This window comes from Schistocerca americana, chromosome 8, assembly GCF_021461395.2.
Source record: "Schistocerca americana isolate TAMUIC-IGC-003095 chromosome 8, iqSchAmer2.1, whole genome shotgun sequence".
Classification (NCBI taxonomy): Eukaryota; Metazoa; Arthropoda; class Insecta; order Orthoptera; family Acrididae; genus Schistocerca; species Schistocerca americana.
Genome location: NC_060126.1, coordinates 470,269,521 through 470,846,236, shown reverse-complemented (window position 1 = coordinate 470,846,236; position 576,716 = coordinate 470,269,521). Strand labels below are relative to the sequence as shown.

At 43.0% G+C, this 576,716-nt stretch overlaps 1 protein-coding gene and 1 non-coding gene across 4 annotated transcripts; one reads left to right on the top strand and one right to left on the bottom strand.

Moving 5' to 3' along the window:
• Positions 1-307,530: 307,530 nt before the first annotated feature.
• On the bottom strand, positions 307,531-307,605 carry Trnat-ugu. Its single transcript has one exon. It is a non-coding gene; the product is annotated as a tRNA-Thr (tRNA).
• A 1,101-nt stretch (positions 307,606-308,706) lies between these two features.
• On the top strand, positions 308,707-548,751 carry LOC124544836 (fatty acyl-CoA reductase wat-like). 3 transcript variants are annotated; one of them, XM_047123539.1, is made up of 10 exons: positions 308,707-308,784; positions 398,437-398,484; positions 468,062-468,411; positions 471,852-472,091; positions 476,492-476,643; positions 490,096-490,205; positions 508,037-508,229; positions 514,669-514,917; positions 539,123-539,380; positions 546,985-548,751. In XM_047123539.1, the coding sequence occupies exons 3-10, from the start codon at positions 468,085-468,087 to the stop codon at positions 547,082-547,084; spliced, it is 1,629 nt and encodes a 542-aa protein (XP_046979495.1). In that variant the 5' UTR covers positions 308,707-308,784; positions 398,437-398,484; positions 468,062-468,084; the 3' UTR covers positions 547,085-548,751. The 3 variants fall into 3 exon arrangements, with proteins under 3 accessions (XP_046979495.1, XP_046979493.1, XP_046979494.1); XM_047123537.1 differs by having other exon boundaries at positions 514,666-514,917; XM_047123538.1 differs by lacking the exon at positions 398,437-398,484 and having other exon boundaries at positions 308,710-308,784; positions 514,666-514,917.
• Positions 548,752-576,716: the final 27,965 nt, after the last annotated feature.

The following is a 576,716-nucleotide window of genomic DNA, read 5'->3' as shown; positions in this document are numbered from 1 at the left end:
ATGTGTCACTCACATAGGGGTCATGACGGCAAGGTCAGATTAATTACAGCAGGTGGAGGCATTTAAGCAGTCATTCTTTCCACACTCCATACAGGGTGAAAAGTATTTAAACCGACAAACTCTGGAGGTTATAGGGGACATCAAAACAAATATTTTTCCCTAATGTCATTTTTTCCTATTAGGTGTATTTAAACCAGTAGAGGAAGATTTCTATGGCGGCAAATAAATTAAACCAACAAACACTTTTCCATTTTTTATGACCAAGAGACAACACATTAACACAACCCAATTTCAATTACAGTAGATTTTCAAAAATGCTTCCACTGACACGTAAACAAAGTTTACACTGTCGGATCATGTTCTGCCTGACACAAGCAAAAACCCTAGGAGTATCCCGAATTGTCCCTGCTCCTGCTACTATCTGGGCAACCAGATCCTCTTCTGATGCAACAGGAGTTACGTAAACAAGGTTGCACATCTCTTCCCACACAAAAAAGTCCAGACGGGACATATCTGGGGATCGAGCAGGACTTGGTACAGCACCACCTCTGCCATACATGTTTCTAGGAACCGTTTGTCCAGGAATTGATGCACACAACGATTGAAATTGGCCGGCGCCCTGTCATGTTGGAACCACATGCGTTGTCTTGTAGGGAGTGGGGCATCTTCCAGCAATTCTGGCAATGCTCTGCCGAGGAAATTGTAATAGTGCCTGCCATTTAATGGCCCAGGTAGCAGATACGGCCCAATTAAACAGTTCCCAACAATACCGACCCACGCATTAACGAAGAACCACACTTGATGAGTGCTAGTAACTGTGGCATGTGAGTTATCCTCACTCCAAACATGCGAATTGTGCATGTTGAAGACTCCATCACGCCTGAACGTTGCTTCATCGGTAAACAACACAGAGAATGGAAATGCAGGATGCATTTCACACTGTTCCAGGTACCACTGCGAAAACTGTGCTCTGGGTGGATAATCAACTGGTTCCAGGTTGTGGACACACTGTAAGTGAAATGGACGTAACAATTTCTCTTGAAGGACTGTTCTTACATTCGTCTGATTCATCCCCATGTTACGTGCAATTGCACGAGTGCTGATTGAAGGATTCCACTCCACATGCTGCTAGAAAGCTTCCTCAAATTGCAGCGTTCTTACCACGTGAAGGCCTCCCTGTCCAGGTTTTCTGGTAAATGACCCGGTCTCACGCAGGTGCTGGTACACAGCAGCAAAGGTCGTACAATGTGGGAAAAGGTGATTAGGATATTGTTGTTGAAAAACGCACTGTGCAGCTCATCCATTGTGGTGCGTTACGTAGTACGCACCAACCACATCAGTGTACTCATTCCAGGTGTATTGCTCCATTAGTAAACAGAGACAATGCACTACTACACTGGTGGACAGCAGTTGCCTACAACTGAAGAGCGTAATACGGTCTCCACTGGTTTAAATAATCCTCATAGGAAAAAATGACATTAGGGAAGAATATTTGTTTTGATGTCCCCTACAACCTCCCAGTGTTTGTCGGTTTAAATACTTTTCACCCTGTATATGAATGGAATTCACTGAGTTTAGAATGGATTAAGAGTGCATTGCACCAGTTCACAGACAAGGAGAAGAATAATGTCACCAATGAGATACCAATGAGATTTGTCACAGCAAGCAATTTTCACTACATTTTGCAGCTTTCAGCAATCCCATATGAAGAAAAAAAGGACAGATTGCTACTCACTACACAGTGAAGACATAAGCACAGAAGTGGAAATGTCTAGCCATGTGTGCTGGGCGATGAAATGTGCACGTGAAGCAGGAGTGGGAGCAGGGAAGGAGATAGAGGCAGGTGGAGGATTGGAACTAGGGAAGGTCAAGGCCAGGGAGGCTACAGGGACAAAGGATACATTGCAGAGAACGTTCCCACTAGTGCAGTTTCGAAAAGTCGGTGTCAGTGGGAGGAGTCCATGACCTGCTGTGAAATAGCAGTTTAAGTCAGGAACATCATACTGGCCTGCATGCTCATCACCTGGGTGGTCCAGCTGATGTGCCCTCCCTGCCTGTCTCATGCCTACTCTGTAGGACCACCACTACCCACCCCAGCTGAGATCACTACTAACTTCCAAGGCAGTCGGGCCTTTGTGCCTAGAGATGGCAGTGTTTGTGTGGGGTGTGTTTTGTCTGTGTATGATGAAGCAATGAAGTACTTACTCTGACAGCTTATAGCATCTAACAGTCTTTTTTTTTTCTTTTTTTCAAAGTGCCTATCTGCTGCTCAGTGACTCATCTATTCTGTGAATAACAATCTATCCTTTCCATATTCTTGTTATTCCATACCCACACACCTAACATACACAGACAACACTGCAGATCTACCCATCTGTAGTCTAGGACAGACTTAATTAAAGTCTCTGAAAACAAATCTAAAAAGAAAAAAAGAAAAAGAAAAATAAATGCTGTGAGCTGCCCAGGTGGTGCCACTGAGAATCCAGGGTGTTAGGTCAGACAACACAATAATGTATGTGGCACAGACATTTGAATTTGTCATTAAGAGTCTCACAAAGTGTATTTATTACTTAACAGCTCCTGCAATTCCTTACCTAAGCAAAAATTGGGATGAGGATGCTCTGTCATATGTCTACAGAAACACATGAAACAGGCTTCTGAAGAGGACAATTTAAAACCGTTGTTCAGTGTCCAGTCTCATGCATACCTGACGCTTCTTGTAGATGGCATTTGGCAACACCCATCACCTTAGCACTGTAAATATTGCGGACAGAAGTTATTTACATACAGTGACAGTTGAATTGAATTGAATTGAATTTTATTTGATCCTGTAAGATTACATCATGTACAGTAAATGTACGTGTAATATAGGACATGTCAAAGTATTAAAATTCTTTATCAATTATTTTTCTACACCTTTAGCTTACATTTTTACGTCACTGATAATGAGTAACAATATATACAAATTTAATGGCATAAGTATTCTGCAACACTGTAAAACTCTTTTTCAATGAGATAGTCTTTAAGTTTCTTTGTAAATTCATTGTGAAGTACACTATCTTGCAAGGTTTTGGGCAGACTTCTTAGTAGTCTGATACCAGAGTACTGGGGTCCTTTTTCTAGCATTGCCAGTCGGTGGGGTATGCTCCGTACTTCATTCTTCTTTCTTGTATTGTGGGTGTGTACACTAGCATTTGTAATCCAGTCCTCACTACCTTTTGTGATGTACATTATTGTTTTGTATATATATAATGATGAAAAAGTTAAGATACCTAAATTCTTGAAACAGTTTCTGCATGTTTCAGAGGTCTTTCTTCTTAAAATGGTCCTAATTGCTTTTTTTTGTAATGTGAACACTCGTTTTGTCTCTTGTTTGTTTGAGTTTCCCCACACCGTCACTCCATACTGTAAGTATGGTTCGAAAAGTCCATGATACACTGTACACAGAAGGTTCTTGTCTGAATACTGTGATAGCTGCATCATTAAGAATATGACAGAGCTCAGTTTCTTACAGACATTATTAATATGTTTTTTCCATTTCAGTTCATTATCCACAAGAATACCTAAGAATCTAGCAGATTCTACTTCTTCCAGCCTTGTTCCGTCAACCTCTAAATCCATGTCTACAGCCTTTTCCTTGTTTTTAAACACTGCATACATAGTCTTTTTTAGATTTATAACCAGTTCATTTTCCAACAGCCATTGAGCTGTGACATTTGCAGATATGTATGCTCTTCTCTCAAGCTGTTCCATATTTTGGTCACTATTTAGTATTGTCATGTCATCAGCATACAATATTTTCTTTTCTTCCTCCTCAACACCTATATCATTAACAAATACATTAAATAACAATGGCCCCATTACCGAACCCTGCGGCACTCCATATTTGATGGATTGGGTTTCTGATTGGTATGAGTTTCCTAATGATACATACTGCTTGCGGTTGCACAAGTATGATTTTATCCATTCACCTGGTTGCCCCCGAATGCCATAGTTGCTTAATTTTTGTATCAGCATTTCATGGTCAATGGTGTCAAATGCCTTTGAAAGATCCAGAAACATTGCAGAGACAACCTTTTTCTCATCTAAGGACTGTAAAATGTATTCTGTTAGACTGACAATTGCTGATTCTGTAGATTTACCCTTTCTGAAACCATGTTGTGAGGTCATGAGAATGTTATGTTTGTCCAAATAGTTAACTAATCTGGTATACATAAGCATTTCTAGGATTTTTGAGAAACCTGATATCAGTGAAACTGGTCTGTAGTTGTTGGGATCATCCTTACACCCTTTCTTGTACACTGGCACTACCTTCGTTATCTTCAGTTTTTCTGGAAAAATTGCATCTCTGAAAGAACAGTTTGCTATGTTCAGCAGTGGTGTTATTATCTCCTCACATACCAGCTTTATTACATGATTTGATATTTCATCATCACCAGCTGATTTCTTGGACTTCAGTTTCTGTATAGTTTTCCGCAATTCATCTTCCGTGACTGGTCTTAAGAACATAGTACTGCATGATCTTCTTGGTACCTTAATACCCTTCTGTTTTTGACTATTTCTTTCCAATTTTAGGTTTTCTACTACACTGATATAGTTATTATTCAGTATGTTTGCTATTTCCATACCATCTGTGACCACTGTGTTGTCTACTTTAATTGACCTAATACCTTCTTCTTTGTTTGACCCATCTTTTTCCTTTCTTTCAGCATTGATTGCCTTCCAAGCTGCCTTTGCCTTGTTTTTTGAGTTCGCTATAGTGGTGTCAATTGCTCTTGCTTTCGCTTCTCTTATTGTTTTTCTATACTTCTTTTTTAACACTTTATAGTTTTCAGCTTCGCCCATCCGTCTCACATCCTGAAGCTTCCTTCGCTGTTCTAGTATTTCACTCGTAATCCACTGTGTTTGATCTTGATGCCTTTCTTGTCTCTTTACTTTGGGAAATGCTACGTTAAAATGGTACTTAATTGTTGAAATAAATGCATCATATTTTTCATTTACACTCTGGGCCTGTAGGATTTCATTCCAGGTTTCCTTACTTAACATTGTTCTAAAGATGTTGATATTTTGTTCACTGATGATCCTAATTTCTTTGGTTGTTTGTTTTGGTTCTGATACTGTGTCATTACTTCTGCAAAAGCTGATTAGTTGTCCATGATGATCAGATATTTCTGTCTGAACTACATGTGACTCATAGTTACACATATTAGTAATTATGTTGTCAATAATTGTCTCACTTTGTGAAGTCACTCTTGTTGGTGCAGTTATTGTCACTTTCATGTTATGCTGTATTAACAATTCTTCAAAATCCTGTCTTATTTTTGTGTCTTTTCCCATGTCAATGTTGAAGTCTCCACATATAATAAGATTTCTCTTCATATTCATTCTCAATAAGCTAGCAACTTTTTTTAGAAAGATGCTAATATTGCCACATGGTGACCTGTACACACAAAACACTCTAAAATCTTCTGCCACTATACCAGTAACTTCAAAGTCTTTTTCTCTAGCTATGGGAAATGTAGCAGCTTCACTGTTTACATTCTTTGAAAGAGTACCTGTTTTAATATATATACAAACGCCACCACCCTTATATTTAGATCTGCAGAAGTAACTAGCTAGTTTGTAGTCCTTTACTGCCACATTATGTATTTTACTTTCAGTTAGTCCATGTTCACTTATGCATAATATGTCTGGTCTTACTTCACTCAGGAGTACTTCTGCTTCTAATTTTTTGTTACCAAAGTATTGAATATTTTGATGAAGTACTTTTATGTAATTTTTATTTTGTTGGTTTACATGTTGTGAGCTGTATTCTGGGGCAAATTCTTTAGTATCGTCTTTTTTTGTATGGTGCTTATATTTTTCTTTTCCAGCTGGAGTGTATGATTTTTCATCCCCTTCAGGCCATATTAGTTTCCCTTGCATCTAATGATTTTGCAGACATCTGCAAACATTCTGCTGAACGTTACAGACCCCAGTCTATTTAAATGCAAGCCATCCTTCGCTAGTGAGTTTTTACATAGGAATTTGTTTGGGTCTATAAAAATTGCCCCAAGACGATCACATTGTTCTGTAAGAGCACAGTTTATTTTGGCGATATATTTTTCACTCACCGACCTTCTGTTTATGATTCCGCTAAGTATCAGACGAGATCCTGCATACATATTTCTTGCAGTACGGATCATGTTTCTTGTTTCGCTTGCCATTTCTTCCTCACTGCTGCTCCTTAACGAATTCGTCCCAACATGTATAAACACAGTGAAACCCTAGTGCACACAGGAGGATACCATTGCTCCCAACAATAAAATGTAATACACAGACCAAACACCTGGGGTATTCCAGTCTCTTATGGGTATTGGTTACAAAGGACCACATACTCTGAACACAAAACTGGCAAAGGGGCAAAATTTTCAACATCCTTCTATAGCACCACTTCTCAGATGCTTTGACACCCTTCCTTCCAGCTTTCCCACAGTCCATGACACACTCCCATACAATGCTGTGCTCAAAAGCACATTCTCAAAAATTTCTTCCACAAATTAAGGTTAATGTTTAATGCTAGTATCATTCTTTTTGCCAGGAATGCCCTCTTTACTTGTGATAGTCTCATTTTATATCCCCCATTCTTCATGTGCTGTGTGTTATTTTGCTAACATGGCAGCAGAATTCTTATACAACGAGTAAAATAAAGTAAGCTATGGGAAGGGGCCATACAGTTTTAATCTGCCCGGAGGTTTCAGAATTCTTTCACTCCCGCTACTTTATGATCACCAATTTTGATGTTAAGTGTACCACTAATCTTATTTGTGCTACTCCTCATTACTTTTATCGTACTTTAGTTTACTCTCAACTCATTTCTATACTCGTCAGACTGTTAACAGATTCTTTTTGACTTTCACTGAGGACAGAAATGTCATCAGTGGATCACATTATTTGACATATTTTCACCATAAATTTTAATAACACCCTTGGATCTTTATTCCATTTTCACCATTGTTACTCATACAGATTAATAAGAGACTGCATCTTTATCTCTCATCATTTTTAAAGAGGCTCCTCTTCTCAGTCCTCCATTCCTGTTGCTCCCTCTTTGTTCTTGTTCATATTGCATATTCATATCATACATTACTTGTCTTTCCTTGTAGCTGACATGTATTGTTCTCAAAATTTAAAATATCCTGTACTATTTTACATTGATGGTCACTTTCCAGGTCAAGAAATCCTATGAATGTATCTCGATTTTCTCAAGTCTTGTTTCCATTAACAAATGTAATGTCAGAACTCCCTCTTCCATGCCTTTACCTTTCTTAAGCCCAAACTGATTCTCACCTAACACATTCTAACTTTTCTTTCCCATTCTTCTGTGTATTATTCTTGTTAGTAACTGGGTTGCACAAGATAGTAAACTGATTGTGAGTTTTTCTCACACTTATCTTCTATCTTCAGAATTCTGTACATAATTTTCCAAAAAGTCTCATGGCATACCTCAGTTCTCATCGATTCTCTACACCAACCTGAATAGTCATTTGGATGCCAGTTTCTCCGATGCTTTTAGATATTCCAGAGGAAATTTCTTCTATCCCTCCACCTTTTTTGATAAGTCTTCCAATGCTCTGTTGAATTCTTACTGCAATACCAGACCCCCTATGCCTTCCATATCAACTCCCATTTTTTCTTCTATCACATCAGCCAAATCTTTCCCTTGTATATGTCTGCAAGTGTACACTTCCCACCTCTCCTCTGCATTTAGCAGAGGAATTTCCACTGTAGTTTCATTGTTGCCTGCCTTTTTATTTTACTTTTAAGTTTTTTACTTTCTGTATGCTCAGTCAGTCATTCTGACAACCATTTCTTTTCAGATTTCTTCAAAGTTTTCTTGAAATCATTTTGCCTTGGCTTCCCTGCACTTGCTACTTGTTTCGTTCCTAAGTGACACTTCTACACTACTGTCTTTCCCTAAATATTGTTGTACTTCCTCCTGTTGAAAATCAGTTCATGAATTTCTTCTGTTACCCAATTTTCCTAGCAGTTACTTTCCTTATTCAAGTTCTGTGATTGCATCTTTTAGAGAAGTGTACTCCTCTTCAGCAGAACTGTCTATTGTGATTTTTTTGTCATAGCATCTACAGCCTTATAGAACCTCAAACACACCTCACCAATCCTCAGCACTTCAGCATCTGATTTCTTTCCATATTGATTCTTGCTGACAATTATTGTGCACTTTGGTCTACACTTCATAGTTACTAAATTGTGAGCTTAATCTCTCTGCTGCTGGGTATTGTTGACAATCCAATATCTGGTTTTGGAATCTCTGTCATACCATGATATAATGGAATCTTCCCATGTCTTTGGGATTTTTCCAAGTATATCTCCTTACCTTATGGATGGTTAATCTGGCATACAGGCAGTTATGACATGATCCCCGCTCACTGAGATGTGCACCATTGTGTTGTCACACTGAAGTGAAACCAGGTCTTGTGGCAATCTGTCAGATTGCAGGATTCTTGGATTTACTAAATCTGAACCATGTGACTGATGGCTTACTGTAGTGCAATCACAGGAGCAACATAGATTATGTAACTGACAGAAGTCATGACTAAAGAACATTGTACAACAGGGACCAACCAAACAAGGAAATATATATTTTAAGATATTGACTTCATGTTCGAGATGATGGAGTTTGCTTTGCCTGGTCATCCAAATTTTGGCTTTCTGAACTTTTCTTAAATCATCAAGATAGTTGCCAGAATGCTTCCTCCAGCAAGACCACAGCCAACCACGTACCTTAATCCTCGTAAAACATACTTATACATTCTGTGTGTATGTGTACTGGAGCTGTTTATTTTCATTGTGTTATTATAAGTAATCCTGCATCACTGTGAAATGATCCCTGAAAAATGAAGCAACTAAATAAATAAATAAAAAAGAATGAGGCAGATCTGCACAGCTGCAGTGGTCTCAAGTAATGCAGAAGAAAATCACTGGTGTCTGTCAACAATGACAATGCAAACAGAGCGGATCAGGAGATCTGTTGCGTAGACAGAAGTTCTATTGAAATGTAGCAGCAAGTAATCGCCACAGATAGAACTTTTCCTTTACATGCAAACTTACATTTGTTTTTTTTTTTTTTTTTCCAAAATCTGATTTATTTTTCATCTTACTCATAGCTAAATGTTTCTGTCATCTGCACTTCTTCTACTGGACAAATGTGCTTCATTGTCTTTCCTACGATTGGGTCATATTTGTGAGTTGTGTAAGTGAAACCATACATGTTATTAGATTTGGTATGCCATGTTAGCAATAAAAGCAAGAAGTCAGAGAAATGATATGAACCCAAAAAAGTTGTAAGACATCAGAAAATATGAAGGTTATCCTGAGTCTTTATAAACACTTCGCAAATTATGAACCTGAGTGGGAGCACTTACTGAGAAGCATAATCACCACTGTTTTAAAATTTGTAATTGTTATTGTTGGAACAGTAGCATCTCAGAAACTGAAGAGAAACTGAAATTATTACTGTTGAACTGACATTTGGCTGAAATTCTTGGATAACAATTGCACCGAACATAAACATTAGGCTAAATTACAGATAATTCTGTTCACACAACCTTTATTTGGCATTTATAATTGTTGTCTTTGTCAACTCTTGACCATACTATCATCTTTCAGTTTGACATATGCCTTGGGATATTGCTACAGATCAGTGTCACAACAACCAAATGGACCCAATTGCAGCACACCAGTTGAACCATAATCTTTCTACTAGCTTGCCAGAAACTGGCTGAGAAACTTTTTTACCAGTATGCATTTAAGAAAACAGTGTAGTGAAAAATGGAAATTTCATGACCCTTTTTGTTGGGTGATGGTTTAAAATTTTTGTATTGACCTTAACCAACAACAGTGCTTCATACCGCATCATTTGACTTCTGATAATTAACCACCAACAGAAAAGACTATTTACAATTGGTTTGCAGATTTTCTTCACAGGCATTCTTCTGTCAACAGTTACGTGAAGATGGACCAAAGACTACTTGTTGTTCCAAAAAAAGTCAACAAACTGTGCAATGTGAAGGAAGCATGTGTCTTACTGTGAGATATCCCTAGACACAATGAGACTGCAATACACTTGATTTTAGATTACCACTTACCTCTGAAAAAGATCAGTTTCTGACAAATTTCTCAAAACTTAACTGAAGTTACAGGAAAACATCAACTCATTTAAGGAAATGCTTAAAAAATTCTACCAATAAAAATCAAAATGCAGATATAAAATCTTAACAAGAGACAAAAGTCCAGTATATTCCAGAAACCAAGCAGCAATAAACTGTTCAGTTTGTCTGAATCAAATCAATATTGACAGAGGTTTGTTCTTGATGTGCTTACAAGAAAATGATCACCTGTTTCTCTGATCACTCTGGGCTTGTCATGACCATTGCTTTACAGGACCATAGAACTGTTAATGTTGCATGGCAAACAACAATTTGGAACTTCCTGGCTGATTAAAACTATGTGCCACACCAAGACTTGAACTTGGGACCTTTGCCTTTCACAGGCAATTGCTCTACTATCTGAGCTACCCAAGCATGACTCATGACCCATCCTCACAGCTTCAATTCTCCCAGTACCTCATCTCCTCCCCTCCAAACTTCACAGAAGGTCTTCTGTGAAACTTGTAGAACTAGCACTCCTGGAAGAAAGGATAGCCTGGGGGATGATTCCAGAATGAGGTTTTCACTCTGCAGTGGAGTGTGCGCTGATTTTTAACTTCCTGGCAGATTAAAACTGTGTGCCAGACTGAGACTCGAACTCAGGGCCTTTGCCCTTGATGGGTAAGTACTCTACTAGAGAAAAGCTTCTGTCAAGTTTGGAAAGTCAGAGACAAGGTACTGGGAGAATTGAAGCTGTGAGGACAAGTCATGTGTCATGTGTCATTGGGTAGCTCAGTTGGTAGAGCACTTGCCCGCGAAAGGCAAAGGTCCCAAGTTCGAGTCTCTGTCCTGCACACAGTTTTAATCTGCCAGGAAGTTTCATATCAGTGCACACTCTGCTGCAGACTGATAAATCCCATTCTGGTTACAACCATATGTTTGGTGTAATTGCTTGAGGAAATCAGATAAAACATCTGACATCAACACAGCATTCTTCATGATAATGATGTCACCTGTCATACAGCATATTGAATATTTATTTGAAGAAACAAAACATCAAAATCAAATACATGTCTCAGTGTCTGTAGTTACCTAGTATCTTTCCATTTTTTTGTGTTGAAAAATAAAAAATAAATAAAAAAAACAGTGTTCATAACCTCAAAAGGTATTGAATCCTTAGAAAACAGTTTTGAGGTAACAAAATTGCAGCATAAAATGTGTCCCTATTTGGTTACACTGCACACAAAATGATATACAATTTAAAGGAAATTGTTTCGAGAAACAATGAGGTGATTTGTATCAAACCAATGTTTTGGCAATAACTCTGAAGACAGCTGGAACATAATCTAACCGAAAACCTTTATTCCACTCTCAGTGTCTCATCAAAGAAAGTTTGAAGATTTGCTTTGAAACGTAATATGAAAACTATTCCAGTAATGTCACCATAGAATTTATAATTACTGTGATATTTCCAACATTTATTGTCACTATAGGTAGGATGATAACCAGCTCCAGTTCTCACAATCCTATGAAACAGCAGAATATTGGTAAACTCATTACAGTGCACTATTACATACAAACTGTGAAAAAATAACATCACCTCAATAGTTTCTACTGCAGCAGAATAGGGTAACATTTAATGAACTATGATTCTTGTAAGTAAGTATCTTATACTAGGTTGTGAAGTTTAAGCAGAGTTATGTAGTGTAAGAGCTTGTATTGTATGACTACTTCATTACTGTGTTGGTGACATTAAGTCAGCCTGACACGTATCAAGACCAGTTGAGATGAACTGTAATTAATTTATAAAGATATCAAATCACAAACTGAAAATATGTCGCAATCAATATAAACAGAATTCCAATTTATAATTCACAAAATCTGTATGTAGAAAAGTGATAGTAGCTATGATACACCTAAATTTTAAAGCCATAGGGTTTATGGTAGGAACAAAAACCGATCTGTATTCATAAAAATATCAACAAAAATAATTAAAACATTGCAATAAATACATAGTTCATGTAATTTTGTCTTGAAGATTGTAAAATTTTGACATGCCAATTTAAAAACATCGGAATAACTTGTAAATCCAAATCCCATAACCAGTTTTGTAAAACTACTGAATTTTTAATTGCAAACTGAAGTAAGTGTGACTGAAACTATTTACAGTATAAATTTGTAATTGTTGGATGCTATATATGGAGCAACAGAAACAGCCCTGGTGTGGTCAGCTGTACATCATCTTCTAGGCACTAAACCCGTGTTGATTTGTGATATAATAAAACAATAAAACAAGTTTTAAAAGTATTTTGATTGTTTTGGCTTCATCATTTTTTTTATTTATTTATTTTTTTTTATTTTTTTTTTTTTTTATTATCAGGACCCAGATATTATTTCAGATGGAGAAGAAAACAAAGCTGAATCACACATCTCACTCAAGATCAGTGATTATCAGCAAATTAAGTATTTGAAATGTAGCCATGAAAGCTGGTTGCATTTTAAGTTCTACTTTACACATTTCTTCAACTTTTCAAGTATCTACATATTTAACAAAAATGAACGGACATTCCTGATGTTGACCAAATTATGCAAATGGAATAAATCTCAACCACCTACAGACTCAAAGGAGTTCAAGATAGTACACGTTATTACGATGATTTTAATCATAGGAATATGAGCAGCAGATTCTCATGGAAATGTTAGACATCTGCTGATCTGTGCAGACGGAAGATTTTGGGATGGGGTTGATCTTATATGGACTGGTGTATGACCATTTTGACAGTTCAGAAAATACATAAAGATTTAAAAACTGCTTGATAGATTTTTCTAATTGAAACACGGACAGACAACACATTACCATGGCTAATATGGCGAAGGAAACTCACTGGTATTCAATACAGTTTCATGATTTGGAATTAATAAATAGAGGCCCTGTGTCATTTTCAAGGGAATCGTGTACCATTCTTCTTCCAAAATAGTGACAAGTTCTGGTGTTGTTGTTGGTGATGGTGGTGTACACCAAGGGTGGTCTTTGTGGAAAAGTATGATTGCACTCCACATAGTGGAATGCTGCACAGTACATAGAATCCACAACAAGGCTGGTTGGGCAGCTAGGCATTGGGGTAGTTGGATTGGCACCTCTAGTGGGAGGGCCAGTGCCCCTAATCTCTTGTTGGCTGCCCCCAACTGAAATAGGAAGTAATGTGAGTGGGCTGGTAACCCCCCTCCCCTCACTTCCACGTGGCGAAATCAGTGGGCCTACAGTAAGGGGGGAAGACTGCAGGAGGGGAAGAAGCTAAGAGGGCTATGCCTGTGTATGATGCACCACTCTCCCAGTAACTACAACCCAATGAAGGAGCCCCACAGATAGCACAGCAATATTGGGGGGGGGGGGGGGGGGGGGGCTAGCTTAAGAAAGACAAAGTCTACACAATACTGAGGCATCACCTGCATAATACTGACATTTAAATCATTTTCTTGAAGGAAAATCACCTGACTAGACCATATTTTTTCCTTACCATTAGAGCTCCCTTCGCCGCCCCCTTGCCGCTGGGTATGGCTGCCCTTGCTGCTGGCGCACAGAATGTGTCTGCGAGAGCGACTGAGAAAAAGTGTCGCTAGTGTGCAGAGTGCATGTGATTCATTTACTTGACACTACTGCGTCGCATGTGAGACAGGACCGACTGCGTCTTTCAAATCTTCGCTACTGCTTGATTGCGGGTGCGCGCGCTCATATTCTAGTCATCGTGTTTCATTCTTGCATCAAAGAAATCGCGCGACGGAAAATCTCCAGTGCGTGGCTACCTTGACTATCTTCTCTGTCGCCCACTGTTGTATAGCGTCCAGCCGACGTTGCATCCTAATAACAGCTGCAATAAGCCTTCTGTTGCTGATTAGAACAGCTGTGTCGTCTGCAAACTGCGCCCGTAATATCTGGCGTTCTGTTGGAATATCATTTACGTGTAAAATGGACTGTCAGCTAGAGTACCGAGCTCTGGGGGATGTCTCACTCTAACGTTTTTTGTTGTGATTTTTGTACGATAATTTATATGGAGAATTTTCCGTCTTGTGGGATGTTGTCCATTAGCTTGATGCGACGGTCAGGTATGACTTTTAATTAGGTACTTATTTTGGTGGCATGTGGGTCATTTAGGTCTTGTCATAAGCTTGCTCTGTGTCTAGAGACACGCTACAGTATAGTACTCACGATTCGTGTTGTACGCGTTATTTTCCACTATCCTTAAAAAGGTTGCATTTCATTTTAGACAGAGTTGTTTGAAATGCTAACTATCGGTTCGTATTACCTCTTGTTCAATGAGCAGTTGGCATATTCTTTGAAGAATTCTTAGGAAAACTTTTGATGGGGTAGGCAACAGGCTTGTTGGACTGTGGGTATGCGGGATTTTTCAATCTTTCCCTGGTTTTGGGATTTGTACTATTCGAAAAAATTTCTATTTTGAGAAAGAGGTGTTGATTAAATATCCTTGTCAGTAGAACAGTTGGGTTCCTTGGTATGTTTATCAGAGGTTCATTTGTTATTCCATGGGGACCAGGTGCCGATTTTATGCAGAGATTTCAGATAATTTTCCGTATTTCTGCGGGTGTTGTAAAGTAGCCGTTTGTGTACACATTGCGCTCTACAGATGTTTTCCGTCTTCTGTCTTCTCCTGTTTCCTCTCGCCTGTTCACTGTCGATATTCCGGATTTCGATTGTATTGTGGGCTTCGTACGTCTCGGCAAAGATTTCAGCCTTGAATAACGCGTCGTACGTGAGCCCAACTGCTCCTTCGATCGCAGTTTCCGGTGGTTTCGGTTCCTGTAGTGCTTTAGCTGCGTTCCAATATTTGTTTGACTGCAACAGAAACTGATCAATACCAGAAGGAGATTTTCATTCTGCAGTGGAGTGTGCGCTGATATGAAACTTCCTGGGAGATTGAAACTGTGTGCCGGACCGAGACTCGAACTCGGGACCTTTGCCTTTCGCAGGCAAGTGCTCTATCATCTGGTCCATACCATTTTATAATCCTTCGTTCCTCCAGTACAGGGCCTAGGTGGAGTCGTCGAGTTAGCCTGCACAGTTCTCTTTCGTCCTGTGGCTTATGAAATTTGTTACATTTTTTTCGTTCTTTGATTTTGAAGTGTTTTAAATCTCGTAGGAGTGACGAGAACGTGTCTTGATAGGGATGTTCTATTTTGCTGTGACACAGACTTATTTAAACGCAATTTCTATCTTGTCGTTTAGGGTTTTTATCGCTTCGTCTACGTCTACATTTGAGTCTAGTGACATACACTCATGCTCGTAAATTAAGGATAATGATGATACATGGTGAAACGACGCTCTGGTGGGCGGTTTGCGGGTTTAAATCACCTCGGAGTATGACCATCCGGTGCATTTGACCTCCGGTCGTTGCACGGTGGCGCTGGCAGCAGTCCACATATGCAGAGGTGTGTTGGTGCATGTCAGATTACGTTGCACCAAGTAAGTGTGCGGACGTTTTCAGACGTGTTAATGGTGATTGTGTGTTGAAAATGGTTCAAAGGACACGTATTGATGACGTTATGAGGGGTAGAATACTAGGACAACTGGAGGCTGGTCAGACACAGCAGGTCGTAGCACGGGCCCTCCGTGATCTCAAGATCATGGCAACGGTTCCAGCAGATAGGAAACGTGTCCAGGCGCTACATTACGGGACGTCCACGGTGTACTACACCACAAGAAGACCGATATCTCACCATCAGTGCCCACAGACGGCCACTGAGTACTGCAGGTAGCCTTGCTCAGGACATTACCGCAGCCACTGGAACAGTTGTCTCCAGACACACAGTCTACAGACAACTGATCAGACATGGTTTATTCGCCCGGAGACCTGCACGGTGCATTCCACTGACCCCTGGTCACAGGAGAGCCAGTAAAGCCTAGTGTCAAGAACACAGTACATGATCACTGGAACAGTGGTTCCAGGTTATGTTCACGGACGAGTCCAGGTGTAGTCTGAACAGTGATTCTCGCCGGGTTTTCATCTGGCGTGAACCAGGAACCAGATACCAACCCCTTAATGTCCTTGAAATGGACCTGTATGGTTTGATGGTGTGGGGTGGGATTGTGATTGATGCACGTACACCCCTGTATGTCTTTGACAGGAACTGTAAGAGGTCAGGTGTATCGGGACTTCATTTTGCACCAGTGTGTCCGCCTTTTCAGGGATGCAGTGGGTCCCACCTTCCTCCCGATGGATGATAACGCACGGCCCCACCCAGCTGCCATCGCGGAGGAGTACCTTGAAACAGAAGATATCAGGCGAATGGAGTGGCCTGCCTGTTCTCCAGACCTAAACCCCATTGAGCACGTCTGGGATGCTCTCAGTCGACGTATCGCTGTACGTCTTCAAACTCCTAGGGTACTTCAGGAGCTCCGACAGGCACTGGTGCAAGATTGGGAGGCTATACCCCAGCAGCTACTCGACCAGCCGATCTAAAGTATGCCAACCCGTTGTGCGGCCTGTGTACATGTGCATGGTGATCATATCCCATATTGATGTCGGGATACATGCGCAGGAAACAGTGGCGTTTTGTAGCACATGTGTTTCGGGACCGTTTTCTCAACTTATGACCAATACCGTGGACTTACAGATCTGTGTCGTGTGTGTTCCCTATGTGCCTATGCTATTAGCGCCAGTTTTGTGTAGTGCCACGTTGTGTGGCACCACGTTCTGAAATTATCCTTAATTTATGAGCGTGAGTGTAGTCGGCCTTACATTGTTACTTAAATTGGATGCATTTGTACCCAGTTCGTCTCATTTTTAAAGAGATCGCCCTTGTTATTGTTGCCATGACTGGATCGTGGGCAGATATTAAGTTTGTAGATCCGTGTTCCATTCTTGTACCTTCTAGCACAACAGGTCTGGTCTGTGGTTACTGCTTATAATCTTTCCTCCAATGCATAGATTCGCGTTCCTTAGGACTGGTTTTGCGCGAATTCTATGCATAGTTTTTCGCGCTTAAGTCTTCCTCCATCAAGATCGTGTCACATACGTTCAGGATCCGGAAAAAGTCCTCTTGAATCAGTGGTGAGGTTGGGCTTAAGTATGCTGCTATTATTCTGACTTTACTATATGCTGAATGTACTGTCACAGCAGTAGCTTCTGAGTTTGTGAGTGTCAGCAGTGTCGCTTATGATGTACAATATTATTTCTCAAAAAATCTGATGTCCCTCCTCTTCTTCGCCCTACTCTCTCGTTCCTGTACCCTATCATATTTCTCAGTTGGAACCTTTGCGATTGTCTTAGGTGGGTTTCTGTTAGTAATAGTACACTGCTCAATAAAAGCTAGGAATAGTATCGTAAAATGTAGTCTACGATACTAGAGGTTTCATTGACCTAGCCACTTCATGCATTATTCAGTTTGGGCTCATATACTGGGCGGTGTTTACAACTGGCATACTTTGTGACCGTTTCCCAGTCACGTAAACGTACCGCTACCGCAGCGGCATACCGCAAGCAATCCAGTGTTAATAACTGTTTCATTCAATTTGTGTTCAGATCTGCAGTAACATTCTACGTGGACGCATACAACACTTTGATAGAGACAGCTTTACATTCAGCATGTCATACACAGCAAGATGTTGCCCAACGGTTACATGTCACTCAACATGGCGTCTCGTAAGATGTGGAGAAAGTACAGGCAGACGGGAAATGTGAACGATAGACCTCGCAGTGGCCAGTCTCGAATGACAACACCAAGGCAGGATTGTTTCCTCCAACTGTCGGCTCGCAAGCGACGAACATCAACTGCCAAAAACATTAGAAATGACTTCTCCTGGACAACAGGGATTCATGTCTCAGACCAGACAGTGCGTAGAAGATTGCATCAGTGTGGTCTTCATTACAGAAGACGAATGAGAACTTTTGCACTGAACCAACGGAATCGACGCAATCGAAGGATCTAGGGTCTTGCACATACAACCAGACATTAGACATGTTAGGATTTGGAGAAGCGCCATAGGACACCAGGAACGGCGATACGTTTAGGAAGTCCATCCACTTGCTGGTTGAAGCATAATGTTCTGGGTGGCAGTGATGATGGGACGGGGGACCTCTCTAATTCTCATCTATGGCAATTTAAATTGTCTCTCATACCTTCAAGAGATCCCACACACTATTGTAAGGCACTGCTGATGTGAAGTCAATGACAACTTCATCCTATTCAATGACAATGCAAGACAACACCATACTCTAGCAGTGTCTTGGTATCTTCAAAGATGCAACATCAACCAGCACAGTCCCCTGGCATGAATGCAATGAGAGTGCCTAGGACTTGTTGAAGGTGGCCATTGCACTGTGTCCAAATCCACCTGACAATCTTCAGGATCTCACTGGAGCCACCGATGGGGAATAGGTCCTTAGAACCCAAGATAAACTTGGTGGTCTAATCCAGAGCATGGTGCCCTCAGGGGCTCGGCATCTATTGTTTGAGTATGGGCTTGGCGACCCTGGGGTTCCTTAGCTGGGGACTGTAAGAGCCACCAGTTCTCTGTCACTGTAAGCTCAGGGCATGTTTCAGCGACCACTGTGAGGTGTGGTAGTGGAGCGTTGTGTGCCTTAGGGAATGGGGATCTTGGCTTGAGAGCCCAGATTGCGAGACTGGAATAAACCTCTATAAAAAAAATATTTAAAAAAACCCTTAATCTCAAATTGTGCTGTGTGCTGATGGGGTACGTGGCTGCTACATCTACATCTACATTTATACTCCGCAAGCCACCCAACGGTGTGTGGCGGAGGGCACTTTACGTGCCACTGTCATTACCTCCCTTTTCTGTTCCAGTCGCGTACGGTTCGCGGGAAGAACGGCTGTCTGAAAGCCTCCGTGCGCGCTCGAATCTCTCTAATTTTACATTCGTGATCTGCTCGGTAGGTATAAGTAGGGGGAAGCAATATATTCGATACCTCATCCAGAAACGCACCCTCTCGAAACCTGGACAGCAAGCTACATCGCGATGCAGAGCGCCACACTCCCCTGTGGCACGCCAGAGGTTACTTTAACGTCTGTAGACGTCTCTCCATTGATAACAACATACTGTGTTCTGTTTGCTAAAAACTCTTCAATCCAGCCACACAGCTGGTCTGATATTCCGTAGGCTCCTACTTTGATTATCAGGCGACAGTGCGGAACTGTATCGAACGCCTTCCGGAAGTCAAGGAAAATAGCATCTACCTGGGAGCCTGTATCTAATATTTTCTGGGTCTCATCAACAAATAAAGCGAGTTGGGTCTCACACGATCGCTGTTTCCGAAATCCATGTTGATTCCTACATGGTAGATTCTGGGTTTCCAAAAACGACATGATACGCGAGCAAAACACATGTCCTAAAATTCTACAAGAGATCGACGTCAGAGATATAGGTCTATAGTTTTGCGCATCTGCTCGACGACCCTTGTTGAAGACTGGGACTACCTGTGCTCTTTTCCAATCATTTGGAACCTTCCGTTCCTCTAGATACTTGCGGTACACGGCTGTTAGAAGGGGGGCAAGTTCTTTCGCGTACTCTGTGTAGAATCGAATTGGTATCCTGTCAGGTCCAGTGGACTTTCCTCTGTTGAGTGATTCTAGTTGCTTTTCTATTCCTTGGACACTTATTTCGATGTCAGCCATTTTTTCGTTTGTGCGAGGATTTAGAGAAGGAACTGCAGTGCGGTCTTCCTCTATGAAACAGCTTTGGAAAACGGTGTTTAGTATTTCAGATTTACGCGTGTCATCCTCTGTTTCAATGCCATCATCATCCCGGAGTGTCTGGATATGCTGTTTCGATCCACTTACTGATTTAACGTAAGACCAGAACTTCCTAGGATTTTCTGTCAAGTCGGTACATAGAATTTTACTTTCGAATTCACTGAACGCTTCACGCATAGCCCTCCTTACGCTAACTTTGACATCGTTTAGCTTCTGTTTGTATGAGAGGTTTTTGCTGCGTTTAAACTTGGAGTGAAGCTCTCTTTGCTTTCACAGTAGTTTCCTAACTTTGTTGTTGTACCACGGTGGGTTTTTCGCGTCCCTCACAGTTTTACTCGGCACGTACCTGTCTAAAACGCATTTTACGATTGCCTTGAACTTTTTCCATAAACACTCAACATTGTGTGTCGGAACAGAAATTTTCGTTTTGATCTGTTAGGTAGTCTGAAATCTGCCTTCTATTACTCTTGCTAAACAGATAAACTTTGCTCCCTTTTTTATATTCCTATTAACTTCCATATTCAGGGATGCTGCAACGGCCTTATGATCATTGATTCCCTGTTCTGCACTTACAGAGTCGAAAAGTTCGGGTCTGTTTGTTATCAGTAGGTCCAAAATGTTATCTCCACGAGTCGGTTCTCTGTTTAATTGCTCGAGGTAATTTTCGGATAGTGCACTCAGTATAATGTCACTCGATGCTCCGTCCCTACCACCCGTCCTAAACATCTGAGTGTCCCAGTCTATATCTGGTAAATTGAAATCTCCACCTAAGAATATAACATGCTGAGAAAATTTATGTGAAATGTATTCCAAATTTTCTCTCAGTTGTTCTGCCGCTAATGCTGCTGAGTCGGGAGGTCGGTAAAAGGAGCCAACTATTAACCTAGCTCGGTTGTTGAGTGTAACCTCCACCCATAATAATTCACAGGAACTATACACTTCTACTTCACTACAGGATAAACTACTGCTAAGAGCGACGAACACGCCACCACCGGTTACATGTAATCTATCCTTCCTAAACACCGTCTGTGCTCTTGTAGAAATTTCGGCAGAGGTGGAACAGTCGTTAATGGGCAACGTCTGGGCAACATTCCACACCTCAGTTGTGTAAGGCTTACTCAGATATGTAGAGCTCTGTCTGAGTGCATCGTTATTTCTCTAGCTGCTAGTGAGACCGAAATGGATCCTCCAAGATTCTATTTTCTTCCTCCCAGCGGAAATGGTGGGCCGCTGGAAGGTACAAACACCCAGTCTAACAAGAGGGCTCCTGTAGCCAGTCCTCCTGATTCAGTCAGTAGTAACAGAATGCATGGTGTTTCTAGAAGGTGTCTCCATTTTACATGCAGAATGGCTTAGAAGGCTTTGCTGGAACCTTAAAATCTGCTAAGCGCTTGCACAAAGGTTGAAACATCTAGTTCCCAACAGGAAAAGAACTTTGAGAAAGGTCAGTTCTTCGGGGAGTATAGAAACTGAATTGTACAACACTTTGAACTACACTTGCAGGGATCTAATTGACATTCCCTGAGAAGAAATGAAAGCTGAATGGTCCGAGGAAGGCATTGTTGATGTGCAAACCATTACGAAACTGGTGGATGGCGATCTTGTCAAATCAGACTCTTCAATCCTTACTTTTAACAGCACCAAGCTACCAGAGCATGTCACGCCAGGTTTCCTAAGCCAAAGTGTACGGCTGTATTTCCCAAACCCTAAGCGAATGCCAACACTTTGGACACACTACTCATGGTTGTGAAGGAGAAGCCACTTGTGGCAAATGTGGTACAGCTGCCCACTACAGAGTCGGTTGTTTCTCTCTTCCAATGTGTGTTACCTGATCTGGGTGTCATCCTGTCTGAAGTAGGGACTGCAGAGTTTTCCTTGAAGAATGGAAGATCCAGGAAACCAAAACGATAAAGCGCATCCTGTATGCTGAAGCCAAGAAGTAATACAAGTCCATGCAGCCTTCCATGTTCGCTGCCACCTTTTCTTCCATCTCAAACAGCCAGTCGGTAAAACCAATGCCAGTACACAAACGGAGGTTGCTAGTGTGAGCACTAGAACCTGCATTTGTTAATGCACTTCTGCTGCTGTAGTTTATTTGAAGCCTGCCTCTCCACCAGAACTTCAGAATAGACCGTGGTTGCTGTCATTGTGGAACTTCCTGCCCCTCCAAGAGCAAAGTCTTATACATCACCTACAGCTGCTACTTCCACTTCCACTTCGGAAGTTGTGGCTCCAAAGCCGCTATAGACAAAAAAATCGAAATCGAAGGCAGAGAGTCGCTCTCAGCGGAGACAGGAAGTACACAGTCCTATGAAGTCGACGTCATCCTACCTGATGTCTCTCTCGAATCTTCTTTGGAAGGTGTGGGCCTTGATGTCGGACTGGCGCAATCATCTCGCTCCAAGACTGAGCCTCCACCCATTGTGGGCTACCCTCCCTGGCAGAAAGTCAGGGTGAAAGTACTACCCCCATGATAGATGGCCCCCATTCTCCATCGAAGCATTAGTGGGTTTAGGACACATATGGAAAAACTGAAACTGCTAGCCCAGAGACGACCCTGTGCCTGTGTTTACGAGAAACACGTTTTAAAGATACTGATTCTTCTGTGTTACAGGGCTGTACACTATACCGAAAGGATGACCTGATTGGGGACAAAGCCAAGGCAGGTGTTGTTGTGTCTGTCAATAACGTATATCATTCCTCTGCTCTCCACCTGACTACTGAAATGCAAGCAGCTGCTGTCGAAATTCATGGGTGTCGTAGGATCACTGTATGCTCGCTGTATCTGCAGGGTGTTTCAAAAATGACCGGTATATTTGAAACGGCAATAAAAACTAAACGAGCAGCGATAGAAATACACCGTTTATTGCAATATGCTTGGGACAACAGTACATTTTCAGGCGGACAAACTTTCGAAATTACAGTAGTTACAATTTTCAACAACAGATGGCGCTGCAAGTGATGTGAAAGATATAGAAGACAACGCAGTCTGTGGGTGCGCCATTCTGTACGTCGTCTTTTTGCTGTAAGCGTGTGCTGTTCACAACGTGCAAGTGTGCTGTAGACAACATGGTTTATTCCTTAGAACAGAGGATTTTTCTGGTGTTGGAATTCCACCGCCTAGAACACAGTGTTGTTGCAACAAGACGAAGTTTTCAACGGAGGTTTAATGTAACCAAAGGACCGAAAAGCGATACAATAAAGGATCTGTTTGAAAAATTTCAACGGACTGGGAACGTGACAGATGAACGTGCTGGAAAGGTAGGGCGACCGCGTACGGCAACCACAGAGGGCAACGCGCAGCTAGTGCAGCAGGTGATCCAACAGCGGCCTCGAGTTTCCGTTCGCCATGTTGCAGCTGCGGTCCAAATGACGCCAACGTCCACGTATCGTCTCATGCGCCAGAGTTTACACCTCTATCCATACAAAATTCAAACGCGGCAACCCCTCAGCGCCGCTACCATTGCTGCACGAGAGACATTCGCTAACGATATAGTGCACAGGATTGATGACGGCGATATGCATGTGGGCAGCATTTGGTTTACTGACGAAGCTTATTTTTACCTGGACGGCTTCGTCAATAAACAGAACTGGCGCATATGGGGAACCGAAAAGCCCCATGTTGCAGTCCCATCGTCCCTGCATCCTCAAAAAGTACTGGTCTGGGCCGCCATTTCTTCCAAAGGAATCATTGGCCCATTTTTCAGATCCGAAACGATTACTGCATCACGCTATCTGGACATTCTTCGTGAATTTTTGGCGGTACAAACTGCCTTAGACGACACTGCGAACGCCTCGTGGTTTATGCAAGATGGTGCCCGGCCACATCGCACGGCCGACGTCTTTAATTTCCTGAATGAATATTTCGATGATCGTGTGATTCCTTTGGGCTATCCGAAACATACAGGAGGCGGCGTGGATTGGCCTCCCTATTCGCCAGACATGAACCCCTGTGACTTCTTTCTGTGGGGACACTTGAAAGACCAGGTGTACCGCCAGAATCCAGAAACAATTGAACAGCTGAAGCAGTACATCTCATCTGCATGTGAAGCCATTCCACCAGACACGTTGTCAAAGGTTTCGGGTAATTTCATTCAGAGACTACGCCATATTATTGCTATGCCTGGTGGATATGTGGAAAATATCGTACTATAGAGTTTCCCAGACCTCAGCGCCATCTGTTGTTGAAAATTGCAACTACTGTAATTTCGAAAGTTTGTCTGCCTGAAAATGTACTGTTGTCCCAAGCATATTGCAACAAACGGTGTATTTCTATCGCTACTCGTTTAGTTTTTATTGCCGTTTCAAATATACCGGTCATTTTTGAAACACCCTGGAAATGCAAGCAGTTGCTGTCGAAATTCATGGGTGTCGTAGGATCACTGTTTGCTCGCTGTATCTATCTCCACAAGGAGCAATAGAACATAAGGCTGTCGAAGATCTTGTAGAACAACTCCCGTGACTATTTTTCCTACAGGAGACTTCAGTGCCCGTCATATCTAGGGGGCTCGGCCTCTACTTGCCCTCGGGGTCATATTTTGGATAGCCTCATGATATCTCACGAGCTGTGCATTCTCAGTACAGGTACACTCATTTCTGTACCACTACTGGGTCTTTCTCAGCCATTGACCTCTTTTTCTACTCTCCAGCCGTTACAGACTCTGTTCAACAGGAGGTCATTGATGACCTTAATTCCAGTGACAGTTTCCCACTCCGCATTCACCTACTCGATAGAACACTACCTGAAGAGAAGCGACCAAAATGGATTATGAGCAGGGCTAACTGGACGCTGTTCAGCCAGTTGGTCATACCTGAACATCGTGACAGCGTCCAAGTATGGGTGGAATACATTACATGAGTGGTCCATCATGCCACTGACATATCCATCCAAAAAGTCCTCAGGTCATCTTAGGACGCGAACCATACCTTGGTGGACAGACCTGATGACTGGGTGTTGTGTGATGTCCTTAGGTTAGTTAGGTTTAAGTAGTTCTAAGTTCTAGGGGACTGATGACCATAGATGTTAAGTCCCATAGTGCTCAGAGCCATTTGAATCATTTTTTTGGTGGACAGATGAGCGCCATTCAGCAATCTGGGACAAGAGTGTGGTTCTTCGACGATTTAAATGCCACCCTAAGGCAGACAACCTCATTGTCTTTCAAGTCGTGAAAGACAGGACTTGACGTGTAGTTAAGGAGAGCAATAAAAGATCATGGCTAGCATTCCTGGACTCTATAAACCGTTCCATTTGATCTATGGAAGTATGGAAATCCATCTGGAGGATTTACAGTAATCAAAGTCGTCTACCAATAGCAGCAGTGCTGAAACAGGAGCGCCTCCACACAACATCTGGAGATAGCGCTCAGAAGCTGGCAGAACATTTTGCAAAAACTACAGTCAATGCAAGCCAGGATCCAGCGTTTCGCCACTACCAAGCGACTGTAACGAGAGGCAAGCTGGACTTCAGATCCAACAGTTCTGAGTCCTACAACTCCCCTTTCTCTGCGTGTGAGCTAGAATCGGCACTGTCAGAGACTCGTGACACTGCACCCAGTCACGACCAAATACGGTACTGCGTGCTTCGACATTTGCCAGTGGTGTCAAAAGAAATCCTTCTCGAATGTTTTAATCTTATGTGGTAGACAGGACAGTTCCCCAACTGGTGGTGGGAGGCAATTCTGATTGGCTGATATGTTCTGAACTGCAGTGCATGTGTCTTATGTCACTTGTCAACATGATTTTTTTTGTTGTGAAGATGCTAAAGAGTTTTTCAGTGTGCGCGCTTATGTCATATGTTCTGTACTCATTGTAATTGTCTGAAATGTTTTGTACTTGGTGCATGTGCACCACATTTAATTCATGTTCTACATCTGAATATTCTGTGAATTGTAAAAGTTAATTAGTTACAAAAAATTTTTTGCTCATGGCGAGTCCAAATAACTCACCATCGCTGCCAAATTTTTGCCCCCCCAGTGGAGGGTTATGAAACGCGTATGTACTCGGTAGCAGCGATGGCGAGGCATGACAGAATCTCTGACCAGAGAGTTGTTTATCGTTGCTAGTCTGCGCTTGACCGCGCGAGAGTTCAGTTGCATGTAGGGAGTCGTTAGTTGCAGTTGCGAGAGAGTAGTTGTACGTAGCGAGTCGCGAGAGCATGTAGTGGCGCACGAGAGACAGTCGCAGTTGTGTGTGAGGAGTCGGCGGGCGTCGACATGGGCCTCTGGTCACGGTTCAGGACGAGGTATATTTTTAAATAAGGTAATGAAGCAGCATTGCGCTCATCTGATAATGTAATGTATCTTAACTGTAATTAATTTGTTCAAGAATCGCCCCAATAATAATTTTGTTATGAAAGCAATTTTTTAAGAAAATAATCATTACAATCGAAACAATATTCCCTTTGCTTTTCCTCCCAGAATCAATTTATCAGATTTGCACAGGGCCTAAGGTCATCGCAGATGACCTTATAAAATTTATCAGGTTGATCATATCGTTAATTTTGTAGGGACTTAACATTTTTGCACATTTTTATTATCATTGAGTTTTATTACTGTGAGAAGCTAACGTTTGGCACTATTTGCATTTTTATCCAATTCATATCATTTAATAATAATTACGGGGAGGCTACACTTAGCAGAATGAATATTCACATTAAAATATTTTCTTTTACATTTTTGCGGGGAGGTTACACTTGGCGACATCCGGTCTAGGATCGTATTTCGTTGAGAATCTTCTGAGAAGTAGTCAGATATTTGCTCTTATTTACTTAATATAATTAGCATTTGGCGCAACGCTTTTACTAATTTTATGACTTTCTTTCCTCAGATCATCGGCAATTCGTTGCTCTATTGTATTTGTGTTTGTTGCTTTTTGCATTGTGCTTATTTCATTTGTGAATAATTGTGTCTATTGTAAAAATGCCGCGAAAGACTGTGAATAGTGTATCGCGAGGTATTATGAACGAAATAACCGAATTAAACAACTTCACCGATAGTACTTGTGACACCCAGTGTAATGATGACAATCGTCCGTTCACTGACAATCAGTGCGTTCCAACCATTAATAATGATGTAGATCGTAATGATGAATAAGCGAACTTAATTGTGTCCTCTGTTAATTTGTCGACAATTGATGACGCGGGGCGCTCTATTGTAATGAGCGCTGCCCAACTTAACACACCCGGTTTGGAAAATTCAAGTAACGTTCAGACAAATTTTTCTAATGAAAATGGACAGTGTACTGAAAGTACGAAGGATTCATTTAATTCCGAAATAGTGACCGACAGTGTACATTCGACTGGCAATCCTTTTTGTAAATTACAGAATGACCAAATGGTCACACAAAACGCGACAATTGCAGGTACGCAATTAAACAGGACAGAGAATAGAGTAGGTAATGTTACCTTGGAACAAATTATGGCAATATTGCTACAACAGGGTAAACAACAGAGTGAAAAATTAGACAACAATTCCAAACTTAAAGAAGATCTCAAACAACAGCTTAATGAAAATAACGAAAATCTCAAACAACAGTTAAATGAAAAATTAGACAACAATTCCAGGCAGCTTAGTGAACAAATTAGAGCCGTTGCCGCGCAGTGCCATGACACTAAGGAACAGTTACGCGAGGAAATTGAGGCTTGTTCAAGAAAAAGTAGCGAAGAAATTAGGGCTGTTGCTCAGGAATTAAGGGAAATGCAAACAGCTACAACAGAAACACTTAGAAACGAAATTAGCGGAGTCGCTAAACAATGCTCTGAAAAAGCTATACAATTACGCGACGAGTTTAAAGCAATGACAGCAGAACTTTCGCGCACAATGGACGCAAAGATAGACGCGAAATTCGAACAACAGAACACTCAAATTAACGAGCGCTTTAATCAACACATACAAAACAGTGATACGCGTTTCCGTACATTTATTCAGGATCAAAATAAAGCAAAACGTCAAGTCATGGAAACAATCACTGCACAGAGACAGGAAGACAAACGTAAATTGTTCGCGAAAGCGAAGACATACGTAGACAACAATATTGCTACAGTGTCCGACGAAATTAATTCCATCAAACAGTCGAACACAGAATTACGTGACGAAATTTCCGATCTTAAATCGAAAACAGAGACATACACAACAGATTTTCAAACAGTGACCGACAGACTCGAACAATTAGAACTAACACAGGATTCCGATGTCATCAAAGCTGACGTTAAAAAACTGAACGAAACTACACGTAAATTTCAAAAACAGATTAATGCCTCTGACACTAAAACCGATGATCAGGTAAAAATACTGACTGAAAAATATGATGAATTGGCCAGTCATATTGACGTTATTGAAAGTAGTAATGACAGCAAATCAGACGATACTTCACCGGTTTCATTTAATCAAACACCTGAATTTCAAAATCTACAACAGACAATTAATGAGATCGATTCATCTAATAACACATTACGCAGAAAATTGTCAAGTTTACAGCAAGAGGTAACAGAGATAAAAAATGTTTCACACATGTTTAACACATCACAGCAGACGCCACTTTGTGAGCATGTGTCAGACTCACGCAGTGCGTATAATTTAGGTAATCAACAGGGAGTATACGACTTAGATTCCGAACTGACACAGACAAACAGATTCACACACAAACCTGAACGTGTTCACAAATTCAGAGACAAGAACGTAAATTACGAGCAATTTTTATCTGTAAGAAAATCTAAAGAATTTAATAATGACAGAGCACAGATACACGCATTGCACTGTATACGACAACTTATTTTTGAACTTTCACCGCTATTACCTGTAAGGGAGAAAATAGCTTTGAACTGGATACGACAATTTGCTATTATATTTTCATCAGCAGTGCCTATAATGCAGAAAGTGGAATTAACATGGATACAACAATTTGCCTTTGGATTTTTACCGCTATTGCCTGCAACGCAAAAGCTAAAATTTATTTGCAGCGCGTAAACGACCTCAGGGGATTCATTACGCTTTAATGAATATGTGCCGTAGCGTGCATAGGGCCCCCAGCTGTAGTAGTGCTGTTTCATCTTTAGTTTTCTGCGCTGCTGCCTTCTCTTCTACTATCCTTTATATCTATCAAAACAGCTCTTTAACTATTGCTCTATCTAGGATTAAGAATAAGTAATGAAAACCCGATAAGACAAATTTTTACCGAATGTGACAATTTTCATTAGGCACTCCAGAAATGACAATCACGAGAATTTTAATAACAGATAAAATAGTAATCATCAGTATGTGTAAAATTATTAGTAACAGGAACCACATTTTTGTAACAATAGATGTTTTCCACCACAACAGCATGAAAGTCAGCCGCTTAGCATATGTAACCAACAATGCAGTCCACAAGGTCAACCTAACTTTAATGTTTCGCCGCGTGCACGTATAGTCTCAGCTCCAACAAATAGTAACGCACGGCAGCAAAGAAATAACTACGTATAGAAAACACAGTATTTCAATTCTTATCGCAAATGTGCCGTATAGAAGTGACTATCATGACAGACGTAAAATTAATGAGCATAATTTTCAGCGTACATTTAATAACAGTCGATCTTTTCAGCAGCAAGAACTTCAGCAACAACATATTATCATGAATGAACCAGACAATAGGTGTCATCTATAGCGTAACACGTCAGGAAGAAATAATAGAACAGTTCAAATAGTTGAAATGCCACAGCATCCTCCCGAAAATAATAACACGTACGATAGAATTTAACCAGATACAGCACAGATTGCATATTCCAGTAACGTAAGCAATAATTTTGACACGTAGAATCTTATTCACGAGAATGTTGTTGAAACATGCTTTGTTGAATACACCACTTTTATCGCACACAGATCTTAGCAGAAATTTTTCCATTGCCACCGACAGTTCTAACACCGCTTTAGGCGTACATATTTTTCAGGAAATTGAAGAAGATGGCTCTACAGTAATCAAAAACATCGCATTTGCAAGCCGCATCTTGTCGCTTGCTGAACGAAATTATTCCGTTACAGAACTGGAAACATTATGGGTTGTATGGGCTTTTACGAGATTTCGGCACTTTCTTTATGGCAGACATACCACCGTTTACACAGATCACAGAGCTATACAATTTTTACTTTCGGCTAAATTCACTCACGACAGATTAAGCAGATGGAAACTTTATTTACAGGAATTTAATTTTACAATAGTTCACATTCCCGGCACACAAAATGTTATAGCGGACGCACTATCTCGTTCTCTCAGCAATAATCAGCAAGTCGTCGCAACCAACTTCTGCAAAGCAAATTTCAGCACTATGTAAATTCAGCAAGTTGCATTTGAAAATTTTATTTCATCGTCATTACAGGACATAGCACAAGAGCAAAGTAAAGACAAAGTGTGGAAAGAAATTAAACACCTTTGGCAAGATAGGAATAATGTTACGATTAGAAACCACTACACTGTACGCAATGACATTCTATTTCGCCGCTCTCATCCTGACAGCAACAATTGGTTACTATGCATTCCTGACGAACTGGTTAACAAATTAATCTGGTACACTCATTTAAGTTATGCACATTACGGAGCCAGAAAATGTTTTCTTATACTGAGACAGAACTGTTATTTTGCCAACATGGAGAAACGTATACGACGAGTTTTAGCGTCATGTAAAATTTGCCAGAAAGCTAAGTCAGACACAACTTCACATATTCCTCCATTATATCCCATTATACCTGTTAAATTAAGGCATATGGCCGCAGCAGACATTTTTGGTCCAATTCCGAGAACTAACAGAGGTTTTTGCTACATCTTTGTCGCTGTTGATCGCACTTCAAAATTCGTTACTTTCACTCCGTTACGCAAAGCTACTGCTAAAACTGTTTCGAAAGCATTTGTAAAACATTTTCTATTTCATGTAGGGCATGTGATGAGAGTAATTTCCGATAATGGATCACAATTTCGTTCTGCTATATGGACACGTATGTTACGAACTAGAAACATTTCTCCGATCTATATATCGAAGTACCATGCTTCTTCGAGCCCTTGTGAACGATTAATGAAAGAAATTGGTAAACTGTGTAGAATATACTGCCACAAAAGACATATTGATTGGGACACACACATATTCTCATTCCAAGATGTAATTAATTCCATTCCAAATGAATCCACTATGCTATCTCTGTCTGTTATACTGAAAAACGTTGAACCACCAAACAAAATTACAGAATTCGTAAATTTTCCTACATCTCGTCGATTACGACATCACGAAATAATTGACATTGCGCTGAACAACATCAAACGCAGAGCGCCGGAGAAGACAGCAAAAACAGGTTTGTACACGCCGAGACTTTCACATTGGACAGAAGATACTAGTACGTACACACTATTTATCCAGCAGAATAAAAGGTAAGTGCAGTAAATTTGAACTTCTATACGCAGGTCCATATCGGATTCGCAGCATTCCTCACCCCAATGTTGTACACGTCGAAACTCTAAGAACCAAGAAAAGTAAAGGCAACCACCATGTCTCTAACATTAAACCCTTTATTGAGTGAAGACACTTTATGATTTAACATGCTATGATGCCGTTTACACATTTTATGACTATTTCTGCAATTATATTCACATGACTACCTATTGATGATTATCGTATTTTTTCTTGGCAAGTGCTCGGCAAGATAAGGTTAGCAGGTCGTTTTACTCGTCGTTACATATCAGACTGTGCACATTTTTCCAGATAAACTTACGTATCGTATGAATAATTATGTAATTTTATCTAATGACATATTAATTTTATTAAATTCTCTCTCCATTAAGGTCTTTAATTCTCGGCTCTATTAACTACACAACATACAAGTTGAACACAAAGAAGGTCACATTTCTTGTATGTACGATTGTTTTCCTGTTTGTTTGTATGCACTACGAAATAGTTAAGATATAGCAAACACCAGTTGACTTTGACATCTTTGCCCCATGATATCTCAACATCGTGACTGTTTTACATTTTTTTTTTTTTTTTTTTTTTTTTTTTGCTGCTGCATTGTGATATTCTGTGTACATTTTTGCCTTTGAACACTGTCTATGCTTTTGACATATTACGTTTTCAGTCATGTTATGCTGTATGCTTAATTATGTTACCATAAACCAGTCATTATCTAGTGAGTATATGATGTAAATGCACGACATTAATCTTTGTTCATCATTTTCAGAAAGAAATAACGTGTAAAGGAAATAAATTAAACAGAAATGGGAATGTCACCTACGGAATAGACGAAAGAAGATACAAAAACCTTATGAGGAAGAGTAAATGGATCAGAATTAACAAGAATATACTATACACATCGTAGAATAGCAGTCTGAACTAATTTTTTCTTTCAGAATACGAAGCGATTGATGCAGGCTGTCAGACAGAACGGCACATCTTAGTTTTAGTGATGAAATATGCTAGAGATAAGGAATAGTTATGTAATGAGTAATGAAGTGATTTTTTTGCAGATGATAATGAATGCTAATGAATAATGATGAAGAATATGCTACTATGAATAATGAAGTTTTTCTTTACAGGTGATGATAATAATGGAGTTATGATAATATGGATAATGAAGTGATGGATAATGAAGTTTTTTTTTCTTTACAGATGAGGGTATTGTTGAATTTATGTATTTATGCTATGTAGTTATTTAAGTATTTGTTGCAGTTCGCTTTGACAGCAGGTGTTATATTGCATAGTATGATGACTGAAGGTTTTGGAAAGGACAGCTAGAGAACAAATATTTTTATACACATTTCACTACCTGTTAATTCGAAGTTCACTACTTTTCAGCATAAAATGCGTTTCTTCTTTCAGCCTAATAATCCATTTTTCTTATATATTTTTGCAGGAGAAATTATTTATGAAATTAATGTGCTATAAGCAGTTGTTCATTAAATCTATGTCATTTATGAATGTGATTACATATACTCTACTTGTTTCATAATCTTGCCACAGCTGACTTATGACGAATGACGTTACACATTTTCATTTACACCAACAACCCAGAAGCAAATTTTTCTCTCTTGCTTTCCTCTATAATTACCCAACGCAATGCACTGCTAACAAAAAAAAATTATTACCAGTCCCAAATAATGATACCAGTTTAAGAGAGTTCTGAGTAATGCTGATCAGCTATGAATAATATGTCACCTAAAAAAAAAGGGCTATTCATTATGATTTGTAACTGGGAAAAGAATGCAATTATTTAATAATGCTTTGTAACTAGGAAAAGAAGGCTACTGATTATTACTATATTGAAATGACAAATGATTAATTATGCTTTGTAACTAGAAAATTCATTATGCTTTGTAACTGGGAAAAGAATGCGATTATTTAATAATGCTTTGTAATTAGGAAAAGAAGGCTACTGATTATTACTATACTGAAATGACAAATGATTAATAATGCTTTGTAATTGGGAAAAGAAGGCTACTGATTATTACTATATTGAAATGACAAATGATTAATAATGCTTTGTAATTAGGAAAAAGAAGGCTACTGATTATTACTACACTCCTGGAAATGGAAAAAAGAACACATTGACACCGGTGTGTCAGACCCACCATACTTGCTCCGGACACTGCGAGAGGGCTGTACAAGCAATGATCACACGCACGGCACAGCGGACACACCAGGAACCGCGGTGTTGGCCGTCGAATGGCGCTAGCTGCGCAGCATTTGTGCACCGCCGCCGTCAGTGTCAGCCAGTTTGCCGTGGCATACGGAGCTCCATCGCTGTCTTTAACACTGGTAGCATGCCGCGACAGCGTGGACGTGAACCATATGTGCAGTTGACGGACTTTGAGCGAGGGCGTATAGTGGGCATGCGGGAGGCCGGGTGGACGTACCGCCGAATTGCTCAACACGTGGGGCGTGAGGTCTCCACAGTACATCGATGTTGTCGCCAGTGGTCGGCGGAAGGTGCACGTGCCCGTCGACCTGGGACCGGACCGCAGCGACGCACGGATGCACGCCAAGACCGTAGGATCCTACGCAGTGCCGTAGGGGACCGCACCGCCACTTCCCAGCAAATTAGGGACACTGTTGCTCCTGGGGTATCGGCGAGGACCATTCGCAACCGTCTCCATGAAGCTGGCCTACGGTCCCGCACACCGTTAGGCCGTCTTCCGCTCACGCCCCAACATCGTGCAGCCCGCCTCCAGTGGTGTCGCGACAGGCGTGAATGGAGGGACGAATGGAGACGTGTCGTCTTCAGCGATGAGAGTCGCTTCTGGCTTGGTGCCAATGATGGTCCTATGCGTGTTTGGCGCCGTGCAGGTGAGCGCCACAATCAGGACTGCATACGACCGAGGCACACAGGGCCAACACCCGGCATCATGGTGTGGGGAGCGATCTCCTACACTGGCCGTACACCACTGGTGATCGTCGAGGGGACAGTGAATAGTGCACGGTACATCTAAACCGTCATCGAACCCATCGTTCTACCATTCCTAGACCGGCAAGGGAACTTGCTGTTCCAACAGGACAATGCACGTCCGCATGTATCCCGTGCCACCCAACGTGCTCTAGAAGGTGTAAGTCAACTACCCTGGCCAGCAAGATCTCCGGATCTGTCCCCCATTGAGCATGTTTGGGACTGGATGAAGCGTCGTCTCACGAGGTCTGCACGTCCAGCACGAACGCTGGTCCAACTGAGGCGCCAGGTGGAAATGGCATGGCAAGCCGTTCCACAGGACTACATCCAGCATCTCTACGATCGTCTCCATGGGAGAATAGCAGCCTGCATTGCTGCGAAAGGTGGATATACTCTGTACTAGTGCCGACATTGTGCGTGCTCTGTTGCCTGTGTCTATGTGCCTGTGGTTCTGTCAGTGTGATCATGTGATGTATCTGACCCCAGGAATGTGTCAATAAAGTTTCCCCTTCCTGGGACAATGAATTCACGGTGTTCTTATTTCAATTTCCAGGAGTGTATATTGAAATGACAAATGATTAATTAATAATGCTTTGTAACTGAGAAATGATGACTGTATTGGGATGACCAATGATTATCAACATTATTATTGACTACCTCCTGTTTTAAGTAATGACTTCTGATGATTTGTAATTAGAGAATGGGTGCAAATATTCTATGTAAAATAATTAATGAACATTTTTCTGTAATACTACATACATGGTACAGAAATGTTCAATAACTGGGCTATGAATGCCGCAAACTACTAATGTAATTTTCAGTGAAGACTAGTATGTGACTTAATGTCCTTCACCTTCTGGCCTAACTACCCTGAATTACTGCAATATCCATTTGTCCTGTATATCCTCATGATCATGGAGCACTATATTTGGTTTTTGCACTAATTCCACGTTGGTGTGCCTTGTAAGAGCGTGGTGTTGACACGACATGCTGTCCACCACCGTGAGCGATGGAGACGTTATTATGGTCCCACTGTTTGGTGTACCTGATGTACTGCCAAAATGATAACATGGAATATTACTACGAAATTTCAGTGTCTTGGCTACGCTGATAAACACTTCTGGGAAAAGAACTTCAGATTGTGTCACTTGGTGTTGTACGTCTGTGGAAAAATATGGATTTTCAGTGCAGCTGCGTGCAACCTAAGTGCTACAACCATGACGCAATCCTTCCTATTCCTTTCCTAATTCTTGTAGAATGAAAAAGTCATATACAGTGCGTGTGCATTTCCTTTCATTTGTTAATAACATCAGTTGTCCTGAAATTACTAAAGACTTCTATAGTGCATGTGGACTTTATTACACTCCTTGATTTGTCTGTTTGTTGTAGAAAAATACTAGAGAGTATTACAGTGTGTGTGCACTTTTGCCATTTGTTAATATGTTCTGTACTTAACTTCAGTGAGTGTACACTTTATGCCATTTGTACTCATTACATATACATTTGTGATTTCCTGATATGTTCACTACTTCAGTGCGTGTGCACTATTGTCATTTGTCAATATGATTTGTACTCATTAGGTTTATTTGTCGTAAAAATATTAGAGAGTTTTACAGTGCGTGTGCACTTTATGCCATTTGTATCCATTACGTATACATTTTGATTGGCTGATATGTTCTGAACTGCAGTGCATGTGTCTTATGTCACTTGTCAACATGATTTTTTTTGTTGTGAAGATGCTAAAGAGTTTTTCAGTGTGCGCACTTATGTCATATGTTCTGTACTCATTGTAATTGTCTGAAATGTTTTGTACTTGGTGCATGTGCACCACATTTAATTCATGTTCTACATCTGAATATTCTGTGAATTGTAAAAGTTAATTAGTTACAAAAAATTTTTTGCTCATGGCGAGTCCAAATAACTCACCATCGCTGCCAAATTTTTGCCCCCCCAGTGGAGGGTTATGAAACGCGTATGTACTCGGTAGCAGCGATGGCGAGGCATGACAGAATCTCTGACCAGAGAGTTGTTTATCGTTGCTAGTCTGCGCTTGACCGCGCGAGAGTTCAGTTGCATGTAGGGAGTCGTTAGTTGCAGTTGCGAGAGAGTAGTTGTACGTAGCGAGTCGCGAGAGCATGTAGTGGCGCACGAGAGACAGTCGCAGTTGTGTGTGAGGAGTCGGCGGGCGTCGACATGGGCCTCTGGTCACGGTTCAGGACGAGGTATATTTTTAAATAAGGTAATGAAGCAGCATTGCGCTCATCTGATAATGTAATGTATCTTAACTGTAATTAATTTGTTCAAGAATCGCCCCAATAATAATTTTGTTATGAAAGCAATTTTTTAAGAAAATAATCATTACAATCGAAACAATATTCCCTTTGCTTTTCCTCCCAGAATCAATTTATCAGATTTGCACAGGGCCTAAGGTCATCGCAGATGACCTTATAAAATTTATCAGGTTGATCATATCGTTAATTTTGTAGGGACTTAACATTTTTGCACATTTTTATTATCATTGAGTTTTATTACTGTGAGAAGCTAACGTTTGGCACTATTTGCATTTTTATCCAATTCATATCATTTAATAATAATTACGGGGAGGCTACACTTAGCAGAATGAATATTCACATTAAAATATTTTCTTTTGCATTTTTGCAGGGAGGTTAGAACTGATCACTTCTTCCTCTTTGTCTTCTATTTTCAGAAGGTTTCTCCTTGTCCCGAATTCATGTGACTATCTTGTGCCTTTGTGTCTTCGTTGGTTAACGTGTGTGTCTTCTTGTCTAGGTTTGTGTCTGAGATGGTTATGGTCGGTGTTGTATCGTCTGTTCTTCGGTTCTTCTCGCGGTTTCTAGTGAGTCTGTGAGTCTGGGATTTGCCTAGAAGGACGCGGTCTCGCCGACAGCAGTCGGGGCCCTAGCCCTTCAGCGACCACTTTACTAACTATCTACGACTGACTAAATCAGTCACGTGTGACCCTTTCACTAAGCCCTCTTGCCCTCTTCAGGGGTCGGTTTCTGTTTGTTCCTACATCATGTGATCAAAAGTATCCGGACACTTGTCTGAGAATGGCGACCTCCAAGGATGATGCTGTAATTCAGTATGGTGTTAGCCCACATTTGTCCTTGACGACAGCTTCTACTCTCGCAGGCATACGTTCAATCAGGTGCTGGAAGGTTTCTTGGGGAATGGCAGCCCATTCTTCGCGGAGTGCTGCACTGAGGAGAGGTATCGATGCCGGTCGGTGAGGCCTGGCACGAAGTCGACGTTCCAAAAAGCATCCCAAAGATGTTTTATAGGGTTCGAGTCAGGACTCTGTGCAGGCCAGTCCCTTACCGTCGTGTAACCACTCCGCCGTGCATTATGAACATATGCTCGATCGTGTTGAAAGATGCAATCACCATTCCCGAATTGCTCTTCAACGGTGGGAAGCAAGAAGGTGCTTAATACATCAATGTAGGCCTGTGCTGTGATAGTGGCACGCAAAACGACAAGGGGTGCAAGCCCCCTCCATGAAAAACACGACCACGTCATAACACCACCGCTTCCGAATATTAGTGTTGGCACTATACACGCTGGCAGATGACGTTCACCGGGTATCCGCCACACCCACACCCTGTCATCGGATCGCCACATTGTGCACCGTGATTCGTCACTCCACACAACGTTTTTCTACTGTTCGATCGCCCAATGTTTACGCTCCTTACATCAAGCGACGCGTCGTTTGGTGTTTCCGCGCGGGATTAGCCGAGCGGTCTAGGGCGCTGCAGTCATGGACTGTGCGGCTGGTCCTGGCGGAGGTTCGAGTCCTCCCTCGGGCATGGGTGTGTGTGTTTGTTCTTAGGATAATTTAGATTAAGTAGTGTGTAAGTCCCATAAGATTTCACGTACATTTTTTTGTTTGGCGTTTACCGGCGTGATGTGTGGCTTAATGAGCAGCTGCTCGACCATGAAATCCGTTTCCTCACCTTCTGTCTGTCATAGTACCTGCAGTGCATCCTGATGCAGTTTGGAATTTCTGTGTAATGGTTTGGATAGCTGTCTGCCTATTACACATTACGACCCTCTTCTCTGTCGGCGGTCTCTGTCAGTCAACAGACGAGATCAGCCTGTACGCTCTCGTGCTGTACGTGCCCCTTCACGTTTCCACCTCACTATCACATCGGAAACGGCGGACCTAGGGATGTTTAGGAGTGTGGAAATCTTGCATACAGACATGTGGCACAAGTGTCATCCAATCACCCGACGTCCTTCGAAATCCGTGATTAGATTAGATTAGATTAGATTAGAGTAATACTAGTTCCATGGATCATGAATACGATATTTTGTAATGATGTGGAACGAGTCGAATTTTCCAATACATGACATAATTAGGTTAATTTAACAACATACTTAAGTTAATATAACAACTTTATTTTTTTTTAGTTTTTTTATCTTTATTTTTTATTTTTTTTATTTTTTAATATTTTTTTTTCTTAATTTATATATAAAAATTCCTCTATGGAGTAGAAGGAGTTGTCATTCAGAAGTTCTTTTAATTTCTTCTTAAATACTTGTTGGTTATCTGTCAGACTTTTGATACTATTTGGTAAGTGACCAAAGACTTTAGTGCCAGTATAATTCACCCCTTTCTGTGCCAAAGTTAGATTTAATCTTGAATAGTGAAGATCGTCCTTTCTCCTAGTACTGTAGTTATGCACACTGCTATTACTTTTGAATTGGGTTTGGTTGTTAATAACAAATTTCATAAGAGACTATATATACTGAGAAGCTACTGTGAATATCCCTAGATCCTTAAATAAATGTCTGCAGGATGATCTTGGGTGGACTCCAGCTATTATTCTGATTACACGCTTCTGTGCAATGAATATTTTATTCTTCAGTGATGAATTACCCCAAAATATGATGCCATATGAAAGCAATGAGTGAAAATAGGCGTAGTAAGCTAATTTACTAAGATGTTTATCACCAAAATTTGCAATGACCCTTATTGCATAAGTAGCTGAACTCAAACGTTTCAGCAGATCATCAATGTGTTCCTTCCAATTTAATCTCTCATCAATGGACATACCTAAAAATTTGGAATATTCTACCTTAGCTATATGCTTCTGATTAAGGTCTATATTTATTAATGGCGTCATACCATTCACTGTACGGATCTGTATGTACTGTGTCTTATCAAAATTCAGTGAGAGTCCGTTTACAAGGAACCACTTAGTAATTTTCTGAAAGACAGTATTGACAATTTCATCAGTTAATTCTTGTTTCTCAGGTGTGATTACTATACTTGTATCATCAGCAAAGAGAACCAACTTTGCCTCTTCATGAATATAGAATGGCAAGTCATTAATATATAATAAGAACAACAAAGGACCCAAGACTGACCCTTGTGGAACCCCATTCTTGATAATTCCCCAGTTTGAGGAATGTGCTGATCTTTGCATGTTACGAGAACTACTTATTTCAACATTCTGCACTCTTCCAGTTAGGTACGAATTAAACCATTTGTGCACTGTCTCACTCATGCCACAATACTTGAGCTTGTCTAGCAGAATTTCATGATTTACACAATCAAAAGCCTTTGAGAGATCACAAAAAATCCCAATGGGAGGTGTTCGGTTATTCAGATCATTCAAAATTTGACTGGTGAAAGCATATATGGCATTTGCTGTTGAAAAACCTTTCTGGAAACCAAACTGACATTTTGTTAGTACTTCATTTTTACAGATACGTGAAGCTACTCTTGAATACATTACTTTCTCAAAAATTTTGGATAAAGCTGTTAGAAGGGAGATTGGATGGTAATTGTTGACATCAGATCTATCCCCCTTTTTATGCAAAGGTATAACAATAGCATATTTCAGTCTATCAGGGAAAATGCCCTGTTCCAGAGAGCTATTACACAGGTGGCTGAGAATCTTACTTATCTGTTGACAACAAGCTTTTAGTATTTTGCTGGAAATGCCATCAAGTCCATGTGAGTTTTTGCTTTTAAGCAAGTTTATTATTTTCCTAATTTCAGAGGGAGAAGTGGGTGAGATTTCAATTGTATCAAATTGCATAGGTATGGCCTCTTCCATTAACAGCCTAGCATCTTCTAATGAACACCTGGATCCTACTATATCCACAACATTTAGAAAATGATTATTAAAAATATTTTCAACTTCTGACTTTTTGTTCGTAAAGTTTTCATTCAATTTGATGGTAATACTGTCTTTCTCTGCTCTTGGTTGACCTGTTTCTCTTTTAATAATATTCCAAATTGTTTTAATTTTATTATCAGAGTTGCTGATTTCAGACATGATACACATACTCCTGGATTTTTTAATAACTTTTCTTAATATGACACAGTAGTTTTTATAATTTTTGATAGTTTCTCGGTCACTACTCTTTCTTGCTGTCAGATACATTTCCCTTTTCTGGTTACAAGATATTTTTATACCCTTAGTAAGCCATTGTTTGTTACAAGGTTTCTTACGAGTATATTTAACTATTTTCTTGGGGAAGCAGTTTTCAAATGCATTTACAAAAATGTCATGAAATAAATTATATTTTAAATTGGCATCAGGTTCACAGTACACCTCATCCCAGTCTAACTGCTGTAGGCTTTCCCTGAAATTTGCAATTGTTAAATCGTTGACTGAACGTACTACTTTGGAGGACTGTTTAGTATTGCTGAATGGAGCTACGTCATATATTGTAACTAGCTGTGCGCCATGATCAGAAAGACCATTCTCAACAGGCTGAGCATTTATCTGGTTAAACTTATCTTGGTCTATAAAGAAGTTATCTATCAGTGAGCTGCTATCCTTTACCACCCGAGTAGGAAAATCAATAACGGGTGTCAAATTGAAAGAACCGAGTAATACTTCAAGGTCATTTTTCCTATTACCCTCTTTCAGAGAATCTACATTGAAGTCCCCACAAATAATAATTTGCTTCCCCCTGTCTGACAGATAGCACAACAAGGAGTCCAAATTTTTCAGAAATAGATGAAAATTTCCTGATGGGGACCTATATACAGTTACAATTATAAATGTGCCTTTATTTAATTTATGCTCACAGGCATATGCTTCTATATGTTTCTCTACACAAAACTTTTTTGTTCCTATACTTTTTGCACAATGATAACTTTTGACATATATGGCAACTCCTCCTTTCTCCATATTTTCTCTCATTACATGTGCAGAGAGCTTATAACCACTTACATTTACCTTACCCATATCAGTAACAATGTGATGCTCAGACAGGCATAGTATATCTATTTCATTCTCAGCTTCTAAATCTTCTAAACAAACCAGAAGCTCATCTACTTTATTCTTTAAACTCCCAATATTTTGATGAAATATACTTACATTATTTTTAATTATACTTTTATGAGAACCTTTCCTTATTCTAACATTTGCAGTACTCTCCTGTCTGAGTTTCTCATTGTGCTTAGGCCTAGCTCCTATACCAGTGGTCACATGGTGTTCAGAGAGGCAGATTATGTCAACTGGGTTGGGTGACTTTAATTCATCAATGGAATTACCTAGGACTGAGATACAACTTGGTGGAGATAAAATTTCTGGTGATTGGTGAAAATTTATAATTGATAGCTGTGATTGGTGATCCAATGTGCTAGAATTGTGCTGTTTAATTTCTTTCCTAAACTGAAGATTTGTTTCAATCCTGACCTCTCGTAGAACTTGACATCTTTCTGTCTTACCTATCCTAAAAAAGGTGCTGCTCCAACACCTGTAACCACTGGTACAGTATTTTGCCATTCATGGCAGTGCCTCCCCCCCTTAAATTTCCTGCTATTACCCCAGCCAGTTTCCCCTTCCCTTTCCTGTTGAGATGTAGGCCGTGCCTGGTATAGTCCCACCTACTGAGATAATCAACAGGAACCACACCAATATGAGCCCCCGCACCCGATCCAAGCAGCCGTTCCAACTCCAAATTAACTCTCCCAACAGAAGAGTTCAAATGAGGCCGGTCATGGCGTCTCAGGACAGATACAAATTCAACATTGGTGTGTCTCGATGCTGACGCAATCTTTACCAGGTCACACTCTATACTGTACCCAGGATCTCTGTCGATGCTGTTCCCTGGCCCTCCCACAATAACCACGGTGTCTTCCCTGGTAAATCCTTTACAGAGTGAACCTAAATCCTCTGTCACCTGATCCAGACTAGCACTTGGTTTGAAAAAATTTGTGACCTGGTATTCTGGTCCTAATTCCTCCTGCAGAAGTTGGCCTACACCTCTGGCATGAGAACTGCCTAACAACAAAACTTTCTTCCTTTTCGATGACTTTCCTACATTCTTTTTCAATTTCCTATTGAAAGTTTGTTGTGTCCTGTCTACACCTACCTCTGCTTGAGGCTCATCAGTTTCTAACTGAAGCAACAGGTCAAACTTATTTTTGACATTCACCACAAAACTGTCAGACTTAGTTCTAGGCCTATTCCATCTGCTACCTGTTGCCACTTCCCACCTCTCTTTGCCCTTCTCCCTCCTTAACCTGTCCAGATCTTCCCTAGCCTGATCTAGCTCAGCCTGAAGGGCAGCAATTTTCCCCTCCTGTTCCACTATCTTCCTATCTCTGCTGCAAATCCTACATAACCACTGATGAGCCTGATCCACTTTCCCAACACCCACGCCACTGCAGTCCCCCCAGTGAAAAAAACTACTGCATCCATCACACCAAACCCCGGAACTAACAATTCTACGGCAAGTCAGGCACTTCTCACTCATGGCAAAAATAATACTTTAGCTAGAATAAATCAATTAAATTACCGAAAATCAAAAAAGACGTTACAAGAATTAAGCATATTCACAAATGTATATAAGCAAGTTTCTGATTTAAAATTCCGCTGTTTTTCTGAGATCTGTATTAAAACAACGAAGGTATACGTTAGTTATTATATATTTCACTCGATGGAATGAAAAAAAGGACAATTAAACGAGATACTTTAACTTTGATTCTCCAAAAACGTTACGAGAATTAGGCCTATAAACAAATGTATATAGGCAAGTTTCTGATATAAAGTTACGTTGTTTTTCTGAAATCTGTATTAAAACAATGAAGTTATACGCTATTTACGGTAGTTTACTTATTTGTTACGGAGAAACTAGTTAAATTATCGTGAAACAAGAAACAAACACGTTTACAAACTTTAAGCCTAAGCGCGACTTCGCGAAGTTACGATCTTTTCGTGTTTTCTGAAAAAATACGCAAAGAAAAGTCAAACCTTTAACGGCAAGACTAAACGATACACTAATGCACGTATTTAATTTGTTGTCGGCGTTAAACTAAATTGTATTGCTGTCTAAATCACTTAACTTTCTGGAAATGGTTTCTGGCGTCACTTACTCGGCGGCCATCTTGGAACAAATAGTGAGTTCCGCGGAGCGCCCCATTCTGCTCTCTCACGATGTCTAATGACTACTGACGTCACTGATGTGGAGTACCTGGCAGTATGTGGCAGCATAATGCACCTAATATGAGAAACGTATGTATTTGGGGGTGTTCGGATACTTTTGATCACATAGTGTACGTGGCATCCTCCATGACTGAGCATAGAACTCTCTTTGTTCCGGGTTGCCATAGTTCCCGATTGACTATTCCCGTGTACTCTTATGTTTTGTTGTATGTTGCTTGATCACGTCGCTGATGATGACTATCTTCAGTTCTTCATATAAGTCTCTGGTTCTTTTCCATCGGGGCGCTATCGTGATTACTCTGAAGCGTATGTTATGATTTAGTTAGAGTATTTTGGTGTTTGACAGACGATGCTCCAGGAGGGACTTCCGTATATAGTTGGCAGCCAGTCCGTTTTGTATTAATGCTCATGTTATACTTGGCAGTAAGGGAAACGGGGCATAAATTAGTCGGGTCACCATGTCGTTCTACGTTTGAGTATGTGTCTTGAATATGAACTTGTTATCGAGTATCACTCCTAGGTATCTAACCTGGTTGATCCACTGGATTTCTGTTACTAATTAATAGCCTGTCTCTCAGGCCTTGTCTTCTGCAGGTAAACATGGCTGCACGTCCTTTTTCTGCTTTTGACCTCAAAACGTTGTCCCATTGTCCATGACCGCCAACTGTCTCTGGAGGCGGGTTATCGCCGCTTTTACTCAATAATTGCTGATGAACAAAGCAGTGTCGTCCGGGAATTGTGCTGCTACTATTTGTGGCAAGCTAGGCAGGTCATTAACATATAAGATAAATAATGTGGGAAATAATACAGAGCCTTGGAAAATCTCATGGTCAAGAATACACCCCTGCTTGACCGTTGACTTTCAATCTTCACGAAGAAGCTTCTATCAGGAAAAAGACTGTCAGTTTGGTCATGTAGTCTTGGACTACTCCTGTGGCATTCAATTTTTGACATTAGTTTGGCTTTCCGCTCTTTGTCTTGTGCCTTATTCACACCGAGGAAAGAACCTTGCAGTGTAGTACACACGGTTCTTATTCTACGCGATAAATTCTATCATTCTCAGCTGTTGAAGTTCTGAAGACAAGTGGGTCTAAAAGACGAACTGTTGGAGCCGTATGATATCACTTTCCGGCCTTTGGATTATTAGTTGTCGCGGGTCTTTTTCCGGCTTTGGGATTGTTGCTAGGCCGGCCGGTGTGGACGAGCGGTTCTAGGCGCTTCAGTCTGGAACCGCGCGACCGCTACGGTCGCAGGTTCGAATCCTGCCTCGGGCATGGATGTGTGTGATGTCCTTAGGTTAGTTAGGTTTAGGTAGTTCTAAGTTCTAGGGGACTGATGACCTCAGATGTTAAGTCCCATAGTGCTCAGAGACGTTTGAACCATTTGATTGTTCCTACCCTGGATATTTTCGAAGTATTGTGGAAGTATTCATTGAGAAGGTAGCTGATATAGATCCTCGTTAACAATGCGAGGGGCTTCCGTGATAAATATTGCAACTCCTCAATAGAGAGCCTGTTAGGGCCAGGTGCCGGGTTTATGGCCAGATTCCTGATCACTTTCCGTATCCCTTCAGATGTTGAGAGTACGGGGTTTGTGGTTCGAGGTGTTTAAATGATAAACTGTTCTTCTCCGGATTTTCTACATATTTCTTCGTCTCCAAATCCGAAATCTTAGGAGTTTAATGTGTTTTGTGCTTCAAGTAACTCCGCTTTGTTCAGGGATTCTAATGTTAAGCATATAGGGCCTAACAAGGCCGTATTGGGTCCATTAATTACCTTATTAATTTCCAGTCGTTTCGTGTTTGCAGGAGAAAGGTTTGCGTCCGGTCGTCCCATATTTCATTCCTTCACTCTGTTACTTGTCTACAGAGTTTTTTAGTGAGGCGTTTCAGTTCGCTTTTGTCCTGTGTGTCTCTGAAATGAAATCACCGCTTACAGGCTCTATTTTTTAAAGTTTTTAGATCCTGCAGCAGAGGTGAATATTATTCGAGATATCGATTCAAAATCTGTGCCGTAGTTATCGTTGCCTGTCGATACGCCTTCTTGATTCCTGCCGCTAACTGGTTTAATGTCAGGGCAATGTCTGATTTGCTTCTGACATTTTTGGTAGGCCTGACGTTATTGTTTAAATACGCCTCGAACTGGTCCCAGTTGTTGCGTTTCTTGCTCGGTGGGAAACGATGGTCCTATAGCGTTTACTATCCGCCCAATAACTGGACAGTGGTCAGATGTTAAGTCGTTTGTTATCCTAAGGTGTGGATGAAACTTCAGATTTTTCAGAATTGTTATATCTAGAGCACTGGGTCAATGATCACTTGCGAGGTATATGTGTGTGTTCCTGCAGACTATATGTAATTAAATGGAGCCTCTTTTCCAGTTCGTATAATTTCTCTCCTTTCGGATTCTTCTGTTTCGAATTCCACGCGAAGTATTTTGCGTCCAGGTTCCCGCATAGTGTTACTTTATCAAATCTGTCGAAGACCGTAGTAAAGTCTTTCTCGTCCATAGAGTCGTTTGGGCGTGAATATCTGCGGTCAGCGTTGTTACCATATGTCTTGAGTGCTTAATTGTGTTCCTTAGAAACATGGCTGTGCCGCCTCCTCTTCGGTTTAATGTATCCGTTCTGTGTCCCGTAATGGTTTCGGATACGAAAAGATAGCAGCTTTCTGAGGTATGTCTCCGTTAAGAAACTTTCATGTTTGCTGCTCCTTCCCCATTATTGCTGCAAAATGTTAAGTTGGTTTACCATGGAATTCTAAAGGCCTTTATGGTTCAAATGCGTTCATTTCTACCTCAACGCGGACCGTTATTTTTGATATGTCAGGTGCTTGGTTCAAGTTTTACATTGTGTCCGCAATTATTGTAACGATGTTTTTTGCTGCCATACACTTGAGCTAAAAGTACTGGCGCCAGAGATCACCTTGAAAATTTCCGTTAGATCAGAATTTGATTGATTCTGTGTTGTTGCCACCGTGGTTTTGCGTGTTGTGATTGGAATTTCCCCAAGCTTGCCTTGGTCCTAATCTGGGTAATTATTTTGTGTTATTACCATTTATTTTCCGTCTGGTGATTGTTACCGTTGTTTTATTTGCTGTTAGGTGCTTTTGGTGCCCGCATCTCGTGGTCGTGCGGTAGCGTTCTCGCTTCCCACGCCCGGGTTCCCGGGTTCGATTCCCGGCGGGGTCAGGGATTTTCTCTGCCTCGTAATGGCTGGGTGTTGTGTGATGTCCTTAGGTTAGTTAGGATTAAGTAGTTCTAAGTTGTAGGGGACTGATGAGCATAGATGTTAAGTCCCATAGTGCTCAGAGCCATTTGAACCATTTTTTTGCTTTTGGTGGCGCATTGTACATGGAGGAGACAAAAATTGTGGGATACCAGCGAATACGTTGTCGGACCTCCTTTTGCCCAGCTTGGTGTAGCAGCTCAACGTGGCATAGACTCAACAAGTCGTTGGAAGTCCTCGGCAGAAATACTCAGCCATGCTGCCCCTGTAGTTCAAAATGGTTCAAATGGCTCTGAGCACTATGGGACTTTACTTCTGATGTTATCAGTCCCCTAGAACTTAGAACTACTTAAACCTAACTTACCTAAGGACATCACACACGTCCATGCCCGAGGCAGGATTCAAACCTGCGACCGTAGCGGTCGGGCGGTTCCAGACTGAAGGGCCTAGAACCGCTCGGCCACCGCGGTCGGCACCCCTGTTGTCATCCATAATTGCGAAAATGTTGCCGGTGCAGGCTTTTGTGCGCCAACTAATCTCTCGATTATCTCCCATAAAAGTTCGATGGGATTCATGTCGCGCTATCTGTGTGGCCAAATCACTCGCTATAATTGTCCAGAATGTTCTTTAAACTGATCGTGAACAATTGTGACCCTGTGACATGGTGTACAGTCATCCATGAAAAAGAAGTCCATCAGTGGCTGAAAATGGTTTCCAATTAGTCGAACATATCCATTTGCAGTCAATAATCGATTCGGTTGGACCAGAGAACCCAGTCTATTCCGCGCAAACACAGCTGAACCATTATGGACCACCACCAGCTTGTACAGTGGCTTGTAGACAACTGGATCCATGGCCTCGAGGGGTCTGTGCCACACTCGAACCCTACCATCAGTTCTTACCAAACGAAATCGGGACTCTTCTGACCAGGCCACGGTTGTCCAATATTACAGGGTCCAAACGATACAGTCACTTCTTGCCCAGGAGAGGCGCTGCAGGCGACGTCGTGGTAGAGAGCCTGTAACCTCCCCCTCACTTATTGACCTTAATGACAGTGAAAAAATTAAACCGCGTGTACCTAATGGAAATTTGGGAAAAGCAATCGTCGCCGAAGTTAATCTGTCGGTAAAGAGGGAGGAAAGGGTTACATCTAAATGAAAGGAAAAATACAAATGAAATTGGTGGAAATTAATTTTGAGAAAAGGGTAAAATTAATAAAGAAAGTAAATGTGCGGTCGTCACGTTAACAATTAATTGGCGTTAATTAGATATTTGAGATTTGAGGAAAATTACGGTCGCCAGTCCTATGGACAACTACTACAGTAACTGAAAAAGAAAGGTTATCGCACATATAATTAGCACTAAAAGCGTGGCAACTGAAGGTTGACACGTGTTGTGTGAAAACTGAAAGTTTGTCAGAAGTAATAAATTTCGCTACACTCTGACTTAATTTAGCAAAAGAATTAATAAAATCGGAAAACTGAAAGTAAATTTAGTGACTGAAATTAATAGTGACCTTTGTTTCTGAAGCACATCGAAATTGAGTAAAATACGGTTAGTCTTGGGCTACCTCAACAATACAAAATTGTTAAGGCTTTCGTGGCCACTTGTTGACAAACTGCCTATTGGCTTCTGTCTCGGGTTCTTCGACCGACGTTCATCTAATGATTTTACTGACGTTTCGCCAGCACGAGTGGCTGGCATTGTCAAAGCTTCACCCTCCATTGCCGGTGGTGAACTGGAGCCGAGCTCGCGGGCGCAGACTATATGTACCTGGCGCGCCAACGTCCGAGGGCTTCTCCGCGGTCATTTCCGGTGCGGTTCTCCTCTTGCTACCTGCGACGGTCGTTCGCTGCAGTACGGGAAGCCAGGATCCGTTGACCTTAAGGCTTTCCTCTTTCTTGTTCAAACTGTTAGCGTGTTTTTGTATTTCTACAGCTTCTCTGAACAAGCGCGTGTGATAGTGGTTCTCTACAGCCAGAACTTCCGTGTCGGCGAATTTTATTACGTGGTCGGTCTCATTCAGTGCGTGCTCTGACACGGCCGATTTCTCCGCCTGCCCCAACCTGCAATGTCACTTATGCTCTTTGATCCTGGTGTTAACAATCATTTCAAAAGCTACTTGAATCTACGCAATTTAGAAATAAGAGATTTATCTTTGAACCTGAATTAAATGATTCTGAACAATTAACAATAGTAAAATTTAGTACGTACTAAGCTGAGCTGCAGTCACAGGTAAGCTAAAATACGGTAACAAAACTCGCACTCTTAATTTGTGCTTGAGTAATCTAAATATTGTAGCCAGCTATGAATACCTTAACTGAACTTTGAAATTAAAGCAGTGAAATCGAATGATATTACTTTAATGCGGGTGTTTGAATTTCAACGACACTCGGGTTCATTCCGGAAAAGGAAGGGACCGAGCTTGGTAATGCAATTGGGACAATGAGCAACAAAGGTTCATGCTACGTTGCTGTAATTTAGTGAGAAAATTTTAACAGTTTGAAAAGCTGAGGTCTGCCATACAGTTCTAAAACTTTACGTGCTACCAGTCTTCCTTGTTGGTTGATTGAAGGTTTGAAGTCGTCGATCGAGGAGGTGGCGACAGTCACTCATTGTCGGCCGTCGCTGTTGCAGAAGCTGGATGTTGGCGCGCCTTCTTCTCGACCCGGTCTCCAGCCGAAACGGGCTCTTGATGTGTGCCAGCTAACGCACCCGTCCGCAACACCATGTCAGAAACTAACATAGCAAGTCGAGCGCAATTGCATGCTGCCAAACACCGAAAGCGCGGCAACTCGCGGGAGCGTCACACAACACACCTGCTCCACTGCACTACTCCCGCCAGACTCTCTCTGCTCTGCCCGCGCTCCACGCGGCAGCGTTAACACTACCAAAGATCCTAAACACTTTGGTTCTCCACACGACCTATCGATGTATTCGTTCGATAGCATAGTTTTCCCTAGGCAAGACCCAGCGTAAAAATACAAATAATATTTACAAAACAAACCAATTATACATCGACATAAATGCATATATTTATACAAATAGTAAAACAATTACAATATACAAAGACACAGAAATGTTATATCTTCACGTAACAAAACAAGGAAAAAAATTTATAGTACAATAGATGGAAATAGGAGGATATGCATTTCCGGCGTTACAAGCCTGTATAGGGAGAGAGTGGCCAACCAGACGATACGACGGCCATTTTTCTGCCAAACTGCGGGCGGGACTTTTGAATGGCCAGTTGTGGAGTAGTGGAGTACACACTCACTGAATCAAAAGCACAAGACAATATGGCGAAATCATTCGTTAAATGCCTTTGTTTATAAGAATAATGTGTTATAATAATTTTCACACAGCCAATTTACAGGTCTGTTTTCAAATTTAACTATGTGTATTGCAAGTTGTTTTATATGTAGTAGAAAGCAAAAACGACTTACTTCGCGTAGATAAGAGTACTTGGTTAGTTTCCACAAGGCTCCTGTTTGATTTATGTCAGCCCTGTTGACTGCGACTGCCTACTGCTTTCGTCTTTCTTCATTGCGTGGAAATGCTAACAGGCGAAATACACCGTCGCCTCTATTGGAACAACCAAATGCAGCACAACCTGGCGTCGTTTACGAATGTCTGCAGAACGAATTACAGATGTCAAAAACAATACTGTACAATTACTAACGTGTTTACTTCAAACATGTAGGCCTACGTACTTCATCACAAAACGCTTCATTAATTCAACTCGTATTTAAGATCGCAAACGCTAATTACGTACTAAAAACGATATACAACTAAATCGAACATGCATGCACAACGCATAACAAGTCTCTCAATAATTCAAATACCTTTTAATCGTTTCCAAAAGTCTTCTGAACTTCAACTCAAAAGCACGGCGAACATAGGAAGCGCGAAAGACGTTTGGCGCCATTTTTCTGCCAAAGCTAATCAGCCAATCACGGACAACTTCACCTATGGCCACTCTCGCCCTATACAGGCTCTCTACGTCGTGGTATTAGCAAAGACACTTTCATCGGTTGTCTGCTGCCATAGCCCATTAACGCCGAATTTCGCCGCACTATCCTAACGGGCACTTTCGTCGTATGTCCCGTATTGATTTCTGCAGCTATTTCACCTAGTGTTGCCAGTCTGTTAGCACTGACAACTCTACACAAGCACTGCTGGTCTCGGTCGTGGCTGTCCGCCATTGCGTTGTTGAGAGGTAATGCCTGAAATGTGGTACTCTCGGCGCCCCCGTGACACTGTGGATCTCGGAATACTGGATTACGTAATGGTTTCTGAAATAGAACGTCCCATGCATCTAGCTACAACTATCATTCCGCGTTCAAAGTCTGTTAATTTTTATCATGCGGCCATAATCACGTTGACACCTTTTCACATGAATCACCCTTTTGTAGCTTGTGTAAAGATGCTACCTCCATCTGTATATGCGCACATAGTTATTCCCTGACTTTTGTCACTTCAGTGTATCTGCGTAAGTCTTTTAGAACATGGGCGACTCTTCGTCGATGTTACGAGATCCGCGACACAATTGGCACATACAGGTTTCTCCCCCATGGCATCCCTCAGTCCTTTATAAGGTCGTGGCCAACACACCTGACGCTTCTTGCTGGAAATGCACAATAGTTTAGCATACGAAAAAACGGTGGCAACGTCGGCATTGCGGTGGACCATCTTTCTGTTGGTAGGTTTCCACCGTGAGCCTTTTGTCTAATATGTGTTTGATGTCATACACGGAGTCGCTTGTCGGCCCTGACGGTAAGCAGATACAGTAAACCGTTTGAGAGATTTGGTTCAAATGGCTCTGAGCACTATGGGACTTAACTTCTGAGGTCATCAGTCCCCTAGAACTTAGAACTACTTAAACCTAACTAACCTACGGACATCACACACATCCATGGCCGAGGCAGGATTCGAACCTGCGACCGTAGCGGTCGCGCGGTTCTGAGAGATTTGCTTTTGTGTTTTTTCATACATGCTTTTAAACTGATACACCATGGCTTGTGTGAATCACAGGTTATGCATCTCCTGCTCCACTAATCCTTCCAGCATCCCGGCAGGCAAATACTTTAGCACGACCTTCAATGTTTTGTCAGATGGATCTTGGTGAGTGTAACAGGGTGTTCTGTTCGGGAGCCGGCTGGTGTGACCGAGCGGTTCTAGGCGCTTCAGTGTGGATCCGCGTGACCGCAGGTTCAAATCCTGCCTCGGGCATGGATGTGTGTGATGTCCTTAGGTTAGTTAGGTTTAAGTAGTTCTAAGTTCTAGGGGACTGATGACCTCAGATGTTAAGTCCCATAGTGCTCAGAGCCATTCTGTTCGGAGAACGTCAACGCGAGTCTCCCATTGGTTATTGACTCAGAATGGTATTTGATTGGGTCAATGTAAAAAATCGCCTTGATGGGGCAGTCTACACGTCGTTTCGATTCCGTGTTAATCGTTAGATAACGTCCGGAATATTGTACATTTATAGCCGGAACTTAGGATAAACGTTCTCTTGTTCGCTTGACCAGATGTTGGCTGCTGGCTGCTGACTGGCTAGCGGTGACTGGGTGGCCGTGGCATCACGTGTATCGGTCTCGTCGCTCAGTGGAGCGTATTTGTTGGACGTTAGGATTGCAGACTGCTTCTTATTAATTTCTTGCAGTGGTTGCGTGCTTTTTCGCCTCAAACCGGATTTAACTGTTCGAAATTCCTGTTCGTTTGAGTCATGGTCTGGTGGCTCTTGTTCAAAATCTATGGAATCTCACCTATACGTCACAGTTGGTGTATCATCGTCAGAAGAGTGGTCAATTCTGGTAGTCCTAGCCCTGCTACATGTTGTAGTGCGCGCGTTGGCCTTGCTCGTCTCTGTCCTGTTGCGTGTTAGGGTATTCTGTTCCTCTTTATCTTTAGTGACATCTCATACCCCGGGTTCTGCCCTTTGAGATGATCCTGGCCTTTGCTTAAGACACGGGCTTGCCAGCTCTGGGCCTTCAGTCCTCTGGCCTCAATTCTACCTGCGGCTGCCCCGAAGACGTGTCCTCGTCACTAGTATGGTGGGGAAAAATACGACAGTTAGCTTTCTTGTGACTAGCCCTGGAGCTCACTCTGTGTGGAGTCAGGACTGAGTATATATTGAAAAACGAAAGCTGCAAGAGCTTAAGACTACGAAGTTCATCCCATACAATGAGGACAAAAACAAGTATAAAGCCATGCTGCACCCATCGTTCACTACCTTCTTTGCCTTGGTTCTCAAACGGCCAGTGCACAAAGCCGACGACGCTACACAATCGGAGGTTGCTAGCGTCAGCACTGGTAGCTACTTTTGTCCGTGCACATGTACTGCTGCAATCATTTCGAAGCCTGTCTCTCACCCTCCACAGCTTCAGAAAAATCCGTGGTTGCTGACATTTTGGAGTTCCCTGCCCATCTACAGATTCAGTCTGGGACACTATCCAGTGCTGCCACCATCACAAACGAAGATGTTGCTCTGAAGGCTACACAGGGCAAAAAGTCAAAGGCAAAACGTCTACCACCGCTCGAATTGGGAAAACAGACAGACGAGGTCTACGTCATCCTCTCTGAGATCTCTCTCCTCTTTAGAGGCGATGGACCTTGTCGTCGGTCTGGAGCAGTCATCTCGCCCAAAGACTGAGCTACGCATTGTGGGCTCCCCTCCATGACAGAAAGTGAGGTCTAAAGTGCTACTACCATGATAGATTGCTCCCATCCTATAGCGGGACATTAATGGGTTCAGAACACATAGATGAACTGAAACTGCTAGCACAGGAATGCCTCTATGCTTGCGTGTGAAGGAATCGCATCATAAGAATGAACTAACTGCGGAAAAGACCAAGTGAGGGGTCACTTTGTCAACAATGTGCACCACTCTTCTGCCCTCCCCCTAGCTACTGACCTGCAAGTGGTTGCAGTTGCAGGTCATGCCTGTCAGAGGACCACAGGCTGTTCTCTACATCTATCTTCACACGATTAGACTGACTCTGAGGTTCTAATAGGTCTTATCGAACAACTCCCCTGATCATTTTTTCCTACTGGGAGACTTCATAGCTCATCATGTATTGTGGGGTTCGACCAGTGTTTGCCCTCGGGGTCGGGTTTTGGAGAACCTCAAGAGCTGTGTATTCTCAATACAGGCACTCCATTTCTGTAGTGCTACTGGATCATTCTCAGCCATCAACCTCTCTTTGTGCTCTCCATCCCTCGCAGACTCTGTTCATTTGGAAACTGCTTACGAATTTCGTTCTAGTGATCACTTCCCACTCCACATTCATCTCCTGGTTGGAGTGTTACCTACACAGAAGCCACCGAAATGGATGGTCAGCAGGGCTAACTCGACGCTGTTCAGACACCTCGCTGTGTGTGAACACCGCAACAGCGCCCATGAATGGGTGCACCACATCACACAAGTGATCCATTGTGCCACTGACTTATTGATCCCAAAGTCCTCAGGTCATCATAGGAGGCAACCTGTTTGCTGTTGGACGACTGAGTGCTGCTCAGCAATTCAGGACAGGCGTGTGGCTCTTCGACTGTTTAAGTACCGCCCAGCAGCAGCCAACTTCAGTGTTCCAGGTCGCAAGAGCGAAGGCTCAACGTGTGATTAAGGAGAGCTACTAAAGGCCATGGCAGTGTTCCTGGACTCCATCAACCGTTTCAGTTGTTTCACAAAAGTATGGGAAGTCATCAGGAAGATTCCATGTAAATATATCCGTTTAAAAATATCAGCAATGCTGAAAGAGGAGTGTCTCCAAACAACGCCCAAAGACTTCATTCCGACGATGGCAGAGCATTGTGCAAAAGCTACTGCCGATGCGAGGTAGGATCTGGCGTTTCGGTTCTACTGTGTGACTGCAGACAGGAGGACGTCAGGGGTCAGATCACACAATTCTGAGTCTTCCAATGCCCTTTCACCATGTGGTATCTGGAACTGGCAAAGTCTAAGACTTGTGATCCTGCATCTGGTCATCACGAAATACGGTACTGCATGCTTCGACATTTGCCAGCAGAGTCAAAGGAAATCCTCCTCAAATGTTTTAATTTTATGTGGCAGACAGACCGGTTTCTCAACTCGTGAAGAGAGGCTATTCTAATGTCTAGATTCTACACCAAGAAAGGACCACACATGTGTCAGTAGTTACTAGAGCATCAATTTAACGAGCTGTGTATGAAAGACACTGGAGCGAATGGTTAACCGTCGTCTTGCCTAGTTATTAGAAACCAGGCAACTCCTTAGCCGCTCTCAGTATGGTCTCTCGAGATTTTGGTCACTGCTGACAACCTGACCATACTAGAGTCGGTATTCAGAGGCTTTTCTTCACAATCTGGCAATGTTCTTTGACATCAGCAAGCCGTACGACACTATTTAGAGACACAGTATTCTTTATCAACTCCATCAATGGAGATTTCGCGGCCAGCTCCCCATTTTCATATTGTTCTTCCTGTCGAAGCGCTTTTTTTAGGTCCCGAGCTGGTGACACGTTGTCAGATCGTTTTGGGCAAAAGAATGGTGTCTGTTAGGGTAGTGTTTTAAGTGTTACCATCTTTGCCATAGCCACAAACAATATCATATCTATGGTATAAAGAGACCTGTAAAGTGTTCCTCATTTGTGGACGAATTCGCTGTTTTCTGTCCCTCTTCCAGTGTTGCAACAGCGAACCGTCAGTTCGAGTTTACTGTAAAGAGGTTAGAGGAATGGATTGCAAAGGTGGGTTTCCAGATTTCTACAGATAAGTGTATGTGTATATATTCATTTGAATCGTTCTCGTCGTATTTTTAATTTACCTGTCTTGCATATGAGGGACACTGTCCTACATTTTAGATACTCAGTGAGGTTTCTGGGCCTTATTTTCCACTGCACATCGTTGTGGTTGCCGCACCTGAGAGAACTGAAAGCCAGAACCCTCAAGGCACTAAACATCATCAGGTGCCTGAGCCAGTGGTCTTGTGGAAGAGACAGGGCGCATCTACTCCAATTTTACAAGTCTTTTGAACGTCCATGACTGTAATTTGGGTGCACACTGTATGTGTAAGTAGGCTGTTCAGGTTTTTTTTATTGGTAACGCCACGTAGCGCTCTGTATGAAAATCACTGGCTGTGCTGTGTGCAGTCTGTGGCTAGTTTGCATTGTTGTCTGCCATTGTAGCGTTGGGCAGTTGGCTGTTAACAGCGCGTAGCGTTGCGCAGTTGGAGGTTAGCCGCCAGCAGTGGTGGATGTGGGGAGAGAGATGGCGGAGTTTTGAAATTTGTAAGACTGGATGTCATGAACTGCTATATATATTATGACTTTTGAACACTATTAAGGTAAATACATTGTTTTTTCTCTATCAAAATCTTTCATTTGCTAACTATGCCTATCGGTAGTTAGTACCTTCCGTAGTTTGAATATTTTATTTAGCTGGCAGTAGTGGCGCTCGCTGTATTGCAGTAGTTCGAGTACCGAAGATTTTTGTGAGGTAAGTGATTTGTGAAAGGTATAGGTTAATGTTAGTCAGGGCCATTCTTTTGTAGGGATTATTGAAAGTCAGATTGCGTTGCGCTAAAAAATATTGTGTGTCAGTTTAAGCACAGTCATGTATAATTTTTGTAAGGGGACGTTTCATATGTCGACCCTTAGCCGAGGATACCTCACTGGAATCTTTTGATTTTTTCTTGTAGTTTGTGTAATTAGTGTAGCTATTGTTTATTGCTAGAGCGTAATTATAGAGAGAATTTCCTTTGTAGTTGTAGTTTTTCATTGCCGTACACAGTTGTGGCATGCATGTAGATTTGCACCAAGTATTTCGCAGCTGCACTTACAATTAACTAGATATTATTTTCAATGTTATGTTAACGTGTTTTTTTATTTTGCTCTTCAAATTGTGCTTTTCTGTGTGGTCGTGTGAAATATTGTGACAATAATGGCGTGTGAAAAACGTAATACTAGGCTTCAAAGTAAACTTAGAAATGACAGTGAAGACGAAAGCAGTGTGTTAGCGCCGCCGAGTAATGAATTAACTAATGTTCAAAGTAGTAATTTGGTAATTGTGCATAGGGAAATGGAGCGGTCTGCAAAAAATGGTGCAGACAGTGAAACAATTAGTGAACAGGGAAGCATTATCGATCGATCGGTCGGCAACAGCCTGCCTCAGGAATTGGGAATGACAGGACACAATCTTGCAAATACTACAGATTCAGGTTTTGGGTCCTCACCGTTTTCTCAAATAAGTCAAGACACATTTTCTGCTTGTCAAAATGTGAATGTTGCCGGTGCAAATTCACTGCCGAACAGCACTGAGGAAAATGTTTCAGACACCAATGCATTGTTATTACAGTTAATGCAACAAATGGGACAAAGGCTACAAAAGTTAGACACAACGCTTGAACAAAATCAGAAACAAATGGGACAAAATCTTCAAAAGTTAGACACAATGGAACAACACCAGAGACAAACACAGCAACAGTTAGACATAATGGAACAAAATCTGAGACAAACACAGCAAAAGTTTCAAAAGTTACACCACACTTGAACAAACACGTGAAGATTTAACTACTGAGTTACATAACATGGAATCGAAATGTCTAAAAGTCTGTAATGACGTAAAAACACAAATTTGTGAGCATTTCCAACCTATTTTTTCGCGTCGTGAAAATGCATTACAGAATCACGAAGCAGCCATAAAAGAACTGCAAACTATTGTTCATGAAAATCATGACACCTTGCAAGCTAAAATTGACTCAGTTGCATCTACCGATTCGGTTACGCAACTTGCAAAAGCTCAGGAAAACTTAAAGAACACAGTAGATACTATTTCAACACAAATGGACACTCTGAAACTTGGTTCAGAAAAACACACAGAGGAAATAATTTCACTATCGGATAAAGTAGCCGAACTTTCAGATCAGTTCAATAACTTATCTACAAAGGTGGATGATGATTTGAATGACACACGACCTGTAGCCTTCACGGACACTGAAGAGTATGAACAAATTAGAAAATTCAAACAAAATCAAAATCAAATCAATACTATCATTATTCCTGAAACAGACAGGCCGCAAACGTTGGAAGAACTTCTTCAAAATTTTAATGGTGTAAAAGTGTTGTCTTCCATTGATCTCAGATCCAGCTTTTATCAGATCGAACTTCATCCAGAATGTAGAATATACACAGCTTTCCTTTGTTTCGGCGTTTGTTATCAGTTTCGGAAACTTCCTTTTGGTTTGAACGTTTCTTCGGCAGCATTCATTCGCGGGCTAAATTCCATATTACCTGAGTTCTTAAAACGTCACATCACCCTATATGTCGTCGATATTCTAATAGCAGAAGCTTCATGGGAACAACATAATCGCATCCTCAACAGTTTGTTACGTATTTTTGCAGAATCTGGAATTACAGTTAACTTGGAAAAGTCTGAATTCGGTAGGTCAAAGGTGAGGTTTTTGGGACATATTATTTCTTCTGAAGGCATTCAGCCGGATCCTGAAAAGTTAGAAGCAATCGGAGCCATTCCAGTTCCATCCACAAAAAAACAAGTCCGCAGTTTTCTAGGTCTCGTAAATTTTTACCGTCGTTTTCTGAATATGCAAATTCTTGTTACACCAAAACTTTGTTCTCTCACTGGAAAAAATACTATTTGGAACTGGGACGAACAAGCACAGTTGGAATTCAATTCTTTGAAATAATCACTACTTAACGCGCCAATACTAGCTCACCCAGATCTGTAAGAAGATTTCTGCCTTAGCACGGATTCTTCTTAAGTGGTCTTGGTGCCCATTTATTTCAAGAAGCCATAGAAAATGACACTACCATTCAGAAAACAATTGCTTTTGCTAGCCGAGCGCTAACAAAATCTGAAAAAAATTATTCCGTTACTGAATTAGAAGCTTTAGCTATCGTTTGGGCATTTAACAAATTCCGTTTCTATCTTTCTGGTAAGCATGTAAATGTATACAGTGATCCTCGTGCATTACAATTTCTTATGTCTTCAAAATTAAATCATGACAAGTTAAAACGTTGGGCATTGTTTCTGCAAGAATTCCACTTCACAATAGTCTACATTCCCGGCAAGGAGAACATTGTTGCGGACGCACTGTCACGCGCACTGGCTGGGCTTGAGAAAAGTAACACAGAAGGCAACCTCGAAAAAAATTTCAGTATTCTTTACATTCAGAAAGTCGCCTTTGAAAACTTCATCACCACATCTTTAAAGGACATTGCTCATGAACAAGATGAAGATCCGATTTGGAAAGACATCAAAAGCAAATGGCATGAAAAGACACACACACAGATTCGGCATTATTATCTGGTTAGAAACAACATATTGTTCAAACGCTGCACTGTTGATGACAAGCTATGGGTACTTTGCATTCCTGACGACTTTGTTAATAAGCTCATTTGGTACATTCATTTCAGCTATGCACATTTTGGTCCATGAAAATGTTATCATATTCTTCGAACGACTTGTTATTTTAACAATATGGAAAAGAGAATTCGAAGAATCTTGTCTATTTGTAAACTTTGTCAAAAGACGAAACCATCTACTATCTCCCTTCGTGCTCCGCTGTTTCCTATCATTCCTTCTAAATTAAAAGAATTTGCTGCTGTTGATTTCTCGGGACCGCTTGTCAGAACATCTAATGGATTCTCGTATGTTCTAGTCGCTGTTGAACTTGCTTCAAAATTTGTTTCTTTCACACCGTTACGTAAAGTCACTGGACGGTCTTTCTCCAACGCCTTTGTTAAAAATTTTTTACGTGAAGTTGGACACGTTAGTAAAGTCATTTCAGAAAACGGACCGCAATTCAGATCAGCTGTTTGGTCACGCATGCTTCGGAATCATAAAATCAAACCTGTTTTCATTTCATGGTACTCACCACATTGTAACCCGTACGAACGGATTATGAAAGAAATCAATAAGCTTTGCAGACTTTATTGTCACAGAAAGCATCAGCATTGGGACAGATATTTACAATTATTTCAAAATGTGCTGAATGAAATGCCTCATGACTCCACTGCTTTACCACCTACTCTTCTACTGAAGAATGAAGAACCACCAAACAGAATCAGAGAGCTTGTACCTTTCCCGAATACACGTAAACTTCGACACAAAGACATAATTGATTTGGCTATAATAAATATAAAATCTGCAGCAGACAAAAGGAGAAAACTGCACGGTAATGCAAATGCAAAGAAATTATATATTGGTCAGAAAGTTCTCATTAAAGCTCATTCATTGTCACATAAGAAGAAACACTTGAGTCACAAATTCTTTCTAGTTTACAATGGACCTTACAGAATCCGACGTATACCACATGATAATTGCATTGAAGTTGAAACTCTGCGTACTAGGAAGAGTAAAGGTTTACACCACATTTCACATGTAAAACCGTTTATTGAAAGATAATCTGCTTTTTAACTTTGTCTTTGCCATATAACTTTTCACTTTACATTACTAGTATGCTTTGTCAGACATAGAATCTGTTAATATGCAACAACGTTTGAAGTTAAATATCCAATCAATAACCAAGAGAACATATTTAAATAGAAATTACGAATGCATTGTTATTGTGAACAGACGACGCAGTGTTATTGTGTGTGTACATTCTTGCTCGTTAGTTGCACGATTACGTAATGACTATAAAGCTCACATACTTAGAACATTTACCAGTACTGCTAATGAGATTTTAATGCAACATTTTGGTTTACTTGAAAATACATTCTGGATTTAAAGTACTTTCTGTGAGATACCAGAAGACACAGTGGTTAGTTTATGTGACAGCTACAAGATTTTATCATGACGCTACTAATGAGTGACAATTTACAATGTTGCTTTTTCAGTGTTTCTGTTTTATATCTGCACAGTTTTTCTGTATTATTCTGGAAAGTAAAACATGTTTTAGTAGTAACTTTTGTGGTATAGCTACAATGAGACAGCCTTTTCCGTAGCACAACAATACGTTACATTATAGTACTTTCTTGATCATGGTAAGGTACGTAATAATTACGATATCTATACGTAAAGAATTTCACTTTCGTTTATGATGAGGTAAGTACATTGACTTCTGCAGAACTTAGCTTTCGGAGGACGATAACTACAACACTTCCACAGAGATTATCTTACAACAAGACGCACAGTTTAGCGCTACAGTACACGTATTTGAGATATTAATTTTGTACTTGAAACATTTATTTTTAAAGATATTTGAAGTACAATGATACAAAGTTTTTCCGTGATACATTTCATTCCATTGCAATAATCTGTAACACCTGAGGGTATAATTACATTAATACTCAGGGGGTACATGCTTACTTTGTGTACCATATGTGTGGCAAGCACAAGGAGTCCTAGCTAATATGGTATTTGCTTATACAACTTTACACATCAGTACCATATTTCTCCAACACAAAATACACAGCTACCTGATTATTTAACAGAGAAACAAACTTTTTTTTTCTACCTCAGTGACAGATGTTTACGCAATTACACAGGTGGATAACTTCACACTTATGAAATTGTATTTTGTCTGTACTGTGCGAACCCTTCATATTTTTCAGAACCATTGTGATACTATGAGGACTTTGAATGATGTATTTGGCATGAGATCATGATTTTTAAAGTACTTTTCAGGTAGATGAAACTTTTGACATGAGCAGGTAATTTTTTTAGGTTTTGAAATTATTGAAAGAAGCTGTGACGATTCTGAGATGTGATTGATCTGTTATGATATTATTGCGATGACGATGTGTATTATGCTGTTGAGGTACGTTTATGATCAATAAGCTGAGAATCGTACTTTAAAGAGTTATGAAATGCGTGTACATGCGTGAATGTATCACAATTCCGCCGAAACTTTTTTGGACACTGTTATATTTACAGGATTTTGTTTCTACACATTTGTAGCGTAAATTTTCGACCTGTGAAATTTGCATATGAGACTGTCACTGTAGCAGAAACTGGTGTCGTAAAAATTTCGGTAAGAAAGTTAAGTGACCACCTGCAAATAATGCGTCGTGGGCACCCAGCTGCGTGACAGTCGCCTGGAAAAAAGCCATTAGTGTGTGCCTTTCAGAGGCACAGGTGGAAAAAAAAGGGAGGCCATTATCCTCGCTATTGACATTCCTTTGTAGAAAGCATCACAAACACGACACGCTCAAACTTGAAAACATATGATTATACTGTGGAGCTCTTAATTTATGATATTTACTAAAATGCCTAATGAAACAATGAGAAACATTTCACGGCTATTGTCTTGCTAGTTGAGAGAAATGCCATATGGCTTGCTTTATGTATTTATTTACTCAATTTGTTTAATATCTAGTTTCTAGCTGCACTGCAGCATTGGTTACAATAAAATTTAATAGATGTACTAATATAGTTATTTTATGCCTACAGATCCAGTCAATAAGAAATTTATGATCTACTTCCAAGAAAACGAGGGCGCATAAATAGACATTTCCCTTCACAGGAATTGCATAAATAATTTTTTTACGATTTGGTAACTTATCTGCTAGTGGAAGTTCTCGTGATGCATCACTCTAGTGTTCAGATGTGACATAGGTATTAAAAATGGCCATTTTTACTGTAATATCTTTTCTCCTTGAGCTATGTCATGTTTAGGTATAAGTTATTGCATTTGCTGCTGCTGTTTGCCAGGCATAGTCCTACTGAATTTCACATTGTATTAAGCTAGTTTTACTACTGATTTATTTTTCTTGTTTGCTGCACGTTGCCTTATATTAGTTGTAATATTGCATTTGCTTTGCTAATTTATGCTGCTTGCTTTGCCAATTTGAATCGTTGTCATTGCTGTTTCTGTTAATTTGTTATGTTCTGCTGCATTGCCTCGTCCCTTGGTATATATATCTGAACTCAGTAGATTTAAGTTAGCTTAAGAGGGGGTAGACTGTATAAGAAACTAACTATGATGAATTGGAAGAAATGCATTGAGAAGCTATAAGAAAATGTTTTGGCCAAAAATAAAAAAGTAGTGTACAGTGGAGAAAAACTATTTTTGAACGAGGATGTGAACAGAATACAGGAATCAGGCTTAGATAGGACTTTTGGGAATAATGATGAACGAAGGGAGATCTCCATGCAAAATACTGCAGTAGAACAAACCCTGTCCTTTCCTTTTGTGTCATCCCTCTATGTGTTTGTGCACCCTTGTGTATTTGTGTTTTTCCTGTCTTTATGTGTTTAGTTGATGAGAGCTATGTTGTAGAATTTTTCTAATATTATGTTATTTACTTTGTAAAGATGTTTAGACATTATTTATTCTGTTTTGTTGCTCATACGTGAAGGTGATGTTTCAAAAGTTATTCTGATCTTTATGTAGGTACTTATGTCATTATTTTTGTAACACTGATGTATATGTTTATTTCTATTCTTTTGTAAAGCCTGTGTTACTACAAATGTTATCTGTATTGTTATGTTCTTTAATGATGTATTTTGTACCTTTGTTATTGTATTTTTATGTTATCAAATTGTAATTGTTACCAGTTCTTCAAATTAAGTATCATTTCACTGCACACATTTCTGTTGGTCGTAATATATGCACAGTATGTGAGAAGTTGGGACTGTTAGTGCTTGCACGTGTGTTGATAATTCAGCAAGGGACTGGATAACAGCATTGCTGGTTCTAAAGACATTTCAAAAAAAATTTTTTTGTGAGTGCACAAGTGGTGGTTTATGGACTTGCTATATTGTCCGCAAGACTCTTCGATGGTGATTGTGCACCTGAACAGTCGCAACAGATGGTTGCTGGCCGTCTCTACAAGGACTACAGTGGGTCTACACCTTTGATGACTCACCAACACCATTCTTTCTACAAGGACTGCAGTGGGTCTGCACCTCTGGTGGCCCACCAATACCGTAATCTCTACCAGGTCTACTCTGTGATGACCTACCTACCAATATTCTTCAAAACTTCGACTGACTCTGCGGTGGGTTTGCTCTGTTGTGGCCCATTACCTGTCTGCATGTCGAGAGCCAGCACTGTCTTTCCATTGGAAGGACAACACTACTTCTTCAAGACTGCATGGAAATCCACTACTTTCTTGTGCATTGTCTTTTACTGCTCAGACTTTGAGAAAAGAAGTGGCAGTTTTACTGTGATGAATTATCAGGACTGTCTTTATGGACTGTGAGAAAATTTTAGCTTATGACCAACATTGTATTAATAAGTGTGTGCATTTGATATCTTTCTTACTGTAATTATGAAAAATTTTTTCAAATCTGTATTGGCCAGTGCCCAAAACAATTTGTAAAATTTTTTGTGGGTAGCCTGGGGGCTATGTAAGTAGGCTGTTTAGGTTTTTTTTATTGGTAACGCCACGTAGCGCTCTGCATGAAAATCACTGGCTGTGCTGTGTGCAGTCTGTGGCTAGTTTGCATTGTTGCCGCCCATTGTAGCGTTGGGCAGTTGGCTGTTAACAGCGCGTAGCGTTGCGCAGTTGGAGGTGAGCCGCCAGCAGTGGTGGATGTGGGGAGAGAGATGGCGGAGTTTTGAAATTTGTAAGACCGGATGTCATGAACTGCTATATATATTATGACTTTTGAACACTATTAAGGTAAATACATTGTTTATTCTCTATCAAAATATTTCATTTGCTAACTATGCCTATCAGTAGTTAGTACCTTCCGTAGTTTGAATATTTTATTTAGCTGGCAGTAGTGGCGCTCGCTGTATTGCAGTAGTTCGAGTACCGAAGATTTTTGTGAGGTAAGTGATTTGTGAAAGGTATAGGTTAATGTTAGTCAGGGCCATTCTTTTGTAGGGATTATTGAAAGTCAGATTGCGTTGTGCTAAAAAATATTGTGTGTCAGTTTAAGCACAGTTATGTATAATTGTTCAAAGGGGACGTTTCATATGGAATGGCTAGGCCTTCTTATCTGAAGATCATTGACCCTGTCCACCATGAGGAGATTCGGCTGGTCGCATGTGCTTATAGGACCAGTCTCATACTCAAGTTCCTGTCCTGAGAGTGGGGAACCGCTGCTCACCATCCTGTGGTGCCTCTTCATTCTGTGTCAGACATGTAAGTTCCTTGCAATTCCACCTTCACCCATATACCATACCGCTGCTTGTCTGCTTCTGGAGCTCCTTTTCTCCAATTGTCTGAGCCACAATGCTATTTGGGATCTGTGTGTAGTGTGTGCTGGAGTCATTTCATGTTTCTCAAGTACAACCGCAAACCAGGGTTGTAACTATTTGCCTCCCTGGCTACTGCAGAGCCCCAGTGTTATTTTAGATTTAGTGCAGTACAGGTGAGATTTCACTCCTGATTCTGTTCTTAATTTGAGCTTTCTAACATTTATTTGAGCACAGCAGCTATATAACTGACTTTACAGATGGGTCTAATCAGGGGGACTCCTCTGGCTATCCTGTCGTTATCTCAGACTGTATTCAAGGTCCGACGGTCGCAAGAATTTACTAACATCCGCGCAGAATTATATCCGAACTGGAGAAGATGAGACATTCTTCCAGTGCTGACTTTCTTGCCTGTTCAGATTCTCTGAGTGCCCTTCACTGTCCTCACCATTTGTACCCAGCAGATAAAGCCATTCTGGCTGCCCTCCTCTAACTACAACTTCTGGAGAAGGAGGTGTCTTTTGTACCAGGGCGAATGGGTATCGTGGGAAATGAAAGGGCGAATCTAACAGCCAAGGAGGCCTGTCGTGATCCTCAGTTATTTCAGTGTATCATCCCACTGCATGCTATGACCGTACTGTTGAGGTACAAAGTCTTCATTGATTGGGAGGCGAGTGACTGGAAATGTCTGACAATAAACTCGATGTAGTGAAACCAATATTTCGGCTGTGGCATACTTACTTCCAGTCATGTAGAAGGGACGAGGTCCCCCATACTCGTCTCCGCACAGGCCGCAGCCCTATGACTCCAGGCTTCTTGCTCTGGCGCAAGTATCCTCCAATATATGGTGACTGTGACATACAGATAAATGTGCACCACATTTTATAGGACTGTGTCTTATTTTCCAACCATTGGAACACAGCAGATTTTCTGAAGGATCTGCCCTCTATTTTAAGTAATGTTCAAACGAATGTCATTCGAGTTTTAAAGTTTTGTGAACTGTCCATAATTTGTAACGATATTTGAGGGAGTTGTTTTCAATGTGTTAACAGGATAACTGGCTCACACAAGTTTTTTGTAAGTGGTCTGCCAGTCACATTTCCCTGTGCTTCTCCTTTAGTTTCTCTGTATTTTGTTTTCTCTGCGTTTTAATTCCATATATAGCTGCTTTCCCTCTTTCTAATTTGTTTTAGCTCATCTGAGATATAGTGACTGTGTGATCATTTTGCATGCATGAGTGTGCAACAATTTTGTCCCTACATTTGTTTGTTTCGATAAGTGTAGGGGCTCTGATAACCCCCCCCCCCCCCCCCACACACACACACATATACACTTCATTTGGTAATGTATCTTCAATTTCGACTCCATCATTTTTATCAGACCATCTAAGAACTGGATCATCAGCACTACAATTTAAAGTAAAACTAACAGTAAAATGTCCTCTTCAAAAAAAGTGACAAAACTTTCTAATGCATAAAGCACTTCATTTCCTTTATTTTTTGTTTTATCATTATTAAGTATATGCACTTTCATATAAATTTTATTAGAAAGACATGTATTTATATTTAATAAGTCTGATTAAGAGATAAAAGGATATTTTTTCCTTGACAAAATATTTTCTTTTTTATGGTTATATTTGCAACATCATTATCAACTAACTTTTATTAGATTTTCTGTCATATATAGGATGATCTAAACCATCAACTTTAAGAATTTTCAACCTCATATATAACTGAGCATGATTTGGATGAACCCAACCATCTCTAACATTTATATCAATTTCTATATTTCTAATAGGAATATTTAAATTATTTTTACTTTTTTTGTTAACAGGAATAGAATAAAACTGATAGCTTCCAATTTTGTTCATTTCTAAGGGTTATTATACAAATTTAATGGAAACATCTTATAGGAATATAACTAAAAAGTTTAATAAAGATTAAAATTTTGTAAAAATATAGTAAAAATCGTGCATTTAGTATAATTAAAAAATTTGTAATCCCCAACCATTATCCTTGAGGCCCATTCCTAATTTTCATTTTCCATATATCATTCCTCTAACTGTCATTGTTGCTAATTTTTCACCAAATGCAGCATCTTCAGCAAACATTCTTTCTTTTGCCATGAATGACGTTCCATACCAGTTCGATGTTTATTTCTAAATTTTTATTATATCATTCTTTTACAAGATTCAACTAATGGATTTATTCTTTTATCACCTCTATCTATTTTTTTTTTTAATTTTGTTCCTGGACCACAATAATTACGGCTAGCAATATGCATTTCAGATGGTAATTCATCAATTAAACTATTAACTAACGCTTTTCCATATTTTCTGATTTCCAATATGTGTAAGGCAAATTATTCAAAAATTAATTAAATTGGTGCTTCTTTTTGATTGTTAACAATACAGTCATTAAGTTTATTTGTTGCTAATGGCCTTTTTATTGGTAACACTGATTCGATTTAGGTCACCAAAGATAAGTGCTGTCTGGCTTGGCTAGCATTTGTATGGGTGGCCATTCAGGTCTGCCAAGTACTGTTGTCAAGAGGGGTGCAATCAACTCTTGTGAGGCCAGTTGAGGAGCTACTTAAGAGAGAAGTAGAGGCACTGGTCATGAAAACTGACAACAGCCAGGAGAGTGGTGTGCTGACCACATACCTCACACATCCATATCCACATCCACAACCAGTGACGCCATTTGGCTGAGGATGACACAGCTTTCAGTTGGTACCATCGGTCCTTCCAAGGACTGTTAAGATGGAATTTAGCTTAGAAGTTAACATTCTTGTTAGTCCAACATTTTTATTATAATATTTATTACTTCCAGCTAATTCTTCTCCACAAATAATTGCTAATCTATCAATTAAATGATTAACATAATTCATCCAAATACATTCAGTTCGTTCTCATAAGTTTTTCAAATGAAGCCTTCAACAAGTTATTCATCTTCACTTGAATCTAAATCTACTGGTAACTTTTTTGCAAAATAAAAATTGGCAAAATCTTTTGTGAAATATTTATGTTATAACCTTTACTTGATTTTATTTATATTTGAATTATTACAAGAATACAATACTCCTGACTGATATATCTGCATATCTTGATGACTCATTAGCATAAAATTCTTTACTCATATCATTCTTAGTAATCTGTTCTTTTGTTAAGAGATTCATTAATCCGCCTGTGGCTTCATATGTCCTGTCACTGACTGTTAATTTATTTCTATCTAATTTTACTAGCAGTATTCCAGTACATTTAAATGAGCAGATAGGTCTTAATCTAAAACCTTTATCTACACTGCCATTGATATATTTTAGTATTCTTCCATCTAAATCTACTTTTTTAATATTTATGCTTGTTATTCATCTTTCAGTTTTTTTCCTTCCTTTAACCCTATCTCCATATTTGTTCAATAAATCTTGTATTCCTGATTCGTTTGAAGAACACTTTCTGTACCATTATTTGAGTGTTGGTGGGTCATTAAATTTTTGTAAATAATGACAATGACAAACAATTTATATTCAACAGTTTGATTTTCTTCGTTTGCTTTTAAAAGACCATCTCCTATATCTCCTATGTCTTTGATTGTATCAATAACAGGCTGATCTTCTTATTTATATTTTACATTTTACAAGTCTAGATTGTTTTCCCATTTCTTATTGTTTTGTAACTGTTCCTTTATTTTTCTATTTTGTTCAGATTTTTTAACAAGTTTATGTAGAATAATCTTATAACTTTTTAAAAATATTAATTTCACAAAATGTATATAATTTTTTGATCTATATAAATGTTCAGTTTTATGATTGATTATACCCTGTAACCAAGTGTTAGAACTGAAGCTAAAGCAATAAAAATTGAACTAAATAACAAACAGCTAATTAGTATAGTTTTGATGTACAAAAGAAAAAAATGAGATAGAAATCTGGAGGAAATTTGCTTATAACAATAGGTATTCCAATTGTGAAAAAATTATTGAAAATCTTATAAAAAGAAAAGAAGGGTTGTGGATTAACAAAACATGGAGAAGGATTTTTACTGTTACCTTTGGTTCAATTACGATATTTAATTAGTATTGGTAGAATGACTGATAGAGTACCTGGTGCAGCAAAAACAATAATAGATGAAAAGCAAAATGATAAAGAATTAGAAGCCCAAAAATATAATTTAGCAATGGGGAAAGAAAGGAACTGGAGGGAAAAACTCAGAAAATAATAAAAATAAGAAATCTTTAACAAACTTTGATTTAAAAAGTCTTGATAAAAATTAAACATTTTATAAGTGTTTGTATGATTTATGAATTACATAGCAAATCAAAATAATTTGAATATGGTATAGTTAATTTAGGTATTTCTGACAGTGATGGAACTCATTGAATTTGTTATTGAAGAACTAATACTAAATTTATTTATTCATCTGGTGCTAATATACCAAGAGAATTAATTAATCGTTTGCAGAAAAGGTCTATATTACAATACTTAAAGAAGACAAAATTTTGATAAATTTATTTGTGTTTATTCATATTAAAACTGTTATGTGTTAAATTTAATGGTATTTTAAATTTAACAATTGAACATTTTTGGAAATGAAATAAAAGTAATATATGATAACTAGATAAATCTTAGAATCAAAAATTAATAAAAAATAGATGCAGGAGGATTAGAATAAAAAATTAATACAACAGTTGTTAAAAATGAATTAGAAAAAATAAGAATGAAACAGTACATTTAACTAAATATGAGTTACAAATATGGTTACAAATTAATAAAAAATTAATAAACATGAATTAGGAGAAATAAAAAATGAAATAGATCTAAAAATAGAAAATTTAATTTAACTATTACAGGTTGAATTAAGTTAAATTTTTCATCATAATGAGACTTACATTACTTTAAAAATAGATTAGTAAATATGGGTGATCCAATTAGTGGTTATGATGCTGTTGCCAAACGATGTTTACAAAAACATTGAGCTATCCAACTTTTTGGTTGTAATATATTTTTATTCTCTTTACACTTGCAAAATTTTGAATGGATTAGAAATGTTTGTGGTTGAATGGTTGGCTATTTCTCGCAAACGAATTTTTCCCCCTTTCTGCAGCATGCGTCTCCGTAAATGGTTGTCCGAATGATCCTTGTACACTGTTAACGCCACCTCTTGTGTCGCCAGATTCACGGAGTAATGTTTCCTCTCGCCAAAGATGAACACAATTGTGTTCTGGTTCGGTTTCTGCCATACTTTGTGTCTCCAGTGGCACACACTCTGTCTTGTTCTCCTGCAGGATCCGCCTTAGTGCCAGTGAAGTAGCTTCATTTTGCGCATAGAAATATGGTAGTGCATGCTCTCCTCTCCTTCCATGATCATTGGGAGTGCTGACTTTCCTGATTGTGATTCTAACTGCACAACCCGCTGAGGTGCTTGGTGGACGTCTTTTGCTAACTCGTTTTGTTGTGTGATGATCCGAGTCTGCTCTGCCTTAACATCTGATATTTGTGCCTGTTTGCTCTCGATCTGCTCGGTGAGCGTCGCGTTCTCGCTAATTTCTTTTTTGTGTTTCCTGGATTATCCTTCTTCTGAGTCTTTAGCTAACAAAGCATCCCTGGGTGCACCTTGGACGACTAACCTTGCCGCCCTGGCATCGCCTTTTGCCTCGTTCGCGACCTCTCGCGTCTCAGTTAATGTTTACTTGACATTTTCCGCCTCTTCTTTAACACCCGCGACTTCCTTTTAACGTGCTCTATACTTTCAACAAACTTTTCGGCTACGAGCCGTAACTCTTCCGCTTCCTTAGTGATTAATTCCCTCATCTCCTTGGTGGCTATCCCTTGGTGGCTATCTTCTCTCTCTCTCCTGCCTCTTTCTCTCTGCCTCTTACATCTTAACCTCGGCTTCCTGTATCTTCTTTGCTTAGTGCATAAATCGCATGAGGGCCCCAAACTGAGATCCTCTGCTAATACCTCCAGGACTAGACGGAAGCGATTCCATCGCTCTGCGACGTTTTTCGTGAGTATGCTCCCCTATTCTCACTAACGGTAAGTTAGTATGATTCTGCATGGCTCTGTGCTGCGGTTTCATCTTCGTGCTAGTTGTTTGACTGAACCACCTCGTCGTAATCAGAAAATTCTGCATTCGACGTACCCACAATTTCAGCTACTACATGCGACTCAGAATTCTTCTCAACTTTCTCCTGATTAATGCTACCGGTCTGACACTGATCCATTTGTGACAAGTGTCTTATATTCTCACTACTTTGGAAGCAAACACGCCTTGCTTCTAGTGAGCGTGCATTCAGGTTTTCTACCCCAGACAGATTTAAATTGCTCGTCGTTGCAGCACCACACCATTCTAACCTGCAATCAAATTAAAAAAACCTTAATCTACGATAAATGTAATAGCCACAGATAATCTACCATCCCACACGTTAACACAACGCGTTCTCCGTCAGGAACAATCAAGTGACACAAAAATGAAAACACCAAATGTATGAAAAATAAAAACCAATAACACACACAGGATTCTGCAGATTATCAAGATATCTAGCGGCAACAATTCTTATGGTTACGTGAAACTGATTTACCTCAGTGCACCAACTGAATTTCAACATGTGAAAACAGAAGTCAAGTAACGGAAATGGCGTCTGACGGTCACAGAAGGTGCCATCAATTCAGGATCCTGGCAGCTTCGCCAAACTGCGAGGTTACACTGGACTTGTGGTATATTTTGGAAGGCAAAGGCGACTCTGAGTTACCATCTTGACAGCACACACTGCAACTAGGAAATCTTCCCCTTGACTCCCTGTCCCATGTTGTCTCTTAAATTGAATTTGACCTTTAACTGGGTTTGTTGCTGATTGCTTGCATTAGAAGTTATCACAGTTATCAGAATCTAACTGAATTTGAATGCTGAAATAGTATTAATGAAACAGTGGCCCTGACATTATTTTTGTCAATTGTTGGTGGGTGATTAGTATATCAATAAGGGATTGATCTATTATAAAAATAATGGCACAAGTTTATTGATTAAAAATTGGATAAAGGTACGTGTTAAGCGTGATGACAAAAATAAAACAGTATTTGATGACAGCACAAATATGCAACGAGCATTTAACAGCCCTGCGTGGCGGCTAGCTGGCAAATACTAATGCTTGTCTGATTCCTTAATTTACTCTGGCTCAAAATATGAATAACGCAATCTGAAATTATCTAACGCTAGATAGACCTTGATGGAATTATTATACACAGAAGTTACACTACATTGGTGCAGCTGGGAACAAGTGGCGAGATTATGGTCTTGATTTGCCCTAACAAACCACAGCAGCAATTCAGTACTCCTTTTCTCGACGTGTGGCATTGTCTCAGGTTACAGCCGCGATTCGGACGTCTGCAGAGCAGCAATGTGAGGCGCCCGTAACTCCCTATCGTGAGTACGAAACACGCAAAGTCGCGGTTAGCGATCTGTTAGACGGATTGCGGCTACTCTCTAACGGACCACAGAAAGTTCGGCAGATTGCAGAGTGTGACTCTCAAGGGGATCAAACATCCAAACAGCAGACCTGTCGCCGGCCGGAGTGGCCGAGCAGTTCTAGGCGCTACAGTCTGGAACCGAGCGACCGCTACGGTCGGAGGTTCGAATCCTGCCTCGGGCATCGATGTGTGTGATGTCCTTAGGTTAATTAGGTTTTAGTTCTAAGTTCTAGGCGACTGATGACCTCAGAAGTTAGATCGCATAGTGCTCAGAGCCATTTGAACCAGACCTGTCACGAATAAGACTGCCCTCTGCACAACGAGTTGTCAGAGATGACTGAGGTCTGAACTATTTGGTACAGCTAAGCCCTCAACACAGGCTCCCCAGTCAAGACCAGTGCTAGTGCAGAGTCGCACTCAGGGCAAGTGACGCAAGCGCACCCCACTCGTAACAAAAGTCAAGACCAATACCCTCTCCAGACTGTAGCCTGAATCAGAACACCCACTCCAGACAGGAGTCTGAATTAGAATAATAAGTGTCTTTTCTCCCCACTTTCGATCAAACCTCAGTAAACTCCACAAAAGCTATCCCGCAACTGCACCCACAAGCATTTCGTGTCAGTCACAAGACTCCATGAGCTCCATGTCTTCCCTCTAACTGAACTACCAGTCCTAAGAAAAGTTAACAATTTCCTTTCTTTTTAGGAGAAGCAGCCAATCGCTGACTTGCAAATGACACACAAAGAGGAGGAGAGTTTGTGATCCCAACTTGTCCTTTTCCCACAGCCAGTTTAGGCAGCAGGTTGTTTTCAGTTTACATGAAGCTCTAAAGTGAGCAACACATTTATCATGCAGATCATTATCTGGACGGCCTGAATGTTACTGCATGTCTGACCAGGGGCCCTGGCTAAACCATTTAAGTGCTTCTCTGTCCAACCGTAGATCATTTCAGAGGCGCCATAAATGTTGTGGTCCTTCTGAAACTGTTTTGAAGTCCTGGCACTTCACAAAACGCTTGACGCCACCACCTGGCAGCTCCATCGATAGCGTCCTGTCCACGGTGAACATGGACGCTGGCGAATTTGTATGGCCGCCATCCCTGTTCACAACGGGCTTTTACCTAAGTACAGGTTCCATTTAAAAAAAAAAAAAAAAAAAAAAAAAAAAAAAAAAAAAAAAAAAAAAAAGGCACCTGCTTACTTTGTGTCTCAGCTGATACCAGCGCTGAAAACATTAATCCAAAAACACATGTGCCCCTCGGCGCTCTCACATTTGCCGAAAACAGCGTTTCCATAAGCGTAGCCATTCACGAAATAAAAGGGGTGCTAGCTCTTATGTGACTCATCCTGTGTTATTGTTACCGGCAAATGAAAAGGCCAAACATCGGTTGTCTGCCCCAGTAGGTGGGAAACCTGTCATCTCAAGACTTTGAATACACACCTGGCCATTAAAATTGCTACACCACGAAGATGACGAGCTACAGACGCCAAATTTAAACCACAGAAAGAAGATGCTGTGATATGCAAATGATTAGCTTTTCAGAGCATTCACACGAGTTTGGCGCCGGTGGGGACACCTAAACGTGCTGACATCAGGAAAGTTTCCTACCGATTTCTCATACACAAACAGCAGTTGACCGGCGTTGCCTGGTGAAACATTGTTGGGATGCCTTGTGTAAGGAGGAGAAATGCGTACCATCATGTTTCCGACTTTGATAAATGTCGGATTGTATCCTATCGCGATTGCGGTTTATCGTATCGCGACATTGCTGCTTGCGTTGGTCGAGATCCAATGACGGTTAGCACAATATGGAATCGGTGGGTTCAGGAGCGTAATACGGAACGTCGTGCTGGATCCCAACAGCCTCGTATCACTAGCAGTCGAAATGACAGGCATCTTATCCGCATGGCTGTAACGGATCGTGCAGCCACGTCTCGATTCCTGAGTCAACAGATGGGGACGTTTGCAAGACAACGACCAGCTGCACGAACAGTTCGACGACGTTTGCAGCAGCATGGACTATCAGCTCGGAGACCGTGGCTGCGGTTACCCTTGACGCTGCATCATAGACAGGAGCGCCTGCGATGGTGTACTCAACGACGAACCTGGGTGCACGATGGCAAAACGTGATTTTTTCGGATGAATCCAGGTTCTGTTTACGGCATCATGATGGTCGCGTAAGTGTTTGGCGACATTCCGGTGAACGCACATTGGAAGCGTGTATTCGTCAACGCCATACTGTCGTTTCACCCGGCGTGATGGTATGGGGTGCCATTGGTTACACGTATCGGTCACCTCTTGTTCGCATTGACGGCACTTTGAACAGCAGACGTTACATTTGAGGTGTGTTACGACCCGTGGCTCTACCCTTCTTTCTATCCCTGCGAAACCCTACATTTCAGCTGGATAATGGACGACCGCATGTTGCAGGTTCTGTACGGGCTTTTCTGGATACAGAAAATGTTCGACTGCTACCCTGGCCACCACATTCTCCAGATCTCTCACCAATTGAAAACGTCTGGTCAGTGGTGGCCGAGCAACTGGCTCGTCACAATACGCCAGTCACTACTCTTAATGAACTGTGGTATCGTGTTGAAGCTGCATGGGCAGCTGTACCTGTACACGCTATCCAAGCTCTGTTTGACTCAATGCCCAGGCGTATCAAGGCCATTATTAGGGCCAGAGGTGGTTGTTCTGGGTACTGATTTCTCAGGATCTATGCACCCAGATTGCGTGAAAATGTAATCACATGTCAGTTCTAGTATAATATATTTGTCCAATGAATACCCGTTTATCATCTGCATTTCTTCTTGGTGTAGCAATTTTAATGGCGAGTAGTGCATATTCAACAAGACTTTTCTCATTTTTCTATTCCTAGACATACTGTGAATAATGGTAAAGAATATTGTAAAATGGAGGTCATTTAAGCCAAACAAACAATTATTCAAGAATAAACATCACTAATCTGAAGGTCCATTGATCTTTTAACAAAATTTGATGTCTCAAGACGCCGCTTCGGTGTTTTTGCTGCATCTCAATTTCATTGAGCCACTGTTCCCTGCTTCACAAGCCTTTTCCAGATCTTCTCCTGACCAAGCTGCCCATTGAGTTTTACACTCACGCGTTCTCCCCATGATCTGTTTGAGGCATGATGAATAACTAACTAAAGATATGAATAAACATTGTGTTTCTAATATGGTTATTAATCATGTTATGTTTAGTTTAAGGCATTATTTACACTAAAATAGCGACTTCTACAGATCACTAACGTTCATCGTATAAATTAACATATTCAGTATGTTGACGTGAATTGTTTTACGTTAATTCTGTGACATATATAATAATAATGTTATAATGTATGAGGCAACATTCATGAAACTCCATCTCCAAGCGCTGGAGGAGGATGCCACTACAATATCTTCGTGCAGTGGGCTTCCACATGGTTCTCCCATGTTAGCACGTGCTCTCCAAGATGCACATGGCACACACATCAGAGCATTATCACGTTTAATCCAATGAATCTGTCGCCAAACCTTAAGAATCGACAGCGCAAAATTGTAATATGTGTATCTACCTCTGTTAAACAATTTAGTTTTCAGTGTCAGGACGATCAAATCCCATTAACCCACAGACATTCACAAGCACAGCATTTACAGATGGTGGTTACAGGCTCTGGTATTGGAGACGCTGCCATTTAGTCGTTCGTTCACCGAATCAATCGATTCTTGCGTCTTCCACCAACTCACGTCTTTCCCAGAATTACCTTACATAAAATTACGAATGAAATCTCACTCATAAAATGTCAAATAAATTCCATGTTGTTATTCTGCAATAAAGAATCATAAATCAGAAATTCTAAATCGCTTAGTATGTTAACTACGTACCTTAAGCCGCTCCTAAAAGTTTATCAGTTCTTATTGTTAGTGTTAAGCGTAATACTCGTCTTCTTCCAGTGTGACACAGTCAACTTGAAACATTGAATACTCCTGCTCTAGATAAAAGAAAGTAGAGATCGAAGGCAATTGGAACTAACAGAAACTGTATGCGGCATAACACAGTGCCACATTAAGTCGTATAGTTTCGGAATATTTCCAGTTGCCCTTGTTGCGCAATAACGTGTCAAATTGAATAGAGAAGACTGACTTGGTTCATCCTTGGGTCATAAAAGTCGCTTCTAACGACGAGTTTGATGTCTGTTTTGGAAACTTTCCTGCATTCATATCGTTGAATGCTCTTCCTGAGTCACACTTTAACAAAAAAAAAAGCACCTTTCAAATGACAAGTTTCTCAAATTTTATTGGATTTTCCACAGAATCAACTTCTGTTATGCTTAACGATATAAAATATCGGAAGACATGAAAAATCCGTCCACATGATCGGTTGTGAATTTCTGGAGGAAAAAAAGATAGTGCAGACGACATCTAATTGAATAAGCATTTTTCATTTAGTTTCTATCTCTGCAATTTGAAGAGTATTACTGATATTTTTGCTATTTCTTTTTGTTGATATTCAACGACATTTAGTTAATCGACCTAATAATGCTCCATTTCCAGGTTTTAAATTTTTAGTTTTAACCTAATACTTTTGGTACATGAATGAAAATCTTTTTGTATACATTTTCTAGTTTCGTTTTCTGTCTTGTTGAGTACGCCAATGTTAATGATGTGAGAATGGAATTTGAGATCGTTAAATCAAAAAGGCGGCTTCCATGTTCTAGATTATTAATAATAAATATACTTACCTTTCATGTATAACACTAATCTACTTCTAAAATACAGAGTGGAAGGCTATTAAACATATACGAAACTTATTGTCTCCCATGTTTCTCGTCAAATTTGTGAAAATGGCAATTTTAGAATGTTTCCTCCTGTCAGAAAACTTTTTTGCAGAAGTCTATTGTCTCTGAGATAGTACTCTCTGATGTAAGACAGTAAAATTCACGTATTTGCTCTCAGAAGTTTTCCAGGTTAATTTCGATGAATGCAGGGCTAACTCACGGTAGTAGGGACAGTGTTACAAGTAACAGTTTTTTATCTCTAAGGCAGATTACGTAGCTAAAATGATAGTGTATGTATGTAAGTATGTATGTATTGAACTGGGACCTAGAAACGACGGAGAGGCTTCGTCCCCTCCATAGAACTAGTAGATCACAACCCCACAACAGGCCACAGCAGTCCACTCACCCCATCGCCGCCCCACGCCGAACCCAGGGTTATTGGGCGGTTCGGCCCCCAGTGGACTCCCCTGGGAACGTCTAATTCCAGACGAGTGTAATCCCAATGTTTGTTTGGTAGAGTAGTTATGGTGTACGCGTACGTGGAATCAGTGGTTGAGCAGCAATCGCCGACTTAGTATAACTGAGGCGGAATAAGGGTAACCAACCCGCATTCGCCGAGGGTACCAGATAGGGTTGATAGAAGAGATAGAGAAGATCCAACGGAGAAGAGATAGAGAAGATCCAACGGAGAGCAGCGCGCTTCGTTACAGGATCATTTAGTAATCGCGAAAGCGTTACGGAGATGATAGATAAACTCCAGTGGAAGACTCTAGAGGAGAGACGCTCAGTAGCTCGGTACGGGCTTTTGTTAAAGTTTCGAGAACATACCTTCACCGAAGAGTCCAGCAGTATATTGCTCCCTCCTACGTACATCTCGCGAAGAGACCATGAGGATAAAATCAGTGAGATTAGAGGCCACACAGAAGCATACAGACAATCCTTCTTTCCACGAACAATACGGGACTGGAATAGAAAGGAGAACCGATAGAGGTACTCAGGGTACCCTCCGCCACACACCGTCAGGTGGCTTGCGGAGTATGGATGTAGATGTAGATGTAGATGTAGGTCGATGGAAAATCGCCTTAAAAACCATCCACAGGCTGGCCGGCACACCGGACCTCAGCTAGCCGGACGGACTCAAGATAGTGTAACAATTCTTAGAAAACGTTGCAAATAATTGCATTGTGATTTACTATTTACATATCTGACCAAACGCGTAATAAACGCGCACTACCTCATAACTGCGCTTTCGTGGGTTAGTACTTCCTTGCGCTGACGCCTTCAGTTAGAACATAGCCGAAGTCTTGACTACACAGTTCCTGTATTTGTGTTAGAAAGTACTTGTTTTCGTGGTAACTGTGTTGCGGAAAAATACTCTGTTGTGGCCCAGTCGGTACAGGAGCTTTCTGAATGCCACGTGACCACGGCTCTATTGTTTGGTAATTCCGCCGTGACCCGGTCAATAGCGTCTGCTGATCACTCCAGCTGCACACGCAATAGGGAGGGAGGGGGGGAGTTAAACCGTAGGGGCTGAGGCTCACACATGCAAGACAGGCAGCTGGCACAGCACGTGACACTGCAGGTCTAGAGAGCGCCAGCAGACGTCTCCGGCGGGCAGCGGGCAACTCTTTGGGACTAGTTCATTAATTTTTAACTACGCGTTTAAACGTATGCAAGCTCTCGGTAACACATTACAAAGTTAAGACCTTTAGCAGGTACCTTTTCAAATGGTTCGGAGCACTATGGGACTTAACTTCTGAGGTCATGAGTCCTCTAGAACTTAGAACTACTTAAACCTAACTAACCTAAGAACATCACACACATCCATGCCTGAGGCAGGATTCGAACCTGCGACCGTAGCGGTCGCGCGGATCCAGAATGAAGCGCCTATAACCGCTCGGCCACACCGACCGGCGTGCCTTTTCAGTTAGATACACTGGGGTGACAAAAGTTACGGGATAGCGATGTGCAGGTATGTAGATGGCGTAGTATCGCGTAAACAACATATAGAAGGGCCATGCATTGGTGGTGCTATCATTTGTACTCAGGCGACTCATGTGAAATGGTTCCCCACGTGATTATGGGAATTAACAAATTTTGAACGCGAAAGGTAGTTGGTGCTCTAGACACAAGGGACATTCCATTTCAGAAAACGTTAGGGAAATCAGTATTCCGAGATCCACAGTGTCAAAAGTGTGCCGAGAATACCAAATTTCGGGCGTTACCTCACCACAGACAACCGAGAGCAGTGGCGTTTCGTAGAGTTGCCAGTGTTAACAGACAAGCAACACTGTATGAAATAGCTGCAGAAATCAGTGTGGGACGTACGTCGAGCCGGCCTTTGTGGCCGAGCCGTTCCAGGCTCTTCAGTCTGGAACCGCGCTACTGTTACGGCTGCAGGTTTGAATCCTGCCTCGGGCATGTCCTGAGGTTAGTTAGGTTTAAGTAGTTCTAAGTCTACGGGACTGAGGACCTAAAATGTTAAGTCCCATAGTGCTTAGTCATTTGAACCATTTTGAACGTACGACGAACGTATCCGTTAGGACAGCACGACGACATTTGGCGTTAATGGGCTACGGCAGCTGACGACTGGCTCGAATGCCTTTGCTAACAGCACGACGTCGGCTGTAGAGCCTCTCCTATAGGTTCGACTCCAGACGAGTCGTAAACCATGGCTTGATAGACGAGTCCCGATTTCATTTGGTAAGAGCTCACGGTAGGGTTCGAGTGTGCCGCACATATCACGAAGCCATGGACTCAAGTTGTCAAAAAGGCACTGTGCAAGCTGGCGATGGCTCAGTAATGATGTCCGCTGTGTTTATATGGAACAGACTGGGTTCGGCTTTTGGTCAGCTACTTGGAGACCATCTGCAGCCATTCATGCACTTCCTATTACCAAACAAAATTCAAGTGGCTCTGAGCACTAAGGGACTTAACATCTGAGGTCATCAGTCCCCTAGACTTAGAACTACGTACCCCTAACTTAACGTCAGGACATCACACACACCCATACCCGAGGCAGGATTCGAACCTGCGACCGTAGCAGCAGCGCTGTTCCGAACTGAAGCGCCTAGAACCGCTCGGTCACAACGGCCGTCCGTCCGACATGAACCCCATCGAACATTTATGGGACATAATCGGGAGGTCAGTTCGTGCACAAAAGATTGCACAGGAAACATTTTCGGAATTATGATCAGCTACAGTAGCAGCGTGGCTCAATATATCTGCAGCAGACTTCCAACGACTTGTTGAGTACATGTCACATCGAGTTGCTGCGCTACGCCGCGCAAAAGTACGTATCCCACGACTTTTGTCACTCCACTATATAGACGTCTCGATGGCCCTCCACGGAACCGAGAGTTCGCGAAGTGTGGCGGAAAAGTTAGCTAGTGTGACGTCACAGGTTCGTTGCGGGTCCCGTCTTTGTCGTGGGCTCCATAGGGGTCGACTTGTCAAAACTGGGTCAAATAGCTCTGAATCTGGTGGTCCGTTATTTAGGACAAAAATGGCTCTGAGCACTATGGGACTTAACATCTGACGTCATCAGTCCCCTAGAACTTGGAACTACTTAAACCTAACTAACCTACGGACATCACACACATCCATACCCGAGGCAGGATTCGAACCTGCGACCGTAGCAGCAGTGCGGTTCCCGACTGAAGCGCCTAGAACCGCTCGGCCACAGCGGCCGGAGGCGACTTGTCATTGATAGGACGACAAACATTGGCGCCATGCTAGTGAGTGAAGGTCGTACGCTCCCTACCTAGCTGCCTCTTCGCCTTTCACGACTAGCGGTCACGTTGCTGTACGTAAATGTGGTTATTCGTGATCAGAGGCTGATTTTTATTTATTAAGTTTTTCAGAAAAAAAACGGATTCTCTTTCTATACAAGTGCTCCTTCTAGCCTGCCTTGCCCTTATCTCCGCGGCAACCATTAAAGCAGCTGAACGTTCTGCAGTGGACACACAGGAGTACAAGTGTACTGAAGCGGGCGAACTTGGGTTTCTGCTAGCCTGACAAGCATCACGGGACCCGTTCAGCTTGCTGAACCTGACAACAGGTTGCTCTATCAACACAAGGTGACCAGCCAGGTATATGTTTGCGAATGCAATTTCACTGCAGCTGATTTATCACAACGGTGGTACCAGCAAAATGAACAAAAGCCTGCCTGTTCTGCTGACAACGTGCTGCAGCTTGTCTAACAGGCCAGTATGGGGAGGTTAAAAGCTGAATGTGTACACCTCTGATATGTACACCTCAAGCCGCCGTACAATTTGTGGCAGAAGATACTCAGTGGACCAGTACAAGTTTCTCCTCTTCCTGTTCCATTCCCTGATTACATGTTGCAAGAAAAATGGCAGTGCCCCATCTGTATGGCTGAATTTCGCTAATTTTGGGCGTGATGTATATGAGAAGAATTAGTACGTTTTGTTTAGTTTTACGCACTTGACGTCGATCATATTTGTGACAGCTGGATATGGTGTGGAACGTGTCAGAACGTTAAAAAAAAAAAGTCAGTCAAAACACCAGTACATGCTTATACTACAAACAAACATTTAACAAAAATAACCAAGCCACCTAAAGATCCTGTCTCTTCTGTAACTAACCTACAAACTAGTAGTTTTCAAGCAGAAATCATTTCAATTTGTTTTTAAAGGTATCATTACCTGCCAGGAAGGTAGTCAAATATTTTTATCGTTATACTTTTCGCTGTTACTGGTGCAACAGTAACATTCAGTTGTGGATAATGCAGGCTACTTTTGTACGTCAGTGCTACATTCATGAGTGTCACTTGCAAATCGTGATTGATTTTTCACAACTAAGTACAAAAGCGAGGAGATGCGTGCAATATCAGTGCGTTGATTACTTCGTGTGTATGAGTGGACATTCCTGGAAAAGCTATCCCATGCGACATCAGCGACTGGAAGTATGGAAAGTTTTCTAATATTCTTCAGCTGCTACTTCAGATATGTTTATACTGTAGATAAGCATACATTTTATCCATCATTTTCAAGTTCTTATTAGAGTTTCAACTAAAACAATAACAGTCATTATATGGGAAACGATGTATAATATTTTTCTTACCCACACGATAATCCGGTTTTCTAAATCAGCACCTAAATAAGCAGCTAAACGTAGAGCAAATATTTCTGAATGCAAGCGTATGAGGAAATCTGTTGCATGTGATTTACCGTTCAAGGTCTGATCTAAATGCAGACCCAGTAATTTTGAATAATCCGTTTTACGCATATGTCCTGCGTACTTTGAATGATTCATTTATCTCTCCTTCTGCTACGCAGCTCTTTTGGGCTTGATGATTTTTATCATATGGGGAGGGCACTATTTCAGTTTCATCAGTATAAGATGCGAAGATATTTGTATGTATAGCAAGAATAGGAATGTCCCAAAATGGAACCCTGTGGAACATCGGTATTAATTTCTCCTCAGTGTTAATTTCTTCCCACTCAGATAAAGATTCATCATCAGAGCTGCATGAAGTATCTAACATGACTCTTCACTTCTCTTTAAAACGAGAAAAAAAGTTACTGATAAATTCATATTGACATTTGCTTCTGGTCAGCAACAGCGATGCTCACCTTCTATAAAGTACGTATGTCGTAGATATTGCTTCATGTCATTTCTATGTTTTTGCCTTTCTGTCACCTAATACACATTTCATCGTGAAATTTGCATAGTTCGACTTTCTGTCTGTTTGCTTCTATGTTTGATATTATGGGACACATATCACCTCAGTTATCTTCTACGAGGGCATGCTGTAAAGTAATGCCTCCGAATTTTTTATGTGAAAACTCTTAAGGCTTATTGAATAAAACAAACTTTATTAACATTCTAGATCTTTATTCTTCATGTCACAACATAGTCACCCAGGCGAAAAACACATTTCTCCCAGTTTTTTTGATATCTTCACTGTAGAATGTTTGACTTTGCTGACGGAGCCACAACCTCACGTCTGCTTGCTCTCTAAGTTTTTGAAACAGATGAAAATCTAAAGGGGCCATGTCGGGACTGTATGAAGGATAATCATTGGGAGGTCTGAGGGTCTGAATCAGAGGCTGAGACGGTTCTGCGACCGTGTGGGCTGCAGATTCCTCGACTTGCGCCATAGGGTGGTGGGGTTTCGGGTTCCGCTGGATAGGTCAGGAGTCCGCTACACGCAGCAAGCGGCTACACGGGTAGCAGGGGTTGTGTGGCGTGGACTGGGCGATTTTTTAGGTTAGATGGCCTCGGGCAAGTACAGAAAGGGCAACAGCCTCAAAGGGTGCGAGGGTGCGGGGCAAAGTCAGGACATGCGGGGACCAAGCAGCCATCAGTATTGTAATTGTAAACTGTCGAAGCTGCATTGGTAAAGTACGGGAACTTCAAGCGCTGATAGAAAGCACCGACGCTGAAATCGTTATAGGTACAGAAAGCTGGCTGAAGCTAGAGATAAATTCTGCCGAAAGTTTTCCAAGGCACAGACGGTGTTTAGAAAGAATAGATTGCATGCAACCGGTGGTGCGGTGTTTTTCGCTGTTAGTAGTAGTTTATCCTGTAGTGAAGTAGAAGTGGACAGTTCCTGTGAATTATTATGGGTGAAGGCTACACTCAACAACCGAGCTAGGTTAATAATTGGCTCCTTTTACCGACCTCCCGACTCAGCAGCATTAGTGGCAGAACAACTGAGAGAAAATTTGGAATACTTTTCAAATAAATTTTCTCAGCATGTTATATTCTTAGGTGGAGATTTCAATTTACCAGATATAGACTGGGACACTCAGATGTTTAGGACGGGTGGTAGGGACAGAGCATCGAGTGACATTATACTGAGTGCACTATCTGAAAATTACCTCGAGCAATTAAACAGAGAACCGACTCGTGGAGCTAACATTTTGGACCTACTGATAACAAACAGACCCGAACTTTTCGACTCTGTAAGTGCAGAACAGGGAATCAGTGATCATAAGGCCGTTGCAGCATCCCTGAATATGGAAGTTAATAGGAATATAAAAAAGGGAGCAAGGTTTCTCTGTTTAGCAAGAGTAATAGAAGGCAGATTTCAGACTACCTAACAGATCAAAACGAAAATTTCTGTTCCGACACACAATGTTGAGTGTTTATGGAAAAAGTTCAAGGCAATCGTAAAATAGGTTTTAGAAAAGTACGTTCCGAATAAAACTGTGAGGGACGGGAAAAACCCACCGTGGTTCAACAACAAAGTTAGGAAACTACTGCGAAAGCAAAGAGAGCTTCACTCCAAGTTTAAACGCAGCAAAAACCTCTCACGTCAGACAAACAGAAGCTGAACTATGTCAAAGTTAGCGTAAGGAGGGCTATGCGTGAAATGTTCAGTGTATTTGAAAGTAAAATTCCATGTACCGACTTCACAGAAAATCCTAGGAAGTTCTGGTCTTACGTTAAATCAGTAAGTGGATCGAAACAGCATATCCAGACACTCCGGGATGATGATGGCATTGAAACAGAGGATGACACGCGTAGAGCTGAAATACTAAACACCTTTTTCCAAAGCTGTTTCACAGAGGAAGACCGCACTGCAGTTCCTTCTCTAAATCCTCGCACAAACGAAAAAATGGCTGACATCGAAATAAGTGTCCAAGGAAAAAAAAAAGCAACTGGAATCACTCAACAGAGGAAAGTCCACTCGACCTGACGGGATACCAATTCGATTCTACACAGAGTACGCGAAAGAACTTGTCCCCCTTTTAACAGCCGTGTACCGCAAGTCTCTAGAGGAACGGAAGGTTCCAAATGATTGGAAAAGAGCACAGGTAGTCCCAGTCTTGAAGAAGGGTCGTCGAACAGATGCGCAAAACTATAGACCTATATCTCTGACGTCGATCTGTTGTAGAATTTTAGAACATGTTTTTTGCTCGCGTATCATGTCGTTTTTGGAAACCCAGAATCTACTCTATAGGAATCAACATGGATTCCGGAAACAGCGATCGTGAGACCCAACTCGCTTTATTTGTTCATGAGACCCAGAAAATATTAGATACAGGCTCCCAGGTAGATGCTATTTTCCTTGACTTCCGGAAGGCGTTCGATACAGTTCCGCACTGTCGCCTGATAAACAAAGTAAGAGCCTACGGAATATCAGACCAGCTGTGTGGCTGAATTAAAGAGTTTTTAGCAAACAGAACACAGCATGTTGTTATCAATGGAGAGACGTCTAGAGACGTTAAAGTAACCTCTGGCGTGCCACAGGGGAGTGTTATGGGACCATTGCTTTTCACAATATATATAAATGACCTAGTAGATAGTGTCGGAAGTCCCATGCGGCTTTTCGCGGATGATGCTGTAGTATACAGAGAAGTTGCAGCATTAGAAAATTGTAGCGAAATGTAGGAAGATCTGCAGCGGATAGGCACTTGGTGCAGGGAGTGGCAACTGTCCCTTAACATAGACAAATGTAATGTATTGCGAATACATAGAAAGAAGGATCCTTTATTGTATGATTATATGATAGCGGAACAAACGCTGGTAGCAGTTACTTCTGTAAAATATCTGGGAGTATGCGTACAGAACGATTTGAAGTGGAATGATCACATAAAATTAATTGTGGGTAAGGCGGGTACCAGGTTGAGATTCATTGGGAGAGTCCTTAGAAAATGTAGTCCATCAACAAAGGAGGTCGCTTAAAAAACACTCGTTCGACCTATGCTTGAGTATTGCTCATCAGCGTGGGATCCGTACCAGACCTGGTTGACGGAGGAGGTAGAGAAGATCCAAAGAAGAGCGGCGCGTTTCGTCACAGGGTTATTTGGTAACCGTGATAGCGTTACGGAGATGTTTAGCGAACTCAAGTGGCAGACACTGCAAGAGAGGCGCTCTGCATCGCGGTGTAGCTTGCTCGCCAGGTTTCGAGAGGGTGCGTTTCTGGATGAGGTATCGAATATATTATTTCCCCCTACTTATACCTCCCGAGGAGATCACGAATGTAAAATTAGAGGGATTCGAGCGCGCACGGAGGCTTTCCGACAGTCTTCCCGCGAATCATACGCGACTGTAACAGAAAAGGGAGGTAATGACAGTGGCACGTAAAGTGCCCTCCGCCACACACCGTTGGGTGGCTTGCGGAGTATAGATGTAGATGTAGAATGAACCTAGAGCAGATGTCGCAGTCATGCTAAAGAATAGGATGCTCCAAGTGTGCACGAACTTTTCAAATTTTCTACAGTTAGAAAATCGATTGGAGCACGCTTTTTCTCACGCACCGACATTTCTTACGTTACACACTACAATTCGGAGCCCTCTAGCCTGCAATTCAGAGCCTACTAGAGGCAGAAGATTGAAGCGTGCGTCAGCGAAACGGAAAAGTCGACCGAGTATATGAATGACTTGTAAAACCTCAACCGATGCTGAGAACGGAAGAATTCAGAAGCATTACTTTTCAGCGCTCTTTCGTTGTACGACAACGTTTGTTTGCGGCAACGCATCCTTAAATGTAGAAAATAAAATTTATCGTAAAATTTCAGCACCTTATAATGGAAGTCTGTTGCTGGTAAACTGACCGATCAAAAAACTGTATGTTTCACTATTTCCATTGGAATGCTACGGACATACCACGTGTGCCACAAAGAGATGTGTTGGAACCCGTGTTGTTCATGTTGTTAATTAAGATAACGAGATGTTAGTGTGCAAAGTGGTACATAGATTGGTGACTTGCTCTAAACGATCGTAAAAGTAAAATCCCGCGCTTCAAACAATGCGGAAATGTAGTATCATCGAATAACTACAATACCACTGAGACGCAGTTGGAAGCAATCAGTTCATTGACTGAACTGGGTGTAAGAATTTGCGTGGATACGAAATGAAATGATCATGTAAATTCAGTCGCAAGTCAAGCGTGTGGCGCACTATGGTTCATTGGTTCGATACTGGGAAAAATCGGTTTAGAAAAGAAGACTGTTTACAAAACTCTCAGTCAGGACATCATAGAATACTGCTCAAGTGTGCGGGACCCATACCAAGCAGAGTATCCACGGTAAAACTTGGGGCCCACTCCATTTATTTACAGACGAGGTGTTTCAGATAAAGTATTTTTTCTGTAGCTTTCAAAATAAAACGTGAAAGAAATGTTTATATAGACAGGTAAACATGTGAAACGTTACTCTTTCTGAAGACTTATCAACATAGGTTACTTTGTTATGTTCCAGAGAGTTACAGTAATGAGTTACAGTGTTCCCAGTAGAAAATTTAGCAGTGGCTGCAATATTCTGTACATAATTAGCTGTGTTCAGGCAGCAGTTCTGATTGTGGAATGTTCATTCAAGCAAGGTGTTCAAACGAGTGAGCATTTTCCTGAATACGCAACCCAACGCGTCTTCCAAAAGACTTGCGGACGGGACGTAAAGTTGAACTACGAGCTGTTTGAAGTCTTTGGGAAGTTTTACTTCCTACTGATCCCAAATTTAATTTTGCGTCCAGGGAAAGTTTTGAAGAGGCTAAGGCAACGGCAGAAGCGTATTTTGCAGACGATCAGTAACAGAGTTTCAATGGCGGAACTTGTTCGCTTAAGAAAAATATAAAAAAAAGGACTCTCTCTCTGTCTCCTTGTTTCTTTACAAAAAAAATCTTCACTGACATGTGGAGAAACAGTCATCTTCCCCACATACAAACACATTCACATAATGAACAGCTGCGACTTATCGTGCAGTTGTTTGAGATTTAGAGCATTTACGACTTCTTAACATTTTTGCGTTTCCATGAAAGTAAACGGTTTTCTACCGTGTCAGACAGCAGAATGCGTCATGCTGACCTGTGGTAAAATTATTACACCATATAATCAATCACCTTCATAGCAACGTAACCAGTTTATATTAACTGTGATTAGCTGTGACCCACAGACAACGGATTATCATATGGAGTATATGGCTACAATATATTCGTGAAATACGTTTTCGGCGAGTAGCTGAGCAGTAATTGGAATTACTGGGCTTCGATCGATTTAATTCTAATTTCAAAATATTGTAAGAAGTTGTTAAACTGCCTTAGTGAACACCGCAAATCAATCGACAGTCTCTATACTACAGCCAACACTGCTGCAATCTCTAAAGGCACGAAGTGTAACTCCCAATACGTTCTTTCAATCCTATCACTTTTAGCCAGAAATGTGCTATGTGTAGAAGACATATAAATGACAACTATCTAAGTCTTTACAATCCGAATGAATCCCGGATTCTAGCTAAAAAGTGCGGCTCTACTGCCTCTCTTCATTACACCCACAATCGTCGTCTGTTTTGTCAATCTTCACAAGTATCAACCCCGATAACGCATCTGGGCACTCAATCCTTCCGTAATACTAATAAGAAATGTTACTGCAAAATTTTAAATTTGTAAGTTACTCTAAACTTACCAAAACAAGTATGTTGAAACGCCGATCAAACAGATAGCAGCTGAATTCTTCTCAAATCAAGTATTTTAATAATCTTTTAATTAGTAGTTCTCAGTTGATGTTACTTTTGTACCATAAAAGAAATTAGTTTACAATTAGCACTAGACAGGTAAAAAATTGTAACATTCTCAGAAGGTTTTTCGTCAAATCTCCTGTGGCATGTTCGGAATTTGTCTACCCCGCATTTTCTTTGCTCATAACTGACAAAATTCACGTTATATTTGTTATTGAGTCAGTAATTATATCAAAGAAACATAAATCTATAATAAATATTTAGCCACAGATCGCACACAAACCGGAAGCATAGACCGCCAGAGACAGAGCACCTGGTATTCCTGCTGCTAATAAGGCGAGTACACAGTTCCTTTCATATATATTTTTACGAGCTTGTAACAGGAGCAACTTATTTACAGATACCTGTGTAGTTACTAGATTATTTTTGTGATTTCTTGGGTGTTCGAGTGCTTACTAGGCACAAGCTTTTATTTTAATAACGGCGTAGCGTACAGTACCACCGTTGTTATCGACCCTCGTATCGTATAGGCTTTTGTTTGTTTTGGTTAGTGTAGCTCCGTGTCGTTTAGACCGTTAGTGAGAGAGCACTTCGAATTCCTGCTGGTAATAAGCCGAGTACACCGTTCCTTTGTTACACATTTTTAGGAGCTTCAAACAGGAACGACTGCAGTGTTGGATTGGAACTGTGATTGCTATGTACAGATGCGAGCTGAGGTGGCTTCCGTCACACAGCTTGAGGCTGCTGCCAAGGGGCATCACTGTGAGGGGTCGGATGCGGGGATGCGAGGGACGTCGAGCACGTCCCACGCGTCCCCATACCGGTCCACTGCTGTGACCTCCCCGGGTACTGCCTGCACTCAGGTTGACCCCTCACCCGTGGTCGAGTGGGAGATCATTCCAGAGTTTGGCAGGCAGCGAAAAACGTTCCGAGGGGCGATCGTAGGGCTTCCGCAGTTCATTTTACGAACAGGTCTCGGGCGTTTCTGTGGCTGACGATGTCTCTGAGCCGTATGCAGTCGTCCACCCTGTTCCAGAGGAAGCTTCTCGGCCTGCAAGATCTGGGCATACACAGAGGGTGGGTTTGCTGGTAGTTGGGAGCTCCGACGTTAGGCGCGTAATGGTGCCGCTTAGTAACATGGCTGCCAAGGTGGGGAAGGAAGCCAATGTGCACCCCCTGTGCATACCGCGGGGAGTCATTTCGGATGTGGAAAGGGTGCTCCCGGATACCGTGAAGAGTACAGGGTGCAGCCAACTGCAGGTGGTGGCTCATGTCGGTACTTGAATCGCTTTGGATCGGAGGAGATTCTCTCTGGTTTCGGGCGGCTAGCGGAAATAGTAAAGACTGCCAATGTTGCTTGCGAGATTAAGGCAGAGCTCACCATCTGCAGCATCGTCGATAGAACCGACTGTGGTCCTTTGGTGCAGAGCCGAGTGAAGGGTCTGAATCAGAGGCTCAGGTGGTTCTGTGACCGTGTAGGCAGCAGATTCCTTGACTTGCACCATCGGGTGGTGGGTTTCCGCGTTCCGCTTAATAGGTCAGGAGTCCACTATACACAGGAAGCGGCTACACGGGTAGCGGGGACTGTGTGGAAGGGACTGGGCGGTTTTTTACGTTAGAGGGTCCCAGGGAACCACAGAAAGGGTGTCCGTCTAAAAGGGGACAGATAAAACACAGTAACTTAGTTGTAGAAACGATCGGTATTGTAGTTGTAAATTGTCGTAGTTGTGTTGGGAAAGAACCAGAGCTCCAAGCCCTGATAGAAAGCACTGAAGCTCAAATAGTTATAGGTACAGAAAGCTGGCTAAAGCCGGAAATGAGTTCAGCCTAAATTGCTCTCAGAAGTAGTTTGCCTTGTAGTGAAATTGAAGTAGATAGTTCCTGCGAAATATATGGGTAGATGCTATATTTGACAATCGGGCTAAACTATTAACTGGATCGTTTTACCGACCCTCCGACTCAGAAGATATAGTTGCTGAACACTTCAAAGAAAACTTGAGTCTCATTTCAAATATGTAACCTAATCCTAGAGTTATAGTACAGTGGTGACATCAATCTGCAGTCGATATGCTGGAAAAATTATACATTTAAAGCTAATTGCACGCATAAAACGTCAGCCGAAATTGTACTGAATGCTTTCTCAGAAAATTATTTTGAACAATTAGTTCATGAGCCCATTCGAAGCGTAAAGTTGCGGAAGCATACTTGACGTCTTAACAACAAATAATCATGGACAAATAGTAGGTATCGTGACGAATACAGGGATTAGTGACCACAAGGCAGTTGCTGCTAAGCTAGATGTTGTAACACCTACAACTATCAAAAATAAACGCAAAGTATATCTATTTAAAAAAGCTGATAACAGTGCTATTAACGCCGTTTTAAGAGACAGTTTTCACTACTTCCGATCTGACCATGTAAGAACTTGTGGAATGATTTCAAAGATATAGCACCGACAGCAATTGAGAGATATACACCACATAAATCAATAAGCAATGGTACTGATCCCCCATGGTACACAAAACGGTTCAGATCGCTGTTGCAGAAGCAGCGAAAAAAGCATGCCAAATTTAAAATAACGCAAAATCCCCAAGACTGGCGAAGTTTTACAGAAGTTAGAAATATAGCGCGTACCTCAGTGCGAGATGCTTTTAATAATTTCCATAACGAAACTCTGTCTCGAAGAAATTCTTGTCATGCATAAAGCACACCAGTGGTAAGATGCAATCCATACCTTCACTGCGCGGTAACGACTGTGAAGTCACTGATGACAGTGCCACTAAAGCACAGTTATTAAACACGGTTTTCCGAAACTCCTCCCTGAATTCCAATCAAGAACAATTGCCAAGATGGGAAACATAGAAGTAGATATCCTCCGTATCGCAAAGCAGCTTAACCCTTTGTTGCCTGATGGTACTTAAAAGTACCAGTAGGTTTTGACTATAATTATTTTCTCGTGGCGCAGTTTCGTGATCTGAGAGCCTGTCGGTACGTAACAGTAACTCTGCTCTACTGTTTCATAGATGTTATTATGCAATACATAGACCTCTCTGGCTATCAGAGCTTGAAATTGTTTTTCGCGCGCTGCTGTGATAACAGAAGATTGTATGTGCTTGTTTCCATGGTGTTGCCTGAATTTGTGCGCAATTTATTGAAACTTCCGTTGAGTTTTCCATTGTAAGTACTTACCTTCTTTGTTTTTTATAATAGTTTGAAGCATTACGTTACAAGTGAATGAGATAAAGTGGAAAATATAAAGCGGACTTATTAGTACCCTCAGGTTGTGCGAACACTTTATTGTAGCAACAATGCGTTACCTCTCTCTAGTTGTTCTGTCCACTTTTTCTCACACATATGGACGAAAATCGTAAAACTGGTGGCTACTTTCGTCCTTTGAGTGATGCAGAGATTGAAACAATTTTGTATGAGGGCACTCCCTCTGATATTACAGAGGATACTGACATCGAAGATGATGACGAAAATGTTAATAATTTTGACAAAGCTTTTTCGTGCAATTTGCAAGAGGCAGCTTGTGAAACAAACTCCTCTTGTTCGGATAATGATGCCTCAGAGAGTTCTTTGCCGTTTACACCATCACCGCAATGTGAATACCGGACACACAGAATGTGGAGAGACAAACACATAGTAAGGTGAATTTATGCGAATCTTAAAAAAAAAATCAGAAATATCATATTTTTGTTAATTAATTTTCTAATGTAGAAATATTTAATATTTACGTGGAATAAAGTACAAGTTATAAAAATTGGAGCATTTTTCTGCGCATGTTGTGATTCTGTCCATGGACTCTGACGGTACTTCTGAGTACCAGGAGTGAAAAAAGTTGTAAAAAAATAAAATAAAATTTTACAAAAAATCCTACCGTCATTTGAGGCGACAACAGCATAAATTCTGCAAAGAAAATGTTAAAAAGTAAATTTTTTCTTATGTCAGGAAACAAAGGGTTAAATCACTTAATGACGGCAAGGCTTTTGGTAAAGATTGTATACCAGTCAGGTTCCTCTCACAGTGTGCTGATAAAATAGCTCCATATTTAGCAATTATATATAACAGCTCGCTCACAGAAAGATCCGTACCTAAAGACTGGAATATTGCTCAAGTCACACCAGTACCCAAAAAGGGAAGTAGGAGTAATCCATTGAATTGCAAGTCCATATCAATAACGTCGATTTGCAGTAGGGTTTTGGAACATATTCTGTATTCGAACATTATGAAGTACCTCGAAGGGATGGATTTATTGACATATAATCAGTAAGGATCCAGAAAATAACGTTCTTACGAAACACAACTAGCTCTTTATACTCTGGAAGTAATGTGTGCTGCCGACAGGGGATGCCAAATTGATTCCATATTTTTAGATTTCCAGAAGGCTTTCGACACGTTGCTCACGAGCGTATTCTAACCAAACTGCGTGCCTACAGAATACCACCTCAGTTGTGCGACTGGATTCGTGATTTCCTGTCAGAAAGGTCACAGTTCGTAGTAATAGACGGAAAGTCGTTGAGTAAAACAGAAGTAATATTCGGCGTTCACCAAGGAATTGTTATAGGTCCTCTATTGTTCCTGATCTATATTAAAGATATAGGAGACAATCTTAGTAGCCGTCTTAGATTGTTTGCAGATGATGCTGTCATTTACCGTTTTGTAAAGTCATCAGATGACCAAAACGAATTGCAAAATGGTTTAGATAAGATATCTGTATGCTGCGAAAAGTGGCAGTTGATCCGGAATAAAGAAAGCTATTCACATCAGTACTAAAAGAAATCTGCTAAATTTCAATTACGCGATAAGTCACACAAATATCTGAAGGCTGTAAATTCAACTAAATACTTAGGGATTACAGTTAAAAATACCATAAATTTGAACGAACACATAGATAATGTTGTGGGTAGAGCAAACCAAGGACGGCGATTCATCGGCAGAACACTGAGAAGGTGCAACAGATCTACTAAAGAGACTGCTTACGCCACGCTTGTCCGCCCTATTCTGGTGTATTACTGTGCGGTGTGGGATCCGCATCAGGCAGGACTGACAGATGACGTCGGAAAAGTACAGAGAACGGCGGCTCGTATTATCGCGAAATAGGGGAGATAGTGCCACAGACATGATACGTGAATTGGAGTGGTAATCATTAAAACAAAGGCGTTTTTCGTTACGACGGGATCTTCTCATGAAATTTCAATCACCAGTTTTCTCCTCCGATTGCGAAAATATTCTGTTGGCACCTACCTACATAGGGAGAAGTGATCATCACGATAAAATAAGAGAAATCAGGGCTCAGACAGAAAAATTTAAGTGTTCGTTTTTCCCGCGCGGCTTTCGAGAATGGAACGGTAGAGAGACAGCTTGAAGGTAGTTCATTGAACCCTCGAGGCACTTTATTGTGAATAGCAGAGTAATCATGTAGATGTAGATGTAGATATCGACCGCGCAGGGAGGCTTTTGCGTGTATGCTGTGTAGAAAATAGTAAGCCAGATTCTAACAGTGAGACATTATGTGAAAATTTTAACGTGACATACATACATTAGGAGAAATTTAGAACAGGATGAGCGTAATCCACACAGCGGATAAATGCTCGTTGTTAAATATGCTGAGGGAACGGGAGATATTTACGGAAAAGAAAAGAAACCATCAGAATTTATTAATGAGCTGAGTGAAATCCAATTTGAACGTATTTTACCGCTTGTTCGACGAGGTGTTATAGAAGATTATTCTAGTACTTGGTCGGTACATATCTACATCACTTACGTCCCAATCAGATGTGGTAACTTTCACAGCTGTACTTTGATCAAACACTCAACCAATAAGCCTATAGTATGCATTACAGCTGAAAGATTACCGTCCAACCTCCTTGCCTAGGGACGCCAGATGAAAGTTGATGTCGTCAAGCCCTGAATGAAAATTGCGCAACGAATAACTGGGGAGCTTGAGAGCGCTACCTAGAGAGCGTGCCCTTTCTGTACGATACTAGGCAAGGGGCTGGAGGGCTCACACGCTGATGTGTGGGTCCCTGCATTCTATATCTTTTATCTTAAATGAATTCCTTGAACTTGACGTCTTTGTGATTTTGAAGGTATGTTAAAGATTCATGACAATTGATTACCTATTTATTTTAAACATTATCACTAAACTTTACAGCGATTGCAGCAATTGTTCCAGTTTACAGATATTACAATTTTACAACTTATAGCTCGGTTATATGATATACTAATCCGCACGCACATTTCTACGGGCAAGACGGAATTGCGTTGGCCAAAGGTACACCACCAAAGTCTCCAAATAATTTACATAGGACATCCACTATGTGAGGAGGATAACGGGCAAATGGGGGACCAGATACATTAACACAGGGGGTCAAATTTCCGAAATTAAACGAGAACATTCATTTCCTTACACAATCCGAAGCTGGAAATAAAAGAATTAGTACAAATATTCAAATACCTCTTTTCCATGCGTGAACATTGAGACAGACGCACTGAGGGCACGTCTGCTCACTTAGAACCACTTGGCCGTGACCAACCTTTCCGCCCCAAATCTTGTGACACTGGAAAGTCTTTGACTTTTACCTGCCTGTGGTGTCTCTCTGATCCCCTACCCAGGAGTAAGGTTGGCACTACTATACTACAGAACTACTTCCCAATGGTACTTTTAAACCATTAAAGTGTTGCCGGTTGAAAGGTGGCTACACTGAGCCACTGCGCCAGAGATTGCGCCAAAGAGTATTATTAAGCCGCCTCCGCAGTGCTTGGGGAGAGCTCGTAGTAGTCAGTGCCTGTCGAGAGCTCGTGGTAGTCACTTCTTGGGGAGAGCTCGTAGTAGAGTGTTTGTTGAGATGTGCTAGTAGGCAGTGCTTGCTGAGATGTGATATTGGAGAATTCTGGTTGAGATGAGATAGTAACGACTCGGTGTGGAGAGATTGTAATGTCTAGAGTGCTTTTCGTCAATATAAATTAAGGTAACAAACTATTTTTCTTTTTTTTCTCATTATTTCAGTGTCCTAAATAATGCGTCATTACAGGTTCAGTCAACAAAGCATCTGGCGTGTGTTCTTGTATTAGAGTGTAATTCTGGTTTTCTTGCGCAATTACAGTATTTCTAATTTTCTTTTATCACGTCAGTAAAATTGGTATTTAAAAATTCTTGTCTTGTTGAAGAAGAACCGTGCCAGATGTGCGTTGAGTCATACTTCCACATACAGAACAGTTATACTTGTGCTTTGGTTTCGTAGGTTTCATGTTTGCTGGGGACTTAATTAATTAATTGTGTTAACGAAAATTTTCATTTCATTCTTTGTTGTTGTTCTTTGCAGTCAGATAGCGTAATAATACTAGTCAAGGCCAACCGTTTACGAAACAGCGTAATCGGACATACAGCTACTAAAAATTTAAAAAATTATTTTCAAACTATTTAATTAAGCCCCCATGCACGTGGCGACCGCTGCTTCGGATCGTCCCTTGGAATCTTCTGACTGTAAAAATAGTAGACAGTAGTATTGTTGTAGTAATTTGTAGTTTAGTAATTGTAGTCTATTTTGCATGTGTAGATTTGGTAATTGTCATTCTTCTAATGGTATTTTTTCTCAGAATTTGATTTGTTGTCTTGTATACGCGTTTGACAATCTAGTGCAATTGTTTCAATTGTTCGTTAATCGTGTTTGAAGGAAACATTTCGTGTAAATGGTATTGTTGGGGATAAAGAGTCATTGTGTGTAATTTTCGTACAGTGACGAGTTTTGTATATTTTGTAAATGATTACGCGATCAATGAAAAAGGCAAAAATGATGAATAGTGAGAATAACTAAATTGTTAACATGGCGAACTCGCCAACAGAGGAAAACAGTATGATGGATAATGAAGTGGAAAACAATGTAATAAGTCGGGAAAATAGTCCGGAACCATTTCAAAATTTTTCTCAATCAGAAAATTCACAGAATACGAGATTAACGATAGAAGATTCTGAAATAGTATCGAACACAGATAGCCTTACAGCTATGACGAAGGAAGCTGGTTTTGTGGGAAATGTTAGGGGTGAAAAGAATTTTGAAACAGTTACTATGGAGCAGTTGATGAGTGCTATATTAAATATGGGAACAATGGAAACACGGTTTAGATCTGAATTAAAAACACAGATGGGAACAATGGAAACACGGTTAGACTCACTGGGATCACAAATGGGAACAATGGAAAAACGGTTAGACTCACTGGGATCACAAATGGGAACAATGGAAACACGGTTTGGATCTGAATTAAAAACAGAGATGGGAACTTTGGAAACACGGTTAGATTCACGAATAGGGACATGTTTCAAAAATATGAAAGATGAATTAAAGAAAGAAATCAGAGAAGAAGTACAACCGATTTTGGATGCTCACAATAATAGATTAGTTGCAGTAGAGATTAGACAAAGGGAACAGGATAGAGAACAGGAAGAAAGAGATCGCGTGATAGTACAGAAATTTTCAGAGTTAAATTTACAACGTGCAAAAGATAAGGAAGAAATATTTGAGAGAATCTAGGAATCCGTACCAAATGACAGATTAAATAACCTAACACAACAACATGAACAGTTAACTACTAAATGTGTTAATACTGAAACCCGAGTCGCGACACTTACGGAAGACGTAAATAAACAGAAAGAACAAATAGGTGATTTATCGGAAAGAGTTGAGGAGATTTCAGATAAATTGACAAGTCTTAGTTTAAATGGGGACAGAGATTCAGATGATACAGCACTATTGCCATTTGCAGAAACCGAAGAGTACCAGAACATAAATAAGCATGTTGAAAATCAGGGAAAATTTAATGAACGCGTTAAAAGGGAAGTTGAGGCATTACGAAAGCAAGTCAAACAGATCGAAGGCGAAATTGTAGGAAAAGACAGCAAAAGAAATTTGGAATCACAGATAGCAGAGGGGTTTGAAGAAAATAATTTGTTTCATTTACGGGATGCGACAAGAGAGCGCCAGGCGCGCGAACTTGACAATAATCGTCATTGGGACAGGGACAGACGGGGTAGGTCTTTGTCGCCACGAGGCGAAAACTTTGACTATAAACACTTTTTGACTGTTCGGAAATTTAAGATTTTCCGCAATTCTAAGAATGACATACATCCATGTTCATGGTTAGATCAATTTATGTACGCACTCCCACCAAATTGGCCACTAAGTCACAAACTGGAATTTATGTGTGGATATTTAGAAAACGAACCGGCGACGAGGATGCGCGCACTCATTAGAGATTGTAATAATCTGAATGATTTTTATCATGCATTTCTATCGGCATATTGGTCCGAAAACACGCAAGACAGAGTCAAGCATAGTCTGATTATGCAGCGTAATTTTAAACAGTCTGAGTTCCGCACGCCAGCAGAATATTTTGAAGACATGATTCGAAAGAATCAGTTCCTTTCCAACCCTTACAGCCCGACTGAATTAATTCGCATTTGTTTAACTAAGCTGCCACAATCCATAAGACAAATTGCTTTAGCTGGAAGATGTAAAGACGACATCGAGACTTTTAAGACTTTGTTGCAAGAACTTGAGTATGACAACGACGACGGGACTTCTTGTAACTTTTTCAGTAACAGTAATTACAATAGATTTTCAGAGAAAAGGGATTAGTGATCGGAACGGGCGTTATATGGGTAATTTTGAGAATGACAGACGTAACAGGCAGGACAATAGATACCAGCCTTATGACAATAACAGACGTTCTAACAGAAATTACACAGACAATTATAATTACGGTAATTCGTACCGGAATGATCATTCATACGGAAACAGTAATCGGTATCATCAAGACAGAAATTATTCATCCAGTAATAGAAATTCTTACTACAGAAATAACCAGGGTAGTAGATACAACAATAATTTCAGAAGTGACAGTCGAAATTATACAAGAAGTAGTCATGCAGACAGACAGGAAAATAGAAATTTTAATAACAGACACAACCAAGAATTTGCATCTAACAGACAGGAGGGACCTAATTGGCATCCTCCACGTGACAGAACTTCAGAGAGACAAGTGCAAATCGTAGAAATTGATCCGCGAAATGACGCGAATAATCAAAGACGTGACGCAAACAATCGACAATGACTTGCAGCTTCGGCTTCTGGCAGCAATATAGACGGTTCAGAAAGTAATGACACTACGACTTTACACTACGTACGCCTGGAAGACATGAGAGACATTTTGCTAGACGAAAAGGAAAATAATGTAGACGCATTTTTACATCCTGTTATTGAAGTATGTGTGGATAAGAATAAGTTCACTGCAGTTTTAGATTCTGGGAGCCCATTGAATGTCATTAGTGAATCAGTTTTTCGTATATGTGAAAGAACTATTGCCTGTCCTGTGTTACCTATTTCTAAAACCACAATTCGAGGTGCTATTTCTGGAAAAGTGTGGAAGTCAAACAACAGACCAACTTAAATTTCATTTGTCAAGGATACGAATTTTCTGCTAATTTTATTATTGTTCCATTACTCAGTACTCAAATTATATTAGGTATGGAGTTTCTTAACGCACATAAGGCAATTTTGAACTTTAAAGAAGGAAGTGTGAATTTGACTGTTGCCGGAATGCCGAAATGTTTGAAATTTTTCGAGTGTTTAAGAAGATCTGAATCAGATACAAAATGTTTAAGGTTTCTTACTTCTGATGTTTTCGTTGAGCATTATGACGACAGTGTGTTTATTCATGACAATGCTAATAGATACAGAGACGCGATGGATGATATAATTAATAGCGAAGAATTAATTAATGAAAAGGTTAAGAAAGCTGAAGTGCCAGATGACGTTGCAAGAGAAGAGCTGCACCAAATTTTGACTTCACATGCTACAGTGTTTAGTCATCACACAGGAGCTATACAAGGCTTACAATATTTATTTAAAGTAAAAGAACACACACCATTTCGCGGGAAAACGTACGCTATTCCTCTGGCTTACAGAGACAAGGTTAAGAATGAACTTCAATACATGTTAGATCAGGGCATTATTGAGCCTGCAGTCAGTCCTTATACCAGTCCATTACACGTTGTTCTTAAAAAGGATGGGTCAATTCGGTTGGTTCTGGATTCCAGACAGATAAATAATATCATCATTCCTGAAACTGACCGTCCACAAAATTTAGATGAACTTCTTCAACATTTCCATGGAATTAAAGTTTTATCCACGATTGATATGCGCGCAAGTTTTTGGCAAATAGAACTCCACCCTGATTGTAGAAAATACGCTGCCTTTTTAGCCTTTGGTAACTGTTACCAGTTTCGGAAATTACCGTTTGGACTTACTGTATCTTCAGCAGCATTCATTCGTAGCTTAAATGAAATTTTACCTGTTTATCTTCGTGACAATATTACTTCATACGTTGACGACATTCTTATTGCTAAACATTCTTGGAGTGAGCACAACAAAATTTTGGATTCATTATTACGTATTTTTGCAAGAGTTGGCATTACAGTGAACTTGGAAAAATCTGAATTTGGTCGTTCTCAGGCGAAATTTCTCGGTCACATTATTTCTACAGAAGGTATTCTTCCTGATCCAGAGAAACTAGACGCTATTCGTAACTATGCTGTTCCTACCACAAGACGTGATGTTCGTAGTTTCCTTGGTGTCTGTAATTTTCTTCGACGCTTTGTTAGGTTGGACGATTTGGCCACACCTCGTTTATGTGAACTATCTGGAAAGAAATCTAATTGGTGTTGGGATGAGGAAGCTCAGTTAGAATTTGAACAACTCCGTGATGCTTTAGTTGCTGCTCCACTTCTTTCACATCCGGATTTATCTAAAGATTTTTGTTTGGCGACGGACTCATCATACAAGGGCCTAGGGGCACATTTATTTCAAGAGATAGAAGAAGACGGCGTTGTAGTACAGAAAACTATTGCATTTGGAAGTCGTGATCTTTCTAAATCAGAAAAGAATTATTCGATTACGGAACTTGAAGCTTTGGCTGTTGTTTGGGCTTTTACAAAATTTCGGACATTTTTGTTTGGCAGACATACTAAGGTTTACACCGATCATCGAGCTCTGGAATTTCTTATGTCGACAAAATTAACTCATGGCAGATTGTCACGATGGACGTTGTACCTACAGGAATTTGATTTTAGTATTGTTTACATACAGGGTTCTTCAAATATTGTTGCTGATGCTTTATCACGTGCACCTATGTGTTTGAAACAAAGTGCTGAAGAGGACTGCAAGGAAAACAATTATTGTTTGATGTATATTCAAGGTGTTGCGTTTGAGAACTTTATTTCGTCTTCGCTCCAGGGCATCGCTAAGGAGCAAAATAAGGATCCAATCTGGAAGGATATTAAGGAGAAGTGGAGGAGAAAGGAAAGCGTAACGATTAGACAGCATTATTTAGTTCGCAATGACATTCTTTTTAAACGAAAATCGGTCGACAACTCTGTTTGGTTAGTTTGTATTCCTGATGAGTGGGTCAATAAATTAATTTGGTACACTCATTTCAGTTATGCGCACTTTGGTCCCAGAAAATGCTTTCATAAATTACGGGAAAATTGCTACTTCAGTAATATGGAAAAACGTATTCGATCTGTTCTGGCCAAATGCAAATTATGTCAAAAGGCTAAGCCGCCAACAGTTTCTCACAGAGCACCATTGTTTCCTATCATTCCAGCGAAATTAAAGGAGATGGCTGCAGTCGATTTGTTCGGTCCAGTGGTTCGTTCTACTAATGGTTTTGCGTACATTTTCGTAGCAGTGGAGTTGACGTCAAAATATGTGTGTTTTACACCGTTACGCAAAGCAACAGCTCGTTCAGTATCTAATGCTTTCATTAACCATTTTCTTAAAGACGTTGGTCATATTGATAAGGTTATATCAGATAATGGATCACAGTTTCGTTCTAAAATTTGGCTTCGTACTCTACGGCGTCGTAAGATTAAATCGATTTTCATTTCACTTTTTCACCCTCAATCTAACGCTTCAGAGAGATGGATGAAGGAAATCAATAAATTGTGTCGTCTTTATTGTCATCAGAATCACAGAACTTGGGATCAGTATCTTCATATTTTTCAAAACATTCTGAATGAACTTCCTAATGACTCAACTTCAGTATAAAGCTATAGTGACTTGATGAATTATGTTATTAACATTCAGTATTTTTCAGGATACGGTTGTATAAAATATTTAAGAACTCCAGGTAAATCCTGCACGTGTCCGACGTTAAGACGACTTGCTATCGAGAAATTTTCAGGAAGAATGTAATTTCGAAGAAGAAACTAATAAACTAAAAAAAAAGGTAACTGTTAATTGAGTTCATTTTTCAGGTAACATATTTCTACTTAGGTACGTACTTTAGACGTAATTTTTGCTGCTCGCGATTACGTGATTCATACTTTGTGCTAATTTCATGTTCTATGAAATTACTTGTGAAGCGACGTGCTTGCGTACATTTGCTGATTTTTGTCAATGTTTTATTAATGGACAGGGTTGTTATTTGTATATATTATGCATCGCTTGGCTGCACTGCTTTTTCACTGACGTCATATTTTTTTATTATGTGCCTGCTGTGCTTATTTATTTAAATTATACTTGTAACCTGATTAATTATGCTGACTGTGCTTATGTATATAAGTTATACTTTGTGATTTATCTGCTTGCGCCTTCATGTTTACTTATTAAGATTACATATGAACATTTATTTGCTTATGCTGGTATGATGCTAATGACCTGTTTGCTGCTATGCGTATGGATTGCATATTTATACATTTCTGTTTGTTGTCATAACTACTCTTTAATTCGGTATATAGAAATGCTGATATACTGTGTACAAACAGAGAGTTTAGGTCACACTATTGGATTAGTTATAGATTGTTCGCTTAGCAGAGCCTCGTTGTAAGAATTGTGCTGCATCCACTTGTTGACATTCTGTTCACTACTGGTATATTTACTCGCTATTGCATGTTTTGCTCACGCTCAGTGCCTTATATTTTAAGATAAGAAAATGAACTGCTATAATTCGACGAACGACATTAGTACAAGAAACTTCATAGAAGTCACATGAGCTGAGGTTTTATGAAAGATGTATAAATTTATGCTAATAGGAAGAAAGCTAACGACATGACATACCAAAACTAGGTTTAGACCATTGACAGTTATTACACTGCATTTTTCGTGAGCAATTGAAATAGGAAGTGACACTTGACACAAGAAATACTCCACATGTTTGCTTCTGTTTTCCATAATTCTTGAAGTGGTGTACACACTGTGAAATATTATGATCATTCACACTCCGTAATCGTACTTAATTACTGAGAGTTATTCGAACTAAGTCTGTTAGAGGTCTTGTATGCATTTCTTTTGTTTATAATTCATAATGAGTAGAAGATTTGGGTTAGATGGATTACACAGAGGTTGTGTGTTGACAGTGTGTCTTCGGATTGTATAGGATGATGAGGTTTGCATTAGGATTTTATCTGTATTTGTTCGAGGAGACTGACTAGAGGAAAGAGTTGTTATGGAAGTGAAATGATATTGGTAATAAGGTTTATATGTATCGACGTATTGAAGAGGTATTATTGAGGTATTATTGAGATTATGTGAAGTTGATGATTATTGGAGTTTTTGTGGACAAGAGGTAAGGTAAATGATATTGATGATAAGATTTGTATGTATCGACGTAAGAGGTATTATTGAAGTATTGAGATTATGTGATGCTGACGATTATTGGAGTTTTGGTGTATAAGAGGTAAAGTAAGTGAGGTGCATATTTTTTTTTTTTTTTTTGTTGGTCTTATGGAACAAGGAGGATGAAGATAGCAGACTAGAACACTAAAGTGGAAGGAAGATTGTCTATACACACGCTTCGTTAAATTACTAAGCAGTATATACTTTTTTTTGAAGAGAGGAAGCATTTGCATATCTTGGCTCACTGACAGTTGTTCAACAACAGTACATTTGATCTGGCTTGGCAAACATTGGTCTTGACATGATGACTATGACGTTGATTTAACTATTATTGACTGTTATACATTGCTGCCACTACTACTTGATACACAAGATGAACATCAAATTTTGACAGAATTGCATTTACACAGTTAACACTATTCAATTACACAGTAGTACTTAATGTGGATGAAAGATGAGTGAGTGTGTTTTGTGTGTTTTCCTTTCCTAATCCTACCCACCTATCTCCTAAATATTATTTTATTTGTTTGTAGTGGCTTGCACTGACACCCATAAATATTATAGGTTTACTGATATTTGTGTATTTGTAATAGTTAATATGACAATTATCTGATATCATTTGTGTGTTTGTTATGATTTGTATGTTTAGTGTAAAAGCATTGGTATGTGTATTCAAACTATTGTTCATGCCTGAACTGTCTGATTAGTGATGGTGAATATTATGAACTGTTACCTGCACTTTTCAACATAATGGGTGCCACTTAGGAATGATTAATTTCTGCTGATGAACTGTGTGATCAGTGATAGTAAATATTATGGACTGTTACTTGTACTTTTTCTACATGATTGATGCCACTAGGACATGTTTAATTTCTGCTAATAAACTCTGATGAACAGTGTGATCAGTGATAGTGAATATTATGGACTGCTCTCTGGACCTGCTCAACATTGCTAGGTGCAACTGATGTACTGCTTCTGCTGAAATGATGTCACTTGTTGGTGTCTGCACCTGCTCAACATTACTGGGTGCACAGATGGAGCTACTTCTATGGAAATGATGTCACTTGTCGGTGTCTGCACCTACTCAACATTGCTGGGTGCCACTGTTAGAACTGTTTCTACTGAAATGATGTTACTTCTTGCTGTCTGCACCTACTCAACATTGCTGGGTGCCACTGATGGATTGCTTCTACTGAAATGATGTCACTTGTTGGTGTCTGCACCTGCTCAACATTACTGGGTGCCACTGATGGACTGCTTCTACTGAAATGATGTCACTTGTTGGTGTCTGCACCTCCTCAACATTGCTGGGTGCCACAGATGGAACTGTTTCTACTGAGATAATGTCAGTTGTTGGTGTCTGCACCTATTCAACATTGCTGGGTGCCACTAATGGAACTGCTTCTGCTGAGAAATGTGACTTGTTGCTGTGTGTACCTGCTCAACTTTACTGGGTGCCACTGATGAACTGCTTCTACTGAAATAATGTCACTTGTTGCTGTGTGTACCTGCTCAACACTACTGGGTGTCACTGATGAACTGCTTCTACTGAAATAATGTCACTTGTTGGTGTCTGCACCTGCTCAACATTGCTGGGTGCCACAGATGGAACTGTTTCTACTGAGATAATGTCATTTGTTGGTGTCTGCACCTATTCCACATTGCTGGGTGCCACTAATGGAACTGCTTCTACTGAAATAATGTCACTTGTTGCTGTGTGTACCTGCTCAACTTTACTGGGTGCCACAGATGGAATTGCTTCTACTAAAATGATGTCACTTGTTGGTGTTTGCACCTGTTGACCATCGCTGGGTGCTACTACTGGAACTAATCATTGAAAGCATTTTATGTGAACATTTGTATAAACTGATTTTTTGTGTATTGTGTAAACTATTATGTAAAGCCACATGTATGAAAGAATTTGTATTGCCTACTGTATTTTATATATTAGGTTATTGAAAGGTCAGTGCAAAGCCAAAATTTTAACTAATTATGTGATATTTAGGTATTAATATTATCTTTTATTTTTGTCTGTATTTTTGTGGACGAATTTGGTGGTATTTTCACCACCAATGCTGGCAAAAATACCATCAAATTCTGGCCTGTGGAGGAGGGGCATATGAAAGGTGGCTACACTGAGCCACTGCGCCAGAGATTGCGCCAAAGAGTATTATTAAGCCGCCTCCACAGTGCTTGGGGAGAGCTCGTAGTAGTCAGTGCCTGTCGAGAGCTCGTGGTAGTCACTTCTTGGGGAGAGCTCGTAGTAGAGTGTTTGTTGAGATGTGCTAGTAGGCAGTGCTTGCTGAGATGTGATATTGGAGAGTTCTGGTTGAGATGAGATAGTAACGAGTCGGTGTGGAGAGACTGTAATGTCTAGAGTGCTTTTCGTCAATATAAATTAAGGTAACAAACTACTTTTCTTTTTTTCTCATTATTTCAGTGTCCTAAATAATGCGTCATTACAGGATCAGTCAACAAAGCATCTGGCGTGTGTTCTTGTATTAGAGTGTAATTCTGGTTTTCTTGCGCAATTATAGTATTTCTAATTTTCTTTTATCACGTCAGTAAAATTGGTATTTAAAAATTCTTGTCTTGTTGAAGAAGAACCGTGCCAGATGTGCGTTGAGTCATACTTCCACATACAGAACGGTTATACTTGTGCTTTGGTTTCGTAGGTTTCATAGTTGCTGGGGACTTAATTAATTAATTGTGTTAACGAAAATTTTCATTTCATTCTTTGTTGTTGTTCTTTGCAGTCAGATAGCGTAATAATACTAGTCAGGGCCAACCGTTTACGAAACAGCGTAATCGGACAGACAGCTACTAAAAATCTTAAAAATTATTTTCATTTTATTTAATTAAGCCCCCATGCACAGTAGAGCGGTCATTGTAAGTTGGTACGTTGTAAACTATCTTCTAGTGATAAACCGCATCTGTTGTAGCTAAAAACTGTGATTTCCGCAGATCTGAAGACGCGCTTATCCGACGGGTGAAACAGACTTTGTGCGACCCGCGACTCTTTTATCTGTATATTATGTACAACAGTCGTTGTGTCCCTGTCAGAGCACGCCTGTGACTGGTAAACCTATAAATTTAAACTGTAGAAGTTTTTCTTGATGCTGAGCAATAGTCATACAATAATTTTTAAATGAACACACCACCATTTGACTGTATTGTTGTTTATTTAATTACGACCCAGGTTTCGGCCTTTTGTGTCATTTTCAAGTGATTTAGTTTATGTCATTAACATATATGTTGTAATTAAATAAACAACAATACAGTCAAATGGTGGTGTGTTCATTTAAAAATTGAAACTGTGTTCCTGTTATTATTATTATTATTATTATTATTATTATTATTATTATCATCACTACGTATTTACAAATCATCTTGTAAGATGTTGTGTCTGCTTGCGTCTATTTTAGTTATCTTTTAATTTATGATGAAAGTCCATTAGTCGTATACTCAGACTATTCAGTTCCTCTTGAGAAGCGCAATCAATTGACATCATGTTCGTCACTATCCGTGTTGTTTAGCAGATTTTAACTTTATAGAGAGTACCTAATTACCTTTCTTTAAGCAAGACTAGTTCTCAAGTTTTCGTCTGATCAGTTGACCCTTTTCGCTAGATACAGCTGCTTTGAAATTGACTTTTGAGTGGTTTATTTGATTTTATCACGGCTGAACTGCTAGTAGTCACTTCTGTAAGTCTCAGTATTGCTGATTTTCCGTCAGTCTCACTGTACAATACGGCAAGCCGTTGCTAAGATCCCAACTGGCTTCGGGACTGTGGAGCTCCAAGCATAATATAAGTCTCCATCTACATCCATCTCCTGCGAACTACTGAAGTGTTCACAGGTTCACAGGTATACGGGTTCACAGGTAGAAATACACCGGTGGTTGTAGTGTATTCCTGAAGGAATAATTTAAAACCGTTTCTTGAAATGTGTAAGGAGGCTTTCTCGAGATAGTTTGCGTCTGCCTTGAAGTATCTGTCAGTTCAGTCTCGTAACAATTTGTGGCACTTTCCAGCGGGGCAAACAACCCTCTGATTATCTGCACCGACGTTCTCCGTATACGTTCAGCATCTCCTGTTAGTCCTGTTTGGTACGAGTGGTACTCTAGAATGCGTCGCACGAGTCGCTTTTAAGGAACCTCCTTTGCAGAATGATAGGTTTCCTGATAGAATACTACGTACGGAAATGCAATGTCTGCCACCTGCTTAACCTTCGACCGAGCCTACTCGAATGTTCCATTTCATATCCCTACAAAGTGCTACAACCAAGTATTGGTGTGAGCTGACCGATTTCAGCTGTGACTTGTTGACACTATAGTCATAGGATATTCCATTCTTTCGTTCTGTGAAGTGCACAATTTTCCATTTTTGAACATTTAAATCAAGTCACCAATCTTTGCGCTAGTTTCAAATATTATCATAATCTCATAGGTTGTATTTTTTTTCGAGAAATTTCCAGCAGTCGATATACGTTTCAAAAAGCTCATAACACTGACCTGCATTAGCTGGATTTTATTAGTGCTACGGGTTTCGACGTCATGCGCCATCTGATACAAAAATCATTTCAAACATTTCATTTGTCGTGCATATTGAAACTTAAAGCACTGAATATTTGAATCCACATGAAACACGTAATAAAAAACTCATTCTTACCAATTACAACATCTCATCTCATACGAATAGGACCGTAGTTGAAACTGTAAATGCTAAGAATGAGTTTTTCATTACGTGGTCCATGTGGATAAAAACATTCAATGCTTTGTGTTTCAATATTAATGACAAATGAAATGTTTGAAATGATTTTCGTATCAGATGACGGCTTACGTCGAAACCGGTAGCACTAATAAAATATAGTTAATGTGGTTCAGTATCATTAGTTTTTTTGCCACATTATCAGTATCTGTTAGAATATACGTGGCGATTTTTTCAGACAGTACGTTATTTTAGGTTACAAAATTCTTCGCCAAAAATCTGAGGTTATTATTAATATTGTCTGCCAAGTCATTAATACACAGCACGAACAGCGATGGTTCCAACACACTTCCCTGAGGCACACCCGAAGTTACTTCTACATCCAACTTAAAATACTGCGTCCGCTACATTGAGAAATTCTTAATCCAGCGAAAAATTTAGCTTGATACCCCAAAAGAACGTACTATCTATCATTAACCGTAAATGTGGTAATTAGAAAATGATTTTCGAAAATCGAGAAATACTGTGTCTACTTGACTGTCATAAGCCATGGCTTTCAGGATCTCATGTGAAAAAATGCGAGATGGGCTTCACGCGATTGATTTTTTCGGCATTCTTGTTGGTTTTCATGGAGGAGGCCCAGCTCTGTCAGCACCGATCTGCTTGTCTCCTGGTCTTCTAAGACTTCTGCTCAACCTGTCGCAGTGACGTCAGAGACACCAACCTTGGCCACCAGCTTACAGCTGGTTTCGCCCAGTCTGCAGCAGTCGGCATAGCGTGTCTCACATGCTTAACAATCTTTAGCAGAAAGTGAAATACGTAACACGTGACGGACAAGGACTCGAAATCCTATTGTGGGTCACGTCCATAGAGACTCAGCTATTCACGCACGACTTAAAACCCGCCATCAGAGTCCCAGTTGTCCCAGCAATTTTCTCCCGTTTGTGATCTGACAGAATCTTTCCTACATGCCTTGCTAGACTAGTTCTCCTGGAAGAGGAGATATTCCGAGCAAACGGTTTAGCCGCAGCCTACGGGTCCTTTCGAGATTTACTGATTCTGGACAGGTGGATATAGTTTGTAAACTTACAGGTAGCCTTGACACTATCCACTGGAATACACTTTCTGAAATTTTGAAGGTAGAAGGAGTAAAATACAGAAAGCAATATATAACATGTACAATACAGGAAACTATATATAACATGTACAATAATCAGGCGGCAGTTATATGGGCCGAGGGACATGAAAGGGAAAGAGTGATTGAGAAGGGAGTGAGACAGAGTTGTAGTCTGTCCCGGACATTATCAAACATATTCATGTAAACAAATGCACAAATGCACTTGAAAATGAGAATAAATGCGTTGTGTTAAGCATAAAATACAAGTAACTGGGGTAGTTACCATTATTTACATCATGAACTACATAGTGCGGGCATTCCTGAATCATTTGATATGATGAATGAAACCGATCGCTGTCGTTCCTAAAAGACCCAGGCGATCTTGAGTGAAGATTATCAGGGCTGTAAATAAAGCCGATGCTCTCAATTACCCAGCTATTTATGGCTGAACAAATTTCATTCTGAACACAGTTTAGGATTAACAACTTGAAACTACAATCCCACTTCATCTCAGCGCAATGAAAAATGTTGCTTTCAGTTTTACATTCGGTCACACATATTTACGTTTTTCTTCATTTTTTAAGTCTATTAGGATCTTTTGATGACGATTACTTCCAAGTTAACAGTCAGTTTTCTTCTCTGTCATGATCTCAAATGAACTTCTGCTCCTACTCGTAGTGAATTCGTTGCCAACGGGATCTTAAACCCTAACCTGTCTTCCCCCTTCTACTTACTGTAATTTAATTTGCAAGTCAGCACAACTCACTGAAGCCTCCACCGAAGTAGACTGAGCAGTAGATTTTTTTGTGCCTATGGTGATGTCACATTTACTCAGTGAAAGGAATGTTTTCCGAGACTCAAGTATCATGACGAATTTGAAATGCTGACACTGGCTATGTACTCGTAATTATTCATTACGTTTGAAGTGTTTGTGACGCGCTCAACGTCCGCCTTAGCCTTCAACCAGCCAGCGCATTGTCACTGTTTGCCGTGGAGACTTCATACCAGCCATGTTTCTCTCTCTAAGCCTTTACGCACAATTTGTTTAAAACATCACAACAGCTGTATGAAGTAATTTATATATATTATTAACTTCTGACTCGAGCAAATAACATTACGTAGCGACTGAGACGCTTACCAGCAACTTCTTCCTTGATGCTTCATACTGACAACGGTGGAAGTGCATTAAAATATGGAGAACGGGGTACTACAACTATGGAGTATGCTGCGAAATCCACCGACAACGGAATATAGTTCAGGCGAACAGCACGTTTTCGAGTTGCGTTGTGGTAAATAACTGCTAGCGTATATAATGCTAGCAGCTCTCAACTTACACAATAACTAATGGAACTCCAGTCAAGTTCAGACGCCGATAGCATTCGCGAGCATTTGCAGATATACCGCACTGTAAGATTAGTCGACCCAGAGAAAGCTTTTAGCAATGTAAAGCGATCTTAGTTGTTTGAAATACCCAGAAATACTGGTAATATAAAGGTTGATTTTTTCCACCGTGTACAAATTCTAGGGAATAATCGATTAGAGGATGCGGAACAAAAAATGTCTAATGAACTTATGCCCGGAAATGAATGGTTTCCATACTAAGGACCATTCATTCAATCATACATTGTTAGACTGCGATGTACCACCCGGCCACAGTTTCAATATGTGTTGAAAACGGTGCCTGCAGCTCGTGGTCTTGTGACTAGCGTTGCTGCCTCTGGATCATGGGGTTCCGGCTTTGTTTCCCGGCCGGGCTGGGGATTTTTCTGCCCGGGGACTGGGTGTTTGTGTTGTCCTCATCATTTCATCGTCATCATTCGTGACAGTGGCTATATTGGGCTGTGTAAAAAATTAGAATGTGAAAAAATTGGGACTTCGTACTGGCGCTGATGACCGCGCAGTTGAGGGCCACACAAACAAAACATCATCATCATCATCATTATTGAAAATGGTTTCCATGTGCTTCAACGCATGCGTGTATGCGTCTTAGAGTGTTCTGTCCCACACGTTCAGATCAGCCAGGCTGCATCCGAACAGTGTCAAAGGCAGCATAAATACGCTACTCCAGTGTCTCCACATCTGGAATTGCATATACGATACTTTTGAGATGGACCCATAAGTAGAAATTGCCTGGGCTGAGAGCTGGCGAACGAGCATGTCGTGCAACTGAACTCCCTCATCCGATCCATCGAACAGGGAGGACTCGGTTGAGATGCGTCCTCACGTTAACGGCGGAATGGAGTGGAGCACCATCATGTGGCAGCCACACGACCCTCCGCATCGCCGACCGGAGTGGCCGAGCGGTTCTAGGCGCTTCAGTCTGGAACCGTGCGACCGCTACGGTCCCAGGTTCGAATCCTGTTTCGGGCATGGATGTGTGTGATGTCCTTAGGTTAGATAGGTTTAAGTAGTTCTAAGTTCTAGGGGACTGATGACCTCAGAAGTTAAGTCCCATAGTGCTCAGAGCCATTTGAGCCCTCCGCATCAACGATGGCACTTCTTCCAGCGGGGGAAGCAAAGTCACCTGCAAGAAACGCCGATAGCTCCGGTATTTTAGGCTACGTGTAAGGAAGACTGGTCCCAAAATACTGTCGCCAATTATCCCTACCCATACATACCGCATGCACCGGTGCTGATGATTCACTGCTGTCACCATACTATGGGGGTTCTGCATATTACAGATGACTGTTGTGACAGTTGAAGACACCACTCCACGTAAAGATGACTTCACTGTGAATAAGATGAATGACACAATCCCAGAATCGTGGTTACCTATTGATGAAACCCGTGACAAAATAGCTCCCGATATGGAAAGTCTGTCGCTAGAAGCCTCGCACACGCTGTAAAGCACCGAGAATGTCCCACGTGGTCGTCTGGCGGGCCAACTGTCTGGTACTGACACGGCGGTCGCCACCCACAATACTAATCACATTTTCCTCCAAGTCTGGTGTCCGAACATTGCTGGTACGTTCTTCATGATGTTTCTGCTTCCTCAAACGACCCTGTCTCAGACAAACGGCGAAACACTTGTGAAAATTGAATGCTGTGGTTGCTGTCGGCAGGGTTAGGTCTCCTGATACAACCTTCCTTCCCGCCGCCTGTTCCCACTTGCTTTGCCGTAAGTAAACACCATGTCGGCAAGCTCTCGACTCGAATACGGAACCATTGTGTACAATGCTGTATCCGATTATTCCTACAGTGGTCACTGCACACCACGCCATCACCCGCTGAGGGAGAAGATCGCGAAATGCGGATTGTCAATCCCCCAAATGCGCCAATTTTGTTTATTGACGAATCCATCAAAATAGCGGGCCTCGTAGCTAAAAAATGGTTCAAGTGGCTCTGAGCACTATGGGACTTAACTACTGAGGTCATCAGTCCCCTAGAACTTAGAACTACTTAAACCCAACTAACCTAAGGACATCACGATTTTCAAACAGCTGAGAAAAACTGAACGTACTCAGACATTTCGCTCTTTACCTATTCTGATCAACACTAAACTGACACACAATATTTTTTAGCGCAACGCAATCTGACTTTCAATAATCCCTACAAAAGAATGGCCCTGACTAACATTAACCTATACCTTTCACAAATCACTTACCTCACAAAAATCTTCGTTACTCGAACTACTGCAATACAGCGAGCGCCACTACTGCCAGCTAAATAAAAGATTCAGAGTACTGAAGGCACTAACTACTGATAGGCATAGTTAGCAAATGAAAGATTTTGATGGAGAACAAACAATGTATTTATTTTAATAGTGTTCAAAAGTCATAATATATGTAGCAGTTCATGACATCCATTCTTACAAATGTACTGTTTCTAATGGACACACGTCCAGATCGTCCGCTCTTAAAGTTCTGCCATCTCTCTGCCCACATCCACCACTGCTGGCGGCTCGCCTCCAACTGCGCAACGCTGCGCGCTGTTAACAGCCAACTGCCCAACACTACAATAGCGACTATTGCAACAATGCCGACCAGCCTCAGACTGCACACAGCACAGTCAGTGATTTTCATATAGAGCGCTACGTGGTGTTACCAACTTAAAAACCTAAACAGCCTACTTGCACCATGCCCGAGGCAGGATTCGAACCTGCGACCGTAGCGGTCTCGCGGTTCCAGACTGTAGCGCCCAGAACCGCACGGCCACTCCGGCCGGCTTCGTCGCTAAGGCAAACCATACTAATTCCTATCATGACCCGTGCAGCTCGAACGTCCTAATGCAAACCGTTCAGAAATTATGACAGTTTTATTTCATATAGTTAAATAATTGCCACCCTGTATGACCGAGCGAGGTGGCGCAGTGGTTAGCACACTAGACTCGCATTCGGGAGGACGACGGTTCAAACCCGCTTCCAGACATCCTGATTTAGGTTTTCCGTGATTTCCCTAAATCGCTCCAGGCAAATGCCGGGATGGTTCCTCTGAAAGGGCACGGCCGACTTCCTTCCCCGTCCTTCTCTAACTCGATGAGACCGATGACCTCGCTGTCTGGTCTCTTCCCCCAAACAACCCAACCCATCGCCCTGTGTGATGGAATAAAGGGTATCTAGTACGGAAACCACGCATTTCCGGACATAAGTTCATTAGATCTTTTTGTTCTGTATCCTCTCATCGATCAATTCCTAGAGTTTCTACACGGTGAAAAAAAAAAATCCCCCTGTATAATGCAATAGACCCTATTGCAATGGGGGGCAGATAAAAACAGTATGCCAAGAGATAAGTGCTTGGATAAGAAAGGGAGGAGGGAAGATTAGAATTTTAACGTCCCGCTGACAACGACGTCGTTTGTTACAGAGAACATGTTCGGACTGTTTCAAGGATGGCGAATTAAATCGGCCGTGCCCTTTCAAAGGAACGACCCCGACATTTGCCTGGAACGATTTGAGGAAATCATGGAGAACCTAAAATCGGATTTCAAGCGTCGTCCTCCCGAATTCGAGTCCAGTGCGCTAATCACTGCTCCACCTCTCTCCATAGGATGGATTAAAAAGAGTATGAGGCAGGGGTGCCGTTTTCCAACTTGCATATCGAGGAAGCAAGAACGGAAATAAAAGTAAGACAATTTAAACTGCACATAATAATTTTTTTTAGAAAGGTGAACGTTTTCGATGAAGGTTTTGCTCATCTTCAGATCGGTATGTAAACACAGTTGTTAGATGGTTCAAATGGCTCCAAGCACTATGGGACTTAACATCTGAGGTCATCAGTCCCCTAGACTTAGAACTACTTAAACCTAACTAACGTAAGGACATCACACACATCCATGCCCGAGGCAGGATTCGAACCTGCGACCGTAGCAGCAGCGCGGTTCCGGACTGAAGCGCCTAGAACCGCTCGGCCACAGCTGTTGCTAGAGATAAGTAAAAAATTTACATAACAATAAGAATGATATAACAACAATATAAGGAGAAGAAGAAATACCCGTGCTGACTGGTGGAGGTGGTGGTGCTGAGCATGAACTGTACTAATATTACGTGAAGAATAACGACAGCATGATGTGCGCTTCCCGTCGCATAATTATCCAGAGCTCCAACCATTATTGTATTATGAGGTGAAAGCCCCCCCCCCCCCCCCCCCCCACTTAGTTTCTCAAAGCATACTTGAATTTTCCAGAAAATTCACTGAGGATTCAGCAGTAATTGGTGAAGTCTGCCTGCCGCACTCGCGAATTCGGAACACGATTAATTCCGCCAGCTAGTTTGTACCTTGTGAAATTATCACACGATAGAATGACGCAAAGTAGAGAAATGTCTCTACTATGTGCAGAAGCAGGAAAATTTCATTTTATCAATAAGAAAAATTAATAAAAATATTTATGTAAACCGAAAACGAAGCAGTTATCTTCCCCTGTTGAATCAGTAATGGTCCAGGTAGTGTCACCTGTATAACTATGGAATGCCGATACAATGAGCACACAATTCAGAGATATAAAGTCATCTAATGATATTTGCTTGAATTAAGGGAAGGTCGCCTCATCAAAGTAGTTGCAGGACAGCACGAATGAAAATGATCGTTAAAACGAACGAGAATTTATTGACTCAAATTAATTTGTTTCACCACCAAAAGTGGTTCAAATGGCTCTAAGCACTATGGGACTTATCATCTGAGGTCATCAGTCCGCTAGGCTTAGAACTGCTTAAACCTAGCTAATTTAAGGATATCACACACATCTATGCTCGAGGCAGGATTCGAACCTGCGACCGTAGCAGATACGCGGTTCCGGACTGAAGCGCCTAGAACCGCTCGGCCACAGCTGCCGGCGATTCACTATCAAGTGCTGGCAAGTACAAGATCTTTTCTCAACCAATTAAAATCACTGAGCATAAAGTACAACGAGGAATCCCAATTATTCGGGGAAATTAATTAAAAATTGACTTCGGAATTAATGTTTGGAAGCAGATGATACCCAAAAGCTATATGGAAAACAGTTAACGTCTTGCCCAGACTACTTGCCAAAGCCTGGGCAGCTCACAAATGCAACAATAATGGCGATGCTCGGAATACAATCTTCGTTATACAAACAACCAAATAGCAAAAACACAAGCTGCAGGAGGTACTTGCAAGCTGAGAGCTGCACACACTACAAGTAGCGGAAGTGCCTTTCGCAACACTTACTCGCAGCAGCATCAGGAAGCGCAAAGCTGGATTGCACACCAGTCGTAGCGTCATCTACATCTGCATGGATGCTCTACAAATAACACTTAAGTGCCTGGCAGACGGTTCATCGAACCACCTTCACAACAATTCTCCATTATTACAGTCTCCAAAACCGCGTGGAAAAAATGAACACCTAAACCTCTGGGTGCGAGTTCTGATTTCACGTGATCGTTTCTGCCTACTAAGGTCGGGGTCGCCGGCCGCGGTGATCTAGCGGTTCTGGCGCTGCAGTCCGGAACCGCGGGACTGCTACGTCGCAGCCAATAAATGGCAGTCTTCGGTTCGCCCGTTCCCCAAAACATTTTTCTGTGTGGACTTTCCAATTTCAGTTGTTCGTAATAATGGCAGTTTCTAGGTACTCAGTTGAATTTACGGCCTTTACATTCGTGTAACCGAAGTTTACCGGGTTCCTTTTAACACTCATTTCATGATTTAGGGTCAAAAATATGGTTCAAATGGCTCTGAGCAGTATGGGACTCAACTGCTGAGGTCATAAGTCCCCTAGAACTTAGAACTACTTAAACCTAACTAACCTAAGGACATCACACACATCCATGCCCGAGGCAGGATTCGAAACTGCGACCGTAGTGATCGCGCGGTTCCAGACTGTAGCGCCTAGGCCGGCCGGGGTGGCCGAGCGGTTCTCGGAACTACAGTCTGGAACCGTGCGACCGCTACGGTCGCAGGTTCGAATCCTGCCGCGTGCATGGATGTGTGTGATGTCCTTAGGTTAGTTAGGTTTAAGTAGTTCTAAGTTCTAGGGGACTGATGACCTCAGATGTTAAGTCACATAGTGCCTAGAGCCATTTGAACCATGTTTTTTTTTTCTTTTTTGATCTGTTGAACAGTTCAAATGGCTCTGAGCACTATGGGACTTAACATCTATGGTCATCAGTCCCCTAAAACTTAGAACTACTTAAAGCTAACTAACCTAAGGACATCACACACATCCATGCCCGAGGCAGGTTTCGAACCTGCGACCGTAGCAGTCGCGCGGCTCCGGACTGAGCGCCTAGAACCGCTAGACCACCGCGGCCGGCTTCTGTTGAACGCAATTAACAGTATGACGATCACAGGTAATGGACTGCAGGTAAAAAAGGACGAAAGTATGAAGCAGCAGAAATAATAATAGTGGGAAATTGAATATCTCAGGTAGGGGCAACGTAGTAGATTACAGAAATCTGGTGCATCCTAAGCAAATGAGCGCGTGATAGACGGTGTGAGGAGGACGTTGGAAGCAGAGTAACATAGGCAAAGAGAACATTTTCTGCCAGAACAATACTAACATCATACATATGCCTGGCTCTGAGAAAGAAATTTTTGACAATGTTCCATTGGAGAACGTGTTTTCGGGTTGAAAGGAGTCTACTGGGGCACATTTGTATGTGGCACCCGAATACGATAGTAATAGTAATGTAAACTAAAATGAAACTAGTACATGATTTTAAAAACCATACATGTCTTTGACAGGCTTTTTAATGAGGATTGCTGACTGTTCACGACCGCAAAGCCAAAGATTCTGCTTCTGGTCTGAGTTAGTAGCGTTGTATTAAGAGAGCGCTTGGCGCACCTTTGTAGGTAGTTGTCAGTGAGCGAAAGGCGGTAGTGTAGGCAGGTTTTGTGGTGTGCTCTGTGAAGCCACCAAGTGCTATATTAACACAGGAACTACGAAGACATGAAGCAGAAGTCTCCCCACAAGCAACATAAAGTTGTTAAATAATTACGATTCCCGTTTTGCCAGCACGTTAGTATAGACGAGTTGGCTGATAATTGTCAATTTGTGGATAACCCCAGAATGTACGTAAACTGACTGATGAAAAGGCTAGTTAGATATTTAATTTTTGTAGTGCTTCTAAGATTTGTTAACAGAGCTACATGTAATTTGATGATCTGCATTTATACTGGATTAGTGAGGTTAGATAATACTTGCTGTAAGAATCTCATTGTTTGTGGTTCAATTAGTAAATATGACATATTCTTTTTTGACCAATGTAATTTCAACTGTTAGATGTTTTTGAAAGGACCAAATTTGTAATTTAATTTTGCAAAAAACTCAGTGTTAGTAATTCACCACAATCAGCACCGCTTCCCTGTCCAGGTCATATGTTTTTCAAAGAAGTTGGATTTTTCTTAAATGTTCTCGTTTAGCATCCAAAAGAATTTCATGACTATTTCAAGTACTATGGCCAGCATTGCGCACTGCTGATCCTGTAGCTAGCATTCATCTTTTTGTTTTATGAGAGACCAGACTATATAGCGTTCCACCGCTGCTGCTCTAGAGGTTAGACAATGTAAATAATTGTGTGCACTCGCTATCATCCAATGTATTAAAAAATAAGAAAAATAATTATTTTTAAAAGAACTTTACTCTTGGTGACAGCTCTGCCACTCGTTTGCTTTGTTAAATCTCTGATATTCAAGTAGTCAGATATATATATTCTGTTCTCTCAAGTACTCCGTAGCGATAATAGTGGTTAGATGTTTTTAGCGCTACGCAGTTTACTAACTTGTACAAAATATTTCCATAGTTCATCGGCATAGTTCATCCACCATGTTTTTCATTGATTTGAGAGTTGAATATTTTCGTCTTTGGCTTTGTTCTCTGTATTGTATTTACGATGCCGCGCAGTGTTATTACCAATCAGGCGTGTAATTTGACTGTTAATAATGCAGACATGAGCAGCCTACCGGTTAACCGTAACAATATTGAATGTAGCATTGACAAAGGTAGTGACAATTGTCCTGTAACTAATTTGCAGTGCACCACAGACAATGTACTCACCGACTGTCAGGCCGCGCGGGATTAGCCGAGCGGTCTCAGGCGCTGCAGTCATGGACTGTGCGGCTGGTCCCGGCCGAGGTTCGAGTCCTCCCTCGGACATGGGTGTGTGTGTTTGTCCTTAGGATAATTTAGGTTAAGTAGTGTGTAAGCTTAGGGACTGATGACCTTAGCAGTTAAGTCCTATAGCATTTCACACACTCACACCGACTCTCAAAACAATCAACAGGTTCCTGACACTAGGCCGGCCGCGGTGGCGAAGCGGTTCTAGGTGCTTCACTCTGGAACCGCGCGACTGCGATGGTCGCAGGTTCGAATCCTGCCTCGGGCACGGATGTGTGTGATGTCTTTAGGTTAGTTAGGTTTCAGTAGTTCTAAGTTCTAGGAGACTGATGACCTCCGACGTTAAGTCCCATAGTGCTCGGAGCCATTTGAACCATTTCTTTTTTTTTTTTTTTTTTTTGTTCCTGACACTATAGTTTCACTCACTAATATGAGCAGTAATCAGACGGTAGATTCCGGTGTTGTGTAGCCACTGATGTGTACATAGCTGATGTACACAATTCAAAGCTTGATTTTTTATCGAATTCCATTTCTAGCAGAGTTAATCAGATCGCTAATAGCGTGTCAGCGGAGACAGTAGTGCAAAGTGCTCAATCTGTTTTTAAAAATCCGTCCGATTCTGTAAGCAGTAATTATGCAGATAATACAACAAATGAGATGTCCGCGGTTGTTGATGATTTCTCCACATCACAAAGCACAACACGGGTGACACCTGACGCATCAACTCAAAGTAATTTGGAAGCAGTGCTTCAAAATGTCATGCACATGTTCAGTGAACGATTTGATAAGATTCATGAAATGATGGTTGAGCGAAATACTCTGTTCAATGAATGTACTGCAAACTGCATCGACAATACAGGGCAAAATTTTATTGACAAGGGAACCTCCCCATCGCACCCTCCTCAGATTTAGTTATAAGTTGGCACAGTGGATAGGCCTTGAAAAACTGAACACAGATCAATCGAGAAAACAGGAAGAAGATGTGTGGAACTATAAAAAAATGAGGAAAATATACAAACTGAGTAGTCCATGGGCAACATATGCAATATCAAGGAGAGCGTGAGCCAAGCGGCACCGTGGTCCCGTGGTTAGCGTGAACAGCTAAGGACCTAGAGGTCCTTGGTTCAAGTATCTCCTCCAGTAAAAAGTTTTAATTTTTATTTTCAGACAATTATCAGAGTTCAGGCACTCACACATAATCAATTTCGCTCTCCAAAATTCCAGGACGTGTTCAGATTTGCTTGGACAGATGCAGGATTTGACGGTCTACACAGGGAAAAATTTGAAAACGTTAAAAACATATGTTTTGACAGAGCACAGAGAAAACTGTGCGACTGTGAAACTGTTGCACTCATTTGTTGCAGTTTATATGACACACACTTATGTTTTCATCACTTTTTTGGGAGTGATTATCACATCCACAAGAAAACCTAAATCGGGCAAGGTAGAAGAATCTTTTTACCCATTCGCCAAGTGTGCAAGTTAGGTGGGTCGACAACATATTCCTGTCGTGTGACGCACATGCCGTCGCCAGTGTTGTATAGAATATATCAGACGTGTTTTCCTGGATCAAATGTTTTCGGTTCCCATTGGAGAGGCACGTCCTTTCGTCTACTAATCGCACGGTTTTGCGGTGCCGTCGCAAAACACAGCCCCTAAACTTATTACAGTGAATAGAGACGTCAATGAACGAACGGACAGATCATAACTTGCAAAAACAAAGTAAGTAAACTTTTCGCTCAAGGGTAGACTTGAACCAAGGACCTTTCACTCCGCAGCTGCTCACGCTAACCACGGGACCACGGCGCTCCTGCGCCCAGATATGCCTTGATGTGGCCTATGTTGTCCATGGACTACTCAGTTTGTATATTTTGCTTATTTTTTCATAGTTCTACACAACTTCTTCCTGTTTTCTCGACTGATCTGTGTACAGTTTTTCAAGGCCTATCCACTGTGCCAAATTATAACTAAATCTGAGGGGGGTGCGATGGGGAGGTTCCCTTGTGAGAAATTGACCATGACCTCTGTTAAGCAGCATGAAAACATAGGAGATCACGGACAGACGGAGTGTGACATCCGCATCAGGTAAGTGCCACGTCGTCCTTCAAACCAGCAGCAGCGCGGTCAACAATACTGTGGGGTCGTACGACGACACGCCACAGCTCTCAGCAATGAAGCGCTACGCCGACCAAAACAAAACTCTGCTCCGCATATATCAAGCCCATTGACGTCAAAGCTACTTCCTTTCACCCGCGATGCCCATCTGATTTAACTAACAGCAGTGCACAGGTCCTATGAAATTAATCGCAAAGTTATCAGCAGCAAATCAGTCCACAATAAAATAACCAGGGTTCAACACCACCAGCACCAAACTGTCAAGCATATTTACTTGAAAACATCGGTTTCCAAAACTAATCACGTCTACATTCATCTAAAAAATATTACGCCAAGACAAACACAGAGCTGCATCAATTATATTGGCCGGCCGGGGTGGCCGAGTGGTTCTAGGCGCTACAGTCTGGAACCGCGCGACTGCTACGGTGGCAGGTTCTAATCCTGCCTCGGGCATGGGTATGTGTGATGTCCTTAGATTAGTTAGGTTTAAGTAGTTCTAAGTTCTAGGGTACTGATGACCTCAGAAGTTAAGTCCCATACTGCTTAGAGCCATTTGAACCATTTTTGAGAAATTACTGAAATACCAGTAAGATACGTTTTAGCGCCAAGAATACGGCTGCGATTATGAACGAAATTACACGCACGCTACTTTCAGCAGCAAGGATTTGAAAAGAACGTTTTACGACATTCATTCTACGAAATTTCTACACTCAGTCGCAAAAGTATTGGGACAGTGGGAAGTTCCACAACGAGTACTCGAGAAACACTGACTATGAAACCCAAACATATTTATTAGCAATATATATGCGTAACAACATTAATTACAAAATAATTATTGTATTATTTCGTTTCCTAAACATAAATAACAGAAAAATTAACTACAAAAATGAAACATCCTGCACACCCTGCTGCTACAAAAGTATTCGGACACTGTCCAATAAATTTTCATAAGTTGTACGACGGAAATGTCAATACCTTGTGGATCCACCTTTCATTTTCAATACCTCCGCCAATCTACTAGGCTTACTTTCCACGAGTTTTTTCGTGAAGTCTGGGCCTATATTTGCCCATTCTTGGCGCAGTTTCTCTTTAAAGGTCTCCTTCGTATAGATGTTGTCCGCGCAGAGGGTCCGTTTCAATTTATCACACAAATGTTCGATTGGGTTAAGGTCTGGTGACTGGGGAGGGGGGGTGCAATGCTTTCGGGCAATTGAAGAGCAGCCACATTTGTACAATATGCGCGGTATGCTTGGGATCATTTCCTGATAAAAATGGAAGTTGTTCGCAATACCTAGATGTCGTGCACTCTGCTTCAAATGTCCTCGCAGTATATTCAAATACGCTTCCTTGTTCATCGTACCATCAGTGAACACAATCACCCACACCATTGCCGGACAGGCATCCCCACACCATGATGCTCCCACCTCCAAACTTTACTGTTGGTTTGAGGTTCCTGGTATTCAGCTCTTCATTGGTCTTCCGCCACACGTTTCCCTTTCCGTCGCTTTGCCACAATGTAAATTTACATTCGTCGCAAAATAGCACCCGATTCCATAAAGCCTGATCGTATTCGGCGTATTCCCTCGCAAACTGCATACGTTTCTTCTGGTTCACTGCATTTACGAATGGCTTTCGCCGTGCCACTCGACCATGGTACTGCGATCGTCGTAGTACTCTCCGCAAGCTTTCGGGATGAACTTTTATACCAAGGTCTCCCTCCACCTCACTTGCAATTCGTGTTGCAGATATTTTCGGATTCTGTTGCACCTTTCGCACAATCACACGTTCATCTCTCTGTGAAAATGTCCGTGGCCGTCCTGTACTGCAACGGAATTCCAATCGGTCTTCTTTCTCGAACCGTTTAATAATGTCGTGAACTGTACTTTTCTTGATGTTCACTATTGCGGCAATTTCCCTGCAGGTTTTCCCTTTCGCGTGATGATAAACGACAAGTTGCCATTGCTCGAATGTAGAACACTTCCCTCTGCGTCCCGTCGTCGACCTGCACAGGCTCACGATACGTGTTTACTAATCATCGCTATCGTCTCGCGGGAATGTCGGACACACACTGCAGTCGCTTCACCCTCTGTGCGTCTCGGAATGAACTATTCTCTCACGTTGTCCGCCTTTGTCCGAATACTTTCGTTGCACCTTCCCATGCCGTTTTCAGGAAATATTACGTAACAGACACATGTCCAACAACAATTCTTCGTATTTGACGCGTGTTTCACGTTGCGACATCGTACCCAGTGTCCCAAATACATTACAAAGTACAATTTCTGTATTTGTTCATGCGGCAAACTGCAAAATTATTCGCCGTTACGTGCTGTCCGAATACTTTTGCGACTGAGTGTATGTAACCAGCTACTTTATTTACACTACTGACATGCACCAATTTTGACGACATCAAATTATTTCTTCAGTTCGACGTCTTGTATCCTGAAGACATCACACTACTGCTATTTATATAAATATTTTTAACGCTTTTCACCGTTGCTTAAACTTTTTTTGCTGCTTTTCAGGAAATATAATATTTAGCATTTGCCTTACAGAAGTCGTTATTTGCGTTACCAGCAAATCTCAATTTGTTCTTATTTTAATTCTACATGCGAGTCCACATACCTATAAAACACACCAGTCTTTTATGTGATACATTTCCTTTAATTCTGCAAATCACGATTCCTTGATTATTCAGCATTTTATTAGGTGGCGACATGCCGAGTAGGGAGAATCTTGCAGGTCGGTTCTCTTACCGTAAGTGTAGGCCTCGCATTATTTTTTCTGTTTTCATACGCATGTACAAGGAAACCACAATTGAAAGAGACACCATTTATTTTGACATGTGTCCAGAGGATCACTTCTCTTGGGTGGTTTGACCGCTGTAAACTGTAACTGAAATAATTATTTTATAATAGGAATTTGTGTCCTTTTATTTATAGCCTCTATATATGTTGTGTTCATTTATTTCTGATGCTAATATGTCTTTACTGATACCATGTAAGGAGCAATTTTTTTATGATGCTATGCTACTCCACTTTGCCATTATTGCACACCCTGTGCAAGATGCTATTACTATTGACTTTTACTCTATTGCCTGATGAATTATTATTACATTTTTTGTTAGGTTAGTCACTCTTAATGTTCCCATGTTTCATTTATGTCCAGTCTTGTGCTACAATTTCAAAAATGGTTCAAATGGCTCTGAGCACTATGGGACTTAACATCCTAGGTCATCAGTCCCCTAGAACATAGAACAACTTAAACCTAACTAACCTAAGGACAACACACACATCCATACCCGAGGCAGGACTCGAACCTGCGATCGTAGCGGTCGAGCGGTTCCAGACTGAAGCGCCTAGAACCGCTCGGCCATACCGGCCGGCGTGCTCTAATTTGCTATATATCTCTTGTACTTGATGATGTCTAGTTTACTTCCTTTCCGCTATGCAGATTTAAGAAATCAATGTACCCTGTGACTTATGTCCACTGCATACTCATTCATTTTGTATATTATGCTGAACCAATGTACCGAAGTCTTATTGTATCAAAACGAGACATTATGCTCATAAACAGAAGCACATGAAAGTGCGAATTGTGCCACCTGTAAAGGTGTACAGGAAATGCATTACATAGAAAGCATGACATAAGAAACTTATATGTGATACTAAGCTCCATTGACACTGCTCACACTGTTTTCTGGCAGGCCTTTATAAAAATTTTCCTGTTGGTGTATTAGGTAAATTGGGCAGATTGTCTATAAAGATTTAGGATTAAGGATATTTTTCTCCACATTATGCGCTAGACGTAAAGAGTATAGTCAGAATATTTAATGAGTGTTCATGCCATATGCTGCTTCAAATTTTTGGAATCATGATGGAATATTTATGTTTAATGAGTGTTCATGCCCTAAGCTGCACTCCAGTAATGAGGCTTATATTGATGGATTGATTATTCTTGTATAATGATATTGTATGTAATTAAAATGTATTTTGACTCCTTTCTAGGAAAATCTGTCTTACCTTGTGCCACTTAACTGGAGGTGCTTGTGGAAGACTGTCACAGAAGCTTTACACCTAAAAAAATATTTTCACCATTCCCTATGAGATTGCGTATGATACTGCCTTCTTATGTTAGTATGCATGACTGCATTTTTTTCAGGTTAATAATCACATTTCCAGGTTCCTCTACTTCTGGAGTTCTTTCGCATCTTTGCAGTTTTCTCTCAAGATTTACGGCGACATATTAAATTTACCTAGTTAGCAAGCTATATTGCACTTAGTACTCCTATCTTTATGCTTGCATATACTGTGATCACATTTTTTCTTTGCTTTGGCCATAGGAATTCTTGTCTCAAGACAAATGACGATTGACTGTTAACCATTTGCTTTACAGACAAAGTGCACTCCCCTTATTAATCGTTCCCATATCCTTCCCTGTAGCTAGGCACATTGACAGAGAAGTATGTCATTTACTAGACTGAAATTTATGAATCCCTGAGGGTGCTACACAACCTATGAATATTGTGCCTTTACTCACACGATGCCATAGTTTGATTCTATGATTATTTTTGTCTAATATGTACTCATATAGAGCCATACTTTTATGTAATCCTGCTATTTATGCATTTTGTTCTTGTAAAAGTCATATCGAGTTATGTATTCTCATTGTGAATTACGCATAGGCCTCTGAGTAACATAAAGTTATTGGTAACTGATATTTTATGATAGCTCTCAGCTTTAATGTTTATGCCATGTAAAACTAGGCCACTGTGATCCAGAAAAAAGATCTGTCACATTTTTAGTTGTTAAGGTTAGCACGTATTTCATGTAAAACTAGGAGCTTTGAGACACAAAGGTGATTTCTGTAACATTTTATTGTTACTAATATCAGCATTTATATCTGTAGAAAGGCCACTTGGAGCCTCTGATTAATATTTTCTATACAATTATTTTAGTTATTAATATTTGTATGTATTCCAAGTACAAGGCCACCTGGAGCCATTCAATTTTTGATTTTACTGCTAGGTTTTCTTAAGTAATAATGTCTTAACATTGCATATACAAGGCCACTGAGAGCCTTGGAATAATGTTATGAACCAGTGATGTTCTGTCATGTTAGGTTATTCTGTGTCTAATTGGCAGCCATATGCCACATTTATTGATGTTGTCTTATTCAGAGTTCAATTTCTATTTTGTCTATAATTACTATTAAAAACAGTCTCCATCACGATTTATTTAACAAGGTGACCAGTTTCGACCACTACTGTGGTCATCTTCAGACCATTGAGTCGGAACCTCTTTCTGTTGGAGAATTCTCCAACAGAAAGAGGTTCCGACTCAATGGTCTGAAGATGACCACAGTAGTGGTCGAAACCGGTCACCTTGTTAAATAAATCGTGATCAAGACTGTTTTTAATAGAAATTATTTATAAGACATTGATCACTGCTGTTCCCATAATGCATTCAAAAGTAACTCTATTTTGTCTATTCACTCTGATGTAAAGCGTTGTTGTTTCATCCAGTATGTAATTCCATTAGGATACTGAACTTTTTCTGATCTGATAGATTATTCATTGTTGACATAGGCAGTAATGGCTATGATCCACTATGTTACCTTTGCTACTTTTCCATACCTTACATTATCCAGTCTCCTACCCTGGTTCATGGTATTGGAGCAATATATTACTGGTATTCATACTTCAACACAAGTGACTATATATGTCGTTCGGATCTCAGAAGAATATCTACTATGAAGAGCAGTGACAATGCTGGTCATTACAATACCGACTTTATGATAATTTCCAATTATGGATGTTGGAAATTTGTTGCTGGGTACCTTTTGTATCTCTGTGGATGACTGAGGAACATAATACGGAGTTCAGATGTCTTGGTACACTGAATGCAGTCCACAATGGTCACTACTAAGTTGTCAAACCCTCAAAATACAAAAAGCAATGGACTTTGCGATGTAGTCACTTCAACATGCTAATAGGCTTCAAGCATTGTCTTGCCAATTATGAATGTACACTGATTTTGCTTTTCGTGATTTACTTGTCAGTAACCTTGTTTATGAGACAATTTACGCATACTATAACCAGATTATAATTAATACTAGTGCACCTGGGAACTCTCAATTGTTTCAAGTTAAATGAGGTTGTACAGTTAGATTTTTTGTACAATCGTGACATCATACATTATAAAGGTCCTTCAGACTACACTGTAATGGTTTTATACTACTTAAAATTTCCGCTTATCAGTAATGAGATAAATTTACCACACATTTGTTGTGCAAGGTACTTCTAAATATGTGCCAAATTTGTTAAATCGCGCTGGATGGTTGTGAAAGGAGTCTACTGTGGCACATTTGTATGTGGCACCCGAATATGGTATTAATATAAACGTAAACTAAAATTAAATGAATACATGATTTTATAAACGATGCATGTCTCTGACAGGCTTTATAATGCGGATCGCTGACTGTGCACGACTACAGAGCCAAAGATATTGCTTCTGGTCAGAGACTTTAAGTGTTGGAGTAAGAGAGCGCTGGGCGCACAGTTGTAGGTAGCTGTCTGTGAGTGAAAGACGATGGAGTAGGCAGTTTTTGTGGTGTGCTCTGTGAAGCCACCAAGTGTCAGATTAATATAGGAATTACGAGAACATGGAAGGACAAGTCTTCTCACAAGCAAGGTAAAGTTGTTAAATAATTACGATTTACGTTTTGCCAGCACGTTAGTATAGATGAGTTGACAGATAATTGCAGTTGTTGAGTAACTCTAGAATGTACATAAACTGATTGATAAAAAGGCTAGTTAGATATTTCACTTTTGTAGTGCTTCTAAGATTTGTTAAATACTTATATGTAATTTGAGATTTGCATTCATGCTGGGTTAGTGAGGTTAGATAATACTTGCTGTAAAAATCTTATCATTTGTGGGTCAATTAGTAAATATGATATATTCTTTTTTTGACCAATGTAATTTCAATTGTTAGATGTTTCTTAAAACAAAACTCAGTGTTAGTAATTCACCACAACCAGCACCGCCACCTTGTCCAGGTCATAAGTTTTTCAAAGAAGTTGGATTTTTCTTAAATCTTCTCGTTTATCAGCCAAAAGAATTTCACGTGCATTTCAAGTAACATGGCCAGCATTGCACACTGCTGAATCTAGCATTCATATTTTTTGTGAGAGACCAGAATATATCGCATTGCACCACTGCTGCTTTAGAGGTAAGACAATATCATTTATTTGTATGCACCCGCCGTAATTCAGAATTTAATTTGTTATGTGCACAAGCACTGTCTCAAATATTTCAAAGAAATAATTTTTTTAAAAAGAACGTTACAGGGTAAATCATGAGTTGTGGATGAAGTGCGAAAGAAGATAATCGAAGGGCTTGAGATGTGATGTTAAAGAAGCTAATTTTTTTTTGAGTCAATAGTCTTCTGACCGATTTGATGCGGTCTGCCATGAATTCCTCTCCTACACCAACCTCTTCATCTCAGAGCAGCACTTGCAACTTACATCTCAATTATTCTCGATGTATCCAGTCTCTGTCTTCCACTACAGGTTTAGCCCCATGTGGCTCACTCTAGTACCATGGAAGTGTTTCCCTAATGTCTTCACATATGACCTGTCTTTCTGTCCCTTATCCTTGACAATGTGTTTCACATATTCCTTGCCTCTCTGATTCTTCGCAGAACCCCCTAATTCCTTAACTTATCAGTCCACCTAATTTTCAACAATGTTCTGTAACGCCACATCTCAAATGCTTCGATACTCTTCTGTTCTGGTTTTCCCACAGTCCATGTTTCACTGCCATACAATGTTGTGCTCTAAGCGTTGATTCTCAGAAATTACAAATTAAATGCGGCTAATTAGATAGCAAATAAAAAGATTTCCATGCACAGGAATACGCGGAAAACACTAACTGAAATAAGGAATAGTATTTGTTGAGACACCAGAGGACGCCTTTTGCGGTAACTGAGGGAACGGTAGAGGGTAAAAAGTATATTGGAGAAAAGAGTCTGTAACACATAAAACAGATAATGGAAGACATTAAGGCATGAGGTGTAGTGAACGTGGCCCCATAAACGTGCAGATTTAATGTTTTTGGAGCCTTGGTAGTTCTTTGAAGTCCTGATAGTATTCTTTCAGCGGAAATTTTTTGCCTTAGGTCTCACAGACAGATGCTGTTCTCCTCAGAAAACACAGCAAACATTTAAGGTGAAACGTGTTCTCTGACGATGGATTCACAGTTCCTTCGGTCACAAATGTTCTACAAAAATCCTCTCTAATTTGTTTTCAATCTAATATTGTACACAGGACTGATGTGGGGATGCAACCGTGATCCCCTTGGTCAACCCTGTCAATGAGGATTCTGCATATGCTTCCAATTTAGTTGTTCCAGTGTAGCTCGTTCATTGGTCTTCACACTCCGTAGTAGTATAACATTCACTCTGTCTCTGTATGCATATACATAAAACTTCGCAGTCTCGATGACTATCCAATGACGCCATCAGACTACTAACGAATAATATTCAATATAGAGACCTAAAAAAAATCCGTAATTTTTCTGTTCCAAAAATACTCCTCCCCCCCCCCCCCCCCCACCCTCAAATACTCAAATACTCGACACTTTTTTAGCAATCCGATTTCACTCACTGTTTGCAACACTGATCTATTGGATGTTAATTAATTTACTAATGTAGAAATATTTAATATTTATGTGAAGTAAAGTACAAGTTATAAAAATTGGAGCATTTTTCTGTGCATGTTGTGATTCTGTCCACGGAGTCTGACGGTACTTCTGAGTACCAGGAGTGAAAAAAGTTGTAAAAAAATAAAATAAAATTTTACAAAAAATCCTACCGCCATTTGAGGCGACAATAGCATAAATTCTGCAATGAAAATGTTAAAAAGTAAATTTTTTCTTCTGTCAGGAAACAAAGGGTTACATCACTTAATGACGGCAAGGCTTCTGGTAAAGATTGTATACCAATTAGGTTCCTCTCACAGTGTGCTGATAAAATAGCTCCATATTTAGCAATTATATACAACAGCTCGCTCACGGAAAGATCCGTACCTAAAGACTGGAATATTGCTCAAGTCGCACCGGTACCCAAAAAGGGAAGTAGGAGTAATCCATTGAATTTCAGGTCCATATCAATAAAATCTATTTGCAGTAGGGTTTTGGAACATATTTTGTATTCGAACATTATGAAGCACCTCCAAGGGATGGATTTATTGACATATAATCAGTACGGATTCAGAAAGTATCGTTCTTACGAAACACAACTAGCTCTTTATACTCAGGAAGTAATGTGTGCTGTCGACAGGGGATGCCAAATTGATTCCATATTTTTAGATTTGCAGAAGGCTTTCGACACGTTGCTCACGAGCGTATTCTAACCAAACTGCGTGCCTGCAGACTACCACCTCAGTTGTGCGACTGGATTCGTGATTTCCTGTCAGAAAGGTCACAGTTCGTAGTAATAGACGGATAGTCATCGAGTAAAACAGCAGTAATGTTCGGCGTTCACCAAGGAATTGTTATAGGTCCTCTATTGTTCCTGATCTATATTAAAGATATAGGAGACAATCTTAGTAGCCGTCTTAGATTGTTTGCAGATGATGCTGTCATTTACCGTCTTGTAAAGTCATCAGATGACCAAAACGAATTGCAAAATGGTTTAGATAAGATATCTGTATGCTGCGAAAAGTGGCAGTTGATCCCGAATAAAGAAAGCTATTCACATCAGTACTAAAAGAAATCCGCTATATTTCAATTACGTGACAAGTCACTCAAATATCTGAAGGGTGTAAATTCAGCTAAATACTTAGGGATTACAATTAAAAATACCATAAATTTGAGCGAACACATAGATAATGTTGTGGGTAGGTCAAACCAAAGACGGCGATTCATCGGCAGAACACTTAGAAGGTGCAACAGATCTACTAAAGAGACGGCTTACGCCACGCTTGTCCGCCCTATTCTGGAGTATTGCTGTGCGGTGTGGGATCCGCATCAGGCAGGACTGGCGGATGACGTCGGAAAAGTACAAAGAACGGCGGCTCGTGTTGTATTATCGCGAAATAGGGGAGATAGTGCCACAGACATGATACGTGAATTGGAGTGGTAATCATTAAAACAAAGGCGTTTTTCGTTACGACGGGATCTTCTCATGAAATTTCAATCACCAGTTTTCTCCTCCGATTGCGACAATATTCTGTTGGCACCTACCTACATAGGGAGAAGTGATCATCACGATAAAATAGGAGAAATCAGGGCTCAGACAGAAAAATTTAAGTGTTCATTTTTCCCTCGCGGCTTTCGAGAATGGAACGGTAGAGAGACAGCTTGAAGGTAGTTCATTGAACCCTCTGCCAGGCACATAATTGTAAATAGCAGAGTAATCACGTAGATTTAAATGTAGATATCGACCGCGTAGGGAGGCTTTTGCGTGTATGATGTGTAGAAAATAGTAAGACAGATTCTAACAGTGAGACATTATGCGAAAATTTTAACGTGACATACATACATTAGGAGAAATGTTAGAACAGGATGAGCGTAATCCACACAGCGGATAAATGCTCGTTGTTAAATATGCTGAGGGAACGGGAGATATTTACGGAAAAGAAAAGAAACCATCAGAATTTATTAATGAGCAGAGTGAAATCCAATTTGAACGTATTTTACCGCTTGTTCGACGAGGTGTTATAGAAGATAATTCTAGTACTTGGTCGGTACATATCTACATCACTTACGTCCCAATCAGATGTGGTAACTTTCACAGCTGTACTTTGATCAAACACTCAACCAATAAGCCTATAGTATGCATTACAGTTGAAAGATTACCGTCCAACCTCCTTGCCCAGGGACGCCAGATGAAAGTTGATGTCGTCAAGCCCCGAATGAAAATTGCGCAATGGATAACTGAGGAGCTTGAGAGCGCTACCTAGAGAGCGTGCCCTTTCTGTACGATAATAGGCAAGGGGCTGGAGGGCTCACACGCTGATGTGTGGGTCCCTGCATTCTATATCTTTTATCTTAAATTAATTCCTTAAACTTGACCTCTTTGTGATTGTGAAGGTATGTTAAAGATTCATGACAATTGATTACCTGTTTATTTCAAACATTATCACTAAACTTTACAGCGATTGCAGCAACTGTTCCAGTTTACAGATATTACAATTTTACAACATATAGCTTGGTTATATGATATACTAATCTGCACGCACATTTCTACGGGCAAGACGGAATTGCGTTGGCCAAAGGTATACCACCAAAGTCTCCAAATAATTTACATAGGACATCCATTATGTGAGGAGGATAACGGGCAAACGGGGGACCAGATACATTAACACAGCGGTCAAATTTCCGAAATTAAACGAGGACATTCATTTCCTTACACAATCCGAAGCTGGAAATAAAAGAATTAGTACAAATATTCAAATACCTCTTTTCCATGCGTGAACATTGAGACAGACGCACTGGGGGCATGTCTGCTCACTTACCCGTCTTCTGTAACACTTCCAGAATATGGCGGGCACCCGGAGATCTTCCTGGGCTCCGGTGGAGGGGCTGGTCGAACCACTTGGCCGTGACCAACCTTTCCACCCCAAATCTTGTGACACTGGAAAGGTTTTGACTTTTACCTGCCTGTGCTGTCTCTCTGATCCCCTACCCAGGAGTAAGGTTGGCACTACTATACTACAGAACTACTTCCCAATGGTACTTTTAAACCATTAAAGTGTTGCCAGTAGAGCGGTCATTGTAAGTTAGTACGTTGTAAACTATCTTCTAGTGATAAACCGCATCTGTTGTAGCTAAAAACTGTAATTTCCGCAGATCTGAAGACGTGCTTATCCGACGGGTGAAACAGACTTTGTGCGACCCCCGACTCTTTTATCTGTATATTATGTACAACTGTCGTTGTGCCCCTGTCAGAGCACGCCTGTGACTGGTAAACCTATAAATTTAAACGGTAGAAGTTTTCTATGATGCTGAGCAATAGTCATACAATAATTTTTAAATGAACACACCACCATTTGACTGTATTGTTGTTTATTTAATTACGACCCAGGTTTCGTCCTTTTGTGTCATTTTCGAGTGATTTAGTTTATGTCATTAACATATATGTTGTAATTAAATAAACAACAACACAGTCAAATGGCGGTGTGTTCATTTAAAAATTGAAACTGTGTTCCTGTTATTATTATTATTATCACTATGTATTTACAAATCATCTTATAAGATGTGTCTGTTTGCGTCTATTTTAGTTATCTTTTAATTTATGATGAAAGTCCATTACTCAGACTATTCAGTTCCTCTTGAGAAGCGCCATCAATTGACATCATGTTCGTGACTGTCCGTTTTGCTTAGCAGATTTTAACTTTATAGAGAGTACCTAATTACCTTTCTTTAAGCAAGTCTAGTTCTCAAGTTTTCGTCTGATCAGTTGACCCTTTTCGCTAGATACTGCTGCTTTGAAATTGACTTTTGATTGGTTTATTTGATTTTATCACGGCTGAACTGCTAGCAGTCACTTTTGTAAGTCTCAGTATTGCTGATTTTCCCTCAGTCCCACTGTACAATACGGCAAGCCGTTGCTAAGATCCCAACTGGCATCGGGACTGTGGAGCTCCAAGCATAATATACGTCTCCATCTACATCCATATCCTGCGAACTACTGAAGTGTGTGGCAGAAAGTACGACCCATTGCACCAATTGTTAGGACTTCTTCCCCTTCCAGTCACGTACACAGAGCGGGAACCTTTTTAAATGCCTCTGGGAGTGCAGTAATTAATCGAATTTAGTCCTCGCGATTCTTCATGGAGAAATACACCCGTGGTTGTAGTGTATTCCTGAAGGAATAATTTAAAACCGTTTCTTGAAATGTGTAAGGAGGCTTTCTCGAGATAGTTTGCGTCTGCCTTCAAGTATCTGTCAGTTCAGTCTCGTAACAATTTGTGGCACTTTCCAGCGGGGCAAACAACCTTCTGATTATCTGCACCGTCGTTCTCCGTACACGTTCAGCATCTCCTGTTAGTCCTGTTTGGTACGGGTGCTACTCTAGAATGCGTCGCACGAGTCGCTTTTAAGGAATCTCCTTTGCAGAATGATAGGTTTACTGATAGAATACTACGTATGGAAATGCAATGTCTGCCACCTGCTTAACCTTCGACCGAGCCTACTCGAATGTTCCATTTCATATCCCTGGAAAGTGCTACAACCAAGTATTTGTGTGAGCTGATCGAATTCAGCTGTGACTTGTTGACACTATAGTCATAGGATATTCCGGTCTTTCGTTCTGTGAAGTGCACAATTTTCCATTTTTGAACATTTAAATCAAGTCACCAATCTTTGCGCCAGTTTCAAATATTATCATAATCTCATAGGTTTTATTTTTTTTCGGGAAATTTCCAGCAGTCGATATACGTTTCAAAAAGCTTATAACACCGACCTGCATTAGCTGGATTTTATTAGTGCTACGGGTTTCGACTTCATGCGCCATCTGATACGAAAATCATTTCAAACATTTCATTTGTCATGCATATTGAAACTTAAAGCACTGAATATTTGAATCCACATGAAACACGTAATAAAAAACTCATTCTTACCATTTATAACGTCTCATCTCATACGAATAGGACCATAGTTGAAATTGTAAATGCTAAGAATGAGTTTTTCATTACGTGCTCCAAATGGATAAAAATATTCAGTGCTTTGTGTTTCAATATTAACGACAAATGAAGTGTTTGAAACGATTTTCGTATTAGATGACGGCTTACGTCGAAACCGGTAGCACTAATAAAATACAGTTAATGTGGTTCAGTGTCATTAGTTTTTTTGCCACATTATCAGTATCTGTTTGAATATACGTGGCGATGTTTTCAGACAGTACATTATTTTAGGTTACAAAATTCTCTGCCAAAAATCTGAGGTTATTATTAATATTGTCTGCCAAGTCATTAATACACAGCACGAACAACGATGGTTCCAACACACTTCCATGAGGCACACCCGAAGTTACTTCTACATCCAACTTAAAATACTGCGTCCGTTATATTGAGAAATTCCCAATCCAGCGAAAAATTTTGCTTGATACCCCAAAAGAACGTACTATCTATCATTAACCGTAAATGTGGTAATTAGAAAATGATTTTCGGAAATCGAGAAATACTGTGTCCACTTGACCGTCATAAGCCATGGCTTTCAGGATCTCATGTGAAAAAAATGCGAGATGGGCTTCACACGATTGATTTTTTCGGCATTCTTGTTTGTTTCATGGAGGAGGCCCAGCTCTGTCAGCACCGATCTGCTTGTCTCCTGGTCATCTAAGACTTCTGCTCAACCTGTCGCAGTGACGTCAGAGACACCAACCTTGGCCACCAGCTTACAGCTGGTTTCGCCCAGTCTGCAGCAGTCGGCATAGTGTGTCTCACATGCTTAACAATCTTTAGCAGAAAGTGAAATACGTAACACGTGACGGACAAGGACTCGAAATCCTATTGTGGGTCACGTCCGTAGAGACTCAGCTATTCACGCACGACTTAAAATCTGCCGTCAGAGTCCCAGTTGTCCCAGCAATTTTCTCCCGTTTGTGATCTGACAGAATCTTTCCTACATGCCTTGCTAGACTAGCTCTCCTGGAGGAAGAGATATTCCGAGCAAACGGTTTAGCCGCAGCCTACGGGTCCTTTCGAGAATAACTGATTCTGGACAGGTGGGTATAGTTTGTAAACTTACAGGTAGCCTTGACACTATCCACTGGAATACACTTTCTGAAATTTTGAAGGTAGAAGGAGTAAAATACAGAAAGCAATATATAACATGTACAATACAGGAAACTATATATAACATGTAAAATAACCAGACGGCAGTTATATGGGCCGAGGGACATGAAAGGGAAAGAGTGATTGAGAAGGGAGTGAGACAGGGTTGTAGTCTGTCCCGGATATTATTCAATCTATACATTAAATGTAAATGTCGTGTGACTTGGGCCTCCCGTCAGGTAGACCGTTCGCCGGGTGCAAGTCTTTCGATTTGACGCCACTTCGGCGACTTGCGCGTCGATGGGGATGAAATGATGATGATTAGGACAACACAACACCCAGTCCCTGAGCGGAGAAAATCTCCGTCCCAGCCGGGAATCGAACCCGGGCCCTTAGAATTGACATTCTGTCGCACTGACCACTCAGCTACCGGGGCCGGAGAATCTGTACATTGAGCAAGCAGTAAAACAAGCCAAGGAGAAATCTGGAGAGGGAATTAATGTTCCAACAAATAAAAACTTCGAGGTTTGCCGATGACAGTGTATTTCTGTCAGAGACAGAAAAGGACTTGGAAGGGCAGATGACTGGAACGGACATTTTCTTCAAAGGAGGATACAAAATGAACATCAACAAGAGAAAAACAAGGATAATGGAATGTAGTCGAATTAAATCAGGCGATGCAGAGCGAATTTGGTTAGGAAACAAGACACTGAAAGCCGTATGAGTTTTACTACTTAGGCAGTAAAATAACTGATGATGGCTGAAGCAGAGAGGATAGAAAATATAGGCTAGAAAAGGAAAGAAAATTGTTTCTGAAGAAGAGAAATTTGTTAACATCGAATATAAATTTAAGTGTTGGGAAGTATTTTCTGAAGGTATTTGTCTGGACTGTAACTGTGTAAGGAAGTGAGACACGGATGATGAACAGAGAGAGAATAGAAGCATTTGAAATGTGGTGCTACAGAAGGATGCTGAAAATTGGATGAGTAGATTATGTAACCAACGGGGAGCTACTGAATAGAATTGCAGAGAAAAGGAATTTGTGACATGATTTGACTAGGACAAGGGATCGGTTGATAGGACACATGCTGAGACATTAAGGGATCGCCAATTCAGTACTGGTGGGAAGTAGGGGGGGGGGGGGGGGGGGGATAGAAATTGTAGAGGGAGTCCAAGTGATGAACACGTAAGCACATTCAGAAGGATGTAGGTTGCAGTAGTTATTCGGAGATGAAGAGGCTTTCACAGAATAGAACAGCGTGGAGAGCTGCATCAGACCAGTCTTCTGACTGAAAACAACAACGATTTCAACAAAAAAATTTATGCTTGTGGGTTATTTTAGGCTTTCCTTTGTCCCTAATCAATGTTTAAAAACTATCTTTTTACTCAGATACAAAATACCGTAGAAAGTCAGCTACTTCGCAGTTCTCAGTATTAATCTTTCAAAAAGCAATGCATAAATTGGTCTAATAAGTATGTAAGCATACCAAAGGACACCTTCCTCAGTGTCAAATACAACAGTAAGAAGCAGTGAGAAGTAAGAAAAACCTAAGAGTTCATGAATCAAATAATGAAAACTGCACCAGTTACATTTTTTTTTTTTTTTTTTTTTTTTTTTTGTGCTTAGCACAACGCGTTTCGAGAACTGATTCTCATTTTCAAGTGCATTTGTGCATTTGTTTACATGAATATGCTTGGTGATGTTTGCGTGTGTGATTTTCTGCCTCTGTTGTATCTATCTGAAGTTAGACCAGTCAGAAAACGGGACAAAATGAATCTTTGGGTGTTTTTAAACGCTAATGTTAGAAATGGTATTTTTGTTTGACTACTTATGGGTACTGTATCTCTTCCGTTACACAGAATACGCAAGTCATTACTTATACTATTTTTTTTACAAAACATGTTACAAACGTATTACGACACTGTGGCTGCGTAAAGTGTCTGTAAATTATAAAAAGTATTTTTATCATTATTGACTACTAAATTATTGATGACTTTTCTCTAATGACGAAATGTACATACTTAAGAAAATCGTTACGGTTATCATATCCAGAGGAAAGATTTAGGTAATTATCTGACTATCTAATTTGTCGTTGAGAATTTTTCCTCCTTACTTTATGTCGTGTACAAAAATTTGAAACTCCTTCATTAAATCTGATGCAGGAGATTTTCGGAAGTGGTGGAGTACCTTAAGATCTTCTTTTATGTTTTCGAATGGGTGTCAGTGTTTTCCATGCGTTGCTGTTGCTGATATTATATGTTATGTGTGGAATAGTTGATATGCACTTTGTATCTACTTCTGAAATTCCTGCCACTTTGCCCTATGTAGTGGCTCGAGCAAGAAAATCACACATGCAAACATCATCAAACATATTCATGTAAACAAATGCACAAATGCACTGCAAAATGAGAATAAATGCGTTGTGTTAAGCATAAAATACAAGTAACTGGGTAGTTACCATTATTTACATCATGAATTACATAGTGCGGGTATTCCTGAATCATCTGATATGATGAACGAAACCGATCGCTATCGTTCCTAAAAGACCCAGGCGATCTTGAGTGAAGATTATCAGGGCTGTAAATAAAGCTATTTATGGCTGAACAAATTTCATTCTGAACACAGTTTAGCATCAACAACTTGAAACTACAATCCCACTTCATCTCAGCGCAATGAAAAATGTTGCGCAGTGGTTAAGGCTATCATTCGGACGGAGGGGCTTTCAGTTTTACATTCGGTCACACATATTTTCGTTTTTCTCCATTTTTTTAAGTCTATTAGGATCTTTTGATGACGATTACTTCCCAGTTAACAGTCAGTTTTCTTCTCTGTCATGATCTCAAATGAACTTCTGCTCCTACTCGTAGTGAATTCGTTGCCAACGGGATCTTAAACCCTAACCTGTCTTCCCCCTTCTACTTACTGTAATTTAATTTGCAAATCAGCACAACTCACTGAACCCTCCACCGAAGTAGACTGAGCAGTAGATTTTTTTGTGCCTATGGTGATGTCACAGTTACTCAGTGAAAGGAATGTTTTCCGAGACTCAAGTATCATGACGAATTTGAAATGCTGACACTGGCTATGTACTCGTAATTATTCATTACGTTTGAAGTGTTTGTGACGTGCTCAACGTCCGCCTTAGCATTCAACCAGCCAGCGCATTGTCACTGTTTGCCGTGGAGACTTCATACCAGCCATGTTTCTCTCTCTAAGCCTTTATGCACAATTTGTTTAAAACATCACAACAGCTGTATGAAGTAATTTATATATATTATTAACTTCTGACTCGAGCAAATAACATTACGTAGCGACTGAGACGTTTACCAGCAACTTCTTCCTTGATGCTTCATACTGACAACGGTGGAAGTGCATTAAAATATGGAGAACGGGGTACTACAACTATGGAGTATGCTGCGAAATCCATCCACAACGGAATATAGTTCAGGCGAACAGCACGTTTTCGAGTTGCGTTGTGGTAAATAACTGCTAGCGTATATAATGCTAGCAGCTCTCAACTTACACAATAACTAATGGAACTCCAGTCAAGAAGTTCAGACGCCGATAGCATTCGCGGGCATTTGGAGATATACCGCACTGTAAGATTAGTCGACCCAGAGAAAGCTTTTAGCAATGTAAAGCGATCTTAGTTGTTTGAATTACCCAGAAATACTGGTAATATAATGGTTGATTTTTTCCACCGTGTACAAATTCTAGGGATTAATCGATTAGAGGATGCGGAACAAAAAATGTCTAATCAACTTATGCCCGGAAATGAATGGTTTCCATACTAAGGACCATTTATTCAGTCATACATTGTTAGACTGCGCAGTACCACGCGGCCACAGTTGCAATACGTGTTGAAAACGGTGCCTGCAGCTCGTGGTCTAGTGACTACCGTTGCTGCCTCTGGATCACGGGGTCCCGGCTTTGTTTCCGGGCCGGGCTGGGGATTTTTCTGCCCGGGGACTGGGTCTTTGTGTTGTCCTCATCATTTCATCATCATCATTCGTGACAGTGGCCCGGGGACTGGGTGTTTGTGTTGTCCTCATCATTTCATCATCATCATTCGTGACAGTGGCTGTGTAAAAAATTAGAATGTGAAAAAATTGGGACTTCGTACTGGCGCTGATGACCGCGCAGTTGAGGGCCACACAAACAAAACATCATCATCATCATCATCATTGAAAATGGTTTCCATGTGCTTCAACGCATACGTGTATGCGTCATAGCGTGTTCTTTCCCACACGTTCAGATCAGCCAGGCTGCATCCGAACAGTGTCAAAGGCAGCATGAATACGCTACTCCAGTGTCTCCACATCTGGAATGGGCTCTGCATATACGATACTTTTGAGATGGACCCATAAGTAGAAATTGCCTGGGCTGAGAGCTGGCGAACGAGCATGTCATGCAACTGAACTCCCTCATCCGATCCATCAAACAGGGAGGACTCGGTTGAGTTGCGTCCTCACGTTAACGGCGGAATGGAGTGGAGCACCATCATGTAGCAGCCACACGACCCTCCGCATCGCCGGCCGGAGTGGCCGAGCGGTTCTAGGCGCTTAGGTCTGGAACCGTGCGACCGCTACGGTCCCAGGTTCGAATCCTGTTTCGAGCATGGATGTTTGTGATGTCCTTAGGTTAGTTAGGTTTAAGTAGTTCTAAGTTCTAGGGGACTGATGACCTCAGAAGTTAAGTCCCATAGTGCTCAGAGCCATTTTGTAGGGCCTAGAACCGCTGGGCCACTCCGGCCGGTATTTAGGGTCAATTGCCAATTTTCGCACCATACAGATATCTTTCCTAAATCGTTTTGCAATTTGTTTTGAACTTCTGATGACTATACTACACGGTAAACCAGAGCATCACGTGCAAACAACCTTAAGACCGTTGATCGGATTGTCTCATTTGTTTATATAGATAAGGCACAGCAGAGGGCCTATAACACTATCTTGGGAAACGCCAGAATTCATTCCTGTTTTACTAGATGACCTCCCGTCAGTTACCAGGAATTGTGAACTCTCTGGCAGGAAATCGCTAATCCGGTCGCATAACTGAGACGATTTTCCATAAGCAAGCAATTTGATTTAAAGTCACTTGTGAGGTACGGTGCCAAACCCTTCTGGAAATCAGGAAGTACAGAATCAATTTGAAATCCCTTGTCAATAGCACTCAGCAATTCGTGTGAGTAAAGAGGTAGTTGTGTTTCACAAGAACGATATTTTCTAAATCCGTGTTGGCGGTTGTGTGCCAATAGACCATTTTCTTGCAGATAATTCATAATGTTCGAATGCAATGTATGTTCTAAAATCAGGCTGCACGTTGACGTTAATGGCATGGATATGTACTCTGAAAGTAGCCTAACTGTTACATAGTCTGTACCGGAAGACGCTTTTATTAAGTGATTTAAGTTGCTTCACTACTCCGAGGATGTCTATTTCTAAGTGACTCGTGTTGGCCTCTGTTCTTGATTCGAATTCTGGAGTAATTACTTCTTCTTTGGTGAAGCAATTCCGGAAGGCTGTGTTAGTAACTCTGCTTCAGCAGCACTATCATCGATAGTATTTCCATTGATGCCGATCTCTGCGGTGCCAGATAGGACCGCCTACCAACCCCTACTTCCTACCCACTCTGACACGCAGAGAGAGCCGATCCCTGGGTTTAAGAACATGACAAGCGTGGATTTCTTTTTCCACAGCACTACACAGGGAATGTTCGGGCCTGTTGTATTGGCGTAGACTAACTAGAAGTTGGCAATAGGCAGTGCTGTCTTTCCTTACAGGTTGCACGTGAACTTACGAAAATTCGGTCGTTTCCCACGCTGTATGTGAAAATATGGCGTTGGCTTCCCCTCTGCTACGCTTCCAGGAAATGCCAACTGCGTTTCTCAAGGTCTTCAGGAGCCATCCGTAGAACAGCCCAACACGAAGCAGAAAAGTGTTTGGCGGTACGGCCTGAGAATAGGAACCTCGGCCGGCTATCTCACGTGACTCAGTCTGCTCATGCGAAAAATTCTTAAAACATCTCGAGTTGCCCCTATTCAACTTCAGGGAGCCTCAAGCGTGTGGGTGGTCACGCTCCACCCGTCCCACCAGAGGGGAGATTTGGCGAACACAGAAACTCGCCTACATCTGCTCTGTCCTCCTCCTAGCAAGTCTCGATCAGTGCAACGGATAATGCAACAGATAATGCAATTACTAAAGGTCGCGTAGCGGCATGTGACTGAACAGTATCGACACAGTGGTCTAGACTGTTTCTATTATTAAAAAAAAGTAGTAGCATTTTGCGATCGCTTTTGTTCTCGAGCACTATATTTTAAACCATTTTAAATAAAAGAAAGGTTATTAAATGCGATTAAAATTTAAGCTGAAATGTTATCAGTGGTTAGGTGGTTACGGGATCTGTTGAAGCCAACCGGAGTAGCTGAGCGGTTCTAGGCGCTTCAGTCGGAAACCGCTCGACCGCAACGGTCGCAGGTTCGAATCCTGCCTTGGGCATGGATGTGTGTCATGTCCTTAGGTTAGTTAGGTTTAAGTAGTTCTAAGTTCTAGGGGACTGATGACCTCAGATGTTAAGTCACATAGTGCTCAGAGCCATTTGAACCATATTTTGTTTTTCTTTTTTGATCTGTTGAACGGAATAAACAGTATGACGATCACAGATAATGGACTGAAGGTAAAAAAGGACGAAAGTATGAAGCAGCAGAAATAAAAATTGTGGGAAACTGAATATCTCAGGTAGGGGCAACGTAGTAGATTACAGAAATCTGGTGCATCCTAAGCAAATGAGCGCGTGATGGACGGTGTGAGGAGGACATTGGAAGCAGAGTAACATAGGCAAAGAGAACATTTTCTGCCAGAACAATACTAACATCATACATATGCCTGGATTTGAGAAAGAAATTTTTGACAATGTTCCATTGGAGAACGTGTTTTCGGGTTGAAAGGAGTCTACTGGGGCACATTTGTATGTGGCACCCGAATACGATAGTAATAGTAATGTAAACTAAAATGAAACTAGTACATGATTTTAAAAACCATACATGTCTTTGACAGGCTTTTTAATGAGGATTGCTGACTGTTCACGACCGCAAAGCCAAAGATTCTGCTTCTGGTCTGAGTTAGTAGCGTTGTATTAAGAGAGCGCTTTGCGCACCTTTGTAGGTAGTTGTCTGTGAGTGAAAGGCGATAGTGTAGGCAGTTTTTGTGGTGTGCTCTGTGAAGCCACCAACTGTTATATTAATACAGGAATTACGAAGACATGAAGCACAAGTCTCCCCACAAGCAACATAAAGTTGTTAAACAATTACGATTTCCGTTTTGCCAGCACGTTAGTATAGACGAGTTGGCTGATAATTGTCAATTTGTGGGTAACCCCAGAATGTACGTAAACTGACTGATGAAAAGGCTAGTTAGATATTTCATTTTTGTAGTGCTTCTAAGATTTGTTAACAGAGCTACATGTAATTTGATGATTTGCATTTGTACTGGATTAGTGAGGTTAGCTAATACTTGCTGTAAGAATCTCATTGTTTGTGGTTCAATTAGTAAATATGACATATTCTTTTTTTTGCCCAATGTAATTTCAATTGTTAGATGTTTTTGAAAGGACCAAATTTGTAATTTATGGTTGGTTCTGAGCACTATGGGACTTAACTACTGTGGTCATCAGTCCCCTAGAACTTAGAACTACTTAAACCTAACTAACCTAAGGACATCACACACATCCATGCCCGAGGCAGGATTCGAACCTGCGACCGTAGCAGCTTGTAATTTAATTTTGCAAAAAACCCAGTGTTAGTAATTCACCACAATCAGCACCGCTTCCCTGTCCAGGTCATATGTTTTTCAAAGAAGTTGGATTTTTCTTAAATGATCTCGTTTAGCATCCAAAAGAATTTCACGACTATTTCAAGTACTATGGCCAGCATTGCGCACTGCTGATCCTGTAGCTAGCATTCATCTTTTTGTTTTATGAGAGACCAGAATATATAGCGTTCCACCGTTGCTGCTCTAGAGTTTAGACAATATAAATATTTGTGTGCACTCGCTATCATCCAATGTATTAAAAAATAAGAAAAATAATTATTTTTAAAAGAACTTTACTCTTGGTGACAGCTCTGCCAGTCGTTTGCTTTGTTAAATCTCTGATATTCAAGTAGTCAGATATACATATTCTGTTCTCTCAAGCACCCCGTAGCGATAATAGTGGTTAGATGTTTTTAACGCTACGCAGTTTACTAACTTGTACAAAATATTTCCATAGTTCATCGGCATAGTTCATCCACCGTGTTTTTCATTGATTTGAGAGTTGAATATTTTCGGCTTTGGCTTTGTTCTCTGTATTGTATTTACGATTCCGCGCAGTGTTATTACCAGTCAGGCGTGTAATTTGACTGTTAATAATGCAGACATGAGCAGCCTACCGGTTAACCGTAACAATATTGAATGTAGCATTGACAAAGGTAGTGACAATTGTCCTGTAACTAATTTGCAGTGCACCACAGACAATGTACTCACCGACTGTCAGGCCGCGTGGGATTAGCCGAGCGGTCTCAGGCGCTACAGTCATGGACTGTGCGGCTGGTCCCGGCGGAGGTTCGAGTCCTCCCTCGGGCATGGGTGTGTGTGTTTATCCTTAGGATAATTTAGATTAAGTAGTGTGTAAGCTTAGGGACTGATGACCTTAGCAGTTAAGTCCTATAACATTTCACACTCTCACACCGACTCTCAAAACAATCAACAGGTTCCTGACACTAGGCCGGCCGCGGTGGCGAAGCGGTTCTAGGTGCTTCAGTCTGGAACCGCGCGACTGCTATGGTCGCAGGTTCGAATCCTGCCTCGGGCACGGATGTGTGTGATGTCCTTAGGTTAGTTGGGTTTCAGTAGTTCTAAGTTCTAGGGGACTGATGACCTCCGACGTTAAGTCCCATAGAGCTCGGAGCCATTTGAACCATTTCTTTTTTTTTTTTTTTTTTGTTCCTGACACTATAGTTTCACTCACTAATATGAGCAGTAATCAGACGGTAGATTCCGGTGTTGTGGAGCCTCTGATGTGTACATAGCTGACGTACACAATTCAAAACTTGATTTTTTATCGAATTCCATTTCTAGCCGAGTTAATCAGATCGCCAATAGCGTGTCAGCGGAGACAGTAGTGCAAAGTGCTCAATCTGTTTTTAAAAATCCGTCCGATTCTGTAAGCAGTAATTATGCAGATAATACAACAAATGAGATGTCCGCGGTTGTTGATGATTTCTCCACATCACAAAGCACAACACGGGTGACACCTGACGCATCAACTCAAAGTAATTTGGAAGCAGTGCTTCAAAATGTCATGCACATGTTCAGTGAACGATTTGATAAGATTCATGAAATGATGGTTGAGCGAAATACTCTGTTCAATGAATGTACTGCAAACTGCAGCGACAATACAGCGCAAAATTTTATTGACAAGGGAACCTCCCCATCGCACCCTCCTCAGATTTAGTTATAAGTTGGCACAGTGGATAGGCCTTGAAAAACTGAACACAGATCAATCGAGAAAACAGGAAGAAGTTGTGTGGAACTATAAAAAAATGAGGAAAATATACAAACTGAGTAGTCCATGGGCAACATATGCAATATCAAGGAGAGCGTAAGCAAAGCAGCACCGTGGTCCCGTGGTTAGCGTGAACAGCTACGGACGTAGAGGTCCTTGGTTCAAGTATCAGTCTACTTTCGGCCGGTGAGCGGCGAGGACGTCTTGTTTACGTCTCGTCCGCAGTGTCGCGGTCCCGTCGGCAGAGTCGCGAGCGCGCGTAGTTTGTTTACTTCCTCGCCGCAGCTGATACTCGCGTCCGTTAACACTGAGTCGCCATGGCTCATTCGTACAGAAAAGCTACCATCAAGATCAGCTTCCAGCCCGACTACGCACGACCACGAGCCTTTGAAGTCGAACGATTTATCCGTGACGAAGTTCAAATACCAACACAGCACATCATCGGTATCCACCTATCCATCACAAGCAGCGTCGTTTACGTCAAGATGGTCGATGACGAGTTATGTCACGCAGTTGTGAACAGATGCGCGAACACTCTCAAGTTCAAACACTCCGATGGTCACATCGGAGAGGTTACTGTTGACCATGCTGGATTAGGATTACGCACACTAAGAGTCTTCGAACTCCCTTTCGAAGTACCACCGGACGTCGTTACCTCAGCTTTCCGCCCTTATGAGACGGTAATTAGCCACGTGGCCGAAAAATGGAACACCTTTGAGACGTACCAAGTCCTCAACGGCGTCCGACAAGTGAAAATTGAATTAAAGAAACATGTGCCGTCCTACTTAGTCATAGGTGGCTGTCGAGCAATAATAATGTACGACGGCCAACCTCGTACTGGTTCTGGTCATGTCCGCTCGGCGTGTATTCAACGTCGGATTACACAACTTCCATTGCATGACACGACACCACCTCCTACGCTCACGGCCCTCCCCCTCAATTACGCAGAGGTGACACGATCGACCGTCATGACAGACGACAACCCCCCCGGAAGACAGGAAGCGTTAGAATGCGCACCTGCCGCCGGTCCTGGATTGACCAACACCATTACGGTGTCTGCAGGGGTTGAAGAACGCCGCCCATCGACTCCACAAGAAGATTCGGACGAGAGAATGGAACTCGACGCTAGGGTTGTACCGACCTCTGCCTTTCTCCCTGAGGGGGATGCAATACGGGAACCACAAACTCTTTCGGACTCAGAAACCCACGTTCGCAAACAAAGGTCACCGAGAAAACATAAAAAGCGACGTCGCACACCCTCAGACGATTGCCTCCAGCGGACGTCTTCTCCAGTTGACGACCGGACGGCCGACGAAACGACGAGGAGAATGGATGACACGAGATCGCCCTCACCTGTCACTTTGTCTGATTTTGACAAATCCGTTTCCGCTCCCTCGGACAAACGGATGGCCAGCACAGCGCCCGCCGTTGGTACACAACCGGAAACAACTGCGGATTCACCCTTAGTCACTCAGCCCACAAGTGTTCTGCCGCAGCCACCGTTAACTTGCGGACCTTGGGCGGATGACATTGACGACGATTCTACGGCCGCTGTGGTGGATGATGAGAGGAGTCTCTCCTCCCACACCTCGGCCCCTCCCGAGTAGCAACAGATGACGGCGCGGACGCGGCCAGCAGATCACAGGCCCCACCTTTTACGGCGACACTGACGGCAGCCCCCACCGCAGGAGACGATCTACAAACCTATCGCTTAACGACCATCAACATTAACACCATTCGGACACGTACGAAGTTGTCGCTGCTCCAAGACGTGCTCAATGCAGCAGACGTTGACATTGTCTTTCTCCAAGAAGTCTTCGTCGAAGATTTCCCGGGTATGTATGGTTATACGGCTCATGTGTCCCACGCCTCGCCAACTCAGAGAGGGCCTCGAGGCGGACGAAGTCCGATATCTCCCCGACGCTAGAGGAATGGCCGTAACGGTGCAAGGCGTCCGGTTTATCAATGTGTACGCCCCTTCCGGAACGAATCGCCGTCGTGACCGATCGCTCTTCTTCGCAGAAGGAATAGCACCGCTTTTTCAGGGCAGGCACGATGACTTGATATTAGGGGCGATTTCAATTGCACCCAAGCACCTAAAGATCGGCTGCCACGCCATTCACCGTGCCCCGAACTTGGGACACTCATCGGCGATCTCCAGCTAGTAGATACATGGGAACATGTCCGAGGAAATAGACCGGGATACACCCATTTCACGAGTCACTCGTCTAGTCGCATCGATAGGATTTACGTCTCCCGTTCTCTCGCGGCAACGGTGAGTGACGCGGAGGTGTGGCCAGTAGCCTTCTCTGATCACGAGGCCTATATATGTGCCGTCACCCTTCGTCGCCAACGGGTGTGGCGCAGCCGACATCCCTGGAAATTAAACCTTGCTCATCTCGCTTCTCCGGATTGTCGACGCGCCATCGAAGACACGTGGAGTTTGTGTGTCCGCCGCCTCCCAACGTATCCTACGTCGATTAGTTGGTGGTTAACCTGCGCCAAGCCGGCCCTACGGCGAACCTTTATTACGTATGGTCGTGAGACTGCTGCTTGGAGGCGGCAGACCCTTGATTTTTATTTCACCGTCCTTCGCGAATGCGCCTCCTTGCCACCCACACCGGAACGACAGCTGACAGTTCAGCGTGCGAAAGCACAGATCGTAGCCCATATGCGCCGACACCTCGAAGGTACGATCGTCCGAGCGCGGACACAAGACAGACTCGCAACGGAACGACCCACCATGTACCACGTCATCCGAGAACGTACACTGCGAAGACGGGCGCTGATACATGCCATCACCACTGAGGACGGCCTTCATCACACCACACAACGCGATATTGCTGCAGCCTTCTTCGACCATTACGCACGACTTTATTCTGCTCAATGTTCCGACCCGATGACGGTGACAGCAGTCTCACAACTGGTTTACGGCATTGTCCCACAGGATTTACAAACTGAATTATTGAACGACATTACGGAAGACGAAGTTATCGACGCCATCGGTAAAGGAGCGGCGAATAAGTCTCCTGGCCCCGACGGGCTCCCTGTGGAGTTTTATAGAACTTTTCAGTACTTACTGGCTCCCAAGTTACCAGACATCTGTCGGGAGCTTATGTCCCCCGCGGTGCCGCTCCCTGCGACCTTCGTAGAAGGAATAATTATACCGGTTCACAAGCCTAAAGGTGGGGCTCGAATACAAGATTACCGCCCGCTAACACTCGTCAACTGCGAAATGAAGATATTCACCAGACTATTAGCAAACCGTCTACGACCGACCCTACCTTACGTCATCTCGCCAGATCAGACTTCCCTAGGGGGTATCAACAACATCCACACAGCACTGTGTCGATACCGTGACTTAATAGCCCTAGCCAGGGCACGCCGCGTCCCGGGAGCGCTGGCATCACTAGATTTCAGCCAAGCGTTTGATCGAGTGGATCACGCATACCTAACGTCCGTTCTCCAGCACATGCAGTACCCACAGCAATTCACAGCCGTCGTGATGCGCCTACTCCGAGGCGCGACTTCCAAAGTGCTCGTTAACGGGCGTCTCTCGCAGTCCCTCCCGATTTTCCGCTCCGTCCGTCAAGGCTGCCCCTTGTCGACGATACTATATGCTCTGGCACTGGAACCGCTCCTCTGTGGTCTCCGTCAACGCCTCACCGGTCTTACCCTACGTGACGTCACATTTCGCTGTACAGCATATGCAGACGACCTGGTTCTCGTGTTCCGCAATCGCGATGATGTCAACAGAGCACTAGAATGGATTACCACGTACGGTGTGGCTTCCGGCAGCTGTCTCAACGTCGCCAAATCGGTCGCCATGGCCATAGGAGACGGGTTGACCCCAGAGTGTGTCGAACCCCTACAGCTTCGTGGCACTATCAAATGTCTCGGGATAGAGTTTCGCGACGACATACGGCGCACCGCGGCTCTTAACTACCGCCGCTTATTACAACAAATTCGGGTCCAGATCTTCAACCTTCGTCTGCGGACCCTCGACATTCTCCAAAGGACACTCTTCGTTAATGTTTACCTCGCATCGCGCCTTCCACACATAGCGCGTGTTCTCCCAATACCGTTACTGATGGCTCGACGTCTCTTAGCGGCATTCGGAGCCTACGTCAGTACAGGCATGCTCTTCAAAGTCAGTTATGAGTCACTGACCCTTCCCCCAGAAAGGGGAGGTCTTGGCCTAGTCCATGTCCACGACAGAGCTGTGTCCCTGTATGTCAGCTCACACATCAAGCTGTGGCGCCACCACCCGGAAAGTTTGACAGGTTTGCTGTTGGAGTCCTTAGCTCCGCCGTCCATTATGCCCCCACTGACGACGCAAGACATACCCCCACCCTTCTACTACTTCGGGAACTTTTACATTGAACACAGCTATTTCCGTATCGCAGTACCACCGACGAAACAGGCGTCGGCGCGGGATATATATCATGTCCTACAGCAGAGGCGCCCACCAAACATCGTGGAGACGAAAAGCCCTCAGGTTAATTGGAAGGTGGTGTGGAAGACGATTCACGCAATTCCACTGGACACAGCCGTCCGATCCACATGGTACATCACAGTCAATGGTAAACAGATCACCCGATCACGCCTCCACAAGATAAACATGGCGGAATCGCCTCTCTGCGTAGACTGCGGGATACCAGACACGGACGTACACCGTCTCACATGTGGCGCGGCAGAAGACGTATGGCGCTTGGTGCGACAAATTTTGTCGTATTTTCTACGAGTGACTCCGGAACACATTACACCTCGGTTTCTACTATTTCCGGATCAACAGTATTTCCCGCGCGCCAAGACCAACGCTGTCACGTGGATCCGTGCGCATGCGGTACACTACTTATTTCACGATGGACCTAAAGATGTATTAGACTTTTGGAACTACCTACAAGAACGTCATTGCAAGATCGTACGGAACCCAAAATACAGACAGTATTTTTCTAATTACTTAGGGAGTGCCCTACGCGACCCTCCACGCAGCTGGATCATCAACAGGTAGGAGAAGATACCCATTGAGTGAGCTGACATGACTAAGTTCGATTCTCGGTGGAACAACATGATATACGTGAAGACGTACCTGGATGATGAAGCGTAAGGAGAGTAGCGACACACCCTTCTGTATCCTGTATGAAGCACTTTTTTTTCGTTTTCCCCATATACATTACCTCGGTGTAGGAACGTGCCGAGATATTGTTTTCTTTTTCTCAGAGCACGATGCGGTGCTAGATACATTTATTTTTGTTGAAAAAAAATAAAAAATAAAAGGGGTAAAAAAAAAAGAAAAAAAAAACAGAAAAAAAAGTATCTCCTCCAGTAAAAAGTTTTAATTTTTATTTTCAGACAATTATCAGAGTTCAGGCACTCACACATAATCAATTTCGCTCTCCAAAATTCCAGGACGTGTTCAGATTTGCTTGGACAGATGCAGGATTTGACGGTCTACGCAGGGAAAAATTTGAAAACGTTAAAAACATATGTTTTGACAGAGCACAGAGAAAACTGTGCGACTGTGAAACTGTTGCATTCATTTGTTGCACTTTATGTGACACACTCTTATGTTTTCATCACTTTTTTGGGAGTGATTATCACATCCACAAGAAAACCTAAATCGGGCAAGGTAGAAGAATCTTTTTACCCATTCGCCAAGTGTGCAAGTTAGGTGGGTCGACAACATATTCCTGTCGTGTGACGCACATGCCGTCGCCAGTGTTGTATAGAATATATCAGACGTGTTTTCCTGGATCAAATGTTTTCGGTTCCCATTGGAGAGGCACGTCCTTTCGTCTACTAATCGCACGGTTTTGCGGTGCCGTCGCAAAACACAGCCCCTAAACTTATTACAGTGAATAGAGACGTCAATGAACGAACGGACAGATCATAACTTGCAAAAACAAAGTAAGTAAACTTTTCGCTCAAGGGTAGACTTGAACCAAGGACCTTTCACTCCGCAGCTGCTCACGCTAACCACGGGACCACGGCGCTCCTGCGCCCAGATATGCCTTGATGTGGCCTATGTTGTCCATGGACTACTCAGTTTGTATATTTTGCTTATTTTTTCATAGTTCTACACAACTTCTTCCTGTTTTCTCGACTGATCTGTGTACAGTTTTTCAAGGCCTATCCACTGTGCCAAATTATAACTAAATCTGAGGGGGGTGCGATGGGGAGGTTCCCTTGTGCGAATTTGACCATGACCTCTGTTAAGCAGCATGAAAACATAGGAGATCACGGACAGACGGAGTGTGATATCCGCATCAGGTAAGTGCCACGCCGTCCTTCAAAACAGCAGCAGCGCGGTCAACAATACTGTGGGGTCGTACGACGACACGCCACAGCTCTCAGCAATGAAGCGCTACGCCGACCAAAACAAAACTCTGCTCCGCATATATCAAGCCCATTGACGTCAAAGCTACTTCCTTTCACCCGCGATGCCCATCTGATTTAACTAACAGCAGTGCACAGGTCCTATGAAATTAATCGCAAAGTTATCAGCAGCAAATCAGTCCACAATAAAATAGCCAGGGTTCAACACCACCAGCACCAAACTGTCAAGCATATTTACTTGAAAACATCGGTTTCCAAAACTAATCACGTCTACATTCATCTAAAAAAATATTACGCCAAGACAAACACAGAACTGCATCAATTATATTGGCCGGCCGGGGTGGCCGAGTGGTTCTAGGCGCTACAGTCTGGAACCGCGCGACTGCTACGGTCGTAGGGTCGAATCCTGGCTCGGGCATGGATGTGTGTGATGTCCTTAGGTTAGTTATGTTTAAGTAGTTCTAAGTTCTAGGGTACTGACGACCTCAGAAGTTAAGTCCCATAGTGCTTAGAGCCATTTGAACCATTTTTGAGAAATTACTGAAATACCAGAAAGATACGTTTTAGCGCCAAGAATACGGCTGCGATTATGAACGAAATTACACGCACGCTACTTTCAGCAGCAAGGATTTGAAAAGAACATTTTACGACATTTATTCTACGAAATTTCTACACTCAGTCGCAAAAGTATTGGGACAGTGGGAAGTTCCACAACGAGTACTCGAGAAACACTGACTATGAAACCCAAACATATTTATTAGCAATATATATGCGTAACAACATTAATTACAAAATAATTATTGTATTATTTCGTTTCCAAAACATAAATAACAGATAAATTAACAACACAAATGAAACATCCTGCACACCCTGCTGCTACAAAAGTATTCGGACACTGTCCAATAAATGTTCATAAGCTGTACGACGGAAATGTCAATACCTTGTGGATCCACCTTTCATTTTCAATACCTCCTTCAATCTACTAGGCATACTTTCCACGAGTTTTTTCGTGAAATCTAGGCCTATATTTGCCCATTCTTGGCGCAGTTTCTCTTTCAAGGTCTCCTTCGTATAGATGTTGTCCGCGCGGAGGGTCCGTTTCAATTGATCCCACAAATGTTCGATTGGGTTAAGGTCTGGTGATTGAGGAGGGGGGTGCAATACTTTCGGGCAATTGAAGAGCAGCCACATTTGTACAATATGCGCGGTATGCTTGGGATCATTATCCTGACAAAAATGAAAGTTGTTCGCAACACCTAAATGTCGTGCACTCTGCTTCAAATGTCCTTGCAGTATATTCAAATACCTTCCTTGTTCATCGTATAATCAGTGAACACTAAATCACCCACACCATTGCCGGACATGCGTCCCCACACCATGATGCTCCCACCTCCAAACTTTACTGTTGATTTGAGGTTCCTGGTATTCAGCTCTTCATTGGTCTTCCGCCACACGTTTCCCTTTCCGTCGCTTTGCCACAATGTAAATTTACATTCGTCGCAAAATAGCACCCGATTCCATAAAGCCTGATCGTATTCGGCGTATTCCCTCGCAAACTGCATACGTTTCTTCTGGTTCACTGCATTTACGAATGGCTTTCGCCGTGCCACTCGACCATGGTACTAAGATCGTCGTAGTACTCTCCGCAAGCTTTCGGGATGAACTTTTATACCAAGGTGTCCCTCCACCTCACTTGCAATTCGTGTGGCAGATATTTTCGGATTCTGTTGCACCTTTCGCACAATCACACGTTCATCTCTCTGTGAAAATGTCCGTGGCCGTCCTGTACTGCAACGGAATTCCAATCGGTCTTCTTTCTCGAACCGTTTAATAATGTCGTGAACTGTACTTTTCTTGATGTTCACTATTGCGGCAATTTCCCTGCAGGTTTTCCCCTTCGCGTGATGATAAAAGACAAGTTGCCATTGCTCGAACGCAGAACATTTCCCTCTGCGTCCCATCGTCGACCTGCACAGGCTCGCGATACGTGTTTACTAATCATCGCTATCGTCTCGCGGAAATGTCGCGCACACACTGCAGTCGCTTCACCCTCTGTGCGTCTCGAAATGAACTATTCTCTCACGTTGTCCGCCTTTGTCCGAATACTTTTGTTGCACCTTCCCATGCCGTTTTCAGGAAATATTACGTAACAGACACATGTCCAACAACAATTCTTCGTATTTGACGCGCGCTTCACGTTGCGACATCGTACCCAGAGTCCCAAATACATTACAAAGTGCAGTTTCTGTATTTGTTCATGCGGCAAACTGCAGAATTATTCGCCGTTACGTGCTGTCAGAATACTTTTGCGACTGAGTGTGTGTAACCAGCTACTTTATTTACACTACTGACATGCACCAATTTTGACGACATAAAATTATTTCTTCAGTTCGATGTCTTGTATTCTGAAGACATCACACTACTGCTATTTATATAAACATTTTTAACGCTTTTCACCGTTGCATAAACTTTTTTTGCTGCTTTTCAGGAAATATAATATTTAGAATTTGCCTTACAGAAGTCGGTATTTGCGTTACCAGCAAATTTCAATTTGTTCTTATTTTAATTCTACATGCGAGTCCACATACCTATAAAACACATCAGTCTTTTATGTGACACATTTCTTTTACTTCTGCAAATCACGCGTCCTTGATTATTCAGCATTTTATTAGGTGGCGACATGCCGAGTAGGGAGAATCTTGCAGGTCGGTTCTCTTACCGTAAGTGTAGGCCTCGCATTATTTTTTCTGTTTTCATACGCATGTACAAGGAAACCACAATTGAAAGAGACACCATTTATTTTGATATGTGTCCAGCGGATCACATCTCTTGGGTGGTTTGACCGCTGCAAACTGTAACTGAAATAATTATTTTATAATAGGAATTTGTGTCCTTTTATTTATAGCCTCTATATATGTTATGTTCATTTGTTTCTGATGCTAATATGTCTTTACTGATACCATGTAAGGTGCAATATTTTTATGATGCTATGCTACTCCACTTTGCCATTATTGCACACCCTGTGCAAGATGCTATTACTACTGACTTTTGCGCTATTGCCTGATGAATTATTATTACATTTTTTGTTAGGTTAGTTACTCTTAATGTTCCCATGTTTCATTTATGTCCAGTCTTGTGCTACAATTTCAAAAATGGTTCAAATGGCTCTGAGCACTATGGGACTTTAACATCCTAGGTCATCAGTCCCCTAGAACTTAGAACTACTTAAACCTGACTAACTTAAGGACAACACACACATCCACACCCGAGGCAGGACTCGAACCAGCGACCGTAGCGGTCGATCGGTTTCAGACTGAAGCGCCTAGAACCGCTCGGCCACACCGGCCGGCGTGCTCTAATTTGCTATATATCTCTTGTACTTGATGATGTCTAGTTTACTTCCTTTCTGCTATGCAGATTTAAGAAATCAATGTACCCTGTGACTTATGTCCACTGCATACTCATTCATTTTGTATATTATGCTAAACCAATGTACTGAAGTCTTACTGTATCAAAACGAGACATTATGCTCATAAATAGAAGCACATGAAAATGCGAAATGTGCCACCTGTAAATGTGTACAGGAAATGCATTACATAGAAAGCATGACATAAGGAACTTATATGTGATACTAAACTCCATTGACACTGCTCACACTGTTTTCTGGCAGGCCTTTATAAACATTTTCCTGTTAGTGTATTAGGTAAATTGGGCAGATTGTCTATAAAGATTTAGGATTAAGGATATTTTTCTCCACATTATGCGCTAGACGTAAAGAATATAGTCAGAATATTTAATGAGTGTTCATGCCATATGCTGCTTCAAATTTTTGGAATCATGATGGAATATTTATGTTTAATGAGTGTTCATGCCCTAAGCTGCACTCCAGTAATGAGGCTTATATTGATGGATTGATTATTCTTGTATAATGATATTGTATGATATTAAAATGTATTTTGACTCCTTTCTAGGAAAATCTGTCTTACCTTGTGCCACTTAACTGGAGGTGCTTGTGGAAGACGTCACAGAAGCTTTACACCTAAAAAAATATTTTCACCATTCCCTATGAGATTGCGTATGATACTGCCTTCTTATGTTAGTTTGCATGACTGCCCTTTTTTCAGGTTAATAATCACATTTCCAGGTTCCTCTACTTCTGGAGTTCTTTCGCATCTTTGCAGTTTTCTCTCAAGATTTACGGCGACATATTAAATTTACCTAGTTAGCAAGCTATATTGCACTTAGTACTCCTATCTTTATGCTTGCATATACTGTGATCACATTTTTTCTTTGCTTTGGCCATAGGAATTCTTGTCTCAAAACAAATGACGATTGACTGTTAACCATTTGCTTTACAGACAAAGTGCACTCCCCTTATTAATCGTTCCCATATCCTTCCCTGTAGCTAGGCACATTGACAGAGAAGTATGTCATTTACTAGACTGAAATTTATGAATCCCTGAGGGTGCTACACAACCTATGAATATTGTGCCTTTACTCACACGATGCCATAGTTTGATTCTATGATTATTTTTGTCTGATATGTACTCATGTAGAGCCATACTTTTATGTAATCCTGCTATTTATGCATTTTGTTCTTGTAAAAGTCATATCGAGTTATGTATTCTCATTGTGAATTACGCATAGGCCTCTGAGTAACATAAAGTTATTGGTAACTGATATTTTATGATAGCTCTCAGCTTTAATGTTTATGCCATGTAAAACTAGGCCACTGTGATCCAGAAAAAAGATCTGTCACATTTTTAGTTGTTAAGGTTAGCACGTATTTCATGTAAAACTAGGAGCTTTGAGACACAAAGGTGATTTCTGTAACATTTTATTGTTACTAATATCAGCATTTATATCTGTAGAAAGGCCACTTGGAGCCTCTGATTAATATTTTCTATACAATTATTTTAGTTATTAATATTTGTATGTATTCCAAGTACAAGGCCACCTGGAGCCATTCAATTTTTGATTTTACTGCTAGGTTTTCTTAAGTAATAATGTCTTAACATTGCATATACAAGGCCACTGAGAGCCTTGGAATAATGTTATGAACCAGTGATGTTCTGTCATGTTAGGTTATTCTGTGTCTAATTGGCAGCCATATGCCACATTTATTGATGTTGTCTTATTCAGAGTTCAATTTCTATTTTGTCTATAATTACTATTAAAAACAGTCTCCATCACGATTTATTTAACAAGGTGACCAGTTTCGACCACTACTGTGGTCATCTTCAGACCATTGAGTCGGAACCTCTTTCTGTTGGAGAATTCTCCAACAGAAAGACGTTCCGACTCAATGGTCTGAAGATGACCACAGTAGTGGTCGAAACCGGTCACCTTGTTAAATAAATAGTGATCAAGACTGTTTTTAATAGAAATTATTTATAAGACATTGATCACTGCTGTTCCCGTAATGCATTCAAAAGTAATTCTATTTTGTCTATTCACTCTGATGTAAAGCGTTGTTGTTTCATCCAGTATGTAATTCCATTAGGATACTGAACTTTTTCTGATCAGATAGATTATTCATTGTTGACATAGGCAGTAATGGCTATGATCCACTATATTACCTTTGCTACTTTTCCATACCTTACATTATTCAGTCTCCTACCCCGGTTCATGGTATCGGAGCAATATATTACTGGTATTCATACTTCAACACAAGTGACTATATATGTCGTTTGGATCTCAGAAGAATATCTACTATGAAGAGCAGGGATAATGCTGGTCATTACATTACCGACTTTATGATAATTTCCAATTATGGATGTTGGAAATTTGTTGCTGGGTACCTTTTGTATCTCTGTGGATGACGGACGAAGATAATACGGAGTTCAGATGTCTTGTTACACTGAATGCAATCCACAATGGTCACTACTAAGTTCTTAAACCCTCAAAATACAAAAAGCAATGGACTTTGTGATGTAGTCACTTCAACATGCTAATAGGCCTCACACATGACTCATCGTTTCCATTGCCCAATCCTATACCATTGTCTTGCCAATTATGAATGTACACTGATTTTGCTTTTCATGATTTACTTGTCAGTAACCTTGTTTATGAGACAATTTACGCATACTATAACCAGATTATAATTAATGCTAGTGCACCTGGGAACACTCAATTGTTTCAAGTTAAATGAGGTTGTACAGTTAGATTTTTTGTACAATCGTGACATCATACATTACAAAGGTCCTTCAGACTACACTGTAATGGTTTTATACTACTTAAAATTTCCGCTTATCAGTAATGAGATAAATTTACCACACAATTGTTGTGCAAGGTACTTCTAAATATGTGCCAAATTTGTTAAATCGCGCTGGATGGTTGTGAAAGGAGTCTATTGTGGCACATTTGTATGTGGCACCCGAATATGGTATTAATATAAACGTAAACTAAAATGAAATGAATACACGATTTTATAAACGATGCATATCTCTGACAGGCTTTATAATGCGGATCGCTGACTGTGCACGACTACAGAGCCAAAGATATTGCTTCTGGTCAGAGACTTTAAGTGTTGGAGTAAGAGAGCGCTGGGCGCACAGTTGTAGGTAGCTGTCTGTGAGTGAAAGACGATGGAGTAGGCAGTTTTTGTGGTGTGCTCTGTAAAGCCACCAAGTGTCAGATTAATATAGGAACTACGAGAACATGGAAGGACAAGTCTTCTCACAAGCAAGGTAAAGTTGTTAAATAATTACGATTTACGTTTTGCCAGCACGTTAGTATAGATGAGTTGACAGATAATTGCAGTTGTTGAGTAACTCTAGAATGTACATAAACTGATTGATAAAAAGGCTAGTTAGATATTTCACTTTTGTAGTGCTTCTAAGATTTGTTAAATACTTATTTGTAATTTGAGATTTGCATTCATGCTGGGTTAGTGAGGTTAGATAATACTTGCTGTAAAAATCTTATCGTTTGTGGGTCAATTAGTAAATATGATATATTCCTTTTTTTGACCAATGTAATTTCAATCGTTAGATGTTTTTGAAAGGACAAATTTTGCAATATAGTTTTGCTAAAAAACTCAGTGTTAGTAATCCACCACAACCAGCACTGCCTACCTGTCTAGTTCATATGTTTTTCAAAGAAGTTGGATTTTTCTTAAATGTTCTCGTTTATCAGCCAAAAGAATTTCACGTGCATTTCAAGTAACATGGCCAGCATTGCACACTGCTGAATCTAGCGTTCATATTTTTTGTGAGAGACCAGAATATATCGCATTGCACCACTGCTGCTTTAGAGGTAAGACAATATCATTTATTTGTATGCACCCGCCGTAATTCAGAATTTAATTTGTTATGTGCACAAGCACTGACTCAAATATCTCAAAGAAATAATTTTTTTTAAAAAAAGAACGTTACAGGGTAAATCATGAGTTGTGGATGAAGTGCGAAAGAAGATAAACGAAGGGCTTGAGATGTGATGTTAAAGAAGCTAATTTTTTTTTTGAGTCATCAGTCTTCTGACCGATTTGATGCGGCCTGCTATGAATTCCTCTCCTACACCAACCTCTTCATCTCAGAGCAGCACTTGCAACTTACATCTCAATTATTCTAGATGTATTCCAGTCTCTGTCTTCCACTACAGGTTTAGCCCCATGTGGCTCACTCTAGTACCATGGAAGTGTTTCCCTAATGTCTTCACATATGTCCTGTCTTTCTGTCCCTTCTCCTTGTCAATGTTTTTCACATATTCATTGCCTCTCTGATTCTTCGCAGAACCCCCTAATTCCTTAACTTACAGTCCACCTAATTTTCAACAATGTTCTGTAACGCCACATCTCAAATGCTTCGATACTCTTCTGTTCTGGTTTTCCCACAGTCCATGTTTCACTGCCATACAATGTTGTGCTCTAAGCGTTGATTCTCAGAAATTACAAATTAAATGCGGCTAATTAGATAGCAAATAAAAAGATTTCCAAGCTCAGGAATACGCGGAAAACACTAACTGAAATAAGGAATAGTATTTGTTGAGACACCAGAGAACGCCTTTTGCGGTAACTGAGGGAACGGTAGAGGGCAAAAAGTATATTGGAGAAAAGAGTCTGTAACACATAAAACAGATAAAGGAAGACATTAAGGCATTAGGTGTAGTGAACGTGCCCCCATAAAGGTGCAGATTTAATGTTGTTGGAGCCTTGGTAGTTCTTTGAAGTCCTGATAGTATTCTTTCAGCGGAAATTTTTTGCCTTAGGTCTCACAGACAGATGCTGTTCTCCTCAGAAAACACAGCAAACATTTAAGGGGAAACGTGTTCTCAGACGATGGATTCACAGTTCCTTCGGTCACAAAAGTTCTACAAAAATCCTCTCTAATTTGTTTTCAATCTAATATTGTACACAGGACTGATGGGGCGATGCAACCGTGATCCCCTTGGTCACCCCTGTCAATGAGGATTCAGGATATGCTTCCAATTTAGTTGTTCCAGTGTAGCTCGTTCATTGGTCTTCACGCTCCGTAGTAGTATAACATTCACTCTGTCACTGTATGCATATACATAAAACTTCGCAGTCTCGATGACTATCCAATGACGCCATCAGACTACTAACGAATAATATTCAATATAGAGACCTAAAAAAAAATCCGTAATTTTTCTGTTTCAAAAATACTCCTCCCCCCCTCAAATACTCAAATACTCGACACTTTTTTAGCAATCCGATTTCACTCACTGTTTGCAACACTGATCTATTGGATGTTTCAAGCATGACAACAGTCAACAAGATACGAAAGACACCTCGACGATATGGCAAAAACTAAGCCTCAACGCGTGTCATAGACTTTACAGCAGAAAGGACAAGCAGATGGCAAGACTACATCGAAGATCTGCGTGATGGAGGGATAAACGTGGTAGGAGAGGAGGAAGAAGTTTCTGTATATGAAGTCGGTGATAGGAGTTCTAAGAGTTCAGAATGGCGTAAACAAGTTAGCACGAGTTGATGATACACATTCAGAGTTACTAAACTCTACTGGGGATTTGTAAAGTGTAAGGTTGGTTTTTGAGTCGTAAATGCGTAAATCAAAAATGAGTTTTAAAGAGTGTTCGCCTTTTTTGCTAGAACACAATGTTTTGTTTTATGTAAACTCGGAACATGTTTCACCAAAGTTGTGGCAACTTCAATGGATTTTCCTTTCATTGTTTCTGGAAATATATACAAAGATATATTATGTAAGTTAGGAATATGTTTCAGGTGTTTTTGTTCTTTCGATTACATATGTAATTTGTAGGACTTAGAAGAACAGTTGAATGGAAAGGACGTTGTCTTGAAAGGAGGATATTAGATGAGCATAAAAAAACCGAAACAAGGATAATGTAATGTAGTCGAATTAAATCAGTCGATACGAGGGAGGTAGATTACGAAACGAGACACTTAAAGTAATAGATGAATTTTGCTATTTCGGCAGCAAAATAACTGATGGTGACTGTAGTAGAGATCATGTAAAATGTAAACTGGCAATGGCAATAAAAGTATTTATGAAGAAAAGAAATGTGTTAACATCGAATATAGATGTAAGTGTTAGGAAGTGTTTTCTGAAGGTATCTTCTCGAGTGTAGGTGTGTATGGAAGTGAAATGTGAACGATAAACACCTTAGACAAGAAGAGAATAGAAGCTTTTGAAACGTGGTACTAGAGAAGAATGCTGAAGGTTAGGTGGATAGATCAACTAACTAATGAGGAGGTACTGAACAGAAATTATGAGAAAAGAAATTTGGGGTACAACCTGACTAAAAGAAGAGACTAGTTGATAGGACACGTTCTGACACATCAAGCAATCTCCAATTTAGTATTGGAGGGAAGTTTGGGGGGTCAAAATTGTAGAGGGAGACCAAGAGATGAATACAGAAAGGAGATTCAGAAGGGTGTAAGCTCCAGTAATTATTTGGAGATGAAGAGGCTTACACAGAATACAGTAGCATGGAGAGCTCCATCAAACCAGTCTTCGGACCAAAGAGCACAACAACAACATGTAATCTATCTACTTTTGCGTAATTTTTCCGTGTCGCTACCAAAAGACATGAGCTACAGGTCTGCATTAAAAGAGCATGTCATCTGCAAATGGGAATGTTAGGACAACGTTTGGAATGAACTTTGTTTAGAATGTAACATGTGAACTATATGTTCTGGTAAAACAGTGGCTTTTTCGAAGCATGCCATTGCTGTATCTTATCTGTTCTAGACGTACTCGGTTATTATTTGCATACTAAATACACTGTAAGAAAAAAAAAAAGAAAAACGATGCACCACGAAGGTATTAGCCGAATGGGGAATGGGACGGAAATCGGTAGAGATCACATACATCAGAATGGGACGGATATCGTTAGAGATGACTTACATTTACAGACAAATGAATGATTACAGGTTGAGAAAAACTGAATGATTTACTCAAGATAAATAGCATCACATATTGAGCAAGTCAATAACGCGATGGTCCATCTCTGGCCATTATGCAAGCAGTTATTCGGCTTGGTGTTGATTCATGGAGGGATACCGTACCACATTCTGTCCAGCTGGCGCGTTGGATAAAATCCCGAGCTAGTTGGAGGGCTCTCTCCATAATGCTCCAAGCGCTCTCAATTGGGGAAGGATCTGGCGACCTTTCTGGCCAAGGTAGGGTGTGGCAAGCATGAAGACGAGCAGTAGAAACTCTGTCTGGGGCGGCTACAGGTACATCTTCGTTGGTCATCGGGGCTCATTTCCATGCAGGACTCATCTCTAAAGACGATTATACTCCAGTGAATGAGATTCCAGGCTCCAATTACCAGCGAAGAAGTGTCTGGGGACATCCCAAACAGTTGTGGAAGGCCAATCTGACTGAAATCCTCTGTATCACTCGACTACCAGATGAGATGGTATGGGGTTCCATATCATTTCACAGCAGGACCCCTTTGGTTGTCATCAGGGGCATTCTTACAGCACAGCAGTACGTCGACGATATTCTACTCCCCGTTATGTTGCCCTTCACGACAAGCCTTCTGGGGCTTACTCGTCGGCAATACAATGCCCACCCCAAGTGACGAGACTTTCTACTACTAGTCTTTGTGCTTGCCAACAACGGCCCGGATTTTTCACCTGTTGAGAACGTTTGGAGCCTTAATGGCACGCCCCCCCCCCTCAAAAAAAAGTTCGGGATTTTGGCGATCTAACGCCCCAGTTGGACAGAATCTGGCACAATATCCCTCAAGAGTACGTCCAGCAACTGTAACAATCACGCAGAGTAACTGTTTTCCTAAGGCCCAGAGGCTGATCAACGCATTATTGACTGACTCAATTTGTGAGGCTGTTTTACTTGAATGAATGATCCAATATACACTCCTGGAAATGGAAAAAAGAACACATTGACACCGGTGCGTCAGACCCACCATACTTGCTCCGGACACTGCGAGAGGGCTGTACAAGCAATGATCACACGCACGGCACAGCGGACACACCAGGAACCGCGGTGTTGGCCGTCGAATGGCGCTAGCTGCGCAGCATTTGTGCACCGCCGCCGTCAGTGTCAGCCAGTTTGCCGTGGCATACGGAGCTCCATCGCAGTCTTTAACACTGGTAGCATGCCGCGACAGCGTGGACGTGAACCGTATGTGCAGTTGACGGACTTTGAGCGAGGGCGTATAGTGGGCATGCGGGAGGCCGGGTGGACGTACCGCCGAATTGCTCAACACGTGGGGCGTGAGGTCTCCACAGTACATCGATGTTGTCGCCAGTGGTCGGTGGAAGGTGCACGTGCCCGTCGACCTGGGACCGGACCGCAGCGACGCACGGATGCACGCCAAGACCGTAGGATCCTACGCAGTGCCGTAGGGGACCGCACCGCCACTTCCCAGCAAATTAGGGACACTGTTGCTCCTGGGGTATCGGCGAGGACCATTCGCAACCGTCTCCATGAAGCTGGGCTACGGTCCCGCACACCGTTAGGCCGTCTTCCGCTCACGGCCCAACATCGTGCAGCCCGCCTCCAGTGGTGTCGCGACAGGCGTGAATGGAGGGACGAATTGAGACGTGTCGTCTTCAGCGATGAGAGTCGCTTCTGCCTTGGTGCCAATGATGGTCGTATGCGTGTTTGGCGCCGTGCAGGTGAGCGCCACAATCAGGACTGCATACGACCGAGGCACACAGGGCCAACACCCGGCATCATGGTGTGGGGAGCGATCTCCTACACTGGCCGTACACCACTGGTGTTCGTCGAGGGGACACTGAATAGTGCACGGTACATCCAAACCGTCATCGAACCCATCGTTCTACTGTTCCTAGACCGGCAAGGGAACTTGCTGTTCCAACAGGACAATGCACGTCCGCATGTATCCCGTGCCACCCAACGTGCTCTAGAAGGTGTAAATCAACTACCCTGGCCAGCAAGATCTCCGGATCTGTCCCCCATTGAGCATGTTTGGGACTGGATGAAGCGTCGTCTCACGCGGTCTGCACGTCCAGCACGAACGCTGGTCCAACTGAGGCGCCAGGTGGAAATGGCATGGCAAGCCGTTCCACAGGACTACATCCAGCATCTCTACGATCGTCTCCATGGGAGAATAGCAGCCTGCATTGCTGCGAAAGGTGGATGTACACTGTACTAGTGCCGACATTGTGCATGCTCTGTTGCCTGTGTCTATGTGCCTGTGGTTCTTTCAGTGTGATCATGTGATGTATCTGACCCCAGGAATGTGTCAATAAAGTTTCCCCTTCCTGGGACAATGAATTCACGGTGTTCTTATTTCAATTTCCAGGAGTGTATTTGAAATTGTTATCATTTGCTTTTCTGTACTTGTATGTCACATCTGTCTATTACCATGCCATTCAGATAATTCCTTAGTGGTGCATCGTTTTGTATTAGAGTATATTTTTTGTTTTTATTTTTTAAGAGTTAGTGACCTGATGGGATCTGTAGAAGTTCATTAGGTTTTTATTTGGGAAACTATTTGGTGTAGTTTGTTATTTATAGTGTGTAGTGGATTTTTAACAGCATTTACTTGCGTTTTCTGGTGCTCACTGGCGAATTTTGGATGTTAATATGTTAGTGTGCCTGCATGTCATGTCATTGTTTCAGATTCGTTGTTGACTGTCTTTTGTTCACTGCTTTGTTTTCGATTGGATGCCGTGTCTCATCATTGTGCCACGATAGGTAGAAATAATTAAAGTTGGAAAATGTTATTTCCCGTTTAAGTTTTTATCTTGGAAGCTTTCGGCGAAGCTGAAACCTTAGCACCATAGAAAACGTTCTGTAAATTAAGAGAAAAATATTATCTATTTCCATCGGTGACATCACCGTGGGTCTTTTATAGGATACTTAGGAGGATGAACAGCGTATACTCTCAGCCTACAACATTCCGCCAAACAGCCTGCCAACACGACAGCATCTCTCAGGACCTCCACAGCTTTAATTGACCGTGGCCAAATGGCTGCGTCACAGCTTCGAGTGCCTCTGGAGGAGTCAAGAGCTTCGCGCGTCTGAAGACGAGACCACTACACGTCCACCGGACAACCGGACAGGAACACGCGAGAGAGACGGCTAAGGCTACGGGAAAAGGCGACACGCGCTTTACTCACGATGCAATACTTAACGTGTATCGGGCAGCGGTTCCCATACTTAATTTCTCGACCTTTCGTCAATGTTTTGTAGCATTTAGGCAATTTTGAAAGTAGATTTTGTTTCGACTTGTTGGATGTCTTTCATCTGATACCAACGTCACCACTGCGCCCACGATCTGGAACTACTTGTTCTGAATATTGTAAGTCTTTTTTTAAGAGCTGCGGTGTGGGAGAGTCTGTTCATAGAGTATTACAGCAAATAATGAAATTTCGTTTTGTATTTCCAATCCGTTAGGACAACATTTTATTCTGAAACTATATCATATACGACTGTCCATGTGCATGAAACCTGGAAGTAGTTGCGGGTTGTCTAACGGTCTCCAGGGCAAAACATTTTGATTTTCGATATCATAATTTTAATACATGAACACTAAAATTGATGTAACAACTTTTAGTATTAATTATACAAGAGGGCCAACGAAATTTATATAATTCGAAAGGTACTTTGCCACAGATACGCACAAAGAAATATCGTGTGTGCACTTAGCCATTAATTGCGGTAAAAGGAAATAGATACTATCATAATCATAGCTCTGATGATACCGTCTCTATCACGCATTAAAATTTCCAATATGTGAGCAACTGCTTCACTGAACGACATACTCAAACTGAAACTGAAGGCAATTCCAATTAATTTTGATGGTTGCATTTGCGGTATGATGAATTTGAAATGCAGATTTTCTAATGCAACATATTTCTTATTCCAGGTTACTGTACGTGATACAACGGCCTTCACATAGTGTTGTCATAAGGGAAAGGTTAATTTCTCGGCATTAACAGAAAATTAATTTTCCTGCATACTTTATGAAGAACGCACTTCAGATAATCCAAGAATTCAAGATAAATCAAGGAATTATTTCAATAATATTCGTAACGACAATGCAGTATTTGCTGTGGGCAGTTCTGAGGCCAAAATTTCAGATATTTTCTTACGAGGAGTGTATCACTTTAAGATCCACAACATTTTTTTATCGTAGGTCAGGTGCAACGATGTGTATGTATGGCCATTCACATTATTATACGGAATTATGTTTGTATGACGTCGACACTGCTGTTCGCTTTAGATTGAATTAACAATAAAATCAGTCGTGCAGTACTCCTAACAAAGTAATGCGTGAAACTGCTATTGGATTATAATGCACAGATCCTTTTGTGCATTCTTTCACTCCATGAAAGATTACTGTGCAAGAGTGGAAAATGAAAATAGAGATATTTGTATGGTTATGAGGTTAATATAAACTTACACCTCGTGCGTACAATGATGCAATTCAAACTGATGTGGCAACTGTTTTTGTTACAGTTGATGGTGAGGTACTATTCGAAAGAAATACAATGTTGTTTTTTTTAAATCTCTGGTAAAATAATAAATATCTCGGTTTTGGACTGATCACCAATTTAGTATTGGAGGGCAGCGTGGAGGGTAAAAATCGTAGGGGGAGACCAAGAGATGAATACACTAAGCAGATTCAGAAAGATGTAGGTTGGAGTAGGTACTGGGAGATGAAGAAGCTTGCACAGGATAGAGTAGCATGGAGAGCTGCATCAAACCAGTCTCAGGACTGAAGACCACAACAACAACAACTGGATCTATTAGCATATCCATTGTTATTTTCTAACAGTACACTGGGTGACATGCCAATTTGTTCCATAGTACACGAAGTACATCCACTGCGAGACAGCCTAGAAATAAAGTTACCATGCTGAAAGTACATGCTATTGTCTTTCAATTAGAGATGATATCAGCGTTTTGCATATTCACAGTAATTACTTTTTCAGTGTATTGTTGATATGAATGTACAAATTCAAGGTACGAGACCCCATTTCATAAGGCAAACCAGTCTTTTCTAAGGTCAGAAATTTATAATAACCTATGCAGTCGTTTACAACTAAATCTGAACAAGATTGTAAATATTGGAAGATTTATTTGCCTACATTTAACGGTTCTCCAAGAAATAGTTCAAAATGAGAGTCGTACGATAGAAGAAATTGTTTACTAAAATCTCTGCTGTAGATGAGAACTTGCGAAAGAGAGATGCGAATCTGGCTGTATTCAATTAACACACCAAAAGGATGAAACTTCCTGGTAGATTAAAACTGCGTGCCGAACAGAAACTCGAACTCGGGACCTTTGCCTTTCGCGGGCAAGTGCTCTACGAACTGAGCTACCCAAGCACGACTCATGCCCCGTCCTCACAGTTTTACTTCTGCCAGTACCTCGTCTCCTACCTTCCAAACATTACAGAAGCTCTCCTGCGGACCTTGCAGAACTAGCATTCCTGGAAGAAAGGATATTACGGACGCATGGCTTAGCCATCGCCTGGGGGATGCTTCCAGAATGAGATTTTCACTCTGCAGTGGAGAGTGCACTGAGTTGGTAGAGCACTTGCCCGCGAAAGGCAAAGGTCCCGAGTTCGAGTCTCGGTCGGGCAAACAGTTTTAATCTGTCAGGAAGTTTGATATCAGCGCACACTCCGCTGCAGAGTGAAAATCTCATTCTGGAAACATCCCCCAGGCTGTGGCTAAGCCATGTCTCCGCAATATCCTTTCTTTGAGGAGTGCTAGTTCTGCAAGGTTCGCAGGAGAGCTTCTGTAAAGTTTGGAAGGTAGGAGACGAGGTACTGGCAGAAGTAAAGCTCTGAGTACCGGGCGTGAGTCGTGCTTCCGTAGTTCAGTTGGTAGAGCACTTGCCCGCGAAAGGCAAAGGTTCCGAGTTCGAGTCTCGGTCCGGCACACAGTTTTAATCTGCCAGGAAGTTTCATATCAGCGCACACTCCGCTGCAGACTGAAAATCTCATTCCAGAGAAAAAGGATGACTGAACTCAGTACTTGCATTTCTTTAGTACAACGTGACTTAATTCCAGAACCGAGTAATGGGTATCAACGAAAGACGACACTCAGATACAAAGAATAGAAGAAATTGTACACTGATCGTAGGAAATAAGTTGCTGGAGCTCGTTCCGGTAATTATCGAAATATCTTGAACTTGGAACGCTTCTAGAAGAAATACACGATCATGCAGTTCATCCTCTGTATTTAAGAACACAATGAATTCAACACAAATGGTCTTCGTTGAAGGTGAAAACATGTAACCTGTTTTGTAACTATTTACGAACAGGGAAATAAGTTCTCAACTAAACCCAAGTTCTTGTAGTACCAGTCTTTGTTGAAAAAACAAGAAACCGAAGACTTTCACAGAGTTGGCTATCAAATGTTTAAGTCCTCGCTCTCCTGGAGTGGAGCACATTGGAACAGATTAACACTTAAGTTACGGTCTGTACGATTTCTCAGTCTCTACCGTCTTACCAAATGAGTCTGACAGAAGACCAACAGGCCCGCGGTCCGGTTCTGAGGTTCCTTGGCGGCGACGACGGCGTGTGGTCAGCGGCTGTGGATCCGGAGCAGACTAATTCTCTCGGCTGGTTGCGTCGTAGCTGCCGTGAACGTCGTGGACGCGAATCTAAATAAACGCACGGCGGAGGTACACTTCTTCCTGATTGGCTTCCCGTGACGTTGAAGGGTGCATCATAAGGTTTGTTGTGTGTGCGACCTCTCTTGGCAATTTATAAGCCCTCTGTATTGTGATTCGGTGTACGCAACAGCCCTTTGTACGTCGCACTGCAAGTGACGGAGTCAGAACGTCGTTTAGTCGCAGGGGCTGCGCTGGTAACCAACCTGACGGCGGTGTGTTGCCGAGTGGTGTCGGCGCTTCACGACCTTTGCGGGACGCCATTCCTCTTCCTACACCCTGAGTGACAGAGCTGAGGCGAAGACAGGTGTCGAAGTCCTCGACGATGTCACTGGTATCCCTCTGGCTCAGTTGGAGAGGTGTAGGTGGTGTAGGATCAATTCCACTGGTGTGTTGGGCTGTGACATTGGACACTCCCAGTCCCATTGAAGAAAAGCATGGAGACTGGCATGTCCAGGGAGCCCGTCGTCATGCTGAGCATCTGGAACAGAACACTGAGATGAACCTTCCAGTGATCGAAGAGAGCTATACCACAGTTGGCCCTGATTGATGTGTCTGAGACTGCGGGAGCCATCTTGGAGTGTAACTTGTACCATTGCATGGTCAAGGATGCAGGACACTGTAACAAGGAGTCAGCAGGGTTGACCGCTGCCAAAGTCTATGATGGCCACACTGGGTCATACAAGGAGAAGTGGTGTCATCTGGAGAGAGGAGGGAGGCCCTGCTGTTCTTTGGGGTGATGGATGGAAAGAAAGGAGCGACGTGGTCGACCATGTAAGCAGTCTGCTGTAGAGGTCCCCTCCTGTGGAAGCCGGCCGGAGTGACCGAGTGGTTCTAGGCGCTACAGTCTGGAACCACCCGACTACTACGGTCGCAGGTTCGAATCCTGCCTCGGGCTTAGATGTGTGTGATGACCTTAGGTTAGTTAGGCTTAAGTAGTTCTAAGTTCTAGGGGACTGATGACCGCAGAAGTTAAGTCCCATATTGCTTAGAGCCATTTGAACCATTTTGAACCTCCTGTGGAGTGGCCCTGTATGATGCCAAAATCGGAATGAGTGCCTCATCCAACGAGTGATAAAGAACCAGTTTTGCTGCTTGGGGTCTTAAATGTGTGGACAAACTGCTTGGCGATGCCACTGGATGCTGGATGGAATGGAGCCATTATGAATGAGGGCGATGTCATTCACAGCACAAAATGAACAGAATTCAGTGGAGGTGAACTGAAGTCCATTGTCTGTGAAAATGCTTCCAGGAAGACCTTGTAGGGAAAAAAATGTGTGTAAGGACTTTGACTGTCTTCGTGGCAGAGGCACAGGACATTTTAACCCCATGCCAGCATCAGTGATGATGAGCCAGGAGGAACCAAGGAAGGGAACCGCAAAATCGAGGTGGCGGTGGGATCAGGGTGCGGTCTAGTGGGCCAGGGGAAGTATTGTCAAGCTGGGGCAGCTCTATGAGTGGAGCAAGCGGCGACCATGTTCCTCCACTAGACACGTCACCGCACCAGGCTCTTAGTGAGGAACACCCCCTAGTGGCCCTCGTGGAGCTTGTGGAGGGCATGCGGAACAGTCACGAGCATCTGGCCATTGTCACCCTGGATGTAGTGCAGATAGTGCCTGTCAGCGTCCCCAGAACACCTGAAGGTCGGGATGTGACAGAATCTTATGGTTGGAAGGCCAGCCCTGGTGGTTATAGTGAAGAACTTCTCAGAATATGGGATCGCTGGCTCTGTGTTGTCTGACAAGTCCTACATCCTGTGGAACTTGGTCACCTGCCTCCTCTGCCACTGCGTCCATCTGGAAACACACCTCCAGATCTGTGTTGAAGCTTGCGCCTTGTCCAATGGGCAGCCTTTAAAGCAAGTCTTCATTAGGATGTTGTGCCATACAGCACAACTGGATCTCACAGGTGTAGCTCGGTAGAAAGTGTACCCAGCGTTGTAGTTGTCATGCTGTCTTGATGGGGACCAGGGCAGTGGACCGGAGCAGTGGGATTAGTGGCTTATGGTCAGTGAGAAGGGTGAACTGTTGACCATAAATGTAAACTTGAAAATTCTTAAATCTGAAGACAATTGGTAAAGCCGCCTCCTCCATATGACCTTATTTGTGCTGTGCACCATTCAAGACCTTCAGAACAAAAGCAATTGGTCGTTCTGTACCATCCACCATGTGTGAGAGGACTGCCTCCACAACTTAATCTGATGTATCAGTCACCAAGATGAGGGTCTTGGCTGGATCGTATGTGTTCAGGCGGGTGCGCTGCAGGAGTGCGTGCCATAGCGCATGAAACGCTCTCTCATTCTGTGGTGACTAGCTGCATGGAACATTTTTGCCAGGCAGCTAGTGTAAAGGTTCGTCGAGTGCTGCGGCAAATGGATTAACTCGTCATTAATAACTGAGTCCTCCAAGCACTGAGTTCAATTGAAATTCATCTGTGGACATCGGCAATCTTTGAATACTCTTTACATACTGAGGGGTAGGGGTAAATTCCAGAAGCACTAAGCACACGTCTCAAATATTCCACTTGTCAAACGAAGAGGGTACATTTGTTCTTGTTACACGGCAACCGAACTTTATCAAAAAGGAAAAAAGAGCATCCAAGTAGGATGCTAGGTCTTCAAGAAGCATGCCGCAGGCCAGAGTGTCATGCAGGTAGTAATAGCTGTAGCAGGAATATCATGGATTAATTGTTGAAGATATCTCTGAAGAATGGCGAGAGCTCCCGCGATTTCGAATGGCGGCGATTGTATTGAACCAACCCAAAAGGCATGCTGATTACAAGCACTTCCCGAGAAGCTGCGTCCAGTGGCAGCTGTAGGTAGCCCTCCCATATATTAGTCTTGGCAAACGCCTTACCATCACTAAGTTTAGTGAGGATGCCATCCAATTTGCGTCGTCCGCAGCTCGTGGTCTCATGGTCGCGTTCTCGCTTCCCAAGCACGGGCTCCCGGGTTCGATTCACGGCGGGGTCAGGGATTTTCACCTGCCTCGAGATGACTGGGTGTTAGTGTTGTCCTCACCATTTCATCATCATTCATGAAAGTGGCGAGTTTGGTCTGAGCAAAGGTTGGGAATTTATACGGGCGCTGATAATCACGCAGTTGAGCGCCCCACAAACCAAACATCAAACATCCAATTTGCGGATGAGGTATGAGTCCATCACTACTCGGGAATTAACTGCACCACTAAAATCACTATGGACCCAGTTTTTCCACAATCATTGTGGGTGCAGCACATCTCCTGCTGGAAACCAGCATTAGAATTCCCACATCTTGAAGTCATTGCAATTCCTGGAGGGGCCAGTCTTGCAGAGAAAATTGTATGGAACAGGCCTTGCAGACCTTTGAAAAAGGGTCATGTGTGCTCCGAAGTTGGTTACCCAGTGGAAGATCCCGATAAAACCAATGGATATTTGGCAAAAAAAAAACTTCTCTGCATATGGACCACTGTCCACGACATCAACAGTGGGGTCTGGGTTGCAGATCTGTAAACCCAAAGCACGAAAGTGGTCCGGACCCAAGAGTTTGCAAGATCAGGTTTGCCTACTATCAACATGCAATCCATGAGTGTCTTTGATGCATACAGGATCTGGGCAGAAAAGGCTCCCGTGACGGAGTTCAGGTCATTACTGAAACTACAGGGAGTGCTATCAAAATTTTGCAAGGCTGGTGCTCCCAGCTTCCCATATGTAGGCCATTCGATAATTGTAATGGAGGAACCAGTTTCGATCTGCAGATCCAATGGTACTTCGTTAATGAAGACAGAAACAGACATCAATTTTTGGATGTCCATCTTATTGTATGGATGAGGGACCTCAGCTGAAGATATGTATGAGAAAAAATACCACCACAACTGTATCTTGAGAATGGCTTTATCACACCACTAGTTTCGGCGGCACATGTCTGCCATCCTCAGACTCCGCTTACCAAAGAACAATAACACAATGGCAATATTTAAAAATTAAACTGTAAAACAACGAACACATGATAGTCTTATGTATTAGTTGAAGTAACCTTAAAACAACATTCTACGAAGTGTCGACAGAACACATATGACAGAACCTCCATTTTTTCTGCTCCAGACCAGAAGTGTATAACCATATGAAACAAAAACAGAACAAACGTGGATCACAGTCACAAAACACGTGGCTGTGATCATACGTAAAAACACTGGATATCTAAAAATCGCCTTTCGCTCGTTTCAGACCAAATAATACAATGTAGCACGGTTATAGATTTAACAAAAGGTTCCAGATAACAGAAATGATCCGACTAGAAGTGTTCATTATTGTTAAAGACACATGCCAAAGGTGTATACGTGATGTAAGAACCTAACGGTACAAGTGAAACCAACCTGGTACAGGGTAGCTACAGATTCAATGCAACTGTACATGTACCACACAATTTTGTGACAACCTATCTCCAGGAACTGAAAATACCGTCTCAAAAACCTTGATAACTACGTGCCCTTAAATAACCAAATACACTAGGCCTCAAATATTATGTCACCTATTACACCCTTGTGCGGTAAACACAAACACCTAACTGCAAGAAACAAAACTAAAATACCCACGTCAAACAGTATACTCCTCCATAATAAGAACCTTCATGTAGTATTCTACCCACTCGCCTAATATAGGGTGCCTAGGAAGCTGTTTTCTAGGACCGCTAGATAACAGTTCAAGGAAATCATATTAATGCAGTTTATTACATTAAGTTGAATTGACAATACTTAACTTGGCGTATTCGCAAAGGTATGTCGCAAGCAAATGGCGACTTGCAAACAATCAGTGTCCTTCGGTGTATACAAGTTCAATGCAAGCAAAACAATTCAGTTCGTAAGTCACTGCTGTAGCGTCGTATGACAGCTCGTCTTCCACTGCGTCAAGGCTAGGCGGCGCGGCGCTTTCATTCTCCTGGTGTAGAGGCCGTTCCTGTCGTGGTGTCGTCCTAGAGAGCGTACTATTGGCTGACGCCGTCTCACAACCCTCTGTGCTCTTCCGTTTTTCATAATCATGCGGTCGCTTTTCTTAACGCCGGAACTCTTCTTACTTCCAGTATACTTCTATTCAAATAGACGAAACAATCGTCATTATCACAAAAAGTCTTAAAAGAAAGCACACAGAGTGAGGCTAAAAGTGAGCAAAACTACCTTGAATTCAACAACGAATCTTTCTTACAGCACGAAGGACTGCCAATGGGATCATCAATTAGTGGGCCGTTATACACTGACTAGCAATATGGGGAACGAGATGTTTAGACATGTAACGAAACCAAAAAAGACAACGACATAACGTAGATTCGTTATGTTAATGATAAAATGGCTCCACGAAATAATTCACATCATAAAATTCATTTCACAATAGAAAGAGGAAACGAGCTAAATTTTTGAACCTCACCAAACAAAGGATACACGACACACAATTTCACAATATACAGGAAACCAGCAACTACTACAACCACTATCCACAAGCAATCAAACCACCTATCGACACACAACCAAGCAAGCTTCAGAATCATGCTCGACAGATTAAACAGGTAAGCCATAAACAAAAATGCACACAAGAGTTAAACACAAGAACCCAGACAGTGGTGTTTAATGGTTATGATAAAAAAAACTGGACCATAAAATATACAGCCAGTGAGTTAACACAGAACCCAGACAGAAATATAGAAGACCCCAACACCCAGATAATGACAACAACTGGACGCAGTAGAACAAGAAAGCACACACAAAACAAAATGGCACATACCAACCTAAAATAACAAAATATTCCACAGAACAGGCAACATTTGAAAGAAACAGCGACTGCAAATAGGGACACAGAAAAATATCAGAATACAGGGCACAATTCTACAGAACAGGCATCTCACAGCTTACATGTATCTCGTGTCAGTCAGCCGGTATAGATAAGACAGACATGCATAAACCATATTCGGAATATTTGTGAACACTGAAAAGTAATAGCTCACGCAGGACATTGTCCGAATAGCTAATAGCGGTCAACCACATCCCAACTAGAACATATTTAGACTAAAAAAACACTAAAAATTTAAACTTCCATATGTATAACGCAAAGGTAGAGAGAAAACCGCTCGTAAACAACCGCACTGCACTATGCAATGGCACACTATTCAACACATTAAAGGAATTATGCGAGAAAGAAAAGACAAACAGATGAAAAACTAGAATGAACACGCACACACAGAGACATACATAGGGACGCACTGAGCATGAAAGAGACGAGAGACGGGGGGGGGAAGGGGGGGGCGAATCAGAGAGAGAGAGAGAGTATAGATGACGTGAGGTGCCGGAACAAGCATCAAAACAGGTGAACATCAACAGGGACCAAACAGACAGCAGCAACATAAATATTGGATTTTCTAATGTTCAAATTTGTATCTTGCAAGTGTGGTCCATCAGAATCATGCATTACTACCACAGATGAGCAAGCAGCTGAGAACAAGCACCAAAAAGGTAATTATAAATAATTGTATAAATGTATCGATTTGGGGTAAGGTACCCTGTTCCGGAAAGTACCTAGCCGAAAGCCATAAGCGAAAATCGTTCTTACCTGTGACGGTGGAATGCGTCTACTGATGCTGTTGTTGATAACACTGTAGGTGGCAACTATCAGAGGTGGCAGTATGGACTAAAACAAGAACAAATGTCCAGTAAACAAGGGCTCTGAAACGCATACCTCAAGTGCTCTGAGTACTTGTTCGTCGTCGCTACTGTGAAACGCATCTGTTCTACCGAACAAATGTACGTAGTTCTTAAGGCATGCATTTTAGAGCCCATACTTAATTAACGTTTTTTTCTTATTTCGTTCTATACTACCTCCTCTAAAAATATGGAAACTGAAGAGCGTGTTTTAGAAGGAATGTGATTCAAAGTATCGAAGTTAAACAAGTGTTCATAGCTCTTAAGGTATGCATTTTAGAGCCCATGTTTACTTGAAATTTTTTTCTTGTTTTGGTCTATACTACCACCTCTAAAAGTTGCCTATCCTACAATATTAGCAACAACGTTACCGGTACACGTATTTCACCGTCGCAGGTCAGAACGATTTCCGCTTATGACTTTCGGCTAGGTCGTTTCCGGACCGGGGTCCCTTAAATCAGATCAATAATTTACCCTTCACCATCATCCCCGAAAGTTTGTGACGTCATCATGGAATCACTCTGTATATGGTCTGTGCAGTTAAGTAATGGCAAGTGGAAGTAAAGGATAGCTGCGTCTTTGTCCAGAGGATTTTTTTCGCTGTTGTTTCTAGCAGATCGAATTAGTCAAACACGCATTTTCCGTTATTGCTTAACACGGAAGCACGTGCTAGCGATCAATGCGCCGTATAGTTCGTATCAATACAAGCGCTGAAGTGGAAACCGTCCGGTAAGTTTCCAGTACTGCGCCGGTCAATTAATTCTGCAGGTTCGCTTTTCCTCGTACTGTATTGACGTCTTTGTAGTAACCGGATCCACTCGCCAAGAGCCCAAGCAGAGCCTGCTAATCTTGTTCCCTGGCTTGCGAATGGAACTTTTAAAATGATGTTTATAAGGAGGGGCCTGTTGCTAGCCAAGTATTCAGTATGTGGAGAATTACACGAAACCATAAACGTGAAACAGGCTTTCACAAATTGCTTCAACCTTCGTCTTTCTCAGAGTAGCAGTACATTCGTGCGACGAATAATTATTACTCTTGCTTTATCCTTAATACAGCCGATACATCTTTACTCAGAATCAGAAGCTAGTAAAAGGAACTTAGTTTCACTTAGTTTCGGAAGCGCAATAACTTTTTTTTTTTTTTTTTGCAGTTGATCCTGGTCGCCAAATCGCACTGACACTGGTGACGTACACACAAGACCACACGAGTAATAAATGTAGCTACACACAGCTCACCGCACAGCGTTGCAAGACATGAAATATGACTGATATTATACACAACACTGTAATGTGAATTTCACAGAGTATTCGACATTGATATTCTGAAATTTAGTAACTATATTTCTATTAAAATTACTTGGTAGTTGACATTTCCCACGGGCTGGAGCTGGTTTCCTTCACTGAGACCAACCAACGCCACGCCCGAACCGTTCCCGTTTGCCACACTGCCAAACAATTCGTCACTTTACTTCCAGTTCTTTGTCCAACATTCTTTAGTGATGTGTTTGGATTCCGAATCACGGGGTTTGGCACTTTTATTTCGTATTTCATTATACATGATAACCATACAAAAACGACACATACACACACACGATACTGATGAAGTACACATGTTTCATAGACGGCAGTAACCAAACACTGCTGGACAATTCCGCACAAGAGGTGATCTAGCCTCACATAAACAGATACTGATCACAGAGAACAGTTTACTTTAGGAAAAACTCACACGACATCTACATCTACATCTACATTTATACTCCGCAAGCCACCCAACGGTGTGTGGCGGAGGGCTCTTTACGTGCCACTGTCATTACCTCCCTTTATTGTTCCAGTCGCGTATGATTCGCGGGAAGAACGACTGCCGGAAAGCCTCCGTGCACGTTCGTATCTCTCTAATTTTACATTCGTGATCTCCTCGGGAGGTATAAGTAGCGGGAAGCAATATATTCGATACCTCATCCAGAAACGCACCCTCTCGAAACCTGGACAGCAAGCTACACCTCGATGCAGAGCGCCTCTCTTGCAGAGTCTGCCACTTGAGTTTGCTAAACATCGCCGTAACGCTATCACGCTTACCAAATGACCCTGTGACGAAACGCACCGCTCTTCTTTGGATCTTCTGTATCTCCTCTGTCAACCCGACCTGGTACGGATCCCACACTGATGAGCAATACTCAAGTATACGTCGAACGAGTGTTTTGTAAGCCACCTCCTTTGTTGATGGACTACATTTTCTAAGGACTCTCCCAATGAATCTCAACCTGGCACCCGCCTTACCAGCAATTAATTTTATTTGATTTTTCCACTTCAAATCGTTCCGCACGCATACTCCCAGATATTTTACAGAAGTAACTGCTACCAGTGTTTGTTCCGCTGTCATATAATCATACAATAAAGGATCCTTCTTTCTAAGTATTCGCAATACATTACATTTGTCTATGTTAAGGGTCAGTTGCCACTCCCTGCTGGCCGAGCGGTTCTACGCGCTACAGTCTGGAACCGCGCGACCACTACGGTCGCAGGTTCGAATCCTGCCTCGGGCATGGATGTGTGTGATGTCCTTAGGTTAGTTAGGTTTAAGTAGTTCTAAGTTCTAGGGGACTGATGACCTCAGATGTTAAGTCCCATAGTGCTCAGAGCCATTTTTGTCCTAAATAATGGACCACCAGATTCCCAAAAGCATTATATTTATCCTATGAGGGCAAAAGCGCGTAAGTGCATAGTAAATGTTAAAATTTCTTTCCAGCTGGAAGAGAAGAAAAAAGTAAAAAAATAAAAATAAACGAGGAGAGACTGTTACTAAGAATGACCGCCTTACTTCCATGTGTTGTGTGGTAAAGACGAGCAACATGAAAGACAACATTTGTTAACGAATTAGATTACAAAAGAGAAGAGGCTGTTGAAAATCGAAAGTGAAAAAAATTACTAACTTGAAAGCATTATGCTCCCTAGCAAGCAAGAGTGCACTTACCATTTCATAACATTGGTTTGCGCCAATAGCAGTCTCTATAACAGCGTATTTGCTCGTAGATATTTGTGATAAAAACGGTTGAATAGAACAGCGAAGGAGTATGTAAGCGTTGATGGCCACCATTGGGCTTTCAAAATGCCTCGATCGCCGCAGATATTATTAGAGCATCGAAATTGGACTGCCGATCATACAGCAAGAAACGCCAAAGGTCAGTTGTAGTAAGATTGCATTCTAAGAATACAGTCCCCTCAGATTCAGTCTTTGCTCATCACAAAGCACCAAAAATCAGATATCATACTTGTATGAGTCAAATGAAGTTGTGTTGCACTGGATATGCACAGTGGTTACCACACTGGACTCGCATCCGGAAGGACGACAATTCAAACCCGCGTCCAGCAATCCTGATTTAGGTTTCCCTAAATCGCTCTCCGCAAATGCCAGGATGGTTCCTTTGGAAGGGCACGGCCGACTTCCAACCCCTTCCTTCCCTAATCGAATGGGACCGATGATATCCCTGTTTGGTCCCTTCCCCCCAAATCAACCAACCAACTACGTTGGGTACAGATAATAAACTACGCGTTTAGGGAAGTGATACGCATTTTCAAGCGTGTTTTCTTTTTGTACTTGGCCATTTTTACGTAACGTTTTCCATGTGTTAGGTTCTGCAATGTTTTGTTGACTTTAGTGCAAAATATAAAAAAAGCAAGCAATTTTTAGTTGGCTTTCGATTATTATATGTAATTACTAGCGAAATTTGTAAGAACTCGTACTTAAAGTTTTTTATGGTCCGCCCGCATCTCGTGGTCGTGCGGTAGCGTTCTCGCTTCCCACGCCCGGGTTCCCGGGTTCGATTCCCGGCGGGGTCAGGGATTTTCTCTGCCTCGTGATGGCTGGGTGTTGTGTGCTGTCCTTAGGTTAGTTAGGTTTAAGTAGTTCTAAGTTCTAGGGGACTGATGACCATAGATGTTAAGTCCCATAGTGCTCAGAGCCATTTTTTTTTATGGTCCATTTGTGCAGAGCCTCACATGTTAAATATCACACACAACTTTAAGTGCACAGAATATATCGAGAATAACGTACATAAAAACCATTTACACAGATCAACATCTTGCACATACCTGCGCTTCAGGAAATGTGCATGTAAGATCATCAATGCATTAGAAATAACAGCCAACCGGTTGCAACTGTACAGAAGCATATCACACTCCGGGGAAGACCTGCATCATCATCTCAGTCAGCTACATCTGAAAATACCTTTGTAACTATTTGTTTATGTAAGTTATTCTCGATGTATACTGTGCACTAAAAGTTGGGCGTGATTTTTTAAGCTCTGCACAAAACGCCCATAAAAAACTCTAAGTTCATCCAAATTTCGCCACTGACTACACATGAGAAGCGCCGGAACAAAACCCGGTATACCCACTTTTGCTGTATTCGCGTGTTTGAGCTGTAGGAGGGAGATACAGGAGTAATAATACATGCTGCCACAAAATAATTTTCAGCACAACGCGACATCGAGTGTTTTATGGTGTGTTTCTTCTTTTTATAGCTTGTGGAGCCATTTAGAGATCACTATTTGTTACTTTCTGTATTAACAGCAAATGCGGATTTATCGGTTTTTGTTCCGTCGCTCCTCATATCAAAATCGACAGCTAAAAATTGCCTGTTTTTTATATATTGCAGTAACGTCGACAGAACAAACCAGAATCACACAGTCGAAAATATTACGTAAAAATACCGTACTACAAAGAGAAAACGCACTTGAAAATGGGATTTATTTTCCAAAATGCGTCGCGTGAAATATGAATAAAAGAAAATCGTGACTGGTGGCAGGAAAGTTACCCACTGGTTTCACAATCGTAAGCTTCCGCAAAATCATCTACTGGTGATCAAAAAGTCAGTATAAATTTAAAAACTTAATAAACCACGGAATAATGTAGATAGAGAGGTAAAAATTGACGCACATGCTTGGGTTGACATGGGGTTTTATTAGAACAAAAAAAAAAAAGAAAAACAAAGTTCAGAAAATGTCCGACAGATGGCGCTGGACAGCAAAACTGCTACCGTGACGGGTGAGAGGTACGCCGATATGTTACAGAATCGCATCATCCCCAGCCCGGCTGATAAACACCTGCTGGAACGTACGACATTTATGCAGGACTGCGCTCCACCCCATATTGCTAGACGCGTGAAAGATGTCTTGTGCGCGTCGTTTGGTGATGATCGTGTGCTCGGCCGCCACTTTCGTCATGCTTGGCCTCCCAGGTCCCCAGACCTCAGTCCGTGCGATTATTGGCTTTGGGGTTACCTGAAGTCGCAAGTGTATCGTGATCGACCGACATCTCTAGGGATGCTGAAAGACAACATCCGACACCAATGCCCCACCATAACTCCGGACGCGCTTTACAGTGCTGTTCACAAGATTATTCCTTGACTACAGCTATTGTTGAGGAATGATGGTGGACATATTGAGCATTTCCTGTAAAGAACATCATCTTTGCTTTGACTTACTTTGTTATGCTGATTATTGCTATTCTGATCAGATGAAGCGCCATCTGTCGGAATTTTTTTTAACTTTTGTATTTTTTTTTTTTTTGGTTCTAATAAAACCCCATGTCATTCCAAGCATGTGTGTCAATTTGTACCTCTCTATCTACATTATTCCGTGATTTATTCAGTTTTCAAATCTATACTGACTTTTTGATCAGCCGGTATAATGGGCAAAATCAGCATATTTTCCATTCGTCAGTGTTTACTATGGTACAACATGGTTCCGACACATTGCTGTACTGTGCAGCATCCCGCCCAGAACGTTGCCACAGTACAAGGCCACTTGCCTCGGTGCAGAACTGGATCTGACAGTGACAAGAAGACAGCATGTCTGTAGAGACGTCCAAGGCTTGCGGCACGGGATTCCTGCAGTGGCTAGTGACTGGACCGTCAGAAGGTCGGCCGCCGGCGGACTATCTTACACATGCTGCGCAATTCTAAGCTCTCTGAAGGACGGAGACTGCAACATTTTCCATACTGACTTGTTTTGCTGCTCACGTGACGATTTGTGAGACAATATCCAGTCTCATGTAAGATGTGTACACCAATAATTGTCTAGAGATAGTACCAGATAAGCTGATTGATGAAATCCTCTCCGATTATTAACCGAGTCATGACGCCGGGTTGTCGAAACGTTTCGAAGAGGCTCCGATTCGTCATGTTCAGACTACGTGTCGGGTTCACCTCAGGTTCGATCCTTTATAGCTGTCGGACCGGCAAACACCTCTGCCGAGTGCCGAACGCGTGGGCCAACCACATGCCGTCGGAAGAGAGGTCTCGACCAGTGACAGAGGGCTCCCAGGCTTATAAAGGAATAATCCGGACGAACACGACACACAGCCTGAATATGACGAGTTAGAAACTCGTCGAAACGTTGCGGCAACTCGACGCCACGATTCAGCCGATAACCCGAGAAGATTTTATCAAAGAAATTCGCCTGGAATGTCTGCATTCCCAGATAAGGTGATTGTTTAGGAAGTACAAAACATTTACCTCAGAGAATTAGAATCCAGATAAGACACAAGAGTAGCTTAATCAGTTGTCTTCAGTAACTTATTTGATAGAAAATTTCATCTATAGTATACAGTCTGTGCACCGACACGAAGAAAAATGATGGTGATTTTGAGAAAGTGGCAAACGATAGTTCTCAGCCTGCTAAGATTAATATTAAGCATAAAAAATAGTATAGAAAACCATGCTGCTGTATGGATGTCTTACATAAGTTATTGACTTAAGAATTTAAAACAGATTTCCATTGCTCCTTCGTTATCAGCAACGCTTTACAAATGAGAGAAAAGAGACAATACACCCAAAGAAAGGAAAACGTATAAATATGCATAAATTAAAATATTTTTTTCGTGGTATTAGTAAGAGTTCTGTTATGAGAATCTGACTTCTGTGTCTCCACATACTCTTCACTACTTACAAATCATTAACGTAATAAAATCATTACAATTAAATGTGTTATCGCACAACACGAAGAATATTTACTTAATAACAAGAAAGCATTTATTGTCATAGATAATCTTCACGCGAAGATAAAGTACTAAATAAATAATTTTCTCAACCTGCGTGACCTTATATCTTTTCCCTTACTCCACTGTATCCATATTTTCACGCAATCGACAAAAATGCTGTAATTCTCTTCACACCAAAATCAAGTCTGCTCAGCTTGTCCCTTCTTTAAGCAAAATTCTACATACTACAATCAACATAAAGGAATTCAGTTTAAGCAAAAACTTTCACATGTGACATGGCACAAAAATGCGGAGACAAGTACCTTTTTAAACACACTCCTGGAAATGGAAAAAAGAACACATTGACACCGGTGTGTCAGACCCACCATACTTGCTCCGGACACTGCGAGAGGGCTGTACAAGCAATGATCACACGCACGGCACAGCGGACACACCAGGAACCGCGGTGTTGGCCGTCGAATGGCGCTAGCTGCGCAGCATTTGTGCACCGCCGCCGTCAGTGTCAGCCAGTTTGCCGTGGCATACGGAGGTCCATCGCAGTCTTTAACACTGGTAGCATGCCGCGACAGCGTGGACGTGAACCGTATGTGCAGTTGACGGACTTTGAGCGAGGGCGTATAGTGGGCATGCGGGAGGCCGGGTGGACGTACCACCGAATTGCTCAACACGTGGGGCGTGAGGTCTCCACAGTACATCGATGTTGTCGCCAGTGGTCGGCGGAAGGTGCACGTGCCCGTCGACCTGGGACCGGACCGCAGCGACGCACGGATGCACGCCAAGACCGTAGGATCCTACGCAGTGCCGTAGGGGACCGCACCGCCACTTCCCAGCAAATTAGGGACACTGTTGCTCCTGGGGTATCGGCGAGGACCATTCGTAACCGTCTCCATGAAGCTGGGCTACGGTCCCGCACACCGTTAGGCCGTCTTCCGCTCACGCCCCAACATCGTGCAGCCCGCCTCCAGTGGCGTCGCGGCAGGCGTGAACGGAGGGACGAATGGAGACGTGTCGTCTTCAGCGATGAGAGTCGCTTCTGCCTTGGTGCCAATGATGGTCGTATGCGTGTTTGGCGCCGTGCAGGTGAGCGCCACAATCAGGACTGCATACGACCGAGGCACACAGGGCCAACACCCGGCATCATGGTGTGGGGAGCGATCTCCTACACTGGCCGTACACCACTGGTGATCGTCGAGGGGACACTGAATAGTGCACGGTACATCCAAACCATCATCGAATCCATCGTTCTACCATTCCTAGACCGGCAAGGGAACTTGCTGTTCCAACAGGACAATGCACGTCCGCATGTATCCCGTGCCACCCAACGTGCTCTAGATGGTGTAAGTCAACTACCCTGGCCAGCAAGATCTCCGGATCTGTCCCCCATTGAGCATGTTTGGGACTGGATGAAGCGTCGTCTCACGCGGTCTGCACGTCCAGCACGAACGCTGGTACAACTGAGGCACCAGGTGGAAATGGCATGGCAAGCCGTTCCACAGGACTACATCCAGCATCTCTACGATCGTCTCCATGGGAGAATAGCAGCCTGCATTGCTGCGAAATGTGGATATACACTGTACTAGTGCCGACATTGTGCATGCTCTGTTGCCTGTGTCTATGTGCCTGTGGTTCTGTCAGTGTGATCATGTGATGCATCTGACCCCAGGAATGTGTCAATAAAGTTTCCCCTTCCTGGGACAATGAATTGACGGTGTTCTTATTTCAATTTCCAGGAGTGTATATTAAATTGCATATACTCGTTAGCTACGTAATAAAGTAGTAGCCTATGCCAATAAAAGTAAATCATAATCTGAGTTGAGATTCCAGGACTAGCGATAAGAAAGATTCATTTGTTAGTTGGTAATTTACATTTTATTTTAAAATATACTGCGGAACAATAGAATAGTAAAACTGTCATTATATAAAAAAGAAAATGAACGGAAAGGATAGAGTGAAGAGAATATAAAAGACCTACCAAATCTTCCACTGACTGCCACTCTGGTTATTATTTAGACAACTGCACTGTCACGACAAATTGCCTATGATCTAATATGAGCTAATGTTTTGTCTCTGAAACATTAGGTTCTTGGCTGCCTTTATGTAAAAGTTTCTCTACAATTCTAACGAATTACCGTCAACCTGATGACACGTATCAGCAACAAAAATAAGTGCTAACGTGAATGTTGTGCTTACAGAAAATATCTAGAAGATTTAACGGAGTGTTATAAACAAAACGTATGGTACAGATGAGATGGCTAATATTTTTCTCAACGTTTCAGCTACCGCCGATCGCAATAAGTAACATTCCGAGTGGACATTACGTCTGACATTTATTCCGCCGGAATGTCTAACCTTTACAAGTCGTAGTTGTTATACTACCGTAGACTTCTTTCCACTACGAGAGGCTCATCAAAATGAATCCTTTAAGCTAAATCGGAATTACAACTTACCAACCCTCTAAAGTCAAACAATGCATATCTTCACAAAGATGAATCACTACAAGAAGATTGAATACTTATTTAACTATCATTTGATAGGATATATTCCACCCGGGTTCGATTCCCGGCGGGGTCAGGGATTTTCTCTGCCTCGTGATGACTGGGTGTTGTGTGCTGTCCTTAGGTTAGTTAGGTTTAAGTAGTTCTAAGTTCTAGGGGACTGATGACCATAGATGTTAAGTCCCATAGTGCTCAGAGCCATTTGAACAATTTTTTTTAAATATATTCCAGACGGGTGCAATTTTGTTACTTTTATCATTTGTGGGTGTCATTACTTCACTGGCAGTTAGTTTACTTAGACTACACTACAGTATTCCTATGGGAACTGTTGCGCTATCTCCCTCTACTTACGAAAATGTTTACACTCTTCGTCCAGCCCGTGGAAGATTACCTTATGAATATATATGAATACGTACAGGGGGTGGACAAAAATATCGAAACAACACAACACATTGCCATGCAGAATACAGTGTCGGAAAACCATTGGCATCCAAATCAGCTTCCTGTCTGCTCGGAATGTATAAATGCAGCAGGTCCTGTACGGTTTTCAAGTGAGTCTTATACGTTTCTTTCTGCGAAATAATGTCATTTTCGTGCATCTTCATATTTTCGCGGCACAAAGACTGATCCATAAAATTTCTGGCGTGCGTCCACATAAATTCAAATTTATTCGGATGCACAGCCGCAATTTTATGGATCAATGGCATTTTCAGTTAACGATGCCACCATTGTTAACCGAAATGGAAGCGGGTAGTGATCATGCACCCTTCTCTCGGAAACGTACCACACAGGCGCAGTAATATACAGTGTGAGCCACTAACTATTGCCACCAAGAATAACTCCGAAAGTACTATAGCAGCTGAAAAGTTTGTGGAACAAAAGTTGCGTGCAACATGGGACAACTAGGTGGAGTCGTGTCAGAGAGATGAAGGTCAATTTGTTTTTCTAAATGGGATGCTCTAGTTTGGTACTTACTTTCTGATAGCGGCTATCGAGACGAATCCAATGATGTGTAACAGTAAGGTCTTTGAAGGTCAATGAAGGTCAAAAAGGTGCCATGAATGTCCATTTACCGAAGGTGTTCGAAGTGATGACCATTGGTATCAATGCAGAGCTGCAATCTTCTTATCATGGATTGAGTGGTATTCCTTAACAAATCGGCACTTATCGAAGCACTTGCTCTGTCAATGCTCTCTCGTATCTCGCGCAAATAGCAAATGTTCACCGATTACAGCGTATCCATGTAACGTCCTATTGACCATTCGACGGTTTCGCAGTACAAAACTAATAGGAACGGTAAGACCAGTATCGTCGAATCAAGCGAATGTGAATGATGTATTCCTTCGAAGAACAAGTCGATATGCTTCTCATTTACGGAGAATGCCAACGAAATTCAGAGAGAGCTAGAGACTTATACGCTGAAAGATATCCTCAACGTACTCACCCTACACATCGTACATTTAAATATGTGTATGATAAACTGAGGACAACTGGATCTTTAACGCATCGGAAACATATCCGGCAAAGGAAAGTTACTAATGATAAAACCGAAATTGGTACTACTGCCCATGTGGTTGGAGATCCTTGTGGTAGCTCGTGTCAAATCGCAATGGAATCTGGCATGAGCCAGAGTAGTGTTGTTAGTGTTCTGCATCGCCTTAAATATCACCCTTGGCATATCAGCCTCCACCAAGAATTAACTGGTACGAATTGTATGCGTCGCATTGAATTCTGCTGATCGGCTCAACTTCAGATTCAGAGGGATGATAAATTTATTAATTTGATTTTATTTACTGACGAGGCTACATTCACGAACCATGGAAATGTTAATTTGCATAACATGTATCATTAGGCAACTACAAATCAATGTTGGCTGCGGCGCCGGCCGGTGTGGCCGAGCGGTTCTAGGCGCTACAGTCTGGAACCGCGCGACAGCTACGGTCGCAGGTTCGAATTCTGCCTCGGGCATGGATGTGTGTGATGTCCTTAGGTTAGTTAGGTTTAAGTAGTTCTAAGTTCTAGGGGACTGATGACCTCAGAAGTTAAGGCCCATAGTGCTCAGAGCCATTTGAATCATTTGGCTGCGGCAATTTACTCGCCAAAAACCGTGGTCAGTGAATGTATGGTGTGGGATTCTGGAGGAGAGAATTTTAGGCCCCTATTTCATCGAAGGAAGTCTTAATAGCAGGAAGTACACCACATTCCTGCAAGAAACATTTGGTCTGTAATTGGAAGACATACCTTTAGGAACGAGGAACAGAATGTGGTAGCAACACGATGGGTGTCCGGCACATTTTTCGCCGATGGCTAGGAAAGAGTTGCAGAGGCAATTCCCAAACCATTGGATTGGACACGGAGGAGATGTGTCGTTGCAGGCTCGTTCGCCAGGCTTGACGCCTCTGGATTTTTTCTTCTGGTGAATCGTAAAAGACATTGTTCATAATGATGTTCCAGCTACACCTGAAGATATGCGAGAGAGAATTGTCAGAGAATGTGCTTCGATAAGTGCCAAAGTGATAAGGAACAGCACTCGATCCATGATAAGAAGATTGCAGCACTGCATTGATACCAATGGTCATCACTTCGAACACTTTCTGTAAATGGACGTTCATACCACCTTTACGACCTTCGTTGACCATCAGAGACCTTACTGTTACACATCATTGGATTCGTCTCGATAGCCGCTATCAGAAAATAAGTACCAAACTATAGCATCCCATTTGAAAAAACAAAGTTGAGCTTCATATCTCTGACACGACTCCACCTAGCAACAAAAAACCAACGTCATCTTATGAGCTCGGTTGTCCCATGCAACATTTGTCCCACAAACGTTTCAGCTACTATCATACATTTGGAGTTATTCTAGGTGGCAATAGTTAGTGACTAAGCCTGTAGAGATCTGGTGACTGAGGTGACCAGCGAAGATCGGCAGTTCATCCTCGAACACACAAGACCAATTATTGGCGTTGCGAGCGGTGTGAACAAGTGTGCTGTCGCGTTGGAACACTGCATCACCGTTGGCAACACATACTGTACCATGGGAGGCACCTGGTCGTCCAAAATGGTCACATAATCCTTGGCAGTAATGTGGCCTGGCACAGTAAACTGAGGCCCGTGGAACGATAGGGCTGCCCAAATAATCACCGAACACCGACCATGTTCCATTCATGGGACGTAAATTCGGCCATAAGTTGGAAACAATCAAACAAGACTTATCAGATCAAATGACTTTCTTCCACTGCTTCGGTACCACGTATTGCTGTTACGGACGTCTTCTTCACTGATGAGTGGTTTTGGAACTCCAGCTCACCCTCCAGTTCGATGCTTCTGGAACCCCTTCGTGTTGCTTTTGTGCTGACACGATTAGCAAGTGCGATACTCAGCTCTGCAGCGACTTTTACAGCTGTTGTCCTCTTACACTCCTGGAAATGGAAAAAAGAACACATTGACACCGGTGTGTCAGACCCACCATACTTGCTCCGGACACTGCGAGAGGGCTGTACAAGCAATGATCACACGCACGGCACAGCGGACACACCAGGAACCGCGGTGTTGGCCGTCGAATGGCGCTAGCTGCGCAACATTTGTGCACCGCCGCCGTCAGTGTCAGCCAGTTTGCCGTGGCATACGGAGCTCCATCGCAGTCTTTAACACTGGTAGCATGCCGCGACAGCGTGGATGTGAACCGTATGTGCAGTTGACGGACTTTGAGCGAGGGCGTATAGTGGGCATGCGGGAGGCCGGGTGGACGTACCGCCGAATTGCTCAACACGTGGGGCCTGAGGTCTCCACAGTACATCGATGTTGTCGCCAGTGGTCGGCGGAATGTGCACGTGCCCGTCGACCTGGGACCGGACCGCAGTGACGCACGGATGCACGCCAATACCGTAGGATCCTACGCAGTGCCGTAGGGGACCGCACCGCCACCTCCCAGCAAATTAGGGACACTGTTGCTCCTGGGGTATCGGCGAGGACCATTCGCAACCGTCTCCATGAAGCTGGGCAACGGTCCCGCACACCGTTAGGCCGTCTTCCGCTCACGCCCCAACATCGTGCAGCCCGCCTCCAGTGGTGTCGCGACAGGCGTGAATGGAGGGACGAATGGAGACGTGTCGTCTTCAGCGATGAGAGTCGCTTCTGCCTTGGTGCCAGTGATGGTCGTATGCGTGTTTGGCGCCGTGCAGGTGAGCGCCACAATCAGGACTGCATACGACCGAGGCACACAGGGCCAACACCCGGCATCATGGTGTGGGGAGCGATCTCCTACACTGGCCGTACACCACTGGTGATCGTCGAGGGGACACTAAATAGTGCACGGTACATCCAAACCGTCATCGAACCCATCGTTCTACCATTCCTAGACCGGCAAGGGAACTTGCTGTTCCAACAGGACAATGCACGTCCGCATGTATCCCGTGCCACCCAACGTGCTCTAGAAGGTGTAAGTCAACTACCCTGGCCAGCAAGATCTCCGGATCTGTCCCCCATTGAGCATGTTTGGGACTGGAACGAACGCTGGTCCAACTGAGGCGCCAGGTGGAAATGGCATGGCAAGCCGTTCCACAGGACTACATCCAGCATCTCTACGATCGTCTCCATGGGAGAATAGCAGCCTGCATTGCTGCGAAAGGTGGATATACACTGTACTAGTGCCGACATTGTGCATGCTCTGTTGCCTGTGTCTATGTGCCTGTGGTTCTGTCAGTGTGATCATGTGATGTATCTGACCCCAGGAATGTGTCAATAAAGTTTCCCCTTCCTGGGACAATGAATTCACGGTGTTCTTATTTCAATTTCCAGGAGTGTATATTCCGTCACCATACGCTTCAATGACTATCTGTCACGATCACACAACACACACTTTCGCCCGCATTGTGATTTAGCGGCTGATATTGTTCTGCTTTCCCGGCATGCTGTATAAATCTTCGATCGGTGCCTCTTGAAACACTAAGCACTTTGGCTGCCTTTGTTACGGGACCACCCACCATTCGAGCACCAACAATTTATTCACATTCGAATTCACTTAGCTCCGACATAATGCACTCAAAACTATACGTAACAGCGTTCTAACAACGACTGACAGTTTCATCGTACTGATGGCATTGCGCAGGTCAAATACAACAGCTTAGCCTGCAGGCTTTGAAACCTCCCCTTAGAAAAATTTATGAATGGTTGTGCTGATAAACCCCTTGCGTTATTTGATTCTCAAACAGCTGAGCAAAACTGAACGTACTCAGACATTTCTCTCTTTACTTATTCTGATCATCACTAAACTGACACACAATATTTTTAGCGCAACGCAATCTGACTTTCAATAATTCCTACAAAAGAATGGCCCTGACTAACAATAACCTATAACTTTCATGAATCACTTACCTCACTAAAATCTTCGTTACTCGAACTACTGCAATACAACGAGCGCCAATACTGCCAGCTAAATAAAAGATTCAAACTACTGAAGGCACTAACCACTGATAGTCATAGTTAGCAAATGAAAGATTTTGATAGAGAATAAACAATGTATTTACCTTAATAGTGTTCAAAAGTCATAATATATATATATCAGTTCATGACATCCAGTCTTACAAATTTACTCTCATTGATGGAATCACGTCCAGATCATCCACTCTCAAAGCTCCGCCATCTCTCTCCCGACATCCACCACTGCTGGCGGCTCACCTCCAACTGCGCAACGCTACGTGCTGTTCACATCCAACTACCCAACACTACAATAGCGAATATTTGAACAACGCTAACCAGCCACAGACTGCACACAACACAGTCAGTGATTTTCATACAGAGCGCTACGTGGCGTTACCAACATAAATACCGAAACAGCCTACTTAGAGCTTGTCTAGTATCTGCATTTATGTTCAAGATTCAATTTCACGCGGTGTTTCCGTATTTTTGTCCAATCCCTGTATTTGCGAACTTAAGAGTTCTTTTTTTACGCTGCGTTTATATCAAGGCAAATTAAACTCGTAGCTTAAGCCTAAAAAAATTACAGACTTTGCTACAGCAGAAGTCATCAGGATGTATCTAACGCCATGGAACCTAAACGTCTGCGCCTGCTTGTATAAGATATTCTTTGTGTCTCATATATCTTCCCTACTGGCTGAGTAAATGGAACAGAAAAACGAGGGTGGAATGGTTGTTCCAAAACACGACATAGAAGTAACAGGGAAAAATGTCATTTTTCCACAGGCCATTGTGGTATTTTGAATTCTTATTACGAAAAACAGAGTTTAACAACCTATTCCGACATGAGAATTAGGACCTTAGAGTGCCACTGACGAATAATTCTGTTGTGCAATTTACGAATACTATACATCCTTTATACTTAACCATCTTGACGGAGTGGATACTTAACGATGAAACCTCTGCCGCGAGAACAAGTTTTGTAAATAAAAAACACATACATGCTTTTCAGCTCTCCCTCTCCGTCCTCCCCCCCCCCCCTCTCTCTCTTTCTCTCTCTCTCTCTCACACACACACACGCACACATACACACCTGTTGAATAGACGTCAGATTTCAGTACATACCTCGTTAGGCTGGCAACACGTAGGTAAACAATCCAAACAGGAGGAAACAGATAACGAACTCACAATATTTACGTCTTTAGAAGCACAATTATCGAACAAATATGTATAGCTAGTGACAAAAAATTAATAGCGCACAACAAAAATAAAGGTAAACATGGTGGATAGAGTGAAAAAAAGAAATTATAAACATACGAATGTGCTCATGTTTCAGGAATGAGGTGGTAGTGCGACCTCCAGACCAGATGAAAGGAAACGCAGATGCCAACAAACTGTCAGTAATTACTTATTTACATAAAAAACGCGACATGAACTGCTTGATAATCTAAAAGTAACACATATCAAAACAAAAGTGTATCGTTCTGAATGCCACTGAAGATAGCTTATTTAGAATAAAAAAAAAAAAGGGCGTAACGCGTCTGGGTGAAATAAATCACAGGGCAGCAAGAAAGGGTGCTTTTATTTACAAAACAAATATTTCTGCCGGGAGAACTTAAGACATGTTTCCCTGTGTTGCAACAACAATCGTTAGGTAAACGCTGAACGGTACGTTTCCTGCCGTATTAACGAACAGGATCGTTCTGAGTCTAACCTTGCTTGTTCCTAGTATTTGGATGCCAGCATTTCGATAATAGTACTTGCACAAGTCATTCATTCCAATGAGTACACGTGAAGGTTGTGAAGCTCACCAATAAGCTGTAGTTAATGCGTCTTAGAAACATAATTAGCAACGAGTAAAAACCCGTAATCGTTGTGTTATCCGACTACTTGGGTGTAATGAAACGTAGATTGCCACTACAGTGACCCACGCACAAGCTCGCGCACGTAAGGCTACAAGCGTGCCGACACACACACACACACACACACACACACACACACAGTCACACAGTGAGAGATAGGGGGTGGCGTTGAGAGCGGGGGGGGGGGGGGGAAGAAAAAGTGGGAAACAGAGGTAAGTGAGTTGGATAAAGATGTAATGAATGTGCAAGGAAAAACACTGGCATAAAAGTTGTCTTGGTTCAACTACGCTGCCTAACAAACAGTGAAACACACAGAAACGGAAGAAGGAATGGGAAGAAACTTTACGGGTTGAGAAGGTATAGGATGTTATTTCAGTGGTTACAGATTCGAGTCAAATTTACAAAGTACTGGGCAGTACGAGCCCACAAATCGGTATGATGTTGCACCCACTTTGGTCTGGATGCTTTCACTGGGAGTCAAAGCCGTTTTGTCCTCTACTGGGGCGAACTGCCTCGTAACTATTGCACTTAGCTTTAATATCCTGGATACTAGCACTGAGACGTAGTTGATGACCGAGCTGATCCCCCACATGTGCTTCTGCGGAGGGATCTGGGAATCTTGCTGGCAAGTGGAGTACCTCAACACAAGGCAGACAGTGCATAGAGACCAGTACCGTGTGTTGAAAAAATGACACCACTTTGCAATCGAATGAGATGTGTCACGTGATGACGCAGAAATGCGTGACATTCCGTTCAGCCGTCGCAGTTCTCTGTCACTATCATCCATGACCTTGAACATTTGTTTACTTCAGCATTTGTAATGATTACAGTTCTGGTGAAATACGTACGGAAATGTGTAAAGCTCCATCTCTGACAATATTAGTATTCCGATAGAGAAAAAAAAAATACAGGGTGTCCATAAATTCCCTTTACAATTTCAAAATTTTATTACAACGTCAGTTACTGAAATATTTTAACAACATTTCGTTTATTGTACTCAGTGTTTATAAAATTTTCTTGACGGTGTTTAATAGACCTCTATATGGGCGCTTTTAGTTGCACTAAGCACATCCAGACGGTACTCGATTTCTTGCCATGTTCTCTGTAGCATAGCGTCATCAATGATGGCAAATGGCATTACGAATCCTTTGCTTCAAGTCAGCAATGTCGCTTATCTGTGTTTGATACACGATATCTTTTACATACCCCCATAAAAAAAGTCCAAGGGAGTGAAATCTGGCGAACCCGGTGGCCATGGAATTGGCCCATCCCTCCCAATCAGTCTGCTTGGAAATGTTTAATTGAGGAACCGACGAACACGCAGTCCTCAATGTAGTGGTGCACCATCTTGCTGGAAAATGATAGTTGGTTGTAAGTCAACCAATTGTGGTGTTACATGTTCGGTCAGAAGGTCGAGGTAAACATCTGCAGTAATTGTTGACTCGTTGAAGAAAACTGGACCAATTATTCGGTTGCACATGATTCCACACCACACATTTAGTTCGGACAATTCCGGTGAAGCTCCCCAGATTCTCACACTGTGTCTGTTTAATGTCCCAGAAACATGAAAAGTTGCCTCGTCACTGAAACAAACTTGCTTGAGGAATGCTTCATCCTCCAAAAAGCGTTCCAGCATGGTGAGTGCAAACTCTGTCCGTTTTGGCTTGTCATTAGGCTCAAGTCTCTGTAACAGTTGCACTTTGTAATCGTACAACCGTAAGTTCTTGTGGAGAACCTTATGCACAGTTGACGTGGTAGTTGCAACTGTCTGGCAGCAGTGCGGATGGACTTCGTAGGTGAACGAGTAAAGACGTTTAAAACGCGATCGATGTTTTCCTATAATGTTCTTGGTCACCCGCTCCTCCCTTTATCCAACACTGTCACTGTCTCCATACATTTTTTGTGCCATGCATGGATTGAAGGGCGCGATAGTGGATCTCATACTTCTTTCTGAAGTTTCGTTGCGTCTGAACATCCGATTTTGTCTCAGTAAACCAGGACACACATTGTGCCTTCTCTTGAGAAGTTGCCATTTTATAGAGGTTCAGTTCCTTCCATCAACTGAGTATCTGAAACACAAAATTTCAGTATATGAAAAACTTTAGTAAACCGTGATTACAATAAAAGAAATTTTGTTAAAATATTTCAATAACTGCCGCTGTGACAAAATTTTGAAGTTGAAAAGGGACTTTATGGGCACTATTCCTGTAAAACGTGAAAAATCTAAATTTCTTGTTTACTAACACGGGCCCGCAGACGTTAGCTGGGACGGATACCAGGGAAACATCAGACAACGCCCGAAGGCCAATCCTTGAATACATGGAAGTTGTGGGGAGTATGGGCAGGCACCGTTATTCTAATAAAATTTTTTTTTACCTTTAAAATTTTACAACTTCATTACCTCAATTTTGAAATAGTAAGTGAACATTCGTTATCATGAACAGCAAGATCCTCAATATAGTTTCTTAATGAAACTTCCTGAAGCATTATTTAACCAACAGTCTCTTGAATAATAAAAGATCAAAGAACAGCTCTCAGAGTCAATTTACAACGCTTAAAACTCAAAATTCCTTTTTAAGCAAAGGAAAAAAGAAATACAAATTGCATAATGCAAGGTTAAATAATAGATTTTAACGCCACATACCAATATCAAAAACTTTCCTAGATATCACTTGTGATGTCTAAAGGCAATAAAATATTGATCACAAAATTTTAATTAAAGCAACTTTAATGCTATAAAATCTGATTACTAACAACGTACACTCAAACCCCGTACCGTCTACGACGCGCACCGTATCACAAAATATTTTCCTTCCTTATTAACACTTTACACCATAAACTTCCCTACATGTGATGCATACTACACTCAACGAATTATAACAAATAATTAAGCATAGATGTTATAGTCAATCAGGTATACAAAGATTTTCCTTTCAAATTAAATAAAAAAACAAGTCAACTCTTAAGCTCAGTTCTGTTAAAAATTAATATACAATAGATATATTTTGATTTCGTCGTGGTCATGCGCTGTTGTGCACCGTGCTGTCCTTCAGAATCACATGCTGCACGGGAAAGATTTTACACGGGGTACAAAACGTTAACAGGGCGCAACCAACTAACACAAATTGTGTACTGGGATTATACGTAGATATGGATAGGGCTCGCAAATCTTAAAACGGGCGAGGTAGTAGATCCAGTACTACTGAAACCTTTGACTATACTGCACCGCACCAAGCAGCAATACGGTGGGGTACACAAGAGACAAGTGAACAACTGTTGGAAGACAACAGCAGCAAAGGCAGTAAGAAAATATTTGAGGCTTTAAACTCTTGGGAGGGCCACACAAAACCACAGAATGGCGTCCCAAGCTAAATCATGAAAATATTATCGGCGATTTCGCCACGACAAGTAGAACCGTAAAATACCAAAGAAGTGAACTGCAATTAACACGATTCATAAGCGTCCGAGTGAAAAGCTCCACAGTCAATCTTTTCATTACTACAAACAAAGTTCATTCGTGGACACTACCAGAGTGTCAAATTACTCATTGTAACTGTAGATAACAGAGTTTAACACGCTGGGGTCTGACAGAGGTTTCTTAATAAGACAAGCAATGGTTCGGTCCCTCACCTGGATCCATCTTCGATCCAAAGCAGTCATTTACTTTCAAGCAGCTAAACAGATGACAATGCCGATATTAACGCTCTCCTCCCAAGCAGCGCTCTAACTGGCGCCTGCAGTATCGAAGCAAACCTTACGCCATTCTTGTCTGATATATGTGCCACCAACGGGCACAGTTCTAGATTTCTTATGTTCACCCCACACACCAAACTTGTAATTCTTCGTCGGAATCCAAGGGCAGAACTAGGAAATCATTTCTCAGGCCTTGAATGACCACACGATGGCCGCCATCGAGACAACACCGGCCGTCCACACAATGATCTTCGAACCCACGGCGTAACAAAAATGGCTCTGAGCACTATGGGACTTAACTTCTAAGGTCATCAGTCCCCTAGAACTTAGAACTACTTAAACCTAACTAACCTAAGGAGAACACACACATCCATGCCCGAGGCAGGATTCCAACCTGCGACCGTAGCGGTCGCGCATTTACAGACTGTTGCGCCTAGAACCGCTCGGCCACCAAGGGACGGCGTTCCGTCCCCAATCGGCTGCTTCCGCGGGGCCCACCGGCCAAACGGCTTTGCCATCTGACACCGACGTCGCTCCTTACGCACAGTCCAGAGCTAACTCCCAGAAACCCTCTTCTTCCTTGTTCTGTCGCCTCGCGGCGAGCGGGAAGCCAACTCGCCAAAGACATGCAGCGACTAGAGAGTCCAGTCCGATCTCGATATTCACATCGCAGCGAGTACTGAGAGGGCGGAAGATTTCAAAAAAAAAAAAAAAAAAAAAAAAATTAAATATCGAGCGATACCGGCTCATAGACACATCAAAAAAGTTTTGCATTACCCCAGTTCCTAGATAATGCATCACAGACACAGTCCCTTTGACTGTTCAGAGATGTCACTAAACACGCCCAAAGATGTAAACAATCATGCATGAGCAGCGCCTATTAGAAGGAGGAGTCCGACAGCCGATCAGTTCCAATCATTACACCAGGAAGGAAATACACGGCTCGTGTTGTCTGTAGTTCAACGATGCCTAGCAGTCAATACCGCGGTTCGATCGCGTCCACATTGTTACTTTGTGCCAAGAAGGGCTCTCAACAAGGGAAGTGTCCAGGCATCTCGGAATGAATCAAAGCAATGTTGTTTGGACATGGAGGAGATACAGCGAGACAGGAACTGTGGATGATATGCCTCGCTCAGGCCGCCCAAGGGCTACTACTGCAGTGGATGACCGCTACCTACAGATTATGGCTCGGAGGAACCATGACAGCAACGCCATCATGTTGAATAATGCTTCTCGTGCAGCCACAGGACGTCGTGTTACGACTCAAACTGTGCGCAATAGGCTGCATACCATAAATACCATACAGTGCTGTACAGATGGGTTCAACAACATGCCGAATGGATTGTCATCACGTTCTCTTCACCGTTGACTGTCGCATATGCCTTCAACCAGACAATCGTCGGAGACGTGTTTAAAGGCAACCTGCCGGCCGGAGTGGCCGTGCGGTTCTAGGCGCTACAGTCTGGAGCCGAGCGACCGCTACGGTCGCAGGTTCGAATCCTGCCTCGGGCATGGATGTGTGTGATGTCCTTAGGTTAGGTAGGTTTAATTAGTTCTAAGTTCTAGGCGACTGATGACCTCAGAAGTTAAGTCGCATAGTGCTCAGAGCCATTTTTTAAAGGCAACCCGCTCAGGCTGACCACCTTAGACACACTGCCCAGCGAGTGCAGCAAGGTGGAGGTTCCCTGCTGTGTTGGGGTGGCATTATGTGGGGTTGACGTACGCCTCTGGGGGTCATGAAAGGCGCCGTAACGGCTGTACGATATGTGAATGCCATCCTCTGACCGATAGTGCAACCGTATCGGCAGCATATTGGCGAGACATTTTCATGGACGACAATTCGCGCCCCCATCGTGCACATCTTGTGAATGATTTCCTTCAGGATAACTACATCGCTCAATTAGAATGCCCAGCATGTTCTCCAGACATGAACCCTATCGAACATGCCTGCGATAGGCTGAAAAAGGCTGTTTATGGACGACGCGATCCACCAACACCGAATCGCCGTTGACGAGTGGGACAATCTGGACCAACAGTGTATTAATGAACTTGTGGATAGTACGCCACGACGAATACAAGCATGCATCAATGCAAGAGCACGTGCTATTGGGTATTAGAGGTACCAGTGTGTACAGCAATGTGGACCACCACCGCTGAAGGTCTCGATGAGTGGTGGTACAACATGCAATGTGTGGTTATCATGGTCAATAAAAACGACGGAAGTGTTGTTTATGTTGATCTCTATTCCAATTTTCTGTACAGGTTGCGGAACTTTCGGAACCGAGGTGATGTAAAACTTTTTTTATGTCTTTATATGACTGCGATTTTTTAATATATTCTCTAACATCTTCTAACGGTTAATACAGTAATACTCCTGCACGGAGCACACAACTCATCTCGTCTTGTCGCTACAATTGCGTGAATATTCTGCATACAACAACGTGCTAAAATAATTCAAAAGAAATATTGTGGTCCATGTAGAGAGCAGTGTATGGCCACAACTACTGACACAACGGCGGCCATTGTTGTATGCAGAAATCGAATGATCATGAGGAATTTGGTCAACAAGCCTAACGGTATACGGAACGCCCTATGCTTACAATGTTAAATTGAGCTAAAAGTTAGGAACATTTTCTCATTTGTTATTTGGACAACACTCTTGATTTTTTCACAGAACGCAGAGATACGTTCTGCTTTTATGCTGAATTATAAATTTTGAAAAATAATGTATAGTTTTTCAGATATTTTATTTTTTGTAAATATTAAAAAAAGTTATACATTTTAACAAGTATTTTAAAATTTACATCCATTAATACAAAATAATTCCACATATCTTCTAATTCAGATATACCAGAAGGTCTTTAGGAACAACTACAGAAAATTTCATCTTCCTACTATAAATAGGCCCTGAGAAAATGTACCTTATACACAAAAAAACTAAAGTTACGGGAAATTAGCTTCAAAGTTTTTACTTCAGTACAAGCCATAGCTTGTATCATCAGAATCGTCCAACAGCTTCCTCTTGATGGCTCTGCATGGTGTCTAGCAATCTTTGAATATACTTTTATGGCATTATCTGAAGACCTGAGCCGTTCTTTGTCCAAACAAAGCATAGCTGCGGCAGTTCGTAGTCCTACACAGAGCCCCAACTCCTGCAGAACTTTGCACTTTGTTATATTGCCCTGATTGAATGATGAAACAGCATCATAAACGCCAAATTGAAGTGTGTTTATACCCACAAACACAGTTTTAGGTAGTCTATTCCATACCACATGGTTCACACACTCATTTGGATTTTGAGTCCGGCCATGAAGACATTTCTTTAGTAGACTAATATCTGCCAGGTCTCGGAATATTGGTTTTATTTCATCCATTATGGCAGGTGGCAGGTGATGAGGGTGATTGTGTTGTTTCTTAGTTACCTTGCCTCTGTTGTACTTGCACCAACTATCGTCTCCTTTTGCACATAGCCCATGTTGGGGATTCTCATTGTTTGAAGCTGTATGAAAAAACAGAGCCCAGACTGCTCTTCTCATTAATTCTGCATCTGCTGTATTCTGTCTTATTGCTAGACCATAGCACTTCTGAATATGATCTATTGTAGCATCTGTCAGTCTATTTTTCCCATCTAAAGTTTTTCCATCGCTCAATTTCTTGCCTTTCATGCTAGCCTTGAGCCATCGAAGTCTTGATCCCATCCTTTTCTGAACATGGCCAACACACTCCAGTTTGGAAATTTTCACATCGTTACCATAGGGTCTCAGTTCCTCAATTTCTTTGAAAGCCTTTGAGTCACCATCTCCAAGATAATTTATGTATCTAACGTTGTACCATTTTACTGAGCGTTGATAAATACTTCTTACACTAGCAACTTCCATACCACCACCTGACCCATAGTAATTTGCCATGCACTCCTCTTCATCTTTATTTTTCATTTCCTCCTTGCATCTGCAATGCTTGGAAAGTATTGCCACATCAACTACCTTACCAGTGTCCACTCTTGTAGCTGTTACTACACCATTCAGAGATGTGTGGCCTCTCTTCTGCCAGCTTCCATCAAAAGCTATGGACAAGTCTCTGCTATTATTATTTTCAACAACTGCTTCCTCAACAGAATCTATCATGTTTTCCTGCGCCACATCTTCTACAGCAGAGCCTATTGCAATTATGTGTTTCTTAAATTTTGAAGGTGGAGGAGGGAGGTTCATCACACCACACATCATGGCACCTGCAGCCCTGCCATTTCCTATACACCATAATCCATAAATTAGTCTAATGTTTATATCGTATAGTTTGCCTGTATCTACAGTAACATGTGAGGAATCGAAGAAAGTAACATAGCTGCACATCAACTCTAATTCACAAGCAAGTCCTACATGTAAGTTTGTTTTCAATGAAACACCACATTTTCCACATTGTTTGCAGCACACATTGTTCTCCAAAACGTCTGATAATAAAGAGACGTTAATAACCTCATATTTTATAGTCCCAGCATTTAGTTTCTTGTATTCTTCTTCAATTCCAGCTAGTTTTCTTCTTGAAGCACTTTCCGGTGTAGTGGCAGCAGCATCACTCAATGTATCACTACCAGTGTTGAGGTTAGTCGCTACTGGGACATCAGATACTAATGAAGATGAATCAGACGAATTTTTAGTACACTTTACTTTCTTGCGCCAATGTACACGCTTTCTAAATACCTTCAGACTAGGTCTTGGCATGTTGAAGGAAAGAAAACTCAATGACTTCTCCACATACGACTTTCACAACAATGGCATGGATGTACTCACAAAGGAAACAATACGAATGGTTCAGAATCTATTGTCAACTGTCTAGCAGTGTAGCCAACAGAAAAGCTAACTCTCTTGTGGTCAATTATATCTCTGGCAAGGCTGTCTGTATCAGGTATATTTCGCGTCTCATATACAAGGTGCGGAACATCGTGTGTCGAAATTATTTTAAGAAAATATTTAAAATAGTTCTATTCACGTCATCCAAATATTTTATACATGGTATTAAACGAGAGAGTCTAAATTTTTCGAAAATTCATTTACCCAAAAATCGATTTTTTCATCGAAAAACTCATTTTGTATGCCCTTGCCTTAAGCGGTGTAATAAAATGAAAGAAACCAACAAAAACCGATAGAGGTGGCATAGTGGTTAGCACACTGGACTCGCATTCTGGAGGACGACGGTTCAATCCCGCGTCCGGCCATCCTGATTTAGATTTTCCATGATTTGCCTACAATCACTCCAGGCAAATGCTGCGATGGTTCCTTTGAACGGGAACGGCCGACTTCTTTTCCCGTCCTTCCCTCCCTGATGAGAGCGATAAGCTCTCTGTTTGGTCTTTTCCACCCAAACAACCCAACTCCAACCCACCAATAAAAAATTTTAGTTTACTGTATTCTGAAAATTGGCATTTTAAACACTGACAGACTTTACTCAGACTTTTCCTTTTCTTCAATGGTTTGGTTAGCAACTACTTTAATTATTCCACAACGTCTATAATCAACAATCATGTATCTGGTCACAACGAAGATAGGAATATTACTCTCAGTGTATGCATACACAAATCTGACCAAATCCCTCCAGTGTGCAGGCAAGCAACAACTACGTGCAGGAAAAAGGCAGACTACCATAAATCCTCGATTAATAACAAAGTCTCCTCCGGCGCTACTGGCAGGGTCACGGCAGACTGCGAACTCATCCGTCACGCGGCTTCTCTCCAGCTCAGGCTGCGTTCGACTACTCTCTACAATTGTTCACTCGGTACCGATCGCGATAATAATATCTGGGAAATCAGAGTTTGTGTTTGCAAACAACACAGCAGAATCAGTGGGCAACTTTCCAGGCAAATACTAACGTCCAGCTTTCAACCCGAAGTCAAACACGATGGGTCCCATCACCGTGACACCGCCACGCCTCTCCAAAACATTGGAAAATAGTGCCTCTCCCCAGATAGCCTCCATACTCGCCGAAAACGGTCATCCGCGATGGTGCAGAACCACAGTTCATCGCCGAACATATGACGACACCACTCGTCAGCGGTCCATGCTTTCCCTGACGACACTACTATAAGCGCAGCCGCTTGCGTGCATGGGACTGTAATTCCCTAGTTTGGCTGCAAATAGTCTCCGAGCCATTCTGAACAACATTTTTAAATGCCTCCTACCTTGTGTACCTGTGGTCTAGGAGTAGCGTCTTTGATTAGTGATCAAAACGTCCTGGGTCCCAGATTCTCAACCCGTTACCGCTTAAATTTAGATTAATAATCAGCATTGGGATCTGAAGATTTCCGACATAAGAAGTCGACCCTCATTCTGTCAACGGCCTTGTCAAAGAGGGCGGAGGCGGGGACACAGGTTCAGGGCACGCTCTTGTCCCTGGGGTGGGAAACTGCCCCTAAAGGCGGAAAAATTAGTAATGATCAACGGCATGAGGATGCAGAAAGGAATGGATACCACATAAAGTTTCAATGGAAATCACATAACGTTTATCCACAGGACATGTGTCCTGTTATTGAAAAAGTGTCGTGACTATCTCTCCATTGGCAATAGATTCCGGAATAATCCTCTATTCGAATCTCTGGGGTGTGGGGAGGAGGTGACAAGTGCGAGATAACAATGAAAAAACGATTCAATACCCAACGAAAGGATAACGTTCTACGAGTCGCGGCGTGGGAAGTCAGAAGCCTGAAGGTGGTAGGGAAGCTAGAGAATCTGAAAACGGAAATTCAATGGCTCAATCTAGATATAGTAGGGGTCAGTGAAGTGAAGTGGAAAGATGACTTGGATTTCTGCTCACATGAGTACAGGGTAATATCAACAGCAGCAGACGTTAAGTCCTTCATGCTACAGCTGGTTGGGCATGAGTTACATTTGAAGAGATGCCGGGTTGTCTGCAATTCACTGCATTCGCACAGTGTTGTGTTGGCAGTTGGAAGTTCCACTTAAGGAGATTTTCCCTCGATCTTGCGACTTAGGTGCGCAGTCTGTTCAAGGACTTCCAGATGACCCACTTCTCCATGTGTCGAGGTGGCAGGGATTGTTGTGGTGTCATCCAGTTTGACGGGTGTTGGCATCTTTCTTTCCACGTGGTGAGTCGGGTAGCCGCAGCTGATCCTTCTAAGGGCTGTGAGGTTGTTAGGGAACTCTTCTTGGACTTCAGTCTTGGCTTGGCAGCTTGATGTCCAAACAGTGGATGTGTGGTCACTGTATTTGATTTGTGCCTCTCGATGTTAGCGGCGGCCTCTCTTCTGATGTCACATGGGGCAATCCCAGCGAGACATTGAAATTTGTCCATGGGGGTTGGACTTACGCAGCCTGTAACAATCCTACATCTGTCATTTAAGGCTACATCAACCTGCTGTTTATGTACTGGATTGTACCACACTGGGATACCATACTCTCCTGCAGAATAGCATAAGGCAAGAGCTGTTGTTCTTAATGTTTGTGGATGTGTACCCCAGTTCGATCCCGCCAGTTTCCGAAGAAGGCAGTTTCTGGAGGATAATTTCTGCTTCAGCCTCAGACAATGTTCCTTGTAGGTCAGTGTACGGTCGAGAGTGACACCCAAATAAATACCTGGGTGGGAACAATATTCTAGTTCAACTCCATTCCAAAATATTTCAAGTTTCCTGTCAGCATATTTGTGTTTCAGATGGAATGAACACACTTGCTTTGTCTTAGGATTGGTTGCGATTTGATTCATTTCATAGTAAGTACCAAGCTGTTGTAGACCGTGCGTAAGCATTATCTCTAAATCTTCAAACCGATTGCCCTGGGCAGCAAAAGCAAGGTCATCATTATATATGAACCTTTTGCATCCTTGACGCTGTGGTTGGTCGTTAGTGTACACATTAAATAAAATAAGTGACTGTACACTTCATTGAGGGAGACGGTTCTTTTGAGTTCTCCGTAGGCTGTGTTTTCCTTGGAAGTCCACGAAAAAAAGTCGATTATGTAGAAGTGTTGCAGTTATCCTCGTCAGCACGTAGTCGTTAGTCAGGTTGTAGGATTTGTGCAGTAGCACTCTGTGGTTTACGGTGTCAAAGGCCGCCGGGAGGTCAACAAAAGCTACACCTGTTATCTTTCTCTGCTCAAAGCCATCATCTATGAACTGAGAAAGATAAAGAATTTGTGAGATGCAGTTCTTGCCTGGTCTAAAGCCAGCTTGCTGCGAGATAAGAAGTGCATCAACTACCGCAGTTAAGCGGTGAAGAATCATTCTCTCTAGGATCTTATAGAGATGGCAAAGGAGAGAAGTTCTTCGGATCCGTTGGTGACTTTCCAGGTTTTAGTATCGCAATCACGCGTGCCTTGCGCCATAATTCCGAGATCTTGAAAAAGCCAGACAGTGGTGATATACACTACTGGCCATTAAAATTGCTACACCAAGAAGAAATACAGATGATAAACGGCTATTCAAAAGTGTGAAATCTTATGGGACTTAACTGCTAAGGTCATCAGTCCCTAAGCTTACACACTGCTTAACCTAAATTATCCTAAGGACAAACACACACACCCATGCCCGAGGGAGGACTCGAACCTCCGCCGGGATCAGCCCCACAGTCCATGACTGCAGCACCTCAGACCGCTCGGTTAATCCCGCGCGGCTAAACGGGTATTCATTGGACAAGTATATTATACCAAAACTGACATGTGATTACATTTTCACGCAATTTGGGTGTATAGATCTTGAGAAATCAGTTCCCAGAAAAACCACCTCTGGCCGTAATAACGGCCTTGATACGCCTGCGCATTGAGACAAACAAATCTTGGATGGCGTATACAGGTACAGCTGCCCATGCAGCTTCAACACGATACCACAGTTCATCAAGAGTAGTGACTGGAGTATTGTGACGAGCCAGTTGCTCGGCCACCATTGACCAGACGTTTTCAGTTGGTGATAGATCTGAAGAATGTGCTGGCCAGGGCAGCAGTCGAACGTTTTCTGCATCCAGAAAGGCCCGTACAGGACCTGCAACATGCGGTCGTGCATCATCCCGCTGAATGTAGGGTTTCACAGGGATCGAATGAAGGGTAGAACCACGGGTCGTAACACATCTGAAATGTAACGTCCACGCTTCAAAATGCCGTCAATGCGAACAAGAGGTTTCAGAGACATGTAACCAATGGCACCCCATACAATCACACCGGGTGATACGCCAGTATGGCGGTGACGAATACACGCTTAAAATGTGTGTTCACCGCGAGGTCGCTAAACACGGATGCGACCATCATGATGCTGTAAACAGAACCTGGATTCATCCGAAAAAATGACGTTTTGCCATTCGTGCACCCAGGTTCGTCGTTGAGTAAACCATCGCAAGAGCTCCTGTCTGTGATGCAGCGTCAAGGGTAACCGCAGCTATGGTTTCCGAGCTGATAGTCCATGCTGCTGCAAACGTCGTCGAACTGTTCGTGCAGATGGTTGTTGTCTTGCAAACGTCGCCATCTGTTGAATCAGGGATCGAGACGTGGCTGCACGATCCGTTACAGCCATGCGGTAAGATGTCTGTCATCTCGACTGCTAGTGATACGAGGCCGTTGGGATCCAGCACGGCGTTCCGTATCCGTTATTACCCTCCTGAACCCACCGATTCCATATTCTACTAACAGTCATTGGATCTCGACCAACACGAGCAGCAATGTCGCGATACTATAAATCGCAATCTGCAATCGCGATAGGCTACAATCCGACCTTTATCAAAGTCGGAAACGTGATGGTACGCCTTTCTCCTCCTTACACGAGACATCACAACAACGTTTCACCAGGCAGCGCCGGTCAACTGCTGTTTGTGTATGAGAAATAGGTTGGAAACTTTCCTCATGTCAGCACGTTGTAGGTGTCGCCACCGGCGTCAACCTTGTGTGAATGCTCTGAAAAGCTAATCATTTGCATATCACAGCATTGACTTCCGGTCGGTTAAATTTCGCGTCTGTAGCAGGTCATCTTCGTGGTGTAGCAATTTTAATGGCCAATAGTGTAGGTTTAAGAGCCAGTCTTTGGTTGGGGTGCCATAATATTTAATTTTCTCTACACAAATGTCGTCTAATCCTGCTTGATAACCGACAGCAAATTTTCATTGCAGTTCCTCTCGCAGTTTTCTGTTGGAAATTACCTGGGATAGATCTGCATTTACTGAGACAGTTTACATTCCTGTCGAGTTTGAAACCGTGCATGGGGGCTTAATTAAATAAATTTGAAAATACTTTTTATTTTTGGTAGCTGTATGTCCGATTACGCTGTTTCGTAAACGGTTGGCCCTGACTAGTATTATTACGCTATCTGACTGCAAAGAACAACAACAAAGAATGAAATGAAAATTTTCGTTAACACAGTTAATTAATCAAGTCCCCAGCAACTATTCCCACGCCCGGGTTCCCGGGTTCGATTCCCGGCGGGGTCAGGGATTTTCTCTGCCTCGTGATGGCTGGGTGTTGTGTGCTGTCCTTAGGTTAGTTAGGTTTAATTAGTTCTAAGTTCTAGGCGACTGATGACCTCAGCAGTTGAGTCGCATAGTGCTCAGAGCCATTTGAACCCAGCAACTATAAAACCTACTAAACCAAAGCACAAGTATAACTGTTCTGTATGTGGAAGTATGACTCAACGCACATCTGGCACGGTTCTTCTTCAACAAGACAAGAATTTTCAAATACCAATTATACTGACGTGATAAAAGAAAATTAGAAATACTATAATTGCGCAAGAATGCAGAATTAAACTCTAATACAAGAACACACGCCAGATGCTTTGTTGACTGAACCTGTAATGACGCATTATTTAGGACACTGAAATAAAAAGAAACGGAGTTTGTTACCTCATTTATATTGATGAAAATCACTCTATTCCTTACAATATATCTCTACACCGACTCTCTACTACCACATCTCAACAAGACTCTTCAGTATCACATCTCAGCAAGCACTGCCTACTAGCACATCTCAACAAACACTCTCTGCTACAACATCTCAGCACAGACTACCCCGAGTCCTCGACAGGCACTGACTACTACGAGCTCTCTACAAGCACTGACTACTACGAGCTCTCGACAAGCACTGTGGAGGCGGCTTAATAATACTCTTTGGCGCAAACTCTGGCGCAGTGGCTCAGTGTAGCCACCTTTCATATGCCCCTCCTCCACAGGCCAGAATTTGATGGTATTTTTGCCAGCATTGGTGGTGAAAATACCACCAAATTCGTCCACAAAAATACAGACAAAAATAAAAGATAATATTAATACCTAAATATCACATAATTAGTTAAAATTTTGGCTTTGCACTGACCTTTCAATAACCTAATATATGAAATACAGTAAGCAATACAAGTTCTTTTCATACATGTGACTTTACATAAGAGTTCACACAATACACAAAAAATCAGTTTATACAAATGTTCACATAAAATGCTTTCAATGATTAGTTTATACAAAAAAAAGACACCAACAGGTGACATCTTTTCAGTAGAAGCAGTCCATCAGTGGCACCCAGTAAAGTTGAGCAGGTACACCCAGCAACAAGTCACATTAGTTCAGTAGAAGCAGTTCCATTAGTGGCACCCAGCAATGTTGAGCAGGTGCAGACAGCAACAAGTGACATTATTTCAGTAGAAGCAGTTCATCAGTGGCACCCAGTAGTGTTGAGCAGGTACACACAGCAACAAGTGACATTACTTCAGTAGAAGCAGTTCATCAGTGGCACCCAGTAAAGTTGAGCAGGTACACACAGCAACAAGTCACATTATTTCAGTAAAAAACAGTCCATCAGTGGCACCCAGTAATGTTGGCAGGTGCAGACACCAACAAGTGACATTATTTCAGTAGAAGCAGTTCATTAGTGGCACCCAGCAATGTTGACAGGTGCAGACACCAACAAGTGACATCATTTCAGTAGAAGCAGTTCCATCTGTGGCACCCAGCAATCTTGAAGAGGTACACACAGCAACAAGTCACATTAGTTCAGTAGAAGCAATCCATCAGTGGCACCCAGCAATGTTGAGTAGGTGCAGACAGCAAGAAGTAACATCATTTCAGTAGAAACAGTTCTAACAGTGGCACCCAGCAATGTTGAGTAGGTGCAGACACCGGCAAGTGACATCATTTCCATAGAAGTAGCTTCATCTGTGCACCCAGTAATGTTGAGCAGGTGCAGACACCAACAAGTGACTTCATTTCAGTAGAAGCAGTTCCATTAGTGGCACTCAGCAATGTTGAATGGGTCCAGAGAGCAGTCCATAATATTCACTATCACTGATCACACTGTTCATCAGAGTTTATAAGCAGAAATTAAACATGTCCTAGTGGCACCAATCATGTAGAAAAAGTACAAGTAACAGTCCATAATATTCACTATCACTGATCACACAGTTCATCAGCAGAAATTAAACGTTTCTAAGTGGCACCCATTATGGTGAAGAGGTGCAGGTAACAGTTCATAATATTCACCATCACTAATCAGACAGTTCAGGCATGCACAATAGTTTGAATACACATACAAATGCTTTTACACACTAGACATATAAATTCTAATAAACGCACAAATGATATCAGATAATTGTCATATTAACTATTACAAATACTCAAATATCAGTAAACCTATAATATTTATGAGTGTCAGTGCAAGCCACAACAAACAAATAAAATAATATTTAGGAGATAGGTGGGTAAGATTAGGAAAGGAATACACACAAAACACACTCACTCATCTTTCATCCACATTAAGTACTACTGTGTAACTGAATAGTGTTAACTGTGTAAATGCAATTCTGTCAAAAATTTGATGTTCATCTTGTGTATCAAGTAGTAGTGGCAGCAATGTATAACAGCCAATAACAGTTAAGTCAACGTCATAGTCATCATGTCAAGACCAATGTTTGCCAAGCCAGATCAAATGTACTGTTGTTGAACAACTGTCAGTGAGCCAAGATATGCAAATACTTCCTCTCTTCAAAAAAAAAAAGTATATACTGCTTAGTGATTTAAAAAAGTGTGTGTATAGACTATCTTCCTTCTACTTTAGTGTTCTAGTCTGCTATCTTCATCCTCCTTGTTCCATAAGACCAACAAAAAAATATGCACCTCACTTACTTTACCTCTTATCCACCAAACCTCCAATAATCATCAGCATCACATAATCTCAATACTTCAATAATACCTCTTACGTCCATACATATAAATCTTACCATCAATATCATTTACCTTACCTCTTGTCCACAAAAACTCGAATAATCATCCACTTCATATAATCTCAATAATACCTCAATAATACCTCTTCAATACGTCGATACATATAAACCTTATTGCCAATATCATTTCACTTCCATAACAACTCTTTCCTCTAGTCAGTCTCCTCGAACAAGTACAGATAAAATCCTAGTGCAAACTTCAGTTCATCATCCCATACAATCCGAAGACACATTGCCAACACACAACCTCTGTGTAATCCATCTGACCCAAATCTTCTACTCATTATGAATTATAAACAAAAGAAATGCATACATGACCTCTAACAGTCTTAGTTCGAATAACTCTCAGTAATTAAGTACGATTATGGAGTGTAAATGATCATAATATTTAACAGTGTGTACACCACTTCAAGAATTATGGCAGAAGCAAACATGTGGAGTATTTCTTGTGTCTAGTGTCACTTCCTATTTCAATTGCTCACGAAAAATGCAGTGTAATGACTGTCAATGGTCTAAACCTAGTTTCGGTATGTCGTGTCGTTAGCTTCCTTCCTATTAGCATAAATTTATACAGCTTCCATAAAACCTCCAGCTCATGTGACTTCTCTGAAGTTTCTTGTACTAATGTCGTTTATGTCGAATTATAGCAGTTCATTTTCTTTTCTTAAAAATATAAGGCACTGAGCGTAAGCAAAACAAGCAATAGCGAGTAAATATACCAGTAGAGAACAGAATGTCAACAAGTGGATGCAGCACAATTCATGCAACGAGGCTCTGCCGAGCGAACAATCTATAATTAATACCATAGTGTGCCCTAAACTCTATGTTTGTACACCTTATATCAGCATTTCTATATACCAAATTAAAGAGTAGTTATGACAACAAAACAGAAATGTATAAATATGCAATCCATACGCATAGCAGCAAACATATGTTATCTAACATAATAAACAGGTCATTAGCATCATATCAGCATAAGCAAATAAATGTTCATATGTCATCTTAATAAGTAAACATGAAGGCGCAAGCAGATAAATCACAAAGTGTAACTTACATGCATAATCACAGTCAGCACAATTAATCAGGTTACAATTATAATTTAAATAAATAAGCACAGCAGACACATAATAAAAAAAATATGACATCAGTGAAAAAGCAGTGGAGCCAACCGATGCATAATATACACAAGTTACAACCCAGTTCATTAATAATCATTGTCAAAATCAGTTAACGTACGCAAGCACGTCGCTTCACAAGTAATTTCATAGAACATGAAATTAGCACAAAGTATGAATCACGTAATCGCGAGCAGCAAATTACGTCTAAAGTACGTACCTAAGTGGAAATATGTTACCTGAAAAAATAAACTCAATTAATAGTTACCTTTTTAGTTTATTAGTTTCTTACTGGAAATTACATTCTTTCTGAAATTATCTCGATAGCAAGTCCTCTTAACGTCGGACACGCACAGAATTTACCTGAAGTTTTTAAATATTTTACAGAACCGTATCCTGAAAAATACTGAACGTTAATAACATAATTCATCAAATCACTACAGCTTTATACTGAATTTAATCGGAGAAATTAAACTGTGTATTTCTTTACGGCTGTCAGTGCATTCGCACTGAGCGCTCGATCAGCTGTAGGCGCGTGACGTAGGAAGCAACTGTTCGCGGTCAACGACTGCTTTGTGCGCCGCGCAGACTTGACTGTTGCTTTGAGTATATGCCGCCGCCAAAACACAGCGCGGTATCCTTGTATTCTCCGCATGTTTACATGTAGCTGTTAGTTTCTCACAAGTATGTCATTCCACAAAAATTTTTTAAAAGTATATCATTCCACAAAAATTTTTACGTTAGATATATGATGTATTCCTTTAGAGCGTCGAGATTTAAGAGTTTCTACTTCGACAGTGTTGTCATGAATAATTTTGCGAATTCTATATGGACCGTTATAAAGCAGAAAAAAATTGCAACACAAGCCTTTTCCTTTGTGAGATAAACGATGAGACTTAATTAACACCTTCTGACCAACTGACAAGATTTTTAAACGACCAGGACGTTTAGCTGATCTCTCTCTTCTAGCAGCTGCAGATGCAATATTTCGTAGAGCCAGGTTGACAACTTCAGAATGTCGCAGTTTCCGTGTAGGCGGAAAAGGAACTATTTCAGATATGCGATTTGTCGGTGCTTTGTTTTTTAATATCAGTAATGGCGGTAAAGAAGTTGAGTCATTAGGAAGTTCATTCAGAATGTTTTGAAAAATATGAAGATACTGATCCCACGTTCTGTGATTCTGATGACAATAAAGACGACACAATTTATTGATTTCCTTCATCCATCTCGCTGAAGCGTTAGATTGAGAGTGAAAAAGTGAAATGAAAATTGGTTTAATTTTACGATGCTGTAGAGTACGAAGCCAAATTTTACAACGAAACTGTGATCCGTTATCTGATATAACCTTAGCAACATGACCAACTTCTTTAAGAAAATGTTTGATGAAAGCGTTAGATACTGAACGAGCTGTTGCTTTGCGTAAAGGTGTAAACACACATATTTTGACGTCAACTCCACTGCTACGAAAATGTACGCAAAACCATTAGTAGAACGAACCACTGGACCGAACAAATCGACTGCAGCCATCTCCATTAATTTCGCTGGAATGATAGGAAACAACGGTGCTCTGTGAGAAACTGTTGGCGGCTTAGCCTTTTGACGTAATTTGCATTTGGCCAGAACAGATCGAATACGTTTTTCCATATTGCTGAAATAACAATTTTCTCGTAATTTACGAAAGCATTTTCTGGGACCAAAGTGTGCATAACTGAAATGCGTATACCAAATCAATTTATTGACCCACTCATCAGGAATACAAACTAACGAAACAGAGTTGTCGACCGATTTTCGTTTAAAAAGAATGCCATTGCGGACTAAATAATACTGTCTAATCGCTACGCTTTCCTTTCTCCTCCACTTCTCCTTAATGTCCTTCCAGATTGGATCCTTATTTTGCTCCTTAGCGATGTTCTGGAGCGAAGACGAAATAGAGTTCTCAAACGCAACACCTTGAATATACATCAAACAATAATTGTTTTCTATGCCGTCCTCTTCAGCACTTTGTTTCAAACCCATAGGTGCACGTGATAAAGCATCGGCAACAATATTTGAAGAACCCTGTATGTAAACAATACTAAAATCAAATTCCTGTAGGTACAACGCCCATCGTGACAATCTGCCATGAGTTAATTTTGTCGACATAAGAAAGTCCAGAGCTCGATGATCGGTGTAAACCTTAATGTCTGCCAAACAAAAATGTCCGAAATTTTGTAAAAGCCCATACAACAGCCAAAGCTTCAAGTTCCGTAATCGAATAATTCTTTTCGGATTTAGAGAGAACGCGATTTCCAAATGCAATAGTCTTCTGTACTACAACGCCGTTTTCTTCTATCTCTTGAAATAAATGTACACCTAGGCCTTTGTATGATGAGTCCGTCGCCAAACAAAAATCTTTAGATAGATCCGGATGTGAAAGAAGTGGAGCAGCAACTAAAGCATCACGGAGTTGTTCAAATTCTGACTGAGCTTCCTCGTCCCAACACCAATTAGATTTCTTTCCAGATAGTTCACATAAACGAGGTGTGGCCAAATCGTCCAATCTAACAAAGCGTCGAAGAAAATTACAGACACCAAGGAAACTACGAACATCACGTTTTGTAGTAGGAACAGCATAATTACGAATAGCGTCTAATTTCTCTGGATCAGGAAGAATACCTTCTGTAGAAACAATGTGACCGAGAAATTTCACCTGTGAACGTCCAAATTCAGATTTTTCTAAGTTCACTGTAATGCCAACTCTTGCAAAAATACGTAATAATGAATCCAAAATTTTGTTGCGCTCACTCCAAGAATGTTTAGCAATAAGAATGTCGTCAACATAAGAAGTAATATTGTCACGAAGATAAACAGATAAAATTTCGTTTAAACTAGGAATGAATGCTGATGAAGATACAGTAAGTCCAAACGGTAATTTCCGAAATCACATTTAGGTAAAATAGTCATATCCGGTTATTATTTATCTACTGTCTAGATAGATTGATAGTAGAAGAGTTGTTTTGACAGATGCAAAGAATAGTAAAAGAGTAGGCAGCGGTACAGAAAACTAAAAGAGAAATAGCACCACTACAGCTCGGGGCCCTATGCTCGCTACGGCACATATTCACTTAGAGTAGTGAATCCCCTGAGGACTTTAATAGCCGCACATAATTTCAAGTTTGTGACTTAGTGGCAAATTTGGCGGAAGTGCGTACATAAATTGATCTAACCATGAACATGGATGTATGTCATTCTTAGAATTACGAAAGATCTTAAATTTCCGAACAGTCAAAAAGTGTTTATAGTCAAAGTTTTCGCCTCGTGGCGACAAAGACCTACCGCGTCTGTCCCAGTTCGAATGTCGATTATTGTTAAATTCACGCGCCTGGCGCTCTCTTGTTGCATCCCGTAAATGAAACAAATTATTTTCTTCAAACCCCTCTGCTACCTGTGATTCTAAATTTCTTATGCTCTCTTTTCCTACGATTTCGCCTTCAATTTGCTTGATTTGCTTTCGTAATGCCTCAACTTCCATTTTAACGCGTTCATTAACTTTTCACTGATTTTCAACATGCTTATTTATGTTCTGGTATTCTTCGGTTTCTGCAAATGGCAATGGTGCTGTATCATCTGAATCTCTGTCCCCATTTTAACTAAGATTTGTCAATTTGTCTGAAATCTTCTCAACTCTTTCCGATAAATCACCTATTTGTTCTTTCTGTTTATTTAAGTCTTCCGTAAGTGTCGCGACTCGCGTTTCAGTATTAACACATTTGGTAGTTAACTGTTCATACTGTTGTGTTAGGTTATTTAATCTGTCATTCGGTACGGATTCCTCGATTCTCTCAAATATTTCTTCCTTATCTTTTGCACGTTGTAAATTTAACTCTGAAAATTTCTGTACTATCACCCGATCTCTTTCTTCCTGTTCTCTATCCTGTTCCCTTTGTCTAATCTCTACTGCAACTAATCTATTATTGTGAGCATTCAAATTCGGTTGTACTTCTTCTCTGATTTCTTTCTTTAGTTCATCTTTCATATTTTTGAAACATGTCCCTATTCGTGAATCTAACCGTGTTTCCAAAGTTCCCATATCAGTTTTTAATTCAGATCGTAAAGTTCCCATCTCTGTTTTAATTGTTCCTATTTGTGATCCCATTGTTCCTATCTCTGTTTTAAATTCAGATCGAAAATTTAATATTACACTCATCAACTGCTCCATATTAACTTGTTCGAAATTCTTTTCGCCCGTAACATTTCCCGCAAAACCAGTTTCCTTCGTCATAGCTGTAAAGCTATCTGTGTTCGATACTATTCCAGAATCTTCTATCGTTAATCTCGTATTCTGTGAATTTCCTGATTGAGAAAAATTTTGAAATGGTTCCGGACTATTTTCTCGACTGATTAAATTGTTTTCCACTTCATTATTCATGATACTGTTTTCCTCTGTTGGCGAGTTCGCCATGTTAACAATTTCGTCATTCTCACTATCCATCATTTTTGCCTTTTTCATTGATCGCGTAATCATTTACAAAATATACCAAACTCGTCACTATATGAAAATTACACACAATGACTCTTTATCTCCAACAATACCATACACACGAGATGTTTCCCTCAAACACGATTAACGAACAATTGAAATAATTGCACTAAATTGTCAAACCCATAGACAAGACAACAAATTTAAATTTTGGAAAATACCATTAGAAGAATGACAATTACCAAATCTACACATGCAAAATAGACTACAATTACTAAACTACAAATTACTACAACAATACTACTGACTACTATTTTTACAGTCAGAAGATTCCAAGGGAGGATCCGAAGCAGCGGTCGCCACGTGCATGGGGGCTTAATTAAATAAAATGCAAATATTTTTTAGTAGCTGTACGTCCGTTTACGCTGTTTCGTAAACGGTTGGCCCTGACTAGTATTATTACGCTATCTGACTGCAAAGAACAACAACAAAGAATGAAATGAAAATTTTCGTTAACACAGTTAATTAATCAAGTCCCCAGCAACTATAAAACCTACTAAACCAAAGCACAAGTATAACTGTTCTGTATGTGGAAGTATGACTCAACGCACATCTGGCACGGTTCTTCTTCAACAAGACAAGAATTTTTAAATACCAATTATACTGACGTGATAAAAGAAAATTAGAAATACTATAATCGCGCAAGAAAGCAGAATTAAACTCTAATACAAGAACACACGCCAGATGCTTTGTTGACTGAACCTGTAATGACGCATTATTTAGGACACTGAAATAAAAAGAAACGGAGTTTGTTACCTCATTTATATTGATGAAAATCACTCTAATCCTTACAATATATCTCACACCGACTCTCTACTATCACACCTCAACCAGAACTCTCCAATATCACATCTCAGCAAGCACTGCCTACTAGCACATCTCAACAAACACTCTCTGCTACAACATCTCAGCACAGACTACCCCGAGTCCTCGACAGGCACTGACTACTACGAGCTCTCGACAAGCACTCACTACTACGAGCTCTCAACAAGCATTGTGGAGGCGGCTTAATAATACTCTTTGGCGCAAGCTCTGGCGCAGTGGCTCAGTGTAGCCACCTTTCAACCGGTACTGACAGTCGTCTCCGGCTCGCGTCGGTTGCTGTATTTTTACGATCCGTGTTTTTACGAGCAGTTTTAGGTTTCTACATATGAGAAGTGGCAGCTTTGTTTGTGATGTTTACCGCAGAACGCACATTTCCTAAGCACGTATATAAAGGATGCCCTCTGGGTTCCTAAGTTTATGTTGTTGTCGAGTAGTCTCTCCAGAGGCGAGCGCTTCTGTGTCCAGCGTTGGTCGAAGTGAGTGTGTGTGGTGTGAAGGTTTGATTCGGAATGCTGTTGCAGCAATATGGAAAATATTAAATAAAGTAATATCTGGCTTTGTATGCGCGTGCGCTGGCATTACAGAAGCGGAATGTTGTGTTTTGCGAGTTTTTTCAGTATTTCATTTTTTTTAAGCAGTTTGTAATTTGCTATTCATTTTCAAATTACAACAATTTGTTAATAACTCTTTCCAATGATGTTGGGATCTACATAACTTCCAATTTCTGCTAATGAATATACAAAGAGATTGTAATTCGTTATTGACCCTCCCCATTCCACTTTCCTATTCAAAAGTTTCTAAAGTAAAACTGTTCCGACCCGTATTGCAGCTCGCGAGATCTAGTGCTGATTAGCACTCTTGCATTGCACTTTACAATATTTATTTACATCATCTTGCAAGCAGCATGATATCTTTCACCCATCATGTTGTAGATTACTGTAATTGCGTTGTTTAGCAGAGCGTAGCTATCCGTTGTCGCACAGGTAAGCCATGACATTATTAGCGCCAGATTTAACATTTTTAAGTCTGTTTGGGATCCGCAGTTCATGGTATTGCGGTAGATTTCTCGCTTCCCGCGCTAGGAGTCCCGGGTTCGATTCCCGGCGGGGTCGGGGATTTTTCCTGCCTCGAGATGACTTGCTGTTATTGTGGTGTCGTGTTCATCATCATCATTCATCCCCATTACGGTCGGATGAAGGCAATGGCAAACCACCAGCGCTAGGACCTCGCCTAGACGGCGGTGAGCCTCTCCCGCATCGTCCCCTATGCTCCTCAGAGTAAGGGACCTTACCACCTCATCAGTGCATTTGGGAACAGCGAGTGTTTATTCTTTCGTGCATCACATTATATTCAATGAAACGCTGATTTCGTTAACATGCATATCGATACCACTTAGTTCAAAGGATTTTTAAACGTTTTGCATTACAAAGACTGAGATAAAAATTGACACGTAGTATAGCAATCACATGTAGTATGTTAGATGCGTAGAGTTCATATGGACTGCATATAATGCACGTAATTACACACTAAGGTATCGTAAACCGAGTAGTTTGACTTGTTTTCAGATTCAGGTGTGATTATCATGGCTGTTTTTTAACTTCTGTGATATTTATATTAGTGAACATCGGGGCTTGTCTGAAAGGGTTACGTAATTATTAGTACAATAAATTTTCTAAGATGCCGAGGAAGTAATGGAAAAAATTGTAGGTGATCAAAGTTAGCCTGGATTTGGGGGTACAATGCCCGGCCTGTATTTCCACCACAATTATCTACATGTACGAGGGGCGTTCAGAAATTAAGCTCCGATCGGTCGCGAAATGGAAACGACTATGAAAATCCGATAAAGCTTTGCACAGATGTGTTGGGTAGTGTCTCTAGTGTAACCCCAGTTAGCATCACGTCGCTCTTCTCATTTCTGAGCTCGCAGTGAGTGCGTAAAGATGTCTAGAAAATAGTGTCTGCCGCCAAGTACGAGGGCCTGGTGAGAAATTTCGCCTGAAGCTATGCAGCTAACATTACATAACTGTCGTGCTGTTTCGTCTTCACGACAATTCTCAGCCGCATTCTGCAGGAGCAATGAAGATGCTCCTGCATCGTTTTCAAATGGAAATGTTAGATTACCCACAATACAGTCCGCAATTGTCTCCCCCTGAGTTTCATCTCTGGTCACATGAACCGCTGTCTTTGAAGACCACATTTTGACACAGACAACGAGGTGTAGGCCAGCGTGGAGAATTGGCGGAAAGCACTGGCGGCTGCCTTCTATGATGAGGCTATTGAAAAGTTGGTACAACGCTATGACAAAAGTCTAAGTCAGAACGGCGACTACGTAGAGAAGTAGCTGAAAGGTGTAGCTAATTGTTACAAGTAAAACATTTCTGATGTTCACTGTGGTTTCAATTTGGCAATCAATCGGAGCTTACTTTCTGAACAGGCCTCGTACATGGACCTACCGGAAGCCGCCATACGGTGCGTGGTGAAGGGTACTCTGTACCAGTCATTTCCTTTCCTGATCCACTTGCAAACAGAGCGAGGGATCCATAATTTATCGTATCTTATCTTCGTGGCAGTGCATGTTGACGGCAGCAGAATCATTCAGCAGTCAGCTACAAATGCTGGTTTTACAAATTTTCTCAATAGTGTTATTTCGAAAAGAACGTCGCCTTCCATCCAGGGATTCCATCAGAGTTACCGAAGCACTTCACTAACACTTACGTGTTGTTCAAACATACCGGTAACAAATCTAGCAGCCTGCCTCTGAAGTACTTTGTTGTCCTCCTTCAATCCGACCCGGTACGGATCCCAAAATCTCGTGCAGTACCCAAGAATAGGTCGCAACAGCGTCCCATATATAGTCGCCTTTACAGATGAACCTCACATTCCTAAAATTCTCGTCATAAACCGAAGTCAAGCATTCGCCTTTCCTGCCGCTGTCCACAAATGCTCGTTCCATATCATATCGCTTTGCAACGTAACGCGCAGATGTTTGCACGACATGACTATGTCATGCAGGAAACTACTAATGCTGGATCCGAAAATCACGAGTTTGTTTCTCCTACTCATTCGCATTAACTTACATTCTTCTATATTAGAGATAATTTCCATTCATCACACAGCTGGAAATTTTGGCTACGTCCTCTTGTATCCTCCTACTGTTCGTCAACTTCAACACCTTACCGCACACCATAGCATGATCAGCAAACAGCCGTAGACTGCTGCCCACCCTGTTCGCCAGATTCTTTATGTACATAGTGAGTAATAGCAGGCCTGTCACACGTCTCTGGGGCGCTATTGGCGATACCATTGTCTCTGATGAACACTCGCCGTGGAGGACAATGTACTGAGCTTTATTACCCAAGAAGTCCTCGAGCCACTCACATATCTGTCAACTTATTCCATATGCTCGTACTTCCTTGAATAGCCTGCAATTGGGCACCGCGTCAAATGCTTTCCGAAAATCTAGAAATATGGACTCTGACTGTTGCCCTTCATCCATATTTCGCCGTATATCGTGTGAGCAAAGGAGAATAATAATAATAAAAAAAAAACATTAAATTCGAAGGCAAGAGAGTCGCTATAAATGCAAGCTAGGTAAAAAGCCAATGGTGTAGAGCACTCTTTGGAAAACCGAACTGGGATTCCGTCCAGACCTGGTGACTTATTTGCTTTCAGATTTTTAAGTTGTTTCTCTACGCCAGGGGTGCTTATTACTATGTCTTCCATACGGGAGTAGGTCCGAAGCCCCAATGGCGGTATTTTTGTGCGCTTTGTTACATATCCCTGTGCACTTTGATTTTATATACAGTTTAATTGAATGTAAAAGAATGCTATTCATTTGCTTGGTAGTAATAAAATCATGGATTGAACTTTTATGATCTTTGGCTGTGATACAGTTTATATTGCATAGCTCTTTAAGTAAACCAAATGTTGACTATCGATGCAAACACAAAAGATAAAATGCAGTTCTCACTTCTGGTTTCTGTAGTTGAAAATTTAACTTTGTGCACTCTGACCTATTATGTGGGGATACGCACAACACTAAAAGATTTCCTGCTGTGAATGTATGGTCGTTAATTTGCAAAACTATGTTCTCATAACTCTTGATAGAAATGAAACACTGTATCATTACTGTAACTGAATACGAAATTAAACATGTCTTTCTCTACTTTAGTCTCTGAAATGCACTGAACATGTCCTACCAACCGATCCCTTCTTCTGGTCAAGTTGTGCCACAAACTTCTCTTCTCCCCAATCCTATTCAATATTTCCTCATTAGTTATGTGATCTACCCATCCAATCTTCAGCATTCTTCTGTAGCACCACATTTCGAAAGCTTCTATTCTCTTCTTGTCCAAACTATTTATCGTCCATGTTTCACTTCCATACATGGCTACACTCCATACAAATACTTTCAGAAATGACTTCCTGATACTTAAATCTATACTCGATGTTAACAAATTTCTCTTCTTCAGAAACGCTTTCCTTGCCATTGCCAGTCTACATTTTATATCCTCTCTACTTCGACCATCATCAGTTATTTTGCTCCCCAAATAGCAAAACTCCTTTACTACTACTACGTTCCACGACTCAAATACCTCAGAACTTTCAGCTTCTGTTTTCAGCCAGCTCTCGACTCCAAGAATAATCTGAGAGCGAGGACTTTCCTATAGTGCAAATTATATACATAATATATACATAATATACAAACATGAAAATGCAAAATGATTATTTATTTTATACAGAATCCACATAATCGATAACTGTTCATACAGAAATGAAATATAAGAGCACAGATAAATGGTTTTTTCATATATTAGATAGATTTTACAAATGTCTTGCCCCTGAGACGTCACAGCTTCTCCTGCGTGAGCAATTTCATCATCACGAAATTTAAAACTTAGGCTTTCGTTTTGCTGTCTTCTACTGCCACACCCTAATGGTCAACAACGGACTGAATGCAAACCTTGGACCCGTTTAGCAATTTTAGATAGGACCAGAATTTTCTCGGTTTCTCTGCCAAGTCTTTTGCTAAGGTATGACGGTGATAGTTGTTGTATCCTACGCACATCGATCTTTTCACAGACGCACGAATCTCTACTAACCTTTGCATGTCATTTGCGCGTTCTCTTTTAAACAGAGAGGGCAATAGCTTCCTCAGCATCTTCCGAATTTAGTTATTAAACCATGGTGGCTCTTTTTCATCCTTTATCAACTCCCTAAGCACATAACTCTTCAGACCACGATTTACAATCTGCTTGAACTTTGCCCATAATCTCTCTACATCCATCTTATTGGAACTAAGTGACGTCAATTCCCTCTTCAAGTGAGATACTAACAACTGCTTATTTGCTTTGTCTAGCAGAAGTACTCTCCTAACCTTCTTGATTCATTTATGAACTCTCGTAATCATAGTTGCTGTAATGACATCACGATCGCTGATGCCCGTTACTGCACTGACATTGTCGGTAAGATCCGGCCTCTTCGTACCTACAAGATCTGAGATATTTTGATGTGTGTGGGATGCCGACACAGCTGCCCAAGTTTTCAGAAAACATGCTCAAAAGTGTTTCGCACGACTGTCTGTCTGCACCCCCCGCAATGAATCCATAGACATCTGTCTATACTTGGTAGGTTAAAGTCGCCTACAACTAGCATTGCGTAATGTGTATATTTACGCGCTACTGATAGTAGACTTTCTTTGAATGACTCTAGAACTGACACAACGGAATCGGGTGGCCCGTAAAAACAAGCAACAATTAACTTGGTTTCACCTACATCTATTATACGCGACCAGATAACTTCACTGTCGCACTCTATTCGACCTCAACAAAGACAATATTTTTGTCAGCTGCAATTAACACCCCTCCTGCATGGTCTCAGATCTGTCTTTTCGACGTACGTTCCACGACTGAAATACCTCAGAACTTTCAGCTTCTGTTTTCAGCCAGCTCTCGACTCCGAGAATAATCTGAGAGCGAGAACTTTCCTATAGGGCAGTAAATTCGGGAACTTTGTAACGAATACTTGCACAGTTCACTGATAAAATTTTGACAGTTGAAGTGTGTTTACTCTGATACGGCCTGACTTCCCTTGCTAAGAATCGACTGGAGAGAGTTCATTAGAGTACTTCAAACTAGCATCTAGTCTTAAAAGGCCTCGTGTGCACTCCATAAGTACTCTGCTAGCCGAGAAGCTGCTTCCTTTCTGTAGTGCACCTCTCACGGGGAGTCCTACAAATCTCCACCCTATAACGCAGGTCTATAAATCTGGAGTCAAGACCGTCACAGGGTCGACGAAGCCTATGATTGAGACCCTCCATTCGGCTCCAAACCAAAAGGCCTCAAACGACTCTGGAAACAATACTGCAAGTTGCCAGCTCTGCTTGCACGCCGTGCGCGAAGCCAACAGTCTTCACCACCTCCGCCAGCCGCCTATATGAACTTAGAATGGCCTCAGAACCCATGCGACAGATATCGCTGGTACTGACGTGTGCCACAATTTGCAGACGACTGCACCCTGCAGGCAAATACTATTCCGTTTGTAATTAATATTTCAAAAATATCGCGAAACGTTGAGCACCCAGAAATAAATACACTGATCTGAAATTTTCTTAAGTGCTTTATTAAGCCTCATGGATGAAAAACATCTAGTAGGGTACATAAATCAAGCAGTCTGATCCATCATCAAACTTATGAATACAATGAAAGGTACTAGGATGGAATATCACACACATAGCTTTACATTTAATTGAACATAATACAGGGTGATTCAAAAAGAATACCACAACCTTAGGAATTTAAAGCTCTGCAACGACAAAAGGCAGAGCTAAGCACTAGCTGTCGGCGAATTAAGGGAGCTATAAAGTTTCATTTAGTTGTACATTTGTTCGCTTGAGGCGCTGTTGACTAGGCGTCAGCGTCAGTTGATGCTAAGATGGCGACCGCTCAACAGAAAGCATTTTGTGTTATTGAGTACGGCAGAAGTGAATCGACGACAGTTGTTCAGCGTGCATTTCGAACGAAGTATGGTGTTAAACCTCCTGATAGGTGGTGTATTAAACGTTGGTATAAACAGTTTACAGAGAATGGGTGTTTGTGCAAAGGGAAAAGTTCTGGACGGCCGAGAACGAGTGATGAAAATGTAGCACGCATCCAGCAAGCATTTGTTCGCAGCCCAGGAAAATGGACTCGCAGAGCTAGCAGAGAGCTGCAAATTCCACAATCAACTGTATGGCGAGTCCTACGAAAAAGGTTAGTTATGAAACCTGAACGTCAACTACCCGAGGCGATGGATCGGCCGCCAGGCAGCCCGTGACAGAGCACTTCATCACTGGCCTCCAAGAAGCCCTGATCTTACCCCCCTGCGATTTTTTCTTATGGGGGTATGTTAAGGATATGGTGTTTCGGCCACCTCTCCCAGCCACCATTGATGATTTGAAACGAGAAATAACAGCAGCTATCCAAACTGTTACGCCCGATATGCTACAGAGAGTGTGGAACGAGTTGGAGTATCGGGTTGATATTGCTCGTGTGTCTGGAGGGGGCCATATTGAACATCTCTGAACTTGTTCTTGAGTGAAAAAAATCCTTTTTAAATACTCTTTGTAATGATGTATAACAGAAGGTTATATTATGTTTCTTTCATTAAATACACATTTTTAAAGTTGTGGTATTCTTTTTGAATCACCCTGTATATTAAATTTCATCCTTCTTAAACCTAAATCCTCGTTTCGAAACACCTGGTTCGGTTAGAAGTAAGATTATCCAGTCTTCATTTATTGGCTAAATGTCCGGTACCAGTGCCCAAAAAAATTTCCTTCCTTGTTCCGAAGTTTTTTAATGGTATGTGTTATATCTGAATCGCTACCTGAAACATAACAGCTTGCATTTTGAGCAATATACGAGTGACATGTCTTTTGGTTGTAGTCCCATTAAGAAATACAAATGAGCCTTCATCTATATACCGGTATTCAAAGGTTGTATTCCTTAGTTCCACAGCGGAAATGACATCAACACCGTTTAGAAAATTGTGTATCTGTAATCCCATGGTAACAGTACCCAGTGGTCAAAGTAACAGCTGCTGAGAATTTTTCCGGGTTGTATGGCCGTGGTCCATGGAACTCTGCAATCCCTGACGTTTCGTCCAAGGCTACGTTGGACATCTTCGGAGGTGCTCGTGGTTGTGGTGAGTTTTGCCGACTGTCGTACAACCAGGAGCACTTCCGAAGATGTCCAACGTAGCCTTGGACGAAACGTCAGGAATTGAAGAGTTCCATGGACCACGGCCATACAACCCGGAAAAATTCTCAGTAGCTGAAGCATCCGGTCGTGAAAGCCTTCATTGTGTGGTCAAAGTAACCCCAAAACTGAGAAATCATGTGACCTTATAAATGCAAAAAAAAATAATCAGTGGTGTGTTTTGAGAATTAATGGACCTACATGAGATAGCTGAAAACACTGATGGCTTTGCTGTTGAATCATATCGGTAGATTTTGTACAGCCAGATTGTAATACACCTTTGTCGGACATAGTTATAAGTAAACACCCACCTGAGAGCGAGCAGACACCTGTATAACTTTTGTGTATGAGTGGTCAAAGTAACCACAGCGGTCAAAGTATACCCGGTTTGCGGTACTCTAAATTCATTAGCGTCATGTGGACTGCAGTTAATGGTTACATACAGTTGCACTTCGTAGACAGTAACACGGATAGAAAAAAATTAAGTAGAAGAGTTACAATGTCCATGGCTGTGAGAGGTACCCATTCAGGTAGTGACATTGAGCTGCTTTATTTTCTGCGTGGTCAAGGGCAGTTGCAAGCACAATGGCTCTTTAAGCTTTCTGTCATGGCTCCATATTGACACTTGTTACCGCACTGGTTCCATTCAATCGACCGGCACACAAATATCACACCACTGCCATTATTTGCGTCAGCGGTAAGGGTCGCAGGTCTTGCTGGTACCAATTTTACCCCGCGCCTGGAAACGCTCGACCGCTACGGTCGCAGGTTCGAATCCTGCCTCGGGCATGGATGTGTGTGATGTCCTTAGGTTAGTTAGGTTTAACTAGTTCTAAGTTCTAGGGGACTGACGACCTGAACAGTTAAGTCCCATAGTGTTCAGAACCATTTTTTATTTCTTGTTGGACTGCCTATCCTAGAAGAATGGATATGGCAGTAAAACGGCGTAACCACAACGCAGAAGACTGTTTTCAGAACGAACCTATCCCCCTGTGGAGGAATGTGCGCTGCTTTTAACGGTGAAAGGTCTCTGTTGGATTCCTTTCATGTTAATTTCTTAAATATGTTGTCATTTACGGCATACATTCCACTTCTAAATTTACTGTGGTGTTTCTGACTATCTAGGAGGAGACTGAGCAGTGGAACGTATTACTTTTACACATAATCAAGAACGATCTGTCACATTACTGCACTTTGAAACACAGTTTATACGTAATTCACGTCACACAGTTTCATACGGAACCTACATCCGCTTTCTTTTATATACTGTATATGATAAGATACTGTCATGCCCCTTCCCTTCTGTGTGAAAGGATGAATGAGCAAATGTATTTCTAGTCGCATGCTCGATGGTAGCAGACAAGCCGGTCTGCTAGAGAACAGTAGGACCAACGTCAGAACAGGTAGCTACGCTTTCTAGAAGCAAAGAGGTTTCTATTCTTAGTATGGTCCTGTCCGTCCCTTGTCATGTTGGTATAGGAAGCTGCCTCTCTGGTCACTTCCGTTTGTATCTGTTACGCACGCTCTGTAGCGGCCCACGGCAGTCTATCCTCGGCGAGCGTCTGAAGTGGTAAGATCTCCGGCCAAGCGCGTCTCTGCTAAGTCCGAAGGACAATGGATTTCTTAAGTTCAGCCTAACTGAAAATATAATCACGTTTATTTCAGGTTCAGACCTAAAATATGTTATCTTAAATTGCAACGCAGTGTAATTCGAGTGTGAAGTTCAGAATATCTTCCAGTAGTTGCTTTGTCACTACTTTGTGAGTGAAGTGGAACCACGTGTTGATGATCAGTAACTCTAAGATCATCAACCTTAAATGCGAATCTGCATGAGAATATAACATCTCGTCTTGACAATATTTTTCACTATAGCAACTTTTCTTTATGTTCAACCCACATGGGGTGTACTTTGTCAGACCAGTACCACGTGCTTATATAATTGTTTAACCCATCAGGTTAATAGTATGACGATAGTAACCAGTTCGAGGTTTTTCTTTTGTAAATTGCGTTTCGATGTAATTTATTTTAAATATCAAAATTATTGCGAAGTTACACTCTTTGTGTAAACCAAGTTGACCACGTGAAGCATGTGGTGTAATCATCGAAGTAGCCCTCAGCTGTTTTTTTTTTCGAGAAGATTTCACAGACAATTAGTATGAATTTAGTATACCAGTGTGTGGTAATTTCATGACGGACAGGATTGCGCTACGACCGTAACTTCTTTGGGTGAAAATTGAATCGATTTGTTGTGGTTAATTTCCTCTTGCATATGTTTCAACGTTCTTCGTGTGTTATGGGAATGAATGCAGTGTTGTATGCAGTCTCCCAATTTTGGCTCCATATTTGATGTGTTCTGTAAGATTAAAAACTCACATTTTCACAATCCTAAATAAGGCACCAGTTTAGTTATGAATCAAGTTTAATATGCTGAAATTTTAACGGAACAATGATCAATGTTAAAATAAATGTCCAAATATAAACTGATTTATTTATTTTTATTCAAATTCTCTTTATATATATATATATATATATATATATATATATATATATATATAATCTTTTAATAGTCATCTTACAGTGATATATATATATATATATATATATATATATATATATCACCGGTTGTCGTAAGATGACTATTAAAAGATAATAATTAATGTTAGTCTGGTTGGCAATTTGGTAAGCTAGGCTGGATACCTGGTGAAACAGTTGCTCAGTCATGCAAGGATAACTTCGCCAGATAGCTCACAGCTTTTAACCCGCTTTTACTATCTTAAATATCAGCACCGCTTTCAGAACAACTTAATGCATCAACATTACAACAGTTCATAGTAGATTGTAACCGTGTGCTGGGTCTTCTCTTCCGCGTGCAGCGCCCGCCCTGTCTGAGCTATACCGGCAAAGTTCCGCATTAGAGGCCTAGTCCGCCACACAGATCTAAGTGGGAATGAAAGGGTGACGGTCGAAAAAACTCGAATTTTTTTTATCACGGAATTCGAATGTACAGGTTGAGGAATTATTTCCCAAAATATTATGAGCGATCTCCTATGAGCGTTTGAAGTAGAGCGTGCACGGCACGACTCGGCGTTAGAGAACCGGTTCCGCGCTCGCTTTCCCCTCGTTGCGCCCGTGAGGTGTTTAGGGTTTTGAGTCAATCTCATTTGCTGGAGCATTGTTTAGGTGGTTTTATTCAAAATGTGAATGAAAGTTTCAATAGTCTCATGCGGAGATGCGCTCCAAAAATAACATCCAGCCGAAGCGAAGTAGTCAACAGTGCTTCAAATTTGGTCGAACGTCTGTTCATTGTGGGCCATACTGCATTAATGCACGTGGCAGATGCCCTTCAAATAAAAATAGGCAATGAAAGATAGAGACGCCAGAGGCGATGCACTCGGCAACGAAAAGGCCTTTGAGGATGAAAATGAGGGCTTGTCAGGTCAAATTAGCGGAAAGCGGCCATACATTAGCTGGGACGATAGTTATTATGGATCAGGCATCGATGATATCGCGTAAGTTTCAAACTTTTCCCTTTTTTATATGATAAATATTTGCCAAGCTTTAAACGCGTTTTTCTCAGAACCATGCTTTTCGGCATGGTTGTCTTCGCCCACGCAACAATGTTCATCCGATTTTAATGAGTTTTGCTCTCTCTTGAAGCAAATGGAATTCTCTTCAGTTCATTGCAGAAGATTTTTTTGTGTTGATAGTATTTTTTAGGCCAAAAAAAGAGGGCTTCAAAAATGGCCATCTTTTTCAAATATCTATAGTTTCGCCAAGATTTTTTTCAGCAAATCCCTACGATGAACTAAAATTGCACGTGCAAAGATCAGGGTGATATGTTAATTTCATGTTTCAGATTACCACAACCGGAGTTACAGCAACATCTTTCGATCTACCTCCTTTCAGAGCTGCCTCTGGAAAATCTCAATTATGTTGTTAAGAATGAGACCTGGCAGTCAAGGGAAGGCAGGATTCGGTTACGATTGTGGACGGGGCCGTAATCAGTTCCTACTGGTTGGTTTTTCTTTTAATCACACACAATTTATTTAAAGTCAACAACAAATTAAAATGATGGCAATAATTTAAAAATTGTTTCACGGATGAAGGCCTTAATGGCAATAAATTAAGAACTGTTTAATATTGTTGCATCTTACAATTACAGTTATTAAAATATAAAACACAAGTGACGAAAGGTCTTAAAGATCGCAAAAATACAATTTCCAAATTAGAATTTTAAGACAAGTAACGACACTCACAGCTGAAGGCCTTATGGCAATAAATTAAGAACTGTTTCATGGCTGAAGGCCTTAAACGCCAACCATGCCAATTATTATTAAAAAAATTTAACGAACGTACATAAAATACAGACACAGCAAATAACGTTTTGAAAACAAGCCAATGTGATCGCAATTAGAATTTTAAGGCAAGTAAGCACAGTCACGGCTGAAGCCCTTTAACGCCAAGAATGGCAATTTTTTTAAAAAAATTTAACAACATACAATAAAACAGCGAATATAATAACAAAGGTTACTTCAAAAGCACAAGCAACTGATCACCAAACAGGTGAGACAAATGATGGTAACTTGGCAATACAATAACAAAATAATAACACAATAAAAAAACACAAGGGCCAGTCACAGACGGTGCTCCAGGAATCGGCCTCTGAGTAGGTCAGGCCAAAAACACTTTCGCCAGTGATGAGAAAGGCAGCCACAAGTTTTATTCACGAGATGGTAACTCAGACTAGTGGCAGTCTAACGAGTGACTAATGATAATTTTGGTGTGGCTACCTGACGTCCAATAAACCAAATGCAAATATGTAAAAACACGCCAAAGCCGGAACCGGCGGTCTGGACTCCGCCCGCAAAATACTGTGGTTAGAGCGCCTGTAACAAGAAAGGAATCACTACCACCAAGGTAGAAGAATCGCCAACCAATCTACAATCAAGAAAGCTGTCAAACTTACACGCCTCACCGGACAGCGGCGGCAAGGCGAGGAAACGTACACTGCCGTTACATACACTAACCCCCCCCCAGGGCAGGTAACTGGGGCGTTCGCGGCCACCAGGCAGGAAAATACTGCTGGTTCAACTTAACAATTGTAACAAGCTGAAGTTAGTAAATAGTAATTAGAAGCACAGGAAAGCTAATCAGATCCGCCTTCCCCAGCACTCCACTCGCTGCTATTCGCCTCAGCGACACTATGAGCAGCAACACGAACCCAAGACACAGGAGAATCACGAGATTTCAGAATAGTGGAGGTTTGTCTACTCGAATTGAAATGCACTCAACTTAAAACTTGCAGGATCCGGTTTCGACGAGGTGGTGCACCCTTGTGACCACAGGCCTTCCATCCGGCGGTCCACGTGCGCCGCCAGCGGTCCCAGCGTGTTCTCGCTCTGTGTGGATCTGGCTCCTCCTGCGTCCCCAACCGAACTCCTCACTCACACGACACGGAAGAACAAAGACGTCATCCCAAAGATAGGGACACAGTTACTACGTATCGATAATGCCGCTGCTGCCACTAGCGGACCGGCAACGCTTGCAAAAGCAAGTGGCGCCAGTCAACACAAGAAGAAGACAAACAATTGCAACCACGTCAATTAAACGATACAGTCCGGCCTCCAACAGAGGACAGAAACCTACAACAGCACCAACGGGAGCCGGAGCATGGCTCAAAGATTTTAACGTTTTTCAATATAACATGCCAATACGATCTTCAATGTACGCTTTATTCACCGCAGCAAACCCCATTTGTCTACTACTTTCCGATACGGAGCAAAAAATCCTGATTTTGAAGAATATTTTCGTCCCTCACCCTATGGTTCCCCCTTAAACTAACGAAGTTTCGCATCATCTGTCAATCTCTTCGAAGGTGCATACTTTGCATATCTGTGAAATCAAAATCAACTAATTGATAACATTCAATCTTGTGTTGCTCTAAGGCATTCTTTGAATTTGCTTGCGTCCTCGCTGGCATGCTGTTCAGGAAGTTGCTGTTCAAGCCTTTCCCAGTCCTCAAAGAATTCTCACCTGAGGTCACCCAGTACGGGTTCTTCAGAGATCAGACACGGAACGAGTACGAATCGGGATGCATACCGTATAAATCAAGGCGCCGTTGTTACGTCACTGCTGGAAGAGCAGTGGTTCCGCAAATACTCCGAGTCTGAGAACGCTGGCGCTGCAGTCGCTTCGTACTCGTCGACTCGCCCACACTTGTTACGGGGAGACGAAAGGCAATTTTTATACCTATTCTGCCACTGCTATTTCACCCTTTGAATAGGTGCACTTATCAAAAGAACTATAAGTGATAAAACAATGAAATTTTTAATGCTTATATATTACATATACGCCTCAATTTACAAGTAATACCTCTTATGGTTTTGAAGAAAAAAAAATTATTCTTTCACTAGTAAAATATAACTTTTTTGTACATTAATTATTATAAAACAGTTTCTGATTGTTTGGTGGTTCTCAATTTACTTGTAATATTTTATTACCATCTGCAGTACAAATTGACCAAATTTCATGTTTCTAACCCCATTAGTTTATCAATTAATGGTACCTGAAAGTAAAAGAAAAATGTAGTTTTGACAAGAATCCATTTAAAGTTTAATATTGCAATTTTAGTATAGTTATTGATGAAAATTACTTACGACTAATATTTTCCTGCGCCATACTGAGCATCATCTGAGTCATTCTGATCGTCTTTTCTTCTCTTGGTCCCTCTTCTTTACTGTCTGGCTTCTTTCGTGCATTTTAAATTAGCTATATCTGCTTTGCAGATTCTCTCTTTATCTATTTGCACCAAGGATTTTGCAGTATTTCCCCTAGATTTTATGCCCAATGATTTCAAAACATACAATTTTCTAATTACACCATCACTGAAGCATAAAATAGCATCATAAACACCAAATTTGAGGGTTGTAAGCGTTCAAATACAGTTTTCGGTAACCGTTTCCAAATGACAGAATTCACACGTTCATTTAAATATTGGGTTTTTCCATGAAGACATTTCTTCAACAATGTAGCTTTACAAAGGTCTCTAAATATGGGTTTAATTTCATTCATTACCGATGCAGGTAAGGAATGTTTGTGGTCATATCTGGCACTTCTCCTGTACTTGCACCAAGTGTCAGGATCATTCGGGCAAAGACCATGAACTGGATTTTCATTTGTGGAAAGCTTATGAAAAAAGATAGCCCGTACAGCTTTGTTCGTGTTTTCTAAATTCCCTATATTTCTTCTTATGGCCAAGCCATAATAATTCTGTAATCTACCTATTTCAACTTTTGTCAGGCGATCTTTACCACTATTTTCTTACCATCTTCCAATACGATTTTTGACTTTTCTTTCAATAATCTTCTCAACCTGGACCCCATTCTCTTCTGGACATGCCCAATCCCTTAAGCGTGGAGACGTGCACGCCTAGCTGTGAGTCAGTATGACCAAGTGTTGGGGTCAGATGGCCTCGAAGGAAGGTGAATAAACATTAAATATGAAATAAATTTATAGCAGTCTTCAAAAAAGTTTTATACATATCCGTAAATACAATCAAAAATGGCTCTGAGCACTATGGGACTTAACATCTATGGTCATCAGTCCCCTATAACTTAGAACTACTTAAACCTAACTAACCTAAGGACAGCACACAACACCCAGCCATCACGAGGCAGAGAAAATCCCCGACCCCGCTGGGAATCGAACCCGGTAACCCGGGCGTGGGAAGCGAGAACGCTACCGCACGACCACGAGATGCGGGGCCGTAAATACAATCCTATACACATATATGTACAAATGTACCTTCATATGTATATATATATATATATAGATTTTTTTCCATCGTACAAATTCTAGGGACTGATCGATGCCTAATGAACTCATGGCCGGAAATTCTTGATTTCTGTACTAGAGACCATTTGTTCTATCATACATTGTCACAGAGACTGCACTCTAATTCTGGCTGTACCACGCAGCCACAGCTACAGTATGTGTTGAAAATGGCTTGCGTGTACCTCAACGCACGCGTGTAGGCGCCGTAGCGTGTTCACATCGGCCAGGCTGCATCCGGGCAGCGTCAAATGGGGCGTGAATTCGCTGCTCCAGTGTCTCCACATCTGGAATGAGCTCTGTATACAGCGTACTTTTCAGATGCTCCCATAACAAGAAATCGCAAGGGTTGAGATCCGCCGCTGGACCCCCTCGTCCGATACATCGACCAGAAAGACACGATTGAGATGCGTCCGGACGTTAACGACGAAGTGGTCTGGAGCACCATCATGTAGCAGCCACATAACCCCTCGAATTAAAGTCACCCGCAAGAAACACCGGAAGTTCCGGCCTGTTAGGCGACGGGGAAGCAAGACTAGTTCCACACTACGCTCGCCAGTTGCCCCAGCCCACACTTTCCAGATGCACCGGAGCTAATGATTCGCTGTCACCATGAGAGTTCTACATACTACCCCACAGATCACTGTTATGATGATTCGCTGTCACCATGAGAGTTCTACATACTACCCCACAGATCACTGTTATGAAAGTTGAAGATACAGCACAGCGTAAAGGTGGCCTCATTTGTGAATAGGTTTAAGGCACAAATCCCCGAATCGTCAACGCCTGGTGAAGAAACCAGTGACCAAACTGCTTCCGATGTGGCAAGCCCTTGCGCACGCTGTAAGTAATAAGGGTAGTAACAATTGTTATGGACTATGTTCCACACGGTTGTCTGACTTACCCTTTACTGGTCGACAAGCTGCCTGGTACTGATACGGCAGTCGCCTCCCGCGGTGTTAATTACTGGTGTCCGAACAGTTTGGGTTAGTCCTTCATGATTTCCTGTTTCCTGAAACGACCCTGTCTCAGACAAAAGGCGAAACATTGTTGCAAACATTGAATGCTGTGGTTGTTGTTGGTGGTGATAGGTCTCCTGATACTACCTTGCTGCCAGCCACCCCTTCCTATTTGCCTATCTGTAAGTAAACACCATTTCGGGAAGCTCTCGTTTCGAATATGGAACCATTGTGTACAGCGCTGTATCACATCCACTTCAATATGAGTCAGCAAGAGAAATGAATCGGACACAACATTACCAATTACTTTGGCAGAGGGTGCCAGGACATGACGTATGAGGAACAGTACCACAATCTAGCAGGAAACCACGCATACTGTAATTGTGGCTGCATGGTACAGCACGTATTGGAGCACAGTATCTGTAAGAAAGTGTGATTGATTAAATGGCTTCAAGCATGGAAATCAATGCACTTCCGGGCATACATTTGTTAGACCTTTTTTGTTCGGTGTCCCCTCATCGACCAATCCGTAGAGTTTGAACACGGTAGAAAAAACCACTTTGTATATACGTACACATTCACATGCATACATCTATAGATATACATACTACATACACGTGAATTCATACATACCAGGGTGGCAGGTCCTTACTTAACTTGCGTATATCGCGACTCTCTCATCCAGCGCATTAACTCCCAAGCGACTCGAGAAAAGCGCACGTGATTCCTGTATATGGGATAGGTAACAGAATGGACTCTCGAAATTACAGACCAGTATTCGTAACACTGGTTTGATCAGAATCCTTGAACATATTTTCATTTCGAAAACAATAAATTTCTTTGAGACGTAATAGTTTCCATCCGCGAGGCAGCAAGTTTTTAGAAAACATCGCTCGTGTGAAACTCATATTGCCCTTTTCTCATACGATATCTCATGAAGGGCAACAGATTCTATATTCCTGTAATCTGACACGGTACATCACTGAAGACTGTTTACGAAGGTAGGAACGCAAGGAACGAATTCCCTTCTTGTGCCAACCTCTTCATCTCAGAGTAACACTTGTAACCTACGTTCTTCATTATTTCCTCGATGCATTCCAATAAGAGATGTGTAACTTACTGGCAGATTAAAACTGTCGGCCGGACCGAGCCTCGAGCTCTGGACCTTTGCCTTTCGCGGGCAAGTGCTCTACCAACTATTTTTTTTTAATCTCATTTTGTTCGTTTTAGTTCGTTCATCTGCTCGGGGAGGACGTCGTAAGACACCCGTTTCAGTTTGTCGTTTATCCACTAACTCAGTTTTTTTTATTACAGAGGGCTGCTAACCCTCTGACCGAACACGCTGAGCTGCCGTGCCGGCTTACCGAATGAGCTACGTCCCGTCCTCACAGCTTTATTTCTGCCAGTGCCTCGTCTCCTACCTTCCAAACTTTACAGAAGCTCTCCTGCGAACCTTGCAGAACTAGCAGCCTTGAAAGAAAGGATACTGCGAAGACATGGCTTATCCACAGCCTGGGGGATGTTTCCAGAATAAGATTTTCACACTGCAGCGAAGTGTGCTCTGATATGAAACTTCCTGGCAGATTAAAACTGTGTGCCGGACCGATACGTAAGTGGCTCGAACACTTCTTAAGTAACATAATCCAGTACGATGTCGTCGATGGCATGTGTTCATCAGAGACAAGGATATCGTCAGGCGTGCCCCGAGGAAGTGTAATAGGACCGCTGCTTTTTTTCTAGTCAATAGCTATCTGATTGGTTGGATGCGGCCCGCCACGAATTCCTCTCCTGTGCCAACCTCTTCATCTCACAGTAACAAGAAATTACAGTAACAAGAAATTACAGACGAGTAACCGTAATACTAGTTTGCTCAGAATCCTTGAACACATTTTCATTTCGACAACAAATTTCTTAGGGACGTAATAGCTTCTATCCGCGAAGCAGCAAGCTTATAGAAAACATCGCTCGTGTGAAACTCACGTTGCCCTTGTCACATACGATATCTCATGAAGGGCAACAGACTCTATATTCCTGTAACTTACGTCCTCCATTATTTCCTCGATGTATTCCAATCTCTGTCTTCCTCTACAGTTTTTACCCTCTACTGCTCCCTCCAGTACTATGGAAATTATTCCCTGATGTCTTAACAGATGTCCAATCATCATGTCCTTTCTTCTTGTCAGTGTTTCCCATATATTCCTTTACTCTGCGATTCTGCGTAGAACCTCCTCATTCCGTACGTTATCAGTCCATCTAAGTTTCACCACTCTTCTGTAGCATCACATCTCAAATGCTTCTGTTCTCTTCCTTTATGCTTTTCTCACAAACCATGTCTCACTACCATACAATGCTGTGCTGCAAACGTACATTCTATGAAATTTCTCCCTCTGATTAAGGCCTATGTTTGATACTAGTAGACTTCTCTTGGCCAGGAATGCCCCTTTTGCCATTGCTGCTTTTTTATATCCTCTATGCTCTGTCTGTCACTGGCTATTTTGCTGCCTAGGTAGCAAAATTTTTTGACTTCATCTACTTCGTGATCAACAATTATGATACTAACTTTCTCGCTCTTTTCATTTTTGCTACTTCTCATTACTTTCATCTTCCTTCGATTTTCTCTCAGTCCATATTCTGTACTCATTCCTTTCAGCAGATCCTGTAATTCTACTCCAGTTTCACAGAGGACAGCAATGTCATCAGCAGATTTCATCATTGATGTCCTTTCATCTTGAATTTTAACTCCACTCTTCAACCTTTCTATTTTTTCCAACATTGCTTCTTCGACGTATAGATTGAACAGAAGAGACGAAAGACTGCATCCCTGTCTTACAACCTCTTTAATCCGAGAACTTCGTTCTTGGTCTTCCATTCTAATTGTACCCTCCTGTTTCTTGAACATATGGTATGTTACCCGTCTCTCCCTATAGCTTACCACGATTTTTCCTACAATTTCGAACATCTTGCATCATTTTACACTGTCGAACGCTTTTCCCAGGTTGACAGATCCTTTGAATGTGTCGTGGCTTTTCCTTAGTGTTGCTTCCGTTATCGGTCGCAGGTTCAGAATTGCCTCTATGGCGCCTTTAACTTTCCTAAAGCCAAACTGATCGTCGTCCAACACATCCTCAGTTCTCTTTTCCATTCTTCTGCACATTGCTGACAGAAAATTGGATGCATGAGGTGTTACTCTGATTGTGCTATAATTCTCGCACTTGTCTGCTCTTGCAATATTCGGAATTGTGTGGATGATATGTTGCGGAAAGTCAGATGGTATATCGCCAGACACATACATTCAACAAAAAACGGTGGACAGTCGTTTTGTTGCCACTTCTCCCAATGATTTTAGAAATTCTGATGAAATATTATCTACCCCTTCTGCCTTATTTGGTCTTAAGTCTTCCAAAGCTCATTTAAATTATGATTCTAATTCTGGATCCCTATCTCTTCTTCACAGATTCCTGTTTGGTTCCTCTGTCACATCAGATAAGCCTTCCCCCTCATAGAGGACTTAAGGTGCTCTTTCCACCTATCCGCTTTCTCATCTGCCTTTAATAGTCGAATTCCCATGGAACTCTTAATGTTACCACCTGTGCTGTTAATTTCACCGAATTTTGTATACACTGAGTTAATCTTCAGACAATCACTTCTTTTTCGATCTCTTCAAATTTTTCATGCAGCCATTTCGCCTTAGCTTCCCTGCGCTTCCTATTTATTTTATTTCTGTATTCCACTATGTAGCTGCGAGCCGCTGCCATGCCATCCAGCTTCCCTAGTGTGATTGTTGTGGCCGCCACTGGCTGCTGCCTAAAGCCCTGAATAAAGAAGGTAGCGACAACGTTTTAGTTGTGGATTGCCGACAACTGAGCGCTCCCATTAGTCAGTTGAACGTGACATGGCACAAAGCAGCCATTTTGAATCCAAGTAGTACACGAGACTAATTGGGAGAATAGATCTAATTATCGATTATCTTAGTACGTAGGGATGTGTTAAACATACGGACTCATCATTTTATATTAAATTGAGAGGCTAATAAAACGTGTCAGCTTTTCCACGGGGAAGAATGCCGCAGTGTTGTGGAGTAAACTGCTGTTCGACGCCATATCCCTCATTACACAATAATTACAAAGTGTAAGCACTTGTTGCGAAATTGGTAGCGTGATGGACTATACATGCAAGGTTCGTAACATCGATCAATGTTGAAATCAATTTTTTTTTCTTTATCCCTTCCTCTTCCCTTCGCTTAACGCTACTGTCTTCTTAGGTTAACTTTATTAGTAATACAGTTTTAAGATCTTTAAATTCCACATCTTATAAAATGTTCATATTTAATTTCATTTAATAGTATCATTTTATAACTGATCAATTTCAGGCGAATCACAAGGATGGTTTTAAGAAACTGTATTTCATGCCTGATTCCATATTTTGCTTCCGAAACGAGTCGTTGGAGACAGTAATTTGCCACTTACAACTGACACCATTGAGCTTGGTGTAAAGAAATATAATTTTGAAACTCCCTGGCAGATTAAAACTGTGTACCGGACCTATACTCGAACTCGGGACCTTTGCCTTTCGCGGGCAAGTGCTCTACCATCTGAGCTACCCAAGCACGACCCACGCTCCCTCCTCACAGCTTTACTTCCGCCAGTACCTCGTCTCCTACCTTCCAAACTTCACAGAAGCTCACCTGCGAACCTTGCTGAACTCGGTCCGGCATCCAGTTTTAATCTGCCAGAAAGTTTCATATCAGCGCACATTCCGCTGCAGACTGAAAATCTCATTCTGGAAACATCCATCCCCCAGGCTGTGGCTAAGCCATGTCTCCGCAATATCCTTCCTTCCAGGAGTGCTAGTTCTGCAAGGTTCGCAGGTGAGCTTCTGTGAAGTTTGGAAGGTGGGAGACGAGGTACTGGCGGAAGTAAAGCTGTGAGGAGGGAAGGGGGGGGGGGGGGTGAGTCGTGCTTGGGTAGCTCAGACGGTGGAGCACTTGCCCGCGAAAGGCAAAGGTCTCGAGTTCGAGTCTCGGTACGGCACACAATTTCAATCTGCCAGGAAGTTTTATATAAGCGAACACTCCACTGCAGAGTGAAAATCTCATTCTGCAAATATAATTTTGACTCCGAAAATAAATTGAATATTGTTTGGAACCTACGAGAAATGTAACAAGACCAGGGCATTACAATAAAATTAAAGTTGATTGTGCTTAACCACTTTTAAATCATAGTGTTTCAAATGGTTCAAATGGCTCTGAGCACTATGGGACTTAACATCTGTGGTCATCAGTCCCCTAGAACTTAGAACTACTTAAACCTAACTAACCTAAGGACATCACACACATCCATGCCCGAAGCAGGATTCGAACCTGCGACCGTAGCAGTCGCGCGGTTCCGGACTGAGCGCCTAGAACCGCTAGACCACCACGGCCGGCCATAGTGTTTCAGCAGCGGTTAAATATGCAGTGGAACAAGAAGTATTTCCAGGCTCTGCTTTGTTAAATGCGTATTTTACGGACATTAACTTTCAAATGGTTAAAATTAATGTCCTGGAGGAACAGAAAAATTGCAATGTGCAAAGCTGTTGTAGGTAAACTCGATGACGCGCAGCAGTTCCCCACGAGTGTTATTACGCTGTTTGCGAATTTAAGTTTTTGGAAAAGAGATACCTGGAAAGCAATAGCAGTTTGGTATCAGCCACGCCAAGATGCTCTGGAAAAACCGTTCGGCGTAGTTCGAGCATATAATCCATCCCCAGATTCCTTCAGTTTTAAGACAATTCTGCGGATTATCTCTGTGTAACAGTATTTTCGTTCTAGTCGTCATGACAACTGTCAGACAAAAAAAACTCAGCTCTTCATCAACTACCTGGAACACAGGCGCACTTAATGATGAGTCGCAGACCAACAACAATGCAATCAAGCCTGTAAATGCAAATTTAGACAGAAGCGACGTAGATGAGATTTCACAAGTGGAGGAGCAGTCTCTGAATTAAGTAGCTGGAAGAATGGTAAGATCAGCTAAGAAGAAATATGTCTTATAGGACGTGCACCGTGTACCACTTTCAGCAAGCGAACAGTTTGAATAATAAAAGAGTTTGTAGATTAACCGAACTCAAAACTACAATACCAACGACATCTTAGAATTTGTATCGAAAGCAGCGACAAATATGATTCAAATGGCAGGAAAGGTTTTATGTGTCAATGTGAAAGAAATGCTGGAAACTAAGCTGCTTCAGGTAATTAAGGGAGATGCATGTACAGCAACCAAGAAATTCCCTCGTAGTATTCTGCTTGTCGCACTGCCACAGAGAAAAGTGTACATATATATTTTGACAAAAGGGTGTACATTCTTTTGAGGGAATGTAACCATGAGGCAGAGATGGACAGCACTACATAATGTGTCAGTGAAAGTGTAGGCATGAGATATCCGCTGATGTTATTTTCAGAAGGTGTCAACAAGCAAATAATTTATTTCCTGCATTTTTCGCTAATTATGTTACGTAAATGTGAAATGATTCGTGATGTGTAAAACTAACAGAAATACTGAAGACCTACGGAAGTATCTATTTGTGTTTCAGTATTGTCTGCAGTTTCCAAATATCTCAGCCAAACAAACAGAATGAGCATCATATAGTATAATGATATTACATTTAATGTAGTTGTCACAAAAATAAGTACCATAAAATTTCATCAGTATTACGAGGAAAATAAAATGCCATAATTTCAGTGACAGACTTAAGGATGTAGTCATTTTATTCGCTGGCCATTAAAATTGCTACACCACGAAGATGTTCTACAGACGCGATATTTAACCGACAGGAAGAAGATGCTGTGATATGCAAATGATTGGCTTTCCAGAGCATTCACACGAGGTGGCGACACCTACAAAGTGCTGACATGAGGAAAGTTTCTAACCGATTTCTCATACACAAACAGCAGTTGACCGACGTTGCCTGGTGAAACGTTGTTGTAATGCCTCGTGTAAGGAGGGGAAATGCGTACCATCACGTTTCCGACTTTGATAAAGGTCGAATTGTAGCCTATCGCGGATGCGGTTTATAGTATCGCGACATTGCTGCTTCCGTTGGTCGAGATCCAATATGGAACCGGTGGGTTCAGGAAGGTAATACGGAAGGCAGTGCTGGATCCCAACGGCCTCGTATCACTAGCAGTCGAGATGCCAGGCGTCTTATCCGCATGGCTGTAACGGATCGTGCAGCCACGTCTCGATCCCTGAGTCAACAGATGGGGACGTTTGGAAGACAACAACCATCTGCACGAACAGTGAGAACACGTTTGCAGCGTCATGGACTATCAGCTCGCAGACCATGGCTGCATCTACCCTTGACGCTGCATCACAAACAGGAGCGCTTCCGATGGTGTACTCAACGACGAACCTGGGCGCACGAATAGCAAAACGTCATTTTTCGGATGAATCCAGGTTCTGTTTACAGCATCATGATGGTCGCATCCGTGTTTGGCGACATCGCGGTGAACGCACATTAGAAGCGTGTATTCGTCATCGCCATACTGGCGTATCACCTGGCGTGATGATATGAGGTGCCATTGGTTACACGTCTCGGTCACCTCTTGTTCGCATTGACCCACGTTACTCGGCTGACCTTGCAGCCTCAGATATTCACCTTTTCCGCCCTCTATCGAGCAACCTCCAAGGAACTTTCTTTCCAGATGAAAATGCGCTCTGAACATGGCTCGACGAATTCATCGCACAAAACCACATGATTTCTACAGTCACAGAATCGAAAAGTTGTCCCCACTTTGACATACTGTTGTAAAGAGTGAAGGACAATATATTATTGATCACTAATGTCTCTGTTAGGAGTATCTGTTGTGTTTATTAAGCTTATTGAAAAATGCTACAAACTTATTTATTTAATCGTATGGTGATTTTATACAATATACAGTTGATACAAGGCAAGTGATTTTATACAGTATACATGTGATATAAGACAAGATTAAACCTTAAAGTCCGTGTTTTTCAACCAATTAATTAAACTGGGTGTGAGAGTGAACAAGTCGTCGGGAATTCCAGGGTATGAATGAAGTGGACAACGTTGGACTAAATGCTCAATTGTCTGCTCTTCTTGATTACATTCGCACATTGGTGAAGTGATCCAGCCCCATTTGTACCTGAAGTAGCTACAACAACCACGTCCAGTCCTTAACCTGTTGAGGCGGCTCCAGAGGTTCCTCGGTAGGTCAAAACCTTTTGGGTTCTTTGTGGGATCAAGGTGATGGGCTCTTGTTCCCAATGTTTCTGTTGTCCATTCATGCTTTCAGCTTTCATTTAGATCAAAACCACGCGCGATGAGTTGTCCTGCAGTAACACTTGCTGGTCTCCTTGATCGCAATCGTTGCTGTGGCGGATGACAGAATTCCTGGTGCAGTGGTAGAGAGGCTGATGCAGAGATTTTCTTGGCCTCCCTCAGTAGAGCTTGTTTTCGCCTTAAGTGAGGTGGAGGGATGTGACTCAGTACAGGTAACCCGTGGCATGGGGTTGACTTGATGGAACCAGTAAGACAGCGCATTGTGTCGTTAAGTTTTGTGTCTACCTTCTTCGTATGTACGCTTTCCAACCAGACAGGTGCACAGTACTCACAAGGGAACCTCCCCATCGCACCCCCCTCAGATTTAGTTATAAGTTGGCACAGTGGATAGGCCTTGATAACCTGAACACAGATCAATTGACAAAACAGGAAGAAGTTGTGTGGAACTGTGAAAAAATAAGCAAAATATACAAACTGAGTAGTCCATGTGCAAGATATGCAACATCACAGAGAAAGGGAGCTCAGGAGCGCCGTGGTCCCGTGGTAGCGTGAGCAGCTGCTGGACGAGAGGTCCTTGGTTCAAGTCTTCTCTCGAGTGAAAATTTTACTTTCATTATTTTTGCATAGTTATTATCCGTCCGTTCGTTCATAGACGTCTCTGTTCACTGTAATAAGTTTAGTGTCTGTGTTTTGCGACCGCACCGCAAAACCGTGCGATTAGTAGACGAAAGGACGTGCCTCTCCAATGGGAACCGAAAACATTTGATCGCAAGGTCATAGGTCAACCGATTCCTCCACAGGAAAACACATCTGATATATTCTATACGACACTGGTGACGGCATGTGCGTCACATGACAGGAATATGTTGTCGACTCACCTAACTTGTACACTTGGCGAATGGGTAAAAAGATTCTTCTACCTTGCCCGATTTAGGTTTTCTTGTGGATGTGATAATCACTCCCAAAAAAGTGATGAAATCATAAGAGTTTGTCACATAAACTGAAAATAAAAAATTAAACTTTTCACCCGATGGAAGATTTGAACCAAGGGTCTTTCGTTCCGCAGCTGCTCACGTTACCACGAGACCACGGTGCTCCTGCGTTCCCAGTGTCCTTGATATTGCATATCTTCCCATGAACTACTTAGTTTGTATATTTTGCTTATTTTTTCACAGTTCCACACAACTTCTTCCTGTTTTCTCAATTGATCTGTGTTCAGTTTTTCAAGGCCTATCCACTGTGCCAACTTATAACTAAATCTGAGGGGGGTGCGATGGGGAGGTTCCCTTGTCAGCAGCAGAGCACACAAGACTGATGCTAGTTAAACGCAGACAGTCAGCAGAGGTTCCCCAGGTTGTACCACTGAGCTTATGCAGTATGTTGTTCCTTGCAGCAACTTTATGAGAAAGCTTGGTGATGTGCTCTTTGTTCTATCCAGAGTGATTCCGATATATTTTGGGAAAGGATTGTACCTCAACGTTTGTCCATTGAGCAGAACTCTTGGTCTGTAGTTAGCAGCACGATTCGCTAGATGGAAATAAGAGACTTCAGTTTTTGATGTGCTTGGGATCAATCTGCAGGTCTTAAAGAAAGTTGACATTTTCTCCAGATCCTCCGTAAGAATTCGTTCACCATCTTCGAAATTACTGCTCTGTGCTACCAGTGCGATGTTGTCAGCATAGATGAATTTAGTTGATATTTCCAGTAGAAACCAGGAAATAAAAACTATACTTTATTATTTATTTAGTGCACTAACATGCCACATACACATATAGCGCAGTTCACTTTCTCATCAATGAGAATTTAATAGTTCTGCCCATAGTGCTGCACTAGCCGCTTGGATCCAAAATGGAGGCTACCGCTGAGTTAGCTATACTTTCTTTATTCAGGGCTTTACTGCTCCTGATATCCACTGCCATTGCAAGAGCAGTGCTGTACTTTGTTTATGAAGTCCAGCAAAGCAAGAACAAATAAACTGATGTAAATTCTCCTCCTGAGCATGGATTAGTTTTTCCTTTATGTGCGCCATTTCAATTTTAACAGTCTGATAATGTGTTTGTGAGACATGGATCCCTACCAATATCTCTTTCCGTTTAGATAATGTTGGAAATACACTGCTAAATATCGTGTAGGGCCCCCACAAGCACACAGAAGTGCCGCAACACGGCGTGGCATGGACTCGACTAAGGTATGAAGTAGTACTAGAAGGAACTGACACCATGTATCCTGGAGGTTTGTCCGTAAACCAGTAAGAGTACGAAGGGGTGGAGATCTGTTCTGAACAATCCGTTGTAAGGCATCCAAGATATGCTCAATAATGTTCTTGTCTGGGGAGTTTGGTGGCCAGCGGAAGTGTTTAAACTCAGTGTTCCTGGAGTCACTCTAGACATGTGGCGTGTCGCATTGCCCATCTGGAATTGCACAAGCCCGTCGGAATGCACAGTGGACGTGAATGGATGCAGGTTATCAGACAGGTTGCTTATGTACGTGTCACCTGTCAGAGTCGTATCTAGACGTATCAGTTGTCCCACATCACTCCAACTGCACACGCCCCACACCATTACAGAGCCTCCACCAGCTTGAACAGTCTCCTACTGACATGCCGGGTTCATGGATTCATGAGGTTGTCTCCATACCCGTACACCTCCATCCGCTCGATACAATTTGAAACGAGACTCGTCCGACCAAGCAACATGTTTCCAGTCATCAGCAGTCCAATATCAGTGCTGACGGACCCATGCGAGGCGTAAAGCTTTGTGTTGTGCAGTCATCAAGGGTACACGAGTGGGCCTTCGGCTCCGAAAGCCCATGTCGATGATGTTTCGTTGAATGGGTCGCACATCTGACACTTGTTGATGGCCCAGCATTGAAATCTTCAATAAATCGCTGAAGGGTTGCACTACTGTCACATTGAACGATTCTCTTCAAACTTCGTTGGTCCCGTTCTTTCAGGTTCTTTTTCTAGCCGCAGCGATGTCAGAGATTTGATGTTTTGCTGGTTTCCTGATGTTCACGGTACACTCGTGAAATGGTCGTAAGGGAAAATTCCCACTACATCGACAACTCGGAGATGCGTGTCCCGTCACTTGCGCGCCGACTGTAACACGACGTTCAAACTCAGTGCCGGCTGGAGTGGCCGTGCGGTTCTACGTGCTACAGTCTGGAACCGAGCGACCGCTACGGCGCAGGTTCGAATCCTGCCTCGGGCATGGATGTGTGTGATGTCAAGAGGTTAGTTAGGTTTAATTAGTTCTAAGTTGTAGGTGACTGATGACCTCAGAAGTTAAGTCGCATAGTGCTCAGAGTCATTTGAACCATTTTTTTTTCAAACTCACTTAGGTCTTGATAACCTGCTGTTCTAGCGGCAGTAACCGATCTAACAACTGCGCCAGGCACTTTTTGTCTTATATAGGCATTGGCGACCGCAGCGCCGTATTCTGTCTGTTTATATATCTCTGTATTTGAATACGCATGCCTATACCAGAGTCTTTGGCCCTTCTTTTTTAATCTGTTCAGTTTCATGTTACAGGGCTCAAGGTCGTACACTTCTTTCCGAAGTCCAGCGTTTATTTGAGAAAGCTCTTCCAAATTCTTCGTAAGTTTGGCATTTTTTGGGTGTTTTCATAGCCGAAAGGGAGAATCTCCTTTTATGTAAGTTGCAATAATTTTATCTTTTGTTGATCGTTCCAGTTTTGGTTAACACACCGCTAAACAGTGCTATGGAACTGCCTACGTCTTAGCAGGGTCAGTGAATGTACTGTCAGTCAGATTAATGTGCATTTCCAAGCGCGCCACACGTGCATATGCTTCCCCATGATGGATCGTGTGTTATATTTTCACGACTGGTATGTCTTGCTATAGGTCATTGACCTGTACAGTTACTGTTCAGTATTTCGTAGTTTAACTCTGTCTTTACCTGTATCAATACATTTTGTACTAAATCATTAGTGGCGCTGTACTTGAGCGCCACTTCTTGACTCACACATCGTGTAGCAGCACGTAATTCACTGTTGAGCGATTCACTCGCCAATTGCTGGTGTTGCTCCTCAAAACTCTCTTTAATTTTACCCTCTTGCTCCACAGCTAAATTCTGGAATTGAGAGTTGTGAGCTATTGTACCAGTTGAAATAAATGGTCCTACCTCCATATTTCGCTGTTCTTAAGCCGCCATATACCGTTTCGATTACTCTAGGGGCGGTTTCTGTACAAAGGCTATGGCGTGTATTTGCCACATTTACAGTACAGATCGTTTAAAAATGAACACAGGTGTCCGAAACTAGTCACCATCAAGAAACAAAATATATATGCTTCTCAATGTAACTTATGATGGAGCTACAACCATTAAAAAAAAAATTAAAATTAAAAAAAAAACCTATTGTCACCCTCCCTCTCTCTCATACACACTTTTCACACACACACACACAAAATTCACAGACACCTCTGAAAGATTCAGAACAACTGACAGGAACACCTTCAACTGTTCCACTGCCAGCCATCTTGTTTTTACACCTTCAATTGTTCCACTGCCCGCCATGTTTGTTTTTACAGCTGATTAAAGCAGTGAAACAGTTACAGTGACAGTGACAACACAATATATAGTGTTTGACAGTGATGAAGATGGGTAAAAGGAAAATGTAAGTGAAACATTATGTAAATAGATACACACATATAATTAAATAATTTCTGGCATAGAAATAACAAGTTTTCAAATCATGATTTTGGCTTAAACAATTTGTCTACTTTAAGAAATAAGTGGTTGCAGATGAGAAACTGTGCAACAAAACGGTCACTGTAGAAACACAACACATATAAAAAAAACACATCATGTGGTAAAAAGGTATGAATTCGTAATTTATGTGTTTTTTTAAATATCTGTAATTACAATTTAAAAACTAATAGCTACATATATACAAACACCAAATAACACTCTTTATCTTTAACAGATTCATAATAAAAGTCCATTGAAGATGCTGCAACTGCAGTGAAACATGTTTGGGTTAAAAAACAAAATTGTATTTTGCTAAAGGCCGACCCTACCCAAAAAAATACGTATAACCATTTATTTCAATTATAAGTCAGGTTGCAGAAATATTTTTCAGCTGCAGCACCCTGCAAGTTCGTATTGTACAGATGTTTCCATTGTGGTTTGCGCCTTTTGTCGGACGTCCAGGTCACTCGATAATTGTTGTGTTCTTGATACGCATCATTTATGAGATGATTTCGGAACATATTTCCGTGAAATTTGCGTTGATCTGGTCGAATTGTTCCTTCGATCGAGCGTTGTTTTGATTTGATCCGATTTATTCTTAGATACCAGATCTGTTGTTATTCTAATTTGGTCTGACAGCTCCTTTGCAACATTGCTAACATTTTTGTTCGTCATGCATCTATACTGAAGTGAAATCATGTGACAGCGATGTGCACGGTCACAGATGGCAGTAGTATCGCGTACGCAAGGTATGAAAGTGCAGTCCATTGGCGGACCTGTCATTTGTACTCAGGTGACTTACGTGAAAAGCCTCCCGACTGATTGTGGCCGCACGGCGGGAATTAAACAACTTTGAGAACGGAATGGTAGCTGCTGCTAGACGCATGAGACATTCCATTTCAGAAATCGTTAAGGAATTCAATATTGCGAGACCCGCAGAGTCAAGAATGTCCCGAAAGTACGAAATTTGAGGCATCACCGCAGGCCAGGGTGGGCGAGCTGTTCTAGGCGCTACAGTCTGGAACCGCGCGCTCGCTACGGTCGCAGGTTCGAATCCCGCCTCGGGCGTGGATGTGTGTGATGTCCTTAGGTTATGTCCATTATAACTATCCGGGCTGTTATGCCGTGGCCGGTTAATGAATTCTGTGTTAATTCCCAACGTTTCGTCCCCGTCTGTGGGAGACATCTTCAAGGGGGTCTGTAGCTCAATGGGAGGTCCAACACAACCACTGGCTCGCTACTGAGTCAGCAGCGAACCAGTGGGTGTGTTGGACCATCAATCGAGCTACAGACCCCCTTGAAGATGTCTCCCGCAGACGGGGACGAAACGTTGGGAATTTGATATTTCCGGCCGTGAAAGTCTACATTTTAGTGTCCTTAGATTAGTTAGGTATAAGTAGTTCTACGTTCTAGGGGACTGATGACCTCAGAAGTTAAGTCCAATAGTGCTCAGAGCCATTTGAACCATTATTTTGCGGCATCACCTCTCACTACGGACAATGCAGTAGCCGACAACCTTCCTTTAACGTCCGAGTGCTACGGCGTTTGCTTAGAGTAGTCAGTGCTAAAAGACAAGCAACACTGCGTGAAATAACCACAGAAATCAACGTTTGATATACGACGAAAGTATCCGTTAGGACAGTACTCAGAATTTTGGCGTTAATGGGCTATGGCAGCTGACGACCTGTGTGAGTGCCTTTACTAAGATCACGACATCACCTGGAGCACCTCTCTCGTGCTCGTGACCATATCGGCTGAATCCTAAGTGACTGGACAACTGTGGCCTGGTGAGGTGAGTCTCAGTTTTAGTTCAAAATGTTCAGATGTGTGTGAATTCTTATGGAGCCAAACTGCTGAGGTCATCGGTCCCTAGACTTATACACAATTTAAAATACCTAACACTAACTTATCCTACGAACAACACGTACACCCATGCCCGAGGGAGGACTCGAACCTCCGGCGGGAGAGACCGCACAATCCGTGACATGACGCTTCAAACCGCGCCGACGGTTCCCAGAAACGTGGATTGGCAGAGGTGGTCCTGTACCATGGCCTGCTCGATCCCCAGATATGTGCCCTCTGCACTTTTTTTGTGTGGGGAGAGAGGCGCAACCTTGTTTACGCAACTCCTGTCGCATCAGAAGAGGATCTGGTTGCCCGGATAGTAGCAGCAACAGGAATAATTCAGGATATGCCTGGGGTTTTTGCCCGTGTCAGACAGAACATGATCCGACGGTGTAACCTTTGCTTACGTGTCAATGGAGGAATATTTGAAAATCTATAGTAATTAAAATTGGGTTGTGTTAACGTGTTGTCTCTCGGTCATAAAGAAAATGGAAAAATGTTTGTTGGTTTAATTAATTTGCCGCCAGAGAAATCTTCTTCTATCGGTTTAAATATTACTCCTAGGAAAGAAAGACATTAGGAAAAAATATTTGTTTTGATGTCCCCTACAACCTCCCAGTGTTTGTCGGTTTAAATACTTTTCGCCCTGTATAATAGTGTGGACTGTTTCTACATGGAACAGAATGAGTCTTCTGGTCCAGGTGACTAAAAATCTTCTGTTCGGCTACTTGGAGACTATTTGCAGCCATTCTCGGACCCACGTTCATGAACAACTATGTCATCTGACTGGGCCACAATTGTTCGCGATTGGTTTGAAGAACATTCTGGACTGTTTGAACGAGTGATTTGGCTTCCCATGAATCCCATCGAACATGTATGGGACATAATCGAGAGGTCTGGTCGTGCACCGCATCCTTCATAGACAACACTTTTGTAAATGTGAACGGCTATAGAGGCAGATTGGCTCAATATTTCTGCAGGAGACTTCCCACGACCTGTTGTCTCCGCTCAGTTTTAGTTGGTAAGAGGTGACAGTAGGGTTCGACTGTGGCACAGACCCCACAAACCTATGGATCCAAGTTTTCAACAAGGCACTGTGCAAGCTGGTGGCCATTCTACAGGGTGAAAAGTAATTAAACCGACAAACTCTGTCAGGTTGTAGGGGACATCAAAACAAATATTTTTCCCTAATGTCATTTTTTCCTATGAGTATTATTTGAACCTGTGGAGGCCGTATTACGCTCTTCAGTTGTTAGAGGCCGTATTACGATCTTCAATTGTGAGAGGGCGTATTACGCTCTTCAGTTGTAGGCAACTGCTGTCCACCAGTGTAGTCGTGCATTGTCTTTGTTTACTAATGGAGCGATACACCTGGAGTGAGTACACTGATACGGTTGGTGCGTACTACGTAGCGCACCACAACGGACGAGCTGCACAGCGGGTTTATCAACAACAATATCCTAATCGCCGTATCCTGCATTATACGACTTTTGCTGCTGTGTACCAATGTCTGCTTGAGATCGGGTCATTTAGCAGATTACCTGGACACGGACGCCGTCGCACGGTAAGGACGCTGCAATTTGAGGAAGCTGTCTTGCAGCATGTGGAGCGGGATCCTTCAATCAGCACTCGTGCAATTGCACGTAACATGCGGATGAATCAGACGAATGTAAGAATAGTCCTTCGAGAGCAATTGTTACGTTCATTTCACTTACAGCGTGTCCACAAACTGGAACCAGTTGATTATCCACCCAGAGCACAGTTTTCGCAGTGGTACCTGGAACAGTGGCCGGCCGCGGTGGCCGTGCGGCTCTGGCGCTGCAGTCCGGAACCGCGGGACTGCTCCGGTCGCAGGTTCGAATCCTGCCTCGGGCATGGGTGTGTGTGATGTCCTTAGGTTAGTTAGGTTTAAGTAGTTCTATGTTCTAGGGGACTTATGACCTAAGATGTTGAGTCGCGTAGTGCTCAGAGCCATTTGAACTCGAACAGTGTGAAATGCATCCTACATTTCCATCCTCTGTGTTGTTTACCAATGTAGCAAGGTTCGGGCGTGATGGAGTCTTCAACATACCAATTCGCATGTTTGGAGTGAGGATAACCCACATGCCACAGTTCGTAGCGCTCATCAAGTGCGGTTCTTCGTTAATGTGTGGGTCGGCGTTGTTGCTCACTGTTTAATTGGGTCGTATCTGCTACCTAGGCCATTAAATGGCAGGCACTATTACAATTTTCTCGCCAGAGCATCGCCAGAATTGCTGGAAGACGTCGCGCTTCCTACAAGACAACGCATGTGTTTCCAACATGACGGGGTGCCGGCACTTTTCAGTGGTATTGTGTGTCGATTCCCAGACCGACGGTTCCCAGAAACGTGGATTGGCAGAGGTGGTCCTGTACCATGGCCTGCTCGATCCCCAGATATGTGCCCTCTGGACTTTTTTTGTGTGGGGAGAGATGCGTAACCTTGTTTACGCAACTCTTGTCGCATCAGAAGAGGATCTGGTTGCCCGGATAGTAGCAGCAACAGGAATAATTCAAGATACGCCTGGGGTTTTTGCCCGTGTCAGACAGAACATGATCCGACGGTGTAACGTTTGCTTACGTGTCAATGGAGGAATATTTGAAAATCTATAGTAATTAAAATTGGGTTGTGTTAACGTGTTGTCTCTTGGTCATAAAGAAAATGGAAAAATGTTTGTTGGTTTAATTAATTTGCCGCCAGAGAAATCTTCTTCTACCGTTTTAAATACTACTCCTAGGAAAGAAAGACATTAGGAAAAAATATTTGTTTTGATGTCCCCTACAACCTCCCAGTGTTTGTCGGTTTAAATACTTTTCACCCTGTATAATAGTGTGGACTGTGTCTACATGGAACAGAATGAGTCTTCTGGTCCAGGTGACTAAAAATCTTCTGTTCGGCTACTTGGAGATTATTTGCAGCCATTCTCGGACTTCACGTTCATGAACAACTATGTCATCTGACTGGGCCACAATTGTTCGCGATTGGTTTGAAGAACATTCTGGACTGTTTGAACGAGTGATTTGGCTTCCCATGAATCCCATCGAACATGTATGGGACATAATCGAGAGGTCTGGTCGTGCACCGCATCCTTCATAGACAACACTTTTGTAAATATGAACGGCTATAGAGGCAGATTGGCTCAATACTTCTGCAGGAGACTTCCCACGACCTGTTGTCTCCGTGTCACGTCCAGTGGCTGCACTACGCCGGGCAGAGGGAGGTCAGCCAAGATATTACAAGGTATCCCCCGATTTTTGTCAACACTGTGCAAACTTTTCGCTAACCGATCGGAACTGTTGCCAATCATAGCCTCTAACTTCTGCTACATCATTACAAACGGATCTGCTATTGGAGATGTTTCTTGAACTTTTTCGGTTGGAGGTGGATGTGCTAACACTCCCGTTTCGATGGCGGCCGCGCCAGTAATTTCGACAGTCGGCTTCGCTATACAGCCGTTTTCAACATTTTGCTGAGTTTGTACTTCGTCTTCATGATCCATATTTCTTACTTTGTAAATTTTCGTCGTTACACAGCAGATGGATTTGAAAAATAATACACTACTGGCCATTAAAATTGCTACACCAAGAAGTAATGCAATTAATATACGGGTTTTCATTGCACAAATATATTATACTAGAACTGACATGTGATTACATTTTCACGCAATTTGGGTGCATAGGTCCTGAGAAATCAGTACCCAGAACAACCACATCTGGCCGTAATAACGGCCATGATACGCCTGGGCATTGAGTCAAACAGAGCTTGGATGGCGTGCCCATGCAGCTTCAACACGATACCACAGTTCATCAAGAGTACTGACTGGCATATTGTGACGAGCCAGTTGCTCGGCCACCATTGACCAGACGTTTTCAAATGGAGAGAGATCTGGAGAATGTGCTGGCCAGGGCAGCACTCGAACATTTTCTGTATCCAGAAAGGCCCGTGCAGGACCTGTAACATGCTGTCGTGCATTATCCCGCTGAAACGTAGGGTTTCGCAAAGATCGAATGAAGGGTAGAGCCGCGGGTCGTAACACATCTGAAATGTAACGTCCACTGTTCAAAATGCCGTCAATGCGAACAAGAGGTGACCGAGACGTGTGACCAATGGCACCCCATACTATCACGCCGGGTGATACGCCAGTATGGCGATGACGAATACGCGCTTCCAATGTGCGTTCATCGCGATGTCGCCAAACACGGATGCGACCATCATGATGCTGTAAACGGAACCTTGATTCATCCGAAAAAATGACGTTATGCCATTCGAGCACCCAGATTCGTCGTTGAGTACACTATTGCAGGCGCTCCTGTCTGTGTTGCAGCGTCAAGTAACCGCAGTCATGGTCTCCGAGCTGATAGTCCATGCTGCTGCAAACGTCGTCGAACTGTTCGTGCAGATGGTTGTTGTCTTGCAAACCTCCCCATCTGTCGAATCAGGAATCGAGATGTGGCTGTACGATCCGTTACAGCCGTGCGGATAAGATGCCTGTCATCTCGACTGCTAGTGATATGAGGCCGTTGGAATCCAGCACGGCGTTCCGTATTACCCTCCTGAACCCACCGATTCCATATTCTGCAAACAGTCATTGGATCTCGACCAACACGAGCAGCAGCGTCGCGATACGATAAACCGCAATCGCGATAGGCTACAATCCGACGTTTATCAAAGTCGGAAACGAGATTGTACACATTTCTTCTCCTTACACGAGACATCACAACAACGTTTCACCAGGCAACGCCGGTCAACTGCTGTTTGTGTATGAAAAATTGCATGGGGGCTTAATTAAATACAATGCAAATATTTTTGGTAGCTGTCTGTCCGATTACGCAAGTCTCGTAAACGGTTGGCCCTGACTAGTGTTATTACGCAATCTCACTGCATAGAACAACAACAAAGAATGAAATGAAAATTTTCGTTAACACAATTCATTAATTAAGTCCCCAGCAACTATAAAACCAACGCAACAACAAGCACAAGAGTAACTGTTCTGTGTGTGGAAGTGTGATTCAACGTACACATCTGGCACGGTTCTTCTTCAATAAGACAAGAAATTTTAAATATCATTTATACTGACGTGATAAAAAAATAGAAATACTATAATTGCGTAAGGAAAGCAGAATTACACTCTAATACAAGAACACAAGCCAGATGCTTTGTTGACTGAACCTGTAATGACACATTATTCAGGACATTGAAATAATGAAAAAAAAGAAAAGTAGTTTGTTACCTTAATTTATATTGATGAAAAGCACTCTAAACATTACAATCTCTCCACACCGACTCGCTACTACCATATCTCAACCAGAACTCTCCAATATCACATCTCAGCAAGCACTGCCTACTAGCACATCTCAACAAACACTCCTCACTACAAGATCTCAGCACAGACTACCAAGAGCTCTCGACAGGCACTGTGGAGGCGGCTTAACGATACAATTTGGCGCAATCTCTGGCGCAGTGGCTCAGTGTAGCCACCTTTCATATGCCCCTCCTCCACAGACCAGAATTTGATGGTATTTTTGCCAGCATTGGTGGTGAAAATACCACCAAATTCGTCCACAAAAATACAGACAAAAAAAGATAATATTAATACCTAAATATCACATAATTAGTTAAAATTTTGGCTTTGCACTGACCTTTCAATAACCTAATATATAAAATACAGTAGGCAATACAAATTCTTTCATACATTTGGCTTTACTTAATAGTTTACACAACACACAAAAAATCAGTTTATACAAATGTTCACAAAAAATACTTTTAATTATTCAAAAAAAAAAAAACAAATAGTTGATAATTCCAGCCCAGCAATGGTCAACAGGTGCAAACACCAACAAGTGACATCATTTTAGTAAAAGCAGTTCCATCTGTGGCACCCAGTAGTGTTGAGCAGGTACACACAGCAACAAGTCACATTATTTCAGTAAAAAACAGTCCATCAGTGGCACCCAGTAATGTTGAGCAGGTACACACAGCAACAAGTGACATTATTTCAGTAGAAGCAGTTCATCAGTGGCACCCAGTAATGTTGAGCAGGTGCAGACACCAACAAGTGACTTCATTTCAATAAAAGCAGTTCCATCAGTTGCACCCAGCAATGTTGAACAGGTGCACACACCAACAAGTGACATTATTTCAGTAGAAGCAGTCCATTAGTGGCACCTAGCAATGTTGAACAGGTGCAGACACCAACAAGTGACATTATCTCAGTAGAAGCAGTCCATCAGTGGCACCCAGCAATGTTGAGCAGGTGCAGACAGCAACAAGTGACATTTTTTCAATAGAAGCAGTCCATTAGTGGCACCTAGCAATGTTGAACAGGTGCAGACACCAACAAGTGACATCATTTCAATAAAAGCAGTTCCATCAGTTGCACCTAGCAATGATGAGCAGGTCCAGAGAGCAGTCCATAATATTCACTATCACTGATCACACTGTTCATCAGAGTTTATTAGCAGAAATTAAACATGTCCTAGTGGCACCAATCATGTAGAAAAAGTACAAGTAACAGTCCATAATATTTACTATCACTGATCACACAGTTCATCAGCAGAAATTAATCATTCCTGAGTGGCACCCATTATGTTGAAAAGTGCAGGTAACAGTTCATAATATTCACCATCACTAATCAGAGAGTTCAAGCATGAACAATAGTTTGAATACACATACAAATGCTTTTACAATGCTCTTACACTAAACATACAAATTCTAATAAACACACAAATGATATCAGATAATTGTCATATTAACTATTACAAATACACAAACATCAGTAAACCTATAAAATTTATGGGTGTCAGTGCAAGCCACAACATACAAATAAAATAATATTTAGGAGATAGGTGGGTAGGATTAGGAAAGGAAAACACACAAAACACACTCACCCATCTTTCATCCACATTGAGTACTACTGTGTAATTGAATAGTGTTAACTGTGTAAATGCAATTCTGTCAAAATTTGATGTTCATCTTGTGTATCAAGTAGTAGTGGCAGCAATGTATAACAGTCAATAATAGTTAAGTCAACGTCATAGTCATCATGTCAAGACCAATGTTTCCCAAGCCAGATCAAAATGTACGGTTGCTGAACAACTGTCAGTGAGCCAAGATATGCAATTACTTCCTCTCTCCAAAAAAAAAATACTGCTTAGTGATTTAACAAAGTGTGTGTAGACAATCTTCTTTAAATTTAGTGTTCTAGTCTACTATCTTCATCCTCCTTGTTCCATATAGACCAACAAAAACAAAACAAAAAAAACAAAAAATATGCTCCTCACTTACTTTACCTCTTATACACCAAAACTCCAATAATCATCAGCATCACATAATCTCAGTACTTCAATAATACCTCTTACGTCGATACATATAAACCTTATCATCAATATCATTTACCTTACCTCTTGCCCACAAAAACTCCAATAATCATCAACTTCATATAATCTCAATACCTCAATAATACCTCTTCAATACGTCAACACATATAAACCTTATCGCCAATATCATTTCACTTCCATAACAACTCTTTCCTCTAGTCAGTCTCCTCGAACACGTACAGATAAAATCCTAGTGCAAACTTCAGTTCATCATCCCATACAATCTGAAGACACATTGTCAACACACAATCTCTGTGTAATCCATCTGAGCCAAATCTTCTACTCATTATAAACTATAAACCAAAGAAATGCATACATGACCTCTAACAGACTTAGATCGAATAACTCTCAGTAATTAAGTACGATTACGGAGTGTGAATGATCATAATATTTCACAGTGTGTACACCACTTCAAGAATTATGGCAAACAGAAGCAAACATGTGGAGTATTTCTTGTGTCAAGTGTCACTTCCTATTTCAATTGCTCACGAAAAATGCAGTGTAATAACTGTCAATGGTCTAAACCTAGTTTTGGTATGTCATGTCGTTAGCTTCCTTCCTATTAGCATAAATTTATACAGCTTTCATAAAATCTCCAGCTCATGTGACTTCTTTGAAGTTTCTTGTACTAATGTCGTTTGTCGAATTATAGCAGCTCATTTTCTTATCTTAAAAATATAAGGCACTGAGCGTAAGCAAAACAAGCAATAGCGAGTAAATATACCAGTAGAGAACAGAATGTCAACAAGTGGATGCAGCACAATTCTTACAACGAGGCTCTGCCAAGCGAACAATCTATAACCTATACCATAGTGTAGCCTAAACTCTATGTTCGTACACTGTACATCAGCATTGCTATATGCCAAATTAAAGAGTAGTTGTGACGACAAACAGAAATGTATAAATATGCAATCCATATGCATAGCAGCAAACAGGTCATTAGCATCATATCAGCATAAGCAAATAAATGTTCATATGTAATCTTAATAAGTAAACATGAAGGCGCAAGCAGATAAATCACAAAGTATAACTTACATATATATCAGCACAACTAATCAGGTGACAATTATAATTTAAATAAATAAGCACAGCAGGCACATAATAAAAAAAAAATAAGACATCAGTGAAAAAGCAGTGCAGTCAAGCGATGCATAATATACACAAGTTACAACCCAGTTCATTAATAATCATTGTCAAAATCAGTTAACGTACGCAAGTAATTTCATAGAACATGAAATTAGCACAAAGTACGAATCACGTAATCGCGAGCAGCAAATTACGTCTAAAGTACGTACCTAAGTGGAAATATGTTACCTGAAAAATGAACTCAATTAACAGTTACCTTTTTTTTAGTTTATTAGTTTCTTCTTCGAAATTACATTCTTCCTGAAAATTTCTCGATAACAGGTCGTCTTAACGTCGGACACGCACAGAATTTACCTGAAGTTCTTAAATATTTTATAGAACCGTATCCTGAAAAATACTGAATGTTAATAACATAATTCATCAAGTCACTATAGCTTTATACTGAATTTAATCGGAGAAATTAAACTTTGTATTTGTTTACGGCTGTCAGTGGATTCGCACTGAGCGCTCGATCAGCTGTAGGCGCGTGACGTAGGAAGCAATTGTTCGCGGTCAACGACTGCCTTGTGCGGCGCGCAGACTTGACTGTTGCTTTAAGTATGTGCCGCCGCCAAAACACAGCGCGGTATCCTTGTACTCTCCGCATGTTTACATGTAGCTGTTAGTTTCTCACAAGTATGTCATTCCACAAAAATTTTAACGTTTGATATGTGATGTATTCCCTTCGAGCGTCGAGATTTAAGAGTTTCTACTTCAACAGTGTTATCATGAATGATTTTGCGAATTCTATATGGACCGTTATAAACCAGAAAAAATTTGCGACACAAGCCTTTTCCTTTGTGAGACAAACGATGAGACTTAATTAATACCTTCTGACCAACTGACAAAATTTTTAAACGACCAGGATGTTTAGCTGATATCTCTCTTCTAGCAGCCGCAGATGCAATATTCTGCAGAGCCAGGTTGACAACTTCAGAATGCCGCAGTTTCCGTGAAGGCGGAAAAGGAACGATTTCAGATATGCGATTTGTCGGTGCTTTGTTTTTTAATACCAGTATAGGCGGTAAAGAAGTTGAGTCATTAGGAAGTTCATTCAGAATGTTTTGAAAAATATGAAGATACTGATCCCAAGTTCTGTGATTCTGATGACAATAAAGACGACACAATTTATTGATTTCCTTCATCCATCTCTCTGAAGCATTAGATTGAGGGTGAAAAAGTGAAATGAAAATTGGTTTAATTTTACGACGCCGTAGAGTATGAAGCCAAATTTTAGAACGAAACTGTGATCCATTATCTGATATAACCTTATTAACATGACCAACTTCTTTAAGAAAATGTTTGATGAAAGCATTAGATACTGAACGAGCTGTTGCTTTGCGTAAAGGTGTAAGACACACATATTTTGATGTCAATTCCACTGCTACGAAAATGTACGCAAAACCATTAGTAGAACGAAACACTGGACCGAACAAATCGACTGCAGCCATCACCTTTAATTTCGCTGGAATGATAGGAAACAACGGTGCTCTGTGAGAAATTGTTGGCGGCTTAGCCTTTTGACATAATTTGCATTTGGCCAGAACAGATCGAATACGTTTTTCCATATCACTGAAGTAGCAATTTTCTTGTAATTTATGAAAGCATTTTCTGGGACCAAAGTGTGCATAACTGAAATGCGTATTCCAAATCAGCTTATTAACCCACTCATCAGGAATACAAACTAACCAAACAGAGTTGTCGACCGATTTTCGTTTAAAAAGAATGTCATTGCGAACTAAATAATGCTGTCTAATCGCTACGCTTTCCTTTCTCCTCCACTTCTCCTTAATGTCCTTCCAGATTGGATCCTTATTTTGCTCCTTAGCGATGTCCTGGAGCGAAGACGAAATAAAGTTCTCAAACGCAACACCTTGAATATACATCAAACAATAATTGTTTTCCTTGCAGTCCTCTTCAGCACTTTGTTTCAAACCCATAGGTGCACGTGATAAAGCATCAGCAACAATATTTGAAGAACCCTGTATGTAAACAATACTAAAGTCAAATTCCTGTAGGTACAACGCCCATCGTGACAATCTGCCATGAGTTAATTTTGTCGACATAAGAAATTCCAGAGCTCGATGATCGGTGTAAACCTTAGTATGTCTGCCAAACAAAAATGTGCGAAATTTTGTGAAAGCCCAAACAACAGCCAAAGCTTCAAGTTCCGTAATCGAATAATTCTTTTCTAATTTAGAGAGAACACGACTTCCAAATGCAATAGTTTTCTGTACTACAACGCCGTTTTCTTCTATCTCTTGAAATACATGTGCACCTAGGCCTTAGTATGATGAGTCCGTCGCCAAACAAAAATCTTTAGATAAATCCGGATGTGAAAGATGTGGAGCAGCAACTAAAGCATCACGAAGCTGTTCAAATTCTGACTGAGCTTCCTCATCCCAACACCAATTAGATTTCTTTCCAGATAGTTCACATAAACGAGGTGTGGCCAAATTGTCCAATCTAACAAAGCGTCTAAGAAAATTACAGACACCAAGGAAACTACGAACATCACGTTTTGTGGTAGGAACAGCATAATTACGAATAGCGTCTAATTTTTCTGGATCAGGAAGAATACCTTCTGTAGAAATAATGTGACCGAGAAATTTCACCTGAGAACGACCAAATTCAGATTTTTCTAAGTTCACTGTAATGCCAACTCTTGCAAAGATACGTAATAATGAATCCAAAATTTTGTTGTGCTCACTCCAAGAACGTTTAGCAATAAGAATATCGTCAACATATGAAGTAATATTGTTACGAAGATAAACAGGTAAAATTTCATTTAAGCTACGAATGAATGCTGCTGAAGATACAGTAAGTACAAACGGTAATTTCCGAAACTGGTAACAGTTACCAAAGGCTAAAAAGGCCGTGTATTTTCTACAATCAGGGTGGAGTTCTATTTGCCAAAAACTTGCGCGCATATCAATCGTGGATAAAACTTTAATTCCATGAAAATGTTGAAGAAGTTCATCTAAATTTTGTGGACGGTCAGTTTCAGGAATGATGATATTATTTATCTGTCTGGAATCCAGAACCAAACGAATTGACCCATCCTTTTTAAGAACAACGTGTAATGGGCTAGTATAAGGACTGACTGCAGGCTCAATAATGCCCTGATCTAACATGTACTGAAGTTCATTCTTAACCTTGTCTCTGTAAGCCAAAGGAATAGCGTACGTTTTCCCGCGAAATGGTGTGTGTTCTTTTACTTTAAATAAATATTGTAAGCCTTGTGTAGTTCCTGTGTGATGAGTAAATACTGTAGCATGTGAAGTCAAAATGTGGTGCAGCTCTTCTCTTGCAACGTCATCTGGCACTTCAGCTTTTTTAACCTTTTCATTAATTAATTCTTCGCTATTAATTATATCATCCATCGCGTCTCTGTAGCTATTGTCATTGTCATGAATAAACACACTGTCGTCATAATGCTCAACGAAAACATCAGAAGTAAGAAACCTTAAACATTTTGTATCTGACTCAGATCTTGTTAAACACTCGAAAAATTTCAAACATATCGGCATTCCGGCAACAGTCAAATTCACACTTCCTTCTTTAAAGTTCAAAATTGCCTTATGTGCGTTAAGAAACTCCATACCTAATATAATTTGTGTACTGAGTAATGGAACAATAATAAAATTAGCAGAAAATTCGTATCCTTGACAACTGAAATTTAGGTTGGTCTGTTGTTTGACTTCCACACTTTTTCCAGAAATCGCTCCTCGAATTGTAGTTTTAGAAACAGGTAACACAGGACAGGCAATAGTTCTTTCACATATACGAAAAACTGATTCACTAATGACATTCGGTGGGCTCCCAGAATCTAAAACTGCAGTGAACTTTTTCTTACCCACACATACTTCAATAACAGGATGTAAAAACGCGTCTACATTATTTTCCTTTTCGTCTAGCAAAATATCTACATCTACATCTACATCTATACTCCGCGAGCCACCTTACGGTGTGTGGCGGAGGGTACTTATTGTACCACTATCTGATCCCCCCTTCCCTGTTCCATTCACGAATTGTGCGTGGGAAGAACGACTGCTTGTAAGTCTCCGTATTTGCTCTAATTTCTCGGATCTTTTCGTTGTGATCATTACGCGAGATATATGTGGGCGGTAGTAATATGTTGCCCATCTCTTCCCGGAATGTGCTCTCTCGTAATTTCGATAATAAACCTCTCCGTATTGCGTAACGCCTTTCTTGAAGTGTCCGCCACTGGAGCTTGTTCAGCATCTCCGTAACGCTCTCGCGCTGACTAAATGTCCCCATGACGAATCGCGCTGCTTTTCGCTGGATCATGTCTATCTCTTCTATTAATCCAACCTGGTAAGGGTCCCATACTGATGAGCAATACTCAAGAATCGGACGAACAAGCGTTTTGTAAGATACTTCTTTCGTCGATGAGTCACATTTTCTTAGAATTCTTCCTATGAATCTCAACCTGGCGCCTGCTTTTCCCACTATTTGTTTTATGTGATCATTCCACTTCAGATCGTTCCGGATAGTAACTCCTAAGTATTTTACGGTCGTTACCGCTTCCAATGATTTACCACCTATGGCATAATCGTACTGGAATGGATTTCTGCCCCTATGTATGCGCATTATATTACATTTATCTACGTTTAGGGAAAGCTGCCAGCTGTCGCACCATGCATTAATCCTCTGCAGGTCCTCCTGGAGTACGTACGAGTCTTCTGATGTTGCTACTTTCTTGTAGACAACCGTGTCATCTGCAAATAGCCTCACGGAGCTACCGATGTTGTCAACTAAGTCATTTATGTATATTGTAAACAATAAAGGTCCTATCACGCTTCCCTGCGGTACTCCCGAAATTACCTCTACATCTGCAGATTTTGAACCGTTAAGAATCACATGTTGTGTTCTTTCTTCTAGGAAATCCTGAATCCAATCACAAACCTGGTCCGATATTCCGTAAGCTCGTATTTTTTTCACTAAACGTAAGTGCGGAACCGTATCAAATGCCTTCCTGAAGTCCAGGAATACGGCATCAATCTGCTCGCCAGTGTCTACGGCACTGTGAATTTCTTGGGCAAATAGGGCGAGCTGAGTTTCACATGATCTCTGTTTGCGGAATCCATGTTGGTTATGATGAAGGAGATTTGTATTATCTAAGAACGTCATAATACGAGAACACAAAACATGTTCCATTATTCTACAACAGATTGACGTAAGCGAAATAGGCCTATAATTATTCGCATCTGATTTATGACCCTTCTTGAAAATGGGAACGACCTGCGCTTTCTTCCAGTCGCTAGGTACTTTACGTTCTTCCAGCGATCTACGATAAATTGCTGATAGAAAGGGGGCAAGTTCTTTAGCATAATCACTGTAGAATCTTAAGGGTATCTCGTCTGGTCCGGATGCTTTTCCGCTACTAAGTGATAGCAGTTGTTTTTCAATTCCGATATCGTTTATTTCAATATTTTCCATTTTGGCGTCCGTGCGACGGCTGAAGTCAGGGACCTTGTTACGATTTTCCGCAGTGAAACAGTTTCGGAACACTGAATTCAGTATTTCTGCCTTTCTTCGGTCGTCCTCTGTTTCGGTGCCATCGTGGTCAACGAGTGACTGAATAGGGGATTTATCTCTCATGTCTTCCAGGCGTACGTAGTGTAAAGTCGTAGTGTCATTACTTTCTGAACCGTCTATATTGCTGCCAGAAGCCGAAGCTGCAAGTCATTGTCGATTGTTTGCGTCACGTCTTTGATTATTCGCGTCATTTCGCGGATCAATTTCTACGATTTGCACTTGTCTCTCTGAAGTTCTGTCACATGGAGGATGCCAATTAGGTCCCTCCTGTCTGTTAGACGCAAATTCTGGGTTGTGTCTGTTATTAAAATTTCTATTTTCCTGTCTGTCTGCATAACTACTTCTTGTATAATTTCGACTGTCACTTCTGAAATTATTGTTGTATCTACTACCCTGATTATTTCTGTAGTAAGAATTTCTATTACTGTTTGAATAATTTCTGTCTTGATGATACCGATTACTGTTTCCGTATGATTGATCATTCCGGTACGAATTACCGTTATTATAATTGTCTGTGTAATTTCTGTTAGAACGTCTGTTATTGTCATAAGGCTGGTATCTATTGTCCTGCCTCTTACGTCTGTCATTCTCAAAGTTCCCCATATAACGCCCGTTCCGATCACTATCTCTTTTCTCTGAAAGTCTATTGTAAATACTGTTACTGAAAAAGTTACAAGAAGTCCCGTCGTCGTTGTCATACTCAAGTTCTTGCAACAAAGTCTTAAAAGTCTCAATGTCGTCTTTACATCTTCCGGCTAAAGCAATTTGTCTTATGGATTGTGGCAGCTTAGTTAAACAAATGCGAAATAATTCAGTCGGGCTATAAGGGTTGGACAGGAACTGATTCTTTCGAATCATGTCTTCAAAATATTCTGCTGGCGTGCGGAACTCAGACTGTTTGAAATTACGCTGCATAATAAGACTGTGTTTGACTCTGTCTTGCGTGTTTTCGGACCAATATGCCGATAGAAATGCATGATAAAAATCATTCACATTATTACAATCTCTAATGAGTGCGCGCATCCGCGTCGCCGGTTCGTTTTCTAAATATCCACACATAAATTCCAGTTTGTGACTTAGTGGCCAATTTGGTGGGAGTGCGTACATAAATTGATCTAACCATGCATATGGATGTATGTCATTCTTCGAATTGCGGAAGATCTCAAATTTCCGAACAGTCAAAAAGTGTTTATAGTCAAAGTTTTCGCCTCGTGGCGACAAAGACCTACCGCGTCTGTCCCAGTCCGAATGTCGATTATTGTAAAGTTCGCGCGCCTGGCGCTCTCTTGTTGCATCCCGTAAATGAAACAAATTATTTTCTTCAAAGCCCTCTGCTATCTGTGATTCTAAATTTCTTCTACTGTCTTTTCCTACAATTTCGCCTTCGATTTGTTTGACTTGCTTTCGTAATGCCTCAACTTTCCTTTTAACGCGTTCATTAAATTTTCCTTGATTTTCAACATGCTTATTTATGTTCTGATACTCTTCGGTTTCTGCAAATGGCAATGGTGCTGTATCATCTGAATCTCTGTCCCCATTTAAACTAAGACTTGTCAATTTGTCTGAAATCTCCTCAACTCTTTCCGATAAGTCACCTATTTTTTCTTTCTGTTTATTTACGTCTTCCGTAAGTGTCGCGACTCGGGTTTCAGTATTGACACATTTGGTAGTTAACTGTTCATATTGTTGTGTTAGATTATTTATTCTGTCATTTGGTACGGATTCCTCGATTCTCTCAAATATTTCTTTCTTATCGTGTGCACGTTGTAAATTTAACTCTGCAAATTTTTGTACTATCACGCGATCTCTTTCTTCCTGTTCTCTATGCTGTTCCCTTTGTCTAATCTCTACTGCAACTAATCTATTATTGTGAGCATTCAAAATCGGTTGTACTTCTTCTCTGATTTCTTTCTTTAATTCATCTTTCATATTTTTGAAACATGTCCCCATTCGTGAATCTAACCATGTTTCCAAAGTTCCCATCTCTGTTTTTAATTCAGATCCAAACCGTGTTTCCATTGTTCCCATATCAGTTTTTAATTCAGATCGTAAAGTTCCCATCTCTGTTTTAATTGTTCCTATTTGTGAGTCTAACCGTGTTTCCATACGTGCTCCCAAATTTAATATAGCACTCATCAACTGCTCCATAATAAATGGTTCAGAATTCTTTTCGCCCCTAACATTTCCCGCAAAACTAACTTCCTTCTGCATAGCCATAAGGCTATCTGTGTTCGATACTATTCCTGAATTTTCTGTCGTTAATCTCGGATTCTGTGAATTTTCTGATTGAGAAAAATTTTGAAATGGTTCTGGACTATTTTCCCGACTTATTACATTGTTTTCCACTTCATTATCCATCATACTGTTCTCCTGTGTTGGCGAGTTCGCCATGTCAACAATTTCGTCATTCTCACTATCCATCATTTTTGCCTTTTTCATAGATCGCGTAATCATTTACAAAATATACAAAACTCGTCACTATATGAAAATTACACACAATGACACTTTATCATCAACAATATCATTCACACGAAATGTTTCCCTCAAACACGATTAACGAACAATTGAAATAATTGAACTAAATTGCCAAACGCGTATACAAGACAACAAATCAAATTCTGAGAAAAAATACCATGAGAAGAATGACAATTACCAAATCTACACATGCAAAATAGACTACAATTACTAAACTACAGATTACTACAACAATACTACTGTCTACTATTTTTACAATCAGAAGATTCCAAGGGACGATCCGAAGCAGCGGTCGCCACGTGCATGGGGGCATAATTAAATACAATGCAAATATTTTTGGTAGCTGTCTGTCCGATTACGCAAGTCTCGTAAACGGTTGGCCCTGACTAGTGTTATTACGCAATCTCACTGCATAGAACAACAACAAAGAATGAAATGAAAATTTTCGTTAACACAATTCATTAATTAAGTCCCCAGCAACTATAAAACCAACGCAACAACAAGCACAAGAGTAACTGTTCTGTGTGTGGAAGTGTGATTCAACGTACACATCTGGCACGGTTCTTCTTCAATAAGACAAGAAATTTTAAATATCATTTATACTGACGTGATAAAAAAATAGAAATACCATAATTGCGTAAGGAAAGCAGAATTACACTCTAATACAAGAACACAAGCCAAATGCTTTGTTGACTGAACCTGTAATGACACATTATTCAGGACATTGAAACAATGAAAAAAAAGAAAAGTAGTTTGTTACCTTAATTTATATTGATGAAAAGCACTCTAAACATTACAATCTCTCCACACCGACTCGCTACTACCACATCTCAACCAGAACTCTCCAATATCACATCTCAGCAAGCACTGCCTACTAGCACATCTCAACAAACACTCCTCACTACAACATCTCAGCACAGACTACCACGAGCTCTCGACAGGCGCTGTGGAGGCGGCTTAATAATACTCTTTGGCGCAATCTCTGGCGCAGTGGCTCAGTGTAGCCACCTTTCAAAATCGGTTGGAAACTTTGCTCATGTCCACACGTTGTAGGTATCGCCACCGGCGCCAACCTTGTGTCAATGCTCTGGAAAGCTAATCATTTGCATATCACATCATCTTCTTCCTGTCGGTGAAATTTCGCGTCTGTAGCACCTCATCTTCATGGTGCAGCAATTTTAATGGCCAGTAGTGTGTTATTCACTTCACACATGGTTGCGTGCACGTAAGTAATACAATTAGCAACACTAAAATTCGTCCCTAACCTTCGAGAAGAACCACGTGACGTTACTAGAGAAGACAACATCGCGCCGACCTTCTATCTACGGTGAAACGCGTTATCAGTCATCTTAATGCCACGATCCCAGAGAGCCCAACAATTATACTAATTAAAATTCTTAAGTTTTCAAATCAAAAAAATTACCGTCACTCCCGAACTTCAAGACCCGTGACATCTGATAGCAAAAGATAAAACAAGAATGTTCTTTCATGATAATCTTGTTGTGTTGATCAGGGTAGTTCAAAATGGTTCAAATGGCTCTGAGCACCATGGGACTCAACTTCTGAGGTCATCAGTCCCCTAGAACTTTTTTTTTTTTTTTGGTCATCAGTCTGCTGACTGGTTTGATGCGGCCCGCCACGAATTCCTTTCCTGTGCTAACCTCTTCATCTCAGAGTAGCACTTGCAACCTACGTCCTCAATTATTTGCTTGACGTATTCCAATCTCTGTCTTCCTCTACAGTTTTTGCCCTCTACAGCTCCCTCTAGTACCATGGAAGTCATTCCCTCATGTCTTAGCAGATGTCCTATCATCCTATCCCTTCTCCTTATCAGTGTTTTCCACATATTCCTTTCCTCTCCGATTCTGCGTAGAACCTCCTCATTCCTTACCTTATCAGCCCATCTAATTTTCAACATTCGTCTATAACACCACATCTCAAATGCTTCGATTCTCTTCTGTTCCGGTTTTCCCACAGTCAGTTTCACTACCATACAATGCTGTACTCCAGACGTACATCCTCAGAAATTTCTTCCTCAAATTAACGTCGGTATTTGATATTAGTAGACTTCTCTTGGCCAGAAATGCCTTTTTTGCCATAGTGAGTCTGCTTTTGATGTCCTCCTTGCTCCGTCCGTCATTGGTTATTTTACTGCCTAGATAGCAGAATTCCTTAACTTCACTGACTTCGTGACCATCAATCCTGATGTTAAGTTTCTCGCTGTTCTCATTTCTACTACATCTCATTACCTTCGTCTTTCTCCGATTTACTCTCAAACCTTACTGTGTACTCATTAGACTGTTCATGCCGTTCAGCAGATCATTTAATTCTTCTTCACTTTCACTCAGGATAGCAATGTCATCAGCGAATCGTATCATTGATATCCTTTCCCCTTGTATTTTAATTCCACTCCTGAATCTTTCTTTTATTTCCATCATTGCTTCTTCGATGTACAGACTGAAGAGTAGGGGCGAAAGGCTACAGCCTTGTCTTACACCCTTCTTAATACGAGCACTTCGTTCTTGATCGTCCATTCTTATTATTCCCTCTTGGTTGTTGTACATATTGTATATGACCCGTCTCTCCCTATAGCTTACCCCTACTTCTTTCAGAATCTCGAACAGCTTGCACCGTTTTATATTGTCGAACGCTTTTTCCAGGTCGACAAATCCTATGAAAGTGTCTTGATTTTTCTTTAGCCTTGCTTCCGTTATTAGCCGTAACGTCAGAATTGCTTCTCTCGTCCCTTTACTTTTCCTAAAGCCAAACTGATCGTCACCTAGCGCATTCTCAATTTTCTTTTCCATTCTTCTGTATTTTATTCTTGTAAGCAGCTTCGATGCATGAGCTGTTAAGCTGATTCTGCCATAATTCTCGCACTTGTTAGCTCTTGCCGTCTTCGGAATTGTGTGGATGATGCTTTTCCGAAAGTCAGATGGTATGTCGCCAGACTCATATATTCTACACACCAACGTGAATAGTCGTTTTGTTGCCACTTTCCCCAATGATTTTAGAAATTCTGATGGAATGTTATCTATCCCTTCTGCCTTATTTGACCGTAAGTCCTCCAAAGCTCTTTTAAATTCCGATTCTAATACTGGATCCCCTATCTTTTCTAAATCGACTCCTGTTTCTTCTTCTATCACATCAGACAAATCTTCACCCTCATAGAGGCTTTCAATGTATTCTTTCCACATATCTGCACTCTCCTCTGCATTTAACAGTGGAATTCCCGTTGCACTCTTAATGTTCCCACCGTTGCCTTTAATGTTACCAAAGGTTGTTTTGACTTTCCTGTATGCTGAGTCTGTTCTTCCGACAATCATATGTTTTTCGATGTCTTCACATTTTTCCTGCAGCCATTTCGTCTTAGCTTCCCTGCACTTCCTATTTATTTCATTCCTCAGCGACTTGTATTTCTGTATTCCTGATTTTCCCGGAACTTGTTTGTACTTCCTCCTTTCATCAATCAACTGAAGTATTTCTTTTGTTACCCACGGTTTCTTCGCAGCTACCTTCTTTGTACCAATGTTTTCCTTGCCAACTTCCGTGATGACCCTTTTTAGAGATGTCCATTCCTCTTCAACTGTACTGCCTACTGCGCTATTCCTTATTGCTGTATCTATAGCGTTAGAGAACTTCAAACGTATATCGTCATTCCTTAGTACTTCCGTATCCCGCTTCTTTGCGTATTGATTCTTCCTGACTAATGTTTTGAACTTCAGCCTACTCTTCATCACTACTATATTGTGATCTGAGTCTATATCTGCTCCTGGGTACGCCTTACAATCCAGTATCTGATTTCGGAATCTCTGTCTGACCATGATGTAATCTAATTGAAAACTTCCCGTATCTCCCGGCCTTTTCCTCTTGTGATTCTTGAACAGAGTATTCGCTATTACTAGCTGAAACTTGTTACAGAACTCAATTAGTCTTTCTCCTCTTTCATTCCTTGTCCCAAGCACATATTCTCCTGTAACCTTTTCTTCTACTCCTTCCCCTACAACTGCATTCCAGTCGCCCATGACTATTAGATTTTCGTCCCCCTTTACATTCTGCATTACCCTTTCAATATCCTCATACACTTTCTCTATCTGTTCATCTTCAGCTTGCGACGTCGGCATGTATACCTGAACTATCGTTGTCGGTGTTGGTCTGCTGTCGATTCTGATTAGAACAACCCAGTCACTGAACTGTTCACAGTAACACACCCTCTGCCCTAGCTTCCTATTCATAACGAATCCTACACCTGTTATACCATTTTCTGCTGCTGTTGATATTACCCGATACTCATCTGACCAGAAATCCTTGTCTTCCTTCCACTTCACTTCACTGACACCTACTATATCTAGATTGAGCCTTTGCATTTCCCTTTTCAGATTTTCTAGTTTCCCTACCACGTCCAAGCTTCTGACATTCGTAGAACGTTATCCTTTCGTTGATTATTCAATCTTTTTCTCATGGTAACCTCCCCCTTGGCAGTCCCCTCCCAGAGATCCCAATGGGGGACTATTCCAGAATCTTTTGCCAATGGAGAGATCATCATGACACTTCTTCAATTACAGGCCACATGTCCTGTGGATACACTTTACGTGTTATTAATGCCGTGATTTCCATTGCCTTCTGCATCCTCATGTCGTTGATCATTGCTGGTTCTTCCGCCTTTAGGGACAATTTTCCACCCCTAGGACAAGAGAGTGTCCTGAACCTCTATCCGCTCCTCCACCCTCTTTGACAAGGCCGTTGGCAGAATGAGGCTGACTTCTTATGCCGGAAGTCTTCGGCTGCCAATGCTTATTATTTATCAAAATTTAGGCAGTGGCTGGGATCGAACCCGGGAACGAAGACGTGTTGATTATGAATCAAAGACGCTACACCTAGACCACGGCTATCACGACTGGATCTTAGAACTACTTAAACCTAACTAACGTAAGGACATCACACACATCCATGCACAAGACAGGATTCGAACCTGCGACCGTATCAGCAGCGCGGTTCCAGACTTTGGCGCGTAGAACCGCACTGCCTCTCCGGCCGGCGATCAGGGTAGTTTTGTGCTATAATAATATTCCGTATCGAAATAAATGGAAATGGGTATTTCTTATCTTGTTTCTTTCATCTACTAGTGGTTATTTATATGTAGTCTCTTCCTCTTATTAGATATCAAGCTGGAGTATTTCGATGCTATTCTGAAAGTATGATCTGATAGGTCGAGAAATGGAGACAATAAGGAAAATCAGATGAAGCTTTTCACAGATGTGTTGGGCAGTAAGTCTAGGTTGCGCTTTTCTCAGTTCTGAGAGCATAAACATGCCTAGAACAATCGTCTCCTTTCCAGTACGGGTGCCTATTTCATTTTTTCCTCTGATTTCATGCAACCCACGTAACATGTGTGTCATGCGTTCTCTTCATGACGTACTTGGCCCCACAGTGCCGGGGCAGTGAGGACACTCCTGTAGCGTTTTCATGGACATTGTTTAATCATCCACCATACTTGGCTCCCTCTGATGTTCACCTCTGCTTATACGAACCGCTGGCTGTGAACTGCAGACCACAGCAGAGAGTGGCGGAGAGCACAGGTGGCTGGTGCCTTCTATGAGGTAGGTATTAGGAGGTCGGTACAACGGTGCGACAAATGTCTAAGTCGGAGCGGCGTCTACGCAAAGAAGTAGCTGGAAGGTGAAGCAAACTGTTGCAAATAAAACTTTTTTGAGTTTCACTGTGGTTTGCATTGCACGACCGATCGGACCTCACTTCCGAACACCCCTCATATATGCAACAAAGAGATTATTTGTAACACATACACATTAGATGAGTTCCAGTATTCACAAGAGCGTCCAGTTGCAAATCACCAGTTGTAACGTATCTTTTACAGGCAAATAAATTGAGATAATTATTTAAATTAATAAAAAATATGCTGTGCATGAATATAAGATCCTCCTGAAGTGACACATTACAAATGCGGTTAGGGGTTTTACACTCATCCACATATAATCAATCCTTTTATAGCACTGAATCATGATTACTTTTAAACCTTTAGGCCATCGCTATTATACTCTTTTGATGTACCACCCCTGCTAGTTATTGAGCACCATCACTTTTGGGAGGCTCGTTGACCGTAAAATACTATTGTGACCTCCTCGTAAAAAGTGGTAAGAGTATTCGATCGAAATTCGTAAGAACATGCATGTGTGGCTTGTAAAGAATAAAAGTATTTAAACGACACGACGCGATAAGCAATCAGTCGCTTTGCTTCCAAAGAATGTGAGCACAATTTCCTTAGATGAAAAATGTAAAATCGTTAAACAAATTCAGTATAGTGATATTAACAGGTTTGCTACAATAACTGCAGACAAATGAAAAAATTATTATTCAGTAAAAATCTATAACAAAGGGCCTTCGACAACATATCTATAACTACATCGAATGTCAAAACAGAATTGAATCGTAAGCAGTCTCCGCTTCCCTCCAAACTCATTTTCTTTCTATAGATTTCCTTAGATAAGTGATCGTAGTTTTTCTTACAGAAGATTCCATTTTACGTCTCGTACATATAGTCTTTAAGGTTTTTAATAACCCCGTCAGTTAATCATCGATATTATATAGGCGCGCGGAATGGCCGTGCGGTTTGAGTCGCCATGCCACGGATTCCGCGGCCCCTCCCGGCGCAGGTTCGAGTCGTCCCTCGGACATGGGTGTGTGTGTGTTGCCCTTAGCGTAAGTTAGTCTAACTTAGTTTAAGAAGTATGTAACTCTAGGGACCGATCTACATCTATATCCATACTCCGCAAGCCATCTGACGGTGTGTGGCGGAGGGTACCTTGAGTACCTCTATCGGTTCTCCCTTCTATTCCAGTCTCGTATTGTTCGTGGAAAGAAGGATTGTCGGTATGCCTCTGTGTGAGCTTTAATCTCTCTGATTTTATCCTCATGGTCTCTTCGCGAGATATACGTAGGAGGGAGCAATATACTGCTTGACTCCTTCGTGAAGATATGTTCTCGAAACTTCAACAAAAGCCCGTACCGAGCTACTGAGCGTCTCTCCTGCAGAGTCTTCCACTGGAGTTTATCTATCATCTCCGTAACGCTTTCGCGATTACTAAAAATGGTTCAAATGGCTCTGAGCACTATGGGACTTAACATCTTAGGTCATCAGTCCCCTAGAACTTAGAACTACTTAAACCTAACTAACCTAAGGACATCATACAACACCCAGCCATCACGAGGCAGAGAAAATCCCTGACCCCGCCGGGAATCGAACCCGGGAACCCGGGCGTGGGAAGCGAGAACGCTACCGCACGACCACGAGATGCGGGCCTTCGCGATTACTAAATGATCCTGTAACGAAGCGCTTTGCTCTCCGTTGGATCTTCTCTATCTCTTCTATCAATCCTATCTGGTACGGATCCCACACTGCTGAACAGTATTCAAGCAGTGGGCGAACAAGCGTACTGTAACCTACTTCTTTTTTTTCGGATTGCATTTCCTTAGAATTCTTCCAATGAATTTCAGTCTGGCATCTGCTCTACCGACGATCAGCTTGATATGATAATTCCATTTTAAATCACTCCTAATCCGTACTCCCAGATAATGTATGGAATTAACTGCTTCCAGTTGCTGACTTGCTATATTGTAGCTAAATGATAAGGGATCTTTCTTTCTATGTATTCGCAGCACATTACACTTGTCTACATTGAGATTCAATTGCCAGTCCCTGCACTATGCGTCAATTCGCTGCAGATCCTCCTGCATTTCAAGTACAATTACCCATTGCTACAACCTCTCGATATACCACTGCATAACCCGTAAAAAGCCTCGGTGAACTTCCGATGTCGTCCACAAGGTCATTTATGTATATTGTGAATAGCAACGGTCCCACGACACTCCCCTGAGGCACTCCTGAAATCACTCTTACTTAGACCTCAGCAGTTTGGTCCCTTAGGAATTCATACTCATTTGAACATTTTTGATATTATATATATTACTCGTGACACAAGAATTTTTCTAATTTGAAAATTTCTTCACAAAAAATAGACAATAAAACGTCTTTTTATAAGACACGTTTTAATGCTAGGGGCTGATTACCTGCTCTTACTAGCCTTCTTGATGGTATTTCTGCATGGAACTGTTCTAGGCGCGCAGTCCGGAACCGTGGGACTGCTACGGTCGCAGGTTAGAATCCTGCCTCGGGCATGGATGTGTGTGACGTCCTTAGGTTAGTTAGGTTTAATCAGTTCTAAGTTCTAGGGGACTGATGACCACAGAAGTTGAATCCCATAGTGCTCAGAGCCATTTGAACCATTTTTTTTTTTTTTTTTTTTTTTTTTTTTTTTGCATGGAACTTTATGGTTTTGTGGAGCCTGTGTTGTGAATAAGCACGATACAATGTTCCTTCACATATGCGTGAGACATCGAGAACGCCATGTACAAGTTTGAGTCTTGCTGTCAGTTGTGCTCGGATAGCCGAAGCAGTTAGTCTGCCTTCAGTAGTGGAGTAGCATGAATGTACTGTTTACGCTCCACCCGTAAAGTTACGTATGTGCACAGTTGTTTACTACTACATCGGCGCTACTTCACAATCCTTCACAGTAAACATAACATGGAGCATTCCTACAGACAAACCACCATAAAGATTAGTCTGGTACCTGACCATGCATGGCCTTGAGCTTTTGAAGTAGATTGTTTTATATGGGACGACGTTAAAACTGATCCAAAGGACATAATCAGTATCTATCTCTCAATTACGAGTAGTGTCGTTCACATCAAGTTAGTCAGTAACAAGATTTGCAACAAAATCACGCACAGAAATAGAAACAATCTTAAATTCAAACAGTCCAATGGCCAGACTGGGCTATTCTTTGTCGATCACACGGGGATCAGCTATCGTACATTACGAGTCACGGCTCGAACTACCATTCGGAGTACCACCGGACGTCGTCACTGTGGCTTTCCAATCCTACGGCAAATTTATCAGCCACGTCGCTGAAAGACGGAGCATTTTTATAACATACCAGGACCTCAATGGGATACGACAGATTAATACCGAGTCGACGAAACACATGTTGTCCTACCTCGTCATTGGCAGCTGTAAGACTCGTATTTACACGTCAAGTTCCGTAGGACCAAATTGAGGAGCAAATCTCCAAGGTTATGGAACGTGTCAGTACATGAACTTACAACATAAAAGTAAAAACAGATAAAAATAAATGTTCATGAACCTGAAAAGAAGTCGGTCCATAAGTTTAAGTAAACGTTATCAGCAATACAAAAACAATCAGCTTAATTTTTCAGGGAACTCCTCAACAGAATAGAAGGAGTGACCCATGAGGAAACTCTTCAGTTTCGATTTGAAAGTGCGTGGATTACTGCTAAGATTTTTGAATTCGAGTGGCAGTATACTGCACACCTTTTTGCACAAGAGTTAGGGAAGTCCGGTGCAAATGGAAGTTTGACTTCTGCCGAGTATTAACAGAGTGAAAGCTGCTTATTCTTGGAAATAAACTAATATTGGTAACAAGAAGCGACAATAAGGAATATACATATTGAGAGGCCATCAAAATACTCAGACTCGTGAACAGAGGTCGACAAGGTTCGTGAACTCACGCCACTCATTGCCCGAACCGCTATTGTGTTCGACAGGCAACGACATACTTACTCTGGTTGTGGCCAAGAAGGACACGTCAGGTAGGCGTTTCTACAACAGCAACTTGCTCAAATCCCGACAAGTGAATCTGCGACTCTTCCCCCAATCGTGACCCACCCCCTCAATTATCCAGGTGTTGGACGGACAACCTCCTCATCCAGCGTCGGCCGCACTCGTCAGAAAGACCCGCGCGACAGGGCGAACATGGTGGAGTCAGAAGTGCTGGACCCATCCACTAAGACGGCACCCCTTTTAGAAGACAATCAACGGACGACCTTGCAGGGGGATACAGATGGACACTGACGCAAGGGCGTTGCCGACCGCAGCCTTTCTTCCCGACAATAGAGCGGTCAGAAAGATCCATCCCCATTCGCATACAAAAACACACATTCCCTGCAAAGACACAAGAAACGGTGATGTGCTCTGTGGACGACAGCTTCTTGCAAATGTCTGAAAAGGAATGTGGACAGTCTGCCGGTAGTGAAGGCGATACAATTATCGCAGCATCATCACGCCCTGTAGATCGCACTGGCTACAGCTTCAATCCTTCGGAGCCCCCCGTAAAGCAGGATCGCATGGAGATACCACCCGCAGATTACCAAGCTGTAATCACGCCGGAGTCCGCGCTAAATGCGCGGCTGAGATATCCCATCGACGGCATCTCATGGCGACACGGCAGACGACTGTGAAGGGGACACATTGCCCATTGTGTCGGACACCACGCGAGGGATTTCACCCGATCACTGCTGATCCCTTGTACTCTCAGTGACCGCGACGAGACACCATCATATAAACGCGGCCACACCATTTATGATGGTGCTGACGTCCAACACAGTGAGGCGTAGCGCCGAATACCGATCCTGCCTTAGAGGCGCTTAAGTGGGAGATGTGTCTCAGAGCTAGATAGTGACAGATGGTGACGCAAGACTGGACGCGCACGTAGTTTATGAATCAGCGGATAGAAGACAGTATTGCATAGGGGACTGATTTAGTTTCGATTGTGCCCAGTAGAGTGCACTAAAGTAATAGAATGTTTTTCATAAACCGTTCTAGTATTTTCATAAAGTGTTATTCTATCTTTTTGTGTATGTAAAATGTTATAAATGTGTTTTAGCAGTATGAATGAGTGTGGATTAATGTTAATATGAAGATAATTGTTTAACGAGTTATGTAGTAGGATTTAGCGAGGGAACATTTCGAAGAAGTATGGATATGAACAAAGGGGATTTTTTATAGAATAGATTTGTAAAGTAAGTTTATGGTAAAGAGAAAGTTAATTCAGGTATAAATAACAATAGAAAATAACTTTATGCATAAACAAAACTTCAAGATATTAGATAATTACGTCGGTAAAAAGTGCAGTCGTAAGGTTTACTATTTTGGGATTGGTTATGGATGGAAGGCGCGGACTTACGCGGGAGAATGTTATTTTGCTATTGGCTGTTAAGTAAACTGGCCAATGGTAAAGCGATATTCTCCGCGCGCCTTTCTCTGCTGGTAGAGAAGACTTAGAGTATTCTAAAGAAGAGTCGAAGCCTATCCATGAAAGAGATCGGATGTGTGTAGTAGTAGTTCCGATGGAAATGATAAGTTGCCGGATCTAGCAGTGTTTCATACATCAAAAGTGTTCGAAAGTGACGGCATAATTATTCCGATGTGTGAGTAGAAATTTCGGAATTTTTAAGTGAATTTTGTGACAAGGAAAGACATAAATTCCGCGTGGCGTATTGAGCAGGTCGATGGCTAAAAACTGTGACTGCATTTGGTACCGACAGACTTAATATTTGGCGAGCATTCTCAATCAAAAACAGTCAGAATTTTTGTAGCTATTACGTTTTCGGGAAATGCAACATCATAAACTTGCTAACGTGAATGAAAGGGATTGTGAGTGACTGTGTTAAGACTAGCATGGGCTTGGCAGTGATACTTGTTCACCTACGATTCAGAATATATTAATTGAGGATAAAATTTCCAACCTTTCATTTCTTGTGAAAACTTTAATTGAAGCCTGGTTCACTTCGAAGTACAGTAGGTTTCGCTCTGCTTCCCTACTGATGATCTGCTGAGACAATGTTAACAGGTAGGTGCAGGTCCGTCGTAAAGGGACGGAAAGAACCGCGGCGCCGCAACAGGTGCGATGGACAGACTTCAAACTTATCATGTTGTGACTACCGACATCAACAGTATATGGACGTTCACTAAATTGTACTTGTTTCGGAATATGTTGAACACTACCGCCATAGATACAGCCTTTCTCCAGGAAGTATACATAAACGATGCACGTATGGCTATGATACATTCGTGTCGTGTCCCATACCTCCCCCACAGGCAGCGGTGTTGTTATACTTCACCGGGAAGGAACAGTGGCGGCCGACATTCACTATTCACCTGGGCCTTAAGCAGCGCCATTCAAAGTGCTGGGTATAAGCCTTGTCAATATCTGCGCACCTTCTGGCACTGACAGACGTCTCGAACGTTCGCGGTTCTTTGTGGAAGAAAACGTACAGCTCTTCCGAGGCCGCCACGAACATTTAACGCCCGGCGATGACTTCAGTTGCGTCCTGGCACGAAAAGATCAGCTCCCACGACATAATCTGTGCCTGGAAATCGGGACGCTAATCACGGACGCGAAGGCGGTGGACCCTTCGGAGCGTGTCCACGGCCATCGACTTTGATTCACACACTCCGAGGGTCGTTCTTCCAGTCGCACCGACCGGATTTACGTCTCACGTCCTCCCGCCACTAAGACACTGGTTGGAGAACTGCCTTCTCGGACCACTCGGCTTACATATGTGCCATCACCTTGTGAAGAAACTGGTTCTCTACTTCTGAAAAAAACCTTTTAAATAATATGAACAATTAAAGTCAATATTATTCCAGTAAACCAGCAAAAGTAAAAAAAGAAAATTATTATTATAGGGGCCTACATAGACATCGTGCATCTAATAGATGCCCACGAAATAAGTAATTTTGTTTTGAAGCTGACAGATGCAAAAGTTTTCAAGCAGTAATGGCGGACAGCATCAGCTGGCAATATACATAATTTTATGGTAGCTAATTTTACTGCACGAAAAAAGAAAATATGTACTCCCTCCAAAAGAAGTTACACACAAACGTTAAAATAAAATTATGATGAACAGCAAAATGTCTGAGAAGAATTTTGAAAGAAAATTATTAATTGAACTTTACTTTGGCGGGTTTTCAACACTGTCAACAAGACGAAATAAAGGAAAAAATATTTATTGAAACTAAACAAAATTGAACCTTTATATTGTGACAGTATTTTTAAAATAGATAATATAACTGCAATTGTCTTTAATTTTGAAATGAGAGAGAGCGTAATAATTTTCTTTTAAAGTCTTAACTGTTGCTGCAGGCAGTGCGATGACGTCAGCGGTGGTCCGCGCGGACGATGTGTGAAGTTAATCCTGGTTCGTGGCGTGAAGATAATGATGGATCCTCCTGTTTCATTAATATTCCAGTTACGGCGGTGGTCCACGTCTCCGTTGTAGTCGAATCAGCTGGCAGCACTGGCGCGATAATAATAGCTCCAGTGTGTGCGTTGTCGTTACGCGCGCGACGTTTTATTATTAAAAGTTTATTAATCACGCGGTGCGGGTAGGTCGGAAATATGCAATGCCTTTAGTATTCACGATATATAGCCGGTTAATGCCAATACTTCGCACAGTTCTTTCACCGTGTTGCCACAGGAAAACAGTCACATGTGTTTATCACTATAACAGTCCGTTAAACATCAGTTCAATTTACGTCGTCGTCTTTAAGACAGTTTGGATGATATGATAAATGTTTCTTGATCAAATCACAGCACTGTTGTTTTACTTAACATTTTGGTTTGTTCCACTTTAACGCAATTCTAACAGTTAGCGTCTCCACACGACAATGGTGTCCGGTCCACGGCTGATTGTCACAAGTTCACACAGTATGTAAAATCGTCACCGCAAACACTCGATATACTTTTCAGGTTTTACTGTTCACTTAATAATGCACGATCTCCTACTAACACAGCGGACGCACTGTAATTAATTGTTCCTCCGCGTATCACTGTCTTTCACGCCGAACTTTGCAAACGTTTCTCCACCCGCGAACCGGCCACCATACCACAACAACTCGCACGCTCTCTATCGATAGTCGTTCTCTCTCTCTCTCTCTCTCTCTCTCTCTCTCTGACACAGTACTTCTCCTAGCCTAACCAAAGAATTACAAAGCATATAAAACCAGAACAGTCGTATTCGTACAATATAAAATATAAAACAGTAGTAAAATGAATGAAGAAACAATGTGACGTATTAACAAATAAAGAATAGTTGAGGTAAATGATTCACACGTACTATGACAAGGTAATGCACAAAAGACAAAAAATATTATCGACTTTCGGGGAAAGCAATGTCTTCACAACCCTTCGCTGACGAGTGTGGAGAAGCCGCAGTCGGCGTAAGTTATACGTCACTCATCTGGCTTAGCCGGACTGGCGTCAGGATATTGAGGATACTTGGCATTCGTGTGAAATCGGCCTCAGCGCAAATCCTACTACGATCTCCTGGCAGTTTAACTGCCCCAAATCGGGCCTGCAACGAACGTTGATAAACTGTGGTCGAGACCACGCTCCTTGGTGTAAACATACGCTTGTTTTCCACTATAACGCGCCGCGGGGCTGTGGCACTATGACACCATCTCCGGAACGACAAACGGCGACCCACCTTGCCAGATCATCGCTCACACGTGACGCCATCTAGGGGGTGTATTAGTCCGATCAAAGACGCAGGACGGGACAGAAAGTGAACTCCCGTCTATGTTCCATATACTTCGTAAACGTAAACGACGCTGAAGAGCACTGATACACTGAGAAGGTCGTCATCTCTTTTCACGACATAGGCGCTGCCTTCCGCGACTATTATTCCCAGCTTTAATAGCTCAGACTGCTGATCCGACGGCGTTGGCGGGTGTTTCTGAGAAGATTTACAGCAGCATTACCGTTGCAATGGAGGCGGCTTTGTCTCCGTGCCCTGACGGCCTCCTCGTAGAATTTTATCGCACTTTTTACTATTTATTAGCCACCTGATGGACTGACATTTGTCACGAACTACACTCTACAGACGTACCGCTCCCCACGACCTTTGTGGGAGGGATGATTATACAATTTCACAAACCGTCCAGACCGAGAATACATGATACCGCCCGCTAACGCTCCTGAACTGTGACGTTAAGTTCTTTTCCAGACTGTTGGCGGAACGTATACGCCACACCTTACGCCCTGTTATCTCAAATGTCGCTAGGTGGTGACAATAACATTCAAAAAGAGCTCGGTGAATACCGCGACTTGATCGCACTGGCGAGGGTCATGTCGTCTGAAGGGTGCGCAGGCATCAATTGGTCTCGGTCAAGCCCTCGATAGAGTGGACCATGGCTATTTGTTAGTGGTCCTCCGACGTATGTGATATCCGCGGCCAATTATCGCTGTTGTGATGTGACTCCGACTCCTCCGTGACGCGTACTTCAAGATGATCGTCAGCGGACGACCTACGCTGCTCCTTAGGATTTCTCTGTCGGTACACCAAGGCTGCGGTCTATCTACATTGCTCTATTATACTGTGGCCAAGGAGCTACTATTATGCGCCATCCATCAACGACTAACAGGTATGACGTTACAAGTCACACATTCCGATGTAAAGCATATGCTGACGACCTCGTGATTGTGACGAGCTGCGGCGACGACATGGGCAACTTAGGGGATTGGATCGCTACATTTGGAATGGCCTCCGGTGGTCGTATCGGCATCACCAGATCTGAAACTTCCTGGCAGATTAAAACTGTTTTCCGGACCGAGACTCGAACGCGGGACAAGCATGACTCACGCCCCGTCCTCATAGCTTTACTTCTGCCAGAATGAAAATCTCATTCTGGAATCACCAGATCTGTGACTACGAGTAATTGGGTCGGGCAGCCTGTTGACTGTGTCAATCCCCCCCCCCCCCCCCCAACCACCCCCTCCCCTCTCCTACATCTCAAGAGATTGCACGAAATGCCTCGGCATTGATTTCACTCACGATATAGGACGCACCATGCATGGGGGCTTAATTATTTAAATATGAATGCAAATTCTTTTTTAATTTTTAGTAGCTGTATGTCCGATTACGCAGTGTCGTAAACGGTTGGCTCTGACTAGTTTTAGTACGCAATCTGACTGCATAGAATAACAACAAAGAATGGAATGAAATTTTCCGTTAACACAATTAATTAATTAAGTCCCCAGTAACTATAAAACCAACGCAACAACAAAGCACAAGTGTAACTGTTCTGTGTGCGGAAGTGTGATTCAACGTACACATCTGGCACGGTTCTTCTTCAACAAGACAAGAAATTTTAAATACCATTTATACTGAAGTAATTAAAAAAAATAGAAATACTATAATTGCGCAAGAAAACCAGAATTACACTCTAATACAAGAACACAAGCCAGGTGCTTTGTTGACTGAATCTGTAATGACGCATTATTTAAGACACTGAAATAATAAAAAGAATAGGGAAATTTTTTTTTACCTTCCTATATATTGGCGAAAAGCACTCTGATCATTACAATATCTCCATTCGAACAACATCTGCTGTCTAGCCCATCAAACAACTGCATAAAACATGGAACAAGCACTCCCTACTACAACATCTCAACACCGACTTACTCCTACCACTCCACAACAAGCACTCTCCACCACGACTTCTCGACAAGAACTTTTCACTACGACATCTCAGAAAGCACTCACTACTACGAGTTCTCGACAAGCACTGCCAGTGGAGGCGGCTGAAGAATACTCTTTGGCGCAATCTCTGGCGCTGTGGCTCAGTGTAGCCACCTTTCATATGCCCTTCCTCCACGGTCCAGAATTTGATGGTATTTTTGCCAGCATTGGTGGTGAAAATACCACCAAATTCGTCCACAAAAATACAGACAAAAATAAAAGATAATATTAATACGTAAATATCACATAATTAGATACAATTTTGGCTTTGCACTGACCTTTCAATAACCTAATATATAAAATACAGTAAGCAATACAAATTCTTTCATACATGTGACTTTACATAATAGTTTACACAATACACAAAAAATCAGTTTATACAAAAGTTCACATAAAATGCTTTCAATGATTAAAAAAAAAACAAGTTGTTGATAGTTCCAGCAGTAGCACCCAGCAATAGTCAAGAGGTGCAAATACCAACAAGTGACATCATTTTAGTAGAAGCAGTTCCATCAGTGGCACCCAGTAATGTTGAACAGGTGCAAACACCAACAAGTGACATTATGTCAGTAGAAGCAGTTCCATTAGTGACACCCAGCAATGTTGAACAGGTGCAGACACCAACAAGTGACATCATTCAGCAGAAGCAGTTCCATTAGTGGCACCCAGCAATGTCGAACAAGTGCAGACACCAACAAGTGACATTTCAGTAGAAGCAGTTCCATCAGTGGCACCCAGCAATGTTGAACAGGTGCATACACCAACAAGTGACATTATGTCAATAGAAACAGTTTCATCAGTGGCACCCAGCAATGTTGAGCAGGCGCAGACACCAACAAGTGACATTATGTCAGTAGAAGCAGTTTCATCAGTGGCACCCAGCAATGTTGAACAGGTGCAGACAGCAAGAAGTAACATCATTTCAGTAGAAGCAGTTCCAATAGTGGCACCCAGCAATGTTGAGCAGGTGCAGACAGCAACAAGTGACATTATGTCAGTATAAACAGTTTCATCAGTGGCACCCAGCAATGTTGAGCAGGTGCAGACAGCACTCCATAATATTCACTATCACTAATCACACTGTTCATCAGAGTTTATAAGCAGATATTAAACATGTCCTAGTGGCACCAATCACGTAGAAAAAGTACAAGTAACAGTCCATAATATTCACTACCACTGATCACACAGTTCATCAGCAGAAATTAAACATTTCTAAGTGGCATGCATTATGTTGAACAAGTGCAGGTAACAGTCCATAATATTCTCCATCATTAATCAGACAGTTCAGGCATGAACAACAGTTTGAATGCACACACAATTGCTATTACAAAATTATTCTCAATGCTCTTACACTAAACATACAAATTATAACAAACACACAAATCATATCAGATAATTGTCATATTAACTATTACAAATACACAAATATCAGTAAACCTATAATATTTATGGGTGTCAGTGCAAGCCACAACAAACAAGTAAAATAATATTTAGGAGGTAAGTCGGTACCACTTTTCTGGGATTAGGAAGGGAAAACACACTCACTCATCTTTCATCCACATTAAGTACTACTGTGTAATTAAATAGTGTTAACTGTGTAAATGCAATTCTGTCAAAATTTGATGTTCATCATGTGTATCAAGTAGTAGTGGCAGCAATGTATAACAGTCAATAATAGTTCGTCAACGTCATAGTCATCATGCCAAGACCAATGTTTGCCAAGCCAGATCAAAATGTACGGTTGCTGAACAACTGTCAGTGAGCCAAGATATGCAATTACTTCCTCTCTCCAAAAAAAAAATATGTACTACTTATTGATTTAACAAAGTGTGTGTGTAGACTATCTTCCTTCTACTTGAGTGTATTCTGCCACTTCATCTTCCTTGTTCCATATAGACCAACAAAAAAAATATGCTCCTCACTTACTTTACCTCTTACCCACCAAAACTCCAATAATCATCAGCATCACATAATCTTAATACTTCAATAATACCTCTTACGTCGATACATATAAACCTTATCATCAATAGCATTTACCTTACCTCTTGTCCATCAAAACTCCAATAATCATCAACTTCACATAATCTCAATACCTCAATAATACCTCTTCAATACGTCGATACATATAAACCTTAGCACCAATATCATTTCACTTCCATAACAACTCTTTCCTCTAGTCAGTCTCCTCGAACAAGTACAGATAAAATCCAAGTGCAAACTTCAATTCATCATCCCATACAATCCGTAGATACAATGTCCACACACGACCTCTGTGTAATCCATCTGACCCATATCTTCTACTCATTATGAATCATAAAATACATTTTGGTTACCTTGTCCATCATTAAATAAAAGAAATGCATACATGACCTCTAACAGACTTTAGTTTGAATAACTTTCAGTAAGTAAGTACGAATACGTAGTGTTAATGATCGTAATATTTCACAGTGTGTACACCACTTCAAAAATTATGGCAAAACAGAAGCAAACATGTGGAGTATTTCTTGTGTCAAGTGTCACTTACTATTTCAATTGCTCACGAAGAATGCAGTGTAATGACTGTCAATGGTCTAAACCTAGTGTTGGTATGTCATGTCGTTAGCTTCCTTCCTATTAGCACAAATTTATACAGCTTCTATAAAACCTCCAGCTCATGTGACTTCTATGAAGTTGCTTGTACTAATGTCGTTCGTCGAATTATAGCAGTTCATTTTCTTAGCTTAAAATATAAAGCACTGAGCGTAAGCAAAACATGCAATAGCGAGTAAATATACCAGTGGAGAACAGAATGTCAACAAGTGGATGCAGCACAATCCCTACAACGAGGCTCTGCCAAGCGAACAATCTATAATTAATACAATAGTGTGACCTACACTCTATGTTCGTACACAGTACATCAGCATTTCTATATACCGAATTAAAGAGTAGTTATGACAACAAAACAGAAATGTGTAAATATGCAATCCATAAACAAGGCAGCAAATATGTTATCTAACATAATAAACAGGTCATTAGCATCATATCAGCATAAGCAAATAAATGTTCATATATAATCTTAATACGTAAACATGAAGGCGCAAGCAGATAAATCACAAAGTATAACTTACACACATAACCATAGTCAGCACAATTAATCAGGTGACAATTATAATTCAAATAAATAAGCACAGCAGGCACATAAACAAAATAATGTGACATCAGTGAAAAAGTATAGCAGCCAAGCGATGCATAATATACATAATTAACAACCCTGTTCATTAATCAATCATTGTCAAAATCAGTTAATGTACGCAAGCACGTCGCTTCACACGTAAATTCATAGAACATGAAATTTAGCACAAAGTCTGAATCACGTAATCGCGAGCAGCAAATTACGTCTAAAGTACGTACCTAAGTGGAAATATGTTACCTGAAAAATAAACTCAATTAATAGTTACCTTTTTAGTTTATTAGTTTCTTCTTGGAAATTACATTCTTCCTGAAATTTTCTCGATAGCAAGTCGTCTTAACGTCGGACACGCACAGAATTTACCTGAAGTTCTTAAATATTTTATAGAACCGTATCCTGAAAAATACTGAACGTTAATAACATAATTCATCAAGTCACTATAGCTTTATACTGAATTTAATCGGAGAAATTAGACTGTGTATTTGTTTACGGCTGTCAGTGCATTCGCACTGAGCGCTCGATCAGCTGTAGGCGCGTGACGTAGGAAGTAATTGTTTGCGGTCAACGACTGCCTTGTGCGGCGCGCAGACTTGACTGTTGCTTTGAGTATGTGCCGCCGCCAAAACACAGCGCGGTATCCTTGTATTCTCTGCATGTTTACGTATAACTGTTGGTTTGTCGAAAGTATGCCATTCCACAAAAATTTTAACGTTAGATATATGATGTACTCCCTTAGAGCGTCGAGATTTAAGAGTTTCTACTTCGACAGTGTTATCATGAATAATTTTGCGAACTCTATATGGACCGTTATAAAGCAGAAAAAATTTGCGATACAAGCCTTTTCCTTTGTGAGACAAACGATGAGACTTAATTAACACCTTTTGACCAACTGACAAGATTTTTAAACGACCAGGACGCTTAACTGATTTCTCTCTTCTAGCAGCCGCAGATGCAATATTTTGCAGAGCCAGGTTCACAACTTCAGAATGCCGCAGTTTCCGTGTAGGCGGAAAAGGAACGATTTCAGAAATGCGATTTGTCGGTGCTTTGTTTTTTAATATCAGTCTAGGCGGTAAAGAATTTGAGTCATTAGGAATTTCATTCAGAGTGTTTTGAAAAATATGAAGATACTGATCCCAAGTTCTGTGATTCTGATGACAATAAAGACGACACAATTTATTGATTTCCTTCCTCCATCTCTCTGAAGCGTTAGATTGAGGGTGAAAAAGTGAAATGAAAATTGGTTTAATCTTACGACGCCGTAGAGTACGAAGCCAAATTTTAGAGCGAAACTGTGATCCATTATCTGATATAACCTTATCAACATGACCCACTTCTTTAAGAAAATGTTTGATGAAAGCGTTAGATACTGAACGAGCTGTTGCTTTGCGTAAAGGTGTAAAACACACATATTTTGATGTCAATTCCACTGCTACCAAAATGTACGCAAAACCATTAGTAGAACGAACCACTGGACCGAACAAATCGACTGCAGCCATGTCCTTTAATTTCGCTGGAATGATAGGAAACAACGGTGCTCTGTGAGAAATAGTTGGCGGCTTAGCCTTTTGACATAATTTGCAATTGGCAAGAGCAGATCGAATACGTTTTTACATATTACTGAAGTCGCAATTTTCTCGTAATTTATGAAAGCATTTTCTGGGACCAAAGTGTGCATAATTGAAATGTGTGTACCAAATCAGTTTATTAACCCACTCATCAGGAATACAAACTAACCAAACAGAGTTGTCGACCGATTTTCATTTAAAAAGAACTTTCCAGATAGTTCGCAAAAACTAGGTGTGGCCAAATTGTCCAATCTAACAAAGCGTCTAAGAAAATTACAGACACCAAGGAAACTACGAACATCACGTTTTGTGGTAGGAGCAGCATAATTACGAATAGCGTCAAGTTTTTCTGGATCAGGAAGAATACCTTCTGTAGAAATAATGTGACCGAGAAATTTCACCTGGGAACGACCAAATTCAGATTTTTCCAAGTTCACTGTAATGCCAACTCTTGCAAAAATACGTAATAATGAATCCAAAATTTTGTTGTGCTCATTCCAAGAACGTTTAGCAATAAGAATATCGTCAACATATGAAGTAATATTGTCACGAAGATAAACAGGTAAAATTTCGTTTAAACTACGAATGAATGCTGCTGAAGGTACAGTAAGTCTAAATGGTAATTTCCGAAATAACTTTTGGGTAAAATAGTCATATCCGGTTATTCTTTAACGATTCTCTAGATAGACTGATAGTCGAAGAGTTGTTTTGGCAGATGCAAAGAATAGTAAAAGAGTAGGCAGCGGTGCAGAAAACTAAAAGGGAAATAGCACCACTACAGCTCGGGGCCCTATGCACGCTACGGCACATATTCACTTAGTGTAGTGAATCCCCTGAGGACCTTAATAGCCGCACATAATTTCCAGTTTGTGACTTAGTGGCCAATTTGGTGGAAGTCCGTACGTAAATTGATCTGACCATGCACATGGATGTATGTCATTCTTAGAATTACGAAAGATCTTAAATTTCCGAACAGTTAAGAAGTGTTTATAGTCAAAGTTTTCTCCTCGTGGCGACAAAGACCTACCGCGTCTGTCCTAGTCCCAATGTCGATTATTGTCAAGTTCGCGCGCCTGGCGCTCTCTTGTTGCTTCTCGTAAATGAAATAAATTACTTTCTTCAAACCCCTCTGCTATCTGTGATTTTAAATTTCTTCTGCTGTCTTTTTCAACGATTTCACCTTCAATTTGTTTGACTTGCTTTTGTAATGCCTCAAATTCCCTTTTGACGCGTTCATTAAATTTTCCTTGATTTTCAACATGCTTATTTATGTTCTGGTACTCTTCGGTTTCTGCAAATGGTAATGGAGCTGTATCATCCGAATCTCTGTCCCCATTTAAGCTAAGACTTGTCAATTTATCTGAAATCTCCTCAACTCTTTCCGATAAGTCACCTAATTGTTCTTTCTGTTTATTTACGTCTTCCGTAAGTGTCGCGACTCGGGTTTCAGTATTAACACATCTAGTTGTTAACTGTTCATACTGTTGTGTTAGGTTATTTAATCTGTTATTTGGTACGGAATCCTCGATTCTCTCAAATATTTCTTCCTTATCATGTGCACGTTGTAAATTTAACTCCGAAAATTTTTGTACTATCGCGCGATCTCTTTCTTCCTGTTCTCTATCCTGTTCCTTTTGTCTAATTTCTGTTGAAATTAAACTATTATTGTGAGCATTCAAAATCGGTTGTACTTCTTTTCTAATTTCTTTCTTCGATTCATCTTTCATGTTTTTGAAACATGTCCCTATTCGTGAGCCTAACTGTGTTTCCATTGTTTCCATCTCGGTTTCAATTGTTCCTATTTGTGATCCCAACTGTGATCCCGATGAGTCTACCAGTGTTTCCATTGTTCCCGTATCAGTTTCTAAACGTGTTGCCAAAGTTCCCATCTCTGTTTTAATTGTTCCTATTTGTGAGTCTAGTGAGTCTAACCGTGTTTTTAATTCAGATCCCAAATTTAATATTGCACTCATCAACTGCTCCATATCTTCTGTCGTTAATCTCGTATCCTGAAAATTTTTTGATTGTGAAAAATTTTGAACTGGTTCTGGACTATTTTCCCGACTTATTAAATTGTTTTCCACTTCATTATTCATCATACTGTTTTCCTCTGTTGGCGAGTTCGCCATGTTAACAATTTCGTCATTGTCACTATCCATCATTTTTGCCTTTTTCATCGATCGCGTAATCATTTACAAAACATACAAAACTCGTCACAATACGAAAGTTACACACAATGACTCCTCATCTCTAACAATACCATTCACACGAAATGTTTCCCTCAAACACGATTAACGAACAATTGAAATAATTGCACTAAATTGTCAAACGCGTATACAAGACAACAAAATTAAATTCTGAAAAAAAAATACCATTAGAAGAATGACAATTACCAAATCTACACATGCAAAATAGACTACAATTACTAAACTACAAATTACTACAACAATACTACTGTCTACTATTTTTACAATCAGAAGAATTCCAAGGGATGATCTGAAGCAGCGGTCGCCACGTGCATGGGGGCTTAATTAAATAATAAAAATAATTTTTAAATTTTTAGTAGCCGTAAGTCCGATTACGAGGTCTTGTAAACGGTTGGCCCTGACTAGTTTTAGTACGCAATCTGACTGCATAGAATAACAACAAAGAATGGAATGAAATTTTCCGTTAACACAATTAATTAATTAAGTCCCCAGCAGCTATAAAACCAACGCAACAACAAAGCACAAGTGTAACTGTTCTGTGTGTGGAAGTGTGATTCAACGTACACATCTGGCACGGTTCTTCTTCAACAAGACAAGAAATTTTAAATACCATTTATACTGAAGTAATTAAAAAAAATAGAAATATTATAATTGCGCAAGAAAACCAGAATTACACTCTAATACAAGAACACAAGCCAGGTGCTTTGTTGACTGAACCTGTAATGACGCATTATTTAAGACACTGAAATAATAAAAAGAATAGGGAAATTTTTTTTACCTTCATATATATTGACGAAAAGCACTCTGATCATTACAATATCTCCATTCGAACAACATCTGCTGTCTAGCCCATCAAACAACTGCATAAAACATGGAACAAGCACTCCCTACTACAACATCTCAACACCGACTTACTCCTACCACTCCACAACAAGCACTCTCCACCACGACATCTCGACAAGAACTTTTCACTACGACATCTCAGCTAGCACTCACTACTACGAGTTCTCGACAAGCACTGCCAGTGGAGGCGGCTGAATAATACTCTTTGGCGCAATCTCTGGCGCTGTGGCTCAGTGTAGCCACCTTTCAACCACTGCTCACAAGTACCGACGACTTTTACAAAATTTCCGGACAGGGTTTGCCTGCAGTCAATTACGGGCACTGGACATCCTCGAAAGGACTCAGTATGTTAAAATACATTTGTCGTCACGCATTCCGCGCATTGCCCCATCGGCCATATTCTGACTATACGGATGAAGTTAGCTCGCCGTTCGTGAGTTGTGATATGCTTTTCAAAATCAAATATGAAACTTTCACCCTTCCGGAGTGGCCTTGGCCTTCTCCATGCTCATGATAGGGCGGTCGCTCTATTTGTAAGCACGTTAGTCAAATTAATGGCACTGCCGTCCGGACAGTTTGGCAGGGTTGTTGTTATTAGAGGTACTGGCGTCGTCCTCCCTCACGGCGCCTGTGTCGGTACAACACGTCCTCCCGTCATTCTGCTGTATCGGTGTCTTGTCCTGGATCTCACAAGGGGAGGCCGCCAATTGTGAAATTCAGATTCGATTCATACTGCGCATAATAAAAGCTCATAGCCAGAGGTATAATGTGGCAAAGCACCAAGATGCACTTCTCAGCCGTTGTCGAGAAAATCGACAGTTAAAAGAAACCGCTGCGGTGAAATACTCTCCACGATTAATAGTTTTCTACAGCGTCGTGGCGCAGCGGTAAGCGCTCGGGTTTGTAATCCGAAGGTCACCGGATCGAATCTCCCACCATGCAACTTTCTTTTTATTTAGTATTTGTTTTTTGTAATTCAAATATATATATATATATATATATATATATATATATATATATATATAATTCCCGGCAATCAGTTGCAACAAGTATGCATATAATAAGTTGTTGAAAGTCGTTTGTCGTGGAAAAACTGGCGACTTCGAACATCATCATGTTTTCCGCAAACAAAGTTGTATTTCACAAATGTTACTAATTGTCTTCATAATGTTAACCACGTATAGTTAACGGAAGACGTAGAAACGATATTCCGAAACGAATACGTATAGCGTAAGTCAAACGCTCGAATTAGAATAGAGACCCCACGAACACAAATTCGCTGTGGCAGGTATGAAATATAAACTCCGTTACTCGCTCGTTACGCTTGATGGACAGATGTTGAATGGGCCGAAACGAGCCGCCGCATAACAGCGTAGTTCCCTGCTAACTTCGAAAGAAGGTAGATGCGGTCCCTAGCGCAACTTATAACATCCTCGAAAATCAGTGCGGACGGGAGAGCTTTGGTACACCCTGTTAAAAAAACGGAAAAATGGAGGCGGTACAATTGGAGAGCGATCCGCCTTCACCAACATGCATAAGCAATTCATTAATAGTACATATATATATATATATATATATATATATATATATATATATATATATATATATATATATACTCCTGGAAATTGAAATAAGAACATCGTGAATTCATTGTCCCAGGAAGGGGAAACTTTATTGACACATTCCTGGGGTCAGATACATCACATGATCACACTGACAGAACCACAGGCACATAGACACAGGCAACAGAGCATGCACAATGTCGGCACTAGTACAGTGTATATCCACCTTTCGCAGCAATGCAGGCTGCTATTCTCCCATGGAGACGATCGTAGAGATGCTGGATGTAGTCCTGTGGAACGGCTTGCCATGCCATTTCCACCTGGCGCCTCAGTTGGACCAGCGTTCGTGCTGGACGTGCAGACCGCGTGAGACGACGCTTCATCCAGTCCCAAACATGCTCAATGGGGGACAGATCCGGAGATCTTGCTGGCCAGGGTAGTTGACTTACACCTTCTAGAGCACGTTGGGTGGCACGGGATACATGCGGACGTGCATTGTCCTGTTGGAACAGCAAGTTCCCTTGCCGGTCTAGGAATGGTAGAACGATGGGTTCGATGACGGTTTGGATGTACCGTGCACTATTCAGTGTCCCCTCGACGATCACCAGTGGTGTACGGCCAGTGTAGGAGATCGCTCCCCACACCATGATGCCGGGTGTTGGCCCTGTGTGCCTCGGTCGTATGCAGTCCTGATTGTGGCGCTCACCTGCACGGTGCCAAACACGCATACGACCATCATTGGCACCAAGGCAGAAGCGACTCTCATCGCTGAAGACGACACGTCTCCATTCGTCCCTCCATTCACGCCTGTCGCGACACCACTGGAGGCGGGCTGCACGATGTTGGGGCGTGAGCGGAAGACGGCCTAACGGTGTGCGGGACCGTAGCCCAGCTTCATGGAGACGGTTGCGAATGGTCCTCGCCGATACCCCAGGAGCAACAGTGTCCCTAATTTGCTGGGAAGTGGCGGTGCGGTCCCCTACGGCACTGCGTAGGATCCTACGGTCTTGGCGTGCATCCGTGCGTCGCTGCGGTCCGGTGCCAGGTCGACGGGCACGTGCACCTTCCGCCGACCACTGGCGACAACATCGATGTACTGTGGAGACCTCACGCCCCACGTGTTGAGCAATTCGGCGGTACGTCCACCCGGCCTCCCGCATGCGCACTATACGCCCTCGCTCAAAGTCCGTCAACTGCACATACGGTTCACGTCCACGCTGTCGCGGCATGCTACCAGTGTTATGGCGGATTCACCACTGTGCACGGGCTGTGAAGCCCAAGACAACGATAAACACCGTCTTAACTGCAGTGCGTCGGCGCCAGAGTGCGTCTGCTGGAGCAAATGATGGCGTACTTTTTTCTAGTGATACCAAACCATGTTGAACCTAAGACTCTATTATCCCCAGATGAGAAGTATCACCCAAGTAACAAAACTAATGCTGTCACGTGGCTTCATGGGCACGCAGTGCATTGTTTGTTTCAAGAACGACAATGAAAGGTCCTCCGTAACTCAAAAAATAGACAATATTTATCCAGTTATTTACGGATAGCCCTTCACGACCCTCCGCGCGGGTGGGTAAGAAAAGCTAGAATTAAAAATAATGATTGAACAACGCGCGATTCAATGTGGTATCTATCTTAGTCAATACGACATGACTATTTGCACTGTGCTGCGGTTTGTACCATCCTTTTTATGTTTTCATCTTAACCCAGGAAGGAACCTCAGTTGTTTTTTATTCCAATGGAGCGCACAATGCAGTACCAGTTACTGGTGATATTGATTCCACCCTTTGATTTTATTTCGTAGGCTTCTCTCTCTCTCCCTCTCTCTCTTTCTCTCTCGAGCGCGCGCGCGCGCGCACACACACACACACACACACACACATACACACGCTGCCATTTTTCTTTTTCTGCGAATATGGCTATACAGGGTGAGTCACCTAACATTACCGCTGGATATATTTCGTAAACCACATCAAATACTGCCGAATCGATTCCACAGACCGAACGTGAGGAGAGGGGCTAGTGTAATTGGTTAATACAAACCATAAAAAAATGCACGGAAGTATGTTTTTTAACACAAACCTACGTTTTTTTAAATGGAACCCCGTTAGTTTTGTTAGCACATCTGAACATATAAACAAATACGTAATCAGTGCCGTTTGTTGCATCGTAAAATGTTAATTACATTCGGAGATATTGATACCTAAAGTTGACGCTTGAGTACCACTCCTCCGCTGTGCGATCGTGTGTATCGGAGAGCACCGAATTACGTAGGGATCCAAAGGGAACGGTGATGGACCTTAGATACAGAAGAGACTGGAACAGCAAATTATGTCCACATGCTAACACCTTTTTATTGGTCTTTTTCACTGATGCACATGTGCCATGAGGGGTGAGGTACACGTACACACGTGGTTTCCGTTTTCAATTACGGAGTGGAACAGAGTGTGTCCCGGCATGTCAGGCCAATAGATGTTCAATGTGGTGGCCATCATTTGCTGCACGCAATTGCAATCTCTGGCGTAATAAATGTCGTACACGCCGCAGTAAATCTGGTGTAATGTCGCCGCAGGCTGCCACAATACGTCGTTTCATATCCTCTGGGGTTGTAGGCACATCACGGTACACATTCTCCTTTAACGTACCCCACAGAAAGAAGTCCAGAGGTGTAAGATCAGGAGAACTGGCTGGCCAATTTATGCGCCCTCCACGTCCTATGAAACGCCCGTCGAACATCCTGTCAAGGGTCAGCCTAGTGTTAATTGCGGAATGTGCAGGTGCACCATCATGCTGATACCACATACGTCGACGCGTTTACAGTGGGACATTTACGAGCAACGTTGGCAGATCATTCTGTAGAAACGTGATGTACGTTGCAGCTGTTTGGGCCCCTGCAATGAAGTGAGGACCAATGAGGTGGTCGCCAATGATTCCGCACCATACATCTACAGTCCACGGTCGCTGTCGCTCTGCCTGTCTGAGCCAGCGAGGATTGTCCACGGACCAGTAATGCATGTTCCGTAGATTCACTGCCCCGTGGTTTGTGAAACCCGCTTCGCGGTAAACATGTAGAACTGCAACGCATTCTCTGTTAATGCCCATTGACAGAATTGCACTCGATGATTAAAGTCATCACCATGTAATTGCTGTTGTAGCGACACATGAAACGGGTGAAAGCGGTGACGATGCAGTATGCGCATGACACTACTTTGACTCAGTCCACCGGCTCTCGCAATGTCCCGTGTACTCATGCGTGGGTTCATGGCAACAGCAGCTAACACACCAACTGCACCCGCTTCTCCTGTGACGGGCCTGTTACGGACCCGTTTGCGTGCTACGACCATACCTGTTGCATACAGTTGGCGGTAGATGTCTTGCAATGTGCGGCACGTTGGATGCTCTCTGTCCGGGTACCGTTCTGCATACACCCTGCAGGCTTCAGCTGCATTTCGTCGACACTCCGCCTTTTCAGAGTTCGAATACACCGTGGTCACAGTTCCTACAACACTACACTATAACAGACGTCTGGTAACACGGTGTACTACAGTTGGTCTGCGTGCGGAGACGAATGCAGAATAACAATAGCAGCAAGCGCTACATGCGGACACTGCGACAGCTAGACCAAACCACAACAGTGCACTACAGCCACACTCGTAAACACGATCGTCATCGTAAACATGTTCCTGCAGATGCTGCTCGCCGACCGTGGCCCGTGTTTGTTACAACACGCAACTGAACGTCGGAGGTTTCAAGCGTCAACTTTAGGTTACAATATCTCCGGATGTAATTAACATTTTTCAATGCAACAAACGGCACTGATTACGTATTTGTTTATATGTTCAGATGTGCTAACAAAACTAACGTGGTTCCATTTAAAAAAAGTAGGTTTGTGTTAAAAAACATACTTCCGTGCATTTTTGTATTGTTTGTATTAAACAATTACACTAGCCCCTCTCCTCACGTTCGGTCTGTGGAATCGGTTCGTTAGTATTTGATGTGGTTTACGAAATATATCCAGCGGTAACGTTAGGTGACTCACCCTGTATATTACGTTCTGTCAGTCCTCTCCATACAGTTAGCCTCCGATCTGCTGCGGTAAGTGCACTCCTCAATTTGTCTTTTTTTATGAAAAACGATAAAATTACAGTAGGACAGCTATATTTTTAATTTGTTGCAGAAGACGCAATTTTTTCTTATGTTTTGAAGTACTCTGTTTAAAGACTATGAAACCAGACCGAGAAAGCACACATTGGCGACAGCAGGGCGGGATATGAGGGGAGGAAGTAGGGAAGAAAATGTATATCTATTCACTGTATTCATTCCATTAGACAACTGAATGTCGTTCACATTCGCAGTTACGAATACGTTTCATGTCTTTATTAACCATGATCACTAAGGTGACATTGTGATCATTAATTCCTTCCCTATAATGACACTTTTAAATGAGGTCAGTCCTCTTCGAAACTACAACGTCTAAAATATTTCCATTGCTTCACAAGACAGCCTGTCCCTACCACTTATAACGAACCCACAGACGTCCCAGTGTTTACTCGGTAGGTTAAAATCCCCTCCAATCAATATTGCATGATTCTGCGTATTTCCGGGCTACTAGGCGTCTGTCCTGTGACTTCCCACTGAATCTCTGCTCTCATTACAGACCCGTCGTACTACGGATCGGTGAAGCTATGCCTTCACTACGAGGTCCATCCTGTGGCTGACTAACGAATGTGTGCCGTCATTACATGCCTCCATCCGATAACTGAACAATGAAAGTGTGTTCTCACTAAGGGCCGTCGTAGGAGGGACCAGAGAAGCCCAGAATTCACTATAGATCCGTCGTATGACAGAGCAATGAATCTGTACTCTCACTATGGGCACGTCACAGCCAAGTACGAGTGACAAATGAAACCCAACCATCATTTTGGGCTCATCATTGGATGGACCAATGAAGCCATGAATGATCACACTAAGTTGTCCGTGCTATGACTGACCAATAAAACTAGGCTCTCACTACAGGCCGTTGTAACTATTAAAGCCATAATGTCACCATGAGGTCAATGGGCTATGACTGAGCAATGAAAGCACACCCTCGGTATGACGCCTCTCATACGACACAGCAGTGAACTACGAGGCCGCGCATGATGCACTAATATATCCATTACCTCACTAGGAGATTCATGATATTATGAATCAGCTCCGAGTAGGATGGGAAAGGGTTAGATATCACAAGTTTTGGGGCTGATTTCATTAGCTGGAAGAGGGATTCGAAGGACGTTTCGTAAGCTGAATGTGGTGAAAGGTTTTGTTTTGTTGTAAGTCATCACTCTCCTCCCGAGTCAACCTCTTCATCTCAGAGTATCACTTTAAGCCTACTTCCTCAATTATTTGCTCGATGTATTCCAGCCTCGGGCTTGCTCTACAGTTTTTGCCCTCTGCAGCTCTCCCTGACGTCTCCCTGATGTCTTAACAGATGTCATATCATCCAGCCCCTTCTCCTTATCAGTGTTTTCCACATGTTTGTTATCTCTCCGATTCTGTGCAGAACATCCTCATTCCTTAACTTACCAGTCCACCCAATTCTCAACATTCGTCTGTAACACCACATCTCAAACGCTTCGACTCCCTTCTGTTCCGGTTTATCCACAGTCCATGCTTCACTACAATACAATACTGTGCTCCAAACGTACATTCTCAGAAATTTCTTCCTCAAATTAAGGCCTATGATTCATACTAGTAGACTTCCCTTGGCCAGGTTTGGCCTTTTTGTCAGTGCTAGTCTGCTTGTGATGTCCTCCTTGCTCCATCCATCATTGGCTATTTTGCTGCCTAGGTAGTAGGATTCTTTGCCTTATCTACCTCGAGACCATCAATCCTGATGCAACGTTTCTCGCTGTTCTCATTTCTGCTACTTCTCATTACTTTCGACTTTCTTTAATTTACTCTCAGTCCCTATGCTGTACTCATTAGACTGTCCATTCCATGCAGCGGATCACGTAATTCTTCTTCACTTTCATTTAGGATAGCTATGTCATCACCGAATCTTATCATTGATAACCTTTCACCTTGCATTTTGATACCACTCCTCAACCTTTCTTTTATTTCCATCATTGCTCCTTCGATGTACAAACTGAACAGTAGGAGCGAAAAACTATATACCTGTCTCACACCATTTTTAATCCGAGCACTTCGTTCCTGGTCGTCCAGTCGTATTATTCTGTCTTGGCTCCTGTACGCATTATGTATTAACCGTCTCTCCCTATAGCATACGCCTATTTTTCTCAGGATTTCCTACATCTTGCACCATTTTACACTGTCGAACGCTTTTTCCATGGCGACAGATCCTCTGGACGTGTCCTGAATTTTCTTTCGTCTTGCTTCTACTATACCCACAACGGCAGAGGTGCCTGACTGGTGCCTTTGCCATTTCTAAAGCCATACTTCTTGTCACCTAACACATTCTCAATTTTCTTTTCCATTTTTCTGTATATTATTCTTGTAAGCAGCTTCGATGCATGAGCTGTTAAGCTGATTGTGCGATAATTCTCGCACTTGTCAGCTCTTGCCGTCTTCGGAATTGTGTGGATGATGCTTTTCCGAAAGTCAGATGGTGTGTCGCCAGACTCATACATTCTACACACCAACGAGAATAGTCGTTTTGTTGCCACGTTCTCCAACACTTTCAGAAATTTTGATGGAATGTTATCCATTCCTTCTGCCTTATTTGATTTTAAATACTCCAAAGCACTTTCAAATTACTATTCTAAAACTGGATCCCGTATCTCTTCTAAATCGACTCCTGTTTCTTCTTCTATAGCATCAGACAAATCTTCCCCCACATAGAGGACTTATATGTACTCTTTCCACCTATAAGCTCTCTCCTCTGCATTTAACAGTGAAATTCCCGTGGCATTCCTAGTATTACTACACTTGCTTTTAATTTCACCGAAGGTCGTTTTGACTTTCCTATATGCTGAGTCAGTCCTTTCTTTTCGATTTCTTCACATATTTCATGCAGCCATTTCGTCTTAGCTTCCCTACACTTATTCCTGAATTTCCCTGAACATTTTCGTACTTTCTTCTTTCATCCTTCAACTGAAGTACATCTCCTGTTACCCATGGTTTCTACGTAATTACCTTCTTTATACGTAAGTTTTTCTTCCAACTTCTGTGATTGCCCGTTTTACGGATGTCCATCCCTCTTCAGCTGTACTAACTACTGAACTATTCCTTATTGCTATATCTATAGCCTTAGAGAACTTCATGTTTATCTCGTCACTCCTTAGTACATCCGTATCCCACTTGTTTTCCTATCGATTCTTCCTGACTGATCTCTTAAACGTCAGCTTACTCTTCATCACTAGTACATTGTGGTCTGAGTACGCCTTACAATCCAGTATCTGATTTCGGAAACTCCGTCTGACCGTGATATAATCTAACTGAAATCTTCACGTACCACCCGGCCTTTTGCAAGTGTAGCTCCTCCTCTTGTGATTCTTGAACAGCGTGTTCACTGTAACTAGCTGAAATTTATTACAGAATCAGTTAGTCTTTCTCCTCTCTAATTCCTTGTCCCAAGCCCATATTCTCCTGTAACCTTTTCTTCTACTCCTTCCCCTACAACTGCGTTACATTCCCCCACAGCTATTAGATTTTCATCTCCCTTTACGTACTGTATTACCCATTCAATATCCTCGTGTACTTTCTCTCTCTCTTCCTTTTCAGCTTGCGATGTCGACATGTGTACCGAACTATGGTTTTCAGTGTTGGTTTGCTGTCGATTGTGATAAGAGCCACCCTATCACTGAACTGGTCACAGTAACACGCTCCTGCCCTACCTTCCTATTCACAACGAATCCTCCCCACGTTACGTCGTTTTCTGCTGCTGTTGATATTACTCTATATTCATCAGACGAGAAATTCTTGTATTCTCTCCATTTCACTTCGCTGGCCCCTGCTGCATCTAGATCGAGCCTTTGCATTTCCCTTTTCAGATTTTCTGGCTTCCCTAGCATGCTCAAGCTTCTGACATTCCACACCCCGACTTGTAGAACGTTATTATTTCATTGGTTTTTCAATGTTTCTCTCATAGTCACCTCTGCTTGGCTGTCTCCTCCCGAAGATCCGAATAAGGGCTTATTTCGGAATCTTTTGCCAATGGAGAGATGATCATGACGCTTTTCAAACTACAGGCCACATGTGGATACACGTTACGTATCTTTAATGCAGTATTTTCCAGTGCCTTCTGCAACCCCACATAGTTCATCATTGATGATTCTTGTGCCTTTAGGGGTAGTTTCCCACCTCAAGAACAAGAGAATGACCTGGACCTCTTTCCACACCTCCGCCCCTTATGTCAAGGCCGTTGCCAGAATGAGTGTGACTTTTGATGCCGGAAACCTTCGGCGGCCAGTGCTCATTATTAATCACAGTTTCAGCGGTGGAGGGTTTCGAACCTGGAACCGAGGACGTTTTAATTACTAGTCAAAGACGCTATCCCTAGAACAAGGGTACAGAGTGGTGTGGTTAAAGATTTTGTTGTTGGGATGTGTCTATAGGCGTCGCAGAATGGCCGTAACACGTCCATTTAATGTCTGAACTTCCGATTTTAAGACTCCCCTATAGATTACCGAGGTGAAAACGCCAGCGAAGGTTAACAGCACACAAAATTTATGTAATATAAACACTGAGCACACTCAACATTTAAAAACGGCGTCGAATGTATTAGTCAGCATCAAGCAGATTCTGTGTTCAGTTATATTACCACAATATCAATAAGTCGTTACCACCTGTTTATGAATACAAGACGTGTATTGTGGCTGATTATGAAACATCCCCGTAGCAAAATTATGAATTACTGTACTGGTAAACCTCTACGTTATTTGATTTTCAAACAGCTGAGCAAAACTGAAATTATTCAGACATTTCTCTCTTTACTTATTCTGATCATCACTAAACCGACACACAATATTTTTAGCGCAACGCAGTCTGACTTTCAATAATCCCTATAAAAGAATGGCCCTGACTAACAGTAACCTATACCTTTCATGAATCACTTACCTCACAAAAATCTTCGTTACTCAAACTACTGCAATACAGCGGGCCCCAATACTGCCAGCTAAATAGAAGATTCTAACTACTGAAGGCACTAACTACTGATAGGCACAGTTGGCAAATGAAAGATTTTGATGGAGAACAAACAATGTATTTACCTTAATAGTGTTCAAAAGTCATGACATATATATCAGTTCATGACATCCAGTCTTACGAATTTCTCCCTTTTTCTGACGAACACACGTCCAGATCGTCCGCTCTCAAAACTCCGCCATCTCTCTCCCCACATCCACCACTGCTGGCGGCTCACCTCCAACTGCGGAACGCTACACACTGTTCACATCCGACTGCCCAACACTACAATAGCGAGTATTTCAACAATGCCAACCAGCCACACACTGCACACAGCACAGCCAGTGATTTTCATACAGAGCGCTACGTGACGTTACCAACGTAAAAACCTAAACAGCTTACTTGCATTAGCTGTTCATGAATACTAGACGTGAAAGTGGCTGACTGTGGCTGCTGTTCCAGTCGCAAAATGCCCCGTTGAGGTTCTGGTGCCCTAAGATGTTAAGTTTCGTCATAAACACCGCCCGCTCTATGATGTGGTCATCAAACCGACAGCAAATTATCGATCCATTAAAACGGATAGTCCAGAAGAGATCGAACGTGTGAGGATAATTCATAGAATGCAAAAAATACAAGGTCATCAAAAAGTCAGTATAAATTTTAAAACTTAATAAACCATGGAACAATGTAGATACAGAGGTAAAAATTGACACACATACTGGGAATGAGATGGGGTTTTATTGGAACAAAAAAAGAAAAACAAAGTTCAGAAAATGTCCGACAGATGGCGCTGGACAGCAAAACTGCTACCGTGACGGGTGAGAGGTACCCCGATATGTTACAGATTCACATCATCCCCAGCCTGGCTGATAAACACCTGCTGGAACGTACGATCTTTATGCAGGATGGCGCTCCACTCCATATTGCTAGACGCGTGAAAGATCTCTTGCGCCCGATGTTTGGTGATGATCGTGTGCTCAGCCGCCACTTTCGTCATGCTTGGCCTCCCAGGTCCCCAGACCTCAGTCCGTGCGATTATTGGCTTTGGGGTTACCTGAAGTCGCAAATGTATCGTGATCGACCGACATCTCTAGGGATGCTGAAAGACAACGTCCGACGCCAATGCCTCACCATAACTCCGGACATGCTTTACAGTGCTGTTCACAACATTATTCCTCGACTACAGCTATTGTTGAGGAACGATGGTGGACATATTGAGCATTTCCTGTAAAGAACATCATCTTTTCTTTGTCTTACTTTGTTATGCTAATTATTGCTGTTCTGATCAGATGAAGCGCCATCTGTCGGATATTTTTTGAACTTTTGTATTTTTTTTTTGTTCTAAAAAAACCTATGTCATTCCAAGCATGTGTGCCAATTTGTACCTATCTACATTATTCCGTGATTTATACAGTTTTCAAATTTATACTGCCTTTTTGATCACCCAGTATTTTGAATTTGTAAAGTCACGTAAAAGCTGTGGGTTTGATATCATGAATTCAAAGTTCTACAGTACATATTAAAATATTAGGCAAACCTCCATCCTTAGATTCTTATGTGTTCCTAACAAACTTGCTGAAAATTATTTCTATTGTAAAGCTAACAAAACGGAAGAAGCCTCCAAGCCGCCACCTGAGAGGTCTTCTGGACGGTGTACACAGGGTGACGAAAGTCGTAGGACAGCGATATGCACTTACACAGGCGGCAATACTGTCGCGTACAAGAGGTATAAAAGGGGAGTGCATTGGCGAAGCCGTCATTTGTACTCAGGTTAGTCGCGTGAAAGTGTTTCCGACGTGATTGTGACCGCACGACGGGGGTTAACAGACTTTGGTTCTTTGAGAGGGATGCATGGAATATTCCATTTCGTAAATCGTTAGGAAATTCTATATTCCGCGAGGCACAGTGTCAAGAGTGCGCCGAGAATATATTTCATGCACTGTCTCTCAGCGCCAATAGCGCAGTGTGTAACGGCCTTCACTTAACGACCGAGAGCTGCGACGTTTACGTAGAGCTGTCAGTGCTAACAGACAAGCAACACTGCGTGAAATAACGTTCGAAATCACTGTGGGACGTACAACGAATGTGTCTGCTAGGTCAGTCCAGCTACGGCAGCAGACGCTAACGAGAGTGCCTTTGCCAACAGCACGACTTCGCCTGCAGCGCCTCTCCTGGGCTCGTGACCACATCGGTTGGACCCTAGACGAATGGACAACCTTGGCCTGGTCATATGGGTCCGACTTCATTTGGTAAGAGCTGTTGGCGGGGTTAGAGCATGGCGCAGACCCCACGAAGCTATGGACCAAGCTGTGAACAAGGCACTGTACAACCTGGTGGTAGCTCCACAATGTTTTCATGGAATAGACGGGATCCTCTTGTCCAACGAAACCGATCACTGACTGGAAATGGTTATGTCGGCTACTTGGAGATCATTTGCAGCCATTCATTGACGTCATGTTTCCAAACAAGGATGGAATTTTTATGGTTGACACTGCGCCATGACAGAACACTTTGGACAATTTGGGTGAATGATTTGGCCATCGAGATCGCCCGACATGGATCCCATCGGACATTTATAGGACGTAATTGATAGCTCAGTTTGTCCACAAAAACATGCACTGGCAATACCTTCGGAATTGTGGACGGCTATAGGGGCAGCGCAGCTAATTATTTTTGCAGGGTACTACCGGCGACTTGTTCAGTCCATTCCACGTCGAGCTGCCGCACTATGCTGGACAAATGGAGGTCCGACTCGAATTAGGAGATGCCGCACGACTTTTATCGCCTCAGTGGATCTCAGTCAAAGGACAGATGGTTCAAATGGCTCTGAGCACTATGGGACTTAACTTCTAAGATCATCAGTCCCCTCGAACTTAGAACTACTTAAACCTAACTAACCTAAGGACGTCACGCACATCCATGCCCGAGGCAGGATTCGAACCTGCGAACGTTGCGGTCGCACGATTCCAGACTGTAGCGCGCAAACCGCTCGGCCACCCCGGCCGGCAAACGACAGACTTAACAGCAGATGCAGTGCAGTAATCCTTGGAAAACTAGCGGCTGAAGAAACAAAACCCGTTCAATTGCTGTTTGGCTGCAGAGAACTGGTCGTATAGGGAATCAAGCATGCACGAAATTGGACTTGGTTATTGCGTAAAACTCTATTGCATTCGTTTACATAACTGCACTACCTGACACTGTCTAGCTGCGAGGTTTCATTTATAAGCAAGAAGACTTTCGAGACTGAGATTTCCACTCTGCAGCGGAGGTGCGCTGATATGAAACTTCCCGGCAGATTAAAACTGTGTGCCGGACCGAGACTCGAACTCGGTACCTTTGCCTTTCGCGGGCAGGTGCTCTACCGACTGAGCTACCCAAGCACGACCCACGCACCGTCCTCACAGTTTTACTTCTGCAAGTACCTCGTCTCCTACATTCCAAACTTTACAAAAACTCTCCTGCGAACCTTGCAGAACTACTCCGCTGCAGAGTGAACATCTCATTCTGGAAACATCCTCCAGGCTGTGCCTAAGCCATGTCTCCGCAATACCCTTTGTTTCAGGAGTGCTAGTTTTGCAAGGTTCGCAGGAGAGCTTCTGTAAAGTTTGGAAGGTAGGAGACGACGTACTGGCAGAAGTAAAGCTGTGAGTACCGAGCGTGAGTCGTGCTTGGGTTGCTCAGTCTGTAGAGCACCTGCCCGCGAAAGGCAAAGGTCTCGAGTTGGAGTCTCGGTCCGGCACACAGTTTTAATCTGCCAGGAAGTTTCAAGAAGACCTTCGACTCGTGAGGCACTTTTATTTTACAAACATACGGTTCCTAGAAATTTTGTGGCTAAAACCTAACATTCAACTTGTAATAGTCCGCCCCTGGTAGCTGAGTGGTCAGTGCGACGGAATGTCACACCTAACGGCCTGGATTCGATTCCAGGCTGGGTCGGAGATTTTCTCCGCTCAGGGATTCAGTGTTGTGTTGTCCTTCACATCATCATTTCGTCCCCATCGACACGCAAGTCGCCGAAGTGACGTCAACTCGAAAAACTTGCACCAGGCGAACGGTCTACCTGACGGGAGGCCCCAGCCACACGGCATTTACAACTTGTAATTAAACGCAACTTGTATACATTGTGAATCACTTTCTAATACCGAACACCTTCGGTGACCCTGGCTTCACTTCCGGTGGAGGTACGGAGGGCTTAGCCGGCCGGGGTGGCCGAGCGGTTCTAGGCGCTACAGTCTGGAACCGCGCGACCGCTACGGTCGAAGGTTCGAATCCTGCCTCGGGCATGGATGTGTGTGATGTCCTTAGGTTAGTTAGGTTTAAGTAGTTCTAAGTTCTAGGGGACTGATGACCTCAGAAGTTAAGTCCCATAGTGCTCAGAGCCAGTTGATTTGAACGGAGCCTGTCAGCCTGTCAGCCTCATACGGTAAGACGAGAAGCTGTTTTCAAAGGGTGTACATAATTAAAGTTCGAGTTTCAAAACGCTGTAGTAAGAGAACCATTGCTCAGACTTACGTCAAATTTAAGCAGCATACCAGCTGTAGAATTATGAAACCGGAATTTGGTTGCAGTAATTACACGTCTGTTGTTTGAATCTGGTAAACAATATTTTATTCAGAATAATCTCCATTGCTATTTACGCATTTCTCTCACCTCTCCGGCATGCTATGAATGCCAGGCCAAAAAAATAGTTCTTCTCTTGAAGCGAACCAATCACCGAGCCATTTTAGTACGTTTTCATACGAATTGAAATGCTGTTCAGCGATAGCGTGTCCAGTGATGCAAATAAATGATAATCGGAATCAGGTCTGGAGAATAATCCGCATGCCCTAGTATTTCCCGAGTGAAAGCCTCGATCGTTTCCCTGACCTGTTTTGCTGTGTGTGATGGGGCATTATCATGGAGCAATATGACTCTGTGTTGCCTTTTTCCGTAGTCCGGACGTTTTTCATGTAATGCTAGATCACTTACTGTTGGTATCGATCTGTGCTATCGGTTTCATCAGGGCTTAGCAGCTCATAATATATGACAGCCTTCTGATCCCACCAAACACAGAGCAGTGTTTTCTTTCCAAAGCGATTTGGTTTTGCAGTGGATGCCGATGGTTTTCCTGGATTCACCCATGATTTACGACGCTTAGGATTCTCAAAACATATCGATTTTTCATTACCTGCGGTGTGTTAGAATAGCTGCTGCCGACCACCGTGTCGTCCTTATGTGTTAGTCACATGCCGCCGTTTGGATGCGGTATGGGGGCGGGGGGCAGCAAGTACTCTCTCGACCCCGACCGTTATTCAGCGTGACGAGGATGGAGGATGGGTGCACTTCAGGGGTTCGATCAAAGAAAATGTCAGGGAGTTTAACCGGAATCCTCTGAATCACTGTCAGATACACTGATCGCTCAGCTGTGGAGGTGGACATTCTGTTGTATACAGGCAAAAGACAATGCATTTCATGTAATATGTGACAATATCTCCCTGTTTCCTTTAAACACCAGAGTTAAATACAAGTCTGTAATTACCTGTTATCAATACGTAAAAAACCTATGTCTTCCTTTGGCTTTAACGAATCAGTAACTTTCCTATAGTCATTCTCTTTCAGGTAAGTGATCCGCTTTTTTATTCTGTTACCTTACAAACAGTATTACCTCGAACTAACAAAATAAAATGTTCAAAATCTGTATCTTATGTTGCAATTCAGGTCATAATTTATTGCCTTTTCAAGAGTAAACCAACTGAAACTGAGTTCCACAGTGTTGTCAACGATTCTGATTTCGTGTTTCCTATTTAAAAATAAATAATTCATTACCACTACCCCTTCATCCGTTATCAGTTAAAAATTTTCTTTGGTGTACCAGAGATCACCATTCCCGGCTTTCGGCGTCTATCTAGCTTTACGTTCCCCTCTGAAATTGTCAAATACGGTTGTGGAAACTCGAACTAGCACTTTCAAGTGAAAACTAATTCTGTTCTTTGTTATTTTTATTGTTTCTTCATACCACGAAATATTCGACAATCAATAGCCTGAGTTGGGCATTAATGTAATAACGCAGCAACTCGACCTCTCTGGCCCCCATTTCACCATCAAACAAAGCAACTGAGTCTTCCCTAAATCCTCAGTGCAAACACACAACAATCAAAAGTGGTTCAAATGGTTCTAAGCACCATGGGACTTAACATCTGAGGTCATCAGTCCACTAGACTTAGAACTACTTAAACCTAACTAACCTAAGGACATCACACAGAGGCTGCATTCGAACCTGCGACCGCAGCAGTAGGCCGGTTCCGGACTGAAGCGCCTAGAACTGCTCGGTCACAGCGGCCGGCATACAACAATCCTTCCACATAAAAGAATCAGAAACGTCTCTCTCAACAAATAAAGCTCTGGTGTGGACAAGCTACTTCTTACTGGAATAAGATTGGGAACACTACTACAAAAATCTCTCTTCATTTACACATCAACATTAGCTGTTCAACTCGTTTTTATCTCCCCAATTCTCTTCAGCACCTTCTCATTAGTTACGTGATCTACCCATCTAATCATCAACATTATTCTGCAGCACCGTAATTCAATAGCTTCTATTCTCTTGTTGTCTGAATTTTTTTCGTCCATGTTTACTTCCAAACATGGCTTCACCCCACACAAATAAGTTCAGAGAAAACTTCCTAACTTTCGATGTTAAGAAATCACTCTTCTTCAGAAACGCTTTTCTTGCCATTGACAGTCTTCATATGCTCTCCCCTTCGGCCATCATCAGTTATTTTGCTGCCCAAATAGCAAAACCCATCTACTACTTTCAGTGTCTCGTTTCCTAATCTAATTCCCTCAGCCTCATCTGAGAAATTTAACTACATTCCATTAGTTTTGTTTTGCTGTCGTTGATGTTCACTTTATATCCTTCTTTCAAGACACTGTTGATCCAGTTCAATTGCTCTTCCAAGCCTTTACCTTTTCCTAATAGTTACAATGTCATCGTAAAACATCGTTTTTATTTCTTCTTCCTGAAGCTAAATTCCTGCTCCAAATTTTTCTTTCATTTCCATTACTGCTTGCTCAATGTACAGACTGAATAACATTGGGGACAGCCTACAACCCTATCTCGCTCCCTTCTGAAGCTGGTTTCAATACTTTACACAAAATATTCCGAGATCGATAGTGTCAAGGGTGTGAGAGACTACCAAATTTCAGGCACCACCTCTCACCTCGATCAGCGCAGTGGTCAATGGCCTGAACTTAATGACCGACATGAGCGGCGTTTGCATGCAGTTGTCTGTGCTAGCAGACAAACAAAACTCCGTGGAATAGCTGCATAAATCAATAAGACTACCGTATTCGTTAGGACGGTGCGGCGAAATTTGTCGCTACTGGGCTGTGGCAGCAGACGACCCACACGAGTGCCCCTGCTAACAGCACGACATCGCCTGCAGCGCCTCTGCTGGACTCGTATCCCTACCGGTCTACCCTAGACAACTGGAAAACCGTGGCCTGGCGAGATGAGGCCAGATTTCAGTTGGTAAGAGCTGGCGGCAGGCTTCGAGTGTGGCCAGACCCCACGTAGCCATTGACCCGTCGACAACGCATCGTCCAACTGGTGCGCTGTGTTTACATGGAATGGACTTTGTCCTCTGGTCCAACTGAAACGATCATTAACATGAAATTGTCATTAGAATTATATTAATCCAAGGACGCCTAAGGGGGGGGGGGTTCGTTGAACTCACAATTTTTTTATGTCCCATGCTTTTGCCCAAGTAACTTTCATACTACATATTCCCTTTGAGTTATTATTTGTTGGCCATTTTATGAAACATTAGTGTCAATATATTTTATAGAAAATTCCTGCTTCATGCTATAGAAAATTTCCCTTAGTAGGATTTCGTATTTCCCATCTCTACAACAATGCAAGTTGGTTTCTTGTTGGTTGGTATTCTTGATATTCACAACAATCGATTTACTTTCAGAGGAAGTGATTGTTGATGTCAGTCAGCTGTTATTTATCTTGAAAACTTGCAGTCAATTAGTGCAGTTCCCAACACGTAGGCGTCCAATAACTTTGGTGTCCTACTCAGCAAAAACGAAACCAAGTAAGAACTTACTGATGTTGTCAACAATGCACCAAGATAAAGGCACTTTTGGAGGAGAGAAGAATAAAACCGAGATAAATGCATATTATAATTCCACTAAAGGTGGAATTGATGCCATTGACCAAATGGCGCGTATGTACACCTGCAAGAGGGGAACAAAGAGATGACCACTATCTGTATTTTACTCTCTCATCGACATTTGTGCTATCAATGCAACCACCATATTCATCCAGCAACATCCAAGATGGAATGAAAAGAAACACAACAAACGGAAACTTTATCTTCTGCAAGCTGGGATGGAACTAGTGAAATTGCAAGAGGGTTATCTAACCAAATTGGTCAAACAATGGAGACTATTCTACAAAAGAAAATCAAAGAAGTGACAACAGAAGCACGTCAGCCTCCTGCAGGGAAAGGTCGGTGCCATGTTCGTGCAAGAAAAGCTAAAACAAAGAAGCAGAAGTACAAAATTCTAAGTAAATCAAAACAGTATTGTGGACAGTGTCATAAACATGTGTGTATCACACATTCAGAAAAAATTGTGAAGTTGAGAACTCAGAGTAGTCTATTGTATATGAACACATCTGTATTTTGTATTGTAATATGTCACTTTTTTATTCACTCAATCCAATATTTATAACAATTAACAACATTTATAAATCGATGCCTTAGTTAAAATATATAAACCATTTTGAAAGTTGTAATTTTTCGTCAGTAAACTTATTTACTACCTGTGGGCTCGACGAACCCCCCCCCCCCCCCCCCCCCACTCCTCCCTTAGGCATCCAAGTTAGAAAAAAAGGCTTGGGCACTCTAGGGTTAATACCTTCAGCTGTTGACAGGCGTTGATATATATCAACGGGGACAGGTGAAAATGTGTGCCCCGACCGGGACTCGAACCCGGGATCTCCTGCTTACATGGCAGACGCTCTCTCCATCTGAGCCGCCGAGGGCACGGTGGACTGCAGAGACTATCTCGCGCACGCCTCCCGCGAGACCCACATTGTCACCTTGTATGTCCACAAACTACATTCGTAGTGTCCCACCCCAACACACTCATTACTCGTGGAAGACATTCTTACCAAGTCCCGTAAGAGTTCGGGGAATATGTGTGCATCCGCACAATGGTCATGTTCGTCTCTTTGGAGACAATTTGCAGCCATTCGTGGTCTTCGTGTTCCCATGACAATTCCCCGTGTCACTGTGACATAATTGTTGGCGATTTGTTTGAAGAAAATTCTGGACAATTCGAACGAATGAGTTGGTAACTCAGATCGCCTGACATGAATCCCATCGAACACTTGTGGGACATAATCGAGAGGTTAGTTCGTATACAAAAACCTGCTCCGCTAACACTTCCGCAATTCACGGCTGTAGAAAACAGGATGGCTCAATATTTCTGCAGGAAAATTCCGGCGACTTTTTGAGTCCACGTCAGGTCGAGTTGCTGCCCCACGCTGGGCAAGTTCCTAAACAGTGTAGGAGGTATTCCACGACATTTTTTGCCGACTTCAGTCTGAAAGTGATTCTACGAACACTCTGCCAAGCGTCCGCAGCTCGTGGTCGTGCGGTAGCGTTCTCGCTTCCCGCGCCCAGGTTCCCGGGTTCGATTCCCGGCGGGGTCAGGGATTTTCTCTGCCTCGTTATGACTGGGTGTTGTGTGGTGTCCTTAGGTCAGTTAGGTTTAAGTAGTTCTAAGTTCTAGAGGACTGATGACCATAGCTGTTAAGTCCCATAGTGCTCAGAACCATTTGAACTCTGCCAAGCACCTGTCAGTAGCAAAACAACCGTGTAGATACAGAAGTTAAGCGCCGCACCACGCATAATTTTTGGGGAATTTCCCTGGTCGACGCAAGGTGGATGCTGTGAGCGTTACGTAAGAGTCTGCCTGATCTCGCCAGTATTATTCCTCGTCAGGCTAAGTGAGCGAATGCCCCCGGATCGTGCAGCGGGACGCGGTGGGGGCGGAGCAGCTACGCCCCCCTGTGGCTACGCGGCCCGGCAGGTGGGGGCCGTGTAAATACCGGCGCGCGGCTCTCGCCTCGCTAGTCGGCGCACCGTGCACTCGACGCCGCTGACCACAGCCGCGCGCGACGGGCTCCCACCTACCAGCACAGCGGAGACCTCCTGCAGGTACGGTAATTCGGCGGCTGCGCTGCGGGCAACGGTCGCTTAGCACACCTCTGTGCTTCTACATCTACATCTACACGATTACTCTGCAATTCACATTTAAGTGCTTGACAGAGGGTTCATCGAACCACAATCATACTATCTCTCTACCATTCCACTCCAGAACAGCGCGCGGGATAAACGAACACCTAAACCTTTCTGTTCGAGCTCTGATTTCTCTTATTTTATTTTGATGATCATTCCTACCTCTGTAGGTTGGGCTCAACAAAATATTTTCGCATTCGAAAGAGAAAGCTGGTGACTGAAATTTCGTAGATAGATCTCGCCGCGACGAAAAACGTCTTTGCTTTAATGACTTCCATCCCAACTCGCGTATCATATCTGCCACACTCTCTCCCCTATTACGTGATAATACAAAACGAGCAGCACTTTTTTGCACCCTTTCGATGTCCTCCGTCAATCCCACCTGGTAAGGATCCCACACCGCGCAGCAATATTCTAACAGAGGACGGACGAGTGTAGTGTAAGCGGTCTCTTTAGTAGACTTGTTGCATCTTCTAAGTGTCCTGCCAATGAAACACAACCTTTGGCTCGCATTCCCCACAATATTATCTATGTGGTCTTTCCAACTGAAGTTGTTCGTAATTTTAACACCCAGGTACTTAGTTGAATTGACAGCCTTGAGAATTGTACTATTTATCGAGTAATCGAATTCCAACGGATTTCTTTTGGAACTCACACTTTTCGTTATTTAGCGTCAACTGCCACCTGCCACACCATACAGCAATCTTTTCTAAATCACTTTGCAACTAATACTGGTCTTGGCATGACCTTACTAGACGGTAAATTACAGCATCATCTGCGAACAACCTAAGAGATCTGTTCAGATTGTCACCCAGGTCATTTATATAGGTCAGGAACAGCAGACGTCCCATGACGCTTCTCTGGGGAACACCTGATATCACTTCAGTTTTACTCGACGATTTGCCGTCTGTTACTATGAACTGCGACCTTCCTGACAGGAAACCACGAATCCAGTCGCATAACTGAGACGATACCCCATAGGCCCGCAGCTTGATTAAAAGTCGTTGTGAGGAACGGTGTCAAAAGCTTTCCGGAAATCTAGAAACACGGAATCAACTTGAGATCCCCTGTCGATAGAGGCTTGCTCAGGGATGGTCTTTACCATCCTCCACTGTTACCCACGTAATTTCTAACGGTTCTGAAGTCATCGGGGATAAATCGACAAGGAGCACAATGGCCAGACTGGTATTCCTATTGTGGTCTTTAGTGTGAGGTAGGTCTCCACTCTATTGTAACCAGTGTAATCCTCTTCACCTCTGCATAACTACTGCAGACTGCAGCCACTTTGTCCTACTTTCTGTATTGCAGCATTGGTCTCCCCTACAACTTTTACCTCGCCCAATTTCCCTCTGTACCAAACTCACGATTTATTTATGTCTCAGGATGTGTGCTGCCAACCGATCCCCCCTCATGGTCAGTTTACTTACTTTTTTACTTATTTTTTTTCCAAGTTGTCTCATCAGTTTCTTTTACCTCTGTGCAGTGCTCCCTCATTAGTTACTCGTCCTTCTAATCTTATCTTCAGCTTTAATCTGTAGCACAGTATTTCAATTTTCTTCTTCTTATCCACAACGTTTACAGTTTAGTTTCACTTCCCTTCAACGCTACACTCACGACTAACACCTTCATAAAAGACTTCCTCATGTTTAAATGTTCAAATTTGTGTGAAATCTTATGGGACTTAACTGCTAAGATCATCAGTCCCTCTGCTTACACCACTTAACCTAAATAATCCTAAGGACAAACCCACACATCCATGCCAGAGGGAGGACTCGAACCTCCGCCGGGATCAGCCGCACAGTCCATGACTGCAGCGCCTTAGACCGGTCGGCTATCCTCATGTTTAAATTTGTATTCAGTATTAACAAATTTCACTTTTTCAGGAACACTTTTATCGCTGTTGCAACTCTGCATTTTATATCCTCTCCACTTTATCCCTCGTCACTTATTTTGCTGCCCAAATATGAAAAACCTTATTTACGGCTTTTAGCGTCTGACTTAGTAATATTATTACCTCACCAAAGCATAATTTAATGGGGCTTCGCTCAGTTACATTTCTCTTAATTTCGTTAATGATTATTTTATAATTTCTTTTCGAGACACTATCCCTTCTATTCAGCTGTTGATGCAAGGTCTATTCCGTCTCCGACGGATTTATAGTGTCATTGGCAAAGGTACGTTCTTTTTGTTTCTTCTCCCTGAACGCCGGCCGCGATGACCGGGCGGTTCTAGGCGCTTCAGTCCGGAATCGCACGAGTACTACGGTCGCTGGTTAGAATCCTACCTCGAGCATGGATGTGTGTGATGTCCTTAGGTTAGTTAGGTTTAAGTAGTTCTAGGTGACTGATGACCTCAGATGTTAAGACGAATAGTGCTCAGAGCCATTTGAACCATTTTCTCCCTGGACTCTAATCACTTATCCAAGATTCCTTTCCTGTCTGTTCAGTGTATTGCAGATGTAAGAAGCAACTTATACGAGAGGAAGGCAGTAAATCAGAGTGAGTCTAGATTGCAGCCCATCACTTGTGTAGCTCAATCTGAACACTCAGTAAGCAGCAAAGGAAACTAAGAAGAAATTTCGGAAAGGAAGTACAGTTCTGGGAGAGTCAGTTAAGACTTTGGAATTGGAGACGACATTGTGATCCTGTCAGAGATGGCTAAGAACGTGGAAGATCAGATAAACGAACCTCATATTGTCTTAAAGTGATATTATGTTGGTTCAAAAGTTCGTAGTCTTTTTGTTTTGTTTGTTGGCTATTTTATTTGTAGCTCACTGTTACTATTTGAGTTCACATATTGTTATCTTGTCATTCGAAGACAGTAAGCAGAGATTTGGACGCTAGAAAATGGAGTGCCAAGTGGAAAAATCGGAACATTTCTTACATATTCTTCTGTTTAGTTCAGTAGAGGGGTGACAGAAGCGGAATCAGCCAGAGACATTTGCGCCGTTGGGTTGGGGCGATTTGGAGGAAGAGACCAAACAGCGAGGTCATCAGTCTCATCGGGTTAGGGAAGGAAGTCGGCCGTGCCCTGTCAGATGGACCATCCCAGCAATCGCCAGAAGCGATTTAGGGAAATAACGGAAAACCTAAATCAGGATGGCCGGACGCGAGATTGAACCGTCGTCCTCCCGAATGCGAGTCCAGTGTGCTAACCACTGCGCCACCTCGCTCGGTCATTTGCGCCGTGTGTGGGGATAATGCCGTTGGAGAGCGAAATGGTTTTCTCTTTTTAAGAAGGATTGTTTTGACATTAGTGACTCTCCACGTTCAGGTAGACCTTCGAAGTTTAAAAATGAGATCGTTTAAACGCATTAATACATTACGATCCACGTCAATTCACTGGAGAACTGGAAAATGAACTGTAATCATTCTACCACCATGCGACATGCATGCAATGGGGAAGGTTCAAAAGTCGACTCGTGTATGGTCACCGCATGCTCTAATCCAAAATCACAAAATTCGGAGGGTGGCTGCATGTACATCCCTGCTTGCTCATCATCAATCGGCTCGTAAACAGCACCGACCATTCCTGTCCCGCACCGTTAGGAGAAATGATATCTTTAGTATAACAAAAGGAAAAGAATGGATGGTTGAGCCAAAATAAAACAGCAATTCTCCATAAAAAGACCTAATGGCGTGTCGTTGAGGGTATTTTCGGTACCACGATCTGATCCCTCCAACCCTGTTCCACTCGCGAATAGCGCGCGGGAAGAACGATTTTCGGTAAGCCTCTGTATTGGTTCAAATTTCTCGAATTTACTCTCCGTGGTCATTACGCGAGATGTATGTCGGGGGAAGTAATATGTTGTCTGACTCCTCCTGAAGAGTGCTGTCCTGAAATTTCAATAGTAAATCTCCCCGTGATGCACAAAGCCTGTTTTGTAACGTCTGCTAGTGGAGTTTGTTTATCATCTCAGTAACGCTCTCTCGCCAGCTAAACGATCCCGTGACGAAGCGCTCCGCTCTTCGTTGGATCTTATCTATCTCATCTATCAGTCCTACCTGGCAGGGATCCAAGATAGATGAACAGTACTCAAGAATCTGGGGAACAAGCGCCTTATAAGCCACTTCTGTCGTGGATGAGTTACATTTCCTTAAGATTATTCCGATGAATCTGAGTCTGGTGTCTGCTTCATATGGTCATTCCACTTTAGGGCGCTCTGGATGGTTACGCCTAGATATTTTACGGCAGACGCTGTCTCCAGCTGTTTTTCATCAACAGTGTAGTTGCACAGTAGTGGATTTCTTTTCCTATGTGTTACAAAAGATAATGTTATGCAACTTGTGAAACTTCCTGGCAGATTAAAACTGTGTGCCGGAGCGAGACTCGAAGTCGGAAACTTTGCCTTTCGCGAGCAAGTGCTCTACCAACTGAGCTATCCAACACGACTCACGATCCGTCCTCACAGCTCCAATTCTGCCAGTACACAAATTCATCCTGGTGCAACAGTGACGGTATGGTGTACTACCAATTGCTTCCCCGAGGTGTAATCATCACTACTGACATTTATTGTCAACAGCTGAGACGACTTGCAAGAACAACGACCGAGGAGACTGAAGTGATGCTATTCGACGATAACGCCCGCACACATTGTGCTAAACTGACAAAAAGCACTACACGGGATTTAGGTTGGGAATTCATTCCCCACCCACCTTATTCAAGAGACCTTGCGCCCTCAGATTTTCACCTTTTCCACCGCCTGTCGAACAACCACCAGGGAACTTCCTTTCCCCACGAAAATGCGCCTCGACGAGTTCTTCGCCTCATAACCACGTGATTTCTAGTCGCAGACTGTGGTAAATAGTGAAGGAGAACATGTTATATTGATGACCACAGTTTCCGTAATATGTATGTGTTGTTTTTATTAAATGTATGAAAAATCGCTACGAACTTATGCACCAACTCAATATTAGGGGGACCAGTAAGAAATGTATTTTTTTTTCATTACATTCAAACGATGAATTGTTAACATGTTTTTATTTTTAATAAATGACCTAATCACCTTCATTAACGACCTTTTTCCATCTGGTATGCAAAGGACTTGGAAGATCAGTTGAAAGGAATACACAGTGTCTTGAAAGGAGGGTATAAGATGAACATCAACAAAAGCAAAACGAGGATAATGGAATGTAGTCGATTTAAGTCGGGTGATGCTGAGGGAATTAGATTAGGAAATGAGACACTTAAAGTAGTAAAGGAGTTTTGCTATTTGGGGAGCAAACTAACTGATGATGGTCAAAGTAGAGAGGATATAAAATGTAGACTGGAAATGGCAAGGAAAGCGTTTCTGAAGAAGAGAAATTTGTTAACATCGAGTATAGATTTAAGTGTCAGGAAGTCATTTCTGAAAGTATTTGTATGGAGTGTAGCCATGTATGGAAGTGAAACATGGACGATAAATAGTTTGGACAAGAAGAGAATAGAAGCTTTCGAAATGTGGTGTTACAGAAGAATGCTGAAAATCAGATGGGTAGATCACATAACTAATGAGGAAGTATTGAATAGGATTGGGGAGAAGAGAAGTTTGTGGCACAGCTTGACCAGAAGAAGGGATCGGTTGGTAGGACATGTTCTGAGGCATCATGGGATCACAAATTTAGTATTGGAGGGCAGCGTGGAGGGTAAAAATCGTAGAGGGAGACCAAGAGATGAATACACTAAGCAGATTCAGAAGGATGTAGGTTGCAGTAGATACTGCGAGATGAAGAAGCTTGCACAGGATAGAGTAGCATGGAGAGCTGCATCAGACCAGTCTCAGGACTGAAGACCACAACAACAACAGCAACAACTAAGGATCAAAGCCGACACCTTTAGGTTTCTAGTCTGGCACTCAGACTTTGTTTCTATCCCTTTCTCAGTTTGTTATAATGTTGCGCAAATGACTTGCTTCTGACACTTGATTACTTAAATTTATTTTTTTTATAAGAAACACCACTGATTGTCTCAGTTCGTTATTCCTTAAAATTTAGTATAATCGTTTGAGAATGTCTCGAGTTTTTACAATAAAAAAGAACTTTACTTTGTGATTTCTAAAATACCAGCTTTTATGTGAAAGGTTATTGCTAGACACGTTGTTTTAGTTATTTTAGTTGTTGGCAAAAGAAATAATAGTTATTATATTACGGATGTATTTCTCGTTGTGTTATACCTACAAATGTCAGTTTCTCCCTTAACAAGGTGGATGTAAATATTCATACGAAATCTATGGTTTAGAATACGTTCACAGTCATCACACCGAGAAACATCATTTCCGCATCATATGCAGACCACACGTGAACCGTTTTTGTGTATTTTCCAACGAGGTTCACAAGATTTATCTACACAAATTAAACCATCAAATTTCGCTCAGTTGTGACAGCATTGTTTATTTTAGTTTATTTCAAGTAGTTTTAGACAATGGCACATACGCACATACGGCTAAGTCAAAATTCAGCAACACGTGGCGAAATTAAATAATGTTTGCTTTATGTATAGATAATGAAAACAGTGAAATTTTTACAACTAATATTTGCACTTTTTTACTTTTTACAAAAATAAAGACATTGAGAATTGTATCACCCAGAGTTAAGCTTCTCCATAAACTAACAAATTAAGGCAGCAACCAGTTGATAAATACAAACGTGATGTACCATTAAATTGCTGTTTTACATACTCCACTGAATTTATATGCATACTTACAGATCTGATAGTTCAAAGAGCTTATAACTATCCGAAGTAACATGAAATTAACAATTTTGAGTTCTTCATGTAGTGTTTTCACCTTTTTCTTCTTGTTCTTCACTCTCTGATAGACACGGGGGACAACTTCGGCTCTACAGTAATGGCAACTTGAAGAGACTTTTCGTCTCCAAACGTAATGTGCGAGTGGTACCATTGCAGTTCCCCGATCTGACCAACAAATATACTTGGTAGTGTACTTAAATCCCAACTCCACTATGTTGAAGAGCCTAAAGGTCAAAGGGAAGCCTTTCCAATATAACAGGAAAATATGGCCATTGTCGAGAGTTGTGGCTATCCAGTAAAGCCCCTGTGATGCGTCTAAAAAGCAGAATGTATTTTCCGACGTTGAATCCTTTCGCATCAATGACAACATCAGTTTCTTTAACGTATTTTATTATTTTGGCCAAGTCTTTTGCATTCCACTGCCCAAGACTGTCGTTATTCTCATATTTAAGCGGTATTTTCAAGAGAGAATATACAAAGTTAAGGGGAATCGCACACGCTCTGCAACCTTCCCGAATGACAACAGTCCGAAACAAGAAAGTCTACCAACAGATATCAAACATTTCCCAGTTGCAGTGATAGTTCCTGTAACTATTAACCACCAAATAAAACTTTTCGATCCGGAAATACCATGCACAGGGATCTTAAATTGTTATAAATTACTTACGAAATATTACAGTCCCGCCTTTAGAGGCTATATTTATCTCAGGAGTATTAGGTAACTCACACGCCACGATTCATATTAGACTTAGTCTGATTTTCTTGTTCCGTAAACCACAAGTTGTGAAATACCGTGTGGTCTGTAGTACCACTTCTTTCCGCCACAGACGTGGTTCATAAAGGTGTCGAGACTTCCCAAGAGCCGAGATCCCTCTAAACGATCCTATATAACGGAAACTTTTTTTAAACATTCTGGTCTTGAATACCTAACGTAAGCTAACTACTTTGCATTTATACCTGTGAGACTCTGTTAAAATCCCAGATGACCTTCAGTTTAACCACTCTTCCCCCTCCGTAGCTCACGAAAGAATCGACACCTCTGTCCCTTTCCCTCTATATAACACTCTCCCACAAAAACTCCCTTCATCTGATTGCTCAGTTCCTACAACTTAATACCGTGAAGAGTTCCATTTTCTTTCTAAAAATTACCATCAGTCTTTTACTTAAAATCTTCAACGTAAAATCGTCTACTTAAAAAAATCATTTTCAACTATAGTTGTATAGGTTGTAAATTCACTGGGCTGAAGAGCGACACGCATCTCGTGGTCGTGCGGTAGCGTTCTCGCTTCCCACGCCCGGGTTCCCGGGTTCGATTCCCGGCGGGGTCAGGGATTTTCTCTGCCTCGTGATGGCTGGGTGTTGTGTGCTGTCCTTAGGTTAGTTAGGATTAAGTAGTTCTAAGTTCTAGGGGACTTATGACCACAGCAGTTGAGTCCCATAGTGCTCAGAGCCATTTGAACCATTTGAAGAGCGACAATATACCTGCGTAGACGGAATAAAAGTGCTTTAATGTTTTCAAAGCTAAACGAAGGGAGATATGTTGCTACATTGAAACTTTTCTGAATTTTAAGTCACGAGTCACGATAAGAAATATATATATATATATATATATATATATATATATATATATATATATATATATATATATATATATATATATATATATTCGGGATACGAAACGGTCTTCATATGTTCATACTTAACCGTTTTGCAGAAAATCAAATAATGTGCATTGCGTAACGCACATGTTGTCCCACAAGCCATTAGAAGCCACAATGTTTTGTGGGTATAAACCATAGCTCATAATCTATCTGGTCTGAGTATATGACCACTCTTAACTTGCTTCTCGCTGGATCTGACCACAACGAGGAATTTCTTCCTAATCCATAAGCCCGCAGAGCTATTGATCTTCACATAAAACACCGATTACCGGGCACTCAAGAAAAGTTATATTGTCTATTATACTACGTATCAGGACTGAGGCGGAGAACTAGAGATCTGACTGACATTAATATGTTGCGTAGTTCTGAATCAGTTTCTGCATCCTCCTATGAGTTTTCTGGTAGCCGAACAGTAGGAACATGTTTTCGCGAGGGCCTTTCACTTGATCAGCACGTAGAGGAAAAATTGACAGCTGACAATCAACGTAAATAAGTATGCAATCACCGTAAATAGACGAAAGGGTCCGATATCCCTTTACTGCGGTCTCCACGATTAGTCACGGGATTGTCAGAAGCATGATGTATCTAGGAATTTCTACCCAGAGCGATTTAACGTGCAACAGCCACATGGGTATCTGCGTGAAAGGAGGACGAACGTTTCAGAGTTATTGGAAGAATTTGAAGGAAGTGTCATTCTCACACGAAAAACGTCACTTATAAAACACTCATACTTAACTACTGTGCGACGGTCTGGTACCCGTACAAATTTGGATTTAACGGAGGAGATACCGAAAAATCGAAGAATGTCTGCACTTTTCGTAACTTGTTCGTTTATTCAGGGTGAGTGTCACAGAGATTCTCAACAAACTGCCGTCAGACGTCACGTGAAGGACATTTTAAAGCAATATTTTGTGACTGTTTGTAAGGTGTTATTTGGGCTAAACATGTTCCGCTTTATTTAAAGCATTCTACTTGTTATTCAGACCTTTCTTCCACAGTCGCAGATTTGCAAGCTTTAAGCGTATCTGCTACATGTAATTTCTGCACTACAACTTACGGAGGATGTGGAGGACAGATGCAGAAATGTTGTCACTGCGGTATCAACGTCATGAACAAAAGACGCCCCACAAAACTGATCATTAACGTACAGATATGCTACAGATGCAATTCCTGAATGCTTCTCCTTTTTTAGTTTTCGTATTAAACAATTTATTACCTAGTTACTGTAGCCATCGATCGTTTCGGTGATCTGTTGTCACGACCCGTACACACTCTTCGCTTAAACTTATACTATTGTTGGACTTCCTGGATACACTGTACTCCACCGCCATCGATTTTCTTCTAAATTTATATTGCTTGTCTGAAGCTTTTTAATGTCCTGAACCGTTATTCGACCGGTCCTTTCACATGCTTTGTTACCTGTTCATTATTTGACTTCTACAATTACGTTTCTTATTTAAATTCCTTGGATCACTTCCATAATAGCAACATCGGGAGAGCAACTACCTAATACAGTTTATTCGTTCTCTTGAAGTTTCTTAGTTTTCAAGTGCCCTTGATTGATTCATGCAACATGTTAAAACAAATGACATTTTATTTATTTTTTTACAAAAAGTTGCAAAAAGCGGAACATCTATTTCCATACACGTAACATCATTCTCCGTAATATTTATAATTCCAATGTAAACGCACTAGTGCACTTTTGAAAGGACAGTACTCTACGTAATGCGAGCAACAAATTCGTTTTATATTTACTTCCTCTCTATAGATTTCTCTCTCCATCCACAGCCGAAGAAAAATTCTAATACCTTACTGTCTGTCATGTACGTAGTCTTCCACGGCCAGTGGACATCAGGCCACGTCAGTAAGAAACACAAATATGAAAATGCCGAGGTTTCGACCATCATTGCTGCCGTCCTCTTCAGGGCGACTAACTGCTGGATCCTGATGATGGACTTCGACTATATACTATCATTTCGATAATCGCTTGACAGCCGAAATAAGGTATTATATAACGAAAGCCTATCATAAAAATCCAGCATTTAATCACCCTGAAGAGGACAAGTTGGTGGAAACGTGAGTATTTTTAGTTGTTTCTGTGGTTCATAATGACACGCAATATGCAAAATAATTTAATTCAAATCTTGCAACCTTGTTGGCGAATGAAAGCGGTGGGTGCGGACAAACCACCAGCTCAGAACTGTTTGATTCATATAATGCGAGATGCAACGATATGAATGTGCAAGGGCTCTGTCATGCCCAACCTTGAAGCCAAAAGAGGGTGGCCCCTCCAGTTGCAGCAACAACTCATCTCTCAGAACGAACACATGCGTGAGCTCTCTACACAATTCGACAAGATAGCGCGCTCTATAAATCCGTTCTGGATCATTCAGCCCTATGTATCTCCAGAGAAGCGACATCAACGACGTGTTCCGTATTCGTACACGAATTTTCGTCGTATCGAGAAAATGTCGGCGCCATCGAATGTAGACTAACGTCCATCAGTAAACTGTGCGAATGACACTAATCGTGAGTTATCAGTTACGCTACAATAAAAGTGGAACTGTCAAAGATAATCACCTGTTTCAAGTAGTTTTCACTGATATTGATGAAAATGCTACGAACCTTGTAAAGACAAATTCAACTCCACTTCAAGTACAAAACCAATGTACAGGGTGATTCAAAAAGAATACCACAACTTTAGGAATTTAAAACTCTGCAACGACAAAAGGCAGAGCTAAGCACTATCTGTCGGCGAATTAAGGGAGCTATAAAGTTTCATTTAGTTGTACATTTGTTCGCCATTTCAGCCAATAAAGTTTTTGGTCCCTTTTTCTTCGAAGGTGCTACTGTAACTGGACTACAGTATCTGGAGATGTTAGAGAATTGGCTGTTCCCTCAGCTCGAACAAGAAGCACAACAATTCATATTTCAGCAGGATGGAGCGCCACCACATTGGCACTTATCTGTCCGTAACTACCTGAACGTCAACTACCCGAGGCGATGGATCGGCCGCCAGGCAGCCCGTGACAGAGCACTTCATCACTGGCCTCCAAGAAGCCCTGATCTTACCCCCTGCGAATTTTTCTTATGGGGGTATGTTAAGGATATGGTGTTTCGGCCACCTCTCCCAGCCACCATTGATGATTTGAAACGAGAAATAACAGCAGCTATCCAAACTGTTACGCCTGATATGCTACAGAGAGTGTGGAACGAGTTGGAGTATCGGGTTGATATTGCTCGTGTTTCTGGAGGGGGCCATATTGAACATCTCTGAACTTGTTTTTGAGTGAAAAAAAACCTTTTCAAATACTCTTTGTAATGATGTATAACAGAAGGTTATATTATGTTTCTTTCATTAAATACACATTTTTAAAGCTGTGGTATTCTTTTTGAATCACCCTGTATGTTGAAATCCTTTGTGGGAATATTGTGGGATACTACCCGCTGAATGTAGGCTTTTAGTTCATCCACATTTCTTTGAGATGCAAGTTCATGAGAAACGCACTGAGGTGACAAAAGTCACCTAACATCGTGTCGGACCTCCTTTTTCCGGGCTTAGTGCAGCACTCCAAGTGGGATGGACCCATCAAGTCGTTGAAAATCCACTGCAGAAATAATGAGCCATCGTGACTCTATAGCCGTCCACAATTGCGAAGGGGTTGCCGCTACAGGATTTTGTGCACGAACTGACCTCTCGATTACATCTCATCAGTTTTCGATGGGATTTATGTCGGGCGATCTAGGTGGCCAAATCATTCGCTCGAACTGTCCAGAATGTTCTTCAAGCCAATCACGAACAATGGTGACTCGGTGACATGGCGCATTGTCATCCATAAAAATTCCATCGTTGTTTGGGAACATAAACTTTATGCAGATGATTTATAAGTAGCCCAACATCACCAGGACCCACCCCGTTGCATGTGAACACGGCCCACACCATTATGGAGTCACCACAACCCGGCACAGTGTCTTGTTGACGTCTTGGGACCGTGGCTTCCTGGAGTCTGGGTCACACTCGAAACCTACGGTCAGCTCTTACCGACTGAAATCAGGATTTACCTGACCAGGCCACGGTTTTCCAGTCCTACAGGCTCCAACCCATATGGTCACGAGCCAAGGAGAGGCGCTACAGGCGATGTCGTCTGCTGCCATACCACATTACCACCAAATTTCGCCACTCTGTCGTAACGGATAGGTTCGCCGTACGTTCCACATTGATTTCTGCGGTTCTTTCACTCAATGTTGCTTTTCTGTTAGCAGTGAGACTCTACGAAAAAACGTCGCTGCTCTCGGTCGTTAAGTGAAGGCCGTCAGCCACTGCATTGACCGTGGTGAGAGGAAACGCTTGGAATATGGTGTTCTCAGCGCACTGTGGATGACGGAGTATTGAATTCTCTAAGGATATCCGAAATGGGATGTCCCTTGCTTATAGCTCCAACTAGCATTCCGCGTTGCAAGTCTGTTAATTCCCATCGTGTGGCCCTAATCACTTCGGAAACTGTTCCACATTTACCTTGCGTATGCGATACTACCACCGTCTGTGTAAGTGCGTATTGTCATCCCATTACTTTTGTCATCTCGGTGTATATGCAGAGTCAGATGTACCATTCGCGTCAAATTCGTTGAAATCACGCAGAGGCTCAGCATATTCACCATGTACCGAGCGAGGTGGCGCAGTGGTTAGCACACTGGACTTGCATTCGGGAGGACGACGGGTCAATCCCGTCTCCGGCCATCCTGATTTAGGTTTTCCGTGATTTCCCTAAATCGCTTCAGGCAAATGCCGGCATGGTTCCTTTGAAAGGGCACGGCCGATTTCCTTCCCCATTCTTCCCTCACCCGAACTTGCGCTCTGTCTCTAATGGCCTCGTTGTCGACGGGACGTTAAACACTAATCTCCTCCTCCTCCTCCTCCATATTCACCATGTGAAAATACTGACAATAGTGATATAAACGCTTGCATTAGGACATTCTAGTTGAAACTGCAGTTTCACTTCATTCAGAGTCAAGTGTATTACTCGTTGTTCTCAAATCTAGGTGGCGCCTTCAGATTATATCGGTTATTTTTCAGTAACAGTTGCCACAATTTTTTTTTTTTTTTTCAGTTTCACTGGTTTCGATCTCCCTGGATCATCTACAGATGCGTGTAGTTGCGTCAGCAACCCGTCGTGTCTGCATCGAGCTACACGCAAGAATACTGTTTGTGATGATTCACGGAGATCGAAACTAGTCGCATTGGGAAAAATTGTGCAACGGGCAGGCCGGCCTTGGTGGCCGAGCGGTTCTAGGCGTTTCAGTCTGGAACCGCGCGACCGCTACGGTCGCAGGTTCGAATCCTGCCTCGCGCATGGATGTGTGTGATGTCCTTAGGTTAGTTAGGTTTAAGTAGTTTTAAGTTCTAGGGGACTGATGACCTCAGCTGTTTTGTCCCATAGTGCTCACAGCCATTTGAACCATTTTTTTGCAACAGGGAGTGAAAAATAAACGATAAATATTTTTTTAAAGAATGTGATTGCAGTTACTGAATCCATTCGCGTCAAATGTGTCGGCTACAGTCAGTTGTATTTTTACACTCACTGATATATTGGACTAACATTTCTATAATCTTTTTTACTATAAATTGTACTTAGAAACTATTTCAGGAGTATTTTATGTTCTTTACACGTAAGATGTGCCGGTGGAATAATACACTCCTGGAAATTGAAATAAGAACACCGTGAATTCATTGTCCCAGGAAGGGGGAAACTTTATTGACACATTCCTGGGGTCAGATACATCAAATGATCACACTGACAGAACCACAGGCACATAGACACAGGCAACAGAGCACGCACAATGTCGGCACTAGTACAGTGTATATCCACCTTTCACAGCAATGCAGGCTGCTATTCTCCCATGGAGACGATCGTAGAGATGCTGGATGTAGTCCTGTGGAACGGCTTGCCATCCCATTTCCACCTGGCGCCTCAGTTGGACCAGCGTTCGTGCTGGACGTGCAGACCGCGTGAGACGACGCTTCATCCAGTCACAAACATGCTCAATGGGGGACAGATCCGGAGATCTTGCTGGCCAGGGTAGTTGACTTACACCTTCTAGAGCACGTTGGGTGGCACGGGATACATGCGGACGTGCATTGTCCTGTTGGAACAGCAAGTTCCCTTGCCGGTCTAGGAATGGTAGAACGATGGGTTCGATGACGGTTTGGATGTACCGTGCACTATTCAGTGTCCCCTCGACGATCACCAGTGGTGTACGGCCAGTGTAGGAGATCGCTCCCCACACCATGATGCCGGGTGTTGGCCCTGTGTGCCTCAGTCGTATGCAGTCCTGATTGTGGCGCTCACCTGCACGGCGCCAAACACACATACGACCATCATTGGCACCAAGGCAGAAGCGACTCTCATCGCTGAAGACAACACGTCTCCATTCGTCCCTGCATTCACGCCTGTCGCGACACCACTGGAGGCGGGCTGCACGATGTTGGGGCGTGAGCGGAAGACGGCCTAACGGTGTGCGGGACCGTAGCCCAGCTTCATGGAGACGGTTGCGAATGGTCCTCGCCGATACCCCAGGAGCAACAGTGTCCCTAATTTGCTGGGAAGTGGCTGTGCGGTCCCCTACGGCACTGCGTAGGATCCTACGGTCTTGGCGTGCATCCGTGCGTCGCTGCGGTCCGGTCCCAGGTCGACGGGCACGTGCACCTTCCGCCGACCACTGGCGACAACATCGATGTACTGTGGAGACCTCACGCCCCACGTGTTGAGCAATTCGGCGGTACGTCCACCCGGCCTCCCGCATGCCCACTATACGCCCTCGCTCAAAGTCCGTCAACTGCACATACGGTTCACGTCCACGCTGTCGCGGCATGCTACCAGTGTTAAAGACTGCGATGGAGCTCCGTATGCCACGGCAAACTGGCTGACACTGACGGCGGCGGTGCACAAATGCTGCGCAGCTAGCGCCATTCGACGGCCAACACCGCGGTTCCTGGTGTGTCCGCTGTGCCGTGCGTGTGATCATTGCTTGTACAGCCCTCTCGCAGTGTCCGGAGCAAGTATGGTGGGTCTGACACACCGGTGTCAATGTGTTCTTTTTTCCATTTCCAGGAGTGTATATTACTGATGACTCCTGAATGGCTTTCGAGTGTGCGCCATTTTGAACCTTTCTGTGTGCTTCCCCAGGGCTCCAACCCCGCACGTTGCATTTCTCGGGCACTGCCCTTCCGACTGAGCTACCTAGATGCGACGCACGACCCACAGTCACAGCGTCAGGTGTGCCAGCGTCTCTTAATCTTGAAGCCTCACAGACGCTCTCTTGCACACCTTCCTGGACTAGCAGCCCTGGAAGAGCCGATGGAGTGCTTCTGTGCTGTTGGGAATATACGAGTATGTGAGAGTTACGGGCAGACTGAAGCTTTGATGGCCGAATGAAGTCAAAAACGGGTAACACTTTTTCTTAGTTGTTACCTACTATGGTCAATGATATGAAGTGCTAAGTCCGATCCACATACACTGGTGCGCAAGGCTTAAGGACGAAAGTAGCGTTCGCGTGATGTGTCACTGCCAAGTAGCTCGATGAAACTTCGACTTTAGATAGAACTGGTGTACTATAGCACAGAAGGTAACTGGAAGAAATAGGCAATGAGGCGAACGGAAACGTCACTATTGTTCAAAGACAATAATTACACTGAAGTCATTGCCATTCATGATAGTCCTTTGGAGATTACAGAAGGCGAGACAGTGTTCTTAACTGGGTGAATGATCACCACGAACAACAACGCATGCCTTGCAACATGCTCCCATGATTGTAAGATTGATACGGAGTTCTTGTGGCAGTGTCTTCTATATCTGTTGACAACTGGTGGGTGATCGATGGCGCTTGTAGGCGTACTGCAATACGTCTCTCCAACGTATTCCTCAAGTACTCTATGGGACTGAAGTCGAGGCAACGGGTGGACCAGTCTATTTGCCGAACAGCTTTTCGTTCGAAGACCTCCTCCACGTGCGCCGTTCGATGCGATAGTGCGTTTTCATGCTCAGAAATGAAATCAGGGCCGGAGGGTGCCGTGTTCAAATATTTGGAAGCGAGTACGTGCATGCAAAAAATTATGCCTCCCCACACCGTAACATCGGCACCACCAAAACGATTATGTTTGACAATGTAATTGTGACATTATGTTCCCACCCCATTTGTTTCTTATCAGGTGTGCATTCGTCCCTCACTTCAGTTTTCTCGATGACAATACGCGACCGCACCGTACAGCACAGGTTGAGTAGCTCGGGATGAGAGGATACTCGGCAAATAGACTGGCCTGGCCGTCCCACAACTTAAATCTTATGGTATAGATGGGGGTTTGAGTTGGGGAGTCACACAGCAGCACGTCCACAGTCACCAACAACCATCCAGCAGTTTTCGACCGTACTCGTGAAGGGTTGGGGTTGGGTTGTTTGGGGGAGGAGACCAAACAGCGAGGTCATCGGTCGCATCGGATTAAGGAAGGACGGGGAAGGAAGTCGGCCGTGCCCTTTCACAGGAACCAACCCGGCATTTGCCTGGAGCGATTTTAGGGAAATCACAGAAAACCTAAATCAGGATGGTCGGACGCGGGATTGAACCGTCGTCCTCCCGAATGCGAACTCGTGAAGGAATGAAACGCCCTGCCACAGTCTTTCGTAATGTCCATCACGAATCGATTTGACTTTATTTTCCAAGCGTCATTCCTGTCTAATTTCCTTCTTCTTTCACTTATCTGCTGTACTATACTGTAGCAGTTCTTTCTATAAATGGTCGAAGTTTCATCGAGCTATGGCAGTGGCACATCGTGCGGAACTTACTTTTGTCTTAAGTTTGCCACAACATTCTATTTACTCCGCAAGCCACTGTGCATTCCACGGCGAAAGGCATAGCGAACCAGTATTGTCGCTATATTTAAGGGAGGAATTCAGTTAAAATAGTGTTTTTTGTTTGATATGCAGAGTGTATTAGTAGCTAAAACTAGCACGGGTGAAACAGAAGCAGAAACATTGCGGTAAACATGAGACGGAAAACGAGCATGGTGATCAGTCTTACGCGTCCAGGACAGCAGACTTACAAGGGCTCGCTCGGTAATGCAAATCTGAATGTACTAATTGCTGGGTTTGACGCGCTGATTCTGCAATTGGAGACGTAGTTGTAAGATTAGCACCGGACTAGGGGGTTAAGACTACAGTTATCGAGTCGTCCGAGCTCGAATTAAGCACAACGGCAAATACTGTCAGAACGTTTGAGGTATCAACAGCAGCTCAAAATGCAGTCTACACTTGGGTCAATAAGCGGCCATCAAAAACTTTCCGTTCCAAGGACGTACAGACCACAAACGGTATCAGGCAAAATCACCGTGGGTATTGAAGCATTCATCACAACGACACACCAGGCAGGCGATACATCTACATCTACGTGATTACTCTGCTATTTACAATTACGTGCCTGGCAGAGGGTTCAATGAACCACCTTCAAGCTGTCTCTCTACCGTTCCACTCTCTACAGCGCGCGGGAAAAACGAGCACTTACATTTTCCTGTGCGGGCCCTGATTTCTCATCTTTTTTCGTGATGATCGTTTCTCCCTATGTAGGTGGGTGTCAACAGAATGTTTTCGCAATCGGAGGAGAAAACTGATGATTGAAATTTCATGAGAAGATCCCGTCGCAACGAAAATCGCCTTTGTTTTAATGATTGCCACTCTAATCCCCGTATCATGTCTGTGGCACTATCTCTCCTATTTCGCGATAATACGGAACGTGCCGCCATTCTTTGAACTTTTTCAATATCATCCGTCAGTCCCACCTGATACGGATGCCATACCGCACAGCAATACTCCAGAATTGGTCGGACAAGTCTAGTTTGAGCAGTCTCTTTAGTAGATCTGTTGCACCTTGTAAGTGTTCTGCCAATGAATCGCAGTCTTTGGTTTGCTCTACCCACAATATTATCTATGTGGTCGTTCCAATTTAGGTCAATTGTGATTGTAATCCCTTAGTTGAATTTACGTCCTTCAGATTTGTGTGACGTATTGCGTAATCGAAATTTAGCGGATTTCTTTTAGTGCTCATGTGAATAACTTCACACTTTTCTCTATTTAAGGTCAACTGCCACTTTTTCACCATACCTGTTAGGTAAAACACATGTCCTACTGCGTGAAGAAGTCTATAACTGCCTGCCACATGTTCTCGTCCGACACGAATGGTCGACCCTTCAAACCCTTTTTTAAGGGATCTTAGGCGTGATAATCGCGTGAGGAGGGATCAAGGCTATAGGGCGGAGGCTCGTCTCCCACTTAAGTTGGCGAGAGTTTCTGCGTTACGACATTTGCGATATGAGGACGTGCGTTATCATGAAGCGGTATCACTTCTAGTTGTGCACCATTCCACAGCAGTCGCTTTCGACGGACACGCTGCCCCGTTCCCATTCTTCGCTCTCCGATACCGGAGTTTGCCCTTCGGCAGCCAAGAAATGAGTAACAGCACGATGGTCCGCTTTGGACGCACTTGGTTATAATGTCTGCATAGTTCACGTTTCCGCATTTATCGCACGCACGTCGGAAAGGCATGAATGTCACTCTAATCCAATATATTCATGTCGGTGCTCATATACTCGCATATAAACCGGGGCAACATCCTCAAACGGAAACTTGTTAGTCACTCCTTGTGTTCGGAAACAGACAGCGGCGTGATTTCGCTAGTTCATCAGCTAGCGGCCTGAGCGTGGCATTGTCTACTTGGAGACATTAGGGTTAGATCACTGTTGGTTCCATAGGCACACAGGAGATCCTAGAAGACGTGGAACACGTCATAAATATAGAAACTGCACATGTTATTTTGAACGAAGGAACTGGTGAGCTATTGTTAATTCAACAGATCCTACTAGATTTGGCCCTCATGTATACGAAAAAAGTACAAGAAATATACATTTTTCGTTTGTAGATTAATCAAAACGCTTAACAGAACATTTAATGAATAGGCACTGGTCGCGCGGGAAACTCGAAAGTCTGAAATCCTTCGTGGAAACCGTACATAGAGAGATGACATCGGTCTTGGTGGGCAAAGCTACCTCCGTATTTAACAATAAATAGGCAAAACAGACGCAAGTGTCAGCTTTTAGGTTCCCAACTTTTTGTCAGGAATATGACTTTCTTTCAAACAACACTGGTTTCATGTTGCATGAAGTATCTATGTTCTTCTAACGTACTCTCTGTTGTGATAGCAGCTTTGGATATTGCACTGTGGATGCAACTGTTAATTTTGTGAAGTTCGGACTAAGACTGCAAAAAACGGGCTGTTAGGCATGTGTAAATTCTGGCCTTCGGTTCTTTCAGTACACTTCAGCTTTTGAATGTCATTATCACTAAGGACTGTCTCTCGTACAGTATCTCCCCTTGAATGGCGCCATACATTTCACAATATACGCGATTGCTCCTGTTAAACTTAACACACTACCACTTTTCGATTCACATGGTGCAACTAATTGCACCCACCCTATCCGGGTACAAAGTCAGTATGGTATAAGACTGATCTCACACAAAAGTGATACATTCCGCGACTGAAACTACAGATATGAATAGTCATATTCGGAATAATGATTCGTGCGTAACCAATGAGCCAGGCTCGGCACGACAACAGTTTGTGTATTTCTTCGAATGTGAGTCGTGGTCATTACACCGCACGGAAGTGGAGGCGCTGCCGGCAGTAGGAAAATGACGAGAATTTCCATAATTATGCACCCTCGGGCACTTTGTGAAGTAATTATAGATACGTGAGCCAACGTTGCAACGCTTTCTGTCCCCCGTCAACGCCAGTGATCACGTGTTAGTGCGTGTCTGCTACCAACGAAGCCCGTGTGTGTGAGAGGATCATCTTAGCCTCTACTAGCGAGCAAGAGGAGTATATTTCCATGAGATTAAGAGACACCTAAGGATTTTCTGTCGCACCAACGACAGTATGAATTAACGTCTCTCTGGATATTTTTCTGGTTATCTCTGCTCACAAAGTGTTTCGATTAGAAACTGTTAATTCTTCTTGTATTTCGCTGACTTTCACGAACTTGGTCTACTGAAAGTTTTGCTGTAACGCTAGAATACGTAGTAAGCGACAGTAAAGCCTGCAACAGATGACGGCAGGTCTAAAAGAGTACACGTGTAGTTCGTGGAATATGGACAAGATCATAGGAAACCACCACATATTGTACTTTACATTTTTTTGAGTCATCAGTCTTCTTACTGGTATGATGTGGTTTTGTGTTAGCAGAAGAGCCAACACCGTGTTACGAGTGGAGGCCGAAATGCACGCGTTTTAGCTCAAGCAGGGTGGCGTGAAGAGGGAAGAACTATACTGACGTGAGGTCTGGAACATGACGAGGAATGAGAATTCAGTAAGCGGACGTAATTAGTTTGATACTTAACTTTAATCCATTAATGATGAACGTCGCTTGTGACGGTACATGTTTCACAATATTATCTGTTCACAATACATTCTTGAAGATAGTAAGAACTATCTTCAAGAATGTATTGTGAACAGATAGTAACTGAATATGGCGCCTTGCTAGGTCGTAGCAAATGACGTAGCTGAAGGCTATGCTAAACTGTCGTCTCTGCAAATGAGAGCGTATGTAGACGGTGAACCATCGCTAGCAAAGTCGGCTGTACAATTGGGGCGAGTGCTAGGGAGTCTCTCTAGACTAGACCTGCCGTGTGGTGGCGCTCGGTCTGCAATCACTGATAGCGGCGACACGTGGGTCCGACGTATACCAACGGACCGCGGCCGATTTAAAGGCTACCACCTAGCAAGTGTGGTGTCTGGCAGTGACACCACATGTGGCCCGCCACGAAATTCCTCTCTTGTAGCAACCTCTTCATCTCAGAATAAATCTTGAAACCGACCTCCTCAATAATATCGTGTGTGATTTGAGCTTTCCAGGTCCACAGGAAGCTCCAAATAACGAATGGCGTTAATCGAAGGCATGGCTTAACTTCTCTGTGAGCTCGTCACCGGATTTTTTGTAGGTGGGTTCCATAAATACGATCACTTTATATAATTTATGTAGTGGCGTATGTTTCATGCAACCAGTTATACTAGACGTCACGTGTCACTGCAATCTTCAAAGCTTCAGTTGCCCTCTTTGGCACGTACAGATATGGTCAAGACTGGGAAAGAATCTTCTGACATAGAGAAGCACAGTGTCTGGGTTGTTTTACGCTTACGTTTATGCCATTCCTATAATATAAGTGTGTTGCATAATATATTGATGAATGTCTTAATCATCTTCTTCAAGAAAGAAAGATTAAAGTTTAAAGGCTCGACGACCACTCAGTGAAGAGTACAAGCTTGGATCGGAGATTGTATGTCAGAGGGTACTTTTGCTACCAGTATCATCTTTGCTCCAAACCGTTCTATTCAGTTTCATATCCTCGACTGTTAAAGTGCGCGTCATTTACGACGGCGGCCGAGTTTAGGTTCGTTCTGCGCGTCTGACGTCACAAAACACAGTCAGCCAATGAACAGAGAACGACGTTGCCAGATCTCGACTGCAGTGCAGAGCACAGACGAGTGTCTTCAGTTTTAGAAACGTTCAGTCATAAATAAAGTAATTGAACAAAAGCAATGTCCTGATAGCAGAATTTCTTTTATAGAAAGTTTTGAAAAAGCATTCTTTATACCAATTACTTCATGTTCTATTAATTAATTAAATCAAACAAGCAATAAGCCTCCTAATTCAGGCGATAGCAAGGAAAGGTGTTTGTATCATTCTCGCTAACCGCTTTTCCGCAATAAAGAACAGTGGTAATTGTTCATTTCCTATTGTGAGTAATTCATAGTCATACCAACAGTGTTTGTCGGTATTTTGCGTGAAATTTTAAAGTCCTCCAGGAAATCTATTTAGTTTTAGTGATGAGCTGCGTTAGCGTAATGGTTAAAGTGTTTGGCAGCTAAGCGAAAGGTTCAGAGTCCAAACCTTACTCGATGCTTCCTATTTTCTTTATTTAAAAACAATATCGCAGTGTCTTACTTCATGAAGTTTATCCGTTTGAATGTAATTTTTTGAAATTTCTAGTGGCAACCAAAATCGACCATACGGAAAGTATACGCTATGGACTTTTACCTCTGTAAACTCTTCAAAATTTCATGCGATGGTTTACTATATTTAATGCTGCACAATATCTGCGTTGAACATCGAAACAAATTTAAGTCATTTACGGGGGGAAGGTATCAGTCAAGAAGATGTGTAAAAATCAAATTTTTGGGCCAAATAGTTTTTGTGAAATCGAATGATAAGTGTGTCAAAGCAGTCGAAACACCATGTGTCTGCACAGGCGAGCAGTGCAGTGATGACAAATTCGCGTTCTGCGCGGAATGCGGGGAGCACCTCTCTGTAGCAGGGAAAGGGTAAATGCGGCCGTGGTGGCTTTACTTCATAAACTGCGAGCTGCCCCCTAAACGTAAGTTTGCGAACTATACTATGGCGCTGCTTCTCTTGGCGCGAACAACTGGCAACGCAGCAATCTCCGGCGTCTGGGCGGGCATGCGCGAACCGCCAAGATAAAAGAAGTGAACTATAGAATGCCATCTCCCATACGGGGTGTACCGCATTGGAACAGAACGACGCGTACAGAGTGTTCGGAAATTCCCATTACAAACATCTAGGACTTGTTGAGCGGAGTGGGTACGTAATATTTTGAATAGGAAATCATGTCCGGGGAAATATCGTTTCCGTGCTACAGCCGTTTGAAACCATGTTTGCTAGGTAGCTATGGAACAGGGTTGGCGTGGAGAAGGGTGGTTAGGTCGATTCGGCTGATGTCATTTGACCTCTGTCCTACCTCTCTGACCTGGTTCGAGCCTCATTGAAGTGTCTGTGTGTGTTAGACAAACATGACTGAGTACACGCTCCCAGGGTGTACTGATATTATCCTTCTGAATGGTGAAGCTCGCGGTAATGGAAGAGCTGCTCATCGCCTTTATCAAGATCGTTCTCCACAACGTCCGACTTCATCGCGTACCCTTTATGCCATAATTGAGCAGCCGCTTCGAGAAGGAGACGCCGCACACAACCGAACTGGAAGAGGCCACAGTGCATCACGTTGAAGAGAACCCAAGTACAAGAACAATTTAAATGGCTATTAATGAGTGAAATCGTAAAACAAGTGACGTACTGGGTCATCCTAATCAATTACTTGTAAAACTAGTAGCGTTATCAACATGTTTTCAGATGGTCGTAGCACGGTAGGTTTCCGAACATTGGTTCCAGTCGAAATATTGTCTAGTCACTCCTTCTACAAGTCGTAGAAGTTTGTAACGGTAATTTCGGAATGCCTCCCGAAAGTTTGTAACGGAAATTTCCGAGCGTGTTGTACACACTGTCCGATTTCGTCTGAGAGATTTAAAACCAGGCTTTTTATTTTTGTTAAGTGGTGTGAGTCTGCCGATTCTTTGGACGGCATACGGCAGAATTTGTGGCATACCCTCCCCGACAGAAGTGTTCACTGTAGTGTGACATCCGCTGCTGTATCCAGGAATGGTCAAACTGGTGCCAGAATGAAAGGGGAAAACTTTACTGCCAGACAAAAACCAGAAAACGCAAAGCTGATTATTTATTAAGTTGGGTGTAATAGCTAAGTAGAGATGAAATTAAAAAAATGGTCAGTTGCGAGTAGATCTCGCGTTCTAAGGGTTTCGTACAAACTAGACCGCTCATCCATCCAGGAAATCGAGAAAGTCGACGATTTTTGCCTGTTGTCGACAGTTCTTTTTCCTTGCGATATAATTACAAATTAATCCTTTTTCAGATTTTTCCTTTACCTTTACTGTAAAATCTTGCGTCATGCCAACCATATAGGTTTTAATGGGTGAGTTTGGGAGTATCAAAATATTTGACATAAACGGCCGTTATCTTTCGATTGCACTGACTTAGAAGTATAACGTTTTTACACCGCCAAAGATACATGGACTTGAATATGTGACTTGCATTTCAACTTGCAAGTTTCTGAGAAGAGGGCTTTTTAACGGTCGGACAGACAGACAGATAACAAAGTGATCCCCGTATGAAGGTTTCATTTTCGCCGACTGAGGTATGGGACCGTTTTACGAAAAAAAGAAATTGTCTAAAAGTAGGAAATAAAGTAAATTAGAGAAATATTTGATGCGCGTTTGAGTGATGATGGTCTAGCTCCCCATCTGCTGTTAGCTAATTTTTTCAGTATTTTATTTCTTACTTCGACTTCATGACATGTCTTCTGACGGTAGTGCGTGCACGTCAATGATACACAAGTATGTCGGGCTACCTATGCATCATTTGCTGTACATAATTTCGAGCGTCATCCAAAGGTGAAAACTGTACACGAAAAAAGAATGTGTACCCCGTTCCATTCCTATGTGATACGTCGTGCATGGTAGAGAGTATTCCAATAATCAAGAAAATAAAATCGAACAGAAAGAGTTACGGTGGAAAATGATAGTGGAAGGAAAAGTACCCTCCGACGTACAACGTAAGGTGGGTGCAGGGTGCATGACAAGGGCAAGGGGTGTTCGCGCACCGACGTTCTCCGATCCTCCTTACAGTCTCTCCTCAGCCCGTCGTCCACGAGCTTTTCGTTGTGACCAGACGAAACTACTTTCATGCTGCCATAACAGTGGATCCTTTGATTGCTCGGTGAGGTGGCACATGGAACAATAACTCATGAAATATTGTTTCACATTATTACATAAATGAACAAAAGATTTACTTAACTTTGCCACACTTCTCTGCCACAGGAGTATGGACAGTTTACAACTGTTATTGACAAGTAAAGCATCACTCGATACACTTATTAACAAACTGTTCTCTCGCAGTACAAAATGCAACATTTAAGAAAGTGCATTTCATCAGAAACTTTGAATCACTCGTTGGTCCTACACTGTAATGTTGAGTCTTCCTGATGAGGTCGCCAACTTGATTGAGGAGCTCAATCAAGTTCGACACTGTATTGACCTCAGTGTGAGGGCGCTGCTGTGCTGAAAGGGAGGCGTGGTCTTCTGGAGGGCCTCCCATACGTCACTGCGGATTACAGTGAGCCCTCCTTTCCTGAAGAAGGTGACTACATAGTCGAAATATTATGCAACGCTCTTAGATCATAGGAATGATAGAATCGTGAAGGTAATCACCTCTCACACATTAGGCCTTAGGTCTGTTCCGACTGTCGGACTTCTGCCTAAGAGTCAGTACGAAGAGCGATCTATGATCGTGAGACATGGGTCAGCATGTCACCAAGTCCTCTTGTGGTTATTCAAGTAGCTCCTCGTCTGGTGTCCACAACTCGTGATCTAGTGGCTAGCGCTGCTGCACCTGGATCATGGCATTCCGGGTTCGAATCCCGGCTGGTTACGGAATTTTCTCTGCCCGGGGACTGGGTGTTTGTGTTGTCTTCATCATTTCATCATCATTCCGGAAATGGCGGGACTGGACAGTGAAAAGTTAGGGAGTTTGTACAGATGCTGATAACCATGCCGGTGAGTGATCCAAAATCCAAATCATCATCATCACCAGCCTTATCTGGTCTCACGGGGCTAAGGGGACGCTGTTGGTAACCTTCCTAGTTCAGAAAAAATCTGAGCAGTACCGGGAATCGAACTCGTGTCCTCCCACCCCGAAAACACTTGCACTAAGCACTCTGAACGGTTTATGTTTATTTATCACTTTGTTTAATCATTCGCGTAATTTCTTGACTCTTTGCCACAGGAACACTAAATTAAGTTTAAAACTTCGCTGAGAACAGTCATTGCGAAAAAAAACTCTATCCGCTCATCTTTCCCGGCTGGTGCAATATAAAACCGATCTGATGTTGAGAAAGCAGTGTGGTTTTCTTGCAGGTGATTGAGACGAGAAACTTAAGCAGTCTGTCAAACCACAAAGTGACGTCTGCAGCTGTGGCGTGGACAAAAGCGTCATCGGTTTATAATTTCACATCGAAACAAGTTTCTAGGCACTTGTACACCATATGGAGTGGGCGCCCAAGGTTGTGAAAGACGTCACCGTAAAATAAGAACGAAGACTTAAGGCGGACTTTTTACAGTGGGAGTGGTGCATAATATAGCTGAAACATGTAAATGAGAGCTTAAATAATACATGCTGAGCATAAAACAAGTACAGCGGACGGATCTCAGATGTGGTCAGACGCGCGAAGCACTTGCCAAATTGAAGGCTGCCTGGGGTATCTGAATACAAGAAAACAGTAACAGTCACTTTTGTCACAAAGGTGCTAAGAGCAGGGCGAGCGCTTATTTGAGTGTTTGTGCAACCTTGGAGAAAGATCTTATACGCAGAACTGAACTGACGCAAATTAATGTTATGCAGATACGTCAGGTAGAGAAGGTGAAGTGTACACCAAGGTTAGCGTCTGTGTATCTTACGAGTTGCACACTCCGTAGCTATTAAGAGTCGCAGTGTGTGGCATGTTACACCGAAATAGAAGTGCTTATCTTTGACTATATAGTCATATGTTCATTTATTCATTTATTTTATTAGTACCACAAAATCCCACAGACCAGTGTACATCTATTGCAGCTCTAATGGCCCAGAATATAGGCTAATTTATACCAGTTTTTTCGCGGTATGTATGTCGAAGAAAGTAGCAGGCTCCTTCGTACTTGCGTTCACAAAATTTTTCCCGTGGCCTCTCCGCGTCGAACAAAGCCCGTCTTGTAGCGTCTGGTAGTGGATTTTTATGAGCAGCGCACGGGCAAATATTGGATTCGGGCGGTCATGGAATAATTAATAAATATCACAAGTCGTGACTTCCGAGCAAGCGTCGTGTGCAACCTATTCGTACATAACATACTGAAGGAGCGCGCATCTATGCATCGTGTTATTGAAGCAGCTATACATTATACAACAAATTTAATAATTCTTAGCATAGTTTATGTTCACTTTCCCTGCTTTACCCTTTTTGCGTTCGTTTTTCTTAAAGCAGCTTGCGTTCTTCCCCAGAGTCGAAGCTGTCTCCATACCACATTTCATCAAAATCGGTTCAGTAGAACGAAAAACCAGATTTTTACTTTTTATCTACTCGATCACTAGTTTCGTGCCGGGGCCTATTTTCAAATCATCGTAACACAGTCGAAAACGGCATTTCCGAATATGTCAAAAATGTGTAATTAACAGTTACAGTACATAAAGACAATTCTGTATGCACTGTAAGCGTTCACTGCACATTTTTGACATCTTCGCAAATGCCAACTAGTCATTGAGTGAATAAAAAGTAAAAATTTGCAACTTTGGGCTGGTTTTTCGTTCTACTGGCTAACAGAAGTTGCTGACACAAGTCACTCCACCATGCTGGAAGTTCGTAAAAAGTCGGTTCAGTTGTTTAGTTGGGATAACGTAGCAAATATACTTTCGTGTTCATAATTCACTACTTGACAATTGCTAGCATGGAACGCAGCACATACATAATAGAGGTAAAGTGGTATATTTATAAAGAAAAATGGTCCACATTTCACCACATGGAAATCCAGTATAAGAGTTATAAATAACGTTCATGCTTGACAGAGGTCAGAGTCGCAATATAAAGGTCAATATCGGACTCTCAGTAAGGATTATGCCCTCCTCGTGCACTAACGCACCTGTTATTCATGCTGGCTACCAAGCTGTAGACGAATTCTTGGGTGATATTGTTCCACTCTTCTCTCAAGGCAGTTATCAGTTGTTGCACGGTTCGGGGAGGGGGTGTCTCTTGAGAAATCCCAGGCATTCTATATAGGATTTAGGTATGGTGAGTACACAGGCCCTTCCATATGTTCAATATTTTCACTTTTCAGTGCGCCCAACACCTCAGCGGTCCTTAGCGGGCAGCCGTGTTGTCCATAAAATCGAGACCTAACGCACCCCTAAACAGACGGACATGATCCAAAATCATCTCCCAGCAATACCGCTGAGCTCTAACGGTTCCTCAGAAAAGATATGCAGCGGTGTTCGACCATTGTGCATAATTCCTGCCCACGCCATAATGCCTAGGCCATACCGATGACGTTCGTAGACATTTTTCTCTGGTGTGTAACGTGTTCCCGTTTCTCTGACTCTCTACACTGGTGGCCAGAATCACGTGCTACAGTGAAGTTGTTTTCGTCGGAGAACATTAAACTTTACCTACCGTTACTGCACTACTAGCCATTAAAATTGCTACACCACGGAGATGACGTGCTACAGACGCGAAATTTAACCGACAGGAAGAAGATGCTGTGAATTGCAAATGATTAGCTTCTCAGAGCATTCACACAAGGTTGGCGCCGGTGGCGACACCTACAACGTGGTGCAATGATGAAAGTTTCCAAGCGATTTCTCATACACAAACAGCAGTTGACCGGCGTTGCCTGGAGAAACGTTGTTGTGATGTCTCGTGTAAGGAGGAAAAATGCGTACCATCACGTTTCCGATTTTGATAAAGGTCGGATTGTAGCCTATAGCGATTGCGGTTTATCGTATCGCGACATTGGGTTGGTCCAGATGCAATGACTGTTAGCAGAATATGGAATCGGTGGGTTCAGGAGGGTAACACGGAACGCCGTGCTGGATCCCAATGGCCTCGCCTCACTAGCAGTCGAGATGACAGGCATCTTATCCGCATGGCTGTATTGGATCGTGCAGCCACGTCTCGATCCCTGAGTCAACAGATGGAGACGTTTGCAAGACAACAACCATTTGCACGAACAGTTCGACGACGTTTGCAGCAGCATGGACTATCAGCTCGGAGACCAAGGCTGCGGTTACCCTTGATGCTGTATCACAGACAGCAGCGCCTGCGATGGTGTACTCAACGACGAACCTGGGTGCACGAATGGCAAAACGTCATTTTTTCGGATGAATCCATGTTCTGTTTACTGCATCATGATGGTCGCATCCTTGTTTGGCGACATCGCGGTGAACGCACATTGGAAGCGTGTATTCGTCATCGCCATACTGGCGTATCAACCGGCGAGATGGTATGAGGTGCCATTGGTTACACGTCTCGGTCACCTCTTGTTCGCATTGACTGCACTTTGAACAGTGGACGTTACATGTCAGATGTGTTACGACCCGTGGCTCTGCCCTTCATTCGATCCCTGCGAAACCCTACATTTCAGCAGGATAATGCACGACCGCATGTTGCAGGTCCTGTACAAGCCTTTCTGGATACAGAAAATGTTCGACTGCTGTTCTGGCCAGCACATTCTTCAGATCTCTCACCAATTGAAAACGTCTGGTCAATGGCGGCCGAGCAACTGGCTCGTCACAATACGCCAGTCACTACTCTTGATGAACTGTGGTATCGTGTTGAAGCTGCATGGGCAGCTGTACCTGTACACGCCATCCAAGCTCTGTTATTACGGCTAAAGGTGGTTGTTCTGGGTACTGATTTCTCAGGATCTATGCCCCCAAATTGCGTGAAAATGTAATCACATGTCAGTTCTAGTATAATATATTTGTCCTGCACTCTAAACTACGAAATCCTTTTCGACAATGGCATATTGGAAGTGGGATGCATTTTTCATACATCCGAGCATACAAATCAGCCTCATTTAATTGCCGCGAAGTTGTTCTGGCATAGAAACTGTAGCGGTTGCGAGGTCTTCAGTGACCTGCCTAGCAGTGAGGTGTCTGTTCCTTTGCACCACTAAGACTAAACATCGATCCTCCTCGGGCGTGGTGGTCCGTCTACGATCGCCGTCATACTTTGGTATCGCATTTCCACCTTTTACGGGCTTGTTTGATCCCGAGATGAGAATTTTGGGCATCCCCTTAACTATGGCCACAATAGTGACACTTTGGCCGGTTTCGAGCCGTTCAACTACTCGTCTACTATCGTAAGCACTCAAATGACGTCTTGGAGACAAGGTGCATACCACACGGAATGTCGCATTAATCGGTTCCACAACAGCTTTCGTCAGACACAGTACTGCGTGAACTGTCAAATGCATACAAAGCATTCGTGCATAGTCTTCGCTGCAGATAAAACGTCTCGCAATCTACATTTCCTCTTGCTATCATTGACCGGGTGTTCTGTAACAGTTGTCGGTTGCTCCATAGCAATTAACAGTTGTTCCTTAGCAAGCGTCAGAGATTCCTTAGCAATTGTCAAGCATAGTGTCGATGGTGCACCTCACATTTCCCAAATGATGTCGCCAATAGCCGTACTATCGTTTCCCACGCGAATAATAATCGCCATGCAGCTCAGATCTAACGTCGAGTTATGGTCGCCTGTAGGAGAAGGCCAAAGAATCTCGAAGTGGGAAAGTAAATCAGCCGTGTCCTTTGAAAAAGGAACCGTACTTATATTTACCTTATGAGGTTTAAGGAAATCACGGATAACATCGATCCGGACGTCCTAACACGTAGAGAAACTGCCGCCCTGACAAATACGATCACAGTGTCTGGTCACTGCGTCAGCTGGTGCCAAGGAAGACATATAGCAACAGAAACCAAAAAACTAAGACGAAGGATGGGAAGGAAAAACATTATGTTCCAGTGCACCACTGATAACTGAGCGTGGCTCAGTCACGTCGGCTGAATATCTAGGCGAGACTTTATTAAGCATTGAATGCATTTAATGCGATGAGCACATAAGATCCGCCATAGGAAAGACGAATGACTGACTACCGTGCATTGGAAGAGTTCTGTGAATGAGTTATGCACCTACATTGATGACCCAAAACGTTACGACCACCGCCCACCACGACATTCAATGCCGCTTGTTACTTTAGCAGGTACGTAATGCTGAAAACGAACTATGTAAGTGAAGTAGGTAGAGCAGTGGTGAGAGGAGACTCATTCATTCTAGTGCTGCGAATGAGGAAATACACTGACATAAGCGACTCTGAGGAGTGGCAGTGGGTGAGACCATCAGTTTTGACAACATAGTCTGCAGAGAGCTGAGACCTGATGTTATATGAAAGTTAAAATGAACAACCTATATCGCAAAAGTATTTCTTTATTTTTGTTTTCTTTATTGGATTTCAGTTCCCCCCCCCCCCCCCCCCCGTCCCTCCTGCCCAGAGAGGGAGGGGGGTGGCAGCAGCGTAATATGTTGCTCTATAGCCTACAGAAAAGTTACAAAACATAATGAGAATACAAACAAACAAGAGAAACAGGCGATAAAACGGTGATATTGTAAAATGGCGGAAAGTTGTGGAATTTAAAATAAAATAAGAAAACACTGCGGTGATGATGATGATATGGATGAAGATAAACAAGATGGAGACAGACACAATTAAAAAACACAGTGACAGTCTGGGTTCTGTTCGCATGAGATAAAAAACACAACTAGCAACAGTATGGTGGCTGTTCACAACACTGACAGAGGACGCACAACACTGAACACTCGCTTATTGTTATAAGGTGGAACGGTGACAGATGGGGGAGTAGGGGGGGGGCGGCCTATGAGGGGGAAAGGGGGGGAGAACAGAAAAGAAAAAAATTGGGAGCCGATGGAGGGAGGGGACATAGAAAAGGGGGGGCTGGGCGAACGCGAGAAGAAGTGGGAAAGGCAGGGGAGGGGAGAGCAAAAAGGGCTCGGGGAAGAGAAGGGAGACAGAGAGAGGGTAGGCGGGTAAAAAGCAGGATGGAAGGGGGGGAAGAGGGAGCCCGAGGGAAGGACAGAGGAAGAGAGGGGGAGGTGAGGATCAGAGTCGATAGGAGGGATAATTGGAGGGAGGGAGGGAGGGCATCATCCAGGAGGGGGAGTCGACGGAAGCAACCTTGAGAAAGGAGATGAAGGGTATAGAGGTGGAAGGTAGGGGGAACACAACAGTGAAGGCGCAGCAGAGGGTGGGGGTTGGAAAGGAGAGGAGCAACCAGAGAATGAGAAGAATCCCCGCAGCAGGACGTGTAGAGGACGCGGATATGTTCGAGGAAAAGGAGCAGATGGGGGAAAGGATTCAGGTCGTGTTTCTTTAATTACCGGTTTCGGCTTATATACAAGCCATCTTCAGAACTCGATCGTGATACCACGAGAAATCCGAGGAGCCGTCAGCACCCGCCTTTGGGGGCCAAAAAATTCTGAAGTTGGCTTAGCCAAAAGAAACACTATTGCGATATCGACTCTTCATTTTAACTTAAAGGGAGTGACAATGTCGGAAACGGCGAAGCTGGTCAGGTGTGTGCCATCTATGGTAAGCGGTTGAAGGACGGTGGAATCACAAGCAGGCGTCCACCTTATCACGGGACCTGGAGACTGGAAGCATACCCACCACCCACAAATCAGAAGTCATGGTCAGTAATTCACACGTGGAAAGTAAATGCCAAAAGCAGCTAAAAAGCTCCAATAAACATGGATCCACAAATCAACCGTTGTCGAGATACAACACATTTTCTGTTGCGGTTAATCAGTGTCTAGGGAGACAAGGCATCTCTAAAAGTTAAAGTAGGTGTTCAAAATGTTGTCCATGCTTCTGAATGCTACATTGATCTCGCCTCTGAAGTGAATTGCGAATCCTCTCAGGCGGACCTGTGGAATTCTGTAGGCTAAATGCTGGAAGGCTGCTTCAATCTGCAAGTATAATTCCTCAGGAGAGTTGACCTTGGTATTGTAGACCCACACACAGAAAACCAGTCGCGAGGGGTAGCTGCGCGGTCTAAAGGCATGTTGTCACGGTTTGTTCGGTTTGTTCGGCTCCCCCCGTCGGAGGTTCGAGTTCTCCCTCGGTCTTGGGTATATGTTTGTCGTTAGCGTAAGTTAGTCGATTAAGTAGTGTGTAAGCCTACAGACCGACGTCCTCAGCGGTTTGGTCCCATAGAAACGTACCACCACCATCACCACAGAAATCCATGGGATTTAAAATCCAGAGACCTGGGAGGTCCTGTCATAGGCCGTCCCCTGCCTATCCAATGTTGACCATACGTCCGAGTTAGAAGCCGGTGTACTCGTAAATGGAAATATGCTGGAGCACTGTCATGCATGAACCACATGTTCAGGTGTTGGTTCAATGGGACATCATCATGTACAATTGGAACTACAGTCCTCAGAAACCGCATGTACTGCTGTCCTGTGAGTCTCTGTGGATTCAGGATACACTGTTGCTGCACCCATTGGCAGAAATTCTCTCTAGGAGGTTAGTCTGCGTTGTTGACGATTTGCACTGGCTGTAGACGATATGGATAGAGTACTTGCCGATTTAGATTCCGCCACACGCTGCTTTGAGTCAGGACACGCTCTAGGGCAGCAGTCCTCCTCGTTGCAGTACTCGGATGTTCGTGTACAACGCGTAACACCCTTTCCTCAATATCGGGTGCTATGGATCTGGGTCGACCTTGTCGTACATGGCGTACATAAGTCCCGGTTTCTCTAAGGCGCTGATGTAACCGGTTAAATGTACGGCTGTCGGGCTGCCAGCGGAGAGGAAAAGCTTCTTCATACAATCGTGCAGCCTCAAGGGCACTGCCATTCGATTTGCCATGCATGAAGTGCATGTGAGCGTGCTCTTCATCGGTGTAACCTCTGTCCATGGTGCCTTCACGTTCGTAACTGATTGTGAGGCCGGTACGGTACAGTGCACGGAGGGGGAAAGGGAAGTATCTACGCATAGGTAAACAAACAGATAGTTGATCCCAAACCTTGAAATACCGCAAATACCGCGGTATCACGTTCGTTTAGAGTTGGTTCCTAACACGAATTAATGCGATACCTCGGCAACGGTAGATTTACGGTCGCATGTTTATTGGAGGTTTTTAGCTACTTTTGGCCTGTACTCTCCATGTGTGTATTATTGACCATCACTCTTGAAACATCCTGTACGAAGAAGGATAGTTGGTGACTTGTGACAGTTCTGAGACAGAGAACAATGTTGGTGCAGGGACGTTTCAGAGCACATGTTCAGCACATAATGGTTCAAATGGTTCAAATGGCTCTAATCACTATGGGACTTAATATCGGAGCCGGCCGCGGTGGCCATGCGGTTCTAGGCGCTTCAGTCTGGAAGCGCGAGACTGCTACGGTCGCAGGTTCGAATCCTGTCTCGGTTATGGATGTGTGCGATGTCCTTAGGTTAGTTAGGTTGAAGTAGTTCTAAGTTGTAGGTGACTGATGACCTCAGATGTTAAGTCCCATAGTGCTCAGAGCCATTTGAACCATTTGAACTTAATATCGGAGGTCATCAGCCCCCTAGAACTTAGAACTACTTATACCTAACTAACCTAAGGACATCACACACATCCATGCCCGAGGCAGGATTCGAACCTGCGACCGTAGCAGCCCGTGGTTCCGGACTGAAGCGCCTAGAACCGCTCGGCCACCGCGGCCGGCTGCACATAATGGGGCCCCGAAAAAAACCGAATCCCAAATTTTGTAACGCTGACGCAACGACGTCATCAGTTACGGTTTCAGTGAGCCCCCAAACATTGAGATAGGAGGATGGATAAAAGTATGCATGCTTGAACGTAAACGCAAGATGCTAGCCAAGCAAGCAGATTGCGCTGTTGTATTTGACCACAAACAACATCTGTGCAATGCTCTCAATACGTTGCAAGTGTCCCTCGCGGTCAGATCTGTGTTCTGTGTAGTTGTGTGTTATTTGGGATCTCATTGCATTCGAACGTGGGAGAACTGCTGGAGCTCGTATGGTGACTGCGTCCGTAACCGACGTAGCCGAAGTGTTTGGTGTTTCGAGAGACACCGTATCGAAGATTTATACCACACACAGGGAAAGCGGGAAAACATCATCCGCTAAGTGAGAATGCGATCGTGACAGATGGTCACTGAAGGGGACTGTGACGAAAACTAAGAGGACGGCAGCTGCCAAAGTCACAGCATAACCGAATGTCTCATTCAAGAACCCTATCAGCACCACGACTACACGAAGAGAGCTCCGTAACCTGAGAACTGCATGGCGAGCAGGAATCCCAGATCTACACATCTCTGTTTCAAACGCCCGTAACAGAAAAGCGTGGTGTCGAAGCCATAAAAATTGGCCTATGGAACCATGGAACAAAGTCATTGGGTCGGGTGAGTCTTTTTTCACGCTGTTTCCGACATCTGGACGAGCTTAAGTCTGGCGTACACCGTCCCAAGCCTACGATGCAGACTGAAAGCTCCCAAGAGTGACACATGGCGAAGGTTCGGTAATGACTTGATGTGCAATATCAGGGTATTCCATGAGCACCATGGATACTCTGCATTATCTCTTTACTGCCAAGGATTATGTAGCCATTCTAGCTTATCAAGTCCATGCTGTCGTACAATGTTCCCCAGTGGCGATGCTGTTTCCTATGGCGACAGGGCACCTGTTAACGTATCTCACATGGTCCAGGACAGGTTTTGTGAGCTCGAGGATGAATTGTCGCAACTGTGTTGGCCACCAAAGTCACCAGACGACATTTTTTTGTGTGTGTCAGCAGTCCTCTCACTGGTTTGACGCGGCCCGCCACTAATTTCTGTCCTGTGCTAACCTCTTCATCTCGGAGTAGCACTTGCAACTTACGTCCTCAGTTATTTGCAGGATCTATTCCAATCTCTGCCTTCCTCTACAGTTTTTGCCCTCTACACCTATCGCTAGAGCCGTAGAAGTCATTCGCTGGTGTCTTAAGAGATGACCGGACGTGCTGTCAGTGGTTTCCACATATTCCTTTCCTCCCCGATTCTGCGCAAAACCTCCTCATTCCTTATCTATCAATTGAACTAATTTTCATCATTCGTCTGCAGCACCACATCTCAGATGCTTCCATTCTCTTCTGTTCGGGTTTCCTCGCAATCCATGTTCCACTAACATACGATGCTGTGCTCCAAACGTACAAAATGGTTCAAATGGCTCTGAGCACTATGGGACTCAACTGCTGAGGTCATTAGTCCCCTAGAACTTAGAACTAGTTAAACCTAACTAACCTAAGGACATCACAAACATCCATGCCCGAGGCAGGATTCGAACCTGCGACCGTAGTGGTCTTGCGGTTCCAGACTGCAGCGCCCTTAACCGCACGGCCACTTCGGCCGGCTCCAAACGTACAGTCTCACAAATGTCTTCCTCAAATGAAGTCTTATATGTGATACTAATAGACTTCATTTGGCCAGGAATGTCCTTTTTGCGAGTGCTAGTCTGCTTTTGATGTCTACCTTACTTCGTCGGTCATTGACTAGACAGTAGAATTTCTTAACTTTGTACAATTCCTTAACTTCATCTACTTTGTGATCATCAATCCTCATATTACGTTAGGAGGAAGGACAACTTCTTTTGAGGAGGAGAGAGTTACTGGCGAACGTAAAGCTCTGAGAGTGTCGTGAGTCCTGTTTGGATAGTTCAGTCGGTAGAGCACTCGCCTCCAAAAGGCAGAGGTCCCAGGTTCGACTCCCCGTCTAGCAAGCAGTTGTTATTTGCCAGGAAATTTCAAATCAGCGCACACTCGGCCTCTAGCTGAAAATTAATTCTCGAATGTATGTAGATGTACACGGAGAGATGAATTCGAAGCAATAATCGCCGCTCTATTCAGAATTGTTCCAAGTGACATGTTAAGATCCGCAGTTGCCAAGGTACCAAAACGGTTGCGAAAATGTATGTGGGCTTATTTGGAATTTTAGCTACTGTCAGACAAAACCTGGAGGTATAGAGAGTGTAACGGCCAACTTTCGATTTAGTTATGCAACTACTAATGAAGTGATAATAATTTGAAATGATCGATGACAGTGAATCCAAGGCGTCGGATTGTTGCAGATGTAGCAGATCTCGTATGTGGTCTCGAATTGTCATTCTGTAGGGCAGGGTGCTCCAGGTCTATTTCTCCAGTGTTAAATTTGCTGTCTTTATATACCTTTATATCTGGAACCATTCAGGCAGATGTTTGAAATTTTGACAGCTCTTTTTCGACCTGCATTTTTGTGCCACTGAATTTGAATCAATGGTTCGTTCTTGTTGGTAAAATGTTAAAGATTTTCTTACCCTTAAGCCATTTCTTATAGGGAAAAGCGTCGTATAACTCTTTCTGTTTTACAGAGTGAGTGATCTCTTGTCACAACATCGTGTAGATTTCAGAAACAGACTACTGCGACATATATATGTTAAGTCGGGTGACGCTGAGGGAATTAGATTAGGAAATGAGACACTTAAAGTAGTAAAGGAGTTTTGCTATTGGGGAGCAAAAAACTGATGATGGTCGAAGTAGAGAGGGTATAAAATGTAGACTGGCAATGGCAAGGGCAAGGAAAGCGTTTCTGAAGAAGAGAAATTTGTTATCATCGCGTATCGATTTAAGTGTCAGGAAGTCATTTCAGAAAGTACACTCCTGGAAATTGAAATAAGAACACCGTGAATTCATTGTCCCAGGAAGGGGAAACTTTATTGACACATTCCTGGGGTCAGATACATCACATGATCACACTGACAGAACCACAGGCACATAGACACAGGCAACAGAGCATGCACAATGTCGGCACTAGTACAGTGTATATCCACCTTTCGCAGCAATGCAGGCTGCTATTCTCCCATGGAGACGATCGTAGAGATGCTGGATGTAGTCCTGTGGAACGGCTTGCCATGCCATTTCCACCTGGCGCCTCAGTTGGACCAGCGTTCGTGCTGGACGTGCAGACCGCGTTTCATCCAGTCCCAAACATGCTCAATGGGGGACAGATCCAGAGATCTTGCTGGCCAGGGTAGTTGACTTACACCTTCTAGAGCACGTTGGGTGGCACGGGATACATGCGGACGTGCATTGTCCTGTTGGAACAGCAAGTTCCCTTGCCGGTCTAGGAATGGTAGAACGATGGGATCGATGACGGTTGGATGTACCGTGCACTATTCAGTGTCCCCTCGACGATCACCAGTGGTGTACGGCCAGTGTAGGAGATCGCTCCCCACACCATGATGCCGGGTGTTGGCCCTGTGTGCCTCGGTCGTATGCAGTCCTGATTGTGGCGCTCACCTGCACGGCGCCAAACACGCATACGACCATCATTGGCACCAAGGCAGAAGCGACTCTCATCGCTGAAGACGACACGTCTCCATTCGTCCATCCATTCACGCCTGTTGCGACACCACTGGAGGCGGGCTGCACGATGTTGGGGCGTGAGCGGAAGACGGCCTAACGGTGTGCGGGACCGTAGCCCAGCTTCATGGAGACGGTTGCGAATGGTCCTCGCCGATACCCCAGGAGCAACAGTGTCCCTAATTTGCTGGGAAGTGGCGGTGCGGTCCCCTACGGCAGTGCGTAGGATCCTACGGTCTTGGCGTGCATCCGTGCGTCGCTGCGGTCCGGTCCCAGGTCGACGGGCACGTGCACCTTCCGCCGACCACTGGCGACAACATCGATGTACTGTGGAGACCTCACGCCCCACGTGTTGAGCAATTCGGCGGTACGTCCACCCGGCATCCCGCATGCCCACTATACGCCCTCGCTCAAAGTCCGTCAACTGCACATACGGTTCACGTCCACGCTGTCGCGGCATGCTACCAGTGTTAAAGACTGCGATGGAGCTCCGTATGCCACGGCAAACTGGCTGACACTGACGGCGGGGGTGCACAAATGCTGCGCAGCTAGCGCCATTCGACGGCCAACACCGCGGTTCCTGGTGTGTCCGCTGTGCCGTGCGTGTGATCATTGCTTGTACAGCCCTCTCGCAGTGTCCGGAGCAAGTATGGTGGGTCTGACACACCGGTGTCAATGTGTTCTTTTTTCCATTTCCAGGAGTGTATTTGTAAGGAGTGTAGCCATGTATGGAAGTGAAACATGGGCGTTAAATTGTTTGGACAAGAAGAGAATAGAAGCTTTCGAAATGTGGTGCTACACAAGAATGCTGAAGATTAGATGGGTAGATCACATAACTAGTAAGGAGGTATTGAATAGAATTGGGGAGAAGAGGAGTTTCTGGCACAACTTGACAAGAAGAAGGGACCGGTTGGTAGGACATGTTCTGAGGCATCAAGGGATCGCAAATTTAGCATTGGAGGGCTGCATGGAGGATAAAAACCGTAGACGGAGACCAAGAGATGAATACACTAAACAGATTCTGAAGGATGTAGGTTGCAGTAAGTACTGGGAGATGAAGAAGCTTGCACAGGATAGAATAGCATGGAGAGATGCATCAAATCACACTCAGGACTGAAGACCACAACAACATCGTGCTGTTTGTAGTTGCTTACCCGCACGCCTACTTTTTATTCATTACTAAACCTATTCCGGCATTACCTCTATTCGATTTTGTATTTATAACCCTGTAATCACCTGACCAGAAGTCTTGTTCCTCCTGCCACCGAAATTCATTAATTCCCACTATATCTAACTTTAACCTATCCATTTCCCTTTTTAAATTTTCTAACCTACCTGCCCGGTTAAGGGATCTGACGTTCCACGCGCCGATCCGTAGAACGCCAGTTTTCTTTTTCCTGATAACGACGTCCTCTTGAGTAGTCCCCGCCCGGAGATCAGAATGGGGGACTATTTTACCTCCGGAATATTTTACCCAAGAGGACGCCGTCATCATTTATCCATACAGTAAAGCTGCATGCCCTCGGGAAAAATTACGGCCGTAGTTTCCCCTTGCTTTCAGCTGTCCGCAGTACCAGCACAGCAAGTCCGTTTTGGTTAATGTTGCAACGCCAGGTCAGTCAATCATCCAGACTGTTGCCCTTGCAACTACTGAAAAGGCTGCTGCTCCTCTTCAGGAACCACACGTTTGTCTGGCCTCTCAACAGATACCCCTCCGTTGTGGTTGCACCTACGGTACGGCCATCTGTTCGCTGAGGCACGCAAGCCTCCCCACCAACGGCAAGGTCCATGGTTCATTGGGAGGGGGGGGGGAGTAGATAATGTTTTGTTTTGTATTTCCAACATTATCCAGAGTTTTATGTTTTTTCTAGATAATGTTGGAAACACAAAAATATATACACTCCTGGAAATGGAAAAAAGAACACATTGACACCGGTGTGTCAGACCCACCATACTTGCTCCGGACACTGCGAGAGGGCTGTACAAGCAATGATCACACGCACGGCACAGCGGACACACCAGGAACCGCGGTGTTCGCCGTCGAATGGCGCTAGCTGCGCAGCATTTGTGCACTGCCGCCGTCAGTGTCAGCCAGTTTGCCGTGGCATACGGGGCTCCATCGCAGTCTTTAACTCTGGTAGCATGCCGCGACAGCGTGGACGTGAACCGTATGTGCAGTTGACGGACTTTGAGCGTGGGCGTATAGTGGGCATGCGGGAGGCCGGGTAGACGTACCGCCGAATTGCTCTACACGTGGGGCGTGAGGTCTCCACAGTACATCGATGTTGTCGCCAGTGGTCGGCGGAAGGTGCACGTGCCCGTCGACCTGGGACCGGACCGCAGCGACGCACGGATGCACGCCAAGACCGTAGGATCCTACGCACTGCCGTAGGGGACCGCACCGCCACTTCCTAGCAAATTAGGGACACTGTTGCTCCTGGGGTATCGGCGAGGACCATTCGCAACCGTGTCCATGAAGCTGGGCTACGGTCCCGCACACCGTTAGGCCGTCTTCCACTCACGCCCCAACATCGTGCAGCCCGCCTCCAGTGGTGTCGCGACAGGCGTGAATGGAGGGACGAATGGAGACGTGTCGTCTTCAGCGATGAGAGTCGCTTCTGCCTTGGTGCCAATGATGGTCGTATGCGTGTTTGGCGCCGTGCAGGTGAGCGCCACAATCAGGACTGCATACGACCGAGGCACACAGGGCCAACACCCGGCATCATGGTGTGGGGAGCGATCTCCTACACTGGCCGTACACCACTGGTGATCGCCGAGGGGACACTGAATAGTGCACGGTACATCCAAACCGTCATCGAACCCATCGTTCTACCATTCCTAGACCGGCAAGGGAACTTGCTGTTCCAACAGGACAATGCACGTCCGCATGTATCCCGTGCCACCCAACGTGCTCTAGAAGGTGTAAGTCAACTACCCTGGCCAGCAAGATCTCCGGATCTGTCCCCCATTGAGCATGTTTGGGACTGGATGAAGCGTCGTCTCACGCGGTCTGCACGTCCAGCACGAACGCTGGTCCAACTGAGGCGCCAGGTGGAAATGGCATGGCAAGCCGTTCCACAGGACTACATCCAGCATCTCTACGATCGTCTCCATGGGAGAATAGCAGCCTGCATTGCTGCGAAAGGTGGATATACACTGTACTAGTGCCGACATTGTGCATGCTCTGTTGCCTGTGTCTATGTGCCTGTGGTTCTGTCAGTGTGATCATGTGATGTATCTGACCCCAGGAATGTGTCAATAAAGTTTCCCCTTCCTGGGACAATGAATTCACGGTGTTCTTATTTCAATTTCCAGGAGTGTATATACTGTATATTGTGCCGCGCTAGGCAGCCGTGCGGTCAAAAGGCGCCTTGTCACGGTTCGCGCGGCGCCCCCCGTCGGAGGTTCGAGTCCTCCCTCGGGCACAGGTGTGTGTATTGTCTTTAGCGTAACTTAGTGAAAGTTATATTAAGTAGTGTGTAGGCTTATCGACCGACGACCTCAGCAGTTTGGTCCCATAGGATTTACCACAAATTTCCAATTTCCAAAAAATAGTCAACGCTAATGGTTACTAAGACAATCGAAATTTTTTGTTGGCTGCAGCGTACAGCAACTTTAGAAATTTGTTGGTATTCTAAAGCTGTACACACTTCCCGTGAAAACAAATAAAGTATCAGATATTTGGTAGCCACTCAACGCCCAGGACACTTGGGCACTCGTCTGGCGACCAGCGGCCTATTAACGCTGTTCAGCTGCATACAATCACGAGAAACGTTCACAGTATTGTGCGGTCCACGAGAGACAGCGCGCCGTCAACAACTGGCGACACCCGACAGTGTTTTCTTCCTCATTCACGTCACAGTTTCTTCACGTCCTCCACATTTAAACCTTATCGCTTAATTTCTGCAGGAGACTGTGGTACATTTTAGCAAGATAGCTCTGTATATTTTAATTATCTCATTAGTAAGGAAGAAATCAAGATTTAAATGTAACATCCCACTGAGGTCGATATCATTACGGACGGGGAACATCCCCCTAGCTTGGCACCAAATCGGCCTTGTCCTTAGCAAAGGGAACTGAACGATCTATTTCGCCAGTGTTAAATTTGCTGTCTTTATGTACCTTTATGTCTGGAATACTGACTGGCTGACTGACAGGCAATACTGACCCTACGACTTATCTTAGAAAATAGATTAAAGAAAGGCAAACCTACGTTTCTAGCATTTGTAGACTTAGAGAAAGCTTTTGACAATGTAGACTGGAATACTCTCTTTCAAATTCTGAAAGTGGCAGGGGTAAAATACAGGGAGCGATAGGATATTTACAATTTGTACAGAAACCAGATAGCAGTTATAAGAGTCGAGTGACACGAAAGGGAAGCAGTGGTTGGGAAGGGAGTGAGACAGGGTTGTAGCCTATCCCCGATGTTATTCAATCTGTATATTGAGCAAGCCGTAAAGGAAAGAAAAGAAAAATTCAGAGTAGGAATTAAAATCCATGGAGAAGAAATAAAAACTTTGAGGTTCGCCGATGACATTGTAATTCTGTCAGAGACAGCAAAGGACTTGGAAGAGGAGTTGAATGGAATGGACAGTGTCTTGAAAGGAGGATATAAGATGAACATCAACAAAAGCAAAACGAGGATATTGGAATGTAGTCGAATTAAGTCGGGTGATGCTGAGGGAATTAGATTAGGAAATGAGACACTTAAAGTAGTAAAGGAGTTTTGCTATTTGGGGAGCAAAATAACTGATGATGGTCGAAGTAGAGAGGATATAAAATGTAGACTGTCAGTGGCAAGGAAAGCGTTTCTGAAGAAGAGAAATTTGTTAACATCGAGTATAGATTTAAGTGTCAGGAAGACGTTTCTGAAAGTACTTGTATGGAGTGTAGCCATTTATGGAAGTGAAACATGGACGATAAATAGTTCGGACAAGAAGAGAATAGAAGCTTTCGAAATGTGGTGCTGCAGAAGAATGCTGAAGATTAGATGGGTAGATCACATAACTAATGAGGAGGTATTGAATAGAATTGGGGAGAAGAGGAGTTTGTGGCACAACTTGACTAGAAGAAGGGATCGGTTGGTAGGACATGTTCTGAGGCGTCAAGGGATCACAAATTAAGTGTTGGAGGGCAGCGTGGAGGGTAAAAATCGTAGAGGGAGACCAAGAGATGAATACACTAAGCAGATTCAGGAGGATGTAGGTTGCAGTAAGTACTGGGAGATGAAGCAGCTTGCACAGGATAGAGTAGGATGGTGAGCTGCATCAAACCAGTCTCAGGACTGAAGATCACAACAATATGTCTGGAACCGTTTAGGCAGACCTTTGAAGTTTTTACACCTCTTTTCGACGTGTATTTTTGTCCCACTGAATTAGAACCAGTGTTTCGTTCTTGTTGGTAAAATTTTTAAGTTTTTCTTCCCGTTAAGCCATTTCTTATTGGGAAAACAGTTGTGTAACTCTCTTTCAGAGAATAAGTAATCTGTCACAATTCTTGTTCAATGGCACCTTTGCACTAATTTATAGCTTTTCGAAAATTGTTAATATCTTTCGGTTGGTGGTTTGTGAGATAAACGTACATTTAACACTGAAAATGAGAGATGCTAGAAAATACGGACGTTCACAAATATGTCTTACTTTATAATCAAAATTGATCTGCTGAGCAATCATGTTCAGCTTCTGGTCTTCTTCATGAAGGAAGTCACCTCACTGCCATGCTGTAGTACTTCTGAACATCTATAATTATACGTGACAAGCGGTCTCTGTGACATAATCTTTTTGGAATTACCAGCTGAATCGTGATGTGGTGCTGTCGCAACGTTTCGATGGCTTTCCTACTCGTCGTCCTCAGGCGAAGACGACTTCGCTCGAAGATGACAGGGTGGAAACTCATCGAAGCATTGCGAGAACACGACGCCATAACTCGACTGATACTCCGAGTGCTGTTGTAAACCTTCGTCGCCAGTTTTGTAAAGGCCTCGTCGCTACTGCTGTGGAGGCCGAGTTGCCACTGTTGCTACGGTAGGCCGAGTTTGTGAGTTCGTGAAACGGCTTCTGGTGCAGTACACAGCTAAGACAGTTTCTCCCTGCCACTATTACACAGCTATGCCCTAGGGTTAGGTAACAGGATAGGAGAACAAAGGTTCTACAACACTCCAAAAATTTTTTAACATTGTCTATGTGACTATGAGTTAAAACGTTTTCTTTTCTTTGAGGCTAGTTGAATAATGAAGTCTGCAAAACTGTAGGTGTTATAACACAAAAAAGTCCCTCAATGGCTAAGTGCAAATATTGTTGGTAGACTTCACAGTACATGCAAATGCGGTTTATAACAACTACCTCTTCACTTCTAAAAGTTCGCTAAAGGACGTTCCCTGTCTAAGTCAGCCCTGGCCGATGATCTATAACCAAATTGGCGAGAGCTGCTCTTCTGTCTTCCTAGTAGGCTTCTGTCCATTATCGTCTGCTCATTGGCGGACTGTACTCGGCCGGCAATTGGCCGAGGCGAAGTAGATATCTTCATCCTCAGCGTGGCGCAGTGGTTAGCACACTGGACTCGCATTCGGGAGGACGACGGTTCAATCCCGTCTCCGGCCATCCTGATTTAGGTTTTCCGTGATTTCCCTAAATCGTTTCAGGCAAATGCCGGGATGGTTCCTTTGAAAGGGCACGGCCGATTTCCTTCCCAATCCTTCCCTAACCCGAGCTTGCGCTCCGTCTCTAATGACCTCGTTGTCGACGGGACGTTAAACACTAACCACCACCACCATCATCCTCAGCGCCGCCCGTGCGGTGGTGAAAATCCCGCAAGTAGCGAGTCTCTATGGCACTGGCCTGTGGTGTTTCTTCCCTGGCTGTGTCTTGTTCGGACGACACAGCAAGCATATTTCGTCGAAAAACGTCTTTGTTTTAATGGCTGACACCCCAGTTCGCTTATCATACTCGTGGTACTCTCCTGTTTCGCGATAATGCAAAAGCAGCTGCCCTTCTTTGAACTTTTTCGATGTCTTCCGTCAATCCTGTCTGGTAACGCTCCCGTACGGCACAGCAGTACTCTAGCAGAGAACGGACAAGCGTAGTGTAGGCAGTCTCTTTAGTAGACCTGTTGCATCTTCTAAGTGTTCTGCCAGTAAAAGGCAGTCTTGGATTCACCTAAGCCACAATGTTATCTGTGTGACGGTTTCAGTTGACGTTGTTTGTAACTGCACCGACAGCCTTTAAATTTCTGTGTTTAATAGCGTAACCATAATGTAACGGATACTTTTTGGTGTTGATGTGGAGGACTTCACACATCGTCTGGTTCAGTGTCGACTGTCGCTTTTCGCGTGGTACAGATGTCTTGTACAAATGATTTGGCAATGTAGTTTGATGTTCTAATGACTTTGCTAGACTGTAAATGACAACATCCTCTACAAACTCTCCAATTCGAAAGTAAAATTCTATGTACCGACTTGACAGAAAATCCTAGGAAGTTCTGGTCTTACGTTAAATCAGTAAGTGGCTCGAAACAGCATATCCAGACACTCCGGGATGATGATGGCATTGAAACAGAGGATGACACACGTAAAGCTGAAATTCTTAACACCTTTTTCCAAAGCTGTTTCACAGAGGAAGACCGCACTGCAGTTCCTTCTCTAAATCCTCGCACAAATGAAAAAATGGCTGACATCGAAATAAGTGTCCAAGGAATAGAAAAGCAACTGGAATCACTCAACAGAGGAAAGTCCACTGGACCTGACGGGATGACAATTCGATTCTACACAGAGTACGCGAAAGAACTTGCCCCCCTTCTAACAGCCGTGTACCGCAAGTCTCTAGAGGAACGGAAGGTTCCAAATGATTGGAAAGGAGCACAGGTAGTTCCAGTCTTCAAGAAGGGTCGTCGAGCAGATGGGCAAAACTATAAACCTATATCTCTGGCGTCGATCTGTTGTAGAATTTTAGAACATGTTTTTTGCTCGCATATCATGTCGTTTTTGGAAACCCAGAATCTACTCTGTAGGAATCAACATGGATTCCGGAAACAGCGATCGTGTGATACCCAACTCGCTTTATTTGTTCATGAGACCCAGAAAACATTAGATAAAGGCTCCCAGGTAGATGCTATTTTCCTTGACTTCCGGAAGGCGTTCGATACAGTTCCGCACTGTCGCCTGATAAACAAAGTAAGAGCCTATGGAATATCAGACCAGCTGTGTGACTGGATTGAAGAGTTTTTAGCAGAGAGAACACAGCATGTTGTTATCAATGGAGAGACGTCTACAGACGTTAAAGTAACCTCTGGCATGCCACAGGAGAGTGTTATGGGACCATTGCTTTTCACAACATATATATAAATGACCTAGTAGATAGTGTCGGAAGTTCCATGCGGCTTTTCGTGGATGATGCTGTAGTATACAGAGAAGTTGCAGCATTAGAAAGTTGTAGCGAAATGCAGGAAGATCTGCAGCGGATAGGCACTTGGTGCAGGGAGTGGCAACTGACCCTTAACATAGACAAATGTAATGTATTGCGAATACACAGAAAGAAGGATCCTTTATTGTATGATTATATGATAGCGGAACAAACACTGGTAGCAGTTACTTCGGTAAAATATCTGGGAGTATGCGTGCGGAACGATTTGAAGTGGAATGATCATATAAAATTAATTGTTGGTAAGGCGGGTACCATTTTGAGATTCATTGCGATAGTCCTTAGAAAATGTAGTCCATCAACAAGGGAGGTGGCTTACAAAACACTCGTTCGACCTATACTTGAGTATTGCTCATCAGTGTGGGATCCGTACTAGATCGTGTTGACGGAGGAGATAGAGAAGATCCAAAGAAGAGCGGCGCGTTTCGTCACAGGGTTATTTGGTAACCGTGATAGCGTTACGGAGATGTTTAGCAAACTCAAGTAGCAATCTCTGCAAGAGAGGCGCTCTGCATCGCGGTGTAGCTTGCTGTCCAGGTTTCGAGAGGGTGCGTTTCTGGATGAGGTATCGAATATATTGCGTTCCCCTACTTATACCTCCCGAGGAGATCACGAATGTAAAATTACAGAGATTCGACCGTGCACGGAGGCTTTCAGACAGTCGTTCTTCCCGCGAACCATTATCGACTGGAACAGAAAAGGGAGGTAATGACAGTGGCACGTAAAGTGCCCTCCGCCACCCAACATTGGGTGGCTTGCGGAGTATAAATGTAGATGTAGATGAAGTGGGCTGCTCGTATTGTTTCGACGAGTTTCCTACTTGTTATCTTCGTACCTGTAAAGTTATATCACTGTAAGACACATAGTTCTGGAGATATTTAGTATCCGGTCTCACAATGTAACGTTTTACATTTTCCCGTACCCCAAGATTACACATTAAATTTGATTTTCATCCTCCATTTTTGTCTGTCTGTCCATAAACTTTCTTCAATATTTCTTCTCCTGATAGGGGTCTGACTTCCTTGAATCCATCTGGTCGGCGGTCTTCCTCTTTTCTTTCTTCTTGGAGGCTCCCATTCCATAGTTTTCTGTGACAATCTCTCTTTTGCCATCCTTTTTGTGTGTCCATACCATAACAGTCGTTTTTTCTATAAAATATGCAGTTGAATTTATAACGTCCATTTTCTTTCTGATGACGTCATTTCTGTTTCTTTCTCGCCTAGATATCCCTGCGGACCGCCTCCAAAATTCCGTCTCCGTTGCCAACAATCTTTTTACTATTTGCAGTTTAACTGTCCATACTTCTGATCCATATGTCATAATGCTTCTGATAATTGTGTTGAAGATTTCTCGTTTTGTTTCCTTTCGAATCTGTTGTTAGCATAAAATACCATTTACTGTTCCAATAGTAAACTTGCCAGCATTTATTCTTGAACTAATTTCTTTGTGTTGTTTTCCATCTTGTGTGATATTGACTCCTAGATATTTGTACTCTTCAGTGTGTTCAATAGTTCCCATCCCCTTTTCCAGTGTCAAAACTTGATTTGTGTCTCCTGTCACCACATATTTTATTTTACCGGTATTCCTGTTGACCTGAAGTCCCTATTTTTTATACTCTGTTAATTTCCTTCTAATGTACTCTATGTGTTCTTTAACTTGTGCCAAAACTAGTTTATCATCAGCCAATTGTAATGAATCGATCGTAATATCATTTACTGGAGATGCGTCGTAATAAACATTTATATACGAGGAAAAGTAGTATTTCTTAAAATACGTATCCAGCGAATAATCTGAAACTAAGAAAATCATCATAATTAGGGTTTTGCATCTTCAGCCATAAATATTTTGCGTGCTTAACGTCATACGTATTGTACTCAGGCGCTTGAAACTATTTAATCATGGAAGCTCGATTGCTTAAAGAATCAGCGGGGGAAAGTATTACTTCATACCGCATAGATCTCGACGATTTACCACGACGAGAATGTCAGATGAACTGAAGTTCACGCTGAAGCTTACCGACATTCCTTCTTCTCTTGCGTCGTTCGCGAAATGGAATAAATTATAGCGGTAGCCTCTGCCAACACTTTTGGGCATTGTTCGGAGTAGATATAGATGTTGCACGGTGTGTTCGTGGTGGAAGAGCTCAATTTACTAGTGCACAAGAGGTCTATAGACATTTTTTGCCTATGCATTTTTACTTATGGCGTACAGAGGCTTAAATTTAAGCTAGAATTTTCTCGCCTCAGTTCAAGCAGAAACATTGGTGGTTTGGGGAGGGAAGACATGGATTTCATATAACTACATTATCTTGATATGGTTTTTCCTGTGTTGGTTTTATGAGTGAGTAAAGAGAAACTAAAAGTATCGTAAAATGGAAACGGATGTGGTGAGATGTAAGGTGAATTACTCGCCATGAATAAAGGTCGGGAATGGTAGGGCGAAGAGCAGGCACGTAACCGCAACGAGGATGTTCACCGTCTGGAGGCCGACGAAGTTCACTGACCGCAGCTCTGGGAAAAGCGGCGTTCTAAAAGCGGTTCCGCCTATATGCACACAATGATTACGTTTGCGTGTGTGCGTACCGAATGTGCTCACACCAGATCAATGTGAGACCTTGTCGAAATGTCAGTCGCGTTCGACTTCCGATTTCCTACTTCCGTTGCGTTACTTGCGTATTATCGCGGCGTCAGTGTTTCTGCTCTACCTGAGTACTCTGTTTTTCCTTGTTGTTGCTCTCCAGATGCATAATATTTGATTTTTTTCTTGTATTTCTACCTTGAAGAATTTTACGGTTATTTGAGGAGGTAGTCCACTATTCTCGACCGTCAGGTGCATTTAATATCAACCTAAGATACTTCTTCAGTAGGAGTTTTGTTCGGCGAATGTTTGTCTTGGGTATTGTAGTACACAAGGCTTGAATTTTGCAACTGTTGAAGTGACCTGTGAAGAAGGAAGAATGCTACGAGGATGTGAAACGGGGGACTTATGGAAAGCAGGAAAGGTGTGGGCGGGGCCTAATCAGTTACCGTTGGTTGCACAGAAATCACATACACTTTATTTTTAAAAAACAAAACTCTCAAGAATCATTTTTAAAAGATTTTACTACACTGGCGGCTGAAAACCTTATTATAAGAATTGCAAGTTACTATCGGCTGAAGGCCACAAGCAATGTTACACACAATCAACGGCTGAAGGCCTGATTAAGAAGGTTCAAAATTATACGTCGGTTGAAAGCCAGAAGCAATTTCAGAAATACACAACTGCTGAAAGCCTGAATTATAAGTGAGGAAGGCAGTTACACATTAACAAATCCCACGATATTTTCTTCTTTACACCCAAAACGGTAACAAGCTATAGTAACGGCTGAAGGCCTTATTAAGGAAAAAATTTCAAATTATTGGTCGGCTGAAGGCGGCAACCAATGTTACACGCAATCAACGTCTGAAGGCCTGCTTAAGAAGGCTGAAAATTATTCGTGGGCTGAAAGCCACAAGCAATTTCAGAATAATTTCAGAATACATAAGGGATGAAGATCTGAATTACAAATACGGTGGACAATTACAATTTAAAAATACTAAAACCCTTTCTAATAATCTTAATAACTTGTAACAAACTATAGTAATGGCTGAAGGCCTCACTAAAACAGAATTGAAAATTATTTGTCGCCTGAAGGCCACAAGCAATGTCACAAACAATTAAAAGCTGAAGACCTGATTAAGAAAGGATTCAAAATTATTGGTTGCTGAAGGCCAAAAGCAATCTTCAGAATATTCAATGGCTGAAGGCCTGAATTACAAATAAGGAAGGCAGTTGCATGTTAAAATACTAAAACCTTTTTAAACAATCTTAACGAACTGTAACAGGCTATAGTGGCGGCTGCAGGCCTTATTAAGAGAAAATTGAAAATACTTCTCCGACTGAAGGCCACAAGCAGTGTTACAAACAATTAACGACTGAAGACCGGAATTACAAGTGGGGAAGGCAATAACATGTTAAAACATTAGGATAAATTTTAAACAGTTACGACAACTTGCCCAAATAAGACGGAGAGATGCACAGACAGTGCTCGCTGGATCGACCTGCGGAATGTGATTAGAGATGATAAAGCGGTGAGACAGGCAGCCAAGAGTTGAACTCACGTAACAACATGGCAATCTCGCACTAGGGGTAGCTTCGACGCCGACCTACTGACTAACCAATCCGCCTAATGTCCAATGTGCCGTCATGGTACCTCTAGTGGTCTGCTCCTCAGACAATTTCCTGCTGCACCAGTGACATCCCCATCACAGCTGCAGTGCTTCCCCTGTGCTCCAGTCTTCAGTGGGTCAAAGAAGAAGGGCGACAACCGAGCTGCAGAGCGAATGAGGGAGAACAGTCCACCGAAGGTTCAAAAATGGTTCAAATGGCTCTGAGCACTATGGGACTTAACATATGGGACTTAACATCTATGGTCATCAGTCCCCTAGAACTTATAACTACTTAAACCTAACTGACCTAAGGACATCACACACATCCATGCCCGAGGCAGGATTTGAACCTGCGACCGTAGCGGTCACGCGGTTCCAGACTGAAGCGCCTAGAACCGCACGGCCACACCGGCCGGCCCACCGAAGGTTCGCTGTCTCCTCTCGGGTGTGCAGGTTGGTCTGTGGCCCTGTGTTATCGTGGCGAAAAAGTGCGTTCACATTTTTGTGACCACTAAGAAGCTGTAATCATTTCTTCAGTTTCCTAAGAGACTCACAACAGATTCCGAAGTTGATCATTTGAGCACGAGGAAGGACGTCGAACAGAACAACCTCAGAGGACTGTAGCCATGACCTTTATAACAGCAACGAGTCCTGTTTCGTGCTTCTTCTTCGAAGGAGACGTTGGGTAGTACCACTGCATGGAATGCCATTTTGTTTCAGCCCCAAAGTAGAGAATCCATTGTGGCGCCAAGAAATGTGGTTGGGAAGAGGAGTACTGGCTCGTTTACGACTTTATTTTTCAGTCTTTTTATTTTAATTTTCCCAGTCCAGATTTCATTAACACGTCTTGCGATGTGACATCGCTTAGTAACACCCCATGTCCTTCAGTGAGAGGTGTGAGATCGTGACCATCTCGAGGAGCACAGCGTCGACATAAGCGATGATGCGAGAACTTAATCCTTTGCAATTGTTAAATTGGTTCTATAAAATTTGTTTCTACCTAATTGAGGAGAATATAAATTGTATAACTTAAACAGCAAAAAAAAAGAAAAATTTAATGCACTAAGTCAGGTAGAAATAAGTTGCGATACGTAGAGGGAATTGATATGCTACTTTAAAACGTGAAATATAGTCTAACTAGTTTGTTGGTTGATAGAAGCCTATTTCTACACTTCTGGAAATGGAAAAAAGAACACATTGACACCGGTGTGTCAGACCCACCATACTTGCTCCGGACATTGCGAGAGGGCTGTACAAGCAATGATCACACGCACGGCACAGCGGACACACCAGGAACCGCGGTGTTGGCCGTCGAATGGCGCTAGCTGCGCAGCATTTGTGCACCGCCGCCGTCAGTGTCAGCCAGTTTGCCGTGGCATACGGAGCTCCATCGCAGTCTTTAACACTGGTAGCATGCCGCGACAGCGTGGACGTGAACCGTATGTGCAGTTGACGGACTTTGAGCGAGGGCGTATAGTGGGCATGCGGGAGGCCGGGTGGACGTACCGCCGAATTGCTCAACACGTGGGGCGTGAGGTCTCCACAGTACATCGATGTTGTCGCCAGTGGTCGGCGGAAGGTGCACGTGCCCGTCGACCTGGGACCGGACCGCAGCGACGCACGGATGCACGCCAAGACCGTAGGAGACTACGCAGTGCCGTAGGGGACCGCACCGCCACTTCCCAGCAAATTAGGGACACTGTTGCTCCTGGGGTATCGGCGAGGACCATTCGCAACCGTCTCCATGAAGCTGGGCTACGGTCCCGCACACCGTTAGGCCGTCTTCCGCTCACGCCCCAACATCGTGCAGCCCGCCTCCAGTGGTGTCGCGACAGGCGTGAATGGAGGGACGAATGGAGACGTGTCGTCTTCAGCGATGAGAGTCGCTTCTGCCTTGGTACCAATGATGGTCGTATGCGTGTTTGGCGCCGTGCAGGTGAGCGCCACAATCAGGACTGCATACGACCGAGGCACACAGGGCCAACACCCGGCATCATGGTGTGGGGAGCGATCTCCTACACTGGCCGTACACCACTGGTGATCGTCGAGGGGACACTGAATAGTGCACGGTACATCCAAACCGACATCGAACCCATCGTTCTACCATTCCTAGACCGGCAAGGGAACTTGCTGTTCCAACAGGACAATGCACGTCCGCATGTATCCCGTGCCACCCAACGTGCTCTAGAAGGTGTAAGTCAACTACCCTGGCCAGCAAGATCTCCGGATCTGTCCCCCATTGAGCATGTTTGGGACTGGATGAAGCGTCGTCTCACGCGGTCTGCACGTCCAGCACGAACGCTGGTCCAACTGAGGCGCCAGGTGGAAATGGCATGGCAAGCCGTTCCACAGGACTACATCCAGCATCTCTACGATCGTCTCCATGGGAGAATAGCAGCCTGCATTGCTGCGAAAGGTGGATATACACTGTACTAGTGCCGACATTGTGCATGCTCTGTTGCCTGTGTCTATGTGCCTGTGGTTCTGTCAGTGTGATCATGTGATGTATCTGACCCCAGGAATGTGTCAATAAAGTTTCCCCTTCCTGGGACAATGAATTCACGGTGTTATTATTTCAATTTCCAGGAGTGTATCTACAGTATTTCAGATGAGAAGTTCTCGGTAGAAGTTCGAACTGTTCTCATCTGAAATAATGTGTGTTTATGTAGGTTTGTTGTGTTTCCCTGTACTGATACATTAGTTAGAGCGTTGCGTGTCAGAAAACCACATGATATCCAATACTTGTTTGTTTGTCTAACTATTGGTTGTTGTGGTATATTCTGTGTGATACCGGAGTGACATAGACAGCAGGTGTTATTCGGATTATATGCTGATTGAGCAGAGGAGACATAGAACAAATGAATTTTAGCTTTACACGAAGAATAAATTTAACAGAAATAGAATGTAGTTCATTGCTGGTTGAGTACGTTATTCTATACATTGTATTGTATTGTATGGAACCGGGGACCTAGAAACGACGGAGAGGCTTCGCCCCCGCCGTAGCCCTCGTCGGTCACAATCCCACAATAGGCTACAGCAGTCCACTCACCCCACCGCCGCCCCACGCCGAACCCAGGGTTATATATGCGGTTCGGCCCCCAGTGGACCCCGTCGGGGACGTCACACACCAGACGAGTGTAACCCCAATGTTTGCCTGGTAGAGTAATTATGGTGTACGCGTACGTGGAGAAAGTATTTGCCCATCAATCGCCGACATATTGTAACTGAGGAGAAATAAAGGGAACCAGCCCGATTCGCAGAGGCAGATGGAAAACCGCATGAAAAACCATCCACAGACTGACCGGCACACCGGACCTCGACGCTAATCCGCCGGGCGGTTCGTGCCTGGGACCGACACGCCTTCTCCCCGGGAAACAGTGCGTTAGACCGCACGGCTAGCCGAGCGGGTGTATTCTATACATTACTTAATACACTACATTTTTAGTTTTATACATCGTTTATACAGAAAATACATTTTATTTATAAAGTACATTGATTGTAGCTTTACATAAAGAAGAGGATGTACTTTAGTCTACACATAATAAGGCGATTAATAACGAGCGAGGAGGCGTAGTGGTTAGCACATTAGATTCGCATCCGGGAGGACAACAGTTAGAATCCGCGTCCGGTCATCCTGATTTAGGTTTCCCGCGAACTCCCTACATCTCTTCAGACAAATGCCACAATGGTTCCTTTGAAAGGGCACTGCCGACTTCCTTCCCTATCCTTCCCTAATCCGATGGGCCGGCCGTTGTGGCCGAGCGGTTCTAGGCGCATGTTCGAATCCAGCCTCGGACATGGGTGTGTATGTTGTCCTTAGGTTAGTTACGTTTAAGTGTTTCTAAGTTCTAGGGGACTGATGACGTAAGATGTTAAGTCTCGATGTGCTCAGAGCCATTTGAACCTAATCCGATGGGACCTATGACCTCGCTGTTTGGTTCCCTTTACCAACGAATAACACATTACTGCTTCTGTGCAGTATACAATATACAATGTGTCGTTGGGCAGAAGGAGCCTCGGGAATAAAAGTTCTTCGAGCTTTCTCCTCCCAAGTGACGTTTGCCGTATTACTAGATTCTTAGGATGAGATATCACTGCTAGTTTTGGTGCTCTGTTTGTTTTATGATTGTTACTGCCTGTTGCCTAAATTGCGAATGCACGCCTCAGCGGCACAACAAGGAAAACCCCATGACTCAACCGCTGCAGGCGGTCCTAACTGCTGGTTAGGTGCGCACTGGTCGCTGTCGCGTGACGGGAAACCCAGCCTCCTGACCGCCAGCAGCGCCACACTCGGTAGATGGCGAGCTTTCATCACCTCCAGGACAATGTTCGACAAGAAATCATCGCCGTCAGCCCCATGACGAGCCAGCTGCTCGGCATAAAAGTTCCTTCTCTCCTCTTTGCGCAATTCAGCTAGGCTTCGCGGAACTCAACTGCCACAAACCTTAGAATACGATCGCTAGCGAACAAGTCTGTTATTACTGCGCGTGGGAGATCGTACAGACTTCCTTGTCCTTACTGATGACACACGCTTCGCCCACCACCTTACCGTGGGTTTATCCACTGCTCGGTGTCCGTAGACATTCTGTGAATGCTTGTGAATGTTTGTGATGTAGTATGGTTTTCCACGAAAGGAAATTCAATAACGCACCTCAGCTGCAGACGCTGTTGTGAAGACCGGTAATAGCGCTACCATCTACCGGGATTACTGAAAATACAGGAAATGACGTGGGAATGTTGAATATTCAAGGACCTCGCAAACAAAAGTACATTTTTTAAACCCAAATTTCCCGGGAAAAAGAACGTAAGTTGCCTCACTTACTAAACGATCCTCGTATATCTGTCTCAGAAAAACCTTCTCTGGCAGTTTCTGTTTCCCTTAGTCCTCCTACTCCACGGATCTGATCCAAACAGTGGCATAAAATGTCTTGTAATAGCTAAATGCTTAAAAACACTTCCATAACTTCTATGCACTTACGCTGATGAATGTTCTTCACGACATTTACTCTCGTCTATTGTCGAATGTGTGACGATATCTCTAAGACATGTCTCGGAACCCAGAACGAGCGGTACGTGTGAGGTAGTGGTAAGACTATGCGCTCACGTCAGACAGGAAGGAGGTTCAAACCTCTCTCCTGTCATTCAGATGTGGAGTCCTTAAATCTTTCAAGTCAAACCGGCATTCTTCCTTTGAAAAGGGCACTGTCGATTTCCTCCCCTCTCCTCTCCTAACCCGAGCTTGTGTTAAAATTAGTTAAGTTGCCACATGAAGGACGAAATGAAATATATTAGATCGTGACCTTTTAACTGCGCCCGGTGAAATTCGCTTCCTTCGAAATTTACACCCAGGAAAGTTCGCCGAATGCCCCACTCAACGTGCTGAACTAACTCCACAGCTTGTCCAGCCGGTTGCGTTGTGTACAGATGTAAAGGAATGGCGATGATCGAACAAGAACAGATGAATGAATAGTTAGATATGTTGGTCTGGAAGCACAACGCAACGTCTTTTAGTGCCCGGACGAAAGTAGTAAGCAACGAGTGGCAGCAAACTACATTAAACAAGAGCAGAAAACAGCAACGGAAATTAAAAGCAACAAAACTGCAGAAAATTATGTGTGTACCCACAATGATGCACGAAAAGAAGGTACCGTGTCAAAATTGAAACTTAGACTGAACCAGGGGAAAGTGGTAGAAGGAGTTAAACCAACGTAGTAGGAGGCGGTGGCTGGTCGATCGTACGCAGAAAATGGATGAGCCAGCCACTCGGCAACACACTAAAACCTCCAGCCTAAGAGCCGAGGCCAGAGTTGGACACATCACAAAACCTTACACACTTGGACGACACTCGCATCTTCTCATCTAAAATAGTGGGCGGATCCCAACCCAGATTCGCTTCCGTCCTCTAGTTAAGACTCAATTAAAATATGGCATACAGCGATTTGCACGCTGCGTCACATAATTAGAGGGGGGCAGGGGGGGCGGGGGGGAGGGATCTTCTCAGCGGAGTAAGAAGTTATGTGTAAGGGAACAGTGCCCGATTCGGAGGCTTGAAAGGATCACTTCATCCCGCTTGAGTAGAAAAGTAATGCCAAAATTTTTGCAGTCCGAATTAATTAAAAATCGGAGGAAATCAGAATTCCTTTTATGTAAAACCTTATCTTCAGGAACTACAGCTTAACACATAAAAATTATAACAATTTCTCCTTTACATGACAAAGCAAATATAAAATAAAATATGGCCCATACCCAGTGTATGGTATATCTAATATGCACAAGATGCGTTGTCATACGGACTGAAAGACCAGTGTTCTGCATGTACACTATATGATCAAAAGTATCCCGCAACCATATGTATTGTGGAATCGGGCACCAGATGGCGACGCGCCATTGCAAACAAAGTCGGCCAGTTTGTGTTGTGAAGAGAGAAGGAGTAACATCAGAATGGGTAGGTCAGTGACTTCGAACTTTGAGTAGTCTTGATGCCACCTGAGTAACATATCCGTAAGGGACATTCCAACCCATCTAAAGCTTACCAAGAAGGCTGGTGGTTACGTGATTGTGAACGGTAAACGTGAACAACCGTGGCTAAACCGACACCAAGCAGATCGTCGAACATTGTGAAGGGTGGTAGCAGAAACTCGCGTGAAATTAGCGGAAGGAACCACTCGTGAGTTACAGAGCGCTATGATCAATCCAGCCAGCACAGTGACTGTGTGTATTAAAGGCGCTGCAGTCTGGAACCGAGTGGCCGCTACGGTCGCAGGTTCGAATCCTGCCTCGGGCATGGATGTTTGTGATGTCCTTAGGTTAGTTAGGTTTAACTAGTTCTAAGTTCTAGGGGACTAATGACCTCAGCAGTTGAGTCCCATAGTGCTCAGAGCCATTTGAGCCATTTGACTGTGTGTAGGTAGTTAAAATGGTTCAAATGGCTCTGAGCACTATGGGAGTTAACTACTGTGGTCATCAGTCCCCTAGAACTTAGAACTACTTAAACCTAACTAACCTAAGGACATCACACACATCCATGCCCGAGGCAGGATTCGAACCTGCGACCGTAGCAGTCGCGCGGTTCCGGACTGCGCGCCTAGAACCGCTAGACCACCGCGGCCGGCGGTAGTTAAAAAGTCTGGGGTGCAATGACTGAACAGTTCCTCATAAGCCACACACTTCTGTACTGGATGCCGGCCGGGGTGGCCGAGCGGTTCTAGGCGCTACAGTCTGGAACCGCGCGACCGCTCCTGTCGCAGGTTCGAATCCTGCCTCGGTCATGGATGTGTGTGCTGTCCCTAGGTTAGTTAGGTTTAAGTAGTTCTGCGTTCTAGGGGACTGATGACCACAGAAGTTAAGTCCCATAGTGCTCAGAGCCATTTTTGTGCTGGATGTTTTCCGACCCTTGAGGTTGCGTTCAGAGCAACGCCGCTTGGCAGTGGATGAATGGAAAAGAGTGATTTGTAGTGTACCCGGTGGTAGTCTGATGGAAGCATTTGGGTGTGGCAAATGCCTTGAGAACGTTACCTGCCATCATGGGTCATTCCAACAATGAAGTACTGTAGAAGTGGTGGAGGGGAGAGGTGTTTCTTGTGGTTAGGATGTATTGTCGTCTTACTGCGCTTAAGAAAATGGTAAATGGCGAAGGCTAATAGTCTTACAGACTGTTCCAGCTCGACAGCTCATCTCGATCAGCCGGACGCTCGCGGGCAGTGGCGGGCAGGAGTGAGTAAACAGCTTACGCACGTGCGCAATGTCACAGGTGGGCACGGCTGGGCAAGCAGCTTCCATGTTACACTGTGCACAAAACAGCCGCTAGGGAGGAGACCATGTACAAGGCAGTGCAGGATGCCTCATCATTATTTACAAAAACATTTTATTTCAATTGAGAAATATACTACTGCCCATTAAAGTTGCTACACCGCGAAGATCACGTGGTACAGACGCGAAATTTAACCGACAGGAAGAAGATGCTGTGATATGCAAATGGTTAGTTTTCAGAGCATTCACACAAGGCAGGCGCCGGTGGCGACACCTACAACGTGCTGACATGAGGAACGTTTCCAACCGATTTCTCATACACAAACAGCAGTTGACCAGAGTTGCCTGGTGAAACGTTGTTGCGATGCGTCGTGTGAGAAGGAGAAATGCGTACCATCACGTTTCCGACTTTTATAAAGGTCGGATTGTAGCCTATCGCGATTGCGGTTTATCGTATCGCGACATTGCTGCTCACGTTGGTCGAGATCCAATGACTGTTCGCAGTATATGGAATCGGTGGATTCAGGAGGGTAATACGAAACGCCGTACTGGATCCCAACGGCCTCGTATCACTAGCAGTCGAGATGAAAGGCATCTTATCCGCATGGTTGTAACGGATCGTGCTGCCACGTCTCGATCCCTGAGTCAACAGACGGGGACGTTTGCGACACAACAATCATCTGCACGAACAGTTCTACGACGTTTGCAGCAGCACCGACTATCAGCTCGGAGACCAAGGCTGCGGTCACCCTTGACGCTGCATCACAGACAGGAGCGCCTGCGATGGTGTACTCAACGACGAACCTGGGTGCACGAATGGCAAAACGTCATTTTTTCCGATGAATCCAGGTTCTGTTTACAGCATCGTGATGGTCGCATCCGTGTATGGCGACATCGCGGTGAACGCACATTGGAAGCGTATATTCGTCATCGCCATACTGGCGTATCACCCGGCGTGATGGTATGGGGTGCCATTGGTTACACGTCTCGGTCACCTCTTGTTCGCATTGACGGCGCTTTGAACAGTGGACGTTACATTTCAGATGTGTTACGAACCGTGGCTCTACCCTTCATTCGATTCCTGCGAAACCCTACATTTCAGCAGGATAATGCACGACCGCATGTTTCAGGTCCTGTACGGGCCTTCCTGGATACAGAAAAATGTTCGACTGCTGCCCTGGCCAGCACTTTCTCCAGATCTCTCACCAACTGAAAACATCTGATCAATGGTGGTCGAGCAACTGGCTCGTCACAATACGCCAGTCACTACTCTTGATGAACTGTGGTATCGTGTTGAAGCTGCATGGCCAGCTGTACCTGTACACGTCATCCAAGCTCTTTTTGAGTCAATGCCCAGGCGCACCAAGGCCGTTATTACGGCTGGAGGTGGTTATTCTGGGTACTGATTTCTGAGGGTCTATGCACCCAAACTGCTTGAAAATGTAATCACCTGTCAGTTCTAGTATAATATATTTGTCCAATGAATACCCGTTTATCATTTATTTTGTGTCAGATTTAGCTGTTGTTGAACTTCGGCCTTCGGTGTGACTATGAAATGTTTTCTTGTATTACTGTGCAGCTCATCGTACTGTCTCGCGTGAAGAGACATGACGTGACGCTGTACGAGGTCTTTTTAAAAAAATACCGTAACTTTGTCCACAAAATTTCTCTACGCTTACCTTTTACTTGTTATGCCTGGTCTCCTTCGAAATACACTCGTCCACAATTGATACAGCTCTCCCAACACCGTTTCCACTTCCGGAAGCAGGCTCGGTACGCCTCTTGCTGGATTTCGCGAAGCGCCCTCTGCGAATTTTCTTTTCTGTCGTCGATAGCTGCAAATCTTCGTCCTTTCAACGGGATCTTCCACATTGGAAATAAAAACGTCTACAGGGACCAGTTCTTGAGAGTACAGAGGATGAGGCAGAACAGTGATTCCGTTTTTTGCGCAATAGTCACCCACCAACAGGGATGAACGTGCCCGTTCGTTATCTTGATGCAAGAGCCATGAATTGTTCTCGCCACATTTCAGGCTTTTTCTTTCTCACATTTTGTCGCAGGCGTCGCAATGCGCCCCGGTAGTACCGTCGATTATTATTTGTCCCAGTGGCACGAATTCATGATGAATTATTCGTTTAAAGTCAAAGAAAACTATCAGCATGGCTTTGACATTTGACCTGACTTAACGAGCTTTTTATGGTCTCGGAAAAACTTTCCCGACCCATTGTGAAGATTGAAGCTCGGTGGCAACCTCATAACCGTAGACCCATGTCTCATGACCAGTTACGAGTCTCATAAGGAGCATCTCGTTCTCATCTGCTCGATCCAAAAGCCCTTCACAGACCGCGAGGTGAAGGTCTTTGCAGTCGGGACTCACGCGCCGTGGGAGGAAACTTTCGGGAACTTGTTGCCTTCTAAGATGCTGTATAAGGATTTCCTGACATGATACAACTGAAATGTAACATTCTTCTGTAATCTGTCGGACAATCAGTCTTCGATTGGCACAGACAATTTCGCTAACGTTCCTGACATATAGAAGTCGGAGGGCGTCCTCAACGAGGGTCATTTTAACTTCCGTCCGGCTATTTTTACATCCCATCCGTAACACCGAGTACGGCTTAAGCACTCATCACCATCGGCTCCCTGCATCATTTGGTGTGTCTCTGTAAAGGTGTTCTTTAATTTCTCACAAAATTTAATGCAGACTTGTTGCTCTAAGTCTGCTACGTCGAAATTTCCAAACTATGTGATACAACGTTCTACTCAAACAGCAAAATGGTTCAAATGGCTCTGAGCACTATGGGACTCAACTGCTGTGATCATAAGTCCCCTAGAGCTTAGAACTAATTAAACCTAACTAACCTAAGGACATCACACACATCCATGCCCGAGGCAGGATTCGAACCTGCGACCGTAGCGGTCGTGCGGTTACAGACTGTAGCGCCTTTAACCGCTCGGCCACTCCGGTCGGCTCTCAAACAGCAGAGCTAACAGATATACAACAATGAAACTTCTGGCAGTTACACACGAAAGACGGGTGTGTGCAGGGATGCCATCCGCATTTCGCTCCAACACGTTGTTGGCGCGAAATTACGAATGTTCCGGAATTTTTTGAACAGACCACATATATTCTTTGTCGTAGTCAGAATTTGATGACACGCAAGTCATCGAGGCAACTCGTCTTCCTCAACAAACAAAAATCGTCCCTCCCAACTTGGTGAAAATGGCAACGGGCTGCTTCTAGAACTCATTGTCATCACTATGTCCACTACGAAGCACAAGAAGTAAGTAAGCGAAAAGCAAGTGACGGAGCATCCGGTTTGAGGACAACAGCACTTCCCGGACGGCCCAGAATCCAGAACTGAGCTCAAAGAAACCTTCGCGAACATCATTGCCTTCTCCGGTTTCGGCTCTTGAGGAGAGCTGGGCTGCCATTCCGACACAGACATCGAAACACTTCACTGAAACTATCCTCAGCGGAGTTCAAACTGTTATAAATGCGGAGGGTGGACACGTTCCACACTGATGTCCTCTAACAGCTGTGTGGATTCTTTTCATCAGATAATACAGGGTGATTCAAAAAGAATACCACAACTTTAAAAATGTGTATTTAATGAAAGAAATATAATATAACCTTCTGTTATACATCATTACAAAGAGTATTTAAAAAGGTTTTTTTTCACTCAAAAACAAGTTCAGAGATGTTCAATATGGCCCCCTCCAGACACTCGAGCAATATCAACCCGATACTCCAACTCGTTCCACACTCTCTGTAGCATATCAGGCGTAACAGTTTGGATAGCTGCTGTTATTTCTCGTTTCAAATCATCAATGGTGGCTGGGAGAGGTGGCCGAAACACCATATCCTTAACATACCCCCATAAGAAAAAATCGCAGGGGGTAAGATCAGGGCTTCTTGGAGGCCAGTGATGAAGTGCTCTGTCACGGGCTGCCTGCCTTGAACTAATTTCAGACGATAAGGTTTCATAACTAACCTTTTTCGTAGGACTCTCCATACAGTTGATTGTTGAATTTGCAGCTCTCTGCTAGCTCTGCGAGTCGATTTTCCTTGGCTGCGAACAAATGCTTGCTGGATGCGTGCTACATTTTCATCACTCGTTCTCGGCCGTCCAGAACTTTTCCCTTTGCACAAACACCCATTCTCTGTAAACTGTTTACACCAACGTTTAATACACCACCTATCAGGAGGTTTAACACCATACTTCGTTCGAAATGCACGCTGAACAACTGTCATCAATTCACGTCTGCGTACACAATAACACAAAAAGCTTTCTGTTGAGCGGTCGCCATCTTAGCATCAACTGACGCTGACGCCTAGTCAACAGCGCCTCAAGCGAACAAATGTACAACTAAATGAAACTTTATAGCTCCCTTAATTCGCCGACAGATAGTGCTTAGCTCTGCCTTTTGTCGTTGCAGAGTTTTAAATTCCTAAAGTTGTGGTATTCTTTCTGAATCACCCTGTATATATGAAAGTCACAGGTTCGATCGTAGTCACTCCTAAGATTTTAATCTATTACTTAACACTTCTTTCACCTCTGGAAACATACGTTAGCGTGAAAAAATCTGATTTGCGGCGTAATTCGGAGTCGACGTTAAACTGCTTGGCTTTGCCAGTTAAAAGGTCGAAGGAAGGCAACGGAACACCGCCTGCAATAGACCCGTGCCTGTTAAAGCACTATAGTTTTCAAATCAACCTGCAGGGAGTTGACTCCTTTTACAGGTGACGTAAGCTGTAGGTAGCTTCTCCCCCCACTGACAGCACCAAATGTGTACGTCCTCTGCACGTAATTTCAAAACATAAGAATAACTTCCTTCATTGTCATAATTCTGCACGTCATTATGGCTTGATTGTCACTGGTGTCCAAAATTAAAGCTAGAAACGGAAATTTTGGAAGCCTGCGTTTGTTTTGCCACAAAACAGTATAAACAGGTGATATTAAAGTAGAAAGAATGTACAGAACACAGTAAACAACATCAACATGCATAACAGAAGACATAAATGTTCTTTGTTTTTCCCAACTTAACGGATTTGCACACACATTATGACAACTGGTTAACGGGCTCAGTATGGGGCGTGAACACCTCTGGCAGCAGTACAGGCGTGACCACGACGGGGCATGCTGTGAATGATGTCATCAATCTCATGCTGAGGAAATAACGCTCATTCTGCTTGCAGAGCTGCTCTCAAGTCTCGGAGACCGGTTGGTTGTTGCTAACGCCATGCGAGCCGTATCCCTAGTGCGTGCTTCCCAGACATTCTCTATGGGATTCAAATGCCGGCCGCGGTGGTCTCGCGGTTCTGGCCGCGCAGTCCGGAACCGCGCGGCTGCTACGGTCGCAGGTTCGAATCCTGCCTCGGGCATGGATGTGTGCGATGTCCTTAGGTTAGTTAGGTTTAAGTAGTTCTAAGTTCTAGGGGACTGATGACCACAGCTGTTAAGTCCCATAGTGCTCAGAGCCATTTTTTTTGGGATTCAAATCGGGAGAGCGAGCAGGCCACATGTGCAATATCATCTGTTTTCAAGAAAACATCAAGCGCCCACGCTGTATGTGGTCGAGCATTACCGCCCATCATTACGAAGTCTGGATCCACAGCACGTCGTAACAACAGAGCCGGCCGAAGTGGCCGTGCGGTTAAAGGCGCTGCAGTCTGGAACCGCAAGACCGCTACGGTCGCAGGTTCGAATCCTGCCTCGGGCATGGATGTTTGTGATGTCCTTAGGTTAGTTAGGTTTAACTAGTTCTAAGTTCTAGGGGACTAATGACCTCAGCAGTTGAGTCCCATAGTGCTCAGAGCCATTTGAACCATTTGAACAACATAACATGGGGCCCGATGGTCTCATCAAGATACCAGACGGCAGTTAAACCCTGCCGACTCACGTGTACAGTTTCATGGAGAGGTGCTCGAGCGGTCAATGTAATTCCTGCTCACACCATTAGGGATCTTCCTCGATATCGGCCTCTTTCCACAATTTTTGGGTCCAAACATCGTGTTCCGCGTCCCCTCCAAGTGCAAATCTGTTGAGACTCTCTCTCCAGACCAAATCGGGACTCATATATGAAAAGAAAAATGGCTCCTGTTCGACGTTCCAGGTGACCTGTTGACGACTCCACTCTAGACGCTCCCTTCTCTGAAGACGCGTTAGAGGTACTCATAGAGCAGGTCTCGGACAATAAAGACCACTCTGCCGAAGCCGTCTGTACACCGTTTTCCTCGATACAACACGTCCAACGGATTCTGCGAGGTCAGATGCCAGTTGCCATGCGGTGCTAACACGATGCCGTTACGCCCTACAGCCAAACAACGGCGCTCTCGTTCTCGGGTCACAAGTGGTCTGCCCTGCCTTGGTCTTCAGGATACATTTTCGTCCTCTATAAACTGTCGCCACATCTGAGAATCAACAGAACGATTCACATTAAGCCATGGGGTCATATCAGTCGTGCTTCCATTCTTCCTATGGCCCTCCAGAGCAGACAGTCTGGTAGGCGTCTTCTCTGTGCCATACTGCACCGCATATGACTGTAAGAGATTCTGGATTTAGGGTCACCCGGAAACACTACCCCACTTGATAGTGTAATGGTACTTGAATTACGTAACCATTACGGCACCTGACCTCAACCTCTCGATACCATCAATATTCTACTGTGTTTCTGTAAAATAATTAACATATTTCTGTGACAACATTCGGATTCGATTTCATTAATGTAGAGGTACTTTGATACATCGATACGTTTATATCGCAATGATATTATTCTTATGTGTATTCTTTCTTTTGTCACTATGATCTTTGATGTACTTGTAACTCTGATTTTTGGGCGCGTAAGCGGTTATTAGAGAGTCAAGTCTTGGTCGTCATGTTGTAAAGACGCAAATTGTAGTCAGTTTATAAAATGTGAACTTTTAACAGTGAGGAAGATATTTTCAAGTATGTTTTATATTGTGAAGTCATGTTGCAACAAAAGTAATAAAAAAAGAAGTGTAACTTAAATTCGGAGTGCTGATTACTTTTTTACATCGCCATTGTCCTAATTTGTAAAAGTTTAATCTTCAAGAATGGTCTATGAAACACATCTATAAAACTTTTGAATATCGCAGAATAACACCTAGGCCTCTTTGCATCCGAGCTTGGAATCATCATTACCTAGATTTTCGACGATTGAGCCATGAGTTCACAACGAGATCAGTGTGGGAAACACGAAAAGATGAGTGCCTCGTTTATACAATATTTCAAGAAATGACTTTAATAACTGTGCTCTAATGACACCTGCCACATAGTATAACTTTTTTGTTGCCCAAAAATGCAATCTTTAGCAGCGTGAGCAACACTACAATCATAATTAATTTTTGACCTTTGTTGTGGTAGGGTTGTTAGAATAGGTACCCTGACGTCATCGTTTACATGGTTGTCCGCTGACCGGAATACCATCTTCCGTGGAGAACACGACCGTACGGACATCTATTGATGTTTTTATGATTACCACAACTTTAAAAATGTGTATTTAATGAAAGATATATAATATAACCTTCTGTTATACATCATTACAAAGAGTATTTAAAAAGGTTTTTTTTTCACTCAAAAACAAGTTCAGAGATGTTCAATATGGCCCCCTCCAGACACACCAGCAATATCAACCCGACACTCCAACTCGTTCCACACTCTCTGTAGCATATCAGGCGTAACAGTTTGGATAGCTGCTGTTATTTCTCGTTTCAAATCATCAATGGTGGCTGGGAGAGGTGGCCGAAACACCATATCCTTAACATACCCCCATAAGAAAAAATCGCAGGGGGTAAGATCAGGGCTTCTTGTTTCTTCTTTCTGTTGAGCGGTCGCCATCTTAGCATCAACTGACGCTGACGCCTAGTCAACAGCGCCTCAAGCGAACAAATGTACAACTAAATGAACCTTTATAGCTCTCTTAATTCGCCGACAGATAGTGCTTAGCTCTGCCTTTTGTCGTTGCAGAGTTTTAAATTCCTAAAGTTGTGGTATTATTTTTGAATCACCCTGTATTACGAATTAGACATAGCACGCTAAAATAGCGGTTTTTTGCTTTAATTTTGGACGTCAAGATAACAGCAATAGAGAACTTTTTAGTAAGATATTCTTTAAAATGACAGAATATACACCATAAAACATCTTACGTTGCAACAAGCCAAAAAAATTTTTTAAAGTGAAAATACGTAACACGTTCTTTTTAAATATTAAAACATAGTACGCATCATGAAAGAAGGAAAAGCAGGATTTAAAAGTTAATACAACAAGAACCGATGCAGTATTCGTACGTAACAGGGCATGTCGTAGAGCATTATGTTGACCATTTGTGGCGCCCTTCCTACGTCAACAGGCTGTTTACGTTGCTGGTCATTTGCATGGCAGCGGTAGACGTGGTTCAGACATGGCGGCAGTGCAACTCACTGTGAGCATAAGGAGTGTTTACAGTTGAGGAAGACCTAATCTCTATGTACATAAATGATGAGCTGACGGACAAGGAGGGCAGCAGTCTGCAGCTGTTTACTGTTGATGCTACTGTGTACGTGAAGGTGTCGTCATTGAGTGATTGATACAGGACGACTTAGATAAAATTTCTAGTTGGTGTGATGAATGGCGGCCTGTTCTAAATGCAGAAAAAATGTAAGTTAATGCAGAGTAATAGGAAAAACAATAGTGGAAAATTGGAATAAAGCATTAGTAGTGTGTTGCTTGACATAGTCATGTCGATTAATTGAATATGCGTAACGTTGTAAAGCGATATGAAATGAAATGATCATACGAGGGACGTTTGAAAAGTATGTGCAAAGTCCGAGAGATGGCGCCACCGGCGCATATCGATGTCATGTTTAGTTAGTAGCATATCTGGAAAGTACGCACACCAAGTTTCAGCCATATTGGTCTATTTCTTTGTGTTTGGCATTCGTGTGAATCAAGGAAGCCGAATGATTGTAAAAAAATGGACGAAAAAGAATTTCGCGTGGTGATTAAACATTACTTTATGAAAGGCAAAACGCCTCAGGAGACTAAAGAGAAGCTTGATAAACATCACGGCGACTCTGCACCTTCGATTAGAACGGTTCATAAGTGGTTTCAAAATTTTCGGAGTGGCCATAAGGGAATAAGTGATACTGAACTATCTGGACGCCCTGTGGAGGCTACGACTCCAGAAATCATTGATAAAATTCATGATATGGTGATGGATGATAGAAGAGTTAAGGTGCGTGGGATTGCTAGTGCTGGGGGCATCTCGAATGAATGGGTGCATAATATTTTGCATAAACATTTGGACATGAGAAAACTATCCCCAAGATGGGTTCCACGATTGCTCACGTGTGACCAAAATCAGAATCGTGTGAAGTGTTGCAAGGATGGTTTGCAGCTATTCAGGAAGAATCCGCAGGATTTTAAGCGTCTTTTCGTCAATGAGGATGAAACATGGATATATTAATATACTCCTGAGACCAAAGAACAATCTAAGCAATAGGTTACCAAGGGGGAATCTGCACCAAAAAATGCGAAGACCATTCCTTCGGCCGGAAGGGTTATGGCGACTGTCTTTTGGGATTCGCAAGCGATAATCTTCATCGATACCTGGAAAAGAGTAAAAATATTACAGGTGAATATTATTCATCGTTATTGGACCGTTTGAAAACCGAGCTGCAAGAAAACGCCGGTTACTGGACTCCTTTCCATCGCAACAATACACTAGCGCAAACCTCAGCAGTTGTGGTCGCAAAATTAACGGAAATAGGATTGCAACTCGTTTCACGTCCCCCCTATTCTCGAGACTTGGCTCCATTGGACTACTATTTGTTCCCCAATTTGAAGAAATGGCTGGCGGGACAAAGATTTTATTCAAACGAGCAGATGATTGCACCAACTAATAGCTATTTTGCAGAGTTGGACAATTTCTATTATTCGAAAGGGATCAACAAACTAGAACAGCGTTGGACGAAGTGTAGGCCTAAAAGAGACTATGTCAAAAAGCAAAGAAGGTTTTCCCAAAACACGTAAGTAGTTTTTATTTTTGCACGGACTTTTCAAACGCCCCTCGTGTACGGATTGTAGTAGGGAAGGCGAATGGTGGACTTTGCAGATTATTTGGAGAATTTTAGGAAAGTGTAGTTCATATATAAAGGGGACAGCGTATAGAACACTAGGGCGGCGCATTCTCAACTACAGCTCGAGTGCTTGGAATCCAAACCAGGCCGCATTAAAGCAAGACTTCGAAGCAATTCGAAAGCGGACTGCCAGATGTCTCAGCGGTAAGTTCAAGCAACACACGAGTACTGCGAAGATGCTTCGTGAACTCAAATGAGGAACCTCGGAGAGAAGACGACATTCTTTTCGCGGAACACTATTGAGAAAATTTAGAGAACCGTCACGTGAACTTGACTAAGAACGATTCAAGTGCCACCAACGTATATTTCGCGAAAGGACCGCGAAGATAAGAGAAACTAGGTCTCGTAAGGAGGCATATGCCTGTGGCAGTCCAAATGGTTCAAATGACTCTGAGCACTATCGGACTTAACATCTGAGGTCATCAGTCCCCTAGAACTTAGAACTACCTGAACCTAATTGACCTAAGGGCACCACACACATCCATGCCCAAAGCAGGATTCGAACCTACGACCGTAGCAGTCGCGATGTTCCGGACTGAAACGCCTAGAACCGCTCGGTCACAGCGGCCGGCTCTCTTGTTCAAAAACTGGGCACGCCGTTGCGCCTGTGGTTCTTATTTAACTAGAAATAAATGTTGCTCACTAATTGAAGTACAGCCATTTATTTCTTAATATCCGCCTATTGGCTTGTCCGTAAGTCCGTAGCGTTTATTCCTCGGGGCGTAAGTTCGTAGCGTTCTTCCGCAAGTTTAATAAACGCAACAGATACACATAACAAAGATTTTAGACATGAATAATACATCCTCCTTCACTATTTACAACAGTCTGCCAACGCTAGGACAACTTTTCGATTCCGCGGCTGTAGAAATCCTCTGGTTTCGAGGAGAAGAATTCGTCGCGCCATGTTCGAAGAGCATTTTCATCCAGGAAAGGAAGTTCCTTGAAGGTTGTTCCACAGGGAGATGAAAAGGTGAAAATCTGAAGGCCAAGTCGGGTCAATAAGGTGGTTGGTAAATGAATTTTCAGTCCGACTCCTATAAGTGCTTTTTGCCAGTCTAGCAGGCGGGAGAGCGTTATCGAGCAGTATAATCACTTCAAGCTGTTCTCCTGGTCGTTGTTTTTGGACTGCGTCTGCAGAACATCTCAGTTGTTCACAATAAATGTCAGTGACGGTAGTTAGATTTAGGGGCAGCAGTTCTTAGTACACCGCACCGTTGTATAGCATTATAATAAATGAAAAGCACCAGTTTGATTTTGTTCTACAATATTACTTTTGTTGTTAACCAGTTTTCGGCTTACAAGGCCATCTTCAGACATTTACTGAGTATTATCACCAAAGAAGTTACAATGTTTGCAAACAACATTGGAAGAGACGTAACACGACTAGACTGAAGTTGATACATACAGTAAGTAACATCTTTGACAGTGTGGCGGTAATGCAATGAAAAAGTAAAAACTGAACAATACATAAATAACAATGGAGTAGACAGGAAAACCTTTCACAGAAAATAGGAATAGCATGCCTACGTAACAGTTTCTGTTAATAAACAAAATTAATAAAATAAAATAACATTAGTACTAGACCAGGCTACATCAGGAGGTATGAAACATGGAGAGTGATACACAAACCAATTAAAAGAAGAGACAATTATCAACATAACTATAGAATACATAAGGAACGTAAGCAATATCAATAAGATAAACAAAAATAAATAAATGTAGGAAAATAGAGGCGTTTGAGGGAACCTACAGTAAATGCAACCTTTGAGAGTGTGGTGGTACTGCATTTTAACATTAACATATAATCAAAACTGTGGTTGTGTAACAGTTCGCATTGAATAAATGAACAAAGTAAACTATGAACAATATTTTATGAGACAACTACAAGGGGTGTTAAACATGGACAGTAATACAAGTACCAGTTAAAAGAAATCCTTAACTATTGAAACTACAGTCTATATGGAATACGAAGACAACTTCAACAAAACAAAAGAACTTAATGAATACAGGAAAATGGGAATATGTAGGAAGAGACAGTGTGGGAAGTAATGAACAACAGAGATGATTATATGAAGTTTAGGAGAGGGGAAGAATTGAGCTGTGTCTGGTCACCTAAATGACCAGACACAGCAGACACAGACAGTGTTACTTCTCTTCCAATGTTGTTTGCAAAAATTGTAACTTCTTTGGTGATAATACTCAGTAAATATCTGAAGATGGCCTTTTAAGCCGAAACCGGTTAACAATAAAAGTAATATTGTAGAACAAAAGCAAACTGGTACTTTTCATTTATTATAATGTTGTTCTACCAAGAACCGACGGAAGAATCCTTTTAGCATTGTATAACATTATCTTTTTGTGAGTGCGCGCAGGTCTTTACACGGGACGTTGCTGCTTCGCTTGGGCTCAAAAATTCCTTTCTTTTCCTTATGTTAACATAATGACATAATTTCTCGTCACCAGTAGCGATACAGTATAGGAATGGTCGGCCCTGTTCACGAGTCAACTGATGACAAGCTATCAGAGATACACACACGAACACCCGCTGATTTTTGTGATTTTGGCTTGGACCAAGCGGTACTAATACATTCAATTTTTGAACCTTCCCCATTGCATGAAAACGTCGCACGATGGTTCAATAGCATTTGCCAGTTCTCGGTTCTCGAGTACATTGATGTGGATCATTGAGGATTAATGCGTTTAAACGATATTCGTCAAACCCCGAATGCCTTCCTGAACGCGGAGAGTCACTAATGTAAAACAATTCTTCTTAAAACGAGAAAACCATTTTCCTGCCGTGATCTGTTCAATGGCATTATCCCCACACACGGCGTAAATGTTTCTGGCTGATACCGCTTCTCTCATCCCTCTACTGAACTAAACGGAAGAACATGTAGGAAATGTTCCGATTTCTCCACTTCGCACTCCATTCTATAGCATCTGCAGTTCAACTCACTATGTCCACAGTGACAATGTGTAAACTCGAACAACAACAGTTAACTACAAATAAAAAATGAGAATCGATAAATAAACCGGTAACAACTGGAATACCAACATGCAAAACAAAACCACTACTAACTCATGCTCCAACCTAAAATTAATACTTATACTCAAAGTGACTACGGAATTCTTTCTATTTTCCTCCTCTTCTGCAATAGAAAATTGTTCTTAAAGCTTAGAGGAAGTCTTTTCTGTGTAGTTTCTTATTTTTTTAGGTATTTCATAGTACTGACATCTTCAGGTCGGGCTCTTAGGTAATAGTGGAGGTCATAGACATAAAACTGATATTGGCAGGGTGACAGAATCAAGGAAATGTCATTGCATTACATTACTTTATATTAATACTTGCTCCACAAATCATGAATACGACTTTCCGTAATGATGTGGAACATTTTAGTTTAACATATGGTTTATTTACACGATATAATAAAGATATTTTTTTATTTTTTTTATTTTTTTTACAATTACTACTTCATATCTAAAAATTCGGCTATTGAGCAAGCGTAGTTATCATTCAGAAATTCTTTTAATTCGTTTTTAAATGCTGGTTGGCTACCTGTCAATCTTTTAATGCTATTTAGCAAATAACCAAAGACTTTTGTGGCAGCACAATTCATCCCTTTCCGTGCCAAAGTCAGATTTGATCCATAATAGCGAAGATCGTCCTTTCTTAGAGTGTTTTAGCTATTCACTTAGCTGTTATTTTTGAATTGGAATAGGTTATTAATAAGAAATTTCATAAGTGAATGTATGTATTGTGGAAGTACTGTGAATATCCCTAGTTCCTTAAATAAATGTCAGCAAGATGGTCTTGGGGTGGGGGGGCTCTTGCTATTATTCTGATTACACGCTTTTGTGTAATGAATAATTGTTCTCTTAATGATGAATTACCCCAAAATATGATGCAATATGAAAGCCGTGAATGGAAGTAGGCTTAGTAGGCTAATTCATTGATATCTTTTTCACCAAAATTTGCAATAACCCTAATTGCATAAACAGCTGAACTCAAACATCGAACCAGATCATCAATGAGTTCCTTCCAATTGAATTACCCATCAATGCATACACCCAGTAATTTTGAATATTCTGCCTTAGCAACAGACTCCTGTTCAAAATCTTATTTAGCAATGGTGTTATGCCATTTTCTGTACAGAACTGTACGAGTATATACTGTGTTTTCTCAAAATTTAGTGAGAGTCGATTTGCAGAGAACCACTTAATAATTTTCTGAAAGCCATAATTTACAGTTTCCTCCGTTAATTCTTGTTTGTTGAGTGTGATTACTATACTTGTATCATCAGCGAAACGAACTAGCTTTGCATCTTCATTAATATAGAGTGGGAAATAATTAATAAGGTATTAAGAACAATAAGGGACCCAGGACTTAATCCTGTGGGACCAGTTCTTGATACCTCCCCAGTTAGAGGACTCTGCTGATTTTTGTAGACTACCTTTACTATTAATTTCAGCCTTCTGTTTTCTTCGAGTTAAATATGAATTAAACTATTTGTGTGCTGTCCCACTCATACCATAATACGTACGTTTATCTAGAATAATTTCATGATTCGTAAAGATAAATGTAAAATGTAAAATCATAATAAATAATTCCATTCAAGCATCGTTATGTATAACTGATTAATGAACATTTCACAAGACGTGAACTGCAACCAGGAATGCAACAGTTTCAATTCTTAAATTACATTATTTTTATCAGTCATCAGACTGGTTTCATGCTACATGCCATGACTTCTCCTTCCTCTCAGAGCGCCACTCGTTCTTCGTTGGATTATACCAGTCTCCGTCATCCCCTACAGTATCACCCTCAACAGCTACCTCGAGTACTGTGGAAGTTATTTCTTGATGTCTCAAAAGATGTTCTATTATCCTGTCTCTTGTTCTTGCAGTGTCTTACATATGTTCCTTTTCTCGCCAGTTCTGCGGAGAACCTTCTCATTTCTCGTCTTATTCAGTCTACCTAATTTTCAACATTATTCTTTAGCACCACCTTTCAAACGCTTCGATTCACGTCTGTTCTGGTTTTCCCACAGTTCAAGTTTCACCGCCATACAATACTGTGCTCCAGACGTACATTCTCAAAATTTCGTCTTTTAATTTGAAGCGTACATTGGAAACTAGAAAGGCCCTTCATGCCTGTGCTAGTTTGCTTTTTACGCTCTCCTCGCTTCTGAGATAGGAAAATTCCTTACCTTCATCTACATCGTGTTCCCCAATTTTCATGTAAATTCCATCACTAATCTCATCTCTGCTACTTCTCATCACCTTCGTCTTTCTTCAGTTTACTCTATATTCTGTGCTCATTAGGGTGTTCATTTCGAACAGTATGTCCCGTAGTTCTTTCTCGCTTCCACTAATGATAACAATATCACCAGCGAATCTTGTCGTTAATATTCTTCCACCCTAAACGTTAATTCCACTCCTGAATCAATTTTTTGTTTGCTTCATTACTTCTTCTGAGCCATAATAATGCAGTAATGTGTTCATTGTAAATAAGTATTATAGTAGTTGTATTACACTTTTATTACCTTATAAATAAATAAATAAGACTTTTTTATTTTAAATTCAGTGCATTAATATTTGTAAAATGATTCTTTCATATAGTGTTCATTAAAAAATGACAATCATTCCACTTGGGACCTGTGGAATGGTACATTAGCTTATTTGTTTGAGTTGTAAATATTTGTCATGTATTGTTGTTTTTCTGACATGTTCCACATCCTGGAGGACCTCCTTATGACGGATCAATTTGAATGAAAGTAAATCTAATGTAATCTAATAATCCTGGAATATTGCCCGAGAAAGTCGACAACCTATCATGACGATGTTTCTGTTCACGTGAACACACATCTGCTGCCTCTTATCTAGCACAGCAGCCGTCTGTAAACAGCTATTAGCAAGTCCCTTATGAAATTCTGATTGCTTATGTGAAGTCCTGAAGCTGTCGTATGGCGGCATATGTCGTTTCCAAGAAAGCGCTATTGTCTATGCACGTGCGTTAACCCGGTGAATCTTGTTTGCAGCTAGTTAAGGGCACTGACGTCTCTTTCTTGCCATTGTTCATTACCTGACGGACAGAGGTGCCATTTTCATACGCTGGGGGGGGGGGGGGGGGGGGAAGAAATTATTGTCTTATTTCTGGAATAGCAACGTAGGGTGTCTCATTTACAAGTAAAAGAAGTATTCAGGAACGGTGTCTGAATGACCTTAAAGGATTATACATTGATGGCATGTTTTATGCAGACTTGGCCTTTTCAGTACAGACGCTGTTCGCTATTAATAAACAACCTAGGGATGAACGAAACACATCGACCTCATATTATGTTCTGCTCCCCTGACAATTTTGTTGATAATCACAGACGTAAATATATTTTCTTTTTTGTTCCGAAACGATTTCTGTGTGATCACGAACCGACTTCGGCTTCTTAGGACATTAGTAACTGTCGCACTCGCAGATAAAATACACTACTGGCCATTAAAATTGCTACACCACGAAGATGATGAGATACTGACGAGAAATTTAACCGACATGGAGGACGTGCTGTGATATGCAAATCATTAGATTTTCAGAGCATTCACACATGGTTGGCACCGGTGGCGATACCTATAACGTGCTGACATCAGAAAAGTTCCCATACGACTTCTTATACACAAGCAGCAGTTGACCGGCGTTGCCTGGTGAAACGTTGTTACACCACGAAGATGATGAGATACTGACGAGAAATTTAACCGATATGGAGGACGTGCTGTGATATGCAAATCATTAGATTTTCAGAGCATTCACAAAAGGTTGGCACCGGTGGCGATACCTATAACGTGCTGACATCAGGAAAGTTCCCATACGATTTCTTATACACAAACAGCAGTTGACTGGCGTTGCCTGGTGAAACGTTGTTGTAACGCCTCGTGTAAGGAGGAGAAATGCGTACCATCACGTTTCCGACTTTGATAAAGGTCGGATTGTAGCCTATCGCGATTGTGGTTTATCGTATCGCGACATTGCTGCTCGCGTTGGTCGAGATCCAATGACTGTTAGCAGAATATGGAATCGGTGGTTTCAGGGGGGTAACACGGAATGCCGTGCTGGATCCCAACGGCCTCGTATCACTAACAGCCGAGATGACAGGCATCTTATCTGCATGGCTGTAATAGATCGTGCAGCCACGTCTCGATCCCTGAGTCAACAGATGGGGACGTTTGCAAGACAACAACCATGTGCACGAACAGTTCGACGACGTTTGCAGCTTCATGGACTATCAGCTCGGAGACCACGCCTGCGGTTATCCTTGACGCTGCATCATGGACAGGAGCGCCTGCGATGGTGTACTCAACGGCGAACCTGGGTGCACGAATGGCAAAACGTCATTTTTTCGGATGAACCCAGTTTCTGTTTACAGCATCATGATGGTCGCATCCGTGTTTGGCGACATCGCGGTGAACGCACATTGGAAGCGTGTATCGTCATCGCCATACTGGCGTATCACCCGACGTGATGGTATGGGATGCCATTGGTTACACGTCTCGGTCACCTCTTGTTCGCATTGACTGCACTTTGAACAGTGGACGTTACATTTCAGATGTGTTACGACCCGTGGCTCTACCCTTCATTCGATCCCTGCGAAACCTTTTATTTAAGTAGGATAATGCACGGTCGCATGTTACAGGTCCTGTACGAGCCTTTCTGAATACAGAAAATGTTCGACTGCTGCCCTGGTCTGCACATTCTGCAGATCTCTCACCAATTGAAAACGTCTGGTCAATGGTGGCCGAGCAACTGGTTCGTCACAATACGCCAGTCACTACTCTTGATGCACTGTGGTCTCGTGTTGAAGCTGCATGGGCAGCTGTACCTGTACTCGCCATCCAAGCTCTGTCTGACTCAATGCCAAGGCGTATCAAGGCCGTTATTACGGCCAGAGGTGGTTGTTCTGGGTACTGGTTTCTCAGGATCTATGCACCCAAATTGCGTGAAAATGTATCACATGTCAGCTCTAGTATAATATATTTGTCCAATGAATACCCGTTTATCATCTACATTTCTTCTTGGTGTAGCAATTTTAATGGCGAGTAGTGTAGTTTATAGCATACTCTGATCCAAGTATCTTTTCTTTCCTCTTTCACATAAGTCAAGCCGCGAAATAATTCGTATTCATGACACATGCTAAGCTGGTTGTGACAACACGCTAAACTGTAGGTCCCCCACAGCTGACTGGGCGTATCAGTTCATCACCACCTCAGATAGTACCATGTGTTCAAAAGCATTGCTGTACTCATACTGATCTTCTAGATGACAACAGATGTAGTTTAGTCAGAGAAAACACTACACTGAGGTAAAAAAGTTACGGGATACCTCCTGTGGCGGTCAGGGTGGCCAAGCGGTTAAAGGCGCTACAGTCTGGAACCGCGCGACCGCTACGGTCGCAGGTTCGAATCCTGCCTCGGGCATGGATGTGTGTGATGTCCTTAGGTTAGTTAGGTTTAAGTAGTTCTGAGTTCTAGGGGACTGATGAACTTAGAAGTTAAGTCCCATAGTGCTCAGAGCTATTTTTGATACCTCCTGTTATCGTTACGGGTCTCCTTTCGCCGAACCCAATGAAGCACCTATACCTGGCATGGAGTCAACAAGTCGCTGGAAACCGCTCCAGAAATACTGAGCCACACTGCCTCTATAGCCGTCAATAATCGTGAAAGTTTTGCCGGTGTAGGATATTGTGCACAAACTGACATATCGGCTATGTCCCATAAGTGTTCGATAGGATTCACGTCGGGCAATCGGGGTGGCCGAATTATTCGCTCGAATTGTCCAGAATAATCTTCAAACCATTCCTGAACAGTTGTGTTCCGGTTACACGGACCACTGCTACGGGAACGTAAAGTCCATGAGTGTCTGTAAATGGTCTCCAAGGAGCCGAACGTTACAATTTCTAGTGAGTAATCCGTTCAGTTGGGCAGACGGCCCAATCATTCCATGCAAACACATCCCACACCACTACGGAGTCACCACCAGCTTGCACAGTGCCTAGTTGACAGCTTCGATCGATGGCTTCGTGGGGTCTGCGCCACACTCCAAGATTCCATCAGCTTTTACCAATTGAAACCGGTACTCATCTGGCCAGAACACGGCTTTCCAGTCGCCTAGGATCCAATCGGTATTGTCACGAGCCCTGGAACATGCGCTGCAGGCGATGTCCTGCAGTTAGCAGAGACACTCGCTTCGGTCGCCTCCTGCCATAACTCATTAAGCATTAAGGCCAAATTTTGCCGCACTGTCCTAACAGATACGTTCGTTTTTTAAATTGTAGAGTGCAGCAATCAGTCGTCCTATTTCAGATTTTATTACGAAAATCCAGATTTCGGTTAATGTCTAGCCATTCTCAATGCACTATTTTCTATTCTCGATCCCTGTTGTTCGGGCGTCGGACGTCGGACGCCCGAACAACAGGGACTTACATGCCTCGAGAATAGAAAGTAGTGCATTGAGAATGGCTAACCACTAGCCGAAATCTGGATTTGCGTAGTAAAATCCAAGAAATGGACGAGTGATTGCTGCACTCTATAATTTACAAGCCACATAACAGTCGCTGAGTGCACCCACTTTCAGAATGGAAGGTAACCTGAGATACGTTCGTCTTACGTTCCACGTCAATTTCTGCGGTGGTTTCACACAGTGTTGCTTGTCTGTTAGTACTGACAATTCAATGAAAGCGCCGCTGCTCTCGGTCGTTAAGTGAAGGCCGTCGGCCACTGAGTTGTCCGTGGTGAGAAGTAACGCCTGAAATTCGGTATTCTCGATACACTCTTGACACCGTGGATGTCGGAATACTGAATTCCGTAACGATTTCCGACATGGAATGTCCCACGCGTCTAGCTTCAACTCATTCCTAGTTCAGAATCTGTTAAATCCTATTTTGAGGGCATAATCATGTTGAAAACCTTTCCACACAAATTACCTGAGTACAAATACAGCTCCGCCAATGCACAGCCACTTGATACCTTGTGTACGCGATATTACCACCATCTGTATATGAGCAGATCGCTGTGTTATTACGTTTTGTCACCTCTGTGTGTACTGCTATAACCATCAACTTGACGCAATGGTTAACACACTGGACTCGCATTCAGGAGGACAACGGTTCAGTCCCGCGTCCGGCCATTTCTGATTTAGGTTTTCCGTGTTTTCCCTAAATCGCTTCAGGCAAATGCCGATATGGTTCCTTTGAAAAGGCGCGGCCGACGTGCTTCCCCATTCTTCCATAATCCTGTGAGACCGATGACCACGCAGTTTGGTCTCCTCCCCCAAACCAACCCCCCCCCCCCCTCCCAACTGTCAACTCGACATAATAAAAGTGCATCTTGCTGCTTTCATTTTCAAACTTTTGATGGAGTCATGATTTGTGACATCTCCCGTAATATCATCATCGGATCAACAATGCAGTTCCAACTGCCCATTCTTATTCACTCCTGGAAATGCAAAAAAGAACACATTGACACCGGTGTGTCAGACCCACCATACTTGCTCCGGACACTGCGAGAGGGCTGTACAAGCAATGATCACACGCACGGCACAGCGGACACACCAGGAACCGCGGTGTTGGCCGTCGAATGGCGCTAGCTGCGCAGCATTTATGCACCGCCGCCGTCAGTGTCAGCCAGTTTGCCGTGGCATACGGAGCTCCATCGCAGTCTTTAACACTGGTAGCATGCCGCGACAGCGTGGACGTGAACCGTATATGCAGTTGACGGACTTTGAGCGAGGGCGTATAGTGGGCATGCGGGAGGCCGGGTGGACGTACCGCCGAATTGCTCAACACGTGGGGCGTGAGGTCTCCACAGTACATCGATGTTGTCGTCAGTGGTCGGCGGAAGGTGCACGTGCCCGTCGACCTGGGACCGGACCGCAGCGACGCACGGATGCACGCCAAGACCGTAGGATCCTACGCAGTGCCGTAGGGGACCGCACCGCCACTTCCCAGCAAATTAGGGACACTGTTGCTCCTGGGGTATCGGCGAGGACCATTCGCAACCGTCTCCATGAAGCTGGGCTACGGTCCCGCACACCGTTAGGCCGTCTTCCGCTCACGCCCCAACATCGTGCAGCCCGCCTCCAGTGGTGTCGCGACAGGCGTGAATGGAGGGACGAATGGAGACGTGTCGTCTTCAGCGATGAGAGTCGCTTCTGCCTTGGTGCCAATGATGGTCGTATGCGTGTTTGGCGCCGTGCAGGTGAGCGCCACAATCAGGACTGCATACGACCGAGGCACACAGGGCCAACACCCGGCATCATGGTGTGGGGAGCGATCTCCTACACTGGCCGTACACCACTGGTGATCGTCGAGGGGACACTGAATAGTGCACGGTACATCCAAACCGTCATCGAACCCATCGTTCTACCATTCCTAGACTGGCAAGGGAACTTGCTGTTCCAACAGGACAATGCACGTCCGCATGTATCCCGTGCCACCCAACGTGCTCTAGAAGGTGTAAGTCAACTACCCTGGCCAGCAAGATCTCCGAATCTGTCCCCCATTGAGCATGTTTGGGACTGGATGAAGCGTCGTCTCACGCTGGTCCAACTGAGGCGCCAGGTGGAAATGGCATGGCAAGCCGTTCCACAGGACTACATCCAGCATCTCTACGATCGTCTCCATGGGAGAATAGCAGCCTGCATTGCTGCGAAAGGTGGATATACACTGTACTAGTGCCGACATTGTGCATGCTCTGTTGCCTGTGTCTATGTGCCTGTGGTTCTGTCAGTGTGATCATGTGATGTATCTGACCCCAGGAATGTGTCAATAAAGTTTCCCCTTTCTGGGACAATGAATTCACGGTGTTCTTATTTCAATTTCCAGGAGTCTACCTTGCACAGCAGTATTTTAACCTCTTAATTATTGTAAATGTTATTATTTTGATTAAACACTCTCGTTGGCATGTGATGAATCGTAGTCTGATTGGCTGGTCAATTTCGTTCGCATATGAACGGTACAATGAGATTTTAACAGATTTGACAGTAAACTTTTAAGTTAAAGGAGAGAATTACAGTAGTTTCAGAGTAACGTCCAGGGTTACTTTCGTATCTGTCATGGAAAGGTTCACAGTATGCTGGTATAGGGACTTTTTTGATTTACCCGAACACACTAAGGAATTGCGAGATGTGAAATGCTGACAAGATACGCAAGTCAGTATACGTGGAGCTGCTAGCATGAAGGTGGATGGTGACGTCAGTGAGGCTACTAATCACTGAGAATAAACGTTTTCCGGAAGCCAAAATTGAAAATGCTATGTCCCTGCCACAAAGCGGCAGCACACTAACCATTCAATAAACAGGGCGACAGCGTCCGTGTTGTTCACGATTTCATAGCATGAGCGCCCAACGTTTGAGGAGGCAATTCGCACGCTGTTACAACGGAAGAGTGAATGACTAGCATTGTGTACTTTGTAAATTCGAGAAAAGAAATTCAAAGAATCTATGTTGTGTAAATTGTCGCTAAGTACTACTACACTGCATCCGCTGTTCGGGCAGATCTGTAGTTTGGGACGGCCGATGGTGAAAACAATCTGTCTCTAAGCAAAAGATATTTTATTATTCATTTTCGTCATAAGATCTGCGGTATTGTCTGCTTTTTCCCTTTCCTTTTAGAAGATTAAGAGTGAGTTAAGCGATGGTACCAGAGACAGATACCAGTATGAGGGGTCTGTCTTACCACTATTGAGAATGTTACGCACCAGTTGTCAAACGTGTGATATTTTTACAAGTAGCGGCATTAGGTTCAATGTTTTCGAATTGTCATTAAATATGGATGCACGTGTTGCAACACAGGTGAAGAATTTGTTTTTAGGATTTACTAGGACTTGACGTATAACGTTCGTAGACTTTATGGCCGTCAGTAGCATCGTTGGCGACTGCGACAGATACGTTGCGGGAAAATACTATGTTTGATATGTGAAAGCGGCTGTCTTTAGCTTACAACTTAGCCTTGAGAATGAAACACGACAATTAAGAGATGTCCAAGGAAGAGTTTTATGTTTGATAATGCATGTTTGCTGCTGGGTTTTTACATTTGACGGTGCCTAATAGCATAGAAGTTTTAACCCTTTAATGCCTGACACCATTCCCCACAGTTCCAAAAATTTTTATTTCGCCAAAAGCCTCTTATTATTGAATCTTTCCGCCCTAAAATTTTAATGTGACATATTTGTCATACTGGAAAATAGACAGTATAAAACATTCAAGGAAGGATGTGTTAAGGTTTTTATTTAATTTGATTTATAGGTTCTAGTTGCAATATCTCTTTCATTCTCATTTATAAGGAATTCTGTGTTGAAGAATGAATACATTCATGTAAATCTACATCTAATTGGATATAAATCACACTTGAGTGCCTGGCAGAGGGTTCAACGAACCACCTGCACAATAATTATCTATCCCACTCTCTAATAGCACGCGGAAAAAACGAACATCTACATCTTTCCATGCAAGCTCTAATTTCCCTTTTTTTTATCCTGATGAACATTACTGGTCGCCGTCAACAAAATATTTCCGCTTTCGGAGGAGAAATTTGGCGATTGAAATTTCGTGACAATTTCCATCAGCAACAATTGCCTTTGTTTCAATCGTGCATCATGTCCGTGACACTCTTTCCCCTATTTCTCGATAATACACAACGTGCTTCCCTTATATGAACTTTCTTGATGTACTCTGTTAACTCGATCTGGTAAGGATCCCACACCACACAGCAGTACTCCAAAAGAGGACGGACAAGCGTAATGTAGTCAGTCCCTTTAGTAGATCAGTTAATACTAGATTACTTTTAAATGCATTTAATTGTAATTAATACCTATAGAATGAAGTCCATGACTGATCATTGTCATACAGCAGCAAGTCACCATATATATCTCAGTTCTGCACTGTAACGTTGATATATGCTGCAAAACAGTAGCTGGTTCACTAAAAAGTACATTATGCAAAACTTTTCGTTCCTTTTCACGATAAAACAGAAAAAATGCAAATGAAATTACTAGCCAACTCAATCTGTCAGTCTTTATGTGTGAAATCTTCTGAAACAATTTCTGTCTTTACTTAAGCACAAAAACACACCACATTTCTCACATAAAACATATGATTACATCTTGATACATATCTTGTCTCATCCCCTTGTTTCATTGCTCACAGGCCAATGCTCATACTCGTCTTTCTGGCAGTCTACAACTGACAGAACTGTTGTGGTAGCCCTCCTCTTCTTTTTCGACATGTCATCATTATTTGGGCGTTCTCAATTTGGTTCCTCTTTCTCTTTCACAACTAGTGCACCCACAATTTCTGCTTGAAGAAACTTGCTGTCCTTATGGTACTTGAGCCAACTGTTGACTACCTCAACTGTAATAACGTACCAGAAGATGTATAAATACCTTCTCCTTCATTTTATGTGGTGTTTGTATAGTGATGGTAGCATGTCCATCAGATCAACACCAACCATATAGGCGTTGTAAGCTGGGATAACAGCTGGTCTTGGGATTTGCACATATTCTCTTTGTGATTTGTCCCACCTGTTTGCCTTATCCTGGTGCTCAACACCAGCGGCAGCAGACTAACAGCTTTGTTGTCGTACCTTCTCACTACAATGAATCGCTCTGTGTGGTATACTAGGCTTGCTACTGGTACTCGTCCTTCGTTCTTCATGTCGTTTTCGTTGGGCAGGTCACAAACTTTGAGCCTATTTGCTCGCACTGATCCAATGAAACATACTCTTTTCAACAGATACTGAACAAGTACATTGCTCGTAAGAAAAGTTGTCGCCATATGCCTTGAAACTGTGGTTTTCTGGCAACGAGTCACTTAATTTTACGAATGCTTCATATGCGGGCCCTTTCCCTGCTTTTCTCTCCCTTTTTACATTTTTTTCCCGCTGTACCCCGATACATGTCAAAGTCATATAAGTGACCAGCAGCTACTGCCCTATCTCAAATCTTGAACCCCGAACCTACAGATTTGTTTTGCATAAACTGTTTTAAGGTGCTTCTGCCTCTCAAGGCAATCATTACTTCGTCGACACTGTGGTGTTCTTCTATAAGTTCTTTCAAACAATTTTTTCTGAATTTATTCAGCCGTGGTTGAATATTCCGGAGCTTATCATTACCTTTTCGTTTTATCAGCTCCTAATAATTTATTTTCGAAGTGAAAGACGCTCAAAAATTTCTAAAGTCTGTTTCGTCACGTAACATTACAAATCAGTGGGCGGACCACGTCGGTCTCCCAGTAGCAGGTTAGGCTTTTGAACAAGTCTTATTCTCAGGTACGTGCCTAACATTTGTTCCCGTACAAACTTGTTAAGGCTTTCGTGGCCACTTGTTGACAAACTGCCTATTGACTTCTGTCTCGGGTTCTTCGGCCGACGTTTGTTTGATGATGTTTCTGACGTTCTGCCGGCACACGTCGCTTGCATTGCCATGCTCCCCCCTCCACTGCTGGTGGTGGACTGGAGTCCAGCTCACAGCCACAGGTTAGTGTACCGGCCACGCCAACGTCCAAGGGCTTTTTCGCGGTCATTTCCGGTGCGGTTCGCTTAGTCTGTCGGTAAACAGAAGAGCGAGCGAGCGAGTCCCCACTCTGCCAACCCAGCTACGTCACAGGGCGCTTCTACAGGCTGTTTCACAACGTAGTACCGGCCCACCCGCGGCGCGCGCTTTAAATCTGTGGCGACGCCGTGTACATATACGGCCCGGCAGCGTTAATTTTTAGACAAATGTATTAAGACCATAAGGAGTAGAAAAAACGATACCTTCTTCCGAAACACAACATTATAGTGTAAATATTATTAACATAAGAACGGAAGTCAGAATTATACTACAAACATAGAATCGAATGCTTGTTCATGTGAATGTATGTTCCTCTATTGCTATTCGTAAAACGAACCCCATATAATGCAATCAGTCTGTAGAATTTAAGGCTTGTTCTTATTTTGTGTTTCTACTAAAAGGTAGAAGTTTTCTCTGAAGGACTGCATTGAAACTTAACAATTCTTGCAACACAAAGAGTGTTTAAAAAGTAAGCAGAAATTTATAGTTTTGTGTGTAGTATTAGTCCGATTTGCACTACTTTTTTGTCACTGTCTTTTTAAACATGCCTCAGTGACACAATGTTATGCATATTGGATATTTACTCTGTTGTCAGTAGTCAGAAAGGTTACATGTGTTTTGGTAGCATCAACGATTATTTGTTTTGTATAAAAATAAATTAGAGAATCTGTATTAAATTTTGTTATAAGAATGGAATAAAGTGTATGAAATTTTTAGAAATGGTAAATATTGCCTTTGGTGAGCCTGTTATGGGGAAACCAAGGGCAGACAAGTGGTATAAACATTTCAAAGCAGGCCTTAAAGAACAGCGGTTTTATAAGCGTGGATGAGATTGAAAATGCTCAGTTAAGAGACGTATAAACTGTCCCGAAGAAACAGCTCCTAAAGTGTTTCGGGAATTGGAAAAAGCACTGGCATAAGTGTATAGCATGTATTGGGAAATATTTTTAAGAGGATAACACTGCTGTAGATTATCAAATAAACTTCTTACCAAAAAATAAAAATGAATATGTGAACGCACCTCGAATGTCAATCTTTTCGCTTAGAAGTCCAGAATCGCTGTACATGTTTCGAAGGAAATTTCAGCAGTGTTTAGAATAGCTATTGCGCACATGTCTTAAGCAATATGTCTTGGAATCAGGTGAATAGTGACCGAGAAACAGATTTAGTGTTCCACAAGCATCAAAGTTTTTACCTGATTTTGAAACTGTCGACAACGATGGGTTTCCTCCCAAAATTATTAGTTTTCCTTCGTGGCGATTCCAGCAAACCATGCGACTTATTTTTCTGTTCCTTACTTATGTGTCCTATTGGGTGAGGCTGACGTTTGCATAGATTGCAGCCCTTTAATTAGGCTGACGTTTGCATAGATTGCAGCCCTTTCATTGGGACTGGTAATATTAGCCAACAATTCTTTTTGGGCCGCCTCTCGTATTCTGCATATTCTCTTGCAATGCTAGACGGTTATCCATCGCTTCCGGATATCGAAGTACATCAGTAAGTATACAAAGTTAACTCACTGACACTGGCAACTAAGATCCCACGAACAGAAACGACGTATATCACTGCACGCCGATCTACACCGCTAGGCCGATAACAGGCAACAGATTTTGGGTGCCCCTGTAGGCCGGTGACAGCGTTCTTCTGGGAAAGGCCACTTCCCCCACCAAAAGCGCTGCTCGCTCTTGAGTTTACAGACAGACTATACCTGTAACGGCCGTTCGCTGCAGCACGGGAATCCAAGATCCGTTCACTTCGAGGCTTTCTTGTTGAAGCTGTTCTCACGTTTGGGTATGTCTATAGCTTCTCTGGAGAAGCGGGTGTGATAGCTCTTCTCTACAGCCAGAATTTCCGCGTCGGTGAATATTACGGTGTTGTCGGCCTAACACAGCGCGTCCTCTGCCACGGCTGATTTCCGCACCTGTCCCAACCTGCAATGCCGCTCTGGTGTTGACTGATCGTCCAACCATTCCGATATAAATTTTTCCGTAAGTCCATGGTATGCGGTATAATCCAGGCATTGCAAGTGGGTCCCTTTTCTCCTTTGCCGACCTGACACACCTTTTGATCTTCTTTGTCGGTTTACAAATAATCTATACGCAGTATTTGCTCAATATACGGCCGATTCTGTCCGTCACTCTGGGAACGTATAACAGAAAGGCCGTACCCGACCTTTTTTGTCCGATGTGTCACTTCGCTGAGTATTTGACTCTGTTACACTTGTTATATTATATATCACGCAGGGCGCTATAGGGTTAAGATATGTTATACTACAGCACGATATAAATATTTTATATGGCTGTCAGTAGACACAGTACTGCGCTGTATTGATAATTGCTTTATAGCATTTGGTAATGGGATAACGTTGTCGTGAAACTTGTTGTGGTAAAAATAGGATACGTTTGACAACTAGGGCGTAATTCAAGAGACAGTTGTACTATGGATTCACAATAGATAACTAGAATCTCTGTACGATGAGGTACGGCATCCTGTCTTGTCTTGTTTTGTAACGTACAAAACATGAAAAAGGAGACGTTTCAGCTGACTCCTTACAAAATGAGAATCACCCAGAAAGTTTCCAGAGTTCATTAGCTACAGTTAGAGATAATGTCTTAAACACCACTGCTGGAAGTGGAATAATTGGAAGAATTCATTAACGAACTGGAACTCTTCAGTCTTTTGTGGATTTGTAATATGGAAATTACGGTGACAGGTACTATCATAACACTATCGTGACAATGTAGATGACATTAGGGAAATGTGATACGGACTGAACATTATATTTTACGGAGAATATTTATAAGCGTGATCCGTTGTTAATGAAGAACTAACATCATTCACGAAAGTGAGCTTGCTAGTGAAGATGCGACAAATTCACTTTAAGACGAACGAAGGAATTACCCGAATGGAACGGAAATCGGTAATTGAGATGCACATGTACAGACAAACAAATAATTACAACCTTCTTAAAAAATGGATGATTTATTCAGGAGAAAGAGCTTCACAAATTGAGCATGTCTTGCTCCACCTCCGGCCCTTATGGAAGCAGTTATTTGGCTTGGAATTGATTGATAAAGGTATTAGGTGTCCTCCTGAGGGATATCGTGCCAAATTCTGTCCAATTGGCGAGTTTTATCGTCAAAATCCCGAGGTGGTTGGAGGCCACAGCCCATGATGTTCCAAACGTTCTCTGTTGAGGGAGATCCGGCGACTTTGCTGGTGAAGCTAAGAGTTCGAAATCACAAAGAATAGCAGCAGAAACTCTCGCCGTGTGCACGAAGCTCGGAATAAGGATGCTCGCCGTTACCGAGAAGATTTTACACCCAAATATTGTCGTCAGAAATCGATGCGTGTCATATTCCATCGGCTTCTGGCATCTTCGAATCCATTCATCTCGATTGTCCAGAAAATGACAATTGAAGAAGATGAACAGCTGCCACCTGAGGTAAAAAGATTTTCTTTTCGAACCGTCTACCACTGGACAACACGACAGCGACAAATGTCATTATGATTTCGATTGAAAAATATAAGATAACGGCAATTTCGACATCTAATTCGTTATCGACGACCTCACAATACTTTACACCTGACGTTTTACGCTACTGGCCATTAAAATTGCTACACCAAGAAGAAGTGTAGATGATAAATGGGTATTCATTGGACATATATATTATACTAGAACTGACATGTGATTACATTTTAACGCAATTTGGGAGCACAGATATTGAGAAATTAGTACCCACAACAACCAGCTCTGGCCGTAATAACGGCCTTGATACGCCTGGACATTGAGTCAAATAGAGATTGGATGGCGTGTACAAGTACAGCTGCCCATGCAGCTTCAACACGATACCACAGATCATCAAGAGTAGTGACTGGCGTATTGTGACGAGCCATTTGCTCGGCCACCATTGACCAGACGTTTTCAATTGGTGAGACATCTGGAGAATGTGCTGGCAAGGGCAGCAGTCGAACATTTTCTGTATCCAGAAAGGCCCGTACAGGACCTGCAACATGCGGTCGTGCATTGTGCTGCTGAAATGTAGGGTTTCTCAGGGATCGAATGAAGGGTAGAGCCACGGGTCGTAACACATCTGAAACGTAACGTCCACTGTTCAAAGTGCCGTCAATGCGAACAAGAGGTGACCGAGACGTGTAACCAATGGCACCCCATACCATCACGCCGAGTGATACGCCAGTATGGCGATTACGAACACAAGCTTCCAATGTGCGTTCACCGCGATGTCGCTAAACACGGATGTGAACATCATGGTGCTGTAAACAGAACCTGGATTCATACGAAAAAATGACGTTTTGCCATTCGTGCACCCAGGATCGTCGTTGAGTACACCATCGCAGGCGCTCCTGTCTGTGATGCAGCGTTAAGGGTAACCGCAGCCATGGTCTCCGAGCTGATAGTCCATGCTGCTGCACACGTCGTCGAACTGTTCGTGCACATGGTTGTTGTCTTGCAAACGTCCCCAATTGCTGACTCAGGGATCGAGACGTGGCTAACAATCCGTTACAACCATGCGGATAAGATGCCTGTCACTTCGACTGCTAGTGATACGAGGCCGTTTGGATCCAGCACGGCCTTCCATACTACCCTCCTGAACCCACCGATTCCATATTCTGCTAACAGTCATTGGATCTCGACCAACGCGAACGGAAATTTCGCGACACGATAAACCGCAATCGCGATAGGCTACAATGCGACCTTTATCAAAGTCGGAAAAGTGATGATACGCATTTCTCCTCCTTACACGAGGCATCACAACAACGTTTCACCAGGGACTGCCGGTCAACTGCTGTTGTGTATGAGAAATCGGTTGAAAACTTTCCTCATGTCAGCACGTTGTAGGTGTCGCCACCGGCGCCAGCCTTGTGTGAATGCTCTGAAAAGCTAATCATTTGCATATCACAGCATCTTCTTCCTGTCGGTTAAATTTCGCGTCTGTAGCACGTCATCTTCGTGGTGTAGCAATTTATTGGCCAGTTATGTACTAGAATCTGTTAAATTTATAGTTTTTGATCCGCTACGTTGGATCCACTAATTTGAATTTTGTAACTCCGACATTGGAGTTTTAATCAGCGACACAATGAGTGTAAAAAGAAAAAGTTTTGTAGAATTTTATATCCATTTTTCTATTATGTCCAGGTTTCGGAGCCAGTTGGTCTACTGCGCGGCTACGAGAGGCAGCTAAGAGTGAGTGTTCCGTCTGCCCGCCGCTGTGCCTAGCGAATCACTTCTGTCGCCAAACGTTTTACTGACTGAGACCCACTAAAGCACGGGCGGCTTGCTAATTAAGACGTAACTTTCAGTTGCCCCCTTAGATTTGTTACGCCAGCCCTCTGAGAAGTGACACCAGGTATTTGAGACAGACAAGTTCCTATGTACGTGCACACGAATGCGCGACATGAAAAATGATAGGGCACATTCTGCAATATGAGGGAATCGACAGTTTGGTTATAGGACGAAAGGGAGATATCATAATATGAAAACAGAAATCAGGTTCCAATGGATGTAAGTTGCAATAGTTGTTCGGGGATTCGAAGTTTCGTTTAAATATTTATTTTCGTTTCGTTTTGAACTCGTTCTGCCTTGATTGGTTGGCTGTAACTTCTCTGTCGTTTTGGGTGACTTTGTGCTTTTGCAACTGCGAGAGAAACCAAATTTCTTCCTGCGAGAGTACAACATGAATTTGGCCCTGTTTTACAATCTTTCCAGAAAAAGTGCGAAGTGATTAAATGCTGAACTTCATGAGTAATCTCCTTAATTAAACAAAGTGGTCCCTGTGCGTTAATGATCGGCCTAGTCATGCTATTCATGAAATGGTCCCTGTGAGTTGACAATTTATGTAGCAAACTGATCCTGCAATGTTACCTTGTAGTGTACTTGCTTGGAAGCTTGGTATTCGCTGCTCTCTCTGCGCCTGCTGCAAATTTCTAAATACAGTTGCTGAGAGCTTAGTGTCGTCCTCCATACAACAAGTAAACTATCTTACACACGTCATTGAGTGAGACTCACTTGGATCTTGGATGTGGACAAGGCCGTTAGGTGAAATATTTCGTTAACAATTTGTTTTTAAACTACCTGATGTATTATTACTTGTACGAAATTCATATTACAACAGTCATTAACACTGACAACTAGTAACATTGATATCAATCTCTTACACTCACAAATGCCAGAAAAATAATTAATAAACAAGAAAAATACTTTACGCTCAAAATTACTCAGTCTTCAATGAAAATTTTAAGTTCCCTGATATGAATGTTCCATTCAACACTAGTACCAAACTACTCGCGAATGCAATGCAACTAAATAAAAAATATTACCCTCATTCCTCTACATATGCTTTTCTAATCTTATTACAGCACATTTTATTCTAAATCACTAATCGATTCTTTTTACTGTCTTTCACAATATTCGTACATACATATCATTTTACTTAAACACAGATGCACTTAACTATACATCTACACTGCCATGAGTCCTCTGCTTGGCTCCTGTCTCACTACTCATGTAACGATAGAACTTTCACATTCTTCAGTGCCAAGCAGCGATGACGAAAAAAGCACATCACCCAGCGACACAGCTAATCTGACCAAAGACTGTGCGTGAATAAGAAGCAATTCAGAATAGTCGCTTAGTGTTTGAGATATCCTTAGTATGTACAAATTCTGGAAATGCAAATAGTAAACTCCCAATAAACCTGAGTACTGTTGCAAGGGAGTTTCTGGTACACTCTCCATTGTTGTCAGATGTTTCCAAAATGACGGCGATGACGTCATCCAAGATGGCGGCGTGTAGACATGGCAACAGCACGTGCCGTCACCCAAGGTGTCGGCCATGACGTCGTTCAAGATAGCTGATTTTGGCGGGAAGTTTGATTCTTGGTGGGAAGATAGATAACTTGAGCTACCTCCACTAACCTAACCCTCTTCCACAGAAAATGGCAGCAAGTTCAAATTCTATCAGGACAATGCAACACACCTCTACTAACCTAAGAAAATGGTGGGAAGATGAGTCAATTGGGCTAACTCCACCAACCTATGTCATCCAACCGCCACCTCTTCCTAGGGATAGGCGTAAATTCCGAATTTTAGAGGGAAGGTAGGTCAATTGGGCTATCTCTACTAATCCAAGAAAATGGTGGGTAAGAAAGGGCACTTGGGCTACCTCCACCAACCTAAGTCACCCGACTGCCACCTCGTCCTAGGAAATGGCAGGGAGAGTACTTGACCTGTGCCGCACATTAGTTTTTATTATTTTGCATGCACTATTTATTTAGACAATTTGATGCTCTACAGCTGTCTAGAGTGTTCACCATGAGGTCTGGACTCTAGCTGACTTAGTACACAGTACCACCACCAGAGGGTGCTCTCATCCGTACCATAACCCAAGATGGCAGTCATGACATCAGCCGATGATGCAAGTACCATTACCCAAGATGGTGGGAAACAGTGCGATTGCCACAGGGTCCAGGAGTAGTACACAGTACCACCACCAGAGGGCGCTGTCATCTGTTCTGCAGCTTAATCCAAGATGGTGATCATGACCTCAGCTGATCACCCAAGTACCATTATCCAAGATGACGGATTTTGGCGTGCTCGCACCCTTTGAGCGTCTGTACTCTCCAAATAGGACTTTGCTCCCATCTGGTCATGTCAGCAATGGTGTGTAGGTGGTCACGTATTTGTAGAGGAGTTTCTCAGGTGTCAATATGAGAGGGATGTCGCCACCTCATGCTTGTGGGCACCTGTGCATGGTTTGACAGTTGCCGGTACATCTCAGCTTCTGGGAACATGTGTGGTAGTCTCATGTGTGGTTGAGTGGATAGGGGAGGCAGGCGGTGTCTGTGCATGTTGTTTGCATGTTTGTTGCATTATTTTGTGAGCAAGTCTGTAAGCTGTGCTATGTGTTATTTGGACAGTTTACAAGTTGATTTCATGTCTGCACTATTTAGGAGGAGTTTGCAAGTCTGAACTGAAATTATTTCGGTAGTTTAGGAGTTGTTTGCATGTCTCCATAGCGTTATTTAGGAGTAGCTTACAGGTCTGTGGGCTGTGTGGTGTGACCCCAAGCATGTGAGAGCATGTGTTTTGTATCAGTGTGATAAATATACTGTCTGAAATCCATCCCTAAATAAATTGTTCCAAAATAAATAAAGTACACTCCTTCCTCTCTCCAGCAGCTCAGCACAGGCTGAGTCATTTTCCCCTCCAGACAGTCATCTTGGGTTATGTCATGGAACAGACGACATTGCTCTCTGGTGGCAATACTGTGTACTAGGTCCAGACCTTGTGGTGAACACATTGTTTCCTGCCAAAATCCGCCATCTTGGATAATGTTACTTGCGCCATCAGCTGAGGTCATGGCCGCCATCTTGGATTAGGTCACAGAATGAATGACAGCACCTTCTAGTGGTGGTACTGTGCACTTGGCCCGAACCTCGCGGTGAGCACACTGTTTCCTGCCATCTTGGATAAGAGTACTTGCGTCATCGGCTGACGTCATTACCGCCATCTTGGATTACATCATGGATGAGAGCGCCCTCTGGTGGTGGTATTGTGTACTAGGTCAGCTGGAGTCTAGACCTTGTGGTGAACACATTGGATGGCTTTACTGCTTAAAATTGTGTAAATAAATAGTGCATGCAAAATAATAAAGACTTACGTCTAGCACAGGTTGAGTCCCCTCCCTGCCATTTCCTAGGATGAGGTGGCGGTTGGGTAACTTGGGTTAGTGGAGGTAGCCCAACTGACCTATCTTCCCACCAAAATTCCAACTTCCCAGCAAAATCAGCATCTTGAATTATGTCATGGCTGCTATCTTGGGTGTGATTATATGCTGTTGCCGAGTCTACACGCCGCCATCTTCGATGACGTCATCGCCGCCATATTAGATACGTCTGGCAACAATGCAGAGTGCACCAGAATCCCCCTTGCTTCAATACTGACCTGTTTCAAGATGAAGAGGTTTTCATCACACAGAGTAGCGTGGAAAGTTGCTTGAAACCAGTCTGGGCATTGAATACCACAACAACAATGGCTGGTTGGCGGAAGAGAAGCGGTCAACGTTCCATAGACGATGCCATTAGATATGGATCCCAACCCTGAATAGCATAAAGCCGTCAGCACATGGACCGTGCAGTCGAGCGTCAATGTGGAGCGTAGCGAGTTTCTGGCGTCATAGCGTGGAAATAGCAAGTGGTGGAGTCTTTCAGAACGTGCAGAGCAATATCTAGCAAGTCAGATATTCTGAACACGTGTCTCAACGTAGACCAATGAGTCGGAAGAATGCCACCTATGTCACACGACGCCATTTCTGATCAGTACAAAGTAGGGAAGCGCCAGCTTGTCTTTCAGTTAAGCTCATGTTTTGTGTGTTTTATATACGAATTTATGCTACATCAAAGTGTCGGCTGACTGAGTATCTCTCTAAAATCCGTCGTTAATTGTACGATTTGCCATAATGAAATGAGAGGAAATGTCGTATTGGTGGTCGTAGAATTTTCGGAAAGTAACTAGCGCATTACGTAAGTATGCCGTTTGAAAACAAAGCCACATTAAAGATCCATCAAAACACATGGTTCTTGGTACAGTTTATTATAATTAAGTATCAGTTAATAACATATATACAGGTAGAGCCAGCCCAAACAAATACTGCTCATTGTGCGTTTAACGCGATGCTGAGCATTCACTGAACACGTCTGTCTGTGTGTCTCATTACAAACAAAATGTCTTAAAATTTTACATGCACATTCCATACAGCGATCCGAAATTAGTGTAGACCTATTATCTATTTAACGATACATATTACCAGGCACGCCAAAACTGAAAGATTGGTGAGTACTCCAGCAGCTTTGATGCATTGCGATATACAGAACGTTTCACAATTCCAATTACACCTTTCTAGTGACTGTAGAGGAGTCTTAATAGCTAACGTTTTGACAAAGAACCCGCTTTTTGATAAAAAGTAAGTTTGAACACTGGATTGCTTTCAGATCTCTCGTTGACAAGAGGACGTCAGTCGCTGTTGTATTGGGTGGTCCATTAAGTCGTTGAGTTTTTCAAAAATGGTTCAAATGGCTCTGAGCACTATGGGACTTAACGTCTATGGTCATCAGTCCCCTAGAACTTAGAACTACTTAAACCTAACTAACCTAAGGACATCACACACATCCATGCTCGAGGCAGGATTCGAACCTGCGACCGTAGCGGTCACGCGGTTCCAGACTGAAGCGCCTAGAACCGCACGGCCACACAGCCGGCGTAGAGTTTTTCCATGTGTTTAATAATCACAACAGATACACATAACAGAGACGTTAGACATCAGTAATACATACTCCTTCACTATTTACAACAGTCTGCCAACGCTGGGGTATCTTTCCGATTCAGGGACTGTAGAAATCATGTGGTTTTGAGGTGAAGAACCCGTCGAGTTGAGTTTGGAGCGCATTTTTATCCGGAAACAAAGTTCCTTCAACGTTGTTCGATAGAGTGCGGAAAAGGTCAAAATCTGAGGGCGTAAGATCGGCAAAATAAGGTGGCTGCAGAATGACTTCCCATTCTCACTCCTTTATAGTACTTTCTTTGTCAGTCTAGCAGAATGCAGGCACCCGTTACCATGGAGTAGCATCACTCCACGCAGTCTTTGTGGTCCCTGTTCTTGGACTACTACTGCAAGAGGTGAGCCGCGCGGGTAGCCGCGCGGTCTCAGGCGCCTTGCACGGTTCGCGTGGTTCCTCCCGTCGGAGGTTCGAGTCCTCTCTCGGGCATGGGTGTGTGTGTTGTCCTTAGCGTAAGCTAGCTTAAATGGTTCAAATGGCTCTGAGCACTATGGGACTCAACATCTTAGGTCATAAGTCCCCTAGAACTTAGAACTACTTAAACCTAACTAACCTAAGGACATCACACACAGCCATGCCCGAGGCAGGATTCGAACCTGCGACCGTAGCAGTCCCGCGGTTCCGGACTGCAGCGCCAGAACCGCTAGACCACCGCGGCCGGCAAGCTAGTTTAAGTTAGGTTAAGTAGTGTGTAAGCTTAAGGACCGAAGACCTCAGCAGTTTGGTCCCATAAGACCTTACCACAAATTTCCAAAAATTTGCACGACGTGTCAGTTGTTGACAATAAATTTCAGCAGTGATGGAATCAGTTCACAGCACATCACACCGTCATTGTTCCACTAGATGCACAACATTATCTTTTGTGGATGCGCGAAGGTCTTTATGCACGAAGTTGCTACTTTGTTTGGCTTAGCCATTCCTTTCTTTTCCTTATGTTAACGCAAAGACGACATCTCTCCTCTACATCTACATTTACATCTCTACTCCGCAAGCCAACTAACGGCGTGTGGCGGAGGGCCTTTTGCGTGCCGCTATCATTACCTCCCTTTCCTGTTCCAGTCACGTATGGTACGCGGGAAGAACGACTGCAGGAAAGCCTCCGTGCGCGCTCGAATCCCTCTAATTTTATATTATTGATCTCCTCGGGAGGTATAGGTAGGAGTAAACAATATATTCGATATCTCTCGAAACCTGGACAGCAAGCTACACCGCGATGCAGAGTGCCTCTCTTGCAGAGTCTGCCACTTGAGTTTGCTAAACATCTCCATAACGCTATCACGCTTACCAAATGACCCTATGATGAAACGCGCCGCTCTTCTTTGGATCTTCTCTATCTCCTCTGACAACCCGACCTGGTGCGGATCCCACACCGATGAGCAATACTCAAGTATAGGTCGAACGAGTGTTTTGTAAGCCACCTCCTTTGTTGATGGACTACATTTTCTAAGGACTCTTCCAATGAGTCTCAACCTGGCACTCGCCTTACCAACAATTAATTTTATATGATCATTCCACTTCAAATCGTTTGGTACGCATATTGCCAGATATTTTACAGAAGTAACAGCTACCAGTGTTTGTTCCGCTATCATATAATCATACAATAAAGGATCCTTCTTTCTACGTATCCGCAATACGTCACATTTGTCTATGTTAAGGGTCAGTTGCCACTCGCTCCACCAAGTGCCTATTCGCTGCAGATCTTCCTGCATTTCGTCACCAATACCGATGCAGAATCGGTGTTGCTCCCGAGCCAGCTGATGACGAGCGAGCAGAAACACACATATGGCCACCCAGCTTAGGGCATGCGGTACCCATACACGCGATTTTTGAACCTTCCACATAGCATTCAAATGTCGCACGAAGGTGGAGTGGTGGCAGTTCATCTCATTTACGAGTTCTCGCCTACAGTGATGTGGATCATTGCGTATCAATGCGTTTAAACGATCTTCATCAAACCGCAAGGGTCTTCCTGAACGTGCAGAGTCACTAATGTCAAAATGATCCTCCTTTAAACGGAAAACCATTTTATTGCCGTTCTCTGTGCAATGGCATTATCCCCATAAACGGTGCAAAGTTTTCCGGCTGCCACCACTGCTGTTACCCTTCTGTTGAACTCAAACAGAAGAATATAACGGAAATGTTCCGACTTCTCTACTAGGCACTCCATTTTTAGCGTCCTCAGCTCTGCTCACTATCTCCAAACGAAAAAATGAAAATATGTCAGCTTAAATAGCAACAGTGAACTACAAATAAAAATGACAATCGATAAGAACACCCACAGCAACCGGAAACCCAACATGCGAAACTAAGACGCTACGAACTTACACACCAACCTAATAGTTACATCACATACCTTTACAGTCCGACTACAACAACAGCAGCTGCCAGGAACTGGTGTGTTTGCATAAGCCTTGCATACAATCACTCTTGAACTCGTAGTGACTTCAAGTGTGAGCCGTAACTCCTGCGCGTGCAGCAGCTCTTGACTGTGGTGTTCCACGGACTATGAGTACTCGAGACACTGGGCATGCCACGAGCTCCTGTAGCGCGTACTGGGAAGCTGGAGATCTCAAAGTGATATGATTTTCAAATTTACTTTGCACCCAAATGGTACCTTTGCGGGTGTGGTGCCTTATCGTAACTACACTACTGGCCATTAAAATTGCTACACCATGAAGATGACGTGCTACAGACGCGAAATTTAACATACAGGAAGAAGATGCTATGATATGCAAATGATGAGCTTTTCAGAGCATTCACACAAGGTTGGCGCCGGTGGCGACACCTACAAAGTGCTGACATGAGGAAAGTTTCCAACCGATTTCTCATACACAAACATCAGTTGACCGGCGTTGCCTGGTGAAACGTTGTTGTGATGCCTCGTGTAAGGAGGAGAAATGCGTACCATCACTTTTCCGACTTTGATAAAGGTCGGATTGTAGCCTATCGCGATTGCGGTTTATCGTGTCGCGAAATTTCTGCTCGCGTTGGTCGAGATGCAATGACTGTTAGCAGAATATGGAATCGGTGGGTTCAGGAGGGTAGTACGGAACGCCTTGCTGGATCCCAACGGCCTCGTATCACTAGCAGTCGAAGTGACAGGCATCTTATCCGCATGGTTGTAACGGATCGTTAGCCACGTCTCGATCCCTGAGTCAGCAATTGGGGACGTTTGCAAGACAACAACCATGTGCACGAACAGTTCGACGACGTTTGCAGCAGCTTGGACTATCAGCTCGGAGACCATGGCTGCGGTTACCCTTGACGCTGCGTCACAGACAGGAGCGCCTGCGATCGTCTACTCAGCGATGAACCTGGGTGTACGAATGGCAAAACGTCATTTTTTCGGATGAATCCAGGTTCTGTTTACAGCATCATGATGGTCACATCCGTGTCTGGCGACTTCGCGGTGAACGCACATTGGAAGCGTGTATTCGTCATCGCGATACTCGCGTATCAGCCGGCGTGATGGTATGGGGTGCCATTGGTTACACGTCTCGGTCACCTCTTGTTCGCATTGACGGTACTTTGAACAGTGGACGTTACATTTCAGATGTGTTACGACCCGTGGCTCTACCTTTCATTCGATCCCTGCGAAACCCTACATTTCAGTAGGATAATGCACGACCTCATGTTGCAGGTCCTGTACGGGCCTTTCTGGATACAGGAAATGTTCTACTGCTACCCTGGCCAGCACATTCTGCAGATCTCTCACCAACTGAAAACGTCTGGTCAATGGTGGCTGAGCAACTGGCTCGTCACAATACGCCAGTCACAACTCTTGATGAACTGTGCTATCGTGTTGAAGCTGCATGGGCAGCTGTACCTGTACACGTCATCCAAGCTCTGTTTGACTCAATGCCCAGGCGTATCAAGGCCCTTATTACGGCCAGAGGTGGTTGTTGTGGGTACTGATTTCTCAGGACTTATGCACCCAAATAGCGTGTTAATGTAATAACATGCAGTTCTAGTATAATATATATGTCCAGTGAATACCCGTTTATCATCTGCATTTCTTTACGGTGTACCAATTTTAATGGCCAGTAGTGTATATCTAATAAGCCTAGGAGTTTGCAATAGGAACTGCTTATAGCAGACAGAGGGGCGCATGACACTGAGTCAGTGTCAGTGTACTGGGTAGTCTTCTCGTTCTTCTGTCCGACTTCATGAATGCTGCTATAAACTAATTTCCCATGGCTCTGTTGAATGCGAATATAAAGTGAAACACATGATGAGCATTATTCGATGGTGAGATTGCTATCCTTGATTAATAATGTAGATTGTGGATTTAGAGCAAACCAAAGAGAGATGAAAGTATAGACGAGCATCAGAAATGATGTTTGTAACAAAGGTAAAGGAATACTGGAACCACCTAGCAAAGTAAAGTGCGACGGACGATCCAAAGAGAAGAAACATTTCACTTCGGGAGAATACTAGCATCAAATTTAGATGTCAATTTCAGAAAGAAATTTCTGAGATTCTGCGTCTGGAGCACAGTATTGTACGTAAATGAACAGCAGAATGTGTATGCCTCCCACCTGTCTTGTGAAATTAGAAGTACTCGTGCAACAGATACATTTTGTGCCCTGAACGTAAACCCCAGAATATGACTTTGACACTTGCATAAAGCGATCTGACATTTGCATTGCCGATAGGTGCAAGGCATTTCACATCAAGCGCAACGAAAGGAGGAGGCCCGAGGTTATTCGCAAGTAACGCAAATGCACTTTGCACATGCTGGAAGGTGCTGTACGCTGCATTACGGACTACGGAAGTAGGTTACGTTCGTAGTTCGGAAGAATGACTGGCAGAACGCAAGCTGACAGAACTTTTTTTTTATAGATACGCAATTGTTTTTCAATTTACGCTACTTCTGAGTAACATTTAACTGCTTGGTTCGGTTGATGGAAACTAAATTTGATGTGTAGTGTTCAGATCTTCAGTTTGTTTTTAAATTGTGGTGCTTGCATCTGAGGAACGTATTGTTCTTGTTGACCATGTGTTGCGACAAGGCGATAAATACACAGATTTAGTGCAGGAGGAATTTTCTGAAACATTCCCTGAAACAGCTGCACTTCATCATAATGCGGTTCGTCAGCTTACTGAGAAATTTCGAGAGACAGACTCAGTATTAGATGTCGAACGAAGTGCAAGACCATTCAAACTAAACAAAAAGTTGTTAGATATTTCCTACTTCATGCACCAGAGCCTCGCAAAATCATTGCGCAAATTGGGAAAGGGAAAAAATATCGGGCTTCCAACCGCACATAAATTGTTTAGGAAAACACAGTAACTGGTCTCGCGCAAAGAGACAGCAGTGCAAGAATTGAAAGATACGGATCATGAAAAGCTAATCCGTTACTACAAATGGTTTACGTATGTTATTGAGAGGAATACCACTGATATTCTTGACGTCAACTTCTGTGCAGACGAGGCCTGCATCCAGATCTATCGTCATGTTAACACACAAAACGTATGACTATAGTCAACGGAGAATCCTCGTCCCGTGCTTGAAAGACCATCGCAAGACCATACAACTGGAGTACTGGTAGCAATATCCAGACGGAGCTTCATTGGACCTTTATTTTTTGGTGAAACCGTAGCAGAAGAGGTTTTTGTTTAATGATCCACGATTTCACAGGTCAGCTGAAGGCACAAGAAATCAACTACTTGCGGTTTCAGCAACATGGCGCCACTGCCTCTTCCGGAAGAGTTTTTTGGGGAACATGTCTTCTCAAAAAACCTATGGCCCCCTCGATTACCAGACTTTACTTCACTTGATTTTTTTCTTTGGGGAACAGCAAAATCTGTAGTGTACCGCAGTTGCCTATGCATGCTGTACGTCTACGCTTTGTGACTTAAAAACTGAGTTCACTGCGTACGTTAGAAACACATCACAAAGCTGCAGAAAGTGGTCACGAATAAACTTAAGCTGGTTCACACTTCTATAGCCACTGTGGGTGTCATTGCCAACACACGTTGTAACTGCACAGCAACTTTGCGAACACAATATAGATCCGATACGTGCATGGACAAATGTCTTCTCCATGTGCTACCTAATTCCCTTAATACTCAATAACATGTAGCATGCGTCTTAAATTCAGTGACCCACAGTCAGGTAGCCCCAGCGCTCGATTTCGAATTAATGGCATTAGCAACGATTTACCCTGGTTGCTGAAAATTGTTTATTCCGTAAAACCGTAACACTGAATTTCAAGCGTAAGCAAGAGACCTACTGCTTCACGAGACTGTGTGGTGTCACCGCCAGACACCACACTTGCTAGGTGGTAGCGTTTAAATCGGCCGCGGTCCGTTAGTATACGTCGGACCCGCCCGCGTGTCGCCACTATCAGTGATTGCAGACCGAACGCCGCCACACGGCAGGTCTAGTCTAGAGAGACTCCCTAGCACTCGCCCCAGTTGTACAGCCGACTTTGCTAGCGATGGTTCACTGTCTACATACGCTCTCATTTGCATACAGTTTGGCATAGCCTTCAGCTACGTCATTTGATACGACCTAGCAAGGCGCCATATTCAGTTACTATGTCTTCTGAACAGATTATATTGTGACCCATGTACCATCAAGAGCGACGTTCATCATTAATGGATTAAAGTTAAGTATCAAAGTAATTATGTCCGCTTTCTGAATTCTAATTCCTTGTCATGTTCCAGACCTCACGTCAGAATAGTTCTTCCCTCCTCACGCCAGCCTGCGTGAGCTAAACCGCGTGCATTTCGGCCTCCTCTAGTAACACGGTGTTGGCTCTTCTGCCAACACAACAGATTGCATGAAAATTCTAGTTTCAATGCCAATACACGCCGCTGAAATTGGTTACACTAGAAAAATTTATAAATTAATGATTCCACGAGATTTCAATACAAGAAATAATTCCAAAATTACCAGTGGATAAGCTATACAGTTTTACCAGAGTGGGATTAGATAAACATCAAATAAAAATAAAAACAAATTTTACAACGGGGCAAAGTCAGGACATGCGGGGAACAAGCAACAATCGGTATTCTAATTGTCAACTGTCGAAGCTGCGTTGGTAAAGTACCGGAACTTCAAGCGCTGATAGAAAGCACCGAAGCTGAAATCGTTATAGGTACAGAAAGCTGGCTTAAGCCAGAGATAAATTCTGCCGAAATTTTTACAAAGGTACAGACGGTGTTTAGAAAGGATAGATTGCATGCAACCGGTGGTGGAGTGTTCATCGCTGTTAGTAGTAGTTTATCCTGTAGTGAAGTAGAAGTGGATAGTTCCTGTGAATTATTATGGGTGGAGGTTACACTAAACAACCGAACTAGGTTAATAATTGGCTCCTTTTACCGACCTCCCGACTCAGCAGCATTAGTGGCAGAACAACTGAGAGAAAATTTGGAATACATTTCACATAAATTTTCTCAGCATGTTATAGTCTTAGGTGGAGATTTCAATTTACCAGATATAGAGTGGGACACTCAGATGTTTAGGACGGGTGGTAGGGACAGAGCGTCGAGTGACATTATACTGAGTGCACTATCCGAAAATTACCTCGAGCAATTAAACAGAGAACCGACTCGTGGAGATAACATATTGGACCTACTGATAACAAACAGACCCGAACTTTTCGAATCTGTATGTACAGAGCAGGGAATCAGTGATCATAAGGCCGTTGCAGCATCCCTGAATATGGAAGTTAATAGGAATATAAAAAAAGGGAGGAAGGTTTATCTGTTTAGCAAGAGTAATAGAAGGCAGATTTCAGACTACCTAACAGATCAAAACGAAAATTTCTGTTCCGACACTGACAATGTTGAGTGTTTATGGAAAAAGTTCAAGGCAATCGTAAAATGCGTTTTAGACAGGTACGTGCCGAGTAAAACTGTGAGGGACGGGAAAAACCCACCGTGGTACAACAACAAAGTTAGGAAACTACTGCGAAAGCAAAGAGAGCTCCACTCCAAGTTTAAACGCAGCCAAAACCTCTCAGACAAACAGAAGCTAAACGATGTCAAAGTTAGCGTAAGGAGGGCTATGCGTGAAGCGTTCATTGAATTCGAAAGTAAAATTCTATGTACCGACTTGACAGAAAATCCTAGGAAGTTCTGGTCTTACGTTAAATCAGTAAGTGGCTCGAAACAGCATATCCAGACACTACGGGATGATGATGGCATTGAAACAGAGGATGACTCGCGTAAAGCTGAAATACTAAACACCTTTTTCCAAAGCTGTTTCACAGAGGAAGACCGCACTGCAGTTCCTTCTCTAAATCCTCGCACAAACGAAAAAATGGCTGACATCGAAATAAGTGTCCAAGGAATAGAAAAGCAACTGGAATCACTCAATAGAGGAAAGTCCACTGGACCTGACGGGATACCAATTCGATTCTACACAGAGTACGCGAAAGAACTAGCCCCCCTTCTAACAGCCGTGTACCGCAAGTCTCTAGAGGAACGGAGGGTTCCAAATGATTGGAAAAGAGCACAGATAGTCCCAGTCTTCAAGAAGGGTCGTCGAGCAGATGCGCAAAACTATAGACCTATATCTCTTACGTCGATCTCTTGTAGAATTTTAGAACATGTTTTTTGCTCGCGTATCATGTCATTTCTGGAAACCCAGAATCTACTATGTAGGAATCAACATGGATTCCGGAAACAGCGATCGTGTGAGACCCAACTGGCCTTATTTGTTCATGAGACCCAGAAAATATTAGATACATGCTCCCAGGTAGATTCTATTTTTCTTGACTTCCGGAAGGCGTTCGATACAGTTCCGCACTGTCGCCTGATAAACAAAGTAAGAGCCTACGGAATATCAGACCAGCTGTGTGGCTGGATTGAAGAGTTTTTAGCAAACAGAACACAGCATGTTGTTATCAATGGAGAGACGTCTACAGACGTTAAAGTAACCTCTGGCGTGCCACAGGGGAGTGTTATGGGACCATTGCTTTTCACAATATATATAAATGACTTTGTAGATAGTGTCGGAAGTTCCATGCGGCTTTTCGCGGATGATGCTGTAGTATACAGAGAAGTTGCTGCATTAGAAAATTGTAGCGAAATGCAGGAAGATCTGCAGCGGATAGGCACTTGGTGCAGGGAGTGGCAACTGACCCTTAACATAGACAAATGTAATGTATTGCGAATACATAGAAAGAAGGATCCTTTATTGTATGATTATATGATAGCGGAACAAACACTGGTAGCAGTTACTTCTGTAAAATATCTGGGAGTATGCGTACGGAACGATTTGAAGTGGAATGATCATATAAAACTAATTGTTGGTAAGGCGGGTACCAGGTTGAGATTCATTGGGAGAGTGCTTAGAAAATGTAGTCCATCAACAAAGGAGGTGGGTTACAAAACACTCGTTCGACCTATACTTGAGTATTGCTCATCAGTGTGGGATCCGTACCAGGTCGGGTTGACGGAGGAGATAGAGAAGATCCAAAGAAGAGCGGCGCGTTTCGTCACTGGGTTATTTGGTAACCGTGTTAGCGTTACGGAGATGTTTAATAAACTCAAGTGGCAGACTCTGCAAGAGAGGCGCTCTGCATCGCGGTGTAGCTTGCTCGCCAGGTTTCGAGAGGGTGCGTTTCTGGATGAGGTATCGAATATATTGCTTCCCCCTACTTATACTTCCCGAGGAGATGACGAATGTAAAATTAGAGGGATTAGAGCGCGCACGGAGGCTTTCAGACAGTCGTTCTTCCCGCGAACCATACGCGACTGGAACAGGAAAGGGAGGTAATGACAGTGGCACGTAAAGTGCCCTCCGCCACACACCGTTGGGTGGCTTGCGGAGTATCAAAAAAAAAAAAAAAAAAAAAAGTAATAAATCCCCTGAAGATTTGGAAATGAGTGTGAAATGCTACTCGTAGGTCACTTTAATTTACGTAGCCCTAATCCGAAGACGGAATCAGATCACCACGTGTTCTGAATCAAACAGAATGTGAACAAAGACACGATATCCTCCATATGAGATATCCGCTCAACTGCGGGAAAGTCCAAAAGGGATAGAATCGAAGCGTTTGACGTATGATCCTACAGAAGAATAGGTGCCGTGATAAGAAAACAGATTTAGTAGTGTTCCGCACAGTCGACAAAGAAAGCCGTACATTGGCGTGGGCATGATGATAGGACATGTGTTAAGACATCAGGGAATCACTTCTGTGGTTCCAGGAAAAGTCATCGATGGGAAAAACTGTAGGGATTGTCAGATACAGGAATGCTGTACATGACAAATAACTGAGAAAGTTGCGAGGCTGACACAGGAGAGAAAATTCTCAAAGGCTTCTCTGGGTGCGACATAATTTTCATGGTTTCATAACGCATGTACACGAGATGCTAGATAACATCAGTAAGTTTCGTGGATTTTGTTCGCCGGCAATGTTGTTGTCTTTAGGGAGCTCGCATTCGTGTTTTCGACGAAGACTATCGAAAGACAGTCAAGTATTAGTGCAGCACCAGAGGATGAGCAGAAGAGAATGAAATAATCAAGAAATGCGGTTAGAGTTTGACGTTATCAAGATCAGAGAAAGGATACGAACAGGCAAAAATGAGGAGGAAGTCGATTGTGGACTTTAGCGGCGCGGTTAGAGGCCCCGTGTCACAGATTGCGCAGCCCCTTGTTGTTAGCGTAAGTTGGATTAAGTTAGTTTAAGTAGTGTGTAAGTCTAGGGATCGATGACCTCAGCAGTTTCGTCACTTAGGCGTTCACACACATTTGAACATTTTCTGTGAATTCAGACTCTTCTAGGAAGTGAGTTTAATGCACTCGCTATGCGAGTAGCATAAGGGCTGTATCTGCAGTGATGTCACACAATTCTTAGTGGCAGTACAAGCTAAACGATTACTGAGGAGCTGAAACGGAGACAATTTGTGCAAATTAAATTCTGTCTGGTCTCGATGTGGCAAAACGACTACAAAAAGTTTAAATTGCCTTACGTAAGCAGTGATTAATGTAAATGTCATATTATCGCAGTGAAACATAAAAAGTTTCATACGTATTCAAGGATAATAGGATACCGCTGCACAAACACAAACAATTGAAATGCACTCGTCCTACAACAGGTACCTCTACCTTTATGTATAGTACTATTCAGGATTTTCATCGCTCGTCGCCGTAACGGACCAAACGGCTCAGGTGGCTCTGAGCACTATGGGACTTAACGTCTGAGGTCATCAGTCCCCTACACTTAGAACTACATAAACCTAACTAATCTAAGGACAGCACACACATCCATGCCCGAGGCAAGATTAGAACCTGCGACCGTAGCAGCAGCGCGGTTCCGGACTGAAGGGCCTAGAACCACTTGGCCACAGCGGCCGGTTGTAACGGAGCAAATAAGTATAATCATACTTACTGGCGGGCACCTACTAATTAATTATTTATAATGTAGAGACTTTTTTACATCAGTACTGGACCGGATAGCTCGTTTACACTATGAATTTGTTGTTGCATTACTAGTATTTCCATAAAATAACGCCGGTCATACACTGCACAGCGGCATTCAGATTGTATGAAAAGGCCGAGGTTGGGAAGATCACTTTTCTTTTGTTGAAGATAAATAAAACATCTTCGAATAAATATGAAGACGGACTACTAGCCAATAAAATTGCTACACCAATAAGAAATGCAGATGATAAACGGGTATTCATTGGACAAATATATATTCTATAACTGACATGTGATTACATTTTCACGCAATTTGGGTGCATAGATCCTGAGAAATCAGTACCGACAACAACCACCTCTGGCCGTAATAACGGCCTAGATACGGCTGGGCATTGAGTCAAACAGAACGTGGATGGCGTGTACAGGCACTACTGCCCATGCAGCTTCAACACGACACCACAGTTCATCAAGAGTAGTGACTGGCGTACTGTGACGAGCCAGTTGCTCGGCCACCATTTACCAGACGTTTTCAGTTGGTGAGAGATCTGGAAAATGTGCTGGCCAGGGCAGCAGTCGAACACTTTTCTGTATCTAGAAAGGCCCGTACAGGACCTGCAACATGCGGTCGTGCATTATCCTGCTGAAATGTAGGGTTTCGCAGGGATCGAATGAAAGGTAGAGCCACGGGTAGTAACACATCTGAAATGTAACGTCCACTGTTCAAAATGCCGTCAATGCGAACAAGAGGTGACCGAGACGTCTAACCAATGGCACCCCATTCCATCACGCCGGGTGATACGCAAGTATGGCGATGACGAATACACGCTTCCAATGTGCGTTCATCGCGATGTCGCCAAACACCGATGCGACCATCATATGCTGTAAACACAACCTGGATTCATCCGAAAAACTGACGTTTTGCCATTCGTGCACCCCGGTTCGTCGTTGAGTACACCATCACAGGAGCTACTGTCTGTGATGCAGCGTCAAGGATAACCGCAGCTGCGGTCTCCGAGCTGATAGTCCATGCTGCTGCAAACGTCGTCGACCTGTTCGTGCAGATGGTTTTTGTCTTGCAAACGTCCCCATCTGTTGACTCAGGTATCGAGATGTGGCTGCACGATCCGTTACAGACATGCGGATAAGATGCCTGTCATCTCGACTACTAGTGATACGAGGCCGTTGGGATGCAGCACGGCGTTCCGTATTACCCTCCTGAACACTCCTGAACTGATTCCATAGTCTGCTAACAGTCATTGGATCTCGACCAACGCGAGCAGAAATTTCGCGATACGATAAACTGCAATCGCGATAGGCTACAATCCGACCTTTATCAAAGTCGGAAACGTGATGGTACGCATTTCTCCTCCTTACACGAGGCATCACAGCAACGTTTCACCAGGTAACGCCAGTCAACTGCTGTTTGTGTATGAGAAATCGGTTGGAAACTTTCCTCGTGTCAGCAGGTTGTAGGTGTCGCCACCGGTGCCAACCTTATGTGAATGCTCTGAAAAGCTAATCATTTGCATATCACAGCATCTTCTTCCTGTCGGTTAAATTTCGCGTCTGTAGCTGTTCATTTTCGTGGTGTAGCAATTTTAATGGCCAGTAGTGTATTTTCTGAAATCCCGTTTTTTTAATAACTCTGTTTTGCTATACTTTGTTTTAGCATAAATACACTGATCAGCCAGTACAATACGACCACCGACCTACTATCGATATAATCCCGTACAGGAGATAGCAGCGTCAGCTGGCGAGGAATGACTATCAGTCAGACACCACACGGTACGTGCTGTATCAGTGAGAGTGCTGTCCTTGTGTAGAATGCGGAAGGTGCGCGATCCATCGGAGTTTGACCGCGGACAGATTGTGATGGCCCGAAGGTTTGGCACGAAAATTTCGGAAACTGCACAACTTGTCGGGTGTTCGAGGAGTGTTGTGGTGCGTGTCTCCATCACGTGACGAAACCAAGCTGAAACCACGTCCAGGCGTCGTGTAGTTGGGCTGCCAACCCTCATTACAGATGTCGGACGTCATAGGCCGGGCAGACTGGTAAATCAGAACAGACGGCGAACAGTAGCGGAACTAACACCAGACTTTAATGGCTGTGCAGAGTGCAGGTGTGTCTGAACACACAGTACACCGAACACTCTTAACTAATGGCCTTCGCAACCGACGACCCATCCATGTGCCAATGTTAACACCCCGACTTTCGCAAATACGACTGAAATGGGCAAGTGACCTGGACGCTGGCGCACTGGCAGAGCTTTGCATGGTCGATGAATCTCGATGCCTTCTTCGTCATGCCGATGGGAGGACGCGAATCCGTCGTCTTCCAGGGGAACAGCTCGTTGACACCTGTACTGCGGGACAGAGACCAGATGGCGGCAGCTCAGTTATGCTCCTGGGAATATTCACGCGGGCATCCATGAGTGCATTGGAGCTCGTGCAAGGCACCGTGATGGCCAAGGAGTATGTTCACTAGTAGCAGACTGCGTACACCCCCTCATAGCGATCATATATCCCGACAGCGGTGGCATTTTTCAACAAGATAATGCGCCATGTCACAAAGCCACGAGTGTGATGGAGTGGTTCGAGGAACACAGTGGAGATCCATTTGATGTGCTGGTCCCCTGATTCGCGAGATCTGAACACACTCGAACACATCTGTGATGGGATTGAACGTGGCACAATAGCTCACCCCACCCCTCCCTGGAATTTACGGTAATTAGGTGACTTGTGTGTGCAGATGTGGTGCCAATTCTCTCCAGTGACCTGACAAGACCTCATTGTTTCCATGCCACGATGCGCCGCCGCTGTTACCCGTGCCAAAGGTGGACATACCGGCTATTAGGTAGGTGGTCGTAGCGTTCCGGCTGATCAGTGTATTTGAAACACAATAGAGCGCATAATACTTTGAGGGATGTATTAGCATGACTAAATTGCTCTAACAAGGGAACCTCCCCATCGCACACCCCTCATATTTAGTTATAAGTTGGCACAGTGGATAGGCCTTGATAAACTGAACACAGATCAATTGAGAAAACAGGAAGAAGTTGTGTGGAACTGTGAAAAAATAAGCAAAATATACAAACTGAGTAGCCCACGGGTCGCATAGGCAACATCATGGACAAAGTGAGCTCAGGAGCGTCGTGGTCCCGTGGTAGCGTGAGGAGCTGTTGAACGAGAGGTCCTTGGTTTAAGTGTTCCCTCGAGTGAAAATTTTATTTTCTTTATTTTTGCATAGTTATTATCTGTCCGTTCGTTCATTGACGTCTTTGTTCACTGTAATAAGTTTAGTGTCTGTGTTTTGCGACCGCATCGCAAAACCGTGCGATTAGTAGACGAAAGGACGTGCCTCTCCAATGGGTACCGAAAACATTTGATCGCAAGGTCATAGGTCAACCGATTCCTCCACAGGAAAATACATCTGATATATTCTATATGACACTGGTGACGGCATGTGCGTCACATGACAGGTATATGTTGTCGACCCACCTAACTTGTAGACTTGGCGAAGGGGTAAAAAGATTCTTCTACCTTGCCCGATTTAGGTTTTCTTGTGGATGTGATAATCACTCCCAAAAAAGTGATGAAAACATAAGAGTTTGTCACATAAACTGAAAATAAAAAATTAAACTTTTCACTCGATGGAAGATTTGAACCAAGGACCTTTCGTTCCGCAGCTGCCCACGTTACCAAGAGACCACGGCGCTCCTGCGTTCCCAATGTCCTTAACGTTGCCTATTTTCCCATGAACTACTCAGTTTGTATATTTTGCTTATTTTTTCACAGTTCCACACAACTTCTTCTTGTTTTCTCAACTGATCTGTTTTCAGTTTTTCGAGGCCTATCCACTGTGCCAACTTATAACTAAATCTGAGGGGGGGTGCGATGGGGAGGTTCCCTTGTAAGGAGCTGGACTCGATGTTCCCAGGAATTTATGAACGACGTCATTAGCTCCCATTGAGAAGCCGATGGGAAATCTTCGGAATGCTAGATTACCCCAACATTTTTAGAAGAACGGTTCAGAAATCAGTTTACGTACTTTCTGAGGAACTAATCTGACGCAGGTTTGGGATAGGTTTGTTGTATCTTGAATTGTATGCCTATTGTTTGCTAAACGCCTGGTACTTGCGTAACTTGCGATAACAGGAAGGGCGAGCTTGCAAGTTAATGTCGGCATTTTACTTGCACGCTATGTCCTTGTGCATAACCGTAACCTTAACCGTGAACGAGGACAAACAGCACAGTTACTTCGAACGTACTCAAGCGTCAGGCATATATGCCCACCGTTACTGCTTAGCAGTTCAGTTTCTCCTGCGTGCAGGAAGGTATCCAGCAGATTGTTGGGACATTCATTTCGTTAGTATCTTAATTCGTTGCTAACATTCCTCTGGTAAGAGTTGGACCAGTATTTTCTTATTTAGTTAATCACTTATGCCTTTATTCATACTTTTACCCAACTCTGTTTTCGCAGCTTTTATCTGCCACTCAGAAATCTGCCAGTACTGTAAAATAAATACGTAGTTTCTTTTTGTATTTCAATACTATCTACCCTAACCACCCCAGACTGCAGATCATCATTCACTCATACTTGGTGATTCAACGTTATGTTACCAGGCAAACAGTGGATATTTTCCTGGTCATGAAATATGTATTTACTGGAATTTAAATAAAAATTGCCATAATTTGTAATTTGCATAGTTGTCTAGACTCGTTTGCGATCATGTGTAACACGTAGAAACTATGCTGCGCTAAAGCTGTCATACACGTTAGGTACATTGTTAATAGACACATATTTACCTCATTTGATGGTTCAAATGGCTCTGAGCACTATGGGACTTAACTGCTGTGGTCATCAGTCCCCTAGAACTTAGAACTACTTAAATCTAACTAACCTAACGACATCACACACATCCATGCCCGAGGCAGGATTCGAACCTTCGACCGTAGCGGTCGCGCGGTTCCAGACTGTAGGGCCTAGAACCGCTCGGCCACCCCGGCCGGCTTACCTCATTTGAGTAGTAACATAATTTTAGATATAATTTTGAATCACCTTTCTATGTTCTGTTAAGGCTAAACAAACTTTCTCACAAGCCATATTGTCTTGGAATACAAGAAATATAGTAATACGACTTTAAATTTTTAGTTGTTCAGTGAAGTAGTCGAAACAGACGAGGAACAACTTCGTTTTTAAACCACTTAGCGCAGTATGTGCTGAAAGAAAGCACAGCGGTCAAGTTGGATATTACGACTAGTAAAATGGCCTTAGATTTCTACCTTTTCTTCTCTGAGAGCACACTTAAATGTGAACAGCAAATGAATTTGGCGGAAGCTTACTACACAATCATCATAACACCAACTTTACTTAGTTGCTAAATTTAAGTATGGACGTTAACACATGTCCGTCACTAATACAGTATCTACGTGAGACTCTATTATTCCTTGCTTGATAGTTTTCTTTTAATTTTTTACGTCAGGCTTCTGACTGGTTTGATGCGCTGGCCACAAATTTCTCTCCTGCGACAACCTCTCAGAAAAGCGCATGCACTCAACGTTCATAGTTATGTGTTGGATGTATATACCACGGAGGGTATCCGCTGATGTCGTAACAGATATCCTATCATTCTGTATCTTCCTTTTGTCGCTGTTCACCACATGCCGTCGCCGATTCTGAAGAGAATCTCCTCATTTATTACCTTATTAGCGCACCTAATTTTCAACAGCCTTCTATAGCACAACATCATGTGTTATTTTCCTTCCAAGGTAGGAGGATTTCTTCATATCTTCTACTGTGTGGTCATCAATTTTAATGATATCGCTAATCTTGTGTCAGTTACTACTCGTCACTTCAGTCTTTTTCGGTTTATTCTTAAACTATATTCTGTACTCGCTCCATTCAGTAGATTCTAAAATTTTTCTTCACTTTCATGGAGTGCAGCGATATCATCAGCGAATCTGATGATTCATATCCTTTATTCCTGAATTTTAATTCCAGTCTTGAACCTTTCCTTTATTTCAGTCATTGCTTCTTCGATGTATAAATCGAGCAGTAGATTACATCCCTGTCTTACACTCTAAATCCGAGCGCTTCGTTCATGATATTTCACTCTTTTAGTGGTCTTTCTTGTTCTTGCATATTATTCGTCTTTTACTGTAGCTTGCTCCTATTTTTTATCAGAATTTCGATCACCTTGCACCATTTTACACCGTCGAATAGTTTTTATAAGTCGACAAATCGTGTGAATGTGTCCTCATTTTTCTTACGGATTGCTCCCATTATTGGGCGCAACGTCAGAATTACCTCTCTGGTGCCTTTACCTTCCCGAAAGCCTAGGAAAATGTTATCTAACCGATCCTCAGATTTTTTTCCCTTCTTCTGTATATTATGCTTGTCAGCAACTTAGATGTATGAATTGTTAGACCGAATGCGTGATAGTTCTCGCAATTACCTATTCTCGCTATCTTCGTAACTGAATGGATGATCTTTTCCCGAACATGTGAAGGTATGTCTCCTGTCTCATAGATTCTAGTCACCAACCGAAATAGTCGTTTGGGAGCCACGTCCCCCAATGACTTTACATATTCCGAAGGAATGTTATCTATCCCTTCTGTGATCGCAAGTCTTCCAAAGCTCTGATAAACAATAATGCTGGATGCTCTGGGTCTTTCATATCGACTTCCACTCCTTCCTCTATCACCTTATCTAGCAACTCCTCACCCTCTTAGAGGCCTTCAATGTACTCTTTCCACCCATCCGCTCTCTCCTTTGCACTCTTGTTAATTTTGAAGCTCTTGCTTTTCGTTTCACCGATGGTTGTTTTGACTTTTCTATAAACTCAATGAGTCCTTCCAGTGATCATTTTTCTGTCAATTTCCTCTCATTTTTCTGTATTCTTTACATCTTGGATTCCCTGCATTTCGTATTTGATTCCTAAGTGATTTGCATTACTGCATTCCTGTCTTTTCCAGAAGATTTTTGTATATTCCTCTTTCATCTCTGAATTGGTTTCTTCTGTTAGTAAAAGGTTCTTCGCAGTTACCTTCCTTGTACGTATATCTGTCTGCCTAGCTTTGTGATTGACGTTTCCATATACGCCTGTTTCTCTTAAACTGATCTGTCTACTCTGATATTCATTATCGTAGTATCTACAGCTTTGTATAACTTCAGAGTAATCTCACTGTACTCTAGTGTCTGACTTCTTGGCACATTGATTCTTCCGAGCGATTCTCTTAAACACCATCTCTTAAATGTTTATCATGAGGTCGCATCACCAAACATTCGGCATTCACTGCTAGACAAAGCTCTTCCCTAGCGTAGCGATACACTTCCGTCTGCCCGACATATCTTGCTCCACTGGATGCCGTCTCTGTCTTTCTTACCTGCCGGAATCCATGTTGCAGGGGGGAGGGGCGAGGGGGGGGGGCAAACCGGGGTATCAGGTATCTGCACTGATATTCTTGAAGTAAAAAAAAGGGGGCAGGGCTGTACGAGTTGAGCTGAATAACCCGAACAGGTGAATGCCAATAGCTGTTTGTTTGTGGGGTTGATTGTATGTGCGAATGATAATTGTTGTTATAATTACTAGCGAAATCCATAGATTCAAACTACCTGAGTGAAAATAAACGACTAACAGGAATAACAGGTAAGAAAGAATACATATTATCTCCTCGGTATATCCAAGAAAATGAAATTCTGACAGGAAATTTTTGCCAGATTGCTCCATTGCTAAGGGCCAGCTGTAGAGTCCCGCCGGCCGGGGTGGCCGAGCGGTTCTAGGCGCTACAGTCTGGCACGGCGCGACTTCTACGGTCGCAGGTTCGAATCCTGCCTCGGGCATGGATGTGTGTGATGTCCTTAGGTTAGTTAGGTTTAAATACTTCTAAGTTCTCGGGGACTGATGACCTCAGAAGTTAAGTCCCATAGTGCTCAGAGCCATTTGAACCATTTTTGTACAGTCCCCGGTTAGCAGCAGCATAAGTCCTATTCTGGGAATAGCGCGGAAAACACGTTTTACGGAGACATGATAATGCCTAACCGGAGAATAAACGCGGAATAAATAAACCGGTGATACTGACGGGGTTAGCGAAGTCAATGGCAGAATAAGTTTTGACAATGGCAATGGCAAGCATAGTTACAGAATTAGTGATGACAAGATTGTTTATTAGAACGAGGATGGAGAAGAAAAAAGGGGGACATCACACAAACGACATGGAAGAATATGACCTTTCCAAATTTATATAAAAATTTCATACTACTGCTTTTCGACCTCAAGCCTGAGAAACTGGAGCGTATGAATGAAATGTGAAACTATTTCCTATTATTTTGCTTGTAGTAGGCCTAAAAGGCATTTGATAATGGTACTTCGTGAATTGTATTCTGCTGTTTCGCTTATGTACATGGGGAACATAAGAATGATCATTTGAGCCAAAACAGTGTCGCTTATTTGGCGTGTGTTACAACTGCTGTAATATTACAAAGGCCTATTTCGTTTTATCTAGCAGACAGTAACAAAATCAAATCGTGAAACCACACCAGTCTTGGGTGCTATTCGTGTTAACAGCTTTTTCGGTATTAGATAACGACATTTGGTTTTCCACGTATCAAAACGTTTGACTAACTGTGGTGAGGTAATAGATTCTTTCGCAGAAAGGAAAGTTCGCCGTGTAGCTGTAACAAGATTAGAGAGAAAAAAAGGCTACTTTAATGTTTACTATATTTAATTTTATGTCACGCAAAAGAGAAGGTTATTAGATAATAAGCAATAAAGAGCTCTTATTCTCCCGGTCACAAATAATCCCACCCAATATTAATTCTAATTTTTTAAAAAGGGGTTAGGACGTCAAATCTGCCAACTGGGGATAGGAGAGAGACAGCTGGTTATTTTAATTTCCACTGTCGTGAATATAGGTTTGATGGCTTCCATTACAAACTATACACGTTTGAACTCCACAGAGCGAAATACAGTGACGTGCGATAGAAGAATGCTATGTGAAAAGACGTGGCACACTCAAGACTAACTAACATGCTTTGCATTTCCTCCAACATATATGTTTTAGATATCAAACTCTTCAGGAAGATGTGCGCTACAAAATGAACACATGTTCGAAAAACACAAATTATTAATTTAAATTATTGATATCGAACCTCAAACGCTCGAGGGTGAGTGGGGGAGGGGGGGGGACACAGCACTATCAAGCTTTTTCCCCTTTTCGGATATCGTAGATCCGGGGCTGGATACTGGTGGAAATAGAATCGCGTGTGCATCCCCTCATACATACCGTCCTGATCGTACATGGTACAGTCGCTTATTATGACTCTTTACTGATCCACGGACGTAAATTCCATATTTCCAACGAAACACCTTAATTACTGATTTTTAACTATCCGCCCCATCTCAGCGCGGGTAGAGCTAAGTAGTGATATAAACAAAAGTTTCTCGTGAATCGGTTTGTCTATATGTGAAAACCCTGTCAAAATCCCTCCTATAGTGCCCGATATTAGCCATAAACATGACATGGGACTTCATAATGCACACATCAAAAAAAGATTTGCATCACCTCGTTCCGAGAGTTCCGGAATCCGTACAGAAAATTCGCATAGAGATCAACATAAACATCATTTCCGCCCTTTTTATTGCTCATGAAAACCACACATTGCATGTTGTACCAGCACACTGCAAGACATTCAGAGTTGGTGGTCTGGATTGCTGTATACACCGGTACCTCTAATAACCAGTAGCACGTCCTCTTGCATTGACGCATGCCTGTATTCGTCGTGGCATACCATCCACAAGTTCATCAAGGCACTGTTAGTCCAGATTGTCTCACTCCTTAACGGCGATTCGGCGTAGATCCTTCAGAGTGGTTGGTGGGTCACGTCGTTCATAAACAGCCCTTTTCAGTCTATTCCAGGCATGTCCAATAGTGTTCATGTCTGGAGAACATGCTGGCCACCCTAGTCCACGAAAAGCATTATTCAACACGGTGGCGTTGCTGTCAGGGTTACTCAGAGCCATAATTCGTACGTAGCGGTCATCCACTGCAGTACCTGAGCGAGGCATGTCATCGACAGTTCCTGTCTCTCTGTGTCTCCTCCATGTCCGAACAACATCGCTTTGGTTCACTCCGAGACGCATGGACACTTCGCTTGTTGAGAGCCCTTCCTGGCACGAAGTAACAATGCGGACGCGAAGGAACCGCCATATTGACGTCTAGGCATGGTTGAACTACAGACAACACGAGCCGTGTAGCTTCGTTCTGGTGGAATGACTGGAACTGATAAACAGACGACCCCCCTCCGTCTAATAGCCGCTGCTCATGAATGGTTGTTTGCATCTTTGGGGGAGGGGGGGGGCGTTTGGTGACATCTCTGAACAGTCAAAGGGACTGCGTCTGTGATACAATATCCACAGTCAACGTCTATCTTCAGGAATTCTGGGAACTGGGGTAATGCAAAACTTTTCTTGATGTGTGTATGTATAGATTTCACCAGTTTACAAAGCCGCAGTACCCAATACGACTGGGCGTCCACTGCTGTCGTGAATGGAGGTAGTGCGGCGTGCTTTCGCCAAGGTGCCGATTAGGGTCCTCGTTCGTGTTGTCTCGAAGCACCGGCCGACACTGGGTTACCGCCGCCCAGGCACGCCGCGCTGTGCATGTGTGTGTGTGTGTGTGTGTGTGTGTGTGTGTGTGTTTGTGTGTGTGTCGCATCGCTTTCGACGCGTGCTCACGCGTCCATGCGTGGCCCTACCGGACGCTGGCAACCGCTGGCATTGCGCGCTGCCTTTCACCGCCGCTGGACTCCAGCCGAGACACCTGCTAGCAGGGTCACACCGAGCCACAAGTTCAAGGGGAAGCCGCAACCGACTCAAGTCCACGACCGCAGGCAGAACTTCGCACCGCAGCGTCACGTCGAAACGAAGTAACGCCAATTGCACGATTAGTTTCTTTCAGGCACGTGCAACAGTAGTACAAAATTTGAAAGACACATTTTTGCCCTTCGGCTGTGACAGGTTTGCACTACTTAAACCCTTCTTCATAAGAGATTATGCAGCTGGTTGTTAATGCCCAGAAACATTATCCATTACACCAAATCTCATCCGTCTGTGAATAAACAGCAATCTGACGAACTTCGTTTTACTTTCGTACTGGCAAAAGCTTTCTCAAAAGGCAGCAGAATAATTAAAGGGGTGTTCAACAAGAGGTAAACCGAAACGAAGGTAGTAACAAAATTCTCGCAAGAGACATCGTTTATCTACTCACTGTCTCTGTGTACCCCATCACTTTGGCAGTTTAAACTTAACGTACAGTGGAGAGCACATACGTCAGGCAGCAGTATCCAGACTTTTCGTCACTGTACCGCCCCTCAAAAGGCGCGACATAATCTACACTGTCCTTGGTCTGCTGCTGTGACAAAACGCCTGTAATCTTCACCGATGGCAGCTATGTAGTTCAAGTGGTTCAAATGGCTCTGAGCACTATGGGACTTAACATCTGAGGTCATCAGTCCCCTAGAACTTAGAACTACTTAAACTTAACTAGCCGAAGAACATCACACACATTCATGCCCGAGGCAGGATTCGAACCTGCGACCGTATCAGTCGCGCGGTTCCGGACTGAAGCGCCTAGAACCGCTTGGCCACCGCGGCCGGCGCAGCTTAGTGAATAAACAGTTGTTCATCTGAAGATAATAGTGTGAACTATCGAAACGCATGGGCCAAATAAACAAGTGACTGACGTAGAAAACTGTTTTATTTGTTAATAACCGTTCCACACCCGGGATGTCCGTCCCTGGTAGCTGAGTGGTCAGCGCGACGGGATGTCATGCGTAATGGCCCGGGTTCGATTCCCGGTTGGATCGGAGATTTTTCTCCGCTCATGGACTGGGTGTTGTGCTGTCCTTATCATCATCATTTCATCCCCATCGACACGCAAGTCGCGAAAGTGACGTCAACTCGAAAGACTTGCTCCAGGTCAACGGTCTATCCGATGGGAGGCCCTAGCCACACGGCATTTCCATTTTCAACAGCCAGGATAGCATAAAATATTTCTTTATTTCAGACTACCGGTTTCAACAGTGTATGCTGTCATCTTCAGGTCTTAAAATATTTTTGTTGTAAAACGTGCTGTTTTTACCCACTTGACATCTTGTGCATGGAGGTTGGGTTGTTTGGGGGAGGAGACCAGACAACGAGGTCATCGGTCTCATCGGATTAGGGAAGGACGGGGAAGGAAGTCGGCCATGCCCTTTCAAAGCAACCATCCCGGCATTTGCCTGGAGCGATTTAGGGAAATCACGGAAAACCTGAATCAGGATGGCCGGACGCGGGATTGAACCGTCGTCCTCCCGAATGCGAGTCCAGTGTGCTAACTGTGGTTTCACCGCCAGACACCACACTTGCTAGGTGGTAGCCTTTAAATCGGCCGCGGTCCGTTAGTATACGTAGGACCCGCGTGTCGCCACTATCAGTGATTGCAGACCGAGCGCCGCCACACGGCAGGTCTAGAGAGACTTCCTAGCACTCGCCCCAGTTGTACAGCCGACTTTGCTAGCGATGGTTCACTGACAAAATACGCTCTCATTTGCCGAGACGATAGTTAGCATAGCCTTCAGCTACGTCATTTGCTACGACCTAGCAAGGCGCCATTATCAGTTGCTATTGATATTGTAAATTATGTACAGACAAGAGCTACGTTCAACATTAATGGATTAAAGTTAAGTATTCCACCATCTGCGTCCGTTTTTCTAAGTTCTAATTTCCTTGTCCTGTTCCAGACCTCACGCCAGCCTGCGTGAGCTTAAACGCGTGCCTTTCGGCTTCCTCTAACATTAGTGGGTTGGCTCTCCTGCCAATCCACAACACTAACCACTGCGCCGCCTCGCTCGGTCATGTGCATGGAGTCAGCGTAAAATGAACATGTTTTACAACAAATGAGTTTCCTTCATAACAAAAAGATTTTAAGACCTGAATGTGACAGCATAGTCTGTTTAAACCGGTTGTCTTAAATAAAGAAATATTTTATGCAATATTAGCTGTTGAATGCTTTTTAACAGTTAAACAGATTGCCCTTTAGTTTTCCAAAAATGAGAAAATTAAATCTTTTATTTGTATTCATCAACAAAAAAAATGGTTCAAATGGCTCTGAGCTCTATAGGACTTAACTGCTGTAGTCATCAGTCCCCTAGAACTTAGAACTACTTAAACCTAACTAACCTAAGGACATCACTCACATCCATGCCCGAGGCAGGATTCGAACTTGCGACCGAAGCGGCGCTCGGCTGTAGACTGTAGCACCTAGAACCGCACGGCGACTCCGACCGGCTATTCATCAACAGCCGGAGCCCTCATAATGCTGTACTTTAGGGGCTAAATAATCATACACCAGCATCTTCCTGTGTTCCCTTTATTAATTTGTCTCTTTGCTATTCATTTTAAGTCTTGACATTGATATTAGCTGGCATGGGAAAGGAGAAATGAGTGTGGACCCAATCATTGTTTATTAATCTACGTCCACATCTACATCGATACTTATCCACATTACAGTACGTGGTGGAGGGTACCCCGTACCGCTACTAATCATTTCCTTTCCTATTCCACTGGCAAGCACAACGAGGGAAAAACGACTGACTGTATGTCTCCGTATAAGCCAAATTTCTCCTACCTTCATGGCCCATAGGCACAATTTATGTTGGAGGCAACAGAACCGTTCTGCAGTCAGAATCAGATGTAGGTTCTCTAAATTTTCTCAGTAGTGTTCCTCGGAAAGAACGTCGCCTTCCCTCCAGGGATTCCTATTTAGCCGGCCGAAGTGGCCGTGCGGTTAAAGGCGCTGCAGTCTGGAGCCGCAAGACCGCTGCGGTCGCAGGTTCGAATCCTGCTTCGGGCATGGATGTTTGTGATGTCCTTAGGTTAGTTAGGTTTAACTAGTTCTAAGTTCTAGGGGACTAATGACCTCAGAAGTTGAGACCCATAGTGCTCAGAGCCATTTTTTGATTCCTATTTGAGTTCCCGAAGTGTTGTTCGAACCTATGAGTAACAAATCTAGCTGCCCGCTTCTGAATTGCTTTGATGTTTTCCTTTAACGCGACCTGGTGTGGATCCCAAAGACTCGAGCAGTGGTTCAAATGGTTCAAATGGCTCTGAGCACTATGGGACTTAACATCTATGGTCATCAGTCCCCTAGAACTTAGAACTACTTAAACCTAACTAACCTAAGGACATCACACACATCCATGCCCGAGGCAGGATTCGAACCTGCGACCGTAGCAGTCGCGCGGCTCCGGACTGAGCGCCTAGAACCGCTAGACCACCGCGGCCGGCACTCGAGCAGTACTGAAGAGTATGCGGCACTAGCGTCTTACATGCGCTCTCCTTTACATATGACCCACATTTTCCTAGAATTCTCCAAAGAAACTGAAGTCGACCATTCGTCTTTCCTACTACTATCCTTACATGCTCGTCCCATTTAAAATTGCTTTGCAGGTTGCGCCTAGATATTTAAACGATGTATGTCAAACAGAACACTATGCTGTATCCGGACACTGTGGGTTTGTTTTTCCTATTCATCCGCATTAATTAAAGCACGATTTCCATTTATTTTGTTGTTATTGGTCTCATGAAACTAATAAAACATGTCCCAGACGTGGTTCTGCAGTAGTTTTCCAGAACATCCAGAGAAGCAAAGAAGTAATATCGTAAAATTTTGAACTTATTAACTACTTGGCCCAATTCGTTTTTTTAAATTCCAGAAAGTTGAACAAAGTTTTCAACAAAAGTTGTAGAGAAGTTAATGTTGGTTTAATGATGGTAATAGTGCTAACTGAAACTGTATGAATGTAAATTTGGAAGGCATCCTTATTTCATAAATAATCTACAAACTACAGCAGTTACTATATGGTTTCACTTAAATACGCTGTTGTTGTTATGTTCTTTCACTGAACAATGCAGAAAACTAACTCGTTACAAGGTTAGGAAACGACTGAAACAACTCACTAAAGGTTGTCAACAATGACGGACACGTTTCTACATTCTTAATGGAAAGTAAACAAATTTTCTTGTGTAATAATTTTTGGTTCTCTGGTTGTTCTGGAAACCACTGTAGATACACGTCTGTGACATGCTTTATTAGTTTCACCACACCAGTAACAGCAAAATAAATCGAAATCGTGCTTTAATTTAACCTCGTACCGTTTTGCGATGGCTTCATATTAGCGAAGTTGCTAAATTTCAGGCAAAATCTTTTCTTGGCCATAACTCTGTAAATAAACATTTGCAGAACTATGTTTATACGAACTTTTTTCTGTAGTTTTACTTGTAGAACAACAAATTAAAATATTTGCATATCTTCTTCAATCACCCTGTATGTCGAGCGAAACGGCAAAAAAAAAAAAAAAAAAAAAAAAAAAAAAAAAACGCAGAAAATATGTTGGAAACAGCGGCAACAATAGTAAAACCATGCTGTGGCGTTTAGCAAATAAGAATCAAAGAATCCACTGACGATGGGGATATTTGTCGCTGAAACTAGTTTGGGAAGAAATAAATAAATACGAAAAGTATTTTGCATCAAGGCAGATCCACAAACCCATATTGTTGTTTATGTAGAAAAAATAATGTTCAGTAGATTAGGTGGACCTTTATATACCCTCACTCAGTTTCTATATGGTTCATTGCTTCCAGTTTCTAGAAGACTCTAGTAAGACACTGGTCAAATATGTAAACGAAGCGATCAATATGATTTAACGCCCGATAGGCATGCAGTGCTCGTAACGTATGTGTATCGCGGTTACCACCGTAACTGACAGATGCTACTCGGAGAACTACCGTAGTCTACTCTTACTTGTGATACTCTACGGTAGCGTACGATAGTTTTACAACTCACTGATAGAACAGGACGTACCCCGTGCCGCGCTCTTCACAGTAACTTGCAGAGAATGAATGTAGATGTAGAACGGAGCAACGGTTGGGAGCGCAACGAGTGGCAGTAGTCGATCTCGGATTTATGGAAGGAGTGGTGAGTACTGTATAAATACACTAAGTCATCAAAAGTATTCTGACATTCCCAAAAACATACGATTTTCATATTAGGTGCGTTGTGCTGCCACCTACTACAAGGTACTCCATATCAGCGACCTCAGTAGTCATTAGACATCGTGAGAGAGCAGAGTGGAACTCACAGACTTCGAACGTCATCATGTGATTGGGTGCCACTTGTGTCATACGTCTGTACGCGAGTTTTCCATACTCCTAAACATCCCTAGGTTCACTGTTTCGGATGTGATAGTGAACTGGAAACGTGAAGAGACACGTACAGCACAAAAGTGTACATGCCGACATCGTCTGTTGACTGACAGAGACCGCCGACTGTTGAAGAGGGTCGTAATGTGTAATAGACAGACATCTATCCAGACCATCACACAATAATTCTAAACTGCATCAGGATCCATTGCAAGTACTAGTCAGTTAGGCGGGAGGTGAGAAAACTTGGTTTTCATGGTCGAGCGGCTACTTTCAAAAATGGTTCAAATGGCTCTGAGCAGTATGGGGCTTAACTGCTATGGTCATCAGTCCCCTAGAACTTAGAACTACTTAAACCTAACTAACCTAAGGACATCACACAACACCCAGTCATCACGAGGCAGAGAAAATCCCTGACCCCGCCGGGAATCGAACACGGGAACCCGGGCGCGGGAAGGAGCGGCTACTCATAATCCACATATCGTGCCGGTGAATGCCAAACTACGCCTTGCTTGGTGTACGGAAGGTAAAATTTGGACGGTTGAACAGTGGAAAAACGTTGTGTGGAGTGACGAATCACGGTACGCAATGTGGCGATCCGACGGCAGTGTTTGGGTATGGCGAATGCACAGTGAGCGTCATCTAATGGTTCAAATGGCTCTGAGCACTATGGGACTTAACATCTATGGTCATCAGTCCCCCAGAACTTAGAACTACTTAAACCTAACTAACCTAAGGACAGCACACAACACCCAGCCATCACGAGGCAGAGAAAATCCCTGACCCCGCCGGGAATCGAACCCGGGAACCCGGGCGTGGGAAGCGAGAACGCTACCGCACGACCACGAGATGCGGGCAGTGAGCGTCATCTGCCAGCGTGTGTAGTGCCAACAGTGGTGTTATGGTGCGATCGTGTTTTTCATGGAGGGGTGCTTGCAAAATGGTTCAAATGGTTCTGAGCACTATGGGACTCAACATCTTAGGTCATAAGTCCCCTAGAATTTAGAACTACTTAAACCTAACTAACCTAAGGACATCACACACACCCATGCCCGAGGCAGGATTCGAACCTGCGACCGTAGCAGTTCCGCGGTTCCGGACTGCAGCGCCAGAACCGCACGGCCACCGCGGCCGGCGGGTGCTTGCACCCCTTGTTGTTTTGCGTGGCACTATCACAGTACAGGGGTACACTGATTTTTTAAGCACCTTCGTGCTTCCCACTGGTTAAGAGCTATTTGGGGGTGGCGATTTCAACTTTCAGCACAATCGAGCACATGTTCCGCATGTGGCGGAGTGGTTACACGACAATAACATCCCTGTAATGGACTGGTTGCACAGAGTCCTGACCTGAATCCTATAGAACACCTATGGGATGTTTTGGAACGCCGATTTCGTGCCAGGCCTCACCGACCGACGTGGTTACATCTGATCAGTGCAGCACTGCATTCCCCAAGAAACCTTTCAGCACCTGACATTCCGGAGGTAAGCATAAAATATCATCCGAAATTGTGCTAACCATTCTCTGAAAACTATCTCGAGCAATTAGTTAGTGAGCCCAAGCGATTACTAAACGGCTGTGAAAACACACTTGACCTCTTAGCAACAAATAATCCTGAGTTCATAACGAGCTTCAAAACCGATTCAGGGATTAGTGAACACAGGGCTGTCGTAGCAAGACTGAATATTGTAATCCGCAAATCCTCGAAAAATAAGCGAAAAATATACCTATTCAAAAAAGCAGATAAAAAATCTCATGACGCCTTCCTGAGAGACAATCTCCACTCATTCCAAATTAATAATATAAGTGTAGACAAGTTGTGGCTTAAATTAAAAGAAATAGTATCGACAGCAGTTGAGAGATTTATACCAAATAAATTAACAAACGACGGAGCTGTTCCTCCTTGGTACAAAAAACGGGTTAGAACACTATTGCAGAAACAAACATGCCAAATTTAAACAGACGCAAAATCCCCAAGATTGGCGATCTTTTACAGAAGCTCGAAATTTAGCGCGGACTTCAATGCGAGATGCCTATAACAGTTTCCGCAACGAAACTTTGTCTCAAAACCTGGAAGAAAATCCAAAGAGATTCTGGTCCTGTGTAAAATATGTTAGCGGCAAGAAACAATCAATGCCTTCTCTGTGCGATAGCAATGGAGACACTATCGAAGACAGTGCTGCCAAAGCAGAGGTACTAAACACAGCCTTCCGAAATGCCTTCACAAAAGAAGATGAATTAAATATTCCAGGATTCGAATCGAGAACACCTGCCAACATGAGTAACGTAGAAGTAAATATCCTCGGAGTAATGAAGCAACTTAAATCACTTTATACAAGCAAGTCTTCTGGTCCACACTGTATACCAATTCCGTTCCTTTTGGAGTATGCTGATGCATTATCTCCATATTTAACAATCATATAGAACCGTTCGCTCGACGAAAGATCCGTACCCAAAGAGTGGAAAGCTGCACAGGTCACACCAATATTCAAGAAAGGTAGTAGGAGTAATCCAATAAATTACAGGCCCATATCGTTAACGTCGATATGCAGCAGGATTTTAGAACATATATTGTGTTCGAACGTAATGAATTACCTCGAAGACACACAGTCAACATGGGTTTAGAAAACATCGTTCTTGTGAAACACAACTAGCTCTTTATTCACGTCAAGTGCTGAGTGCTACTGACAAGTGATTTCAGATCGATTCCGTATTTCTGGATTTCCGGAAGGCTTTTGACACTGTACCACACAAGCGGCTCGTTGTGAAATTGCTTGCTTATGGAATATCGTCTCAGTTATGTGACTGGACCTGTGATTTCCTGTCTAGGCGCTCAGTCCGGAGCTGCGCGACTGCTACGGCCGCAGGTTCGAATCCTGCCTCGGGCAGTCTAGGGGACTGATGAGCACAGATGTTAAGTTCCATAGCGCTCAGAGTCATTTGAACCATTTGTGATTACCTGTCAGAGAGATAACAGTGCGTTGTAATTGACGGAAAGTCATCGAGTAAAACAGAAGTGATTTCTGGCGTTCCCCAAGGTAGTGTTATAAGCCCTTTGCTGTTCCTTATCTATATGAACGATTTGGGAGACAATCTGAGGAGCCGTCTTCGGTTGTTTGCAGATGACGCTGTCGTTTATCGACTAATAAAGTCATCAGAAGTTCAAAACAAACTGCAAAACGATTTAGAAGAAATATCGAAATCGTTCGAAAAGTGGCAGTTGACCTTACATAACGAAAAGTGTGAGGTCATCCACATGAGTGCTAAAAAGAACGCGTTAAACTTCGGTTACACAATAAATCAGTCTAATCTAAAAGCCGTAAATTCAATTAAATACTTAGGAATTACAATTACGAACAGTTTCAAAAAATGGTTCAAATGGCTCTGAGCACTATGGGACTCAACTGCTGAGGTCATTAGTCCCCTAGAACTTAGAACTAGTTAAACCTAACTAACCTAAGGACATCACAAACATCCATGCCCGAGGCAGGATTCGAACCTGCGACCGTAGCGGTCTTGCGGGTCCAGACTGCAGCGCCTTTAACCGCACGGCCACTTCGGCCGGCTACGAACAGTTTAATTTGGAAGGAACACACAGAAAATGTTGTGGGGAAGGCTAACAAAAGACTGCGTTGATTGGCAGGACACTTAGAAAATGTAACAGACCTACTAAGGAGACTGCGTACACTACGCTTGTCCGTCCTCTTTTAGAATACTGTTGCGCGGTGTGGGATCCTTACCAGATAGAGTACATCGAAAAAGTTCAAAGAAAGGCAGCACGTTTTGTATTATCGCGAAATATGGGGGAAAGTGTCACAGAAATGATACAGGATTTGGGATGGACATCACTAAAAGAAAGGCGGTTTTCGTTGCGACGGAAATTTCTCACGAAATTCCAATCACCAACTTTCACCTTCGAATGCGAAAATATTTTGTAGACACCGAATTACATAGGGAGGAACGATCACAAAGATAAAATAAGGGAAATCAGAGCTCGTACGGAAATGTATAGATGTTCAATCTTCCCGCGCGCTAGACGAGATCGGAATAATTGAGAATTGTGAAGGTGGTTCGATGAACCCTCTGCCAGGCACTTAAATGTGATTTGCAGAGTATCCATGTAAATGTAGATGTAGACTGAACGTATGTCTTCGAGAGTCGAAGCTGTCAAGGCTAAGGGTGGGCCAACACCATACTGAATTCCAGCACTACCGACGGAGGGCGCCACGAACTTGTAAGTGGTTTTCAGCCAGGTGCCCGGATACTTTTGATCACGTGGTGTACATCACGTGCTCGTGCTGACTCCGTGCCACGTGCCGCACAGAAGTGTCAACACGGGCTGCGGCGGGCGAGCCGGCTGCGGCAGAGCAGGGCCGCGGCTGCGCTCCTGGGTGCCCACCTCACGGCCTCCAAGGTCGTACCGCGTCACCACTTTCTCCGGCGCTCGCGCCGCCAAGTCGCTAGCAGCGTGCAAAGTTCCCCCGCTACGCGGTGCCTCACGTGTAACATCCGACCCAAATTAAAGAATCGCCAGGACAAAATTCAGACACCGTACATGTGAGCACCGGCCGCGGTGGTCCAGCGTTTCTAGGCGCGCAGTCCGGAACCGCGCGACTGCTACGGTCGCAGGTTCGAATCCTGCCTCGGGCATGGGTGTGTGTGATGTCCTTAGGTTAATTAGGTTTAACTAGTTCTAAGTTCTAGGGGACTGATAACCACAGCAGTTGAGTCCCATAGAGCTCAGAGCCATTTGAACCATGTGAGCACCCTTCTGAAAATCCCGTTTAAGTTTAGCACCGCATCCATTGTATGTTTGAAGAAAGACATCGTTCCAACGGACTTTATTTTAAACGTTTGTGGTGGAACTGGACAGAAGGATAGAAGGTAGGACAACTCGGTTGGACTGGATTACGAGTTATGTGTCTTGTACATTCATTCAAATAACAAAACCACTTGTAAAACACATAATTTCGTCTCCAGTAACTATACCTTAAAGCAACACAGTAAAAACAAAATTCACAAATCATTTACTCAGATCTCTCGGGGTACAAATGAACTTAACAGCTTGATAACGCGGCGAAAAAACCAGTCTCTTAAAATATAGCTTAACAGTTATAAAATCAATATACGACGTGTGTGAGAAAAGTAGTGAGACTGATTTTTTATCTACGAAAACTTTTTTTTTTCAAACAACAGTATGTCCCCACAAAAACAGTCCTCTCCGGCAGCTATATACCAGCGGTATCGTTCCTCTTGGAATCAGTGCCGATAGGCCTCAACTGGTAGGGTCTTTAACATGTCGGCCACTTACTTTTGAGTGCAAAATAACATCAATAATTACATATTTTTTTGTATTTATGCCTGTAAACTGTAAATGTTGGATACATACAAGTGATTGTTCTGGTTACATAAAAGCGAAGACATTACACGAGCAGCCAATTTTGTTTACTTATAAAGTGCAATTTATATTTTGTAAGGATATAAAATAGGCAATGATAAACACTGACGGATGCGCGGTTCTTACTACGTGTAAAACAAACAAACAAAAGAGAAGCCGAGAAGAGTTCGACTCCCAGTTCCCCACTCGCACATTCATTTTTAATTCTTTCCCTAGCACTGCTACCAATACTACAGGTAATCCTCCCATTTACTACGTCAGTTATATACTGCATCTGAACTACCGAGCCGTAATTTTGTAAGAGCGCATCCGTAACTAAGTTTACAGAAGGACTGGAAATTACTCTACTGGCCATTAAAATTGCTACACCAAGAAGAAATGCAGATGATAAACGGGTATTCATTGGACAAATATACTACAACCGACATGTGATTACATTTTCACGCATTTTGGGTGCATAGATCCTGAGAAACCAGTACCCACAACAACCACTTCCGGCCGTAATAACGGCCTTGATACGCCTGGGCATTGAGTCAAACAGAGCTTGGATGGCGTGTACAGGTACAGCTGCCCATGCAGCTTCAACACGATACCACAGTGCATCAAGACTAGTGACTGGCGTATTGTGACGAACCAGTTGCTCGGCCACCATTGACCAGACGTTTTCAATTGGTGAGAGATCTGCAGAATGTGCTGACCAGGGCAGCAGTCGAACATTTTCTGTATCTAGAAAGGCCCGTACAGGACCTGCAACATGCGACCGTGCATTATCCTACTTAAATAAAAGGTTTCGCAGGGATCGAATGAAGGGTAGAGCCACGGGTCGTAACACATGTGAAATGTAACGTCCACTGTTCGAAGTGCCGTCAATGCGAACAAGAGGTGACCGAGACGTATAACCAATAGAACCCCGTACCATCACACCGGGTGATACGTCAGTATGGCGACGACGAATACACGCTTCGAATGTGCGTTCACTGCGATGTTGCCAAACAGAGATGCGACCATGATGCTGTAAACAGAACCTGGATTCATCCGAAGAAATGACGTTTTGCCATTCCTGCACCCAGATTCGTCGTTGAGTGCACCATCGCAGGCACTCCTGTCTGTGATGCAGCGTCGGGGGTAACCGCAGCCGTGGTCTCCGAGCTGATAGTCCATGCTGCTGCAAACGTCGTGAACTGTTCGTGCAGATGATTGTTGTGTCGGAAACGTCCCCATCTGTTGACTCAGGGATCTAGACGTGGCTGCACGATCCGTTACAGCCATGCGGATAAGATGCCTGTCATCAGGGGAGTGTTATGGGACCATTGCTTTTCACAATATATATAAATGACTTAGTAGATAGTGTCGGAAGTTCCATGCGGCTTTTCGCGGATGATGCTGTAGTATACAGAGAAGTTGCTGCATTAGAAAATTGTAGCGAAATACAGGAAGATCTGCAGCGGATAGGCACTTGGTGCAGGGAGTGGCAACTGACCCTTAACATAGACAAATGTAATGTATTGCGAATACATAGAAAGAAGGATCCTTTATTGTATGATTATATGATAGCGGAACAAACACTGGTAGCAGTTACTTCTGTAAAATATCTGGGAGTATGCGTACGGAACGATTTGAAGTGGAATGATCATATAAAATTAATTGTTGGTAAGGCGGGTACCAGGTTGAGATTCATTGGGAGAGTGCTTAGAAAATGTAGTCCATCAACAAAGGAGGTGGCTTACAAAACACTCGTTCGACCTATACTTGAGTATTGCTCATCAGTGTGGGATCCGTACCAGGTCGGGTTGACGGAGGAGATAGAAAAGATCCAAAGAAGAGCGGGGCGTTTCGTCACCGGGTTATTTGGTAACCGTGATAGCGTTACGGAGATGTTTAATAAACTCAAGTGGCAGACTCTGCAAGAGAGGCGCTCTGCATCGCGGTGTAGCTTGCTGTCCAGGTTTCGGGAGGGTGCGTTTCTGGATGAGGTATCGAATATATTGCTTCCCCCTACTTATACCTCCCGAGGAGATCACGAATGTCAAATTAGAGAGATTAGAGCGCGCACGGAGGCTTTCAGACAGTCGTTCTTCCCGCGAACCATACGCGACTGGAACAGGAAAGGGAGGTAATGACAGTGGCACGTAAAGTGCCCTCCGCCACACACCATTGGGTGGCTTGCGGAGTATCAATGTAGATGTAGATGTAGATCTCGACTGCTAGTCATACGAGGCCGTTGGATTCCAGCACGGCGTTCCGTATTACCCTCCTGAACCCACCGATTCCATATTCTGTTAACATTCATTGGATCTCGACCAACGAGAGCAGCAACGTCGCGAAACGATAAACCACAATCGCGATAGGCTACAATCCGACCTTTATCAATGGTGGAAACGTGATGGTACACATATCTCCTCCTTACACGAGGCATCACAACAACGTTTCACCAGGCAACGCCGGTCAACTGCTGTTTGTGTATGAGAAATCGGTTTGAAACTTTCCTCACGTCAACACGTTGTAGGTGTCGCCACCGCCACCAACCTTGTGTGAATGCTCTGAAAAGCTAATCATTTGCATATCACAGCATCTTCTTCCTGTCGGCTAAATTTCGCGTCTGCAGCACATCTTCGTAGTGTAGGAATTTTAATGGCCAGTAGTGTAGATTCTGTGCTGATAACTTCAATAGAGACACCGGCTATGCACTTATTGTTAGCAATACATGGTAGCGTCTACTTCATAAACAACGAACACAGAGGAAGACTTCTCGCAATGTAGCACCCGACGCGAGTGATGGCGGTGCAAGCGCCGCCGAATAGAGGGTCCAAACATGATCCACAGACGCAGAGGGTGCCATCTCAGTAAGCGCTATTTCCATGATGTCATCCTGACGTAGTTCATCCAATCAGACGCCAACCCCTGCGTATAAAAGCGGGATCCGCTCGAATTTCATGACAGCTGGACATTACGGGGGTGAAGCTCATATACTGACTTCCAGTAAAACGACATTGGTTCGCTACCAGGCCACATGAAGTGCTGCAACCTTGTCAATCCATCACCTCACTTTCTTATTGGCCGATTTTTGTCTTCCATGTTTTTCTTATTTCATTGTTAACAGAAGCTGATTACATCACATTGTGCTACCGATTGAGGATTCTAGTGTGCAATGCACTCTTTGAATTACATTGTACATATGTCGCTCGCATTTTGGTTGAGTTCTTCTCGAATCCGTAATACTGGGTGTGGTTTGACACCATATTTGTTTTTGTTTCATGTAAAACACAAGCTGCTTTCGTTACATGGTGTTCTGTGGACTTACATTGCTTGTTGTTGTTGTTGTTGTTGTTGAGCTCTTCAGTCCTGAGACAGGTTTGATGCAGCTCTCCATGCTACTCTATCCCGTGCAAGCTTCTTCATCTCCCAGTACCTACTGCAACGAACATCCTTCTGAATCTGCTTAGTGTATACGTCTCTTGGTCTCCCTCTACGATTTTTACCCTCCACGCTGCCCTCCAATGCTAAATTTGTGATCCCTTGATGCCTCAGAACATGTCCTACCAACCGGTCCCTTCTTCTAGTCAAGTTGCGCCACAAACTCCTCTTCTCCCCAATTCTATTCAATACCTCCTCATTAGTTATGTGATCTACCCATCTAATCTTCAGCATTCTTCTGTAGCACCACATTTCGGAAGCTTCTATTCTCGTCTTGTCCAAACTATTTATCGTCCACGTTACACTTCCATACATGGCTACACTCCATACAAATACTTTCAGAAACGACTTCCTGACACTTAAATGTATACTCGATGTTAACAAATTTCTCTTCCTCAGAAACGCTTTCTTTGCCATTGCCAGTCTACATTTTATATCCTCTCTACTTCGACCATCATCAGTTACTTTGCTCCCCAAATAGCAAAACTCCTTTACTACTTTAAGTGTCTCATTTCCTAATCTAATTCCCTCAGCATCACCCGACTTAATTCGACTACATTCCATTATCCTCGTTTTGCTGTTATTAATGTTAATCTTATATCCTCCTTTCAAGACACTGTCCATTCCTTTCAGCTGCTCTTCCAGGTCCTTTGCTGTCTCTGACAGAATTACAATGTCATCGGCGAACCTCAAAGTTTTTATTTCTTCTCCATGGATTTTAATACCTACTCTGAATTTTTCTTTTGTTTCCTTTACTGCTTGCTGAATATATAGGGTTGAATAACATCGGGGAGAGGCTACAACCCTGTCTCACTGCTTACGAATCTGATTGTGATATGCTCGGTTTGAGTGCATTGAAAGTACACTCCTGGAAATGGAAAAAAGAACACATTGATACCGGTGTGTCAGACCCACCATACTTGCTCCGGACACTGCGAGAGGGCTGTACAAGCAATGATCACACGCACGGCGCAGCGGACACACCAGGAACCGAGGTGTTGGCCGTCGAATGGCGCTAGCTGCGCAGCATTTGTGCACCGCCGCCGTCAGTGTCAGCCAGTTTGCCGTGGCATACGGAGCTCCATCGCAGTCTTTAACACTGGTAGCATGCCGCGACAGCGTGGACGTGAACCGTATGTGCAGTTGACGGACTTTGAGCGAGAGCGTATAGTGGGCATGCGGGAGGCCGGGTGGACGTACCGCCGAATTGCTCAACACGTGGGGCGTGAGGTCTCCACAGTACATCGATGTTGTCGCCAGTGGTCGGCGGAAGGTGCACGTGCCCGTCGACCTGGGACCGGACCGCAGCGACGCACGGATGCACGCCAAGACCGTAGGATCCTACGCAGTGCCGTAGGGGACCGCACCGCCACTTCCCAGCAAATTAGGGACACTGTTGCTCCTGGGGTATCGGCGAGGACCATTCGCAACCGTCTCCATGAAGCTGGGCTACGGTCCCGCACACCGTTAGGCCGTCTTCCGCTCACGCCCCAACATCGTGCAGCCCGCCTCCAGTGGTGTCGCGACAGGCGTGAATGGAGGGACGAATGGAGACGTGTCGTCTTCAGCGATGAGAGTCGCTTCTGCCTTGGTGCCAATGATGGTCGTATGCGTGTTTGGCGCCGTGCAGGTGATAGCCACAATCAGGACTGCATACGACCGAGGCACACAGGGCCAACACCCGGCATCATGGTGTGGGGAGCGATCTCCTACACTGGCCGTACACCACTGGTGATCGTCGAGGGGACACTGAATAGTGCACGGTACATCCATGGGAGAATAGCAGCCTGCATTGCTGCGAAAGGTGGATATACACTGTACTAGTGCCGACATTGTGCATGCTCTGTTGCCTGTGTCTATGTGCCTGTGGTTCTGTCAGTGTGATCATGTGATGTATCTGACCCCAGGAATGTGTCAATAAAGTTTCCCCTTCCTGGGACAATGAATTCACGGTGTTCTTATTTCAATTTCCAGGAGTGTATATTACTCACTTTTTTGAGTTATCAATTTTCTGACTGAGTAGCAGTTGCACCCTACGCCCTCAGTTATTGGCTGGATGTATTCCAGGCTCTGTCTTCCTCTACAGTTCTTCTACCCTATACGGCTTCTTCTAGTACCATGGAAGTTACGTCCTGAAGTCTTAACCTATGTCCTATCATCCTTTTCCTTAGTCTTGTCAGTGTTTTTGATACATTCCTTTCCATGCTGATTCTGTGGAGGGCCTCCTCATTCCTTATTTTACCGGAGCACCTGATTTTCAACGTTCGTCTGTAGCACCACATCTCAAATGCTTCGATTCTCTTCTGTTTTGGTTTTCCCACAGACTATGTCTCACTACCATACAATGCTGTGCTCCACAGGCACATTCTCAGAAATTCCTTCCTCAAGTTGAGATCTGTAATTGATACTAGCAGGCTTGTCTTGGCCAGGAATGCCTTTCTCGCCAGTGGTAATCTGCTTTTTACGTCCACCTTACTCCGTCCGACAGAGGTTAGTTATTTTGCTCCCTCGGTAGCAGAATTCCGTAACTTCGTCCCGCTGAGTGCCACGCTTTTCATAGTGTCTTTCAGAGTACGGATACAGATGGAGATGAGTAGGCCCTACAATTTGTAGTCTTGGCGCCTTGAGCATTCTTCCATGCAAATGCTAAAAATGCGGCAGTAGTACCGCAAATGTTTTCACACTTTATTAGCAGGTACCAAAAATAGTGCATTTTAGCAGAGGTCAGTGAAGATTTCGGTAGCCTCCATTAAATGCAAGAGTACGGAAAAACCGATGGAAGAAAAATAAAGTAGAATACGAGCGATAGAGGGCATTTAAATCCAGCAGTTCACACACGGATTCGTAAGTAGTTACAAATAGACATGACTCTGTAACCTCCCCCTCACTTATCAACCCTAATGACAGTGAAAAATTAAACCGCTTGTACCTAATGGAAATTTGGGAAAAGCAATCGTCACTGAAGTTAATTTGTCGGTAAAGAGGGAGGAAAGGGTTACATCTAAATGAAAGGAACAATGTAAATGAAACTGGTGGAAATTAATTCTGAAAACGGGTAAAGTTAATAAAGAAAGTAAATGTGCGGCCGTTTCGTTAACAATTAACTAGCAGTAACTAGATATTTGAGATTTGGGGGAAATCACGGTCGCCAGTCCTAAGGACAATTTCTATAGTAACTGATAAAGAAAGGTTATTACACATATAATTAGCACTAGAAGCGTGGCAACTGAAGGTTGACACGTGTAGTGTGAAAACTGAAAGTTTGTCAGAAGTAATAAATTTCGCTACACTCTGACTTAACTTAGCAAAAGAATTAATAAAACCGGAAAATCGAAAGTTAATTTAGTGACTGAAGTTAACAGTGAGCTTTCTTTCCGAAGCACATCGAAATTCAGTAAAATAAGGTTAGTCCTGGGATACCTTAACAATCATTTCAAAAGCTACTTGAATCTACGCAATTTAGAAATAAGAGATTTAACTTTGATCTTGAATTAAATGATTCTGAACAATTAACAATAGTAAAATTTAGTACGTACCAAGCTGAGCTGCAGTCACAGGTAAGCTAAAATATGGTAACAAAACTCGCACTCATAATTTGTGCTTGTGTAATCTAAATATTGTAGCTAGCTATGAATACTTTAACTGCACTTTGAAATTAAAGCAGTGAAATCGAATGATGCTGGCGTTTGAATTTCAACGACACTCGGGTTCATTCCGGAAAAGGAAGGGACCCTGCTTGGTAATGCAATTGGGACAATGAGCAACAAAGGTTCATGCTACGTTGCTGTCATTTAGTTATGAAAATGGATCAGTTTTAAAAGCTGAGGTCTGCCATACAGTTCTAAAACTTTACGTGCTTCCAGTCTTCCTTGTTGGTTGATTGAAGGTTTGAAGCCGTCGATCGAGGAGGCGGCGACAGTCACTCATTGTCGGCCGCCGCTGTTGCTGAAGCTGGATGTTGGCGCGCCTTCTTCTCGACACGGTCACCAGGCGAAACGGGCTCTTGATGTGCGCCTGATAATGCTTCCCGTCCGCGACACCGTGTCAGAAACTATCATAGCAAGTCGAGCGCAATTACATGCTGCCCAACCCCGAAAGCGTGGCAACTCGCGGGAGCGTCACACAACACACCTGCTCCACTGCACCACCCCAGCCAGACTCCCTCTGCTCTTCCCGCGCTCCACGCGGTAGAGTTAACACTACCAAAGATCCTAAACACTTGGGTTCTCCACACGACCTATCGATGTATTCGTTCGATAGCATAGTTTTCCCTAGGCCAGACCCAGCGTAGAAATACAAATAATATTCACAAACCAAACCAATTATAAATCGACATAAATGCATAAATATATACAAATAGTAAAACAATTACAATATACAAAGACACAGAAATGTTATATCTTCAGGTAACAAAATAAGGAAAAAAATTTGCAGTGCAGTAGATCGAAATAGGAGGATATTCATTTCCGGCGTTACAACTCCACAGAAAACCATGTAACGAAAGCACCTTCTGTTTCATACGAAACAACACCAAATATGGCATCATTTACTCTACGCAATATTACGGATGAGAACAAAAATAAAAGGCATACGAGCTACCTATTTATATTTCATTCAGACAATGGAATACACATAAGAAAGTCACAATCAGTAACATAAATTCCACTTGATAACAGCCAGAAAGAACACGGATTGTTGTTGTTCTTGGTGTGGTCTTCGGTCTGAAAACTGGCTTGATGTAGCTCTCCATGCTACTCCATCCTGTGCGACCATCTTGATCTACGAATAACTACTGAAACCTACATCCTTGGTCTCCCTCTACGAAATTTACCCCCATACTCCCCCCCCCCCCCCCCCCCCCGAGTACTAAATTGTCACGGAATGCGTCGTGTCAACTAAACACTACTTTTGGTCAAGTTGTGCCACAAATTCCTGTCTCGTCAACTCTATTCAGTATCTCCTCATCAGTTAGCAGATATACCCAAATAACCTTCTGTAGCACCACATTTCGAAAGCTTCTATTCTCTTTTTGTCTAAACTGTTTCACTTCCGCACATGGCAACACTCCAGACAAATACATTCAGAAAAGACTTAGGTCTATATTCCATGTTAATGTACTAGTGATGAAGAGTAAGCTGACGTTTAAGACATTGGTCAGGAAGAATCGACACTAAAAGTGTAAGGTGTCAGGCAAATCCAACACCTTCCATGAAAACCCTGACATGATAAGCAAATCCAGTAGTATGTCACATAGCTCCGAATAAATCGTGACATTAAATTAACCAAAGTAGTACGAGTAACGAGTGAGCAAATGGAATACCACAGACTAACACAAGAATGCCTAAATGCATGTCATACCTTGCCACCGTGAGACAGACGCAGTTCCGAGGGGAGAAACGAGAACAGAAGCCGAGAGCAGAACCGTGTTAAGCTGGAAGGCCCTACGATAAGGGACAGACGGACACCCACGTCGCCAGCTAACCGCTAGGGCCATACCACCCCCAAGTTTTAGCGTGAGACTTTTTCGCGTCTCTGTTACGTTAGGACCCCCCCCCCCCCCCCCAGCCCATGTTAAAAGATAGAGCCCTCCAGAAGAACAGCATAGATCTTACGATAACGCTAAAAGGACCACGCCAGCTGCAAGTTTTAGCGTGAGACTTTTTCGCTTCTCTGTTACGTTGCAAACTTTAAAAACATTGCCCCACCACGAAAAGTATAACGTTTCTCATTGGATAGACAGAATTTTTGTAGGCAGAGCTTAAGGTTAACATTGAGAACCTGATTGGTCAGATGAAAACACAGCCAGATAGTTTTTTTTAAACCAACTTCGGTAAATTATAGTAAGGAGAAGTTAGGAGAGAGTTGCTTCCGAGGGGGCGAGCTGGACGGAGCTGCGCCGGCCGCCGCCCCCTGACAAACACCGAGAAGGTAATGAACGCAACTGATGCCGCATTTTTGAGCGCATAAGGCTTCACTCAGAACTGCAGAAGTCTCATCTGTCACATTCCCTTCACGTAATACTAGTGTCGATCGTCAATTAAAGCTCACGGTGTTCACATTTGCCACTTGAAGTAAAAATCTGAAATGCGATGATTTTTCTGTTATATAGTTATTGAGAAGCCACATCAGCCACTGTAATTTACGACAAGTTAGATAAGTAATTAAGGATAATTGAGGGTCACTGTAGACCATTTTGATAGTTTTCTCTTTTGTGAAACTTAATTTAAACCTAGATTATAGATGTGATATGGCATAGGTCATCCTTCGATCCATTGTAGAACTTGGAAACCCATTCAGGGAATATTCGTCCACATTTTTATTGAACGCAGTTGGTTTTTACCATCCTGTATTAAAACATTTCCTTTTATCAATAGTGCAATTTATAAACGATGTTTTGTGAGTACAATAAAATTTCCAGTGGTAAACTTAACTGCTTTTTCGACGTTATTTTACCAGCTAACTAAAAATAGGAAAGCCTTGAACCCCTTCCACTAAATTTAGTTAGTATTAAGATTCCTTTACGGGGAGTGCAGTGGAGCTGACACTGAAATCATTAAGTATTTGGTTATATCGTCGCTAGTCTCACTGAACTCTTCTGAATTCTAAATGTCATGTGTGGTCTGACGTCTCCTTACCAGCAACAGGTCCAAGGTTCAAACCAGTCAATTCCCTAAAAAACACGCTCAGAGCGTCGTTGCGCGAAAGTGGTAGGGAGACACGATATAGAACAAACAGACACCACGCAGAATGTTTACACATGACTTATTAAACTGATAGTTCGGTAATTTTCACACGTATCAGTAACTGCTTTCTTTGGAATGCAGCTTATCGCGCCACATTTTCCCAAATTCTAAGTTCACTACCAGGCCACTCGAAGCGCTACTGTCGATCTCTGTTTCCGTATCGTAACAAGGGCTTTCCACTTCTGATTTTCGATGTTTTGTGGCCAGACATAGGCCTTGACGATGATAGTGGAGGCAGCCATCGAAAGCTTGGAATTTTATCCGAATTTGACGACGCATGTATATCGAGAAGTTCTCATTCGATCACTCCGTCGCGGAAGATTTCGTAGCCATGTACCAGCTAGTCTCGACACCAGCTCTCCAGAGTGCAGGGTGTATTCAGACTGTGCTGTTGCCGCCGCGCACGCTGTCGCACCGCCGTGCTGTCCCGACAGACGCCGGCAGGAACGGCATGGCCTGTCCTCGCCCTGAGCCGCATGCTGATGTCGGCCTCGGAGGGCCTTATTCGCGAACTCCGACTCTTAAAGGAGTGCGGACTCTCGCCCGTGCTACGCGCCGCTGCCAATGCCGACCACTTTAAGCCACGCAGAGCCAGTCGCGTACGGGCCGGCTTATAACCAGTTCGCGGGCCCCACTTTGGAGGACTGCGTGTAACACGTCACCGGATCTCTGGAAGCGAAGAGCAAGCGCCAGTACATCTACATCTACATCCATACTCCGTAAGCCACCTGACGGTGTGTGGCGGTGGGTACTTTGAGTACCTCTATCGGTTCTCCCTTCTATTCCAGTCTCGTATTATTCGTGGAAATAAAGATTGTCGGTATGCCTCTGTGTGGGCTCTAATCCCTCTGATTTTATCCTCATGGTCTCTTCGCGAGATATACGTAGGAGGGAGTAATATACTGCTTGACTCCTCGGTGAATGTATGTTATCGAAACTTCAACAAAAGCTCGTACCGAGCTACTGAGCGTCTCTCTTGCAGAGTCTTCCACTGGAGTTTATCTGTCATCTCCGTAACGCTTTCGCGATTACTAAATGATCCTGTAACGAAGTGCGCTGCTCTCCGTTGGATCTTCTCTATCTCTTCTATCAACCCTATCTGGTAAGGATCCCACACTGGTGAAGCAGTATTCAAGCAGTGGGCGAACAAGTGTACTGTAACTTACTTCCTTTGTTTTCGGATTGCATTTCCTTAGGATTCTTCCAGTGAATCTCAGTCTGGCATCTGCTTTACCGACGATCAACTTTATATGATCATTCGGTTTTAAATCACTCCTAATGCGTACTCCCAGATAATTTATTGAATTGAATTAACTGCTTCCAGTTGCTGACCTGCTATATTGTAGCTAAATGATAAGGGATCTTTCTTTGTATGTATTCGCAGCACATTACACTTGTCTACCTTGAGCTTCGATTGCCATTCCTTGCACCATGCGTCAATTCGGTGCAGATGCACCTGCATTTCAGTACAATTTTCCATTGTTACAATCCCTCGATATTCCACAGCATCATCCGCAAAAAGCCTCAGTGAACTCCCGATGTTATCCACAAGGTCATTTATGCATATTGTGAATAGCAACGGTCCTACGACACTCGCCTGCGCCACACCTGAAATCACTCTAACTTCGGAAGACTTCGCTCCATTGAGAATGACATGCTGCGTTCTGTTATCTAGGAACTCTTCAATCCAATCACGCAATTGGTCGGATAGTCCATATGCTCTTACTTTGTTCATTAAACGACTGTGGGGAACTGTATCGAACGCCTTGCGGAAGTCAAGATACACAGCATCTACCTGGGAACCCCAGTTAAAGGGATATGCGTTACAATGTTCTTTTAGAACGTAATTCTGTGTGCGAAAAATTAGCTGTGTGTTGATAAGCCTATGACTATCATACCCACTTTTAGCTCTTGTCTCGGTTCAACCATTGCACTCTCTCTACTAGGTAAACTTTCTGAAAGATTAAAACCGTTTGCTGGACCGGGACTCGAACCTGGGACTTTTGCCTTTCAAAAGGGAAACGCCCCACATACCCCTCTCAGATTTCCTGGTAAGATGACCCTGTGGATAGACTGTCAAAAACTGAACGCAGATCAAGCTTTTAAACAGGAAGAGCAGTGAAAAAAGAAGCAAAATGGGAGCTGTGAATGGTCCAAGCTCAAGATGTGGAACACAGAGCTGTTTTGAATAGCCTCCGCGTTGTGGTAATGGGGTCACGATGTTGGACTGCGCAGGGGAAGATCAGTGTTTAAATCTCCTTTGTGCCTTGTTTTTCATCAAATTATGAAGTGACCATCTGGTCACTGACGTGTCTTTTCGCTGTATTCCAATTTGTGTCTGTATCGCGGAGTCCTTTTGTAACAGAGAAGTTTAAGAAGGGACCTCCAGACATACGTACCTCCTGTTTGTTCTATACAAGTACCACACGTTATGACTCTTGCGCTCCGTTTTGAAAGTTTTGACTCTTGAATTCGTTCGTTGTAGCATGGTTCACACCCGCCTGTTTGTTATTCTCATTTCTGTGAGTGATGTATGCGGTATCTCGCCTGCTCTCACTGTTCATCACATTTACCTCCAACAGTAATATACTCTTACCACGTGACGTATTCTGTAACCAATGTATCGTGTGACAATTGCCAAGACTACAGGAGAACAGACACGTCAACAATGACTGGACGGAAAGTTCGCAAAAAAAAAAAAAAAAAAAAAAAAAAAAATATACAGGCACGAGGGAGATTTGTACACGGATCTCCCTCTTCGCAGACCAACACTGTGACAGGAAAACCACATCGCCGTAGCTGTTAAAATTGCTCGATGTTGCACATCTTCCGCTCGGACTGTTCACTGTTTCCATTTTCATCTTTTTTCACACTTCAGTACAGCGTCTTCTAGTTTTCATGCCTGATCTGTCTTCAGTTTTTGACTGTGTCATTTTACTACTAAATCTGAGGTGAGTGCAATGGGAAGCTTCCCTTGTGAGCTGTCCAGCCACAACTCACGACACGCCCTGACAGCTTTACGTTCGCCAGCACCTTCTGGAAGAAAGTTTATAGCGGAGGCACGGATTTAGCCGTCCTAATACGAGACGAGACAGCTAATGTTGATGTGGACGCGGACGAGAAATCCAGCCTCAGGAGACACAGCGCCCATGTCACATGAGACGCGCTAATTAACGTGATTGGTGACTGTAGTGTTATCCAGCGGCAGATGTCGGCTGTTCTACATAGTTTATTTACGACAATGGACGCAAGTAAAATTTCTACATTAGGGCTTTATTAAAACGCACATTTCCTCTTTTGTCTATATGCTCGTCATGCCTTTACATCTGTAGTATCTCTTTCTTTCTGTCGCTACTGCCTTTATCCCGCGTTGTGCGCAGGGTCGGCACGGTTAGTACGGATTTGGCATGGCTAATTGTAAGGGGTGGCCGGATGCCCTTCCTGCCGCCACCCCATACCCCCCAGGATGGAAGTAGTGTACCCCAGCAGTCTGCGTATAGTGTTGGCTCTGAGCACTATGGTTCAAATGGCTCTGAGCACTATGGGACTTAATATCTATGGTCATCAGTCCCCTAGAACTTAGAACTACTTAAACCTAACTAACCTATGGACATCACACAACACCCAGCCATCACGAGGCAGAGAAAATCCCTGACCCCGCCGGGAATCGAACCCGGGAACCCGGGCGTGGGAAGCGAGAACGCTACCGCACGACCACGAGATGTGGGCACGTCTAGTGTAAATCGTGAAATAGTGTGAACGTGTATCAAATGTCTGTGAGTCGTGTAACTGAGGTGGGACATGGGGACCAGCCCAGTATTCACCTAGTAGGATGTGGAAAAGCGCCTAAAAACCACATCCATGCTGGCCGGCACACCAGCCGCCGTCGTTAATCCGCCGGGCGGATTCGATCCGGGGCCGGCGCTCCTACCCGAGTCCAGTAAGCAGTGCGTTAGTGCTCTTGGCTATCCTGGCGGGTTATCTGTACTTTCTCTATCTATACTAATAAAACTGTAACACGGTTGTGTCAGTCTGTTTGTCTACTTACCAGATCTACTTGACGAATTTTCGTGGGGTTTTCATAGGGAACTTGAACGTAGTTTTGGGCAACTTATAGGCTTTATTTCATCAGAATCAGAATGTAAAAATGTAATTTAAAGTTTTATCTAAAATCATGTATTCAGTTTTGTAGTTTGGCTGTTTAGTCATCACGGTGCAGTCCACTGAAGAACCAGGAGTTCCGTAGTACACTTAAGAACCAATAGATGTCACTGCCAGTCTTTTTAACTGCGTGACACGCGTATTTTCGGAAGATGATGTCAGTGTCAGAACTGAGCGTCACAATTTCATCTGCTAAAGTTGAATTTACTTTGCCAGATATACAGATTTATTGAGTTCGCTCGAAATATTTAAAACATTACAACATTGCTCTTTGTTTCTTGGCTGCGCGGGGTAGCAGTGCTGTCTCGGCCGCCTTGACACAGTTCTCGCGGCGAGGTTCGAATTCCCCCTCAGGCATGGGTGCGTGTGTTATCCTTAGCGTAAGTCAGTTTAAGTTAGATTAAATAGTGTGTCAGCTTAGGGACCGATGACCTCAGCAGTTTGGTCCCATAAGACTTTACCACAAATTTCCAAATTTCCTTTGCTTCTTTCCATGGGTTTTGCTTATGTACTTTGCTACAAGAATATTTACTAAGGTTGCTTTGTGATTCGGTTGCCTGCTTCTTACATTTTTATTTTGTATTTTTTAATGAATAAAAATGCCTAGAAAACGATCGAGTCTTTCTGAATAAACCAGAACGGCTAAAAGACTATGGACTACGTGGTCTCAAGAATCCAATAAAGATCATGAGCCGAGACTTCTATACTTTCAGAACATGAGCCTTTAATTCGCTGTTTGGAAACTTTTTCCGAAAGCGATGAAGGTCGTTCCTCTGGTCTCATTCCTCAAAACGGGCCACTCACAGAGGCTCAAAGTTCATTCTCTGCAACAAACATCATAGAAGCAGAAGTCTTGATAGTAAATGACACAGGCGGCCGAATTTTTACGCCGCTTGTTCCTAACAATCAACCACTTCGAGAATGAAGTTTTTCCGGACGGCACGCTGCTGTATAAAACATTCTCGGAATTCCCGCCGCGTCAGTTCAAGGTAAAACCTCAGAATCCCTGGGACTTAACAATATCCAGATGAGGGTGGAAGCAGTTACACTGGTCACTCCGTCCGCACCGTTTGCGACTACTGTACAGAACATCAACGGCATATTAAAAATCGAATACTGGAAGAAAGCCTCACAAACAAACATAAAACACTGTTTGGCGAAACAAAAGTGCTATCCCACGCTCCTATCGACTGGGATTCTGTAATCAGAGAGACTGTATAAATAAGAACGTATGAGAAGATCTTCAACAGTGACAACGAATATAATCTTATCGGTGCATGGAAGCGAGCTCTCGATACAGAGGAGAGCCAGAGATATTCGTTACGATGTTTACGTTACAGCGCGAGCGGTAACGCCACCAGCGCAGACGCTCACTATCTGCGGCAGCGTGGCGCAGTAACCGGCCGATCAGAAGATTTTTTTTTTTTTCACTATCGTATTTTCAGTTCCCCATCTGGGGCGGGCTGGCAGCAGCATAGGCGCTCCTCTCCAGCCTAGAGACAGTAAACGTAGAGAGGAAGACATTTAAAACAATATAAAGAAGAAAACACGGCGGAACAAAGAGAAAATACAAAAGCCAGAACATAAGAGAAGAAAGCATACAAAAAGCGGCGACTGTAAAACGGAGGTAAAAATCTAAAAAATATTTTACACAAAAAAAACACACACGGCAAGGATTAAAAGGCACCAGGCAAAGTACGGCCGGAGCATAAAAACTCGCAGATCGATAAATACAGCCACGTGACAGGCCAATCAGAAGTTGTCTTTGGGCTATATAAGGCCACCAAAACAACAGGTTTGACAGTCAGTTGCTCCCGACGAAGCTGGTGGAGATAACGCTCGAGGTTTTCTCTAACTGATACGTCAAAAAGTCCGAGAGTGTTTTATAAAATGTACCATTTCACTTTAAGTGTGTACAATTTCCAGTAAGCTTATGTTATACCATGAGCATAAAAAAAGCATGAGGCTAGATGTTGGGAGTATGGACCTCAGCGTAAGTTGCTTTTCGCATGGCCAACTCTACACAGCTGTCTCCCATGACGGTGAAGTGAAAATGATTTTCACTCATGTCCCGAACCATATTACTCCAAAAGTTGTATATAAAGGAGCTTTATAAGGCAAAAATAAATTCCACATGTACTAATTCTCGGGAACAGATATAAATAAACACCCAGGCAATACATGGTTTGTCAGCTAGTACATAAAACTACAATATCCATGAACGTGTCGTAAGACAAAAAGGAAAGTTCCATGTCCAGTCAGTAAGGAATTCAGGTTACGAAACTTCAGAAAGTCGGACAAACACACTCCTTAGACAGAGTGCACTTATATTTACATAACCCTGAATACTGCAGAAAATATTTGTACTCATTTAATAAGGAGCTCGCACAGTCTTCTAGAAAACGCGAAGATGAGAATAAGAAAGAACTGGATATAGCAAGATGCAAAACCGCTACACATTGTTTCGTAACTTGGCATCCCTAAAAACTACGCTATGCTTCAGTCATGCAACAAACGACCGTTTATTGTATGTTACGATCTTCTGCAGACTTTAATCCCTGGGATGTTATTAAGTGACATTTAATTATAACAAATATTACTAACAACGAAAGGTTTTGATGGATCTTCAGTGTGGAATTATCTTAAAACGGCATACTTTCAAACCACGCGAGCTGTAACACGAAAGCAACTAATTACGAAAATTGTCTAACAACCAATATGATGTTTCCCGTCATTTGAGTACAATAATAAATGGTACCACTAACGACGAGTTTTCGAGAGACCCTCAATGTGTTGGTGCTTACAAACATCGTCTGTGCATAGGATTGTATGTTATAATCTAACAGTCAACAAATATGGGCTTCAGCTGAAAACGAGAAATTCAGTGTGGCGTCTCGCAAGTTCAGGTTGTAACGTAAAGAGCGTTCGTTCTTGCCACTTAATGGCTCAACCTTCCGCGGCACGTTGCCGAAATGTCGCAGAACTTGTTTTCCGTTTCGCGTGAGGGAATGGCTCCCCAACCGAAACAACAGGAAGTGACCTCACAAAACTCGTCAACGTTGGCTTACTCTTCCCTTGTGAGGTGAGGACGGTTACCTGGAGGAATACTTCCATAATAAAGTGGAGTGAGCGCTGCAGACTGAAAACTCGTTCCGACTTGCGTAGGGATTTCAGAAAGTAAATTACACACGTCGTCACATGCTAAAGTAGGCCATTGTGTAACAAAGCGGAGCGTCAGAAGAGAGCACATGTTCCGGGGCTTCTCCAGGCCCAGTTCCACTACGGTACAGGTAACAGGTACATCAGTGTACGAGAGTAAACTGGATCACACACTCCAGAGATTAGGTAAACGGGACATCCTTGTGGGTAAAACGTCTAAATTGCACACAGATTCACCGTGAAATTCCGATGATATATGGACCAAATGGAGTCTCGCATCCAGCCGTAGAGAAATGATATCGACAGTTTGATCAAGGCCTGGGTCACGCTGATCGGGAAGGAGATTTCCATCCTTTCGGCAAGGTGAAAGAACGTCTGCGGGTGAGACAGATTTTCCAAGGACGAGGACGTTCACACAGCTGTCCTTTAATGCCTCAGCGACCAAGGAGCGAATTTCTAGTGCCTAGGAACTGAAAGATTACGAAAACATTTCGACTGCTGCTTACAGAGACTTGTTGTCTATGTTGAAAAATAGTGTAATGTCACGGTGTAACTTTGAACTGTAGAGCAGTATTTGTGCAACCACATTAATGTGTAAGTTACTTCCTGAACACTCTCGTACATACATATCGATACTCCAGAAGCCACTCTGCAGTTTGCGGCGGATGATACTGATTTTTTTTTTCTGTCTCATCAGTATTCTGACTGGTTTGAGGCGCCCCACCACAAATTTCTCTCCTTTCCCAACCTTTTCATTTTATAGTACCACCTGCACCCAATGTCCTATTTGTTGGATGGTTTCCAGTCTCTGTCTCCTCCTACACCTCTTAGAGTCCGCACGCGACAAGGTGACCAATTCGCGCTGGGCGAGTTCATTCGTTTGTTCGGAAGGGGAGGCCGACAGAGTTGTCTGCCTTTCAGTCGGTGGGCGATGACAGAATCGAAGTGCACTCCCTGCAATCTTCCTCAAACGATTTTACAGAAAATGTTTAGCAAAAAGAAAATCATTTTTGCTTACTTTTAGCTTTATGTGTCAGGTTCATGATGATATCCCCATCATTTCGTCAATGATCATAGTTCTTGTGGTATTTACGTGGCAGTAACACAGTGCGTGACATTCGAAAAAGTTTTCAACGAAAAATAGGGGTCACTATTATTTTGCGTGTGGTGCACATTACACAATATGTTGCCGCATATCAAAAATATCTAACATACAGAACTTTTCTTCAGACTTGGGTGGAGGTCTCTCTGTCACTTGTCTCGAGAAAATTGATCTGACACAGCACACTCATTTGCCATCGTGTCATGCAAGCGATAAAGCCAGAGTGAAAAATCCACAAAATTCGTCTTATTTCATAAATGGTCTGAGGTATCAAAATGAAATTTTGCCAAATGATAGCACACAAAGAGGAGAGTATTTTTCTGTATGGTTGTTACGCAAAACTTCATTATTTGCAGCGTTATTCCACTAACTAAAGACTTTTTCGATGAAAGAACATAATTTTTAAGGGCCATCCATAGGTGGTGAAACGAGAAATGCTACGGGTTTTGGAACAATATAAGTGAAGACATTACACGTTTATTTTGTACCAAACATGTACTTTTTCATAAGATACTGACCTCACTTTTCCTCAGCTCCTCACTTAAAAAACTTAATAAACCACTGTTTCAGGATTCTCTCGCATTTGTGTCTGCACAACATGTTGCTGAGGTGAGACTGTTAATAGTCTGCTGCACTTTGGCAATAGGAGCAATTTTTAACATGGCAACAAGAGAACTGTATAGGTTTTATTCAAAATTCGCCTTTCATGATATTTCTTTGAAAGTTACAAATGGTTAAAAAGCCAGATGATAATAAATCACTGCGTTTTTGGCGGAATTCTTGTTAGATACTAACGAAAGCAAAGGCGACAGACCTTTTTGAATGGGCACCTTGCAAATGTGGGTGTGGAGGGGACTGACTTAATACTTACAAAAAATATACGCTTAGACTTCTCCCCTTGACCCCTCGAGCGCTCAGCATTTCCCCTACAGAGCCTGCCTGCACCCCCCACCACAACTACTCTCTCCGTGTGTGCTCTGCTGTTTGTGCATTCACTGGCCGCGGTATTTTGTGAGGACGCTACTTTCCACAGCTCCCTCTAGTAACGTGGAAGTTATTCCATAACGTCTAACACAGGTCCTGTCATCCTGTCCCTTCTTCTTGTCAGTGTTTTCCAAATGCTCCTTCCTCTACAGATTCTGTGCAGTACCACGTCATTTCTTATAAGTCAATTTAATTTTCAACATCTTTCTACAGCGCCACACAGTTCATGAGTCACCTCCGTCCTCTGTACTATTCTTTGCTCCAACCGTAAATCCTCAGAAATTTCTTACGCAAATTTAGACCTATGTTTGATACCAGTAGACCACTCTTGGCAAGGAATGTTCTCTTTGCCTGTGCTAGTGTATTTTTTATATCCTCCTTGCATCATCCTTACACATTATTTTGCGTCCAGAATAGCAGAATACCTCGACATCATCTACTTCATGGTCACCATTTTCACTGTTAAGTTTATCGCTGATCTAATTATGGGTACTCCTCAATAAATCTGCACGACTACTCTGCAATTCACAGTTAAGTTCCTGGCAGACGCTTCATCGAAACACTGTCACACTATTTCTCTGCCGTTCCACTTTCGAACAGCGCCGGGGAAAAACGAACACTTAAAAACTTTCTGTGTGAGCTCTGATTTCTCTTATTTTACTACGATGATCATTTCTCCCTCTGTTGGTGAGCGTCAATAGAACATTTTCGCATCTGGAGGAGAAATTAGGTGATTGAAATTACAAGAAAAGATCACATCGCAGCGAAAAACGCCTTTGTTTTAACGATCGCCATACCAACCCGCGTGTCATACCCGTGACATTCTCTCCCGTATTTCGCGATAGCAGAAAATGAGCAACCCTTCTTTGCACTTTTACGACGTCATCTGTGAATCCTATTCGGTAAGGACTCCATACCAAACATCAGTATCATAACAGAGGATGGGCACGAGCAGCGTAGCCAATCTCAGAAATAGACCTGTTGCATCTTCTAAGTCTTCAAATGGTTCAAATGGCTCTGAGCACTATGGGACTTAACATCCATGGTCATCAGTCCCCTAGAACTTAGAACTACTTAAACCTAACTAACCTAAGGACATCACACAACACCCAGCCATCACGAGGCAGAGAAAATCCCTGACCCCGCCGGGAATCGAACCCGGGAACCCGGGCGTGGGAAGCGAGAACGCTACCGCACGACCACGAGATGCGGGCTCTCTAAGTCTTCTACCGATAAAAAGGCAGTGTTTGTTTCGCTTTACCTACGACGATATCTATTGCATCGTTCCAGTTTAGGATGTTCTTAATTGTCATGTCTTGGTGTTTAGCTGAACTGACAGCGTTCATATTTGTGCAATTTATCGTGTAGCCGAAATTTTACGGGTACCTTTTAGTATTCAAGCTTAAGACATTGCAATTTTTCATTATTTATGGTCGATTGCCAGGTTTCCCACCACATACACTCCTGGAAATGGAAAAAAGAACACATTGACACCGGTGTGTCAGACCCACCATACTTGCTCCGGACACTGCGAGAGGGCTGTACAAGCAATGATCACACGCACGGCACAGCGGACACACCAGGAACCGCGGTGTTGGCCGTCGAATGGCGCTAGCTGCGCAGCATTTGTGCACCGCCGCCGTCAGTGTCAGCCAGTTTGCCGTGGCATACGGAGCTCCATCGCAGTCTTTAACACTGGTAGCATGCCTCGACAGCGTGGACGTGAACCGTATGTGCAGTTGACGGACTTTGAGCGAGGGCGTATAGTGGGCATGCGGGAGGCCCGGTGGACGTACCGCCGAATTGCTCAACACGTGGGGCGTGAGGTCTCCACAGTACATCGATGTTGTCGCCAGTGGTCGGCGGAAACTGCACGTGCCCGTCGACCTGGGACCGGACCGCAGCGACGCACGGATGCACGCCAAGACCGTAGGATCCTACGCAGTGCCGTAGGGGACCGCACCGCCACTTCCCAGCAAATTAGGGACACTGTTGCTCCTGGGGTATCGGCGAGGACCATTCGCAACTGTCTCCATGAAGCTGGGCTACGGTCCCGCACACCGTTAGGCCGTCTTCCGCTCACGCCCCAACATCGTGCAGCCCGCCTCCAGTGGTGTCGCGACAGGCGTGAATGGAGGGACGAATGGAGACGTGTCGTCTTCAGCGATGAGAGTCGCTTCTGCCTTGGTGCCAATGATGGTCGTATGCGTGTTTGGCGCCGTGCGGGTCAGCGCCACAATCAGGACTGCATACGACCGAGGCACACAGGGCCAACACCCGGCATCATGGTGTGGGGAGCGATCTCCTACACTGGCCGTACACCACTGGTGATCGTCGAGGGGACACTGAATAGTGCACGGTACATCCAAACCGTCATCGAACCCATCGTTCTACCATTCCTAGACCGGCAAGGGAACTTGCTGTTCCAACAGGACAATGCACGTCCGCATGTATCCCGTGCCACCCAACGTGCTCTAGAAGGTGTAAGTCAACTACCCTGGCCAGCAAGATCTCCGGATCTCTCCCCCATTGAGCATGTTTGGGACTGGATGAAGCGTCGTCTCACGCGGTCTGCACGTCCAGCACGAACGCTGGTCCAACTGAGGCGCCAGGTGGAAATGGCAAGGCAAGCCGTTCCACAGGACTACATCCAGCATGTCTACGATCGTCTCCATGGGAGAATAGCAGCCTGCATTGCTGCGAAAGGTGGATATACACTGTACTAGTGCCGACATTGTGCATGCTCTGTTGCCTGTGTCTATGTGCCTGTGGTTCTGTCAGTGTGATCATGTGATGTATCTGACCCCAGTAATGTGTCAACAAAGTTTCCCCTTCCTGGGACAATGAATTCACGGTGTTCTTATTTCAATTTCCAGGAGTGTATATATCTCGTCTAAATCATTTTGCAATTCATTTTGATCTTCTAATATCTTTATTTGACGGTAACTGACAGCATTACGTGTAAACAGTCTAAGACGGCTGCACAAATTATCTCCTAAATCATTTATACAGCTTAGATACCACAAATGGTCTATAATACTTGTTTGTTGAACGCCAGGTATCACTTCTGTTTTACTCGATGACTTTCCGTCAGTTACTACGAACTGTGACCTTTCTGATAGGAAATGACGAATCTAGCCGCACAATTGAGACGATATTCCATACGCACGCAGTCTGATTAGAAGCTGCTTGAGAGCAACGGTATCAAAATCCTTCCGGAAATCTTGAAACAAGGAATCAGTCTGAGCTTCAATGTCGAGATCACTCACCAAATTGCACATGAGCGATATTTTCTGAATCAGAGCTCAGTATGTATCAACAGATCATTTTCTTAGAGGTAATTCATAATGTTCGGCCCCAGCATATTTTCCAAAATCCTACAGCAAATCGACGTGAGTGATATTAATTTTAATTCATCGTATTACTCCTACTTCCTTTCTTGGGTATTGCTGTGACCCTGTGCAGTTTTCTAGCCTTTAGGTATGGATCTTCCGTCGAGCGAGAGCAGATGAATGCGATTGCTAAGTACGCAGCATACTGTGAAAGAAGTGTAATTGGTATACAGTCTGCACCAGAAGACTTGCTTTTATTAAATGATCTGGATTGGTTTGTTATATTCCAGCTGTTCTTGATTCGAATTCTAGAATATACCGATCGTCTTCCTCGGTAAAGGAATTTCAGAAAGTCGTGATCAGTAACTCGGCTTTTGTGGGACTGTCATCAGAAAAATTACCATCGCTATCGCGAAATGAAGGTATTGACTGTGTCTTACCTCTGGTCTACTATCCATGCGATCAGAATATCTCGAGATTTTCTGCCATATTTCCAGACAGTGTGTCGTTGTGGAAACTATTAAAAGCATATCGCATTGTATTTCGAGTTTCTGTAAGAACTATGAGCTATGCAACGCGTTTTAAAGTTTTTGCGCTAATTAAGGCCGTAAAAGCAAAATCTTTTCAAAATGTGCTTCTCAACAAAAAGCTATTCTGGCAGCTGGACTCCAGGGTTTTTGTTAATCAAATGGTTCAAATGGCTCTGAGCACTATGGGACTTAACATCTGAGGTCATCAGTCCCCTAGAACGTAGAACTACTTAAACCTAACTAACTCAAGGACATCATACACATCCATGCCCGAGGCAGGATTCGAACCTGCGACCGTAGCGGTCGCGCGGTTCCAGACTGAAACGCCTAGAACAGCTCGTCCACACCGGCCGGCCGTTAATCATGACTTCTGGGTTCTTGTGGTGATGTTTCCATATAAATTTTCATTCCGTAACACATGTTCCCTTACATGTAACCGAGAAGTGAAATACAAATTTTCAAAGACTTAGCCTTAAAAATTCTTTCACATAACGAAACAGTTTTTATCCCATATTGCACCTCTTTGGCGTCTGCATTTCCAAAGCAGTGAAATACTTTTTTTTTCTTTTTTAACACAGAAGCAAAATACCAGTTTTCATAGATTTAGGTTTAAAAATGCTTGCACAATGAAAAATTTTCATAAAACATTCACCCTCTTAAGGATTGAATTTCCAAAAACCGTGAGGGACATATTGTTTTATCAAAATTTTCATAGATTTAGCTTCAAAAATGCTTGCACAATGAAATATTTTCATAGAGACTTTCATCCCCTATTTCACAACCATAGGGGTTGAAATTTAAAAAGTTGAAAAATATTGTTATGTATTTTTAACTCAGAAGCTAAATTCGAAGTTTCACAGATTTCGCTTAAAAATGATTGACTAATGAAATATATTATGTTTTTTTTTATTTGAAACCAAGAAATGGAATACCAATTTTCGAAGGTGTAGCTTTTAAACTACCTCACCAGTTCTTTAATAATGGTTTATTTCCAAAAAAAATTTCACCCTCTATTTCGCTCCCATAGGACTTAAGTTACCGAAGTGCTTTTACTTCTTTATGACCGAGAAACCAAATACCAAGGTCGAGTTTCAAAATTGTCTTGATAGTGACATATTATCGAAAAACCTTTTATCCCTTGTTACTGGGGTGGAATTTCGAAAAATCTCTTCCTGAACGACGCCTATCCAGATCTCAATTTTCTATTCTTGTGGGTTTGGGCTGGGCGATGATGTGTCAGTCAGTCAGGCCATTGCCTTTTATATACACTGAGGTAACGGAAGTCATGGAATACGTTGTAATATCGTGTTCCATCTCCTTTTGTCCGGCTTAGTCCAGCAACACGACGTGGCATGGACTCAACAAGTCCCCTGCAGAAATGTTGAGCCGTGCTGTCTCTACAGCCGACTATAATCGCGAAAGTGTTGCCGGTGCAGGATTGTGTGCACGAACTGGCCTCTCGATTATGTCCCATAAATGTTCGATGGGATTCATGACGTGCGAGCACGGTGGCCAATTCACTAGCTCGAACTGTCCAGAATGTTTTTCAAAGTAATCGGTAACAACTGAGGCCCCGTGAAACGGTGCGTCGTTTTTTGGGAGCATGAAGCACATGAATTGCTGCAAATGGTCTCAAAGTAGCCAAACATAACCATTTATAGTCAATGATCAGCTCAATTGTACCAGAGGACCCAGTCCACTCCATGTAAATACAGCATTATGGAGCCGCTTGTAATGTTATATCAGAAGTTAGAGGCTGCGATGAGTGTTTCGATCGATTAGCGAAATGTTTACACTGAGGTGACAAGAATCGTAGGATACACTCTAATATCGTGTCAGACCGCCATTTTCCCGGCGCAGTGCAGCAACTCGACGTGGCAAGGACTCAACAAGTCGTTGGAAGTCCGCTGCAGAAATAATGAGCCACGCTGCCTCTATAGCCCTCTATAATTGCCAAAGTGTTGCCAGTGTAGGATTCTGTGCACGAACTGACATCTCGATTATGTCCCATAGATGTTCCATGGGATTCATGTCGGGCAATTTTGATGGCCAAATCATCCCATCGAACTGTCCAGAATGTTCTTCAAACCAGTCGCGAACAATTGTGGCCCTGTGAGATGACATCGTTGTTTGGGAAAATGAAGTCCCAGAATGGCTGCAAATGGTCTCCAAGTAGTCGAACATAACATTTCCAGTCAGCTGGAGCAGAGCAACCATCCATTCCATGTGAACACAGCCCGCACCATTATGGAGCGGCCACCGGCTTGCACAGTGCCTTGTTCGTAACTTGCGTCCATGGCTTCGTGCGGTCTCCGCCACACTCGGACCCTACCATCAGCTCTTACCAACTGAAATCGGGACTGATCTGACCAGGCCACACAGTTTTCCAGTCGTCTAGGGTCCAACCGATGCGGTCACGAGCACAGGAGAGGCGGTGCAGGCGGTCTCATGCTGTTGAGAAGAGACATTCGCGTGGGTGTCTGCTACCATAGCCGGACTGACCTAGCAGATACGTTCGTCGTACGTTCCAAAGTGATTTCCACGGTTATTTCACACAGTGTTGCTTGTCTGTTAGCACTGACAACTCTGCGCAAACGCCGCTGTTCTCGGTCGTTAAGCGAAGGCCGTCGGTCACTGCGTTGTCCGTGGTGAAATTTGGTATTCTCGGACACAATTTCACACTATGGATCGCAGAATACGGAATTACCTAACGACTTCCGAAATGGAGTGTCCGATGTGTTTAGTTCCAACTACACTACTGGCCCTTCAAATTGCTAAACGACGAAGATGACGTGCTACAGACGCGAAATTTAACCGACAGGAAGAAGATGCTGTGATATGCAAATGATTAGCTTTTCAGAACATTCACACAAGGTTGGCGCCGGTGGCTACACCTACAACGTGCTGACATGAGGAACGTTTCCAACCGATTTCTCATAGACAAACAGCAGTTGACCGGCGTTGCCTGGTGAAACGTTGATGTAAGGAGGAGAAATGCGTACCAACACTTTTCCGACTTTGATAAAGGTCGGAATGTAGCCTATCGCGATTGCGGTTTATCGTTTCGCGACATTGTTACTTGCTTTGGTCGATATCCAATGACTGTTAGCACAATATGGGATCGGTGGGTTCAGGAAGGTAATACGGAAAGCCGTGCTGGATCCCAACGGCCTCGTATCACTAGCAGTCGAGATGACAGGCATCTTATCCCCATGGCTGTAACGGATCGTGCAGCCACGTCTCTATCCCTGAGTCGACAGATGGGGACGTTTGAAAGACAACAACCATCTGCACGAACAGTTAGACGACGTTTGCAGCAGCATGGACTATTAGCTCGGAGACCATGGCTGTGGTTACCCCTGACGCTGCATCACAGACAGGAGCGCCTGCGATGGTGTACTCAACGACGAACCTGGGTGCACGAATGGCAAAACGTCATTTCTTCCGATGAATCCTGGTTCTGTTTACAGCATCATGATGGTCGCATCCGTGTTTGGCGACATCGCGGTGAACGCACACTGGAAGCGTGTATTCGTCATCGCCACACTGGCGTATCACCCGGCGTGATGGTATGGGGTGCCATTGGTTACACGTCTCGCTCACAACTTGTTCGCATTGACGGCACTTTGAACAGTGGACGTTGCATTTCAGATGTGTTACGACCCGTGGCTGTACCCTTCATTCGATCGCTGCGAAACCCTACATTTCAGCAGAATAATGCACGACCGCGTGTTGCAGGTCCTGTACGGGCCTTTCTGGATACAGAAAATGTTCGACTACTGCCCTGGCCAGCACATTCTCCAGATCTCTCACCAATTGAAAACGTCTGGTTAATGGTGGCCGAGCAACTGGCTCGTCACAACACGGCAGTCACTACTCTTGATGAACTGTGGTATCGTGTTGAAGGTGCATGGGCAGCTGTACCTGCACACGCTGTCCAACCTTTGTTTGACTCAATTTCCAGGGGTATCGAGGCCCTTTTTACGGCCAGAGCCAGAGGGGTACTGATTTCTCAGGATCTATGAACCTAAATTGCGTGAAAATGTAATCACATGTGAATAGTAGTACAATATATTTTTCCAATGAATACCCGTTTATCATCTGCATTTGTTCTTGCTCCAGCAATTTTAATGGCCAGTAGTGTACCATTCCGAGTTCAAAGCCTGTTGATTCCCGAAGTGAGACGATAATTACGTTCGAAATCTTTTCACACGAATCATTTGAGTACAAATGAGTGCCCTTTTGTGCGTGTCTGCGCGATACTACGGCCATCGCTATGCCACGACTTTTGTGACCTAAAGCCGTCGGCACACGGACCGTGCTGTCGAACGTTGACCGTGCCAAGTTCAACGTGCTGCTGAACGCTCAGCAATGATGCGACTTGTGCACACGGTACGTGCGCCCCAACGTCGTATTCGTGATCGCAACGCACTCCAGCGGCAGTTGAGGGATGTTTGTAGTTCGTAAATCACCACATTGTTTACTCAACGGGCGAAGGCGTAAAATTCCCATATTAGCTCTATTAAAATGCATATTTCCTCCATCGTCCACGAAAAGGAAAGTACCATGTCCAATCAATAAGGACACAGGCTTATAAAAGTTCCATTATAAACAGTGCGGTACAAATTTGGAATACTTCTCCACATAAGATAAACATTATTTCATCATTCCCACATTTTAGTAAAAACCCCAAGGTCAGTCTTATTTGATCAGTGTTCCTACCCAGTAGCAGAATCTTTGCAACATGTGAATTACGAAGCGTAAAAGAAAAAGGAGCAAAATATCTTTATACAAGTAGCGCAAGCTGTCCTTTAGATTAAGCGAATTGAACAAAGCCACCCCTAAAAAAAAGGTGAAGTTACATTTACATAACATCAAATATTATAGTATATAGTTGTATTAAACTAATAATAAAGTATCAGAACACAATAAAGAAGCGAATGTTAGGAAAAAAGATTTAGTTAATGTTTTGACGCGAACCACCGCCCCATGTAACAACTCAACAGCGGGCAGCGACGCTATTCATTACGCTACACCGATAACATTCACCTGTTGTCTAATCAAATGTATGTTAGCTCTTGCAGAAAACCTTAATCGTAGATATGTTACTAATTGAAATTCAATTATAACAAAATTGTACCAACAACAATGCTTTTTGGGTGGATCTTCAGTTTGTCGCTGCCTTCGAATAGCCTACTCTCATAATACGCAAGTTACAATAACTCTTTTGCCACGAATAGGATGTTTCTCATCATTTTATTGGAACGAATCACACAGTTAACAACGTGTTTTCCAGTGATTCTCAATTTGCTGGTGCCCAGAAACGGCATATATACATATAGGCTTGAAATGAATGCCAATATGGCGCCTCACAACTCTGTACTGAAGGGAGACGGCGTGCGTGTGACGTAGGTGGTGTTGCGCCATCTCATTGGTCAAAGCTCAGACGCACGCTCAGAATATCTGACATTCTAGATATTGCTCTGCAAGTTCGGAAAGACTCCCGAACGTGCTATTCCAGGAAACGTTAGCGACAGCCCCCGACATTTGCACAAGCCCCGCCCATTTACCCCGCTCCAGACCTACCCCCCCACCACACCAACCAAGAGCGCATCAATATGATCTTTGGTAGTCCTTGTCGCTGTCGTGTTTTTGTTGGTCGTTTTTTGTTTTGTGCTGTTAGTACTTCTTAGCAGTTTGTGTAATACTATCAAAATGAAACATAGATATGAACTCTCAATAAAGTTATCATACACAAGGTACATAATCTTGACTGTTGTGGCCAACTGCTGTCAAAACTGATATCTAACAGACATTAAAGTACGATGTGTTGGAATGACACTGACGATGTTATGTATATATGTTTAACAATAGGCAGTTCTAAAGCTCTGAAACACAGAAGAACAACTCAAAGTAATCTCGTGTCTGCTACAAGCAAGCAGTCATAAGAGTTCACAAGTAAAAAGTCACCCATTACACAGGCAAATATTAATGAAGAATGTCACTGTATAAATATCTGACTGCTTGCATTACGCATTTCTATGTTATCCCACCCTTATATTCTTTAGTCTTAATGAGGCAATCAGAAACAAACCAAGACATCGACTTTGCCTTGTTTATGCACAACATTTACTTTAGACAATCGAGATAATCGACAGCATCATTGGCGATACTACCAATTAATATTTCCCAACAGAATTTCTTGCACTACGCGAGGTGACGGAAATTTGCGCTCACTGCACTTAACAAATATCAGATTTTTTGATATAGTGCAGATGAAAGCTCATGAAATAAAAAAGACAGTGTGCATGCCACTTTTATTTTTCATTCTTATTGATAATTTTTCAACTCGCATATTCAATTTACGTATTTCCAATTCTTTTCACACTGGTACCGGAAAAACTGTATTTCGTACTAACTACTGATTTTCTCCCTTGTTATGACTGGCATACTAACGCGAATTCTTTACAGACGAATGGAAAAACTGGTAGAAGCGGACCTCGGGAAAGATCAGTTTGGATTCCGTAGAAACGTTGGAACACGTGAGGCAATACTAACCTTACGACTTATCTTAGAAGAAAGATTAAGAAAAGGCAAACCTACGTTTCTAGCATTTGTAGACTTAGAGAAAGCTTTTGACAATGTTGACTGGAATACTCACTTTCACATTCTAAAGGTGGCAGGGGTAAAATACAGGGAGCGAAAGGCTATTTACAATTTGTACAGAAACCAGCTGGCAGTTATAAGAGTCGAGGGGCATGAAAGGGAAGCAGTGGTTGGGAAAGGAGTGAGACAGGGTTGTAGCCTCTCCCCTATGTTATTCAATCTGTATATTGAGCAAGCAGTAAAGGAAACAAAAGAAAAATTCGGAGTAGGTATTAAAATCCATGGAGAAGAAATAAAAACTTTGAGGTTCCCCGATGACATTGTAATTCTGTCAGAGACAGCAAAGGACTTGGAAGAGCAGTTGAACGGAGTGGACAGTGTCTTGAAAGGAGGATATACGATGAACATCAACAAAACCAAAACGAGGATAATGGAATGTAGTCAAATTAAATCGGGTGATGCTGAGGGGATTAGATTAGGAAATGAGACACTTAAAGTAGTAAAGGAGTTTTGCTATTTAGGGAGTAAAATAACTGATGATGGTCGAAGTAGAGAGGATATAAAATGTAGACTGGCAATGGCAAGGAAATCGTTTCTGAAGAAGAGAAATTTGTTAACATCGAGTATAGATTTAAGTGTCAGGAAGTCGTTTCTGAAAGTATTTGTATGGAGTGTAGCCATGTATGGAAGTGAAACATGGACGATAACCAGTTTGGAGAAGAAGAGAATAGAAGCTTTCGAAATGTGGTGCTACAGAAGAATGCTGAAGATAAGGTGGGTAGATCACGTAACTAATGAGGAGGTATTGAATAGGATTGGGGAGAAGAGAAGTTTGTGGCACAACTTGACTAGAAGAAGGGATCGGTTGGTAGGACATGTTTTGAGGCATCAAGGGATCAGAAATTTAGCATTGGAGGGCAGCGTGGAGGGTAAAAATCGTAGAGGGAGACCAAGAGATCAATACACTAAGCAGATTCAGAAGGATGTAGGTTGCAGTAGGTACTGGGAGATGAAGAAGCTTGCACAGGATAGAGTAGCATGGAGAGCTGCATCAAACCAGTCTCAGGACTGAAGACCACAACAACAACAACATGACTGGCATATCTGTGATACGAACAACTTTGATGTTGGAACATGCGGCAGACCATGGGCGGAGCTTAGGATGTGGATTGGTGTGGAGGGGGGTGAATGGGCGGGACTTGTGCACCGTCCGGGGCTGTCGCTAACGTTTCGTTGCTATTCCACGCTATGACGTCAGAAACCCGGCACGCTCAACGCTCGGATGCACGGTCCGTGTGCCGACGGCTTAAGCGTAAAAGTCAGAGCTCTCGGCGGCACGAAACTACAACAGCGGGGTGTGTGTGTGTGTGTGTGTTGCAGGTGGCGAGACGGCCGTGGCGAGGATGACGCGGAGCGACTACCAGCCGGTGGTGTCGGAGGGCGCGGAGGCGGCGGCCGGCGGCGGCCCCCGCTGCGACAAGGGCGGCGCCACGTCGGACCCGGCGGGCGCGACCGCGCTCGGCCAGGTGGGCGGCGCCAGCGCCAGCGCCGTGCAGCAGTTCTTCCGCGGCCGCTGCGTGCTGGTGACGGGCGCCACCGGCTTCATGGGCAAGGTGCTGGTCGAGAAGCTGCTGCGCTGCTGCCCGGCCGTCCACACCGTCTACGCCGTCATCCGCTCCAAGAAGGGCCGCACCGTCGAGCAGCGCATACACGACATGTTCAAAGACTCGGTGAGCCGCCGCACGGCCGCCAGTCTGCCGCCTAGACCCTGACACAGCACTGGCGAGCTTTTTAAAATATCGGCAATCCGATATATCGATATACAGGGTCACCAAAAAGTCTGTACAAATTTGAAAACTTAATACACCACGGAATAATGTAGACAGAGAGGTAAAAATTGACACACGTGCTTGGAATGACATGGGGTTTTATTAGAACCACCCCATATTGCTAGACTCGTGAAAGATCTCTTGCGCGCCTCGTTCGGTGACGATCGTGTGCTCAGCCGCCACTTTCGTCATGCTTGGCCTCCCGGGTCCCCAGACCAGACGACAAAAAGTGAAACCTCGGTTAGGGTTAAATGAATTTTGGCCGAATGGATTTACAGTAATTACTTAAATTTGAGGAAACAAAAGAAAAATTCGGAGTAGGTATTAAAATTCATGGAGAAGAAATAAAAACTTTGAGGTTCGCCGATGACATTGTAATTCTGTCAGAGACAGTAAAGGACTTGGAAGAGCAGTTGAATGGAATGGACAGTGTCTTGAAAGGAGAATATAAGATGAACACCAACAAAAGCAAAACGAGGAAAATTGAATGTAGTCGAATTAAGTCAGGTGATGTTGAGGAAATTAGATTAGGAAATGAGACCCTTAAAGTAGTGAAGGAGTTTTGCTATTTAGGGAGCAAAATAACTGATGATGGTCCAAGTAGAGAGGATATAAAATGTAGACTCGCAATGGCAAGGAAAGGGTTTCTGAAGAAGAGAAATTTGTTAACATCGAGTATAGATTTAAGTGTCAGGAAGTCGTTTCTGAAAGTATTTGTATGGAGTGTAGCCATGTATGGAACTGAAACATGGGCGATAAATAGTTTAGACAAGAAGAGAATAGAAGCTTTCTAAATGTGGTGCTACAGAAGAATGCTGAAGATTAGATGGGTAGATCACATAACTAATAGGAAGTATTGAATAGTATTGGGGAGAAGAGAAGTTTGTGGCACAACTTGACCAGAAGAAGGGATCGGTTGGTAGGACATGTTCTGAGGCATCAAGGGATCACCAATTTACTATTGGAGGGCAGCGTGGAGGGTAAAAATCGTAGAGGGAGACCAAGAGATGAATACACTAAGCAGATTCAGAAGGATGTAGGTTGCAGTAGGTACTGGGAGATGAAAAAGCTTGCACAGGATAGAGTAGCATGGAGAGCTGCATCAAACCAGTCTCAAGACTGAAGACCACAACAACAACACTTAAATTTGGAAATGTTATTATTTTAGTTAGTGAAATATAGGAAATTAACTGTCGCAGCTCACTACGTGAGCAAAAGTACTTCATTATAATCACTGTCTGTTACTGGTGAAAAACGTACGTAAGAATGATTGGTTTTGTTGCAATGCTCAACAGCACACAATTGGTAATATCGCTCTAGCGTGATTTCAAATGAATACGTCACAGTGAAAAAAATTCTTTTCAGTTAGGTAGCAGCTCATGGAAATCAATTATTAATAATCAAAGAACAATGAATGCTTATCATAGTAACAGTTATGTAAATGCAAAAACTAGTAATGTCACTCACTGTAATGTTTACTGTCTTTAATTTTACTCAGAATGTAATACAAATGTTTATTCATTACCGAATAGTGTCATTTAGCTTAAACTGTATCTGAATGATATAGCGTCATTCAATAATCAGTTTCCTGTGAGTTATAGTTGCGTAATTGACAAAATCAAATTTTCGATTGTTAAACAATGATAATGTTCGTGATACGATTTTACTGACTTACTGGTTGTGTGTTTTGTATTGAACAGGAGACCTAGAAACGACGGAGAGGCTTCGTCCCCCGTAGCCCTCAGTGGTTTACAACCCTACAACAGGCGACATTGGTCCACCCACCCCCACCGCCACCCCACACTGAACCCACGGTTATAGTGCGTTTCGGCTCCCAGTGGACCTTCACAGCAACGTCTCATACCAGACGAGTGTAACTCCAAGTCTTTGCGTGGTAGAGTAATTATGGTGTACGTGTACATGGAGAAAGTGTTTGCGAAGCAATCGCCGACATAGTGTAATTCAGGTGGAATAAGGGGAACCAGCCCGCATTCGCCGAGGCAGATGGAAAACCGCCTTAAAAACCTTCCACAGCCTGGCTGGCACACCGCACCTCGACACTAATCCACCGGGATGATTCGTGCTGGGGACCAGCATGCCTTCCCGCTCGGGAAGCAGCGCGGCTAGCCGGGCAGGCTGACTTACTGGTTACTTGTGACTTCTACTTTTATTACTATTCACTAACAATTAGTGCCAATGACATTGAGCAAGTTCTATTATTATTGGCTCAAGACGTTAACACACATTTCTGACTGATTGCAATTGAGTAAAAATAAAACTTATTTAACCACGAAAAAGTAGAACTAAAAACATATTTTAATGAGTTTTACTTGGATAATCACTGTCTTTCAAATTACTGTTTATTAGTCTGAAGCACTTGCGTTAATTATTGTTTTGAATTACTGAAATTTCAATTACTACTATTTCTTTAATAAAACACTGTGATAGTTTCTGAATCATTAGGACTCTCAGATCATGAATAATTAGGTATTCTGTCTAAGGTAAAGTGAAGGTCATCACTTTGGTATAATTCGGCATGAACTACCACGCTGGCCAGCCGTATACAAGTCTGACTCAGTAATTAGTTGGATCTTACATCAGCTGGAGACGCCGTAGGTCAAATGTAAGGCATCTTTTCTTGACAATGTGTGGTACAGGCTCTTCTTCTTGTAGCTCTGTAACAAATACAAATGAGCCAGCAGTACTCATCATGTTAATTAGTATCTTCTTATGGTAATTATACCGTGCCCATTTAATGTCATATATTCCGACCATATAAACCATTTGTAAGGCGAGCCATTACATGCTTTAGCCTCACAGTTTTACGACCATTTCTCAGTACAAGAGGCGCAGCGCGAGTCTATTCGACTGCCTCTCTCAACACTTTCCTACGTTCTGCTCTGCACTGTACCCAACCGATGGCACGCTTGCGTGCCCAGAGATAATGCAACTGCCAGTTCACTATACTCTCTGACAATATAGTATCGGCCTAAGGCAGCGTGTTTTCTTACACTAGCTTACAACTAACATTTATTTAACTTTACAATGGGGAAGCATTCCATTTCGTCATACAGACTTTAGCAGACTTATTTACAAACTTTTATTCGTGCAAAAAATACATAGAAAAGTAAAATTGCAAGGTAAAAATTTGATGGGCTACAGAACTGCTGTGTTACAAGTTATCCTTAAAAGTGGCCGAATAAGTGAGTGAAAAGGTCGAAGGGAGGCAAGAGGAACCGTGACTAGCAATACAATCCTTCGGTTTGGTAGTTCGTTTAAAACGTGTAGTTTAGGAAGTCGTGAGGCAAGTACTCGAAGGTGTGACGCGCGGCGTTTGGCAGGTGTTCATGCACCTGCGCGAGGAACAGCGGCGCCGGCTGGTGGCGGCGGCTGGAGACGTCTCGCAGCCCGGGCTGGGCCTCTCCGCCGAGGACCGCGCGCGGCTCTGCCAGGACGTGTCGGTGGTCTTCCACCTGGCCGCCACCGTCAGGTTCGACGAGGCCATGAGGGTCGCCGCCTCCATCAACGTCCGCGGCACCATGGAGGTGCTGCGCCTCTGCCGGGACATGCCCAAGCTCAAGGTCAGTCTCAGGGTACTCCAAATGTATCCACATTTCCTGCCTTTCAAAATCTATTCCATATACGTGGGCCGATCCATATTGATTAACACATTATTTTTCCCATCATTCATGGTGCACCATCTGACTCATCAGTATATTTGCAAGTATGTTGTACGAGGATTGCCCAGAAAGTAATGCACCGTATTTTTTTTTTCTTCACCCGGAAACAATACTACGAATGTGAAACGATACGTATGTATTATTTGAGGTCTCCTGAGTGAGCGCGCGAAGTTTCCATCACTTTCGACAGATAGCGTTGCTGCATAACAGTTTCAAAATGTCGTCTGTATGTGATACACGCTACAAGCAACGTGCGGCCATTGAATTTCTCACTGCAGGGAAAGAAACTGTGAGGAATATTCACAAACGTTTGTGCAAAGTCTATGGAGCACCTGCTGTCGACAGAAGTACCGGTAGTCGCTGGGCACGGAGGGTAAGGTCATCCGAAGGCGGTTCGGTGGAGCCCCACGATTTGCAGCTGTCGGGGAGACCACCCACGGCTGTCACACCTGACATGCAGCAGCGAACTGATGTCATTCCCGAGGACAGACGCATTACCTGGAAGACATTTGACGGACGATATGGAGGTGATTCATACAGTTAACCACTAGTTCCGCCACCAGGACAAGGACTGTTACCGACTGGGCATACACGCCCTCGTTTCGCGCTGGAGGAAGCCCATAGAACGGGATGGAGATTACATGGAAAAATAATGTCTGTAGATAAAACACCACTTTTTTGTACGAATAATTCCCATTATGTTCAATATACAATGGTGGAAGAGAAAAATGCTGTGCATTACTTTCTGGTCAAGCCTCGTACTCTGATCTAAACGTAGGTTCTAGGACAATCACTAAAAGAAAGTAAGCCATGCATATCTAAGAAAATTAAAATCATTAAGACGTAAATTTATGTAAAGGCCAGCATAAGTCAGGACCCGACATTGCTTGCCTGTTATGAAAAATACTATTATATTTTAAGCGACGTCATGAAAACGTCCAGAAGTGAGCACATCCTGGCATAAATTAAATAATGCAAAAATTAATAATGTAGATAATAAGATAAAACTGTAAGGGATATTGTCAAACTGGAGACAGGACAGCCAGACAGTCAACAAGGTACAGTAGGAATTAAACTAAACGACAATGCTGTGACTGACAGTTCGCCAGATGCATTTTTAAAACTCAATTTGTAAATGTAGCACCAGAAACAGGGTTCCACTTGAAGAAGCAAGAAAATATCTTGAATATGTCATTCCACGGAAGTTAAAGCAACAAGACGTAACAGAGACGCATGTCTTTGAAATTAATAGAATTCTAGAAAAGATCTCAAGTTAAACTTCATATGGTATTGATGCAGTGTAACACAGAATTCCAAATAGTTGTTCCAATATATATGCAAAGAAAATTTTGCCAGATATTAAAAAGTACAGTTATTAAATATCTTCATAAGAATGGTAACAAGACATGTGCATAAATAAAACGGCGATGGATCCATCTAAGATCCCCCCCCAGTTCGGCAGAACCCTTGCTGCCGTGCAAGCGACTTTGTTGAGCACGTTAGAGATGTACCCATCAAAGGCTTCGACACCCATTCAGCTGAGTGGTGTCTCGCAGCTGCTCTAACGGCTTTACGTGTCAATGACGCACCCCTCCGTAATCACGCCACAGGAAGGCGTAAAAGCAGGGGGGGGGGGGGCTAAAAAGGCATAAACATTCTTTTACTGCTTCTCATCACGTTCAAATTTCGTCGAATAGTTTCGAACGATCCCTAATGTTTTCACATGTATACCAGAGCAAAAATTGCGGTCAAACTACATTCCAAAGTGATCCATCGCGTTTATTGGGGTTACAGGCCTACGATGTCTGACCAAAAGAAAACTACCATTTTAGATTGCACTGAAGATGCCTTAAAGGTTGGAAGAAATAAAATACATAGCAGCAAGAAAAGCCGGTTTTTAACTACAAAACGCAAGGGTACGGACATGTCTGCGTCAACGGTTCGGCATCGTCTTCTGCGGGCTGGTGCACTCATGCCGCTGCGTGTGCTTCCATTGACCAGAACCCACCAACGCCGCAGACTGCAATAGCCACTTGAACGCCGACACTGTCATGCTGAGTGGCAAAATGAAGTGTTTTCAAACGAGTCCTGCTTCAACTTGTCCTACAGTGATGGTCGCTTACGTGTCCGATGCCGCCGTAGTAAACGCAATAGGGCAGACTGTACATTATCGAGCAGCACAGCGGACAAACGCCAAATGTGATGGTTTGGGGCGCCATTATTTATAACACGTGATCTCGACTCCTAGGCATTCTGACCAGCTACCGCTACATAAAGGAGGTTTTAAGGCCCGAAGCACTGCTCTCCTAGAGGCCGTTCGACATGCCATACTCTAGCAGGACAACGCTAGAGTATGTGGAGAGGAATACGCAAGCCTTCTTCTAAGGACGATGGGTGCCATTTCTTCCCTGGCCTGGCCGTTCGCCTGACATGTTTCCCGTCGAATACGTCGGGGATATGGTTGGTCGGCAACTTGTTGGTTCGTGTCGTCCCGCAGCCACACTTGAGGCTTTCTGGACGCGCCTACAAACCGCGTGATAGAGTATTCCCCAGCAGCATATCCAGGTGCTCTTGATTCCACGCCAGGGTTTCTAGCCGCTCTGACTGCAGCAACTGGTGGTGTTATTCCGTATTCCATTGCCACAGAGTGCATGTGCAGGACTGTAACGCTATTCATTTGTGTAGTGTCATGTCCATGCTATCATCTCAATAACTCATGCGTCCGAGTTGACAATAATAGTATGCGGAAGAAAATAGACGATGTGATAGATGGCGATCAGCTTGACTGTAGGAAAGATAAAGGCTCCAGACAGGCAGTTCTGACTTTGCGGTTGACAATGGACGCAAGACTAAAGAAAAATCAAGACACGTTCATAGGATTTGCCGGCCTGTAAAAAGCCTACGGCAATGTGAAATGGTGCAGGATGTTCGAAATTCTGAAAAAAATAGTGATTAACTGTAGGGAAAGACAGGTAATACACAATATGTACAACAGTTAAGAGGGAACAATAAGAGTGGAAAGCAACAACGAAGAGCTCAGATTAAAAAGAGCGTAAGACAGGAATGTACTCTTTCACCCCAGTTGTTCAATCTGTACACTGAAGAAGCAATGAGGGAAATGAAAGTAAAATTCAAGAGTGGAATTAAATTCAGCCGGCCGGGTTGGCCGAGCGGTTCTAGGCGCTACAGTCTGGAACCGCGCGACCGCTACGGCGCAGGTTTGAACCCTGCCTCGGGCATGGATGTTTGTGATGTCCTTAGGTTAGATAGGTTTAAGTAGTTCTAAATTTAGGGGACTGATGACCTCAGAAGTTAAGTCCCATAGTGCTCAGAGCCATTCGAACCAATTAAATTCAACGTGAAAGGGTATCAATAATACGATTCGGTGATGACATTGCTGTGCTCAGCGAGAAGAATTACAGCATGTGGTGAATGAAATGAATAGCCTAAAGAGTAAAGAATATCGACTGAGAGTAATTCGAAGGAAGACCAAAGTAATGAGAAGTAAGAGAACTGAAAACACCGAGAAACATAACATTAAGATTTGTAGGAATCATATGAAGTTAAGGAATTCTGCTACTTATGCAGCAAAATAACAAATAACGGACGGAGCAAGGAGGACATAAAAAGAGACTAGAAAAGGCAAAAAGAGCATTCGAGGTCAAGAGAAGTCTACTAGCATCAAGTATATGCCTTAATGTGAGGAAAAAATTTCTGTGAATGTACGTTCGGAGCACAGCATTGTATAGTTGTAAAACAGGGACTATGGGAAAACCAGAACAGAGGGGAATCGAAGCATTTGAGATGTGGCGATACTGAACGATGTTGGAATTTAGATGTACCTATAAGGCAAGGAATGAGGAGGTTCTCCGCAGATTCGGTGAGGAATGGAATGTACGGAAAACACTGAGAAGAAGAAGGAACAGGATGGTAGGACATTTGTTATGACATCAGAAAATGACTTCCATGGTACTAGATGGAGCTGTAGAGAGCAAAAACTATTAGAGGAAGACAGAGATTGGAATTTATCGATCAAATAGTTGAGGACGTAGGTTGCAAGTGCTACTCAGGGATGGACAGTTCGGCGGTCGCATCAAACCAATCAGAAGATCAACGATTTTAAAAAACAAATTTCATTGTGATCACATATCGTAGTCTTCGAGTTTCACTTTTTCCAAACAGTAGTGTGTTTAAAAGTGTTGGTCTAGTTCTCTCTGACATTTCCTCGAACAGTTTGCTGTGCTGCCTGATTTCCTGCTAAATGCTGGTGTTTTGAGTTGGACGGCGGTGATGTGTGGCAGGTGGTGGTGCACACGTCGACGGCGTACTCGCAGTACGTGCGGCCGCGCGTGCTGGAGCGCTTCTACGAGGCGCCGATCAGCGCCGACAAGCTGCTGACGCTGTGCGAGGCGCTGCCCGAGGGTCAGCAGCACGACCTCCAGCTCGCCAGCAAGTGAGTCGCCCTGTCCGACACACCGGTCCCACGGCTCCCTTAATACATCTACATCTACAGCGATACACCGCAGTCCACCTTGCAGCGGCGAGGCGGAGAGTACCCTGTACCACTACTAGTCATTTCCCTTCCTGTTTCACTCGCATGTAGAGCGAGGGAAAAACAACAATCTACGAGGCCTGTTCAGAAAGTAAGCTCCGATTGATTGCCAAATTGAAACCACAGTGAACATCAGAAATGTTTTACTTGTAACAATTAGCTACACCTTTCAGCTACTTCTCTACGTAGTCGCCGTTCTGACTTAGACTTTTGTCATAGCGTTGTACCAACTTTTCAATAGTCTCATCATAGAAGGCAGCCGCCAGTGCTTTCCGCTAATTCTCCACGCTGGCCTACACCTCGTTGTCTGTGTCAAAATGTTGTCTTCAAAGACAGCGGTTCATGTGACCAGAGATGAAACTCAGGGGGAGACAATTGCGGACTGTATTGTGGGTAATCTCACATTTCCATTTGAAAACGATGCAGAAGCATCTTCATTGCCCCTGCAGAATGCGGCTGAGAATTGTCTTGAAGAAGAAACAGCACGACAGTTATGTAATGTTAGCTGCATAGCTTCAGGCGAAATTTCTCACCAGGCCCTCGTACTTTGCGGCAGACACTATTTTCTAGACATCTTTACGCACTCACTGCGAGCTCAGAAATGAGAAGAGCGACGTGATGCTAACTGGGGTTATACTAGAGACACTACCCAATACATCTGTGCAAAGCTTTATCGGATTTTCATAGTCGTTTCCATTTCGCGACCGATCGGAGCTTACTTTCTGAACGCCCCTCGTATATGTCTCCGTACGAGCCCCAAAGTCTGGTATCTTCGTGGCTCTTACGGGCAGTGTATATTGGAGCAACAGAATCGTTCTGCAGTCAGCTTCAAATGCCAGTTCTCTAAATTTTCTCAAAAGTGTTTCTTCAATAGTACGTCGTCTTCCCTCCAGGGATCCCCATTTGAGATCTCAAAGCATCTCCGCAACACCTGTTGTTCATACCTACCGGCAACAAACAGCCCGCCTCTGAATTGCTTTGATGTCTCCCTTCAATCCGACCTGATACGGATCCCAAACACTCTAGCAGTACTCAAGAATAGGTTGCACAGCGACCTATATACGATCTATTAATTGTAATTTTAAGAATTAGCAGCCTCAGTTGCACCGTTTACCTAGAATTTACCTAGGTTTCAGTCGGGATAATCCAACCTTCTTCAGATTAACAGTAACTAGCGTTTGTCCATAGCGGACATCGTCAAGCTAAAACTACAAATCCATAAATCATCGTCAGACTACAAAACTTATCTCGAACTGTACAGCACTAGTGGCTGCCGCATCGCGGTCGCGAAGAGGGGCCGAGGGAGTTCCAGATAAGTTTTATACTCTGACGATGATTTATGGATTTGTAGTTTCAGCTTGACGATGTCCACTATCGACAAAAGCTAGTTACTCTTATTCTGAAGAAGGTTGGGTTATGCTGACTGACACATAGGTAAATTCTAGGTAAACGGTGCACTGAGGCTGTTAACTATTAAAATTAAAATTAATATTTACACAGTTGCTGACAGGGCCGCGAAATGTTGAAAATATTTATATGCCGCCTCCTTTACAGGTGGACCACTTCCCTCCCCTAAATGAACCAACCAAACCGTCGCCAAAGACATGACGGTAGGGTTGGGCAGTGGGTTTGCAGGACCCTCTCTCGATACTGCAGAGGCTTCAAATCACCCACTGTAGCGGAGAGAGGTGTCCAACATCTGCACATGACACTGGAATGAGACGTTCCTGACCAATCCACTGCTTCTCCTGAGCCTGCACGCCTTAAACGGGGATTAGCAAAATGGCTCTGAGCACTATGGGACTCAACTTCTGAGGTCTTTAGTCCCCTAGAACTTAGAACTAGTTAAACCTAAGGACATCACAAACATCCATGCCCGAGGCAGGATTCGAACCTGCGACCGTAGCGGTCCTGCGGTTCCAGACTGCAGCGCCTTTAACCGCACGGCCACTTCGGCCGGCGGGGATTAGCACCTGGCTGTCTTCCCACACTTCTAAGAGGATCAATAGGGGTCAGGTTAATCCTGCACTCATCGCTGAAGAGACCACCTACGCTAAGTTATTGTTTTATCTGAAGTGCTTGCAGTACTTTGGAATTCACGCGTGTTTCCCGTCGCTAATTTCGTGGAATTTTTATACATCCACCCTTCCCAATGCTTAACGGTCGTTGTCCGTCAGTACGTGAAGTCTGTCTGGTCTTGGTCAAAGTATTGCTGTTCATTCGCGTTTTCCACTCCATAACGACTTCATCAACAGTCGACTGGGACAGCTCTAGAAGGACTGAAATGTCCCTGATGGATGTGTTACTCAAGTGAAAACCAATGACTGCTCCACGTTTGAAGTCACTAAACTGCCCTGAAGGATCCATTCTTCTGTTCCTGCTTCTCTACTAACATCACCACATTTCTCCCCTCCTTTTATACCGGCGAATCCGCCTCTGATGACGTCTAACGGCGAATTCCTTACCACATAGAGCTGTCATCATACTTTTGATCAGTCATTGTTTTGATACTCCCACCAGTGCCAAGTCTGTAGAAAGGCAAAAAATTACAAAACCAGAATTAGTGACTTAAAATACACTCATCAACAAAAGTTTGGAATATCAAAGAGTTTACTACAATGACTTCTTATAGTACAACCACTGAGGTTTGTACAATACCAAATACACATAGTTCCTTCTGAAAACAAGAACGATTGTGGTTAGTTGCAAAAAAATCATTACAAAACAAAGTAGGCTAGACGACAGCAGGAATGCGGATTCGTTCAGGAAGTCCATCCATTTGCAGGTGGAACTGCAATGTACATCTTGAAAACAAAAACAGTGAAAATCTTTATCTCATGAGGATGGTTATCAGTCTTTAGTAGTGAATATGTCCTCCCCGCACGTGGGTGAGTTCAGTTCTGCGAGGTATTCACTGGATGAGACCATCAAGATTATCTTGGGGTATGAGGTTCCATTCCACTATAGCAACTTCACTGAGGTCCTAAAGATTGTCAAGTGGATTCCGGCGATGTGCGATGGCCACCTTCAACAGGTCCCATGCATGCTTAATTACATTCGTGTCTGGGAACTGTGGTGGTCAGTGCATTCGGTTGATGTTGCATCTTTGAAGATACCGAGACACTGCTAGAGTACGGTGTGGTCTTGCATTGTCATCGACCAGAAAGAAGGTGACGCCGGTTTGACGTCTGTATGGCTTTACAGTCGTTTGTAGGATCCAGATTGCCGTAGATGGAAATTAGATGGGTACGCCGACCCATCTTTATTGACGCCCAGTGGAGTACAGTTCCACCTGAAAATGGGTGGACTTCATGAACGTATCGGCGTTCCTGGTGTCGTCTAGCGCTTCTTCAATCCGTAACACGTCTAGTGTCGTGACGCAGACCAGTCCTAGTCTCGTCAGCAAACACGACATTACTCCGTTCTGCAATGGTCCAATGTAGACTCAAGCTCATAAAGTAAGGATAATGCTGATACATGGTGAAACAACGCTCTGGTGGGCGGTTTGCGGGTTTAAATCACCTCGGGGTATGACCATGCGGTGCATTTGACCTGCGGTCGTCGCACGGTGGCGCTGGCAGCGGTCCACATACGCAGAGGTGTGTTGGTACATGTCAGAGTATGGTGCAGCGAGTAAGTGTGCAGACGTGCTAATGATGGCTGTGTATTGAAAATGACTCAAAGAACACATGTTGATGATGTTATGAGGGGTAGAATACTAGGGCGACTGGCGCTGGTCAAACACTGCAGGTCGTAGCACGAGCCCTCCGTGTGCCACAATGTGTGTTCTCAAGATTATGGCAACGATTTCAGCAGACAGGAAACGTGTCCAGGCGCTACAGTACGGGACGCCCACAGTGTACAACACCACAAGAAGACCGATATCTCACCATAAGTGCCCGCAGACGGCCACGGAGTACTGCAGGTAGTCTCGCTCGGGACCTTACCGCATCTACTGGAACAGTTGTCTCCAGACACACAGTCTACAGACGACTGAACAGACATGGTTTATTCGCCCAGAGACCTACAAGGTGCATTCCACTGACCCCTGGTCGCAGGAGATCCCATAAAGCCTGCTCTCAAGAACACAGTACATGGTCATTGGAACAGTGCTCCCAGGTTATGTTCACAGATGAGTCGAGGTATCGTCTGAACAGTACTTCTCGCCGGGTTTTCATGTGGCGAGAATCAGGAACCAGATACCAACCTCTTAATGTCCTTGAAAGGAAACTGTATGGAGGTCGTGGTCTGATGGTGTGGGGTGGGATTGTGATTGGTGCACGTACACCCCTGCATGTCTTTGACAGAGGAACTGTAACGGGTCAGGAGTATCGGGACGTCATTTTGCACCAGTATGTCCGCATTTTCAGGGGTGCAGTGTGTCCCACGTTCCTCCTGATGGATGATAACGCACGACGCCACCGAGCTGCCATCGTGGAGGGGTACCTTGAAACAGAAGATATCAGGCGAATGGAGTGGCCTGCCTGTTCTCCAGACCTAAACGCCATTGAGCACGTCTTGGATGCTCTCGGTCGACGTATCGCTGCACGTCTTCAAATCCGTAGGACACTTCAGGAGCTCCCACAGGCATTGGTGCAAGAATGGGAGGCTATACGCCAGCACCTGCTCGACCATCTGATCCAGAGTATGCCAACCCGTTGTGCGGCCTGTGTACGTGTGCATGGTGATCATATCCCATATGGTTCAAATGGCTCTGAGCACTATGGGACTTAACATCTATGGTCATCAGTCCCCTAGAACTTAGAACTACTTAAACCTAACTAACCTAAGGACAGCACACAACACCCAGCCATCACGAGGCAGAGAAAATCCCTGACCCCGCCGGGAATCGAACCCGGGAACCCGGGCGTGGGAAGCGAGAACGCTACCGCACGACCACGAGATGCGGGCATATCCCATATGGATGTCAGTTTACATGCGCAGGAAACAGTGGCGTTTTGTAGCAAATGTGTTTCGAGACAGTTTTCTCAACTTATTACCAATACCGTGGACTTACAGATCTGTGTCGTGTGTGTTCCCTATGTGCCTATTCTATTAGCGTCAGTTTTGTGTAGTGCCACGTTGTGTGGCAACACATTTTGCAATTATCCTTAATTTATGAGCATGAGTGTAGATATGTAAGAGCCCAGGTCCTTCGACTGCGTCGGCTCCGTTGGCTCAATGCAAAACTTTTTAATTGGTCTTCTGGACTGAAGACCACCCAGATGCAATCTTCTCCGCGCTGTTTGGTGTGAGATACGAATCCCTGTTTCCCGGGAGAAGTCGCTTCCAATACTTCTGGCAGCTGATGTTGGCCACCTAGGAGCCGATAGTTGGAGGAAACAATCCTGAATCGGTGTCGTCATACGCGAACGACCACTGCGAGGTCTGTCGTTCACATTTCCCGTCTCTCTGTACTGTCTCCGCAATTTAGACACAACACTTTTACCGACATGTAACCGATCCGCAAGATCTTGCTTTGTATGACCTGCTGAAAGTAAAACCACTAACCTGACTCTATCAAAGTGTTGTATGCCCCTGCGTTGCATGTTACTGCAGTGCCGAACACAAACTGAATAAAGCTGTTGTTCATACTGAACTACTAGCGGTGTGCCGCAGCGTCAGCGGTATGTTTACATGACTGGGAAACAGCAACAAAGCTTGCCACTAGCAAACAACGTTCAGTATATGGGCTTGTTTGTTTGTTTGGCTCTGAGCACTATGGGACTTAACATCTATGGTCATCAGTCCCCTAGAACTTAGAACTACTTAAACCTAACTAACCTAAGGAACATCACACAACACCCAGTATATGGGCTCTAATTGGATAATGCATGAAGTACCTAGGTCAGTGGACTACATTTTGGGATAGTATTACAAAGGAAGGAGAACAGAATTCCTGAGGATTGGAAGAAAGGAATTATAGTCCCGATCTTCAAGAAAGGGGATAAAAGGAGATGTGAGAACTACAGAGGAATCACCCTGCTATGCCACTGTGGAAAAATCTATGAAAAGATCCTGGAGAAGAGAATAAGAAGCAGTATTGAAAGTAGACTGTAAGAGGAGCAGTATGGTTTCAGACCGGGAAGATCAACAACGGACCTCATATTTGCGGTAAGGCAACTGCAGGAAAGGCACTATGAGTACGGGAAGGACTTAATCATGGCCTTTTTAGATATTGAGAAGGCGTATGACAGTATCTGTAGGGACAAGCTCTGGGATGTGCTGAACGCAAAAGGGATAGATGAAGAGATAACACGAAAAGTCAGAAAAATGTATGAGGGAAGTGAGAGTTGTGTGAAAGTGGGGAGGGAACGTACTGCATGGTTCAAGCTGGAAAATGGGCTGCGACAGGGAAGTGCACTTTCGCCTTTATTGTTTATTATTGTTATGGATGAAATCCTACAGCAAGTATCAGATGCAATTGGAGATCATAAAATGAAAGCAGTGCTTTTTGCCGATGACCTGATGTTATGGGGAAATTGCGAGAAGGAGGTGCAAGAGCAGTTAGATGCATGGGAGGCAACGGCAGCACAATATGGAATGCATTTCTCTGCAAAGAAAAGTGAAATAATTGTCACAACAAGGAAGAAGAATAGGCCAAATGTGGATATAACTTGTGGAGGGGAAAAACTACAAGTGGTAGAGAACTTCAAGTACCTGGGAAGCGTGATTGAAAGTAAGGGGGGAAACGCAATGGAAATAAATGAAAGGTGCAGAAAAGCAGCGCAGTTCTACAAATGCATTAGGGGGCTTATTTGGAGCAAGGAGGTGCCACAGAAATCCAAGGGAATTATATACCAAACCTACTTTGTCCCCATATTGGCATACGGAAGTGAGACATGGGTAATGCACAAAAGCGACAAAAGTAGAATACAGGCTAGTGAAATGAAGTTCCAGAGGAGCAGGTTGGGTGTAACAAGACGAGACAGATTGCGAAATGTGTATGTGAGGGAAAGACTAAAGGAGGAACCAGTACAGGACAGGATAGAAAAATCAAGACTGCAGTGGTATGGACACATGAAGAGAATGGATGAGGGAAGAATTCCAAAGAGGATGTTTGATCTGCAACTGGAGGGGAAGAGGCCCAGAGGAAGACCAAGAGATAGATGGGTGAAGGGAGTGAAGGAATGTGTGATGAGAAGAGGAGGGAACTGGACGAAGGTGGAAGAGGGGGAATGGTGGAAAGACAGAACACGATGGAGAGGCTTGTGTTCCCGGCAGACCCAGCCAGTGGCTGGAAACTGTCCAAGATGATTACAAACTTTTGTTGAGCAGTGTATTTAGTAAACATTCACTATGCTTCAAGTATTTACCCCAAGAAGTTTTGCTGATTGAACCTTTCCCGATGCGATAGGTGGGACTGTATGAGCTGACCTCGCCGGTCCGTGAAGGCAACCCGCATTACTGCACGGGTACACAGTCTGAATATACCTGTGTTTGCAGGCGTAAGCCGTACAGCACACACATTCTTTGTAGTTATCTTTTTATCAGCTGATTGACATTCTGGTCATGTCCATTCAGCCATCTCAATAGCTCAATAGTAATGTCCATTGTGACAATACGAAAGTAAGGACAACACAGCACCCAGTCCCCACGCGGAGAAAAATCTCCCACACACTGACCGCGCAGTACGTAGGCGGACATGCATAGTTTACTTAAACCAGACTCTACACGACGAAAGTGGTAAAATAATTAGCAACGAGCTAAGTACAGTTAGAATTTTCAGGAAACCTGGAGAAGACAGAACACACTTTGTCTGCCATTTATGAAAAGCTAGGAGGAACTATGTGGACTGCAGAACGATTCTACTGCTGCGAACGTTCAGTTCCCGTATTGACCGCAAAGAGAAGATAAGAGAAATTAGATCTCGTACGGAAGCTTTTAAACAGTCTTTTTCCCCACGCTCTATTTGCGAGTGTAACGAGAAAGGAAATGACTAGTAGTAGTATGTGGTACCGTCTGCTTGCACCGTGGAGTATGCTGGAGGGTTGTTCGGAAAATAAGGATCGATCGGCCGCTAAATGGAAACTACAGTGAAAATCCGATGGAGCTTTGTACATATGTGTTGGGCAGTGTCTCTAGCATGCCTGTCCATCGCGTTACTTCGTTCTTTTCAGTGCTGAGCACCCAGTTAGCACGTAGAGATTCAAGAACAATAGTGTCTCCCGCCAAGTATGAGTGCCAGATTACATGCAACCCCACATAACGTAACAGTCATGAATTTCCTTCTTCATGACATGCACACTGTAGGTTCAGTGAGGACTTACCTGCAGCGTTTTTGATGGGAAGTGTTTGGTCACATACTGCAGAGCCCCGTCTTAGCTCCATCTGATTTTCATCTCTGCCCAGATGAACCACTGCCAATCAAGGCAACATTTTGATACAGACAACGAGCTTCATTCCGGAATAGAAAATTGTCGGAGAGCACTGGCGGCTGTCTTCTATAACGATGGTATTGGACAGTTGGTACAACGCTACGACAGATGTCTAAGTCTGAGCGGCGACTATGTAGAGAAGTAGCTGGAAGGTGTAGTTAATCGTTGCAAGCAAAACAGTTTGGATTTTCAGTGTGGTTTCCATTTCGCGAGCGATCGCTCCTTACTTTCCGAATAGCCCTCGTATGCAGATGTAGATAAACAACATCACAATATATCTACCAGTAGAACCAAATACTAATTTTAGTCACAGTTTTCATCTTTTAGCTGATATACACTTAATAAAACTAATGTAAAAATGTATGAACAAATAAAGATGAAATACCAATAATTAACTCCTCAAGATGAATTTATAGCGCTCGAAATCTTTTCGTAAATTCGCGTTATCGAATTAAAGACGGCTCTTTTTCTTTGCATTATTCTGACAACAGTAACAGAGTCAGGGCTTGAATGGAAAAAAATTAAATTTAATCTTGATTAAAAATAAACTTTGTCAAAAATAAATTTTGTACCCCAGACAAGAAATGAGCGTAGTATCTTACGTCAATAATATCAGAGAGCTCCAACTGGAATCAGTCAACTCATAAAAATTTCTGGGTGTAATGGTTTCCAGGGAAACGAAATGGAATGTTTACCTAGGCTCAGTAATTGGTAAAGTAAGTGACAGTTCATTGGTAGGATAGTTGGAAAAGACAATCAGTGTGTAAAGCAGAATGTCTACAAAACGCTGGTGCGACCGATCCTCAAATACTGCACATAGCCGAATATGTTTAACAGGGGACATGAAGACATACACAGAAGGACAGTACGAATGGCGACAGCCTTGTTTGGCCCTTGGAAGAGCGTCGCTGAGATGTTGAAATACCTGAAGTTGGGAGACATCAACTTCTCCTACCTAAAGAGTTTCAAGACCAAGCATTGTCAGAAATCTATGAACATTCTACAGCCCCACATAGATTGATCCCGTATGTATCTTGAAGTCAAGAGCAGAGACATTTAAACATTCTTCCTGCACTCCAATCCATAATAGAACGAGAAAAAGCCCTACCAAGTCGTAAAATGTAAAGCAAGTGCTGTCTTGCACTTCACAATACACTGTGCTTTTCAGAGTATGGGCGAAATGTACATTAATTTCTTCCAGCTGGTGTTCCCCAATTCATAAACGTTGAAAGTTACAAAAACATTCCACGCCGTAAAAGTGACATAGAATGACGTACGTACTCTATAAAACGAAATGTCGTAAAAGAATAAAAAAGAAATATTTTTGATATTTGGAGGATTAGAACTGCAATCCCAGCTCACATCTATGAGGAAAAAAGCACAATAATTAGATGGTGGCTTTCTTTTCGTCTGCCCTTGTTGATACGCTAATGTCGAAGTTATAGTGATCGTAGAGTTTGAGATAAGGAACTAATGGTCGAAGCTGAATAGTTTTCTGTTGATATAAATAACTAAAGCCTTACAGAAAAATCTCAACTCACAGCACTTGTTCACAGTAACGACCCTCACATTGAAATATAATCCAGTACATTTATTTACTGATTCCCAGTCCCTGCACCAATCGTAAAATTTCTGTAGGTCTTCAGACATTTCGTTACAACTTCGTGGCGTTGCCGCTCTGCGATATGCAACACTATCATTCACCAAGACCCTCACACAGATTCCTACATTAAAGTCCGAATCCAAAGATTAGAGATCCTTTTTGTTCCGTAGACCCCCTAGTGAGGAGATCCTCATGGATGTAGACCACCTCATAGAACCAGAATACATAACACGAATTGAAAAAAAGAAAAGAAAAGAAAGAGGTATACCAATGTACCTCCCACAGACCCAGAGCTGACTAGTCCTCTTAGACGTGGAATAAGTTAAAAATGCTTGAACATGTTTTACTGTAATGGATAATGAACCAGTCACAAAACATTTTAATGTACAGGACGCGGCGGTGCATATGATAATTCTTATGCTATTGTAGCTACGTATGAAAAACAAAACCATTTTACGACTCTTATTTGTATTCATCATACTACTACAATGAGAATATCCAGAAGTCAGATCCTATGTAACACTCAAGTTATTTGAGTTAAAAATACGTGAACCATTAGGTTCTACTAAGACATTTGTCAATGGAGTGGAAGGAGTTATGCACCAGTAAGTCCTTTACACTCTTCTTAAACTGAACTTCGTTAGTAATTGAACTTCTTAAGGCAGCTGGTGAATTATTGATAATGATTGCTCGTTAAAAATGGACAAGTTTCTGAGTAAGTGACTTCAAATCTTTATGAAGATTGCTTTTATTTCTACCATTGATTCCATAGTTAGTTTGAAAAAAGGGGTACATTATTTATGAGACTTTTCATTATGGGATAAATATAGTAGGAAGTAGTTGTTAGTATCACCAGGACCTTGCACAAGCCTCTGCAGAATTTTATTGATTTCAGACGACAAGTAATTCACATTATACGCTTTTGGAAGCGGAAAACTTCAGCTTGGTTTGATGAGGTAACCCAAAAAATTATTCCGTGTGACGCTATGAAGTGAAAACGATGACGCGAGCTTTTATTTTACTTTTTTTCACTTAAGTCCTACAACATTTCCATTGCAAACAGAGATCAGCAATTCAGTATTATGCTCCTCCCAGTTGAATTTATTATCAGGCTGCAATCTCAAAAACAGGACACCGTCAACGTCTTCTGTTTTCTTGTCGTCATATTTTGGAAGTGGACTGGGAGAAAGCCTCCCACGTGTAATGAACTGCGCACTGGGTGTTTTACCTTGTTTAGTAACACAAACTGGCAAGGAATCGTTTATTAATATCCCTGAAGATTTCCATTAACCGATCTCTCGAAATACTATACGTTATTTGTTATTCATTGCAATAGTTATATCATCGGGAAACAAATGAAAATTGGCATCCGGTAATGTTCCTAATGAAAGTACGCTGACACAAGAAAATTAAGGGCCCTAAGATGGAATCTTGTGGGACACCAAATGTAATTAGTTCCTGGAACACCACATGTAATTAGTTTCCGTTTGGATGATGGCTGGTAACACAGGACTTTTTTCTACTGACACCCTTTCTTTCCTGTCAGTGAGACAAACTTTGAACCATTTTGCAACATTTCCTATTGTGCCACGATATGCTAATTTTTTTTCAAAGGATACTGTGATTTACAAAGTCAGTCTGTAATTTCTAGTCTAACGAATGAAGTAAATTCTCGCTTTATGCATAACTGATGATGATGATGAGGTCCCATACTCCTGCTTAGCGGAGGCGGTTTGCCATTGCCTTCCTCCGACCGTAATGGGGATGAATGATGATGATGATTAAGGCGACACAACAACTCCCAGTCATCTCGACGCAGGGAAAAATCTCTGACCCCACCGGGAATTGAACCCGGGACCCCGTGCGCGGGAAGCGAGAACGCTACCGCAAGAGCACGAGCTGTGGACTTACCCATAACTAGCCTACTTAAAACCGAAACCCTTCATAAATCCAATCTGTGACTTGACAACTGTGTTATCCACAGTCACTTGGCTTTGTTTATTACTTTTTCTAAAATAGACGAGAAGTCTCTCAAAAGTGAAACTCAACTGAAACTTGATGTTATTTGTTCATTTCTTTTTCTTTCAAAGAGGCTTACGTGCATGATATTGTAGCTGAATGGGAAATTTTCCAGTGACAACGACTGGTTATACAAATAATTTGATATGTTGATAGCGTTTTATGTTAAAGATTTTATGCTGTACATTACCACTTCAGGTGTGGTGAGGGTCATATTCAAATTACTGTCAAGCATGGTTCTCTAGCGGTAAAGTGCATGCCTGCAAACCGACAGCCTCCGGGAACGACTCCCGGTCAGATCACGGAAATTTTCCGTCTCCCTTCACCTCTCGACGATGTGATGAGCTGCCAGGAACGACATGTGGCTCGGATTTCTCTTTAAACTGTAGGTCGTCTTTCTCCGGTTGGATAACTGGGGTAGGTTAGGGACACGCAAGTCGCTGAAGTAGCGTCCTATAGAATGACCTGCTCCCGGCCACTGAGCCGTAGGAATTTAATGTAATTGTATTCGTATTACTAAGTTAATTATGATGAGTCGCCTGAAATATTCCCCGGCAGCAATTACTCGACCTGAAAACCCCACCTATTCAGTAACAATTACGAAATATTTGTTAAAAAATTTTGCAACGCTACATACATCATTTACTATTGAAGCTATCTGCTCATTTTCTCTGGTTCTAGCTGTCTCCCCCTCCTTATTTACGTCCAATATTGTCTTTATTTTCTTGCCTGATATATCTTTTCCTCATAATACCTTTGCTTTGATGTTTCGTTATTGTCTACAGTGTTTTGCAATATGCGTTGTAATTAATTATAACCTCCAGTTCCTGGCTGACACTGTTTCCTTTTTGTCCTATAGTATACCTTCTTTTGCATTTTTGGGGGCTTTGGCCTGATGTGGGTTACATTGGGGTGAAAGTTTTCAAATAAGGTAGGAACTTCATTAATATATGTTTCATTCATGTTCAGGTCAGAATTCTTCCCTGAAATAACAGATCTTTGGCTTACTGACTGCTCATTTGAAGTCAGAGTTGGTAGATTTTGTATTCTGATTAGTATTAACAGTTGGCCTACATATCACAACTATCACTTACTGCTGGTTTTGTAACACAATTTTGTTCATTATACATTTCTATAAAGGTATTATCAAAGGCTGTTTATGAGATTTTGCTACCCAAGTTGTGAAGTTTGCGGTAGGAATTAGGTTAAATGATAATGATAGCAACTGTCATAGATTCTTACAGGAAGAGTTTCTAAAATGCGAATTCAGTATCCCGTAAGCCACTATCTTATTCACTGATAGACAGCGTCGAGCTGTATCGAATGGTTACATTCTTCTTCGTCTTTTTTAAGGTTACTCGGTGGCTACCCGAACACATACGTCTTCACGAAAGCAGTGGCGGAAGAAATGGTGTCCCAGGAATTTTCAGATCTTCCGATAGCAGTTATCCGACCTGCTATGGGTAAGTATCCAACGTCAGTCATGAATGTAACGTCAGTGTTTTAATTAACAGCACAGAAGTTATTTAAAGCACTAAACAGTGTCGTTATACTGCAGAACCTAATGTATTGTTAATACTGTTGTATTATCTATCTCTTTGAAGTTCAAGAAAGGAAGTTGGTAGATCGTTCTTCTAAATGTCAATAAACCAAGAATGGTAGTGATTTCATCTAGCCAGCTTGAAACTCAAGCAACGTACATCAATCAATACGCGTGTGCTGTGTATAAAAACCATAGATAGCCACCTCTGATTTTAAACCTAAATAAAGTGAATGAATTTTAGATACATTGAAGCATAGTTCTCATTCCTATAGTCTTGAATACAGTTCTATCTCGTGTAGCTGTTGCACTCATCAACTGTTGGCAGGTTTATTAGTTCCACGATTCGTTTCGAAGGATTTATTTCCCCTTCTTCAGGTGGACAGCCCCGTCAAATTAGAGGAGGAGAATACTAATGATTTGTGAGAAGTGTTGCTTGAATGCCACTATAAATATTACTATCCGTGACAAGTGACTATGAATTACATTAACTGTTTTTATATTGTTTGTTATTTAGAAATTTCATTTGCTTTAGTCCAAAGTAGCGTGTATGTTTTTTTGAATTAACAATCGGTTCGTACTAACACAATTACCGGGGTAAGAGAGATTGATTTTGGACCATGGAAAGGATCTATGATGGTACTTGCCGAAAACGTAAAGCATTTGACAATATACGATAAAAGAATAAAAAAAATTTTCGTAAACGTGTCGGTCGCTGCTCCCACCAGCCACATGTCAGGAATATGTAGTCAGTTATTTAATTACAACGCATCACGGAATATTTTGTCCACATAGATACACAAGAACATTTTAGTTACATCGGTTTTTTCTCACGTTTTACAGGCAAGGAACGCGTGGAACATATTGACAAACGTAATGAATATTTAGAGTATTTACAATTACAGACAGTTTGATTGAGACGTCAATTATGATTTGTCGCATTTGCACTGAATAACAGTACAATATTATTGTATATGAAAGATTGTTACATTATGAGAAATGGCGGTTTTGACTGTGATACTGGGCAGCGTAAACACTTTTCCTGAGTTGCTGTAAAAAAGGAGACTCTCTGGATTGTCAAGTAGTCAGTCACCGTAAAGGGTAGGCTTGGTTGTCGAGCGTTGTCTGAGGCAGATGTGTGTGCTGGTTGAGGGCCTGATTTCCGAAAGTGTTACTGAAACTTGTCATTTATTAACGAAGGTAACATCCATCCACGTGCGTTAGTTTTGCATAAAGTGGAACATCGTGTTTAGTGAATACACTCCTGGAAATTGAAATAGGAACACCGTGAATTCATTGTCCCAGGAAGGGGAAACTTTATTGACACATTCCTGGGGTCAGATACATCACATGATCACACTGACTGAACCACAGGCACATAGACACAGGCAACAGAGCATGCACAATGTCGGCACTAGTACAGTGTATATCCACCTTTCGCAGCAATGCAGGCTGCTATTCTCCCATGGAGACGATCGTAGAGATGCTGGGTGTAGTCCTGTGGAACGGCTTGCCATGCCATTTCCACCTGGCGCCTCAGTTGGACCAGCGTTCGTGCTGGACGTGCAGACCGCGTGAGACGACGCTTCATCCAGTCCCAAACATGCTCAATGGGGGACAGATCCGGAGATCTTGCTGGCCAGGGTAGTTGACTCACACCTTCTAGAGCTTGTTGGGTGGCACGGGATACATGCGGACGTGCATTGTCCTGTTGGAACAGCAAGTTTCCTTGCCGGTCTAGGACTGGTAGAACGATGGGTTCGATGACGGTTTGGATGTACCGTGCACTATTCAGTGTCCCCTCGACGATCACCAGTGGTGTACGGCCAGTGTAGGAGATCGCTCCCCACACCATGATGCCAGGTGTTGGCCCTGTGTGCCTCGGTCGTATGCAGTCCTGATTGTGGCGCTCACCTGCACGGCGCCAAACACGCATACGATCATCATTGGCACCAAGGCAGAAGCGACTCTCATCGCTGAAGACGACACGTCTCCATTCGTCCCTCCATTCACGCCTGTCCCCTACGGCACTGCGTAGGATCCTACGGTCTTGGCGTGCATCCGTCCGTCGCTGCGGTCCGGTCCCAGGTCGACGGGCACGTGCAACTTCCGCCGACCACTGGCGACAACATCGATGTACTGTGGAGACCTCACGCCCCACGTGTTGAGCAATTCGGCGGTACGTCCACCCGGCCTCCCGCATGCCCACTATACGCCCTCGCTCAAAGTCCGTCAACTGCACATACGGTTCACGTCCACGCTGTCGCGGCATGCTACCAGTGTTAAAGACTGCGATGGAGCTCCGTATGCCACGGCAAACTGACTGACACTGACGGCGGCGGTGCACAAATGCTGCGCAGCTAGCGCCATTCGACGGCCAACACCGCGGTTCCTGGTGTGTCCGCTGTGCCGTGCGTGTGATCATTGCTTGTACAGCCCTCTCGCAGTGTCCGGATCAAGTATGGTGGGTCTGACACACCGGTGTCAATGTGTTCTTTTTTCCATTTCCAGGAGTGTATTTTCAGTTCTGCTTTGTATATTTTTGCATCTCGCTTTGTTTGACTTTCCTTACTGTTGTATCAGTATCTCGTGAATTCATGGATTCAGAATAGCAATGCGTCAATCTTCACTCCTATTAGTTTTTAACGCTGAGTACAAATTTTGTTTGAAGAACTAATTTTCATGAAAATCTGGCACTAGGTTCTTTTGAGCAGCCACATTATCTCTTTTGATCTGAGTAAACGATCCCGTGACGAAACGCGCCGCTCTTCGATGGAACTTCTTTAATATTACTCTTATTTGATGAACAACACTCAAGAATCGTTAGAACAAGTGTTTTCTAAGCCACTCGCTGGCCATCTTCCGTTAATCCAGTCAACTTTTTCAGTATAAATTTATTTTTCATTTTATTGTTCATCCTATTGTTCTTTTTATTAGCTATTTTATTGTTCATTTTAATGCTCAATTTTTGTTGCTAATTTTAATTTTCCTTCAATTTCTCGTCTTATTGTTCACTTTATTATTCCTGTTTATTCTCTCATTTTACAGATTACGTTCACTGATTTACGTGCCAAGTGTATCATACTGGTGAACCCGGCAGTGCTTTTCAGTTCCTGAATAAATAAGGGATGTGGATGTAGTTCCTATGTCCATCTCCTCCGCCTCCTGTCTTCGTCCATCTCCACACCCGCCCCCCCCATCTCTCTTCACCTCCTTCTCCACTCTCTCTTCCCTCTCTGTCTATGTCTATTTCCTCCTTCCCTCTCCGTTCGTGTCCTTTTTCCCTTCCTCTCTGACCCTGAGCCTTGTTTATCCCATTCAGACCCTCTGGCTACAATGGAGTACACTAATCTTTGCTGTGTATTAGCTGCAACAATTTTTTTCCTCATTATAAACCTCGTGTATACAGCTGTCAATGTTCCGTCCTCTCACCAAACGCAGTTGCTGCGTTTTGCGGAAAAGGAGCGATTTATTCGACTTCCTGTATTTTCTTCAAAAAAATCGAGTTTTTTAAATTGCATTTTTGGATCCATAAAAGTGTTTAGAATCCACCCATGAAACGATTTTTCCGAACACGGAACGGAAATGTTTGTTATTCGCCGCTGAACAAAAAAATGCACCGCCTGGAATCGGCCTTTTTCACGCACCAGTTTTTTTCTTTCGGAGAACGGGTTATTGTACCGGTGCTTGGGAGGAAACACACAAAATTCAAATGAAAGTTTGAACGCCCAAGTTTAGCCCCCAAGCATTTGCATTCTGGTGCGAAGACTGTGGAGATTGCGAATTTCCTGGCAGTGAACAGCTCCAACGAATGGTATTCAGCAACTCTGAAGACTATGAGAACGATGGACATCACCCTGGGAGTCTATTTGACGCAGTTCGCGAAGCATTCGGACGACCACCGGATTCAAACGGCCGAAAACCGTTTGTCACGGGCCGTAAGAGCGGCTCTGGAGCAGCGCAGGATGGCCCAGATCGAGCAGAACGCCCTCTGCGAGGCAGAGGAAGGACTAGTTTATGGACCCGGAATAGCAGATTGAACGGTAGTTGTATAATATTGCATTTATATGTAGTCAAAACTACAAACGCGTTTTTCCTGAAATGGCTTTTTTTTATCGCGCGGTATGGTAACTTCAAATGTACTGAACCGATTGGCAATATTATTTGTTTCCGAGGAAGCTAACTAAATTGTCTAGGGGTGTAACAGTTATTCCGATCCATCAACTATAAATATTTTTACTTGGCCGTCGAAGACGAAAAATCGATGTAAAAATCCTATTAGCCGGCCGCGGTGGTCTCGCGGTTCTATGCGCTTCAGTCTGGAACCGCGCGACCGCTACGGTCGCAGGTTCGAATCCTGCCTCGGGCATGGATGTGTGTGATGTCCTTAGGTTAGTTAGGTTTAAGTAGATCTAAGTTCTAGGGGACTGATGACCACAGATGTTAAGTCCCATAGTGCTCAGAGCCATTTGAACCAAAAATCCTATTTTTTTTTAAATGGCTGTCATTTTGTTTCCTATGGTCCAAATAACTTAAGCGAGGTACAACTCTTAAAGAACTTTATATACTTCGCTAACGTCAACTCAATTTTGATTTTAGACAAGCCGGCTGAACTGTGACATACCGCGCGTGGAGGTCTACATCGAATTTTTGCTTCGTTCCACGGCACTTCCGCCTTTGTTTTTCGACATTTCTGGTCAAAAAAAATTCCAGTTTGTAGAGGAAATATCAATAAATATTTTGACCAAATTTGACATTGATATCTATAACACATCCCGAGAACAAATTCTCAAAGAACATGCTTTTTTCGGACCAAAGAAAGTAAACCTCCCCATAAGGCATGACTATTGGTTTTCAGGCCAAGGAAGGGAGCGCTTCCGAAGCATCTTACTTTTTAAAGGTTCACATGCCACACTGGTTAAGGTACACGGTGCATTGCAAAATGACGCTACACAGAACAAAAACGCGTAGGCAACTGTGGCACACCAAGGGCCATAGGTAACAGGGCCGAACGACGGCTGCGGAGCTGTATAAGGGCGAATAGACGGGCAAATGCTGAGCAACTGACCACTCGGGTGAACCACGAGACTACCAACAGTATCTCCTCAACAACCGTTCAGAAAACGTTGCTGTGCGTGGGCCTCCGCCTCATACACCTGGTTCATGCACCCACCTAGACTGCTGCTCGTCGGCGACAAAGGCTGGAATTTGCATGCCAGTACCACAACTACACGTCCATTGAGCAGCGACAGGTGGCATTTTCAGATGAATAACGTTTTACACTCCATCGGACATATGGCCATTGGTGTGTTCGGCCCTGCAACAACCGTAGGAAGGGCTCAGGCGGAAGAGGGAGTGTTGCGGTGTGCAAAACGTAATTGTGGCAATCCCTGGTTGATCTCCTCATTCTATAAGGCACAATGGAGCAACAGAAGTATGCATCTATCGTTGCGGACCACATCCACCCCTACATGTAGGTAGTTTTTTCTTCGGCATGATAGCATCTATCAGCAGGACAATGCAACATGTCACACAGCCCTCAGTCCACGGACGTCGTTCGAAGAGCATCAGAACGAGTTTAGCGCATTCTCCTGGCCAACAAACTTCCCGGATTTAAACCCAGTTGAGAATCTGTGTGATCACTTCTATCGGACGGTTCGCACCGTGGAACATCATCTGAGAAACGTAACGCAGCTGCCCATGGAAGTGGAGTTGGCATGGCTCCACGTCCCTGTCAAACTCAATCTCTTCCTGTAGGTCTGCACTGCAAAAGGTGCTTGTTGAGGCTTTAGGCTGGTGGTCACATTAATGTTGTGGGCCGTGAAGTAATACAGACATGATGAAGTGTTTGTGCAAAACGATAAATAAATAAATATATCATTTCTTTACGATTCTCCTAATGAATTTCAACCTGTCATCAGTTTCTCCTGCTATCTTTTTGAGGTGACCGTTCAACTTTAAGTAGCTCCAGCTACTCTTCGACGTTTTACGGTAGCTGCTACTCCTAGTGACTTGTCGCCAATAGTGTATCGAACAGCAGTGGATCTGTTTGCATATCTTTGAGTAATGCTTCAGCTGAGTTTACGGATGCACCTTCAACGATCATCACTGGTTAACCGCGCCTGTAGTCTGATCACTATCCATGGACACACAAACATTTAACGAAAAATACGTCGTGCAACAGATAATTAACAACGGAGGGGGTGGCCCCAGACAACATGAGAGATGTGTGCTGTAACTCACACAAGATAACAAACCCGGTGTTCATCTAACTATGAAATGAAATAGTGATCGTGGTCTACGTTTACCCCTATTTATCAACATTCTCTGTTGGCATACATGAATAACAAACTATTTTTGTCACTTCTTGTAGTGGCCATTTTCGCAGAAGCTGTATATAAACAGCTAACTTTGAAACAACTGCAACTATTATTGTATCGGTTTGATCTAAAGCAGTGACAGTTGACGTGGACAACTATAGAGCTAATACAAGAATACCTCAGCAGAGATTGGATAAGTAAGATTTACGGCTAGCTAACTCCGTGATTATCACACAGTGATTGCCTATGCCCACCAAAAGAAAGAAAGAATTACACATGCAATTAACATTTCGAATTGATTCGTGATGATGTTGCAGACGCATGCGAAAGTACTGTTTCCTGAAATGTGCCTACCCTAATAGCAGAGCGATATAAGGGCGTCCATTCTTGCAGCCTGCTCGCCGACGCTGAGTTCTCTCACCACATTCACTCAGATTTCTGATGCGTGAAGCGAAGTCTGAAGTCTCTCAATCAAGTGCTCACGTTTCAGACCCGAAGTGAAATCTTTCCTCTATTGAGAATGGATACCCCCCAAGTGTTGTGTACTCCCTCTCGTGGGCAATTCAGAAGTGGAAGTGTGTCCTTTACCAAGAACTGACGTCAAGTGACGTCTCTGTTCTCTATTCTGCAATTCCTCACAATTATAGAGTGCCACTGTCATTGTATTTGCAAAGCACCAGTCAATTACATATTCGTTAGAAAGTGAACACTCCATGCTAAAGTTTTATAACATTAACAAAACACTACACACCCAGTCCAGGAGCTCTTAAACAATTCTGAGTTTCTCTCCCAGCCTCCAGCATACTTGACGTTTCAGCCAAAACAATTTGCTCCGTGTATACAGTTCCCAAAAACTGTCATGTTGGCTTCTTCCACTCTACAGTTTGTATAGGTCAGCCGATAAGGAAGCCTCTCACTACTTTTTAGGCCAAGGATCATCCAGTAAAAGTGTCGACGGATAGGTGGCCGAAGGGGAAAAGAATTTCTATTCACAAAGCAGGCCAGCCACATCTCATGGCATGGGAAGATGTTATCTATCTCTGACTGCTCCTTGCAGAGCGTTCCGGGAAAGCACTGCCTCAGCTCAACGCAAAGTTTCTTTGCTGAGCCCAGACGCACTTGCTCGTAAAATTCGCGGCTTCCTACCCCGTGTAGGCGTTTGTCATACAACGTTAAGTATTTCTGTAAGTACAGAATTGTATCCACGTCACGCAGAGCGCAAAGCATCGTGTGAAACTGGCAGGAAGGTTCCTGTTAGTCATCAGCCTTGACAGAAGTGAGGCCCGGAACCCGATACGTGCTCCCTCACGGTGGCCGTCGCTTGCAAGGTCTTCTGAAAAGGCAATCGTCAGCCGCTAGGGGTCCTTCCAGCACACAGCCAGAGGCATGGCCTCTGCAGCTTGGCAAATCATGCACTCAACTGAACTGCAGAAAAATGCATGCAAGATCTCTACCAAGAAAAAGTAATTAATATGGAGTTAGATGCCTTTGTCTGGCAATCACTGCCATTATTCATTGCACTTTTATTAACGATTATCACTATTTTGTGAAGTGAACTAAATTCAGCCAGCACTGTTTATCAGTCAAATTATGGTTAGCAAATAGGACACACCAGTCCAGCAACAGAAAGTCACGAATCAGTTATGCTTATTTAGTTCAGGATCAACTGCAGTTGGTGCACCAATAATCGATCGTATGTTGGTCTTCTAGCATTCTGCAATTGTCTTCTGTAGTTACAACCTTTCTATAAACACAGATTGTCCATAAATAGCCCCATGGAATCTCCAGCATTGTTAATAAAAGTAAATAATTTTCTTCCACGAAGTGGGTTTCAACAGAATGCAGGAAAGTTGTATTTATGGCTTCTCGGCATTTGATTAAGACACTACTACCGTATCTTAATCGTCCGAAAGTTTATAAACCTGTGCGGCAAAAAATCCGCTATCCTATTAGTTCCAGCACCTGCACAGGTGTCTTCTCTCATAACCTATAACTAATGGTCCCATCTGGTTTACCATTTTTTTTTATCAATCTACTGACTAGCTTGATGCGGCCCGACGCAGATTCCTCTCCTCTGTCAGCCTTCTCATCTGAAAGCAGCAATCCCAACCTTCCTCGACAAGTTTTTGCTGGATGTATTCCAATTTCTGTCTTCCTCAGCATATTTCTTCCTATACGAGCGTGGTCGAAAAGTTTCTAGTCCAAGATAGTTACCGTAATGTCTCGCACAAACACCGCCACCTACTTTTATGGTGACCCTTTCTGGCTGATGATGAAGTCTCTTACTCCTTGACAGAGCGTAAGAGACAATGCGGGAGACCCGCACCGCTATACTAGGCAAGGTCCTAGCGGAAATGGTTTGCCATTCACTTCCTCCGACCGTAATGGGGATGAATGATGATAATGAAGACGACAGAGCAACACCAAGTCATCTCGAAGCAGGTGAAAATCCCTGACCCCGCCGGGAATCGAACCCGGAACACCGTGCTTGGGAAGCGAGAACGCTACTGTGAGACCACGAGCTGTGCACCTTGCTGGGTATGCAAGTCAAATTTCGCTACTCCAGCTTCCTTAGTTTTGCCGCTAGCGATATGTCTGCGTAAGCAGAAGAAACTAACGATCAAAGTCCGAAAACAAATTATTGGACTGTTCAATTAACAAAAACAAATTCTCCAAGTATAACACCAACACAAAATAGTGATCCGTCTTCGAATCACAACTACATACAAGAATAATGTAGAAAACAACAGAAATAATTTCCTACTAGTCGCCGCCAGAGACTTCTCCGATTTTTTTTTTGTCATCAGTCTACTGACTGCTTTGATGCGGCCCGCCACGAATTCCTTTCCTGTGCTAACCTCTTCATCTCAGAGTAGCACTTGTAACCTACGTCCTCATTTATTTGCATGACGTATTCCAATCTCTGTCTTCCTCTACAGTTTTTGCCCTCTACAGCTCCCTCTAGTACCATGGAAGTCATTCCCTCATCTCTTAGCAGATGTCCTATCGTCCTGTCCCTTCTCCTTATCATTGTTTTCCACATATTCCTTTCCTCTCCGATTCTGCGTAGAACCTCCTCATTCGTTACCTTATCAGTCCACCTAATTTTCAACATTCGCCTATAGCACCACATCTCAAATGCTTCGATTATCTTCTGTTCCGGTTTTCCCACAGTCCATGTTTCACTACCATACAATGCTGTACTCCAGACGTACATCCTCAGAAATTTCTGCCTCAAATTAAGGCCGGTATTTGATATTAGTAGACTTCTCTCGGCCAGAAATGCCTTTTTTGCCATAGCGAGTCTGCTTTTGATGTCCTCCTTGCTCCGTCCGTCATTGGTTATTTTACTGCCTAGCAGTAGCAGAATTCCTTAACTTCATTGACTTCGTGACCATCAATCCTGATGTTAAGTTTCTCGCTGTTCTCATTTCTACTACTTCTCATTACCTTCGTCTTTCTCCGACTTACTCTCAAACCATACTGTGAACTCATTAGACTGTTCATTCCGTTCAGCAGATCATTTAATTCTTCTTCACTTTCACTCAGGATAGCAATGTCATCAGCGAATCATATCATTGATATCCTTTCACCTTGTATTTTAATTCCACTCCTGAACCTTTCTTTTATTTCCATCATTGCTTCCTCGATGTACAGATTGAAGAGTAGGGGCGAAAGGCTACAGCCTTGTCTTACACCCTTCTTAATACGGGCACTTAGTTCTTGATCGTCCACTCTTATTCCCTCTTGGTTGTTGTGCATATTGTATATGACCCGTCTCTCCCTATAGCTCACCCCTACTTTTTTCAGAATCTCGAACAGCTGGCACCATTTTATATTGTCGAACGCTTTTTCCAGGTCGACAAATCCTATGAAAGTGTCTTGATTTTTCTTTAGCCTTGCTTCCATTATTAGCCGTAACGTCAGAATTGCCTCTCTCGTCCCTTTACTTTTCCTAAAGCCAAACTGATCGTCACCTAGCGCATTCTCAATTTTCTTTTCCATTCTTCTGTATATTATTCTTGTAAGCAGCTTCGATGCATGAGCTGTTAAGCTGATTGTGCGATAATTCTCGCACTTTTCAGCTCTTGCCGTCTTCGGAATTGTGTGGATGATGCTTTTCCGAAAGTCAGATGGCATATCGCCAGACTCATATATTCTACCCACCAACGTGAATAGTCGTATTGTTGCCACTTCCCCCAATGATTTTAGAAATTCTGATGGAATGTTATCTATCCCTTCTGCCTTATTTGATCTTAAGTCCTCCAAAGCTCTTTTAAATTCCGATTCTAATACTGGATCCCCTATCTCTTCTAAATCGACTCCTGTTTCTTCTTCTATCACATCAGACAAATCTTCACCCTCATAGAGATTTTCGATGTATTCTTTCCACCTATCTGCTCTGTCCTCTTCATTTAACAGTGGAATTCCCATTGCACTCTTAATGTTAGCATCGTTGCTTTTAATATCACCAAAGGTTGTTTTGACTTTCCTGTATGGTGAGTCTGTCCTTCCGACAATCATATCTTTTTCGATGTCTTCACATTTTTCCTGCAGCCATTTCGTCTTAGCTTCCCTGCAGTTCCTATTTATTTCATTCCTCAGCGACTTGTACTTCTGTATTCCTGATTTTCCCGGAATATGTTTGTACTTCCTCCTTTCATCAATCAACTGAAGTATTTCTTCTGTTACCCAAGGTTTCTTCGCAGCTACATTCTTTGTACCTATGTTTTCCTTCCCAACTTCTGTGATCGCCCTTTTTAGAGATGTCCATTCCTCTTCAACTGTACTGCCTACTGCGCTATTCCTTATTGCTGTATCTATAGCGTTAGAGAACTTCAAACGCATCTCGTCATTCCTTAGTACTTCCGTACCCCACTTCTTTGCGTATTTATTCTTCCTGACTAATGTCTTGAACTTCAGCCTACTGTTCATCACTACTATATTGTGATCTGAGTCTATATCTGCTCCTGGGTACGCCTTACAATCCAGTATCTGATTTCGGAATCTCTGTCTGACCATGATGTAATCTAATTGAAAACTTCCCGTATCTCCCGATCTTTTCCAAGTATACCTCCTCCTCTTGTGATTCTTGAACAGGGTATTCGCTATTACTAGCTGAAACTTGTTACAGAACTCAATTAGTCTTTCTCCTCTTTCATTCCTAGTCCCAAGCCCATATTCTCCTGTAACTTTTTCTTCTACTCCTTCCCCTACAACTGCATTCCAGTCGCCCATGACTATTAGATTTTCGTCCCCCTTTACATACGGCGTTACCCTTTCAATATCCTCATACACTTTCTCTATCTGTTCATCTTCAGCTTGCGACGTCGGCATGTATACCTGAACAATCGTTTTCGGTGTTGGTCTGCTGTCGATTCTGATTAGAGCAACCCGGTCACTGAACTGTTCACAGTAACACACCCTCTGCCCTACCTTCCTATTCATAACGAATCCTACACCTGTTTTACCATTTTCTGCTGCTGTTGATATTACCCGATACTCATCTGACCATAAATCCTTGTCTTCCTTCCACTTCACTTCACTGACCCCTACTATATCTAGATTGAGCCTTTGCATTTTCCTTTTCAGATTTTCTAGTTTCCCTACCACGTTCAAGCTTCTGACATTCCACGCCCCGACTCTTAGAACGTTATCCTTTCGTAGATTATTCAATCTTTTTCTCATGGTAACCTCCCCCTTGGCAGTCCCCTCCCAGAGATCCGAATGGGGGACTATTCCCGAATCTTTTGCCAATGGAGAGATCATCATGACACTTCTTCTATTACAGGCTACATGTCCTGTGGATACACGTTACGTGTCTTTAATGCAGTGGTTTCCATTGCCTTCTGCATCCTCATGTCGTTGATCATTGCTGATTCTTCCGCCTTTAGGGGCAATTTCCCACCCCTAGGACAAGAGAGTGCCCTGAACCTCTAACCGCTCCTCCGTCCTCTTTGACAAGGCCGTTGGCAGAATGAGGCTGACTTCTGATGCCGGAAGTCTTCGGCCGCCAATGCTGATTATGAATCAAAGACGCTACCCCTAGACCACTGTAATTTTTCCTCCTATCTACGTAATTCTGTAGCTCTCAATTCGTTCGAGCAATCAATCATTCATGATAGGAAACACAGTCATAGCTCAGTCACTCAAAATGACTGAAATTTTACTTGTTAGAATGAAATCAGGCGATGATTCTTCTTCTCTGCAGGCTCGTGCTTTGCGGCAGTCTGCTAATCTGTACAAATAAAATGCCTCGTAATTTTGGGAGCGTTGTATAATCAGTCGGGAAACCTCAAATCAAGCGGATATTTGGCTTTGATGAAGTTTAACCTTCCGAAGAAGTAATGGAGCTCTTGGATTATTAAATGCAGGTTCGTATCCAGTCTTTCGGAAGTTCCCTTCTGATTAACAAGTACGCAATATCGATAAATATCATTAATTCTCAGATTTCCAATACACACCTTTTATTTGAAGGAGCAATCTATATATATTTCCTTTTAATCGTACAGTTCGTATCAGTTATCTTCTGTGATAAATCTCAATAATCAGATTACAGTTCTTCCAAACCAAGCTCAGGCTAATCGGCACGAAGACAATCTCGGAAGCTCCCTTTCTTTTTTTTCTAACAACCACCAGAGAGAGTACTACAAAGAATACGTATGCGCTCATGGCATAGCTATTGTGTGAACTACTTTTCGCACGGATTCTGCGAGTATGAAGGTAGAAAATTAGTAAACGTCATGCAAGGGTAGAATTGTATCAGAATAATTCATCAAATATAAAGAGATATTACAATGATTATGAATCAAAGACGCTACCCCTAGACCACGACTACCTTCTCCGATATACCAAGCCTAATCCAGAGGTCAGCGAGAAGATCCAAGTCGGGCTGCCGGGGCGGCAGCTATCCACGTCTGCCTGCGGTCGATGAACTGCCGATGTGCGACCGAGCGCCGGCCTTTATAGCGCTTCGGCGGATGGGTACCTCGGAACTATTTTCCATTAAGTGTTTTGACGTGTGAAAATAGTTCCGGTATCTGCAGCGACCTCTTCCTTATGTTTATGTAGGCCGGCAGTGGCCCTTGGTGGCCGCTAGTGTTTTTGCAGTGTTGTTGTTGTTGTTGTTGTTACTGTTGTGGCCGTTCATCAATATTGCCTGTCGTTTGTGTAGTGCTTCGGTTTGCCTGCGAGCGGGCAACTCGCGGCTGCAGACTGTCAGTTTGGTTGCTGATACTGTAGGCGCCGTGATGTCTGGTGGAGAAGGCCACAGCAGCTAGGATGCGTTGTATACCATAGTGTAAGCAAAATGTCGAATATTTAGAAAATCGTGAACGGTGCTATGATTGAATGTCATCATTTTAGGGGAATGACTTACAAGGAAATTGCAGAGGACATGCGGAGTGCGCTTAAGGACAGTGCTCCGTCTTATGCAACAGTGAAAAACTGGGTGTCCGACTTCAAACGTGATAGAACGAGTGTGGAAGGTGCACCAAGGAGTCGAAGGGCTGTCACCGCTGCCACTGATGAAACAGTGACTCCAATTTACGGTACGATTTTGCAGGATCGTCGAACAACGTTGCAGCACGTTGAAACAACATTTGGAATCTCCCATGGACGTGCTCATGACATTGTTGTGGATATTTTGTGAATGCGGAAAGTTTCATCTCGGTGGGTCGCGAAAGACTTGAACGTAGAACAGAGACAGGAGCGTGTGTATGTTGTGAAGAAATCGTCCGACAATTTGAAGCGGATAAAGACGTCTTTATTGCAAGGCATGTGACAATGGACAAAATGTGGGTTCACCACTTTGATTCTGAGACAAAACAATAATCAAAACAATGGAAACATCCTTCGTCTTCTACTCCAAAAAATTCCGGGTGAACAAATCAGCCAGTAAGGTGATGGCATCGGTCTTCTGGGACGCAGAAGCGGTAATTATGGTGGATTGCTTGCAAATGGGCGTAACTACCAATGCATTATACTATTGCATCCTCCTGCGCTGTTTGAGACAAGAGATGAAGAAAAAAATGGCGGAAAATGGGCGCAAAGGAATTCTTTTGCATCAGGAGAACGCACCGGTGGACAAAGTCCTCGCGACACTGGAAACTAGGCGTGACTGCGGGTTCGAAGCGTTACATCATCCGCCGTATTTTCCAGATTTGGTTCCATCAGACTTTTCTCTTTTCCCAAACCTAAAAACAGACCTCAAAGGACGACAATTTGACAATTATGACGCAGTGATTGACGCTGAGAACGCATGGTTGAACTCGAAATAAAAGACCTTAATTTGAGTGATTTGCACAAGTTACCTGAGCGTGACCGCAAATGTATTTGTTCAAAAAATGGTTCAAATGGCTCTGAGCACTATGGGACTTAACAGCTGTGGTCATCAGTCCCCTAGAACTTAGAACTACTTAAACCTAACTAACCTAAGGACATCACACACATCCATGCCCGAGGCAGGATTCAAACCTGCGACCGTAGCAGTCGAACGGGTCCGGACTGCGCGCCTAGAACCGCGAGACCACCGCGGCCGGCAATGTATTTGTGGACTCGGGTGTTATACTGAAAAATAAATTGGTATTATGACATTTCTGTCTTTCTATATTTCAAATGTTTTTTATTCCAGTCTCTGATCACAGTATCAATTCTTCTGAAGATGATGAGTTTCAGTCCGTAATGACCATTTTCAGATCTTCTCTACACCATGTCCTAAAGTGATAAGGCCATAATGGCACCGTCAAAGCATATAAATATAGTCAGCACAACATCGTCACATAGATCTAAAATAAGGTGTAGAGTAGGCCACATCATCCACACAGTCGTTATTGCTACTGGCTACTGAAGTACAGTAGCTACCAGAATCTGTTTGCCTACTTCCTACGAATTTCTATATTTGTTGGCTAGAAACTGTTCGACCAACTAGTACATCTACCTCTAGTACGATGGAAGTTATTCCCTGATCTCTTAACAGATGTCCTATAATTGTGTCCCTTCTTCTTGTCAGTGTCTTCCACATGTTCCTTTCCTAGCCGACTGCATGGAGAACATCCTCATTCCTGATCTTATCAGTCCATCTTCTGTAGCACCACATTTCAAATGCCTCTTTTTTGTTCCAATTTTCCCACAGTCCATGTCTCACTACCGTACAATACTGTGCTCCAAACGTATATTCTCAGAAATATCTTCCTCGAGTTGAGACCTATATTCGATACTAGCAGAATTCTCTTGGCTGGGAATGCCCTTTTTGGTAGTGCTAGTCTGCTTTTTATGTCATACTCGCTCCGTCTGTTGTGCATTTCATCTTTCTTCGCTTTACTCTCAATCCACATTCTGTACACATTAGACAAGTCCTGCAATCCTTCTTCACTTTCGCTCATTCTAAACGACTTGAATTCCCAGTCCATTTTTCGTTTGCAGTAACAATAAACAAGATTAGAGGTCAGAGAGTGGGGGGGGGGGGGGAGATATAGGGGACAGAGAGGGAGGGAGGAAATGGCGTAGAGATGGAGAGAAGGAGATGGACAGAGAGAGTGAGAGGAGGAGAGGGAGTGAGAAAGGGAGAGGAAGTGGCGGATACTGAGAGAGGGTAGGAGATGATGGAGGGGTAAGACGAGATGGTGCACTGAGGGGGGGGGGAGAAGGAGGAGGAGGAGATGGGCAGAGAGGTGGTGAAGAAGGACTTTAGGACGTATATCGATCTCCCATACATACCGGGTGATCAAAAAGTCAGTATAAATTTGAAAACTGAATAAATCACGGAATAATGTAGATAGAGAGGTACAAATTGACACACATGCTTGGAATGACATGGGGTTTTATTAGAACCAAAAAAATACAAAAGTTCAAAAAATGTCCGACATGGAGCTTCATCTGATCAGAATAGCAATAATTAGCATAACAAAGTGAGACAAAGCAAAGATGATGTTCTTTACAGGAAATGCTCAATATGTCCACCATCATTCTTCAGCAATAGCTGTAGTCGATGAATAATGTTGTGAACAGCATTGCAAAGCATGTCCCGAGTTATGGTGAGGCATTGGCGTCGGATGTTGTCTTTCAGCGTCCCTAGAGATGTCGGTCGATCACGATACACTTGCGACTTCAGGTAACCCCAAAGCCAATAATCGCACGGACTAAGGTCTGGGGACCTGGGAGGCTAAGCATGACGAAAGTTGCGGCTGAGCACACGATCATCACCAAACGACGCGCGCAAGAGATCTTTCAGGCGTCTAGCAACATGGGGTGGAGCACCATCCTGAATAAACATCGTGCGTTTCAGCAGGTGTTTATGATCCAGGATGGGGATGATGCGATTCTGTAACATATCGGCGTACCTCTCACTCGTCACGGTAGCAGTTACAAAACCAGAATCACGCGTTTCCTCGAAGAAAAAAGGCCCGATAACGGTAGATATGGTAAATTCAACCCATACCGTGACTTTCTCGTCGTTCAATGGAGTTTCCACGACAGTTCTAGGATTTTCGGTAGCCCAAATTCTGCAGCTGTGGGCGTTGACAGACCCTCGGAGCGTGAAATGAGCTGCGTCGGCCCACAACACTATACTCAACCAATCGTCATCTTCCGCCATCTTTTGAAACGCCCACACCGCAAGGCCCTCCGCTTCACTAAATCGCCAGGTAACAGTTCACGATGCCGATGGATTTTGTACGGATAGCATTGGAGGGTACGCCTCGGTGCCAACCAAACAGTAGTGTATGGAATGCCGGTGCGACGTGCGACTGCACGAGCGCTGACTTCCCCGTGCGTAGACGAAACCGCTAGAGTCTCCATTTCTTCCTGAACTGTCTCAGCAGCATTACGCCTTGTGCTCGGTCGGCCACTACGGGGTCTGTCGTCTAAACAACCCGTGGCTTCGAACTTCGAAATCATTGTCGCCACAGCTGCATTTGTCAACAGACCTTTACCCGTTCGAATCCCCTTCCTATGGCGAAAGGATCGTAACGCTGAACAAGCACATACCCCATTCTGATAACACAGCTTCACTAAAACCGCCTTTTGAGGTAACGTCAGCATGCTGCGACTGCTGGCGCATCTGATTCTCTCTCTCATTACATCTCCTTTTATACACAATTGTCATGCTCCATCTGTCGGACATTTTGTGAACTTTTTTTGTTGTAATAAAACCCCATGTCATTTCAAGCATGTGTGTCAATTTGTGCCTCTCTGGCTACGTTATTCCGTGGTTTATAAAGTTTTCAAATTTATACTGACTTTTTGATCACCGGGTATTTAGTAATTGGGAAGCTTAGCTGAGTTCTCTAGTTAACAACATGTGAGGTGATACTGAAGTCACCTTACAACACGAACCCAGGGCCGGTCTTGGGCCCGCTAAGGTGGAGTTAATAAGTTGATGACGAAGCACGTTTGAAGGGCAGTAAGGTGTAGCGCAGGTGCGGGGATGTTGCAGTGTCCTCGACGCACACGGAGCCGTACCCGGGCTGGATCGACAACCTGTACGGCCCCACCGGGGTGTCGGTGGGCGCTGCGACGGGCCTGCTGCGGGTGATGCAGTGCGACTCGCGCGCCATGGCCAACATCGTGCCCTGCGACATGAGCGTCAACCTGGCCATCGCCGCCGCCTGGGACCTCGCAGCCAACCGGTAGGCCAAACCGCGCCGCCTGCCCTGCGCTTTGCCTTAAAGCCTTTAACCTACGAGTTCATCGAACCACCTTAAGCATTACGCTGAGCGAATGGCAACGAATACGAGCGAAGGAGTGGGAGAGAGGCACTGATGTCTGTAGTGCTGTGGGAACGGGTTCGAGTCCTTACACGATATGCGATTTTAATCTGGCGAGGAAGAATATAACAATTCCAATCCCAAAGAAAGTAGGTGTTGACAGATGTGAAAACTACCGAACTATCAGTTTAATAAGTCACAGCTGCAAAAAACCAACGCGACTTCTTTACAGACGAATGGAAAATCTGGTAGAAGTCGACCTCGGGCAAGATCAGTTTGAATTCCGTAGAAATGTTGGAACGAGTGAGGCAATACTGACCTTACGACTTATCTCAGAAGAAAGATTAAGGAAAGGCAAACCTACGTTTCTAGCATTTGTAGACTTAAAGAAAGCTTTTGACAATGTTGACTGGAATACTCTCTTTCAAATTATGAAGCTGGCAGGGGTAAAATATAGGGAGCGAAAGGCTATTTACAATTTGTATAGAAACCAAATGGCAGTTATAAGAGTTCAGGGGCATGAAAGGGAAGCAGTGGTTGGGAAGGGAGTGAGACAACGTTGTAGCCTCTCCCCGATGTTATTCAATCTGTATATTGAGCAAGCAGTAAAGGAAACGAAAGAAAAGTTGGGAGTAGGTATTAAAATCCATGGAGAAGAAATAAAAACTTTGAGGTTTGCCGATGACATTGTAATTCTGTCAGAGACAGCAAAGGACTTGGAAGAGCAGTTGAACAGAATGGACAGTGTCTTCAAAGGAGGGTATAAGATGAACATCAACAAAAGCAAAACGAGGATAATGGAATGTAGTCGAATTAAGTCGGGTGATGCTGCGGGAATTAGATTACGAAATGAGACACTTAAAGTAGTACAGGAGTTTTGCTATTTCGGGAGCAAAATAACTGATGATAGTCGAAGTAGAGAGGACATAAAATGTAGACTGGCAATGGCAAGGAAAGCGTTTCTGAAGAAGAGAAATTTGTTATCATCGAGTATTGATTTAAGTGTCAGGAAGTCGTTTCTGAAAGTATTTGTATGGAGTGTAGCCATGTATTGAAGTGAAACATGGACGATAAATAGTTTAGACAAGAAGAGAATATAAGTTTTTGAAATGTGGTGCTACAGAAGAATGCTGAAGATTAGATGGGTACATCACATAACTAATGAGGAGGTACTGAACAGAATTGGGGAGGAGTTTGTTGCACAAATTGACTAGAAGAAGGGATCGGTTGGTAGGACGTGTTCTGAGGATTCAAGGGATCAGCAATTTAGTACTGGAGGGCAGCGTGGAGGGTAAAAATCGTAGGGGGAGACCAAGAAATGAATACACTAAGCATATTTAGAAGCATGTAGGCTGCAGTAGGTACTAGCAGATGAAGAGGCTTGCATAGGATAGAGTAGCATGGAGAGCTGCATCAAACCAGTCTCAGGACTGAAGATCACAACAACAACAACAATCGAATTTCCATTTGCTAGCGTGCGCTGCCATTCGCGTATACCTGAGGTTAAGCGTCAAAACTGTAAGGAACGGAAGAAATTACGAGAAAACTAGGATCTAAGCGTGCCAGTTCTACGAACGTTGCGTTATTGCGTTTTGCCTTTACGCTTTTTAGTGTTAAACTCATCGTACATTGTTTTCACTCGTTACAACGATAGTATAGCAGATCGCTATAGTAGACCACCACCAGGACAGTGGTAGAACTCAATTTTGAGGAACTTCGCGTGCCTCCTCGTCAGTAGTGGATACAACAGCGGAAAATAATAGAAGCTATCTAAATAATTAAACACCCTAATAGTATGAACGGGGAGATGATTACAAGTACTCACGCACGTTCTCCTGGACGATGACACATAGCACAAAGAATTTCGGAGTTTTGATTGATACTATGTCGATGTACAGCTGTTAGTTCCGATCTGACTGTCTGACATCCGGAGGTTTCGGTATAAGTTCTGAACCGCTGCACCCAAACTGCTGGCTGAGGTGTGTTCATCATATGGCTATATGTGGAAGCAGAACCAAGCATATTTGTTCCGCACCTCAACATCTCTCATAAAACCACGCACTTCGCACTAGAAATAGATAGTAATGAAGCGATTCTTTTTCTGGATATATAAGTGTAGGAAGGAAAACATAGGTACAAAGAAAGTAGCTGCGAAGAAATCATGGGTAACAGAAGAAATACTTCAGTTGATTGATGAAAGGAGGAAGTACAAACATGTTCCGGGAAAATCAGGAATACAGAAATACAAGTCGCTGAGGAATGAAATAAATAGGAAGTGCAGGGAAGCTAAGACGAAATGGCTGCAGGAAAAATGCGAAGACATCGAAAAAGATATGATTGTCGGAAGGACAGACTCAGCATACAGGAAAGTCAAAACAAACTTTGGTGACATTAAAAGCAACGGTGGTAACATTAAGAGTGCAACGGGAATTCCACTGTTAAATGCAGAGGAGAGAGCTGATAGGTGGGGAAAGAATACATTGAAAGCCTCTTTGAGGGTGAGGATTTGTCTGATGTGATAGAAGAAGAAACAGGAGTCGATTTAGAAGAGATAGGGGATCCAGTATTATAATCGTAATTTAAAAGAGCTTTGGAGGACTTACGGTCAAATAAGGCAGAAGGGATAGATAACATTCCATCAGAATTTCTAAAATCATTGGGGGAAGTGCCAACAAAACGACTATTCACGTTGGTGTGTAGAGTATATGAGTCTGGCGATATACCACCTGACTTTCGAAAAAGCATCATCCACACAATTCCGAAGACGGCAAGAGCTGACAAGTGCGAGAATTATCGCACAATCAGCTTAACAGCTCATGCATCGAAGCTGCTTACAAGAATAATATACAGAAGAATGGAAAAGAAAATTGAGAATGCGCTAGGTGACGATCAGTTTGGCTTTAGGAAAAGTAAAGGGACGAGAGAGGCAATTCTGACGTTACGGCTAATAATGGAAGCACGGCTAAAGAAAAATCAAGACACTTTCATAGGATTTGTCGACCTGGAAAAAGCGTTCGACAATATGAAATGGTGCAAGCTCTTCGAGATTCTGAAAAAAGTAGGGGTAAGCTATAGGGAGAGACGGGTCATATACAATATGTACAACAACCAAGAGGGAATAATAAGAGTGGACGATCAAGAACGAAGTGCTCGTATTAAGAAGGGTGTAAGACAAGGCTGTAGCCTTTCGCCCCTACTCTTCAATCTGTACATCGAGGAAGCAATGATGGAAATAAAAGAAAATTTCAGGAGTGGAGTTAAAATACAAGGTGAAAGGATATCAATGATACGATTCGCTGATGACATTGCTATCCTGAGTGAAAGTGAAGAAGAATTAAATGATCTGCTGAACGGAATGAACAGTCTAATGAGTACACAGTATGGTTTGAGAGTAAATCGGAGAATGACGAAGGTAATGAGAAGTAGTAGAAATGAGAACAGTGAGAAACTTAACATCAGGATTGATGGTCACGAAGTCAATGAAGTTAAGGTATTCTGCTACTGCTAGGCAGTAAAATAACCAATGACGGACGGAGCAAGGAGGGCATCAAAAGCAGACTCGCTATGGCAAAAAAGGCATTTCTGGCCAAGAGAAGTCTACTAATATCAAATACCGGCCTTAATTTGAGAAAGAAATTTCTGAGGATGTACGTCTGGAGTACAGCATTGTATGGTAGTGAAACATGGACTGTGGGAAAACCGGAACAGAAGAGAATCGAAGCATTTGAGATGTGGTGCTATAGACGAATGTTGAAAATTAGGTGGACTGATAAGGTAAGGATGAGGAGGTTCTACGCAGAATCGTAGAGGAAAGGAATATGTGGAATACACTGATAAGGAGAAGGGACAGGATGATAGGACATCTGCTAAGACATGAGGGAATGACTTCCATGGTACTAGAGGGAGCTGTAGAGGGCAAAAACTGTAGAGGAAGACACAGATTGGAATACGTCAAGCAAATAATTGAGGACGTAGGTTGCAAGTGCTACTCTGAGATGAAGAGGTTAGCACAGGAAAGGAATTCGTGGCGGGCCGCATTAAACCAGTCAGTAGACTGATGACAAAAAAAAAGGAACAAATTGGACATAAAGTGTACAGAATACTGATGCACACCAACAGATATCTGCATGCAGTATCACACTACCATCCAGCACAAAATAACACTGTGGTTCATATGTTGACAGCCCGATTTCACCGGATTAGCAACACTGACAACGTCCAACATAAAATGAACGATATCGGAACAACATGCCTTACGAATGGGTGTAGCAACAAGAACATACAGCGAGCTATGAGGTACAGTCAAGATAAAACAGACAAATGAACAGTCAGTGACTGTGTAGGCAAGGTGCTCCGTCACGGAGGAATTAAACCAATATTCCAGAGTGGCCTCAAGATCCGAGATTTCTTGAAGCCCACAACAGATTCAGTAGATGCTCTCCACACGACAGGCATCTACGAACAGAGATGCGAATGCAATTATGTCTATGGTGGTGAAACCAAGAGACCGCTTATCCCTGGGGTGTGAGAACATGAACGCTGCATACTACTGGGTAATACAACAAATCAACTAGGGCTCAACACCACCAGGACTGTGGCCGAACTCTTAATATTCAAGAACCTCGCCTAAGCTATCGAAATAAGTGAACGCCCAAACAGCATGAGCGGGGAGGATGGTTAAAAGCGGGATGGCTGCAAGCAGAGTCGTTACGAATTACCGATGGGCTGGTTGCCGGCTACACCGGTCCATCGGGCCGCCTGTGTTCTCCAGCTGGGCGGCTCCATATGACCTGGATTTTACACTATATACAAGGAGCCACAAGAAAACTGCCGAGGGGCATCAACCTCTCGCTGCAAAACATCACTACAGCTGGATACAAGCTGCCGACTCACTATTCCTGTCAGCGTATCATAGGCAACATCGCTCCCTCCATAGCAATCTTTGATTGTCCAGTGGCATCCCAGAATGTAAAGTCGATAGCCACCTGACAACCAACATAAGACAGTATTCAGAGGAAGACCATCAGAATCCAGCGGGTAACCACCCTGAAAAGGACCGCTGCAGATTCGGTCGAACCAATTTTAGTATTTTAGTGTTTCATAATGACGTGTTCTAATAATCAGAATGATTTTTTTCAAAATCTTAGAATGTGTCTGACACATCCCTTAGCCTTAATGTGTTATCACGAGTATTTGTGTCATTCTGCAAAAATTCGATATAACTCAAGAATGAATAAAACTATGGTCAAATGGAAGACATTATTGTTTTTAATCTAAATAAAGCTTCAGATGTGAAGTTTTTATTGCCCTGATAACATGTTGGTACAGTGGATTACTAGTTTCGGCAGGACTAACCTGCCAGCTTCAGACCATCAGTGCACAGATTATGAAATCACTCTGTGCAATTAAGGGCACGTTCGTTTTTTAACAGTGTGTAGCCGGTAGTCAACGCAGACACATGCGGCACTTATTAATATCCCACACACCTATGACTCTGTGGTGTCATGAGGAGAGAGTTATATTTCCTCACGAGTTCGTTACGACGGTACAGAAACAAACGTGCGATTTATCAAAAATTGCTCTGAGACTGGCTCTGTGCTCTATGGGACTTAACATCTGAGGTCATCAGTCCCCGGTTCTGAGAACTATGGGACTTAACATCTGAGGTCATCAGTCCACTAGAACTTAGAACTACTTAAACCTAACTAACCTAAGGACATCACACACATCCGTGCCCGAGGCAGGATTCGAACCTGCGAACGTAGCGGTCGCGCGGTTCCAGACTGAAGCGCCTAGAACCCCTCGGCCACTGTGATTTATCGCACAGCATGATTTCATAACCTGTACAGTGAGAATCTGATGATGGCAGCTTAGGCCTGCCGAAACTAGTAATCCAGTGTACCTAAATGCGATCAGGGCAATAAAAACCTCATAGCGGAAGCTTTCTTTACACTAAATTCATGATCGCTCTCCAGCTGACAACGTCTAGTATTTATAATCATTGCTTTTCTTGTGTAATTGTTTACGTGTCACGTGGCCCTCTGCCCTTATGATAATTGCGAATCTTAAGTACGATAGCGATTTCGGAACTGACAGCCGTGTTGGTAACACAGCGTCATTAGTTTTCTCCATTCTTGATTTTCAATTTCTGTTGATCCCTTTTTTTTGTTTTAGAAGGTGGGTTCCACATCTGTGGACCACACTGTATACCTCTTTAATGTTTGCCTCACACTGTTGTTTCTTCGCACCCTTTCCCACAGCTCTGTGCTGTTCAGTAGTGCGACTAGCCCGCTTCCATCGCTAGTTCCCCATTCCCCTCACCCAGGATGCCCGTGTGAGTAACCAGCGCTCTCTGCAGTAGGAACAAGAACGAGGGTGAGCAACCGGTGTACCACCATGTGTCGTCGGCCGACTGCCCGCTCACGTGGTACGAGTACCGCGCCAGCTTCATGCGGCATGGCATGAAGATCCCCACGGTGCACGCCGTGTGGTACGTCTCGCTGATGCTGGTCGCCAACCGGTTCCTGTTCCTCTTCTGGAAGACCATGCTGCACCTGGTGCCCGCCATGATCGTCGACACTGCCCTCCTGCTCGTCGGTAAGAAGCCCATGTGAGTATCCAAATTGTAAAGTAGCAACACATTCCAAAGAGGACATAGCTACTCTAAATCTTATAACCTATGCTGTCTCTGAAATGGCAACAGCCAAAACGAGTAATGTTGGTAGACGAACTTAGAGGTTGAGAATGCTGAATGGTTTGATAAGACTAGTAAATTTCCATGAAAGAAATGAACATTTTTGTCGTGCCTTCGTGTTGGTAAGCTTGATCATTCCAAAGCTCTTATAATGAAATTCAACAATGCATAGTGTACAGTTCACTGTTAACATATGTCTCAATTGGTGAGTGTGCCGACTGCGATTTATGATGGTGAAAACAGACTTTAGTACTGTTATTAAACAGTTTGACTTGAGGGATTCGACCACTGTGTAGATTTACTTTATGATTATTAAATTTAAACGCGGTCAGATAAGCACCAAATACGGAGCGCGCTTCAGCCATGCAATTGTGGTCTCCACAAAGGAAACGATTGACAAAATCCATGATATGGTACTGCAAGGCGGCCGAATAAAAATTCGTGAGATTTGTGAAAGAGTAGGCATCTCAACCGAGCGAGTGTGTAATATCCAGCAAGGAGAGTTCACTATGAAGAAGTTGTGTGCGAGGTGGGTGCCGTGACTGTTCACGTTCAATCGGAAGTGCATCTGGCACAACATTTCAGCACAACATCTAGAGATGGTTACTAGCAGTCCGCAAGACTTTTTGCGCCGATTTGTGACTGTTTAAGAAACCAAGATCCATCATTACACACAAGAATCAAAATGGCAGTCAAAACATGGACAAAGGCTGGTGAAAGAGCACCAAAGAAGGCAAAGACCATTTTGTCAGCTGGTGAAGTGATGGCCAGTGTTTTTAGGATTCTCAAGGAATAATCCTCATAGATTACTTGGAAAAAGGCAGAACCGTAACTGGATCCTATTACGTTTCATTTTTGGATAGTTTGAAATTTGCGTTGCCTGAAAGAAGACCAAGGTTGGCATTCAAAAAAGTGTTCTTTCACCTGGACAATGCACCATCCCACGTATCAGCGATAAAAATGGAGAAAGTGCATGAACTGGGCTGGCTCCTTTTCACCAGCCTTTACCCCATGTGACTTCTTCCTATTCCCTAACTTGAAATGTTGGCTTGCTGGGAGGTGATAGTTTCAGTCAATGAGTATTTTTCAGTCTTTGACAGAGCCCATTCTTCCAATAGTACGAAAAATCTTTAGGATCGCTGGACCAAGTGCATATCCCTCTAAGGAAACTATGTCGAGAAGTAAGGTGTGTTGTTTAAGAAACAAACAATTGTCTGTGTTTTTTACCAGACTTGTCAAATCGAGAATGACGCCCGATAACCCTACAGTCACTTGGCTCACTAACAGTGGGAACAGCGAAAGGTAGTGTGCAAAACAGTACCTGAGAAGAAGCAATGACATATGTGACGCGCTCTGATGCATCGCCATACGATGTGAAGACACCTTGATGTTGCTGGATCCAGCGTCAAGGCTGATGTGGTTCAGAATGTTTAGAAAAACAATAGGAAAATGTGTGTGGCCTTCTCAGCCAACAAGGAGGAGAAATTAAATGGCACTACACTAGATAATATATTACTTAACTGTGCTCTGAGGATCGAAAAACGTAACACAATCATAAGCCGTCGTAGTAGAAGTATTAGTCCAAGTATTTGTTACATAAGTTTTAATAGTAGTAACTGCTGCAGGAAAATCAAAATTGTAGGACTAGTAATAAGACCTTCTTATGTTTTCCATAGCTGTGTCGGACCCTGAGTCACCTGAATGGTATTATTGTGTACTACACTGGTGAACAGCCTTTGGTGGTTGTCTCGCAGTACACTGAAATAATTAAGGTAGAATTAAATTATGAATGGACAGATAGACAAGCATTACGAGGAGAAATACAAATATTTTACAAGACAATATTTCCACATAGTCATATAAAATAGCATTACATAAGTTGAATAGGTAACAGACGTGGACATCTAGATCACAGCATTTTTGTGAATGTTGGGACAGTTTCGTTTTTTCCACTTTTTTTTAAGTCAGTACAAACATGACGTAATACTTTCTTCTTCCTTCTACAGTTGTCTAATTCTTCAGTGAACGAAGAATCACTGTTTTCTGTTCACTAACTGGTTCAGCATCACTCCCGGAAAAAGTTCACATTTTTGGTCCAAGACTTCCAAACATCTACATGTAACGCAATAATTAGCAATTTTTGAAAACATATCTCTTCGAGAACAGTCACAACCGCTAGAAACTTTTTTATGAGGTTTTTTTCTTTGAGTATTCAGTTGCTTTGACCCACGTTGCTTTCCACTCGTTGTACACAGATGTGTTGCTCAGTTTCAAGGTTTTACACGCGGTCCACTACCTTCCCTACAGTTCCCTTTTGTTGCTTGTAGCTCTCCTCCATCTATTTCAATACACTTTCTACCTGTCCAACACGCTGCTGTGGGCTGTCTACACTGCGCTACAAAACAAAAGGATTACTTTTTCTAAACCACGTTATTGTAACCCACTGAGACGCATAAGTTTGAATTTTGGCTTAAAGATGCACACAACGTTCCTCTATAATCGTGCGAAAGTGTGGGGCATTGCGACGTCACCCTCGGGTTCAGCTTCATCTCGAACGGCAAGGTGCCGACGCATGCAAGAAAAGAGGCCACAGCTCAGAAGTTCGTAGGCGATGTAAGATGGGTTAGTGATGTCACAAAAAATTTACCCGATGCCACACGAAGGGAAGGTCGCCACTCCAGCTCTTACCCACGTTTCACCCCTCCTTTTCACGCCTCTACGATGGAGGTCAGAACGTCGATGCCAAGAGCTGAAATCGTCCAGAGTTACTATGGGTAGCCGAGGAACACATTTAAAACACACCGCTACTCAGGAGGTGTCGTAAATGGAATCAGTGAAACCACCCCTGCCTTTGGGGCATCGATTGCCACACATTTACCGGTCGAAAAATACAGTTCGCAGCGCGATGTGCAACAGGACGACGTGCTTCACAACGTCCGACACTGATGCCAACCCTTGGACGTTTCAACCCTACTCTGATGATATCGTTGGATTGCAGCCGCACTGAACGTCATGCCACCCCTTCGGAGTGTAGCGCAACCGCAGTTTTTGCTCTGCAGTACTGCTTGTAATCACTAACGACTGTTAAAAATTGTTCGATGGAATCTCAACATGACCCGAAGCAGCAAAGGGGTCATATTCTTTTTCACCCCTCCTTTTTCGCGCCCTCCTACAGCGTAATCAGCCGTATGGAGGGGGGGAGGAGGGGGAGGAAGGGGCAGGAGACAGGAGGGTAACATTAAAATACACTCCTGGAAATGGAAAAAAGAACACATTGACACCGGTGTGTCAGACCCACCATACTTGCTCCGGACACTGCGAGAGGGCTGTACAAGCAATGATCACACGCACGGCACAGCGGACACACCAGGAACCGCGGTGTTGGCCGTCGAATGGCGCTAGCTGCGCAGCATTTGTGCACCGCCGCCGTCAGTGTCAGCCAGTTTGCCGTGGCATACGGAGCTCCATCGCAGTCTTTAACACTGGTAGCATGCCGCGACAGCGTGGACGTGAACCGTATGTGCAGTTGACGGACTTTGAGCGAGGGCGTATAGTGGGCATGCGGGAGGCCGGGTAGACGTACCGCCGAATTGCTCAACACGTGGGGCGTGAGGTCTCCACAGTACATCGATGTTGTCGCCAGTGGTCGGCGGAAGGTGCACGTGCCCGTCGACCTGGGACCGGACCGCAGCGACGCACGGATGCACGCCAAGACCGTAGGATCCTACGCAGTGCCGTAGAGGACCGCACCGCCACTTCCCAGCAAATTAGGGACACTGTTGCTCCTGGGGTATCGGCGAGGACCATTCGCAACCGTCTCCATGAAGCTGGGCTACGGTCCCGCACACCGTTAGGCCGTCTTCCGCTCACGCCCCAACATCGTGCAGCCCGCCTCCAGTGGTGTCGCGACAGGCGTGAATGGAGGGACGAATGGAGACGTGTCGTCTTCAGCGATCAGAGTCGCTTCTGCCTTGGTGCCAATGATGGTCGTATGCGTGTTTGGCGCCGTGCAGGTGAGCGCCACAATCAGGACTGCATACGACCGAGGCACACAGGGCCAACACCCGGCATCATGGTGTGGGGAGCGATCTCCTACACTGGCCGTACACCACTGGTGATCGTCGAGGGACACTGAATAGTGCACGGTACATCCAAAACGTCATCGAACCCATCGTTCTACCATTCCTAGACCGGCAAGGGAACTTGCTGTTCCAACAGGACAATGCACGTCCGCATGTATCCCGTGCCACCCAACGTGCTCTAGAAGGTGTAAGTCAACTACCCTGGCCAGCAAGATCTCCGGATCTGTCCCCCATTGAGCATGTTTGGGACTGGATGAAGCGTCGTCTCACGCGGTCTGCACGTCCAGCACGAACGCTGGTCCAACTGAGGCGCCAGGTGCAAATGGCATGGCAAGCTGTTCCACAGGACTACATCCAGCATCTCTACGATCGTCTCCATGGGAGAATAGCAGCCTGCATTGCTGCGAAAGGTGGATATACACTGTACTAGTGCCGACATTGTGCATGCTCTGTTGCCTGTGTCTATGTCCCTGTGGTTCTGTCAGTGTGATCATGTGATGTATCTGACCCCAGGAATGTGTCAATAAAGTTTCCCCTTCCTGGGACAATGAATTCACGGTGTTCTTATTTCAATTTCCAGGAGTGTATGTGTGAATAACAGGGGCGAAGTGTCCCTCTAAGACACCCTGTTTGGCAACACGCTCGACACCATCCACCCGCATTACATGAACACGTTACTAATGTACAGGGTGACCCACAATAATGGGAATGTTTGAAATGAGTAGTGGCAGCCGTGTACAGGTGGCAGCACTGCGTGTTAGTGACAGTTAGCGAGCAAACAGTCCGCCATTTTACGAGGTGCATTCAAGTTCTAAGGCCTCCGATTTTTTTTCTAATTAACTACTCACCCGAAATCGATGAAACTGGCGTTACTTCTCGACGTAATCGCCCTGCAGACGTACACATTTTTCACAACGCTGACGCCATGATTCCATGGCAGCGGCGAAGGCTTCCTTAGGAGTCTGTTTTGACCACTGGAAAATCGCTGAGGCAATAGCAGCACGGCTGGTGAATGTGCGGCCACGGAGAGTGTCTTTCATTGTTGGAAAAAGCCAAAAGTCACTAGGAGCCAGGTCAGGTGAGTAGGGAGCATGACGAATCACTTCAAAGTTGTTATCACGAAGAAACTGTTGCGTAACGTTAGCTCGATGTGCGGATGCGTTGTCTTGGTGAAACAGCACACGCGCAGCCCTTCCCGGACGTTTTTGTTGCAGTGCAGGAAGGAATTTGTTCTTCAAAACATTTTCGTAGGATGCACCTGTTACCGTAGTGCCCTTTGGAACGCAATGGGTAAGGATTACGCCCTCGCTGTCCCAGAACATGGACACCATCATTTTTTCAGCACTGGCGGTTACCCGAAATTTTTTTGGTGGCGGTGAATGTGTGTGCTTCCATTAAGCTGACTGGCGCTTTGTTTCTGGATTGAAAAATGGCATCCACGTCTCATCCATTGTCACAACCGACGAAAAGAAAGTCCCATTCATGCTGTCGTTGCGCATCAACATTGCTCGGCAACATGCCACACGGGCAGCCGTGTGGTCGTCCGTCAGCATTCGTGGCACCCACCTGGATGACACTTTTCGCATTTTCAGGTCGTCATGCAGGATTGTGTGCACAGAACCCACAGAAATGCCAACTCTGGAGGCGATCTGTTCAACAGTCATTCGGCGATCCCCCAAAACAATTATCTCCACTTTCTCGATCACGTCGTCAGACCGGCTTGTGCGAGCCTGAGGTTGTTTCGGTTTGTTGTCACACGATGTTCTGCCTTCATTAAACTGTCGCACCCACGAACGCACTTTCGACACATCCATAACTCCATCACCACATGTCTCCTTCAACTGTCGATGAATTTCAATTGGTTTCACACCACGCAAATTCAGAAACGAATGATTGCATGCTGTTCAAGTAAGGAAAACGTCGCCATTTTAAGTATTTAAAACAGTTGTCATTCTCGCCGCTGGCGGTAAAATTCCATCTGCCATACGGTGCTGCCATCTCTGGGACGTATTGACAATGAACGCGGCCTCATTTTAAAACAATGCGCATGGTTCTATCTCTTTCCAGTCCAGAGAAAAAAAATCGGAGGCCTTAGAACTTGAATGCATCTCGTAGTAATCATGTATCAGTCGAAGGGACAACAGCGTGCGTTAGCCATAAAGATGTTTTACTAAAACAAGGACAGTTTGGTAGTTTCGACGTTTTCATAATTTACGACATCATGATGCCGTTCCGTCGAAACAGACGATAAAATGTTGGATTAATAACTCTGAAGAGACTGGATCTGCCCTCAATGAGAAACCAACAGGACGTCCAAGAAGTGTGCGTTCTCTAGCAAACACTGATGTTGCACGCGAGTCTGTCTTACGGAGCCCACGGCATTCAATTCGTAAGCATGCAGCAATGGTTGAAATGTCCCAGGAGAGTGTTCGCACAATTCTTCATCTTGGTTTAAAATTCCATCCGTACAAACTACAGATGATGCAACGACTGAAAGACAACGATTACCGGTTACGATTAAGATACTGTCAACAAATGATAACAAAAATAAACTATGACTATGAATTTCTAAACAATTTGTGGATGTCACAGGAGGCACATTTTCTTCTGAAAGGTTATGTGAATAAACTGAACTGCTGTTACTGGGCAAACACAAATCCTAATGACGTTCATGAGCTCCCTTTACACGGTAGTAAAGTGACAGTATGGTGTGGTGTTTCATCACATGGGATTATCGGACGGAATTTTTTCGCAAATGAACTGGAAAACACAGTAACTGTCAATGCCGATCGTTACGTGGAGATCTTACGAACTTTCGTTACACCTGCATTGAACAACTTTCCAAACGTTCAAAAAGCCGGACGGAGCGTCATCACGTTCTGCAAGGCAATCAACGGCATATGTGCGAGAATTGGTTGGGAACCGTGTGATCTCACGATTCGGTAACATTCCCTGGCCCCCTAGATCGCCAGATTTCTTGTGGGTCTACCTCAAGAGCGAAGTCTACACGACTCGACCAAGAACCCTGGATGAGTTAAAAAACAGAATTCGCGATGCAATTCACAGTATCCCAGCTGAGATGTTGCAGCGGTCAATGAGGAATGTCAGTAGCAGATTTCACGAATGTATTCGTACAGGAGGACGCCATCTAAAGGACGTAATCTCAAAAAATGATAAATTCCATCAGTGTTTCGTAAATGGAAAAGTTGTAAGATATTAATTGCTGTGAATCCAATTTCTTTCCTTCATCACTTCTAGTTTTTGGGATTGTGGAAATGTTCCCGTTTTTCTGTGTGACCCTGTACCTGTCAGAAATGTCAACACACATTAATCCTCGTAGCTGCTCTAGCGCCTGAGGGTTGGGCAACCCCTTTGACACCCCTCGGATGGTGTCCACCTGCTGGAGCAGACGCAAGAGAGAATGCGTGCCAAAGTATCTAAAGGTAATTGTGAATTGTACGCAACTGACGTACGAGGGTGTTGCCTAATTGGGGAGGGGGGCGGCGTTAGAGGAACACCATGACGTTTCACTCACGCACATTTTAATGTGCCCACCTCCTTGTTCATACCATAGAAAGGCGCGAAAAAGGAATGATGAAAAAGCATAAAAACGTTTCTGCTTCTCATCAAGTTCAGGTTTCATCGAATGGTTTCCAAAGGATCGTACAAACAAACCGCCGTTTGACTCTCGTACAGATTCCCGTATGGAGGATATAGTGATAGACATCGCTGGGGTAGTGAAGCAGCTGAATGGGTTAAAAATAAATAAATCGCCAGGTCCTGATGGGATTCCAATTCGGTTTTACAGAGAGTACTCTACTGCATTGGCTCCTTACTTAGCTTGCATCTATCACGAATCTCTTGCCCAGCGTAAAGTCCCGAGCGACTGGAAAAAACGCAGGCGACGCCTGTATATAAGAAGGGTAGAAGGACGGATCCTCAAAATTACAGACCAATATCCTTAACATTGGTTTGTTGCAGGATTCTCGAACATATTCTCAGTTCGAATATAATGAATTTCCTTGAGACAGAGAAGTTGCTGTCCATGCATCAGCACAGCTTTAGAAACCATCGCTCCTGCGAAACGCAACTCTCCCTTTTTTCACATGATATCTTGCGAACCATGGATGCCATATTCCTTGACTTCCGGAAAGCGTTTGACTCGGTGCCCCACTGCAGACTCCTAAGGTACGAGCATATGGGATTGGTTCCCAAGTATGTGAGTGGCTCGAAGACTTCTTAAGTAATAGAACCCAGTACGTTGTCCTCGATGGTGAGTGTTCGTCGGAGGTGAGGGTATCATCTGGAGTGCCCCAGGGAAGTGTGGTAGGTCCGCTGTTGTTTTCCATATACATAAATGATCTTTTGGATAGGGTGGATAGCAATGTGCGGCTGTTTGCTGATGATGCTGTGGTGTACGGGAAGGTTCAAATGGTTCAAATGGCTCTGAGCACTATGGGACTCAACTGCTGAGGTCATTAGTCCCCTAGAACTGAGAACTAGCTAAACCTAACTAACCTAAGGACATCACAAACATCCATGCCCGAGGCAGGATTCGAACCTGCGACCGTAGCGGTCTTGCGGTTCCAGACTGCAGCGCCTTTAACCGCACGGCCACTTCGGCCGGCTGTACGGGAAGGTGACGTCGTTGAGTGACTGTAGGAGGATACAAGATGACTTGGACAGGATTTGTGACTGGTTTAAAGAATGGCAGTTAAATCTAAATATAGATAAATGTAAATTAATGCAGATGAATAGGAAAATGAATCCCGTAATCTTTGAATACTCCATTAGTAGTGTAGCGCTTGACACAGTCACGTCGATTAAATATTTAGGCGTAACATTGCAGAGCTATGTGAAGTGGGACAAGCATGTAATGGCAGTTGTGGGGAAGGCGGATAGTTGTCTTCGGTTCATTGGTAGAATTTTAGGAAGATGTGTTTCATCTGTAAAGGAGACCGCTTATAAAACACTAATACGACCTATTCTTGAGTACTGCTCGAGCGTTTGGGATCCCTATCAGGTCGGGTTGAGGGAGGACATAGAAGCAATTCAGAGGCGGGCTGCTAGATTTGTTACTGGTAGGTTTGATCATCACGCGAGTGTTACGGAAATGATTCAGAAACTCGGGTGGGAGTCTCTAGAGGAAAAGAGGCGTTCTTTTCGTGAATCGCTACTGAGGAAATTTAGAGAACCAGCATTTGAGGCTGACTGCAGTACAATTTTACTGCCGCCAACTTACATTTCGCGGAAAGACCACAAAGATAAGATAAGAGAGATTAGGGCTCGTACAGAGGCATATAGGCAGTCATTTTTCCCTCGTTCTGTTTGGGAGTGGAACAGGGAGAGATGATGATACTTGTGGTACGAGGTACCCTCCGCCACGCACTGTGTGGTGGATTGCGGAGTATGTATGTAGATGTAGATGTAGAAGGTCTCTAGTGGTTCGACACTGTATTATGGAGCATTCGAACTGCACGCAAAAGGACTTTACAACCTCCCTCCTCACCACGATGTCCTTTGAGTAGGAATGAAACGCCCAGGGATGGCGGTGGGAGGATGGTCAGCAGTGTAGAACGCTTTCGAGAACGTCGCCCTGTTGCTTATCGCATAGAGAATTGTAGTTTCCAACCTCAAAATGTATGGGAATCAACGCTCTCTATGCCATCCCCTGAGGCCTTTTCGTGTCGATCCTGATTGCCTGTCTATCTGGAATGTTTCCCTTGGCCACTCGTAAGAAAAATGTGTGATTTCAATGTTGATTGTCGTGGGTCTGACCCTCGTCGCAGAGGTGTCAAAAGAAGTGTTGAAATGTAAGTAACAGGAGGTGCGACGACCTTCCGATCGTGAGACGCGTATACGGCGGTACTGGGCAGAAATTTAGTGAGATATGGTACCAGTGTGACATTACTAACCCACCTTACACATCCAATGATCTTCTGAGGTGTGGCCTGTTTTTCGCATGTGTCGACACCTCGCTCTTTGAAGTGTCATAGAGCCCGAGGGTGAAGTCCCAGGGTGCCACGCTTTTGCACTTTTACAGAGGAAGGTTTTCCATACCTATGAGCAAAATTTCGAACTTAAGCGTCGGAATGGGTGGGAGATACAGAATTTTGAAAAAGTTATCCTTTTATTCTGTTGCTCAGTGTATTATGCTTGAGACACAGTAACTCATTCTGTGCACACAGGCTGTGCACACGGGCTGTTTCCCAAAACTGCCCGTGCATCTGAACCGGGACTCATCTGAGAAACAGCATCCTCTCCCAGTGGTGTTGACAGTTGTTCGATACAATTGTGCATTATCGTACGTCCATTGGAGAGCGGGTCGTTTGCATAACTGTTTCACCGCGACAGAGCTATGACGTCAAGCCAATGATGATTTTCATTTTCATTGTTTCATTGCCTAACATGACAAAGGAAGATGGGCACGCTGATGTCAAAACTGTGGAATTTATTTTTACGTTAGGCATGTGAAGTAATACCGTATGTTCTTTATGAGCGGGAAATTCCTCTTTTGTCTTCTTCTACGTTGCGGAGTTCCTTTGCCGCATTTTGTATTTTGCGGATATTTCTTTCTTGGTTCTCCTGTTAGCCGACTTGACAGCTGTTGGAATGTGGTGTTCTTAGTGCCGTCAACAGGATGCAGCTGAATACTGTCTGTTTTATTTCGGATTGTTTTGCTTGAATTATTTCCACTCGTCGTCTGCTGAACTACTCTCAACACCTTTACTGAGGCAGTTGAACACTGCCTCATAGAATTTTCACTTCACATCACCCACGCTAAATGTCCTATATTCCATTTCACTGTATACTCATTTTTCTTAATTCTCTTCCGTTTCAGCCTGCTGTTCATCACTGCATGGATATGGCCTATGTCCTCACTTGGGTTTGCTTTGCTTTACAGGGTTTTATTGCCAAATCTTTGTCTAACACTGACGTAGTCCAGTTGATATCTCCCAGTGTCTCCAAGACATTTCCCAATAAACCTTCCACCCTTCTGATTTTGGAAGAGTGTGGCCGCTACAACCTGTTGAAACCCATGGCAGGATTCTGTAAGTCTTTCTCGTCTCTCATTCCTTTCCCCCACCCCATTCTCCAGTAAATTTGCCTTCAATTTCCTCTGATATAGTTGCGTTCTAGTGACGCCGAACTGCCAGACCATTAACCTACATCAAGTATTTTGCGAGTTTCCCCTGTTACCCCGTATACACTACTGGCCATTAAAATTGCTACACCACGAAGATGACGTGCTACAGCTACAGACGTGAAATTTTACCGACAGGAAGAAGATGCTGTGATATGCAAATGATTAGCTTTTCAGAACATTCACACAAGGTTGGCGCCGGTGGCTACACCTACAACGTGCTGACATGAGGAAAGTTTTCAACCGATTTCTGACACACAAACAGCAGTTGACCGGAATTGCCGGGTGAAACGTTGTTGTGATGCCTCGTATAAGGAGGAGAATTCCCTACCATCACGTGTCCGACTTTGATAAAGGTCGGATTGTAAACTATCACGATTGCGGTTTATCGTATCGCGACATTGCTGGTCGCGTTGGTCGAGATACAATGACTGTTAGCAGAATATGGAATCGGTGGGTTCATGAGGGTAATACAGAACGCCGTGCTGGATCGCAACGGCCTCGTATCACTAGCAGTCGAGATGACAGGCATCTTATCTGCATGGCTGTAATGGATCGTGCAGCCACGTCTCGATCCCTGAGTCAACAGATGGGGACGTTCGCAAGACAACAACCATCTGCACGAACAGTTCGACGAAGTTTGCAGCAGCATGGACTATCAGCTCGGAGACCGTGGCTATGTTTACCCTTGACGCTGCATCACAGACAGGAGCGCCTACGATGGTGTACTCAACGACGAACCTGGGTAGACGAATGGCAAAACGTCATTTTTTCGGATGAACCCAGGTTCTATTTACAGCATCATGATGGTCGCATCCGTGTTTGGCCACATCGCGCTGAACGCACATTGTAAGCGTGTATTCGTCATCGCCATACTGGCGTATCACCCGGCGTGATGGTATGGGGTGCCATTGGTTACACGTCTCGGTCACCTCTCGTTCGCATTGACGGCACTTTGAACACAGGACGTGACATTTCAGATGTGTTACGACCCGTGGCTCTACCCTCCATTCGATCCCTGCGAAACCCTACATTTCAGCAGGATAATGCACGACCGCATGTTGCAGGTCCGGTACGGGCCTTTCTGGATACAGAAAATGTTCGACTGCTACCCTGCTCAGCACACTCTCCAGATCTCTCACCAATTGAAAACGTCTGGTTGCTGGTGGCCGAGCAACTGGCTCGTCACAATACGCCAGTCACTACTCTTGATGAACTGTGGTATCATGTTGAAGTTACATGGGCAGCTGTACCTTTACAGGCCATCCAAGCTCTGTTTGACTCAATGCCCAGGCGTATCAAGACCGTTATTGCGGCCAGAGGTGGTTGTTCTGGGTACTGATATCTCAGAATCTATGCACCCAAATTGCGCGAAAATGTAATCACATGTCAGTTCTAGTATAATATACACTCCTGGAAATTGAAACAAGAACACCGTGAATTCATTGTCCCAGGAAGGGGAAACTTTATTGACACATTCCTGGGGTCACATACATCACATGATCACACTGACAGAACCACAGGCACATAGACACAGGCAACAGAGCATGCACAATGTCGGCACTAGTACAGTGTATATCCACCTTTCGCAGCAATGCAGGCTGCTATTCTCCCATGGAGACGATCGTAGAGTTACTGGATGTAGTCCTGTGGAACGGCTTGCCATGACATTTCCACCTGGCGCCTCAGTTGGACCAGCGTTCGTGCTGGACGTGCAGACCGCGTGAGACGACACTTCATCCAGTCCCAAACATGCTCAATGGGGGACAGATCCGGAGATCTTGCTGGCCAGGGTAGTTGACTTACACCTTCTAGAGCACGTTGGGTGGCACGGGATACATGCGGACGTGCATTGTCCTGTTGGAACAGCAAATTCCCTTGCCGGTCTAGGAATGGTAGAACGATGGGTTCGATGACGGTTTGGATGTACCGTGCACTATTCAGTGTCCCCTCGACGATCACCAGTGGTGTACGGCCAGTGTAGGAGATCGCTCCCCACACCATGATGCCGGGTGTTGGCCCTGTGTGCCTCGGTCGTATGCAGTCCTGATTGTGGCGCTCACCTGCACGGCGCCAAACGCGCATACGACCATCATTGGCACCAAGGCAGAAGCGACTCTCATCGCTGAAGACGGCACGTCTCCATTCGTCCCTCCATTCACGCCTGTCGCGACACCACTGGAGGCGGGCTGCACGATGTTGGGGCGTGAGCGGAAGACGGCCTAACGGTGTGTGGGACCGTAGCCCAGCTTCATGGAGACGGTTGCGAATGGTCCTCGCCGATACCCCAGGAGCAACAGTGTCCCTAATTTGCTGGGAAGTGGCGGTGCGGTCCCCTACGGCACTGCGTAGGATCCTACGGTCTTGGCGTGCATCCGTGCGTCGCTGCGGTCCGGTCCCAGGTCGACGGGCACGTGCACCTTCCGCCGACCGCTGGCGACAACATCGATGTACTGTGGAGACCTCACGCCCCACGTGTTGAGCAATTCGGCGGTACGTCCACCCGGCCTCCCGCATGCCCACTATACGCCCTCGCTCAAAGTCCGTCAACTGCACATATGGTTCACGTCCACGCTGTCGCAGCATGCTACCAGTGTTAAAGACTGCGATGGAGCTCCGTATGCCACGGCAAACTGGCTGACACTGACGGCGGCGGTGCACAAATGCTGCGCAGCTAGCGCCATTCGACGGCCAACACCGCGGTTCCTGGTGTGTCCGCTGTGCCGTGCGTGTGATCATTGCTTGTACAGCCCTCTCGCAGTGTCCGGAGCAAGTATGGTGGGTCTGACACACCGGTGTCAATGTGTTCTGTTTTCCATTTCCAGTAGTGTATTTGTCCAATGAATACCCGTTTATCATCTGCATTTCTTCTTGGTGTAGCAATTTTAATGGCCAGTAGTGTATTATCTTTATCATCAGCTACTTCTGAGATGGGCATGAAAGCCTGTAAAATAATAACTGATATCTGCTTAATTTCAGTCCTCAGAAATATTGTTCGGTCAATGTGTTGTTCAGAGTAGCTCAGCATATCGCATACCTTTCTGTTCATAATTATGCAAATACGTAAAACATTATTCACTGGTGCTGTTATTATTACCCTATATTCATTTGTGGAGAAATCTACCCTTTTTCTATTTCAGTTTCTCCCTACCAGTTCTAACTTCAGTTTTCTCATATCACTTTTCAGATTCGTCAGTTTCCCTACGAAATTCGTTCTTCTGACGTTCTGCGCTGCAATACGTAAAGCGCCAGCACTATTCGTCTTCCTTCTGAAAATCCCTTGCGAACCGTACCCACTCAGAGGTCTGAATGCGAGGCTGATTTATCTCCTCAAAATTCTTTGCCAGTAAAGTGTACTTCATGAATATATTGTTGGGAGATTGAATATCCTGTGTATATACGTTATGTGTCTTTAATGTTGTGATTTCCATTGATTTTTGTATAGTCGTGCAGTCGATCACTGCTGATCAATCGACCTCACGGGTGAGAGGGTATCTTGCAACTATTTGCTCTTCTTCCCTCTTGTGACAAGGCTATGCTCTTCTTCCCTCTTGTGACAAGGCTACTGAGAGAATGAGAATGACTCGTCCCATCTGCTCTTCCGCCATCAAACCTGGTATTGATTTTTTTCAAACTGTAAGCAGTGACAAGGAACGATACCGGGTCCCAAGGCTTTTGTAGCGGTAATCAAAATCGCAGGCTCGTGTTCTCATGCTGTGTTTTATCGCTTATTCAACGCCACATACGTTACAAACCATTACGGATGCGGCTGTGCACATCCCTTAACCGAAACCTGTAGACCAGTACCGTGTGGTAGGTTGCCGAATAGCTAGGCTGTCGACGTCTCATAGCATGTAAAATTCGTCGGCGGAAAATGGCGTACATATCACAGCGATAGCACGCGGCCATTTTGTGCGTAACATGACTGAGAAAGTCTCCCTTCACGTTTAATATACATCTGTTACTTACATTGTGCCATTTGACTTAACTGATAAACGGCATAGCTCCAATATCGACCATGGGAAAGGTGATGATGATGATGATGATAACGATAATAATAATAATTATGTTGTTATTATTTTGGTTATTAGAATGAGGAGCCAAAGAAACTGGTACAAGTGCCTAACATGGTGTAGGGCCCCCGCGAGAACGCAGAAGTGTCGAAACACGACATGACACGGACTCGACTAATGTCTGAAGTAGTCCTTGAGAGAACTGACACAATAAATCCTGAAGGGCTGACCATAAATCCGTAAGAGTACGAGGGGTGGAGATCTCTTCTGAACAGCACGTTGCAAGGCATCCGAGATATGCTTAATAATGTTCATGTCTGAGGAGTTCGGTGGTGAGCGGAAGTGTTTAATCTCAGAAGAGTGTTCCTGGAGCCACTCTGTAGGAATTCTGGACGTTTGCAGTGTCGCATTATCCTGCTGCGATTGCTCAAGTCCGTCGCTATGCACAATTCGATTCAGGTGATCGGACAGGATGCTTACGTACGTGTCACCTGTCAGAGTCGTATCTAGACGTATCAAGGGTACCATATCACTCCAACTGCGCACGCCTCACACGAGCTTCCACCAGCTTGAACAGTCCCCTGCTGACATGCAGGGTCCATGGATTTATGAGGATGTCTCCATACCCGTAGACGTCCACTCACTCGATACAATTTGAAACAAGACTCGTCCGACCAGGAAACAAGTTTCAAGACATCAACAGTCCACTGTCGGTATTGATGGGCCCAAACGAGGCGTAAAGCTTTGTGTCGTGCAATCATCAAGGGTACGTAACTTGGTCTTCGGCTCGGAAAGCCAATATCGGTGATGTTTCGTTGAATGGTTCGCACGCGGACACTTTTTGATGCCCCAGCATGGACATCTGTAGCAATTTGCGAAAGGGTTGAACTTCTGTCACGGTGAATGATTCGCTTCGGTCGTCGTTGGTCCCATTCTTGTAGGATCTTTTTCCGGCCGCAACGATTTCGGAGATTTGATGTTTTGGCGGATTCCTGATATTCACGGTACACTCGTGAAATGGTCGTTTGGAAAAATCCTCACTTCATCGCTGACTCGAAGATGCTGTGTCTCATCGCTCGTGTTCTGACTATAACACCACGTTCAAACTCACTTAAATGTTGACAACTTGCCATTGTAGCAACTGTAACCGATCTAACAACTGCGCCAGACACTTGTTGTCTTATGTAGGCGTTGCCGACCGCAGCGCCGTCTTCTGCCTGTTTACATATCTCTGTATTTGAATATGCATGCCTATATCAGTTTCTTTGTCGTTTCAGTGTATAATAATTATTTTTCAGGGAAGACAAAAGGAATGAGCTGCGACAAAAACTGTGATATTTAGGAAATTAAAATATTGTTGTTGTAGCTGTTTTGGACTTGAGTCCTATGACTGGTTTGATGCAGCTCTCCATACTACATTATCCTGAGCAAGCCTCTTCGTTTTCGAATAACTACTATAGCCTACATCCTTCTGAATCTGCTTACTGTTTTTGTCTCTTGCCTCCATCTAGTATTTTTACCCCACACACGTACCGTCAGTACTAAATTTTTGATCCCTTGCTGTCTCAGAATGGGACCTAACAACCTATCCCTTCTCGTAGTCAGGGTGTGCCACAAATTTCTTTTCCCTCCAATATTGCACACTACCTCCTGATTAGTTACGTGATCTACGAATCTCATATTCAGAATTATTCTGTAGCACCAGACTTCAAAAGCTTCTCTTTTATCTAAAATGTTTATCGTACATCTTTCACTTGTAGACATGGCTACGTTCGATACAAATACTTTCAGAACAGACTTCCTGACATTTAAATTAATATTTGATGTTAGCAAATTTCTCTTCTTCAGAAACGCTTTTCTTGTCTTTGCCAGTCTACATTTTATATCCTCTCTACGTCGGCCATCATTAGTTATTTTGCTGCCCAAGTAGAAAAATTCATCTACTAGTTTAAGTGCCTCGTTTCCTAATCTAATTCCCTGAGCGTCAACTGATTTAGTTGCACTACATTCCATTATCCTCCTTTCAGATACTGTCCATAGAAAATATTATACACACAGCAATACATGTTACTCTTGTCAAATTAATTGTGTGAACGGCATTGGAAGCTAACGAAATACGTCGTTCGATGAAAGTACACAAATCAAAAAAAGTATTGCATCACCCTGGTTCCCAGAACTCCTTGAAGTAGACGTTGGCTGTGGATATTGTATCACAGACACAGTCCCTTTGACTGCTCAAAGATGTCGCTAAACCCGCTCAAAGATGTAAACAACCACGCATGAGCAGCGCCTATTAGACGGAGGGGGTCCGACAGACGATCAGTTCCAGCCATTCCACCACGAAGGAGGTAGACAGCTAGTGTTGTCTGTAGTTCAACCATGCCTAGACGGTCAATACCGCGGTTCAATCGCGTCCGCATTGTTACTTTGTGCCAGGAAGGGCTGTCAACAAGGGAAGTGTCCAGGCGTCTAGGAGTGAACCGAAGCGGTGTTGTTCGGACATGGAGGAGACACAGAGAGACAGGAACTGTCAATGACATGCCTCGCTCAGGCCGCCCAAGGGCTACTACTGCAGTGGATGAACCACTACCTACAAATTATGGCTCGAAGGAACACTGACAGCAAAGCCATCATGTTGAATAATGCTTTTCGTGCAGTCACAAGACGCCGTGTTACGACTCAAACTGTGCGCAGTAGGCTGTATGAGGCACAACTTCACTCCCGACGTCCATGGCGTCCATCTTCGCCGGCCATTGTGACCGTGTGGCTCTAGGCGCTTCAGACTGGAACCGCGCTACCGCTACGCTCGCAGGCATGGATGTGTGTGATGTCCTTAGGTTAGTTAAGTTTAGGTAGTTATAAGTTCTAGGGGACTGATGACCTCAGATGTTAAATCCCATAATGCTCAGAGCCATTTGAATCAATTTTTCGTCCATCTTCGCGACCACGACACCACACAGTGCGGTAGAGATGGGCCCAACAACATGCCGAATGGACAGCTCAGACCTGGCATCACGTTCTCTTCACCGATGATTGTTGCATATGCCTTCAACCAGACAATCGTCGTTGACGTGTTTGGAGGCAACCCGGTCAGGCTGAACGCCAGAGACACACTGTCCAGCGAGTGCAGCGAAGTGGAGGTTCCTTGTTTCGGGGTGTCATTATGTGGTGCCGACTTACGCCGCTGGTGGTCATGGGAGGCGCCGTAACGACTGTACGATACCTGAATGCCATCCTCCGACCGATAGTGCAACCATATCGGTAGCGTATTGGCGGGGCATTCGTCTTCATGGACGACAATTCGCGCCGCCGTCGTGCACATCTTGTGAATGACCTCATTCAGGATAACGACATCGCTCGACTAGAGTGGCCAGCATGTTCTCTGGACATGAACCCAATCGAACATGCCTGGGATAGATTGAAAAGAGGTATTTATGGACGACGTGACCCGCCAACCACTCTGAGGGATCTACGCCAAATCGCCGTTGAGGTGTGGGACAATCTGGACCAACAGTGCCTTGATGAACTTGTGGGTAGTATGTCACGACGAATACAGAAATGCGTCGATGCAAGAGGACGTGTTACTGGGTATTACAGGTACCGTTGTGTACAGCAATGTGGACCACCGCCTCTGAAGGTCTCGCTGTATGGTGGTACAACATGCAATGTGTGGTTTTCATGAGCAATGAAAAGTGCGGAAATGATGTTTATGTTGATCTCTGTTCCAATTTTCTATACAGGTTCCGAAAGTCTCGGAAACGAGGTTGTGCAAAATTTTTTTTGATGTGTGTAGAATGTTTCAAGCACGCTATACCGTATTTGCAGTAGATACATTGATGAAGAAACAAAAGATGTGCGGGATGTTTTAGCCCTAATTAAGAACAAGACACCCTAACGATTAATAATCACATTATTTCTTGCGTATGGTTAGCGAGACCCCAGTGGGAGGTGTTGTACGCACTCTGAATTAACTTTCTATCTATACAACTCATTGATTAGAATACTGGGATTACAATGTTGCCTTATTCATTTCTAGTCTCCACCAGTTTCACGTCGTTGATGTATTCCTATTAAATATGCTTTTTTCAGGAGGTGACCTGTTGAAACAGTTTTAGACCTACGCTACGGTTGTAGGGATTATATATATAGGTTACACATTTATAAATACAACATAGAAAACTGTAACTTATTTTATATTGATTGAGTGATGCCTGAGATAACCCTCAAAGGCCTAGAAATCGATTGCAGATACAGTAAACAGGCACAGCTGAGTGGAATCTCAGTATCATAATCTCCTGTATGCTCCACGTGAAAATAGTTCTCAGTTGAAGTCCTCAGCTTATTGATATCAATAACGTGGTATATTTGGAGAAACTGAGAAAAAGGAAAGCATCTGGAAATACTATTAACATCGAAATTATAAAATACGTAAGTCTGAAACTGGGATAGAGTTTTATACAATATGTATACATCTGGTGTCTAATAACTTTCTTAATGATCGCAGAGTGGTTAACATAATTAATATAAAAAGAGAATGGGGCCAAAAATAAGTAATGTGATAGTGGCATAACACTGTATATTGCATTGTATACTTCGAGAAAGTTTCTGATGACCTTGGTTGGAATACACTTTGTGAAACTGTGAAGGTAGCGGGTATAAAATACAGGGGAACGAGAACTATATACAGTTGCACATAACCAGACTGATGTTATGAGAGACGAAGGATATGAAAAGAAAGCAGTGGCTGAAAAGAGAATCAACCGGGATTGCAACCTACCCCTGATGTTACTCAATCAGTACAGGCTGTAAAGAAAACCAAGGAGAAATTTGGCAAGGGGACTAAAGTTGAGTGAGAAGAAATAGAATTGAAATTTAGGGTTTGCCGATGCCACTGTAATTCTGGCAGACATGGTAAAGAACTTGAAAAATCATCTGAATGAAATTGATAGTGTCTTGAAAATAGTTTACAACATGAATATGAACGAAATTAAAACAAGGATAGTGGAATGTGTCGAATTAAATCAGACACTGATATGGGGTTTATACGATGCAATGAAACACTAATAGTAGCAGTTATGTTTTCTGTTGACGACTAAGTGGCGATGGCCGAAGTAGAGACGCTATTAAAATGTAAATTGGCTGTAGCAACAAATTTATTTCTGAAGACGAGGAAATTGTTAACATCGAATTAAGTGAAGTGTTATCTGAAGGTGTTAATCTGAAGATCAGCCTTATATGGATGGTAAACATGGATGACAAGAAGCTCAGACAAAAAAGAGAACCTTCTGAAATAGGGTGCCATAGAACAATGCTGACGTGAAATGGTACTGAATCGAATTAGAGGTTCAAATGGTTCAAATGGCTCTGAGCACTATGGGACTCACCTGCTGAGGTCATTAGTCCCCTAGAACTTAGAACTAGTTACACCTAACTAACCTAAGGACATCACAAACATCCATACCCGAGGCAGGATTCGAACCTGCGACCGTAGCGGTCTTGCGGTTCCAGACTTCAGCGCCTTTAACCGCACGGCCACTTCGGCCGGCCGAATTAGAGGAAAATGAAATATATGGCGCAGGGATCGATACATACGATACATTCTGATGTACCATGGAATAGTTAATTTGATAGTGGAAGAAAGAGCTGGAAGCAAAAATTTTTGATAACTAGGCATGCATGTAGCAACAGGTTGAAATGGATGTCGGCTGCAATAGCTATGCGTAGGTCAAAAAGGCTTGTGGAGAACAGAGGAGCGTGGAAAGCTACATCAAACCAGTCTTTGGACTGAAGACCACATGAGTATCAGTGCTGAATATCATCCACAAATTAAATGCCTCCATAAAATTTTTAATGAATAGCACAAAATGGTACAGGACGAAAATGTTTATCGGAAAATGAAGGCCGTGTTCTAATAGACATATGTTGTTAAACAATTAATGAAAAATTGTTTTGTGCCTTTTTTTAGATTACGAGAAGGATTACGATAGAGTCATTGCAATGGAAGGAAAAAGATGATATACACTACTGGCCATTAAAATTGCTACACCACAAAGATAACGTACTACAGACGCTAAATTTAACCGACAGTAAGAAGATGCTGTGATATGCAAATGATTAGCTTTTCAGAACATTCACACAAGGTTGGCGCCGGTGGCGACACCTACAACGTGCTGACATGAGGAAAGTTTTCAACCGATTTCTCATACACAAACAGCAGTTGACCGGCGTTGCCTTGTGAAACGTTGTTGTGATGCCTCGTGTAAGGAGGAGATATGCGTACCATCACGTTTCCGACTTTGATAAAGGTCGGATTGTAGCCTATCACGATTGCGGTTGATCGTATCGCGACATTGCTGCTCGCGTTGGTCGAGATACAATGACTGTTAGCAGAATATGGAATCGGTGGGTTCAGGAGGGTAATACGGAACGCCGTGCTGGATCGCAACGGCCTCGTATCACTAGCAGTCGAGATGACAGGCATCTTATCTGCATGGTTGTAACGGATCGTGCAGCCACGTCTCGATCCCTGAGTCGACAGATAGGGACGTTTGCAAGACAACAACCATCTGCACGAACAGTTCCACGACATTTGCAGCAGCATGGACTGTCAGCTCTGAGACCATGGCTGGGGTTACCCTTGACGCTGCATCACAGACAGGAGCGCCTGCGATGGTGTACTCAACGACGAACCTGGGTGCACGAATCGCAAAACGTCATTTTTTCGGGTGAATCCAGGTTCTATTTACAGCATCATGATGGTCGCATCCGTGTTTGGCCACATCGCGGTGAACGCACATTGTAAGCGTGTATTCGTCATCGCCATACTGGCGTATCACCCGGCGTGATGGTATGGGGTGCCATTGGTTACACGTCTCGGTCACCTCTCGTTCGCATTGACGGCACTTTGAACACTGGACGTGACATTTCAGATGTGTTACGTCCCGTGGCTCTACCCTTCATTCGATGCCTGCGAAACCCCACATTTCAGCAGGATAATGCACGACCGCATGTTGCAGGTCCTGTACGGGGCTTTCTGGATACAGAAAATGTTCGACTGCTGCCCTGGCCAGCACATTCTCCAGATCTCTCACCAATTGAAAACGTGTGGTCAATGGTGGCCGAGCAACTGGCTCGTCACAATACGCCAGTCACTGCTCTTGATGAACTATGGTATCGTGTTGAAGCTGCATGGGCAGCTGTACCTTCACACGCCATCCAAGCTCTGTTTGACTCAATGCCCAGGCGTATCAAGGCCGTTATTATGGCCAGAGGTGGTTGTTCTGGGTACTGATTCATCAGGATCTATGCACCCAAATTGCGTGAAAATGTAGTCACATGTCAGTTCTTGTATAATACACTCCTGGAAATGGAAAAAAGAACACATTGACACCGGTGTGTCAGACCCACCGTACTTGCTCCGGACACTGCGAGAGGGCTGTACAAGCAATGATCACACGCACGGCACAGCGGACACACCAGGAACCGCGGTGTTGGCCGTCGAATGGCGCTAGCTGCGCAGCATTTGTGCACCGCCACCGTCAGTCTCAGCCACTTTGCCGTGGCATACGGAGCTCCATCGCAGTCTTTAACACTGGTAGCATGCCGCGACAGCGTGGACGTGAACCGTATGTGCAGTTGACGGACTTTGAGCGAGGGCGTATAGTGGGCATGCGGGAGGCCGGGTGGACGTACCGCCGAATTGCTCAACACGTGGGGCGTGAGGTCTCCACAGTACATCGATGTTGTCGCCAGTGGTCGGCGGAAGGTGCACGTGCCCGTCGACCTGGGACCGGACCGCAGCGACGCACGGATGCACGCCAAGACCGTAGGATCCTAGACAGTGCCGTAGGGGACCGCACCGCCACTTCCCAGCAAATTAGGGACACTGTTGCTCCTGGGGTATCGGCGAGGACCATTCGCAACCGTCTCCATGAAGCTGGGCTACGGTCCCCCACACCGTTAGGCCGTCTTCCGCTCACGCCCCAACATCGTGCAGCCCGCCTCCAGTGGTGTCGCGACAGGCGTGAATGGAGGGACGAATGGAGACGTGTCGTCTTCAGCGATGAGAGTCGCTTCTGCCTTGGTGCCAATGATGGTCGTATGCGTGTTTGGCGCCGTGCAGGTGAGCGCCACAATCAGGACTGCATACGACCGAGGCACACAGGGCCAACACCCGGCATCATGGTGTGGGGAGCGATCTCCTACACTGGCCGTACACCACTGGTGATCGTCGAGGGGACACTGAATAGTGCACGGTACATCCAAACCGTCATCGAACCCATCGTTCTACCATTCCTAGACCGGCAAGGGAACTTGCTGTTCCAACAGGACAGTGCACGTCCTCATGTATCCCGTGCCACCCAACGCGCTCTAGAAGTTGTAAGTCAACTACCCTGGCCAGCAAGATCTCCAGATCTGTCCCCCATTGAGCATGTTTGGGACTGGATGAAGCATCGTCTCACGCGGTCTGCACGTCCAGCACGAACGCTGGTCCAACTGAGGCGCGAGGTGGAAATGGCATGGCAAGCCGTTCCACAGGACTACATCCAGCATCTCTACGATCGTCTCCATGGGAGAATAGCAGCCTGCATTGCTGCGAAAGGTGGATATACACTGTACTAGTGCCGACATTGTGCATGCTCTGTTGCCTGTGTCTATGTGCCTGTGGTTCTGTCAGTGTGATCATGTGATGTATCTGACCCCAGGAATGTGTCAATAAAGTTTCCCCTTCCTGGGACAATGAATTCACGATGTTCTTATTTCAATTTCCAGGAGTGTATATTTGTCCAATGAATACCCGTTTATCATCTGCATTTCTTCTTGGTGTAGCAATTTTTATGGACAGTAGTGTACATAGCCCCTGTGTTTTTCCCCGACAACAGGCTGATGCGAGGCTACCGCAAGATCCACCGCTTCATCGACGTGTGCGCGCCGTTCGCGACGCACCACTGGGACTTCGACAACTCGCAGACGAAGGCGCTGTGGGCGCGCCTGTCGAGCGAGGACCGCAAGCTGCTGCCGTTCGACATGCGCGGCTTCGACTGGGACGAGTACTTCTACCACTACGTGCGCGGCGCGCGCCGCCTGCTGCTCAAGGACGAGATGGACACGGTGCCCGCCGCCAGGAGGCGCTGGAGGAGGTCAGCTCGCGCTACAGTGCGAGTGTTTCACTGTTCCCATCCTCAGGAACGGTCCTCGATCTGATGTGCAAAATTACACTAAAACTTGTAGAAAAAGCATTTATTAAAGTATGACCGGTTTCGGCCTTCAGTAGCAGGCCATCTTCAGAAAATGCACCATCCAGCTGACGATAATGACCCCTTGGAACACCCCAGTAGCAAACATTCTCGTTTTTGTGCCTGGGCTCAGCACAACTGTTCCACACTTCATCATTGCCAGCCTGATGATGCATTACCTGAAGATGGCCGACAGTCATATTTTAATAAATGGCTTTGCGATGGAGAATGTTTTTTACTAATACTACTTTACTGACCGACCACTCTTCCCAATAACGTTACAGGGTGACAATTATTGAACTCTATGAAAAAAAACATAAATTAGTTACAAACTTCGGCGGGCTGAAACTTTATTCAACATGTAAACGTCACTACAGATACTAGAATGAGATTTTCACTCTGCAGCGGAGTGTGCGCTGATACGAAACTTCCTGGCAGATTAAAGCTGTGTGCCGGACCGAGACTCGAACTCGTGTCCTTTGCCTTTCGCGGGCAAGTGCTCTACCAACTCGTACTTGGGTAGCTCAGTTGGTAGAGTGCTTACCCGCGAAAGGGAAAGGTCCCGAGTTCGAGTCTAGGTCCGGCACACAGTTTTAATCCGACAGGAAGTTTCGTCACTACAGATATTCGTATTTAGGCTATAACTTGTTAGATATGCCTGCCATGATTGGCGATGATGTGGCGTAGACGAATATCGAAATTCTGCATGACCCGCTGAGTGTCGGAACATCGATCCTGTCGATGACCTTCTGAATGGCTGTTTTCAGCTCATCAAATGTTTTGGGATTATTGCTGTACACCTTGCCTTTAATATAGTCCCACAAAAAGGAGTCGTATGTGTTCAGATTCGGAGAATATGGCGGCCAATGGAGCCCCATGCCAGTGGCCTCTGGCTACCCCAGAGCCGGAATGCGGGCCCCAGAATCCTCCTCCAGGATATCAAACACTATCCTGCTTCGTTGGGGTTCATTCCCGTCTTGCATGAACCACATATCGTCAAAATCAGGGTCACTTTGGGTAATGGGGACAAAATCATCTTCCAAAACTGTGAGCGTGTGGGTATCACTCTGTCATTCTGCGCAACGGATTAATCTGAGATGTACCCTTTACCCTGTGGCTCCAGCAAGATGCAATTTCCACCCACACACTACTACAGAAGTTAGACAGATGCTCCTAAAGTTTTAAAGAGAACTGCCTGAAAAACTTTCAGCAATAAATATCTTCTGGAGTCGTCCGCTGTAAGGAAATGACACAAAAATTCACAAAATACCTTACGTAAATAGTGGGATACTTGGGTACTGGAGTAGTGCTAGTTAGTGTAAGAAAAACAAGAAACTAACAATTTTTTTTTTGCAAAAATTCAGAGAAATCACAATGGCACTTTTAGTCATGAATTGAATAAGTTATATCCTGGCTTTTTTCGGAATGTGAAGTAACCTCTCAAGGATAGGATTCGCTAATGAAATTTCTATACAGAGTTTAAGATTGTTATTGACTTGGCAGAATGGCTGAGAGCCACGCCTATTCAACTTGAATAATTATCCGTTAGAATGTCGCTACGTATGGTCGAGGCTGTCACGTGTGAAATGCAGTGAAGTGTACTGTTGTGGAGGAAATATGGGCCTCGCAAGACCTGTAGCATACAATACCATAAGCTGCTGACAAATAAGATAACTCTCGTTCTGTCTGGATTGACCTTTGCCAATCAAACTCTCCCTACGCCTTGATGAAGTCAAGGACTCCTATTCGCCCCTAGTCTAACTATTGGCGTGGTACACCGATCAGATAACCAGTCCACCACGATGCCACTTAAAAATTCGCTCTCAGGCGTTTAACTATAGCTGTGTCCATTCACACCGCACAATAAGTGTGGCGGCCAACACAGTGAACAACACTTAATCGCAAGGAATCAATATAGAGTCACACTCCGATTCGCTCTTGACAGAGGTGCTCTCCCAGTGCAGTACTGAGGATACACTTGTTTCTCGCTCTTTGAGTACACATACGAGTGCACACGCTCTCGTTACGTGTTCTCGCTCTGTCCACAGCTCGTGGTCGTGTGGTAGCGTTCACGCTTCCCGCGCCCGGGTTCCCGGGTTCGATTCCCAGCGGGGTCAGGGATTTTCTCTGCCTCGTGATGACTGGGTGTTGTGTGATGTCCATAGGTTAGTTAGGTTTAAGTAGTTCTAAGTTCTAGGGGACTGATGACCATGGATGTTAAGTCCCATAGTGCTCAAAGGCATTTGAACCATTTTTTGTTCTCGCTCTCGGAATGGCCCCTCTCCACACCAGACGTGAAGGGGTATATCTTCCAGTCTCTTCCTTTACTCCTACAGCTCAAGGCGTCAGGAATATCTTCTGCCAGTCAGCACTGCTCTTCTAAAATGGGAGAATGACGTTTCATTTATGGCGACCAATCTGGAAATCTGTAGCATCGGCGTTTGGCGTTTGCTGTCTCTCTGTGAAAACCTCTGAAACTGCGTGCTATGTTTGTAAAGAATGCGTAGGCTGGGCACTCCCACACAATGTAGCGGAATTTGTTTTTAAGCCAAACACGGGGTCATTCTCCCCTTTCACTCGGGCAAACGCTGTCCGCTCCACGGGTGGCCGAGGTTGACTCGTCCTCTGAAGGGATCGACCTCCCCGCGTGTGGTCTGCCTCTCTCGAACTAAAAGCTCCTGTGACTGTCGTGTCTGGAATGTATGTGTGTATGCCAGCCTCGAGTATTTCAACCACGGTGCGCTTACTTGTTATTTGCGTATCGTTTACATGAATTCATACAACACTGACTTTATCTTATCGAGTTTGGGTTCCAATGAGGCGTCTTGATGTACGGAATATGATTGTGAGGGCAGAATATGTAAGGAATGAAGGTCAGGAGACCACGTCTTACAAAACCTTCACATACCGTTCGGTAGTCACTGTGCCATTAAGGAATATCGCACCGATTATTCCGTGACTGGACATTGTACACCAAGCAATCACCCGCTGATGGTGAAGAGAATTCTCGATCGCGAAATGTGGATTCTCAGTCCCCCAAATATGCCAATTTTGCTTATTGACGAACCCATCCAAATGAACGTGGGCTTCACCGCTAAACCAAACCATGCATGTGCATGCTAATTCCCTTCATGCCCTGTGGCCAAACGTGCAGTTTTAACGTCCTAACCCTAACTGTACACAAGTTATGATGACTTTATTTCATATAGTTCAATAATTGTCACTCTATATCTAAAACTATGACAGAAAACCTATATCGCTGATGCCAGACTGTTATAGCATTAACTAGAAAGGTGTGCCTCAAAGCCCTGTCCTGTGGCCCATCTTTTACATCCTCTACACTGCAGACATTCCCAAACCACCATTCCCCACATACTTCCTACAACATGCTGACGACACCGCCCACGTCACCATTCACTACACCCTCCAACTCTCCAATGCCTCCCTCCACCGCCAGTTGAATTTCCTGGTTGGAAGCTGGAACATGTGTCAACTTCAAGTAAATCCACAGAATAGCCAAGCTACTATCTTTGGCCGCATCACGTTTCGTTTCCGTCGTGGATATCTCCGTCTCTCCATCAAGAACCAACCCGTCCCTCTGAACAACGCCATAAAGTGTTTAGAACTAACCCTCAACAGAAAACAAACATGGAATGCAACACCTCCTTACCATGTAGCACAAAGCTCGAAACTGACTAAAACTAATAACAGGTCTACATCTTTCTATCAATATACTCACCTATAAATTCCTCTTCCACCCCATCTTCCTATATCTCCCCGTTGCTTGGATCTCCGCCCTCTTAAGTTCTATAGGTACCTTGAAATCCTGGGAAGACACGCGCTTCGCCTCGCCTTCTGCATCCACCTACCTTCCTCACCTTGCATCCTGTATCAACTCCTTCACTTGCCAAACCTTCCTCTCTTCCTAGAGCACCTTCTAATCCATTACATAAACCTCGAAACTCAGTCGCAGCACCAGTGTCCCATCCACTAATCACCAATGCATGTACTCTGCTTCGCCACTACATCCATAATCCACCTTCCATCCGCCTACGTGTCGTATCTATCATATCACGCCGGAATATCAACGACTCCAACTCTCCAGCGATGAAATCCACCCCGAGGTATACCCCACTTCCCATCCATAGTCGCAGTCCTCCACCTTACGCCTTCCTTCCGTTTTCTACCTCCCCCTTGCTCACTTTTAGTTGCTCCCTGCGGTTCTGGAAGTCCCCATAGTCATATACTCATCATTCCACCTTCGTCACGATCATCATCATTTTCGTGTATTATTTTCATGTATAGCATTATTCACATTATCACCAGTAACTACTGTATATTTTACCTGAATATAAAATCATCAACGAAGTTTTGAAAATCATCGATATTTTCCACGACTGTAACATTAAAAAAAATCTATTTATTGTTAGCCATTTCATGTAGGAATCGTAAATATTGCCGATCACGTGTTTTCAAAAAAACACCATTTGTTGTCTTCCTTCCTACGTGTTTCAATTATCTTATAAATATACGTAGGCTGTGGCTGAAGAGGCTGAGAGGCTTTTTATTATATACAGTAGTGAAAAAACCTATGCTATACGGTAAACGGAGAAATTAATGAAACGTTTTGTTGCAACATAAGCATGGTTTGTATTTACAGTGAGCCATTTAAAACAATGATATGCGTTAATAGAGGTTTCACTTGTCAGCTGGAATTGGTTTGTGTTTTCTTTCTCTTTTACCTTTGAAGCTTCTTGTGTAGCTTTTTGTACGATGAGTCACTTGCTGAACTTCTTGGTGAAGTGACCAACACTAGTCCTCCATCATGTTGGTGTTCCAGCGGCCTTGGTAGCATTTTTCCATCACTAATTTTGGATGAATCAATAAACAGCCTCCAGTCTTCCTTTTTGTTTTTAATACCAAACTCATTCATCAGACAGGGAATGTCCGAGCAGTATACTATATCACCTTCTTGTTGAAAAAACTTGGAAAATTGCTGCTCCCCGTCTTTCTATATATGTATATGCTCGTTTCAACTGCCCATAAGTTCTTTTCTTTTAATCTAGTGCCAAGCAATTCAGCTTTTTCTTTTGTTAAGCCCAGATCCCTAACCAAATCGTTAAGCTCGATCTGAGTATACAGTTTTGACTCTAGACTTTCTCCATTACAATCGAATTCTTCATCATCTGGTTCTTCTAAATCAGATTTCACATCAGAAAATACTTCTGTTGGAATCGAATTGAAACCATCTGGTGGTTCAGGAACCGGCAAATCTACACCTTGCCCTACTGGTCAGATGGCGGAGGGAAGGTTAGGGTAGCTTATTACCGTCTTGTTTTTCGAATTATGACCAGTAAAATCAACAGTGCAAAAGGAGAAATCATCGGAATGGTTTCTTGGCTCGCTCCATATCATAGGAACAGCAAATCTAAAGGCCTTTTTTCTCCTTTTTGGACCATTTTCTCAGCTCTTACCTTATGTGGCGCTCAAGATTTATCTTAATCACGAAGTTTAGATACAAAGTATGGTAGATAAACCTTTTTCACAAAGTCTGTAATGTTTCTTTGGTGTTTTTTAATCACAAATTCACCACAAATATAGCAAAAACTGTCAGCAGAGTTTTTACAACCACGATTAGACATTGTACTGAGAATATGCACAGGAAATGGGAAAGTGAGGTTAGGTTGACAGTAAACAAAACACCATCTGTTAACACAAAAATAGAATCGAACTTTTTTGCCAGCAAATGTTTTACAGCAGTGCTTCCAACGTCATCTACATTCATTACACCTCCTTTTTAAATCATTTTAACTATATAAAAGCTGTTAAATTCTTTAAAAATCGCTTAATTTAATAAATTTAACTGTAAAATGTGAAGAAATGGTGGGTGATACAGTTTTTAAGCATCATATTTGGATTTCAGCAAGAAAGTTTTTCCATCGTTGGCCTGTGTTTTTCGTAACTGTGACACTTTAGCCATCAACTGCTGACTCATAGTCAGGAGATATGTTGCATCACACATAACGATTAAATTTACTACATCTGTGCTATCAACTCTATTCGCAACGTGTTTCGCAGCCAGTATCTGCATATTCCGCTGAATATACGTACACAAATATATCATAGTACGACACATAGTTCAATAGATATGAGGTCACAGACACTGAAATGCGTGAAAAAATGCCGCATCATGCATGAAATTTCAATACATTTATTCTTTAACATTAAGACACCCCTACAGTCAAGTCAACTTATGGAAACTCCTGAACCTGGTAGAACATTCGCCAGCTTTCAATGCGAAGCGCAAACGGCTATAGGCGAGAACATAGCTGACTATAGAGCTATGATGAGGTGTTGCCATAGAGACGCTTACAAAATAGCATTGGAGACACTTGAGGCAGTTGCTCCCCGCATACAGAAACTGTTTCCTATTTTCAAAGGTTTTTTCGCGAAAACACGGAAATGAAAGTTATTCGATATTACGTTACAAAGAAAATTCACTTTTGTTCTGTTTTCGTTTCTAATAGAGAAGTGGCAAAATGTATACACGGGTCAGGCCGAGTTTGTCAGCTAGTATTGTGAATAAAACGAAGACAAGTCGACAGGGCACCCGAAAGCATGTCCTTAACAGCTCGCTCTGTTTATAAGCAACGTAGTAGTAACGTAACCATTTACTGTCTCTACATCTACATATACATTTACGTGATTACTCTGAAATTCGCAGTTAAGTGCCTGGCACAGGGTTCATCGAACCAGCTTTAAGCTACTTCTCAACCGTTCCACTCTCGAATAGCGCGCGGGAAAAACAACACTAAATCCTAGCACGTGAATTTTGGTTTCTCTTATTTTATTTTGATGATCATTTTCGCCCATATAGGTGGGCGCCAACAAAATGTTTTCACACTCTGAGGAGAAAGTTGGTGATTTAAATTTCATGAGAAGATTCTGCTGCAGGGAAAAAAGCCTTTGTTTTAATGACTGCCACCCCGGTTCGTGTATCATATTCGTGGCACTCTCTCCCTTATTTCGCGATAATACAGAACGAGCTGCCCTTGAAACGACATTACGATGTCATTTAGTACAATATGCAACGATACTACTCCAAATTCAAAACGTTTAAAGTTCTCACCTAACGCATAGATTGTGATACACTGCCATAAGTAATTGTCATGTTCAAAATTTGCAAACATTAATTTTTAAAGTACAAAATACGACTCACTTCTGTATAGTAGACATTTTTACAAACTGAACGCATCTGAACATGGGGTTTTATCATCTGTACGACAGAGTGCTATGGGTCTGTAGCTGTACAAACTTGAACTATTTTCTTGGGAGCTATTTTTATTCTTCCATCTGCTGGTTCCATGAAATGTGGTTCTATAAAGTTTAATGTCGCCAAAATAGCCTTTCCAACTGTTTCTGTAACGTAATTCTTAATTTACATTTGGATCTATGACTGAATAATTAATGTTGTTATTTCTCAGAGAAAATTTTGTTTTTGTTCTTAGGTTGCTGTGGTTACACAGAGCAGTAAACACACTGATATTCCTGTTACTGGCTAGCATCGCGTGGAGAGCTGGTAATAGCATCATTTCCGTCATCCGCTGACAAAGGGCAGCTCGAGCTACATAGACTTCTCCACTAAAAGTTTTCGGGAACATTACATGGAATGAAGCACTGAAGACTCAATTTTTCTATGTACTGAAAGTGTGATAATATTCTGTGGCAAACACTAAGAAACAGTAGCCGAAAATAGTGTTGATGATGGTGGAGGAAGAGAGGAAAACGCGATCCTACTGCTGAAGGAATTTGTGCTGTTGATTCTGTCCCACGAAGTCAATCACCAAGAAAAACTGTACTCAGCTGAGAGGACTTCAGTTACAGTGTGTCGCCAAGTAGCACGCATGGGCAAGGTTCACGCATTACCACACTGAAACACACTAGTGCAGAATGATTACTCATTCTGAGCTGACAAAACTCAATAGATAACGCAAGTGAGCCTAGATAAATGACATATTAAATACGTTTACTTCATTCATTAATTTGGTGCAGATTCACTTCTGGTAATATCACTCATGATTCTTGTCATGACTCTGTCAATTTATTCTCATGCATTTACCACTGAATAGCAGCTATGCGTTTTGTATCGTGATTCACTTCATTTTTCAAAACATACTTCTACTGTGACGAGAAAAAAATAGTCACGTGGCTGTATTAACTTTTCTTAGTTGATAGTAAATATCACCCACTCTGAAAAGTCAATTTCAATGCAGAAAAATAACTTACACCCTACATACACAGACACTGGATTCTATAGATTACAACAACTACAAGAGTGCATTATTAAGAACATAGCTCACAACAAGTTACTGAAACTCTAATTAATCAACTTACTGACTGAAATTTTTTGTAGGTAGTCACTAAAGCCCTGGAGAAAATTGGTCTTTAAAGGAAACAAATTATTATCGACAGTTAAATTAAAAACAGCTGTAACATATAACCAATATATCATTACATTAAAACTATGAGTTAAATGTAAGATTTGTGCAACGTGTGACTGTCAGTTTGTATAATAAGCCAAGGTTGTCTATAGAATGTACAAGAAATTTTTACAAAATGCCTTTTTCTAAAGAAATGCTTTTTTGTGCAAAGTTTTGTTTCTTGATGGTATATGGGAAAATATACAATCATCAAACTCCTCTTGGGTTGCCAGTTGGTTCAATCCACTGAGTATGTGCAACATTTCAAGAAGCAGTTTTTCTAGCCAGTGGTTGGCAGCATCCTGTGCACTTACACAGTACCTGGAGAAGATGTTTTTTTCTATTGACTATCTCTGAAGTACTGTGTTATATCGCTATAATGAACACAAATATCTTGTATTGATGACCACTCTCTTCAGTCCTCCATGTTTCATTATATCTTTAAAGATAACTTGTATTCTATTGTGTGTAATTTAAATAGGTGTATATATCTTGAAACCCAAAAAAAGTAGTACATTGCTCAAAATTAGTGACATAAATCAATGTAAGGATTATATACAACCTATGCTGTAAATTAAATTGTACAGTTAAATACACAATTCTTATTTTAATTGCAAAATAAAGTTAATTAAATTATGTCACAAACTGAATTTATCCTGTTCTGCCTATCATCTTGTTGATCTACTTGGTCTGAGAACTACAATACCCTTGTGATCTTTGTTACTGGCTGTGAAGTGAATTTCTTATTTAGTTTAACTGTATTTATCACTTTATAATATACTTATCAGCCCAGAATACTGTTTGGTTTCCTGAATTTTGCCTCTTTGCACATATTAAATAACAATATGTGAGTCCTATTTTTTGATTAGCAATGGAAATAAAAGATAATGGGTATTCACAGCATACGGCATCTTTCAATTATTTCTTTTCAGTTTTCTATGTCAAGCTTTATTGGTTTCAAATGAATTATTTTATATGTTAAATGTTCAGCACAATTTTTCCGTTTTGGCAGTTTGTGGTTTGTATAACAAAATAAATACAAATATTGCAGCAAGTAGACAAAAATATTGCATGCTAAAGGTAATTCATATCGCCATTCTTCTTTGCAAACAGTCAACATAAATCCATTTATGGAGACCTGTAGTTCACTAAATATATGTTTTATATTGAAGTGCACATCACAGCTGAAGTGCTGGAGAAAATGTAATCACTATTCACAAAGTACTGCAGTTTATTAATATTAATCCATATTTGCCCTACAGTGATATAAAAATAATGGACTACATCTGTATGGAAACAGTTACTATTATACATTATACTGACGTTATTACAAAACAATAATAATGGACTACTGACTAATAATATTACTGCCTGAATTTTTAAAAGTATTTGGCTTGATCAAATGCAATAAAAAGTAGTTAAGAAAAATTATCAGTAGCATACAGTTTCTGTTACTGAAAGGACTTTCAGTTGAAGAGACTGCACGTACCACACATGAGCATAGTGGAGTGTGTGTTGATCTGGCATTTTCTGGCAGATTAAAACTGTGTGCTTGACCGGGAAAGGAACAAGGAACCATGGCCTTTTTAGATCAAGAACAGAGTTTTAATCTGCGAGAACGTTTCAGATCAGCCCACACTCCGCTACTAAGTGAAATTAATTTTGGAAACAATCTGCCATTCTGTGGCTAGGCCGCGTCTTACCAATATCCTTTCTTCCAAGAATCCTAATTCTGCAAGGTATGACTGAAACTTTGGTGAATTTTGGAAGGTAGGAGTTGAGGTACGGAAGAAACTAAAGCTGCGGCGGAAGATCGTGAGTCATGCTTGGATACCTCTGTTGGTAGAGCATTTTCCCACGAAATACAAAACTCCAGGGCTTGAGACCTGGTCTGGCACACAGTCTTAATCTGCTAAGAAGTTTGATAACAGTGCCCACTCCACTGCCGTTCCGGTAAGCTGTCCTTGTCGGTGAGAATAGTTCGCTCTCTTTACCACACTTAAATAAAACTCTATTATTTATAAAGACACGCCTGGTTCACTTATTGGTATTAGTGATGTAATTTACGGCTTCATGTGCACTTGTTGAACACTACCTTATATGTACAGTCACACAGTGGATACTACATAACACTAGGATGAAATAGGGTAGTGAACATTAGTAGTTCACATTCGTACAGGAGAAAAATGAGGGTTGTCATGCTTTTAGCTACCCACTTTCAACTATTTTTGAAAGTCACCCCAACATTACAGCAACTCTGTGCCAGTGCATTAACTTTACCTTGCAATACAAAACGATTGTCAAGTTCTGTTGATGACCCTAACTTGAGCATTGCATAGTGGAGACTAAATGAACTTTGGACTCATACATGGTCACATTACCGCAAAACTGTAACAAAGTAATCCCTTTTATATTTGTTTACGGACAAGCATAAAATGAAATAGCGACAAATTGCCACATATTTCGCATGTTACAGAAAAATTGTAACATAATGACCCATGCATCGATATGTTACAGTAAAAGTGTAACAAACTGCCGTGTTCGTCGCAATGGTACAGCAAAACCATTAAAAATCGCCACCATCATTACAGGAAACTGTAACAAACTTCTCCATATGTTGTGAACACATGGTGGACAGTACTGGGGCAATGGTGGCCAGTTGACAAGGTGACTGCCATTGCCAAAGTCATCATGACTACCACTGCCACAAACGCATTGTGGATGCTACTGGGACAGTGAAGGTCAGTTGACAAGGTGACTACTATTACCCCAAATACGGCGACTACTGTAATCCTACATAAAAGCTATTGTTGTGGCGGTGGGTTTCAGCTACTGGATCACAACTCATATTTCAACACCCGGAGCTGACAGTGTATGTTCCACAATCAGACAGTGGATGTGAGCTACTGAAACTCAAAACTGTCTTCTAAACCCAGAAGGTAAGAGAGTTCGTACCATAATCTAATTAAAAGAAACCAAAAATTTCTGTGTCACTAATCAAAATCTAACCCCCAACGAACTGCAGACGTGAACAAGTATCAGCCTGTCCGAGAAAGTGAACATCCATCTGCTGCACAGAAAAATACGACGTACTTGGAGACCGCACCAATGCACAAGCACAGACGTCAGCAAGTCTAATGATGATTTCACTTCCGTTATCCCTCCAGAATTTAGAACAAGTCTCGGCTGGTGTATGTGCTTTCTGACAAAGCGTACATACACATCTTAGAACAGTTTCCCTTAACGTCAGAAATATGCAGGCCCTCGCCCACCCTTCCGGTCCCTCCTCCCCACATGTGTGAGACGATAGACTAGGCAGTGGCTAAGCCATGTTTCTGCAGCATATTTTCTTCCATTTGTGATAGCGACACAAGGTGCACAGGAGAATTTTTGTGAAGTTTGGAAGGTAGGAGATGAGGTAGTGGCGGAAGTAAAGCTGTGAGGGTGAGTCGTTAGTCATGCTTTGGTAGCTCAGATTGCAAGTTAGAGTCCTGGTCTGGCAAACTGGAAATTTCTGGTAAGGTCTTATGGGACCAAACTACTGAGGTCATCGGCCCCTAAGCTTACACACTACTTAATCCAACTTAAAGTAACCTACGCTAAGGACAACACACACGCCCATGCCCTAGGGTGGACTCGAACCTCCGACAGGGGGAGCTGCGCGAACCGTGAAAACAAGCCTTAGACCGCGCGAACCGTGAAAAGACGCCCTAGACCGCGCGACCCTGGTCTGGCGCACAGTGCTAACCTGCCAGGGTGTTTCACACCAGTTTATTGTACATTTCCATGTTTATTGGATGTCTGTTATTATCTTTGGAATGAAAATACACTACTGGCCATTAAAATTGCTACACCACGAAGATGAGGTACTACAGACGCGAAATTTAACCGACAGGAAGAAGATGCTGTGATATGCAAATGATTAGCTTTTCAGAGTATTCACACAAGGTTGGCGCCGGTGGTGGCATCTACAACGTCCTGACATGAGGAAAGTCCCCAACCGATTTCTCATACACAAACAGCAGTTGACCGGCGTTGCCTGGCGAAACGTTGTTGTGATGCCTCGTATAAGGAGGAGAAATGCGTACCATCACGTTTCCGACTTTGATAAAGGTCGGATTGTAGGCTATCGCGATTGCGGTCTATCGAATCGCGACATTGCTGCTCGCGTAGGTCGAGATCCAAGGACTATTAGCAGAATATGGAATCAGTGGGTTCAGGAGGGTAATACGGAACGCCATGCTGTATCACAACGGCCTCATATCACTAGCAGTCCAGATGACATGCGTCTTATCCGCATGGCTGTAACGGATGGTGCAGCCACGTCTCGATCCCTGAGTCAACAGATGGGGACGTTTGCAAGACAACAATCATCTGCACGAACAGTTCGACCATGTTTGCAGCAGCATGGATTATCAGCTCCGAGACGATGGCTGCGGTTACTCTTGACGCTGCATCACAGACAGGAGCGCCTGCGATGGTGTACTCAACGACGAACCTGGGTGCACGAATCGCAAAACGTCATTTTTTCAGAGGAATCCAGGTTATGTTTACAGCATCATGATGGTCGCATCCGTGTTTGGCGACATCGCGGTGAACGCACATTGGAAGCGTGCATTCGTCGTCGCCATACTGGCGCATCACCCGGTGTGATGGTATGGGGTGCCATTGGTTACACGTCTCGGTCACCTCTTGTTCACATTGACGGCACTTTGAACAGTTGACGTTACATTTCAGATGTGTTACGACCCGTGGCTGTACCCTTCATGCGATCCCTGCGAAACCCTACATTTCAGCAGGATAATGCATGACCGCATGTTGTAGGCCCTGTACGAGCCTTTCTGGATACAGAAAATGTTCGAGTGCTGCCTTGGCCAGCACATTCTCCAGAAGTCTCACCAATCGAAAACGTCTGGTCAATGGTGGCCGAGCAACTGGCTCGTCACAATACGCCAGTCACTACTATTGATGAACTGTGGTATCGTGTTGAAGCTGCATGGGCAGCTGTACCTGTACACGCCATCCAAGCTCTGTTTGACTCAATGCCCAGGCGTATCAAGACCGTTATTACGGCCAGGAGTGGTTGTTCTGGGTACTGATTTCTCAGGATCTATGCACCCAAACTGCGTGAAAATGTAATCACATGTCATTTATAGTATATTTGTCCAGTCAACACCTGTTTATTATCTGCATTTCTTCTTGGTGTAGCAATTTTAATGGACAGTAGTGTATGTTTCATACATTCTTGGCTTATTCCACATCCATGAAGACCATTTAACTTCGGATTTATGCAAGAAACATTAGTTTCTGACCTTTCTTGTAAATATGTATCACATATTCTTGTTTCACGATATGTTCTACATCCTCGATGGTCTCCTGACTATATATCTACCGAAAAAATCTATTCCTTATCCAATGTAATACAACCATGACCTTGTTGAATTCCTACTATTTGCTTCTGCAATGAAATGTTCCGTTAAATACGCCGATAACAGGTTACTCAAAAACTGTGTTTGTGTTTATTTTATATACGTGTAAATTTTATTACACAAGAAGTACGCTACTTCGATTACACTTAATCGAATATGTTAGGCCAACCTTGTCTGTATCAGCAATGTTCAGTCGCTCCTGGCCACAAGGGAGTCCGAATCCCAATATGGGGCGCCAGTGTACACTAAACTGACAAAAGTCACGCGATAGCGATATGTACATGTACAGATGGCGGCAGCATGGCGTGCACAAGGTATAAAAGGGCAGTGCATTAGTGCTGTTGTCACTTGTACTCAGGCGATTCATGTGAAAAGGTGTAAGTAGGCTGTTTATGTTTTCTTATTGGCAACGTTACGTAGCGCCCTGTATGAAAATCACTGGCTATGCTGTGTGCAGTCTCTGGCTAGTTTGCATTGTTGTCTGCCATTGCAGTGTTCGGCAGCGGCAGCTGGATGTGAACAGCGCGTAGCGTTGCGCAGTTGGAGGTGAGCCGCCAGCAGTGGTGGATGTGGAGAGAGAAATGGCGGAGTTTTGATATTTGTGAGAATGGATGTTATGAACTCCTATATATATTATGACTTTTGATGATATTAAGGTAAATACATTGTTTGTTCTCTATTAATATCTTTCATTTGCTAACCATCCCTATCAGTAGTTAGTGCCTTCCGTAGTTTGAATCTTTTATTTAGCTGGCAGTAGTGGTGCTCGCAGTATTGCAGTAGTTAGAGTAACCAAGATTTATGTGAGGTAAGTGATTTGTGAAACGTATAGGTTAATGTTAGTCAGGGCCATTCTTTTGTAGGGATTTTTGAAAGTCAGATTGCGTTGCGCTAAAAATATTGTATGTCAGTTTAAGCACAGTCATGTATAAATTGTTCAAAGGGGACGTTTCAAAGGTTTCCCACGTGATCATTGCCGCGCGACGGGAATTAACAGACTTTGAACGCGGAATGGTAGTTGGAGCGAACGCATGGGACATCCCATTTCGGAAGTCGTTGGGGAATTCAACATTCTGTGATCCACAGTCTCAAGAGTGTGCCAAGAATATTAAATTTCGGATATTACCTCTCACCACAGACAACGCAGTGACCGACGGCCTTCACTTAAAGACCGAGTGCAGTGACATCTTAGACTTGTCAGTGGTAACAGAAAAGCAACACTGCGTGAAATAACCGCAGAAATCAGTGTGGGACATAACGACGAAGGTATCCGTTAGTGCAGTGTGGGGAACTTTGATGTTAATGGGTTATGGCAACAGGCGACCTAAGCGAGTACCTTTGCTATCACATTACCTGCAACGTCTCTCCCGATCTCGAGACGGTAACGGTTTGAGGGTAGACAAGTGGAAATCCGTGGCGTGGCCGGGTGAATCTCGATTTCAGTTGGAAGGAGCTGGTGATAGGGTTCGAGTGTGGCACACACCCCGTGAAGCCATGGTCCCAAGTTGTCAACAAGGCACTGTGAAATCTGGTGGCGGCTCCATAATGGTATGAGCTGTGTTTACACAGACTGGACTGTGTTCTCTGATCCAGCTGCACCGATCATTGACTGGAGATGATTATGTTCGTCTAGCTGGAGACCATATGCAGCGATTAACGATCTTCATACTCCCAGGCAACGACGCAATTTTTAAGGATGACAGTGGGCCAGATTACCGGTTTGAAGAACATGCTGGACAATTCGAGTGAATGTTTTGGCCACCCTTATCCCCCGACGTGAATCCCATTGAACATTATCATTGGACATAAACGAGAGGTCACTTTACGCACAGCTTCCTGAACCGGAAACACTTTCGCATTTATGAACGGCTACAGAGGCAGTGAAAGTGAAGAAGAATTACAGGATCTGCTGAATGGAATGAACTGTCTAATGAGTACAGAATTTGGATGTAGAATAAATGGAAGAAAGACGAGGGTTATGAGAAGTAGCAGAAATGAGAACAGCGAGAAACTTACATCTGGAATAATGGTCACGAAGTAGATGAAGCTAAGGAATTCTACTTCCTAGTCTGCCCCCGGTAGCTGAGTGGTCAGTGCGACGGAATGTCAATCCTAAGGGCCCGGGTTCGATTCCCGGCTGGGTCGGAGATTTTCTCCGCTCAGGGACTGGGTGTTGTGTTGTCCTAAACATCATCATTTCATCCCCATCGACGCGCAAGTCGCCGAAGTGGCGTCAAATCGAAAGACTTGCACCAGGAGAACGGTCTACCCGACGGGAGGCCCTCGTCACACGACATCATCGTCATCATCATCTACTTCCTAGGCAGCAAAATAACCAATGATGGATGGAGAAAGAAGGACATCAAAAGCAGACTGGCACTGCCAAAAAGGTCATTCCGGGTCAAGAGAAGTCTACTCGTATAAAACATAAGTCTTAATTTGGGGAACAAATTACTGAAAATGTACGTTTGGAACACAGCATTGTATGGTAGTGAAATAGTGAAACGTGGACTGTGAGAAAACTGAACAGATGAGAATTGAATCATTTAAGATGTGGTGCTACAGACGAATGTTGATAATTGGGTGAGCTGATAAGGTAAGGAATGTCGAGGTTCTCTGCAAAATCGTCGAAGAAAGGGACTTAGGAAAAACATGACAAGAAGAAGGGACGGGATGATACGGCATCTGCTGAGACATCAGGGCATAACTTTTATGGTACTAGAGGGCGCTGTAGGGGAACAAAACGGTAGAAGAAGATAGAGATTGGACTACATCCAACAAATCATTGAGGACGTAGGTTACAAGTGCTGCTCTGAGATAAAGAGGTCGGCACAGGAGAAGTATTCGTGGCGGGCTGCATCAAACGAGTTAGAAAACTAATGAATCAAAAATAAATAAATAAGCAAAAAAATAAAGGCAGCAAGGCCCAATACTTCTACAGGCGACTTCCAACGACTTTTTGAGTTAAATCCAGTTGAGTTGTTGCACTACGCCGAGCAAAAGAAGGTCCGACACGATATGTGGAGGTATTCCATGTCTTTGGTCCCCTCAGTGTATGGTACTTAACTTCGACTGGGTCAGCCGACTGTCCTGTGTTCGCTGTAAGTACTTTTCCATCTGTTGCGTCGTCCACACACTGGGGTCGCTGGTAAGCAAGCCCACCACTTGCGATGACGACAAATGCGGAACTGTACTATGTCTCTCATCATCTCTCCCCCCCCCCCCCCCCTCGCCAACCATGCTGCTTGCTACACACGCGCGACTCACGACCCGCTCTGCTTCAAGCATGATAGTATTAGTGATTCTAAACACACGAACGTCATATGAACACGTGACTTGTTCTGAGCAACACCCGAAGAAAATGACGAAAACGGTGGGGAACAGGACGAAAACAGATGATAGTACAGGGAAAATTGTCATCTGATGTTTTGTTTAATTGTGAACATTTCCTCACAAAAGATGTTCAAAAGGTCCAGCCTGAACCTCAATGCATTTTGCAGCTCATTGAGACAAGCTGCTGTGATGCTGATCTGAACTCATTCGTACAGTCCTTTACTTGGGCGAACGCATGTAAAATACGAACGATAAGTTCTTCCTTAGTGTCAACTGCGCCTATAGACTAAGCTCTTCAGACAATCACACAGACAGTAATCTAATGGAATAATATCACATGAGTTCGCTGGCTAAGAAATGACTCCATGAACTCGTCGCTGATATATGCGCAAGAAAAGTGCGCATTGACATGCCCAGCAAAGACAACACAACGTAGACTAATGTCGCTTTGGCTGTTTTCGCATGTGAGTGTTGGTGAAGAAGGGCATGCAACTGACGCCTGTGATTTTTCAAACAGCTGTATGTCGGATACGGTTAAGAAAAGGACATAACTCCATTTGAAGTTTTTTGTTCAGAATCACCAATGCTATTACCCTCAAAGCATTCGCCTTTGCTCCTTGTAAGAGGTCCATAATTAAGGAATTTGTTGCTAGCGCACTCGAGCAGATGTAATTTCAATGGATTGCTCACGCGCTGCCTGCGATATGTAAGCTATAAGAGAATCTCAGACCAGACAGCAGTGTTGTCAGCAGTAGGAACTGTGTGTTAGTTGTAGTCAGGCCACCACAACCGCACGAGTGGTCGGCTGTGAAGAGCGGACAAATTGAATAGCTGGGCGGCGGCCATTAGAGTGGCAAACTGACGCGCGGAGTTCGAATGTTTATACATCGCTTTTGGTTAAAAAATGCCTTCCCTTGAGTTAGGTCGCAAACATAATGCCTCATTTAAATACGTTACTACAATATACTTTTTAATTTATGAACAAACAGCAACTAGTCACTGTTTATGAATTTATCTTACGTACTACATGGAATCTGCCGTAGCTAAAACTTATTACTGGACCCCTAGCATTTTTCGTAGTTCACTTACGATAGATGCACGCAAAATGCATCAAAATACTCGAAGATTTGCCAACTACATTAATAGATATTTTATGACTCTACCTTGCTTTAGATTTTACGACGAGAAGTGCGTTATATATGGCATAGTGCTTTGGCAACTCACGACCAAATTATCAAGTTTCAACCTAACCTAGACCATGAAAACACTACCGATCAGCCAACTTTCTTCAAAATGATCAGAACATGTAAAATGGTATTCTGTCGGTCGGAAATCTTGCTTCCTGACAGCGTGTAACCATTTTTGTAACAGCTGTGGTTTTGAGAAAGGAAACCTGCACATAGATGCACAGACATTATGCTAATACCGTGTTAAAAAAAACATTTATTAAGCAAGTGCACTGACATACAAAACAATGTAAAATATTCACACACCTGTGAAATGTAATATTCGTTCCTTTGTCGAATTTACTTGTACAATTAATCGCTGCACAAATCTTCACCATTGTACTTCTTTAGATTGGAATGTACAGACAGTAGAATTACGAGTAACAAGTACTGTATGTACGCCCCAACAAATATACAACGTTGAATCAGGGTCTTCATAAACAGTAATACTACACAACACATCAGACTACAACCACTATAATGGCGTCCAGCCGAAGGTTCAAATTATCCCGCGACTGCAGCGCCATCAGTGAGTCTAGTTATTTTTTACAAGGTCTTTGGTTGTAGTAGTAGTAGCGAGCAGTCTGGTGTATCGAGTTTGCTGGTCCGGTCGTGGGGGAGCGATGGCGGTGCCTGAGCGTTGTAGTATAAGGTAAAAGCAGCCTCGCGCATATTTAGTATTGTTATATCAAGTCCCATGTAAATGTTTTTAAAAAAATCTCTTGATAATAATCTTTCATATAAAAATTAACTTTTAACAATCATTCAGCTCAATTTAAAGAATTTACTGATTTCTCCAATCCATGGTCATCCCGATTATTGTAAAGAAAATCAGTTGTTTCTTTTATACATGACAAATCTATCGGCCAGCATTGCACTGGGCTGTGCCAGAAAAATTTCTTATAGGAGCAGATATATACGCGTTATCCGGCGACTTGATTGAGGTAAGATTTTCCAATTTATTCAGAATGCATTTTCAGGGCCATGACGCAGCACTGCTGACGTCCAAAATTTACCAGTTTAAATTCACAGTCATTTATTGAAAAGTTATAAGTGAGCCACAATTTTATTGAGAGATTACTCACATTTTTATTATTGGTAGGTTACGGAATTTATCTGTTGTTAGGTTACGCTAAATGTGAATTCTATACATAACTATTTTTTTTTGTTTTTTTTTTTTTTTGTTGGGAGGTTACACTGAATGTGACTATACATAACTATATTTTTATCTGTTGGGCGATTACACTTGTCGACAACCGGCCAGGAGCGTATTTCTTTGTGAATTTCTGGGTAGTAGTCAGTTACATATCTGCTCTTATTTACTTAATGTTAAATGTAGTTTGCATCTGGCGCAACGCATTTACTAATTTGTCACTCTTTCTTCCACAGATCATCGGCAATTTATTGCTCTTTGCTGTTATCGTATTTATGCCATTTTGCTTTGTCTTTGATTTTGTGCTTATCTTTGAGTTGTGAAAATGGCGCGAAAAACTGCTAACAGTACATCGCGATGCGCAATGATAGAAAAAGCCGACTCGAATAATTTGACCGAGAATGCTAGCGACACTCGGAGTCATAATGATAATTCTCTAATTACAGATAATCGGTGCGTGCCGATCACCAATAATGATTTTAATCTAAATGATGAGCAAACAAATTCAATTGTGTCCACACTAAATTTAACGACAACTGATCACGCGGCCCGTTCCGTTACAATGACTAACAGTGCACATCCGATTAGCAAACCTTTTCGTGAATCAGACAATGACCAAATGGTTACACAAAACGTGACACATGCAGATACACCATCACACAGCACAGAGAAAAGAGTCGCTAATTTTAGCTTGGATCAAGTTATGGCATTATTGCTACAAATCAATAAAAAATACGACAACAATTTCAGACAGTCTAATGAAAAACAAGACAACAATTATAAACAACTTAATGAAAATCTCAAACAGTTGAATGAAAAACACAACCTTAATGAATCGAACAAATAACTTAATGAAAATCTCAAACAGTTGAATTGAAAACACGACAACCTTAATGAACAGAACAAACAACTTAGTGAACAGATTACAGCCGTTGCCGTGCAATGTCACGATACTAAAGAAAAATTACGTGAGGAAATTAAGGCTTGTGCTAGGAACAGTAGTGAAGAAATTAGATCTGATAATTTTGATTACAAGCACTCTCTATCCGTGAGAAAACTTAAGGTATTTAAGAATGACAGAACACAGATGCACCCCTCGGATTGGATACAACAATTTAGCTTTGCTTTTCCACCAGCCTGTCCCTTAACACACAAACTTGAATTTGTTTGCAGTTTTTTGGAAGGCGAACCGGCAACTCGTATGAGACCGATCGCGAGACAATGCTATTCAGTAGAAGAGTTTCAGAATGCTTTTCTGTCAGCGTATTGTTCGAAGACGACACAGCGCGGAATCAAGGATCAATTAATTAGCTTACCGAATTATGAGAACTCAAATTTTCCCACTGTCACGCAATTTTTTTAAACACATGGTACAACAAAACCAATACTTATGTCAGCCATACAGTGAATCTGCACTTATCCAGTTGTGTATTTCTAAATTACCACGATCGTTAAGAGTATCGCTTTTAACAGGACAGCAGGAAGAAAATATTTCGGCATTTAGAGATCTGCTACAGCTTTTGGAAGTTCAGCAATCAGACTATTCTTTCATAAACAAGAATTTTTCACGTCATAACCAAGGCCAACAAGCATACAGTAATTATGATCAGCCACGCTATTTTAATAGCAAAGGTGATAGACGCTCCAGGAATGACAACCACCAGAATTTTAATATCAGAGAAAATTTTAATTATCAGTATCGTCAAAATTATCAACAACAGCAAACACATTTCGGTAACAATAGAGGCTTTTCCCCACAACAGCAACAAAACCAGTCGGTTAGTATACATATCCAACAATATAATGTGCAAGGTCAACCAGGCTTTAATGTTTCGCCGCCTATACGTATAGCGTCGGCCCCACCAAATAATAACGCACAAGGAAATCACTACGTGCAGAAAACGCATCATTTCAATTCCTATCACAATGCGCCGTATAGTAATGACTACCATGACAGACGTAAAAGTAATGTGCACAGTTTTCAGCGTACATTTAATAACAGTCGCTCTTATCAGCAGCAGAGTCAACCACAACAACAGATTATTATGAATGAACCAGACAGTCGGTATCATCGCGAACCTAATACGTCAGGAAGACATAACAAAACAGTAGAAATAGTCGAGATGCCACAGCATCTTCCCGCAAATAACAGCACGTCAGAAAGAATTTGATTAGATACAGTACAGGTTGCATCTTCCAGCAACGCAAGCAGTACTTTTGACACAGAATCTTGTTCACGAAAATGTTATTACTTTCGACGACATCCGAGACACACTTTTGCATGAAAAACCAGTTATTCAAAAAACCATTTCCCACCCTGTTATTGATGTAAAGATTGGATCATCCACATTTTCAGCAGTAATCGATTCTGGATCACCTATGTCAGTTATTTATGAAGAAACTTTCAACGAATGTAATAAAGAGATACCTATCCTACGTTACCATTAGGCAAAACTAAACTAAAAGGAGCAGTATCTGGTAAAGGAGTAGATATAAAATTACAGACACAGTTATCATTTTGTATTGCAGGTCATACGTTCCACTCAAATTTTTGGATTGTTCCCTTATTAACAACAGACGTTATTTTAGGTACGAATTTTTTGGTACAAAATGACGGAATTATTGACTTTCAAAATTCCTATTTAATGTTAAAGGATGAAAAAGTACAACTGGCATTAGAATTTCAGCACCCTTTATCTGCAGAAGAACAAGCAATTAATCGAACAGAGATCATTTCTACATCGCGTTACACAAGCTGTCATTGCACGTTGTTCACAGATAGGTACGTACACATCTACAATACACCAGACGAAGCCGACTATGACGTTATGCAAATGATTTCTGAGAAAGTAAAACAAAGCAGTATAAATAAAGACGACGAACTTACAGAGCTACGCGAAATTCTTTTACAGCAAGCTCCAGTTTTGGACAACATCCCTGGTACTATGTCCGGTTTCCTGTATGGATTTCAAATTAAACAGCACGACACGCTTAAAGCTAAACATGATCCTATACCGTATACTCACAAACAAGTTAAGAAAGAATTGCAAGCTATGCTTACATATCGCAGGCAGCGCGTGAGCAATCCGTCGAAATTACATCTACTCGAGTGCGCTAGCAACAAATTCCTTAATTATGGACCTCTTACATCCTGACTCACACCGTATAACTAAATACGGCCTCTAACGATTATAGCCAGCCGTAATCGTGTTAATTGTTTCACACCTGTGACTGAAATACTGAAATACTCTTTTTTTTAAAAGCCTATTATAACTCTCCCACTACTATTGTAATCTAGTATGCTTTCACTTAAATAACTGAAACCCTGTTTCTACGTTGCCACGTAAAACACTCTCACTAAAATTTAGTTTAAATTACACTATGGGAGGATAGTCCTGTTAATAGGAAAAGCTAATCAATAGAGTAACCCTTTTTACTGGATTTGACCGTGTGTTGTTTCTAATAGATCAGTAAATCAGACTATTCACTTCTCTTCCTAAGCTCTTACCCAACGGTTGGATAGAAACGCAGTTTGAATAGTATTATATTCAAGCTAGAACAACTCAGTGACAAGTTTATTTAAATCGTTTCAAACATGTACTAATGGTCGCCTACCTATTCAGGCAATAAAACAGTGAAGTATTGGAAAAGTGGAAGTATGAATTTTGCCTACTTTCTTGCTACTGTTTAATTTGGATCTTCAAATAAATATTACTCCACTTAAGCAATGTTTGACTACACCGTTATACATTACGTTTTTAAAAGAGAAAAAAACACAGTAGATAACTTCAAGGAAGCTAAAAAAATTTGGCCAGGGGTACCTTCAGAAAAACACTGTCCATAATCAGCAAACTTAAATACTAAAATAGTTAGATACTAAAGCACACACTTTTTATACTGAACATTTCACTTCAAGAAAACCTCTTTGTCACTGAAATTCACTTACAAAAGTTATTACTCTTTGAACTAATTCTATATAGTCATTTAAGAGATTCTAGTAACTTGGATTCTCTCTGACTGAATTTTACGTAAGCAAACTTTTACTATAATACTTTGCAGTAGTTAAGAAAACTTTTTTTTATTATTTACACAAAAATAATTCAAATGGCAACTCTTTATATTAACTTGGCCCTTTGTAAGTCTGTAAAACAGGATACTCGAGTTAATCAAACACAGGAAGGAACCCTATATAGGTGTATGATTAGGATAAAATAACAGGGTGAACCAGTTTCTTTAAAGTTCAAGAATGATTATTAAACTGTTTAAATTAATGGTTCACGCTGTGCAAAAGTAAAATATGAAAAAAATCTTATTTGGTTGCTGTAGGCTTGGGTGTGACGAACAGTTATGACGGCTACACTACTCACAGCACGACCTGCAAGTATCTTGCTGTATGGGCTCAATTTCTCTTCTTGGCGTCGTTCAGTTTTACATACAGTATCCCAATAACTCGCAGCTATGCCGTAAGCTTTTTTGCAGTCTTCATCCGAGGCATTTTGTGCCAATTCGCCCTTGTCACCTTTTCCACTCCCCAGAGCCACTTTCATTCCAAACAAAATCACACTGGCTTTTACATAACACCTATTTCTTACATTCTTCCTAAGCGTGACCATTTCTTAAATTGCCAAATTTACATCAAGAGGAACAATTTATACACACAAATATTTTTAAATGCAAAATGTCATCAGAAAATTATTTAACGTAATACACTCCTGGAAATGGAAACAAGAACACATTGACACCGGTGTGTCAGACCCACCATACTTGCTCCGGACACTGCGAGAGGGCTGTACAAGCAACGATCACACGCACGGCACAGCGGACACACCAGGAACCGCGGTGTTGGCCGTCGAATGGCGCTAGCTGCGCAGCATTTGTGCACCGCCGCCGTCAGTGTCAGCCAGTTTGCCGTGGCATACGGAGCTCCATCGCAGTCTTTAACACTGGTAGCATGCCGCGACAGCGTGGACGTGAACCGTATGTGCAGTTGACGGACTTTGAGCGAGGGCGTGTAGTGGGCATGCGGGAGGCCGGGTGGACGTACCGCCGAATTGCTCAACACGTGGGGCGTGAGGTCTCCACAGTACATCGATGTTGTCGCCAGTGGTCGGCGGAAGGTGCACGTGCCCGTCGACCTGGGACCGGACCGCAGCGACGCACGGATGCACGCCAAGACCGTAGGATCCTACGCAGTGCCGTAGGGGACCGCACCGCCACTTCCCAGCAAATTAGGGACACTGTTGCTCCTGGGGTATCGGCGAGGACCATTCGAAACCGTCTCCATGAAGCTGGGCTACGGTCCCGCACACCGTTAGGCCGTCTTCCGCTCACGCCCCAACATCGTGCAGCCCGCCTCCAGTGGTGTCGCGACAGGCGTGAATGGAGGGACGAATGGAGACGTGTCGTCTTCAGCGATGAGAGTCGCTTCTGCCTTGGTGCCAATGATGGTCGTATGCGTGTTTGGCGCCGTGCAGGTGAGCGCCACAATCAGGACTGCATACGACCGAGGCACACAGGGCCAACACCCAGCATCATGGTGTGGGAAGCGATCTCCTACACTGGCCGTACACCACTGGTGATCGTCGAGGGGACACTGAATAGTGCACGGTACATCCAAACCGTCATCGAACCCATCGTTCTACCATTCCTAGACCGGCAAGGGAACTTGCTGTTCCAACAGGACAATGCACGTCCGCATGTATCCCGTGCCACCCAACGTGCTCTAGAAGGTGTAAGTCAACTACCCTGGCCAGCAAGATCTCCGGATCTGTCCCCCATTGAGCATGTTTGGGACTGGATGAAGCGTCGTCTCACGCGGTCTGCACGTCCAGCACGAACGCTGGTCCAACTGAGGCGCCAGGTGGAAATGGCATGGCAAGCCGTTCCACAGGACTACATCCAGCATCTCTACGGTCGTCTCCATGGGAGAATAGCAGCCTGCATTGCTGCGAAAGGTGGATATACACTGTACTAGTGCCGACATTGTGCATGCTCTGTTGCCTGTGTCTATGTGCCTGTGGTTCTGTCAGTGTGATCATGTGATGTATCTGACCCCAGGAATGTGTCAATAAAGTTTCCCCTTCCTGGGACAATGAATTCACGGTGTTCTTATTTCAATTTCCAGGAGTGTAGACAATTTACATAGTATTTTACTTACATTACTCACATACAATGCAAAGACCTTCAAAATCCAGTAGCTCACATTACTTTAGATCTACACAAAATATAGTACGAATATGCGAAAATTTTAAAGAAAAAAAATTATAAAAATTTAAATGAACCATAAACAAATATTGTTATACTATGACTGTTTAAAAGCAATAGTTTAATCTGACTAGTGCCAAACATTCAGACACCAAAACATCGTGTTGCCTAGCAACAATACATACCCATGACCAACAATAGTGAGTGGCAGGTGAGTCAGTCCAATTCGTGGGGAGCGCTATAACACGTAAGCCTTTATTTACTCCAGATCAGTTTGGTCGCGTTTGTTGTCAGACAGTATCTGTAGTTTGCCTTTATTTTTATCAGAGGTCGACCTTTACACAGCTGCCAAAAACCTTCGCAAGCCGTTGCCTTTACGTTTCTATCTGCATCTCGCTTTTGTGAGCGACTGCACGGAGAAACTGATCCTTCAGTATGGTGGGAAAGGTACAGGCATAGCCCATCGTTAATAGTCATCCCGGCGTTTAGCTATAGCAATTTGCGAAACTTCATGATATCCATGTCAGAATGGCTGACCCAGGCAAACATCATTACAAAGACGCAACGTTAAGATGCGTGACTCGGGTAAACCGCCTTTTGAGCTCTTATTTCTATGATTTTATCGGCGTGGACATTTCGCGAGATATGTATGGGAAAGAGCGACGTGGTCTGTATGCATGAGACGCAAATGACTCTCGTGCAGTGCTGTATGACATCTCCATGGCCCTGTCACTCTTCCTTGTCTTCTCTCTGTCTTACCTGGTAATGGCTACCAGTTTTACAGGTAAAATTGCATGTCCTTAAGATTTTTCTTGTGAATCTGATTTGCATCTGACTTCAGTGTAATTAATTACCTGTGGTTACTACAGCTGAAGTCGCTCCGGTTGCATAACACAAACATAACTCCCCGTCAGAGGTTCGAGTCCTCCCTCGGGCATAGGTGTGTGTGATGCCCATAGCGTAAGTTGGTTTAAGTATGATTAAGTAGTGTGTAAGCTTAGGGACCGATAACCTAAGCAGTTTGGTCCCATAAGATCTCACAAAAAAAAAGACCAACGTAACTAACACCAGTAACTGGCTGACAATCGCGTAATTGAAAAATAGTTATATTTTACACTAATTTACAAAAATGCGTAACATTTGTTTTTGTTGAGATTTCACCATTCTGCGCTAAGTGTCGACCGACAGCGAATCTTTCTGCGTATAGCTAGAGTTTTCAGGCGTCTCCTTTATACACAAGAACAATTAGCGATCAACCTAAAACGACGTTCCACAGCTATTCTTCCGAACATTAGTAAAAGATGTTAAAATAATTCTTCCTTTCATTTGAAAGGTGGTAGTACGGATCAAAACAAGAAAACTGCGCCCGGTAAATATAAACTCCAAATGCATACCTTAAGAGCTATGAGCGCTAGTTCATCATCAGTACTGAAACACGTCTCTTCTGCTGCAAGATCTTCGCTCTCACGAACGACGAACAGAATACAGTAACAAAGGAAGACTCTTTTCTCTGTTGTTGCCCAATTATACAGGATAAACATCTGTTATTATCGCTACTGTTAAACGTACTCAAAGTTCTGCGTAAGCTCAGCGGATATATTAGTGGTTATGAAACCAGTTTATGCTTTTTTATGTTTCTGAAATGCTTTGTCGTTGTAGTTTTATCTTGTTCTTATTAAAATGGAAGACTCTTATTATTCCCAAGGAAACGACAAACATGATCTTCTGTTATGATCAGGCGAATGGAAGCAACCGTCTAGCAAGCACATTACATTACAAGCTCTTCTGTTTTACACTAACAGAATAACATGCTCTCATTTGTTTTCTCGTTGTTTGCTACATTCCTTGGGTCGTTGGTAGTAGCAACAAGTCTGCAGTAGAGGCAGTGTTGCACAGCAGTGAAGATGAACAAGTGCTCCAAGCTTTTATGGTACGCATTTTAGAGTGAATGTTTACTATACGTTGTTTTTTTTTTTTTTGTTTGTCCCCTGCTACCGCCTCCCAAAATGTAGAACACTCCTTTTTAACGACCTGTATTTATTGTGGACTGCAACAGGCCCATAACATTCCCATGGCATGCTCCAGAAATTGCTTTCACCTCTGACCTTTTCTCTCTGTTAAGAAGCGCGTAATGAGTTCTGTCTACTAGGAAGTCCTTAAACCCAAATACTCCGCAAAAACCTACTGACAAAGTTTGACAAACTAGTATTAAGAGAGGAATCTGAGTATATATTGCTTCCTCTTCCAAGTCCAGACTTACTACATGTGCACAGAGGAATTCTTCACGTGCTCTATATACGAGTGAAAGAGGGAGAAGACTTCATACATGATACAGTGTGAAGTATTCTGTGCCATACACTTCACACCCGTTTGCAGAGTATGGATGTGGTCGTAGGTATGGATGTGGTCGTAGATGTAGGTTCAAGCACAAAACTGTTCCAGCTTTCCGTTAGCATTAATAAGTTTCACAACGCGCAACTGAACGAACGCTTTCCAGAAATCAAAGAACTTGGTATCAGTATAGGCGCCAAGTTAGTTAGTTAGTTAGTTTCATGTTCCATGTCTCATTTGTACTATTAATCATACTGATTCGGAACGAGTCAGTTCACATTCGCGTACATTTACATGTACACTAGCGAACATAGCAATGCTTCGCAGTTGCCAAATATGTATGGGAACTGCATATACATCTTAAATTCCTTGCCCCCTCTCTCTGTCCACATTTTCATTCCTCCCTCTCTCTCTCTCGCTCTCTCTCTGTACATCTCCTTCCCCCATTTTTCTATGCATAACCTTCCCACTCCTCTCTACGTCCATCTCCTCCTCTCCCCTCTCTTAGTGTTCAGTTGAGTATCGTGTAAAAATTTGTCGTAAACCCGTCAAGATCTTTTCGAGATTTTTAGTAACAATGTTTCCCATTTATATATTACATATATAATATGTTACAAAAATAAATAGTCTATTTCCACCCGAATGTTCATTAGAGTATCGTATAAAAATTGGAAGTAAATCAGTGAAAAACTTTTAGAGATTTGTAGTAATAACACTTCCCATTTTATATAAATATATTACAAAAGTATATAGGCTACCTGACTGTGTCCATCCGAATATTACAGTGTCGTCCAGAAATGTGCAGTAAATCGATCGAGACCTTTTCGAGATTTCTGGTAACTACGCTTCCCCTTTATACACTAAAGAGCTAAAGAAACTGGTACATCTGCCTAATATCGTGTAGCGCCCCCGCGAACACACAGAAGTGCCGCAGCACGACGTGACATGAACTTGACTAATGTCTGAATTAGTGCTGGAGGGAACTGACACCATGAATCCTGCAGGGCTGTCCTCAAATCAATAAAAGTACCGGGAAGTGGAGACATCTTCTGAACAGCACGTTGAAAGGCATCCCAGGTGTGCTCAATAATGTTCATGTCTGGGGAGTTTGATGGCCAGCGGAAATGTTGAAACTCAAAAGAGTGTTCCTGGAGCCACCCTGTAGCAATTCTGGAAGTGTGGGGTACCGCATTGACCAAGTCCGTCGGAGTGCACAAGGGGCATGAATGGATGCAGGTGAATAGACAGGATGCTAACGTATGCGTCACTTGTCAGAGTCGCATCTAGACGTATCAGGGGTCCCATACCACTTCGACTGCACGTGCCCCACAACATTACAGAGCCTCCACCAGCTTGAACAGTCCCTTGCTGAAATGCCGGGTCCATGCATTCATGAGGTTGTCTCCTTAACCCTACACGCCCAGCCGCTCGATACAATTTGAAACGAAACTCGTCTGACCAGACGATACGTCATCAACAGTCCAATGTCGGGGCTGACGAGTCCACGCGAGGCTTAAAGCTTTGTGTCGTGCAGTCATCAAGAGTCCACGAGTGGGCCCTCGCCTCCGAAAGCCGGTATAGATGACGTTTCGTAGAATGGTTCGTACGCTGACACTTGTTGATGGCCCAGCATTGAAATCTGTAGCAATTTGCGGAAGGCTTGCACTTCTGTCACGTTGAACGATTCACTTCAGTCGTCGTTGATCCCGTTATTGCAGGATCTTTCTCCGGCAGCAGCGATGTCGGAAATTTGATGTTTTGTACCCGATCCCTGATATTCACGGTACACTCGTGAAATGGTCATACAAGAAAATCCCCACTTCATTGCTGCCTCAGAGATGCTGTGTCCCATCTCTCGTGCTCGAATATAACACAATGTTCAAACTCACTTAACTGTTGATAACCTGCCATTGTTGCAACAGTAACCGATCTAACAACTGTGCCAGGCACTTGTTGTCTTATGTCTTATATAGGCATTGCCGATCGCAGCGCAGTATTCTGTCTGTTTACTTATCTGTATTTGAATGCTCTTGCCTGTACCAGTTTCTTCGGTGCTTCAGTATATATAAATATATATATATATATATATATATATATATATATGTTGTTGTGGTCTTCAGTCCTGAGACTGGTTTCATGCAGCTCTCCATGCTACTCTATCCTGTGCAAGCTTATATATATTCGATAAGTTCTTGATCCGTTTACTGCAGATTTTTATACGACACTCTAATGAACGTTTGGATGGACGTAGGCTATATAACAATATTCATTAGTGTGTCGTGTAAAAATTTGCAGTAAATCGATCAAGAAGTTTTCTAAATTTTCGGTAACAAAATTTTCCATATATATTGGGTGATTCACGAAGATACCCAGACTGAAGCGCCTAGAACCGCTCGGCCACACTGGCCGGCTAGACCTACAAATGCATGTTATATACTGATGAGGCACAGTTTACTCGAGGTGGTATAATAAATATCCTTTTATTGTACACACGTTGTGCATATTAAGACACATTATTTCACACAGCGGTCTATGATTGATTTCACACGGTTTTTACACGTTAGTACATGGTATTGGTCACAATGTTTTTCACAGAGTTCACGTATGCATATCGAGTCCGGGTCGTGGTAAGTCTTCGTCCTGCGGATTCTGTGATGGTAGCCGTGGACCGCCATGGAATTTATGAAGTGTCTCAGCTCCCGGTTTGTGCCGGTTCATGCTCTGTTCATCATGGCCTCTGAAGAGTAGAACTCTGCCCATATCTCCTTCTTTTTCTTCTCCCTCTGTAGCCGCAGTTTCTTCCAGTTGTCTGTGTAGGGCAAGCTGATTTTCCATCTCAGGTCCTCTACTAAAAATGTTTCTCTCGTGACTTCGTACGTTAGTCTTGACTTGATGTACTTGGAAATTCCGAGGTCTGCCTTCAGGAATCTGGCTTTCACTTTTTCCATTCGTAGTACGTCTCCATAGCTTAGGTATCACATGTTATCTCTATTCCATAAGTTAGAATAAGAACGATTTTGGCTTCAAAGAGGGCCATGGATGTATCTAGGGATAGTTTGCTTAGTGAGTTGATGTCGTAGATAGATTTGGTTGCGGCTGCTGCTCGTTGTGTTACGTGGATTCTGTACGAGTGTGCTGTTGTCCGAACCGTTACGCCCAGATATTTGAAGCTGTTCGTAGTTTGTTGAGGTTCTTGTTTGACGTATATTTTGTCCTTCGTGGATTAGCGTCCTCCTTTCCTGAAGACCATGTGTACAGTCTTTTCTGCGTTTATCTGCAGTCCGTTGTAGTCAACGCATGTTCCAATAACATTTATTCCTTTCTGTAGTTCATTTGTATCATGTGATCCCACCACCATGTCGTCTGCGTATATATACGAGGTGCGACAATAAAGTAACGAGACTGATGTGAAAAAAAAAATGTTGCTTACCGTTTTAGTCAAGTTTAGTGTTGTCTCCTTCAAAGTAGTTTCCTTCTGATTGCACACACTTTTTCCAGCGCTTCTGATATTGATGGTAACAATTCTGGAACTCATCTTTTGTAATATCCTCCAAGACCCTCATCACAGCTTTTTGGACATCTTGTGTTGTCTGAAAATGGTGTCCCTTGACCGCCGTTTTGACTCTTGGAAATCGAAAAAAGTCGCACGGAGCGATATCTGATGAATAAGTTGGCTGTGGTACTACTGAAATTTGTTTTGAGGTTAAAAATTGCTGTACTGACAGAGCAGTATGGGATGGTGCATTATCGTGATTCCTTTCTGTAGTTCATTTGTATCATGTGATCCCACCACCATATCGTCTGCATATATATACGAGGTGCGACAATAAAGTATCAGCAATGTTGGCATGGACACGAAGAACTCTTTCGCGAAGTCTTTCTAAAATTTCTTTGTTGTAATATTGGTTAACCGTTTGTCCAGGAGGCACCCACTCTTTATGAATAATTCCCTTGGTATCAACGAAGCACACAAGCATGCATTTCACTTTTGACTTTGACATGCGAGATTTTTTTGGTCTGCCTTCACTAAACATTTTATACCAACGAAAAACTTGAGCTCTTGACATAACCTCCTCTCCAAAAGCCTTCTGAGGTTTACCGTAAGTTGTCGTCGCGTTTTCGCCCAATTTAACGCAAAAACAAATTGCATAACGTTGCGCAATATTATGTGATGATTCGATTTCCGTGATGAGAGACACAAATGCGTGTTAACTTATTACAGTACAACTCAAGACTGAGTAGTTGCATCGATGTGCCACTTGGGCTAGAAGCAGCTTATAGACCAAGGTCAAAGATATTCTGCCTACGCAAGCCTGCAGGGTTGCCACATCTTGCAAAGAAAATCAATCTCATTACTTTATTGTTGCACCTCGTAGATCTTTAGAGATGGAGTCAAAGTTCTTATTGCTAGGACCACATTGTGTGCGGCTACTTCGAACAGAAGGGGACTGAGAGGATCTCCTTGTAACACTCCATTTGTCTGTGTAATTTTTTGCGAGGTTGTTACATTGTCTGATATTATGATGGTGTTTTTGCTCAGGATGTTGTGTGTCAGGACGCTTAGCTCCTTGTTTTGTCCCACCATCTGTTCTAGTTTGGCGCATGTTATGGTCCTGTTGAGAATGTCAAACGCCTTTGTGAAACCGACAAATACTGAGTGGACTTTTCCTTGCGGGACTCTCATTTTCTCCTCTGTGTCGTCTGTGAGATTTTTGACTGTGTGTAGGGCACTTCGGCTTTTCCTGAATCCAAATTGTTCCTCTGGCATCTTATTGTCGATTTCTTCTGTTAGTCTTATCTGCATTATGCTCGTCAGTAATATGAGGAGAGTGTTCTCTAGTGCGATTCCCCCTGACGAGTTTGGATCATGTAGTTCTCCTTTCCCCTTGTACAGCATTCTGACTGTCAAGGTTCTCCATCTCTCCGGGATTCGTCCCATGCGGAGACATAAATTCATCATGTCCGTGATCACTGGAATTAAAAAAAAAAGGTTCAAATCGCTCTGAGCACTATGGGACTTAACATCTGAGGTCATCAGTCCCCTAGAACTTAGAACTACTTAAACCTAACTAACCTAAGGACATGACATCACACACATCCATGCCCCAGGCAGGATTCGAACCTGCGACCGAAGCAGTCGCACGGTTCCGCACTGAAGCGCCTAGTTCCGCTCGGCCACTGGGGCCGGCTGCTGGAATTAAAACTTACGGGGCTGTCTTGATGTGTTCGTTGAATATCCCGTAGGGCCCTGCTGCATTCTTGTTCTTCAGTGTTGACATAGTGTTTCCTCTGCACCCCCCCCCCCCCCCCAATGAACCATGGAATTTGCTGTTTGCTGTTGGTAGGGAGGCTTGCGTGCCTCAGTAATACAGATGACCGTACCGTAGGTGCAACCACAACGGATGGGTATCTGTTGAGAGGCCAGACAAACGTGTGGTTCCTGAAGAGGGGCAGCAGCCTTTTCAGTAGTTGCAGGGGCAACAGTCTGCATGGTTGACTGATCTGGCCGTGTAACACTAACCAAAACGGCCTTGCTGTGCTGGTACTCTGAACGGCTGAAAGCAAGGGGAAACTACAGCCGTAATTTTTCCCGAGAGCATGCACCTTTACTGTATGGTTAAATAATGATGGCGTCATCTCGGATAAAATATTCCGGAGGTAAAATAGTCCCCCATTCGGATCTCCGGGCGGGGACTACTCAGGAGGACGTTATCAGGAGAAAGAATACTGGCGTTCTATGGATCGGAGTGCGGAATGTCAGATCCCTTAATTGGGCAGGTAGGTTAGAAAATTTAAAAAGGGAAATGGATACGTTAAAGTTAGATATAGTGGGAATTAGTGAAGTTCGGTGGCAGGACATACAAGACTTTTGGTCAGGTGAATACAGAGTTATAAATACAAAATCAAATAGGGATAATGCAGGAGTAGGTTTAATAATGAATAATAAAATAGCAGTGCAGGTAAGCTACTAAAAACAGCATAGTGAACGCACAGTTGTGGCCAAGATAGACACGAAGCCCATGCCTACTACAGTGGTACAAGTTTATATGCCAAGTAGCTATGCAGATGATGAAGAAACTGATGAAATGTGTGATGAGATAAAAGAAATTATTCAGGTAGTGAAGAGAGACGAAAATTTAATAGTCATGAGTGACTGGAATTCGAGAGTAGGAAAAGGGAGAGAAGGAAATATAGTAGGTGAATATGGATTGGGGGTAGGAAAAGAAAGAGGAAGCCGTCTGGTAGAATTTTGCACAGAGCATAAATTAATCATAGCTAACACTTCGTACAAGAATCATAAAAGAGGGTTGTATACATGGGAGAACCCTGGAGATACTAAAAGGTATCAGATGGATTATATTATGGTAAGACAGAGATTTAGGAACCAGATCTTAAATTGTAAGACTTTTCCAGGGGCAGATGTGGACTCTGACCACAATCTATTTGTTATGAACTGTAGATTAAAACTGAAGAAACTGCAAAAAGGTGGGAATTTAAGGAGATGGGACCTTGATAAACCGACTAAACCAGGGGTTGTACAGTGTTTCACGGAGAGCATAAGGGAACGAATGACAGGAATGGGGGAAAGAAATACAGTAGAAGAAGAATGGGTACCTCTGAGGGATGAAGTAGTGAAGGCAGCAGACGATCAAGTAGGTAAAAAGACGAGGGCTGGTAGAAATCCTTGGGTAACAGAAGAAATATTGAATTTAATTGATGAAAGGAGAAAATATAAAACTGCAGTAAAAGAAGCAGGCAAAAAGGAATACAAACGTCTCAAAAATGAGATCGACAGGAAGTGCAAAATGGCTAAGCAGGGATGGCTAGAGGACAAATGTAAGGATGTAGAGGCTTATCTCAGGAGGGGTAAGATAGATACTGCCTACAGGAAAATTAAAGAGACCTTTGGACTAAAAAGAACCACTTGTATGATTATCAAGAGCTCAGATGGAAACCCAGTTCTAAGCAAAGAAGGGAAAGCAGAAAGGTGGAAGGAGTATATAGACGGTCTATACAAGGGCGATGTACTTGAGGACAATATTATGTAAATGGAAGAGGATGTAGATGAAGATGAAATGTAAGATACGATACTGCGTGAAGAGTTTGACAGAGCATTGAAAGACCTCAGTCGAAACAAGGCCCCGGGAGTAGACAACATTCCATTAGGATTACTGACGGCCTTGGGAGAGCCAGTCATGACAAAACTCTACCATCTGGTGAGCAAGATGTATGAGGCAGGCGAAATACCCTCAGACTTCAAGAAGAATATAATAATTACAATCCCAAAGAAAGCAGGTGTTGACAGATGTGGAAATTACCGAACTATCAGTTTAATAAGTCACAGCTGCAAAATACTAACGCGAATTCTATACAGACGAATGGAAAAACTGGTGGAGGTCGACCTCGGGGAAGATCAGTTTGGATTCCGTAGAAATATTGGAACAAGTGAGGCAATACTGTCCTTACGACTTATCTTAGAAGAAAGAGTAAGGAAAGGCAAACCTACGTTTCTAGCATTTGTAGACTTAGCGAAAGCTTTTGACAATGTTGACTGGAATACTCTCTTTCAAATTCTGAAGTGGCAGGGGAAAATACAGGGGGCGAAAGGCTATTTAGAATTTTACAGAAACCAGATTGGCAGTTATAAGAGTCGAGGGGCATGAAAGGGAAGCAGTGGTTGGGAAGGGAGTGAGACAGGGTTGTAGCCTATCTCCGATGTTATTCAATCTGTATATTGAGAAAGGAGTAAATGAAACAAAAGAAAAATTCGGAGTAGGTATTAAAATCCATGGAGAAGAAAGAAAAACTTTGAGGTTCGCCGACGACATTGTAATTCTGTCAGAGACAGCAAAGGACTTGGAAGAGCAGTTGAACGGAATGGACAGTGTCTTGAAAGGAGGATATAAGATGAGCATCAACAAAAACGAGGATCATGGAACATAGTCGAATGAAGTCGGGTGATGCTGAGGGAATCACTTAAAGTAGTAAAGGAGTTTTGCTATTTGAGTAGCAAAATAACTGATGATGCTCCAAGTAGAGAAGATATAAAGTGTAGACTGGCAATGGCAAGGAAAGCGGTTCTGAAGAAGAGGAATTTGTTAACATCGTGTATAGATTTAAGTGTCAGGAAGTCGTTTCTGGAAGTATTTGTATGGAGTGTAGCCATGTACGGAAGTGAAACATGGACGATAAATAGTTTGGACAAGAAGAGAATAGAAGCTTTCGAAATGTGGTGCTACAGAAGAATGCTGAAGATTAGATGGCTAGATCACATAACTAATGATGAAGTATTGAATCGAATTGGGGAGAACTTGACAAAAAGAAGGGACCGGTTAGTAGGACATGTTCTGAGGCATCAAGGGATCGCAAATTTAGCATTGGAGGGCTGCGTGGAGGGTAAAAATCGTAGAGGGAGACAAAGAGATGAATACACTAAGCAGATTCAGAAGGATGTGGGTTGCAGTAAGTACTGGGAGATGAAGAAGCTTGCACAGGATAGGGTAGCATGGAGAGCTGCATCAAACCAGTCTCAGGATTGAAGACCATAACAACAACAACAACAACAATTTCCTCTGCCGTGAATTTTGTGATGTATTTGTATTGTCTTGCTGTTTCATGAGCTTCGTTGACCCTTTTTTTGATTTAGGATCTTGATGAAGTGGTCCTCCCAGATTGGTATCTCTATTTTCCCCATTGTCTGGGACTTTTGTGGCTTTAGAGCTACGTAGGGGTTTCCTTTTGCTTCTTCCACCATTCTTCTAGCCTGGAGTTCTGTGAAATCGTCTCGTTTCTTCTTTTGGAGGTTGTTGTATTTTTACCTGAGTGTGCTATATGTGATCAGATCGTCCTGTTTTTGTGTGCTTCTGGCCACGTGGAGCGCTAATAAGACTCTCTTTCTCTCTGTGTAACATTGTTGATTGAACCATCTCTTTGCCTTTCTCTCGTTGCTTGTGGTGGTTACAGCTTTAATTATGTCTTCTAGCGCTGTTGCTGAAGCATCTAGGTCCTTTACCTGTATTTTGTTTTCAAAGACTGTAAGCTTGTCTCCATTTTCGCGTATTTTTTTCTCGTCTATCTTTTTGG

Coding starts and splice junctions, on each gene's coding strand:
- LOC124544836 (XM_047123537.1), top strand. CDS start 468,085: ATGACGCGGAGCGACTACCAGCCGGTGGTGTCGGAGGGCGCGGAGGCG. Junction 514,918..539,122: donor CTCGTCGGTAAGAAGCCCAT/GTGAGTATCCAA, acceptor CCCCGACAACAG/GCTGATGCGAGGCTACCGCA. Junction 539,381..546,984: donor GCCAGGAGGCGCTGGAGGAG/GTCAGCTCGCGC, acceptor TTTTGTTCTTAG/GTTGCTGTGGTTACACAGAG.